Source organism: Crocodylus siamensis, chromosome 3 (genome assembly GCF_052110815.1).
Source record: "Crocodylus siamensis isolate JL-2025a chromosome 3, ASM5211081v1, whole genome shotgun sequence".
NCBI lineage: Eukaryota > Metazoa > Chordata > Crocodylia > Crocodylidae > Crocodylus > Crocodylus siamensis.
This window is the reverse complement of record NC_143397.1, coordinates 30080921-30657636: the sequence shown is the minus strand read 5'-3', so window position 1 is coordinate 30657636 and position 576716 is coordinate 30080921. Positions and strand designations below refer to the sequence as shown.

The window sequence follows — 576716 nt, the reverse complement described above, 5'->3', positions numbered from 1 at the left end:
AGCTCATTCCCCTGCCAGGATGAATTTGGAGGTATGGGATGGGGCTATGGGGAAGGAGGAGGCCCCAGGTCCTGGACATGACCACTAAAACTGCACCCTGCCAGATTAGGGAGGCCTGGTGGGACTGCTGGCGGCATAGCAGCCCCATAAATGCCAGGACCAATGATCCCCTGGTGACAAGTGGGTTGGAGGTGCCATAACCTCCAGCTAACACATGCATGCACACAGTCCTGGCTGGGGAAAACCCAGACTTGTCACGTCATTGACAGACCTGATGCTTGCCTGTTGCAGTGCAGTTGTGAGGCTCCTGGTGTGCTCAGCTTAGCCCAGCTTTTGGGTTGAAAAACCCTTTTTCAGGCTGAGGAAGTACCTGCAGTTGGTGCATCTCCTGGTCCTGGATGGAAGGAATAGTAAAGAAGCCAGAAGCCGGCCTGGCATGCAATGCAGGCAAGAAACCTAGTCAGTGAAAATGGAAATGGAGGCGTCAGGGGATGAGGGGCAGGCTGGAGTGGGGAGTTGTGGGGAAATGGGGATGTAGCAGCACAGGTGAAAGTACAGAAGTGCCTGGGGTATCAGATGTCCAGCAGGTTGCAGCGCGTCAGAATTCCACTGTCTGTATTGAGTTCATGAGTTTCTGTACCTAGGAGACTGATTAAATGAAGTTCATAGGCCTGGGTGTGAAAAGCAGTTTGTAATTTGCTCCCTCTGAGGATCGGGCCTGAGAGACTGGAGACAGAGTAGGTTTTTTTGGTGAAGAATGTGCCCCCACAGGTAGTTGGGTTTTGTCGTCTTTGATAGACTCTGGTGTGCTGTTTGCAGGAGTACTGGAGATAGTTGGCAGGTTCTGTGTTTTGAGCTGTAGGAAGTTGGCTTCAGTTCTGGTGATGAGGTTAGTTGCTTGTTTGAATGTACAAACCACTTTTCAGAGCTGGGCCTATGAACTGCACTTCATCAGCCTCCTACGTAGTAGGTACAGAAACTCATGGACTCAATATACACAGTGGAGTTCTAGCACACTGTGACCTGCCAGACAGCTGACATCCCAGGTGCCTTTGCACTTTTACCTGAGTTGCTACATCCCCCTTTCCCACCCCAGACTGTCCATCACCCCCTGATGCCTCCATTTCCATTTTCACTGACTGGCTTTCTTGCCTGCATTGCAGGCCAGGCCAGCCTCTGGCTTCTTTTCTATTCCTTTCACCTAGGACCAGGAGACATACCAACTGCACATACTTCCTCAGCCTAACAAAGGGTTTTTCAACCCAAAAGTTGGCATCCGGGGCAGCTAAGCTGAAGGGGCTACCATTCCTGCAAATTTCATCAGAATCAGGCCAGAAATGACAAAGTTATAGCCTGTTTCAACCTTCCCCATTATAGCCTATGTGTGAAACGTCAAAACAGGCTTGAAACAGCGAAACTGTTTGGACGGAACGGAGCGGAGCAGCCATTTCAAATCAAAACAAAATTGGAAACGGAACGGCTGCTCCATCGAAACGTTGAAACGCTGGTCAAAACAGAGCGCTGCCATTTCACACAGCCCTAATAACATCTTCTCATACAGAATGGGGAAAAAAGGGCAGTTGAACACTCATGGCATCAAAAGCTTTGAAGTTTTTCATTAGCAATTTATTTGAAAACAGGTGAAGGAAGCAGTGAAAAACACAGATCATTAGCTCTAGCCCTGCTTACTTGGAAAAAGTAACTACAGAAAACTATGAGACATTAGGAGGCAAAATCAGGAATATGTCAAGTAATGCATGAAAATGAGCTGAGAGAAACTGCTGCCACACTTTAGCAACAGCATTGGCCATAAAAGATCAGCAGGTTGGTAAGACATATTCAGGCTTCTTATATTACCACGGCTAATGAAAGTTCATGCCTCCCACTGTGGGGAGAGGTAAGCAAGTTTAGAACTTTCAGGCTAACTTTTCAAGTCTGGCTACCTATGTTTAGGATCCTAAATCCATTTTTTGGCATTTAATGGTACTGATGCAATCTATTTGACTCTAGTGGCTGCTCAGCCCTCTGAAAAATCAGGCCACTTATTATTTAGGTTCTTAAATATGGATTTAAGAATCTAAATTTGGGCACCAACCTTGAAAATCTGGCCTCAAAAGTTTGGACCTTCCCCACCTAACAAACTGAGAGCAGATCCAGAAGTGGTTATCATTTCTAATTCATACCTTTTGAGGCATTTATATGTTATGGATAAATTTGTTCAGTTAATAAATGGAGCATTTTACTGGGACATAGAGTAAGATAGAGAGTTAAAGCCCAATACTACTTTGTGTTGTGTAGAAATTGCATATTGTTAACCATAAAAAGGCAGATTCCCTGGAAAGGAAGATATTTTGGCTTAAGGGTTAGGATGCATGTACATGAGTAAATAGTTGTTTGCCACAGGGCACGTCTACATGAGATACTTACTGAGCAGTAGCCTAATAACTCTGCACAGTAACGTGCTGGTCAAAACCATGCTAATACACTACTGCTCAGTGTTATTAGGCTACTGTAAACTAAGCATCACAAAAAAAAACCATGCACTGACACTACTACACAGAGCATGAGTTACCGAGCAAGTACCAAATTAAATGAGCAGTAACTACTGTGCATTAAAGAACGTGTAGACATACTCACAGACTTGTTCACTGTCATGTTCTCCATTTTGTTTTGCTAATGTTTCAATTTCAGTCAAACTCAACAGGATAACGGTAATTTTTAAAAACAAACACATTTAGCAAGAGGTCTGAAGTGGAAATTTAAGAGCTGAGGGACTCTGGGTATAGAGTCAGAACTATCTCCATTTAGAAAATCCTCACCTCTACCCACTTCGCTTTGTGAGATCATTTGCAAAATTGCACTGCCATAAATAGGTATGATGAAGGGCCAGATCTTGGGCTGAGTCCAGGTTGCACTTAAGACTGCATAGAATAGGAAGCAAAGATAACATAACATCAACTTTATGCATCCCCTAATCTTCAGCCTGTTAGCCTGGCTTCTGACATAAAGCAGAACAGCTTCACTTTTCACCAGCTATCAATGCCTTTAAAGATTCTTCCAGCAGCCAAGGATCACTGGATCTTAAAGATACTCTCTCCATGACCCCTGTTCTCTGACCATACAGGTTAGGGTGTGGACAGAAAGGACTGCAAAGGGAATGGCTAAAGCAACTCTACAACACCCCAGGATTCCCCAGTGAAGGACAATAAGCATCAGCGTCTGGACCTGCCAGCTTTCTAGAGCAGAGAAATGCAGTTAGAACAGGAGTCAGTGTCTGGCTTGGTATGTAATTCTTTTTTTAACCTGGTAAAGACTGTCTTCTCTGAACAACATCTTTTTCAAGCTGCTGCAGAATGCAAAGCAACATTAGCTTCCACTGCTGACAGGCCAGGAGACAGCTTATTAAAAAATCCAGCCATCTGGTCGAAGGAATTGGAGGGTCACCAGGTAAAATAAGAGCCTTAGGATGACGAGGTGGCATTAGAATAAGCCATGTGTATTATAAATGTTATACTTACCAGAATAAAAGCACCATTCCCTTTGCTATTTTTAAATATATAAAAAGAATAGACTTGTATTGTAGCCTGACAGTTGTAGTAGCAAAACCTTGAAAAACCTACAGACAAAAAACGGTACTGAAATATCCTTGTAGTTAAATAAGCAAAAAGTATCTTGAAGTAGCAAGTATGCTACATGAGTACAATAAACCTCTTAAATCTGTCACTGTCATCAAGAAAAATGGAAGGGTACTTTAAAAACAAGCGATATCAGATCAAAACTTTTTATTTCTTGCATTCAAAAGCTTTTATTTCTTGCATTTATTATTTATTTAATAAACGCTCAGGATCTCAATAGTGTTATTTATTTATTTATTTTATTTCTTGCATTTATTTCTTGCATTTTATTTCTTGCTTTATCCCAGCTATACACTTGGTCCAACAAACGATATCATCCTAAGAAATCCTTGCCTCTAGATATACAAAAACAGTCTGGAAGCAGTACAGCTTAGCTGAATACAAATATGATTAAGTATAAAAATACTGTTAGAAAAGGGATTGGTCTAGTTCAGTACAACACAGGTAAAAGTAAGAGGATCTTAACTGTTCTAAGAACTCAAACATGAGAGCACTAAATGAGATACAGGAGACAAAGTTATTTACAACTGTGTTTTATTTATAACAAGGCTAGAGCATCTCTCTGTCCAGAGATGAGAGCTGTTCTGAATATGTTCTGAGTCCCTCTCTCCTCTCATGTACTTTAGTTCTAGTGCTATAAAATTATTAAAAATAATATGCCTTGAAAATTCATGATCAGAGAGTTGAGTTATATCAAGATGACAGGATAAAGTGTAAGACTTAGTAAAGAAGCATTTGAAATACAAATACAAGTGTAATGGTTTGGGAGAATTTAAGATTAGAAAATAACCAGGAAGTATAAAGAGACCGATCTATTCATTTACCCTCTCCAATTAATGTGAAATGAAAAGGGTGAATTAATAACATTGAAAGTGAAAAGCAAATGGGATATTTTGTTCTTTAATTTTCAGTAACATTTGGCACAAAGAAGTGAGGTCAAACTTAGTTACCTGTTTTTGCAAAACAAATGTCATAATTACTGTTAATTCATTTTTTTCCCTTCCTATCATAATGGTGGTCAGCATATCTGGAAATCAGTATTCAACAAAAGTCCATGTGAAATGTCATATAAGTAAAAATCATCATAAAGGCAAAGTAGTGTCATGAGTGGAAACAACGCTCAAGAGCAGAGCTCATTGGAATTTTTCTGATGGAGCCTTTTTGGTAGAAAAATATGAATTTGGTTGAAAGCAAAATCTTTCAGTTCCAACAAAATTTTATTTGGAAAGAAAGACATTTTTGAAACAGATGATTCAATTTTCCATTTCCAAATGACTCTAAACATTATGCTATATAATATCAAATAGGACTGAAAACAAAAGAAAAGATTTGGATTTTATTGGAAAGATATGTTTCAATTAATTTGACATGAAATTTATTGTGGAATCTTATTTTGCTGAAAATTTCAAAGTAGTTTGTCTTCATTCTATTTCAGCTTGTGGATTTTCCTATGAGATGGAAAAAGACAATTTACTCAGAATACCTGGTGTCTGCCCGTATGTTCAATCAGTGAAAGAAAGCCTTTCTTCCTTTCTGCCTCCTCAGAAAGCATTGTGGTTTTGTTTAAATTTCTCCATTTTGTCCAAAAAATGCATTTTTTCAATACGTTTCTTCATCCATTCAGTATTAATATCTTCCTCTACAGCAAATCCATAGATTTTTAAAGCTATAAGAAAGCATTATGATCATCTAGTCTAATTTTTTGCATAACATAGGCCATCCTGAATCAAGCCTGAAACATCTGATATTTAAAATTATTCTCTTTTTAATGGTCACACATGTGGCCCAACTCAGTGTATTTCTTACTTTTAACATAGGAGTGGGAGCATCTACACGTGCGTATTTACTGCACAGTAACTGAAATTACTTCACAGAATGGGCGCATGTCTACATGTGCATGCCCATACTGCACAGGCAATATGGTGACTTACATTGACTTGAGTATAAATTTAATACCTGCATCATACAGGTATCAAATTTATGCCCAATTAGTTACTGCACATTACTGTACATGTAGATACCTTAGTGTTTAGTAACACTGTACATGTGGACTCATCTGGAATTAACTTTAGTCCCAAGTCAGTCCACATACGGAGTTAATGCGCTTTAATGCCTGCACATGTAGACAGCAGCCTATTCCTGCATGCTGTGCAGTAACTTACTGTGTAGTAAATTTAAGCCAGCATAAATGCATGTGTAGAAACTCCCAGTGATTATTAAAATCTTAATATGTTAATTTCAGGATACTTGGACTTCCTTTATCTCCCTTGAATAATTTAACTGAATATATTTGCTAGATATGATACTCATTTGGGGACTTTTCCCAAGCTAACCACAAAGTACTACAGAGATGATTCCATCAAAACCTCTAATAAATGCAATTCTGGTATTGTTTCATACAGCAAGAAATTTTCATACAGCAAGAACATATTTCCTAGAATGTGTAGGTCCCAGCAGCCCTTTCCCAATTTTTGATTTGTATATTTGGTCACAGTTCTAGTCCCATTTGCACAATCTACTGAGGAGCTCAGTAAAATATTACTAATTGCTTTTCAGCTGCTTCTCATATAATAACAGAAAATCATATAGTACTCTGTATTGGGTTAATGAGGGGGCTTAGGCGGAGCCCCAGGCACATACTAGAATACCAAGTAGCTGCCTCAACTTGTTTCACATAGAAAGCTGATCTGTCTGTGGTCTAGTTTGCAATGAGTGCTCTTCTTCTGACAAGTCATGCTGACTCAGAGTGCGAGAACACTTTCCTACACAAACCCAGAGAGCCCAAGTTAGACCAAAAAACCCATCTGAAGTTCAGATTGGTGGTTTTGTAGAGCCCCTTTCACATCGTCTCTGGTATTTCTGAGATTCCTGAATCATTTAACCGTTTCTTTTAAGAATACTTCTTAACTTTATTTTGTAAAGGAATTGAAGAATCACAAGGAATCCAGCAGAAATTATTAATGAACCCACTTACACTGCACTGCCCTTGTTTAACAACATCATGCTGAGTGCTGATAATATTTGATGCTGGATTTCAGCCAACAAATGGGACCCTGTTGTTTTGAACCAATCTGTCAGAAAATAATCTCACACTGAATAATCCTTTGGAACCCAGGATTTTTCAGATTCCATATTATGCATTTCAATTTACAGAATGTTCTCTGGATAGATTTTGTAATTCTAAAGAATCCCTTTACAGTCCCCTTTATGGCATATTTTGGACTCAGAATCAGATTATTTATGGGGTTCCATGAATCGCAAAAAGCTCCGTGCTAATAAGGGCTCGTTGGTATTTTTCAAAATGTCAGTAACACATCCAAGGAATTGCAGGAGTTGGATGTTGGCAAGTAGTTTAAGGCCAAATGTTGACCCATCTTAAAAGTGAAACATTTAGTTCTCAAGTCCTCAAGGTCCATACAATACCCATTCTCAACATATAAACAAGCAACCTTAGCACTGTAAACTTCTTTCTGCTTTTCCAATTAGTTGCCCTATATTATTTATTGCCATCATTTAGATGATTCCTGCCAAGATGTATGCATATTCTCAACTTTATAGGCAGAGCAACTGACTTCAGCAGAGAATGATGAGGTCAGTCCAGAACCAAACTTTTGAACTTAGCCTCCTTTCTGCTGAGAAAAAGCACAAAGTCTAATTCAGAAATGGATTCAGGTGCCTACAATAGACTTAGGGGTATTGGTTGTAGCCATGTTTGTCTAAGGACATAGGAAGACAAGGTTCTTTTGGTAAATCCAATATCTTTTATTAGTCCAACTAAAATAATTGGAAAAATTTGTCTTTGCAAACTTTTGGGTAAAAACACCCTTTTTCAGTCTACATTCCTTTCTCCCCCTCGGCCCCTCTTCTCACCCGTTGACTGCCTCAATTTGCATTTTCACTGACTGCATTCTTGCATACTGGCCTCTGGCTTCTATTCTATTCTATCCCATCCAGAAAGAGCAGAGATCAACTGCAGATGTTTCCTCAGGCTGAAAAAGGGTGTCTCTACCCAAAAGCTTGCAAAGAATTTTTCCTACTATTTTAGTTGGCCTAATAAAAGGTACCACCTTGTCCGCCTACAACAGACTTAGGAATCATAGAATCATAGAAGTAGGGTCAGAAGGGACCTTGTAGATCTTCAAGTCTGACCCCCTGCCTGGGCAGGAGAAAAAACTGGGTTCAAATGATCCCAGCTAGGTAGGCATCAGGCCTCCTCTTAAAGACCCCCAGGGTAGGAGCCAGCACCACTTCCCTTGGAAGTTGGTTCCAGATCCTAGCTGCCCTGACTGTGAAGTAGTTCTTATGGATGTCTAATCTAAACCTACTCTCCAACAACTTATGGCCATTATTCCTTGTTATGCCAGGGGGTGCTAGGGGAAACAAGGTCTCTCCCAAACCCTTCTGGTCCCCCCTAGTGAGTTTATAGACTGTGACCCGGTCCCCCCTCAGCCTTCTCTTGTGAAAGCTGAACAGGTTCAGGGCCCTCAGTCTCTCATTGTAGGGTCTGCCCTGTTGTCCCCGGATCATTCAGGTGGCCCTCCTCTGGACCCTCTCAATGTTGTCCACATCCCTCCTGAAGTGGGGCACACAGAACTGGACACATCTGTGGCCTGACCAGTGTTGCACAGGGGGGAGGATCACCTCCTTGTTCCTGCTAGAAATGCATCTGAGGATGCACAACAAGGTCTGATTAGCCCTTCCAGCTGTGACCTCGCATTGTCGGCTCATGTTCATCTTGGAGTCAATAATGACTCCAAGATCCCTTTCTGCTTCCGTGCTCTCAAGAAGGGAGTTTCCCATCTTACAAGTGTGCTGATGGTTACTACTGCCCAAGTGCAGCACCCTGCACTTGTCCGTATTGAAGCACATCCTGTTTTTGGTAGCCTACCCCTGCAACCAAGCCTTGCTGCAATCTTTCCCTCCCTACTAGCGTGCTCACCTCACCCCAAATTTTGGTATCATCAGCGAATTTAAACAGGGTGCTTTTCACTCCGTCGTCCAAATCGCTGATAAAGAAATTGAACAGTGCGGGCCCAAGGACCGAGCCCTGAGGGACTCCGCTGCCTACTTCTCCTCAGGTTGAATATGACCCATCCACCACCACCCTGTGAGTGTGACTCTTCAGCCAATCTGCAATCCATCTGACTGTGTAGGCATCAATGCCACAGTCATCCAATTTTTTAATGAGGATGGGGTGGGAGATGGTGTCAAAGGCCTTGCTGAAGTCCAGAAAGACTACATCCATGGCAACACCTGCATCCAAGGCTTTTGTGACCTGATCATAAAAGGCAATCAGGTTGGTCTGACATGACCTGCCCCTAATGAAACTGTGCTGGTTGCCCTTGAGCATCATCCCTGAAGCTGGCCCATCGCAGATGTGCTCCATGATGATCTTCTCAAAGAGTTTCCCTAGGATTGAGGTAAGACTGATGGGCCTATAGTTGCCCGGGTCTATAGTTGCCCGGGTCCTCCCTCCTCCTTTTTTTAAAGATGGGGACCACGTTGGCTATCTTCCAATCATCCGGCACCTGGCCTGAGCACCACGAGCACTTGTAAAGCCATGCCAAGGGCCCTGCAATAACCCCTGCTAGCTCCCTCAACACCCTGGGGTGGAGAGCATCTGGACTCACTGATTTGAACATGTCCAGCCCCTCCAGAAGCTCTCTAACCTGGTCCTCCCCAACCTGAGGTCTGGAGGCGTTCCCCCTGAGTCCGTCTTGCATCATGGTGGGGAAGTCCCGGTCCCTGCCCAAGAAAACAGAGGTGAAGAATTGGTTAAAGAGGTCTGCTTTCTCCTCTGGCACAACCACCAGATTGTCCAGAGGATCTTGCAGGGGCCCTACATTTCCCGGTGCTTTCTTCATCCTCCCTATATATTTGAAAAAGGACTTTTTGTTATCTTTGATCTTGAATGCTAGTCCTAGCTATATGTCTGCCTTAGCTTTCCTGACAGCCCCCCTACAGGCCCAAGCAGAGGAGGTATACTCTTCTTTGGAGATAGCACCCCCCTTCCACCAGGTGTAAACCGCCTTTTTGGTGATCAGGCATTCCTGGACGCCCTTGGTGAGCCAGGGGGGCTTTCAGGCACTCCTGCCCCCCTTGCTTTTTGTTGGGACCCCTTGGGCCCGGAGTATCATTTCCTTAAGGAACGACCACTCATCTTGGGCACTGAGATCCCCTGCCCTGGAGAACCTCAGCGCCTCTCCCACTAACCTCCTCAATTCATTGAAGTTGACCCTCCTAAAGTCTAGGGCTACTGCCTTGCTGCTGGCCCTTGATACCCTGCACTGGATGGTGAATTCCAGTAAGCGATGATCACTATCATCCAGGTGGTTAAGGACCTGGAGGCCCCTTACCAGGTCATCGCCTGTGGCCAGGACCAGGTCCAATAGGGCACTTCCTCTGGTGGGACTGTGCACCTCCTGAATTAAGTGGAGGTCCTGTATCTCGGCCAGGAACCTCCTGGAATGGTCCAACCTGGCTGACTGTTCCTCCCAGCAGATGTCCAGGTAATTTAAATCACCCATGACAACTCCATCCCTTGCCTTAAGTGCCTCTGCAAGCTGGTCCAAAAATTCCCGGTCCAGCTCCTCCCCTTGGTTGGGGGGTCTGTAGTAGACCCCCACTTAGCTCCCTCTCCCCATGGCCCCCTTGTATCTTGACCCAGCCACATAAGGACACTGAAACTGGTGGAACACTGTTAAATTCTGAGGGGTCTAATCTAGCATCTGGTCTCACAGTACACTTAAGAGGCCCTTCAGAAAATTCAGATGAAGCTGCTGGAGTTTTTACTTCTTATATCTCTGCTTCTAGAACTGCTTATGCATTTATACTAATTATTACTGGTGCAAAACAAAGAGATTGGAACTGGGGAGTCCCACTTAGGTAGCTCTAGCCACTAAGCAACAGATTCAGTCTCCCTCATGTACTTGCTCTCTCTCTGGTCCCATAGATCAGTGATTCTCAATCTTTTTACATTCAAGGCACCCCTTGTTAGACACAAGGTATTCCTCAGCAAAATGCCAGCTCTTAGTTGTCACTCATTTTTTTGACTATGGAAAAATAATAGAGCAGTTTTCTGTTCCAAAAAACTCAAAAAGACCACAACAGGCTAAAATGGGTTTAACACTCCTGTTTTCTATTTGAAGTCCATGAGTTTATCTTGTGAATCATGTTGTTATGCCTAACAATGCTAACATGGTGTAGCACCCAAGGGCATTCGGTTGCTGTATTCCATACAAACACATAAATAAACCCTGGTGCACCCTTGAAAGGATCTTAAGGCATCCCAGGGTACTGTAGCACCTGGGCTGAGAATCAGTGCCATAGATCTTTCATTGCTGAATAGCTTGAATAGGAAGAGAGAGAGAGCGAGAGAGAGAGAGAGCAAGCTTCTGCTCAGTTTAGTCTCTCTTGGAAAATGTGGCTTTGAATCCCCTCAGGGTGAGGAGAGCCTATAACTTACCTTTCCTACTTCCTAGACAAGTGCTCTTTTATGCACCCTGGTAGTTCCAGTAGCCTAAGCCCCGCTCAGTATGATAGCTGAAGGCAGTATCTTGAGTGCATGGAGGGATATGAATTCTAGAGAGAATTAGGATTTCAGACACAATGCTGTAGATTTTTAGGGTGTCCACTTTCCCCATAGGGAGCCTAAGTGCTTAATTCTGATTTCTGGATTTCTCTCATTAACCAGGTGCTTAACAGGGAAATGTTGTACTGTTGCTATCTGGTCAGTTCTGGAATTACCACCTGTGCATGTAATTCTTGTTGAACACATTCAAAAGCACAATAGGCACTATTTGAGAATAAATCAGTCAGGTAAACTACCAACCCTTTCACTGGCTTCACAATGCCTCCAGGTTCAGAGGTGCACACACTTGACATTAATTATCTGGTCTTAACCTATGATTTTTACATTTGTCTACTCTTTCTTTCTTGCAAACGTATCTTTTTAAGAACCATTTTTATAGGTCAAGATTCTGCGGATCCTTTCTATCTAAAGCTATAGCCATATTTCTCAAATATATTCTCTGTTGTTTTAGTGTTTTGAGGCTCCATCCTTAGTTTTGCTTTCTTTCCTTGCCTTTGCTTGTTGTGTGATGCAATTGTCATTGTTCCAGTTATCATATCTACATTGATGACCTTCAGATTTACTTCTTTATTCTTGACCTTTACCTCACTGCCTTGCCTTAAAAGGGTGTCATCCTGGACTCAGAGATTAATCTACAAGCCAGAATATCCAGACATATATATGCATACACATATACATGACCTTGTGTGTGTTATATCTATCTCTCTATCATTTTTCTACCTCCAGTCTCCATCCCTATTGACAATTTCTCTACTGTCCTGGTCAACTAAGCCCATAACCTTAGGTTCAGTCTTGAACAGCCTGCAACCTTTTCCTCCTGTATTCAGAACATATCCAGGCACTTAATAAATCATGACCCTTCTTTCTGGAACATATTTGTAAAACCTACTTACTCAATTTCCACAGCTGTGGTTTTTGCTGCGGTAATTTCCGTTAATTTCCTTTACTGTACATTTAACATTGTCCAATTTTATATCTCCTGATATTTCATATTTCCTGATGTTATGTCTAATTTAGATTGTAGATTCTGGGCATGAAGCATCTATTGTTATTGTTCATGGTGCAGAAAAATCAAATGATGTCATTGTATATAAATCCCCCAGTACAAACACCCAACAGAAGGTGTGCTCAAAGAATTATAAGTTTGTAAAGTGAATGACTCAGAAGTTAGGAGGTACCAGAATTAAGGCCTCTTCCACAGATTGCCTCAGGGTCTCTGGTTCTCTGTTTAAGCTACCTCACTTCTTTCTTTATTTAAAGAGTCTGGTACCCTCTTTTCACTCTCACCATACTGTACAATTACTTTCTGTTTAAATTAAATCAGTGTTTGGAGGACCTAGTAGATTTCAGGACGTTTACTTTCTTTCCTTCCCCACCCCACTCCCCACACTCTGGATAAGGAAGCTCTTGTAAGTTATTCTGTACTGTTCCTGACTCAGTTCAGGATTTTTTTTTCTTGTCATGCTTTATTACTTTGATTTTCTCCTTTTATTTGTCCCAAGCAGTATTTCTTGTCACAGATGTATTCTGCCTACTCCTCAAGTTCATTCACTGTGCTCCTCTTCACAACTGTGCTGGCACACCAGTGGTTTCACCATAATGCCTCTTTCCTGAATGATCCATCCATCTTACTGCATCTCTCCCATTCAGTGGTATCTGACAGTTTGCTTGAAAGACCCATTGTAACCTTGAGAACCTTTGCACTCAGTGCCTGGGATTCCCTTTCAGTATTTTCCACAGATAACATTTCTATAACTTTCTGGTATGTGAGACCTTGCTCAGACAATAGGCATTACTGTAGTGGCTAAGTCAGTAGACAACAGACCAGCTGGCCATGGGAAGCATCAAGTAACATCCATCAGGTTCAGTAAGCCTATTTAGATTTCCATGGATGATATTACTCTAATCTTAGCATGTTCGGGGTGGCAATTTTTCTTTTAGCAGTTACCAGCAGGCTGGAAGCCAAATGTGACTGAAGTACTTGAATAACTTGGATATGATTTGTTCTTAATCTATTTATATAAATCAAACTATGTAATAAGGTGATAGTTTGCATTACAGTATCACTTGTCCTCTGGCAGAAACCCCTCATATCTCAGGATTTGCTTCTTTTACAGATCTTACTTTTCACACTGTTATGAATACCTTTGCCGTTTTATTTAAGTGTGCAGCTCTCTCTCTCTTTTATTAAAATCATTTCCATAATCCCTTGCCCTCTAGGATGAGGATTTTCTTTTCCATCACTGAAGGCTTCCTTCATGCATGCCAGGACTTTGGAGGCTTTGAGAATATATAGAGCTTAAAATGAGATTGGTTTTACCTGACAAATCCTCCCATCTTTACAACTCTCTCTCTCTTTCTCTCTCTCTCTCTCTCTCTCCTTTCTGATCTTTCTGTGTTATTTTTGTTCTGCATTATTGTTTCATAAGGGAGTCATCACCATTTCCACTGTTAACTTTCCAACTCAAAAAGGTTTTCAAATACATTAGAGCAATACCAGCCTCCAGCTCATCAAACATCTTTATGCAATTGCTTTTGTTCAAAGCAAAAACTCAAGATACCTCTTGTCATCTCACAATTTTTAAGATAGGCTGTTAAAGGTAATATGGTCTATTCATAGAGGGCAAAGCCATATAAAACAATATCCTTTACACAGAAAAGCAAAGCTGTTACTAATTAGAACAAAAATTGCTTCAGTCTACTTTCAGTAAAGGGAAGACACTTATTAAGCTCATCTTTGTACTGTGCAAGAAAAGGAGCTGTGTCACTTGGCCCATTCAATTTACCTCTTTGTTCATATGATTTATTTTACCAAAGTGCTTATCTCATTAGTCAGCTTCCCACCCATCACACCAGACTCCTGGCAATGTAGGCATGGGTAACAACTACAGCACTTACCATAAGAAAAAAATTAGTTTTGTTATACTTATTACTACTCTTGGGCACAATAAACCAGAGAGTTACAGGTAAAAGTCATTGGCATGTACATGCACATATATTGGCCAGGGAATGCCATATTAAAATACCAAAGAAAAATCAAACAAACCTTAATTGTTATAATTTTTACAGAGTTCAATATAAGCAAGCCATTTGAGCTGAAGTCAAAGTTTTTAAATTATATAAAACTAATGTCAGCATCAATCTGATAGATTTGGAAATATATATATATATTTAATATTAGCAAATGGTCAGATTATCAGAGGATCTGAACTCTGAAAATCAGGTAGTAAATATTTAGAATCAGAAAAATAAGCTGCAATCAAATTCTACTCTTAAGCCATTACAATCCTACTGAAGTCAATGAGATTGCAGCAGCATATTATAATAATTTGTTTAGCTCATAGATAAAAGTAAAGATAATGTTGTGGTGTTTTCTGGTCTAAATCACTCTATTACTTATGCTTTCCTATAATTGTAAGAAATATAGGTACCATTTCTTTTTCAAATAAAAATGTTGCCTCAAAATTTCATTGTCCGTTTGATGAATTCTGTCCAATTTGTCTTCAATTTTTACATTTGCTGATCTTCTTGTGTCACACCTGAATACAAGAATAAACATCTTATGAATGGTTACTTTTGTGACCTGCTACAGAAAGGATTGTTCCCAAACAGCTTAATGTCTCCAGGTATGCTCATTTCCCACTGTTACATTATATTAGAAACTGCTAAAAATATTATTATTGCTTTCCCATAAAAGCAATTACTTTGTCTTTCAGAAGAATGTATATGGAGGGGAGAGGGAGAGAGAGAGTCATGAATGAGAGGGAAATTGGTACCTAAGACAATCTCTCTGTTAATGTGTTGTGCACACAATATAAAACCTTAAGAGCATCCAAGCCACTAATATTCCAATATGTTCTGCTAGACAGCAATATCAATAACCTGGGGAGGTCAGGAAAAGAGAATAGAAGGATATCAGGTGGCCAAGTATTTTCATTTATGCTAGGAGATACAGGAGAGAGTAAGGGTAATATCAGATAACTGGGATCACTTTTATTTACATTAAATATAAACATCAGCCACCTGTGATTGGTCTCAAGTTAACCAATAATATATGTATGCAGGTTGAAGGGGACTGCTGTGTATACTGACAGACAGGAACATAAACCCAGGAAAAAAAGTTTCTTTTCAGACTTTCTTAATTAACAGAAGAGAATTTGCATTGCTTCATTTCAGACTGAAAAGAAGTTAGCGGCACAGAATCCAAAAGCCATCTGGCAAACATAAGCAAAGCTGATCAATTTTAAGGATTCTAGTATAATTCTTTTATTCCCAGCAGTTTAACAATGGCATAATACCATTGACTTCAGCAGTCTGACAGCTATTATACATGAATTTGAGACAGAAGAGAATCAGGGTGATATTGCCTAAGAGTAATTACTTATATGACTATATCTTGTTAGAGTTATTTTAATATTTTTCTTATTTTTATTTTAATTTTACTCAAATAAGAGTACTCTCTCCAGTAAGTGTAATAAATACAACATATTTAAACAAAAAACTTGGGCCAGATTCTGATTTAATTTATATTGGTGAAAGTCTGAAGCAGCTTCAGACAATGGCATTGATCTGACAGTGCACTAATTTAGTTTTATACTTTCTTAAAAACCAGCAAGATTTTAAAATGACTGTTTTATTTATGACCAGTCCCTCCCAAGAAAAAGCCCTCTGGAGGGGAAAATACTATACCAGAAGTGTGAGAAAATGTCACCTCCCAACAGTACTTATTTCCAGACTTGAATGTTTTCTCAAACTTTAATGTCTCAGGACATCCATAAAGAGCAGTGGTTCTCAACCTGTTTAGCGTTAAGGCACTCCTCCCTTTCTTTTGTGAATTGAGCAGTACCTCATTTTAAAAACAAACTTATATGTGTAGCAGGGCACTAAGGTGTGCCTGCTCCTTTAAGGCTGAAGCAGCCTGTCCTGGGAGGTCTACAGGCTAAGCAGAGCTCCACAGCTGGGGGTTATTGGGGCAAAAGCCTAATGGAGCAATTGGGTCACACCTGCAGGTGGTTAGGTGCCTGGAAAGCAGCAGAGTCCTGTGGATACATAAAGCTTAGGCTGGAGGTAACTAGCTGTCTCTACCAAGAGCCAGGTGAATGAGTTATTGCATAGGGAGTTACCTGAGACCTTGTGCTCCCTGTTTCACTACCTAATACAGTAAGGGCCTTTGTACACACCACAAAATTGGCTTTTAAGTGGCTTAAATGCCCTTTTGCACTGCTTTAACGTTGCGACTGCTTACATTTGCAATAGCGTAATGCACTTTAATGGCTATTTATATTGGTGGTGGCGTATTGGGCATTAAATAACTTTGGGACACAGGAAAATAAAACATGTCTGAGGTGTTTTAATTTGCTACCTTACAGCTGTGAAGGGAAGCACTGGGCCCTGCGCAGCTCAGGGACTGTGCAGGCAGGCTGCACTGAAGAAGAAAAAAAAAGTGGAAGCCTAATCTTTTTTTCCTCTCCCTGTAGCCTGCCTGAGCTCTGTGGTGGCCCAGTGCTTCCTTCTGTGGCTGCGGTGCCCCCCAGGACCTCCTGGGCTGGGTGGGTGCCACCTGGGGGGTGCCACCACTGTGGGGGGAAGCACTGCCTTCCCCCCCTACCCCCACCCTGAGCAGCTCAGGGACTGATCAGCCCACTGGGAGCTCAACCTTTCCCCTGCCGCCAAACTTCCAACCTTTTCTAGCATGCCTCCTGTCCTGGGGTACCTGAGAAACTCCTGGAGTCTTTGGCTGCTTGTACATGCCACAGGGATTTACTTCACCCTAAACTGAAGTGGTGTTTTTAAAAACCCACTGCTTCAATTTAGGGAGAATTAAACTGAAGTAAATCCCCATGAGACATCGGTCCCCAGATATTGGGACGTTGGTCCCAAGATAGTGACTAGGGGGCGGGGCACCTGTCAAGGGGTGGGGCACCTGTCAAGGGGTGGGGCTACCCATGCGGCCCTTGACAGCTTGCCAAAACTGGGTAAGCGGCCCTCTGCTCAAAATAATTGCTCACCCTTGGCCTAGGGGCTTATCCTTGTGTTTGAACCGGTGGACCAGGATGAGGTTAATTGTGGGGCAGGAGGCCTTATTGGGGCACACTATGATGTAACCCCAGTGCCAGTAGGGTGCCAGATGCTGAGGGCCAGAAAGCCCAGCACCTAAGGGGCACAGTGATGGGGCCAGGGAGCCCAATGGCAGAGGGGCATAGTGACAGGGTGTAGAAAACCTAGAGCCAAAGTGGCACAGTGATGGGGACAGAGGGCCTAATGCCCAAGAGGCATAACAACTGCATACAGAAAGCCGAGAGCCAGAATAGTACAGTGACAGGGCCAGAGAACCCAACGCCAGAGGGGCATAGCTACAGGACATAGAAAGTCCAGCGCCAAAGGGGTGCAGCAATAGGGCCAGTGGTCTAATGTCAGAGGGGTGTAGTGACATGGCACCAAAAGCCCAGAGCGAAGGAGAGAGAGAGAGGCACAGAGAGTCGGGTGCTAGAGAGAATGAGATGTGGAGAGTCGAGTATCAGAGAGGAGAATAGAGGCACAGAAGCTACAGTCTGGTACCAGGGGAGGAACCCTGAGTTGAGAACAGCAAAGTAACATCTGTGAGGCTTGGGACACGATAAGGGAAGGTTGGAGTTGTGTAGCACATCATGAGTAGTAGGGCATTAAGAGGGAAGCCTCTTGCCTAGAGCCATCTCATTATTTTTGTTACGACAAGGCATGGCTGGCGAGATAGGTGGGCAGACTGCCCAGGACAGGTGGGCAGGCTGATGTAGAGATCAGCCATGAGACAGCCCCTGGCATAATATGATACAGTGCTTACCTGCTTGAAGAAGGGTTAGGAAGGGGGAGGGAAAACTGTGCTACAGTGAGTGGGAGGAGGAAGAGGAGTGACTGGAAGAAAAGAGAGTAAACTTTATCTCTTCACTGCAGCTCACTTATTTTCCTTATCTCTTCTCTCCTGGAAGCTCCCATCTAAAGCTGTCATGGCATGTTAGGGTCCAGAACACCCTAGTTGAGATCACCAATCTGTAGAGGAACTCATGCTTCAAACCAATTCCAAAGGACCGGCCTGAGGGGTTGAGAGGAACAGGTGTTTGGATTCATGTTATCCACCATCAGCATGTCCACCCCATTCCCCTTCCAATGATCAGTCATGGAAGAAGAAAATGCCGCAGAGTTACTAGGGAACAGAAGTTGTCACCTGGCTGTATCTTCCTATACACACATTTCCAGAAAGGTCCTCAGACCCATGGCTGTGATACTCACATAAAGGTTCTTTTTGCAAACTTGGAAGGCAAACAGAACAGTATCTAACTCCACTGCCTTCCATATGATGGTTTTATGGACTAAAAATAGGCTTACTGTTCTTTTGCATCATTTTTACCCTGTGTCGGTGTGAGAGTGATAAGGCCATTTGAGAAGAAAACTTGCTGTAATCACATTAACGAATGATATTGGTAATGTAATATTTCACTGACTAAAAATAGGATATTGATACTTTTGTCCAGAGCTACTGTATTATATAGAGTGTTACCTGGTTAAAGTAAATCAGAACTTCCTTTCTTATGCTATTCAGGTTCTCTTTTGCTAGTGTCAGTGATTTTTTCCAGGAAAAAGAAATGGTGCTTTTGCATGTTGTCCTTGGAGCCGCTGTTTGAAAATGAACATTTAGACAATGAGCCTGAGAAGAGGGTCTGCAATACTGCATACCACGGTGCCATGCCTGTGACAGCAGCAAGCTCTTCAAATTCTCTCCCACACTGCAGCTCTCCTTTCAAAAGCATGAAGCCCTGACTGAGAAGTGTTTAAAGTTTTCACAGAAAGAAGCAATGACACTGTTAGGGTAGCTTGTCATTTTTTATGCTTAAAAGTTGCACCTGTTTATAGAGTGATGAATTATAGCATTGTTTAAAGTATTCTTTGTATTCAGTCTAAAGGTCTGTATAGCCTCATTGTTATCTGAACTTTTTGTTTTGCTGGTGTTTGCAGTATCAGCTGGCCTTGTTTCTTGCAAGCAGCTTATGGCCTTGAGTTTGCTTGCATGATGTTTTTTTCCTTTTTCTATCACTATGAGAAGTTTTTCTAACACAGCATAATAATAGTTTCGTTACTAGCTCAAATTAACTGAACTTGACACTAATTGGCTGAATCAGAGGAATGAAATGATTGGATATGTTAATGACAGGTGATAAAGGAGACCAATGGACAATGTCTAAAGCAAGACACCAGAAAAAGGCCAAATTAAGAGGTGTGCTTGTAATGGGGATGTTAAACAAAGGAATATGCTGACAGGATAAAATAGGAACAATATGCTCACAGCAGATAGACCAATCCAAAAGCAAGGAGTCATCAAAGGAGTCAAGTTAAAGAAAAGCATAAAGGGGGAAGGAAGAAAGTTAATTGTCACTGTCATCATCATCATCATCATTTACATCATGAATCCAGCTTTCAACACCTGTCTGGATCATCCCAGCCAATGACGCACCCTTTGCTTCAGGAACTGAGTGACCGTCTTTTCTGTGAGACAGAGTAACATCTGGGATTGGGTGATATCATTGTACTGTTTTTTCTGTCTCTGAATATAGAAGCTGCTGAAATGATACTTGTTGTATCAATAAAGTTAGACTTTGATTTTAGGACACTGAGTTGTCTGTGTTTGTATTTCACGTTCCATCTAAGGGTTAACTGTGCTTTAATGATCCCTAAGCACTATTTGCTGATCAGTGGTGCGAACAGCACTTTGTGGCCAGCAACAAGGTAGTTCTGTACAAACCTTCTGCTGCTGGCAAACTTGTCCTAAGTCATAAACAAGCAGAGTGAAAAGTCTGTATTCAATAAGGCAGGCCCATTTTGTCTAGCTTCAATATGTTCTGTATGTTGGGGAAACCAATGCAAACCCACTGATTTCTTACAGACGTTTAGGAAAAAGAGGAATGCCAATCGCTAACTGATCTAATTGAAACACAGAACTCTGAAAAAAAGTTTAGTTAGACATGCATCCTTAGTTTACTTACACAGGTACTGTGAAAAAGTTCAGTTCTGATGTTACTTCTCTCATATGCTGCCTAAACAAGGCAGGTTTATGGGTTGAAAATAGGCTTACTATTCTTTTGCATCACTTTTACCTTGTATTGTAGTGAGGATGAAAAGGTCATTCTTTTGGAAGGGCAAACATGAAGAAGAATGCTGGCTTTGCAGAGTTGGTTTCACCATCAAGAATGAACTTATAAATCAACTCAGTAAGTTCCCTACCAGAATTAATGAATGCCTCGTGACTCTCCATCTTAAACTGGTGGGAGCCAATATGCCACTGCCATCAGTATGTATGCCACAACTCTTGCTGCTGTCAATGAAACCAAAGAATAATTTTATGCCAACCTTGACCAAGTCCTTTCTGACATTCTAAAAGAAGACAGAATAATTTTTTTTGGCAATTTCAATGCAAAAGTCAAAAGGGACGTGAACCTCTAAAATGAAACCATCGGCAAGGAAGGAGTCCAATCCAACAGCATCGTCCTTTTGACCAAATGCATGGGACATAGACTCATCATCACCAACACCCTGTTCCACCAAAAAAACAGGTATAAGACATCATGACAACACCTGTGATACCTGATTGGCTACACCATTGTTTGTGCCCTGGATCACAAAGATGTCCACAACACCTGAGTTAAGCTAGGACCTGATGATTGCTGGACTGATCATGATTCCTATGCTTGGCTTTATCATTCAAACTGGCTCCCAAATGACGACTACAGCAGAAGCAATGCTAATGGAAGATCAGTGTCAAAGAGCTCAAGTACCCAATAAAGCAAGACATCTTCCACCAGTGGATCAATGAAAAACTGGTGAATTCCAATCAACAATGGGAGAATATCAGTAGCACTTGGGGGTGCCTTCAAATCCACCATCATCAGCACTTGAGAAAAGACATTTAGATTCAATACTAGAAAGCACCAAGACCAGTTTGATGAGAATGACCATGAGATCCAAGAGTTGTTCAATTGCTAGCTCAAGGCCTTTTGTGCTTGGCAGAATGACATAAACTCCAAGCAAAAGAAACTCAGTCTCCAACAAAGCAAGGCAGAGGTCCAAAGGAGGACCCACTACATGAAGGGCAAATGGTGGGAAGACATGGTGAAGGAGACTCAACATCTTGCTGACATCTACAATATATGTGGCTTTTTTAATGGCACCAAAAGCATGTATGGTCCAAGCACTCAGGGACCAACCCCCTTGAGACATAAAAATGAAGGAGACTTGATCAAGGAAAGAGGAGCCAGAAATGCCTTTGGAAGGAGCATTTTGAAGACCTTCTTATTTGAGACTCAGTTGTTGATGAGAGTATTCTCAACTCCAGAAACAATTCTCCAGCTAGAGACAATTTTGGAATCTCTCCAACCCATGATGAGGTGAGGAATGCCATCAAATAGGTAGAGAATGACAATGCATCTGGAGCTGATGGAATCCCTGCCAAAATCTTGAAGCACAGAGGAAAGGAGCTCACATCACAGCTCCATCATTTTAAGGATTTGGAATGGAAATCACAGATTACCTCCAGGATGCCACGACTGTGATAATCTTCAAGAAAAGAGACAGACCCAACTGTGAATATTACAGAGGTATTGCCTTGCTGTCCACCACAGGAAAGATCATTGCACAAACTCTCCTGAACCATCTCCTTCTACTTGCTGAAGAGTCTCAGTGTGGGTTTAGGGCATCAAAAGGCACAACTGACATGGTTTTTACAGCTTTTCAGGTACAGAAAAAAATATTGGGAACAACATAAACCTCTCTATATGGGTTTCTTTGACTTTATGGAAGACTTTGATTCTGTCAACCGAGAAGCACTGTAGAGGATCCTTCTGAAGTACAGATGCCCACTGAAATTTGTTCTTTGCCTGCTCCATCATGGTATGCAAGTGGTGGTTCTACAGAATGTATTTTTCACTGCTCCCTTGAGGTTAAGATGGGAGTTAAACAGGGATACACCATCAAACTCTTTTCAATATTCCTTACTGTGATGCTACATCTGACCACTAGCCAGAGTAGCTTCCAGCTGCAGTGGAGCTCTGGATGGTAGGCCATTTAATTCAGTGAACTCAAAGCCAAAACTAGGACCACCTGGACCTCAAACATCAACTTCCAGTACACTGATGATGCTGTAGCATGTACTGACTTAGAAGCTGACCTGCAATGCTTTTACCAAGGCATACAAGAAAATGAAACTGATGCTTAACTTTAAGAGGACTATGATCCTCCATCAACAAGCTGTTAATGAGTAGTCCCCAGCTCCACTAATTCAGATTCATGGTGAGACTCTGGAAAACATTGAGTATTTCCTGTACCTCAGAAGTGGAAGGCTGACATTGGCAAAGAAATTCAACATTACTTCAAATGTGTAAGCGCAGCTTTCAGAAACCTAAGGAAACGAGTGTTCAAAGATCATGACATCAGATCCAAAACCAAGCTCATGCTTTATCAAACAGTTGTGATCTCCACCTTGCTGTATGGAGCTGAGACATGAATAATGTACAGGAGATGCTTCAAGTCCTTGGAGGAATATTATCAACACTGCCTGTAGAAGTTCCTTTGAATCCAGTGGGAAAATAGATGCACCACCATTAGTATCCTCTCAAAGCAAACACCACAAGCATTAAGGCCATGATCAGCTGACACCAATTTCACTGGGCTGGCCATGTCATCAAGATTTACAACTCTAGACTCCTGAAGAAAGTTTTATTCTCCAAGATCAGTGAAGGCATATGCTCAAGAAGAGGGCAGAGAAAGTGCTTCAAGGATGTCCTCTAATCCAACTTGAAAAAATTCAACATGAACATCAACTTTATTCATAGATTCATAGACATTAGGGCTGGAAGGGACCTCGGAAGTTCTTCAAGTCCAGCCCCTGCTCCAAGGGCAGGAAGTAGCAGGGGTCATAGGATCACAGCAAGATAAACATCCAAAGGTCTCTTGAAGGCATTCAAAGTAGGTGCTTGAACCACCTCTGGCGGCAGTCTATTCCAAACCTTGGGGGCTCGGACAGTGAAGAAATTCTTCCTTATGTCCAGCCTGAAATGGTCATTGGAGGAGTTTGTGACTGTTCAATCTTGTCATCCCTTGGGGCACTCTGGTGAACAGACGTTCCCCCAGATCCTGGTGAACACCCTGATAAACTTATAGGTGGCCACTGGATCACCCCTGAGCATGCGCTTTTCCAGGCTGAAGAGTCCCATAGCTCTCAGCCTCTCAACATAAAATCTGTTTTTCTGATCTCTGATCATGTGTGTGGCTGTCCTCTCGACTCTCTCAAGCTTCTTCACATCCCTTTTGAATTGCCCAAAACTGGATGCAGTACTCCAGCTGCGGCCTCACCAAGGCCTAGTACAATGGGAGAATGATGTCCTGGGATTTGCTTGAGAAGCATCTATAGATGCAAGAAAGCATTTTGCTTGCTTTACTAGCTGCAGCATCAAATTGAAGGCTCATATTCATCTTGTGGTCAATCATGACCCCCAAGTCCCTTTCATCTGTAGTGCTAGCCAGCGTAGCACTGCCAAGCCTGTAAGGATGCTGCAGGTTTTTCTTCCCAAGATGGAGAACCTTGCATTTTTGGTGTTAAACACTATCAGATTCTCATCCTCTGATTTCCTGAGCCTGTCAAGGTCACCCTGTATCTCCCTTCTGTCCTCAGGTGTGGAAGCTTTACCCCAAAGTTTGGTGTCATCAGTGAACTTGACCAGTCCACTTCTGATGCCAATGTCCACATCATTAATGATGGCATTGAATAATATAGGCCCAAGGACAGAGCCATGAGGGACCTCACTGGTCACAGTGCACCATGATGATTGACTTCCATCAACCACCACCCTCTGGGTCTGACCACAGAGCCTATTCCCCAGCCAGCGGCCCCTGGTGAAGCCAAGGCCACAGTTGGCCAGTTTTGCTAAAAGGTGGTCATGGGATACCAGATTGAAGGCTTTTTTAAAGTAAAGATATATGATATCAATCTCTTCCCCCTTGTCCAGGTGATAGGTCACCTGGTCTTAAACGGAAATAAGATTGGTCAAGCAAGACCTACCCACGGCAAACCTGTGCTGGCTATCCCTCAGGAATTTGCCATCAGCCAGTCTGTTGAGAATAGTCTCTTTGATAATCTGTTCTAGGATCTTCCCTGGGATAGAAGTCAGGCTGATGGGCCTGTAGTTTGCCAGATCCACTTTCCTCCCTTTCTTGAAGATAGGTACCATATTGGCTTTCTTCCAATCATTGGGCGCTTCACCAGAGCACCAAGAGTTCTTGAATATCTGTGCTAGGGGCTGAGCTATGATGCTTGTCAGCTCCTTGAGTACCCTGGGGTGTAAGCTGCCAGGGCTGGCTGACTTGAAGGTATCCAGCCTCTCAAGGTGTTCCTTCACAAGGTCAGCATTGATGGAGGGTGAGGAATTTCCCTTACCCAGGCCTTCCTATCCTGTAATGGGCAGGGACATCCCATGGGACTGGTGAAAGACCGATGCAAAATACCCATTTAGCAAGTTGGCTTTTTCCTGGGCGTCAGTTGTCAACTGTCCCGTCTGGTTTAGCAGGGGTCCAAGGTTGCCCTTGATTTTCCTCTGGCTCCCCACATACCTAAAAAAGGACTTTTTATTTTCCTTGATACTTGTAGCCAGTTGGAGTTCAGTTGCAGCCTTGGCTTTCCTGGTTTGGTCTCTGCAGGTCCAGACCAGTGCAGAATATTCCTCCTTGGAGATCGATCCTATCCTCCATCCCTTGTAGGCCTTTCTTTTCAGATGCATGAGGTCTGCTAGTTCCCTGCAGAGCCAAGGGCTCCTCTGTGCCTTTCTGCTGCCTTTCCTCAGAGATGGGATAGACCTTGCTTGTGCATCTGGGATCTCTCCCTTGAGGAGCAATCACTTTTCCTGAACTCCCCCCTCCTTTGGGTCATGGTCCCTTAGGGCCCCACTGACAAGCTTCCTGAACTTGTCAAAGTCAGCTTTCCTGAAGTCGAGGACTTCTGTATTGCTGACTGACTTGCCAGCTTTATGGTGGATGGTGAAGGTGATCAGCTCGTGGTCACTGTCACCCAGCTTCCCTTTGATTGTTAGGTCACTGATAAGGTTGTCCCCTGTCATGGAAATTTTTAAGTGTGTGCTGCCAGTACAGAAGAGGTTAAACTGACATGCGCAGTTTGAAGCTGTGAGTGGAAATTTCCAAGGCTCACCCAGTCCTTGCCCCCTGGGTGACCTGCGGAGCTGTCAATCATTGTTGACCTACTTTCCCCACAGACGCATGCTCAGATTGTGTCAGCTCCTGACTGAGAGCATGCTCAGTCAGAACCTGACATGAGGTAATCGGACTAGAAATTTCTCTGCGGAGAGCACGTTGATTGGCTACTAAATTGATATAAAAGTTCTGTGAGCCCCTCCCTCGTTGTGGTGTGTGGTGGTGTGTGTGGTGTGTGTGGGGAGAGATCGCGCGGACCAGAGACAGAGGCTGCTGCTGCAGGGACTGCTCTCTGAGTCAGGCTTTAGGGCCTATTGATCTCCTCCTTTGCCTCCTTCGCTTAGTATTTCGTATTACTCGTTGTACTACGGTTTTGACTACGTTCATCTGGCTTCCTGACTTACCTTTCGAACTGATTAACGGCTTACGATTTCGGATCACCCTATGGACTTTGTTTAACCCGGTTCCGGATCATCGACCTCGGCTTTCTTCACCACCTACGACTCTGCTCATCCCTCCAACTGACGTCTCCGCTGCATCACCTTCTGGCTACTGACCTCGGCTTTTCTCATACGACCACCCGATTTGTCCATTGCTGTGGACTGGCGTCACGCGGTTCATCATCACCGTGTTACAGTTCGTTTTGTTATTTGTGATCCCCATTTATGAGCTGTTGACCAGCCCTGGGACTAGGTCTTCGGACTGAACCTCGTGGGCCAACAGACCCCTTTGTTGTTAATTGTTTGTTTGTGTTCCAACTGTAACTGAAGACCTTTCTGCCTACGCCTGAAGCGTAAGTCAAATAAATTCACCTGTTTTTCCTCAACCCGCTCCGAGTCCCTATCTCCAGACTCTACGCCGCTAATCCCACCTGTCCGTATCTGATTGCCACCCCGGCCCACCGTGACCTTGGGGCCCGATCCTTCGGTTTTCCCCGACATCCCCCATTGCCAGTACCAGGTTAAGCAGTGCTTTGCCTCTTGTCAGCCCATAGACTTCTTGCACTGTTCAACATCTTCATCAGCGATTTGGATGAGGGGGTAAAAAGCACCCTGTTCAAATTTGCTGATGACACTAAGATGTGGGGGGACGTGGGTACATTGGAAGGATGCAACAGGCTACAATCAGACCTAGACAGGTTACAAGGGTGGGCAGATGAGAATAGGATCGGTTTCAACACAGACAAGTGCAAGGTGATGCACCTCGGGAGGAACAACCGGCACCATACCTGCAGGTTAGGGAACTCGCCTCTTATCAGCACAGAGGCGGAAAGGGATCTGGGGGTCATCATTGATTCCAAGATGAACATGGGCCGGCAGTGTGGAGAGGCAGTAAGGAAGGCCAACCACACCTTGGCAAGAATCCACAGATGCATCTCAAGCAGGTCCAAGGAGGTGATCTTCCCCCTCTATGTGGCACTGGTCAGGCCGCAGCTGGAGTATTGCGTCCAGTTCTGGGCGCCACACTTCAAGAGGGATGTCGACAGCATGGAGAGGGTCCAGAGGAGGGCCACTCGTATAATCAGGGAACAACAGGGCAGGCCCTATGAGGACAGGCTGCGGGACCTGAACCTGTTCAGCCTCCAAAAGAGAAGGCTGAGGGGGGATCTTGTGTCCTGTTATAAACTAGTCAGGGGGGATCAGCAGGCATTGGGGAAGTCACTGTTTCCCCGAGCACCACCAGGAGTGACCAGGAATAACGGTCACAAGCTGGCAGAGGGTAGGTTTAGGTTAGATATCAGGAGGCGCTACTTCACAGTCAGGGCGGCTAGGGTCTGGAACCAGCTTCCAAGAGAAGTGGTGCTGGCCCCTACCCTGGGGGTGTTTAAGAGGAGGTTAGATGAACATCTTGCTGGGGTCATTTGACCCCAGTACTCTTTCCTGACATGGCAGGGGGTCAGACTAGATGATCTGCTCAGGTCCCTTCCGACCCTACAAACTATGAAACTATGAAACTATAGCTTATCCACACATGTGAGAAAGCTTTGTGACTATTCAGATTTGGCTGAGTGCTCTTTCCATGAGATGTCTGGGTAGTTGAAGTCTCCTATGACAACCATGGACCGGGAGCGTGCAGCCTTGGCCAATTCCCTGATGAACTCCTGGTCAAGCTCTTGATCCTGGGTAGGAGGTCTGTAGTAGATTCTCACCATTGTGTCCTTTGTGCCATGTTCCCGACAGATTTTAACCCAGTGGGTCTCTAGTCTTCCACCCTGGGTGCCAATGTCAGCTTGCAGAGACACATAGCTTTCCTTGACATAGAGGGCTACACCCCCACTTCTTTTATCCACGTGATCTCTCCTATACAAGGTTTAGCCACCTATACCTGTGGCCCAGTCATGGGTGGAGTCCCACCAGGTCTCCATTATACCCTATGACATCATAATTGTTTGTGTTGAGCAGGAGGACAAGTTCCTCTTGTTTATTCCCCAAGCTCCTGGGATTTGTGTACAGGCAGCCAAGCATCCTTTTGGGGGCCCTTGCCTTGCCCACAGATAGTTCTAGGGCTGGGGCAGGGGTGGACTCCTTAGATTGCCATGGCCTACTGGCTTTGCAAAGGTTGCTCAGCTGGCCAGCAGTGCCAGTAGTCCCCCCCATCCCCCAGAGGGCTTAGTTGGAAGCCTGGTGGAGCAAGTCAACTAGTCTGGCTGAGAAGAGCCTCAACAGAGAAGAGAACTTGTGGGAGACTATCACCCAGGACTGCTCCAAATGCTGGAAGAGTCTACTGCAAGGATCTCAGTACTTAGAAGCCTCATGACAACAACAGGAGATGGAAAATCAGGAGTGGCACAAACAACATGTCATGGACCAATTCAAGAATCCAGAGCCACCCACCCTGCACAGAAGCATGTGTCCAAGTTGCAGAAGGGTCTGTTGATCCTGGATCCCCTCACCAGTCATGTTTGAATGGACAGATAAGACAATGAATAGAATGACAATTAATAGGAAGACAATCATCCTTGACTGCAAGGGATTGCCAAAGAGGCAACATAGGTACTGTCAAAAGGATCTGTTTTGATGTTACTTACTTCTTTCATATGCGGCAGACTGAACAATTCAAATGGAAATTTCAATAACTAAGTAGTACAACTAAACTCTTGAGTGACTTTGCAGACACCATTTAGAGTGGCTTGAATAAAACTCTGAGACAAGTGCTTGGACTTGGAAGACCTCAGCATGCAACTTTCATTTAAATAAACACATCACTAAGGTTACTTTGCACTTCCTAGTCCCATGATTACAATTACTGTGCTTTACAGTATATGCCATGAAGGTCCATGTCACAGAAATAGAAGGAATATGCTGTAACTGTGTATCTCATTTGCGTGTGGATTGACTGTAATTATATGTGGCTATGGGCTAACAGCTTATGGGGGGGAGGCCAATTACAGTTATTTCACCTGCAGTTGTCCAGCCTCAATGCCTAATTGCTGTAATTATGTGATCAAATCAGGCACATGGTTGCTTGTGCATTTTGCACGTACCTTGTCTTAAGATCAAGCCCTTTCTCTTTATGTCTTGTTGAGCAGAAAGGAAATCTCAGAGTACTGAAATGAAATGTAACAAGGTGTGCCCTTCAAGTGCTGAACATTCTACTTAAAATGCTCATGTGATTTTGCCAAATGCGTCTTCCTATGTATTTTTTTAACTTGAAAGGTTACCATAATTGCAGTTGTAGCAAGCTGCTGAAATGAATTTAATCTATGGGTCACTAACTCCATCTAAACTCTAAAGTTTTCACTCCTTGATCCACCAAATTTCTTAGCAAAGAAGGACCCTGAATTATGCCGCTGACCAGCATGGCTGTTCTCAGCATTAGCTTCAAGTATCCCAAATACGTGGCTGTTTCTGGCTAGCTGGAATTGTAAAATCAGAAGAAAATAATCCTGTGATAGATTTGGAGCTCCAGTGTTATAATTTATGATTATCCTTTCTTGGCCCTGGTATTTGCATGTTTGGTGTACAATTTAACTCAACAAGTATTTGTCTGGAAAAACAGGCAGGAAGAAGAAAAAATGACTGTTGAAAAAAGCTGTTAAGGGACAATGCCAAGGCTCTTGCCTCTGAGGACTATGGCTCAGTCCTTTGCTGAGTCTACGTTACTGTACGAAAGTCCATGAACACAGTCAGACCACAGGAGATGAGTCAGATATCTGTAAACCCCTGGCTACAGGTTCCCAAAAGGAAGAACTGCAGGTGTCCAACTCAATAAGACCCAGTGAGTAAGTGCAGTTGATACATAAGGCACCCTAGTCCAGGACAGGGCTAGAAGGACTCTGGAATTCCACTGCTCCATAGACAAAGACACATGGCTTGAATGGGTGCATTCAGAAAGAGGACAGAGATTCAGGTAGCCTGCACACTTGATAAACTAAGTCTCCTTTCCCTGTTCCCTGGTAACTCCATGGCATTTCCTTCTTCCATGATTGATTATTCGAAGAGGACTGGAGAGGACATACTGGTGGATAACATACATGATGAATACAACTGGTGAATACAACTCCTTTGATTTTGGTAGAGATATATAGATTTATCCCAGTATATGTGGGGAAAAATTTCCAACTGAGAAGAGGATCAGGCCAGCTGATTCATCTGCCAAATACTCCCTTTGCCAATTGCTTCACTTAGAAGTCAGTGTAGGCTGCATGCATTAGAAAGGACATTCAAAGCACAGCTGAAGAGCAAAATTGTTATTCTTCTTTATTTTCTTTCCTAACTGTATTTAATATCCTTATTTCTCTGTACTTTTACCGTTGATCTTTTACGGTATGTCTTTAGACTTAAAAGAAAATATTCTTGCTTGCCATAAAAGCACAAAACTTTAGGAGAACTGCTTTTGTCTGTATATAAGGACTGTTGGACAGAGCTATGCAGAATACTATGAAGTTACTATTTATAAATGATCTTCTCTCCACCCTGCAGCCCCAGCTTATATCCAAGCAGTGCTTTGAATTTCGCTGGCCTTGTTTCTATTGTAAATTGGTGCAGACAAGGAGTCATTTTGGTAGTCAGGACATAGCAGAACATGAGCAAATTCTAGGATGTAAGCCAGGAGACCAAAAGTCAATGTAGGAACTGTAATAGTGGGATTCCTCCATCTGAGAACACTGCAAGCTTGGGGGCACCTTAGTTCTGCAGGATGGCGAAAATGCCACCTATTTGGATGCTTTGACTGAGGCCCCTGTCACACATTGAAATTAAAGCTGGATAGAAACCAGCAATAAAGTTGTTATACATTTTCAAACATTAACTTTGTAGCTGGTTGATGTGTACATTTTTAAGGTGTGATAAATAGTTTTCAAATGTAACCGGTCTTACTTTGTATGTTTGGCTGGTCTAAATTTCTTGCATGATTAACCAGTTAATTGCAAAATATATGTAATATGTGGCAGAGGCCTACTAGTTTCAGTCTTTCACAGAAAGGAGGAGGCACTGCTGAGAGAGGCAAAGGTGGGTTGAAGAGAACAAAAGGGATAAACAATGGTCATGTCACTCCCACATTGTATCATAAACCAATCACTACAGCTATCTCTACCACACTAGTTTTCACCCGAAGGATACCACTCGATTGATTGGCTACAGCCAAGCTCTACATTACACCCATATCTGGACTGATCCCACCAACTGGGATGCACTCCTTAGGTATCTGGAATAGGGATTCCCATGTTTACAATACAATCCAAAATCAGCCACTCAGTTCAAAAGTGTCAGACTAGACCTTACTTTGACTTGCTATGATACAAACCCTATGACAAAGGCAACAGAATGTCTCCTTTTGTCACCTACAATCCCTAGCTTGAACACATCATAATGACCTTCAGCTCCTCCTGGAAATGATGACTGTCTCAAAGCAGCCACGGGGGACAAGCCTGTCCTGGTTTTCAAGCCACCCACCAATCTCAAATGATGCTCCTCCAGCAATAGACTACCTAACTCCTGTTCTCACTAAGCCAGCAGACCTTGCAACAGACTGAGATGCCATTTGTGCCCTCTCATCTACAGAAACCACATCATCACTGGACCAAACAACAGGAATTATAACATTCAGGGTTCCTTCATCTGCCAATGTCATAAATGCTGTCCCCTCCTTACAGTGTTCCTCTGTTGTCTACATGGGACAGATGGGGCAATCCCTACATGAAAGGATGAATGAACACCAGTGTGACATCAGCTTCAGGAAGACACACAAGTCTATGGGAGAATTCTTCAACCTCCCTGGACATTCTATTGCTGAGCTCAGAGTAGATGACCTTAAAACAACAGGAATTAAATAAAAGACTTGAACAAGAAACTGTGGAACAAGAAATCACTCACAGACTGGATTGTGTTACATATGGTCTCAAGATATGGTCTCAACTCTAGATTCTTATCCCATTGCCTGGGCTAGCTTTTGTCACATTATTTTTTCCATTGGGTTTATCCCTTTCAATCTTTTTAACCAACTTTTGCCTCTCTCAGCAATGTCCCCTCCTTTACTCCCCCTTTCCTTACCATTTGTATTTAAATTACTTGATTCCTTTCTATTTAATAACCTGCAAGTCCACTCATAGCACCTGGGGAAATACACAAGTTCATGCCTCTGTGAATACGTTAGTCTATGAGATGCCACTCTGTCCTGCCTTCTGCCTAATTTCAGCCTGACACAGCTAACTGCCTCTCTATTTTGCAGACTTTTGTCTTTTACAAAGATAGTACTGTGGGTTTTTAGTCTGAAGTAAGGCTCCTTGAAAGGTATATACACAAGCTCTGTGGTACTCATGTATTCAGATTTTGACCTGGAACTGATGCGATTTATCCTTTTCTATGATACAAGTGAACACTAAACTGCTTTTTAATGTAATTTTAATAAGTTAAGCTCCAGGAAGACCTTTCTCCAAGAGGTTCTTGCCCTTTAAGACTTATCACACTAATATGTGCTGTGCCTATAGCAAATTTTCACAGGAACTTCACAATGGAAAGACTTTGTGACAATCTGCACTACCACATAAGCATATGACAAACATCAGCATTCTCATAAATCATCAGCCATTTTTTTTAAATGCAGAGCTTTATATGACTATGCATGAGGTTAATATTTATTGCTAACATTTACGTTTCCTTCCTGCATGCAGTGGATTGAAGGGAAAGTGATAATAAGAGTTATGGGCCTCATTCTTCACTGCCTGGGAAACACAGGCCTAGTAGCCCTTGAGGGTACTTGACTCACTTCAAGCACTTGGGGGTGCTTCTGTCAGTCAGAGCCTCTCTCTTGTCCCCACTTTTGCCCATCTGTTGGCATGTCTTGCAAGATCTGCAGTAGTCTGTCACATTCTGGGCAATTCTGGGCCAATCAAAGTTCACCTGCTGCCACTGGGGTGTCCGTTCCCTGCCCACGTGACCCGCACATGGTAAATCGTGAGCCATGGAAAGCAATTGTTGTCTGAACTTACGAGGTACTATGAGCTGGCAATGGGGTTCCCAGGTCTTGGCATGGTTCTTTGGTACCCACAACTGATAGAGAAGTCCCTTATCCCAGACCACCTGTTCCCTCTTCTCTGGGGTGAACTCTTGCCTCTTGTTCCTGAGCCATCTGCCAGAGTTCCTCCAAGCTGGGGTCCTCTAGAACCTCCTGCTTGAGCTCCTCTTGCCCTTCTAAGCAATCAGCAGAGAGTTCAGGTGCTCCTGTAAGGAGTGCACCTGCACCCTCAGGGATGTCCTTTACCTTCTCCCCAAGAGTCTTGGTTTCCTCCGCCACTGACTGACCAGACTCCTCCCTGGGACTGTCACTCAACCAACCTCAAGGTCACTGGTTTCCTCAATGGCCGGGGGCTGATTGCAGTTAGAGGGAGTCTGAGTCTCTCCTTCCTCCCCCTCTGCCTCAGTAGCCAATTGGGTGAACAGGACCTGGGAAGTTTCCACTTCTCCTGCCTTAGACTTTCTGCTCTATTGATGAGTCACCACATTAACATGGTAGGGCTCTAGCTCTAGGAGGTGGCCCTTCTTCCTTTGCAGGTATTCTAGCTCAGTAATATCATGTCTCACCAGGACGGGGACAGGAGCCCCTCACAGAGTCCACAAAGTCTGCCAAGTTTCAAGAAGATCAGTGCAGGATTTGGGGGGAACTGCCCCACAAGCTGCGGACAAGCAAGCTGTCTCTCGTTCCTCCTTCTCCTGATGCGCCGTCCCTCCCCTCCCAGGGTTGCTCTATGTTCATGGAGCAGCTACTTTGGAAATGGCTCTCTGTCCCTTCATCTTCTCTTCTCCTAGCTGATGTCTCATTACATGTGGTAAGTATCTGATTTTTAGCCAATTCCTCTTCACTCATACCATTTTAATGACAGTGCCGGAAAATAAAAGTTACTATACACAGCCTACTGGGGATTCTTCTGATGTCTGAGGAATGTCTGTGTGTCAAAGTAGGCATATTTAACTATGTACTTCTCTTTCCAAGCCCCAGCAGAACAGGTGTGAGAGACATGGGAGTTGATATAGTTTAAATGCACATCACTCTGCAAACCCAGCCTAGTTCATGCCCCCTTGAGGACCATTACAGCTTGAGATATGAGAGATGATGCACATTCAATCCTGAGTAAGTTTACAGAGGAAACTCCTGAAGGGGAACCATATGGAGGTTCCTGGTTCTGTCCCAGTCAACCTATGTTGAATAGACTAGTTATCCTACATCACCTAACCTATAATTTGAAAGGACTCCAGGAATTTTAGGGCTACTCCAGATTAGGATGTGGTACTAACTAATCCTCAGTTCAGCCTCTGATTAGGAAACCACAGCTGGAAAAGACAGATCCAAAAATAAGTCCAAAGCCCACAGAGAACTGGTCTCCCATCTCAAAGAGTTTTGTGGTCAGGTGGATAAGAGCCAAGGTGAGTGTGAAAGGCTAGGGACAGACATTACACATAAAACAGTTTAAGTCATCAGAAACTGGTTTAAATCTGTAACAGAACATAAACTCAGTGCACATAAACCAGTTTCAAAATGGCTGAAACTGGTTTAAAATAAGCCTGATTGAATGTAGTATCAACTTAACTGAGTTGTGTCAAACTGGTTTATGCATTTTCTGTCCCAGACTCCCTTCCTGGTTTATGTTAAACCAGAGTCCCCCAGCATCCCAGATGTTTTGCAGCCCTGGGCTATGCAGTCTGCTCTAGAGAACAGGGATGGCCCTGCCCCTCAGAGCTCCAGCAGAGACTGCAGGCACAGCAGGGTCTGCCTTGCTTCTCCCTGCCCAACCCACCCTCACTGCTCAAGCAGGGATTCCCCCCTCCTTCCCATCTCCCACAGCACAGACCCCAGCCCCATGGACTCTAGGTATGTGGTATACTAGCTAATGCTGAGAGGTGTCTGTGTGTGTATCTCCACTTTCACTGGAACAGGCAGACAGAACAGTGTCCTCTTAGGGCTTTTTGGAGCTAATCAACAGATCAGCTGGTAATGTCCCTCCATTCCTTCCTTGGAAAAAGCTGTTTAAGAAGAGCTTGAGCTAATGAGAAAGGCATGTGTTTTGTTGATGGGCTGATAAACACTGTGTTATCAGCCCCCTGCTGTCTGCCTTGCCTCTCAGGTTTGCAGACAGTATGAAGAAGCAGGGAGAGGAAGACTGAAGACCTCAGTAACATCAACAAATGCATGGACTTCACATTTCCCCTTTGCCCCAGAGTGCTAGCCTGGGGCTGGGAGTTGGCAACACTCTTGCCCCTTGAGCAGTAAGTGGGAAAAAGCCTGGGATGGTGCAGGCAGGGTGGGGGTTGGCACCCCTACCTAATCAAAGCATCCTGCCAGGGCCTGGCCACACATCCTCTCAGCTCAGCACCATAGAAGGGAAGAGAGCTGCTCTAGTGCCTCCCCGGCTTCTAGCCTGAGCCACTGCAGGCATATGCCTGCATTTCTTCAGTCTAGAGAGAATGTCTGTACAGATGCAAACTGGTTCAACCTAGGCAGGTTAGACTCACCTGAAAAGATTGAATCAATTCAGGCTTTTTGAATGCCTGTCCCTACCCCAAAAGCGTGCTAGACATAATCCCAGTAACTCTTGGATTCATAGATTCATAGATTGTAAGGCTGGATGGGACCTTGGAGGTCATTGGGTCCAGCCCCCTGCACCAAGCAAGAAAGAAAACTGTGGTCAAGTGACCCCAGTGAGGTGACCATCCAGTTTCCTCTTGAAGATTTCCAGGGTAAGCGATTGCACCACCTCTGGAAGGAGCTCATTCCACAGTCTGGACACCCAAGTTGTGAAGTAGTTTTTCCTAATGTTGAGTCTGAAACGGTCTTCTAGGAGTTTGTGACCATTACTCCTAGTTTTCCCCAAGGGTGCCCTGGTGAACAGCTGTTCACCAAGCCCTTGATGTACACCCCTGATGTAGTGATAAGCTGCTACCATGTCCCCTCTTGGCCTTCTTTTTTTCAGGCAGAAGAGTCCCAGATCCCTCAGCCTTTCCTCATATGGCTTGCTGCACAAGTCTCTGAGCATGCAGGTGACCCTTCCCTGGACTCTCTAAAGCTTTACCATGTCCTTGTTAAAGTGTGGCACCTAGAACTGGATGAGTACTCCAGTTGCGGTCTCATCAGTGCTGAGTAGAGTAGGAGAATCAATTCTTTGGTTTTGATGGAAATGCATTGATTGATGCATGTATGAAGACAAAGCAAATAGGAACCAGGATGTTCTTCCATAGTTATATGTGTTCTGAAGTTCAGATATTAGTACAATCAACAGAACTGTAACTGAAAAGTGTAAATATGTGCAAGTAACAAGAGTAAGCATTTAAAGAAACTTTTCTGACTATACCAACACTTTAAAATGTGAAATGTCAAAGTGCACTAACATTTTGCATATGTGGTGTGTCTCAAACATCAAGTTCATTACTGAAATATATTAATTTATTATGCTAATCCAATTTGGAAACAACAGAACAAAGGGTCAGAAAGTTATCACAGAATTTCACTACACTTCAAACAAGATGTGTGGGAAATCGGGATTACCAAGGGAAGCTTCTTCTTTTTATACAGTGTATTGTGTATATTATAAAAAACTATCCCTTTACATGTATATTTTCAATTAATGTGTAGATGTACAGTTAACAAAAAACCTTTTAAAGTCTTGTAGCATATGCATGGCAGGATACATCTGCAATGGTGCAAAAGACAAGACAAGACCTTAGTTAAAGATTTGTCACTGGTGGCAGTGCTATTGTTGAACCCAGGTTTCAGAGGCAATCCCGATATCAGGATCCAGAAAGGTTGGAGGGTGACAATGAAGCCAGTACTAGTTGAGATGACCAGCACCATGGTGTCCCAGACAACACTGGATTATGGGCCTGCCTCGATTTTAATAATGAATTAGAATTAGTTGCAAACAAGGTAAGAGGTAAAACAAACAAGAATGTATTGACAACAGAGCAAAAGGGAAAGGGAAATGGAGATAACAACAATATACAACGCTATTCATGATGAATACAGAATTGAAGAACAAAACTTGGAATAATACAAACAGGTACAGAATGATACTTTACCTGAACTGAGAAGGAACCAACAAGAGCGTTAGTTATAATAGCCACGTTGGTATATGGCATGGAGCCAAACAAATCAAGGTAGTTGTCCAAAACAGGGCAAAAGCACTGCGTGGGCCTACTCTTTCTCAGACAGCACCTGCAGTACTACAGCTCCTGTATGCAGGCTCACTTACACTGAGAGCTCTGTTGCACAGAGTCCCCTGGGGACTCAGCGGTGCTATGGAGGATAGCGGAAGCTGAGTCCAGCTCTGAGGAGCTTCTCCGCCTCATATTCCTCTAGCCACATGCTATCAATCAGAGCAGCTGCACACTAAATACACTCCACAGACATTCCAGACTACACTATGCATGAACACACTTACTCTTACATGTTCAAACACCAGACATACACATGAACAAACTCACTTGCACATTCAAGGGTTCATGGGGAATCTCTTTTATACTCTCATTCACATCCTGTCACCACGTCTAAACATCCAGTCATGCAATGTTGTCACTTGCCAGTCACTCTCCTTGTGGATCATGTCCATCATTCATGTTTCCATTCAGCTGTCTGGCAAAGGTGTCTCTCCACTTTACCTTATGAGAGGTACCTGGCTTTCCCACCACTTTCTCACTCATCACCATGCATGCTTAATCACTCAAACTAGGTCACCACGTGAAAAGTTCACTCCTTTCTGGAGAGTTTTTCCAAGGGATGCTATCATGCATCTGCCAGTTCCACAAAAGAGGGATACCAAACCAAATTTACACTCTACAATTTCAGCTATTATACACTTAAATAACCAGTAACACCTTAGTAGGAACCTATTCTATGCTGCTCAAGCCCCTGAAAAACTACTAGTATAAAGGCTCTCCTCCTCCTCCTTATTGCTTGTTTGTGATTTAGTTTTAAGTCTAAGATAACATATTACAAAATAGATGCAGTAATGTATTTTCGTGGATTCAAACAGCATGAAATAAGATCACACTTAGGTGCCCAATAGGTAGAAAAGAGTGCATCTGTCACTGAGTCACTATCACCACCTGTGAAAGGCTAATACATCTCAGTGAATGGGTAATTTTGGATCTCTGACCAGGGAAAGGTTTGGCTCACTCTGTCCTCCAGGAGAGACTACTCCTGCACTCACTCAATTTTGCCCACCATGACTTTGCTGGAAAATTAATAGGAGGTGATGTCCTTGGCCAAAGAACAAGTACCAAGAATGATGTTAGCCTTGTGTAGCACTGTGTTCTTCAGGATCAGCCGACTGGCCTTAGGAGGCAAGTTTTGGGAGCTCCTCCAACCCCTACACTCCTGCCTCATGCCTCTGGGCAGGGGGCTGGACTCGATGATCTCCCGAGGTCCCTTCCAGCCCTGATGTCTATGAAATCTATGAAATTATTTAAAGTTCTATTTGCGCCCAGCCTTGTTGCTGTAGACACCAGATTTAGCTCCTGGGATACCTGAGAGTCTGCCCTTTATAAAAATAAATAAAGTTCAACAGCTCAGCTTCTCCTCACCTGGCTGGTGCTCGGCTTACTATGATGTCCACCCACTGCTGACCTTTAGCTCCTGAGGCTTCTTGGGGTCTCCTGCCAGCTCTCTGCTCCAAACAGGTGCAATCTCAGCTGCACAGCTGAGGCTTGTGATGCCTGTGGGAGAAATGGTCACACCTTGATCAGCTGGCTTCTGGCTCAATCGCAAAACCAGTGCAGGGTTCTGCCCCTGCCCCTCTCTTAACACTGATTCACATCAGCTTGGGGCTCCGCATCAGCCTCACTTCCCAGTTCAGCCAAGCTGGGCAGTAGTTTATGATCCAGTTCATATTGATGCACCTGGCACTGCAAATGAATGGATAAAGGGCCTGAGCATCTTTAGCTCTACTGGTTTTCACCTGAATGGCATCTGTGCAGTTCAGCGGGAGATGAAGGGATTGAACATCCTTCACGTAGCAATCAGAACCTTGCAGGATCTCCAATTAACTGGATTGTTTTATCAACTGGATTTTTTCTGTGATTAGGGCAATGGTTCCCAAACTACACAGCATGGCCTCAGTGTTGTGTTACTTAACAACAGGGTTCTGACCCCCATGCATATTCATTTACAGCAGTCTGGCTTAGACCAGAACTCAGGTTATATAAACCAGAAGCAGGCTGCTATGCCAAAAGACTGAGGACTGCTAAGTTAGGGGCCAATATTTAGTTCCCTTAGCTAGGTTATACAGAACTGAATTAAAGCTATCTGATGCTCTAAGTGCACCCTCACAAAGTCCCCCTCACATAGTCTTCTCTTCAACTCCCCTTAGTGAGGTGCTAGTAGAGGGCCTCATACAAACAGGCAATGCAGTGCACTACCTCATCTCTCCAGGAACAGTAGCAGGGCTGACTTCCTTCAGAAGCAGGAAGGGTTCCCTCTGCTTCTGGAGAAAAAAGACTTAGCACCAAAAGTCCTTCTTAGTTAGCTGAGACACATCTGCTTGAATGGCTGTATAGAATGGCTGTATTGAATATGCTCCACTCTTCTATCTACCATAGACAGAACTTCTGGGGGGCTGATACTGGCAGGGCACCCAGAACAGAGAGTCTTAGAGCTAATTACCTATTCAGATGCAGGGGATCATCACACCTCTTCGCTTTACCTGTTCAGGTGACACGCAGACACAGGCGGAAGCCACTGCACTGATCATACCTGAGTTACATTTTCAAGCTTTTCTTCACAACCAGTAAGATTTTATCTTTACCTTTTTAAAAAGAATTAGAACCGAGATTCTGATGCAATTGCCATATTTACTACAATATAAGATGACCCTGAATATAAGCCTATAAAATTGTTATAATTTTCCAGGTATAGAATCTGATTGTTGTGGTTTTCCTTGCATGTGTCCCCCCCCCACTGCTACAGCAGGAAAATGAACTGGGAGGGAGGGTCAGGTAGCACCCTTGCTCTCACCCTCCTACAACTTCTTCCCCCTGCAGCTATTCCCACCACCCTCCTTACTGTCAGACCCTGCTTTCCCCAAGCATGTGAAAGTGAGAAACAAATTTGAAAACACTGACCTTGAAATAAACATACCTGTAGTAATTTGCATATAAATACCTATAGATTTTGGTCACCCAGAATTGATGCATTTTATCTTTGTTGAAACTGCTGCAAGTTTTAGCACAGGTACTCCATAAATACACTTTTGAGCAGAACTTTGAGCAGCACTTACATATAGTACAAATTTTCATGATAGTAGTCCAACAACAAAAGGCTCATGATTTACCATATGGTTCATTGGGCTGGAACCCAGCAGAGTCAACAACATTTCAAGCCATGTTGATTCCACAACTCAGCACTACTCGGTATGTGCGTAAACTCCAGATATCCCATAAAAAGGACCCATGTACTAATTAGTCCCCCACTCATGACTGAACCAGGTGTTCTTGTCACGAATTCTGGGCTTCTCCAAAAATGTACATGCAGATGAGGCACAGAGCAACCTGGTCCAGCTCTTCCTCATGGAAGGAGAGGCTACACTAATCATGTGACAGTCTGAGAGAGGGGTGACATATGGATTCTGGGTGAACTGAGTGGGGCCCTGTTTGGTGATATTTGCCAGACTTTTAAGACTAAAAAAACAGGAATCATTGGAAGTGGGAAAGAAAGGAGAGGCTCAGCTGAGGGAATGAAGAGAAAGTAAAAGTGTATGCAAAGTATACAATGTATTATCAAGTCATGCTCACCATGACTTGAAAAAGAGTTGGCACTGAGGGGGACTCTGCTTAATGGACATTACTATACACTTTCTTCAGATGTGCAGCTCTTAAATATCCTTGTGGTAGGTTTGTCCAGTCAGGGCCATGTGTTTTATAACCATGTTCAGAGTTGACTGCATTTAATCAGCTCTGTAGTTGGTTTCTATTACTAAGCACATGCTGCTTTAGACAGCAGTTTAATGATAGACAAGGTACTTAATGAGGTTTCCTTGTATGTGAGGGTAAGATGTGGGGCTTTTCTCCATATGGTGATTGGAGGAAAAACCTCATCTTGTGTTTGTATAAATGCTGTATATGACTGCACAAACTCAGTCTCTAGGTATGGGCATATTGTGCATAAATTGGTCAAAGCCTTGGGGTTATCTGCCCTTATCCATGACTGAGAACCTTAAGTCTACTTCAATATTACTGTTAAGTCACCTTAAAATAAATCCAAATCCAAGTGTGGCATGCGACAGTCCATCCTATATTTTCTCTAGCTAAACGTTAGGAAATTTGTACCATTATCATTTATACTGATATCATAAAATGGAGCCTAGGATGCTGCTTTTTTTTGTTAACTGATTAACAGAGAGCAGCTAATTTAGGTTCCTTTTACTTCCTCTTAATTTTTTTATGCAAGAGACACACACACAGTTTTTGCACTTCCATGGTAACCGAGTAGACTTCATTTCATTTGAGAGCAAAAAATTAGAGCCCTCTCTGATGGAAAGAAGCTGTTTGCATATTAATGTCATATGAAATTCAAGGAGTTCTGCAATGGCTTGTGAAATATGAAGTGTAATATTAATGTGCACCAAAAGGTCCCTTTCTGAGAAGCTAGTAAGGAAACATGAAAATGAAAAAATGAAGAACAAGAATTGTGTTGCCAGGAAGAATATAGGTACATAAAAGGTTTTAAACAGGCAGGAGTTCTGAGCCTGTCAGCTTTTTCTGTTTTAGTAAAACAAACAGAAGACAGATTCTCTGTTCTTTGTTTTGACAGTAGAGAAAGATGTTAAAGCAGGAAAATAATTATCATCGTCATCTAAGTAAAGAGCATCAATAGTTGAAAAGTCTGTGTCCCATAGTTCAGAAACTTCCAGCTTTGTGACAATAATGTAATGCATGTTATATAACCCTCAAATATAACTTTGCATTTTGATTATTTTCATATGAAGATATACTTTAATAAATTCACATATAACCAAATAAAATGTTTCAAATATTGGTGTTTAACCACACCACTCACTTTCTGTTCAAGCTGCTAAAAAGAGGGCTAATACTTTTATATGTAAGGATGAATTGGAGTACTTGGCTTTAGACAGCATGTTAGAATATTTGCCTACAATATGTAAACTAGACATTCAGTAATGCAGAACAGTATAATAGCTTGCAATGACCAACATAGCATAAGATGATAAGCATGGCTCATAATTGAAAGAATCTGCAGAAATATGTATTTGAGGGGAGGGGAACAGGAGAGAGACAGTGAGTTACTTTAGAGCAAATCCATTTCATATCTGTTTCTTTTTGCTTGCTGTATTAGTCTTTTGGGCCACAAAGCCACATTTTCAAGTGTAATCAGTCCCACTTTCAAAGAACGTATAGAGGTTATGGAATACTACACAGGGTATTCTGTGCTTGTGTGCCAATAATCATATCTTTCCTGGGATAACTTTGATTCTTCCAGGCTGATTACTATGTATAACTCCATGGTAGATGGGAAGGTCAGCAGGGAATTCAAGAGTGAGCATTCTCAGTGGGTGACTTTACACATGCAGTTGATGTGAAGCAATAAGCTCCAGAATTTATTGTTCCCAGGTGCTGCATCTACATGTGTGCCCAGGACCACAGCATGCTGAGCCGGGCTGGAGCAACCCCAGAGGTTAATCTGCCAGCCTGGAGCTGCTCCCCATGGTTCAACATGCTACAGAGGAGCTGGCTAGGCAGGGGCCAGCAGCTCCTGGTTGCTGGTGCAACAGGGCTAACAGTAAAATTAGCAGTCAGCCCAGACAGCCACCTGACCAAAAGTAGGCAGGGCCATGGGTACATATAAACTTGGGCCTTGGGCTGGCAAGGCAACCTAGCCCTGCTTGTTGCATGGTTAGGAGCTCCTGCCCAGGATAAGTACCCAGTGACACTGGTCTGATTGCTTTGCTGCCAGTAGGACTGCTGAGGCATGGGGAGCTCACAAGGAGCCTATGCTGAGAGGTACACTAGCACAAGGGGAGAAAGAAGGTTTGTCTTCTTAGAGGGGCAGAGGGCTGCTTCCATTGTTGTTGTTTATGTTACAGCCCAGGGGCTTATGATTTACATTACTGTTTCTACCGATGGTTTGAGATGAGGCTGGAAGGGGAGGTACAGAGGCCTCATTGTGCCCAGGTGTCTTTCAGCTGTCTTGAGCCCTGCCAGGGGCAGGCTCAAGAAGTTATTGAGCCCAGAGCAAGTAGAGAAAGAGAGCAGAGCTATGCAGGGGCCAAGGGCCCAGTGCCAGGGACGGCACAGCCACACAGTGGCCTGGGACCCAGGAGACAGGGGCCAGGATCCTGGAGACTGAAGGGACAAGTGAGAGCTAGTGCCTCAAAGCCAGGCCTGACAGAGTGGGCCCAGGATAGAAGGCCTAGTAAGGTTAAAGGGGCAGAGGCTGAGGAGGCTAAAACCCCAAGCAGGGAACAATATGGCAGTAACACCCATGAGGAATGGGTTGTGGGAAAGTCCTTAATGCTTTGGGTACCCTGCTGGACAGTTCACTACCGAGGCCCAGCCAGGGGCCTGAGACTACAGAGTCCCAGCCAGGGGCCAGTGAGGACTAGTAAGGTACCAGGGATGTTAGTGGGGGTCCAGTGGAACTGGAGCTATGGAAAGGTCTGTGGGCAGCCTCCCTATTAATTTATATTCCCATCAAGGTGTGGAACATGAGATGGGAGGGCACCCTAGGGGTGGAGCAAGGCATGTTCACAGAGCTACCAGGTGGTGTCACAGCCACCCCTGGGGCTCTGAAGTGTTACACTGGGACATGAGGCTGATCCAGTGCAGAGCTAGCCAGCAGACAGCCCCTCACACTGAGGTACCCTTGTGCCCCAGCCAGCTGGGGCAGTGTCTATACGTGTATTTCTGCAGAGTAAAAAAACACCACAGGACTTGTAAATACAAGTACTGTCCAGCTGCAGAGTTAATTAGTTATTCCAGCCTAATAGGTGTGCAAATGTAGATGCTTGACATTTACTGTGGAGCTAGTCTACTCTGTGGTAAATGTCTCATGTAGTATATTCTCCAAGCTGTGATCATGGATCTCTCTGAGGTCATTGACTACCTGTATTTTATATACATTTATATGAGTAGGCACAAAGGATGAGAAGTGTATTAAGATTTAGAACAAGTGGAAGATACTTATGGACACATGAAACCTACTATTCCAGGTATGTTGAAAGGCTGGACCAGAAGGTTTCAAATGGACACCCTGATCCAGTTCTGCACTTATAAGATTTTCCCAATACAAAAAATTTCCCCTAAGAATGGCAGAGGTCGTAGGGAGGGGAGCAGTAATGTGCTCTCTAGCATGCAGACTGTCATAGTGGGACACTCTCTGCTGACCCTCACAGCAGGCCCAAGCCTCCTGAGGGTATCCCTCCTGCTCATGGAGCATGGGGAGGGAAGAAACAAGTCTCCCTTGGGAGCAGCTACTTACTGAGAGAAGCGTGGGTCACATGGTCTAGGGGAATCCCCGACACCACAGATGCCTTACTTTACCAGCTTGTGCTGACTCTGGCTGGCCAGGCGCACAGGTGAATACTTCATAAAGATGTGTCCCATCCCAGCTGAGGATGGGTAGTTGGAGAGGAAGGAGCATGGCTGCAGAAGTGCTGGCTCCAGCAGGAGTTTGCCTCGGTGAGGACAAAGTGAGGAGAGTGGGAGTTACTGTCTGAACCAGAGACTTGGAGGAGTCTCATTACGTACTGGTATCTGGTGATTTGGCAAGAAGCCCCACAGCAGGTAACGAGGAAACTGAGAAGTCCACAGTGCCCTGTTGAAAGAGTGAAGATGGCGAACTGTGAGTGAATTGTGTTGGAGGGGAAAGATATCTTGAGGGACTCTTAGCTAAGTGTACCCCTTTGGACTTTACCTTAGTGTAGTAGCAATATGAAAGGAACTGTACAGCTGAGCCTGGTAGGGCACAGCATGTCAAAGCCTGAGGACTGAGCTAAGATGGGCTATGAAGTAAGCTATACTATAAACCAACTGTGAGGACAGAAATACTCTGTATTTGAGCAACATATGACCTGAGTGGGATCTGTAAGATTGGGTTGATGCTAAGACAGGGTATAAGGGGAGGCAGAGCCCCAAGGAACACCACAGATCCAAGGGTGCACAGTGAACCAAACTAAGTATACTCCCTTTTTTCATATTTACATGAAGAGTTGGAGGGCAAGTTGGAGGGTGTACACCATTAACCATCACTTACCAGGTCAAACTGTCACAACCTAAGAGCTGCCGGGTAGAAGATCACTCCTCAAAGTATAAAGGGCTGGTCTTGACAAGCACAAGTGCTTAGTACACAGACACATACAGCAACTGTATCCCAGACTTCAGACTTCTACAATGTCAATCATTGAGAAATAGGGGGACAACGAGTCCTTGAAGATTTCCCGAAATGAAATAAAAATTCTTCCTTGTACATCCCAAAAACTCTTGATGGTTCTTAAGTAGTTGACAGTGTTTAATTTAGACATATATTTTATATTCAAGTCAAGTATAAGATGGGGCATCTTTACTGTACAGGAGACCCTCACCCTTCACGGAGGATACATTCTGGAGATCCCCATGAATGGTAAAATCCACAAATACTGAGGGGGCTCCCTGTCACACCCCACAGCTGCCCCTCGCTTCCTCCCTGCCATTGTTCACGGGGTTCCCCCTCAGTGCCTGGGGACTGACCCCTTCCCCCCACCATGCCACACGCACTCCAAGCCTCACCATGGTTGCCTCTGGGGAAGAAGATGCTGCTGCAGCCGCCTCCCTCCCTGTCCCTGGCATTTGCTCTCCACCCACCTCCCAGCTCTGCCCTCCCATGCCCTGTGCAGTGTCAGAGCCAGGAGCTCATTGCAGCACTCCAACCCACCTCAAGTGCAGCTGTGCCATTGGCACGATGCACCACAAATATTCAAATCCATGAATCCAGAGTTCGCGAATAGAAAGGGTTTCTTATACTGGAGTCATGCCTGCTTTTGGTGATGAATTTAACTGAGGGTAGACATCAGGTTTCTTCTATTATTTTTTATGTCCTGTAATGAAGAGTCACTGAAAGACCCTTCATGAGATATTTGATAGCCCTTAGTGCAGCAAAATAGCTAAGCATGTCTTTAATTTTAAGAACGTGAATTGTGGAAATTCAATGGAACTATTCACTTGCCTATACCTGAATATGTGTTTAAAAAATTCTCTGGAGTGGCAGTACAGAAATAGAGGATGAAACTTTTCACTGGTTTACATACCCTGATATCCCAAAAAATCTATGGCGCTGTATGGAATTTAAATTAAGATGACATCAGGTTCTTCATACTAGGGGAGAAAAGGATAGGTGAAAATTAGTTCTTTATCTCTAGTTAGCCAATAAGGGCTTGATTTATTCATCTTTGCAATAATTATAAACCTCTTATGTGCTTGACTGAAAAATGTCAAATGGTAGAAAGAGGAGAGAAAGAAAAACTACATTTTTTGCATACTTCCTAATTTGTATTTTCATCCGTATTCATGAAACCATAGAAATTAGACATGGAAAAGACCAATTAAGTCATCCAGTCATCCCCCCACTGACAGTTCAGAATAATTCCCTATATTTTCAAGTCCTGAAAATGAAGCATTTACATACAGATGACAAAATACATTTTAATGAGCCAGGTTCTTTTCCTGTGCAAATTGAACAGAATATTTCAGATGAAGGCAGCTCATTGTCACAGTGGAAAACTTCTAAAAGGAATATGCACTCCATCTGAGAAGAGCATACTATCTTATTAAGACATACTGAAACAGGTGATTAATATGCTTTCCTCCCAACTGCACTGCAGCACCATGTTGAAAAAGAACACACAGGAATTTAGCTCAGTCAGTAAGTTTTCCAAAAATCAGTATGGTTCCTCAGAGGTTAAATATTACCTTAAATATTACCCAAGATGTTCCAATGGGTAAAATAAGGTAACTGTAGGTAAACTCTATTTCACATCATTCAATTAAACAAAGATTAGTGCACAACCACTTTTAGCTCAATGCAAAGTCATTCTTTCATTAGGTGACATGGCAAACTATCACAGAAGCAAGGAGTGTAACTTGAAAATGTCCAGCTTCTAATGAATGATAAAGTCAGAATGGATTTGTAGTTAGGAAGGCGGCCCCCAGTCTGCTCTCTCAACATAATGTGGCTCCTTTGTTATGAAGTTATGATCAATACTGTGATCTTCTTTCCTAGTCTCAGCTACTCTTCTAAAAATTAGACATTTCAAAATAAAAAAGTTATTGTAGATTAGATAAACTGAAATTTAGAAATGCTTTTTATCTCTGAGCTGAGACTAGGTAATCTCTTTTCATAGTATTTTATTTTTAATTACAGTTTTGCCTCACAATTCAAATTAGCCAGACCTTGAGTATTATGCTGTTTTATTCTGGATACTTTCCTAGGCCATTTTTCATACACTTATTTTTGGACTTTGATATTAATAAGATAACAACAATATCATACACATATGCAAAATTCTAAGAATATTACAAATGTTTTGGGCAGTTTAAATTATAAAACTGCAGAAAAGGTATGGAGCCAGTGTTCAGGTAAGCAAGGAAGTGCACTACTATAAAACAAATAATACTATGAGTGAAATCATAGCTCCATCATAGTCAATAGGTGCTTTGACAGAAAGTATAATGGAGCCAGGATTTTATCCTGTGAGCAACCATGCTTCTAAAAGATTGAATTTTAAGAAGGGAACTTGCAAATCTCAAGATAGAAGTTCCCCTGAGAGCAAAATCAGATATATAAAAAAACAGAAGCTATCCCTTTTTGAGCTCTATAAAAGAATGACAGGTACCATAGATATAGGATCTTTATTATGTCATAAAAATGACATAATCAGTAATAGCAAAAAAGCATATTTTTTAAATCTTTGAGCAACAAATCAGCTGAAAACAATATCAAATAACTGAAAACAATCAAAGGCAAATTGGTCTGTATCTCTGTTCCTTTTACTATAAAAATAAGCCTACCATGATTTTAATAAAACTTGATGATCTATCATTTTTCAGAGCAATAGAGAGAACTCAGAGATATAACTGACTCAGCCTGAAAATGATAAACATGTTGAGATAGGACAATCATTTATTTCCTTAAAAAATAAATAACGATATGATTTGATATATCATGCTTTGTCCATATAAGTGATATCTCCCCTCCCCCAAACAATTAATTTTATTAGTAGTTCACTTTCTGAAGATGAAAGCAAGTGTTTAAACATGCCAAGCATATTTGCAATAACTCAACAGGATTTATTTTACCTCTTCATACATTCGTGATTATTATTTCTGATTTAGGGTGTAATGTTTGTAAAATGTTTTACATGAAAGTGGTGACCTGATTGGCCAAAGAGGCTTCAAACTCAGGAGTTAATTTCTCAACTCACAAAAATTAAAGGCACCCAAACAATATGTTGGGAATGTTGATTATTGTATCCTGTGTGGGGTGCAAATACCCTCCAGTAAATGCTGGATGAGAACAATACTATTTCAATAAGTATCGAAATTGTGGTAGCACATAGAGAAAAAAAGTTCATAGAAATTGTTGTATTATATGGAATCACAGTCCATCAACAAGAGCTTTTATTAAGGAAAACTATGTAATTCCAACATATGAAAAAGACCCACATACTTCAATTTCCAACTTTGCCTTGCTTCCTGAAGAATCATACTCAGTTTGGAACTCTAGCTAGTACACAGTTACCTAGTAGCTGAATAAGAGATTTAACATAAACATATCTGTTAGGGCTGTGTGAAGCTTTGGGGGTTGATTCAATTTGAAGGAGATTCGGCTCAATCTGGTGTTCAAAGTTCCGAATCCAAATTGAACTGGGGACCAATTAAAAGGTCTAAATTGATTCAAAGTTTTCTGAATCGATTTGGAAAAGATTTGGAGAGCTTTGGTGATTCAGTTAGTCCTCGCTGGCTGCAGCATAGAGATGGACCCAGACACCATGCTGGTAAGTAGGAGGAGGGGGGCTAGAGGAGGGAGCCATGGGGGGAACCCTGCCAGGCCCCATCCCCTGCCTCCCCCAGCCCCTCCAAGCACCCCTTGACCACCGCCCACTGTCTCAGCCCCCACCATGGCTCTCTCAAGCTCTCTCAACCTTCTCAAGATCCTTCTTGAATTGTGGTGCCCAGAATTTGATGCAGTACTCCAGCTGCGGCCTCACCAAGGCTGAGTACAGTTGGAGGATGACATCCTGAGATTTACTTGAGAAGCATCTATGGATGCAAGCCAGAGTTTTGTTTGCTTTACCAGCTGCAATATTGCATTGGTGGCTCATGTTCATCTTGTGGTCAGTCATGACCCCCAAGTCTCTTTCAGCCATGGTGATAGCAAGTGTAGCACTGCCGAGCCTATAAGAATGCTGCAGGTTTTTTTCCCATGGTGGAGTACCTTACATTTATTGGTATTAAATGTCATCAGGTTTGTATCTACCCCAAGTTTATCCAAGTCAGCCTGGATCACTAGCCTGTCCTCAGGTGTGGACACTATGCCCCAAAGTTTAGTATCATTGGTGAACTTAGCCAGTGCGCTTCTTACACCAATGCCTACATCATTGATAAAGATGTTAAGAGAACTGGTCCAAGGACAGAGCCTTGGGGGACACCACTGGTCACGGAGCACCATAATGATTTGCTGCCATCGACCACTACTCTCTGGGTCTGACCTCAGAGCCAATTTCCCAGCCATCAGACTGTGGTGTAGCTGAGGTCACAGTTGGCCAATTTTTTCACAAGGAGATCATGGGACACCAGATCAAAAGCTTTTTTAAAATCCAGATATATGATGTCAATCTCTGTCTGTCTTCTTCCTTGTCTAGGTGATATGTCACCTGGTCATAGGGCCAGGAGCTGGGGCGGGTGAGGCAGCCATGGGGGAAGCCTGGGAGAGCAGGTGGGGGTTGGGGGGGTTCATGGCAGAGCCTTCCATACAGTGTGGGGCAGCGGCAGGCAGCAGGGATTGCCCCCTACCTCCCTGCCTGGATTTTTTTTTTTTCTAAGAGCTGGGAGCTGGGGCAGGTGGGCCAGGCATTGAGAGCGGGTGAGGGATGGGGCCTGTGTGATTCAAAGATTCAGCTGATTCGGCAGCAGCTGAATCTCCAAATCAGATTTGGCTGAATCGATTCAGGACAGTGATTCAAATCACCGAATCGAATCACTATACCCTGAATCAGCCAAATCTGAATCCAAAGCGAATACTAGCTGCTTTGCACAGGCCTAAATCTGTATCACAATATCAAGAAAGCAGACAAGAACATAGGACTGTCACCCATCTTCTTGCCTCTCCTTGGATGCAGCTATTACAGGTGCATAATTAACTAGAGAAGCCAGAGGCAACTTTACATTGCTTGCCTTCAGTTTTAGGAACCAGATCATCATAAGTAAGAGAAGATCACAAAAGGGAAAAGCCTATCAGAACAGATCTCAACCTCTCAGAAAATGAAAAGAAAATTCCAATAGAAATTAAGTCACAGAAGCCACCAGAAAAATCTTTGGTGCTAACCTCTGTGGACCCAGAAAATGGGTTATTGGGTTTTTTGTCATGACCCCAACAACTGACCTCTATTTTAATGTCAGATTAGTTTTGTTTACTTTCTGGAATGTCTACATGTGCAAATGCTGTGGGATGGGTTTACTCTGGAGTAATTTATTCCAGAATAAGCCCACCCTGGGTAGGCCTTTACATATGCATGCATTTGGGAGCAGATTTGCCGCTCCTGGAAGCAGACTGCTCTCACCCCCTTCCGCCCTGCACCAGCCCTCTGCAGCAGCCCGGGAGGCTCCAGCTGCAGCTGCCTGTACCTGGTAGCTATCTTTAAAGGCAGCCCTGCTCCATGGCCACCTGCCTTCTTAGCCCAGAGCAGCTAGCAGAGCACTGTGTGAGCACACTGTGGCTCTGTCACCAGAGCCTGTGCTCACTGTATGATGGCTGTTCCACCTGCAGGCCCTAGGAGTGATGTCTAGTGCTCTGGGCTAGTGTTGGCCACCCTACTCACATCTCCCCCATGAAGCATGTCATGCACCTGGATGTCACCACTGGGACCATCCACACACTCCTGGGCACCCAGTGCCACTTCCTGTGGGCCCACCTGGCCAGCCTGAAGTAGTGGCTGCATCTTGTCCAGCATACCTGGGATGATGAGCAGTGGCTGGAGTCCTTTCAGATGACCTAGCCACCTTCCAGGAACTCCTTGACCAGCTCCACCTGCACCTGCAATGGCCAGCCACCATTATGCAGCAGTCCCTCTCCATAGACATCCAGCTGGCCATTACCCTGCTCAAATTGCCATGCCTGCCAGCATCCATTGTGTCAGCTATCTCTTCAGCTTGGGCAAGACAACTGCTGGTAAGGTCATCCGGGAGGTGTGAAGTCCCCTCCATGACATGTGGGAGCACACCATGCTCCAGGTGCACAACCCCCTAGAGGTAGTGGTGGGGTTCCATGCCCTGGACTTCCCCCAGTGCATCGGGGCTCTGGATGGTACCCACATCATTGTCATCTGCCCACTCTGTAGTGACCACCTCTACTACACCTGGCAGGGCTTTCACTTCATTGCACTGCAGGCTATTGTTGAATACAGCGATGCCTTTGACAATATGAGTGCTGGCTAGGCAGGCAGCACCCATGATGCATGTGTGTTCCTCAACTCCACCCCTGGTGGAGAGCGGCCACTTTCACCATGGGTGCTGGACCTCCAGTTGGGTGCAGTGGTGGTCCTGCCTCATTTTACTGGGGACCCTGCCTACCTGCTCCTCCTCTGGCTCATGGGGCCCTAAACTGGCCAGCTGGAGCCCCACCAGACACATTTTGGCAGGTGCCTGGGCCAGATCTGTGCAGTAGTGGAGCGCACTTTCAGCCACCCAAAGGGATGCTTGCATACTCTCACCACCCACCTTGAGCTTGCAGAGGCCAACATCACCTGGGTCATTATTGCAGCCTGTGCTGCATAACATCTGAGAGGCCTGTGGGAAGCTCATCCATGAGGCCTAGGCAGAGAAGGCACAGTGGGCAGAGGACACCTGGTACCAGAAGTTCCAGCTGTGGTGGCAATGACAGCAACGCCATCCCATCTGCCCACCACTGAGGCCCTAGGTGAACTGCTCACCTGGCAGTGGGGGCCAGGGCACCAGGTGCAAGAGGCATTGGCCAAACACCTGATGCTGCCTTCCTGCTGTAAGCTGCCTGGCTGGCCGCCCGTGGACCTCATCCCCACCACACATGCCCAGCACCACACTCACTGCAGACAGTTCTCAGAAAAGCACTTCATTCCATTCCACAAACACAGACTCCTCCACCACAACACAGCCCTTCCCCTTTCTCTCCTCAACAACAGAAACCATCCCCCACTGCCTCCCAAACCAGAGACCCTCTTCCACCCACCCCACCCACCACTGATAAAGCACCCTGTGCAGGCCCTGTCCAGTACATGCTATGTGTGCCCTCCCGGGGGAGGTGAGGGTGTGGGGTAGAGGTGCCTAGGGGGTGAAGTCTCTGGACAGGTGCCCAGCACCCTGGCCTCTGGTTGCATCCCAATGGATGTGTATGCTGTGGTGAGGCTGGTGAGTGGGAGGCTTGTCTGGGGGTGTTGCTCTGCTGACACTATTGGGTCTTCATCCTGCAGCCAGCAGGCTGCTCATGGCCAGCAGGGCAGGGCTCATGCATACTGGTGGCCCTGCTGCATTCAGCTCCTGCACTGGGGCCACATGGAGCCAGAGCGAGTGATGGGTCAGGGCCCAGGCAGGGGGCAGGCTGGCAGGCACCCTGGGGTCGGATCTAGGGCAGGGGCACCTGGCTGATGCACCTCAGCCAAGGCCCACGGGGGGGGTGGCTTCTGTTGGGTGGCAGGTGGCTGACAGGGGTCAGCGAGGGCTGCAGCCAGGGGCAGGGAAGCAGGTGGCACTAAGGTGACCACCAGGGCCAGGACAGTGTCCTCCATGACCTCCACCATCCTGGCCACCAGAGCAGCCTGGCAGTTCTGGGCCTCCATTTTGTCTCCTCAAGGGCCAGGATGTCCCTGAGCTCCTGGTCCACCTGGTTCCTCATCACCCCACATGCATCCCTCTCCTGCTTGTATATGTTCTTCTACTATTCGTGCATGATGTCCTCTGTGCTCTAGACCCATGAGTCCACCAGCTGCTCATCAACCACCTTGACCAGGTGATCCAGCAGCTGGGTCTGGTCCTGGGTCCAGAGACATTGCATACACAGGGCCCTGGCCAAGACTGTTGGTGACCATGAAGGTGCATCCCAGTTGCCAAGTGGTGCCTCTCCCCTGTGTGCAGCTGCAGGACCTACAGAGCCAGGAAAAAAAGATGCTTTTCATGAGAGTTTGTAACATTTTTGAGATAACATGCTCAATACCAGGGGGCTGTTCACTGCCCAGCCTCAGATTGGGGGTCATATGTGCATGGGTGCCCATGCAGTGTGGAATATCAGCCAGACAGGCCCTAGCACAAGCAGTCACCAGCTGGTCCCTTGTCGCCAGTCACTCTGCAAAGGCAGGTGGGCAGCTGGTTGCTGCCCATAGGCAGCCTGCCCTCCCTATCACCTTTCCAGGCTGGGACAGGCCTCACTCCTGACAGCACCTGCTGCCACAGCTCCACTCCCCACCACCCTTATCCTCCTACAGGCCAGCCTGTCTCCTGAACTGCCACCGAGCCCATGACACCTGGGCTCAGGAAGTGAGAGGCTCCCAGACAACTGGAATACCATGCTGGTAGAGCCCCTGCCCTTCCCCCAGGGGGCCTTCCAGCACCCTGCCCCTGTGCCTGTCCTACACCCTGAGCATGCTCCTTCTCACAGTGTCCCAGGTGTGCTGTGAGGAGCTGTTAGCATGGACTGAGGGCTGCCTGACCTACTATGCCCTGCTGCTCTTGCTGGCCATGGTGCCCTAGGTTCACCTGAGAACCTGGCATGGGACCCTAAGCTTTGACAGTGTGGCAGGAAAACCTGTGCTGCCCCACAACCTCCATCACCACCTGGAGGGCTACCTGTGGCTGTGCTACACATCCTTGCACTCTGCAGCTGAGGATGACATCAATACCACCATTAATGCATTCCTCTGTATGTGAGAGGCCCCTACCTGCCTAACTGACGGGGCACAGGCTGTTCAATAAAGTTATGCACTCACCCCTACCTCCCTGAGTTTTGTGGAGTTGGGGGAAACCCAGGGCCAAGGGGAACATGGCCAAGCCAAGCAGGGAGGGGGGACAGGGCCAGAGATGAGGAGGGCCCTCCCCGCATTGCAGAGCTTACTGGGTGAGTGTGGCAGGTGTACCCGACAGTCCAAATTCATCTCTGCTGGTGGCAGGGATGTGCAGCTCCCACTGGTGTCCTGGGGCACAGGGGGACAGTGTCTGGCTATCTGAGCAGAGGTTCCCTTTAGGGAGGAGCTGGAGCTGCTGAGGGCTGGTGGTGCCATGGCTAGGCTGGCTTCCACACCCAAAAGAGCCAGGGCAGGAACTAGCCTGGGCTCCTAGAGCTGCTGGATGAGGATGGGGCAGGTAGTATGGCAGGATGGGCTCCGGGTGATCTGAGGGACCTTTCCTTGGTGATGCCTTGTCGTGGCTGCCAGGCCACAGTGGAAGCTTGTACAGGCCTCTCATGCTAGAGTACATGGCTCCATCCAGGGTCCTGGAGTTCAAGGATGTCATCCTGCTGCTGCAGAAAAGACATGGACTTGTGGGCAGCCCCCAACCAGTGGTTGTGGTTGGTGATGGTGATCCACTGTGCCTAGAAGGCCCTGACCTTTATGCAGCACTGGCATGCCAACTGTTCATGTCCACACTCCAAAATGCAGCTTAACAGCCCCTCATAAATGTAAGCATTGGAGTGTCCGCTTCAGGCAAACTGGATGAGCACCTTGGCTTCACCCTACATTGCCATGAGGTCCGCAGTCTTCTTCCAGGACCAATCATGGCCCTGGGAGGTGGTGTGTGCCATGAGGGACAATGCCAGCATGGCTTTCTTGATGGCTAACTGGGCCTACATGTCCTGGTACTGGTGGGCCTGGGCAAGTGCCTGCAGTGTCCAGTGCAAGGGCATGGCACAGACCAGGCAGGTGTGAGCCAATGCTGTGTTGGGGACCAATGGTGTGGTCTGGCCAGGCTGCTGCAGCTGGCTCGTGGCCACTGGAGCATGACCTGGTGGCCAGAGACTGGCTCCACATGACCTAGGGTGCTGCCAGGCCTGACAGCTGGCTGCAACATCCAGTGTATCATGATAGCATGGGACAGGCAGCCACATGGCGATGGTGTGCCTGGGACCAGCGGTGCGGTGTGGACAGGCTATTGCAGGCAGCTTGGGGCCTCTGCTGTGACATGCAATGACCAGAGGCTGGCTACAGGTCTTCCAGAGCCCTGGCAACCCCAAAAGCTTTTAAGGACAAGAGGCTGGGGCAGGCAAAAAGCTGCTCCAGCCCTGGGGCTGGAGAAGCTCAAAGCCCCATGGCCTTGGGGTTGGCTGCGGATAGCCCTGTGATAGTGGGGCTGACCAGAAACAAATATACTCCCAGTCAGCATCTACACATGAGTTACTGTGCAGTAACTAGTCAGGATTGAATTAGATACTTGTATTTGCAGGTAGCAAGTTAACTCATGAGTAGACCAAATTACTGTACAGTAAGCATCTGCACATGTTGATGGTGGCACTTACTGCACAGTAATTTGGTTTACTGTGCAGCAAAGCATTTCGTGTAGACATGCCCCATGATTACAAAGTCACGTTTTGGGTGGATCTACAGGAAATGCTTACTGTGCAGTAGACTAATTTGCTGTGCAGTAAAATGTCACTGTTTACACATGCATGGCAATTAGGGTGCAGTAGACTAATTTACTGGGCTTCCAGATAGTCCCGCTGTAGCAAAACCCCCAGTTTGTTTTTTTTTATTTGCATTCACTCCCCTTCCCCAACCATTTCTGACTTTTTCTCTCCCTCTCTATTCTCTATAGATAAGTATAAGTGAGTTCATACTTAGGATAAGCTTGAAACATTTTTATTTTGGTAGCAAGTTTTTGGTTTTGGATATCCACTGTTTTATATTGTATTATTATTAGGCTTGTATTGATTTTTACTGTTGTATATTGTATTACTATCATTTTTGTATTGATTTTTATTGTTTCATATGGATATTGTATGGTTTAGGCCTTTGTTGGTAAGTGAACCAAAGGCATGTCAAGTTTCCATTTTATATGTCAAGCCTCCATCTTCTGTCTTCTGCCTGGGTCTCCCATGTTGCAACAATATGATTCACTGTACTCCTCCCATGTAAATGGGTTCCCCAATTAATAAGAATGATTGGGCATGCTTGAAATACAATGGTAGCAGGCTTTTACTGAATGGCCTGTAATGACTGGGCCATCACCTCGCATTGATTCATCCAGGAACCACAGACCTTACCCAGGAACAGAGACAAGACCAGCATTTGAAAAACAAAAGACCCTGCAGAACCAGCAATTCTCACTATTACAGACGCCTGAAACTGCACATTCCTGCATGGAGCACACATGCTCAGTACGCCAGGGGCTGACCCTTGCCTGGGCATGTCTCCTGTCACTAGGGTCACACATGGTCTGCCCCTGTAAAGAGGGGCAGTGAAGACAGACCCAGTGGGAACACCATTTCCATCTGGATCAGACCAGCTTCATGTCACCTATCCACCCCAGAGGCCCTGCCAGCGAGCCCTTCTGGACAACATTTACTGGACAAGGACCCCTTTCCAGCCTGGACAGGTAGATATTCCCTGCATACCTCCTCCTACAATTTGGACTCTCTCTCTCTCTCTCTCTCTCTCCTCCTAGATTTCAGTGGATTTCAGGCCCTGGACCAAGCCCCTCTAACCCCTACTGCCATTGTGTGTGTGTGTGTGTGTGTGTATGTGTGTGCACGTGCGTGCAAGGGAACCAATTTGGCATTGTGTCACCATCTTCCCTGTTCAATAAAAGCACTGTCACTTGCAACCCCAAGTTGGGTCATGTTTTACTGAATCCCAGTCCCTTCCCTATCTTAAATTCCAGCCTCATTCTCTCTATCTCTCAGCTCCAGTTCCCACCCTCTCTGGTAGTTTCCCCATCTCCTCCCAATTCCATCTCCCCTTGTCTGCCACCTCTCAGCCTCTCCTTGCTTTCTTGCTGTCCCTGCTGCTTTTCCTGTGATTTTCCGCTGCCCGTCTCTCTGTTTTCAGGCTTTCCCCCCCAGCACCTTCTGTAATCTCACTGCCCCCCCTCCACAGCTTCCCAGCTCCTATTAGCTGTCCTGCAGTTCTTTCCAGCTTCCAGCACCTACTGCCACTCTCTGCAACTTCTCTAGCTGCCCCTCTGGCTCCCCACACCCAGAGCCCCTCTTTAACACCCACACTTTCCCTTAGTCCCATTTTCCCTCCTCTCACCATCTACCTTTTCAGCTTCCCGTAGCTCTGGCTCCAGTCCCAGACTCTGTACCAACATGCTTCCCTGTTCTGCAGGCTTTGGGCATTGTCTTTTAATCAATTAAGATCAATTAACCTAAAGTTATCCCCGAGCCTCAGTTCTTCAGCCCAGGCCCCTGTAGTCTACCAGTTCTAATCCTGGTCCTGGTAACTTTAACCCCCTACACTTCTACTTTCTTACCGTAACCTTTCCCCAGGTATCCCAAGTACACCAAGCACATACATACATACACAACACAACACCCAACTTAGGAACTCACCTGTGTGTATATGTAGGTGGGTAGTATGTGTGTAAATTAGTGAATACATATATGTATGTGTATATACATATATGTATATCATTGTGTGTGTGTGGTATATGAATTAGTAATCTACATATGTGTATTGGATGTACAGGTGTTGGTAACTGGTAACTGATTCTGTCTAAATTTGGTGTGTGTAGTGTGTGTGAACCCAGACTAATTATTTTGAACGTTCGTGTATCTGAGTTGCTAGTGTGTGTGTGTGTGTGTGTGTGTGTGTGTGTGTGTGTGTATGGCATTGTGTGCATGATATACGAATTAGTAATCTAACTTTTGGGGTGTATAGTGTATGTGCCTGAGCTGGTAGTGGGAGTGTGTATGCCTAGTAGGGGTGTATGCACCTAGTGAGTGTGTGCTTAATTGATGTTTATGTGTGCATGTGCAGTTGTGCATCATGCCCTCCTGTCTAACAGCTCAATATTGAGATCCTGAGCGTTGGCCTGACCCCTCAGGGTAACACCGCCAGATGCAAGTGGTATTTTACCAGATAGCAAATTACTGTATTTAAACATGCATGTAGACAGTGATGTTGGGATTAGTTTACTCCAGCTCAAACTGAGCCAGGGTATATTCAATAGCATTTAATCTATGTGTTGAGGCACCCTGTATTTCCTGACCAGATGCAGTCACCTTCACACTTTTTTAAGCAGTAGAACTATTACCTAGTACTGCTGTATTGTTTGCCTAACAGGCTGTTCTGGCTTTCTTTTCTGTATTGCTACTACAAGCCACATATTGGGCACATTTGACAATACTTCTTTAGCTATAGAATCACTGTCACATCAGATTGTCTTGTCATCTTGGAAATCCTTTGGGAAACCTAAGGAGCTTTAGTTAAAACAAACAAACAAATAACAAAATCACAAAGCAACCCAGCAACTCCTCTTCCACTTCAAATTGTGACAGATTTTCTAGCTTAACTATCAAATGATACTTAACAATGGCCCTCCATGCCTTAACAACCATCAGACTGGTTAGCAAAACACCTTATACATAGAAAGTTGTGCTCTGACATAAGAAAAGGCTTCATATGGTCCAGAATGCAATAGTCCACTTTCTAAATTAGCTCTAAAAATCACATCACGTCAGCGCTCTGCTCACTAATGTTCTTTCTCTTAGAATAATGGATTAAATGCTACCTAGAAAGTACTGTTTTATTTTTCATGGAATCGGTCCACCATATTAAAGACAGTTATTATGATGATGAAAATCTCCACTTACAGCTCAATATCCTCAGGATATGACTTCAAAAGATAAGCATCCAATTTACTCTTGAAGGTGCTCAATGTAGATGCTTGAACCACCTCCGATGGCAGGCTATTCCAGACCTTGGGGGCTCGGATGGTAAAGAAATTCTTCCTTATGTCCAGCCTGAAATGGTCTTGCAGTAGTTTATAATTGTTTGACCTTGTTAACTTCTAGGGTGAAGTTTTTAATAGGAAATAGCAAAACTTACTTATTAATAGAAGTTAAATTTTAGAATTTACTGCACAGAAGGAAGATTATTAATCTTATGGTCTTCAGTGCAAAGTGAAAGTCTCCCTTTCCTGACACTGCTTCTCCACAACATCAAATGAAATGAAGGGGAAACAGGAAGGAGAAGAATATTGAACAGTAGAAGGAAAAAGGAAAATTAATAGAAGAAGAATGAGAAATAATGAAATTAGAATTCCACAAAAAATTGCTTGTCTTGGAAGAAACAGGGAAGACAATTTGGCTCAGGCTACCTGTAGATTTTGGAACTCAGCTGTGGCTGGTATAAATTGTCATGACTACATTAAAAGTCAACTCTTGGCTCTGTGGATATTACTCTGGTAGATTCTCAGAGTTACTGGGAGAGATTCCCCTCCAGTTGGCACAGTTCACACACTCGTGGTCCAGACTATTTGAGGCAGATGGGGAATCAGCTATTTTTGGCAACCATACAGTATTGATGCTTCTCTCTTTTAAGTTACTAAGTGGTGATGCAGAACGTATCTTTTATTCATGATACACATACATGAATAAAGCTGAATTTCATTGCTTTAGAAGCTGAGGTGCTTGCTGGATATTTAAAATGGTTGCTGCAGCAATTTGAATGAAAAAGCTATTTCCTGGGACTTTACTGGCATCATACACTGTAATCAATGGCCTTAGTTTTTTACTTTGACACAGAAAAAAGAATTTAATGTGTGCATGTTAAAGCAGAAAAATAGAGGGTAGTATTCCCATGATCCAGCTAAATATGTATATTGCATGAGCTTGAAAATGAGGTTCTTTCTTATGTATTTTATCTCTGTCTTACAGGGCCCCAAGAGAATTTACACAGAAAAAAAAAGAGTATATGCAAATGAAAAACTTGACTCCCAAGGGATACACATCACTTGCAAAAAAAATTCCATCTTTCTGAACTGTAACTAATGAACAAATGAATCAGTGAATTACATTCCATATTTCCACTTGCTGCCATCTGTTATTGGCAAGAAACTTTGTTTGTTCCCAGCTACAAAGCTTCAACAAGCTGATTACAAGCAATTCAAGAGAGAGAGAGAGAGAGAACAGTGAATGCTGCAAAAAACAGAGTGCTTCAAACATTTGTAGAAAATCGGTGCATTTGCACTTCAGTGGCTGATGCAACCTGGCGACTAGGAAAATAAGTACAAGACTTGTTTTTGACCTCAGAGTTGTTTTTTTAATTATTTTTTTTAAAAGGACACAAGCAATTTTCTTTCTTATGACCCCTGTTATGGTAGAGAGCCATCTAGAACAGCTGTTTATAGGAGCAAAATAAAATAGGCATAGAAAACAGAAAAGGAAAAAAATTACAAAAGATTGTGCATTGTGATTCTATTGAATTTCCCAACCAAAGAAGGCTGCTCTGGGAGATACTTAGGGATCTCTCCAGTGCATTAGCAAGTCACCATTTCAGTGGGTGGCACTACTCCTCACTCTGAGTCAATAGAAAGCTTGCTAAAAGAAGATACGATGTTGCTGCAGCGGGTCCCTTACACGACTATATAATTTCAGAGATTTCATATACATTAGGGCTGGAAGAGATGTCAGAAGCTCATCGAGTCCAGCCCCCACCTGAAGGGCAGGAACTCAGCTGGGGTCAGAGGATCACAGCAAGATAAGCATCCAATTTGCTCTTGAAGATGTTCAATGTAGGTGCTTGAACCACCTCTGATGGCAGGCTATTCCAGACCTTGGAGACTTGGACAGTAAAGAAATTCTTCCTAATGTCCAGCCTGAAATGGTCTCACAGTAGTTTATAACCATTCGACCTTGTCATCCCTTGGGGCGCTCTGGGGAACAGATGTTCCCCAGATTCTGGTGGTCACCCCCGATAAATTTATAGGTGGCCATCAGATCACCCCTGAGCCTGCGCTTTTCCAGACTAAAGAGTCCCATGGCTCTCAGCCTGTTGTCGTAAGGTCTGTTTTCCTGACCTCTGATCATGTGCATGGCTCTTCTGTGGACTCTCTCAAGCTTCTCCACATCCTTTTTGAATTGTGGAGCCCAAAACTGGATGCAGTACTCCAGCTGCAGCCTCACCAAGGTTGAGTTCAAAGGGAGAATGACATCACAGGATTTGCTTGAGAAGCATCTATGGATGCAAGCCAGCATTTTGTTTGCTTTACTAGCTGCAGCACTGCACTGCAGGCTCATGTTCATCTTGTGATCAATGACGACTCCCAAGTCTCTTTCTTCCATAGTGCTAGCCAGTGTAGCACTGCTGAGCCTATAAGGATGTGCAGGTTTTTCCTCCCAAGGTGGAGAACCTTGCATTTTTTGGCATTAAACACCATCAGGTTCTCACCCACCTATTTGCTGAGACTGTCCAGGTCAGCCTGGATTGCTCTCCTGTCTTCTGGTGTGGGTTCTTTGCCCCAGAGTTTGGTGTCATTGGTGAACTTAGCTAGTCTGTTTTGGACTCCAATGTCTACATCATTAATGAAGATGTTGAACAATATGGGACCAAGGACAGAGCCTTGAGGGACCCCACTGGTCACAGGGCACCATGGCTATTGACTTCCATCAACCACCACCCTCTGGGTCCGACCACGGAGCCAATTCCCTAGCCAGCGGATCGTGGTGAACCCAAGGCCACAATTGGCCAGTTTCGCCAAGAGGTGATCATGGGATACTAGATTGAAGGCTTTTCGAAGTCAAGACCAGAGCTGGGCAAAACTAGTAAAATACTTTGTTAAAAAATTTTTGTAGCTTTCCCCCCCGCTTTGGTTAACCCTTCCCTTCAGGATTGTTGGTTATAAAGCCTAATTTTGTGAAACAAGCAAGAGAAAGGACAAAAATTGTTTATTTCATATGCATGTTCAGACCTGTGAGTTTTGAAAAAAAGAAAGACAGGGGCCATACTACTAAATGCCATGCAACATACAGACTTGGACACTCAGGAAAGAATCTTGTAACTTCCCACCGCTATCAAATGCGTGGCCATAATTATGTATTCTCTCTCATGGACTATTTTACAAACATTTTCTAGTAGGCAAATATCATTACTGCATCACTATTGACCTCATAATACAGATAGGGAAACAAAAAAGATGTGTGGTAGCTGTCATTTAAAGATGGCCATATTTGACAAGACCTTTTTTTCCTTTTATTATTTATTTATTTATTTGTTTATTTTAAAAATAAAACACTATGACATTTCCTGGTAGGTTGTGAACTCAAAATTCAGAGCAATGAATGTCAAGATCACCATCAAAACCTATTTTATTTCACTTGAGCTTTGACACCTGGTAGTCATGATAGACCCCCTAGTTCTTATTACAGGCATCATCCTGGTCAACATAATGAGATTAGATACAGGCTTTCCTTATTTTTGAGGGGAAGAAATAGCTAATTTCCTGGAGGCACTGTGACAGAAGGGAATTTCTAAGTGGCATGAATGAGACTGTCTCAGGAAGGCAGTGCCATGTGCTAGGAGTGCTGTGTAAAAAACAATGAAAGGAGTGAGAGAAAGGGGTGAACAGGTTAAGGAGGCTGATGTCATTAGAAGACCAGAGGAGGTGAGGAGCAACATGACAAGAGAACGTAAGTAGCTTACACTTATCTAATTTAAAAAGCATGGCTGAGATACTGTTAAGTGACCTATTGTAGTAGAGTCTGGAGGCGGTGAAGGTGCACATATGCTTAGCTGTTTTCTTAGGGAAGTAAAAACCTGTAAGCACCATCTCATCTGCTTCCCTTAGACATGAGAGTATTTCACTTGTCTTTCTGAGCTACAAACGTGAACATTAAAGACAAGAAATTTAAAAAGGGAGTTGGAATCAACTGATCAGCAAACCTCGTGCCAAATTAGGGTTATTTACATGTTTGAAAGAGCCCCATATTAAGACAGCCTCAGCTAGAATTTACTCATTGCCTGACTGATAAAACTGTAAAATCATTGTGGAGTTCCTTGAAAGTGAACATGTGACTGGATGGAAGACACACTATTAAAATGCCATGTAGCTGAAAGACAGACTAGGTTAAATATAGGAAAGACCATTTGCCTTTTTCCAGTATTCTAGGGGACAGTTTAAGGTGTGTCAACTAAGCTAAACCAAACAAACATTAAGCCACATTACTAAAGGGTGGTTGCCAGGGCATTCTCTGTGAGGACTCAGATTTCTGGAACCTGGTATGAAATAGCCACTTAAATAAATATGCCAAAAGACATTTATTTGAGAGAGAGCTCAAGGTATCATTACCACATCAGTGATGTGCTGGAAAGGGATTTCTGTAGGGGTGTGCGTGGCTGAGCTCTGGTTCAAATTATTTCCTTAATGCTCCTGGGATTCCAATAACATGTATAAATATTCCTTTGCCCCGAACTTTTCTAGCTTGATGGGAATCAACAGTAGTTAAAAAAAAAATGCCATTCAGTTAACGTTGTGTTAGGGATATCGACAGTGTCGATCATAAAAATAAATTCATTTAAAATATTGTGTCATAGGTAAAGTTACTGGGGCATTAAAAATTGGTTGAATCAAATTTGTACCTCTTCTCGCCCTTGTTTTTACCTGTCATATGAGATTTGTATCAATTCATGCCCAAAAAGTTAGAGGCCCAATTCCTATTGCTAGAAATAGGGTCTCAGATATAGTAACAGGCTTGACTTAAACTTGGATAAAAATAATTCGTGGGGGATCTTTTCATTGACTTTAGAGGGAATATAAAGCATTATTGTGAATAGAGAAGCTAAGTTATAAAAAAGGGTCTGGCAAGTTTATTTCTTTGAAGTTTTGGGGGAAGGATGGGGGTGGGAAGGAAAGCAGATTCCTTTTTTACATCAGGTCAAGGAATATAGCCAAAATTATGTGGTTGAAGTTTTGCTCTGACAAGTAGGCTTTGCATCAGTTCCTAGCAGATTTAGGCACTAGAGGATTTTACCAGTGTAGATTGATCTAGTAGCATTAAGTTGACATGAAAGCTCTTGCATCATCCTCATTCTGGGTCTTCATTTTAAGGAAATAAAAGCAGCTGGTTGGACAACCCTGCACTTCTGCAATGATAGCTGATGTTCTTCAGAATAGTTCTGAGATTGCTTTAAACCTCTACACTATACAAGCCACTGGGAAGAAATAGGAGTCTCCTATTTTGTAGCCAGTTCTTTCTGTGTTGTATGTGTTGGGAACAGCTGAGAAATTGGCCCAATATTTGGAACAATTAATGCAAACTTCTGTGGACTGATATGAGGAAGTGAAGATAAACGCAATGCTTTGGCAATGTATTGCATGATTATTGACATACCAAATCAAAATAGAGACCGCTGGCTGCACCTTGTAGCAGGTTGGTGTTTTGTTTTGAACTCAGACAGCTCAAATTTGCCATACTAAAACGTAATGTAATATAATAGGAGGTACAATTAATTTGAATGGCTAGGTAAACCCAGGGCTGAGCTTATCCTACCAGTATTATGTTACAAGCCCCTTTGTTTTGGCAAGACACAGCTTATCTATAATTTATGGTAAATAAAAAGTAAGAGAAAAAAATCTCAGCTATGCATTATTTTATTCAGCAATATTATTATTTATTACATTTTGGATTTTAATATTTTCCATAACTTGCACCCCTCCTAAAATTAAAAATGAATTAAAGGTCCCTATTCATGACAGTCTTTACATACACATCTTTAGACACATGAACTGTCCCCAGACTTCAGTGGAACTCCTCAGTACTGCAAAAAGTCTTTAGTCTATGCTGTGCTTGGCTTGTATTGGTCTGGCCTGATGAAGAATGTCTTGTATTTAAAATCTTGTCTAACTCTATCCCAGCTGTGCAGTTGGTTCAATAAAACATATCACCCAAAGAAATCCTTAACTCTAACATCATTTATGGACCATCATGGCTACAACATCACTCTTACAATACCTTAGTGTACTATGACAGATTCCAGATAGCATCACTCAACATGGGGACATTCTGTAGATCTTCAGGCTTTTTTTATTTGACTTTACCTTTTGCTGCAGAAATGTACATGACTAAAGACTTGGGTGGACTTTTGACCTTGACCTAAGATATCCATTGATCTAGCCTATATCCAAGTCCCCCAAGAGATTTTGACTGGTAGCTAGACATGAATCTGTACATGCAGACATCCACCCAACATAACTTACATTGAATAAATCTAAAAATAACTTTTTAAAGGAGTCACTTTTACATCCAGTAATCTAGTGGTTATAACACTTTCCCACTTCCTGGACAGAGATGGGTTCTAAGCCTTCCTTATCTGGAAGGGGTGTAAGCCTACATTTTCTTAGCCCACCTAGCTACAAAATAGCCCAGGTAGGTGAATACCACTGCTCCTTCTGAAGCTGAGCTATAAACAACTAAAGATGCAAGAGTCATGGAATGAGGAAATATAAACAAGAAGGAACCTAATTTATAGCCTAGCAGTTACAGCACTCCCCTGTGAGAGAAAGTTCTGGTTTCCAATCTCTGCTGCCAAATGTATTTCTATTGTAAGTACCTAATGTAATATTCATTAACAGTCCAGCATATCACTCTATTCTGTGTAGAAAGCACCTAAAATTGAATTGCCCTTGATGCCTGCAACATTTATCCCTTGTTTGTATAGGAACTGTAGGTACCCATAGTCTGGTCAAACTGAATTTCGTCTGAAACAAGGAACCTAACACTCAGGCACTACAGTTTAGGAATAAGTATAGGCACCTACTTAACCACTTTGAATCTTCCTCAAAATTATCTTGAAAATTTAGTTTGCCTAAATTGTGTTGGCCAAAAGTACATATCTCACTCCATTAATTTAGAAGAAGGGGCAAATATAATCCAAACCTTAGCTAATTTATTAACTTTAAATAATGGTAGGAAAAGCATTGCTGGTGAAGTTTGAATGTGAAAAGATCTAGTATGTATTAAAGCTAATTGAGACATTTAAAGATTAAATATATGCAAAACAATTTGGCAATTACTTGGGGAACACTGTAGTTAACATTTTGCTGGGTGCAGGTGTGGATTATATCTAGTTTCTTATTCAGACTCGTTCTTGAGCACATTAAGCAAGGAGCACTAATCATGCAAACATATGTCATAGCAAAAAGGAACTGCAAGTGTTTTGTACTCTCTAAAAATCAGAGTGCTACAGAAATACTTCTAAAAAATGGTCACAATCATACAAATCAGAGCCATTGAGGATGAGACTGTTGGGTACTTTGCAGGATCACTCAAATGGCGGGATGGCAACACAAGAGGGACCTGACATGGACGGATGGAAGACAGTTGCATCTAGTTCTAGACAATGCAGAATTTGACCCAGCATTGCTGGAACAACTCCTCCAGTGTAGCTGGGGAACTGATTTGGGGCCCTGTCATCGCTTGGAGTGAGTGAAGCAAATGGAGAGTGCAGCAACAGAGGCTGCACCCAAAACTACCACCAGGTAGGCTGTTAGGCAACAGAGCAACTGAAGAAGACGTTGGGAATCATAGTAGGTGACTCCCTGCTGAGAGGAATGGAGGTAGACATCTGCTGCCCAGATCCCACAGCTGCTGTCTCCCTGGGGCACGGATCCATGATGTCACAGAGAGGATCCCCAGACTTGTCTAGCCCACAGATTACTATTCCATGCTCCTCATCCATGTGGGAACAAATGACACAGCCAGGAGCAATCCAGACCACATCATGAGTGACTACAAGGCTCTGGGAGCTGGGCTTAAAGGATCAGGGGCTCAGGTAGTTTTTTCCTCTGTGCTCCCTGTTGCAGGCCATGGTCCAAGGAGGCAAGAATGCATCGATGAGGTGACCCAGTGGTGCCACCAAGAAGGCTTCAGCTTCTATGACCACAGCACCCACTTCAAAGATGGAGGACTCCTGGGAAGAGACAGCATCCACCTCACGCAGAAAGTTAAGTCCCTTTTCTTGGCCAGGATGGCCGATCTCTTAGACAGGACTTTAAACTAAGATCACAGGGGGGTGGGGAAACGCTAACTGGATCCTGCCTGGGGACCAATCTACAGGAAACCTCCATTGCCATTCAAACCAAGCAAGCCATTCTTACGTGAGCTGAGAAAACAGCTCCCCTTCAATGCAACAGGTGGCCAGTGACTTAGGTGCTTGTACACCAACGCCAGAAGCATGGGGAACAAGCAGGAAGAACTAGTCCTTCTCCACCAATCAGGATTGGGGGGAGTGATGTGCTTTCCACTGGGCACTACAATCTACTAGGGATCACGGATACCTGGTGGGACTCCTCTCATGACTGGAGTGTAGCCACAAAATGCTATGTCCTTCACAGAAGGGATCAGACAGGGAAGAGAGGTGGGGGTGTTGCCCTATATGTGAAATAGACCTCCCTACAGGCCGATGATGTCCCCAAAGAAGAAAAGCTTGAAATGCTCTGGGTCAAGCTCTGGGGGAGGCACAGTGAGAGATACCTGACTGTAGGTGTATACTACAGGGGAGGAACTTGATCTAGTGTTTGCCCATGAACTAATGGAAGCCGCACGTGCATGGGACATGGTTTTCATGGGTGACTTCAACTACCCAGACATCTCCTGGGAGGAGTGCTCAGCCAGCTTGGATCAATCACGATCCTTCCTGACCAGCACTGAAGGGCTGTTTTTGACTCAGGAGATGAACAGGCCAACTTGAGGCAATGCAGTTCTTGACCTGTTCCTGGCCAAAGGGGATGACCCAGCGACCAACTTAAACATAGAGGGCAGTCTAGGTGATACTGACCATGAAATCATTATGTTCATGGTCCATTGCAAGGCTGACAAAACAGATGCCAAGCTGTTTTGAAGTCTTAGACTTCAAAACACAAATTTTAATAAGCTCAGGTCTCTAGTAGAGAATGCCCTGAGAGACCAAGGACCACAGGTAAAAGGAGCACAAGAAAATGGTGGTTCCTTAAGGACACAATCCTTAAGACTCAGAGAAAATCCATTCCCTTCCAGAGAAAAAGTAGCAAAAGGGTCAAAAAACCCTCTTGGCTAAGCAAGGAAGTTGTAGCCCTCCTACAGAAAAAGAAAAAGGCATACAGACAATGGAAGCTTGGGACAGCCTCTAAGGAAGACTATTTGACAATGGCCCACACTTGCAGAAAACAGATTAAGCAAGCTAAGGCAGAAACTGAACTAAAACTAGCTACAAGAATCAAGGACAACAAGAAGTCCTTCTTTAGCTACATAGAGAGTAAAAGGAAAACTAATGGGAGTGTGGGGCCACTGCTCAGTGCCTCAGGATACCTGGTCACTCCCACTCAAGAAAAAACGGAACTCCTAAATGACTACTTTGCCTCGGTCTTTGCTCCCCCTCAAGGGGAACAACACGCCAGGTAGGGCACAGAATGAGCAGGCCAGGACTGACACTGTTCCCATCATTGCCATAGAACTGGTGTATGATCAATTAAAGAAATTAGATGTATATAAATCAGCAGGACTAGATGAACTCCACCCAAGAGTGCTGCAAGAGTTGGCTGAAGTAATTGCAGAGCCCCTGGTAGAGGTCTTTCACAAATCATGGGCCTCTGGAGAAATCCTAGAGGACTGGAAGAGGAAGCATGAGGACCTGGGAAACTACAGGCCAATTAGCTTAATTTCTATTCCAGGGAAGATCCTAGAAACATTCATGAAAGAGGCTTTATGTGACAAACTTGCAGAAGGCATGATACTGAATGACAGCCAGCATGGCTTCGACGTGGGCAGGTCTTGTCTGACCAACTTCATTTCTTTCTATGGTCAGGTGACTCGTCACCTGGATGAGAGAAAAGCGGTTGACATCATATACCTCGACTTCCAGAAAGCCTTTGAACTGGTATTCCATGAGGTACTGATCAGAAAACTGGAGGATATCAGGCTCAACTGCAGGACTGTCAAGTGGGTATGAAATTGATGGCAGAGTAGGACACAGAGAGTCCAAATGAATGGATCGGTGTCATCCTGGTGAGATGTAGGTAGCGGTGTACTTCAGGGGTCAGTACTTGACCCAGTGCTGTTCAGTATCTTCATCAATACCCTGGATGAGGGAGTGAAAAGCCCACTGGCCAAGTTCACAGATGACACCAAGATATGGGGTTGTGTGGACACACCCGCAGATAGGCTACACATACAAGCAGACCTAAACAGGCTGGCATGGTGGGCAGAACAGAACCTGATAAGGTTCAACATAGAGAAACGCAAAGTGCTGTATCTGGGAAGAAAGAACTCCCAGCACAGGCTGGGCATCACTATCTGACCAGCACTACGAATGAAAGGGATCTGGGGGTAACAATAGACCCCAGCATGAATGTGAGCCAGCAATGCGATGCAGTATCCACTAGGGCCAATAAAACTCTGGCATGCATCAATTGATGCATCTCCAGTAAATCCAAAGAAGTGATGCTCCCACTTTACTCAACATTGGTGCGGCTGCAGCTGGAGTATTGCATCCATTTCTGGGTGTCGCACTTCAACAAGGACATGCTAAAGCTCGAGAGGGTCCAGAGAAGGGCCACCTGTATGATCAGGGACTTGCATGGCAAGCCATATGAGGGGAGGCTGAGGGATCTCGGACTCTTCAGCCTAAAGAAAAGAAGGCTGAGAGGGGACCTGATTGTGGCTTACTGCTATATCCGAGGTGTACATCAGGGGCTCAGTGAACATTATCCTATTAGGCAAGAGACAGAAATTCCACATAAACTGGTATAAGTGATCAGAAACTCATTCAAGTCTGTAACACAATAGAAGTTCAATGCACATAAACCATTTTCATAATGGCCAAAACCAGTCTAAGATAAACCTTGATGCATGTGATATCAGACTTAACTGATTTAGGTGAAATCCGTTTATTGAACTTCTGTCCCACATACCCTCCAGATTCAAGTTAACTCATAGTGACCCAGCATCCCATGATGTTTTGCACCACCCCCACAATCCCTCCCACCCCCTTGCAGGGTGGGCAGGCTAGCTTTGACCCAAGCTGTCTGCTCCAGAAGAGCAGGAAAGAATGCTTTAGTGTCCCCCAGCTTCTGGCTTGGGCCACAGCAGACGTGTGGCTGCATTTCCGGAATCAAAAGTTAATGTCTGTTCACCTCCTTATTGGTTCAATCTACCCAGCTAAGACTAACCTCTGAAGTTTGAGTTGATTCAAAAATGGGCTTTTTGACCGTCTGTACTTAGTCATGAATACTAAGTACCAGAGACTTCATGTATACCATGCCTTCATGATCCATTAGAATATACCCAATACTTGCTAACTTTTGCACTTCACAAGTGATAACAACCCTCTGAACAATCTAGTTCTTCCCTCATCAGATTTTAACTGCATCTTTCCCGCTTGTTGTCTACCTGATAATTTCTCTTGTACACTGTTTTTAGCTACATATGGAATTTTACGCGTGTTTTTGTTCCGTCTACTATTTAGCTCTGCTGAGTTTGCTTTTCTCCCAGAGGCCTGAGGAACAGGACTGTGATACCTGGAAGCTTGCCTATGTCTATCCCAACCATGCAGTTTGACCAATAAAAGATATCACCCACCTGAATTCTTGCGTTTCACAAATTTTATGTAGCAAGTTACAATCTTTGTACAACCCTCCTAGGCCTGTCATTAGCCCCTCCTAGGCCTGTCATTAGCCACCAATAATCTCTCCATGCAAAAATTGACCTGTATATGCAAGTTACTTTAGAGGGTGGGAGATTCTTTTTCTACAAAGGCAAAATACTTTGAATAGTTAAAGTAGTATGTTAAAAATAATACACTACTAAATCATTAAGAGACCCAATGTGAAGTACAGAGCTCTTCACAGTAGCATATTTTGTATCAAAATGAACCAGTTTTTATAAATTCAGTATTTTGTTTTCAGTTTGATGAAAACGTTTGGACAAAGTTTTGGACTGTGCTTGCCAAAATTAATTATATGAGCCAAAGAGCTGTATTTTTTTCCCACTTAAACCACAGAATTTTTCTTTCTATTTTGTTGGATGACTGAATTATTGTTAAAAGGAAGAATCCATTTACTTATGAATATATTATTTGTGAATATCTATCTTTCCATGCCTCTACCATAAAAATAAATAATTTTGCGTAAGTTCAACAAGGGACTCCCAGCTGTCCTTGCAAGTGTTTGATCACACAATTGTGTATTATGATTTTGCTTTTCTGCTGATAATATTATGAATAAAGTTGCATTCCCTAAATGTATGGAAGTCTCCCTCCAGTTAGGTGCTGTAGAGACGTATAGAACAAGAATTTGCAATCCTGAAGATAAGGTGAATCAGTGTGAAAAGAAGAGACAAACACAGGGCAATGAAACTCTGACAAAGAACTGCACACAAGCAAAACAGCCAGCCCCCCTCCCCCTTTTTTTTGTAATTGTGTCATCTCAACATGTGGTATAGCTGAGACTGGATATCCAGGCCACAGCCATAGGCCTGGGCCTTCTTTGTTTGTTTGTTTCACAGCTATGGTGTTTCAGCCTAGCTGTGTGGCTGAACCCCAGCTATATGTTTGGCTGGCACAGTTTGAGCTAGGGTGGGACCTGGCACCACTTGTTATTTATTCAGGCCAGAGTGAAGTATAGGGCTGGCCTCTCCTTCAAAATTTTTTTAATTTCTGCCCAGCAGAGCTGGGATTGGGACTAGGAATTTAGGGGTGTGGCATACAGACAAAAGCAGCAGTTAACCTCTCAAGGCCGTCATATGGAAATGGAGATTGCCCTACAGCTTCACAGGGAGCAACAAGGGGCCCCTTGTAACGCACAAAACCCACACTCTTGTTAGAATTGCACAACCTGAGCCTTGTCCTTGATAAGGGAAGCAGCTGCCCGAGACTTCTCCCTCCTCCTTCCATTTCCGCATGCCGACCCCAAAACTAGTTCAAACTGGAATCCAACTGCTCAGCCTAAGGGTAATGAACTCTTGCAATCTGCAGTAGTACTGAGCATGCTTAATTAGCTGTTGCATATTTACTTCTCCGCTCTGCATATTCAAAAGGCTAATTATACTGTACATGCAATGTATGTGACGTTGTAATTACATGCATGTTCATATAATGTAGGAGTAAGTTGCAGGAACTTCTGTATCTGCGCACGCGTCGAGGAAAGTTGAGAGGTACAAAAGGTGTTCGCAAACACAATCGGGGGGTCGGAGTCCGATTTGAGCACATAGCTCCGGTCCGACCTTGCTTGCAAGCAAATAAATCCTTAGTGCCGAATGATGTCTGTGTGTCTGTGATCCCTGCGCGCCTCCAGGGAACGAACGCAGTTTATGCAACACTCTCTAGCAGCATCCTGAACTCAAGGAGCAGCTCAAAGGACTCTCCAGTGGGGTCTCCCTCTGCAGCCCGTTGCTGAAGGGCAGCTATAAAGGTTAAAATCCCTGGAATTGCCTTTTGAGTGAGCCCCAAGTCCCACACTGCCTGGGCATGGGTGAAGCCTCCCTAAGAGGGTGCAATCTATGAACTATGCCTTGTAGTTGGTATTGTTTTAAATTGTATTTAGTGTTTTTCCTTGTTTGCTTCACCTTTGTTTTCTGTAATAAATTTATCTTCTGTGTTTGCACTGCTTGCATGGAGGGGGGTTTGTTTATGCAGGACACCCTAGTAATACATTTAGTGTTTCCCAGGTAGTCTGAGTGGAGACTCAAGCCTAGGTGAAATATATTTAGCACCCCAAATTTGAACCCAGCCCTTGTTGCTGCCAACCGGTGCCTGGCAAAAAGGTTACATATAGTTGCTCTTGAACTTGAAAGGGCAATTTTCTTCTACAGTTGAATAACTTAACTTGATAGTGTGGTAACCTGGTCTGTATTTCTTATTAATCGCACAGACATGGATAAAATAAATTATCATTTTATAGATTTCATAGACATAAGGGGCTGGAAGGGACCTCATGAGATCATCAGGTCCAGCCGCCCCCCCACCCCCCGCTATAGGCAGGAAGTCAGCAACTTATTGCAACACTTTGCAGGATAGTGAGCATTATGGCAATTAAGCATTACTCACCAGTATTGGAACCACAGGGTCATGTTGTCTCTTTACGTCTATGGCTGATAGGAATGGAAAGGGCAGATCCAGCTGGACGTGTATGGTGGATGGGGGAAATGTCCTCACTGTCCCCTAAAGTGCTGTATAGAATTTTGGTTCCACAATACCGCAAAACATAAGCAAGCAGGGTTTGTGCAGCTGCTCTCTGAATCATGATATAACCTACCCTCAAGACCAATTGGATGTAGAGCTCTGTTAAAGTCTCACTCCATTCCCCATTCACTAATGTATGTATACAATTTATAGTTGCTTATATGTTTAACTTCCTACATACCTGTCAGGCTGGGTGTGCATGCGTCTGTGTGTTTAAATGCAAATGTGCTATTGGAAACTCAAACTAATCCACTAAATGGAACTTTTGAGTTATTATACATTTAATGATATATTTCCACCCGTAATTTCCTGTATGATTTCCTTACTACCAAGGCTTGTTAAAATAGCAGATCTTCCCAGTTTCATAAGGGAAAGGTGGGGACTACACAGAAAAAAATTAATTGGTTTATTGGGCTAGGGACAGGCATAATCTCATTGGATAATCTTCCTAAAACCTACTTGCTTTCTAATGTTTCTTCTATGCAGTAAAAACAAACAAACCCTGAAATATTTTCCATAATAAATATTACTCATTAATAGTATGGAACTAATATGCTAATTTTAGGTTTACCATTGAATTACAGAAAAATAGGCCTGGAAAGGACATCAGAAGATCAAAGACCAACCCCTTGCTCAAGATAGGTTCATCCCTTTCTAAACCATTCCAGACAAGTGTTTGTCTAAACAGCTCTTAAAACGACTGAAACTCCATAGTCTCCCCAAGTAATTTCTTCCAGTACTTTACTGCTTTCATAGTTAGAAAGATCTTCCTAATAGCCCAAAAAGCCTAAATCTCCCTTCCTGCAATTTGAGATCATTACTTGCCCTATCCCCTGAAGCCACAAAGAATAGTTATCACTATCTTTTTTATAACCACTCCTTAGGTATTTGAAGACTTTTATTAAATTCTCCATCAATCTTTTCTTCTCCAGAGTAAATTATCCCAGTTCTTCTAACATTTCCTCATAAATCACATTTCCTAGATCTCTAATCAAGATAATCTTAAACAAGATAATCTTCCTGGGAATTCTATAGAACTAGAGAGAGACAGGTATGATGAATCTGCACAGAGACAGATTAAGCTGTCTGACTTCAGAAAGCCATCAGAGTAAAATGTAAGCAGATCCACATATACCCACCTATAATGTGGGACACAAAGAAGTCTGCGATTTTTCTTTGGAGAAATTCCAAAAATCAGCTGATGTGGTACACTGTAAGTAAGGCAAGACAAAATCACCTAATAAGTAAAAGGCTGGGATACAGAGCAAAGACTTGATTTCCTATTCCTCTATATACCCTTTATGTGGCAAAAGCCTGAAGATACTCATTCTTCCACCCTTGTGTTGCACAAACAGCGGTTCGTTCCCTGGAGGTGCGCAGAGATCACAGACACACAGACATCAGTCGGCACTTAAGGGTCTATTTGCTTGCAAGCAAAGGTCAGAGCAGAGCTAGATGCTCAAATTAACTCTGACCCTTGATTGTGTTTGCAAACGGCATTTATCTTCTCAAATCTCCTGGGCGCGTGCGCAGACACAGAAGTTCTTGCAGCTTACTTCCGTTTCATACAAACATACATGTAACTACATCATCACATACATCGCATGTATAGTATAATCAGTTATTTGGGGGGGGGGCAGAGAGGTAAATATGCAACAGCTAATTAAGCATGCTCAATACCACAAGAGTTCATCAACAGTTCATTCCCCAAGGCTATGCAGTTAAATTCCAGTTTCTGTAATCAGCATGAGAAAGACTAAGAAGGGAGAGGGAGAAACCTTGGGCAGCATTCTTTTCTTATCAAGAGCAAGATGCAAGCTGTGCAATTCTAACACTTGTGTAAATAAGAACACACATGGAAGTAAGACTCAGGCTTTGCACACTATGACTTTTGCAGGACTTCACACTGCTTCCACCCAGCCAGATGGGGACAACATAAGGCCCTGGGACTCCATCCCAGTGCACCGAGGCTGGGCAGGGGCAGCACAGGACCCTGGAGCCAAATCCCATCCAGGCTGAAGCTGTATGGGACTGGCCCTGGCACTGCCCCTGCCCATCCAGGATCAGGCTCTGCGTGTGAATTCTGGGCTGACAGTTGTATCTAAGTACTGGTGCAAATGGTACTTACAGCTGAAGGCTTCAATATAGCTGAATATCTGTATTCATGGGCACCCACTAAAATAAGAATCACAGCATAACTGATTGATCATGGAAGGTCAGGACCTTCAGATAAAAGTGGCTATCGCCTGTAGCAATGTACTTGACAAGCTTCCTGTCCCTACCTGGGGATCTAATACTTCCTTCCTCAGCTATCTGCTCTTTCTTCCCATTATTCAACAACAGCATCCGGTCTAGGCTAATTTGTCCCACACTAGGCTCATCCATATACAGTTCCATGTACCCATGTGTCATATCAAGGACTGTCTGATGCACCTTCTCTGATTGCCCATGCCAACTAACATCAAACTCCACATACTTGCTATAAAGGTCTTGTGGCCAAAATAGTGGCATAGATCAAAAGTTCACTTGATCTTCTATTCTCAGATCTGTTTCACCCACCTTCAGCTTACCTCAAATCCTAACATCCCTTACATTCAGCTTTACCATGGTATAACCTCTCAATGGCAGTGAAAATGGCCTGTTGATGATGACCAATCATTTTCTTGTCAAAAAACCCTGTTTGTCAGTTGGTAAGTCTCGAGTTACCTCATCCTTTTTGGACACTTCTGAATCATTTACACACCGCTTAAGGGAAGCACGCTGCCAGAAGATACGTATGGGGTTTCAAGACAATCTGAACAGGATACGTGGCCAATTACAGACCTCCAGCCATGTGACAGATAGCTTCCTAATTAGATTGGTTTCAGTGGGGCTTTGCATTGGCACACAGCAGTCCTCCAGCGTATTGATACTGTCACAAACTGGGTCTAAAATAAGTTTTTAACTGTTTTGAGATGACCTAACTTAAAAATATTTGAATGTAGGATTTTGAGTTGCCTGAAAAGGAAATGAACTGAATCCGAATACTTTTCCCTTTCACCCATGTGACAGCTTGCTTCATGAATGCATCAGTGAACAAATTAAGGCTATATTGTAACAGTTCACATTTTGTTTTCCCTTTGTGATAGATGGATTTGCATTGGGTCATTATTTTATTTCCATTGTGATAGAAGATTAACAAAGGCTTCTCCCTTTCAAGAAAAACAATATTAAAGAATGGCATTGATTTGAAATTGTGCCTGGTGCAGTTGGTAAGCATGCTGACATAATTGCTTTTGAGTTACCAAATGAATTTCTGTCTTTGACTGTAATGTTTGATCAAAACGAAATCGACATTCAAATGCTGAATTTCAGTGACAGTTGTGGCTCTGAAAATATTATTTACATTCAGTCATTGCCTTGAAGATTTTTCTCATTGTTCTTGGGACGTGTCATCAGCAGAGCAATCACAAATGTAAAACAATGACATTCTTTCCTGTCTCCAGTGTCACCACCAGCAATGGAGTTTAGCAACATTTTTAGTGAATGTGATGCATTAAATGATACTACAAACTCTCACGAGAAAACTGACTTCATAAAATGCACATGTTTATGAACTACTTATTTATAGGTTTGAATTCTTTGAAAGATGAAGACAGAAAAAGAATGTATAGAGTAGATGTGGATTGCTCCTGTATGAGTGTCTGGGATATTTATTTTGGAATTAGTTCAAACTCAATGGCATTATTATGCACTCTTATTCAACCAAAATGACCTCTAGCATGTGGACTAATTTGGGGACTTAATGTTCAGCACTTTTTCACAAAACCAGAAATTGGGACTATACCTTAAAATAAAATTACCCCTCTGATCCTAAGAACCATAATTCCTTCTAAAAATAGGAATACATTATTTGTATCAAAAGGAAACAGCAACTATTAAAAATAAATATTTAGCTACTGAGAAGTATCATCAGCTCCCCTCCTGGCCTCTATATACCTGGGACTCTTTCCATGCCATCTTAATTCTCTGTCTCTGGAGTGCAGTTGTCTTGCCTGTGTCTCTCTGAGGAGAGGGTAACGAGAGCTGAGCTCAGATAAAGAATCTGCCCTCAGGCTGTAGAAGGTCAGAAGGTTTTTGGTATTATTTTCTATCCAATTCTTCATAGTTATGGGAAATGTAGGCAACCTGGATGTAGGGGGTCACTATTAGATAATCTGTTCCATATGTAATTCTTTTGTTTTGTTTGCATTTTAAACCACCTCTGCTGGGCAACTGCTTTCAATGACTTGCATAAAATGACAGTGGCCGTTTTTCTTAGCAGGAGCAGTTAATTTAGAACCCAGCAAAATACTGAATGAGTAGTTCAGACTGTTTATCTAAGGCACAGCACATTATCTTGCTTTTGTCAGTGTTAACTTCACCTGCTATGTATTCCACAGTCCTTTCATTGTTAGACCCTTTTGCACTTCAATCTTCTCAGTTTTGATAGCCCTAATTTTAATTCATCTGCTCAGAGAGAGATCAGATTTGATGTTGGAGGTGCCTAAACTGGATTTGAGTGAAATTTAGATGCCCGAATTCCAGAGAGCGAGGTGGCCGGGCCATTTCTACAAGCCACAGAACTCAGAATGTTCCAAGTCCAGGCAATGCCTCTATTTGCAACTGTAAAGTCCCTGGGCTTGTAGAATTGGGCTTCTGGGTATGCCCAGAAGCGATCTAGTTTGAATACCTAGGAACCTGACTCCAACCTAAGTATAACTGCAGTCCAATCTGATGCAGGAGGCCATGCCTATTTCTAGACTTATTCAACTCAACCATAGTCTGAGTATGATCACAGACAGCACTGGGTTCAAATTAATAAAACAGTAGCTGTGGTGCCCAAAAGCTTAGTGGTTAGAGTATTCATCTAGCTATTGGAATTCCTCAGTTCCAGGCTCTGTTTACCCTGTGGGGGTGTAAACCCCACATCTCCCACTTCCAGGGAGAGTGTTCCAGACAGCAGGCTATAGAATAAGCTAAATGAAGGCATTTCCATGACCCTTGGTAGAACTACGCCACTAGAACTCTATGCCCTTGGTAGAACTAGGGCATAAAGAGTGCAGTCATAATGCCAGAAGAGAGCAACAAAGAGTATACCCTGGATTTTGGTGTGGTTTATTTCCGTGCTATCAATGGTTCTCCTATTTTGGAGACTCTTTTCTAATTTGAATCTTATGGACCCAGGTTCTTGGAGAAAGATCCAAATTATACTTTCACTGTCATTCTGAAGTTCATAACAATCACAGTAGGCAAGATTACAATAACTAAGTAGTTCCTGAATGGCCAGTGGTTTCTTCTGATATTAGCACACAGCAGTGAACACCGCATGCAGCTCTGGCATTGCATGCTGAACTACACTTTATAGTGAAAGAGTGTATTGTAGCTGAGTAATCAAATATATACTTGCAACATTTAATGATTTATCAATTGAGCTTGCTACTCTAAAAAGGCAGGAAGCAATCCCAGGCAGCAAACTCCGGGGGTAGAGTTAACATGTATGAAAACTTTGTGCATAAAGCTTTGTTAACAGTAGCAGCAGCTGGAAGACCATGTATTCTATTCTTTAAAAGTTCTTTCCTTGCAACACAAGATATCAGTTGCTGAAAATCTTCTATCTGTGCTGCTGCTATTGGAGAATAAGAAACTTCTTAAAAGCATGCACACCCTGACTCAGAAATGCCTGCAAGGCAATCAGTAATAATTTTTTCCTAACATCCTACATGGTGATGAATTATTTGGGAAGCTTAAGAAATACACTGCAAAATTACAAACAAGTGACAAGTAAGAGGTTACCAACAATGTAAGAGTAATTTCTTTACATAAGAAACCACTGTCATTGACACATGCAATCAAATTAGGCTCTTGAGTTCTCCAGAACACAAATGTTCTTTTGACATGTCAATGGGAGAAAAATAGGAGAATCAAAAGAAACTCTTTCCAAAAATGGCCTCAATCCTTAATGGAAAAGATGCATTAGAAATCTCCTGAATTATTTAGAATGACTTTTAGTTTCTTTTGATATGGTATCGCTGATGAGCAGCAGTATGTTTTTATGCCCCATCTAATAGTTTTCTTTGGGAGACAAAATTATTGGTGAAGGAAAATAAGAGGCAATTCACATCAAAATCTCTGCCAATACCACTCTCTCAATCTGCTCATTTATTCCATTCTGGTATGACAAAGAGGCAGATTTCTCTGTGAATCACAGAACAAATGTTTTTGTCAGTTTTATCCATGAGAGACTGGATGTAGGTCTGAATTGTGCTTTGGGCTATGCAGCCATGAGAAGTAACTGTGACTCCAAACAAGGGTGGGAGAAAAGGAGCTGCATACCAGATGCTCCTCACTTTAAGCAAAACAACTTTGCTTGCTTGTCATTCTGCCTGTGATCGCCAACCATACGTCAGCCACCAAATCTTGCTGGAAGGGGGTTTGCAATTTTTTTCTCCCAATCAATTAAAAAAAAATTCAGATAAAGTCAGTAAAGTCAAATACTGTACTAAGAATATCTCCCCTGCCCCAAATTATGGCAGCCTGCCAAATTTCTGTCACACAAATATGTGCATGAAATATTATGTGTTTAGCAACTGGCCACTCTTTAGGTCACAACAGAAAGATACAAAATAGCAATGGGAATGCTAAAAAGAAAGCAGAGTAAGAGCAGTCACATTCCTCCTTGCGATGATGAAAGACTACCACGTAACCAACAGATTTTAATGTTTCGACCACAAACTGGTAGGGTGTAAAAACCTAGTAATCCTCTGAAAGCATTCCCAACCCTCAAAAAAGTTCTATACAAACTGTTCCTTTTAAAGAAGTGAAAGCAATAACCTAAACAAGAAACAGATCAGTATATTGCCAAACTAAATATAATGTTTGAATAGTACAGTTATCATGAGATAAAGTATGAAGTTCTTTTTAATGCATTAGTAATAATAAAAAAAATGTGAGAGTTCGAGTAAGAGTGGTCAGAGCCCAAACTTACTCTACCATGCCCTACTGGTCATGGGCGAAGTGAATAATCACATCCAAATTCAGATCATAAGTAGAATAGAAAGATAGTTCAAAGTAGCACAGAGAAACCTTGATTATACAGACAGAGGGAGCAGACTTACTGAAAAAACGATCCAAACATTTAGGCACTATTTTAGGATTTAAGACACCTGTGCTGTGTCCACATGAGCATGGACATTTGGTTCCCTGGAGATAATTTGCAGCAGCACACCTTGTGCCACCGCTAGTTGTCCCCAGGAAACGCCAATGCCATCCACACTCCGACACATGGCAAGTTACCCTGGATGGGCTGGGCTGGCCTCAACAGCCTTACGTAGGGTCCTGAGGGCCTCCCAGGGCTGAAGCAGTGGCGATCTTGCCACTTGAGACCTGGCTGGCAGCTGGAGCGTGGCTCCAGTCAGCTTGGCTCCGGTTTTGAGCAGGACACACTGCCCCTGTGTGTGCGCCGGTCTGCTTTTTTTTTTCCCCCCCACTGTTTTTTCTGACCCCTGGATATCCTTGCAGCATGGAGAACACCTGAACGTGAGGCGTGTGGAACTGCAGACATGTCAACGTACTGCAGACACACTGCGTGGCTGCTCTCGTCTGGATGTAGCCCTGGGTTCCACGCCTGACTGACAGACTATCTATGCCCCAAGCCTTTTGCTCAGGTTCCTGGTGTGCAGTAAGCAAGCCTGTGAGCTAGCTCCCCATATGCACACTTTATACTTAGACTATGTACAGGTGTTCCACTTTTACTCGGAGAATCACTGCACTCTCATTAGCAGCTAGGACCTTACAAACATTCATTCAATTTATCTTGAAGAAGACATGCCTCCTCTGTGAGAAAGATCCTGTTGACACATGGAAGATCTCTCCTGTGAGAGTCTCTTACCAGAATGAATGCCTCTATGTTCAACTCCTCCATGATTGTCAAAAGTCAAGGAGCAGTTTCCCATGTACCTACAACTTGCAGGGGCCAGGGGTATTGCCCCACTGCTTGACTTCCTCCAAGGCTGGTCTACAAGGGCTTCTGACGTTTTGCCACATTTTATGTCTCTATTGCCCTTGACAAGGGCCATGAGCAGGAGGAGATTCATAGTCTGCAGACTGATTCCTCTAAGGGCCTCTGCTTGAAGAACAAGAAGAACACAGTGGGGGCTTCTGTTTTATGCAAATCATAATACAGAAAGAATGCTAAATTTAGGCTGGTTCAAAGTATCGATACAAACCTAATCTTCAGGGGCACTAACAGTATGCGTGCACAGGTTTAGTGAGAGTTGAAAGTGTGCTGGATTTTCACACCCTACCTTGCTGCAAACTGATTTCCATGTGTAGACAAATTCCTACTTTATTAGAAAGGAAGTAACTTTACTTCCCTGAAATCTCCTTAAACGTGGGGTGATACTACGATGGCAGTCACCATCTTGGAAGATAAACGCCTCTATGTGGAGATTAAAAACAAACAAACCAACCCCCCCTTCCCCAACATGATAACGATAAAGAAAAGTGGCCTGTATCTACAGTCATATGCAATAACGGTGACAAAGAAAATCATCATGTCTTAGTCTATAGACAGATAAAAAGGTGTTCTGTCCAGAAGCAGTGAAACATTGAGTTTACAGGGCAGTTTTATATAAGGCAGTTGAAGCATGAATAGAGTTTGCTTAAAGCAATAACTGTCCTGAGACTACACTGGAATAATTCTGGAATAGACTTTGAGAAAGCTGGAGACTACGTACTGTCCAGACATGACCAAGGAGATAATGTGCCTTGTGAGAAGTTAATACATACATACGTGGATAAAACACAGTGCAAACAGCAAAAAGGCGGTAAAAATACCAAGCATCCTCAGCAGACCTTTGAGCAAAGTAACCAAGCTTTTTACAAACCTTACAATCTGCTTCATTATAGTAGATTACCATACAGAGTTTGAGAGCTAGAACTGTCATACCATACCAGAACAATTATGATAGACAAAATAAGGTAGCATTTCAGCAAGAATTATATCCCACATCATGTAGTTCCAGACAACCCTAAAGTATTTGCAATTTCACAGGAAGGAGTGTTCAGTTATATCACATTGTCACCATACCACAGCCAGGCAAATGGCAAAGCTAGCTTGGCAGTTAATATTGCTGAAACTATTAAAGAAAGGTGTAAAAAGTAAAGAAAACATATGGCAAAGCATTCCTGAATGAAGAAAAACTCCCACAGAGGGCAGTAATAGCAGCCAGATACACTTGATGTTAAGATACACACCTACATTGCTGCACTGCTACAATTAGTGGTGGGTGGGCAAATTAGGTAACAGACAAAATGAAAAAGTGATATGTAAAGGCCAAAGCCTACTTATGATTGATAAAGCTAAAGGCTTCCCAGGCTACTGCCTGAAGACCCTATAAGGATCAAATTATTCCCTCAGGACAAATCATGCACTTGGAAACTACTGGTACTGAACAAATTAATCCTATTTCATATAACCTTAGCTCCCAAGTAAGTGAAGCACAAGTAAAAAGTTGGTGTTAAAGGATGATGACAATATTAAGTGTGTTCAATATGTAAGCAAATTCTAGTGTACTAGTCAATTTTTCTATTTTAAATAAAGATGCGTTAGAAGAGAGCTTTGTATTAGGAGAAATTATAATAGGCATCACCCATATATAAGCATTTGAACTTAGAGAACTACCTGGGGCACAGTTTTAGTACCAGGTACTGAATCTATTGAGGAACAAAATAAGTAAATGTAAGAATACTCTTCTACTGCCTTGAGCACCAGCTGAGCAATTCAGCCGCCACAATCTTACTATGGACTTAGTGCTGGCTATGCAAGCTGTGAAAGCTTGAACAGTGCCTCTTGCAAAAAAATGCAAGACAGTGGCTGGGGCAAGACTGGGTTGTGGTAACAAGCCTACCACAAAGAATATTAAACCCCACTAACGGCTTGCAACGCATTACCCATTAGGCGTTAAGCGAGACGAAGAGCTTGTGGTAACCAAAACCAGACCCGTGCCAGAAAAGAAGAAGAGGGATTGGTTCCTCTAAAAGGAAAGTTCTTAGCAGAGACCTGACGCACTCATCCCATGCGAATCTCCAAGCTAAGGCAGCCGGAGAAAAAGGCTGAGCCAGTGTAACTAAAGGCAGCAAGGAAACTGCCTTTCAATTGAAACATATACATTTCAATTGAACTAGCCACTATAGACGACAAAAGACTAAAAATACATTTCAAGCAAAACCTGTAGAACAGGGATGGGGAACCTCTGGGCCACTGGTTGGCTGGGGCTTCCATTTCCCGCCGCCCTGCCGGCATGGCTTGTGCCGGCGTCCATGGAGACCCAGCCTCAGCCACGCCGGAGCATGCGCCGCAGAGCACCACGGGGCTACTCCGGAGTTGCTGGGAAATGAAGTCGGCAAAAACAAAACAAAACCAAGAAAGAAGTTTGCTCCGGAGCCAGGGCAGAGCTGCATTTTGTAGCCTTTGCCCTCCCGGCAGGGGCACGCATGCAGGGGATTGTTGCTCAGCCCCAGCTCCAGACGGGCTGCAAGGACCTGGGGAGAGCTGTGATCCCCGGCACACATGCCCCTGCCCAGAGCATGCAGGCTGCAGATCCCAGCTCTGCCCGGGCTCCGGAGCAAACTTTTTTTCTTTTTTTTCCGAGTTAACTGAGGACTCCATTTCCCAGCACCTCCAGAGCAGCCCCTGAGGCGCTCTACCCAGGTGGCTGCGGCTGGGGTTTCCATGGAGACTGGCACAAGCCGTGTGGGCCGGGGTTGCTGGGAAATGGAGTCCCTGGCCGACTGGATTCGGCCCGCGGGCTGGACGTTCCCCATCCCTGCTGTAAAAGATGCAGGTGAGATGTCCCGTGTGTGACATCCCCACGTTTCTCAAAACAGGCATCCAGTGTCTAAGGTGTTACAAATGTCTCAATCATTCAATGTGTGTCTGGAGTTTTGTACTGAAGGCATCACTGGTGATGCAAAAAGCGGTTCGTTTATTTGGAGGCACGCGAAGAACTTTTAGACACACACTTATTAGTAGCACAAAAGGTGTATTTGCAAATAGGGTCGGAGCAGAGGCAAAGGACTCAGATTACTCCTTCCCCTGAGGAAATTTTTAGCTGGTTTTATCTCTTTCCTCTTGGGCACATGTGCAGAAACAGGAACTTTTACAGCTTATTTTTGGTTCATACAAACATGTATGTGATCACGTCACTTCATTTGTTGCATGTATATTATAATTAACTACTTAAGTATGCGGGGCGGATAGGCAAATATGCATCTGCTAATTGCGCACGCTCAGAAAGTTTTCTAGGTCACCAAGAGTTGAAATCCCCCCCCTTTCAAGGACACAGTTAGTTGAATTCCAGCTTCTGTAATCTGCATGTGAAAGCCGGAGGAGTGTGGAGAAGGGAGTGATTTAGCATAAGAAACAAGGCTGGCCAAGGAAAAAAGTCCTTGGCAGTGTTTTTTGCTTATCAGGTACGAGATGCAAACTGTGCAGTTCTAACAACACTCCATTTCTAATCATATTCTAACAATACTCCATTTACTGTGCATTTCTAACACTGGTACAAGCTATTTCATAGATTTCATAGACATTTGGGCTGGAAGGGACCCTGGAGGATCATCGAGTCCAGCCCCCCGCCCCAGGGGCAGGAAGTCAGCAGGGATCATAGGATCCCACCAAGGTAAGCATCCAAATGTGTCTTGAAGGCGTTCAAAGTGGGTGCTTGAACCGCCTCCGGTGGCAGTCTCTTCCAAACCTTGGGGGCTCGGACAGTGAAGAAATTCTTTCTTATGTCCAGCCTGAATTGGTCACAGTGGAGTTTGTGACGGTTCAATCTTGTCATCCCTTCGGGCACTCTGGTGAACAGACGTTCCCCCAGATCCTGATGAGCATCCCTGATAAACTTATAGGTGGCCACCAGATCACCCCTGAGCCTGCGCTTTTCCAGGCTAAAGAGCCCCATGGCTCTCAGCCTCTCATCATAAGGTTAGTTTTCCTGACGTCTGATCGTGTGCATGGCTCTCCTCTGTATCCTCTCAAGCTTCTCCACATCCTTTTTGAATTGTGGGGCCCAAAACTGCATGCAGTACTCCAGCTGCAGCCTCACCAAGGCCGAGTACAAGGGGAGAATGACGTCCCGGGATTTGCTTGAGAAGCACCTATGGATGCAAGCCAGTGTTTTGCTCACTTTACTAGCTGCAGCATCACACTGAAGGCTCATGTTCATCTTGTGGTCAACCATGACGCCCAAGTCCCTTTCATCTGTAGTGCTAACCAGCGTAGCACTACTGAGCCTATAAGCATGGTGCAGGTTTTTCCTCCCAAGGTGGAGAACCTTTCATTTGTTGGTGTTGAACACCATCAGGTTCTCATCTACCCATTTCATGAGTCTGTCCAGATCCGAGTAGATCACCCTCCTATCCTCAGGTGTGGATGCTTTACCCCAGAGTTTGGTGTTGTTGGTGAACTTGGCCAGTCTGCTTCTGACAACAATGTGCACATCATTGATGAAGATGTTAAAGAGTGTAGGCCCTAGGACAGAGCCTTATGGGCCCCCACTGGTCACAGCGCACCAAGACGATTGGCTCCCGTCGACCACGACCCTCTAGGTCCTACCACGGAGCCAGTTCCCCAGCCAGCGGGTCGTGGTGACATCAAGGCCACAGTTAGCCAGTTTAGCCAAGAGGTGGTCATGGGATACCAGATTGAAGGCTTTCCTTTAAAGTCGAGATATACGACTATTGCACATTTGCCCCATTGATTAACAAATACCCAAAGACAGGTCATAGAATCATAGAATCAGTGAGTGGGAAGGGACCTAGACAGATCATCTAGTTTGACCCCCTGCCATGGGCAGGAAGGAGCACTGGGGGTGGCAGGGGTCATAAGACCCCAGCCAGGTGCCTATCCTGTCTCCTCTTGAAGATTTCCAGGGAAGGTGAGAGCACCACCTCTCTGGGAAGCCTATTCCAGGCTCTGGCCACCCTTACAGTGAAGTAGTTCTTCCTAATATCTAACCTAAACCTATCCTCCCTCAGCTTATGGCCATTGTTCCTGGTGACTCCAAGGGGGGCCCTGGTGAACAGACTTTCCCCGAGTCCGTGCTGGTGGCCCCTGATAAGGTTGTCAGCAGCCACAAGATCCCCCCTCAGTCTCCTCTTGTGGAGACTGAAGAGATTCAGGTCCCTCAGCCTCTCCTCATAGGGCTGGCCACGGAGGCCCTCAACCATACGGGTGGCCCTCCTCTGGACCCTCTCCAGGTTCTCCACGTCCCTCTGGAAGTGGGGCGCCCAGAACTGGACACAGTACTCCAGCTGTGGCCTGACCAGCACTGCATGGAGGGGGAGCAAGACCTCTCTGGACATGTTAGTGATGCCCCTGTTGATGTATGGCAGGGTGCAGTTGGCTCTGCCCATTGCTTTGTCGCATTGGTGACTCATATTCATCCTGGAGTCAATCCTGACTCCAAGGTCCCTCTCTGCCTCTGTGCTGCCGAGATGGTCAGCCCCTAACCTATAACCGTAATGCTGGTTCCCTCTCCCCAGGTGCAGCACCCTGCACTTGTCCTTATTGAACCACATCCACTGGTGTGGTAACCAGTGCCTCTAAGCATCCCATTTGACCACTCAAGGCCCATAACATTTAATTGCCCAGCTAGTCAATAGCTGCAAGAAACACAAGTCTTCATACCTAAACAAATCCAGAAACAATAGCCAACTGTAATATGATGGTCACCCTTCCCCCCCCATTTTGTTTGGACTTTAATCGGCCAACCATCAAGGAAAAATGCTGTGAAGCTATAAAATGAAACAGTATAAGAACTAAGCAGATTTTCCAGCAAGGTATGCAGTCCAGGAAAGATCAAAAACACACACTGCACCCAGCCCAAGAGTAAAGACTGCAAGACTGGACCAGCTTCCCTGCCTGCATTGGTGAGGAAACACTACTGCAGCTTGTCAGAGCTGAAGTTAAAAGGTGCTGCTGACACCAGGTCAAATGACACCAAGTTAAGCTGACACCAAATTAAGAGATACCAAAGTTAAGAGAGACAAGTACCGACATGCAGGTAGACAGCTTTTGAAAGTAAGTGTGCATGTTCAGACACGCATCACACACATGGCCAGTATGTGATTAATGAGGTATTCAATTTGACAGAGCACACATGCCCAGTCATGAACTAGCAAATAGCCATGATGTAATCAACTAGAACTTTCCACAAGAGGCGTTGTGTGATTGGCTGTTTAAAAAGTATTTAAGCCAACACAGTTTCCACCCAGACGGAGACCCTCTGAGACGAGCCTAGGAGACTGTCTGAGAAAATCAGAGAGAGACGGAGACTCTCAGAGACCAGAGACCCGCTGAGACCTTGGGCTAGTTCACAGGCCGGCCACCTGTGGACCCTGTCTCTCTGCCACCGCAGTTCCTGGCGTACCCCATTCCTGCATGCTCGTGATTTAGTCCACTCATTTCTGTCAGCTGTCATTCTACTCGCTCTACTTTGTTCCATGTTCTGCTCCGTTCTACAATTACTCTGTTTAGTTCTGATCTACTTTGTTTTGTTTATTAGTTCAGTTAGCTGTTATTCAACTTAGGGTTCAACCAATCGTTCTGTTTAACAAAAAGCTGCACCTGTAACCTACGCTCCCAACAAGCGTAAGTAATAAAACTACGTTGCAACCACCAAGCATCAGTACCGTCTCTGCCCTGCTAGCCCCCGCCTGTTCATCCAGACTCATTGCGGTTAGCACTGGCACTCAGGACCGCTGACCGCCACATGGCGTTACGAACAGGATCCAGGGGAGGGGCAGACGAAAGCAGCTTGGAGACACAAGAACTGCTAGTTAACTGTCCATGGCGTCTCCGCTGCCAAGAGACATGTAGCTCTGATGAGCTTTGGGCCCACATGGCTTACCATCAAGCGGGTATTAAAGCACCCATGTTGCAGGGATTCTTATCCATATGAGAGGACAGGAAAGACTGTGCAGTGGGATTAGATCCCACATCGTTGGGCTGCCTGTTAAGAGATTCCCGGGTGATGTTTCGGCCCAAGGAAGAAACAGCGACTCTCAGCCTGAATAAAGTAAAAGTGGCAAGGGCTGTTAACCCTACCCCAGCACAGGAGTTTGCCCGCTGCATTCGCCACCTAAAAGACGGGGGAGGTGAAACCACCCCAGCGGACAAGATCCGATGCCCGAGTCTCCTGGACGGGGGAAGAGGCCATGAATTACCGACTCAGCTACGTGAGGCGCTGGAATCAGAAGGTCGCTCAGGACTGCTGACTGCCACACAGCTAAATAAGTACTGGGACTTGCTGGACTCTCTGTAATAGCTCATTTTATACTGGGAAAGAATATTTTTTCTGTCACTTAGTTTTGTAGCTCATTGGTAGTTATTAAAGCAAGACTTTTTGCTATTAATCAACTGAATGTTGTGTCAATTCTTAAAACAGTAGCTTAAAAACCCATTTTTAAGAGCAACGCTTTTGGCCTAAAGGATCTTTGAAGCCAAGGAAATACATTGCTTATATTTTACCACTTTATTTTAGTGTGTTTATTTTAATTTATTTTATTTACGAGAAGAGAAAATATTTGAGCTGAGGAGACTATTAATCAGTTCGGTTGGTGCCTCTCAGCAGGCTATTCCAGCATGGGGCATATGCTCTTTTTCAATTAAGAATACAGACTAGCTCAAGATAATTAATTACTTCCTCAGAATATATTTGCTAACAGAAGATTTCTACATTGATATAAATAGTTCAGTGTTAGTATTTCTCATAAAACTATGTAATATTTTCTCACTTGACTACTATGTTTACTTACAGCATAGTTTGCAGAAATACTGGGCATTTTACCTTAAAACTCGCTGAAACGGAGTAGATTAATTATAAAAGGATCTGCTCATCTGGCCAAGGAAGGAGATGTCCTGGCCAGAAGAGTTCATAGTTTGCATGTGTGGTTTTGTTATCTGAGGATCATCAAGGTTTCTGCTTCTGCAGAGCAGGGGCAGGTACAACCTGGCAGATGATACTACAGAATGTGAATGCAATCATCTGGGTGTTTCTTTTCCTTCTATTTCCCTGGTCACGTTTTGTACTAAGGCTTCATCTACGAAGAGTTTATAAAAAGTTATTACTAGCTGTTAAGAGTATTTTTTAGCTATGAATAGTATGTGTTATTGTGAGGGAGTGGGGCCTAGGAGCAGCCGTGAGCTCCCTAGTGCCCCCTACCATCACTCTAGGTGATTCAGCACCGTCAGTTTCTCGCCTGCCACGACTTTGATGACAATTACGTTTATATGGGAGGCTGCCTTTTTCCCCGGGTGAACGATACGTGTGTTCCTACCCCTACTCCATATGGGGTGCCTCTGCGCACCCCTGCCTTAAGGACTATGCGTGCCTCCAACCTCCCCTTTAGCATGCCCCAAGCCTCACAGTTGTCCCTTGGACGTTGTTTGGGTCCCTTGCCCTTCGGCGCCCTCTCCGGCGTCCCTTGGGCTTGTCCTGCCCTGGTGCCCCTTTCTGGCACCCTGGGTCTGTTGCCCACCTGGCGCCCCTGGGGCTTGTTACTCCCCGGCACCTCTCTCTAATCCACCTGGGCCTACCACCCCACTGGCACCCCTCTACCAGCACCTCTGGGTCAGTCACGTGCCTGTCGCCCTTTTACCGGTGCCCCTGGGCCGGTTAAGAAACCTGCACCCTTGATCACAGTGTGCCTGGGCCGCTGCTGCGACCTGCACCCTACTACCGGCACCTCTGGGCTTGCCGTGCCCAGGCCTCACCCCATAGGTCCTGTATCTCTCGTTTATCCCGCTCCTCACCCTCTGTGGAGCCTTTGCTGCACTCCCCATGCTTGTTGCCCCTGCTGGGGCCCTCTGCCGCACCCCTCGCACCCGCTGCCCCACTCTGGGGCCTGTGCCGCACCCCTCGCACCCGCTGCCCCACTCCGGGGCCTGTGCCGCGCCCCTCGTGCCTGCTGCCCCACTCCGGGGCCTGTGCCGCGCCCCTCGCGGCTGGGGGTACAACCCCACACCCCAAGCGCCTTTCTGGCACTCCTCGTGCAGTGCCCACAGTGGCACTACGCACTGTGCCTCTGCTGGGCACCAGGAACCCCCAAGCTACTGGGGAGCCCCCGTGAGGCCTCCTCACACCCCTACAGCCTCACCCAGTCCTCCGGTGTAACTATAAACGAAACCTGAGCCAACTGGCTACAACACAAACAATACAGAGCCTCCCCACTCATAATGTAAACTCCAAGCCCCTCTAGGGCTCCCAACCCTACTTCCCTTTAGGGTGTTCTCATTCCTAGCATCATCACAGCCAGTCAGCAAGGTAAGGCTGCCACCAACTCAGGCCGCTCAGCTCAGCTCAGCTCAGCTCAGCCACAGAGCTGCTGCAGCTGCAGCTGCCAGAAGGGAACTGCTCCTGGGCCCAGGCCTGAGCTGTTATAAAGGGCCCGGACCTGCCCCCTTCCGGTCACCTGACCGGCTGGTTACCACGGCAACCAACACCTGAGCCGCCCCCTTGATTGGCGGCTCTCCTTACTTCTTTTCCTTAAGGCACGGAGCACCTCAGTGCTTCTGTGACAGTTATATAGAAAATGGCCACATCTACATGAGACACTGACTGCGCAGTAGCTTGTTACTACTGCACAGTAGTATTGTGTGGCACGAAGTGTGATGCAACGTTACTGCACAGTAGTAACGAGCTACTGCACAGTCAGAATCACATCACCTAAAAGACATTCAGTGATGCTACTGTGCAGTCATTTAGTATACATGAGTGCCATGTAGACATGGTCAATTAAAATTAAATCTAGTTAAAAATATTTTGGATATTTTTTTTAATACAGAGAAAAGCTTTCTAACTGGAAATCTTTATGAATGGGGCATTTTTTCTTACAACAACTTCTGGGGTTTTGTCAAACATGCACATGAAAAATTATGTTTTTAACCGGAGGCTGCAGAAAACCAAATTTTACCTTCACCTCCATGAAAAAAAGAGTTTTTGCAACCTGTTCTAGCTATCGTGGCATAAGGAGAAATTTATGATAGATTACTTATGATAATGGCCTTTAATAATATTGTACTTTAGTACCTTCTATGAAGTTGTTGAAATCAATGATCAGAATATTAATGTAAAATATCACCCATTTGTTTCATCTTACGCACTTGCCACAGAAAATATCTGTGAACTCAGATATATGGCAATAGCATGAATGATGAAAGATCTGATGTGTGATAATTAATTCCTGTCTTTCTCCTGAAAGCTGGTAGTACATCTGCATAACAATTTGTATGTTCATTTATGACTGGTATGTCTCTATCTTATTCTTCTAGCTGTAGGTCTGTGCATTATAAGGCACTGACTTATGAAACAGGGAGACATTTAACACCAAAATCTTTCATTTACCACACTCATAAAAAGTGTTAATGTGCAAGCCTTCTAGCTGGCTCATTTCTCACCTGTGTTGGCAATAAGATTAGGCTAACAAACATCTGCTAGACTACCCACTAAGATACATATACTAAAATGGGAATCACCCTCAGGAATTTAACGTATTTTCTTAGTTCTATATATGATGATCCCATTAGATAGATTTCAAGATGTTTGAAAAGGTAAGTGCATTCCTTTGCACCTGCTAAAAGATTAATGATGCCTATGTGTATTCTGCCTGGTAAACTCTGCATTTCATTCTACTATTGTGGGAGTCTATGATAAACTAGCTGGATTGCATTGTCTTCTGATGTGGTCACTGCCTTAAAACCTGTACTTTTAAAATCCTTAATTGGCTGTCTTTTCTGTCCTTTCCATTCAGTTCTTATAACTTAACTTTTCTTATAGCTTAAGCAAGACTGTTCATCATTGTACTGTATAAATCATTTAAAGACTAAATTTGCATAGTTTATTATGCTGTTCTTCTAATATTGTGTTATTGTGTCTTCCTACCCAGCTTTAAAAATCTCTAAAAAAAATCTTTATGGAGTGAAGTTAAGGTCACTTATAATATTCTAATAAAAAAAACCCCCAAAACACCATCAGACTTTTGCAGACATTAATTTCCTTGTCAGAGATTTTTTGCCCACAGTATTTATTTACTTAAGCTATGAAGCTAAATGCTCTATGTGCTATGTGTGTTTCAAATGTTATATTATGGAGTGAGTGAAATAGTCTGAGCAAAACTTCTGGCACAGGAAGAGGATTGAAATAACTGCTGCTGACCCTCACAAAGGTTGTGAGCCAATGGCTGAGAACCACTGCTAATTATGTACCATTAAATATACCAGTATGTTAATATGCATGTGTTAGTTTATTATACTGACATTTAGATTGCAGTTTGGATAGTTAATCACTGATAATTACAGTGTCAGTAATTCTTACCGGTCTGTAGCAGAATCTCTTGTAACCATCTATTAGACCGGATTCTGAAGAAAGCAGTTTGTGGGCAAATATTGTCTTGTCTTTTTTGCACTAATAACAAACTAGGTTAATGTACATAAAAGGCAGCCTTAAAAGCCTCTTCCCTCTTTTGGAATATTGAGCTTTGATTTATATATTGCATATTCCTTTCTTAAAGATGTTGGGCAGATCCTGTTAGAGTAAATCAACACAGCTCTTGGAAGTCTATGCACACTACACTGATTTACTCCAGTAGACAGTCTAGCCCCGTCTTTTTAGTCCCTTTTAGTATTCATCACATTCAAAGCTATTGACTTTTTCAATTACCTGGGTTTTTCACTTTTTTCTTTGCTCTGGTAGTTTATGCAGGAAATAATGAGAATATTGTTGTAATGAAGTTTTCATTTAGATTGAAAAAGATACATTTCTTACAGCTGTATAACTGCTTACAAAATCATAGAGATCAACTTCACTGTGAGAAACTATGCCAATGTCATGCCTTGTATCATAATACTAAGTACAGACTGTATTTTGCACACAGATCAAAGTAAAACAAGCTATGTCTGTCCTTTTGAAGGTAACTCGAGTTGTTCCTGTGTATCTGAAAGATCAATTAAGCCTAACAAGACAGTATAAAGAACAAGTCACATCCTCATATGTTTAAACTCTAATGACTTCATTGCATCTCTGCAGGTTTACCATTTCTGAGGATCTGGCTGAAAGTATTTAAATGTTAGAATCACATACACACACACAAGGAAAACAGTCTTGAGTAGGCGCCAATGATTATGCTTAGAGTTATTGTTTTGTCAGAACAGTTTGCAGAAATATTTCATGAGTGAGTCATGGCAAATTATGGCCAAGTCACAGATTTTGTGATTCATCATTGATTTTTACATTGTTTCATCCCATCTCCTTTTTAGCATCTTCATAGATGGGATCAGTAAGAGGAGGGACAAGTGTCTTCAAATACCACCCATATGGCAAACCTGCCAAGTAGTAGCAGAAGGTCCATTTACCAACTTCCTATCCCTTTGGAAGGGCTCAGGGTGGGAAGCAAGCCTTTCTTCCAAGTCTATTCACACATCTGCAGGAAGTCAAAGAACCAAGAAGAGAGCCATAATGTACCAGGAAATTATAGAGTAGAAGTCTGAAGGACAGATAGCAAAACAACCCTATTTATGGTGCAATAGCTCAGCTGTTATTTTTTTGGTAGACCTTGTCTGCTCTTAAGCATAATAGTCATTTTCATGTAAGTGCAGTTGACATTAGATACCAGATCACACAAGACTGGTACCAATAAATTAACTGGTGTTAACCCTATATTAATACAAACCGTGCCAAAGGGAACTGGGGCTTCATCGGGTACATCTAGATAAGCACACACATGCTTCTTGCAGTGTCTCATACCCATTTGAGATGCCACAGTAGGCATGCTGTGAACGAATGCAGTGCCAGCTCAAAATCTGATACCTGAAAATACAAGTAGATTAAAAAAAAAAAATCCACACAGGAAAAAAGCAGGGCAAGGCATGGTTGTGGACCATGCCCTGAGGTAACCCAGAAGCCAGTCCTCCAGAGAGATTTTGGTTTCTGGCCAGAGCATCTCTATGGTGCTTCTGCTGCCCCAGCATGTGGGGCACACACCCTTAGCATGCTAGGGTAAATAGAAGAGCAAGGCTGTGGTGTGACCAAGCCCCGGGTGCTGTCTCAAGTAAGTTAGGGACATGGGACGTGGGGGTTGTTGTGGTGGGGGGGGTTGGGTGTGGTTGGGTGTGGGGAGTGTCAGGGCATGTTGGGGGAGATGTGTGGTCTGTAGGTGGGTTTGTGGAGGGGCTTGAACAGGGGTTGTGACACACCTGCGATGCCGGTGGCAGCAACCACCACACCCATGGCCCAGGTGCAAGCACAGCTCATGGTAGTGCAGTGCTGCCTGGTGCAGGCTCTGTACACGCTGAACAGACGTGGCCTGGCTCCCACCACCCAAGCCAGGGCCTGCAGCCAGGTCTCAAAGTGTAGGTTCTCCTGCTCGGGTAACTGGCACTTCACCCCGTGCCTGTGTGTGAGTGCCAGAAAGGGATCCCCACCTTCTGAGCAGAAAGGGCCCATGGTGGAGGGTCTAGGCTCCATGGCTGTGTATCACCCCATTGCTGCCTGTGCATAGCTGTGGTTCCCTCACTGGGGGGCTGTCTTGCTGGAGCCAGGGCTAGGACCAGGGACAGGCTGAGTGGGTGTGTTGGCTGCTGCAGTGCACCTGGTCCCCTCAGGTGCTAGTGATCTAGGTTGGGGTGGGGTCCTTGCCCTTCCCCACCCCCAGCTATCAAGCAGGCTGAAGAGGAGCCCTTCCCATTGCCCTTGCCCTGGCTCCCTGATAGTGGTGGTGGGTGGGGGCTTGGAAGCCCCTCCAAAGAGGTGGCTGGGGGAGACCCCTTGGTCCCCTTTTAGAGTTACAGGGGGTTACAGGCTTGTTTGCCCCTGGAGGGGTTTGGTGGGATTCTGCCCCAGGGGGGTGGATTGTAGGGATATTCACCCCCGGCCTGGAATCTGGACCTGGCTAGAATCTACCCCCATAATGGGTTCTGCAGGAAGTTCTGTGCGGGTGTCTGCCCCTCCCCCCAGAAGACTCCTGCCCTGCCATTGCTCACATAAGGGAGAGGGAAACCAAAAAAGAAAAAAAACAGAAAAACACATAAGGGCTAGTAAATCCAATAGGGGCAGGTTAGGGCTGTGGTGGGGGAGGCAGGGAGCTGAAGCTCACTGAGCTACAGCCTCACAGGGTTGCCCAGGGAAGGTGGGGGAGGACACACACACACATACACACACACATACACACACTGGGGACACTTGAGCCGGCTTACTCAGCCACACCAGGGCAGTGGGGGTGTACCACAGGACTTACCACACAAGGGCAAAACACACAGGGGAGGCTGATGAGGCAGATGTAAAAGATGGTGGAAGCAGTTTCATAGTTTCATAGTTTCTAGGGTCGGAAGGGACCTGAGCAGATCATCGAGTCCAACCCCCTGCCATGGCAGGAAAGAGTACTGGGGTCAAATGACCCCAGCCAGGTGTGCATCTAGCATCCTCTTAAAGACCCCCAGGGTAGAAGTCACTTCTCTTGGAAGTCTCTTGTAAGTGCCTCAGTGGAGGCACTTCATTTGTTGGTGCTCAGTCCAGGAGCCCCTCAGGCCTCCAGCCTGGCACCTAGCACCAGAGCAGCAGGCAGGAAACAAGGCACAGGATCGGATGTGGTGAGGCAGCTGTGAGGGAGTGTAGGAGCAAACAGTCAATAAGGGAAGTAATCCAGTGCAGGTGCAGTGCAGTGCAGTGAGGAATCCCCTCAACTCTCCTGAGGGGGCAGTGGCAGCAGCCATCCAGGTCAAACACCCAAGGCATATTTCAGGTGAAGGTGAAGGCTGGGGGTGGTCTGGTTCAGGCAGCTGGAGAAGGCAAGGCACCCTTAGGCGCCGGCTGTGGTAATGGGGGCAGGGCCCCCTCCTTGACCTGTCCCCAGGCTGCAGCTTGGTGGCAGACTGGACAGCAGTCTGAAACAGGAATGCAGAAGCTGGGGTGTGGTACAGTGGAGTTGTGGTGGCCCCTCCCCGCAACTGTGGGGGTAGCAGCATGTGGTGTGTGGCAGTGGCAGTGGCAGTGGCAGCAGCAGGAGCCTGAGGCAGGAAGGGGTGTGGCCAACTTCCTCCTCGAACCTCCTAAGAGCAAATAGCCCTGAGCTGCTTGCAAGTTTTATACTGCTGGGGCCAGCACATAGCAAGTTTTTATACTACTGTGACACAGGCTGTAGCTCCCCCTGGCTGCAGATCCAGGAGGAGCTAGGCAGGGTCATTTTGCCCCCAGGTGGCACAACTTGCTCTACACCGAAGTTCATGTCTAGGCATGTATCCTAAGGCAAAATTCCTGGCACAAATGTGTGACACTCCTATCTGAGCTGCTGTAAGCTAACATGCCTGCATGTGTGGATGTACACATATGGGGTGAGTTTTCACAGTGAGGTTTTTTGCTATAATTTTCCTCTGTTCATTTCTAAACTTTTGGGATGAATTTTAGAAAAATCCTTTCCACTTCCTTGATCTCTGTAAAGGTAATATCAACCCTTTATTTATTTGTATGGTTTTAAAGATACATGAAGGCCATACCTGACCCCTGGGAGCTCAGGTGGTGTTTTCGTCGATCCTCCCAGCCTCGGGCTATGGGCTGAGGAGGGAGAGGAGGATCCACGCAGTGAACCAAAGACTGCAGCGCTGGTGTTATCGGGAAGGCTTTGGCTTCCATGACCACAGCCCGCTCTTTGGCGAGAGAGGCAGCAAGCCGCTGGGAAAAGATGGCCTCCACGTCTCTCCCCTGGGGAGCCAGGCTGGCTGACCTGCTCCACCGGGCTTTAAACTAAGCCCACTGGGGGATGGGGGGACTACTGCCCCTGCTGGCCCGCTGAGCGACCCTTGCAAAGCCAGCGGACCAAGGCACTTAAGGGGGCACTTAAGGGAGCCCACCCCTGCCCCAACCCTGGCACAATCTGTGGGCAAGGCAAGAGCCCCTAAGCGCACACTTGCCTGCCTGTACACTAATGCCAGGAGCCTGGGTAACAAGCAGGAGGAGCTTGTCCTCCTGCTCAGTGCAAAGAATTATGACGTCATTGGGATAACGGAGACCTGGTGGGACTCCACCCATGACTGGACCACGGGTATAGAGGGCTATACAGTGTACAGGAGGGATCATGTTGACAAAAGGGGCGGGGGTGTAGCTCTCTATGTGAAGGAAAGCTACATGTCCCTGCAAGCTGATGTTGGTGACTGGCATGGACAGCTAGAGACCCTCTGGGTAAAAATTCATGGGGAATTCAGCACAGGGGACACAACAGTGGGAGTCTACTACAGACCTCCCACTCAAAGTCCTGAGCTTGACCAGGAGTTCGCCCGGGAACTGACTGAGGCCGCTTGCTCCAGGACCTTGGTTGTCATGGGTGACTTCAATTACCCGGACATCTTGTGGGAAGATCACTCAGCAAAATCCGAGCGGTCGCAAAGCTTTCTCTCGTGCGTGGATGACCTCTACCTGACTCAAGAAGTCTATGGGCCAACGAGAGGCAAAGCGCTGCTCGACCTGGTACTGGCTACAGGGGACGACCTAATTGGCGACCTAGTGATCGATGGGAAGCTGGGTGACAGCGACCACGAGCTGATCACCTTCACCATCCGCCGTAAAGCTGGCAAGTCAGTCAGCAACACAAAAGTCCTTGACTTCAGAAAAGCTGACTTTGACAAGCTCAAGAGGCTAGTCGGTCAGGCCCTCAGGGACCATGACCCCAGGGAGATGGGAGTTCAAGAAGAGTGGTTGCTTCTCAAGGAAGCGATCCTCAAGGCACAAGCTAAATCTATTCCAACACGGAGGAAAGGCAGCAAGAAGGCACAGCAGCCCTCCTGGCTCTCTAGGGACCTAGCGGACCACCTGCGGCTAAAAAGGAAAGCCTACAAAGGATGGAGGACGGGATTCACCTCCAAGGAGGATTACTCCATGCTGGTCTGGTCCTGCAGGGAGCAAACCAGGAAAGCCAAGGCTGCAACTGAACTCCAACTAGCTTCAAGCATCAAGGACAACAAAAAGTCTTTTTTCAGATATGTGGGGAGCCGGAGGAAAAGCAAGGGCAACGTTGGACCCCTGCTAAACCAGATGGGGCAACTGACAATTGACGCCCAGGAAAAAGCCAACCTATTAAATAGGTACTTTGCATCAGTCTTTCATCAGTCCCATGGGACGCCCATGCCTGCTATGGGACAGGGAGATCCGGGTGATGGGGATCCCCTACCCTCCATAAATGCTGACCTCGTGAAGGAACACCTTGAGAAGCTGGATACCTTCAAGTCAGCTGGCCCTGACAATCTGCACCCCAGGGTACTCAAGGAGCTGGTGAGCGTCATAGCCCAGCCCCTGGCACGGATCTTTGAAAACTCCTGGCGCTCTGGTGTAGTGCCCGAAGACTGGAAGAAGGCCAATGTGGTGCCGATCTTCAAGAAAGGGAGGAGAGTGGATCCGGCTAACTACAGGCCCATTAGCCTGACTTCTATCCTGGGGAAGATCTTAGAAAAGTTTATTAAGGAGGCCATCCTTGAGGGACTGGCCCAGGCTAACATCCTAAGGGATAGCCAGCATGGGTTTGTTGCGGGTAGGTCTTGTTTGACCAATCTTATTTCCTTCTATGACCAGGTGACCTATCACCTGGACAAGGGAGAAGTGATTGATGTCATATATCTTGACTTCAAAAAAGCCTTTGATCTGGTATCCCACAATCACCTCTTGGCCAAACTGCCCAGTTGTGGCCTTGGCTCCACCACGATCCGCTGGCTGGGAAACTGGCTCCGTGGTCGGACCCAGAGGGTTGTAATCGATGGCAGTCACTCATCGTGGTGCCCTGTGACCAGTGGGGTCCCTCAAGGCTCTGTCCTGGGACCCATCTTGTTCAACATCTTCATTAATGATGTGGACATTGGAGTCAGGAGTGGGCTGGCCAAGTTCGCCGATGACACCAAACTTTGGGGCAAAGCATCCACGCCAAAAGATAGGCGGGTGATCCAGGCTGACCTGGACAAGCTTAGCAAATGGGTGGATGAGAACCTGATGGTGTTTAATGCCAAAAAATGCAAGGTTCTCCACCTTGGGAGGAAAAACCTGCAGCTTCCTTATAGGCTCGGCAGTGCTACGTTGGATAGCACTACAGAAGAAAGAGACTTGGGGTTCATCATTGACCACAAGATGAACATGAGCCTGCAATGCGATGCCGCGGCTAGTAAAGCGACCAAAACGCTGGCTTGCATCCATAGATGCTTCTTGAGCAAATCCCGGGACGTCATTCTCCCCTTGTACTTGGCCTTGGTGAGGCCGCAGCTGGAGTACTGCATCCAGTTTTGGGCTCCACAATTCAAAAAGGATGTGGAGAAGCTTGAGAGAGTCCAGAGGAGAGCCACGCGCATGATCAGAGGTCAGGAAAACAGATCTTACGATGACAGGCTGAGAGCCATGGGACTCTTTAACCTGGAAAAGTGCAGGCTCAGGGGTGATCTGATGGCCACCTGTAAGTTTATCAGGGGTGACCACCAGGATCTGAGGGAACGTCTGTTCACCAGAGCGCCCCAAGGGATGACGAGGTCGAATGGTCACAAACACCTGCAAGACCGTTTCAGGCTGGACATAAGGAAGAATTTCTTTATTGTCTGAGCCCCCAAGGTCTGGAACAGCCTACCATCGGAGGTGGTTCAAGCACCTACACTGAACACCTTCAAGAGTAAATTGGATGCTTATCTTGCTGGGATCCTATGACCCCAGCTGACTTCCTGCCCTTTGGGCAGGGGGCTGGACTCGATGATCTCCCGAGGTCCCTTCCAGCCCTAATGTCTATGAAATCTATGAAATGTAATACCAGATTCCATAAAGTAGACTGAATTTTGACACTTTAAAATCCCTCATGTATGACTATGTGCCCTGTGACAGTGAAAATAATTTAGCTCATCTCCTTATGATTATTTCCTTTCTATATCTAATATCCACCCTAGTTGGACTGTCAGCTTCCTTCTAAATTTGTCAAGAAAGTTTTAGAGACCAGATTGAAAACTATACCGGGGCAAAGTGGTTTTGATCGTAAGGACACGCTTTGCTATCCTGATGATTAATTTAATTTTAGTTTTAATTACTGGATCTCCTCCAAATGAATGATCAAAATTTGCAACTGGCCTATATATCTTATAGATCAAGTAGAACACTGATGGGCTGATTTTACAATATTCTTTGTGCTTTTTGGTGGGAATAATCAGCTTGTGCCATAACCAACATGTATTAGTTTTTGTTCTTTTTACATTGACAAAACTATAAGAAAAAAGAAAAAGAAACATATCTGCTATCGCACATCCATTCCATCTTGCTATTTTGAGTACTAAGCACCAATACCTTGTAGTCAGACATAGCTCAAAATAATAAATAAGTGTGGATCATACTGTGCTATGGATTTTTTAAGCAGAACATTATTGATTTTAGAGAGACTTCTTGTTTAGAAAAGGTTAATGGTACAATATGGCCCCAAATAATTGTCCACATTCTAGTTTGCCTTTCTTCTGTCTCACACTCTCAAATCAGTCTGTTGATTTGGTGTTGAAGTTTCTAGTTAATACTCAGTTGTAATAATTATGAAACATGGTAACATTGCATTCTATTCTGCTTTTGTTTATATTTTTCAGTGCTAAGACAATATTTTTCCAGCAAGGTACACTTTCAAGTAATGTTATGAATCCCACTATAATTCAAGGGATTGTGGAATGTCATACAGGTGTTTCTTTTACTGATATGGCATGTGTGGTCACATTGTAAACCGCATTTTATGCTGTATTGATTAATGTTGGTTTTGGTCTCTGTATAGATTATGGTATGCTGTCTGTATATATCTTTATAATTTGGGATATATTTAGTCAAAGGAACTGAGGGATGCATAATTACAGAAAAGTAGGTAGGCAAAACTACTATGTACTTTTGCCATTGTGGTCTATGGTAAACTAAGGCAAACTGCAACTCCCAGTCACAGACAGAAGGAACTGTTATTGGGATGGACAGCCAAAGCACTGTCTGCCTGCAATGGAAAAATTAACCTTGCAATAGCAAAGGCATTGGAGCAAAATGGTCCATTAGCTGGAGGAATACCAGGTGTCCCAGGAGGAGAAATTTCTGGAGGGTTCTTAGATCCATGAGGAATTGGAGCAATGCTGATGGAGGGGAACCAGCTTAGTTTTAAGGGCTATCTGGGAGATAGCCAGGGTCTCTGGATCTCAAGCTTTGGAGAGTCTAAGTCCCCAGTGTTCAGGGCTGGCAGGATCAGCAGGGAGGCTGATCTCTTGAAACACTGGCAGGTTTCTTTGAAGAACTAGGCTGTAGTCATATGAGAGGGTCAGAAACTTTACTTGTCTTTTGTTCTGTCTTCAAACTTATGGAGAGCTTTTCTTGTGTATTATTTTTATCCTATATAATAAATCCTTTTTTTTATTTGTCCTCTGACTGATTGCCCATGGTAAAGAGTGATCTCTAGATGAGTGATATTCCAGGCTAACCCATTCTCTGGAAAGAGAAACCTATTTTTTTTTTCACAACTCAATGGGTAGTTGGCAGAGAGTCCACTGCTTCAGTTGTGAGGTTTGGCATAAGGGCAGTGGAGCTGAGGCTGAAGGAATATAGAGTTATACCGGGCCACACTTTGATCTGTTCCTTGGGAAAAGAAGTTGGGAAAAACTTGGGTTTCTGGGGATGCCCCATGGATAGACTTGTGACAATGGGAACACAGAACAAGAGAGAGTAACTTCATTTCCATAGTTACGATTTGGTCCAGCTATGATGATTTAAACCACTTTACAAATAGCTATAATTAGCATTACGTGGGTCTGGTGAGTGTTGATATTACCATTATTTTACAAACGGGAAAAATGAGGTAAAAAGATTTACTCAGGGCTATCCTGGTCACTTGTGGTAGGGGCTGGAATTAGGCATAATTCAGAAGTAAAATGTGTATTTTATAGATCAAGTCACAGAAGTGCAAGTTCTTTGCAGACAGCAGCACCAGTGGTAACGCCTGATGTCATGCAGAAAGTCATTCACTGAAAATGAATGGAAAATGAAGGGTCAGGATGAGAAGTATTATTCATTTCTAAAAGCTCTTAATGTATTCATAAGTCTTCTCTAGGACTTTATCTTTACCACAGTAGAAGCACTATAGAAATCAACCCAATAAATAATTTCCTATATAAAGTATTCTACATTTCTTCTCTGAAAAAGATTTCACTTGGCACAAGCCTAGTCATGTTTTGTACTTAATGTACTATATGTCTCAGAAGAAGTAGCAAAGCTAAATTATCTCTTCTGCCTGGTGAATTTGAAAGAAATGAGTGGCAACAGTCTGTAATCAAAAATGAAGTAAGAAGGAAAAATAAACAACTGCAGAGGAGGAGAATTTTTTTTTCAGGAAAAAAAAAAGTTCCAGCTGGAAAGATGAGAAAGTTGGGTAAGACAGCCATTATATTTTGATATAAGACAGAATTAGACAGTTTGGTTATAAAGAAGAACCAAGGATGACAGATGTAATTGTTATAATGCAGGTCTTGCTCATAGGAAGTATAGCTAAAACTAACTGTTGATAGAAAGTTTTGTTGGTAAAAAAGTCCTTTTATTGAAACCCATATGTTTCACAGAACTAGCTGCTTAAACATATTTTGCATTGAAAATGTCTCTCAGGGTGGTATTTCTGGTCAGAACAAGAGAGATGTTATTGTGGTTTGGTGGTTAGGACATTGGCTTGGGCATAGTATGTACTGATTCAAGTCTCAGCGCTGAGCAGAATTTTCTTCTATTACCTTCTCTGAATCAAACAAAGTAGAGACTTGAGCCAGGTTCTTTCAATTGCCCAATCACCAGGCTGTGGAGAAGTGTTTCATTTTCTGCACCTGAAGACATAAGAGAAGACTTGGAATGTGGGGCATTCAATTGTTGAATGGATGAATGGTCTGTAAGGTGGATAGAAAACTGGCTGGATCACTGGGCTCAGAGGGTAGTAGTCAATGGCTCAATGTCTAGCTGGTGACCAGTATGAAGCAGAGTACCCCAGGAGTCCTTCTGGGGGATGGTTTTGTTCAATATTTTCATCAATGACCTGGAAAATGGAATGGAATGCACCCTCAGTAAGGTTTCAGATGACACAGTGCTGGAGGGAATAGTAGAGATAGGGTAGGGCTAGGATTCAGAGAGACCTTAACAAATTGGAGGACTGGATCAAAAGAAATCTCATGAAATTCAATAAAGACAAGTGCAAAGTCCTGCACTTAGGATGGAACTAGGGTAACCATATTTCCAGTTCCAAAAAAGAGGACACCTGTTGAGGGAACACCTCACTTCCAACCAGCAGTTCCTTTCCCTGCTGCTGCCCCTTACTCCTGACACACAGACCCCTGTCCCTGTCAGTGCCCTTTACTCTGACCCAGAGTTCCCTGCCCCCGCAGGCCATGCTGATGCTCCTCAGTCCTGACTTTCAGCCCCTTGGTGCTGCCAATGCTCTGCACTCCAAACCCACAAGCTGCCTGTTCCCCCATGCCTTCATTCCTAAGCCACAGTCCCTTGCTCCTCCAATCCCTACCAGTGCCCTTCACTCCCAACCCACAGCCTCCTGCCCCCCTAGCCCTGCTGGAGGGGGCCCCCAGCTGCCCCCATCCTGACCGGGCCAGAGTGTGGCAATTCCAATTCATGCAGTGAGTCTGGCCCTGGTGTGGGTGGGAAGGAAGAGGAGGGGAGGCCTGTGGCATCCCCCACCCTGGGCTGGGGCTCATGCGGTATACCAGGCAACCTGACCACAGCCTCTCTGCCTCCCTGAGACAGTGTCTCCTGACCAACCCACCCATGTGAGCATGGGCACCATCCTCTGTGCCATTGGTTAGGCCACACAGCTCCTACCCCACCCCATGGCCTTCCTGCCCCCTCCCCCCATCCTTTCCCCTGCTGGAGGGGCAGGCACATCCCTCCTCCCCACACACACGTATCTGGCCCTCCAACCCCCACCCCCATAGACCTATGTGCATGCAACTTCCAGGCCTGCTCCCACCACCCTGCCTGGCTGTGATGTGGATGTGATGCCCTCTGTCTCCAATCAACCCCCTCACCCCCGCACTCCCTTCAGCAGAGCAGAGCAAAATTCCAGACATTTTCTGAGGTTTCAAAAAAAAACACCTGGACAGAGATTGAAGGATCCAAAAAGAGGACATGTCTGGGAAAACCCAGATGTATGGTACCCTTAGACAGATCAATCCCATTCATTGCCACAGAATGGGGACTGACCGGGTAAACAGCCGGACAGCAGAAAAGGACCTGGGCGTTAGAGTGGACAATACACTGAATATGAGCCAATAGTGTCCTCTGGTGGTGAAGAAGGCCAATGGCATACTGGGGTGCATTAGTAGAAGCATTATCAGCAGATCCAGGGAAGCATTATTTCTCTCTATTCAGCACTATTGAGGCCACATCTAGAGAACTGTGTCTAGTTTTGGGCCCCCCCACTAGAGAAAGGATGTAGACAAATTGGCAAGACCAGTGGAGGGCAACAAAAATGGTTTGGGGCTGGGGCACATAGCTTATGAGGAGAATCTGAGGGAACTGGGTTTATTTAGTTTGAAGAGTAGAAGACTATGGGGGGATTTAGTGTCATCATTCAACTACCTGAAGGGTGGTTCCAAAGAGGATGGAGCTAGACTGTTTTTAGTGGTTGCAGGTGACACAACAAGGAGCAATGGTCTCAAGTTGAAGGAAGGGAAATTTAGGTTAGATATTAGGAGGAACTATCTAACTAGGAGGGTAGCAAAGCACCAAAACAGGTTATCCAGAGAGGTTGTGGACTCTCCATTCTTGCAGGTTTTCAAGACCCAGATAGACAAAGCCTTGGCTGGGATGATCTAGTTGGGGCTGGTCCTGCTTTGAGCAGGTGGTTGGACCAGATGACTTCCTGCAGTCCCTTTCAACCCTAATTTTCTATGATTCTATGATTGTTCACTAGGCAAGAGTGAAGGGTGCTCTTAAATGTGGCAAACTGAAAACTACCCTCAGCCCTGCATTATTAGGCATAAGCAGGAACAATGACATTTGGCTTATTTATATGGTAGGTTATATAGCATCCAGCCCAGTTGGCTTCAGACCTAGAAATAAAAGTTTTCATGAAAATCCAAGAAAATGTGACAAGCATCAGTTAGATAACAGGAGAAAAAACAAATTTTAATTATGGAATCAGGCTGTTAATTTCAGCGGAAGTGGAAGAACTCAGTAGCAGACTCATAATCACCATTTCTTTGTATTCATGCATTTTTAACTTGCCTATGTTGTTTTGTGCATTTTTCTGACTAAGTTGTTGTGAACTGTCACATTAAATCATAATAGATGCTAATATTTCATATGCTCACCAAGGTAGATGTTGCTAGAATGGCTAAGGCCAAGGGTATGATGGGCACCAGTTTAGGTCCCAATCCTAGAGAGCCTAAGCATGTACAAGTTCCTGTATAAAATGAGTGGAGTTATTCCTATGTGTCAAGATACACATGTGACAATGTCTTGACATATAAGAGCTTTTTTAAAAGAAAAACAAAAGCACCAGCCAAACAGGACTCTAGAAATTTATTATGAGAAATACACAATAAGACCATAATGGGCTATGTAAGCCCATGATCCAGAATGAGCATGCTCAACCTTTTTTAGACTCAAGACACCCCTTAGAAAATGCTAGCTTTTTGCTTTGACTTGTTTCTTGACTAAGTCATTCTTCTGGAGTAAAGACTAAAAGGAATGTTTTTGGCTTTCTTGATTGCCATTTAGAATCTTTGGGCGCTTCCAGACGATCACAAATGTAGCATTAAAGACCCATCTGCGGGACCACACGCTGCACATGCAGGCATTCTCCATGCTTCTACATTGCAGTGCAGAAGGGGTTTTTTTAGATTTAAGGTGCCCCAGGATTTCCTAGGGTCAAAAAAAATCCATGCCAAGAAAAAAAATAAATAAGCAGGGCAGCACATATGGCAGTAGCATTAGGGCTCTGCAAAGCTTCAGATAGCGATGCAGATTCAGAGGTGATTTGGATGATTTTCAGGCCAAATCTATGAATCCAAATTGAATTGTTACAAGCTTTAAGCTTACTGAATCAATTCAGAGCTTCTGAATCAATTCGGAAAAGATTCGGAGATTCAGCCATAGGGTATAATGGTGAATCAATGAAATATCTATAACTTTGTTGTTTTTTAGCTGATTCAGATGAGCCTTGCAGGGGTGATATCCTCTGCTGAGGGCATGAAGCTTGCTGTGTTTCAAGGTGATAGATGCAGGAGTTTCTGGGAAACTGCACCTCACAGTCTTGAAAGCAAAACTCATGTCACATGTGCGTGTTAAGCTACAGTGGGGTGCAAACTGCAGGGATGGTAGCTCTTGTTGAGGCCACAAAGCCTGCCAAGTTTCATAGAGCTAGGTGCAGGGGTTTCTGGGAAACTGCACCTTAAGCTGCTGACAAGCAAAACTCATGACATGGGTGACGTGTGTGTTAAGGCACAGGAGGGTGAAAACTGCAGGCCACAAAGCCTGCCAGCTATCAAGGAGATAGGTGCGGGGGGGGGGGGGGGGGTGTCTGGGTTCTGGGGCCCTGCACCTCTGGCCACAGTCAGGAAAAACTTGTGACATGGGTGCTTGTGGGATGGTGTGTGTGTTCAGATGCACTCTTCTTGGTGCTGGGGCCTCTGCACAACACAGCATTGTGCCCTCATGAGGGCTTTTTCTCCCCTACAGCCTCAGCCCAGTCCACAACTGTAAATGAAGGCAGGTCAAAATTACTTAGCGGGCTCAACACCAATCGCACCAGCAGCATCAAAGGTAGCCGGATGGAACTGTCACAGAGCCTTTCTTTTTATAAAGGAATTGACAGCAAGAAGTAAAGATATTGTGTTGGATATATGTTACTCATGGTGTGTAATGGTTTATCTTGTGTTTTTATGTTTATATATTGATTCTGAAAAACACATACATAGTTAAAAAAATGTATCTTAGGAAGCTTTCAGGTTGAAAAACCCTTTGTCAGGCTGAAGAAGTGCATGTAGTTGGTATGTCTCCTGGTCCTGGATGGAAGGAATAGTAAAGAAGCCAGAGGCCGGCCTGGCATGCAATGCAAGCAAGAAAGCCAGTCAGTGAAAATGGAAATGGAGGCGTGAGGGATGGGGGGGAGGGACAGGTTGGGCTGTGGGCTGGGGGAAGGGGGATGGGGGATGCAGCAGCACAGGTAAAAAGTGCAGAGGTGCCTGGGGAGTCAGAGGTCTGGCAGGTTGCAGCGCGTCAGAACTCCACTCTCTGATCTATACTGAGTCCATGAGTTTCTGTACCTAGGAGACTGATGAACTGCAGTGAAAAGTGGTTTATAATGTGTTCCCTCTCAGGATCAGGCCTGAGAGACTGGTGGCAGAGTGTTTTTTGGTGAGGAATGTGCCCCCACAGGTAGTTGGGTATTGTTATAGATATTTCATTGATTTCCCATTATACCTATGGCCAAATCTCCGAATCGCTGAATCTTTTCCTAATCTTTTCTGAATCAATTTGGCCGAACTGAATCAGAAAAGCGATTTGAATCTCTGAATTGAATCAGCCATTTTCCAAATGGGCTGAATCCAAATCTGAATCAAGTAGTTGCCTATTTGCACAGGTCTAAGTAGCATGTACCACCCAAAACTGGAGCCTAGCTGGCCAGAGCCATGTTTCAGCTGTCAGCCAGACTTTCTGCTGCAGCTGCAGCTCCTGGAGGCCCCAGAATCCCAGATAAGGCTGCTGGGGACAGCATAGATGTTGGCCCCAGCCTCCCCTCCCCCACCCTGGGAAACTTGCCATATGCCAGAACACACATAGCACAGGTATTCCCCAGGGCTAAATAGCAGGGGCACAAGATGTGCTGCTGCTACTTGTCCCAGGGAAAACAAACATTCATCCTGTCTAAACCCATTGGGTTTATCTTGTAATTCATGTGCAAGTGCTTACGCATGTAATATCGTGCAACCCCCCCAAAAAAGATTTTATGCTATCCTAGGTTGAGAGTGGCACCTTAGCTGAGAGTCACTGAGCTAGGAGAAATTCGGAAGCAATTGCTCAAAGTTTTTATGACCTAGACCCTTTCTTCCCATTAATACTTGGTTAGGACTCCCTTTGACCATGGTATAATTCAAAGCAATAAACAACATGTACATATTAGAAACCTTTTTATTGTGGACATGTTGCTCTTAGAGACAATCAGCTTGTTATGCCAGTAGAATCTTCTGAATCTTAACCTTTCATATTTCTTCACATTAAAATATGTATTTTGAATAAGTGAAATACAGATAGGCTTGTTTAGCTTTGTGTCAATGCAGTACATTAGTGCATATGATTGAGAACACTAGTTGCAGAGACTATTGTATCAAAATGGTGACTCTTGGCTTTCTGTCCAGTATGCAAGACTATTAAATTATGTTCAGCCTGCTTTACGATACAAAACCCCTACTGGCCAGAATAAGAAATCTAGCTATGGTTTCTTTTAACATACAATATACATATACAGTATAGCTGTTCACGAAAATGTTAATTAATTAGAAAAGTGCTGACTTGCAATCAAAGCTATTCTCCAGGGAAAAAATGTGAGTTTCAAAACCTATTGAAATAACTGTTTTCAATTAATTGAATATAAAAAATGAAATTTTCTGCATAAGGATCAAATTATCTTTTATTTTGAAAATCAATGTTTGTGTAGAAAAAAAGTAATTAGTTGATATAGAAATTAAGCATTTTGATTCACCGCCTTTCTTTATTTTTTTTGGTCCAGAAAACTTAAGATTTTACCTTACCCCAATTGAGACACATTTTTCATGCCTCAGAAATTCTCAAAATACAAGAGTTAATTTCTGCTAGCTATGATATCTGATTTACATCACTGTCTGAAGTAATAATTTTTACGTGCTGTTTTGATGTCTGGCAAATATGTACTGATAGATGCCTCTAGTTTTTTGCTTAACCTGTTTTATATCTTTGCAGGAACTGTAGCAATTAGCTTAAATCTGCATTGCTAACACCTCACATGCCCAAAGTAATAAAGCTAAGGGATGCTGGTGGTAGCAGAGCAGGAGCTGCTGCAGAACTTTGTTTTGGCATTTTTGTAACACTCAAAGGCTTTGCTCCCCACAGAATTGGGAAAATGTGTCTAGGAATTCAATTCAGCAGCCAACTTTTTGCATTGGCAAGGAACATGCCAACAGCACTGAAAGTAGCTCAACTCCTATCACTAAACTGCAATGTCCTATCACTATACCTAGCATGTCCCCCAACCCTCCCTTCTGCCATTGTGGGGCCAGTGCTGGGCCCCCCCCATATTTCGCCTTTCTGTTTTGGAGCTGGGCTGGGCTCAGCACACCCTCCCCACCCTTTCTGCTGCCATTTCAGGGCTGGACCTGCTCCCTCCATCCCCCTACCTCCCATTTGCCTCATCCCCCCCTTTCTGTATTCACCCCTGCAGGGAGAAGGGTGTGGGGTGAGATCAGCACTGCTGGTCTCGCCCCTCCCCTGTGGCATCCCAACCCTGCTCTCCCCAGTGCCACCACTGCCACCTCCAAGGAGCAAAGTGGGGGGTCCAGTCCAGCTCTGCTGGCTTTACCCCTTGTTCTGTCTGCTCCATTGCTACCACCTCCAGGTTGCCGCCACATCCATCCCCTGTGTCCTCACCACCATTGCGGCTTTCTGCCATGCCGCCACCTCCTGAACACTGTATTCACACTCTGATTGTTTTTTTCCATCAGCCAATTAGAGTGCAAATAATGCATTATGGACAGATGGACAGACAGACTGACACAGGCTTTTATAATATTAAAATATTTTATTCATGGATTCATTGTGTTATACTCAGTCCAGAAAGGCTTCAGTTCAGCAAGACACCACACACACAAAAACAGTTTTGTTAAAGCACTACCTATATAAACTGCGTAAAATAAAATTTATCATGTACTATAAATGTGGCTTCAAGAACTCAATGGAAGTAGTCACATGTTTGAAGCTTAGGGTATAGGAAGGAACTTTGCTGAAAGTGTTCCTTAATAAAAGCTCAGTAATTTAAATTTCTCACAGCAGTATCTGGGTACAAAAGTCCTCAGATTTGTTGAAAAGACAAAAGTTTGGCCTTTGGCTGTAGTGAAATGAGAATTAGAAAGTTTTGTTGCATTTTCTACTGTATATATATTTGACTGGGTAACACATTGAAGTACAGTTCAGTTAGAGAAATAATAAGTTCTTTTTTACTAAAATGATTTCATGTGTCAGATAGAAAGCAGACGTGTTAAAAACAGTACTAAATGCCTGGTTTCATGCTCTGCATATTTCTTGGAGCACAATGCTGAAGGAGTTTTGATCTGAAATGATAATCAAAAAGAATATTACAGGAGACTCCTTTTGTTTGTTTCAAGTGTCGCTGAAAGAATTTAATAATTCAGACAAAATAGGAGAAAACATGATTAAAATTTAAAACCAACTGAAAATGAAGAGTATGCCCCAGAATTCAGCACAGATAATACTACTGAATCTTCAGCTGTTTTCTTGAGAAGTACAGGAGAGAAGTATTTTATAGGTCACTCGGGAATTCCCAAGAATTTACAAGTATTACAAAAAGAAACAATTTTCTCAGTGTGTTTAAAAATAGGATTTGAAAGTTTTACTTCAGGAAACTAGCAATACAATCTTATAGGGATTACAGAGACCTGATAGAACTCCGCCTATGATTGGACCACAGGTATAGAGAGCTACACCCTGCATAGGAAGGTTTGTGTTGGGAGTGGAGACTGGCAACAAAGAAAGTTGACTTGAGACCCTCTGGGTCAAGATATGGGGAGAGCATGGAGAAGGGAATTTGACTGTAGAAGTTTACTACAAACCTCCAAATCAAGAGAGAAAGCTTAACCAGGAATTCTCTAGAGAACTGGTAAAGATTGCACACTCTTGGAGCATGGTTGTCATGGGTGACTTCAACTACCCAGACATCGCATGGGATGAGCACACAGCAAGATCTGATTGTGCATGAAGCTTCCTCACTTGCACTGAAAAGCTCTATGTGACTTAAGTAGTCTATGGGCTGACTGGGGGTAAGGCACTGTTAGATTTGGTTCTGGCCAAAGAGGATGATCTAGTGAGGAACCTGAGGATTGAAGGGAAACTGGGCGAGAGTGACCATGAGATGATCACTTTCTCTGTGCACCATAAAACAGGGAAATCAGTCAGTAGGGTAGAAATCCTTGATTTTAGGAATGCTGACTTCCATAAGCTTAGGTGATTGGTTGGCAAGGCCATGCAGGGCCACAGTTCAATGAGGAAGGGAGTACAAGAAGAATGGTCGTTCCTTAATGAAGTGGTCCTAAGAGCACAAAGGAAGTTCATTTCTTTTTGTAAGAAATGCAGCCAAAAGGCTGGGAGACCCCTTTGGCTCAATACAGAAGTCATGGACCTCCTGGAATTGAAAAGAGAAGGTTACAAGGGGTGGAAGTCAGAAATTACCAATAAAAAGGAGTATCAGCAACAGTCTGCACCTGTAGGGAGCAGATCAGGACAGGAAAAGCACAAACCAAATACGAATTGGCAATCAGAATCAAGGACAACAAAAATTACTTCTTTAGATATGTAGGAAGTAGAAAAAAAACCAAGGGAAGCATAGGGCTCATAATGAATGAAATGGGATGGCTGATAACTGAGACTTAGGAAAAAACTGAACTCCTGAATGAATACTTCATGTCAGTATTCCACCAGTCTAAGGGTGTTAACTTGCTCGACAGGACACAGGATGATCATGGTAGGAGTGACCACTCTCCCATAGCTGGCATAGGTCTTGTGGGGGAACACTTACAAAGACTAAATATCTGCAAGTCAGCAGGACCAGATGAACGTGCTAAAAGAACTAACCAATGTCATAGCACAACCTATATCAAAATTATTTGAAGAGTCATGGCACATAGGAGAGGTCCCATAGAATTGGAAGAAGAACAATGTGGTGCCCATCTTTAAGAAAGGGAGAAAGGAGGACCTGGGAAATCACAAGCCAATCAGTATGACCTCAATCCCTGTTAAAATACTGGAGAAAATTATCAAAGAATCCAACACAGACAGGCTAACTGAAGGCAGTATTCTGAAGGATAGTCAACATGGCTTTGTTATGGGCAGGTCATGCCAGACCAACCTCATTTCCTTCTAGAATCAGGTAACTTACCACGTGGAGAGGGGAGATGAGTTCAGTGTGATATACTTGGACTTCAGAAAGGCCTTTGATCTGGTCCTCATGGTTAAATTGGGAAAATTTGGCCACAACTACTTTATGGCCCAGTGGTAGGACCCAAAGGCTACATGTGCCAGTGCCACAACTGAAAAAGACCTGGGTGTCACAATAGACCACAGAATGAACATGAGGCACCAATGTGATGCCGTAGCTGACAGAGCAAATCAAACACTAGCATGGATCTACTGATGCATCTTGAGCAAAACTAAGGATGTCATCCTCCTGATGTACTTGGCTTCTAAAAATCAACTTGAACATGAAATTGCAGAACCAGAAATCATCCACAGTGTGGCAGGACACCAGCGATGCCTGCTACTTTAAGGGCTAGATCAAACACTCAGCAGGTGTTTGATTATGGTGGCCATTTTAGAACTCTGGCCACCTATATAAACAAGAGAAGTTTGCTGCTAGGGGCCAGGCAACAACTTAAGGCTGGGCACCTTAACCTCAGACCTCACCTTTGGTTATATGATCCATCTAATCCAGGGAATCATAGAATCAATGAGTTGGAAGAGACCTAAACAGATTAATCTAGTCCGATCCCCTGCCATGGGCAGGAAGCACCACTGGGGTGGCAGGGGTTATAAGGGGAAGGTCAGGTGCTTGAAACACCTGAGCCTGCTGGGGTGAGTGACTCCGTGGGGCCAGGCACGCTTTGTGAAGCACCTAAGCCAGCAATGGGGGACCCTGATCCCCGAGTGCAGGCAGGTGTATTAGACCTAACCTGAGGGACTTGACTGGTTAATGCTGGGGTCAGGACCCAGATAGGGGTCAAAAGGGCTGGGGCCCACCATGAAGAACACCCATATAGAGAAGAGAAGCTCAGGGTCCTGACTGACCTGAGATGGAGCCAGGGCTTAAAGGGAAGCCGAAGATCCCAGGGAAGGGGCCAGAGCTAATGGGTGAAGGGGATGGTTGAGTTGGCTGCCTGAGATATGAGACTTGGGCTGTGGTGTAGGGGTGGAATGGAGCTGCAGATAGCACCCCCCAATATCAGGCAGCCAATAATGGGCAGGCTCCTGTTTAATTATTACATCAATATTGTTACTTCAAGGCATGGCAGGTAAGTGAGGCGGGTGGCTGACCCATAGATGGGGGCAGGCCGGTGTTTGCACTGGGCATGAAATCTTGCCCTGTCACATACAAACTGTACTGTGTTAATTATATTCTAAACAGAGGCTTTAGGGGTGCTGATAGATGCACAGGTCCTTGCTCTAACTCATGGCAGTTCACAGAAAGTGAACGTAAAAGATGTTCACCTATTGGGTCGGGGTGGGGAGGGGGAAACTGAGCTCCACTCTGGAGCTCAATCCAGTGGAGGAGCCTGCCTGCAGCCTCTCTCCCATATCCCCCCCCCACAGCTCCCATGCTGTCTATGGGAAGGGAGGGGAAAAGGGAGGGGGAGGGAGCTGTAGGATGGGGTTTGCCCAACTTGAACTGGGGGGAGGGGTGGGGAGGCCTGTGAGGTGGGAGTAGGCATCAGTCCACCCCTGTTCCTGCAACCGACTGACCCTGGGGAACAGAAACTCTCTAAGACCCTCCACTTTGGAGCACCTTCACCTGATCCCTTAATTTGTTGCACTATCAACCACTTTTAAAGCACTCCTCAGCCATGTACTTCTGTCATGGCACAGCTGTAAAGCGCTGTCAGGGGGCTGATTTCATGACAAATATTACTTCTCCCATCACACAAAATCAGTGGTTCTTAACCAAAGTTTCAGGGCATCCTGGGATGCTGCCAGATCCTTTGAAGTGTGCTGCAAGATATGAAGAGATAAGCAAGTAATTAAGCTGATAAGCCAGGCTCAGGCTTGTCCCTGCATGAATGATCCCTTCACCCCTACTGCCTAGCTCCTGTGTAAGAAGGTAAGCACTATAATATATAAATTAGTTTTTGAAATTGGGTGCCACTCAGTTCAAAAAAGCTGAGGGGAGGGGGGGATGCCTCAGGTCCAAAAAGGTTAAGAATCAATGTTCTAGATCAGGGACTGGAAATTATTTAAGGCAGAGAGCTGCTTACTCAGTTTTGGGGAGCTGTTGAGGGCCACATGGGTAGCCCCCCCCACCCTTGACAGTTACCCCACTCCTGGTCACCCTGTTGGGACTGGAAGTTCTGTACCCAACCCCTGACCTTTGCTACTGGAAGTCCTTCCGCTTGCCCTGGAAATACTCCTTTTGGGAGGTGCTGTAATCTTGAAACTGGAAAAAACCCCTCAAATCATATACAACCCCCCCATCTACTATAACTTATTTTAATTTTATTTTAACATAGTTTTGTACTGATTTATATGTTTATGAAGTGTATCTAGAAGTGAGTGCATACTATCTCAAAGTACAGTCTGACTGTATGTTGTGTGTGGGTGGTAAGGGGGTGTATGTGGTAGGGTATGGTTGGGGAGTGTGTGTGTGTGTGTGTATGTGTGTGGCAGGGTGTGGGTATGGTGGGTAGGTGTGGAGGGGTGTGAGGTATGTGGTTGGGGGGGATGTGGGATGGTGCGGAGTCATGGTAGGTGGGGTGGAAGAAAAAGAGAGAGACAGGGCCAGGGTGCCAGTTCCATCCCATGCAGCTATCACAGACTGCATAAGAGCTTCACACGATGCAGCCAGGCAAAGCCCATGCCCAGGTGCCACATTCCTGCCACCCCACCCTTGGTCCCTGCTGGTCCCAGGGCACCTGCACAGGCTCCACTTCCACCCACCACTGCCATTTCCCTGATTTCCCTACCACATGCCCTCTACTTCTCCCACTACTGCCACTTCCCGTGGCCTGTTGCTTGCTGAGCCACTGCTGCTTCCCATGCTGCTTTTTGTGGCTGCTGCTGCTTTCCCTGCTGCTCCCTGCAGCCACTGCCACTTTCCATACTGTTCTCCATCACTTCCTGTGCCACTTCCTGAGGCCTTGGCACTTGCTGCACCGCTTTCCAGCCATTTCCTGTGCCACTTACAACGGCCGCTGCTGCTTCACATGGCCCCCACCACTTCCTGCAATCACTTCGTGTGCTGTTCCCCACAGTCCTTGCTGTTCTCTGTGGCCCTGCTGCTTCCCCCACCACTCTCTGTGACCCCTCCACTCCCCATGGCTGATGCCACTTCCTGTACTGTTCCCCGCGCTGCTCTTGCTCCCACGGCTGCTGCCACTTCCCACACTACTTCCTGCAACCCCTGCCAGTTCCTCTGCCACCTCCTTCAGTGTCTGCCACCACTGCTCTGGCTCCAGCCCAGCCCAGCCCAGCCCAGCCCAGCAAGCACCATGGGGCTCCCAGCTGCTGGATGGTTCACAGTAGTTTTCCCCCTCCCTCCATCTGATCTTATCTTACTTTCCACTTGGAGGGAGGCACAGAACAGCTTCATGTTCGTGAGATCAGAAGCCACAGAAGCTTCTGGTTTGGGGTAGAAAGGGGGGTGAGACGCTGGGGGCAGGCAAATCAGAAAACATGCAGTCAATTGATTGGTCAATGAACAATATTAGACTTGTCAATTGACTGGCTAACAAACCCTAAGTGCAGACACACATGCAACCCTACATGCTAACTGATACTAAGTACATTAATTTCCTAAATTATCATCATGTGATCTAAGGAATCATCTATATCTCTTCGATAACTCCCTTTTCATCAATGCAGAGGCAGAAAAGGCTCTTGGAGTCATTATTGATGCCAAAATGAACATGGGCTGGCAGTGTGGGGACGCGGTCGGGAAGGCCAACCATACCACAGATGCATCTCAAGCAGGTCCAGGGAGGTGATCCTCCTCCTCGAGGTGACACTGGTCAGGCCACAGCTGGAGTATTGCGTCCAGTTCTGGGCGCCACACTTCAGGAGGGATGTGGACAACATGGAGAGGGTCCAGAGGAGGCCCACTCGCATGATCAGGGGACAGCAGGGCAGGCCCTACGAGGAAAGGTTAAGGGACCTGAACCTGTTCAGCCTCCACAAGAGAAGGCTGAAGGGGGATCTAGTAGCCGTTTACAAACTGGTCATAGGAGACCAGCAGGCATTAGGGGAGTCCTTGTTCCCCCAAGCACTACCGGGAGTGACCAGAAATAACAGTCACAAGCTGGCAGAGGGTAAACTCAGATTAGACAGCAGGAGGCACTACTTCACTGTCAGGGTGGCTAGGATCTGGAACCAACTTCCAAGAGAAGTGGTCCTGGCTCCTACCCTGGGGGTCTTTAAGAGGAGGTTAGATGAACACCTTGCTGGGGTCGCCTGACCCCAGTACTCTTTCCTGCCATGGCAGGGGGTCGGACTTAATGATCTGCTCAGGTCCCTTTGTACCCTGCCAACTCATAAATGAATAAACCTCATGCTTCCTCCACACTGCAGTCTACAGTATAGATTAGAGATAGTGCATGTAACAGAAGCAGGGCAAATAGATTCATGCAAAGCTCTGTAGAGCTGCAGTTAGATTATTTCTGGCACCTGAACTACTCATTTTAAAACTAGCTGAGGACTCTTTACACTATACGGTGTTCTTTTATATACACCAATTTGTTGAATTTCAACAAGTTGAAATTCATGCATTTAAAATCTTTAGTGTGTTAGGATTCAAAACAGTTCACTTTGAGAGCAATAGATTAGTTACAGCTAGGTAAAGATATGGAAAGGATCTATGACAAGAATGTCTAGCTGTCTTCTGCAATAAAGTTATTGGCTATCATGTGGGGCTGGTGTAGCACAGGTACAAAGGTATATGATTGATAGGCCATAAGTTCCAAGTTGAAAGCCAAAGCAGAAATGCTCATGGTGTGGCCTGTCAGATTCCAATGAACCTGAAAATTCTTCTAAATACCTTGCCATGAGGACACAAAAAAGAGAAAGTAATGAAGATTAACATGGCAGGTGTTTGCCGTTTATGAGTTAGCAGTTTCCTTGCTAACTTACTACATCTTGCTAGTTGTGGGTGTGGAGAAAATTGTGAAACAGGAAAAATGAGCAGTGGCCTTTCAGGTGAGCTTCTGGTAGGGAATCCCTGCACACCTGAATACGACACTGTTAAATGGTGAAGTAAATGATGAAGGCTGAAATCACTTGTATATCTGGGGGCAACATAAAAAACAAGAGCAGTTGAATAGGGAAGGGTACAGTGAATACAAGTTTTAAAAGATCAAGGCAAAACGTTTGAGGGGAGGTGACCCAATGAAAATAGTATGGGATGAAAATATATAGAGATTTTGTGCATTAATGTGTCTTGCTTAACAGGGGTAGATATTGTTTTAACTGTTGTAACAGATCAGTTTTTTTCTTTGGGGAAGATTATTTATGCTATAAAGCCACATGTCTTATTATTAATAGTAGTAATATTCTAAGGGCATCCAGAGACTTCAGTCAGGACTGGTGCCTGTTTACGCTAAATAGTGAATTGGCACACCAAAAACAATAGTATCAGCTCCCAAGAGCTTGCAACTAAAATGTGAGCCAAGTGGGGAAAACAAATAAGCAGGATGATGTAGAGCACAGGTGAAATGGGACAGTTAAGCTGGATAAATACCAGGAAATTACATTTAAACTCCTGCAACTGTAAATATACTAAGAATGATTAAGGTTTGTACAGCAAAAGAACAGCATGGTCCCATTCAATCACATCAAATGCACAACGCTTCCGTTCTTGCTTAAACAGAGTCCATCTGCTCTCCTAGGTATCCACATTTATCAATTTGATTGTCTTTCCATGGATAAGATTTGTTTCCTTTCCTATCCAATAAATTTCAGCCTTAAGTCATTGCATATTGAAATAAGCAGCTTTCCTACAGGAGAAGAATCTGTTGCAGTGATTCTCAGCCAATATGCCATGGAGTTTTGAGGTTTTTTGAAGAGTGCAACTTACTATTAGCACTGTTAGGTGTACAAACACCTTTGAATGATTGACAAGATAAACCAGCAATTTCAAATAGGAATCCAGAGGGTCAAAAACATTCTAACATGTTGCAGTTTTTTTGGGGTCCATTTTTTGCAACAGAAGACTTGCTTTATTATTTTTCTGTAGCCGAGAGCTGGCACCTCACAGACTAATTCAGAGAGGCATGAGGTTTAGTAAGTAACAGCTTACTTCATCAGGTGCTATCGGTGGACCTGCAGGAAGCAGGGCTTCCAGATAGAAGGCAGTAATTTAAATACATAGGATAGGAAGGGAGGGGGGAAAGAGACACAAAGTGGTAAAATCATAAGGACATAAGGCTTTAAAAAGCTAGCCCAGGTAATGGGATAATAATCTAGAACAGGGGCAGGCAAAATACAGTCCACAGGCTGGATTCAGGCTGCCAGGCTATTCTATCCAGCCACGGGGCCCCTAAAAATCTTAGAAAATTAATGTTTATCTGCCCCTGGATGCCTGTCAAAGATGACAGGCAGCCAGCGGCAGTAGGACTGAGGGGAAGCCTATGGCAGGACCCAGAGGCTGAGCAGCAAGGCCCACGTGGCTCCACCCCTTCAGTTCTCCTATGAAATATGAACTGTCATGTCTACCTAGGAGAACTTTTACAGTCTTTTCTGCTATGTCTGAAGAAGGGTCCTTGGCCCTGAAAGCTTGCAAATAAAGATTTTTTTTTTGCAAACATCTAGTTGGTCTAATAAAAGGTATCATACCTCTACCAAAAGTTCTGATTCTTTTATAATTATAGAGCTTTTTACTTGATTCTGTATAACTCTATTGTTTATTCTCTGCTAATTGGAATGTAGCCCACTCTAACTTTTAAAACTGCTGTGTTTAGGTTTAAAATTACAGCAGAATAAAGTAGGCATGAACACATGAACCAGTTCAGCACATGATTGCTACAAAGCCCTAAGATCTCCTGCTTTGCAAGAAGGCTAGTGTTAGGTCCATCTCACTCACTGAAGTTAGAAAGTTCATTTGTCAATGCCTCTACTTATCTTTCAAAAATTCAGTGAAATCAAAGAGATAATTTTACTTCTTTACAGAAAAGATATGTTGTCATGAATCATGTTCAGAGTTAGAACAAGTCAATATATCTGAAAGCTGAGGCAAAATCTATTTAGTTTGAGAACGATGCACATTGTGTTAATTCTTACAGCCTTTCAGACTGAAAACTTCCTTTATATTCACAGAGTAAACACAGTCTGCACAGAGCTAATGTACACTATCCTGTCAACATACCTCAAATCCAACCTAAGCTTCTGTGAAGTTTTTCCAGTGGTGAGAAGACAGTCCCTCTAGTTGTTCCATTCTTGAACTCTCTGCTGAGACAATCAATAAAAAGTACCATTTTCACCAATCCTGGGTAGGTAGTTTGTGTTATTGACAGCTGCAGCCATAACATCATTTTATAGAGGTCACCAAAAAATTACTCGATCACTACTAATCTGAACAGGATTTTTTCAGAAAACCTAGGGGTGAAAAATGACATGTGACATTACTAATCTTGTAATTATCTTCAACCTAATTAAAACAAAACAAAACAAATATATATATTTATTTTTTCAATGAAACATTTTCAAAACCATTCAGCATAATTTGGCTTCAGGTAATATGAAGAAAGAGGGAGGGCAGCCCTGTCTTCTGCTGTATCTAGCAATACACACCATAAGCTAGTAAAACTCAAATAACAAAGATCAGAGTTTTTGTGCATGTGTTACTTGGCCACTTTTTTGTGTTGTGTATTTGTCCTGGTCCTAAAATCAGTAGTATGAAAAGTTGTGTTGGCTGGGTAGTAAGAGGAAAAAAATCTCAGATGGTTACTTCATTTATCTACAGCCTAGTAAAACGATGATTTCCATTACATTATTTGAAAAGTGAATGGGATTTACTGCACTTGCTATTAAAAATGCTTCTGCGTAATAGTGTGAGTGTGAGGAGAGATATGCAGAAAGTCTGACAGCTTTCACTGTTCTGTTTGATGGTGCTCTGTATTGGAAACAGCATCAGAAAGAAGCTCTAGTCGAAACATGTTTTGCCAAGAGCAGTGGAACAGTTAGTTATTTTAGATCAGTGAAACCAGAAACAAATTTAGCAAGATCATTATTTGCTTCTCCTGCCTCTAGTATTTCTTACGTGATGCCTTAGTAGCACACCTGGTGGTACTCCTCCAAATATAACTTAAATGCTAATAAGGATAATCAGCTTTTTACCATACACATTTTTGCATAGAATTTAAATAATCTGAGTCACTTCTAAACACTTTCATAGGGACTCCCCTTGATGTTGACAGAAAGCTGTATGCCTAAATCCCCCAGAACATTTTGGAAAACATAAAAGAAAACAGATTATTCTTCCTTTTCACCCTTGTTTAATTCTGTATTTTTACATGAATATAATGCCCTCTCTTCTCTTCTTTAGTGCTGTCAAAATAAACTAATATAGAGCTACAAAGGCCACAGTTTATGTAAGCATTAGTTTGGCAATTGTTGATTTAAAGGACTCTGAGGGCCCTACTACAAGTTCAAATTAAAGCTGGATAGAAACCAGCTATAGAGTTATTACACATTTTCAAGCACTAACATTATAGCTGGTTGGCTCCTTTTGTAACTGGATAGTCATTTTTAACATGTGATAGTTACTTTGCACCTGTGGCCAGCCTAAATTTATTGTGTGATTAACCAGTTAATTGTGCGGTAATTACTTTGCACTTGTGGCCAGTCTTACTGTGAATGTGTAACCAGATTAAATTTATTTTGCAATTAACCAGTCAATTACATATTATCTGTAATGTATAGCAGGTACCTGATAATGTTACCACTGTTAATGGCTGTAGTTGGATGGGGTATGAGGTGCTGTCTTAACATATTTCTTTTTCTATTTTTTTATTTAAAAAAATTAAAGATACAAAGCTTACATTAATGGTAGGAAAATAAATCCACAAACCAAGGGGAAGCAAAATTAAGCTTCCTACAGTGACACTGACTCAGTCACATTGTAGATATGCAAGTATTATCTATTTGTCATTAGTCATATAACTTACTCTATCTCCTAAGGATCATTCCATTATTCCATTATCCCATAATTACTGGAGTGAGTGTAGTGATTTTGCACTCTAATTACTGTCCACCACCTGCCAGGCCTCATCCTAAGTCTCCATGCCAGCCCTCTCTGACATAGAGTAATCAAATGCAGGCAGGGAGCAGATGACTTAACATCAACATTAGGTTCCCCTACATAATAGGAATATCCGTTTAACCTTTAGGGAAGCTATGATAGTTCCTTTTGCACCTCTCCAGTATTGTGAATTTGGCTTCTGTACTTCATGCTTGTCAGAAAAACATTTATTACATGCAGGGGCAGATCCAGAATTATCCAAAGTGAGATACAGGAGTAGCAAACTGTACTGCAAGGGTGTTTTCACCGATGAACCACTTGTGCTTCTAAGCCTGGGGAGGCATGGCAACTGGCCACAGGTGGTGGTGGCAGTGGCAGGGGCATGGCAGTGGCAAGCAGGGACTACCCAGAGGTGGCCACAGTGGTGATGGCAGTGAGGATGAGCTGAGCGGGGCCTGCCTGCAGATGGCCACAGCAGTGTCAGCAGCGAGGGCAGGCCGAAAGGTCTGGTGACATTGGCAGCAAGGGCAGGCCAGGTGGGGACTGCCTGCAGGCGGCCATGATGGTGTCAGCAGCAAGGAGGGGAGCTGGCTAGCAGTGACCACCTGCAGAAACCAGTGGCAGGGCCAACAGTGGCCAATCTCAGGGGGGCACATGCTTCCCGGCACTTTCTCTACACGTTGCCTATGGTTGCACCCCTAGCCCTCAGCCTCTTCTGCTTCCACAGATACTGGCAGACTGCTTTTGTGAGCCTCCAGGGACATCTTTGAGTCCTTAGAGCAGGTGAAAATCCTCCCTCTCCTTTCCTTCTCTTCTCTTCCCTCCCCTACCTGCTGCTGTTCCTATCCCTGCTTTTCTGGGAGTTGGGGAAGCACCAGAGCTGTTCCTGCCCACTCCAAGTCAGCTGCAGCAAGGCTGGGCTCATTTGGAGACAAGGACAGTGGCACCAGCAGGGCAGGACAATAGTTTCCTCCTTCCTTCCCTTCCCCATTCCCTGGGAGTAGGTGCAGGGAAGGGGATCCGCCTGCCCATTCCCACTGCCACTTTCCCCGAGTTAGCCCAGCCCAGCTGCAGCTCAACAGGACCAGACAGCAACAGCTCTGGTGCTTTCCCCCACCCCCAGCGTAGAAGGACAAACAACAGGGTCAGGCAGGAAATGGGGGGAAGAGAAGGGGTGGGAAGCTTCAAAAAGTCCCAGGGTGCCGTCCAATCCAGAACATGGGGGATGTAGCCACACTACTACATGACCTCTGGACCCACCCCCGATTGCATGCACACTGTTAGTGCTAAAGTGATCAGATACGTGCATATTTAAACAAACATTACTGATAACTCCATTTGGCCTTTCAGAAATTTTGTACATATGTCTAAAGCCTCCCAGTGAAGTCTATTAAATGACCTTCCCTTAGGTGCAAGTATTTTGTCTTGTTAAAGAAGTCCCATTAAAAAAGAATTAATCCCTTAAATGAAGTCCTGTTAGAAACAACTTTTGGAATGTCCTAAAGCCCACAACATAGGAAGAGAAACAAAATAGGCATGAAGAGAGAAAGTAAAAAAAAATATTGTTCTGGACATTGGATAGTTCTGAACCTCACAAAAGAGATTGTGTTGAATGGGTTTCCTCTACAAGACAGCCTCAGCTAGGATGGTAGCTGTGGATCAAGTGAAATCTAAAATACAGATCCAACTCATGATATTGCGTTGCAGTGCGGTGAGACTATCAGGCAGATGGCTTTGTTCTGGAGGGTCAGTAATCTTCTTTACTTGACATTGTGAAAAAATTCATTAGCCTGCCTCTTCTGCCTTGTTCTGCTCTAGAGAAAATCTGACTCATGAACAGTGTTGATGAGATCTAAAGGGAGCATCAAGAAATAATTATTGATCTTGAAGACATATATGAGAGTTAAGCAAAACTAAATGGGGCCCTCAAATATAGCTTGAGGCATCTTGGGATGTGGGACCCTTGAAAAAGTCTGGGTCACAGGCTTCTGACAAACATTCAGTTTAAGGTGTCAAGAGATCTAAACAGTGATTCCAACAATTGTGCCTCCTGCTAGGCCATGCTTGCAATTTTGGGGTCAGAAATTATAATCCTATTGTACCTTACTTGTCAGTGCAGGTTAAAATTCAGGTGCTGACAATCAGCTGGGGCTGTAGACCAAACCAGGATGTGAAACCAGCCCCAGCCAACAATCAGCTGATTATCAAAACCCCAGCTGGGGTTTTCACTCTACCCTGGACTTGGGGAGACCAACTCTGGGGCTGGGTTACTATTTAACATAAGATTAACCTTTTAATTGCATCTTAAATTTGACATGTGTCAGGGGCCAAAATATATTTTCATTTCCAACTATGCAGGCAATCAAAGACATAGATTGTAATAAAAAGCTTAATTTGGCCTGTTCTGTTTACTGTAGGGTTGTTTTTTTATAATTTTCACAAAAAATATGGACTCCCCAGATAAAATCAATACCAATGAAGTTTGAAAACATTTTAAATATGTTAGTCATTACTAGATGCAGGAGAGGCAGGGAAGGGATAGTACCTTCTTCAAATCCCAGGCTGCACCTGCCATCCCAAAAAACCTTTAAGTTTTGGCTAAATGAAGTAAATTACAGATATTGACATTTAATCATAATTGTTAGTTTCTAGAACCAAGATACCTTTCTGATTAAAGGGACAGTTTGCATTGCTTTTAGGGACTGACTACATCAGGAAATATCATTAAGTCAACTACCTAACATGCTAAACCTGATATAATATCCAATGTAGGCACAGCATTGCCATGTTTATTATCATGTCCACTGATCACAGTTAATTTTAGAGTCTGCAACAGTCCATGTGTAAAATCATACAAACTATTTGTAAGATAACCCTACAATTTTAACCTGGAATTTAAAAAAAATAATAGTTCTAGTATACAAAGTGTTTAATCTTATGTTAAAGGCAAAGTTACCCATTATACACTTAGAGCATCTGAAGGGCACTTAAAACACAAGCATCCACACATTAAAGCTCATTAACTCATGCTAAGTGCCCTCTAAGAATCTCAAAATTACAACACTTCAGGCAAGGGTTGACTCAGGGCCATGCTACCCAAAGATGCATGCTCCATAAATACAAGCAATTTGCAGTCCTCCAGCATCCCAGGATACACTGCTCCCACCCTTCTCCCCCAAGAACAGGGAGGGAACCCAGGTGTCCTAGCTATGCCCCTGTTTTCTAGCCCTTTAATGGCAAGTCATAGCTGTGCAAGCAAAGAGCAGTATTAATTCTTAATGTGCAACTATTCACAGCAGATTCTGTCTTTAACATGACTTAAGATTCCACAGATTTAGTATGGTGTAACATGTAACTTCACTCTTGGTGAACACATTTATAGCATGATTTAAGTGCCCAATATGGACACTGTAGCAGCAGATCATGTTTATGTTATTTGCTTTGCAATTGCAAGAGCTAGAAATTTAATTAAATGAGAAAAATAGAATAATAATAAATTCTAAAGGATCAATGCAAGCAGAGATTAGCATGGAATGTTCTCTGAGTAGCCTCATTGCAAAAATAGACTAATTATTTAAAGTCACCACTACCTTGATGCAAAATCCAAGAGGGTAATCTTGTGACTGAGAAGAGAGGGATGCAAATTCTGCTTAATTTGCTCATTACTTTGGGAAAGCACATGAATGCCAATTTCCAATTCATTAACAAACATCTGTATCTTTGATGCATAGCTAGAAATTAAAACAATTGTTCCCTTCTGAGAACAGGAATTCTCTATAAGCCACAAAAAAATACCTATATAGCAAGAGTAAAATCTAACATTTTCTCTTTTGTTTTTGTACATCTTTGTATACCAAACCACCTGGTTAAAGTCTTTCTTCACAGTGAATTATATCTACCCATACTCATATACCTACTCATTAGGAGTAGGACTGTTTTTGAAAAGGGCCTTTCAATCCAAATTTCACCTTGTGGGAGCAGTATGGCAGACTCTTAGATGCATATAGGATCATAGGAAAGTACAGCTAGAAGGACCCTCACAAAGTAATTTAGTCCAGTCCCTTGCTTAAGAAAGGATCATCTCTGATAACCATCCCAACTAAGTGTCTGTTCAACTTGCTCTTGAAAATCTCCAGCAATAGAGAGTGCACAACTTTTCTAGGTAGCCTGTTCTAATACCTGACCACCCTCATAATCAAAAAGATCCCCCTAATCTCCAACCTCTCTTGCAGCTTTAGTTTAGGGTTCCTGGTCTTCCCTAGTCACAGATAAAAGCCCATCTTCATCCTCTCTATAATCACCATTCAGGTATTTGAAGACTGTTATCAAATTCTTCCTCCGTCTTCTCTAATCGAGACTAAGTAGTTATAGCTCTTTCAGCTTTTCCTCATAAGTCTTATTCCCAGGTCTTTAAACATTTTTGTTGCTTTGCAATGCAGTCTTTCCAACCTGCCCATATCCTTCTTGAAGGGTAGAGCTCAAAATTGGACACACTGGTCCAGGTGGGGCTTCACCAGTGCTGAATAGAGCAGGAACATCACTTGTGTTGATTTGCAAATTACACTAGTAAGACAAACCACGATGCTATTGGATTTCTTTTTTCAATTAGAGCACATTGTTGGCTCATATTCAGCTTAAGGTCTGCTGTAACCTCCAGGTCCTTTCCTTCAGTACTGTAGCCTAGCCAGGCTTTCTCCAGTCTGCATTTATGCATGCAATTATTCTATCCCAAATGCAGGACTTAAGACTTGACTTTGTCAAATTTCATCTGTTTGATTGCAGACCATTTTCCCCATCTATCCAGGTCAGCCTGGATCCTAGCTCTGTCCTCCAAAGTGTCTGAAACTTCACCCAACTTGGTGTTATCTATAATTTTGCTAAATATGCACTTAATTTAATCATTCATATCATGAATGAACATGTTGAACAGTACCAGACCCAAGACAGACCCCTGGGAACCCCACTTGGTACCTTCTCCCTACTAGGCATTGAGCCACTGATGATTACTTTTTCAGCATAATGATCCAACAAGTTATATATCCACATTACAGTACTTTTGTCTAAGCTGTATTTTCTTCTCTTGCTGCTGAGAATGTTGTGGGAGGCTGTCAAAAGTCATGCTAAATTCAAGGTATATTACATCCACTGCTCAAGTTAGTCAGACATAATTTGCTCTTGGGGAATTCATGCTAGCTGTTTTTGATCACCTTGTTCTCCCCCAGGTGCTTCACAACAGACTCCTTGGGTACGTCTACACATGCATTTACTCCAGTCTAGTTTTACTGTGCAGTAAGCTACAGGTGGAGTTACATTGCCATAGTGACATACTAGGGTGATGTAGCTCATTGTTATGGTAATGTAGCATTGATGGGAACAAATCATGACACCGATGCTATGTCACTGCAGCAATGAGATATGTTGTTATAGCCTGTCACTATGGTGATGTAGCATCTTAAAATAACTGTGTACTGCTCAGATGGTGAAGTAACAGCTGTTACTGTGCCATCATATAATACTTCCTAAAGGAAGTAGTAAATGATGGTGCAGTGACAACGTTGTCATAGGGGGCATGTGTAGACGCATTTACAAACTCACCAAGGGGGACCAGTAGGAATTGGGGGAGGCTCTGTTCCCCTGGGCACCACCTGGGGTTACTAGGAATAATGGCCACAAATTGTTAGAGAGAAGGTTCAGGCTGGACATCAGGAGACATTACTTTAAGTTAGGGCTGGCAGGCTCTGGAATGGGCTCTCAAGTGAAGTGGAATGGACTCCCAACTCTCTGGAATGGGCTCCCAAGTCTCTCCTACCTTGGGGGTCTTCAAGATGGGGCTGGACAGATATGTGGCTGGGGTGATATGATCCTGGCACCCATTTCTGCCTGGGGCAGGGGGTTGGACCTGATCTGTTTAGGTCCTTTCTGACCCTAAGTACTATGATACTATGATACTACTATGCCCACTAAGGGTTTTTGGGTAAATGTCTACAATGTGGGGGTTAGTGAGAAGATATGCACCCAGTGCCCTGCAACCCTGCAATGGGCCCTTGCCACCACTGGGGGGGGCTTCAGGCTCCCTTTGGGTGCTAGCCTAGGGGCTGGCAGGGAGCAACAAGCCAGGAAACAGCTGTCTCCTGGCCCCTGAGGGCTGCCAGCTTCTGGGGAGGAGACATTGTCTCCCTGTGCTGGTAGCATGGAGCTCCTGGCCCTGGCTTCCCAACAGGGGCGTGGGGCTTGGAAAGAGCTGCAGGGGAGGGGCAAGTCCCAGGCCCTGCCCTGATCTGCCAGTGGGGCAGCTAGCAGCTAGCTTACTGATAGCTCCCCTACCAGTGCATTGGGAAGGGGGCTGGGACTTACCCCACCCCTGCAGCTCTTTCCAAACTGCTGCCTTTATCACCTAACTGGAGCACAGGACTGGGACCTTCCGCTGACCAGGACAGTTCCCAGCTATCCCCAGGATGTGTGGGAAGTCTGCATGTTCAGCCTGGAGCTGGCTGGGAACTGCTGGAAACAGGACAGTCCCAGCCACCTTCAGGCTACATTTGCTTTTGCATGCAGCCCAGGGCTGCCTGGGAACTACCCCAGTCAGGGGCAGGTCCCAGGCTGGGCAGGGAACTGTCCTCTTGAAAGGTGCTCCCAGGCCCTGCTCCACAATTGCAATTGTGATTACAAATTCTCAGCCCCAGGTTCCACAATTGCAACTGAGGAGTGGCAGCTGGACATTGTAGGGCAGGGGCTGGGGTGCTTGTTCCATGCCTAATCTTTGAGCAGGGAGCTGGGAGGGGAACAGGCTGAGGAGCTTGTTCCCCCTCAGCTCTGCAAGCATGGAGTTGCAGGGTGGGGAGGACAAGCTCCCCAGCCCCCATGAGCTCCCAATGCTGGCTGTGTGACTGTGGGGCCTCTTCTGGGAGATGCTTATCCCATGTGGGGCTTAGGCTGAGAGAGAAGGGTCTCCTAGCTCAAGTCCCCAACCGCGGAGTTTAGGCTGGGAGATAAGCATATCCCAGCAGTGGCCTGGTGGCCATGGAGCCACTGCTGGGAGATAAGGCTTTCCCGGTCACTCACTCCCTGATCACGATGGAGGAATATGGGCTGCTCCCTGATTGTGATCTAGGAGCGGGGGATGTGAAGCTCCTTTCTGCCGGGGCAAGGAGACGTAGTCCACACCCAGGCTCCTGCAGTGGAGCCCACCCCGGCAGCAAGCACCTCCCAGGGGCAGGTGTCAATCTCCTGCCTCCTGATGGATGGCTAACTGGGAGCAGATTTTGTTCCTGGTCAGGTGTCTACATGAGCACTAAGGTGCCATTACTAATGCCAAAGAAATTTGCTACTTGCATTTGCAGGTAGCAGTTTTACTTGGTATTAGGGAGGTTTATTGAGAAGATAAAGCATGTGAATGTGTAGACACGCTTACTTTTCAGTAAACTATGCTAATGCAAAGTGAAGTGTCTCATGTAGACACATCCCTTGAGGACCTTCTCCGTGATCCATAGAGCAACAGGCTGACTGGTCTATCATTCTCTGTATCCTCTATTCTCCCTTTCTTAAATATGGGCACTATATTTGACTTTTTTTCAATCAGTGGAGACTCACCCAACCTCCACAAATTATCAAAGAGGATAGCTATTCCTCATGGACCCTGGGGTACATCCCATCTGGCCCTGCCAACTTGAAAACATGTAGCTTTTTAAAGTAATCCCTAATCTATTCTGCCATTACTCTAAGCTGTTTGACTCCTTCCCTATCTTTTCTGCCAAGGGCACTCATCATCTGATAGCTGTGAAGACTAAAGAAAAAAGGCATTAAATACTTCAGCCTTGTCTGCATCATCCAAAACTAGATTGGCTTCATAAAGGACCTATGGTTTCTCTGGTCTACCTCCTACTTTTGACATACTTGTATACTCCCTTTTATTACTTTTTAGGATCCTTGCCAGTCACATCTCAAATTGTGCCATGGCCTTCCTAATTTTCTCTCCCTGGGCTCAAACAATACTGTTACTATGGCTAAATTTCCACTTTTTGTAGGATTCCTTTTTGAGTTTCAACTCATTCAAGAGACTTCTGCCTTGCCAGGCTGGTCTTCTGGGGCCTTTGCACATGCCATAAAATTAGCCTTCAAAGCAGCTTAAATGCCCTTTTGCACTGCTTTAATTCCATTGCTGTTTGCAAGCTCGGCAGCATATTCCACTTTAATGGCACTGTTTTTTCCACATTGGTGGAAGACACACAATAGTATCTTCCACTATTGCACTTCTGAGTCTCCTGCTTGCTTGAAAGGGTCTCCTTGAAATACAGCCAGCTTGATGTAGTCCTTTAGCTCTCAGGCTTGCTTTCTGAGGAATCCTGCATATCATTTCCCTGAGTTTGCTAAAGTCTGCTTTCCTGAAGTCAAGTGTTTTTATTCTGTTGCTCTTCCCTTTGGGAGACCTTCTTCCTCTTATGATCTTGAATGCTATCATTTTGTGGTTTTGTCACCCTGTTTGCCTTCTACCTTCCCATTCTCAACCAATTTCTCCCTGTTTGTGAACAACAAGTTAAGAGCTTCCCTCGTAGTAGGCCTCTTTACTATCTGTATCAGAAAGTTATGCCCAACACAATCTAAGAATCTGATGGACTGTTTGTGCATTGCTGTGCCTCACTCCCAGCAGATGTCCAGATAATTAAAGTTCCCCATGAGAATCCAAGATTTGGAAGCTTCCTTCAATTGTTTAAAGAAGTCCTCATCACCCTCCTTCTCCTTGTTTGGTGGTCTATAGCAGCTATCTACCATAACATCTCCCTGCTGTTCTCATCTTTGACCTTTACCCAGAGGCTTTTAACAGGCCTGCCTTCCACTACATACTGTACCTCAGAACATGTGTACATCATTTTTATATACATGGTAACATGTCTACCTTTCCCCACCATCATTTAGAAAACTAAATGAATAGTTTTCAGGCAGCATCAGGTACTCAGACTACATAAACACACGTATAACTGTGGGCACAATTGTTTGTAAGTGCATCTGCTAAAATACAGCTTGGGGAGGTGGCCGTGCTCCCAGACCCCAGAGCCTGAAAAAGTGTCAGGCAGCCCCCGCAGCCATGAGCCAGAGGCTCTGTCTGTGTGGAGCCCGGAACCAGGGGCTCTGTCTGGGTGGTGGCCTTTGAGGTGCCAAAGGGGGAGGCCACAGACCCCGAGGGGACCCTTGGGTTGTGGCACGTTCCCATCCGCATGATGCTGCTGGTAGGCTGGCTGCGGCTGGGACTGTCTACCTTAGAGGGCTCACAGGCAGGGCCAGGGGCTTCCTGCTCACCCTCCTGCGCAAACTCCCATGTTAACTCATGTGCCAGGCAGAGAAGTGTGCCTGTTTGCGCAGCCTGTTCATGAGGCTGCCATCTATGAATCTCTGAAAAAAAAACTTTCATTGCCCCTATTGTCTGATGAATGCTATAGTGAATGCTACCCTCTAGAGCTATCTAGAACTGATATTTTCCGCTAGGTCTGTGCCTTAATTCATGGTATCATGTCTACGCGATATACATTTTAAAAAAAGGAATTTTCTCTTTGGATTCTTTGCAGTCTGTTTACTTAATAGCTAATAAGTCATGTTTTTCAAATGCATTATAGATGTGACAAAGTGAAATCTTGAGTACATAATTAATTGCCTTACAAAATGTTTCTTTTCCACTCAGACAAGAATCCCAGGGAATTAAGTACACAAAATAATAATCTGACTAACTTAACTGTATTAATATTAATGAGAACCATTTTCATCAAGAGAATAAATACACAAACTAGGACATTTAGAGTAAAAGTTGACACTGCATTTCCTTACTTCCAGGCCACCACCAATTTATAATTCTACACATGTTCAGATGGTCTACTTTGCAGTGCTCACTGAATTTGAAAAGCTGGAATGCAAAAGGGAACCTTGGCTTTTGTTTCACAAAAAAGTGAGTTTCTAGCCTTTTTCTTTGCAAAGAAAATATATAGCAATCTAAGCCTATGCCAACCAGCTGCTAAAACCAAATACTCACTGAGGAATATTTAGGGGTTGAACTCAATGATCTACTAAGGTCCCTTCAGATCCTAAACATGTATGAAATCTATGAATTTTCCTGAATAATTTTGTAAATATCAAATGTTGTTCACAGTTGTCTCACAGACACTCAGGACAGGGCCTTGCATTCTGGAAAAATGATTGATTTTTCATTTTTGGGGACAAACGTCTAATCAGTTTACATCACAAGGAGGCAATGATGCCTGAAGTACTACAAGGGAAATATAAGCCTCTGCCCCAGCTGAACCACCTCTCTTGCTTAGCACATAGCCTGATCTCTGTCCATGAACACCATTAGTTTAATTACTAATAACAAAGGTGGTTGTGTGGCTTAGCCTTCTGCACGTAGAGTAGGGTTTGAGCATGGGGAAAAGAGTTATTGTTTGTGGGCAAGCTGATTACAGGAATGGGCGTTAATGATTATACATTTTGAGCGGAGAGTTTTAAGAATTCGCTGGCAGAAATATGTAGCAGCTCTGCCCACCATTTCCTTCTTCAAGACCCCCTCAGTGAAGTAGCTTACTAAATATAGATGAAGGAAGTCAATTTAGTCCCTATGGTCAGCGCAGTTCTTGCTGACATCAGGGTCACGTGACTAAGCTGTGGCTTTAACTTTCTGTTGAGACGTTTCTAGAGCCAGAGGCAGAAACAGTTTGGTGGCAACACAAGTTGCGAGAAACAGTTGCAACACAGAATATGAACTCTATCCTGACTTTTTGCTTTACTTTTAGGCAGTTTTTCTGCTAGCTTTTTGTGGGTCTGTCAATATTTGCTGAAAGCAGTAATAATAATTATGTTCAAATAAACATATGCTAGGAAAAAAATAATCTGTCCACCACTCCTTTCTTTTTCAGTGAGGATTAAACTAATCAGGGGCATTTACACACATGCTCTGGGAGGGTGGGGACAGTAGGGGGCCTTCAGTGAACCAAGGCCTTCAGTGCCTTGAACAAGTGCCTTCACTTCTTAGATTTTTGTGCATAAGGCAGGCACTACCACACAGCATCAATCTATAGCTGTGGTTCATTTATAACTACAGTTTCAGGAAACCTTAGCAAATGTATGCCCCTCAGCAAAACTGTATTTCTATAGCATATAAATGGATGTCCTGGATCATTTCTGAGGCAAATCTAGATGTCCAAGAGCCACTGTAATTAAAGCACCTGGCAAATCATGTGTATCAGCATCCTCCTGCTAAAATAATGTCAGTTGGTGGCACTTTAACTAAAGCTTGTCAAACAAGCTTTAGCTAAAGTGCCCCAGCTACCATTTTTCAGTATGGGGACACTTATACACATGATGCAGGAGTCTGTTAGAATGCATTGTCATGCTCCAGCAGACTCAATTAATCATGTCCACTCTGACGTGCTGTAATTACAGTACATTGGAGCAGCCTCGATTCATGTATATAAGCTCCCCAGAAGTCTGACACTTCTGAATGCTTAGAAAGGTGAGAAAATACTGTTTACAGGTCAATAAAAACTAAAGCTGAACCAGGTGCTCTTAAATAAAATGAAAAGACTAAAATTAAAGAGTTGAATTGAGCTCCAAAGAAGTAGAACAGATAATTAAAAAAAAATACTTAGCAGCTATTTTCAGTATTCTTGTGTTTGTGTGGAATCATTATTCTAGGGCAGAGTTCCCAAACTTTTTCTTACTGCATACTCTCTTCCAGATTTACCAGATGCCTGCATGCCCCTACCAGCATATGGTTTATAGTTTAACCCCTTAAATGCCTGTTATATTTACAACAAAAAGTAAAACCTACCATTATGAGATTTCTCCTGTGTACCCCAGAGATGTCTTCTGCAACCCCAGGGGCATGTGTGCCACAGTTTAGGAACCCCTGTTCTTGGGTAATGTAACATTTGCTCTTTTAGTACACTGAAGGCCAGCTGCTATTTTTCCCTCAAGATATCTATGTGATGATGGCTAGAAAATGATATTTAGAGATTTACTTTTAGGAATTGGCTTGTAGGTAGTGTAGATATTGAATTAGAAAAATGGTCCAGGGCAACAGCAAAGGTTAATTGGTTTCTAAAGGCCTGCTTGTGACAAAGTTTCCTTCAAGGCCTACTGTGTCTGAAGCCAGCAGATACACAGGCTGGGAAATTTACACAGTGTTCCTTAAAAACATTAACAGTGTACCCATAACAGAGATAAGAAGGCTAGTTCACAGAGACCAGCTACAGAGCCCTTGGGATTTCCAGTTTTGGTGGAGAGACAAATTAGGAGGCTGGGGCATGCCCAAAATAATACACCAGTAAATAACCAAATTAAGATGTGTGCATGTGATGGGTTTGGGAAACCCATCATTTGCACACAGGAATATGTCAGAAATATGCAGACAGAACAGAACGTGAACATTATGATGGCCACAGGGAAACCAATCAATGGTACCTAGATGAAAAGTAATCAGGATGGAAAAGAATACAAAAGGAGGGATTTTAGAACAGCAAAGGGTCCCCGAGGTGGGAATCTGAGGTCACCATGGACTGGGGGGCACACCACCAGCCCATCGTACCCACCATACTGCGTGGGGTGGGCCTTGGACCTCAACCTCCAGGCTACTGACATCTGACCTTCAAGAAAGAACCACAGGGTGAAGTTTGTGTATTTCCCCCTGTAAACCCTAGGACCATTAGATATAGAATTGGGTGGCAGTGGGAGGGCAGGGGATATTTTGTTTGCCTTGCCTGTATTATTCTTATCTGCTATCACTGTGTATCAATAACATTTGCCAATTATCAAATGGAATAAATCGTGGTCAGTCTGAGAGTTTGGGTTTGCCTGGAACAAGGTACCTGGGTCATAAAACCCATGCCAACATTTGATACTTATATAGCTGATATCCATCAAAGTTACTAAAGCTATTTCAGTTTCACCCTTCACAACAACTTGAATTGCACTAAGATGTCTAAGTTCCTTGCACATCTCCATTTAAGCCCTCAGCACATCTAGACTTGCCTCAGAAGTGATCCAGGACATCCATTTATGCTCCATAACAATCCAGCTTTGCTGTTGAGGGGCATAGATTTGTGAAGATTTCCTGAAACTCTAGTTATAAATGAACCACAGCTATTGATTAATGCTGTGTGGTAGTGCTTACCTTTTGCACAAAAATCTAATTGGTTCTGGGCCCACCTCACTGTGAAGTGGGTTTGAACTAGCTCTCCTGCACCCCAGGAAATCATGCTAAGCACCATGCTACTGAGTAGGCAAGGTCAAGGGTATTCTCAAAGGCTCCTGTGACAGGCCCTCGGCCTAGTCAAGAGGAAAATATTGATGGAACTAGAAGAACAAGTAAAAAGCAGCCCAACGCTGTAGGATAAGGAGAGAGGAATCTTTTGTTCTCAATGCTAGTTATGCATTTTATAATAAATAGTTATTGATGAAAATGAATTATACAGCATGGGAACAGAGACATGGTGAAATTAGAAAAATCCAACCACTGGTCTTTTGGAAGAGGAGGGGTCTGTGTTTACATTATACTGAAGTTATACAGCTCTCTCTTAGGTAGACACACTGGTTCAGGTAGATATCTTTCTGTTATGTTACCAGAAACAAACTATATCATGACAGGACAGAAGCATCTCTGACTATACTAAGGCTTTCAAGTGACAGGAACAAGACTGACATGCTTCTTGGGTGAGATAAAATGTGTTTCTGGAGAAAATTAGGATCTTCCTTTGGAAGCACACTATGTTCTCCACTGAAAGAACAGGAAACTACCAGTGAAATAAGATCATCTCCCCTTCCTTGAGCATGGTTCACAAGGTTGTCAACCCAAGACAGTTTTTTTTTACTGACATAAGGTTTTACTGACATATTTTAACTAACGTGTTTTACATAATATAAATGTAGTTCTTATGCCAGACCCTGTTTAAGACCTAGGTTCAAACCATAGTAAAAGAGTTTGGATATCACTAAAAAGTTTGTAGATTATAAGTAAAAGAAATATATTCTCAGATTGGCAACCCTATTTGACTGCAGCAATGGTTTTAGACCATGCTACCTCTAGCCTAGGAACTGGATGAAGCACATTCAAATAAGAGTACTTGGAGAAAAATCCTGCTTTAAGAGTGTAACCTGTACAATTTATAGGTGAGATTATATGACATGAGGTCTCAATGACATAGGAGAACTCTTGCAGTTATATTTTCCAAAAAATAATAGAAACTAATGTGACAACCTTAGTTATTATGCTGTAATACCACAGATGTAATATGAGAGAATGTGAAAAGAATTAAAGCAATTTGAAAATGGAAAAAAAGAAATAAATGTTTTGCAGTCACATTTTTCAAAATGAAATACTTTTTTGGTATTTTGTTTAGTATTTGGCAATTTGGTTGATAATTGAAAATATAATTGAAATCTATTATGAAAATTTTAAATTCAGTTGAAATCAAATCTGATGAGAGAAACTTGTTTTAAAAAAATGTTCTTACCAGTTCTAATTCCCATCCTTCTTGTTTCCTTTGCTTCCTTACCTAGTTTCCATAATATTCATTAATGTTAATTGACAAAATTGTAAAAGGTCCATTTTTTCATGATTTTGTTCATTTTTAATTTTTATGCAATAGACAAAATGTGAAATATTGAGGAAAACGTACTTTCTATTGTTCAACCAGCTTATCTCATTGATATGACTCTTTAGGGAGTTTTTCAATTATTCCATATAAAATACACTACAATGTTGTATGCCAGAGTGACTCCCAGGTACAAGAGTGACAAGGATAGGATCCTAATCCTTTGGGTGCTGGCTGCTCTGTTTTCACCTGTAGTCATTTGATTTGCATAGGACTTGTAAGTGCATAACACCTTTCTAAAATGAGTTTTACAAACACATAGCCTATGTATATCTTTGTTTTTATGTGGCAACTGGTTTTCTTTGGTCAATATGAAATGCCTTTTGGCACAAAGGGACATGATCATTAGCTGTGAACATGGTTATCTTACAAGTAAAATCTGGTCCTAAACCATTTCAGACTGTATTTTTAAGACATGGTAAAATGGATCTGTAGTAGGCCTGTGCGAATTCCTTCAGATTCGGCCTATTTGGGGGACAGTGATTCAATTCAGTGATTTGAAACATTGTCCTGAATCAATTTGGCTGAATCTGATTTGGAGATTCCCCTGCCCACTCTCAATGGCTGCCCCACCCGCTCTCCCAGCTCCCAACTCTTTAAAAAAAAAAAGCCTGCACTCATCAGCTTCTGCAAGGCAGAGTGGCAATCCCCACTACCTCATACCATGTTGGGGACTCAGCCATGAGCTCCTAGCCCCCATCCACTCTCCCAGCCCCCCTATGGCTGCCCTGCCATGAGCCCCCCAGAAGCCCTGCGGCCACGGCAACAGCTGGTGAGTTAAGGCTTTATTTTTTTAAAGGCTGGGAGTTGGGGCTGGGCGAGGCAGCTATGGGGGTGCTAGGAGAGTGGGCAGGGGTCGGGGGCACTCAGGAAGGCTGAGGGAACAGGCAGGGGATGGGGCCTGGCAGGGGTCCCCCCATGGTCCCATCCTGCCTCCTCCAGCCCCACCTGCCCTGACCCCTACTTATAAGCAAAAATTTTTCTTAATTAATTCAGACAGATTGGAATTGATATGGGCCTTTTAATTGGTCACCTGATTTGATTTGGATTTGGAGATTTGGCAACTGAAATGGGCAAAATCTTCTCCAAATTGAATCAGCACCTGAAGCTTTGCACAGCCCTAATCTGTAGTTGTCTGCCAATTTATCACTCAGTAAAAAGGCAGTCCCTTCAGGATTAAATAGTTCTTGTTTATTGTTATGATGTATTTCGAAGGAAAAAGCATTTCAGGGAAAGCTGAGATATCCGAGGCTGTAGTTATTGTGTCTTGGAAGGTATCAGTCACTTGATACTATTTACATCCACTTTAGCATTTCTAAACCTATCAGTTTCAAACCAAACACACCCTCATTGTTTAAACATATTATTGTGAAAGGAAGATAGGAAGCATTTGATTTAAAATCTAAAAATAAAACACAAATGATTTCAAGTAATTCTGGGGTCCTTGCCAATCTCATAACTCATAGTTTCACATTGTTTCACTTAATATTCATAACATCTGTCTCTGCAGATACACAGGAATATAGAACAGGATCTAATAATGACATAAAATATTTGCTCATGTCATTGTTAGTATAAGGGACTGATGAAAAAAGTATAATTGACAAATAATGTTTCCCACTCACAACATAAGTAGGAAAACTCATATTTCAAGTTCATTTATTTGAATATGTCTGAAGGGAGAAAGATGGTACTGACTACACAGAAAAACAGGGAAGGAAAATTAGGTCTTGCATTTCAAACTGCTGGCTGTCATTTTTAAAAGCAGAATAAGGAAGACTGGAAAAAGTTATATAATTGTTAAAATCTCCTTTCTTCAGGAAAGGATCAAAGTTTACGATATTTATTTGACTGTAAGATGTCCCTGATTATAAAACAACCTCCCAATAATTAGATTCTATATATGAAAAATTTATAAATTCGATATTATTTTCTGGGTATAGAATCTAATTTTGGAGGGTTGTTTTGAATTTGTCCCCTCCCACTGCTACAACAGGAAAAAATTTTTTGAGGGTCTTTGCCCTCTGTCCCTCCTGCTTCTTTCCCCTGCACCCCCTTTCACCCTCCTTACTGTCAAACCTGCTCATGCTGAGCTCATGGAAATAAGGAGCAAATTTGAAATAACTTACCTTGAATAAACATACCTGTAATAATTTGCCTATAGTACCAATAGATGTAGTTCATCCGGACTTGATACATTTTATCTTTTTTGAAGCTGCTGCAGGTTTTATCACGGGTACTTTGGGGTTCGGACTTGATGATCTACAAAGTCCCTTCCGACCCTACTTCTATGATTCTCTGGCTTCTACTTCATAAACACACTTTTAAGTAGCACTTTGGCATCTACTTATGTATAAAAGAAATATTACATTTTTCAGTCCAATTCTGAAGGTTTATGATTTAGTGTGTAGTTCATTGGGCTGGGCCACAGCAGTTTCAATACCATTTTAAGCCATGGTGACCCCACAGTTTAGCACTGCTACGTGTGTGTATTAACTGCAGATCCTCCCTGACAAAGGATTCATGTTCTAATTAGCTCCACCCATGACTGGAAACTGGTGTTCTTGCAATGAATCTGGGGCCCTCTAAAAATTATATGCAGATGAGGTGTAGGGTAACCTGATCCAGCTTCACCTCATGGAGGGTGGGGCCACACTAATCATATGACAGGTTGAGAAAGGGGATGACACAATTCTGGGTGAACTGTTTGGGGCCCTGTTTGGTGATGTTTGTCAGCCATTTAAGGCTGGTAAAGATACAGGAATCATGAAATGGGAAAGAAAGGCACAGCTCAACTGTGGGCGTGAAGAGGAAGTCAGAATGTGTTCAATGTAGTGGCTCACCATGACTTTAAATTAGTCAGTGCTGAGAGGGACTGAGCTCAATGGACTCTACCAGGTATCTTATTCAGATGGGTTGCATCAACCCATCTTTGTGGCTAAGAACGCGCTGTGTGGCTGCAAGCTGCACGCCAGAGCCTGGCAGCTGCGCCACAATGCTGTCCAGGACCGCCTGGTGTGAGCCATCCCGGCCGGGGGGGGGAGATCTCCGTGAACCGCACCGTCCCGGGCTGCGAGAGCCAGGTGCACCCCGACATCGTCGTCACGGACCACGAGGCCAAGAAGATCATGATGGTGGACGTCACCATCCCCTTTGAGAACCGGCGCCAAGCCTTCACTGACGCCCGGGCTTGCAAGCAGGAGAAGTACGCCCTGCTGGCCAACACCCTGAGGGGCCGCGGCTACGACGTGATGGTGGACGCGCTCATCATGGGGACACTCGGAGCCTGGGACCCCAGCAACGAGAGCGCCCTCCACGCCTGCCATGTTTCCCGCCGCTACGTCAAGCTGATGCACTGCCTCATGGTGTCCGACACCATCCGCTGGTCCCGTGACATCCATGTGGAGCACATCACGGGCCACCACCAGTACACCGACCCCTCCAGACGAGCCACCGCCGGAGGACGCCGCCCCCTGAACAGGCCCCCCGCTTCACTTCGCGTCAAGAGGATTTCGCCACCATGGACGACCCCGCCCCACCTGAAGAGGACCCCCGTGATTGGACTTTATGGACTGAGACACTCTCTCCGAGCCACTTTCTCCAACATTGCAGACCACTGTAACGGGTATGTGTGTATCTATCTCCTTTCCCTCTCAGCGTCGCGACCCCCCCTCCCCTTCCCCCTTCCCACATCCTCCCACCCCCGGGCCTAGTTGGCTAACATTGTATCATATGTAACCTAGTCGCGTTCCCCTCCTCTCCCCCATCCCTCGATTGTTAGTCCCTCGCTCGGGTGCTTTGTATTTCCATCTCAGCTTTGTCATCTTTTTCCTGGATTCCCCATCCAAAACATCTACTAATAAAAGTCAATCTGTTTTTGGTCCCAAGGGGTGTCTGGACTGGTTCTGGCCCTCCTGGTGCCAGCCTGGTATTGCAGTAACTCCAGACCTGGTGCCAGTTACCTGCAGAAGGAACATCCTCCATTTTTTAAGGGTCATACAAGAAAAAAAGTTCTCATCAGTGTGTTTGCCTATTATGGGCCATGTACCTTATAGTCATGCTCAGTGTTGTTTCATTTAATCAATTTCATAGGTGGCTTCTATGACATAGCACATGCTGCTTTTAGCAGGAGTTCAAAGATAGATGATGTGTTTAAAGAAATTTCCTATGCAAATGTAAGAAGCAGAGCTTTTTCCGATTCTAATTTGGGGAGGGGTCCTTGTCTTATAGTTGAGTAAACATGCTAAATCTAAAGTAGCATTTAATGCTTGAGAACCCAAACCCCAAATTAGGATGCTCACAGTAAATTATCTAATCCCTGAGCTGGTGATCTTGATACTATACTTGGGCATCAATCACTGATTTAGACAAGTGATTGTAGATACCTAAATCAGCATCTAGGTATCTAAATGAGGTATTTAGATCCCAGAACAGATAAACTACCTAAATTTAAGTATCCAAGTTTGATCATTAGATTTTAGTTGATAAATATGGCTTTGAAAATACTGATGGGTAACAAGGCAGAACTCTTGTTGACATCCCCTAAATACATTCATTTTTATGAAAAGAGGAAGATTGTGACCAGCAATTTCACTCCTCTCATACACTGTAAATCTCTACAATAAAAGGCCTGCCTGCAGAAGTCAGAGCTGTCTCACAGGATGTCCCAGGACTATTGAATGAACTGCCACAGGAAGAGGTGCCATTTACAGAATTCTTCACCTTTGACTCTAAACACAAAGGTTAACGTCTTCTCACCTTGTCTGACAGAAACATATTACATATACACATGTGTAGAAATGCAAAGTGTGAAAAATCTAATCTGAAATATTACATAGTACACTTCTCTCCTCCAGAGGAAATGTTAGAAGGGCTAGCACATGATACATGGTAATTAGCAAGAATTCTGCTTTTCTCTGCTAAAAAATCCAAAATTCGATGATAAAAAATGTGTCTTTGATTAAAAAATCCCAAATCCATGTTTTTCAATAATTAAAATGAAACACCGCTATACATATAGGTATTAGTTGAACACAAAGTTTTATTTATATATTTACAATTTAAAAGTAATTTGGAAGGCTACCAGTGACTCATTCGTTAAAATAAAATTAATTCTAAATACCTATATATTTTGGCATTTGATTTTGATTTTTTAATCATGGAAAGTCACCAGGATGCAGGTCCAATTGTGGCTGTGCCCCCACCGCTTTCTGCCACTAAGCATCCCTGATATGCTGGTCCCCTCATTCCCAAGCTGTAGCCTCCTGCCCTGCCAGTGTCCTTCATTCCCAACCTACAGCACCTCTCTGCATTCTGCCTCAGATCTCCCTGATAAGAAGAGATTTCATAGATTTCATAGACATTAGGGGCTGGAAGGGACCCCAAGAGATCATCGAGTCCAGCCCCCCCACCATAGGCAGTAAGTCAGCTGGGATCTAGTGACTCCAGCAAGAAATAAATCCAGCTGGTTTTTTTGAAGGAATCCAGAGTAGGTGCTTGCACCATCTATGGAAGGAGTTGTTCCACACTCTGTCCAGTCTAAATCAGCCTTCCTGGAGTTTATGGCCATTAGACCTTGTTATCCCTTGGGGAGCTCTGGTGAATGGATGTTCTCCCAGGTCCTGATGTACCCCTCTTATAAAGTTGTAGGCTGCCACCAATTCCTCCTTGAACCTTCTCTTCTCCAGACTGAAGAGTCCCAAGTCCCTCAGCCTCTCCTCATACAGCCTTCCCTCCAGGCCTTGGATCATATGAGCAGCTCTCCTCTGGACTCTCTCAATGTTCTCCAGATCCATCCTGAAGTAGGGGGCCCAATATTGGATGCAGTACTCCATTTGCGGTCTCACCAGGGCCAAGTAAAGTGGGAGGATGACTTCCTTGGTTTTGTTTGAGATGCATTGGTGGATGCACATCCAAGTTTGGTTAGCTTTGCCAGCCACTGCATCACATTGGTGGCTCATATTCATCTTGTGGTCAATCAAGACCCCTGAGTCCCTTTTGGTCATGGTGCTAGCAAGCATAGCACTGCTGAGCCTGTACGTATGCTGAGGGTTCTTCCTACTGAAGTGCAGCACCTTGAATATCTCTGCATTAAAGGCCATCTATTTTTGGTCAGCTGACCTTGAGAGTGTGTCCAAGTCAGCCTGTATGCCCAGCCTGTCCTGTGCTGTGAGGGCCCTCCCCTATAATTTGATATCGTCTGCGAAGTTGGCCAGTTCACATCTGACTCCTGAATCTAGATTATTGATGAAGATGTTAAAAAGTACTGGCCTGAGTACCAACCTGTGAGGTACTACACTGGTAACACTGTGCCACGTTAATTTGCTCCCTTCAAATAGTACTCTTTGGGTCCAACCCCATAGCCAGTTGCCTAGCCATCGGTCTGTATAATGATCTAGGCCACAGTTCCGCAGCTTAACCATGACGACATCACGGGGAACTAGGTCAAAGGCCTTCTTGAAGTCTAGATTAATGACGTTCACATCATCTCCCTTGTCCAGGGCATATGTTACCTGGTCATAGAAGGAGATGAGGTTAGTCAGGAAAGAACTGCCAGTCACAAAGCCATGTTGGCTGGTATTCAGAAGCCTGCCTTCCATTAGTCTGGTGTTAATGGATCTCTTGACAGTTTTCTCCATAATTTTTCCAGGGATGGACATCAGACTGATTGGTCTATAGTTCCCCAGCTCATCCTTCCTCCCTTCCTTGTGATAGGGACCACGTTGGCTCTTTCCCAGTCATCTGGGACCTCACATGAGCACCATGTTTTTTCAAATATCCCTACCAAGGGAGATGCAATGATGTCTGCCAGCTCTTTCAAGACCCTTGGGTGCATTCCGCCTGGGCCCATGGACTTGTGATTGTTCAGTTTTTCAAGGTGTTCCCTCACCTCACCCACATAAATTTTGGGCCTGTCACCTGCTCCCAAATTGGTTTGTGCCATTCCTGGCAGTGTGATTCTCATGGGATGGTGAAAAGCCAATGAAAAAATGTCATTTGGGAGATTGGCCCTTCCTTGGGCATCTGATGTCAATTGCCCTATTGGATCTCTCAGGGGCCCAATACTGCCTTTGTCTTTTTACTACTTCCCACATATCTAAACAAGGATTTTTTTCTTGTCCTTGATCCTTGAAGCAAGCCTATCTATTTGGCAGAGATGGGGCTGTTTGGGATGCAGTGTGGGGGAGAGTCCAGATGTCCAGGCTCCCAGCACACCCCTGCTCTAACATCCCCATCCCCATGCCCCTCCCAGAGTTGGCAGGAAACCCAGGCTGTCTGGCTGGCAGCCTGTGTGTGCTGTTGCTGGGGGCTGATCTCATTTGAATCATCACTGCCTAGAACTCCTGGGACTGGTGTTTGGAGGGTGAGGTGGCCCCAGACCCCTCAGTCCCCCATTCCTTGCCTCCAGTTGCATCATATTCCCACATTGATCCTGACACCTGCTGGTTTCCCTCACTCTTACTCACAGCCCCCTACCTCCCCCAGCCTTGCCAGAGAGGGCCCCCACCCTTTTGAGACCCCCCCCCCCCCGCTTTCTTCTACCTCCAGCCCTCCAGGCCCTACTTTCTCCAAAATCTGAAGGAAGCAAAGTGAGTCTGAATCATCCCTGGCTGGTCTCAGATTCTCTGGCCCTGCCCCTGCCTCTCCCACCTCCCTCTCCCCCTTCAAACAGGGATTAGGGTTTTTGCAAGCAGCTCATTGCAGGATGGAAGTCTACTAGCCTAAAGAGAGCTGTCTGCAAAAGGGAAAACCCACAGTTTTCTGCTCAAAAGGGAAAAAATCCACATTTTTCTCCTTTAAAGGGGGAAAATCTGTGTTTTCCCACAGGAAACAGAAAACCTGGATTCCTGGTAATTATATTGCTGAAATGTGCCTGGAGACTATTATAATCAGTATAGTACAAGGATCTAGTTATAACAACATTAACAGTCATTGAGAGAATCTGTATTAGTAGAATGCACTATCAAAGTAAATTATTGGTAGAAGTATTACAGTTCCACTAATGCCTATGAAGAAATCAGTACTGTACAAATGTAATTTCAACTGGTGTTGTAAAAGTGCTCTTAAGTGAATCTGGCTCTTGTAAGATTAAATGATAACAGCATTTGCTTGAGCAAGGCAAGGTATAGGCACGTACTGGACAAGCAATCATTTGATCAGTTGTATCTCAGCTTTGAAATACAATACTCCTTCTGTTTCCAAATATACCAGCAAATCCAGATTAACCATCTTGAATATTTAATTTTTTTTATCCTGCGTATAAAAAAAATCTTATGCTGCCTTTCAATATAAGTTGTACATAGATACATATCTTGGAAAATCATGTATGTATGTACTGACAGGAGAAAGGGAAACATGAATGAAAATAACAACTGAGCAGAGTTACGCTTGAGTAAAATTTATTGCTTCAAAGTTATTGCTGCCCTGCTACACATAAAGAAAGTATGACATGAAGCTGCTCTTGGCAGCTATAAATAATCTGAATGTTGGGCTTCCAAGACTGAAAAACAAAGCTGGGCCCAAATCATAACCTTTATATCTGAACAACCCAAACTACAAAATAGTTCAAATGCTGAACCCTGATCCATATACAAATCATACCAAATTAAAGGACCCATCAAGAATGAAGCCCCAAATTAAGACTTACATACCATTTAGATTAGACATTGATAGTATCTCAAAGAATCATTTTGACTAAGCAAGATAAATTTTGCTCTGGTTACATGGTCTGTAAATTGTGTTCATGGAATTTCCAACAGGCATAATTATACTCATTCTTTTTAACTATCAATCTAACAACCATTGTATTATTTCTGAAATAATCAGTTGTGTGAAATATACTGATTTATTCTACATCACAGTCTTTTGCATTAGCCGTCAGTGAAGTAACTTAGGGAACTGACAGTCATGCAGCTCTGTGCTATAATGCATAGTGCTTTACAGGAAGCACCATGAGTTAGCAATACCCCTGACCCAACAGATGTACACTATTGTGCCAAGGAGTTGGGGATCGAGCTCCAGTTTAGAGCATCTGTGTGTCTGTATCCTCTCTCTCCTAGCTCTCCATCCCCCACTCTCCCAGCTCTGGTTTTGTCTTCAGGCTGGGAGGGTGGAGAAGGCAGGGAAGGGAGCTGTGTTTGGGGTTTGCCCAGCCTGTGCTGGAGGGTAAGGCAGGTGGATTGGAGTCCTGCACTTCTTATTTTGCACCAAGAGCATTTCAGAGGATGGAGGACAGGCATACACTTAAAAAGTTTCCATCTAAATAGCAAAATTTGTACAAATGCGTAATAATAACTTAGAGAAGTGGTGCTCAATTGTTTGGCCCTGCAATCCAAATGAATGGCACAGGGTCTGCCATGAGGCTGGATCAGATTCCATGTGCCAGGATTGGGCCCTGCATTGTCCTCACCTGGCCTTGTATGCCTTAATTAGGCTCCACATAGCCTCAGCTGGTTCCCATGCACCAGGATTGGGTCTGGGGCCCTGCACTTTTCCGATCTGGCTCCATGTACTTGGATTGGGCCCTGGGACCTTGTACTGACTCTGCATACTGGAATTGGGCTCTGTGTGCAGAGACTGGGCCTTCAGGCTTTGTGTCACCCCTTCTCAGCCCTGTGCATTGGAATCAGGCTGCACTACCCTATCCAGCTTGCAGGGCTCCCTATAGCAGTGACAATGCTTCCCTGCTGCCAAATTTTCTGACCCCTGGGAAGACCCATGGATTCAATGATATAATGCTAAGGACTGGATCTAGCCCACAGGCCAGGAGTTAAGAACCCCTGGCTTAGATCCAAAATCAGCCTTGTTAAAGTATTTATTTCTGTGTATTTTTTGCAGTATTTAATAATCAGTCCTTTCTAAACAACTACATTCCTTAATATAGAGAAATTAAGCTAGATGTTTCATTAGAAAACACCACTGTGAAAATTCCACTTTCTGATTCTATTTGGTCTGCATGTCATAGAAATATCATCTGTTTTGTATATACAACTTATGTATTAAAATATGTATTATATACATATGTGGTCAAAAATATAGCCAAAAAGCTTACATGTCTTTTGAATTACAGAGAAGAATAGAAAATATGTTCTACACCAAAAAGTAGTTTAATGCTGTCATCTGAACAAGCTCCATTTAATTACTACCCTTTTCAAGTAACCATTACTCATCAGGGTGACTTCGTTTATTTCAATTACTAGATGCAGTATTTAATCCAAAGAGTTGCACCCTGAAAAAATATTATTGATGGTGTCCCTATTTATGGAGAATAGGGGGACCAGAAAGAAAATTTATGACTTGAAGACATAGGAGGAGAGAGATTTGGCTGGGGTGATATTATCCTGGCACCTGTTTCTGCCCGGACAGGGGGTCAGACCCGATGATCTGTTTAGGTCCCTTTCGACCCAAGTACTATGAGGAAAATAAAACTTAACTCTGACACATAGTTGGTTGCAGCCACCATTATTAGTCTGTAAGTGTAAGGCCCTCATTTTCTTCCTTTGCCTTTTCCCTTATATAATTCAATCTATGTAGAAACTGCACATTTAATTATGGTTGTTTTTTAGTTTCCTTCCCCAGCCACCCTAAGCACTCTCCTGCTTTCTCCCCCTCCCATTCTGAGACAGCACCAGAGCTAGGAGAGTGGGGGTCAGACTAGAGGAAGAGGCTGAAGGCACAAGCCTCTCTCACTGGATCAGCTCCAGAGTGGAGCTCGATCCTCCACCTTTCCAATCCAACAGCGAATGTCTGGTGGGTTGGGAGGGTCAATCTAGCTCAGTGGTCACCAATGAGTTCATTTTGATTGACTGGTGGATGACAGAGCCTCTTGAAGTCAATCCTGGGCTGAGGGAGCTGAATGCATGTGTGTGCTCCCACCACCAGCCCACTAGGTGGGTTGGTGGGGGAGAAAAGGGGTGGAGGCCCCAGAGGGCATTTGTAGCAGAGCTTGGAGCACAAATCCCATTCTGCAGCAGGATCTGCCTCCGCTGTGCACAGATCGGGGGGGTACATGCCCCCCAATGCAGGGTAGTGCTCGCAGCTGCAGCAGCTCTGAGGTAGGGAATGGGGCAGGGGCAGGCCCTGCACAGCTGGCATAGGGCAGGGCATAGAGGCAAAATTGGCTCACCCAGGGGACATGGGGAGGGGGGGCACACAGCCTGGGAGGCATGGGGGAGTGTGCCCCCAGATCTGCATGCGGGAAAGGGTGGGCTGTGGGCTAGGGTCAGGGCAGTGCCAGTTCTTCCAGGTTGAGCTACGGCAGTGGCAGCACTGGGAACAAGGCTGAAGTGGGAGCATAGCTCCCCCAACTGCCACTCCTAGCACTGGTGCTGCCCACCCCAAGTGCAAGTGTAGGCCAGGCCTGATGACAACAGCCCAGTGCAGCCTGCCCCTCACACCCCAGGGCTTGGGGGCTGGCAGGCATGGGGGAGGGCAGGCTGCAGCTGTGGGCTGGAAGGCTGTCAAGCTGTTCTCTTTGCCCTGGCCTGCACTTGGACTTGGGGTGGGTGGCACTGGTGCTGGGAGTGGCTGTTGGTGGGGCTATGCCCCCCCACTGTGCCCTCATTCCCAGCACTGCTGCCACTGCAGCCTGGCTGGGAAGAGCCAGCACTGCTCTGGATGCAGCCTGCAGATCCAGGGGCATGCACCCCCCCCACCATGCCCTCCTGGGCTGAGTGCCTCCCCACCCCATGCAACCCTAACCCTAACCCTCCCCTCTCCTCTCCCCACAGACTTACCATGCCAGGCCGGGGGGGGGGGGGAAGGAGAGGGTAGATCTTTGGTTCCTTTTAAATTCCTAAAGTGATCGCTGACCTAAAAAGGTTGGACACCACTGGTCTAGCTCATGGCACTTTCTGTGAAGCACCATTAGTTAGGCTGGGGAGCTGCATGTCTGTCTGCACCCTATATGAGTGCCACCCATCCCCCCCTCCCAGCCCCTGGCTGCACAGTGTTAGCACTGCAAGATCTCCACTCTTCAGGGCCTCAGGATTCAAATGTCGGTACATGTGACTCTGTGTACATTTTTCCACCATGAGAACAAATTTGGGAGAACTCTCCCAGATTATTTGACTGTTTTAAGAAGTCTTAGTACACTTATTGTGCTTGTTCATATACCAATAGTGGCATGTGCAATCAAGGGTAGCATTTAAGAAACAAAAATTTCATGCTACATGTAGAGCAAGATGAGCTATGAGCAATATAGATTTTAGATACTTATTCAATCTTTGTTTACTACATCTATCTGATATCCTCTGATCTGAAGACTGGACCAAATTTCACGGCTTTGCATACCTTGCTGGCATTTAAGAAAATCAAATAGGGTACAAAGGCAGAATTGTCTGATGTTAATATTTCCCCTTTTAATTTCATATGAAACAGGGAAAACCAAAAATAAATTAAAGAAAGGCTAGATTTTGAGTGAAGTCATTCAAAGTTGTAATTGTATTAAGACAATATCACTAAATGCACATCTTGTACTTTTAGTAGTATACCAAGTTTCTTCATTGTTCAATACTCCTTACCCTGGTATATTTTTAATTTTGTTTTCCCTTGGGCACTAAAAAACATTTTTTAATATGACAAACCTTAAGTATTTAAATGAAAAAAGTGTGCATATAGAACTGTTTTTTTCTGCATCCATTCATTCTTTTATTCATACAAATCCATTGACCATTAGACATCAAACCTAAAAATGTGGCTTCAATTTTTCATGGAAAAAAACTACAGGCACTTTTACACATGCTCTACAAGTTGGGGTGGGGTTGGGGCACACTTATTTAGAGTGGCTCCAAGTGCTTTGGAATTAAAGCTCTACCATGTCTTCTGTATCAACATCTTTATATTTAAAAATGGTGGTGGGGGCGCTTGAACTAAAACTTGTTTGACAAGGTTTAGTTCAAGTGCCCCTGCCACCATTTTTAAGAGTGGGGACACTGATACATGAGATGCAGAAAGCTGCTGGAGCATTGCAATTGCCACACTCCAACAGACTCGATTACTTGAGTCTGCTCCGATGTGCTGGAATTCCAGCATGTCAGAGCAACCTTGGCATTTCAGTATATGTTTCCTCTGCATTTGTGCATGTTTGTCCACCAATATTTTAATATTTCTCTGGGGGTATTTTGATTCTAGAAAATGTGCTTCTGGCTGGAAAACTAGTAAGAAGAATTCTGAAAGAATTCTGATTGTATATTCTTAATATTAGTACAGTAAAATTGGAAGGAAGTCTGCATAATCCTAAGGATTTGTCATATAATTAGCTAGTAGTTAGGTGATATGACTTCTGAATACTAAATTAAGTTAGAAAGAGCTGGAATAAGTAATTAAGAGTTGAAGACCTGCCAGTATTATGAAGACATGCCAGGAAATTAATTCGTCAATTGGGTATTGAATATGGGTTAACATACAGCTTATTCTGAGAATATGGGAGAATATGGGTTAACATACAGCTTATTCCAAGAAGTACATGTTCACAAATTAACACCATCTTTTTATTTAGTGGACTTTCAAGTGGATTGCACTAACAGTTAGGGCTGTCCTGGAGGGGTGGAGGCGAATTGGGGCAACCGCCCTGGGCCTCACGCTTTGGGGGGGGGGTCCTGTGGAGCATGGTGGAGTAGTGGCAGCACAGAGCTGGGCAGAGCAGCAGCTCCACTTCCAACTGCTCGCTATCCCCCTCCTCCCACACCCCGCCCCCCCGCCTCCAATGCCACCACTTCCAATGCCAGCAGCAGCTTCTTCAGTCCAGGGCCATGGGATCACAACAGGGGCCCCACATGGGCTGATATGCCCCAGGCCCTGCACCCTGCTCGGGTCAGCCCTGCTAACAGTACTTTATAGGTGAGAGTGATCAATTTTACTGTTAATTACAGTGTCAGATTCAAAGAGCTCCAGTAATATGAACATTGTACAACAAAATTTGCAAAGATTATCATTATGAAGGAAAACTGGAATGGTTCTTCTGGACAGGATATAAACAGGCTGAGGGAGTAGTAGAGCCATGACTTCAGCTTGGCCTATTTGTTTGGATTTTCTCCTTGACCAAAACACAGGCATAAAGGACACAAAACTTTGTGAAGAATTTGTCCTGTTGTTCTATTTTATGTTCAGTTTACAATTTCCAGTTGAAGCTTATAAATCCATAAATGAAAAATACCTGATAAAGTACCAGCCATCATACTGTTAGAAATAGAATATTGTTAGAAATGTGCATCTTGCATCTTGCACCTGATAAGAAAGAAATACTGCCAAGGACTTTTTCTTTATCAGCCTTGCCACAGCCTTTCTCATGCTAATTGCAGTTTCTCCCCCTCACCTGCCTTAAGTCTTTCTCATGCGGATTGCAGGAGCCAAAATTCAAGTATCTGTGTCCTTGAAAGGTGGGGGGGAAGTAAACTTTTGGTGACCTGTTGTAGTTTCTGAGCATGCTTAATTAGCATATTTACTTCTCTGCCCTGCATACTTAAGTAGTTAATTATACTATACATGCAATGTATGTAGTGATGTAACTTACATGTATGCTTGTATGAAACAGAAGTAAGCTGCAAGAGTTCCTGTTTCTGCACATGTGCCCAGGAGAGAGAAGATAAATTTCGCTTGCGAATACCAATGCGGGGTCAGAGTAATCTGAGTACCTGACTCTGCTCTGACCTTTGTTTGCAAACAAATGCCACCTTTGTGCCGTTTAATGTATGTGTGTCTGTGATTTTTTGCGGGCCTCCAGAGAAACGAACCGCTTTATGCATCAATTGGCGACCACGGCAGGACACCTTCTGGATCACCTCGGAACCCAGTGACAAGATCGTCTCTGCCACCACGGGGAGTGTGCACCGAGCTGCCTTTTTGGGCTCGGCCAGGGGGTTTGAGACGTGAGTCGGGGTATCCAAGAGATTAAAGGCTCCTGTGCAAAATTTTTGGTTTCTGAGGACACCAGACACACATTCCGGCATTCTGATCAAGATCTCTGGGATACCTAAGTGAGTATATGAATTCCCTTCCCCAATTTGGTCTGGATCCGGGAAAAAGACGTGTTCGATTTGGTTTAATACTGGGGAATTTTCGGCCTGGTATATGCGGACCATCTGTAACTAGGATCTTTTGGTATTTGGTGTGCGTTGGGTGCACTCTTGTGGGCATATGGGTGCGGGTCGCTCCCGTGTAGAAGACTCAGGTACGCCTTTAGGTTATATATTACAAAACTTCAGTAAATTTGCAAAGCAGGCAGATTATGGAGTGAAGATGAAAAAGGGTGATTTAATTAAGTTTTGTCAACTCGAGTGGCCAACATTTGGGGTCCACTGGACCCCGAAAGGATCCTTTGTAGTAAAAGAAGTGATAGCTATCCATGAAATAGTTATGCAGAACGGATATTGGAATCAATTTCCTTATATCGGTTGTTGGTTGGAAGTGGTTCAAAATCAGCCACCTTGGATTAAGAAATGCTTAGTAAAGTCTCATGTGATGGTTGTTAAAGGAAAGACTCGAGGAGGACTGCCTGTACTCCCTGAGTCTAATGATGGGGGGGATTCTGAATTGGCTGAGTATCGGACCTGCTCTCCGGTCACCCTGTCAGGTAGCGAGGATGAATCAGACACCTCCTCGGGATCCAGTCCCTCTGCACCACCGCTCCCTCCCTCAGGGAAACCACCACCGGCGTATCAAAGCATACCTAATGATTCAGAGCGTGAGCCTCAGCCAAGTGCCCCATCTGAATCAGGGAATAAGAGTTATTATTTGCGCAAGACTGTAGAATCACAGCCAGTGCTGAATTGCCCGATGCGAGAGGTTATCGGAGAGGGGAGCAATTCAACTTTTGTCTACACCCCATTTAGTACTTCAGATTTATTTAGCTGGAAGAATCAGAGCCCCTCTTTTCATGAAGACCCTGAAAAGATGAGGGACCTGTTTCGATCTATTGGACAAAACCATCGACCCACTTGGGCAATTTTATATAAAGTATAACTCCCCCTCCTCTTCTCCCCTGCCTGCCCTTCCTGAACAGTTTGTATCCATCCATGACAGTGCTCCACTCATTGGAGCTATCCCACCAAGTCTCTGTTATTCCAAGCACATCATAATTCCATGACTGCATGAGGATTTCCAGTTCTTCCTGCCTGCTTCTGTGTATTCTTATATAGACACCTAAGGTAACTGGCCAATTACCTTACTTTCTCAGGAAGAATGAGAAGGCCTCTCCTGTTGCTCCCTCCTGCTTGTACTTCCTTCAGGTTACCCGCTTCCCCACTTACGTCAGCGCTTTGGTCTTCATTCCCCAGTGAACCTAGTTTAAAGCCCTCCTCACTAGGTTAGTGAGCCTATTTGTGAAGCTGCTGTTTCCTCTCTTTGTTATGTGGATCCCATCTTTTCTTAGCAATCCTTCTTCTTGGAACAACATCCAATGGTTGACAAAGCCAAAGCCCTGCTGGTAACACCATATGTGCAGCCATGCATTGATCTTCAGGATGTGTCTACCCCTTCCTAGACCCTTCCCCTTGACCAAAAGGATTGAGGAGAACACCACCTGAGCCCTTGTTTCCTTCACCCTTGCACCCATAGCCATGTAGTCACTTTTGATCTGCTCAGGGTCACCCCTTGCGGTATCATTGGTGCCTACATGGATGAGCAGCATGGGGTACTAGTCAGAGGGTTGTATGAATTCTTCCATGACATCTTTGATCTGGGCTTTGGGCAAATAATAAAAACAATGAATAGGTGAAATTCTGTATTAAACCTAGCAAAATTTATTTTGAGTGGGTGAAATTTGAGTGCCAAAGTAACTAAAGTTCCAGGATAAATTTATGTAAATAAAAAAATTCCACTGATTCCTGCTAAGAGCCTGATAGCAATAGAATAAATTTAAACAGTGACCATGAACAGTGAGCTTCTCAGACTTGTACTAAAAATTGTATATAAGCCAGATGGATAATCCCCTGTAGCATTTTGTGATTTTCCACAAAAAGCTTTGTTTGATTTATGGCTGAAGGTGAGATGATTCACATGGATGTGTTCTCTCAGATGCTTCACTAGAAAGGTCACTTGATAGCTCGGTGAACCATTCTGGCCATAAATCAGGGGCTATCTTTCACTACAAGATAAGGAGCAACGTATTTTAATCACTACCACCACATAGGCCAATGGTCAAAAAGTTGATTAGGTATCTCCTGTAGCACGTTGAAGTGTTTAATATTCTGATGTGTCTGGTGTGCACAGAGGATCATGCGACATGCAGCTTTGTTTGAGAAGAGACAGCATTGCAGATGGATACAAAAATCATTTATATGTGTTTTCTATTTGATTTTAAATTGAATAGCGTGTGATGACTGTCTCATTATTCTATAGCTCCCAAGTTAAAAGAATAATTTATGTAGATACAGAGATCTATATTAGAAGAGGATTTTTTGCCTACACAGAGAATTTATCTCCAGGAAAAAGTTAGCTGTTTCTCCACTAATAATTTCCGGGCTTTTATCTCCACGAGGTATTATAGACTCCCCCAGTGGAGTTAAGGTAGAAGACACAGTGTATCCTTTATATAGGAAGTTTTCTAGTGAAGAGAAAACTTCTACTAAGATCTAAGAGATCTTCCATTAGTGCAGACACAATAACTAAGGAACCTGACCCATTCCATGTATAGTAGTTACCTCAAATCCTATATGACAAAGCATAACTGGCCACATTCTCATGTGGTATATGTAGGTCCATGTAGACCCCTCAAAGTATAATTCCAGCTGCTGAAGATCTAGCCAAGAAGGCCAAATACTTCCCCTACATATTTATCATTAATTCAACAGGAATTGTACAAACACACACATAATGGCCACTCACCACTGAAAAGTCAGATAGTTGCTAATGGGCAAATTCAAAGTAGTATCATGGATCAGCACTTTAACCACTGTACTTTGAATAAAATAGTGCTAATAGTTGGCAAATATTGACTTCCCTAAACACTCTACAGGCCCAGTATTGTTCTCATTTCCAATAGCATTTAAATTCATGGTCCAGACTCCAGTGGGAAAAGTAAACATTTATCATAGTATAAACACAATATATAAAATCAGCAGACTTAGAGAACAGTCTGAAGAGAAATCTGAAATGTGTGGGCAGTTATACATGAGCAGTGAGGTGGCTTTAGTGCACTGTAATTATGACACATCAGAGCAGACTTGGTTAACAGAGTCCGCTGGCACGTGGTAATAACCACACACCAGCAGACTCCAGTGTCTAGGGTATCAGCATCTCTCTGCTTAAAAATGATGGTGGGGGCACTTTAAAGCTCATTCAATGAGCTTTAAATTAAGTGCCCCTGCTGCCATTTTTAAGGGCAGGAATACTGATACATAAGATGCTCCAGGTGCTTTAACTAAAGTGGTTCTCAGAGCCACTCTAATTAAAGCACCCTCTCTCCCCTCCCCTCACCACTCCCTGAGTATGTGTATAATGCCCTGAACTTCACTAAGCCTCTTTGCCATGAATTGATATGGTTTTAAACGTGTCATATGATTGCTCCAAGTCATCAGTTGCAAAAGGAAAAAGGAAAGGGAAGCTTTTTGTTAGAAGATGTCAAAGTCTCCAGTGATCAGATTCCTACCAATTTTGATGAATCTGTTGCATAAACAGCTATTAAGATTGAAGATTTAAACCAGAATTTTAGTTCTTATTGGGCATGTCTGAAAGTGACACTTTACTAAGCAGTAGCATAGTTTACTGCACAGTAAGTGCTTCTGTCTACATGTGCACACTAACTGCGCAATAAATGATCCTAATCACAAGTAAATGTTTTAGTTTACTGCACAGTAATGCATGTGTAAACATGGCCTGGGAGCAAATTGTGCCACAGTCATACCTGCCACTAGGTGGCTGGCCTGAGGCTAGCGCCAGGGCTCTGGGCTGGGAGCTTCTCTTGCCCCAGGGTTATGCTGCTTCTATGGCAGCCCCTGCCTCAGGTCTTTAAAAACCTGCAGGCATTTTGAGCCCTGGGACACACCAGCAAGTAGCCTAAAGTGACTCCAGGCCCTGTGTCTCCTTTGGTAGCCCATAAGCTAGCCTCACCAACCTGCCTGCACCCTGACACCAGTGCCTGGCACTGTAGTGCCATGGGACTGCCAGGGCTGCACCATCCAGGCCTGCAGGATGCTCCAGGCTGCTTCAGGGTTCTGCAGACTCCAGCCAGGCCTGCCAGCACCCAGGTCAAGCTGTAGGCAACTTCTGGCTGCCAGGATCAGCTCCAGCTGCCCACAGACCACCCCCAGTAGCCTGCTCCTAGCCTGTAGATGCTGTGGGGCATTGCCTCAGCTGCATGACTATCAGTACTATGCTATTCCCCTGTGCTGGGTGGTGCAGGCAGCTGCCCAGGTCTGGCAGCAGAAGGACAGAAAGACAGTGCAGGACCCCTGATGGTATTGTTTTTGCCCATGCCCACTCCTCTGCCCGCCACCCAGGGCCCTTACTGGTCCACAGAGAAGACTGGTGACCTTATGGTGTTGTGGGGCATGGTGGAAGCGTAATGCCATTTCAAACGGGGTGGGCGCTCCAATGCCCACTTCTATGAGAAGCTATCAGGCCAGATGCAGGAGTGTGGCCACAACTGGTCAGTGTTGTAGTGCCATATAAATGTCAATGCGTTGTGGATTCAGTGGGTTTCTATCACCATCAGGCAGGGAGTGCCTGTAAATCCATGCTCTTTATGCAGAAACTGATGGACATCCTCATGCCCTGAGACCCAGGTGGCAGCTGTGCTGTCTTCAGCAGCACAGGTGGCCTGCCAAAGCCCCAACCCCACCTGGCAGTTTTGGTGATGTGTCACTAAGGCCTCCTGCTACCCATCTTGCTGAGCTCTGTGGCTGCACCCTCCACCAGCAGCCATAGAGCCCAGGCCAGTGCCTGCAGCAACAGAGTGGCAGCCCCCACCCCTGCCACAAGACATGGCTGGCCATGACACTGCTAATCACCAGCAGCACCACCTTCTCCTTGTTGGGATCCCTGGTGGGGTGCCTGCCCGGTGTGCCCTGCTATCTGAGGACACTGCCCACTGAGCTATTCATTGTGGCCCATAGCTGTGACCATGTGGAGCCACCAGCCATGCCAACCCAGCCACGTGGTAAGCCCTACACTGTGGGAGAGGGCTGTCCCTACACTGGCCCCTGCCTCTTCCCCTACCCTCAGTCCCTGTCTTTGCCCTCCCTCCCTGCCCACACTCCCTTTGCCCTGGGTTCCCCCCACTGCCAAGAACACAGAGTGGTGCAAAACTTCTGAGGAATGTGATGATGCTGGTCGTGATGTCCTTCTTGGCAGTGGGGGGCAGAGACATGTAGCATAGCTGCAGATAGCTCTCCAAGCAGTGGCAGAAGTTGTTGGGAAGCTCAGGCTTTCCCCCTGTGACACAGTAGCTCAGGGCCCCATGCCAGGTGCACAGGTTCACCTGGAACACTATGGCTACCAGCAGTTGCAGGACATAGTGGGTTGGGCACATGTTGGTATATGCAAACAGCTCCTTATGCAGCACCTGGGGCATGTGCAGCAGGAGAACACTTAGCACACACTGGCAGCATGAGGGGAGCTGGCTGGAGGCCCCTAAGGGGAGGGCAGGAGTGCAGGTAGCTCCTCATTCCACTCATCTGGGAGTCCCATGCCCTCTGAGCCTGACCACTGTGGGCTGAGCAGCAGAACTACAGAGTGGTTGGCCTTCAGGAAGAGAGGGAAGGAAGTGGGGCCTGGAATCATGACAGCAGGTGCAGCTGGTATCCTGGCTTGTTCCACCCTGGGAATGGGAGGGAGAGGCAGGCTGCCTTCTTCCAGGACCCAGTGGCCTGATGGCCACCGGGGGGCAGGTGGGGTTGCGGTACTTGGTCAGTGGCCACCTGGGCCCATGTCTGCCCAGCTGACTTATCATGGTCCCTGGGCATGCCCAACTCCCAATCTGAGGCCAGGCAGTGCACAGTCCATGGTGCAGAGCATCTTATTTCTGAAATGCTGCAAACTCACACAAACAGCTTCTTTCTCAAAGCTCTACAGGGCCTGCAGCTGCAAGCAGAAGAGGCCACACATAGCAGCTGGGATGGGGCCTCAGGGTTGCTGCCACCCACAACTAGCGCCCTGAGGATGCACCAGATCTGCCAGAGGAGGACACTGAACAGGACCTTCCTCCTGAACTGCCTGGTCACAGCTTCAGAGGACTGTCTGGGGGATGCTCAGACATGCTGGGTAGAGAACATGGCCAACGAGGACAGGAGGCAGGCAGAGGATGTGACCCATGTGGATGCAGATGGGTCACACAAGGAGGCACAGGACCATGCAGACAGGGAGCTCCAGGCTCAGATTCTGGTCCTGGAGGCCCTGTGGGTGTAGGTGGAGGCCATGTAGGAGCAGACTGCGGTCCTGGCCAGGGCACTGCAGACCACAGGCAATGACTGCTGTGTGCTGGACCGTTTCAGTCCTGGCAGTCACCTTCATGTTGCTGGTTGCCCAGCCCTTGACCCTAGCCCCACCTGGCAGCCACTCACTGCCCAGCAACAGGCCTCCACCTGGGCCTGAGAGGAGGGCCCTGCACTGCCTCCATCAGCCAAGAGCCTCTGGCCTAGCCCCTGCCCTGGGTTTGGCACCACCATCCCCCCCTGACTTGGGCCCAGGCCCATCACTCATCCAGGCTCCACAGGTGCAGAGCCAGAGCTTCCTGCAGTGGGACCAAGGCCACACACCAGAGCTGCTGGCCCTGGACACTACCTGCTGGAGGGGAGCTACCCACACCGGGGGAGGATCAGCCGCCATATCCCCTGGGTGAAACCCCCATGCACTACACTCACTGCGGCATGCGCACCAGCCAGGGAGCTGGCCACTTGCCCCTGGACTCTGCCCTTAGGGGTCCCCACACCATGGCCCCCCATCCCAGGATGGCATACAAAGGATATTGTATACAGTTTTCATGGAGAAGAAGGTATTTTATTGCTGGTGGGTGGCGTGGGTGGTAGAAGAACTCTGTTTGTTGTGGGGGGAGGGAGCTCTGTTTGATGTGAAGGGAATAAAAACTTGTTCTCCTGAGACATGTCTGCAGTGAGCATGGTGTGGGTGTGGGCACAGGGTGTGGGAGTCCATGGGTGGTTGTGCAGGTGGACTACAGCAGGGAGTGCTAGAGGATGTGGTCTGCCACCGCCTCTGGCACCTGATGCTTCTGTCCCCACTAGAGGGCGTGCAGCTCTCCTAGGGCCTCAGTGGGGGGTGGCTGCTCCTGTTGCTGCCACCATAGGTGGTGCTCCCACTGCCAGGTGTTCTCTGCCAGATGTGCCTCCTCTGTCCAGGCCTCACAGAAGAACTCCCCTGGGGCCTCACAGATGTTATTTAGCAAACAGGCTGCAGTGACCTGGAGGAGGTTGTTCTTGGTGAACTTGAAGTGGGCTGTCAGAGCGTGCCAGTGGCTCCTGAGGTGGCTGAAGGTGTGCTCCATCAGGGCATGGGTCCCACCCAGGCAGCAGTTAAAATGAGCCTGGCAGGGTTCCAGGTGGCCAGTGTAGGACTGCATGGTCCAGGGCACACAGGAAGGGTCCTTGATGAGGAGAAGTAGGACTGCCATGGCTTCCAGCTGCAGGTCCAGCACCCTCACTGCAAAGTGGCTGCTCTGCATCTGGGTTAGCAGGGTGAAGTTCCTGAAGATGCGGGCAGCACCTTCCAGCTGGCATTTACGTGCATGAAGCCCCTGCAGTGGTCCATGATGGCCTGGAACAACACAGAGTAAAAGCGGCTCCGGCTGTAATAGGGGCAGTCTCCATGGATTGGGCACCTGATAGGGATGTAGGTTCTTATCCAAGGTTCTGATGCATTGGAGGAATCCCAAAGCATGGAGCCTTACCACCACCATGGGATCATTCACATGGAGCAGTGTCCCCCAGCATGTCCTGGAAAGTGCCACACAGCTCCAGGATGGCCTCCCTGGTGGTGGCTTTGCCCATGCCAAACAGGTGGCTGATTTATAAAGGCTGTCAGGCATGGCCAGTTTGAGCAGGGTGAGGGCCAACTGGGTATCCATGTGGAGGGGCAGCCACATGCCAGTGTCTTGCTGCTCCAGGTGTGACTGGAGCTGCTTCAGGGGGTCCCAGAAGTTGTCCCAGTTCATACAGAATGCCTTCAGCCACTGCTCATTATCCCAGGTGTGCTGGATGATGTGCAGCCACCAGTTTTGACTGGCCTGGTGGGCCCAGAGGCAGTGGAGTTGGATGTCCAGGAGGGTGACAGCAGCCCTGGCAGTGGCATTTTGGATCTGGCCACGTGGATGGGGTCGAAGTGGCAGATGCACAGTGGTGGCCCTAGGACAGAACACGGTGGGTGGGCAGGCAGTCACTTCATGTGGGGGGGGCCCGGAGGGGTGACATGGCCATGGGTCAGCTAGGGCAGTTGGCATGGAAGGCCAGCAGGGCGAGCACAGCGGCCAGCAGGAGTGCAGGGTGCTAGTCGCTGTTGTCAGGGCAGGGGCTGGAGCAGTCATGGTGTGGGGAGACACAGGTGGTAAGGAGAACACTACTGCATGCTGTCCCTGTGCTGTGCACACTGGAAATGTCACACTAGTATAATCTTTCAGGATGGAACTAGCTTTAAATGAAATTACACTATGCAAATGCAAATCTCTCTCTATAAAATATATGGCTTAATGCATTTTAAATGTAAAGTAATATAATATTTCCCAATACCATTGATCGTACATATCTCAAATTTGACCTCTCGGAACTGCTTTTATAGATTAAAATTCAAGCAGTACATTTAGCATCTTAATTCCAGTACTCAAGAGAATTTTGATTAACTCTCTCCTTAAGGAAACATTTTGCATGGCCTTAACAATGGTACTGATCTTGTTCCACTGTAACTGAGTTTATCTTACAGAAGTCAATTTTTAAGAAGTGAATATCCCCCGTTCTTCTTCCTTCTGTTTCTGTGTGATGGTTAAAGCTATTTCGTGACTCAGCCAGCTTTAGTAACTGAATAAACCTTTGAATGTACAAAGAGAACTAAGGACATAATAACAGTCACATTTAACGCAGTAAAAAATGCTTGTGTAGAGTCATTGGCATAGCTGAGCATATGCTCAGCATGCATATTTAGTCATTTACTTAGAGTGGGCAGCAGTGCTAAGGAAAAGACAATCTGTCTCTGTTAATGAAGAAAGTATCTCTACAATGTAAAGTTGATTGGTACAAGGGTGAATTGTTTAATGAGTTAGGAACTGAGAAACTTGATACTGTTGTGACCGGCACTAGAAAGGCTCCTCTTCTGCCTGAGTAGCCTAGAGTCTTCTAATAATCAAACTACATATACGGTGAAGCTTGTATTACAGTGCTGACTGAAGTCTCCAATTAAACACAAATAATTTCTTTCAAATATACAAAATAATATGGGACCTCTGTCAAATTACTTTTTAATTTATTTCCTTTAAAGTATGCTACTATGTGCCTATGTGATTTCAACTGCACTGTAGGTAGTAGATGGAGTCTATCATACCAGTGCTAAGCTTTGAACAGACTAAGTTTTTCCTACTGAAAGGCTGGGTAAGTTGACCCATGAAAATCTGTATGCTGGTGAAGCTCAGCTGTGGTACCTGAAGTATTTTCTTTAAAGTCACCTCTGGTATCTCATTATATGCCACATAGAAATGTCCTTAGGATAGGGACAAATGAACCAGTCAGAGTAAATTAAAAGAGGCCTGGTAGTAAATGATGCCTTTGACATATTGGTATCTCAGAAACCTGGTAGAAGGATGATCAATGGGATACTATTATACTGGGTTACAAATAATATAAGAATGACAGAATACGATGTGTAAGCAGAGGAGTTATACTATATGTTAAGAATAGTATAGACAGCAACTGCAAACATTTTATTTAAAAGGAAATTATCATAGAATCCCTGTGCATAGAAATTAGGGTTGAATAAAAGGATGCTATTACTGGCTACCAGATCAGGAGGGTGAAGGGGAGTACAGAATGCTTAGGATGATTAGAGAAGCTGAAAAAGCAGGCAAGAATAGGGAGAGACTTCAACCATCCACATATAGACTGGGTAAACACCTCATCATAGCAAGATGCAGAGATAAAATTTCTGGATGTAATAAATGGCTGCTTTCCAGAACACCTTCTCTTGGAATTCACAAGAGGAAAAGCAATTCTGGACTTAATCCTGAGGAGCGCACAGGACCTGGGTAGCAGGCCAGAGGTAACTAGCCTGGTGGCTGAACTCACCTGCTCGCAACTCCTGTTCTCTGCCTCATACCTTAACTTGCCAGCTAGTCTTTAAGAGTTTCTAATTTAGGAGACTGGTGACAGAGATAGGGGGTAACATTTTCCTAGGTGTGCTACATTTCAGGCTCCTCTTTACTGCTCAGACTGTTAGGTTGGGTCTTTTCCTTTAAGTCAATTCCCCGGTTATGCCTTATGAGCAATAATTGTGACCTTCAGCCACCCCCATTGTAATTTCTCACAGATGTTGCTGTTTAACACCTGAGTGAGGGCCTTTCTCCCTCCTCACTGTTTGGCCCTCATGACTCCAAAAGCTCTGTTGGGGTTTTGGCTTCCCCAGCCTCATCTTTGGTTTGGCTAGGTCTCTTAGGTAGAGGTCCGCTGCTCTGGTCTCCAACTCCTTGGGGCCCCAACCCTCTCTCAATTTGGGGCGATTCATCCTACTATATCTCATTTTCCCTGTCCCTAGCAGGGCCCAACAGCATGCCTTTCCACCACACTGTGAGCTCCACCTCCCCTGATAGTCATATTCAGCCCACAGATTTAACTTTAAGATAAACAAATAAGCTGCTGCTTTTCAGCAGAAACTTCTTCCCTCCTGGGGTACAACAGAGTACAGCACACACACACAAAAGAATACTTTAAATGACACTTTAAATGAAGTCTTCTCCCTCAGAGTGCACAAACTTCACAGGAGAGGGGGATCTGCCCTGGCAGGTGATACTTCACTGACTCTGACATGTGGGTCACAGCAGGTTCCAGTGTTTGCAGCACACAAGCTGCCACGTATCTGCCCTTCCCCAGCAGACATCTCCTGTTCCAGGTACAGTTTCTCCACCCACTTCCTATCTCAGGCTGAGGCTTATTTATTTGAATACTGTCTCCCCTTGCCAATTGCTTGCCTCCTCTTACACCTGTTAAGGATCTCCTAATCCTTTAATTACAGGGAAGCCTTCCTGCTGCTCTGCTTTCTTAAAGTGGCAGGACCCTATTTTCCTGATGTGGGTTCCTTTGCCAACCTGACCCGTCTGAACCCTGTCATAGAATCATAGAAAATTAGGGTTGGAAGAGACCTCAGGAGGTCATCTAGTCCAGCCCCTGCTCAAAGCAGGACCATCTGCAACTAGATCATTCCATCCAGGGCTTTATTGAGCTGGGCCTTAAAAACCTCAAAGGATGGAGTTTTAACCATATCTCTAGGTAACCTCTTCTGTGCTTCACCACCCTCCTAGTGAGAAAGCTTTTCCTGATATCCAACCTAAGCCTTGCTGCAACTTCAGACCATTGTTCCTTGTTCTGTTATCTGTCACTACTGAGAACAGTCCAGCTCCATCCTCTTTGGAACCACCCTGCAGGCAGTTGAAGGCTGGTATCAAATCTCTTAGTCTTCTCTTCTGCACATTCAGTAAACCCAGTTCCCTCAGCCTCTCTTCATAAGTCATATGATCCAGCTCCTTAACACTTTCATTGCCGTCCGCTGCACTCTCTCCAACTTGCTCACTTCCTTTGTGTGTGGGGGGGGCCCAAAATTGAACACAGTACTTCAGATGCAGCCTTGCCAGTGCAGAATAGAGGGGAACAATTAGTTCTCTCGATCTGCTGGCAACACTTCCATTAATGCAGCACAGTATGCCCTTAGCCTTCTTGGCAACAAGGGCACACTGCTGACTCATATCCATCCTATTATCCACTGTAACCCCCAGGTAATTTTCTGCACAGCTGCTGCTTAGCCAGTCAGTCACCAGGCTGTGACAGTGCATGGGATTGTTCCATGCTAAGTGCAGGACTTTGCATGTGCCCATATTGAATTTCATGAGATTTCTTTTGGCTCAATCCTCCATTATGTCTAGTTCAGTCTGAATCCTAACCCTACTCTCCACCATATCTACTGTACCTCCCAAGCTGGTGTCATCCGTAAATTTAATGAGGGTGCAATTCAGCTCATCTTGCAGATCATTAATGAAAACATTTAACTAAATCCTGGGACACTGCACTTGATACTGGCTGCCAACTAGATGTTAAGCCATTGACTACTACCTGTTGAGCCCAACAAAACAGCCAGCTTTCTATCCACCTTCCAGTCCATTCTCCAACCCATATTTCCTCAGCTGCCTTGTAAGAATGCTGTGGGAAACTGTATCAAAAGCCTGGCTAAAGTCAAGGTATTAATTACATCCACTGCTTTCCCTGCATCCACAGAACCAGTTCTCTAATTACAGAAAGCATCAGATTGGTCAGACATGACTTGCCCTTGGTGAATCCACACTGACTGTGCCTAAAACCTTCCTTTCCTCCAAGCGCGTAGAAATGGATTCCTTGAGAGCCTACTCCATGATTTTTGCAGGGACTGAGGTGAGGCTAACCAGTCAGTAGTTCCTGGATCATACACCTTCCCTTTCTTAAAGATGGGCACTATATTTGCCCTTTTTTTAATCATCCAGGACCTCTCAAGATCACCATAAGTTTTCAAAGATAATGGCCAGCTCCTCTAGCACTTTGTGTGCCTTGTGTACAGTCCCATTGACTTGTACCCATTTATCTTTTCTAAACAGCCCCTAATCTTTTTTTTTGCTACTCTTGGCCACATACCTTTTCCCCAAATTGGGTTGCCAGGTGCTGTAGTCTGGGAGCTGACCTTGCCTGTGATGACTGAGGTAAAAATGGCATTGAGTATTTTAGACTTTTCCACATCATCTGTCACTAAGTTGCCTCCTCCATTCAATAAGGGACCCACACTTTTCCTGACTTTCCTTTTGGTGCTGACATACTTATAGAAGCCTTTCCTGTTACCCTTCATGTCCCTTGCTAGTTGCAACTCCAACTGCACTTTGGCTTCCTGATTTTATTTTTATATTACTCCCTACTCATTTTTCCAAGTTTCTATTTCTTGTAAGCTCTCTTTTTTACTTTAGCTCATTGAAAAGTTCTCTGTTTTAGCTCACTGAAAAGGTCTTCTGCCTTACTTGCTAGTCTTCCTGTGCACTCTCAATAAGGTTTCTTTAAAACACAACCAGATCCCTTGGACTTTCCCCCCTCAGAATGGCCTCCCAGAGGATCCTGCCCATCAGTTCCTGAGTGAATTTAAGTCTGCTTTTCTAAAGTCCAAGTTCCTTACTCTGTTGCTTTCCTTCCTATCATTCATCAGGATCATGAACTCACTCATTTTGTGGTTGCGGATGCCCAAGTTGCCACCCACTTCTATGTTCCACACCAATTCTTCCCTCTTTGTGGGCAGGAGCAGGTCAAGAACACAGCCCCTACTTGTTCTCTGCAGCACTTGCACCAGGAAGTTGTCCCCAGTGCTTCAAAAACCTCCTGCATTGCCTGTGCACTGTTGTATTGCCCTTTCAGCAGATGTCCGGTGATTGAAATCCCTCATGAGAACTGGAACCTGTTATCAGGAAACTTCTTCTTGGTGTTTGAAGAAAGCCTCATCCACCTCATCCTGGTCTGGTGGTCTATACCAGACAGCCTTCAAGATGTCATCATTGTTGCTCTCCCCTCTGACCCTAACCCACAGACGGGCTTATCTTCAGTTTCATACTGGAACTTTGAGCAATCGTACAGCCTTTTTTCATAAAGCACAACTCCCCTGCCTCTTCTCCCCTGCTCCTCCCAGTCCATGACAATACTCCAGTTATGTGAGCTATCCCACCAAGTCTCTATTTTTCCAGTCACATCCTAGTTCCATCACTGTGTGAGGACTTCCAATTCTTCCTGCCTGCTTCTCAGACTCCATGTATTCTTGTACAGACACCTGAGGTAACTAGCCAATTGCCCTACTTTCCCACCCCCCGTTGCCCTCTCCTGCTCATGCTTCATCACGTTACCTGCTTCCCTACCTACTTCAGGGCTTTCCATCCCCCAGAGAACCTAGTTTAAAGCTCTCCTCACTGTGTTAGTGAGCCTGTCTGTGAAGCTGCTCTTCCCTCTTTTTGTCAGGTAGATTCCATCTCTTCCTAGCAATTCGTCTTCCTGGAACAACATCCAGTGGTTGAGAAAGCCAAAGCCCTGATGGTGGCACTGTCTGTATGGCTATGCATTGATCTGCAGGATGCATCTGCTCCTGCCTGGGCCATTCCCCTTGACAGGAAGGATTGAGGAGAACACCACCTGAGCCCCTGTCCCCATCCCCCCTGCACCCAGAGCCCTGCAGTCATTTCAATCTGCTCATGGTCACCCCTGGCAGTATCACTGGTGCTGACATAGATAAGCCACATGGGGTAGTAGTCAGAGGGCTGGATGAGTCTTGGTAATCCTCCCATGACATCTTGAGTCTAGGCTCTGGGCAAGCAGCAGACCTACCAAGAGAACTGGTCAGCCCAGCAGATGGATGCCTCAGTCCCTAGCAGAAAAGAGTCTCCAACCACCACCATTCATCTCTTCTTTTTGGTGGCAGTGGTCTCAGCCCTCTCAACTATGAGAAGGCCTGGCCAGGTCTGCTTTAGCAACAGAACATGATCTTCCTCCTCTGTTGCTACAGCTTCATATGTGTTCTCAGGCAAACTACTATGGTGGAGATGAAGACTTCTGCTTGCTGCCAAAGATTACAAGATTCTAGTTGTCCATGTCTTCTGTGTTTTTTAGCACTGCCTCTGGCAGTCCTTCCTCCACAGCCCTAGAGGTCTCCTCCAGCATTGAATCAATTAAGTCCTCAGGGTGGAGGATACTTCAGAGCTTTAATGCCTGCTCCTGTAGATCTCTTGCCTGTTCCTGAGGGACACCACCAGGAGCCCTGCTTACATTGCAGGCACTCCCCCAATCTGCTCACATTGCAGGCACAAGCCCGTTGTCACTGGAAGGAACTTGAAAGCCATATTCACCACAATACCAAACCATGAACATGACCTGGGTGGAAGCCGTGACAGTGGGTGGTCCTGCCTAAATAGACACCTCACAGGTGCAAGCAGAGGAAGAGCTGGCAGCGGCAGTGACTCCTTAATCTACCACCTTTCTCTTCCCACTCCTATTTCCAAGCAAACCTTCCCTAGCAAACTCCTCTGTAAGTTGGCCTGTTCACTGCTCCTTGGTCTTGAAAGGTTCCCATTTCCCTGATTCCTCTCACCAAGCTTACAGTGAAAGAAAGTGAGAGAGTTTCCAGGAAAACTCCTTTAACAAAATCCCCCATGCTCAGGACTGCAGTTAAGAAAGTGGATTAATATTGGTCTAATGGCTGAATTTTAGCTATTTGCACTAAATATTTGTGATACATAATTACAGTGGCTGTCTGGGAACTCCTCTAATCAAAATGCCCGCCCCGCTCCTCAATTCCCAAGCACTCTAAGAGTCTGTGGAACTTTATCACCAATTCCACTGAGTATAGAACCAATGCTTGTTCCAAAGTCTATTGATGAGCTCCAAAACGTACTGATGAACATAATTTGCATACACTTGTTTTAGATGACTGATTTATAAACAATTGAAAAAGTACAGGTAAGTTTCAGCAACTGCATCTATTTAATCAGCCTTTTTTTCTGAATACATATACTAGTTCAGAAAGAAATATGTCCATGTTGTCATGAGTTTATTTTAAAATAAGTTTTGTTGAGATGGCAGGGAGGGGTTTTTTTAGAACTTACTATGCTTTCCACTTACTATGCTTTCCAAAAAACATATATTTTAAAAATTGACAGATTCTTTTTTAAGATATTCTTTCTAACCAAATAAAGGAGAAATGCACCAACAACATGGAATTGTAAAGCTACTGTAACCTGTGAATTATTTATAAAACCAAAGGTGTTTTAATTTATATAAAGTAAAAATAACATTTGCTTGAATGTTTTAATGCTCAGAAGAGGTCCACAGAGCATATCAAACAGTTGCAATGCAAAGATGGAAAAGCATGCTGGATAATACATTAAAGCCGTTCCACAGGGTTCACTGTGTAGTTTTATTAAAAGGTTAGTCAATTGATTTGTATAGGATGGTTTGGCTCATCAACAAGTCTTGGAACAAGCATCATAGACTTGATTCTGCCTCAGGCAGAGGGCTGGACTACCTAGGTGACCTCTTGAGGTCCATTCCAACCTTACTTCTCTATGATCAAAGTCCTCAGATACTGCAGTGAGGGGCCAAAGTATAAAAAAAGGCTATTTTGATGAATACCCAATACAGAATGAAGAATTAATAACAAATCCATTCAGAAAACTGGATGATGCAGGCAGAAGGTAGAGAGGTCCATTCAGAACATCCAATGAAGCAGGTTGTTGCCTATGAAAGCTCACAGCTGTCTGAACGAGGTAGTCTCGAAGTTGCCACCCTCTGCTCTCACTTCTGCTTGACTACAGACTAACACAGCTAACCACTTCTGTAGAGGTAGAGAGACTGAAGATGGAACCAAAAATCAAAAGGAATATATTATTAAAATACAAGATGTCCAATGGAAAATCTGCTATGCTATAAATTGATGTAACATTTGGAATTGTCTTACCTGATTTAAGATACCATTATTTAATATGGTTCTTATTTTTTTGTAGTTGACAACTCAATTTGTACGTATCCCATTCTGGACATTGTACAAACAGAATGTTACAGTCCCTGTCCCAGAAAATATACAAATTGAGAAGGCAAAATGTAACAGACAAGAAAGTAAATGAGTCAGATACCAGTCTGGTTTAGCAGATTAGCTGTATTCACACTTCACAGGTGCATAAAAATTTATTAGCATTAGGCACAACAGTTGAATCTAGCCACCTGCCTAGTCATTATCACATGGTAACTCTCTCCAAGCACTACAACAGAAGTGAGTATTGAGGATCTGGTTTCAGCTGCACCAGGAAATCTTTGCATTACATTCCCCTTTCCAAAGTGAAATAGCATACAATTACATGCTCCAGCTTTTTGTCTTTATTACAAACAGAAGTTCAGAGTCCTTGCATCTTGTAAGATAGATATGTCTTCACTATTCTTTAACTCTGCTCACACCTGCCCTAGAGTGCTATTAAAACCACAAACAAGAGTGAAGAGTTCCTTACCAAACTGCTTGATATTATCACCTATATTTAATTCTGTATTACATGTAGTAGACTTTAAAGCTTTGAGGGATAAAGTCATGTTTCCCATGAAGGCCTTCAGAGGCATTTTGCAAATACTATTTTTGCTTTGTCTGTTGTAACTGCTTTATTGCTACTCAAAGTTGAAGCTGAAGGAAGGGAAAAATATTGTCATGCCAGATTAAAAAAGATTTCATATCTATCCAGAAGTTGATTTTCAGTGAGAAAAACTAGATCAGAAAGTTGTCCATCGTCATTCTCTCCTTTTATGCCCCATTTTTTTGTCTCAAATGAAAGGACATGATATGTGGAAAAGCTACCTCCACAGAAATGAACAAACCATTTATGGAACCAAAAAAATAAGGTCTGAAAGTTTTTACTGAGACTGGCTATTTAGAAATCAAAGAAGATGTAAAGATTGACCATTGTGTTATCACTCCTAACCATATGGTTGCAGTCTTTCTGTCACTTACACAGTAAGGAAAAGCATACATCATGTGTAATGGGTCTTTATTCATGGAACATACCGTCTCTCGTCTTATGTGTCAACAGGGTCCTGCTTATGTATGTATACCCACACACACAATTCTAAATTTTGGTTACACAATTCCAATCACCTTTCTATCATTTTGCCTGTCTAAATAAGACTTTGCCTTTTAGGAAGAAACTTGGCTTCTGTGTAACTAAAACTCATGATGCTGATTACAGATGTGTTATACATGACATTTGGATTATGGGTCCATTTCAAAGTAATAAGTATTATAGATGTTTCCAGCTACTGATAACTTTCTTGTTCCTTTAATTTGTAATGGTGTATGTACACCCTTTATTGGTTTTTATTTCTCTCTTTTATTAAAAAGGGAGATAAGGCTGATGGTAGAAACTATCAAGGCAAAACCCTCCTCTCCGGTACTGGGAACATCCTTGCTTGAATTCTGCTGAACCAACTGCTTCCTTTAATGAAAAAACCCTTCTCAAGTCTCAATGGGGCTTCAAACCATCAAAAGGCATCATGGACCTTATTTCTGTGACCCAGAAGATTCAGGAAAATGCTAACAACAACACCAGGCACTATATTTGACCTTTAACCATGGTTAAGTTCTTATCAAAGTTTGGCTGTCCAGGAAAATGTGTCACCATCCTAACACTCCTTCCTGACCAGATGACTGTCTCTATTATATGCAAAGGCTCTGCTACAGAGCCAAACAAGTATGTGATTGCACCAATCCTGTTTTCCACCTTTCTTGTGATCAAGATGCTCACCCATAACTGTCTGCCATATGGCACTGGCATCGAGTACAGTTGTAGCAAGAAACCTTTTTTTCGCCTGTCCCCCGCCTCCAATGTAAAGCCCTTTCATATGGCAAAAAGCCCCTTTTTGCAGCATTTGCCCCCCTTTGGGGATGCTTTCTCTTTTCTACCTTTTTTTATGTCCTCCCTCTTCTTCTTATATTATTATTATTTTTTATAGAATATAAGGTGTACTTGTGATAAAAATATAGTTTGTAAATACTTTTATGGGTATAAAATAGTATTCTGCATCAGTATGTCCTGCCCTCCCCCCAACTGTATTTGGTCTATTTGTTGTATGTGCCATGGCATTTCACCATTTATGTTTTCTTTTCTATGCGTTTTAACTTTGTAACAATTGTACTTTAAGTTTAAAAGTAAGTTGTACCATGTAACAATGTTAGCAAGGGCAGGAATCAAACCACAACTTCTCTGTATGTAGCAGGTCCTTGAATGAATCTGGATTGATTGCGTAACACAGTAGCTAGACAGGATAACGAGTTAAGGAACAGCAATTAACACCTACAAAACTACAGACTAAGGAGAGGAAAGGATCAATACAGAGTCAGGAACTCCCTGAAACTTCACTGTTAAAGGTACAGAAGTCCTGGTTTGAACTAATTACATCAGTGAATTAATCAAACTTTATCAAAGGACTCCCAAGACTTTACGTACCTCTGGACGTGACCCCTCAGGCTGACAGCTGCCATCCAGTAACCACCAAGGGGGACATCCCACAAGGTCAATGACCCCTGGATTGGGTAAACCCAAAAATTGGGGTGTCATCAAAGTCTGCCAGAGTTGGATAAAAGGCAGCCTCTGATGACACCCCAATTTTTTTCAGAGATGGATAAAAGACCCCCAATGGCACCCTCTCTGACCTGACCAGCACCCTGCCTGCCCAGCCAGAAGGAGCACCCAGCAACTGCCTTCTGAAGCAACATCGCACTGAAAGAAGCCTCGACTGGCCATCAATGGAGGACTCCAGCACTTGGGGATAGGTATATCTTGACATCGGTGCTTAATGTTCATAGCTAGCTACTGTGAGCGAGTGTTTGTGTGTGTGTGCGTGAATGTGTGTGTGTTTGAGGGGATCACACCCAAGGTTTATGAACTAACTTTTGCATCCATCTAATAAACTAGAACTTTATGATGATCCTGTGATTTGGTCCTTTGTAGCCAACACAGTATCGGTGGGGACCTTTTCAATCTTTCCCACCTCCATGCCAAAACCAAGCTTATAATTGCCTTGATTGTGAAACTTCAGTGATTGTGCTGTAATTTTACATACTAAGGAGCAGCTACAAATGGTATTTAACTGCTTCTCTCAAGTACACCAGTACCTGGGACTGACCCTTAATATCAGAAAAATAAAGGTGCTTCACCAGCCTGCTTTGGGCTAATTAACTCCCCTGGCAAAGATCCTCACTGATGGACAGGAGATGGAGAATAATGAACACTCCACATACCTTGGCAGTCATCTTTCAAAGAAAGCCAACATTGATGAGGAGATCCATTATAGGATCTGATGTGCCAGCTCTGCCTTTGAAAGACTGTATCATCATGTGTTCAATGATCTTGATATCAGGACTTGAACAAAGCTCCTTTTATATAAGTCAGCTGTAACTCTAACTCTTCTCTACAGCTGTGAAGCTTGGGTGACCTACAGGGACCACCTAAGGAGCCTGAAATGCTTTCATTAGTGCTACCTCTGGAAGATCCTTGACATAAAGTGGGAGGATCATTGCAAAAATGCCAGTGTCCTCACCAATGCTAAAAACCACCAGTATGGAACCACTGATTATTCAATATCAGCTGTGGTGAACAGGGCAGTGTGTGCACATGCCTGATGTACATTTACCAAAACAAAGGTGAACATTAACAAGCGTGTCATCACAAATTGAGAAAAACTAGCCCAGGACAGGACTACATGCCAATGCCTTGTGAGAGAAGTTACATCTTACTCTGAAGAAAACTGTCTCACTCTAGACAGAAATGGAAAGAAAGGAAACAAGACAAAGAAATCCACAGGCCAACCCTCCCTTCAACCACCATCTATGGTGTCTGCCAGACAGTCTGTGGCTCTAGGATTGGCCTTCTTAGCCATCAACAAACTCATCTACAGCCCATTCCCCATGGGGTGGTCATCCTAGACTGTAAGGGATCACTGATGATGATTACACTCTTTATTGATTATTTCTCTGTTTTATTTTAATGTCAAACAATTGTCTCTTAATATTTTTTGTTTTGCTAGGTGGCCTTTTTTTCTATTAATGTTACCAAAAAAATTCCAGTATTGATACAAATAGCCCAGCTCTACTGATGGTATCAAAGATAGGGCTGCTAGTGTAGATAAGGTGTTCACAGGTGCATTTAGATGATGTGGTGCTTAATTGCTGATAGCCCCCTTATTTCCAATATGCACTGTATTTATATCCTGGTTACTTCCAGTTAAATTCCTAAATTAAGTCATTCAAACTTGTTTTGGCTATTTATTCATAACTGCTTTGGAGTTGTGGTGGGTGGAGTGGGGGAAGAATAGGGCTTTAGTTTGCATAGATTTGGATGTGGAGATCTTTACACCTCCCTGAAAGAACAGACTCTGGGAGGGTGTAGGAGCTCACCCTTGTGGATTATTTTGCAGAATCAGGTCTGTAACTGAACTTGCTAATGTTTCTCCATTATAAGTTTATGCCAGCCAGCCATCTGACTGACGATGATGAGACTAAGTCAATAGAGCTATTTTACACTGGCTGGCTGTCTAGACTTCTATTTTTAGCATTTTATACCTCAACTGTTATATCTATTTTCATTCTTTGTATCGTTGTGGAGAGAAAAGGTGCGATCTTCCATTTGGAGTCTGCTGTTTCTAACTGGTGTAATTCAGAAATGCAATTGTATTTGTCGTAAATATCATAATGCTGTTAGAATATCAAATAATGGTATTTTAGTTGCTCTTTTTCAATTCTAATCATCACTAACTACCAAAGCAGAAACAGGAAAGGAAAGAAAAGAAGCAAAACAAACAACCATCATAAATGAATACTATTCTGGATCTAGGTACTTGGCCTTCACAGTCATTAATTTATCTACTTTCCCAGAGGGTAGGTCAGGGAATATGAAAATATGCTTCCAAACATACATTTATAGTATTTGCAGTGGCAGTATTCCCTCCAAGAATTTATGCCAATTATATGACTTCACGTTTTTTCACAAACCTTCTTTGCTTTTGCTAATTCTGACAGTTTGATCACCTACCCTGGATCTGATGCTAGCTTTAGACACAGAAGAGGTAGGAAACGTGTCAATACTCTTGTAAAGATGAGACAAGAAAGGCTGGAAACACAAATTAGATAGCTTCACTTATGTTCAATGTTATTATTGAGCCTGAAACTCTGGGTCATTAGGATCAATGTGAAATAGCAGTATGTGTACTTTTAAATACATGTTACTATTTTATCTGCCCATATCCCTTCTGTATCAGTGAGTAATGCCCAATAATTGAGCGATCAAATGATTACTGAACTTGTCAAGTAACCCAAGAAAAGCAAGTGAAATGTAAAATCAACTTAGACTGGATCTCGATGAAGCCCATTTTTATATAAGAAGTGTGATGGGGTGTGTGCAAAATGTAGATTTGGAAACACTGGGTGCATCTACACAAGACACTACCGTGCAGTTGTTACTGCACATTTATTTAGTACTTGTATTAGCAAGTACTAAATACATACACAGTAACTGGAGTTGATACCAAGTAGTGCCAGTAAACATCTTTTAGGTGACACCATTGTGCAGTAGCCTAATAATACTGCATAATAGCATATTAGCACTGTCTGTGCTGTGATGTGCTATTGCGCAGTATTTTCAGCTAATGCACAGCCAGCCTCTTGTGTGGACATGCCTACTGAAATATATTTGTTTAGTTCACGTTGATCTTACCAAATAGCTCCTTAACAGGAATTGAGAAAACAATTCTAAAACCCCAAGGCATTTTGTTTTTCTCTTTTTATTAACTTCTTTGATTAGTTTGGTTTTGAAATTCTATATTTTTAAGCGTTTAAAATGGTTTAATATCCAAATATTTCATTTAAACCAAAAAGAGGTATTCAATTTAAATTAATAAGAAGAGATCTCTTACAGCACCCATAGTTTATCCCATGCATGCTCTACCTTATCCCACGCATGGTCTTGGCAACCAGCTAGTTGGAACCTTTTAAACAGAGAGGAATCTGCAAATATCTGTCCACATTAACATGCTATAAACAATCTTTGGTTTTTTAAGTGTTATATGTAACGTAAGTATTTAACCGGAAAAATATTGTCTGTATTAAGAACAGGAAACTGCTCAGACATGTTAGTTACAGTGTAAGTATGTTGCTAGTGTTTAAATACCGTAAGAGTTGATATTTAAATAATACAACTTGGGGATCGTTTACACATGCATTTACTCCAGCCTAGATTTACTGTGCAGTAAGCTATTACACAGTAAGAGGTTTTGGGTAGGTGTCTACACATGCAGGGATAAGGATTTGTTCACAGTTCCCTGCAGCCCAACAATGCACCCCTGTGGCCACTGGGGTAGCTCCAGGCTCCCCCTGGGTGCTTGCCTGGAGGCTGGCAGGGAGTACTGGGCCAGGATACAGCTGTCTCCTGGCCCCGAGGTGCTGCCTGCTGCTGGGGCAAAGACAATGTCCTTCTGCCCCAGCAACAGGGAGCTCCAGATAGCTGCAAGCTGCCCCAGTGGTGGATCACAGCAGGGGCCTGGGACCTGACGCACCCCTTCAGCTTGTTTTAAGCCCTGTGCTTTTATCACCCATTCAGGGCATGGGGCTGGGACCTGTCCCCAAACAGGACAGTGTCTGGCCAGCCCTGGGCTGCATGAGGAAGTCTCTATGTGCAGCCTGAGCTGGTTGAGGATGGCCTGAAACAGGACAGTCTCCAGCCACCTCCAGGCTGCATGTACTTCTCTGCATAGCCTGGGACTGCCTGGGAACTGCCCTGGTCATGGGTAGGTCCCAGCCAGCACCAGGCTGGGCAGGGAACTGTCACTGTGCAGGGAGCTCCACAATCAGGGGGCTTATTCCCTGCCCAGCTTTGTGAGCATGGAGCTAGGAGGGAGCAAACAGGGGAGTTTGTTCCCCCTCCAGCTCCATGCTTGCAGAGCTGGGCAGGGAACAAGATCTCCAGCCTGTTTTCCCCCAGTTCCACGCTGGTGAATCTGGGTGGGGAACAAGCTACCTAGCCTGTCTCCCCCCCATCTCTGTGCTCACAGAGTTAGGCAGGAAACAAGCTCCCCAGCCTGTTCTCCTCCCAGCTCTGTGCTCATGGAGATAGGCAGGGAACAAATTCCCTAGCCCCCACCTGCAGGGAGCTCCCAGCCCCAGGTCCAAGACTGTGGAGCCACTGATGAGTGATGCTTATCTCCAGCAGCAGCTCTTTGACTACGGGGCTTCTGCAGGGAGTTGCTTGGAGCTATCTCCCACCCCCTCATAGATGGCTAACTGGGAGCCAGGTGTCTAAATGAGTGCTATGTGGCCATTACTAATGACAAGTAAATTTGCTATTTGCATTTGCAGGTAGTAAATTTACTCAAGATTGGGGAGATTTACATTGAAGTAAGCATGTGCACGTGTACACCCATGTGCTTACTTCACAGTAAACTATGCTAATTCACTATTAAGCGTCTTGTGTAGACATGTCCCTCAAGTGCTTAAACAGTCAAAGTCTATTATTCCACACATAAGAGTAGCTTACAGTATTAAAATTGACAGCTATTAACACCTTTAATTAAGCACCTACAAGTCATCAAGAAGGCATATTTCCACCTTTCCTAAAAAAATACTCACTCTCTTGCCTGTTATAAATACATGGCCAAGATGTGTTTAATAGCAAATCTGGAATAGAAAAACAGTGTTTTAACAGGCAACATAAAAATCTGCCTTAGTAGTTTATCATAGCTTAATATTTGATAGCATATACTTAGTAGTAGTTTTATTTTATAGTTATGTTAATACATTATTGAAACACACTACTTTGGGCATGAAAACTCAGAGCTCAAGAGATTTCTTTCAAATTACAAAGAATTAGTTGTGTTAGCAATACCCATGATGCTGTGTAATATTTATACAATTTAAGATTGCTATGTAACAAGTGATGATTACATTTATTTTTGCTGTCAGGTGGGTTAAAATTACTAGATTTTTTTTAAAGATCTGGAATAATACATATTTGTTTTGGTGACTGGCTGAGTAAAATAATCTTGCAAATACTTACTACCAAGCAGAGTACTTATTACTTAGCAAACACATGACTATTCACAGGCAGTAATCACTGTGCTCAGTACTATTTGGAGACATAGGTCTAATACTAATGTATTCTGTTGCTTTGTGTAGACATTGTTTCTGATGTGTTTTCTACATGCTTGAGACTTTCTGGTGGGACAATTTCTCAACTCAGTTCAGCAGTCCCAAAATACAAGCTGTTTTATCTGACATAAGTTAGATATTTATTATTTACATTTGAATTGCATACAAGGAGAAATTTTAGTAGATAATTTTTACAAGATTTTGTGTCTAACAAGGAAAAACAGGTAATAGTTTATTGATACCATAGTGCAGAAAATCTTCAAACACAGTTCCTTTCCATTTTATTATTCATTTCTTGGAAGGAAAAACCTGCAGCTTCCTTATAGGCTTGGCAGTGCCACGTTGGATAGCACTACAGAAGAAAGAGACTTGGGAGTCATCATTGACCACAAGATGAACATGAGCCTGCAATGCGATGCTGCGGCTAGTAAAGCGACCAAAACGCTGGCTTGCATCCATAGATGCTTCTTGAGCAAATCCCGGGACGTCATTCTCCCTTTGTACTCGGCCTTGGTGAGGCCGCAGCTGGAGTACTGCATCCAGTTTTGGGCTCCACAATTCAAAAAGGATGTGGAGAAGCTTGAGAGAGTCCAGAGGAGAGCCACGCGCATGATCAGAGGTCAGGAAAACAGACCTTATGACAACAGTCTGAGAGCAATGGGGTTCTTTAGCCTGGAAAAGCGCAGGCTCAGGGGTGATCTGATGGCCACCTATAAGTTTATCAGGGGTGACCACCAGGATCTGGGGGAACATCTGTTCACCAGAGTGCCCCAAGGGATGGCGAGGTCGAACGGTCACAAACTCCTGCAAGACTGTTTCAGGCTGGACATAAGGAAGAATTTCTTTACTGTCCGAGCCCCCAAGGTCTGGAACAGTCTGCCAGTGGAGGTGGTTCAAGCACCTACATTGAACACCTTCAAGAGTGAATTGGATGCTTATCTTGCTGGCATCCTATGACCCCAGCTGACTTCCTGCCCTTTGGGCAGGGGGCTGGACTCGATGATCTCCCGAGGTCCCTTCCAGCCCTAATGTCTATGAAATCTATGAAAATAGAGAATACATTAAACAGTTCCTTCTGATGCAGAGTGCTTTAAAAGTGGCTGATCTCATGACAAATTTAATGAGGGATCAGGTGAAAGCACTCCAAAGTGAAGCACCTTAGGGAACTTGTGTTCCCTAGTGTCAGTTTGTCAGTGCTCAGGGCTGAGCTGATGCAGCCCAACCCTGCTAAGCTCCTCTCTGGCACTGTCCACAGGAAGAGAGGGGGGTGAGGGAGTGTGAGGGAGGCACAGGCAGGAGTTTTCCCAGCCTGAGCTGGAGCGGGGGATTTGAGCTCCCCGCACCACCTTGTGGTATCATGTGCGCGCCCCCCCACCCCACTTCAGTTCAGTCCTGGTAAACTCCAGTCCACAGCTCCCTCTCTCTCACCTCTCTCCCCGCTCCCCTACTTCCCTTCCCTTCCCCCTTCCCTTCCTGCAGGTAGCATTGGAGCTGGGATGGGGGGAGAGCAGGGCTGCATCAGCCCAGCCCCATTTGTAGGACAGGCAGGCAGGCTTAATCCCTCCACAACCCAAAAGATGAAGATCTGTTGGGTTGGGGGTGGGGTTCACTCTAACTCATGGTGTTTTATGCAAAGTGCCATGAGTTAAAGTGGGGCTCTGCAGATGTGTCAGCACCCTAAATGTAAAATCAGTCATCACCAGCTTTCCCAGAAAGCAGATATTCCTAGAGGACCATAAACACTACTTTTTAATTTTTCAGCTTTTGTGGCAGATCTCTAGGAACAGGTAAAAAAACATGAAATCTTTAAAGGCACAGTTTACCTTCTGGCATTTAGAAATAAGTTAATTATTCACAGGTAATAGATTTAATTCAACTAGTTTTACCCTTTGTTCTATGTGTTCCCCAGACAGGTACTAATGTATTTGTTTTTTTAAATTACTTGCTGAATAACTGCAGTGAATAACCTGTGGTCTACATTTCATTTATGGGCAGTTCTCCATTAATAGTTAATATTTAAAATTCAGCCTTTTAATAGTGGACACAATCATATGGTCCCATTGCAATGTAGCACATTGTAACCATCCCTCCCTGACTGGGTAAACACAGAATTAGCCTCCTGCTGTTCCTTCTAATGATTACAGGTGTCAAATAATTCATTGTCCCTAAATATTCTGTGACACTGACTTAAAGTAAATTGCTTTGGCAAAAAAAATCTTACTACTAAACACATTGATTGAATGAGTTTCAAACTAACATATAAAGAAGTATTCTGAAGTATCCACCCTGATTTAATCCTTAATTTAGCTTACATTGCTACTGCTATTATTGCTAATATTATCTTGCTTCCTTTCTAATCCAGCTTTAGTGTTTGACTTGGCAACGATCTCTTGTTGAGTACACAGGTTCATGAGACACACGCTAAATAAACTTTTCTTTTGTTACAAATTTCCTTGCCATTAACCTTAAGTGATCCCTTATTTTTGTATCATGGAAAAGGATGAAATAAAAGATGTTATTAAGGTATTTTCTAATCTTAAATAACTCTGTGAAATCATATTATTGACATTAAGCAGCTGTTAGCCAGCAGTGTGATCTTGGCTAAGTCACTTCACTTTTTCCTGCTTCAGTTTCTTCACTGGAATAGTTGTTTGTTCTTTGCATATTATGTGCAAAATTCTGGAATCTTATGTCATGGATAATTTTCACCCTCTTATTATCTATATATTACCACATGAATGTACCACCTACATGTAGTGCTGTTGTTTCCCAAAGGGGAAAAAAAACAAGATGCACTTTGCATTATAAAACATCGCAAAAGCCTCAGCAGCTGCAACTAAATAAGCATGACACATGACGCGATGCTACTGCACAGTCGTAATGAGCTACTGCGCAGTCAGCATTACCAAAAAGCCATTCAGGGACACTACTGTGCAGTAACTCTGGTTACTGCAGAACCATTTAGTACTTACATACACATGTGTAAACAAGTACTAAATGAATCTGCAGTAACAAGTGTGCAGTCAACATCTCATGTAGACATGGCCAGTATCTTTTTTAGCCCTCAATCTAAACTGTTTTAGCTCTCCTTCCATGAAGGACAAGCTTACTGATTCAACAAAACAATAATTTCTTCCAGTACTGAGCTAGGTATCTTAAATTCATGGAGTTAGAGATGCAGTATTATCTTTATGTTAATGAGGTCTGGCACCCTAGAGGGCAGGATTTTAAGACATGTTAGATATTAAATTTGTAACTCATGAAAAAATATCTAATGATATTTGAACTAGTTAAGGGATATCTTCAGGTACTTAGCTTACACATCCATATGTAAGAGAAACTTAACTTGCTCCCTTGAACAACCCCAGGTAGGTTATCCAGCCTTAGTTTCAGTACATAACAGTAAGTAGTGCTATCATCCATATATTTCCTCCCCACACAAGGTGGCTCCACTCCCATCTACTTTATTGGAAAGATGAATCCCAGGAGCCATAGATACAAGATAAAAAGCTGTGGTTAGCAAATATGGGCAAATAGTAGACCAAAGGAACTGAATGAATGGGAAGACATGGGTTAGCTCCATTGTTACTGCTAAGATGATGGACGAGAATAAAAGAAAGGATATGCCTGCTGTAAGCTACTATTCACTGGCAACAAGTAAAATTTGAGCTTGATGCCCCTGTTATGTTACTCCAGTTTTACATCACTACAATTCCTTGGAAATTAATTTAGTTACAGCAGTTTGACTGAAATGGTAAATCCATTCCATATGTAAAGCTTCAAAATCAACCTACAGTATTAATCAAAGGCACAAACCTACTAAGTCGTAAAATTATAGAAACAAAGTAAGTTAGGGTTGGAAGGACCTCAAGAGGTCATCTCTTTCAACCCCGTGCTCAAAGCAGGACCATCCTCAACTAGATTATCTCAGCCAAAGTTTTGTCTATCTGGGTCTTCAAAACCTCCAAGCATGGAGATTCCCCCACCTTTATGGGTAACCTGTTCTAGTGTTTTACTACCCTCTTAGTGAGAAAATTATTCCTAATATGTAACCTAAACTTGAAGGCTGCTATTAAATCCCCTCTTAGTCTCCTTTTGTCTTCCCTCAGTCTTTCCTAATAGGTCATGTCCCCGAGCCCTTTTACCAGTTTTGTTGCCCTCCACTGGACTCTCTCCAATATCTCCACATCCTTTCAGTAGTGGGGGCCCCAAAACTGAACACAGTACTTCAGATGTGGCTTTACCAGTGGTGAATAGAGGGGAATAATCACCTCCCTTGACCTACTGGCAACCACCTGCCAATGCAACTCAGTATGCCATTAGCCTTCTTGGTAACAAAGGCACACTGCTGGCTCATATTCAGCTTATTGTTCACTGTAACCCCCAGGCTCCTTTCTGCAGAGTTGCTGCTCAGCCAATCAGGCCCCAGCCTGTACTGGTGCATGGGATTGTGCCATCCTAAGTGCAGAAATTTGCACTTGTCCTTGTTGAATCTCATGAGATTCCTTTCAGCCCAATCCTCCAATTAGTCTATGTGGTGGGGACATGGTCATGAGAACAGACTTACCATCGACACAGGAGTCACAGGAGAAGCGGCAGCAAAACAATGCCATCGCAGATCAAAGGAGCATTCTAATGCCAGCATGGATGTGCCTTATAAACGTGTGCTGCCAGAGATTTACCAGAAAAGAAATAGAAAAGTGATGAACTTCATGACTACCCTTGGGGAAGGATACCTGAGGTAAGGTACATGCTCATCACCCTAGGTTTTAAAGGAGGTAAGAGTCAGGCAAACTTTAAAGCCTAAGGAGGAATAAAGACACTTTCAAAGAGACTGTATATGGACTTTAACATTGTCTGCTGATAAACAGGGGCCATTCCCCCATCCCTGGTTGCTAGCCAAAAGTCAGATTTGGCTGAGACTTAACATCTTATTGGTTGGTGTTAGGTGGGATGTAGGGGAGGAGGAGCCCCAGGGCCAAGGCTGTCTCATGAGAACCAAGAGGGAACCAAGAGAGACAGGATTTAAGAACTTTCTCCCCTTAACAAGTTTTCCATGGCAGGTAAGACTTCTTGGGTACTTTAAAGACTCACACCAGCAGGCAAGCTGTCATCTCACAAGGGGACAGGGGTGCTTGACTGGTTTGAGAGGTCTAAATGCTTAAACGAGTGCCCTGGTAAATTACAGGCTAGGTAACTCTGAATCCTAGCCCTACCCTCCAGCTTATATACTACTCCCCACAGCTTGGTGCCATTTGCAAACTTGCTGAGGGTGCACTCTATGCCATCTTTCAGGTTGTTGATGAAGTCATTGAACAAAACCGGCCCCAGGACCAACCCCTGGGCCACTCCACTTTATACCAGCTGCCAACTAGATAATGAACCATTGATTACTACCCTCTGAGCCTAATGCTTCAGCCAATTTTCTATCCACCTACCATTCATTCATCCATCCCATACTTCCTTAGCTTTCCTGTGTGAACATTGTGGAAGACTGTATCAAAAGCCTTGCTAAAGTCAAGGTATACTACATCTACCAGGCTCTCTGCATCCACAGAGCCAGTCACCTCATTATAGAAGGCAGTCAGATTAGTCAGGCATAACCTGCCCTTGGTGAAGCCATGCTGACTGTTCCTAATCACCTTTTTCTCCACCAAGTGCTTAAAAATGGATTCCTTGAAGATGCATCCTCTGTCACAAGGTTGCCTCCCCCATTCAGTAAGCAACCCACTCTTTCCCTGACCCTCTTCTTGCTATTGACATACCTGTAGAAACCCTTCTTGTTACTCTTCACATCCCTTGCTAGCTGCAACTGCAATTGTGCTTTGGCCTTCCTGCCTTCTTCCTTGCATGCCCGTGCAATGCTATTACATTCTTCCCTTCCCTAGTTCTTTGTCCAAGTCTGTACTAGCACTAAACTTTGTCCAAGTTTCTAGCACTAAACTTTTCATGGAAAAGAGTGAAGAGGAGGGAAGAGACTTGTAGTTTTCTAATAGTCATATCTTGAATTATTGTTATCTTTTCCAGTTCCAGGAAATATATCTCCTCCAGTGCAGATCACATAAAAGAAATATTAGACTCATTCATTAAACTTTGGCAATATTAGACATAAAGTAAAAAAAAAATCTTAGTAGAAATCAAGTTTCCATTTTTCCCTTGAAAGGTCTTTATTTTTCCAAACAATATTTCCTAATTCTTATGACCTACTAAGATTTACTATGTCCTATTCCTCAAGTGCTTTCTATGAATCTTCCCATATGTTACCGTGACAAAGGGGATGCTTGGGGCCCAATCTCATGTTTGCCCGCCCACCTGTCTCCATGGGGCCCAGTCTTTCCTGTCACGAATTTGCTGTTCCATAAACTGTTGGTATAATGCAGGAGACTGCCCATTACTTCCCTGATTCCAGGGGGCACTATCTGTGGCTCTGAACCTCCCCTACACTGCAGTCCATGCCTTGCATCCAGATTAGTATTGCGTTCCAGACTGAGACTGGAGCAAACCCAGTCCAAAGTTGAGCTCTACTCACCTACACATTCATACCACCTCCCCTCACACAGGAGACCTCTGACACTCTACTCCACTCTCACTGGAGCCTCTGGCATATTGCCCATTGCTGGGCCATACTCCACTACCCTTTGTCCTCCTTGAGCGGCCCCTCTTGGGCCATCAGGCTTCACTACCTGCATATTGGCCTTGCCATGCAATCCTTTGGTTCCTGCGAGTTCCCCTACTCTACATAGTCCGGCTTTGTGCCAAACCCTGGGCTAATTCTGCCCCAAGCTCCTCACTGGGCAACTCTACACTATGCCCCACCCTGGGGTCTCTGTCTCAAGCTTGTAACCAACTTCTCACAAGGCCGGCCCTTGCACTGGCCTTCAGGCTTACTCCCATTTGGCCCTACTCAGTGCGCCCCTGGGACTGTCCTCCAGGTTTACTCGCACTTCAGCCCTACTCAGATCCCTCACACACACACAGCATTTCACGCCTACTCCGACTTCAGCCCTATTCTGTGTGCGGCCTCCCAATAGTGTACACACTACCCACTCTGGGATCTGCATTCCTGCTGGGCTCAGGCACCTACACATGGGCATAGCTGGCCCCCTCTACTTCCCCAGGTCTTAGAATTACCCACCAGATGGTGGGGGCTGGGGTTAAGGTGCCCCTACCTGCCTTTCACTGGGGAGGTAACTGGCCTGGCATTTCCTGGGGGCTCCCATGCCACTAGGAGGCCCACCGGGCCACCCTTCTCCGGCACGGCACAGTTTTGGCTGATGCCCAGGACTGAAAGCCTCCTGCTCTTACCTCTAGATGTTCCATGCTGCTCAACCAGGGAATGTTTCTGCCTGTGCTGGCAGCAGCAAACCACAGCCTTTATATACCTAGTGTTCCCAAAACGACTGCCCTCATCAGGCACCTGGTAGTTGCTTGCCTCTGTCCTTAAAGTGGCAGGCACCCAAACGTGTACTGCCACAGTTACAGACAAACAGAGGAACATTGGTTTCAGATGTTCATGTGATAACCTGGGCTTCAGCATATGGGTGGTCAATTCCCTGCAGTACTGCAGGCTTCCAACTGTCATGAACTTGAGCTACTTTATAAAGATTCTGTGAAGATGAGTATGTTAAAGAGTGTAAGATGCTCAGATTCTATTGTAATGAGGCAATATAAATAACCAAAACATATATACTATATGACAGATTTGGGATTGCACGCATACACGTGTGAATAATTTTTAAAACACATATATGATCTTTGTTCTTCCTGAGATTTGAACATAATAGAAAATAGACTTGAGAAAGTAAATTTTAGGTAGATCTATGTCCCTACATAGCTTATATACATGAGATCTTTGAGAAACATTCAGAGAATATGAGTAATATATTGCAATTTTTTTAGGCACAAGTTCTGCAAAATCCTAACAGATACTGTAAAAACCATCAAGTGGCTTTATGGTCATTTTTACCAATCCCTCTGTGGGTTAGAATACTGTCAGCTTCTTGTGTCTAGAAAGACAGGTCAGTTAGGCAGTAGTACACACAGAATTTCCCATTCTGGTTGCTATAAAGCATGCAACTATCAAAGCTCGTTATCATACAGGGATATGGAAAGACTTCTCTGCTGAAAAGAACAACTTCTGACAAGATAAGAATATTAAGTAAAAACTACTAAATATAGGGCTAAAAATAAAATAGTGACCAATAGAAAATAAATCAGGCTGTCCCATTTTATCCATCTTTCCTTCTTTCATCTTCTGTGTGTGTAGGCTCATTTACAGAGACAATCATAGACAGAATAATATATATGTAGATGCAGTGTATATGCCCACACAGGTCACACCTGTTTGAAACATTCAGACCTACAAATAACAGCTTTTACATGTACATCTTCAGACTGAGGGTACCACATTCTAGTAATCATATGTATACCCACATAGGTACACCAAATCCCTTTAGTAGTTTCTTGATGCAAACTCATGAAAAGAAGGGAACAATATAAATGATCTTCAATATATTCCTTTCCCTCCTTCAGTCAGAAACCTTTCTTCCATTTATTTTTATTATACATTTATCACAATGGCTGCACATCATAATCCACATATGGCAACCTTCTCTGTCGCTGTTTCACTTTTCCATGTACACGCCTTTACAAGATTACCTTTTCCCTTACATTAGCAGTTGTAGTTTGGCATGGTAGTTGGTTCTTTTACAAGAGGATTGTTTGGTGAGGCATGAAGAAGGCAGCTAAAGAGGAATGAGAGACTGGCTTCCTCATAAATACAATAAACATTAGAGAAGACCTCAGCAGTTATTTAATCCAACCCCCTGAACAGATGTAGGGGTTACTCTTCTTAAAACATCTTAGACTGATGCCAAGCCAGCCTCTTCTTGAAAATCTTTACATACATACCTACCTACCCAAAGAAAGGTGGTGACAGAAGAGTTCACTACTATCTTTTACCCAATAACTTAATGGTTAGAACACTTGCCTAGAGAGTGAGAACCTGTTCCTAGAGTTTCTCAGCCAGGGAATTTTTCATTTGCATCTCCCAAGTCCCAACATACTGCTCTAGTTATCAGACCATGGGCTAAGCATTGTCCAAAGCAATCTCCAGCTTCCTTCTGAAACTGATCCACAGGGCAGCCAAGAGAGGAAGATATATGGAGTCAGGAGCAGAACAAGAAAGAGGGTACCCTGGAAAGGATGGGATCTGGGCTCTGCCTATGTCCCTGGCCCCTGTGGGACAGAAATTATTTTACTATTTTTTTTTCATTTTATTCAATAAATATTAAAAGAAAGGTGCATAAAAGCCAGATATTTGACAGATAACCACTGGATATTTATAAAATGACTGTTTTATATTCTGCTCTAGTAACTTCCCAGAAGCCAGGAAGACTATTCTATAATTCCCTTGCTTCCCCTTTTCCCCCTTTTCCAAAGATAGGCACTATCAGCCCTTCCCCATTCTTAGTGCCTGTTATGCAAAAGCCTGCAAACATCACTGCCAGTGGCTCCCACATTTTAGTGCATTCAGCACCCTAGGATGAATTCTGACAGGCCTGCTGACTTCAATTAATTCAAAATTTGTCAAACATTCACTGATGTTTTCTTTACTTATCATCCACATCCGTTCCTCTTCTTTGTTTATATTAAATATGATAATTATCTGAATGTAGCATGTTTTTCTCTTTGTGTGAAGACTGAGTCACAGTAGGCACTAAACATCATCTTTTTATTTCTTCTGTTAGTAGCTTGCTTCCTCTGTTGAGCAGTGGGCACAGTTTTCCTGATCTTTCTTGTTCATCTGACACATCTGTAGAATCCCCCTTGTTGTCTTTTATATCCCTTGCTAGCTGTAACCCTTTCCCCCATTTTGCTTTCCGACACGTTTTTGTGCTTTTTTTTTTTTTGCATGTTTGGTTAGTTACACACCTTTTCTTCCATAGTCTGTACATTTTTTCCCCAGAAACTAAACAGCTCCTGTTATAGCCACATTAGTTTCCTGTGGTAGTTCTTATAATTCCTCCGTATTGGAATAGTTTGATGTTGAGACTCCAATATTATCTTTAGGAAGTTCCAACCATTTGGACTTCTTTTTTCATTTTGTCTGTCTGTAAGACCTAACCGATTTCCCTGAGTTGGTTGATGTCTGTCTTCTGAAATCTAGGGTCCCTGCTTTGCTGTTATCATATTTTCCTTTTCTTAAATTCATGAATTCTAACATATCCTTTCAAGTTTCTTAACACCTTCATATTTGTGGTCAGTTCACTCTGGTCAGAACCAGATCCAAAATAGATACTTCCTAGTTACTTCTGAAACTTTCTATAAATGAAAGTTGTCTTCTACACCTGCAAATATTTTAGGCCTCTTATGTTTGGCCTTTTTTTTTCCTAACAGGTACTAGTGAAGCTAAAATCCCTGTTATTACTAATATGTATAATTTAGAGGCTACCTACTTGAAGAATTTCTCATCCATCTCCTTTTCCTGATTTGGTGGTGAATAGCAGGCTCCCCACAGAGCCTGCCTTCACTGAGGTACACCCACAGATCTGTTGCTAGCTTCCTCTTGGATCTCAAAGCAGGTATATACATTTTTGATAGAAAGTGCAACTCCTTTTTTTTTTCCTTCTGGAAATTATGCTGATGGATAATTGAATTTATCCATCGACCACAAGCTCTCTCTCACTGGTGATTAATCCAATTTGTAGAATTATCTTACCAAGTCTCTGTATTGCCAATTAAGTCATGTTTTTCTTTATGTACATTGACTTCTAGCTCATCCTTTTTGTTTCCTTTTTTGTTTGGTACGGAAGATACTTAGCAGACTTTCCTGCTGTTTTTTCCTTTTGGATCATTTTAACCCTATTATATTGTGTCTCTATTCTCCAGAATGTGGCACCTTCTAGTCCTTGGTCCTTGATCCTCGTTACACATTGGCCAGTGGATTTTTACTCCCTTCCCCATAAGATCTTCTTTAAATACATCCTCGCTAGTTAAGCCAAAAAAGCTTTCCCCAGTCTTTTTAAAATGAAACCCATTCTTGATAAAAGATGTTCGTCATGGAACGTCTGTCTGTTGTCAACGAATCTAAAACCCTCTCACATTTTATCCCAAGGTGATCAACCTACATCCCAAGCCAAGTTATCCTCCATGGTATGCTTCGATATACTCAGGTCATTCCTGACAGTATCATTAGGACTCATGGGGAGTAGTTCTGAGGACCACAACAACTCCTCTGCCATGTCCTGCATTTGGGCTCTAAGTAGGGAGTAGATTTCTTTGAATTCCAGTAGAGATGGAGCTTCCTTCCCCTTGGGAAGGGGTTCCTAACCCTCACAACCCAGAGAAACTGAGGTTATAGTTGTGATTGGTGTTGTATAGTAAATGTGATAATAGTGATGTGCGTGCTTGTACCTGGAAGAATACAGGGTTCTTGACCTACTTCATTTCTTTGTTCCTGTGGGCTTGTTTCAACCAGCAGCTCCAGAAGTTTCACAAACACTCACATCAGTAGCATAAACCTTATTCTGCTGTAGAATAAAATCATATAGAAAAGTATGGCCCCCACCAAGACTTCTTTGGGCAGTGGTTTTCAATAAGGGGCATTTCAATAAGGGCAGTGAAACGTCTGATGGGGGGTGTCCCTGCCCCTCCACCCCGAGCATATATTGACAACAATTCATAGAAGTGGGACGTTGGCTGCGCTGGCTCCTCTGCTGTACCCCAGGCGGGTTAGGGTGTGAGGTCTGCGTATGTAGGGTTTAGGTGCTGCGGTGGATGGGACAGCTTGCATAGGGCTGTTCCTGCCTCAGGCATGGCTTGGACTAGATGACCTCTGGAGGTCCCTTCCAGCCCCGCTTCTCTAGGGCGCTGCACACGCACATCCCTGTCTAGGGGGGCATCCGGTGCAGGGGCAGGACGGGCATGAACAGATTCACACATTCAGAGAAGTTTAGGGCTGGAAGAGATCACCGTGTGCCCCCCTCGCTCCGGGCAGCAAAGCCTGGGGGTCAGACAGCCCCAGCAAGGTGTGCGCCAGTCTCCTTGCGAAGGTCTCCAGGGTCGGTGCCTGCCCTCCCGCCAGTCTGGTCCAGCGTCAGGTCACAGGACCGAGAGCCACCTGCCCCCTCGCTCTGCCGCAGCGTCCGCAGCTTCCCAGCCCCCCCCCCCCCGGTCTCCGCGGGCCTGTCCCGGCCGCCCCCGGCCGCACGTGCGCTGCCCACACATGCCCCGGCCGCCGGGCGCGCACGTGCGGCCCCCCGGCTGCCCGCGGGCGCGGCGCGCCCGGCCGCTCGCCCCGCCCCTGCCCCGCCCGGCGCCTTCAAGGACTCGCGGGCGCTCAATGTCAGCGGCGCAGCGCGGGCCGCGGCCGGCAGAGGGCGGGCGCGGGGCCGGCGCTGGGCAGAGCCGCCCGGGCTGGGCAGCCGGAGCAGAGCGGCGGCGCGGAGCTGCGGAGCGGGGTGCCCGGCGCCGGCCGCAGCATGGAGGCCGGCAAGCTCGGCGCCTCGCCCGGCAGCCGCGACGACAGCGCGGGCGGCTTCCCGGCCAAGGCGGCGGCCGGGCCGGCGGGGGACGCGGCTCGCGGCAGCCCGAAGGAGCACGGCAACTCGGTGTGCTTCAAAGTGGACGGCGGCGGCGGCGGCGGCGGCGGCGGCGGCGGCGGCGGCGGGTGCGAGGAGCCCGGCGCGGCCGAGGGCGAGGGGCCGCCGCGGCAGTACGGCTTCATGCAGCGGCAGCTCACCTCCATGCTGCAGCCCGGCGTCAACAAATTCTCGCTCCGCATGTTCGGCAGCCAGAAGGCGGTGGAGAAGGAGCAGGAACGGGTTAAAACTGCGGGGTTCTGGATCATCCACCCCTACAGCGACTTCAGGTCAGTGCGGGGCGCACAGGTGGGGCGGGGAGCACCCCCTGCCGTGCCCTCCCTCGCAGCCGTGCCGCCGCTGCCCCCGCCCGCGCCCCTCGCCCCGCCCGCAGCCCCCGGCGCCTGAGCCGCGCGTCCCCGTCCCTTCCCCAGCCGGGGGCCCCGTCTCCCAGCAAATGCAGGGGACAAGGGGCCCCGCTGCCCCTGCCTCCCCCCGCCAGTGTGTGCGGGGCTCTGGGTTGCCTTGCCCCGGGCGAGCGGGCGCTGGGCTCGGAGGTGGCGAGGCCAAGGGCGGCTGCAACTTCTCCGGAGCAGGGAAAAGTTGTGGCAGTGCCAGGCAGAGGCTCCAGCGCCGGCCAGGCGGGGTGAGGAGGGGGTGGGGGTGCCGGAGAGGCTGGTCGGAGCCGGGAAGTCGCCTCAAGGAAGAGACTTTCCCGGGCCTGGAGGGACAGGGATCGGGTAGAAACTCTGCTCCCTCCGCGGGAGCTCTCCAGGGTGCTGGAGGATGCGTCTCCCAAACCTTGGGCCACGGTCAAGCATAACCTTGGGCTCTCTGTCCTTGCCTCTCCGGGAACACGCCGGTGTCCGCAGCCCCGTACAGCCATAGTTTTGCCTTTCTCCCCCTCTCTTAGCCTGTTACATTCTACTTAAAGGGCATTGAGAAGGCTGCAAGAAGAAGGCAATGATAAAAACCGGTGACCTTTTCAGTGTAATCCTTTAATAGGTGGTTTGAAAGGATTTCCAAATTCATGAGCTTTGTCAGGTAATAGAAAAACAATAAAGCAAAAAAAACCCCCCAAAAAACCCACTCCAAAGACAACCCCCCTCCCCTGAAAAAAGATGTAGGATTGTCCTTAGTCAAAAGGAACGGGCCTGTCCATGTGGGAGAAGGGGAGAACATATTTTATTTCAGTGATATGTGAAAAAAGATAATCCTGGTGTCACGTTCATGTTCAATTATGCCAGGAATACATTGGGTTCAATCTTCAGAAGAATACTTACATTACTTATGTTGCTGGAAAAATAAGCATAAACATTACTTAAAACTTGTGAGCTGGATGCACAGTAGAGATTTTTAACCAAAAGATGTATTTTCTCCCAGCTAACACTGTCATATCCAATTATGTGTTCATTTTGAAATTCTTGAAGTATATCTAGCTATAAAATAAAATGACTTTTCTTAAGGGTAAGGCAGCAAATGCACAGGAAGAATTGTTGTCATGTGTGTATGCACAGACACAAGCTTTAATGAGGAACTACATCAGTTTACCATCTGTAAGAGCTGGCTGAATGTCTTTGTGAATTTTGGTAATCCCAGCAATAGAAATATTTGCTGAAATAATAAATATACTTAAGGGAATTGATAGTCAAGGGGATTGCTTGATCTATTTGTCTACCCATTTATACATAACAATAAGTATATCCAACAGAAAAGTGGTATCCCTTTAAAGACACTTTTACCATATCAGAACATAAATTACGTATTTGTTTATTTAAAAGACCAAAATTAAATAGTATATTTCAAAAGAAAAAAGAGAGAGATTCCTCTTATACCCATTAGGACTATTCACAGAGCAACGTGTTACTCAGTGGGTTGTACTAGCACCTTACAATCAAACCTAAGAAAAGGGCCGCCCAGCTAAGTGAAGAGCAAAGAGGCACTCCTGTGATTCTCAGTCGCTTTTCAGTTTCTAACTTCCTGGGGATAATACACTGTACCATTTCTTTTCCTGGAATGGCTTTTCTCCCCTTACATGCCAGGTCAGCTGCACTGGCAGTGAATTGGGGATGACGGAGCCAAGACCCAATCTACTTTTAACCTTTGTCCACCCACTTGCCTCTCCTACATGAGAAGGGAAATAGCACCTTGGACAGGGTCTGGTGATGTGGCTGGCTAGCATGCGTTGGGGATTAAGAAGCTTATTATGTCCTAATACTCTCCTGCATGGGCTGTAGCAGGGTCACAACAGTCTAAAGTCAGCAGTGTGGAACTAGAGGCAGATATACAATGCAAGCCATTTTAGTTATCTGAGTATAAGATGAAATCAAATGGACTGCTCCTGAGTAAATTTACTCCAGTAGTTACAGGATTGGACTCCAAGTCAAGTAATATTTTAGGTGATACAGATTCATGAATTAAATAGGCTTCTGTCATATAAGTGAAATATTTTATGTTGATAAACTTGGAGGAAGCATATGACAAGTATATTGGTAGTATTTTACCACACAATGGGTGTATTTACATAAGACAGTATGAATTTGGCTAATTAGCTAAGATTTTGGTGTCTACGCATGCACCTTTTTTTGGCTGGAGTAAACTAATTTACTCCACAGGAAGACAGTGCCTGTAAATACAAGTACAATCCTTCAGTGATTGTAAAAAAACTCCACAGCAGCAGATGCGTAGACACTGCCTGGCTGGCTGGGGCATGAGGATGCTTCTGTGTGAGGGGCTGTCTGCCAGTTAGCCCCTGCTAAAGCTCCCTTTTGCCCTAGCCAGCCCCTTTGCAGCACACTGAGCCAGGGAGAGCATCTCTGGACTGGCAGGATCACGCTCCGGAGCCTCTGTCAGCTGGGAATGCTCTGCTCAGGGCAAGTGAGTAAACTGTGGAGTATATTGCTCCACAGTTAATTGCTCCCAGGTGCATGTTCAAATGATGCACCTAGGAGTAATTAACTCTGGAGCAATAAGCTCCGTAGTTTATTCAGGTGCCATAATTGCATGTGTAGATATGCCCAGTAGGGCCTTAATGCTTAAGGATGGGCATTACCTGCAAGCACAGAGCACTTGCAACTTTTCCCCCTCCTCCCCTCTCCCTAGTAGACATCTGATTGCGTTCATCCTTTACAAGACTCAGCTGTACAGCTACTTTAGCTAACTGCTTACTTTGTATTTCTAGGAAGAATTTAAAATCATATGTTCATCTCCATAACAGATCTGATTTTTAATAATCACTAGAGATGGATTTCACAGCTTTTTAAAGTCTTAGTATTATTTTAAAGTCTTGTGCAAACACAGTCTTGTAGCACTATGACGGTTTCGGTTAAGGGTGTTTTTGTTTTTACTGAAATATTTTGTATAAAGGAGTAGGCATATTGGCATCAGAGCACATTTTACCCTAAAATAGCATCCATGCAAGTGGGCAGGTTCTCCTTTAGGTCTACTGGTTTTGTTAAAAGGGTAAAATTTTTGTTAGTAGGAAAAGCTTGAGGATTTTTTAGGCACAGGAACTTCTATTCCTTTTCTATTCATATTTTAATGCAGTATATAACACCACTTTCCTACTACCCTGATTTTAAGTCAAATATCTGATTATACTCGTCCAAGCCTTGCACTTGATCAGCAAGATAATATGACAAAAATAAATATTTGATGGGTTTGGACTAGAAGCATAAGGTAAAGTGGTTCTAAAAATGGAAAAAAAAATTAACTAATTTTTAACAATAGCATCCAAGAGTCAGCATCATTTTGAATATCACTGCTAAAGAAAATTCAGATTGGAAGCATAAAGTGTGTGCATGTAAATCTCATGAGAACTGCAAGTCCATTATGTCAAGTGTTTGGTTTGGTTTGTTTTGTTTTTCCATACTGCTGAATATTTTCAGTGTATCAGATTTGCAGGTGGCATGTGCTTTGGATGAAATATTCATAAAATTGTCATCTTTTGCACATGAGACTATTCACTAGGCATCCTTTTGATGTTCAGATATTTTGACTTTTTAAAGTCTGTCACTTGCTTTTTTCCCTCTGTTTAAATAAAGCTTTATGTAAACTCAGTAGTTTATAAATTGGCCATGAGCATGGTCAGTTTTTGGCATCTTAGTTCATGGGTGCCTTGGCTAAGCTGTGCTGCAGAGAATTCTAGCCACAGCTAAATGAACAGAGTTGCCCTGAGATGGGGAACATTAAAGCAAAAACCTGAAAGAAACTGCCTCAGCACAACTGCATGCAAGCAAGCAATTGTCTTGGGAAGAAAATACCTGGACTGGAACAGGGATTGATTCACAGGGTAATACGTTTACAACTTTTTTTTTCCACGGGATGCAAAAAGCCTTCTCAGGATACTTCATTTATGTGTCAGTGGCCCAAGTTCTCCATTAGATGTGTGCCTACTTTGGAGAAAGAAGTTTCATAAATATTACATTGTTTCCCATAAGGGGACCTTTTGTTTCCGGTGTTTCTTGCAAGAGAACAATTCAGTCTTCTGGGGTTAATGTCTAATTGGGAGACTATTGTAAACAGTATACCAAATACACGTCAGGATGAACTCTTACAATCCAGTTGTGATTACTAAGTTTACTGAGTTTAATTGTATGAATCACATGAGTATGAGTTTACTATAAGTGGTCTGTTCAATTTGTTTATTTAAAGTGCTGAAAGTCTTCTGTATGCTTCAGAGTGCTCTTAAGGCCATTGAAATCAATGGATGGATGCATATGTGTAAGGACTATTCATATTAGAGAGTGCTGTAGTGTTAGCCATTTTAGTCTATCAGTCAGACTATGAAAATAGAACATACCTAAGGTCTTACTGTGAGTGATTCACTTATATTCACGTACATTGAAATAATGTATTAACAAGTTAATTATTATGTTTAAAGGATGACATGGTAGCATGACTTCATTATTGCATGCTAGTATTGGTGATTATTTTTATATAGTGGGATCTTCAGTCAGATACCAACTGAATATTTACTCAGTGCTGCAACCCTTGGGCACATTAGAAATTCCATTAATTTTAGGGACTGCTCACGTGTCAAAGGTCAAGCCCAATGTCATCTTTCTTTTATACATTTCAGGGCAAGTGAATAAACTTGCATCTTTTGTAGATGCTATGCAATTGTGCATATCTTATCAGCCAGTATCCATATAAAAATAAATTTAAAAAATAGATGCCTATCTTTAGACTGAGAGGATAATTGCTAATTTAGCTGATTCTAACCATTTGATGAGCAGTGTTCTGGAACACCCAATGGAAGCAGGGGGAGCAGGAAACCTAGCTGGCTTTCACAGGGAGCTGGATAATTTTGTGCAGTGGATTATATAATGTGATTGCCTGCTACAGCAGTGGAAGGGACTTCATAGTCCAGAAGATGCCTTTGAGTCCTCCTTTTTATGTTGGTTTGTACAAGGGAGAGTATCTTCCTCCTCCTAACAATATCTTCTAAGAAACCTCTTGCAATAAACCTCCTTTTTCCTACACAGTCTATTTTATCAGGGAAAATCTTGGTATATAGAAGAAAATAGAACCAATCTTAAAACTTCAGCATAAATCTGTGGGGCTTAGAATGTGATAATGATGTGCCAGATCAAAAATTTAAATTAAAACTGATACTGAACAATATGGTGGTTACATATACATTTTAGATATAGAATATAAGCTTTCTCAATGCTTAATTATAAATAAATGCTCTAAAACTATAGCTTATCTTTTAATCCTGGAACAAGGCACAATGATATGTATAAAGTGTCTTGCATCCAGATGTTTCCAGAAAGATGTTTCTGTGTGAACTGAAAACGAAACAGTTCTGTTTGTTTGGAAAATGTTAGTAGAAAATTTTGCTTGTAAGACTGTGTCAATCGATGAACCCCTTGAAAATCCAAAATGGAGGAATATTATGTTAATGATACATTTACATTAAGTTCCAATTCTTCCTCTTATTAAGGAAGTGTTGAAAACATGGAAAGTGTTGAAAATGTACAGACAATTGCTTCTGTGTGAGAAATGTAGTATCTTATCTGTGCAGCTTGCATATATTCTTCTATCATGTACTTCTTGATTTAGCTCCTGTACTTCCTGGTCCCGTGTAACTGTTTGTCACCTCCTTTACTTGGTATAGCTAAAAATACATATTTAAAGCAATTTAGGGTAAGCCATGAGCCTGGCCCTCTGTATCACAGATAGAACCTTTCAAATGAGGGATGCAACAAATCTTTACAAGATCTATGAAATATTTTACATATAGGTTTTATAAGGGGAAAGTAGGAGGGTTGGAGGATTAATTTTCTTGGCAATAATGTCAGTCTCTTTTTCAAATAGGTCAGTAATTCTGTTTTCTAGTGGCTATAATAATGGCATGGCCCATGTCTGACATAGCTGTATGCTGGAGGCACCTTGCTTCAGGCCTCACTATATACTCACTATACATCCATTGTATTTGTGTGGGGGTTTTTTTGTTTTTGTGTTTTTAGAGTCTATAGTGTCACGTTGTCTATGCAAGTCTCATAATTTTGAGCTGAATACTAGTATTTACTTCTGAAAACTCTGATTTTTACATTGCCATTCATAATGCCACAAAACCTGTGTAGTTTGTTTTAATTTACTAGTAATGTCCTCAAAGCCTTTTGGAATTTTATGATAACAAGTCTCATGAATACGACTCACTGTAGTACATGAACTCTTTCATTTATGTTTATGGAAAATATAAGATATTAATGACATTTTGTTTACTGTATTTCCTCATCTTTGGCACTTTTTTCACTTTCATCATCCTATTTTAGTTGCTAAAAGCCAACATGACAAATTTGCAGCCTTATTATATCTTACTAGTTCATTTCCTTAGTATGTGGGAACTCTTCCTGACAGCATGTTCTGTTAAGCTTTGGAATAGTTTCTGAAGTGAATTAGAAGCCCCATAATTTTAGACATTTCAAACTAGACTGGGGGGCACATCTACAAATGCACATTTAATGTGCATCAGCCCAATTTAAGGCACATGTGTGCTCCCTTAATGCACCTTAAAATGGTGATTTTTTTTTTTGGCTTTTTGAGCCTTCATTTGGTGCAGACACACTAATGCACTTTAATGCAGCATGTGCATTGACTTGGAACTAACTTTAGCTCCAAATTGGTCTGCACACCCATGTTAGCTCCTTAGTGTGTGCACATTAGATGCACACCTAAATTTATGTAAATGTGCATAAGTTTAAGCACACATAAAAGTACGTGTAGGCAAATGGAAAGCATCCCATAGGGAATAAAGTCTTGATGTTGGGAATGAAGACCCAGTAAGTCTCTCTCAGACTTGATTTTATTGTCTTATTAATGATGATATTCAATTCAATGTAATCCAAGTAATCCTTGTTAGTTTGTATCATAACTAGTTTTTATTATCAAATTCAGTGCTTAAAGTCAGATAACAATGTATGTCTGTAGGCATCTCAATAACAGTTGCAAGCATTTTTTGTGTTGTATTGTTGGTGTCCCAAGAGGAGGAGAGCCATGGTTTCATACCCCAACTACCTCACCAGCATCAGCAGAGCACATGCGACGTACAAGGGGAGCATGCTTCACTGATCAAAAGCTGTGCAGCCACCTCACATTTCCCAGAGGCTCTGGAAAGGATTGTCTTTTATTAGTTAAAAAAAAAAATTATTTCAGTTTTACTGATATGCCATCCTTATGGTAGAAGATAAAAACTAGAATGCAAGCTTCAGCCCAAGCACACTTGTAAGATTTCACTGGAGCTTTATTGTAGCCACTGTTGCCCTAGAATAAAATTCCATTCATTACATTTTTTTTTTCTTCAGAATGATGATATGCAGTGTTCTGGAATACTATCATTTCTCCTCTTTTGGCGAATAGGAGAGTGTTCTCAGTTTACAAAAAATATAACAAACATCATGGCATAGATAATTTAGGTCCAGCAATATATTTTACTGTAGCACAGAAAGAACTCTATGTCTGAAGAGAAGGGGACACTGCAAAACTCTTAATTCTATTTATTTGTTTCTTAGATTTGTACCATACTCTATCCAAAAGTCTCAGAGAAGCTTGCAATAAGCAAACAACTCACAAACAAGATTACCCAATAAGCACTACAAAACCTGATAGCTACAATTGTGGGCAGATTTAAGATTTGGCAGAAGGGTGGGGGGGAGCAGCCATATGTGCTGCAGGGGTGGCTGCACCGCAGCACAGAACCTCTTCTCCCTCCCACCCCAAACACCAGTGTTGGCAGACCGTGTTGTGGGATCCTGTGAGTACTTTAAAAAGAGCATTCTGAAGCAATTTTGAAGCTTCCTCCATGCCCAGGACAGTGGGGAAAGCAGCAGCAACAGGTGGAGAAGAAGGGGAAGGGGAGCAGAGGGGATGTGCCTTTGAGCATGGAGGGGAATTCTTCTCTGCTTTGGGGACTTAAAGTCCTCATAAGCTCCTGCAATGTAGTCCAGTCTGAAAGAGTGGTGCAGTCATGCCACTGCACCCTTGGTGGCCCTCCCCCACCACACCCTAACCTGCCTGAAACCCCACACAAGTAATCCCTGCCAGCAATCCCATGTCCAGATACAAGAAACTTCTTCCCCACACCCCCTCACCAACCCCACTGTCCTACTTTAACCCCCAGAGAAGATCCTTCCATGAACCGGAACATTTTACTTTCAGTTAAATTTCTGCATTATCATTCTGGAGCACCAGTGAAGAAGGGTACACCAATTCTTATGCTTCTGCAAAATGGTTTAACCTTTCAATAATAAGTTAGCTAAATAAGTGGCAATGTGTGTATCAGTAAGAATTTTTGTGCAATGTTTAAGAGTATGTGTATATGACTAATACAAATCCTTTCCCATCTCTGTTTTCTTTTGGCTTCTAAAAAGTGATGTTTTTGCATTTTTAAAAAAAATTTGCTCCTCAGTAGGTAAGTTTAATCAAAGCATGCTTTCTATCCTTTTCCACTTTCTGATTAGTTTTGAATACAATGTAGTAGAGTTACTTTCATTTATTAATTTTCTAATATATATGTTGTAAGATAAGCAGAATATTTGGGCTGGGAATAAAAGATGCCAGTTACATAAGGTGAAAGCTATCTGTCAGATTTTTACTGTACTAACTGTTGGCCGGTAACATGAAGCAAAATCATTGTCTACTTCAGGAGAGCCTTGTCCTTGTTTGTTCTTTTATAAAGGTAGCTTAGAAGTGAATATGTGGAAGGAAATGGAACTTAATGTATTGTGTGAATGCATGGCACAGAACTAAAAGCCAAAATTCTTGAGGCCTTATGACTTCTGTGGCAATATGCTTAAGCTCACTCTCTTCTCCATTTTGAATAGCTTGATTTCTGAGTGCTTGTAGCAGTGGACCTCTGACCCTACTACTACAAGTGAGTGAGTGTAATGTTGCAGGGAGGCTAGCTGCAAAGCAATAACCCAGTTGGTAGGAGAGATAGGTAGCAGGGCAGAGATAGGCAAGAGCAATAAACTGCTAATTGGGGAAATGAGAAACCCTTGAGCCTGACTGGACTGGAGGTCAGGAGATCATAGATGGGAAGGGGAAGGAGAGAGCCTGTAGTCCTGGGCTAGTCTTAAGACTGGCCCTGATCCTAAAGGAGGAAGGAGATGATGAATACCTCCCAAGTGGTTTTGTGTTAGGTGTTTATGTTCTGACTGGAGCTAAGTACCGACAGCTAAAAAGCCTGAGGCTAAATTGGTTTGGTGTTTGCAGGTTAGTCTAAACTACACAGATTAAACTGAAACAGAAGTGAACAGACATTTACCTTTGCTTCAGAAAATGCAGCCACATACCTGCAGTGGCTCAGGCTAAAAGCTGGGGGCGCAAAAGCATTGCTCTCTGGTTGTATGTTCACTTCTTCCTGCTGCCCCCAAGGTCTCTGGGATTTGCAGTCCAAAATTACAGTACAAGGACATTGCAGGGTTTCTCATCATTTGCTCTTCCTGCATCTAGGTGCCTTGGGGATTTGTAGTCCACAGTTGCAGCCAGCAGTACATTTTGAGCAGGGGAAGTGGTCTTTTAACCCCCCTCCCTGGCCCCAGACTGCAGCCAGGGCTTGCCTGGCGGGGGGGACAGTACCCCCCTGTGGACTGGGCTGCAACCCCAGCCAGGCTTACCCCCTCCCTCACCCCCTTGTCAGCCAGCCCTCATGGCTCCAGCTAGAGATCAGGGGGGCAGAACCAGCCGTGCTCTGTGGAGCAGACGGCACAGCCCAGCCCAGGGCTGGAAAGCATGCTGGGATGATGGGAGGCTGTGATGGGAGGCTGTGATCCAGGAAGGGGTCTGGGGCAGAAGCTCCATAAACTGGTTTGACCCAAGTCAGTTAAGTCTGATATTACGTTCAACCAGGTTTGTCTTAAACCAGTTTCAAAATGACTGAAAATGGGTTATGTGCACTGAACTGCTGTTCTGTTACAGGTTTAACTTAGTTTTTGATCACTTAAACTGGTTTATGTGTAACGTCTGTCTCTAGCCTGGAAGGTTGGGATGGTTTGGAGGCCATGGGTAGGGCTGGGAGGTACTCCATGCTGGTAGGCTAAAGCTGCAAGGGTCTAGGTCCTAGTGGGCAATGTGGGAGAAAACCAAATGGTTTAGGGGCTGAAGCCAAGAGAACCTTATAAGGGTCTGGGACCCCATAGGCTGCACAGGCTGAAGCTGAGACAGGGCCAGGGGCCCAATGAGTATACACAAAAGGGGCTTCAGCCTAGAAAGAAAGAGCCCTGCAAAGATCCAGGACCTGGTGAACTGCATGTGTAGAAGTTGAGACAGAGCTAGGAGTCCAATAAATAGAGTCCTGCTAGGACCAGGGGTCTGGTGGGTAGAAAGGGCAAACAGGTGCCTGGAGGACTCCTGCTCAAACAGGGCTGGGAGCTCTGGGGAGCTTTGCTGAAGAAAGATCTGTGGGGCACAGGTGTAGCTGTGGAGGCCATAATTACTGCCCCTATGGCAACTGGGGCCAGCAGGATGATGGTTGGTTCTAGCAGCATGCAAGTAGTACCTGCTAGATGTGGAGGATTAGCTAGAGGGTCTAGGCCCCATGACATTGAGACAGGGCTGACAAGCCAAGACCCAGAGAAAAGAAGGAGAGTGAGGCAGAGTCCATGGGCCCTGGAGATGAGAAAGCAGACAAAAAACTAATACCTTGCTCAGGCAGGGATTGGGAACAGAACACACTGCTCAGGGATAAGCAAAGCAGATTGAAGTACCCCAGGCTTACTCTGGGACAACCTCCCACATTTCTTATTTAGACATCAAGGCATGGGCAATGTGTGGTGGTGGGGGGCACAGGGGGGGTACATGCCCCCCCCCCCCAAGAGCACTGGTGCCTTCCCATCAAAGAGTGCTCTGGCTGGTAGGGAAGCATTGAGAGCACCAGTGTCGTTCCCACCCCCAACTGGCTCCGCTGGCAGCACATTAGCGGCAGAAGGGCTAGCTGCTGAGGGGCTCCCATTGCCAACTGGCCCCTGGGGGAGCCCCTCCCCAGTTGTGCCCTGCTGATGCCTCCCCAGACTCGGGAGGTACCAGATGCCCATGCACCAAGGTGTAGCAGGTTAGCATAGGGTGGTGGCCCAAGAGACCAGCAGGGCAGAACAGGGTCAGAACGGCAGCAGTGACCATCTTGTGGAGGTGAATCCTGTCACAGCGAGCGGTTTGGATAGGTTAGAAAATGTGAGGCTTTACATTTCTGTTTCTCGGTTTACCTTGCAAAAAAAAATGTAAATCTTGTTTCAAAGGGAATTTTTGAAGTCTAATAAATGTTTAGGAACTGAGAGTCTTGGATGGATACTGCTGTAGAAATAGTAAGTTTAAATTTGATGAAATGTGGAATTACAACAGCGGTAAACATTTACCTTCTTTGCTGAAGCACAAACTTCTCAAGCAATGTCCTTTTTTCCCCCTGCTTTCAATCATACTGAGCACTGGGGAGCATTCTGATCTATCAACATGCAACTTTTAGGAGAGAAAACTCTTAACCTACTTTGCAATGTTTAATTTTTAACCTAACTGTACTGTACTTAATTGCTTGAAAGTCCTTTAGCTATCTGTTTCCTTGGTTTTTCCCAGAGGCTTGATTAATTTAAAAAACTGAAGTGTATCAGTGTATCCTAATTATTGGAGGGCTCATTGTAGACATATAGCAAGGTATATTAATGACCAAAAATTGTTTCAGCCTGAGTCAATGTCAGTGTTACCTGAAGGACGACAGTATTTAGCTTCTAAAGAAGAAAAAACTGTTAAAAGAGTGATTATAGTAAAAATCCATGAAGTCAAGCAAGCTTCTAATATTTTGAAATAGAACTGCTTCCTGGTTCATAATACAGAAGAGAAGGGGGAAAGGACCAAAACAGCCTGCAGGCCCTACAAAGCCAACGGGTCTCCTTACGCTGAAGAATCGCACCATCACTTACTCTCCCCATTCACCTTCCTTCTGTTGGAGAGCTGGGACCCAAGTCAATCATCACTGTGGCCATCTGAAATGGGGGAGAAGGATCTGGCCAAGCCTGCAGGCCCTGTAAAGTCAGCAGTTCTCCCTGGGCACTTGCAGCTAGAAGAGTACCCTTTGACAGTGCCGGAAGTGAAGACAGAAGATATTTATTATTCTTTTTTGTTAGTACTGGGGAATTAGTGTTTGTGTTTTGGGGGAGGGAAAGGAGTTAAGTGTTTTTTGGAGGGGAGGGTCCTGAAAGCTACAGCCTTGAAGGGGCTGATGGGGCTGTAGGCTCAGGCAGGTTCTGCCATAGGGATTACTTGGGGGGTGGGGTGAGTAGGTGGGGGGCGTGGAGGGGCGGAAGGAGATTCTTGTATTCTGCGTATTGATATGAGTTGTGTCCTGGAATTGGTGGGAAGGTTTGCTTATGTGGGGGCTTGTGCAGGGAGGTGGTAAGTGAGGAAAGTGGGGAAGTTGGAAATCTTAGGGTTTTGGGGTGTTGTTTGAGGAATCCTCTCTGGGTTGTTTGTTTTTATTGGAAGCTGCTCTGCGTCTTATGGCTAGGGTGACATAAATAAATGGCATTATTACCTCTGTCATTGGTGCAACCAGAATAAACCTGAAGTGGACCTGTTTTCAGAAAATGTTTATTTTTTTTTCCATAGAAATCCTTATGTTCATTTTCCATATTTAAGTAATTTATGGTCAAATTCTACTCTCATTTGTGCTGGTGAAATTCTTGGTAGTAATTAGAACTTTTTAACTGGACTCAAATTTGTCCTTCTATTGTCTAAATTCTACCCAATTTATGTAGTATTTTTTTTTCAATAAAAAGTCAAACCAGTAAGTTGTTTCGTGATAGTCTAATAGAATTCAGTCCACCAGCAGTATTTTCTATGCATATCCTAAACATTAGAATTATATTGCAAAAACTATATACTGAAAGGGATTCTTGTTATGATAGCTTGCTTCTCTTGGACCAAAATATGGTAGGTGCCCCTTCTGTGAGAGCAGTAACAGTTAAAGCAGAGCACAAAGAAGGGGTTTAGCCTAGAGAATGATGGTCAAGTGGGATTGTTTTGCCTTTCATGGGGTTAGGGTTTTTTGCTTTATATATATATATATATAAAAAAGAGAGAGATTCATTACACATACAATTTTCAGCAGAAGTGGGTCTATTTTCTCTTGACTCCTTTTAGAAGTTATTTTGTACCACTATTAGACCACCGGTCTTGCCAATACAGACGTACATATTAAACTGTTAAGTATGCAGACAGTCTTCTAATGCAAGTCCTTGGTGCTTTTGAGGATTCAGACCTGAGACTAAATCATGCACATAGAACTACAGATTTTGTTTGTCTCCATAGTGAAATGTTCAAGCTCGGATGCTTTCTTCCTCAACTCTCAATCAATTTAGGACTTATAGTCAAAAAAGCTTCTAGAATGTATTCTTCCCCCCCACCCCACTAGATTAAAAAAGATGCAAACATGCATCTGTACTTGAATGCCTCTAACACTGGTGGATATTGCTTTGGTATACATTCAACTTTAATTAGATTTGTGGAACAGAGCAAATTTAGATGGTTAGCAAACACATAGGAGCATAGGTCCAAATGCACGTTATCTAGAAAGGTCATAATAGGACTGTGGTTAATGACAGGAAAGAACATAGCTGAAAATGTTAATTCAAGCTACTACCCCAGCTGCCAGCCCACCACTGACTCTGCAGCTTGACACTGCCCTATGTGTGGCTGCTGCTCTGGTTGTTCAATTGCCCAATGTACCTGTGCTCCAGCATCATAGAAGAAAAATAAATGGACATGGATGAAAAACACAGAAAAGTAATCAAGCATGAACACCCATTTCATTAAAGCAACAGGTTAGTGCTTCTTTCTTTAAAATGGGGTCAAAATATAGAAAAGTTTGACAGCAGGAGATAGTAAAAGTTGCATTTGTAAGACAAGTGAGAACTAAATGTCTTATTCTTGCAAGCACCCAAGTTATTAGATTTTAATTGTATCTGTTCTTTCAGTGAATTATCAGAGGGACTGTTCTGTATCATTTTGTATTACAGGTGTTTCTTGAATTACCATAGGACTTTAAGTTACTTTTCTATCAGTTCCTTTTCCATATTGATAATCAGTCCAAAAAGTGGTACAGTTATATCTGTGTCTTTATGTATCTAAGGTGAATGAGGGATTTATTATAATTAGATTTTAAAACCTGTATTCAGAAAGACTAAAACTTTATAGAATGATAAAGCCATATACATTCTAGAGTTGTACAGCTGTAGAATATGCTGCAAAAAACTTAAACTTTAAATTATGACTGAAATGCCTCCAGTGTTTTATCTGGGAAATTAGTCAGAATATAGTAAAACATTCTGGGGCTTTCCAGCAAATCATTTATGGATGTCAGCTATAACTTTTCTGCTCACCCAACCCCTCAATTTCAAGATAAAGTTGTTTATATTTCCACAAAGAAACAGTCTTCAGGCTTGTTAAATGGGAACTACATCAGTGGGGACAGCAACAGACAGATCATTGCAAAAGAAAGGGTAACTACAGTAGTGAAACCGTTTAAAACCATTTAAAAGGAAAATGTGTTATTGTTACACATGGAATGAAGAGTTTTGAAGGTTTTAAGCAAAGTATAATGAACCATGCAGTCAATTGATTCCCCCTTAGCTGCTACTGGCTCTGATGGCAGCTGGCTTTAAACTTTGGATGGAGCACGAGTCAAAGGAGGGTGCAAGTGCACTAGTGCACCACCCCTGATTGTAGATGATTTTTCTTTTAATAAAGGACTTGTGAATGCTATGTAGATATACTAAATATTCCTTTGGTTGCTGTTCCTTTTTAATCACCCTTTGGGACTGTTCTTAAATCATAACTTACCCTAAGTTTGCCACTAAGCCTTTTAAGCTTCCCTTACAATATAGGCTAGATTGTGCAAGGAAAAAGTACAAAAATGTATAGAAGGCTTGCATCAACCTATTCTCTCTTCCATGTGGCTCTTTGCAGGATGTAATATTGGTTCAAGAAGAAAGAGCCAAAGGCATTCTAGAATCCACAGCAGTCCCAGAAAGCTGAAAGGGTCTAGGTGGAAAATGTACAATGAACTTTGTTAAAATAGTAGCAGATGCTCCTCTTACGGTCACTAACACATAGCTTTTATAGACTTTGTACTTGTTTCGGATTTAATTCTACCAGGTCCTGCCAAAATGAAGCCTTCAGCGTGGGCACTGGATTTACACCGTAATCAAGGCTTCTGTTTCCAAAATTATTGAACAGCACATATTTAAGGAGAGCTTTTCCCTTACATCATCCCTATAGTTGACTTTCAAAACATAATCTATTTTTCTTTAAATAAACCTTTCAAATACAATAATTATTTTGATTTGCAAGGGAGCCTTAAATTAAATGATGCTTTTGAATCTCTTTTTTGATCTTCAGATGGAGTTGCTGCTATTGCCATTTATTATTGGTAAAATCTGGGCACTGGGGACTTTGCCAGCTTAAACACTTGTTTTAAATCCTGGTGTCTTCTTCTGTGTACATAGACACACAGGTACCATTGTAAAATTAGCTGTAGAAACTAAGTCCCATTCTCCAAAGTTATTTTACGTACATCAGCCAGAGTTTAGGTACCCAGAGATGGGTATTTTAGGTATTTATGTACCTAAAATAGACATAGGCACAGCATCCCAGATCTAGAAATGTATTTAGGTATCTGAGGTACGTTTAACACCTAGCTCACTTAGAGGTTCCCAAAACTTCCTGAAAAATCCCTCGTAGTGAGGCAACTGTTTTGCGCATAACTCCCCATAAGATCAATAAAGGGCAGGGCCAAGATCCTTAAAGGTATCCCGCTTCCTTGAGATCAGTGGGAGTTTGGCACAACATGCCTTTAAAGTGCTAGGTGCCTCTATAACTTTGACAGCCTGGCCTGTAGTTTCCTAAAGCCCCCTTTTTAATAAGACTAAGATTGCAGTGGGTTAAAAAACAAAATAAGCAAACAAAAAGCAACAGCAACAACTGAGCCATCCCTAAGGGTGTGCCGGGTCTGGGGGGGTGAAGAGGGCCGGAGCCAGCGGGGCTGGGAGTGGGGAGCAGCCACAGCTGGCGGAGTGGGGGGGGGTGGTGAGCAACTGAAGCAACAACAAACAATCACTCTTGTGTTTCAGGCATTTCTGATACCTTAAAGGGAAAAAAATCTGTTTTGTGTTAATATTGTGGATGCACTTTTTTTCTCTTTCCATATTCAAAATGGATTTCCAATTTGGGGGTATCTTTTTCAGTTGTTTAGAGATTCTTTTTGTCATATTAGCAAAATACTTAGGTTTCTTTCTTCCCATTCCTCATCTATGAATAATTAACATCGAATTGGCTCTTCCAGTTATTATAGGGCTTTCACTTAAATTCTAGTCAGCCTGTTTAAATTGTTCATATATGACAATCAAACTGAGCTGTATAAACTAAAGGAAATTTAACATTGTCTCATTTAAAATTTAACTAGACATCTTAAGGAATATTGGTGTTTGACATTGTCATAAATGTGTTTTATCTCAAGTAAAATGTCTTGTGCTGACAGATGAAAATCTATTTGTTAAAATTAGTCAATCGAATTTGTGACATTCTGAATAAAACTTTAATTCAGGTTTTTTTTGATCACCAAGTTAAAGGAAGAATTTTTGTTTCTTAAGTTTATCAAAAAAAATGCTGTTTGTGGTCTTAGATCATAGGCCTGTGACTGAAATTTCTTTGAGTGCTTATTTAAGAACAGCTTATCTGTGGTTACTGCTATACGCAACTTTACTTTCAGGGAAACACTTTTTTCTTCTTCACCCTTAACCTATACTTTGTGTGGATTATGTAAAGAAACAGCACTCGTGCTGTGCAAAGTCATTAAGGAATAGGGAATACTTTGTTTGAACTCTCAAAGATCAGAGAGAGACCATTTTTGTACCAAGAGACTTCAAAGTGGGTAGCAGAGAACAAAACACTCAACCGCCATATAGAGCTTGCTGGTGGAGAAGTATATTGTTAAATAATTCTCTTTATATTTTATTTTTTTTCTGATAAATATTTATAGGTTGAGTATGTAACAAAGCCTATAGTTAAAGTTGAATGAGTTTTTCTCATTCGTGCAGGTTCTTTTGAGAAACTTATAGCTTTATCAATCTTTTAGCTTTCAGGCTGAAAATTAGCACATTTCTTCTTTGCTGTAAAGTGGTTTCTTTTTTATTTTGTACTTTTTTTAAAGCGTTTTGGAAGAAAAACACAGTTTTACAATTCTACATTTTTAGTGTATTTTTCTTGTTTGGAGTAGTTCAGTCTCAAAGAAAGATAGAATTCATCGGGAACGTAGCATATTGATCACGAATGGGCCTTTCAGTATTGCAATGAATTTCTGTTTTCTTAGTCCAGTTCCAGTACTTTTAAATTGTATTTCAAGCATTAGCCCTTTTTGTTATATTCAAATCGTATCCTTCATATCCTAAAACTATCTGAACATAGTTTACTTAATGATTTCCTTACCTAGTTGTTTTGCTAATGCTCTGTAGCTGCAGGATACAGGAGGATGGACAGATTTTCTTATGGACTGTTATACAAACATTTATTTCATGATTGCCTACAAGTGTAGGGGCCTGGACTTAATGGAAACAAGAAATCCTTTTTTGCTCTATGTTACTGTATTTGCTATATAAAAAAAATTCGGCTGAGATGTAGATGGTGTAACTTATTCACCCCTATGGTTTGGCTCTCCCCTGTTCCTTAAAGCAATCAATACAGGTACATGGATTCAACATACAATTAATTGGACATAACCATGAACCATGCCTCGGAGAGAGACCAAAAAATCCATCAAAGGGCTTTTTTAGTTTGACCTAGTGAAAACGTGTTTTTTGCATCCAGTTTGTGGAAACATTTCCTCATTTTCCATTATAATATTGTTTTACTGTGAGATTGACAGGTCTTCCATGCAGTAGGTTTCTGTTATACCACATCCTTCCAAAATAGATCTCATGTCCCTGCTTGTTTACCAACTTAGGTAAATGATAGACCATTTATATTGCTACAGGGAGCTTGACTTCTAGATCTCAAATTCAAATTCAACCAAATTCAGTAGCAACCAAAATACTCAACATCATATGGAGCTTTGGTCTGTGTAAACTGAGTTGCTGGTTCTAGTTATTCTTCCTTGAAGACAAATGTTCACATAATAAAAATTACTGTTATGGCTAAACAAATTTGTTGGCATATGCAGCAAGGATTGAAAGGGAACTAATCAGAGCATTGGAGTGGTTTTGTTAAAACATGAGTCAGACATGTTGATGATGACTGCGGGATGATTTCCATTATTGCTTTCTGTACCATGCCTGCTCTGAGAATAAACAAGCACATTTATTCCACACTCCCTCCCTCCCCACCTTTAGCAGAAATGGAGTGGTAAAATGGTGGTGATGGGGGGGAGAGGCGGGAGGAGAGGGCTTGGATAAGTTATAACAATCCTAACTTGTGGAATTCTGAAATAAACTATTTTTTTCCTTTGTATACTGGCAAGTTAATACCTGCAAAGGTTTTAAAGAATAACAACCTTTATATGAAAGTGAATAAAAGATCATTACAAATGTTTTAGTTTTCTTTGTGCATGCAGTTCCTTTTTTACAGTGTGTTTTGTTCTCAATAATTGTGAAAAGCACTTAACTTTTTTTTATCTTTTTAGGTTCCTTCTGAATGCAGGTTCAAGCTAAATGTGCAATTCCTTAGAATTTTTTTAAGGCAAAATTTGTAATGAATGCATGCATTCTAACTAGAAACCAGAATATTTGGAGATGAAATACATGTCTCTAACAGTTTTGAATGTTTGTAAATTGGACACTGTCTAATTTGAGAGTAGGGAGTGCTTTTCTCTCAAGTATTTTCTATATAAATTGGCTGTCAATTAGGAAACTGTAAATAGTGATAACTCAGTATTAGATTTGAGCATTTGGGGTTTTTTTTCTTATTTGTACACAGCCAAGTAAAATGGGAAGAAGCTACCTCATAAGAGGCATTGTATCCTAGCAGTTAAAGTGAAAGGGATAAATAGCAGGAAGACTTTGTTTCTATGCCACGCTGTCACTGACTTTATGGGCATGTGAGTTGTGATACTAGACATCTGAATCTAAATACCTTCTTTAGACTAGCTGGGCATGAGCTTTCACATGACAAATTATTGCAATAATCTGCCCTACCAGATTATTGCATCTTCAGTTTCTGCACCAATAAAAGGCATCAACCACCCCCACCCCCCCGGCCTCTCATACACTGCAACAACAACCCAATACTACAAATACTATTGCAAATAATTAGTATTACAAATATGTAATGAAGGATAGATTCACTGTAAAATATTCCATTTTCCTGTGTTTTGATGTTCACTTTCCAGGGGCATTCCTATGATTGCTTGCATAGCATTCATATTTGTGAAGCATTCATGCTAGTAACTTGATGATAGCCCTGATCAAAGTCAGTTGAAGGGATTGCATAATCTGTCACTGACTTCAGTGAGCTGTCAGCTAGAAGTTGCTCATCAGATTTATATGTTTATTCACAACTGATCCATACATCTCACATTACCAATGTTTAATATTATAAAGAAGGTAAACAAAGTCTCTGAGAACATATTGGTCTTAGAGGAGAGCAACATTTTTTGTTGGATGAATTATTTCACTGCCTCCATGAGCTACTGTTTTAATTCCAGATGAGAGTAGTTATTACTATTTTTAAAGATGGAAGAAAAAAATCCATGCATTTTTTTAACTTCAGGCAAATAACTTCAGAATTGGAACTTTTGTGTAGGGGGCGAGGTCTGATTTCTATTTTTTTTTTCTTATTTCCAGTGAACCAAAATTTTCTTGCTAGCATTTTCAATTAAATGAACAAGAAAATCAGTTTAATTGAGCAGCTGCTGGGGCCTGTCTGGATGTCAACTTTTGGAACTCACCCAGCATGTGCAAGCTCCTTGAGCCAAAAGACAACAGGGTTGGTAGCTCTGAAGCAGAGTTCTACCTGGAAAGTTTTACAAGTGAAAGCTTGTTAAAACTGGCCATGTCTACACTAGATGCTGACTGCGCAGTAGCTCATTACTGCTGCACAGTAGCATTGCATGACATGAAGTGTGATACAACACTACTGCACAGTAGGCATGTATAAAATGGGCCATATTCGATTTGGATTCAGCCCAAATAGGGGACAGTGATTTGAGTTGTTGATTCAGATCACTGTCCCTGAGTTGATTTGGCCAAATCCAAATGTGAAGATTCAATGCTGATTCAGAGAATCAGCAATTCAGCCATAGACACAGCTTTAAATGTTTTTTCTACGTACCTTGAGGTACAAGGCATGGCTCATGAATGCTGCAATGCTGGGACAGATGGAGTGTCCCACAGGAGCACAGGCCCTCCCTCCCCCTGCGTGCTCAGTGGCAAACCCAGAAGTGGACTGAAAGTACTTCTGGTCCACTTCTGGGTCCACCAGAGAACATGCAGGGGGTCCTCCCAGGCTCCCCTGACTCTGCAATCAGGCACTAGGGGACCCTGGATGCCACCCCCAACCCAGGAGGCACCAGTCACCGAGTGGGGGCGGGGGTGGGGGCGGGGAGAGCCTTCACACTCCCCAGCGGACCCAGAAGTGGACCGGAAGTGCTTCTGGTCCACTTCCAGGTCTGCTGCTGAGTGCGCTGGGGAGCCCCCTGCACTGCTGTGGGACACTCCATCTGCCCCACCATTGCAGCATTCATGAGCTGCCTGGTACCTTGAAGTATGTAGAAAAAACATTTAAAACCATGTCTATGTCCAAATCTCTGAATCTTTCAAAATCAATTCGGAGGGTTCTGATTCGATTCAGAGAGATTTAATGGGTATCCTGATTTGATTTCAGGTTTGGAGATTCAGCCACCAAATCGCGCCGAATCTCCACCCAATCAAATAATTGACTGAAGCTTTGTACAGCCCTACTTACTGCACAGTAATAATGAACTAGTGTGCAGTCAGTGTCAGCAAAAATGCCATTTGGGATGTTGCTGTGCACTAACACCAGTTGTGCTGTCATTTAGTATTTGTGTATGCAAGTACTAAATGATTACACAGTACCAACTGTGTAGTCAGTGTCTTGTGTACCTATGGCTGCTAAGATGTCTCAAACAAAACATTTCAGGGTCAATAAACTGGCCTTTTTCAATAAAACATCTTCAGTGTGAAATTTCTGATCAGATTATTTAGCTCTAACAGTACCTGGATGCCTTAGAGTCAGTTTACTGAAGTTAGGGACATATTATTATTTCTTGTTTTAAACTTGTATTCTTCTGTAGTATGTGTATTTAGCATTTCTAGTATGAAGAAACAATAGATAATGACTTCAGCTTTCTCACTTTCCACTGTGTATTTATATATATATATCCTTTAGAGTGTCTGCAAATCCACTCGCTTGATGTCATCTGTAAATTTGCTAACTGTGTACTCAATCTAACTTTCCAAATCATTAATGAAGATTTTAAACATTACCAGACACAAGACAAACCCACTTGATACCAGCCCCCAAGTGGACATTGAGCCATTGATGACTGTTGTTTGTTTGAGCATGATAATCTAACAAGTTACATAGCTATCTATCAGTACCAGGACATAGGCAGCCAGACCTGGGTGGCAATCAGGATCAAGACTACTCAATTGTGGTAAAAGCTGGGGTTAGAATGAGCAACAGAATCTAGTAATGAGCTAGATCAGAAAGGCAGGGAGTCCAAAGGCGAACAAGTTCCACAAGTGAGCTGAGTCAGTGAACCAAGAGGTCAAGAGGGGAGCGAAGCCTACAAGTAAGTGAAGTTGGAGAACCAGGAGGTCAAGAAACACCCAGAGTTTAAAACAGTGGATTTCTAGGATCAGGTAAGAGTGCCTGGACAAGAAACCCACAGACCAACATACATATCTACACAGAACCAGCGATCACCCTAAACACACCAAAAAAGCTGTGATATACAGCCAAGCCCTCAGATACCACCGAATTTGCACTGAAGAGAACACCCAGGATTGCTACCTCTCTAATCTTAAAACGGCTTTTACCCAACAAGGATGCTCCTCCAGAGAAAGAGATTGCATGTTTGAAAGAGCTACCGGGATACCACATGAAGCACTGCTGCAGTACAGAAGAAACCCCCCCACAAATCGCACACTGCTGGTTATGACATATCACCCCTCCCTCGAACCCATACAGCAAATCCTCAAACAATTGCAACCCATACTAGAAAGAGACCCTATTCTTAAAGAAATCTTCCCAGACCCACCCATCCTAGCTTTCAAACAAGTACCAAACCTCGCCAAACTCATCACCAGAGGCAAACTTCCTCAGACCCAGAACACACCAAATGGATCCAGACCATGCCATGACAAGAAATGCAAAACCTGCCAACACATTTCCACCACCCCCCACAATCACTACACCCCACAACAGAGCCATCAGCATTCCTGGATCTTACAGCTGCACCTCCAGAAATGTAATATTACTCATCCAATGCACCAAATGCCCTGATGGAAAATATGTAGGTGACACCAAACAACAACTGTGCACCAGAACGAACGCACACCGGAAATCTATCAAAGACAGGAATACCCAATTACCGGTGGGGGCACATTTCTCACAAGGAAACCACTTTCTTCCCAATCTCTCAGTCCTGATCCTCAAAGGGAACTTACAAAACACTTCCCAGAGATGAGCCCATGAACTCCAGGATATTGATGAAGTGGATACTAAAAATCATGGACTAAATAGACTTTGAATTTATGACACATTATAACCTGCTGATGGCTGACATCCCAGGTACCTGTCCACTATTCATCCCCCTTCTCTCCCTACCACCCAGCCTGTCTCTCACCCCTTGACTCCTCAATCTACATTTTCACTGACTATCTTGTATGCATACCAGCCCAGCCTCTGGCTTTTTTACTTTTCATTCCATCCAGGAAGAGCACACACCCACTCCTGAAACTTCCTTAGCCTGACAAAGGGTTTTTGAACCCAAAAGTTTGCTTAAAAATAGTTCTCCAACTATTTAAGTTGGTCTAATAAAAGATATCAGACACCAAAGAACCTTGCCTGCCTGTGACCTTAGACCAACACAGCTACAACCTATACCTCTGGACACTTCCTATATCTTTCCCTGATTTAATTTTTTTTTTTTTTATATATAGGTCTGCTTTTATATAGGGGAAGTGTAGGGTCCAGTGACAGGAGCCAGTCACTTTAGTACCAGGGTGTGGGTGACAAGTTGGACACTGATGAAGGCTTTAGGTAGGCCAGTTCAGCCTTCGGGAACAGAAGGGTGGGGGGTTGTGGTAGGTGGCTGCAATCGTTGGAACAAAGTACTGGGTTCAAGGCTGGTCTGACGTCATCTTCCAGTACTTTCATCTGGGTTATGTTAACTTACTAAAAAGAATGTAATGGGGGACAGTGTCAGAAGCCTTGTTAATGTTGAGGTATGTTACATCCACTGCTATATGTCCTTCCCCAACCAAAAAGTCTGTCTCTTTTTTTTAAAGAGGAAAATCATACTGATCAAGGATGACTTGTTCTTGATCACATTGTCACCCTCTGGATGCTTAGAAATAGACTCTTTTATGATTTAAGTATAGTCAGAGTAAAATAAGGCAATGCATTTAAATAAAAGCAGTGACTTTGCTATGAAAATTACTTCACCAAGGACCACTATCACTTCCATGGACTTTCAGGTAAGGCTGTTCATTTCGCAAAGTGAATTCCACATCCTTTACAAGCATTTCAGATTGACTGGAGAACAGACTGAGAAATATGGCTTGAATTGGTAAATGCTCTTACCTTTTGCACCAATGTTACCTGATTGTTGGAGATACCTTCAGGGTGGCTTCATTGCCTCACTTCTAGGGTCTGGCATTTGCAAAGAAGGTTTTCTGGTACCACTCTTGGGGGTACTGTAGAAGCAATGTATATTTACTTTGTATCATTCCAGGGAACAGCAGGACAAAATGACTTGCTCTCTCAGTGCAGGTAACCCCACAGGTTTATGCTTACATCTGTTACCAGGCACAGGATAAGGACTCACAATTTACTGTGGTAGTATGTGTTTGTGCAGTCCCATGTTGGATTATTGTTGGGGCAAGAATCACAACTGGTAATGGCCATTTTAGTTCAGTGCATCCTATCTAGCAACTCTGTAGGTTCTCTATGCTTCTGAACTAGCTGAGGTTTGGTAAGCATTTTCTGCCTGGAGTCAAGGTAAAAAATGTATTATTAAATGCCTTGGCTACCTGAAATATCTTTGATATTTTTTTCACATTGCAGCCTGTTTCTCATTAATAGTAACAAAGGTAATTCAGAACCTGGGGAGATTGTTTAACCCATAAGTCAACTGCAATAATTCCTGCACCTTTCTCTGAAGCATCTGTGCTAACCTCTCATGTTTTTTTTGTCACACAGACTTAACATACTAGTGGTATTTGGAGGGGCTTGTTCTTGGGTGACCTAAAGGATTGGGATAGGGCTAAGAGAGGAAGTGGTCCCCTAGGTATATAGGGCTCAGGAAAGCTACTGAAAACCAGTAAAGATGCTGGAGGAGTGGAGTTATATGCTCTTGGTGGTCTACCCCGCATCAGAAGGTGGGCTTCTGTTCTATACCAGCTGTAGCCTCTGGATGGTTTTCAAGGGTAGGTCCATGTAGTGATCATTGCAGTACTCTAGTCTTGCCACTGTGAAGGCATGGGTTATGGCAGCTACATCTGAATCTTAAAGAAAGCAACCTTCTCCCCAGATGCTGTGGTGGCTGGGAAATGACACTTCTAGCCACTGCTGCCACCTGAAGATTCAGATACTGCAGCAGAGCATCCAGGAGCTCTCCAAACTGCAAACCTGAGTGACAAGACCATTAATGATAGGTGACCCAGCCTCAGTGTCAGGTGATATGCCCACAATTATTTCTGACTTGTTTGGATTCAGTTTCAGTTGATCCAATTCTAGGGGCCAGGGTCAGCAGAGAAGAGGTAGAGCAGGGTGTCATCATCATACTGGTAGCATCTTGCTCCAAATCTCTGAACAGTATTTCCCAAAGGCCTCATATAAACATTGAACAGAAAGTGTGCCAAGATGGAGCCTTGGGGGACTCCACAGGAAAAGTCCTGAGGGGATGATGAGCACTCTTTCATCACCACTCTGAGATTTCCCTGCTAGGAAATAATAGAACTATATAGAGCTGTCCCAAAATCACACACCAAGTCTTATGAACACTTTATCAACAACTCATGGTTAACTCTACTTAAGGCTGCTGAAAGGTCTAGTAAGATCAGCAAGGCACAATTTCCCCTGTCAAAGAGCAAAGATCATTAACTAGGGCCATGAGTGCAGTCAATGAATCATAGAAAAATATGATCAATGCCTTGCTTGAGACAGCACTATCCCTATTCAAACTATTCAACACAGGTCATTGTAATGGTCCGTTTTCTATAGTTTTACACATCAGTTTAAAGGTTCTTTGCTGTCTACTCTTTCTAAGGATAACAGATCCTAATCTCTCTTAGACTTTTCATGAAGTACAGATTCTTAAAATCTGGAATCCTCCTGGTTATTCTACTGTGAACTCCATGTTTGCCTTCCAGTTTAATGGTTTATTGAGTTAGCATGATTTTATATTCGGCACCTATATAAATATTGAGTTACTACACTTATCTTAAAGTAATCTGTAATATTAATTATTATTTCAGAATGACTTTACAATTTGTCCAAAGGGTGGCTTTAGAATAAGTCCAAAATGATATCTTACATCCATTTGTAGCATGATCATTTGTTCAGTATACGCTCCATATAGTTTAGTGTAACCCACACTCAGTAAATTAAACCAGTTCTGTTGCCCTCGAGAGAATTTTTGGGTTTCAGCTTGCATTGAATATCAAACATCCAAAAGGCTTGTGCTAATAACATTTCATTCTAAACCATTAGGTTGACCTAAAAGTAACTCGTGAATTGCTTTATATCTCACTCATTAATTATTCCTACCATTCTTTCCTTTACCAAGTTCTGGCCCCTTAACTCACAAACCTACTTTATCTTGAAGGGAGGGGTGTAAGTGTGTATGTTCCATTTTGTTTCAGGGTGTACATAATTTTATTCTAATGATGGAACAGTTACTTGCACTTAACAAGTTTATCTGCTAGATTTGAGAGCCAAGAAATAAATTCATAGGCTGTGATTGACACCAGGTATGAGTATTACTTATGTAAAAACACCGATAGATTTTGACAGGGGGGCTGGGGAAATCTAATAAGTGCCACATATTAACTTTCAGATATGCCGTGGAGTGATAAACTAATTCTGTATTACAATCCTGCACTTATCCCAGATGCCAATCATTAGTAAGAAGAAATAGAAAATCATGTAATATTTATAATTTTTGTCATCTTTAGTGTTTATATATGTGTCAAATGATTTATATGTGAAACATAGCATTATTAAAATAAATTAAACATTCAGACCTAGCTATCCACCTTTATGTGGATATGAGCATGTAGTCCTTATTTAAGTAAAACTACCACTGATTTTACTGCATTATTGTTGACTGATTTATGTAATGATAAAAGTGCATTTGAATGATTTGCAGACAGGTAATTTGCCCCAAAGAGCTTCAAATTTAAGCAGACAATATGACATTGTTTGGTTATATATTTAGAACATATTGACAATTCTGATTCTTTTCTTTTCCCTTTTAGGTTTTATTGGGACTTAATAATGCTTATAATGATGGTTGGAAACCTTGTCATCATACCAGTTGGAATCACGTTCTTTACAGAGCAAACAACAACACCATGGATTATTTTCAATGTGGCATCAGACACTGTTTTTCTATTGGACTTGACCATGAATTTTAGAACTGGGACTGTCAATGAAGACAGCTCTGAAATAATACTGGACCCTAAGATCATTAAGATGAATTATTTAAAAAGTTGGTTTGTAGTTGACTTCATTTCATCAATACCAGTGGATTATATCTTTCTTATTGTAGAAAAAGGAATGGATTCAGAGGTTTACAAGACAGCTAGAGCACTTCGTATTGTGAGATTTACAAAAATTCTCAGCTTGTTACGTTTATTGCGACTTTCAAGATTAATTAGATACATCCACCAGTGGGAAGAGGTAAGACGTATATAAGTGTATACATTTTTCATTTATGTAGATTGTATTCCTTTATTAAAACTTTCTAACAAGCTATAGATAAACCAGGTATGTACAACATTATGAAATTCTCTAACTGGAAATGGGTAGCCAAACTGTATGTTCGGCTTTTTATATGTAGGTGCTACCTGAAAGACCTTATTTTATGAGAGAGAAGCCCAAATGTTACCATTCTTTGTTTAGTAGAGAGGAGCATAGAATAAATGCATAGACAGAACTATCTGTGTAAGAGCAGGAGCTCAGGGTGAGAATCTGTTGTAAAATCTTGTCTAGCAATACTGTTTTATTACCACTACCCTCGCTTGTTTCCAAATATTTAATTTAATAGGTTTGACACCTATGCAAATTATCAAGAGATTTGTGGCTATACCTTCTGTGTGCATAAGCAGAAAAAATTAATGTTAGGTGTTTTTTAACTTGCTTTTGTGTTACAGTAACAAAGGAAATCACTTCCAATCTTGTAGATCTCTTAGAAGACAAAGGTGATTGTACATGCCCTGAATATACTGATTGATGATCTTAAGGACAGGAGTTGCAGCAATTTTAAAATCACTCCTACCCAGTTCTGAAAAGCAATATTTTGGGGGATAACTGCAGGAATATACAGTTAAATACTCGGGCTGTGCAAAACTTTGGTCCCTAATTCAATTCGGTGGAAATTTGGCCCGATTTGGTGGTCAAATCTCGAAATCCAAAATCAAATCAGGAGACCCTTTAATCTCTCTGAATTGAATCTGAACCAATTTCAGAACGATTTGGTGATATGGACATAGACACAGCTTTAAATGTTTTTTTTTTTTCCTACATACCTTAAGGTATCAGGCAGTTGGTGGATTCTGCAGTGGTGGGGTGGATGAAGCATCCCACAGGAGCATGGGGGAGCTCCCCAACGCACTTGGCAGCAGATCTGAAAGTGGACCAGGGAGTGTGCTTGGGGGCCCTGTGCCCGCTTGGCTTAGTGAATGGTACCTGGGTCTGGGGAAGTACCCAGGGTCCCCCTGTAGCTGATCGTTGAGCTGGAGGGTGCAGGAAAACCCCCAGTGTGCTCCCAGCAGACCCAGAAGTGGACCAGAAGTACTTCCGGTCCACTTCTGGGTTCACTGCTGAGCATGCGGGGGGCCCACTGCACTCCTGTGGGACGCTCCATCTGCCCCAGCATCACAGCATTCATGAGCCATGCCTGGTACTGTGAAGTATGTAGAAAAAACATTTAAAGCCGTGTCTATGGCTGAATTGCTGATTCTCTGAATCAGCATCACATCTTCAGGGAACAGCGATCTGAAATTAATGAATCGAATCACTCTCTCTGATTGGGGCTGAATCCAAATCTGAATTGAACATGGCCTGTTTTGTACACCCCTATTAAATACCCCTGATCTAGCCAGGTGAGGGCAATGAAGGAGGGGCCTCACTTCTCTCTGTTCTCTTCATTTCATCATCTGTCCTCTTCTTGCTTCTGGTCCATACTTGAGAGGACAAAAGGGCAGATGCCACCACTGAAGCTGCTCCTTTGGGGGCTCACATGCCAGCAACCAGAGCCATTTATCCCAGCAGGCTCTCCCTTCTCTGGGAGCATGTGTTGGAGCTAAAGGCATGAGCTGGGGTGAAAAACAGGACTCTGGTTCTATGTCTGCCTGCCAACAGCAGGGCACACTGATCAGAGTATGAGGTGGGTCAGCACAGAGGCTGCTGGGGGTGAGGGGGAGGGCAGCAGCAGTTACAGTCCCCAGGGCTAGGGACAGAAGTTATACATAAACTGGTTTAAGTGATCAGGAACTAGTTTAAACCTGTAACAAAACAGAAGTTCAGTGCACTTAAATCACTTTCATAATGGTTGAAACCAGTTTAAAATAAACCTAGATGGATGTAGTATCAGATTTAACTGATTTAGATCAAACCAGTATATAGAATTTCTGTCCCAGATCCCCTCCCAATTTAACTTTACTATGGGCTTCCCTGCTGCTGGGAGCTGGGGCAGTCACCTGGCCAAGCCCTGTCCCAGGCCAGCTCTGGAACCCCAGCCAGGTTGTGCCTGGCACAGGGGGGTGGGTATAGCCAGCAGTAGGGGCTATTTTACCTGCAACTTCCTCCTCAGTCAGCCTACCAGCTGAGGAGGGGACATAATCAGGTTATCACCTTGGTTTCCAGCTGTGGGGAAGCTCTCAGTGGGGAGGTCAACTGAGGAGGGAGTGGAGAGGACAAACAGCTCCCACTTTGAGCTTCCCCCTGTGCACCTGGCACAACCTGGCTGGGAGTTTGGAGCCAGGCAGGGAGGGGCCATTTCCCCCCCCCCATTCCTCCCTCAGCTGGGAGTTGAGGCAGTCATGTGGCTATGCTCTGACCTTAGCCAGCAGACCAACTGAGGAAGGAGTGCGGGGGAAAATGGGCCCTACTTTGGGCTTCCCTCTGCAAGCTGGGAACAGTATGACTAGGGGTCCAGAGTCAGCTGGAGGGCCCTTCCACCCCCTCACAGAGTTGGGTGGGGGGCCATACCCCCTCCTCAGTTGGCCAGCTGGCCAAGGAAGGGGCATGGCTGGGTGGTTTGCCCCAGCTCCTGGCTTCAGGGAAGCCCATAGTGGGGGGCTTTACTTCCTCTGCCCAAGTCAAGAGCTGAGGTGATCACCTGGCCATGCCCCTTCCCTGCCTGGCAGGCCAGCTAAGGAGGGAGTGGGAGGATGGAAAAATGACTTCCACTGTGGGCTTCTTCCTCCCTCCCCCTTGTGCCCAGAACAGCCTAGATAGGGGTCCACAGCTGAGGGGGCATTTTTCCCTTCCCCCCCACTCCCTCCTTAGCTGGCCAAGGAGGGAGCATAAACAGGTGATTGTCCTGGTTCCAGCTATGGCTGCGTGGGATGTGGGTAATGAGGGAGAAATGCCCCACTGGAGGCTGCTCCCTTTCCCCATTTTTCCTGTGCCAGGAAGTCCCTAGCTGGGGGTCTGGTGTTGGGTGCAGGCGGGGTTCCCCCCACACGCTCTCTGCAGCTGGTCCAGACTGAGGAAGGGGCATGGCTAGTTGAACCAGCTCTGGGCATGGGAAAGGGAGGAACACCTGGATGGGGGCTTCTCCCCTCTTCCCTTCCCCAGGGAGTGGGGAGTTTTCCCTTTACTCCCTCCTTAGCTGGCTGGAGGGGCATGGCTGCAGTTGTTGGTAGGCTGGGAGTCATACTCTATTGCCCTCTGGCTCCTGGTGTGGACTATTTCAGGGGTTTGGCTGCCTTTCAGGTTTGAAAAGTGAGTGTTAGTTCACTTCCTTATCAGTTCAGTCTAGGCAGTTTACAGAAACCTACAAAGATTGAATTGATTCAGCCTTGGGCTTTTTGATTGTCAGGTACCGCTAGGGTAGCTGGGGCAAGAGTAAGACACAAGATGGGGCTAGGAAAGTATTTACCTTCTCACACAGTGGCTGAGTGCTGTGGCACTCTTTAAGAGATTTCATGGCACCTCAGGGTGCCACATGGAGCAACATTGTGGATCATTTTCAACTATTTCACTTTGGTTTAGGCAGCTTCAGTTGATCATTTGCCATGAAATGCTACAAAGTGTGGTACAAAAAAAATCAAATAATTCTCAGATCACATATGAACAAGCTGATTTAAATGAAAGGTAATAAAAGTGGGATCTTGAATCCAATAGAAACGCAAGATTGAAAAGTACCTCCTAAGTCACTGAGTTCAGTCATTTGGTATCACAGGCCACCACATAATGATCCCTTTCATTAAATACGAAATAGAAGTACCTGGTTATTAGGGGCAGACAAGTTTCTTTGAGTTGTTAAAGGTTCTTTTTTGTTTATGAGAGGTGCACTGATACATAGGACCATATCATATCAGCACCAATAAAAGGAAAATTGACATTATCAGCTATCACTTAGCTAGGACCTGGGGCTAGGGCAGGCTCTGTCCAGCTGGGGTGGAGCATGGGATTGTGCCATGAGTAGCATATCTGGGGGTCATGGGGGGGAGAGGCAACTCCCACCGCTGTGCGCACCAGTGAGGGAGGCTTTGCAGGGGGGGTACCCCCCCCAGATATGTGCGTGGGATGAGGTCTGGGGCTGGAGGGTTTGGGCCAGGGTGCACTTGGGGCAGGTGGAGGTGGTGCTGGGAGGGGGGGGCTACAGTGAATTCTGGGGTGGCCACAGCCCACTTCATAGCCCCACCTCCCAGTGCTGCTGCCACCCATCCCAAGTGAAGCCCCAGCCCAACCCCCTTACTGGGGAGAGTCCGGTGCTGCCCCCAGCCTCAGCCTGCAGCAGCCTATCCTCATCCCATGCAGAGATCCAGGGGGAACCCCCCCTAATTCTTCCCTGAGGGCAGGAACTCCCCCCCCACCTCCATTCCCCACAGACCAGCTGCTTGTGACTCCATCCTGTACTCTGCTCTGACTGGGAAGTGCTGATCCTAGCTCCAGTTCCCCTCCTTCCTCACCTCAGTGGCCCCCATCCTACCCCCCTGCCAGACCTTCTCCCTCACCCCCTCCCCAAACAGACTTACCAGCCAGATGCTGATCTCCAAGTGGCTGGGCCGCATATCAGCAATTGGATCGGTGTTGGTTGATGTGGCTCATTAATAATGGGCCATCGGTATTGGCCCAAAAAATCTGCAGTGGTGCACCTCTACTGGTTATTGTATTCAGGAACATCTCTTCTTCCAAAGTATTTCTCATCACTATTGTGGCCAAAAAAATAAAAAAAGACAAGGAGACCAGGAACACAAAGCCCAAACAGAGATGAATAGGTGGTCTATTTCGCATACAGCAGAGAGCCACTAAAAACCAGTAGGTTAAATAAGCTTTCTAGGACTGCTAAATCATAACTTCAGCCTTCACTCTTGAAGGATCAGAATTGCTTGTAGATTGACTTTTTTGTGTTTTGTTGGCTTGTGAACTATTGAAACCCATATCTTAAGTATTTATGGGATACCAATAATCACGGTATCTGAAAAGCTTTAGGAAGATGGACAAATTCATCACATTTATTTAAAAAAAAAAGGAGTGGTAAGAAGTATCTTAAAAATGTACAGATATGCTAAAAAATGGATTCAATTTAAAAGTTGCTTCTAGCATTGATGAATATGAGAATAAGATTCATCCAATAAAGATATCATCTTTTTAACTTTGCTAAAACACCAGAGTATTTTAGATTTTCATATCTGGCTTGCATTGTCCTCTAATAGCCTAATAGAATTTCAGCAATGATTTAGTCAGTGTTCTTCATAATAATCTGAACTGCGGCAGAATTAGAGCGAATTTGCATTAGGTCATGGTAATAGTTTAATGAAAATAATGTATATGTAGGATGTGTGCATGTAGTATTAATCTATTTTGTACTAAGTGCATAAACAAGTAAACACTTACTAACTAATATGTTTATGAAACACTCTTGGATCCTGGTCCTCTGTATTTAATTCAAAAGACTAGATATTTTTTATATATAGGCTGATGTGGGATTTTTCATTTAATGCAAAAACATTTGAAACACTGTATATTTAGATCAAGAATAGTGAATTCTATGCCAAAAATATCTTCAGGACCATCACCAAATTCACTTCTCATAAACTGGCAACAAAATACATCCAAGAAAAAAGTAATAAACAAGTTTGTATAATATAGCTCTCTGTCCACTGAGAGATTTTTATGGCATAAGCTCAAATAAAAATTGAAATTATTTGGGTTATACTCAGAGCCTTAAGAGAATAACAACTATTTTTATTTAACATTTTTCATACACTGTTCATTTATTTTCTCCTTCTTTATTTATTTTCACACCATTTAATTTAGTACCAAGCTGCTTATAGTCACATACAACAACAGTGAGGTAGTAAAGTTTATGCTCCTTAAGTTTTTCCATTTAAATATGAATTATTAGCAGGGCATATACCTGCAGTCTCAAGGGTAATGCATAGAATTCAAATGAGTGTAGTGAATATCAACCAATGTTAATAATTCAACTAAACAAAGGAATGGTATAAATGAGAGAAACATTTAAACAGAGATGTTGTAGTAGATATTTTGGCAGGAATTCAGTTGCTATTTCCAAATTGGCATCACCCAGCACTGATTATTTTAGTTCCAGACTATCTAATTTACCATACTGTTGCAACCCAAATATCAGTGAATGTGTTACTTAAGGTACAATTTCATAATAGAGTAAAACAAAGTAATTAAACTGTTGAAGGAAAAGAGGGAAAATTATTTTATTCTGGTAAACAGGTCCATTTTCTCTCATGAATCTGCAGGGATTTCCAAAATACATGCAATATATTGACCAAATTCCTACCTCCATGAATTCAAAGGATCTTCTCATCAGACAAAACATTGCTGCTTAAGTGCCCAATTACAAAAAGTTGATGCCCAAAAATAATAGTAATGGAATAGTTCAGAGGAAAATTGATAGGGTGGAATTTGTTTGTATAAAATATTTATTGAATGTTGAATGCTCAAATTCACAAAAATCCATTTCTGCATATAATATTTTCAAAAAGAAAATGGAACCAAATTTAACAAAGTACTTTGGATGGGTTCTCCAAATTTATATATGACAAGTAAACTATTCTGGAAAACTATCCATCTTTTTTCAGGCAGGGGGAGAGGGACAAGATAAATGAGGATTGAGTTTTGCCAAGTTGTTTTTATTACTTTTTGTTAAATTTCTATTTTAATGATGGAATTTTCAGTTCTCATTTTGAACAGATAGATCATTTTTGGCTGTGCATTCAGGTATTTTGGTAATGCAAATTGCTCTTCTAACTACATTGTTCTTCAGCAAACTGCTTCTAAACCAGATCTGCAATCAACATTTGAAGTAGTTTTTCTTTAAATCGCAATTTGTAATTTTAGAACAAGCATAAATAACCATATACTGATAAATATAGTAGCTGTCCTAGAAATTCACCATAAATCTGTTGTGATGTTGAGATACAGGACAATTTGGGACTTGAGCTACTGGTTGGTTATCTATTTTAAACCTGCTAAAAGGAAAAAAAAAAAAGCAAATAGGGCTAAACTTTACAAAATTCAATTACCAAATTTACCTATAAAATCCCAGTTAAATCAAAGCCAAGATAAAGTGTAGCTGAGCTCTGCTTCTTAGTTACCCAAACTTCCTAAGTTTGGTGAGCTCAGAGGATTACAGAAATTGGTTCTTACCTATTACTGCTCCTCAGCTTTTTCTGTGAAGCATTTTTCTGCAATACTTGAACAAGTCAAAACTTCATAATAGCTTCTAATTTTATTGCTTGTTTCTAATTATCAGTTATTATAGTACGGATTTCTTAAAGCATGTAAAGATGCACTGACCTTTATTTAAGCAAGTGCCCATGAAGACTCCTCATATGCTTAAAATAAACCACATATTTAAGTGCTTTGTCAAAAAAGGAACTGTATCAACAACAATTTTATTATGTACCAGTTACCAGATTTTTATACAAGCAAAATTTCCACAAATCACCACTAGGTGTCCTCTATATGATATTTTGCTTGTTATGAGGTGGAAGACGATTTAAATAATATCTGTATACCATGTTGGGATATTGGGGTTTTTTTTAATCAAAAGAAACAGATAAATACAATAGTTGTTTGTGCTATCCAAGGAACAGAATGAACCCCTGATCAAGGTAGGATTCTGCTTGGATGATCATTTTTGTGGCCATCCAAATACTGGGGCCTTTTCACGTGCTGTTGAATCCCGCCCCCCAAATGCCTTAAAAAGCCAAACTACCCCTTTGAAATTGAGTATTATGTGAGAAGAGATGGCAGGATGGATTCATCTGTAATCTGGCATTTGTTTGACAGCATCAAATATTTTTACTGATATAATTGTTTATTTTATGCACCCTTTAAAGTAGTATCATCCAGTCCTGTAGCTGTGCAACCAAGGTTTTTTATGCATAGAATTCTACAGAATTAGAGGCAAAACAGCCTGTTGATTAATCTGGTGCAGCTCCCTGTCAGGGCAGGTTTTCTTCTTAAAGTATATTCTCTAGACCTCCGTGTGCCTTTTCTAAGTTGTGTCAACTCATGAAGCAAGGGATAGGCATTCTGGGTAAAGACTCAATAGATTTTTCCTCTTTGAGATTTAAAGTAGAGCATTCATTTTTCTTAATTCATTTCATTTTCATCATTCACTAGAGACTGTACCGTGGTCATATGTCCCCAGCCTGTTTTAGTGCACGTGAGACTTGATCAGATCTTGCTTGGAAAGAGTCTGCAGAAGGAATAGGAGGAGAGCATGTTGGGAAATAATTTTCCTCCTGGCCAACCAATGGCAGGGGCAAAGGAGGCTGAATATCTTTTTATTGTCATTGATCTCTGAAAAGTCAAAACAGATTAAATATTCTGAGGTTTAGATTTCTAAGCCCTATACTTACTCAGCTAACTGAGCCTATTGGCTGCTGTGAGGAAGACCCCCCCACCAAAAAAAAGTATCCACTAATTTTTCTACAATGGGAAAAATTCCTGATTCTGGCCACTCATCAGATCCACAAGGCACAATGCCTCTATGGTCACCTCTACACATGAAATTAATGCTTCTGAACGAACTCCAGTACAGTTCACAATGGAGGTTATTATTCACAGGAGCAGTATTTACATGTGTGCCCAGAACCACAGAATATTGAGCCAGGGCTCCTTGGGGTCAGCCTTCCAGTCCAGAGCTGTTCCACCCTGGCTCGCTGTGTTGCGGAGGGACTAGCTGGGGCATGAGCATGCTATAGCATGGAGCTAGCCAGCAGGCAGCCCCTGCACTGTAGCAGCCTCATGCCTCCACCAGTACTGGTCACCATCTACGCATGCATTGCAGCAGAGTAAATAACTCCACCATAGGATAGTACTACTTGTGTCGGGCAGTACTATCCTACAGCAGAGTTTATTAGTTTACTGTGGCCTGAGAGCACCACATGTGTAGATGGTGATACTTTACTCTGGAGCTAATTAGTCAATTTCTCAGTAAAACACGTGTAGATCCCCGCTGTGAGAAGTAGGAAGGTGGGATAGTAATAGACTCAAAATTCCTTTACAAATTACAAAGAATGGGAGAGGTAGAAGTAAAATAGACCTGGGAACTCTTTCCTTTGTCAGGTAGGGAGAGGGGAGATAAGGGCACCTCCTGTTCTGTTCTTGGTGGCATGGGGGAGGATTCAAGGATCGAACTGTAGATATGCTACTGCAAAACTTCTTCAGATTATACATATGATAGGGGATCTATAATCCCAGAGTAGATTCCATGTAAAAAAAAAAAAAAAAAGCATGGAAAAAATTGCATTAATAAAGCTGCTGCCTGACAGTTAAAACTCATCGCCTGTTCCTCTGGATCAATGAGATGTTCTTTCAGCATATTGGAACATTGAATTGTTTGATTATTTTGACACAAGTAAATCTAAGAACCTTGTTGGTTTATTTGGGAGGGTTATTTGACCTGTATGCAGTTTCCAACTTAAGAGAAACAAACTTGCAATTTTCCATATAATTGTAATAACAAGTGTGAGAGCTGGCTTTAGTAAAGTGTATTGTTAAATGTGCTCATCTAAGAAAATCAGCACTAGTAGTTTGTAGGAAGCATTCTGAAAATTGCTAGTGGTTCTTTTGCCTCCTTTGATTTGGAGGAGTTTTTTCTTCAGCTGCTTAATGTCTAGGTTCTAGGTATAAACAAAATTCTCTTTCAGCATCTACATTTGGGTAGAACGTTGTAACCTTTCTTTTTTGATGTGAACCTGTATATGGTGATCATCATCAAATTAGTCTTTTCCATATGTGGGCTATAGCAGAAGGCTATTCATTAACTAATAAACATTCCCATTCAATCACTTTTGGAAATAATCAGACTCATTTGGTTTGGATTTGCAATGCAACCTAATTTAAAAAACATGGCCCTCAGAAGACTGATATGTTGCTCATCTCTTCTCAACCATTGTGTGGATGATGGCTTAATTTTAGTGAGTGGTCCAGTGCTTCCTAGAACTTGTAAAAGTTATCTTCACTTCATTTTTAGAAGAGAACATTCCACTCCTTTGTCCCTAAATTTTAGTACAGCTAGCTTTCTCAGTTATGCTTTTGGTAAGGTGTTAGGGGACATGCTAAGCATACTGTTAAAATGCATATAAAAGAAAGATTTTCATTAAAAGTTATGCTGTAAACTTAATACATGCTAAATATATACAAAGTTAAATATAAGGTTCTAAATTAAACTGAAAAAATTGTAGCAGGGTAAAGATTAATAATATACATTAATCAATAATGTATTGGGGTCTTGAAACAATTTACAGTGATACTGTCAATCATAAAATTGCCTTAAATATCATGAGAGTTCTAAAATATACAATTTTTAATATATAGATCTATCGACTTTGATCCTCTTGTGCTCTTTGAGCATTTTCCATAAGCATGGAATATTAAAAAAATATAGCAACATTCCTGCAAGAGTTAACCAAATAAGAACTACAATATTGGATCAGACCAAAGTCCATGTAGCCTTGTATCCTAGTAGCAAGTAGAGGATTTTTAGATTGCAGGACTCCTTGCAAGAATTCTTGCAGGCTGGATCCAAACCCACCACTGGTGCTGGGGCAAATGGCAGCATGGAGGTTTACTGGATCCATATTTTGGACCCCTACCACTGACTCCTCACCAAGGCTCTGTACCTTAGATCAGTGCTTTCCAATAAGTGTGCTGCGGCACGTTAAGTGTGCCACCAGAAATGAACGGGTGTGCCATGGAATTTTGCCATGGCAATGAACTATGATGCGGATGTATGAGGCTGGGGAGTGCTGTAACAGGTGTGACATGGAAAATTTTTATTAATGTAAGTGTACCTTGGGCTAGAAATGGTGGGAAAATACTGCCTTAGATTTTGGCAGTGGGTACCACTCCTGAATTTCTGACCCCAATAGGAGCCTTGCAGGCTGGATTAAACTGCTCTGGAGGCCAGACCCAGCTTGTGACAGTATTTTTCCAACTCCTGTTTATAGAACGAGTACAAGAAACAGGGCACATGTAGCCCCTCATCCTCTGTAATTTGTAGATTGTTTGGGGCTGGAAGGGACCTTGCAGATCAGCAGGTCCAGCCCCCCTGCTCTAGGCAGAAAGACAAATGTGGTTAGGTGACCCTAGTGAGGTAATGCATACTTTGGTTCTATACCCGGGATTAGGCAGAAATTCAGCATTTTCTCTCTTCTTTTTTAGGAATTGGTTTCTACATCTGTTTTCATTTTAACAAAAAATATATATTTTAAATTAGGTTTTCTGAAAACCCTTTATTTTTTCTTGCACTTAATTTTCCAACATATTTAGTTGTGACTGGTTAAAAGTGATTACTTCTTCCTGCAATTGATTCATTCAAGGTAACTCAAATGTAGCATCTTCTTTTAGCTAATGCTCTGTTTATGGACTTCGAGAGGTGTAAATCTGTGAGTGGGGAAGGGAGAGACTTCATTTGTTTATATTTATATAACATTACATCTTGGTTTACTGATACATTGAAAAAGTCAATCGAATAAGCACTTTATATATGTGCCCAGGTTTGTTCTTGGTCTCTCTTAGCTCATTTTTGGTAACCGTTAACCTATGTTTTTTTTTTGTGGGGGGTGTTAATTTCAAAGTCATTTAATAATACCTTTTGTCTGTTTTAAGTAATGTTGAATTCTGACCTACCCGATTCCTTCTAAAGACAGGGGTGTGCCAAGGTTAGTAACTTGTATGACAAGTATATTCTGATGTAAATTGAAGTGTGTGGGGGGAAGGGCTCATGATCCACTGGAAAAAATGTGATTTATAAAATTAAATAAATAAAAGCAGCAAGGCAGCATTACTGAATGGTGAAAATTGAGGGACAAACAGTACTGGAAGCTTTAAGCCATAAGGGCTTATGGGTACGGGATTTGGGGTGAACAAATTGAACTTGTACCTAATAGCCTGCTGATGAATACATTTTCATTTTTAAATCAAAGCAATCATGTATTAAAGGGAAAAAAGGTAATACCGTAGAAATCAAGGTAATCTTAAAGTCTATTCTGAGTAAAGGTTGTTACTATGGCTAACAGATTTTTTTAAAATTAAAATATTCTTCTTTTTCTGGCAGAGGACAGTGTGTACATAAAATCAGCAGGAAGGCTTTAATTGTAGAAAATTAATGGAGGGATTGCCTCAACCTCTTCAGAAAAGTGTAGAGCTTCTTGGTTGTGGTGTTGAGATGCTGTTCAGGAGTACTTGTGCACCAGTGTTTTGTTGGCTCTTGTGTGTAACTTTCTGAAGATGGTTATAGTTTGTGACAAAAAGACATGCTGATTGGGTCGGAGAGTTGGGGATTACTTGTTTTCATATGTTTCTGGTGCTTATGCTTCTTTAATGAGCAAGAGGGTAATGTTTTACAACCAGAGTGCTGTCTTAAAAAGGTGAAATGGACTGAATTTGTCAGATAGGGAATATACGTGATTGCATCAGCCCATTAGAGATAGCTCAGTGGCAGTGAATCTGTGACTTTTCCTACATGGAAAATAGAAATATTACTGCACAAGAACTAAACTAAAAATAAGAAAAGAAAAGAAGATAATTTTAATGTGATTTTTTTCCCCCCAGACTGATTCTCTCACATTTTTTTTATTCCAAATGCATATGGCATGATCCTTTAGGAGAAATACATAATTCAAATCATGTCAAGCCCTGAAAACAGCAGGCAAAAGTCAATGAAATAATTTGATGGAAATAGTTAAAGTTGTGTTTATGGTTTCTAGCCAAAAATTCCTAATTTAGTTTTGCTTTTATGTACTCATCCCTATTCTTTGGCAATCCCTTGCACTTAAGGATGACTGTATTCGATGATTGTCTTATCTGTGTGTCTGGATTGACACTCTACTGCAGCTTGGACATGTTTCCATGTGTGGGGGAGGGGTGCTGTATTTTTTTTCTTGGTCTGTGACATGCTGTTTTTGTCACTTCCCCTTTTCCATCTCCTATTGTTGACATGAGGTTTCAAACTTGTTGTTTGTCCTTCAGATTCAAAGATGACCATGATGTCACTGGTTGGTTTGGTTTCTGTGAGCATGAGTGGCTGATCTGGCCAATTTGTGCTTTGAACTGTCTGTCAAGGTTCTTTGGGTAGATGTGACATCTTGTTTAGACCAAATAAATAGTTGGAAAAAGGTTCTTTGCAAGCTTTTGGGCACAAACACCCTTCATCCAACATAGGAAGACATTCCTGCTGTTATGTGTTCTCCTTTTTTCCTTTTTCCAACTATTTAGTTGGTCTAATAAAAGATACTATATTTACCTAAAAACCTTGTCTGCCTATGTCCTTAGACCAACATGGTTATAACCAACAACACTTGAACTGTCTGTGGCACACATGCCACTTTGGGTTGCTTGATCAACAGCAGATGTGCTGCTATGGTGAGTTTTACACTGTTTGCACTTCTGTGCTGCTTCAGCAGTTCTCCTCCACTCATAGATTGTACGTCCAGTATGGATGAGGCTTCACCAGCTGGAATAATCATAAGTGAGATCTTCACAAGATTTCAGGGCAATATATCAAGGAATCCCTCAAGCTATCCTTGAAACTTATATTTCTTCTGGCTTCCCTGAGAGTGCTTTCCCTCCTTTAGGTCTCCACAGAAGATCTTTTTTGGCAGGCACTAATCTGACATCCTGGTGACATGGCCTGCCCATCTTATCTATGATTTCATCAGCAGAGTTCAGATGCTTGAAATGACTGCCCATGTGAGAACCTTTGTGTCTGGGACCCTGTCTTGCCATCTGGTCCTCATCAGTTTCCTTAGACAGCCCATTTGAAAACAGTTCAGCTTCATGGCATCTGTACAGTATCCAGGTTTTGCGTGCATACATCAGGATAAGCAACACAATGGCTTTGTAGATCTTCAGTTTTGTTTGTTGACTGATGCTTCTGGGCTCCCACTCATCTATATGTAGTTTGCCAAAGGCCTCAATTGCTATGGCAACTTTGGCATTGGTTTCATCATTGTCACGTTCAGTTCACGTCAAGGTACTGCCCACTTGTCCACTGCTTGGAAGGTCTGGCCATTCACTGTGATGGTAAGCTCTATGTAAGGCTTTCCTGATGCAGGCTGGTGCATCACTTCTGTCTTCTTAGTGTTGATTGTGAGACCAAAGTTGACACAAACTGAAGAGAAATGGTTCCATACTCTGTTGCATGCCAGACTCAGATTTGACATCCAGGGAACAGTCATTAGCAAACAGAAGATCATGGAAAGTCACATTCTGTAACTTCGTCTTCACCTGTAGTCTCCTTAAATTTGAAGTCCACTACCTGATGTCAATCCCAGTGCCACAGTCACAAAAGGCATCTGTAAGCAAGGCAAAGAACATTATACTGAAGAGGGTTGGGAAAAACACACAGCCCTGCTTGACTCCACTGGTGACTGGGAATGGTTCAGATGATTGCCATCATCCACAATGCAAGCAAACATGCCATCATGGAATTGCTATTGTACAGTCTATTAGCGTGCACTGCACACATTCCGGGCACCAATGGTGAGTGGTGTCACCTTTGACTTTTTTTATTGTTTTGTGTGATTTTGAACACCGTAGTGGGATCCCCATCAGCTACGGTATGCTGACAATGGTTAAGGTGAAGCAGGCAATGTTTAGGGCACCTTTGTGGCCCCTTCTTCGTACTACAGAGGTGTGCAATGTGTTCCTAAGTAGGGCTGCTCAGTCACACAGGTTGCTGCTGAATTCCACTGCTGTTTTTGTCCATTGAACAGCCCTGAGTTGCCTGTGTGCAGATCTTCAACTACAGCTCCCAGCATATCCACACCTGCTGCTTTGCTGCTCTCCCATTGCCACAGGACTTGAGTGTTTATGGGAGGTATAGATGATGTTATGGTTTCCATGTGAATTGGGTTTAAGTGAGAGAAAGTTGCAGTCACCCTCACTCTTTCATTCAGGTCTGACTGAATCCAGTGGCACTACAATGTCAAGACATCTGGAAATGTTGATGCAATAGATGGCCATCAGGTCCTACTGCACCCAAACAGATACTGTATGCTGTCCAGACAGCTTTTACCATCTGCCCCACAGCCAGGGAGATGAGCATATCTGCTCAGCTACCTGATCCACAAGAGAGGACTTTTCAGACACAGCCAGTTGTAGCTGTCCACTCTGGTCAACAATCTGGCTCTGCCCTTGTTTTTATTTGAGGGTCAGCTTCCTTAGCCTTTCCCCACCAAAGGGTAACCCATAATGCAGCAAGGGCTGGGGTTGTAGAACACTTCAAACTCTTCCTTCCCTGGGGTTTGGTCTTCGTATCACTTTCTAGGGGCTGCTCTGCCATGAGCAGTCTCACCATAGTGACCCCAAACCCCAGTAGGGTGCAATTTTTGGTCATACCTAGGAGCCAGGTTTCAAAGTCAGCAGCAGACTGTTCCTCCATTGCAGCAGTCCTAGGCAATAATCTCCCACAAGTTGACACTGATGTTCCTTTTTAAATGGGCCTTGAGGACATCCCTGAAGGGCTTTCTCTGTCCTTACCTTGGCTGAGCTTGCTCTGGGAGTCTGGAGTTAGACATCTGGATGACGTAGCTAGACCAACAAATTTGATGTTGGATGATCATCACCTCAATATTCATGGTGTTTGCTTGCAGGAGGATGCTAACATTGGTGTGTCTGTCTTTCCACTGGATTCAGAGGATTGTCCACAGGTGTCATTGATGATACTTCTCCAACAGCTTTAGATATCCTGTATGTTTTCTGTGTTTCAGCTTCATACAGGAAGGTGGGGATCCTGGTGGGGATCATGACTACTTGATAAACCATGAGCTCAGTTTCAGATCTGAATCCATGATCTTTGAACACCTATCTCTTCAGGAGTCCAAAGGCTGGACTTGCACACTTGATGCAGTGTTGGATTTCTTCATGGATGTCAGCCTTCTGCTAGAGGTGGCTTCCAAGGTATGGGAAATAGTCAACATTCTCCAGAGTCTCCCTGTGGATCTAGATACTGTTCATTAGGAGCCTGTTGCTGGAGGACTTAGTCTTCTGAATGTTAAGCATCTATCCCATTGTCTTGTATGCATCAGTAAAGACATTGATGATTGGCTGAAGGTCTACTTCTGAGTCAGAGCATAATACAGGATCATCAGCATATGGAAGCTGAATGATTGAGGCTGAGGTGGTCTTGGTTTTGGCTTGTAGTTGACTGAGGTTAAACAGCTTACCATCCATTTGGTAGTTTGGCTCCACTCCAGCTAGAAGCTTGTTGATGATTGGATGTAGCATCATGGCAATGAATATTGAGAAAAGTGTTGAGCAATGATGCAGCCTTGCTTAATTCCCATTTTAACCTCAAAGGAATCTTTGAGAGATCCATTACTGAGAACCACCACTCTCAGACCATCATGGAGCAGGCAGAGAATGGTGACAATTTTTGGTGGAATCTGTACTTCAGAAGGATCCTCCATGACACTTCTCAGCTGACAGAGTTAAAAGCTTTCATGAGGTCAAAGAAGGCCATGTAGAGGCTTATGTTGTTCCCATCATTTATCCTGTAGCTGATGAGCTGCTAAAATCATGTGAAATTGTGCTTCTTAATGTCCTAAACCCATGCTGAGATTGCTGGAGGAGCTTTTCTACTTACTGAAGTGGAAGGGGATAGTTCAGGAGAATTCTCACTGTGATCTTTCCTGTGGTGGACATCAGGGCAGTCCCTCTGTAGTTTCTACCATTGGACTTGTGTCCTTTCTTGAAGATTGTCACAATTGTGGTGTCCCTGAGGTCATCTGAGATCTCATCATTTTAGATCCTTAAGATGAGGGCATGAATCTGTGATATGAGCTCCTTCTCCCCCCTTCACCTTCCCCACTTGAAGATTTCCACTGGGATGCCATCTTCTCTGGGTACCTTGTTGTTCTTCATCTGCTTAATGGCTTCTCTCACCTCATGAAGTGTTGGAGGGATTCCAAGATAGTCTCTGGGTGTTGCAGGATGGAGTTGAGAACACTCTTATTAACAACATAATCTCAATTGAGGGGGTCTTCAAAATGTGTCTTCCAATGGTCATTGATGGCTCCTCTTTCCTTTATCAGATTTCCTCCACCCTTAGGTTTCATGGTGTTGGTCTCTGAGTGCTTGAACCACAGGTGGCATTGCTGGCACTGAAGGCACTGCACATATCATGGACGTCAGCAAAATGATACTGAATCTCTTTAGCTTTGTCTTCCCACTATATGTTTTTCATATCATGGGTCCTCCCTTGGACCTGTTCCTTGGCTTGGAGTTGATGACATTTTTGCCAAGCACAAAAGGCCTCAGAATGGCTCCCAAATGATGGCTGCAGCAGACACAATGCCAACAGAAGATTGACATTGAAGGACTCTAGGACCCAAGCAAGTGAGATCTCTCCCACTAGTGCCTCAGTGAAAAACTGGTGAATTCCAACCAGCAACAATAGAAGAACATCAGGAGCATGTCCTCAAGGCCACCATCATCAGTGCCTGCAAAGAGACATTTGGATTCTCTATCAGGAAAAATCAGAGTGACTGGAAAATCCAAGAGTTGATCAATTGCACTCATCCCTACCTTGGACTCAAGAACTCTCTCTCTTCCTGACCTTTTCCATTCCCCCCAAACTCCACATGTTCTTGTTCATACATACTCTGCCTATCTTTTCCATGCTGGAAAAGCTTGATCAAACTCTTCTTTGTCTCCAAAACAGTACCTTTTGCACCCTCTGATTGACAGTCTGCAATGAGTTCAATTGCATAGCTGTTTAGCCACAATATGGTTCCTTCTGTTGACCTCTCAGGAACTGTTAATGTGTGGTAGAGGTTGTATTGCTTCTCTACTGGTTTTGTGTGCTATGATGCTCTCAATATGAATACTACAGAATCAATTATGCATCAAAATGGGTGCTGGTAGGTGAGGACTTGTAATTTTAGAGCCTAAAGTAATAGCACCTGAGTTCCTCATTAAGGTAGGGATATGGGATATATCAGCTAGAGATAGTAAATGTGAAAGTCAGAATTTACTCTGGTTATTGAATTAGAATATAACCTTTATAATTTGCCCTGAGTTATGAGCAACATGTAGTTATTTTGCCCAGAGTAAAGTAAGACTAAACTGTGAGATTTTAAAGTGATGCAAACTGAAAATAGTATATCTGTGTATATTTACATATGACTTTTAACCTGAATTGTGGGTAGTCTTATATCTTACTAACCTGAAATTCAGCTGACAATTGCAGAAACTTTTGAACAGACATTTTGGTGGACTCTGTTCTAATTTTACTTGGGATTAATCTTGTGTTTTCAGCATCTTGTGTAGGAGCATACCAATCTGGTAACCGTGAATGTGCTAGAAACCTAGATCATGAATGTGGTGTTTGAGCCACTCCTTGGGCATCCCCACCACTCAGTTTCCACATAGGCTAAGTACAGAGGTTCAAAAAGCCCAGGAAGAATTAGTTCTTTTCTCACATGTATTTCTAAGCTGTGTAGATTGAACTGATAATGAACTGAATTGAAGTTCACAATTCTGATAGCCAAAGCAGGCAGAAGCCTGCACTGGCCCAGGCCAGGAGCCTCCCATAATGCCAGACACTGGCAAAGACTGTTGAACCTATCTAACCAGCAGCCCATGCCTGATTGGCTGCTGGACACGTGCCCCTACCCCCCTGCTGTCAGCTGCAAAGAGAGGGAGAGCCAACAAACATCTGTCCCCTACCCCACCCCCTCCTAGCCACCCTCCTTCCAGAGAAGTGGGAGGTAGGGAGGGAATGCATCCCTGGTTTCCCACCCACAACAGGGGTCTGCATGGTATGGAAGTGGGGAGGAACCCTGTGGGTGGGCTATTTCCTGCTCTCAGCCCAGCAAGTACACTGGGAAAGTCCCATCCCTGCCCCCTCCTTGGCCAGCAGGTAGGTGAGGGGGAACATACCCCTGTCCTGGCACTGGCTCCTCAAGCAGGGGTCTGCATGGGGAGCCCCCACAACAAGGCACATCCCTGTGAGTTGGTTTGGGAAAGTCCTGGCCAGCAAGTGGGCAGGGTTGGGGTGATCCTGCTTCCCAGGCTGTGAAAGGATAAAAGCTCCCCACCACAGGGGCTTTTCCTGTCCCTTTAGTGTGCAGACCTGAGCTAGAGGGCTCTGGGGGTCCATTCCCCTCCCCCCCTCATCCTACCAGACTGACAGGCTAGAGAGCAGAGAAAGCCTCTGTTCTGTAAGAGCTGGGGGTGGAGTAGACAGCACAGCTCAAGGCTAAAAAGTATTCTGGGATGCTGAGGAACTGTGAGGTAACTTGAATCAGGAGGGGATTTGGGACAGAAGTTCCATAAACCAGTTTAACCTAACTCAGTAAAGTCTGATACTATATCCATCCAGGAGTATCTTAAACTGGGTTCAGCCATTTTGAAACTGTTATAGATTTAAACCAGTTTCCAGTCACTTAAACTGGATTATAGGCATCTTCTGTCTGTAGCCATTCATAGTGATGAGACTTAGCTCTCTGTTCTTGTGATTTAAGATGTATCCTCAGTTAGGCAGAAGAGCATTCAATTCCTGGGCCTCTGTCTCAGGTATGAGACTGATGACAAGCCATTCAGACTGAAATAGCTTTGGATGTGCTTAGAAGCAGAATTGTAAACACCCTGAGAACTTTAGTATGTGTCTATATACCATGTACTAGAATGCCCCTGATTATAAGACTGAGAAACAGGGCCCAACTCAACAATTTCCATGCTTGCACAAACCTTGTGGAGCTCTTTTGGGGATGCCCATCACTTCTGTTCTCAAACTTAGGTTTTCTCCCATGCTTTGGTGTGGTGGTAGCAAATGGCCTCAGGGCAGCTTCATTGGCTCATTTCTGGGTTTGGTGCATATGTCTTTTGGCTAAGCTCAAGTAGACTTGATGCATGGGCATATTTCTTAGCAGCTGGCTTGGGAGCAGTAGGGAAGCTCTGAAAACATACCAGGTGGTTCCTAATGAGTTGATACCTCCATGCTGAGTAGCAGGTTGAAGATTGAAACTAGGTTCATGAAATCTTCCTAATTCCATTATTTGATTTAGATCTAAGTGTTTACAATACTTGGATCATTTTATCTGTATTTTCAGCCTGGATTCATATTTTACATGGACAATTTCCCCATAGATATTGTACAGTAGTAGCAATGTACTCTGCCAACTGTTCTTTTTGCTGGGTGATTTATGTTTGGAAATGAGCATCTTATGGCTTTACATCTCATATGCACAGAACCATTTGTTATTTTTTTAGCTTTTATCACCTTTATGACATTTTGTATTGATAAGGCACTACAATCATGTGTTTTATATTGAATTTTAGCCGTGAATATCCTTAATTGACTAGCTGGTTATTCAAACAAAAAAATATCCCAAAGGTTAATTCTTCAGTATCTTTTCAGTCACCCAGCCTTTTTTTAATTATTATTTTGTCAGAAGTATCTTGAGAAGATACAAAGCTTATATTATGTGCTTACAGGCAAGAGCTGTGAAATGTCAGAACTAATGCAGAGCATGTTACTGAATTCATTGTTTTGGGTCCTTTGATCTAATTTATTTGGTTGAAGATAGAGAAGATGGGCTCTAGATGACAATTGATTATTTTACTTACTAACAATTACAAGTCTGCTAGCAAGATACACTCGTGTTTTAATTTGCTTTCTTACAGTGAGAAGCAAAAAAAAGAAGTAATCTTATTTATTCCCGTAAAAAACCTAAAGTTTGCAAATGTATTCATTTAGACAAATAGGGTTTTCGGGTGGAGCATTCTAAATGTGGAATTACAAAATATATAGTTGATATTCAAAACTATCACTGTCCGCTTTGAGTGAAATGTTTAAAGTTTTCTGATAATGGCGTTACTTCATCAGATTAGTAAAACTAACCATAAAATACATAGTATAGACTCAAGTCTTCATTAAATATTTAAAATGTTCTCATTTTAATTTAACTAATAATCATGTGATCTGGGGCTAGCAATCTCCCATGGGAAACCTATGCGCCCTTAATACATATCTTCCCTTTGGAGATGAGTGAGATTGCCCCATAAATGCCAAAGAAACTATAACACTAACTGTGCAGATGTCTCTTAAACCAAGAAGAAATTCTGAGGGCATCCATGCAGATTGCAAGGTTTTTTCCTATGCTTCAAAAGCTCCCATGCCATTGATACTAGGGCTTCCTGAGGAGCCAGCCTAGCTGTTGGTTTTCCATCTCTATTCTTCCCATTTCTCTTGATAATTTAGAAGATAAATATTAAAACTTAATGTTGAAAAGAACCAGTTGAACTGTTTAGTTTAGTATGTGGCTTTACCAAAAGATGAAGTTTCTGGAGCAGGTATTTCCAAGTTCTGCCCTACCTATGTGTATCTCCCCCATGTTTCTAAATCAAAGAGAGCTGATAAGCTTGTGAGGGAAGGGAGGAGAGGAAGACAATTATTCTTTAGTTGGATTATGTTCTCAACCCCCTGCCTTCTATGCCAGCTGGATTTCCTTATACTTTTTTTCTTTTTATCTTCAATGTCTCAGTGGAAGGGACAATTTGGCTCTTGGTCACCAGGGACAGTGGTTGAACTGAATCACCATATTAAAACTGTAAGAAGGGTAAGAATTTCCCAGTTAGTTTATGCAAGGTACTATTTGTGTAAAGCCAAAAATGTATGTTCTAGTACAGCATGCAGGACTAAGGAATCAGAAGAATAGCAGGGGAAAGGAACCTTAGGCCCTTTTTCATGATGTAAAAACATCCCTTAATGTGTGTTCAGTGTTGTATGCACTCCTTTCCATTAATTGTAGGCTCTTTAAATAATGGCTGTTATTTATTTGCAAGTTTCTATCAGTTGTATTTAGGGGCCTATTGAATACATGATGTTGTGGATTCCGTGACATCTGGCATTGCCCACAAAATCCAGGCAATGGCTACAAAATCCACAGCCATGATTGTGTTTCAGTCCCACAGCTCAGCATTGCTCACTGTGTGCATGCATGTGTGTGTGTGTACTCCAGATACCTTCTACAAAAATCCATGTGCTGATTAGTCCCCCACTCTGACTGAAACCAGCTGTTGTTGTCATGAGTTGTGGGTTCCTCCAAAAAAACTCTATGTAGATTTGACACAGGACAGCCCGGTCTGGTTCCATTGCATGGAGGGCAAAGCCACATTAATCATATGTGACAGGCTAAGAGAGGGGGGAGCAGAGGGGGTTTGGGTGAAGTGTTTGGGGCCCTGTTTGGTAATGCTTGCCAGACATTTAAGGCTGGTGAAGAAATGGAATTTCTAATGGGGTAAAAAGGGCATAGCTCAGCTGTGGGAGTGAAGATATAAGTCAAAACATATACAGTATTGTGGCTCACCATGATTTGGAAAAGAATTGGTGCTGTGGGGGACTGTGCTCAATGGGCATTATAATATATATTATTCAGGTGAGCTGTTTTAGCCTATCCTTTTGGTAAGTTTCCATCAACACATTTACCCATTAAAGGCCATGTATTTTATACTCATAGTCAGTGTTGGCTGCATTTAATCGACTTCATAGATGGCTTCCATTACTTAGTACATGCTTTAGGCAGAAGTTTAATGATAGACAATGCATTTAATGAGGTTTCATTGTATGTGAATGTAAAACAAGAGGTTTTTTTTTTCCCCAGGCTGATTGAGGGGGGAGAAACCTTGTCTTGTATTTGAGTAAATGTGGGACATCAGAAAACTTATTGACGTGGATAGGCATAGCACTAGTAAATTTTCAGATTACTGCCTCTGTTCCTTACTCTAGCTATGTTTCTCAAGGCTTCCAGACTTCCTGATGTGGAAAAGAATGCTTCTTTATGTGGGCATGGCAAAGATTGGGAGGTCTATGTGTCTCCCTGGGCAGAATAGTATTGCATGCCTGATGCAAAAGGCGTACTATTTTTTGGCTAGCGGTGACAAAGCTCTTTAGTCATCTTAGACAGGAATAGAAGTTTAAGAATTTTATTAATGTGTAAAGGAAAATAGAATTTGGGACCTTGGAGAAGGTGGAAAAGAAAGATAAGAGAACAATTCTGTATAATGTGCCAAGTTAGGCTAGGTGGTTAATCCAGAATTAGCAGAACTAGTATGTGGAAAATGCATACTTTTCCTCAAGGGTTAGATGCTGACCTGCATTCATCTGCCAGAAGAAAAATAAAAATGTGTGTTGGAAATATCTTTTAAATGTAGCAAGTATGTAGAACAAACCTCACCTTTTAGTATTATTCTAATTAAATTGTTCTTGTGTTTAAATAAAGTAGGCAACCGGCAAAGTCTGCTCCAGTTCTCAAACACTATAGCAGAGCTATACAGTAGTATTGCTGTTATTTATACTGGACTCATGTTCTCAAACTGTAAGATGGCAAACAAAAGGCAATTAAATAAGAAATATGTCTTCCTGACAGATATTTCCCTGTGTAGGCCAAATATGTGTACAAGCAAGACTAAGGTAGTACTGATCTACTGTTCTTTAGCATCTTGGATGTGGACAAAAAATGCCATTGTAGATTTTTCGAGGAGAAATACTGTTGTCACAAACTATCGTGTTAAAATGATTTCTGTCAAAAAATGAGTTTAAAACAAAATTAAAAATGTAGAACTTATAAATAAGTATAGTATTCAGCAAAATTATCAGCATATGTCAGTAGTTTACAGCACATCAAATTAGACATTTTTCTAAAAAATAGTACTCTTTATTTTAGTATTTTTAAAAGGATAGAATATCTCCCACTTATTAGGCACATTTTATTATATCACACTTTGTTACATATGCTGTGTCTAAACCGGGGTGGACAATTATTTCAGATGGAGGGCTGCTTAACAAGTTTTGGTGAACTGTTGAGGGTGACAAGAGTAGCCCTGCCCCTTAACAGGTGTCCCACCCCTGGTCTCCATCTTGGAACCAGAAGTCCCACCCCTAGCACCTTGCCTTTGGCACTGGAAGTCTCTCTCCTTGCTGCGGAAGTACTTCTTTTGGGACGGAGGATGCCATCTTGAAACCAGAAACCCCCCCAGTTCATATACTTAAAAAATCAAACAACTAATATAATTTATTTTAATTTTATCTAAAAATATTTTTGTCCTGATTTTTTATGTATGTTTCTCTAGTGTATCTAGAGGCAATTGCATAATAGCTCAAAATACAGTCAAAATACTTTTATATATTGTGTGTGCTGGGGTGTGGAGAGGTATAGTGGGTGGGAAGATGTGTGGAGGCTTGTGGGTGCAAGGTATGTGGTTGGGGGGTGTGGAAGGGTGCAGGTGTGTATGTGGGTTTGGTGGGAGTGTGTGGGGGCTGTGGGAGGGTGTGGGTGTGTTTTGGGGTTATGGTGGGGAATGGGGTATATGGGAGGATGTATATGTGTGTGTTGGGGAGGGGGTTGTCCTCAGAGTCCCCAATGTGTGCAAGTTCCTAAAGTTGCATATGGTGGCAGTGAGCAGAGTCAGCCTCTCCTGGCTTCACAGAACACAGCTCCCTGTGATACAGCAAACTACAGGCCCATAAGCCTGACCTTTATCCTGGGGAAGGTCTTGGAAAATATTATCAAAGAGGCCATCCTTAACAGACTAGCTGAAGGCAATATCCTGAGGGATACCCAGCATGGGTTTGTTGTGTGTAGGTCTTGCCTGACCAATCTCATATCCTTTTATGACCAGGTGACTTATCAAGTAGACAAGGGGGAAGAGCTCGACATCATATATCTTGACTTGAAAAAAGCCTTTGATCTGGTATCCCACGATCACCTCTTGGCTAAACTGGCTAACTGTGGCCTTGACCTCACCATGATCCACTGGCTAGGGAACTGGCTCCGCGGTAGGACCCAGAGGGTGGTGGTCAATGGGAGCCAATCATCTTGGTATGCTGTGACCCGTGGGGTTCCTCAAGGCTCTGTCCTAGGGTCTATACTATTTAACATCTTCATCAATGATGTGGACATTGGTGTCAGAAGCAGACTGGTCAAGCTTGCCGATGACACCAAACTCTGGGGTAAAGCATCCACACCTGAGGACAGGAGGGTGATCCAGGCAGATCTGGACAGCCTCATGAAATGGGCAGACAAGAACCTGATGGTGTTCAACGCCAACAAATGCAAGGTTCTCCACCTTGGGAGGAAAAACTTGCAGCATGCTTATAGGCTCAGTAGTGCTACGCTGGTTAGCACTACAGATGAAAGGGACTTGGGGGTCATGGTTGACCACAAGATGAACATGAGCCTTCAGTGTGATGCTGCAGCTAGTAAAGAGAACAAAACACTGGCTTGCATCCATAGATGCTTCTCAAGCAAATCCTGGGATGTCATTCTCCCCTTGGCCTTGGTGAGGCCGCAGCTGGAGTACTGTGTCCAGTTTTGGGCCCCACAATTCAAAAAGGATGTGGAGAAGCTTGAGAGAGTCCAGAGAAGAGCCACATGCATGATCAGATGTCAGGAAAACAGACCTTATGACAACAGGCTGAGAGCAATGGGGTTCTTTAGCCTGGAAAAGCGCAGGCTCAGGGGTGATCTGATGGCCACCTATAAGTTTATCAGGGATGACCACCAGTATCTGGGGGAACGTTTATTCACCAGAGTGCCCCAGGGGATGACGAGGTCAAAATGGTTATAAACTGCTGCAAGACCATTTCAGGCTGGATGTAAGGAAGAATTTCTTTACTGTCCAAGTCCCCAAGGTCTGGAATAGCCTGCCATCGGTGGTGGTTCAAGCACCTATGTTCAACACCTTCCAGAGCAAATTGGATGCTTATCTTGCTGGGATCCTGTGACCCCAGCTGACTTCCTTCCCTTTGGGCGGGGGGCTGGACTCAATCCTCTGGGGTCCTTTCCAGCCCAAATGTCTATGAAATCTACTCCTACCCCAGTCCTTGGCTGAGAGTGATAGCAGCATCCAGGGCCAGCCTCACCCAGGCCAATAGCATTCCCGCCTGAGTCCCCAGCTGTACGTGGTGGCAGCATACTAGACCAGCCCCCCCCCCAGCCCCATAGCCGCAGCTCTTGTCTTCCTGTAGCATGCAAGACTAGCTAGTCCCAGCCCCATAGCGCATGGCTTCCTGCACTCCCACCCAATTTCCCCCAGTGGGAGTCCCTGGCTCCAGCCTAGTGGGGCCTGTATTCCTGCTTTGGCAGGCAGAGAGCCTGGGAACAGCCATGTGTTTGCCAGGCAAGGACTTCTTGTTTCTAGCACCCCCTGGCTCAGGGCTGGGGGCAGGTCAGACCAGGCTGGGGGCAGGGGGAGCGGGTTGCTTAGCAACCACAGTTGCACCTGCTTTATAGAAGTGCTGGCTTGTAGAGGGGCAGCCTAGGGCCAGGGCTGATGGATGGACCATGCAGGCCAGATGGAATTGCCTGCCTGTGGGCCATATTTTGCCTGCCCCTTATCTAAACTGTTAAAATGATACATAGAGAGGCATTTATGTTTAATAGGTTAGTGATTTAAGCTACCTCCTGTAGAAAGTACAATAAGATAAACCATTTGTAATTGAAAAAGAAGATAAATGGTTGTTGAATGCTAGCACAGATCGGCAACCTCAATAATTAATCACCATTTGAACCAGCAATGAGTCAGACTAGTTCAGAAAAATTTGGAATTAACGACCTAATGTAGGGTCAGAATTTTGTAGTTCTGAACCATGGCTCTATTGGCACTCATGGCATGTGTTTTACTGTATGGACTCCTTCAATAAGTGTTTCTACTCTTATTTTATACATCGGTGCCAAGCTTCTCTGTCTTGGCATATAACGGGTGGGTAAAATACAGTCCACGGGCTGGATTCAGCCTGCGGCGGATCTTCCTACAGCCCAGAGCGGGTCCCTTGGTCCCCCGGCCCAGGCACTCTTGTGGCCCTCGACAGCTCCCCAAAACTCATTAAGTGGCCCTGCACACAAAATAGTTGCCTGCCCTTGGCTTATAAGAATATATATGACCCTCTGAGTTATTCAAAACACCAGCAGTCATAAAGGTTGCTATTTTATGTTAATATCAATGAACTTTCACTGATTCCACAGCATGTTTCTAAAGGAACTCAACTGAATTCATAGTGGGTCAAACCTAGGATTTCTAGACTATGGAAGCTGTAGACATCTAACTGTGAGGCAGTCCACTGATGGGTCTGTCATGGAGCCAAGAATCCTAGCGGTTCCCTATGGCTACTCAGTGAAATTGACTTTCCGGTTAACTCCACTGCTGATGTCAGCCACGAAACAAACAAGAATGCCAATTCAACTGAGTACTGGCAATGTCTAGAGAACATCTGGCTTGACAGAAATTTGGAACAAAACTTCCTGTATTACAAACCTCTGTTAAGTTGTGGAGGCTTCATGACCAGTATGATGCATTCTTAAATCAATGAGCATAAAAGCAGCTGAGGGCAGGCCATCTGCAGTAATTATCAAATGATTCTCTGTGTGGTAGCCCAAAGAGTACACAGCATAAAAGCAGAGAAGAGTATATACCAAAGGATCATTAGGTCCACATTGAAAATAATTATATTAAACCATGAATATTCAAAGAGCAGCTTTATGCGCAAGCTGTTTGAATATCACAATGAAGTAGGAGTTTTAAACCCGGTATCTTACTATTTGTTGGTATTTTTTACAGGACAGTTGTGCATAGGAATGGGCTTTTTGGACAGTATATCCACCATATAAATTATATACTTATAACCAAAATAAGGACATTCCCATTGCTAGATTGTGTGAATTCTCTTGTATCCCTACCCAGTAAGGGGTTCATGCTATCAGATATTTTTGATTCACTCTACCAAGAATAGTTTCTGTTAGAGTGAGGCTAATGTTTGCTTTTGTTTAGAAATAAGTTATAGCACAGGAAAAGTGATATAGTGCTTCTATATTTGTTTTGGTAGTTCTAACTGTAGAGATTGTAGAACAGTTGTTAACAACCTTTTTGCTGTGGGTCTTCATAATGACCCAGCTTGGGTCCAAGGGGGACTGATGGTGGGACCTGGTCGCTGATGCCATTCTTTTTTCCTGTTGCTTCACTGCAGCATGGTTGAAGCTCCTCACTGGTTGGTACTGCCATGGCTCAGTGCAGACAAAGCTCCCCACTGCCCAGCTGTAGCACTCTGTAGGTGAAGCTCCTACTGCTGAACGGTGACCAAGACTACCACTTTCCAACTGCCGAAGCCCCCCAGCTTCTCAGGCTCCATCAGTGGCTCCTCAGGTTGAATCTGGCCAACCCCTGTTGTACGGACACTTGGCTTTGGGAGCATGCCAGCAGCAGGGTATATTTCTTGTACCCCTGCTGGAGGTATACAGTTGGGGGGTGCACTCTTACTGATGCTGTTTCTCCCAGACCTCCATGCCCTGCCTGCAGTGAAACTTCCAGCTGGAGGAGAGCTGCGCCAGGGCTGGGGAGCTAGAAACTGCTTCTCTAAGCATCTCCACCCACCCAGCCTGGCATTGATACAGCTTGCCTCTAGCTATAAAGGAGAAGGAGGATGGAGAAGGGGGGCATGGGGAAAAAAAACCCAGCATTGGCAGCAGTGTCGACACAGTTTCTACCACCAGCACAGCTTCTTGCTTCTCAGCCCTGTGTTGGAGTGGGCATAGGCAAAGCCAGTGCCATAACGAGGAAGTTTGGTGCCTGGGGCAAGCCCACAGATGCAGGTTGTCCTCACCCCGTGCACAGATCCAGGGAGGCATATGCCCCCCATACTTGCTGGGGAGTGCATGCAGCAGTGGGTGTCCCCCCAAACAAGCTGCTCATGATTCCATCCCATGCCCGACCCATACTGCACTGGGCAAAATCCTGTCACTCTGCAGCCTGGAGCCAGTGGTGCCACCATTCACATCCAGCCTATAGGTCTTGTGTCATTGACACTGTTCTAGTGGTTTGCCCACTGACCTATCTATCCCACAACTCAGATAAATACTATGAACATGCCTGTTGCATTGTGGGGGAAAAATATGGGGCTCATTCTGATACAGTACAATGACATTTTTAAAATTTCAGAAAAAATGTCATGGTATGAGAGAGTCTTTATTTTTTTTTGCCTCATTCTAAAGATAGCAAGAGGATCGTGAGTAGAGATGCACTATAGAATCTTATTTTAAGATCTTGTTTCAAAATCACGGTAAAAAATTGAAAGTGGTAGTTAGTAATTTTTTGTATTAGTAGCTCCATCTTGTCTGTCTTGAAAATTGTATTCTTCTTTTTGCTTCCTAAGTTCCAAAGCTTTGCCAAATGCAACTATAGGGAGGTCTGTTTTTTATAAATGTCAGAAGATACAGAAGGCGTTGCTTATAAGATACTGGTATTTGGCAGCAGGAGAAATAATAGTACGAATAGATTTATTAAACACAGTCATTCTGCTTTTTGATATGTAAATGATCAGTGCCAGTGCACTTAAGGAATAATAATTTTTTGTTTACAGTGTGATTGTTTTCCTTTTTGCTGAATAACATACCAAGCAATGAACCTTCTTGATATACTCTGTAATGGACTGGAAATGTCTGCTTACTAATAGGCCTTTAAATATTAGGAAATTGATATCCAGATTGGTTTAATCATCCGGATTTTTAAAACTCTGCATAGATAATGTATCGATTCTTTTTTTATGTATTATTTTATTGGTCATGAAAAAGGGATGTAGACTAATAGATAAGTGTAATTTTGAAATGTCATAATAAATCCCATCAGCCTTTTTCAAGTGGAGGCTGAAAATAATCAAGAAATTCACTTCAGCTTGTGCTACTGGGAGACCATGTTTTTTTGTCATAAATAAAAAAATTCTTCCACAGTACATAGCTACTTCTGCTATTCTGTTTTCTTTGCCCATTTTTGTTCTACTTGGCACATTCATTGTTATCATTTCTCTCTTGTAGTAAGAAATTGTGAAATCATTTTATTAATACAGACAAAATAAATCAGTAGAATTCATTTTCCTATTAATTATCTATAACTGAGTATGATGTCACAAATTAATTGGAACCAAAAAACAAAAGTAACATCCTTCTGGAAATATATAATTGCTATTTTGGAATTACTGACGTTTCTATAATCTAGCTTTTAGTACACTCGGTGTGCCCTGACTTAAGACATGGACATTCAATTCTTAAATTGTTTAAAAAATACTTGTTGCAATAATTGCCTTTCAGTACGTATGTAATGTTCAAAATAATAGACAGACTCAACTAAGATTTAATTTTGGCCATACTTGAACTGGAGAAACCAAACTGATTATAGCCATACAAGGGATGGAAATTCTTTCATGAAGGAAGGAGTTTATACTTTTGACATGTTTCTTTGTTCTGCTGATAAATAAAATCTGAACACTCTCAAATTTTGTGAAAGAGATTAACACAGAAATGTGTAAGGTCACCTGACAATTTTTTTTCACAAATTTGCAATATTTTATTTGAAAAAGGACTGAAATGTTCAAATTTCATGTTTATAATATATAATGTTTCTTTAAAATTAAAACAAAGTGGTTTGAAGTGGAAAATCATAACTGGACATCTTTATATTGTGTCTTTTTTTTTCACCAAAAAAAAAAAAAAAAATTAAGGGGTGGTTCAGGGAAAAAAATCCCCCAAAAACTTTAATAGAATGACACTTTGTAATGGAAAATGGTAGCTTGCCTGCCTGCCTGCCATCCTTCCTCTTAAGTCAGGCTATATGCCTTTTAAAAATATTGTAAACTGTTTCTATGCACACCAAGCTTTTTGATAATTAATTTGTTAACATATGATTCATTTTTAGGAACAAGTATAATCATTATAGTTCCTGGAACAATTCTGATGGTTTTAGAAACCAACCTTGCAATCACTGCATACATTATTCAATGCTTGCCTTGTTTTAAAGAGCTGATGCCGTCTTCGCTCATTGCAACCATAAGAATCCTAGGAAATTGATAAGGCAATAAGATTAATCATAGAGGTGGTATTTAACGAGGAGTCTTTGATGCTTAATGTTTATGCCTTTTAGTAGTGGCCCCATGTTGATTCTGTTCTTGGTTAGCAATTCTGAAGAGGATGACGTACTCTATTGGTTGGAGCTTTGGTATTTGGAAAGAACTCTTAAGTGCAAATTCAGGTAAGTGAAATATTATGACTCTTGTCTTTTTTTTTTTACCTTTCTCTTTCTATGGTTCTTTATACCTCTCATTTTGAGGCTTTTGGATTTTCTTTTCCCATTAGTTTAATTAGCTTCTGCAAAGCCCAGCCAATATGGGTGGCTGAACTGACAGCTCTAAAGAACCACCTGAGGATCAGTTAAAACCAGCAAAGGCCCTGGCAGACATTACATTTATAGAATGATTAACATATTAATCACTCCATAAATTGCAGCATACACACATTTAGCCACTTCATGGCATGGAAAAAATAGGACATTCAATCTGGAACATCTTTGTTGTTGGTTTGTATCATGCTTTAATTTGGATGTGTGGTGTGCAGCGAAGAGTTAGAGCCAACAAAGGGTTTCATTACCTAAATGTTAGACATTTCAGTAAAGAGGAAACTACAGAATTAGGCAGTAGTTGAATGGATCACAATTTAGGACTTAAATGCTTAAATTCTATTTAAGTCTTTCTAAAGTTCCTAAGTCCTTTGTTGGATATAGTTCTAAGTCTTTGTCATGTTTAGGCAGTAGAGGATTTCAATTTCTTTCCTCCCAAATCCTCAAGCTCCACTGTGGAGAATAACCACCATACAGTGCCTAAAGTGTCCTTGTACTGTGGAAGAGCAAACTCACAGCTTCCACACAGGAGCTGCACAATTATTGATACTTCCTGCAAAGCTTTGCTTTAATGTTTTATATCATGTTCCTCATTGCATTTGTTTTTTGCTCGTTTGCCCCCATGTTCATTTTTACGTAACAATTAAACCCCATTTTTAGCTGCCTTATATTTGGAGTATTCATATATCCTGTTCCCTGTGAGCTATGATTTTTTCCATTCTCTAATTATTTCCTTGAAGTATTTCTGCTCTCATGTTAAAACTAAGACCCTTGTTTAACTAAGATGATATGCTGGCCTTGTTTATCTACCTACTGTGCTTTTAAATGGAGTTCAACGTCTCCTTTTCCATGTTCTGCTTGATGGCCTTTCATGTAGACATTGTAGGTTGCACTTTTTAACTCTAAGGTATGTGACAGGGAATCACACATTTGTTTGAATTGATAGTTATGTCCCTGCTGATAATCAGCTTCCTGAACCTGAGATTGCTTATTGCTACTATTAATCTGGGTCTAGTTTGGAGTACGAAAAACAAGATTTATAAGCTCTTTACCCAGAATGCTATTTTTCATGAATACCTTCATTTTCTTTCCAGCACTTTTCCCCTCCCACAAGCGATAGAACACAAATCTTGTTAGAAGAGGGAATCTACTCCTTGCTTATCTTTTAGCTGCATTTTATACTGAGTTCCAGTAATTCAGTGCCATGATCTTTATTGGATTACTGATAAAAGTCAGTAAGAGAGGGTAAACCTATTTTTGATTCTGTCTATAATTAGACTTTTTGTAAAATGGACCAGTTACTCAATTGTAAGGTCTTTTTTTAGTTGTTCACTATTCATTTAACATTGAGCTCTATTCAATTCTTTATTAAGCTGCTAAACTAATCCTGAAATGCAGTAACTAAAGATTGATATTTTTAATTAATAAAATGGAAGCTGTTCATGAAGATAGGAACATGAAAGCTTCGGGGAAAATACAGTGCCCTGATTTCTGCATTCTAAGCAATTTGGTACCATTAGACATTTAACATAGAAGACCACAATTTTGTCATTTCCATTTTTTTCTGAAATCTATCTGTATTCCAATAAATGGAATAAATTTTTTAATTTTGTTCATCTGAGGGAGACAGCAAATAGGATATGAATATACTAAACAAGTGCATTGATACTTGGGCAAAACAATCCAAAATAATTGCCAAGATAAGCAATTTGCTAGGAATAGTTCTGGACCAGATTGGACCTGATTTTATGCCCAACCCAAAATAATCCTTAGTCATGGTCCCAAATCATGACATTATCACATAAATCATATATAGGGATTCTGAGTCTGTTTATTTGCCCTCTGTTTAAACAGATAGGTTTCACATTTGCAAGTTTTCTTTTCAACCATGAATGACTGAAGCATTTTTTAAATGAAAGCAAAGATTCTCACATATTTACAGGACTTTTAAGGAAGAAAATGCTGAAGATCACACGACTCAATTAAATGGCAACATTGAGACTAGCATGATTCGTTATGTAATGCTTTGTTATATTAACCCTTATCTGAACACAGCAGAGCAAGACAAAAAGAGAACAGAACCATATGGGAGTTTCATCTTTTTCCACTCTCCCCACACACATGCACATAATTTTTATTTTTAAAAAATTTGAATGAATAGGGAACTAAATCTATATCAGGTTTTTTTTAATTAAGGTAGTACCTAAAGAACACAGTTGATTGGGACTCCATCGTTCTGTATGTCAGAGGACCAACATGAAAGATGTGTTCTCCCTGCCCAAAATTATTATCTAATATTGGATCAGAAATAAGCAGATGTGTGAAACAGGAAAGAGAGGAAGAAAGAGGACTACAGTAACAATTGACTGACTTTGGGAGGATTTGAGACAAACATTAAGCAATTCCTTTCTGACAAATTTAAATTTTTATCTGACGGTAAAACATTAAGTTGGGGATGTCAACTATGCTGAGAATAGGATCTAGGATGGGATGGATGAATGGAGATGGTTAAGGGTAGATGAGTAGATTTGTGTATCATTAGAATAAAAATACTGATTAAATTATGAAATCATCCAGGAAAGTCTTACAAAATAAAAAAAGAAGAGTGTGAGAAGGGTCTTTCTGTTTAATCTGTCTTCAGTGTATTTGACCACCTTAGAAAGTTTGTGAATGGACTCTGAAACTCCTGCTAAAGGAAAGTGAAGTAGCAGTACAAAGAGATGGGACAGTAGAAGGTTGAAGAGTGGCAGAATAAGGAGACTAATTCAGAAAAGAAGTTTGAAGACATTTGGAGAGGAGAAGATAGTATTAGTAGATCATACTTTAGCAAGTATAAATGATCCAAAAGGAAAGCAATGAATTAGATTGCAGGCAGATTAACCTTTCTGTCAGAGAACTGGCTACTGGAGCACTCTGCTCCATAAAGTAAAACATGAGATTAATGTGAAAAATAATTTGATACCAAAAGGGAGCTTGCTATGGACAGTGGACTCAATATCCAGGCCTAGTAGTGAGAATTTTATATCTAATAAAGTAGTTTTAGCAGTACTGTCCTTATTAAAAATAAAACAACCACCAGTAGTCTGTTGTAATAATCCAAACTCCTATGTTTAAATTGCCCTCATTGGAGTCATTTCTATTATATGTTGTTATACTATTGGTGACAAAGGACCAACTCACAAAGATCATCATAAAATTCTAGTTTATTAGAGGGATGCAAAAGTCAGATCATAATCCTTGGGGCTGATCTCCTCAAACACACACACATTCACACACACACTCACAGTAACTAGCTATGAACACTAAGCACCGATGTCAAGATATACCTATCCCCAAGCGCTGGAGTCCACTGTTGATGGCCGGTCAAGACTTGGTTCAGTGCGATGGTGCTTCAGAGGGGGGTCGCTGGCTGGTCCTTCTGGCTGGGCAGGCAGGGTGCTGGTCATGCTTGGGGGGTCATTCTTCGCTGCCTTTTATCCCTCCTCTGGCAGACTTTGGTGACTCCCCAATTTTTGGGCTTGCCCAATCCAGGGGTTGTTGACCTCATGGGATGTCTCCCTTGGATGGTTGCTGGATGGCAGCTATCAGCTCCAGGGGTCATATCCACAGGTACATGCGGTCTTGGGAGTCTGTTGATGAAATTTGATTAATTCACTGCTGTGATGAATAGGGCTCTTGGGGCAGTTGATCGGGGTGGGGATGGTATTCAGTCCCAAGAGTCAATCTTCAGCATCGATTAGTTCAAACTGGGGCTTCTGTACCTTTTTAACAGTGAAGTTCCAGGGAGTTCCTGGCTCTGTATTGATCCTTTCCTCTCCTTAGTCTGTGGTTTCCTAGGTATTAATTGCTGCTTATTAACTTGTTATCCTGCCTAGTTTCTGTGTTATGCAAGCAGTAAAGATTCATTCAGGGACCCCCTCCATACAGAGAAGCCGCCATTTGATTCGCACCCCTGGTAACATTGTTACATGGTACAACTTACTTTTAAACTTGAACTACATTTGTTACAAAGTTAAAAAGCATAGAATATAAAACATAAAAGGGGGAAATGCCATGGCACATACAACATATAGGCCAGATACAATGGTGGGGGGAGGCATACTGATGCAGAATACTATTTTATAAAAGCATCTACAAACTATATTTTTAGTACAACTACACCTTATAATCTATAAAAATAATAATATAATAAAAGAAGATGAGGGAGGAAGGAAGGAAAGTAGAAAAGAGAGAGCATTTGCCCCCTTTTGGGAATACTGCAAAAGGGGCTTTTTGCCATATGGAGGGGCTTCACTTTGTGGGGGGCAGGCAAAAAAAAAAGGTTTTTTGCTACATTATCTTTGCTTTATGGAATTGATTTCTTATCAGCCATACAAAGCATTTACCTGAAAATGCATGGCTTCTGGGTTTTATTTCCTATGCTGAATTTCCTTTTATACTGTAAGGCTCCTGTGCCTTGTTCTAAAAGTTCACTGAGGCATGGAAATGCTAGTAATCTCATTTTACAGATGAGGAGAAAGAGGCACTGAGAAGCTAAGAGCCCAAACAAATGTTAATCGGCTTAGTGTTGTTTGGCTTAGCGGAGTAGTCACACGCTAAGGTGAAGAACCTGCTCTGACTGTCCTTCACCTGCACAGCTGTGACTTGCCACTAGAGGCTTGGTGAGCAGGGGCAAGATGAGGAGCAGGACTGGCTCACTGATCCTGCCAGGCAGAGCAAGTGAGCTCCAGGGCTACAGCAAGCACAGGGGGTAGGGGAGGAAATTGCCTTCCCTTCCCTTCACCCATGCATGGAGCCAGGGACACCCTGCCTGGCTGGAGCAGAGCCCTAGTTTCACAGAGCAGCAAGCAGGAAGGGGGACATCCCCCCATGTTCAGGGAACCAGGGACACCCTGACACCCTTCCCAGCTACAAGCAGCCTGAATCTCCTGGGCAGCAGCAAGCTGGGGGAGGGAAGGGCTGGGGGGGATTCCCCCAGTACTTGCTGTTCCATGGCAGACTGAAGTTGTAGTATGGCTGGGCAGGGTATCTCCGGGTCTCTGCACTTGTGTGGGGAAGTGCTTCACAGCCCTGGCGGGAGCAGTGGGACAGGGTGCTGTGCCTAGCTCCATTGCACCCTGCACCCTGGTGTCCCTGCTTGCCTGCTGCATCCTGGGATACTGGAGGACTTCATCTTGGGTGGAATAGCAGTGGGAAGTGGCAACATGGTAATGGAACAGGAACAGAAAGTAGGCAGTAATCCTGCCCTGGAGTGGCGTAATTCTAAGATCAATAACACGTGCTTTAAACAACTTAAATGCGTTAACAGTCCAGGAGTTAAGCGCTCCAGAAGCATCCTAAACTTGCCACGTAACAATGCTCCTAAGGGTCAGATATTTAAAAGTGTTCTATCATTCCTCCACTCAGCATTGCAAGATGTAAGTGACCTAAATGGATAAATCAAATCACATTTTAACAGTAAAGGTTAGATTTTAAAATATATTTTGGCATCTAGTTGATTTTTAAAAATCAGATATGTAGAAGTCTATGTTCCACTGAAATATTTGAAAATGGGATATAGCTATGTAAGTTACTTTGGGCTACAGAAGCATTCAGCTAAGCACAGCCTTATGCTGTGTACCTAGGCTGCCAGGGCTTGGGAAGAGCTAGGCAATCCTGAAAGGAATTTCCAATGGCCACCTGCTGAGAAGTAGGCTATCAGACCTAATCAATAGAAAGTCCTGATGATGGGCATGTGTCTCAGAGGGCAAAGTTACACATTACACTTAGGCCATACTAAATCTCTGGAATGTTTAGTTGTGTTAAAGTTGAAGTGTGCTGTGAGCAGTCACGTGTTAAGGGATAGTGCCATTATTTCAGTCAAGCAGACTGAAATTACCTTAACATGAGCTAGGTAGCATGCCCCAGAGTTATCCCTCACCTGAAGTGGCATAACTTTGAAATGCTCAGAGGGCACCTGGAACAAGTTAATGGGCTCTAATGTGAATGCTTGCACTGCAAGTTCCCTTGATACGGTTTGTATATAACGTGTAACTTTGCCTTGGTTTTCTTTCTCTTTCCAATGCTTACACACCTAACTCTGAACTACATGGAGGCCCCGGCCTCTACTTGAGATTCACAGTTCTGATCCCTCTCCTGAAATTAGGTACTTAAGCACCTTTAAAAAAAAAAAGTGTGTGTGGGGGAGAGGGGGGCGGGATCAGAGGAGAGAGAAAAGGCAGTCTCTTCCTTTTTTTTTTTTTTCCAGAGGAGGATTTGCTTTATAACTCATCTTATACAATATACTTTCTTGGTTAGAGCACTTATCCAGATGTGAGAGATCCAGGTTTAGATGACTCCGTTCCCTGCAGGAATTCAAACCTGCATTTTCCACCTCACAGGAGAGTACTATAATCACTAGAATCAATATAGATTGTTCTAGGGGACGGACACTCTTCATCCTGCCTGTTGAAATTGTACCACCTTGCATAAAAGAATTAAAGATTCATTAGAAGAGAGACAGCAAATGAGAGAGAGGAAGTGTGCATGCTTGCATATTAGGTACACTCACTTTTAGTGTAAATAAATCAAAATAACCCAGAGGCTCTTCTTATAATATCTATAAAATAGGGAGGTAGTTTGCAACTGATAGCAAAGAACCACTACTTTCTTTTCCAGCAAATATTCGGAACAAGTAACTTGCTTTTATATAATGTGGCTTTAGCTCACTTCCTGTGATTTAGTATTTCTTGTGTCACAGGTGAACCCTAATGCAATTATATAAAGGATTTCTGGTACTATGAATGGTGGTATCTATTTAAGACACTTCTATAAATTCATGTTATCAGACAAGTGGTCCCAGGAACCAGGAGTGAAATAATGGATAAGGGGAACAGAGAGTGATGAACTCTGCCGCTTTTTTAAAGGATTTTTTGTTGTTGTATAGGCAAAAACCAAAAAAATGACAAGCTTACTTTTTCCTTAAAGATAGAAAATCATAAGAATGAGCTTTGCCTATGTTGGTGGATGGATTAAATATCAAATATGGAAGATGAATCCAATGTTTCTCAAGTGAGTATCCACACAGTTGGAGAGGGTCAGAGCAATGTTATGAAAAACTGCCATTTCAGTATTTTCAGTGTCGGTGGTGATTATTTTTACTAAAAACCTCAAACTGCTATGGCAGAAGTAGGATTGTTGTATTCAGATAATCGGTGTTCATTTACTTTATGGACAATTCGGAATAGATTTGGGGATAGTACCACTAATGAACTCCTACCACTTAGCATGCATACACAGATAAATACATTTATTTTTAATTTTTATAATTTATTAAGAGCAGTGTTCCATTAAAAAAATAAATATTTTCCTTTAAGGGACTGAGATAAAAGTACATACTGTCCAAGTAAAACAGGCTGTTATTGCCTAAAAGGAAATCCAAACACATCTATTTAGTACTTGGAACATTTTACATAGATATACAATGATCACTTGTAAACTATCCAGTTGCCTAGTACTTTCACTATTAAGGAGCTTTTCGTGATATTCAGCCTACATTTTACTTTTCTTAATTGAATACTTTTACATTTTTCTGTATGACAGAGTAACATCTGTGTACCATACAAAGGGCTAAGTTGTACATCTCAGACACTGTAAAAATTTAAAATAAAATGAGCATAATTAAAAGGACAAAAGAAATAACATGCTTGTTTAGAGAGACTTTCAGCCATTTTCTGCCACTGTAAGGTATCATAGATACAATGTAAAAAATCATATTAAATTTGTTAGTATAATCAATGGGAAGTTTTATGTCTGAGACCTACAACTCCCTATTCAATAGAAGCAGAGAAATTGGACTTCAATTTTTAATAAGGAGAGACAACTACAAGGTCATATTCCTGCAGCAGTACTGAAGAAACAGTGCTACTAAAACTGCCAGAAATGCATAATATGTATGAGAAAGAAGGCATTCCATTAACACATGAGGAAAATGTGAATTGCACATTTTCTTCCTAACTTAATGATGAAAGAACTAAAAGGTAGAAAATGCATTTATTTTTCTAGACAGAAACCACTGCAGATTTTTTGAAGAGAGGAAGGAGAGAGAGAGTTCTCTTCTGGAGGATAAGAACAAGTTATTATTTTGCTGAGTAGATTTGAATATACCTCATTTAGAAATTACCATGTAGAAAAAAACAGTAACTTGTAGAACTGTAGTAACTTCAGTTAATATCAGGTATGTTTAGAATGAATCTTTATAACTTTAATTTGCTTCTATGAAATCTATCTTGCACTTCCCATTTTCTTGTATTATTCATATTTATTTGGTCCTAATTGGACAATAGATCAAGGAATATTTGCCCTTACAGAATCTATTTTTTGAGTATTTGGTTCTACTTCTGATATCAAATACTTTCAGTTTATAAATATTTACATGCAAATGATTTTCTTCTGTCATGAGGGGCATTTTTCATTATTTTGGAAGTTAGTAATTTCCAAAGAAAGATTACTTTATTATTAAAGCAAACCTTAAGAAAACAATACTAACTTGGTTTCATATTGGATGCATAGCTGGAGTTTGCAACATGACCTTGTACATTCTATGTACACTATACAGTCAATTCCAGTATTAGTGAATTGCTTTAAAAATCTAACATCCCATTATTAATGCATCTCCCGATGAATGGAACACTTCACTGAGCATCAAGAGACATAGGTTGGTATAGAATCATAGAGAAGTAGGGCTGGAAGGGACTTCCAGAGGTCATCTAGCCCAACCCCCTTCCTGAGACAGGATCATCCCTACTGTCCCATACAAACAATAATATAAACTCTGCGTAAGACTACTATCAACCCTCACCGATATAGACAAAACACCTGCCACAGGGAAAGCAGGAGAACCATGGCAGACAGGGAAAGCAGGAGAACCATGGCAGTCTATGTCCTGTTTCTATGAAATGTTGTTAATATATGCCCAAGAGATCCTGGGGAAAGGGCCCTGACTCCCCCACCTTGGTCTGATCCTGAGTGGAGCGGCAAGACTCTTTAGCCAGGAGCTTCCAGCTTTAGTCCCAGCAGGAGAATTGGCAGACCAAAGTCCCCAGCCTTGGCTACAGTCAACACCCAGTGCCTTTGATGGAGGCTTAAAAACACTCTGACACATGTAGACAGGAGGGGCAAGGGCAACCAGTAAAGCTTGGGAAATACTCATAGTAGAACATAGCTATAACTATGCCTAGATCCTCCCCAACCCTACAGTGATGGAGAGCCCACACCTTCCCTAGGCAGTCTATTCCACTATTTCACTATTTTAACAGTGAAGATTTTTTTCTGGATATCCAATTTAAACTTATTTTGCTGCAAAATAAACCCATTAGTCCATAGCCTCCTCTCTGCAGTAAGAGAGAGAAGGTGCTTTTCCTCTTATTTATGGCAGCAATTTAAGTAGTTGAAGGCTGCTATCATATCTGCTCTTAAATACCTTCTCTGCAAGCTGGACACGCCTAGTTCCTTCAGCCTCTCCTCATACAGCTGGTTTCCAAGCCCTTGATCATCTTTGTTGCCTGCCTCGCAACCCTTTTTAACTTCTCCATGCCCTTTTTAAAATGTGGAGCCCTGAACTGTATGCGCTACTCTAGATGAGGTCTAACCATTACTGAGTAGAGAGGCACTATCACTTCCTGTGTCTTTCACCTAATGCTTTTCTTGATGTATCCCAAAACTGCATGTGCTATTTATGTGCCTGCACCACACTGCAGACTCATATTGAGTCTGTGATCTACCAAGATTCCAGAGTCCTTTTCCATAGAGCTGCCATCCAGCCACGTGTCCCCCATTTTATATTTGTGTTTTTGATTATTTCTTCTGAGGTGCAGTACCTTGCATTTGCCTGTATTGAACTTTATCTTCTTAGCTCTAGCCCAACTTTCCAATATGTTGAAATCCTTCTGAATTGCACCCTGTCTCCAACGTGTTCACAGTTCTTCCAAGTTTCAGACTTGCTCAAGAAGCTTTCTATGCCAGCATCCAAATTGTTAGTAAACATGTTGAATGTTGTCCTCCCTGCTTTACCACTGGCCTTTTGCGTGACCTTGGGCAAGTCACTTTAAGTTTTCCATCTCCACAGTGGAAAAAAAAAGTAATGCTCTCCTTGTTAAAATGGTTTTAAATCTACTCATAAAATGTGTTATGGAAGAGCAAAACATTATTAATGCAGATCATACTTTGCATACATAATTACCTTACCCTATAAAGCTATTTATCAAAATAGTATGAAAGGGAACTGAGATACTGCAAAAGCAAAAACAGAAAGCTTCTCATAAATCAATCAGAGTGTTTCCTTTTTTAACCATGAAAAACAGAGAGGATACATCATATTCTTAAAAGAAGCTGGATATGGACATCAGAAACATTGTTGCTTAATCCCTTTATCAAACATGGTTATCAAGAATTCTTTAGATTTCTGACATCTCAGAGAACCAATATGGACATTTTCAATCTCTTACATTCAGCCAGCAAATACCTCTATCTAGAAATTCTGTAGTGGGTTAACTCCAAACAAGATATAACTATGCTGCTTTCTCCTCTTCAAAAAGTAAAATGGAGAGAGGTTTCTGGTAAACTGATTGACTGAGAACCAGGATGGGTAAGAATATGCATGAAAAATTGTAAGACTTTTAACTGCAAAATAAAGTCAACTGAAACCTAGGTATTATAACAACGCAGTTTACAAAGATACAAAAGTGTGCGTCACAATAGGAATATTTAGAAAATTAAATATTAGAAAATTAAATAAAATGCCATTTTGAATTAGGTTTCTGTTAGGGGAAGGACAGATATGTACATATACATTCTTTTATGATAAGTCTTTCCCCCAAAATTCTGAATCTAACTGTAATGGAAGATTCTGTCCATTTTCTAACCCATTCTTATCCAGAAAGCACATGCTGCTGTCAGAGAAATACAGTTTATTTTGATCCATCTGTTCAGAACAATAGAATTGTGCTCAAATAGTATAAACAAAATAAAACAAAATCTAAATGAGCCGACTACTGTATTCCCTAGATCTCTGAGGTAAGGGGGAAAGATTTTATTATACTAAGAAACAAATATTTGCACAAAGCCACTGAAATCCTCTATCTTGGATCCTGTAAAACTCAGTCCTTACATTCCCAAATCAGTGTGTTTAGAGTGTGCAAAGTATTGTTCAAGGGAAGGATTCTAACATAGACAAAATGAACCAGCATGATTATGGGTATTAATGAGTTTGAGCATGATAACAAGCTTTCTGTGTTATTTCATTTCTTCTTTTCCAAAATCTTTCTTTCTTCCAATACATCTTAAATAGTTAAATAGTACTAGTGGGAATTTGTATAAATGCTTTATGCTGCTTCAGTAATTGTTCTAGAATTGTGCAGACTTTTTTTATTTAACAAAGATAGAGGGCATGATTCTTTGTTTTCTTGCCGAGTCACTTGCACCAATTGTAATTGATTTCAAAGTTGGTATAAACAGTGTACAAAGATTCAAAACACACATTACAAAATGAAGAGGTCTATTATTTAAATAGATATGGATTTTATTTGCACTGCTGTTTTGCCAGCGAGTCCTGGTCATGGGTCCGGACAACATTGTGAAAGGCTATACATGCATAAGTCCCTGTTTCAAATAATTTGTAGTTTAAGGATAAAGGCACAAGACATGTTTACTACCAAGTAAAGTCTATTTATTTTGTGGTAAAAGTAGACCAGACAAGCAACACCTTGTTTTACACTGGTGCAAGTAACTTTAATACAGGTTAATATTACCATTTAAAATGTAGAATAACTGTACACTAGTGTCTGCTACACCAGTGTACCAGTTGTGTGTCCACTTCACTTGTCAGTTCATCCCAGGATAAACATTTGCTCAAAATAAGCCAGCTACCTTAAGGTAGACGGGCACCTTAACAGCACCTATGGAAGCACACAGTTTGGTAGACCTGGTTATATGCCTCCTTACATTTAACACAACACAGAAGATGGATCAGGCAAACAGGAGTGTACAGGGACCAAAAGAAACAATATTAATCAGCATAACAGCTGTAATGTCAGAACATAAGCAGATGTACTGTTGTCAAGTTTTCTGTAGGTATCATAGCAAAGAAAAGTTTGCAGTCTAGCACTTGAATTTGCAGTGAATATTTTAGGTCATGACTGAACTACCGGGGCAGAATTTTATAGTTGCCTTTGTAAACTGTACTGTGGGTCTCTTTAGGCTCTCTCACCGCACTCACATTACTGACTAATCAACCAGAATGCTACCCCTGATGCACTGATCTTGAGCAGGCCATAAAAATTAGGGCCCCAAGTGCCTGGCTGTTCAGGAAGATACGCATTTAGGCTAAGTACAGACAGTCTATAAGCCTGAGGCTAAATCAATTCAGATTTGGCAGGTTAGTCTAAGTTGGGGGCCTGTGAGTTAACTTGAATCTGGAGGGGATCTCGGACAGAAGTTCAATAAACCTAAGACAGTTCAATTAACCTAAAACAGTTAAGTCTGATGCTGTGGCGGGCCAGTAGGGGGCACTCCTGCATTGAGCCACCCACCTCCCTGCGCCCGACCACCTGCCAGGCTCCAAATGCCTCCCTAGGGGTGCCTTATGTCCGGCCCAACCCCTTCCTGGAGCACACTTGCTAGCCTGGGGGTAACATAGCCGCCACCACCCTGAGAACGGTCTCACTCTCGGCCTTGTGTCCTCGGGGAAACACAGGCCTAAAGTCCTACAGGTACTCAACCCAATACAGGCACTTGGGGCACTTCCCCAAGTCAGGGGGCAAAAAGGAAAGTCTCCCTTAGTCTGCAGACCTAAGGGGTTTCTTAGGCATAATTTAGATCCACCCCTCAATAAGTCTCCCACACCGGTCACAAAGGAGGACTTTATTGATTACTGGGGTAGGGTGAAAATAGGGTACAAGATTGAGCAATATCCTAGAAATCCTAAAGAGCAAACGGTCTGGCTCAGGTAGCCTTTTGATCACGCATCTGAGTTACTGCTAGCTAGATATCTAATCAGATCTGGAGTAGCTTACTCACAAGCATCTTCCAAAGGCTGGTGAAGTTTCCCCTCTGGAGGCAGGCAGTTTCTTGCTCATGAGTTATGAAGGAGAGAGCCAGTTTCGGATGGTAAAGCTCCCCTGAGTCCCCCACATGGCTGCTGCCCCCTCCTCCTGGGCAGTCCTAACTTATATAGCCCCTGTGACCTCGTTCACCTGGTCCAGTGGAGGCCAGCTCCGATTGGCTGTCGGCCAACCAATTTGAAATACATCACTAGTTGCCAGGCAGACTCCAGCCCACCAGGTAGAAACCCCTCACCCAGGTAGCTGATACCAGTCATATAGGCAGAGGGAGCAGGTTTCCCCCCTCCCTCAGGAATGCAGCCAGCTCATGTTACCTAAAGAGATAGGCTGAGGTGTGAATCCTCTGTGCTGGGCCCATCTTAATCACATTGTCACAGGGCAGAGATTGTAGGGAGAAAAGTGGCTTTCTGCCACAGATGCTACATCCATCTAAGTTTATCTTAAATTAGTTTTGGCCATTTTGAAAGTGGTTTCTGTGCACTGAACTTCTGTTATGTTACACATTTGAATTGGTTTGTGATCATTTGCATCGGTTTGTGATCATTTGCATCGGTTTATGTACAATTTGTCCCTAACTTTAAACATTATCCTGGCTTGCCTGGTGCATGTATGGTGGAATACCACAAGATACTGGAAAGTCTCAAAGATGAGGATTGTAGTGATTTGCATTACACATCACTCACACTTATCTTTGGGTCAGAGGGAAGGTGATGCCATAAGTAAAACGGAGAATGAATGGGAAGATGTGATGTAGAGGAGAGACGCACGTCAGTTTCTTTTAGCAAGTCCTAGAGACTTGTGGAAGCCTGTACGGTGTTTGTCAAATTTTCTGTGCCTAAAAATGTGGCCAAAGCCCTTCATTTTCAAACAAAATTGTTAAAAATGTCTTATTGGCAAGAACATAGGTTTTGAAGCTACAGATCTATAAATTTATTCTTCCCTTACTGTTCAAACTGTTGCACTGCAGTCTATTGTTATCTAATAGGTATTTTATGAAAAGATATTTTTCAAACTATATTTCTTAAGAAAATCTATGGTTCACTCTATTGTTTCTTTTGGGAGAATGTATATGATGCCAGCTATTGACTGCCTAGCTTTCCTCTGTAATGCCCAATTGTGGCATGTATGTAACAGTGCAAATTTGGGTCATTAACAAATTAAATCAAAATTAACTCACAATGTGCTGATGTCTCCAAAAACATGTTTCAGTGCAGACAGATCTGTTAGTTCACAAATTCAGGCACAGACACAAAGAGATCTATAAATAATTCCAAAAGATTTGGAATAAATAACCTTATATTTGGGGGTTTTTAAGCTGGTTATGAATTGTTTTGTTTTTCTCAGTGTTATTCAATACTTGAAGGGCTTTTTTCAAGTGCGTGTCCAAAAGCTGAAAATAAAGCTAGTTTTCCAAATTTGAGCTGGCTGATTGAATAATTGGGTAACAAAAGCTTTCTGTTCTTGAACTGGAAGAGTATAAAATGTATAAATAAATTTCTGGTTTAAATTATTAATTAAAATTTTATTTTATGGTAATCTGTAGTGTGTGTGCTTAAAATTTCTGATTTTGTAAATATTCCTTCTGCGATGCAAATAGAAGGTTAGCAACAGAAGAAAACTGATTCCTTTCTTTAAATTTAAAATTCTCATTTACATTATTTTTCAATTTGAATTTATCGATATCTTCCATATTCTTTGGGGGGTTTTGTATTAATTCATTCAGCTGAAATAAGGTCTTTTTAATATCTGTTACATGTATGTTTTTAATTACGTCACTACAGATTTAGAATTTAGGAATGAAAACAAATGCAGTCTAATAATGCTCTTAACATCACATTGGTTTCTGAAAAAGAGTGCTTTAAGAAATGCTGTTGCGTACTTTGACAATCAGCATTTCCTATGCTGCAGTATCCTAGAACCATAGAGAAGTGGGGGTGGAAAGAATCTCAGGAGGTCATCTAATCCAATCCCCTGCTCAAAGCAGGATCATCTCTTGTCTAAGCCATCCTAGATGAATGAATGTTACTCTAACTTGCTCTAAAAAGCTTCCAAGGATGTACATCTCCTATCTCTCTAGGTAGCCTGTTTCAATGATTAATCACCCCTAATAATAAGAAAAAATTCTGTCTAAAATTCAGCCTAAAATTCCCTTGCTTCCCTCCCATACTTTCATAACCTGAAAGGCCAGCTCCGCGTATACGGTTTGTGGAGCTGCAAAACCTCTTCGCGGTGCTACACACTGCACACACTGCACTTTAAACTGTGAGTAACACTGCTAATTTGTAGTGCTGTAGCAAAATTTGCTACTGGGATTTCCCAAACTGGGCCCACCTGAGAGAACCAACATTTTTTTTAATATAATGTATTCATAGGATAACTTTCAACTTTAATTTAATTTTGACACCATTTTCCTGGCAGTTTTGTGTTTCTTTCTTTCTTCGTTTTGTTCCAGGTTTTTTAAATGCACACAACGTCTCTTCTGTGTTAAACACAGGAGCATAAGGCAGGAAGGAGCCTCCTAGGCTACTGAGTCCAATTTTGCCTGTTTACAGGCATGTATCCATGCGCCTAAGGATTCCTCAGAATTGCTCCAGCAGATGCAATTAATTGAGTGTGCTTTGATGCTCTGGAACCAGCACATCTGAGCAGGCTCTGTGCATGTGTATAGGATCCCTATGCTCTTTAGTTAATATGCATTAAGACAGGTTAATGCACTTTTCCTAGTACCTCACAATGGAGAGCACTTTTGCACAAGCTGCTGTAATTAAAATGCCACTGCATCTCCTGTATCAGTGTCTCCATACTTAAAAATGGTGGCAGAGGTGCTTGAACTGAAGCCTGTTCAATGAGCTTTAGATCAAGTGCCCTCATTTCCATTTTTAAGTGCAGGGATGCTGATACACGAGACACAGGAGGCTGCTGGAGTGCAGTAATTACCACACTCCAGCAGACTTGATTAATCTGCTGGATATCTTTTCCTTGTATCATGACATTAATAATTAAAAATACAATATAAGCTTATTAAAGCATTTTGTAAGTATGAATTGCTTTGTATAATAAGCAGTTTTACAATGTTGTTTGATTTTGGTTGTATCTGCTTAGTACAAATTTCAATATAGCCAATAGTATTTAGTGCTAAGATGTGGTTGATCTCCTTTCAAAATTGCCTTGGGGTTTATGGAAAAGCACATAATGCTTTTCCATTTTGCACACATCCTAATGTTTTAGAATACAATCCATAATGGTACATTTTTGAAAGTGCACTAAAATTACAACCTATAATTTTACAGGACAAGTAAAGTGATTTGTCTAATTGGCCCTAATATTTAAAGTGATATTGCCACATGATATATGATATTATTGTTAGGAAACTGAGTAAATACATTACAGTAATTAACTTTCCTAGAATGAGGGAGTATCTGAAACTTAAGCATACTGTACTAAAAAGTAGTCAGCGCTGAATTATCAGCATGAGTCAGACTTTAAAGAGGACTGAATCTGAATTTACTATGTTATTTAAAAAGATGTAGGGTGATGCTTGTAATAAAGCTGGCACCAGAATTTATTCACAAAAATACTAACAAAAGTGGAATGTGATGCACTTTTTTTAGTACAATTGTATGTTTCAGTTGTGGCATTTAGTTTTCAAGGAATGTAAAACCTTCAGTTTTGCAGCTACTTTGTTAAAATACAAGTGAATTTTGACATAAAGTTCAAATTTCAAACCAACTCTGGCCAAATCTTTTTCTTGCATCACCACACTGTCAGAGGAGAAAAAAAACTTGCTTTCTTCTTTCATATTTTAGTATTCTATCCCATCAGCTGTATTCAAAGCAGTTATTTAGAACCTTCTGCACTCTTAGGATAGTGTTATTTCTTCTTTGCTTGTATCTTTTTTCCTCTTTTCCCCCATCTCTTTTTCCTTGCCCATTCATTCTCCTGTTTTCTAAATTAAGATTTTTTTAAAGACTTCCCATTGCCTTTGCTTCTATTTGGCTGTCCCCCTGTTCTGAATTGATACCTCTGGGACAGCATTCTTAACTTAATATACTGTAAGAAGAATGCTGACCCAGAGGTAGAAGAACATGAAGAATGCCTTGGAAACATTCAGAGGTAGACAAGGTTCTTTGGGTAATCTGATATTTTTATTAAACCAACTCAAATAGTTGGAAAAATTCTTCTTTTCAAGCTTTCAGGTATCCTTCAGCCCATCCTTAGGCTCAGGAAGCATCTGCAGTTGGTTTGTGCTTTTCTGGATTGAATGAATAGCAAAGAATCCAGATGTTGGTATGCATGCAAGAAAGCCAGTCAGTGAAGATGTAAATTTAGGAGTCAGTGGATGAGACAGGCTGGGTGTGGGAGGGAGGGGAACAAATGTAACTGGTAAATAGTGGAGAGTCTGATACCTGACCTGGGGAGTCAGATATCAGGCAGGTTATAATGTGTCATAAATCCAGTGTCTATTTTTAATCTATGATTTTTTTGTATCCAGTAGATTGATGAAGTGAAGTTCATAGGCTTGTTTATGAAAGGTTTTTGTAAATTCCCTTTGATGAGAACTGAGAAATTGAGGAGAGAGTAGTTTCCTTATGAGAAATGTGCCCCCACAGGTAATTGGGTATTGTTGTCTTTGATAGATTTCTGGTGTGCATTCAGTCTGGTATGAAGTTGTTGTTTGGTCCCTCCTATGTATTTTCCAGTAGAGCATTTGGTACACTGGATATATTACATTTCTGGAGGTGCAGCTGTAAGATTCAGGAATGCTGATGGTTCTGTTGTGGGGTGTAGTAATTGTGAGGCTGGTAGAGCTATATTGGCAGGTTTTACATTTCTTGTCATGGCATGGTATGAATCCATTCATTGTGTTCTGTGCTGTAGGAAGTTTGCTTCTGGTGATGAGACAAGTGAGGTTTGGTGCTTGTTTAAAGGCTAGAATAAGTCATTCTGGGAAGATCTCTTTAAGAATTGGGTCTTCTTCTAGTATGGGTTGCAATTGTTTAAGGATTTTCCTTATAGGTTCCAAGGAGGGGTGATATGTCATAGGACTGCATAATCTTCAGCTTTAATTCATATATTAAATGCAGAGATGGATCAGAATTTGGAAGCAGAAAAGCCTGAACTTTGTGCATATTAACTGTAAAGCCCCATGCAGCCATAGAGCTGTGAAAGCATCATCTAGAAACTGATCAAATCCAGCTACTGCTAAGTATTAGGGCATCATTCTTTAATACATTACACTGAAAGGGTCATCATAGCATGGGAAGAGATTTAGACTTGACAGATGAGCTCCATATAGTTCACAAATCTTGAGATTTACACAAATTGATGCATCAGAAAAGCACAGGAGCAGAAGGCATACAGGCTCCATGAACAGCTGGTGACATGTGAGAAGGAGAAATGAGTAACAGGGATGGGACATTAAGCAGATTATATTAGACAAAGGATGATTTAGAAGGAAATGTGCCATTCAAATGAGAAAACAGAAGGAAATCTGAGTAGAGGCTGTTGGTCAGCAACTAATCTGTCCCATTAGATAAGTATCACTATCTGCAAATAGAAAGAAATAAACCAAAATGATGCCCATATCATGCCCCTGATTTTTAACAGAACTTGCTATTAACTGCTTCAGGTAAATGGCATGTTGAGTACTGGTTCTATCAAAATCAGTGTTGTAACATCATCACAACTCCAGGCTATAATTTGTGTAAGCAGTAATGTCTTTGGAAAGATGACTGTCCTGAATACCAGTGCTAAATTATTAGTGTAGACTTGACTGTTGGCGCTATATTCTGTGTTACAGAGATTAAATTACTAGTGGCTGTCTATTGTTGCTGCATAAATGAAAGGGATTCAAACTTGTGTGAAGGCACAAGTACACCATCTAGTTTTCTTTTTGATGCTTGTGATGTCAAGAACCCAGTTATGTATATAGTTATGTATACTTTATTGCCTCACATGAAACTATAGAAAACACTGTATTTATTAACAGAAAGAGAAAATATTTGTAATGTTTGTTAACATCTTTTATGGAAAAATAATTCATCATTTTTCTTCAATTGATTTCACTTACGGAAAGTCTGTGAAGCTCTTACCTGCATGCACAGCAAGTTTGGGCTGGGTATAGAATAAGGCAAATCCTTGGAAAGGGCCCTGAGCATGGGTGATCACCGGTTAGTACATGATACCAAGAGTGAAATAATAGAAAGTAAAAGAACAAAGCAGTTTAAAGTCCCACCAGAGCTAAAACTTACTGGAAATGTAAAAAACAAAGGTTTAAGCAACATTTCATTCTGCAAGCAGCAAGATGCAGCACAGAAACTGAGAAAAATGGCCTTATTTTGGAAATAGCTAGTTCTGAAGAACTTGATGGTTGTCACAGTTTCCAGGTAACTCAGGCAGAGGATGCTAACTATTAGGCCTGTGCAAAGTGGCTACTATTCACTTTGGATTCGGCCAATTCGGGGGACAGTGATTTGATTTGGTGATTTTGAATCACTGTCCTGAATTGATTCATCTGAATCTGATTTGGAGATTTGGCTGCTGCCAAATCAGCTGAATCTCTGAATCACACAGGCCCCCTCCCCCATCCACTCTCAATTGCTACCCCTCCCAGCCCCAGCCCCCGACTCTTTGGGGGGGAAACAAAAAGCCCTGACTCATCGGATTCTACAAGGAGGGGGAGGTAATCCCACCTGCTCCCCACTGCTCCACACTGTGGGAGTGCTCTTCCATGAGTCCCCAGAACTCTTGAGGCTGCTTCAGGAGCCCATGAGTGTGGGGTGTTTTGTTTTTGTTTTTGTTTTAAAGGGCCAGGAGCTGGGGTGGGCACGGCAGCCAGGGTGTGGCTGAGAAAATGGGCAGGAGTCAGGGGGCTTGTGGCAGAGCCCCCCATGTGGCATGGGGGCAACGGGGATCACCCTCTGCTTGGCAGCAGCCAGTGAGTGGGGGCTTTTTTTTAAGGAACCAGGGGCTGGGGCCGGGCGGAGCAGCCATGGGGTGGGGGGCTGGGAGAGTGAGCGGGTGTCAGGGACACTCAGGGGGCAGGGGGAGCAAGCAGGGGTTGAGACCTTGTAGGGGTCCCCCCATGGTCACCTCCCCCCTCCTCCAGCCCTCCTCTTTCCCACCCCCTACTTACTGGCCTGGAGTCTGGGTCCAGCTCCCTGCTGCAGCCAGCAGGGACTGCCTGAATTGCCAAAGCTCTACAAATCTTTTCTGAATAGATATGGAGAACTTCAAATCTATTTGGATCTTTTAGTTCGTCCCCTGATTCGATTTGGAGAAGATTTGGCCTGATTCGGTGGCCAAATCTCTGAATCCAAATTCAGTTCAGAGTTGGAGATTCAGCTACCGAATCAGGCTGAATCTTCTCCTCCAAATCAAATCAGCACCGAAAGCATCACACAGCCCTACTAACTATGAAACTGTACTGAAGTCATTTCAGTGCTGCAGTAGAACAGCATAAACTTGATCCAGTACTTTGATCAAGGTTTAAACCCAAGAGTGATCAACCTCCATCCAGTGGGCCAAATGCAGCCCACAGAGCCATCATATCTGGTTGGTGGGGTTCCACAGGAAATTTTGGGAGCAGGGGAGTGGTAGCAATCACCCTCCCCTCCATCAAATTCCCAAACCCCATCCCTCATTGCTGGTCAAAGCTAGTCCACATGTCCTCCCCCAAATCTGGATCAGAGCCCAGCCATGCCTCCTTCCTCTTCCCCACAGGGCAGGTTTGGAGCAAGACCTACAGGGTTGGGCCACATCCCCTTCACCACAGCAGGGCCAGGCCACACTCACTTTCCTTGTAGAGCTGAGCTGAGGCCAGACCGTGCCTATTTCCAGCCCCAGGGCAATCTATGCTCCCTTTTCACCTGCAGGGCTGGGTTGTGACTGGGCTGTCCATCACCTCCCTCTCCATGGCTGGATTGTGCCTGCTGTGCCTGCCCTGGTACTGGATCAAGACAACCAGTGGGATTTGGCCCACAGACAGGTGGTACACTTGGTACACTGGGGGCAGGGCAGGAGAGGGGAAATGGGGGGTTGGGGGAACCACACAAAGCTTTATAATCACATTTTGTGTAACAGCAATAACAGGTCCGGTACCAGAGTTTAACACAACATGGTGTTCAAGTAGATCACCTTACGGTCAAGTCCATCATCAGCATCTCCACCCTAGTAAACAAAGAAAGTCCCTTGGAAAGTTAAGCTATACAGAGAAAGTGTGGCTGCTGTAGCTATCCAAATAGGCAAATTTAGATCACTACTGTATGAATAGAAAAGATCCAGCAGACACAAGTGCAAATTTTACAGAGTTTGAGACACAGCAGGATTTTCTTTGAAGTATCCCCTCTCCTAAAGAATGATTACACCAAAGTGCAAATCTAAGATTCCCATAAAAACCCTGTACAAGGGTAGCTGCATTGTAGTCACCTTGAAATGGCATGGTCAAACTTATGAATCATTTGCTGATGCATCACAGGTGTTAAAAACTGGGTGGTAATACATTCAAATAGAAAAAGAGGTGTTGCTTTTAGCCCATGGCCTAAGATTTAAAAAATCATGAATATTTTTATAGTGGTATGTTATATAACTTTATATAAAATGTAACTTAATCTATAATATATAAGCATTAAGGATTTAAAGTTATGGTTTAGAAGAGATTATGTGGTATTGGAGACTGGCTGAGCTTCTGAGATGAAGTCTGGGGAGGACATCCTGCAACGCTTGCTTTTAGCAGAAACATTTATCAGAAGGCCAGTATTGAGCTCTGGGCAGTACTGCACCCTCCCTTTCCAATCCCACCCCCCCCCTCACCCTGCACCTTTCTAGCTCTGCTGGTAGGAAGGCCAGGGAGGCACCAGCAGTGTATGTTGCAAAAGGAGCAGCCAGAGGTTCACTGCTGCTGAGGACAGGGGGCATTAACCTGTCTATTTTTTGCTGCTGACATGCATATTGACCTGCCAAATAAACAATTTTTCACTGCCAAGAAAAGGAGATGTTTGCTTTTTTCATGTCCTTGTGACAAGGTATTTAGCAGAATTCACAGATTCATTTGGAAATGGATAGGGCTGTGCCACAAGTGCTTCTGCTATGGTCTCACACTTGCAAGCTCTGGGTTGCTAACCATTCACCTTAGCACCTGCATTGTGCCAACCCAGAGAAAAGGAAGTCACATCCATCCCAGCAGAAGCAAACTACCAGTCGCTCCCCCTGTACTACATATCACTGCCCTAACTTCTCTGCCCTCCCTGGTGCTTGAGCTGAAACCAGACCTAGTGCAGCTCCAGAGGGGATGCAGGGGAAATGGGGAGGGTGAAGGGTAGAAGACAAAAAATGAGGCTCCATTCCAGCACACACCCACCCCCAGGAAGTGTCCAGGGCTCATGCTCCGATTGCCCACTCATTGTTACACTACGGGTTCTTGGACAAAGCCAACCGAAAACAGACACAACATGAAGTAAATCTCTTGCAAGCAGCTTAAACACTGAGTGATCCCTGGAAATAATAAACAGAAGCAACAGCTTGGAGCTGCCTTTAAAGAGAAGCAGACAACCTGGCAGGCAGGGTTAGGAACTAGTGTTTTGTATGTATCTTTACTGTAATTTCTGCACACATGGAGATGCACCCCTTCTCTGGCAACTACAGTAAAATGTTGTTTTATTACTTGGATTGTGGGAGATTTTATAAGGACCTGTCAAGGGCTGTAGAGCTCTGTAGAGCCCAGTGCTAGTTACACCTGCAGTGCTTATAGCCCATGGTGTATAATCTAGAGGAAATTTTCATAATACTGAACTTGCAGAAACAGTAGAGGTGATATTTTGGTTTCTATTCTATCCAGTAGTTTGGAATAAGGTAACAATGTGTGTTATTGTACCAATACTGGGCCAGGCACAGTAACCACATACAGTCAAAAGTCCCTCTGATACCCTGGACGTTTTTCTAGAGCAAAGTGTGGTGATGTAAGCTTCAAGTATGCCTGAAGCAGTGTTTACTTTTTGCCTTTATTTTCTCCATGGCAACAGAGAAAGAACAGCATGTACTACAGTTGAGGTCAAAAGGCTTAAATATTTCACTGTCAAGCCTGAGCCTAATGTCAATTTGCATTCATTGACAAGAAGAATCAGCTGTAATCACCATCTGGAATGTGCTTTAAGTCTACTGGTGACATCTCTAACACATTGCTGTGAAACATATGAGGTCATGCTTGGAACAGAACCTCTTCCTTCTTAACTGTATTTACAAAAACTAGTGTTTATCAGACAACAGCAAAAAAAACCCTGAAAAATTCAATTATTTGTAAAATTATTGTTAATTTGCACCATTCAATCCAAAATTGAATATTCATTGGGAAAAAAATTAGGAATATATTTCCAGTTTTTTCTTTCTGGAAAAAAAATTCCGGATCAGATTTGGCATATGGGCTCACTTCCCAGTCAGTTAGTTTTGACAATTTTGACAGAGCAGTTCATCCACATGCACAGATATGAGGAAAAAACTCATTGGCAGGCTACAACTTCAGTTTTTAGAGGCTTACTTAGTATTGATGACATGTATATGAATGAAATTATACAGCTGGAAAATCTCCACAGAATCTATGAATGTTTCTAAGGATATGGGTTGTATGTTTGTCTAAGGACATAAGCAAACAAGGTTCTTTGGATAAGTGTGATATCTTTTATTAGACCAACTCATATAGCTGGAACAATTCTTCTTTGTAAGCTTTTGGGTAAAAATAACCTTCATTAGGCTGAGGAATTAATATCAATTTAAGATGAAGCTTATGCAGCCCTTTCTATAGGATAATTTTTGTCACTATAAAACTCAATACAGAATAATGTCTAAATAAAACTTAATTCTGCTGGCTGGAGATGTACAGCATTAACCAACAGGGAGAAAAATCAAAGATTGTGATCATGGACAAAGATTTGCAATCCATATAATCAAAATAATGTGATATAAAAATTAACTTTAGTAATTTTTCCTCTTAATGGCAACTTTTTACAAAATATAACTTTAGGAAAAAACAGGCACTAGTTATTTACTTGCATTCTGTCATTTAAGAAGTGTACAATTTTATTTTTATCATCTCTGAGTCATTTTTCTTTCATAGGAATCATTGAGCATTAGAAGTTTGGGGGATGCTTCATGATGCCTATTGTTTGTTTTTCTCAGATGTTTGCCATACATTCCCAATAATTCTGCAAAAATATTTGAGTCACATGGTATCACTTTGACCAATAGCAATTGAGAATATATGGAAGCAGCTGTAACTTTCACATTTAGAAAATTAAATGTCTGTGCGAAGGATAGCATTTGAGTTTCAAAATGGAACTCCAATTAGAGGGTTGGCCACAGTAACAAACAGTGTGCAGTATTTTTTTTTATTGATAAGCATTTTCTGAGGTTTTGTTGTGTGTTTCTGTGTCAGAATTCATCTTTAAAAAGGCTGAAAAGTGCAGAATGAAAATATCAGTTAGCTGAGCCTTCAAAGTATCAGGACTCACGAACAGGCAGATACATACACCCAGGGCATATTTTACAGTTTTGTTGTAGTAGAGTAGTTTGAGCCAAGTGAGGGAAGACTATGCAACCTAATTTCTTGGCACTGCTCTAAGCAGTTAATGTAAGAGGCAGGCACTAATGCATACAATATATGGATGATTAAAAGCTAGGGGACCATCTAGAGCATCTCTCCTCCCCATTTAGAAGTGCAGTTAGATGTCAAGGGAAAATGTAAGCCAGCTGGAGGACTTATCAGAACAAAGAGATTCCCTAGCTTAGGGAAAAGGTATTTTAGGAAGTGGTGAGCTGATTTCTTGACCTCTCTCCTTCCTTATATGTACTTGTTTGGGGACTTTCTTTTAATTCTGCTTCTTCCATCTCTCCAAGGGAGGTGGCTGCATGGAATGTTTCAAGGAGAGGAAAAGGAGCAGCTATCTGTTTGGGTGGGTTTCACCCACCAACCTACCCTTCTGAATCCTTTTTGAATTTGTTATGCAATGGCTAAGCCACCTAAGCTACACTATCTACCATGCCAGCTTTACATGATCATTCAGTTTGTGGAATTTCTGTTAGTGACATTAGGGACTTTTCTGTTCAGTCTGGTTTCAATATACTTTAAAAATCTTTGTCTACAATTAAGCACAAGAAAAAAGGTTTGGGAAACTCAAATAACTGCAAAATGGGGATATTTTCTCTTTTGTAGCTGTCAAGACTTAGAACAAGATTAGCAAAACAAAAGAGTGTTTTTCTAAAGGAAAATTCACTTCGCTAAAATATGAGCTATAGTTGTGTACTGTAGTAATAACCAAGTACTGAAATGTTCATGTACCTGCTGTGTTTGGAAATAGAGGAAGTCAATGTTTGCTTTGTGAGTGGTAGCACTAAAAATAAATTATATTTTCTTTAATATTGTAGTATCATTACAGCTGTATCTATTTGGAATCTCTGAATAAACTTAGATTTTCATAGCTGATCATGAAAATCCTTTTCATTTAATAGAATTTAATGTGGTCATGAACATATGACAAATAGAAAGTCAGAGCAATGTAGACCTGGAAAGGACCTCCTGGATAATCAAATCCAGTGCCCTGCTATCCCAGTCAACCAAGTCATATAATTCTATTCAGAAACATATCTAAAGTTCATCTTAAAACTACATAGATTGCTTGTTCTCACTTTTCCTATTGAAAGGAATTTCAAAATTTCTCTGCCATGAGGCTAGAAATGTTCTTTTATTTTCAATCTACTTTTAGATTTGTTTTGTGGCAAATTTGTAGCCATCAATGCCCATTTATCTTGAGTAGTTCTTTTCTCCTTGGCATTTGCCCTGCTGATATGAAATATGATTGATTTCTGTAAACATAGTATTCCTGTTGCTGGGATGAAACAACCAAGCTTTTTGATATAATTTATGTTCCCCATTCCTGTGATCATCTTAGTAGTTCTTTTTGTTTTGTTTGTATTTCTCCATTTTGTAGCAAATACAGCATGTGACCCTTCAAAAACAAGAGATGTATACAATATTCATAAATACGATGCACTGCATGAAAAGCCTTATTCAAAATTTTATGCAATATTGGTACTGTGTTGTCTCTTCCTCTCTTTCATTCTAGGTGTATATACTATTTTTTTTCTGTGCCTTTAGGAAAGATGTTCTTTTGATTAAGTATATGACACCTAGGATTTATTGGCTGTTTTTCCATGGACTAACTTTGGGCAGGAATCCACAAAAATCCATGAGCCTTGCAAATGCCTACTTTTAAAAAGTACCTAGTTCCAGAAAGGTAACCATAGCTCTCTAGAAAATGCACAAGTTCATAGGTAGCTTTGAATAGGATGCATAACAGTCAGCACACTAAGCAAATTACTGCTTAACTGATGAATAAGAAATTATGAAGATAATTGCTGCTTATAGCCATGGGGAAAAAAAACAGAAAAAACAGCACTTGACTTCTGGCTTGATGTGCCCCTGTGTCACATGCAGCGCGTGCCCAAAAGAGGCATCACATTAGTTTGACCCACCTTGCCCAACAACTGTATAAATCATGCATATCAGTGGAGTTTTTTGGTGCTTTTATCTAATAGCTGATTCATTCAAAGCACCAAAAAGCCCTGCTGTAGTGCTTGATCTATACAGACACTGGGAAGTTGGATCAAAGTAAGGTAATACCTCTTCTGGTAAAGTATGTTTGTTTGTTTGTTTTCCCCCACTTCTCCAGTGGGCGCGTCTGCATGAGACACTTACTGCTTATTAGCCTAATAATACTGGGCAGTAGTAGTGTGGTTATTAACCATGCTAATAGCCTACTGCACAGTGTTATTAGGCTAATGCATAGTCAGCATCACAAAAAAGTATGCTGGCACTACTGTGCAATAACTCTAGTTACTGCGCATTCAGTTAGTACCTCTTACTAGAGGTACTAAACTAAATGTGAAGTCACTAAGGTGCATTAATGAACATGTAGACATGCCAAATGTGTCTTAAATTCCACCCTCTGAGACAGAGGATGGACATGGACAGGCATCCATTTCTACCACTGGAAATTTCTGGGAACACTATGGATGATCCTGGTGTGGGGAAAGATGGGAGATACTGATCAGCAGTACCTGGACTCCTTTCAAGCACTTACTGGGATGTGAAAATTTGAGTCAATTAGGATCCTTAGCTTGAGGATACATAAATCTATCTCCCTTGATCTTCCAGGAAAGTGCCTTAACTTCCAGGCTACAGTAAATTTTGAGGCACAGGCCAGATGGAAGAAAGACAGTTTCAGGCTGCCATTTGCTTTGGGCATACTACAGGGACTGTCTTTTACAGTAGCTCTCAGATTTTGCCCAGCTTTACCTATGCCACAGGATAGGAAGCACTATCCACCCCTTCTCTTGAAGCTGTGCTACTATGAAAAACAGAAATGAAGATTCATTGAACCAAACAAAGATGATTGATTAACCTAGCCACAATGATAGCAGTTCTGAGCATGTGCTAGGGAACTTTACAGGAAAACTTAGGCACTTACAGATGTAAGTGCTAAGAAGTTTGGTGGGAGTTTTGTGGATTGCCCTATTGGACTTACGCTCTTAAATTCCACCTGACCCATGCTTTAGATGTCAGATGACCAAATTTCACTGAGGCCACATAGAGACATCCAGTTTCTAATGGGACAGTCACTGCTCTCCTAGAAGAAACAGAGCACAGAGATGTTCAGGATTTTTCTGCCAAAGCACAAATGGCCTCTCCAGGTGAAACACAACCTGGGACTAACAAGGGTTTAAACACTTCTGGGAGAGTTTCCCCTGGGAGAGTGAATGTCTACACTCTACCATTCTGAGAGAAGCCACAACACACTTCATCAACATCCTAGGATGCTTCCCCCTCCATTTCTTCCCACCAAAAACAAACAAACGGTGTGTGACTTGGGTTGCAGCCCCACCTGCTGGTGGCTCAGTGGGCTCTCTGACCTCTTAAAGTGGCAGGCACATCAAATTCCCTGGCACAAATATATTAATTAAAAAGTTATCTGAGATTTTTTTATACCATGACTTCTAGACCATGATAATCACCAGAGTAGTCAAATGCCAATAACAACCCTCTTTCCTTCTAAAGCATCTTATTCATTTACATAATTAGCATTAATAATAGCCACTCTTCTTTACTTGGTTTGTAACTACATCTGATAATCTCTATTTGTTTCACTGGTTTACTGCCCATTTCCCATTTTAAATTATCACTTTCATTAACTTAATAGGGTTAAATGGAAGTAATTGTTTTAACTGGTACTTAGCTCACATTTGTATGCTTTTCTTTTCCACACATGAAGAACGGAGTTCTGTGTCCAAAACCTTGTCTAATATCACTCCCAGCTGTATAGCAGATCCAAAAAAAGATGTCATCTGACTTTGCATGTCTAGCTTCTTACAAATCCAGGACTGCTTTTTGTTGGGTGGGGTTTAACAGGAATCCCCTTTTTCCTAACTTCCTAAAGAACAGTTCCTTCAAAACATTTTAAAAATTAAATTAAATTGTCATGTTTGTATTTTGTTCAAAGAGGTGATGAGCAACTCCTTGGTCAACTGTTAAATAAATTCAGCCTATCAATCAGAGTTGTTAAAAATATACAGTATAGGATTATTTTTCTCTGGTTTGTTTGTTTGTTACACGTTTTCTTCTAAGTCCTGAGAAATCTTGCTGGATCTATAGCATATCATGCTATTGAAATCTTTATAGGGCTGCTGAGAAGTTCACCCTCTGACTCAGCCAGTCCATGTTTAGCAGGCAGTCTGATCAATTATTGAAAGATATATCTGGAAAACTAAAGTATTTAGAAAGGTTCCAGATTTCTTAGTGAAGGGCAATCAAAGTGAAGGCAAACAATAGAAAACCTAAAATGGGCCAACATTGGAGAGAGGCAAAGCTTTTAGGTGGTAATTACCAAACACCTGTGAGCTAGGAGTTCCATTAGAATGTCCTGTTTGTGTCTACTTTGGTATTTGCACAAGGCCTAACACTTGCAGTAATTAGCAGATCAAATATCATTGTAAAATAGAAAGTCTCTATTAGTATAATACCTTTCACCAGGTTTTGTCCCCATCTTGCCACACAAAAGCCTAAACATAATTACCTCCTTCAGTCTGGCTTGCTGTATAAACAGATCATTTAATAATGATCATCTAATAATAATCATCCTGTTTTTAAAAGAGAATAAATAAGATTGGTCTGCATGCAGATGCTGAAACACTTTAAAACTGATCCTATTTAAAATTATATTGTTATAAACCAGAAATGAATTCATTAGTTGATTTCTTTCTAAGCTTCCCTGCTGTAATTTTGTGTTTTAGCTCGTCTTTATTAGAGTCTCTTTGCTATTCACCAGAGCTGTCTCTTCATGGTGGTAATTGCCATTGGTATCAATTGTTCTCATGCTTTTAATTTTTCTTTTATTAGCAAGTGATATCTTGCTTTTAGCTTACTGTTTCCATTATGCAGACACCCTTTTTCTTCACAGAGCCAGGCTTCCTCTAATGACTTGACAGATCTTCTTCCTGAGTCATGCCTCCATGGAAGTCAGCCATGATGTAGGACAGCAGGGCTGCGTGAAATGGTACTGTTCCGTTTCGACTTCCGTTTTGACATTTCAATGGAACAGTCTTTTATTTCAAGTTTCATTTAGTTTCAAAACCACTGTTCCGTTTCATTTCATTGAAACCGTTTTGCTGTTTCAATGGTGTTTCAACATTTTGCCGATAGGCTATAATGGGGAAGCACAAAACTGCATATAAGATAGCTGCAGGGGCTTCTGGGAAACTGCACCTCAAGCTACTGACAAGCAAAACTCGTGACGTGTTACTTTGTGTGTGTGCTAAGGCACGCCCTCACTGGTGCTGGGGCCTCTGCTCCAGTGCAGCTTCCTCCTCCCTTACAGCCTCAGGCTGGTCCACCGCTTAAAATGACAACAGGTAACAACTTAGAAAGCAGCACAGTACCACCAGCAGCATCTCAGGCAGCCGAACTGTGACAGAGCCTTTCTTTCCTCTCCCAGAGGAGCTTCTTCTCCAGCAGCTGCCAGAGAACTCTCCCTGCCAGCCCCAGCTGTAGGGCTTAGATGTGCCCAGGCCCTGCCTTCTTCCAGTCAGGTGCTAGGGGTGTTGGTCTAAGGACATGGCGCTCCCAGACAAGATCCTTTTCTTTGGCTCAGTTTAATCTGGCATGTTTTAGCAGACCAACTGAATGATAGTTAGTTACAGAAATATAGCTCAGCAGGCTTTCAGGTTGAGAAACCTTTGTCAGGCTGAGGAAGCACATGCAGTTGGTGTGTGTGTATGTGCTGTTCCTGGTTTCTTTACTAAAGAAACCAGAGGCATGCCATGCAGGCCAGAAAGCCAGTCAGTGAAAATGGAAATGGAGGTGTCAGGGGATGAGGACAGGCTGGGGTTGTGGGCGGGGAAGGAGGATGTGGCAGCACAGGTAAAAGTGGAGAGGTACCTGGGGAATCAGATGTTCAGCAGGTTGCAGTGTGTCAGAATTCCAATGTCTATATTAAGTCCAAGAGAATATATAAATATCTTTCTCTTCCTATATAAATTTGATAATGTATGTATGCTGCAAAGTATAAATGTATAGAAATAAAATATAAATGTATTCCTCTTTCTATATAAATTAAATTCTATATTGTAATAATAATATCTAATATAATTATAAAATTGAAAACAATACATCGATGATAAAATATATATATAAAATATATAATAAAAAAAAAGCATCTAGATGAAAGAAAAAGGTATTCTGGAATCCCTCTTGCTAGGCTAGGCTAGCAAATAGAAATCATTCAGATCAGTGTTAGTAGTAGTCTTTGTTGTCTAATGCTCCTGAGCTGCTGGAGCATAGCTCAGGAACTGTCAGACCCCGAGACAGAAAGCAGGCCAGTTCAAACAATGCTACCTTATACGCTGTTTTTCCATCTCTCCTCAAGTGCACTGGGATTGGAAGGGACCTCAGGGAAGGATCAGAGTCACTGGCCAGCTACACAGTCAATATGAGAGCAATCCTTCCCTGTTCTTCCCCCTCCCTCTCCTTACTTTCTGTTTCCCTGCAGGCAAGCCCAGCTTGAGCTTCGAAATTCAAAACATTTCAGAACTTTCGAACCATTTCAACTGCCCTCATTTTGTTTTGAGGCTGTTTCAAAGCCCTTTGTTTCATTTCAATTTCCCTGTTTCAAGCTTGAAACAAGTTGAAACAATGTTCAAATGAAACAGCTGGCGAAATTTTGCACAGCTCTGTAGGACAGCATATACACCATGTTTTGCTTTTGTATGACCAGGTTACACAACTGCTTCTACTAAATGCATTGCAGCCCCATGAAATCTCCCTTTCTATCAGCCTGGTTCTTCACACTGCTGATGCTAACCTGCCGGTTAGCAGGAGTTTCATTCCAAAAGTGTAGACATCTTTCTTTTCCACCTTCTACATATGCAATACAATACAGCCCAAGATTACAAACTTGGAAATTACAAAATTCTGTTGAGTATCAAATGCTTTCTTGTCCTCTGTTTTTGCGAGCGACCATTGCGTGTCCTCCTAGTTCAAAAACATCCACATTTAGGGAAGTTCTGTGTCCACTGAGACTATTACAAAATTAGAAGTCTGACATATGACAGGTAAAGATTTGTAATTTTCAATTTTTCAATAAACATCTATAGGCTGCGCTGAAAAATGTAATTTATCTTAATACTTATAATGGTGGGGAAGGAGTTAATTTATACACATGATGCCATTGCTCAGGTACTTTGACAAACATGAATAGACCTGTGCATGGTACAGTACAAATATTTGTATTTTCCTTGCCTGACTGCCTCTTTAGATGTGTACAATATGACACATCTGTTTAATTGATTTTAAGAAATCCCACATGGATTATAACAACACACTAAAAAATGGAAGAAGGGAATATGTATGTTTTATTTGTAATGACGTGTTGCTCCTTTTGGAGATTTAGAAAGGTACTTCCCTACCTCCTTTAGAAACCTAGTTTCAAAACTAGAATAAAGTATATTAGGATGAGAGATTTCTTGTTTATCTAGCCCATTTAATTCCAGTAGAATTAAAATGAGCTTGTTATAGATCTTAACTCTGGTAAACAAGCCCCTCTAGGCTTTATTGGATAAAATAGTAAATTCTTTGTTCTACCATTATTCTCTGGATAGAGAACAAACCTGGAGAAAAGACTACTATTTGATTTACTGCTCAAGTTTCAGTCCTTCTATCTGTTTAATCCATGTCTGGTTTAACATTTTGAAGGAATCACTTGGTGAGCCTAGTACAGAAATAGGATGTTCCAAAAATAGACTTGCACTATATTTCCACAATGGTCTCCAGTGGTCTGTCTTACTGTAAAATGAATAGGTTCAATGTTGTAAGTGTTGAAACATTTGAATGTTACTTTAAACAATTAAGACTTAAGCAGAGCAGAAGAGAGCAGTGAGCATTTTGGCAAGCACAGGAAGAATTTGAACACATTTCTTCAAAAACAAAGTTGTCACTGATTTTTTTTTTTAAACATCTTTATACCAGAGATAGGTTTAATGAGCTTGCTTTACAGTAAAGAGTCTTTTTATGCCTAATATGGTGAAGTGCAGGAGCAATGTGACTTGGGGCATTTTAACAAACAGAAGTTGCAAAAGAAAATAATAAAACTGGAAATCAGAGCACTTTCTATAGAACAAGCAGAAATTCACTTTAGTGCAGGGAAGGTGCTATGAAATTTCTAGGACTGTTACACAAGGTACTGAGAAGATAAGTGTTTGCTTGTCTTAAGGCTATTCTGAATTTGAACAAATGATGTTTTATATCAGTATTCCAGGGGAAAATAAAATAAAGTACCTACCTTCTGTAAGAATTCATAAGCTCTTAAGCTGGCCATTAAACATCAAGGGAGGAGTTGGGGAAAATTCTGCTAGACATTCTACCCAGTAGCATGGTTATCTGTAAGGGAGTGCTTTACGGTGCCCTAACATGTGGGCAGGATTCTTATACTGTGCATTATATTTTACTAAACACAGTACTGGTACCCTCTTCTGTGACCTTTCCATTCCTTAATGTTCAGCTACTCATTGCCTTCACTTGCATTTTTGGTGTTCACCTTCCCACCACAGACTGCACTTCCCTGTGGTCAGTGTCCAAAAAGAAGAGGTAATTGACAGAATAATTATTCAGAGCCATATTTTACCAGGTATTTTAATAGTTTCCTCTACGACTTGGAGAAGGCAAGATGTTTATAAAAGCAAATTTAAGGGCTTATGCTCCCCACAAATCCATTTAAATTTTCTGCTGCAATATTTTCTGAGATGGAATAATAGCAGCTTCAACTAGACCTGCCACCTGCCGCTTGTTACTCAATATGGGATCATCCTTTATTTCTTCTCATACCTTCTTTTCATTTCTTTGCTCCAGGTTAAACAACATGTCATGTGTGCCTTATTGTGAATGCAGACTGCCAGTTGCACCCATAGCATTTTTCAGGATTTACAAATGAACATTAATTCTATAGCAACGTACACCAAGCTTTATGAGAAATGAGAAATCATTTTTTTTTAATTGGCATTAAAAAATCTAGTAAGATGTTATGCTATCTACGCACCAAAAATATATCGCTATAGGTGGTCCAAATACATGTTCCAAAAAATCCAAACCAGTTTTTCATTTAAAACACATATTACCTTACTACAGTTTAAGTGCTTGTGGATCTTTGGGTGCAGACAGAAGTACAGCTCCCTGCTGTAACTGAGAATGTCTTGCAGGAAGTGTTCTGAATTACAGTGACCCCCTGGAACTAACAGAAGTTCACTCTTGGTTGGTTGAGGGGTCGGGGTAGAATCTAGCTGCTGGCTGCAGCCTGCAGGCAGTTTCCCATAGCAAGGGCCCCTCTTTCCTGGGAGGCTGCAAAGTTTTCAGAATGGGAGAGGGAAAGGGAGCAGAGGGAGCTCATTTTAGGGGTTCCCCAGCCAGAGCTGGAGGGTGAGGTGAGTGAATTGGAGTGTCTCCCCACATCTCAGGTGAGGGAGGGCTCCAATACACCCACCCCACCCTCCAGTGGAGGCTAAAAACCTCTCAGACTGAACCCCCTCCCATTCAGAAAACAGCTCAGAGGCCGGCAGGCAGGCAGACGGAAGTTACAGAAGATGCTCTGTTTTGAAACGTCTTCAGTTGACCCCTCATGCAATAAGGGTTCCGATTTTCACCTGATCAACCTTTTTTAAAGTTGGCTTCAGCCATGCACTTGTGTTTGGTCATGGCTATAAGCTATTTTCTGCAGCCAGATCAGGCAAAAATTGTCACTTCTGTCTCCGCCCATTGTGTCTAAGTTTTACATATCTGTACATGTATACATTCATGGGATAACACATTGAAATATTTGACAAGGAATTAAATACAATTTATATACATTGGTTATATTTCCAAATATATGTGTATATATTCTTGTTAAACCTCCCTTTGAGAATTAATTTAGTTTTGAATATATGTTACTCTACTTAGACAGACTGTAAATATTTTCATAGATTTCATAGACATTAGGGCTGGAGGGGACCTCGGAAGATCATCGAGTCCAGCCCCCCGCCTGAAGGACAAGATGTTAGCTGGGGTCATAGGATCCTAGCAAGATAAACATCTAATTTACTCTTGAAGGTGTTCAGTGTAGGTGCTTGAACCACCTCCACTGGCAGACTGTTCCAGACCTTGGGGGCTCAGACAGTAAAGAAATTCTTCCTTATGTCCTGCCTGAAACGATCTTGTAGTAGTTTATAACTGTTCGACCTCGTCATCCCTTGGGCTGCTCTGGTGAACAAGCGTTCCCCCAGATCCTGGTGGTCACCCCTGATAAACTTATAGGTGGCCATCAGATCACCCCTGAGCCTGCGCTTTTCCAGGCTAAAGAGCCCCATGGCTCTCAGCCTGTCATTGTAAGGTCTGTTTTCCTGACCTCTGATCATGCGCGTGGCTCTCCTCTGGACTCTCTCAAGCTTCTCCACATGCTTTTTGAATTGTGGAGGCCAAAATTGGATGCAGTACTCCAGCTGTGGCCCCACCAAGGCCAAGTACAAGGGGAGAATGACATCCCGGGATTTGCTTGAGAAGCATCTATGGATGCAAGCCAGCATTTTGGTCGCTTTACTAGCCGCAGCATCACATTGCAGGCTCATGTTCATCTTGTGGTCAATGATGACCCCCAAATCCCTTTCTTCCGTAGCACTAGCCAGTGTAGTAGTGCCGAGCCTATAAGGATATACATACAATTCTGGCACTTTGAGTACTTCAGTAAACATATTTCCTTTAATGTGAATTGGTTATCATTTGCTATAAAATGCTACCAAATTCCTTTTTACTTTGATATCTTTTGCCCATGTGGAGATTCCCACTTTCTCAGTGTTTTTAGTGTGTACTGCTTGGGTGATATTCTGGCCCCACTGGAATCAGTGATGGTTCTAATATTGATAGCAGTAGAATCGAATTTCCTCCCATATTTGAACCTGAAAATAGTATATGCAGTACTATGTAAGTATGAATTTATACTTACATTTATACAGTTTGAACATAAATCCATTTGTGAGCAGGTGTCTTTACTGAGATTTTATCTAGTGAACATTTTGTAATGATTATGTTTATACTGACTATGGATGTTTGCAGTTCAGTTTTATGTAAAAAAATAGAAAGATCAGTATTTGGATGTGTGAAAGTCCCATAGTTTAGCAAACTAAATTAAAGAAATAATATATCCATCCCTACTAATGTTTTTTTGGATATGGGATTATGGGATCTGTCATTCTTCATGCTAATAAACTGCAAGGCCACTCCTTGTAGGTCAGAGTTCTAGGGTGTGCAAAGATATATGCACATCCTTAACTTTTAAAATGAAGCACTTGTGTGTACAACTTCAAGGTCTAAAGCCAAGACTTTGGCAATCATAAATTCCTGAAATAAGAGTGCAACACAGTTTTTATGGTTTGTTGCCTTCTCCTAAAGGTTTGCTTTTAAAGGCTCGATTTCCTTGTGTCTATAATCTTTGTTAATGCTCTTGAACCTCTCTTGTAGTTCTCGAGTTCCTAGATTCAACTTTACTTTTTAGCTCCAGACCCAGGATGTTTCATACTGCTGTCAGGAAATAAACAGATACTCAGCTGGTGATTCCAATCAGCTGTTGAGCTCTTCTACTTCAAGTGTTGGAGTTAAAATATATACCTTCTCTGTAATTCTTATTATTTTTCATTTTATATAGCATAATTATAAAACCATAAATGATTCTCAGCTAACTTCTTCACTTTCAACTTTATACAAATTATTTTCCACTAAATCTTTTCAATAACTATGGTGATAGCTGAGTTAGTAACACAACCCTGAAGGTCTGGGAGTGTAAATCTTCCTGCAAATGTAGACAGAGGTTTTCCAATGCATTTAATGGAGTTTGATGCACAGACAGACAACATAATGCAAGTCCAGAACTAAGCAAAATCCTGGATCCACTCAATGGAATCCTGGATCCAAGTCAATGGAAATTTTGCCATTGGATAGAACAAGGTCATGTTTCAGCAGTATCAGGTAACTGAAATTGAGAGAAGCATAGACCATCCTAAAATGTAAGTTTACTACTGAAAAACATATAAAGTGCTTAGGCACAAAAGAGATGTTGCATTACCAACATCAAAGTTTGAAAAATTAAGTTAGATGCCAAAAAGAAAAATCATTAGTTATTTTTTCTCCGTAAAATCTCTGGTTTTTATAGTTTATCCTGCTTTTAAAAAAAGTCCTGCCTATAGCTTCACTCTTCCCTTGCCCTCTTCCCCACTGTTCCTGTGACAATTATAGGGTTGCTAACCCTTGTCAATCTTTAAGGTGATTTTGGTCCTTGTTGTGAGAACTTTGGCTGGCTGGATGATACTGCAGAACTTCCAGCTTCTTCCCACATTCTAATTAATTAAGATTAATTAAGTTTTGGACCCAAATCTTCCTGTAACCTAATGCAGTCATTATGCATAGCTGGGGTGGACTGGGTAGGGAACAGTGGTATAGTTGCAACACCCTTTGATTCCTGGTCCAACCAAAGTTTAAAAACAATTGCCCAGCAGTGGAAGCTGCATTTCTACTTAGGCAGCAGTGGGGGAGTCCATTGGCATTATAGCTCATTATAATCTATCTGAATCCTTCTAAACTCTTCATTCCACAGGTGTTAATGATCCTCTCTCTCCTTTTTAATGGTCTTGATGTTCCACTAAGTAAGGTATATTTTCTTCTCCGTTCTGCTAGTGGCTTCAGGCTGCAGACTGTTTTTAAGTCTAGCTGTAAGTGTTAGCTCAGGTGAACATTATCTCAGGTGTGTAAATAACCTTCATTGGCTAGAAGGCTAGATTTGTTTATGAACCTAAAAAAGAGCAGTACATTTAAATCTAATGACTATAGGACTAATGAAACAACAACTTTTGATTTTTTGCCTAGTTTGTTGTGTTTTTAATACTTAATAGATGCTAAAGCAAATTAATTCACATTCCAATAAAGTTATATATATCTTTTCTTTGAACTTAAACTGAATAATATAGCCCTAGCCCCCAGAAGTTAAAAAACTTCTAGCTTCCTATTAACTGGAGGAAAATACCTATTGTGTTTTAGGTAATAAATTACCACCCTGCTTACAACCTTCTTTTCAAAATCCTATAGCTGCCCATACGCATAGCGCTAGGCATTTATTATTATCATCTGCTCCTCTCCACGAAGCAAGAAAGATGCCAGGTAAGGCTAAGTACAGACAGTTAAAAAAACAGAGGCTGAATTGATTCAGTCTTTGCAGGTTAGTTTAAGCTGCGTAGATTGAACCAAGAAGCAAGCACACACGTTCACTTCTGATTCGAGAAATGCAGCCACATGCCTGTACTGCCTCAGGCTAGAAGCTGGGGATGATAGAACACCCAATCTCCCTGCTCAAGTGGAGGGAGCATGGCCAGGCCCTAGCCTGAGGCCAGCATGCTGAGGTCAGAAGGAGGACTTTAAATCCCCTTCCCTGGCTTGCATGGGATCCCAGCCACAAAATCTCCTCTTCAGTTGGTGGAGCCCATCCACCAATCAGGTAAAGGCTGGGTGGGTTCAGCCCCATCCTTCACATGGAGGTGGGGCAAAGAACTTCCCGGATCAGATTAAAGCCTGTGTTCTGCAGGTCTGGTAAGCCTTTGGAGGCAGAGCCTCCAGAGTGAATAAAAGGAGCTGAGTGCCCAGCATGCGGCAGATGTGTTAAGGGACAAAGAAGCAGGGAGGGCTAAGAAGATCTAAGGAGAGCTGCCTAGTGGATGGAAGCAGTGGTCCAGAAGAGCCCTGGAAAACCTCTCAGTGGGACCAGAGCAGCAAGCAGCTTTGGCTACAGCCCCAGTGATGTACAGAGCGGTGTAGAGTGCAGACCCTGGGAGCTGCAGGATGGAGCTCAGGTTTCTGGACACCCAGTGCATGTGGCAGTGCATGGAGCCACCAGACCCTGGGAGCTGCATGTGGCAGCTCAAGTCTGCTACTTGGTGCATGCAGTGAGGACTCAGTGCACGCAGTGGTGCATGGCATCCCAAACCCTGGGAGTGGTGCCAGGCTGCTTGGGTTTGCAACCCCTCCCTGGCATGAGGTCAGACACCCAAGAGGCACCAGCAGAGTGCAGTGGAGGTCTGGCAGTCTGGGTTTCAGGGCTCACATGAGGCAACCTAAGCCCCAACAGAAGGCAGAAGGCAAAGCCTGGGTGTCAGGATCCACATGAGGCATCCTGAGCCCCAATGGAAGGCAGAAGGCAAGTCCTAAGTGTTGGGGCCTGCACAAAGCAGCCTGAGCCCCAACAGAGGTCAGAAAACAAGGCACCCGTGGCTCTGGGATCCTTCTCAGCCTGCTCCCTGGATCCGTGAGTACACGAGGAATCCACAGGGGAGGATGCCCTGAAAGGGGGTCCTGAGGGATCAGGGATTAGGTGAGTTCATCTGGGGCTGAGGAGGTACTGGGACCCTTCTCTGCCTAGGAGGGTGCCAGGGTTTGGCAACCTAGGGGAGCGCCCAGTAGTCTCAGCCATGTGGGTACCTGGAGTGGGGGAAAAAGTTGTGCCTCCCATTTTGTAAATAGTTATATCTATCTATCTATCTAGATATATTGTTAATCAAGGTCACATTGGAGGATATGTCAGCAAGTTGAGGTTTTTTATATCTATTTGTTGGTATTGTTCTTGCCTGAATTACCTGTTGATACCCACATTTATCTGCCTAGCTATTTTTGTTGCACATATTTACCAATACTTTCTTATAAATCTGTAAATATCTGCATCAGTTGTACATTAATAGCTATCTTTTTCAATTTATAAATTTATATATAATAAATTTGTATATAGTTAAGCTATTCCTGGTCCTGGCCTGACCATATATGAAATAGGGAAATGGCCAGTATTTTACAGATCCCTCTCACAGCACTTCTGCCTAGGTACCTATCTCTTCTATTTGGAGGGAGGAGCACGTAGTTAGGTGCGCCCTGGTTACACATATTAAAGAGGACCGTTTTTGTTAATTTTGTTGTTAATATTATAGTAGCATCTAGTAACAACAACCCAGTGGACTCTGTAAGGGCAAAGATGAGTTTTTGCCTCAGAAAACTTGCCATCAAGGTGTCAGACATGATGCAAGCACAGATATTTCTATATACTGAGTGGTGTTCAGAACATTGCACAGAAACTTTCTGAACAATGAAAATTCAGCCAGCTTGATGATAACCATACTTTATGACCTAAATGATAAATGGCCAGAACATGCTGCTCCTTGCTGATGCCTGTGAAACCCTCTGACCAACTTCCATGGGGTCGGGATCAAGCACAAAGGGAAATATTATAAGCAGTCAAGAAGAAAAAGATATCTGATCTAAAAAGCATAGATTATCATCTTCCCCCGATGTCTTCACAGCAATGCAGAAAATGGAACTTGGCAGCACTGAAGAAACAGTTTGCTGACAAAAGGTGCCAAAAAGTGTGGTTTTATACTTGACTAAGCTCTGTGTGGTTCTACCCAGCAGAGCAAAGCTTTTGTATTCTGGGATTAGAGGATAACTATAATCTCCTGGAAAAGTGAAACTGAGCAGCTGTTTTGAGCAAGGCACAGAATGAAACTGTGGAAGATTAAGGGAAGATGGAAATTCTGAAATTTAATTTAGGTCCAAAATATCTGTTCACTAGAAGAAAATCTTATTATTTAACAGAACTTCTGTTTTTTATTGTTGTTTTGTTTTTCTGCTGCAGAACAGTTAAAAAATTGAATGCCACAAGGTAACAGCTGTCATTAGAATTATAGCACAGTCGTGTCTTTTTCCTCTGATTTGCTGTCAGAGGGAATAAAATAGGTAGTGTTCAATTTAGACTTAAAGGCAATGTAACATTTTAAGGAAAACAGTTTCTTCACTGTATTATTATTGATTAAGTGTATGAAACAACCACCTCTGTTTAATATATTTCAATAGCAGTTTTGTTAAGCATATTCTTGATAAGCTCCCACATACTGAATTATATACACACATGCAGAAACAGCCCAAAAGCATTAAAGTAATCAAGCTATGCCTCCTTCAAGCTGGAAATGAAGTAAAAGATAGGTTATTAATTGTGTTTATAAATAATAAATGCCTGATTGGCTGCTACAGTGGTGGGGAAAGCCATGCAAGTAGATAGCTTTTTATATCTATGCTTTATTTTTTCTACTGATGGACCTGAAAAAGATGCTAAGTTCTCTCCATATTAATTTCTTTCTAAGTCTTGTGTTCTCAGAACTTAAAAATTTACAAACCAAAGTCACTAACAAAAGGATTTACTAGGATGAGGGCTCTAAATGTCTTTGTCCCCTCCTTTCCCTCCCCTCCCCCGCCCCCATTGGAGCAAAACAGCAATTGAAAAAGCTTTCACTCAAATCCCTTTCCTGAATGAATAAGCTACATTATCTCAGGTGGAGATATATATAAGGAAAACTGGTTCTGAAAGGGGATAGAAATCTCTAGCCCATACCGTTGCATGTCTGCCATCTCAAGAATGCAGTAGGCTTTCTGAGGAATTGGCTAGCATAGTGGAAGTAACCTCCACACAGTGACCCATGTCTTATAACAGATCCACCTGTCTCCCAGTAGATGCTGTAATTTTTTATATTTTTTTACATCATCCTTATTTGAAACAGTCAATGGGTACATGCAAGTGTTTATCTCACCCAGTATACAATCATGTCACTTACTTTAAGCCACATGATCGTAGATCAGGACTGGCACATGCTAAATACCTTGTCCCGAGGACATAAAAAAGGAGAGGAGGAGATGCAGACACAGCTTGAGCTAAATACAGTCATTGATGGAACACAAGTACGCTATCTTCAGCTTCCAAGTAACAGTAATGGTGAAATTGCTACAAGATGTTGCTCTTTTCCTAGAGAAAGGCTCTACTGTTGAAAATGTTTCACTGAAGGAATTAGCAAAATAGGGCCAAGGAGGATGAGTCAAAATGCTCCTTAATTGTAGATGGTGTGGGTATTCCCCTGCTAGAAGTTCCTGAATTTTTACATGCGTGTCTGTGAACTCCCTAAGTTGTCCTCAGATGGCTATAACACTCAGGTCTCTTATTCAGTCTAATATTTGTGGAAGATATCTATCCGAAGTGTACTCAAAGGAGTGTGGAGCAAGGGAGGTTAAGCTGGGTTTTTGCCTCCTTGCACGTAAGGTATGCAAGGTGCTTTTCAATGAAGTGTTTGATATAGGTCAACTTCAAACACTAGACTAGCAGCTACATGACGAAGCAAGGTGATGCAAACTGTCCCATATCTGGCTCTGTAGATATTATAATCTAGTGTTGTTTCAGACATATGAAACCTGTCTTTACTTTTAGATTATGTAACGTGTGTTCTTTCCCAAACATAAAGAGCAAAACATGTGTAACAGACTGCCAATGTGGGCTCGCCAGATTGGCTTGAGATACTTACCCTGGGCTAGAAACAGTGCCGGTGAACTCTGAGGGACCCCAAGGGTGGAGCAGGGGAGCCCTGCCCTGTGGAGAAGGAGAAGCCAATCAAAAGAGCAGGTTTTCAATCCTCTCATTCGCATGGAAGGGGGATGGCCGGGGCTGGGGGCCCGCCACCCTGAGCCCTGGTTGGCTGGTTTGCGAGCCAGGGAGGGACTGCCGGAGGGGATAAAAGCAGCAGCCAAACTGGTGTGGGGGCTGCTGACAGTGACTTTGGGGAATGGCGCAGGAGGCCTAAGAAGAGCTGGGGTGAGCTGACCCAGCGGAGGGAGCAGAGAGACCCCTCTGAAGAGCCTGGAAGGCCCTGGGAGAAGAAGGCAGCGGCAGTCAGCCATGCCTCCAGCCCTGCAGCAGAGAAGGAGCCGCGCCAGGGCTTGGGGCAGAGAGCTGGTGCCCCAAGGCCCCATCACAGTGTGTTGGATGTGCCAGGTGACCCGGAGGCCAGGGGTGGCAGTCGGCCCCCTGTTCCACTATGGAGAAGGAGCGGCCAGGAGCGCAGGCGACATCCTTATCCAGAGCAGAAAGCTGGTCTGGCGAGATGAGGAAACCCCTTACCTTCCCTGGGGAAGCGGGACAGCAGCAGGCAAGGCACTGGGATCCTGAGCAGCAGCAGAGCTCCAGGATGAGGGTCCCTGGGAGCTCAGGGCCCAGGCCAGCACTCAGAGCAGGATTGCCCGGCCAGTCATCTGGAGCAGGGGTTTGGAGCAATGACCACTGGGAGCTGCCTGTGCTGCTGGCCCTCTGCCACTGACTGCCCCAGAAAGGACTCAGTCCTGTCCCTTATTCTGCAGCTGACTGTCATCGGATGGAGTCCCTGAGTTTTGTGTTTGGGTCATGCTGATTGCTGCAGGAGCCTACGCTGTTTCTTGTTGCTTGCCTTTTTCATTGCCACAGAGGGTCACCCTTCAGCGTCTCTGTGGGGTTGGGGTTTGATACAATTTGATTGCTGCAGACCACAAGAGCTTAACCTGTTTCAGTCTGTCACTTATTGGGAAGCTTGCTGGAGCTGCAGGGACTGACCACCTTGCTTCCTTGTGGTAGCATCACAGCAGCTGCCAGTTACCCTACCTGTGGTTCTTAAGTCAAGGGTTGACTAATGCATTCTGGTTTGTTTTGTGATTCTGGTTATGCCATTTAAGTTCACTTGTAAATAACCTTTCCTATTATTCTTGTTTTGTAAATAAAGTATAAATAGAAAATCAGTTAAGTGTTAGACCTTCTTGGGACCATGGGCTGCTCTGTGGGAAGCAGGGGCTGGCGAGAAAATAAATTGGTGCTGGCTGGAAGCCCTGGCCCACTCTCACCACACACCATCCCTGATATTGGGCAGGGGTGGCAACTATTGAGCCGCCACCCGGGTTACATGTTTCTCATTTTAGACACATGTTCTCTGTTTTGTTTAATCAGAAATATAAGCTATTTAGTAGAGAGAGAGAGAGAAATTCTGACTTAATTATGTAGGATAGAAAAAAGTCTCTTCTTTCAGTAATGCAGCTAAATTCCAGAAGATGTGTATATGAAAACATGTATAGAAGACTTATAATGAAACAGGTCCTGTGTGAGAAAAGCAGCATCCCAGTTTTAAAGGCAGTGATGAAATTATGCACTTAGTCACCCTGGCTGAAAATCTTCCACCTCAGTCCTGGTCCATCTTAGATGTTATATACACTGTTGGATTGAGTTTATAAAGCCTTCTCATGAAAGTGCTGTAATGGAGTTCATTTCTAATGGTGGGAAATTTCCATTGCTAGAAATGATTCTGGAAGAAGTAGCAGTGTAGATATTCAATATGCAGCTGCCCCCTTGTTTTAGGGAAGAGTTAGGGAGCAAATATTGCTGCTTCCATCCCCACCCCAAACAGACTGGGAGGGGAGTATACAAGTGTTAGCTTTGCAAGGCAGACTCTCTCACAAAGGAGATCTTCCAGGTAGAGACAATGAAGATCTTAATCTCAGAAGGGGCAAGTCAGCCTGGGGAGAAATTTACTGAATGCTTGTATGGTTGTCATTACTACTTGGAGAACAGCAATTTTCCAGTAGAAATGTAATGCCTGAATGTGGCCTAACTCAAGTCATTAGTACTTGAGTGAAGAGGAGCTACAGTGTTATGAGTTAAAAAATCATGGGGTTGGATTTAAAGAAAAAAATGTGAACTTCCATATTTTGAACTTTTGAAGTTCAAGTTTTTCTCCATAAGCACAAAGGGTTAAAGTCCTTTTATTAAATAATAGATGAGGCTGTCTCAATCACTTGCCTTAAGAGCTCAGATTTTTCAACAAGCAGAAATTGCTATAAGACTAGCAATGAATTGGTGAGAAGTAAAGCAGATAGAAACTCATGTGCAGACAAGTAAATAAGATTGGCTTCTTGATTAGCTTGACATATTTCAAGAAAGACTTCACTGACCACAGAGTAACAGAAAACTCATTTATTTAGCAATATTATTATAAAGATAAATATTTTTGGAGCTGTATGAAGTAAAACATTTCCAAACAGTTTTCCTTTTCCTTAATACAAAGCCTATGTAGGAAGCAGAAGTGTCAGGTAACCTATTAGATCTTTTGAATTTTATGCTGTGTTATAGGCTAGGTACAGTGAAAAGTCCTGAGGTTGAATTGATTCAGTTGTCACAGGTCAGTTTAAGCAGCATAGACTGAACCGATAAACAAGTGAACAGACATTCATTTTTGTTTCTGGAAATGCAGCCACGTGCCTATAGTAGCCCTGGCCTGAAGCTCAGCAGTCAGCTTGGGCCAAGGCTAGTCCACCCACCCTGGGATGCTGGGGGACTGAGTTAACTTGAGTCTAGAAGGGATTTGGAATAGAAGTTCAATAAACTGATTTAACTTAAATCAGTTATGTCTGATATTACATCCATTGAGGTTTATTTTAAGATAGCTTTGGCCATTTTGAAAGCAGATTAAGTACACTGAGCTTCTGTTGTGTTACAGATTTGAGCTGGTTTCTGATCACTTTATGTGTAGTCCCTGTCCCTAGCCATAGCTTTGTCACTCTTTCAGAGCATTTGTTGGTTACTGGTAATTGCACTGCTTCCATGCCCATGAAGTACAGTAGCAGAACTCAATTATTAAAGACAGAATGTGCCATAGCTGGACATAATGGAGATGTCAAATTTAATTATTTGACTCTGTAGCTCGAGAATGTGATAGATTTTACTGAAAAGGTTATTTATAGATCCCAGTCTCAGTGACGCAGAGCTGGTTTCGGACAAATTTTCCTTTGTGGTGAGTGAGTTTTGCCTAGAAAGCCCTTCAAAGTCTGTGAGCCTCAGGAGAGCCTAATTAAAATCAAGGGAGAAATGTCAAGGAAAAGGGAATTAAACACATAATGAATGTGTTCTTTTGATTTGATTTGATAATCTGTTCTTCCACTCAGTCTTTCCCCTAACAACTTCACCTGCTTCACAACCATATACCCTTTTCTGAGCATTTATAATATGGGGAGGAGGTGAAACTTGACAAATAAAATATTAGTCATTATTTTACAAGCTTTTCAGAGTCTGCCTGAAGGGATTCTTTCTTACTGTTTAAATCCATAAGTGATAACTTACTAAAATGTCTTCAAAATGGCTGAATGGTACAAAAGAACATATAATTGATAGTATTTATTACTGCTGATAATTAGGCCATCCTGTGGGCATATGTCTTAATGTTTCCTCATTATCCAGAGTAAGAATAAATACGAATGTCGAATGTATTTTTTAAGAAAGGAGAAGTATGAGGTTTATTTACAACCCTCCTTTAAAAGGGAGAAACTTTTTGTGTTAAGAGTATTTTAAAAGCTACTGGCTGCATCTACCAGTTACTGCCCAGTAGTTTGTTATGACTGATCAGTAGCATCGTGGGGCACAAACCATGATGTGATGCTATTGCACAGTAATAACGAGCTATTGTGCAGTAGTAATGAGCTATTGTGGAGTCAGCGTCACCCGGAAATTTTGGAATTTAAAAGGAACCGAAGATCTACTCCCCCCGCCCCCCCAGCAGGTAAGTCTGTGGAGGGGCGAAGGGAAAGGTCCATGGGGGGGGCAAAGCAGATTGAGGCCCCAGCCTAGCCCCACTCCCTCCCTCACTATTGGGGCCTTGATCTGTGCCCTCCCCCAGTGGTGGTGAGGCAGGGGCAGGTCCTGCACAGCTGGGGAAGGGCAGGGGATGGAGCCACAAGTGGCTTATCTGGGGAGCATGGGGAGGGGGGTATGCAGCCTGGGAGGGCATGGGGGTGGCACGTACCCCCAGATCTGCCCACGGGGCAGGGTGGGCTGCAGCCTGTGGGATAAGGCCAAGGCAGTGCTGGGCTGTTCCCAGCCGGACTATGCTTAGGCCAGGTGGCTGTGGTGGCGGCACTGAGACTAGGACCATGGGGGGGGGGTGCGTATCTCCCCCAACCTGTGCTCCCAGCACCACCACCATCTGCAATGAGTGCAATGGGAGCCAGACCCAATGGAAACAACTCAGCACGGCCTTCCATCCTGCAGCTGCAGCTTGCCCTCCCCTGTGCCTGCCAGCTTCCGCCCCCCATGTCATTTGTGGGGGGGAAAGGGTGGGAGGAAGGGAAGGCTGTGTCGGGCTGTTCTCACTTGGGAACAGCCGCACTGGGAGCAGGGGTTGGTGGGGCTGCAGCCCCCCCTGTAGCCTCACTCCCAGCACCACCACTGCAGCTGCCCAGCCTGAGCACAGCCCAGCTAGGAACAGCCCAGCACTCCCCTGGTCTCAGCCCACCCCACCCTGTGGGCAGATCCAGGGGCATGCACCCCCAGTGAATGACTAAGAGGCTAAATCTTTAGGTTACTGACATTTCCGTGCCTTGAAAAAACAAGTTCCACAAGATACATTTGACCCTTAATCCTTCCAAGATGGATGAAGAGCAAGTACAACTTCCGTTTTGGAACCTGTAGCATACCAGATTTAGTGAGACAGGGCAGATGTTTCAAATCTCAACATTGTCTTCTGTTGATATATACTACTTGGCATACCCAAACCACTTAGCATAAGTCTAGCTATTTCCCCTTGTGTCCTTAGATGAGATGTCAACTGCTGCAGCATGTGCACAGTTAAGCTGCTGCTCTCCCTATAAAAAAGTATCTGCATTTAATGTATGCTATAAGTAGTTTCTGAAATGCTTTAAGGCTCTACAAAGTGAAAGATTGGGCATAAATATGAAATATAATAATAATAAGTGGGGGTAAAGTGTTAAATCCATGAAAAAACAATACTGTTCTTGTACCATATATTTATTTTTGTGAAAATGGATCTGTTTTTACATTCCAAATAAATCTAAGCCATTGTGCCTGCACATGTGCACTTATATACACAGCCATTGTTAGAATCTCAATGGCTGCAAAGCCAGATGAAGGCTGCAGTGGAACAAGATTGCCAGTTGTATTGGCCTCCTTGCCATTACAGTGGGATCAAGGTCCTGTTCTGTTAGGAATTGTGTGGAAGCTGATGTGCACCAGGTTCTCCAGTATAAAAGGAATCACACTTCTGTGTCTTCCATAGAAATGATGTTAGCACATTATTCAAGCTCTTTTGTGACCAGCTAGTGAAGATGAGAGCAGGACTATGAGACCTGGAGGCCCCATGTCATGAACTGGCATGAAGGCAACAGTTAAAATAAGTTTGTCTAGCACTTGGACAAGGCAAGAGCATGACTTGGCAGCTGTAACTGTGAGTTGGCAGCCTGCTTTAGGACCTGCTCTGCACACCCCACATGGGGAGGGGATAAAAGGTGCTCTAAAGATAGTGGCTGCATACAGATGGTCAAAAAGCCTGAGCCTGAACTGATTTGGTCTTTGCAAATTAGTTTAAACTGCACAGATTAAACTGAGAACCAACTGAACAGACATTCACTTTTTATTCACGTAATGCAGACACATCTGGAGTGGCTCAGACCAGAAGCCAGGGGGTGCTAAAGCACAGCTCTCTGGCATGTACCCAGCATAGGCTATATGTTTGCTTCCTCTTCCTGCTGCCCCTGAGATCTCTGGGATTTCCAGTCCAGAGTTACAGCAGCAAGACTACAGGGTTGCTCATCACTTCTTCTTCCTGCTTTCAGGTGCCTCTGGGATTTGTAGTACACAGTTGCAGCCAGCTGTGAGTTTGAGCAGTGGAAGGGGTGTTTAACCTCCCTCCCTGACCCCAGACCCCAGCTAGGGTTTGCCTGGGGAGGCAGTCCCTGCCTCCCCCTCTCCCCCCAACCCTTCTCTGCCGGATCAGACAGCACAGCCCAGCCCAGGGCTGGAAAGCATGCTGGGAGACTGTTTTAAAACCAGGAAGGACAGACTTTGCATAAACCGGTTTAACCCAAAACAGTTAAGTCTGATACTACATTCAAAAATGTTTATCTTAAAGCAGCTTCAGCCATTTTGAAACTAGTTTATGTGCACTGAACTTCTGTTCTGTTACAGGTTTAAGCCAGTTTCTGCTGACTTAAACCAGTTTTTGTGTAACTTCTGTCCCTAGCCAGTCTGCCTACCTTTTTCTTGACTGGATAACCATGTTCAATGGGATCACCATTACTGTGAAATCCTCAAAATCAAGGAAGACACACAATCAGTGTTAGGACCTGAAACATCAGGACCCTCATGGACAATTCTAATAGTGAACACCCAGAGCACCGCACTACAATTGTGGCTCAAGAACTCAGGCAACATAACATTGATATTGCTGCAGAGAAAAAGACCTGGTGAGTAGGGGATGGGGAGCTCAAAGAACAAGGAGGTAAGTATATCCTCTTTTGGAAGGGTAAACAGGACGGAGAAACACTAACTTCATGGATTTGTCATTAAGAATGAATTCATAAACCAATTCAGTTAGTTCCCTGAGAAAATTAATGAGTACCTTGTGACTGTCTCAAAATGGCAGGGAACCAATACACCACTGTTATCAGCATATATGCCCTGACTCGACGCTGCCATTAAAACAAAGGAGGGATTATATACTAACCTTCACCAACTCCTTTCTGACATTCCCAAGGGAGACAGGGTTCTTCTCAGTGATTTCAACACCAGAGTCAGAAGAGACTCTAACTTCTGGAATGGAAACATCAGTAAGGAAGGCATGGACAAGTTTAACTCCAGCAGAATCCTCCTCTTGACCAAATGCACAGAACATGGACTCACTATCACCAACACCCTGTTCCACCAGAAAAAAAGGTACAAGACATCCTGGTAATATCTGCAATGTAAGCATAAGCACCTGATTAACTACATCATAGTCCATGCCTAGGATCACAAAGACATACAGATTACTTGAGCTATGCTAGGACCTGAAGATTTCTGGGCTGATCACCAACTCATTCGCCCAGTTATGTCACTCAAACTGGCTCCCAAATGATGGCTGCAGAAAAAGCAATATTGACAGAAGGTCAATGCTGAAGGATTCAGAGACCCAAGGAAACAAGAAATCCACCACCAGCACCTCACCGAAAAACTGGTGAATTCCAATTAACAACAATAGGAGAATGTCAGCAGCGCCTGGAGTGCCTTCAAGTCCACCATTATCAGAGTCTGCAAAGAGACTTAGGGCACATCCCCACAAGCACATAGGTGCGGTTTGCAGCACCACAAACTGCAAGTATCATGTGACTGTGTTTGCAATGTTGCTAATTTGCAATGTGGCAGTACTTTTTTGACACCGGGAGATTCCAGTGTAAAAAAATACTGCACCAAAAAAACATATGGCTGAAGTGTTTACCACCCAAAATCTGATCCTGGCTGGCCAGTCGCACTTTAGCTGCCAGGCAGGCTCTGCACTCTGAGACTGCCACTGCTGCAGCCCAGAGAGGCCTCCAGAACCCCAGGTAAGGGTTCTGGGGCCAGCCTAGGTGCTGGCCTCAGCCTCCTCTACCCCACCCAGGGCAATTTGCCATGTGCCAGAGTGCATATGCAGGGGCAGGCCCAGGGACAACTAGCAGCAGCACTGCTGTTTGTCCCTGGAGCAATGCATGTTCCAACTCATGGGTATGTGACCTTGGATTCTCTACCAAGAAACACCAAGACAGGTGTGATGATAATGACTGGGAGATCCAAGAGTTGAGCAACCACAAGCACAAGGACTTTTGTGTTTGGCAGAAAAACACCAACTCCAAGCAAAGGAAATTTAATCACCAACAAGTCACGGTAGAGGTCCAAAGGAGGACCTGCGATATGAAGAACAGATGGTGGCAAGACAAGGTGAAGGAGATTCAATATCTCACTGACTTCCACAAAATGTGCAGTTTCTGTAGCGTAACTCCTCTATGGAAGAGTTATAGCAACTCTTAGGGACAGGGCTGTTGCCCTGGGTCCCACACTTTGGGGGCCCTGTAGACAGTCCCATACAGGCCCCACCATGACTGCCATGTGCCACTGCTGCTGAGGACCACCAGCTGTGCTGCCACCACCTGCTGCCGGTTCTGGCCACTCCCCTCCCACCCCAGACACTCACCACCACCCCTTCCCAGGCCCCACACAGGCTGATATGCTCCAGGCCCTGCACACCCCTAGGGACAGCTCTGCTTAGGGACCAACCCCCTTGAGATCTAAGGATGAAAAGATCTGATCAGGGAAGGGTGAGCTATCAATGGTCATTGAAAGGAGCATTTTGAAGACTCTTGTTTAGGAGCATGTTCTGAATTCCATCCTACAACACCCAGTCAGAGACTATCTCAGAATCCCTCCAACCTTTGATGAAATAAGGAAAGCCATCAAGCAGATGAAGAATGAAAAGGTATCTGGAGTGAATTAAATCCCTTACGAAAGCTTCAAGCAGAAGAAAGAGGAGCTTACATCACAGCTCCAAGTCCTCTTCTTGAGAATTTGGAATGATGAGGAAATCCCAGAAACCTCAAGGAAATCATGATTGTGACAATCTTCAAGAAAGAAGATGGGTCTGACTGTGGAAATTCCAGAAGGATTACCTTGCTCTCCACCACAGGAAAAATTATTGTGAGAACCCTTCTGAACTGTCTCCTTCTACCTGCTCCTCCTGGAATCTCAGTGTGGGTTTAGGGCATCAAGAGGCACAACCGACACAATCCTCGCTGTTTGCCAACTGCAGGTAAAATGCCAGGAATAATATAAACCTCCCCATAGGGCCTTCTTTGACCTCACAAAAGCCTTTAACACTGTCAACTGAAAAATGCAATTGAGGATCCTTCTGAGGTATGGATGCCTACCACAATTCATCATTATCCTTTGCCTGCTCCATGATGGCATGTGAATGGCAGTTCTGAGTAACAGATCTATAACAGATCCCTTTGAGTTTAAGATGGGAGTTAAGTAAGGCTGCATTGTTGCTTCAACAATATTCTTCTCAATATTCCTTGCCACAGTGCTAAATATGACCACCAACAAGCTTCCAGTTGGGGTAGAGCTGAACTACTGAATGGATGGTAAACTGTTTAATTTCAGCCAACTACAAGCCAAAACCAAGACCAACCTGATCACAATCATTGAGCTCCAATATGCTGATGATGCTGTAGTGTGTGCTCATTTGGAAGCAAATCTTCCAAGTGAGCACACACAAGGCAATTGTTAGCATCTTTAATGAGGCATAAGAAAAAGGGACTGGCGTTTAACATTCAGAAGCCTAAGGTCCTGCATCAATGAGTGGTTAATGAGCAGTCCTTAGCTGGACTCTGGAGAACATTAAGTACTTCCTATATCTCAGAAGCCATCTCTCTCAGAAATCTGACAACGATGAAGAAATTGAACATTGCCTCATGTGTGAGTTCAGTCTTCAGATGCCTGAGGAAATGGATGATTGTGACATCAGATTCAAAACCAAGATCATGGTTTATCAAGCAGTCATGATCCTGTGTGGAGCTGAGACCTGGACAGTGTACAGAGGACACCTCAAGTCTCTAGAGAAGTACCATCAACATTGCCTATAGAAGATCCTTTGAATCCAGTGGGAAGACAGATGCACCAATATTAGTGTCCTCCCACAAGCGAGCAACACAAGCATTGAGGCAGTGATCATCCAACATCAACTTTGATATGCCAACCACACCATCTGGATGTCTGACTCCCGATTCCCAAAGCAGATTTTATTCTCCCAGCTTAGTCATGGTATACACTCAAAACGAGGACAGATAAAGTGCTTCAAGGATGTCCTCAAGGCTGAATTGGAAAAAATGGAACATCAACATCAACTTGTGGGAGACTATTGCCCAGGACTGCCCCAAATGGAGGAAGAATCTGCTGCAAGGATCTCAGTACTTTGAAATCTCCATGATGACAACAGGAGATGGAAAAGCAGGAGTAGAATGAACCAAGAATCCAGATTCACCCACCCTGCATGGAAACACATGCCCAAGTTGCTATAGAACCTATCAATCATGAATTGGCTGTGTCAGCCATCTTCAGACTGACAAATAAGGCAATTAAAGAAGGCAATCATCCTCAACTGCAAGGGATTGCTGATGATGATACACCCAGCCAAAGATTCATACAGGGCAACAGGGGTATTCCAAAGGAAAACTGGTATTTCAGAGGAGGTCACAACAAACTTGGAAAATATACAAATGAAAGAAGAGTGGTGTCCAATATGTTTTAGGGTGAAAATATGTAAAGAGAAATTAATATACTGAATATTATTTTACAGAAGTACCTGCTGGGACAAAAGTATTATCAATGCTAGGATTAGATAATGGTAGTTCAATTTACACACTGAGGGTTTGAGCCCCCTAAAATCTAAAAGGTGATTAAATGCACTTTTGACACTGAAAAGCTGGGACATTATGCTGTACTCAGAAAAATGACCAAATAAATCTAATTAGCAGGAAGTGAATCACCATAAATCAAGTTCACAGCAGTAAATTAATAGTTCAGTGCTTTCAGAATAAAGCTCTTTCATACAGTGACAGATGCTTTAGGGATTTCATGCAGCTGGTAACAAAACTTTCTTAGATTTTCTAAAAATAGCAGATGGTAATATCTTAACACAGAAGGCCCTCAGCCAACCATAGATGAAATCAATATTAGACCTCATTCTACTGGATAAAGAAGAGTTAATACTTATGTTTTTTTTAAATAACACGGGGAGAGCGTGTTTGCAGCAAATGAAATAAGTAGCGTAAGGTATCCTAGGGCCTTGTTACACAGTAATTTTAGGCAGCTTCTGGAGCCCTTAACCCCTAAATTGGCTGTATGTTAACACCTTTGTGTGGCTTAAACCACTCATTCAGCTCAAAGATACTCCACTTCAGGGCAGAATTATCTCTAATTTGCATAACATTTTTCCTGTTCCATTAAGGTTTGGTCAGTCCGTTCAGTGTTCCAGTGCTGTGGTGCTGGAGAGAACAGCAAGCTGGGTCCGGCAGCAGTGGGAGGCACTGCAACTGCCAGGAACCCCAGGGCTGTGACACTAGCTCTGCCTGGTAGAAGCAGAGAGCTAGTCTGGTTGGTGGCTCCCTGGTCATGACAGGCAGAGTGAGCACCACAGCTACAGAGTTCCTGGTGGCCACGATGCCTCCTGCCACCACCTGGACTGACTCACTCCCACTGGGCAGAGCCAGTGTTGCAGTCCTGGAGCACCTGAAGGCCACAATGCTTCCTGAGTAGTCCAATGTGTGTATCAGATCCAGATTTCTTGCTTTAATAGTTTCAGTACAACAGAACCAAGATAATACAATTGGAAATGAAGAATATTTCTCTCTAACAGGGCAGAAGACTTTATCCTGGAAAGCAGTGACTCAGAGAGAGACTGAGAGTTGTGATCATAGAATCATAGAAGTAGGGTCAGAAGGGACCTTATAGATCTTCAAGTCCAACCCCCTGCCAGGGCAGGAGAAAAACTGGGCTCAAATGACTCCAGCCAGGTAGGCATCAAGCCTCTTCTTAAAGACCCCCAGGCTAGGAGCCAGCACTACTTCCCTTGGAAGTTGGTTCCAGATCCTAGCCACCCTGACTGTGAAGTAGTTCTTATGGATGTCTAATCTAAACCTACTCTCCAACAACTTATGACCGTAATTCCTCGTTATGCCAGGGGGCACTAGGGGAAACAAGGACTCTCCCAAACACTTCTGGTCCCTCCTAGTGAGTTTATTGATGGTCACCAGGTCTCCCCTCAGTCTTCTCTTGTGAAGGCTGAACAGGGTCAGGTCCCGCAATCTTTCGTTGTACGGTCTGCCCTGTTACCCCCAGATCATGCAGGTGGCCCTCCCCTGGACCCTCTCAATGTTGTCCACATCCCTCCTGAAATGGGGCGCACAGAACTGGACACAGTACTCCAGCTGTGGCCTCACCAGTGTCATGCAGAGGGAGAGGACCTTGGCCCTACTTGAGATGCACCTGTAGATGCACAACAAGGTCCGGTTAGCCCTGCCAACCGTGACCTTGTATTGTCAGCCCATGTTCATCTTGGAGTCAGTAAAGACTCCAAGATCCCTTTCTGCCTCTGTGCTCTCAAGAAGGGAGTTTCGCATCTTATAAGTGTGCTGCTGGTTACTACTGCCCAAGTGCAGCACCCTGCACTTGTCAGTATTGAAACGCACCCTGTTTTTGTTAGCCCACCCCTGTAACCTATCCAGGTCTTGCTGCAGTCTTTCTCTCCCTACTAGCATGCTCACCTCACCCCAAATTTTGGTATCATCAGAAAATTTAAACAGGTTGCTTTTCACCCCATTGTCTAAATCGCTGATGAAGAAATTGAGCAGCGCGGGCCCAAGGACCGAGCACTGGAGGACTCTGCTGCCCTCTTTTCCCCAGGTCGAATAAGACCCGTCCACCACCACCCTCTGAGTATGACCCTTCAGCCAATCTACAATCCATCTGACTGTGTAGGCATCAATGCCATAGTCACCTAGTTTTTTAATGAGGATGGGGTGGGAGACGGTGTCAAAGCCCTTGCTGAAGTTCAGAAAGACTACCTCCACGGCGACATCTGAATCTGATGCTTTTGTGACCTGATCATAAAAGGCAATCAGGTTGGTCTGACATGATCTGCCCCTAATGAAACCGTGCTGGTTGCCCTTGAGCATCATCCCTGAAGCCGGCCCATCACAGATGTGCTCCATGATGATCTTCTCAAAGAGTTTCCCTAGGATTGAGGTAAGACTGATGGGTCTATAGTTGCCCGGGTCCTCCCTTCTCCCTTTTTTAAAGATGGGGACCACGTTGGCTATCTTCCAATCATCTGGCACCTGGCCCAAGCACCACAAGTGCTCATAAAGCCGTGCCAAGGGCCCTGCAATAATCCCTGCTAGCTCCCTCAGCACCCTAGGGTGGAGAGCATCTGGACCCGCTGATTTGAACAAGTCCAGCCCCTCCAGAAGCTCTCTAACCCAATCCTCCCCAACCTGAGGTCTAGAGGCATTCCCCTCGAGTCTGTCTTGCATCACGGTGGGGAAGTCCTGGTCCCTGCACAATAAAATGGAGGTGAAGAATTGGTTAAAGAGGTCTGCTTTCTCCTCTGGCCCAATCACCAGATTTCCCAGAGGATCTTGCAGGGGCCCCACATTTCCTGGTGCCTTCTTCACCCTCCCTATATATTTGAAAAAGGACTTTTTATTATCTTTGATTTTGGATGCTATTCCTAGCTCTATGTCCACCTTAGCTTTCCTAACAGCCCCCCTACAGGCCCGAGCAGAGGAGGTATACTCCTCTTTGGAGATAGCACCCCCCCTTTTTGGCAATCAGGCATTCCCAGATGTCCTTGGTGAGCCAGGGGGGCTTTTGGGCACTCTTGCCCCCTTTGCTTGTTGTTGGGATGGTCACCCCTTGGGCCCTGAGTATAGTCTCCTTAAGGCTTGGGCACTGTGTTCCCCTGCTCTCGGGAACCCCAGCACCTCTCCCACTAATCTCAACTCATTGAAGTTGGCCCTCTTGAAGTCTAGGGCTACTGCCTTGCTACAGGCCCTTGACACTCTGCGCTGGATGGTGAATTCCAGCAAGTGATGATCGCTATCACCCAGGTGGTCAAGAACCTGGAGGCCCCTTACCAGGTCATCGCCTGTGGCCAGGACCAGGTCCAAAAGGGCATTTCCTCTGGTGGGACTGTGCACCTCCTGAATTAAGTGGAGGTCCTGTATCTCAGCCAGGAACCTCCTGGAACAGTCTGACCTGGCTGACTCTTCCTCCCAGCAGATGTCCAGGTAATTGAAGTCACCCATGACAACTGCATCCCTTGCCTTAAGTGCCTCTGCAAGCTGGCCTGAAAATTCCCGGTAAAGCCGATAGCCTCTAATGCTAACTGCCCCATCATGGGATGAATTCGACCATGTTTCTGTAAGGTCTATTATGTCTGGGTCTGAACTGGCTATTCTGAGGGCAAGTTCCTCCTATTTATTCCCCATACTATGAGCATTGGTATATAGGCATTTAAGGCCTTGTCTAGCTGCATGTGCCACCCCCCAATTTGGGAGACTGTCTGGACCCCTGGTTCTTACCTGTGCACTTCTTGCATTTGTCACCTGTCTTGCTCAGGTGGTGTCTTCTTATCTTCCTGCAGCTCCCTCCCCCAGCAGGGCTAGTTTAAAGCTTGCCATATGAAATCAGCCAACCTGGAAGAGAAGACACACTTGCCTTTAGGATAGAGGTGAAGCCCATCCCACTCCACCAAGTCTCCCACCCAAAAGCATGGGTCATTATCTAGGAACCCAAGGCCTGCCTGGTGGCACAAACTGTGTAAGCGCCGGTTGACTGCGCCAGTGCAGGCCTCATGTCACCGTCCCTGCCTACTCACTGGAAGAAGAGAGGAAAATACCACCTGCGCCCCCGTCTCCTTAAGCTTGTCCCCCAGAGCCTTGAAATCCTTCATAATGCAGTCAGGGTTGCCCCTGGCCATGTCATTCATTCCCACATGGATAACAACCATGGGGTACTGGTCTCCAGGTTGGACGTAGGCTGGGATCCTCTGCATGATGTCCCTATCCCGAGCCCCAGGCATGAAGCAGACCTCTCGCATCATGGGGTCAGGCTGGCAGATGGGACCTTCCAGTCCTCATAGGATGGAATCTCCAATGACGAGGACCTGGTGTTTCTTCCTGCTGGTGTTCACTCTCTGCCCATTCTTTGTCATGTGGGGAGTGGCATCATCCCCGCCAGAGGCAATTTCTCTGTCTTTCTCCGTCACAGCTGCCAGGGCATTGAACCTGTTCTCCAGGTGAACCTGGGGAACTTCGACCACTGTAGGTCTAGCAGCTCTGGATTTGGACACCTTCTGCCATTCCTGCATTGGATGCATCTACTGTGGGGGCTGTACAGTGAGAACAGAGATAGGCATCAATTTCATCCTCTGCATCCCTGATCTCCCTCAGCCTGTTCACCTCAGTCTGGAGCTCCCTCACCTGTTCCTCCAGGGCCCTAAGTCGTGCACAGGTGGGACAGGCAAGGGGACCACCAGGCCCCACTCCCCCAGGACCCCACCAACCCCCCCCCCCCACAGACAGGGGTGCAAGGGGCCAAACAAAAGGCTGTGATAAACAGCTGTCTCAGCATTCTAATACAAACTCACATTATGGCAAGGCAATCTTTGGATGCATGAAAAAGTAATCTCTAATAGAAATAGAAAGGTTTATTGACCCCCTATATATGGATTCCTACACAGGAAACAGATCCTGGAAGATGGGGGAGATGGTGGAGGGAGGTGTTAATTTTGCACAAGACCAGCTGGCTGGAAATTGAAACAAATTCATCCTTAAAACGAAAAGATATGATTTCCTAGCAGTTAAAGCAAATGCCATTGAAGGAGCTTATACTCTTTACAAAGTCTTCTAAATAAGACTGATCTTTTTAAATGGTGTGTGGAAGCTTTCAAATGAACCTGTAGAAGTTTAGCAGTTGGAAAACCTAGTGAAGAACTCTACAAATGTTCAAGTGGTGAGCTGTATGTTCTGCAGACAGTATGTGCTGCTGAAGGCACTGAGCCAGAGGACCCTAAAGCAGGGATAGTCAACTCCTGGCATGGGTGCCAGAGTGTGGCATGCAAAGGCATTTTGCTTGGCAAGCATGCCTCTAGGTGGGTGGTGGGGAAGGGGCAGGTCTGCACTGCTACAATCCCTCATGGCTCCCATGCCATCTGCCCCTGGCAGACCATCTTACAAGTCAAGGTTGCAGGTGTTTTTGGCACTCTGGCCAAAAACATTGCCTACCTATGCCCTAGAGCATGTATCCCAGCATGCTTTGCAGGCTCCCCTCTCTGCCTGCAGACAAGTGATGTCTGCCCTCGGATCCTATTAGAGCTGACTGGCTAGTGGCCTAAGGGGGCAAAGTGCCAACCCTCTCCCAACCTAACAACATCCCTTCCTCCTCAGCTGTCAGGCTGTAAGATGGGAGATCCATATCTGCTATCTTTTAAAGCTTGGGCTCTGACTGTGGTGGGAGGCTTTTCCCATGATGCTGCTTGGGCTCTGGCCATGAGAAGAACCACAGCTGTGACCAGAACTCAGGTCTCTCAAGGCCTATGAAGACACCTTTTATTCACATGGCACTTCTGCATGTGGGGCTGCAGGCTTAGGGGTCTAAGTGTTAGGAGGAGGGGGGCACACCTGACCTTGCAGGGCAGATCAAAATTGTGCATAGTGAAAGCACTCATAGCACTTAAAACCCAGTACCCACAGCTCCCCTAGAAGTGAAGGGAATAGGGAGCAAAGCCCACAGCCTGTTTCCCAGATCAGGCAGGGAACTTTATGTCCTGTTCTCCTCCCCTCCCAGACCAGTCCCAGGAGAGACTGGAACAATGGGGCTAAGCCCCCTACCCACTTATCACACCAGAGACCCTGGTGAGAGAAGCAGGGGTTTGATGTGCTGCTCATTCTGCTCAGTGCCTAAGTAAAAAGTCCCTTTCCACTCCTCATACCAGGAACTGCAGTCTGGCAAGTTGCTAATGATAGCTTCCCCACCCCAGTTACTGGCCTGGGCTTTAAATACCATCCCTGCTACCCAACTGGTGATAGGGGCAGCATTTAAACCTGGGGTAATGGGGGATTGTCAGCTGCACAGCCTAGAGGCTGGGGTTTGCTGTACAACTCAGCAAGGTCAGTAGAGTCTGGCTGAATTGCAGTTTTCCTCTATGAAGGGGATGCGTGGGGAGTGGGGGGTGCATCAGATGATGCAGGCTGTGATGCTAGAGGTGACAGCAGAGGAGCTTCTGTTGTTAAGATAAGCATACAAGCTTCATTGAATCAGTTGAATATCTATTGGTCTAGACTTCTACCTCATCAGACAAGGTAGAAGTTTCAGTGGGACCTGCCAATTTTGATCCAGTAGAAAATGTGTGAATGCTTGTATGCTTAGGCTTTCTAGCAGTGGAACTGTGGTTCAACCAGGTGAAATGTAGCACTTTTATGCATCTTAAAATGCATGTATTAATGCAGGTATTGGGAAAAATCCTTATGGTCTGTAAATACAGAAAATCTGATTAGGTGATTGCAATGGTCTTATCTTCTCTAAGACCAGGTATAGACATTACACTTTTACCAGTATAAGTGATCAGAAACTGTTCTGTACCCATAACAAAACAGAAGTTTGGTTTACAAAAGGCAGAACCTGGTCTAAGATTTGCCCCTTTCTCCCCCCCACCAAAGGGTGAATGTGTGTTCTATTTGTTATTGATCTAAACTATGCCTCTTACAGAGACCCACATAACTTAGATCAATTCTGCCTTGGGCTCTAAGAACGTCTGTACCTAGCCTAAGAGTCTACAAATGTATGATTGTTCACATGCATTTGCATTCCCTAGGAGGAATCTTAACAAAAGAGCAGGAGCTCAGAGAGGGTACCTGTATTTTATTGCAGAGCCAGGCAACTGGAACAAAGGACCTACATAAACTATAAAAGGGTTCTCAGTTAGGTTTGTTAGTTAGCTAAGGGAATAATCTTCCCCAAAGACTGTGGAAAGAAGGGACTGTGGTATTCCCCTTATGTGTAATGAGATATGGTGATTAGCTATTAGGGCTCTGCAAAACACCATTGTTTTGTTTTGAAGTCCTTTTGACCATTTTGAAGGGACAGTGTTTAGTTTTGTCATTTTTTTTATTTCAAAGCACTGTCCCACTTTGTTTTGCCAAACTGTTTCAACTCATTTCGACGTTTTGCCCATGGCCTATAGTGGAGAGTTATGAAAATGCCTAGAACATTGTAATTTGTTACCTGATTCAGATGCAAATTGCAGGGATGGTAGCCCCTTTGGAGGGCATGAAGTCTGCCATTTTTCAAGGAGATAGGTGTAGAGGTTTCTCAGAAACTGCACTTCAAAATCTTGAAAGCACTATTTTCCTAGCAGCAGCAGTGGCAGCCACTTATCATCCGGCATACAGATCCAGGGGATCACACCTCAAGGAGGGCTTCAGGGTGGTGCTGGGCTCCTCCTGGGAGTGCGGGCCCTGGGATCTGCACTGGATGACAGGAGGATGCCGCTGCCACCTGGGACCAGCACTGGGTGCAGCCCACACCCAGCGCCGGGGAAGACCGAGGCTGCTTCTGGCCTCAGGTAGCAGCAGCAGTCTCCTGTCATCCAGCCACAGATCTGGGGGCCTGCACCCCCGGGAGGGCTATGGAGCTATGCCAGACTCCTCCTGGGGGTGCGGGCCCTTGGATCAGTGCCAGATGACAGGATGCTGCCACTGTCACCTGGGACTGGCGCTGGGCTGTCGGTGGCTCCAGGCAGCAGTGGCAGCCTTCTGTCATCTGGGCACATATCTGGGGGCCCACACCCCTGAGAGGGCTACAGGGCTGTGCCAGACTCCTCCCAGGCGTGGAGCCCTCTGGATCTGCACTGGATGACAGAAGGCTGCTGCTGACACCTGGGACTGGTGCTAGGTACAGCTTGCAGCCAGTGCCATGAAAGACAGACGCTGCCACTGGCCCCAGGCAGCAGCAGCAGCCTTCCATCTTCTGGGCTCAGATGCAGGGCCCTGCACCCCTGGTAGGGCTGTGGGGCTGTGCCAGACTCCTCCCCGGAGTTTCAGACACCCGGATCTACACTGAATGACAGGAGGCTAGCACTTGGGCACAGCTTGTGCCTAGCGTTGGGCTCCATGGAGCTCAGCCTGGCGGTGGGAGGCTGAACGCATGTCCAGTTTTGCCTGCCTCTCACCACTGGGCTGCACTCCAATCAGCTCTGCAAGCCCCAACAAGCTTGGCCTGGCAGCTGGAGGCAGAGTGCAGCATTGGCTCTGCCCACCTCTCGCCGACAGGCTGCACTCCATGGGGCTGGTGGAGCCGATCAGAGCACAGTGCAGGCTCTACCCGCCTCGTGCCGCTGGGCTGTGCTCCAGTTGGCTCTGTCAGCTCCACGGAGAACAGGCAGGAGGCGGGGAGAGCCAGGGCTGCACTCCCTGCCGGGCTGAGCTACATGGGGCTGCAGAGCCACTCAGAGCACAGCTCTGGCTCTCCCCTGCCTCCCTCCACCAGGCTGTTTTGAAACTCGAAACATTTCAAAATTTTCAAAATGTTTCAATTGCCCTCATTTCATTTCGAAGCTGTTTCAATGCTTTTTGTTTCATTTCAATTTTGCTGTTTCAAGCTCGAAACGTGTTGAAACAGCTTTGAAATGAAATTTTGCACAGCTGTATTAGCTAATCTGTAGTTTTAGGCTCACAGATTTCCCTGTTCCTGCCTGTACTTATCTCATGAACATAATGTAGGATGGGAAAGAAGCTGTTATATGTGAGACTTATCTTGGTATTCTGATAACTCTTTAGATCCTTCTGTAGACCTTACAATTTAATGTGATACATGGGTATTTATTTTCTTAGCCATTGTTTGTTTTAATTTAGTTCTTACCTCTAGTAGTTAGTCTCTCTTCTTCTCATTTGATCTTGGAGTTTGGACTACTATGATTGTGAGATTTTTTTTTGCTCTTCTACATATCTAGCACAGAAAGTATAAGTAGCACAATTGCAAAGATGACAATTTGTACAAGTTAAAAGTGTAAGGAAGTCTCAAAATAGAAAAGTGATGCTACAACCCTTTTTCAAAGGTATGAGAAAGTGAGGTCAGTTAGTGATAGGAAGGGGACCTCTTTAAGACAGAACGAGAAAAAAAAATCTGCCCAAGCCCCAATAACTGTATCTTGCAAAATAAAAAGCAAGCCAGTAAAGTATGTAATGTATAAAGTAAAGATATGTAAATGCAAAGATAATGTAAAGATGTAAAGATTTTTTATAGATGTAAAGATAAACCTTTTATTCTTTGCAAAGATATCTGTAAGTATGTTATATATACAATTTCAATTCCACTTCAGTAGATCTTAGCAGGCTATTTCAACAGACTCCAAACCAGGCTACAACTTCCCTTACCTTCTTGCCATTTAAATAGTTTGCACTCTAGATTTTTGTGCCTGTGCACAGCAGTGAAGACTCATCTTTACAGTTCAGCAGCATAGGAGGCAAATCTCTAGTAAAGCTAAACATAAGATTCAAAGACAATAAAAATGGTAAATGGTAAGACATATAGGCGGCCACACAATTATTCTTTGGCAGCCTCTTCAGTTCTTCAGACAACACCAAGTTCAAGGATCAGAAAACCACTTTTACTGCTACTGCTTCTGTGTTCACTGTCACCAAGGTAACCTTCATCAAAATAACACCTCAGGAAAACAGCAGCAGTGTGCATTTTCATTACCAACCTGAAAGAATAGCCGCATTATTGACCCCCTTCTTTGTTTGTTTAATAAACCATTACAAACCTGTAGTTGGTTGAAGAGATAAGAAGCAGCAGAAAACTTGCCTTAAGTGCAATGAATATTGCAAGGTATGTGCCTGTATACTTCAAGCCAAACATTTTATCCTGTGAAAAAAATGGGATGCGATGATATTCATGGCCAAGGATCAGCAAGATAGAGATAGTGCAAGGTAATCAGCATGCTGAGTAGGAGACAGCAGCGATGGAAAGATTTTTTTTTTCCTGAAACTACTGTCCTTTAGTTTGTGTCAAGGTCTGGATAAGGACAGAAGGTGTGACAAGTACTAATTACTGCTATCCAAGGTCATTTGTAAAAAGTCACTGTAGATTTTCACTTTCCATATAGCAGGTTGGCAGCTTGTTTTGTTGTTGGATTTATTTTTACTTTACTCCTGAAAGAAATATCTGTTAAATTAAGGCCTAAGAGTTCCTATACATCTGTAGTACGCCTTAAACTATTTTTAGTATCAGCAGCTACTGTCAGACAAAGGAAAGAGAGACATTATTGAGGTGATTGGGAATACTCTGAGCAAAGGAAATGTGTGCATGATTCCCAGGCCCCAGAAGGCTTCTTCATTTTCCTCCTGTCAGTTTCGTATTAGAGGATGCACAGGGAAGGCCTGGAAGCTAAGCCTGAAATACCCCTTCTTTTGGGCAGAAAATTGAGGGGAGATTGATATAATTTGACTTTATTTTCCTTCTTTTCAAAATTATCTTCCATTCCAGCACATGGTTTAGAAGGAAAGAGCTGGTTGTTTTGGTTGGTTATGAAACTTCTAAAGCTTGCTTTACTTTTTTGTATATATTTTAGTAACACATTTGTATTCTCTGTATTTTCAAGTTGATGTCATGGTTGGGTACATGGCTATTTGCGTAAATTTACAATTTACATTGTTGGAAGGATGGTTCTTGCAAGATAAATCTGGAAGCCCAGCTGGTATTCAGTTGAAGTTCAGGTTAGCTGTTTCCACGTCAGTGCTGTCAAACAACATGGCTGCATTAAAGGCCTGGCTATTAAAGCAGTGGAAGACCTCCTCACTCCCTACCCTACCTTCTCTTTCAATCTGTTATTTGGGAAGATAAGAATTGTTGTTTCAGGGGCATCAAGCCTACTTGTATCCCAGTACCTTGGGCTGGCTTGGAATCATTTTGGTCTACCTCATGAGAACGTTTGCCAGTTCATGGTTTAAACTCTCTGGGAATTCTTGGAAGCTAAAGGTCTTCTCATCAAGTGGGAATAATAGACAGTGTGGTCTAGAGACTAGCTCAGAAGCAAGAAGCTTTTGCAGTTAGCCTTTACTGTTGTTTTCAAAATTAGCATAGCTGATACGTCATTCCTTTCTTTTGGAGTATATATACCCCTTTGTGGCATCTGAGATGGCAGATCTAGGGAGTGCTGCAAAAACTAAGGTGAAAGTATGTAAGACAAACTTAGAAAGATTTTTAAGAGTGTACATTGTTTCATTTTCAGTATTTAAATTATGGCATTTAAAGCAATGCTGACATTTTGCATGAAATGATAAGGTTGCTCTATTCTTTTGTTTCAGTGACTTTGAGGCTAGGCATATAATTAATTTGTATGTGTTATGCAATTCCCCACAGTTATGATTTTTTTTTAATTAATTTCTTTCCACTTTGTTTGTGTAATTTGCTCTTTTTTCCTTTCAACTTCTTAGGGTTTTTTTTAAAGAAAGCAAATTTCTTCCAGCTCAATGAAGTATTCATTTGCAACCTGCTTTCATTAGGCAGATACATCCAAAACATCATGGGAATCTTTTTGTCCTGTTGCCTGTCGCTACTATTTTATTTTACAGCTACAAAAAGCTTGTTATGTAACTAGCATCATCTTTATTTTCATAGCATCAGATAGTGAACTGGAAACTGAGAAGTGGATTATTTTATTTAAGAGAAAAATGAGTGGATACTTTTATCCTTATCTAGTTTTATTTATAAATAAACAATGTCCTTGGAAAGGCTTTGAAAATAAGTTGATCTTAGCAAGTCATTTTGCATAAGAGACTGAATCATAATGGAGATATCTGCTATGCATCTCTTTTCTTTTTATGTGGTTTGTTTACATACTTCACTGTACAACTTTTCAAATGTTGTTTAATATTGTGCTGTTAAATCGATACAAAGGCAATTAAAAGACAATATAGATTCATAGATTCATAGATGTTAGGGTCGGAAGGGACCTCAATAGATCATTGAGTCTGACCCCCTGCATAGACAGGAAAGAGTGCTGGGTTCAGATGACCCCATCCAGACGCCCATCCAAGCTCCTCTTGAAGACCCCTAGGGTAGGGGAGAGCACCACCTCCCTTGGGAACCCATCTCTTGATTTGAAAGGTGTGGTCAACCCCAGTATCTCTTTAAATTGTTCAGAATTTCAGTATGCTCAACATTTTTGAAAACCAGGTCATGTATTTAGGTGCTTAAATATGCTACCCAATTTTGAAACTTTTAGCTCTAGAACTTTACTCTGTGCCCATCCCTGTTACATATGAGGCTAAGGATGGGAACAGATGGGACAGTTATAATGGGACGAATTATTAAAGACTTGCTGAAATTTATAGTAATGTTTTGAGTATTATTTAACAAATGTTTTTAAAATGGTGTGAGATTGATAAATGAAAGGCAGTCTATCTTACTTGAACCTGGTTTGAAGAGAGGTTCAGTACAAGATCTAATAAGCTAATGTGTGAGACCAGCAGGGCTGGAACATCCTATCCTGCGAAACCTGTGGTTGCAGGGAGTCCCATAGCTAAGGGCTTCCCTGCATTTGGCCACCTGCCACCCCCGCACCCCACCACTGCCAGCTTCACGTCCAGCCGCTCGAACCCCTCCTTCTCCTGCTGCCGCCACTGCCACTGGTTTCATATCTGGCTGCTCGCCAACCCCCCTACAGCTGTCACTACATCTGCCGGCTTCTTCAGCTGCTCACCACCCCTCTCCCACCATGTCAGGGGCCCCCAAAACTATTTCTTGCAGGGGGCCCTAAAAAATTGTGGGCAGCCCTGGAGACCAGAGATCACCTCTGAGGAAGACTTAAGTACACTGGATTTTTCAAGGTTTCCATGTGAGAGATGGCTGTCCATCTACTAAGCTAGATGTGTACATAAAATATAAGACTTTTTTTAAAAGATTTTTGTTCTAAATAAACAGCATTTTGCTTTATCAGTGCGAGCTGTCATTGGTAAATCTCATTGCCTCAAAGAGAGTAGAACTGCAGGTGCTGACATCATGTGAACAATGTGAACAGGGGTCTTCAGCTCAGGATCCTAGCAGATGGTGAAACTGTGGCCAAAGAAAGTTACAGTTAAATGTTTGAGAAATGAATGAGAGTGTCCTTGAAAATGGTATGATGGGGTCAGAGATGCATTTGAATCAGGAATTGTTAAGTCTTCACAACAACAACAACAACAACATAATAATAATATCACTCTGTTAGGTATTTTATTGTATTTAATTAGTTTATCCAATAAAGTCAAGAAAGAAAGATTCTGGCATGACAGTAAACAAAATTCTAATACAGCTGGGGGCAGTGTTTTTCCAGTCAACCTCAGCTTTACTTAAGAGCTGTGATGTTACCTTGAATATTAGGCAGCGAACAACAAGGCCGACTGAGAAAAGAGAAAGTATCACAACTTCTGAGATGTTCTGTTAAAATATTTCTTAGGTAGGCCTCTGTATTTCACCAGACTATGATTCATGTTCATTACTTCACCTATCAATGTCAACGCTGACAAAGGTACAGCTTTAGCACTAGTCAATGTGATAAAACAGAATGGTTTCTTACCTTACTTGAACCCTGAAGACAGAACTTATAAAATAGTCAGCATTGCTTCTTTTTCTGGGATCCGTAAATGCAAGTCACTTCGTGGAGATGCCAGCTTTTTCATTTTGTTTATTCCATGCGTTTCAGAGAATGCTATTTTTCTCCATGTCCTACATTGTCTTTAAAAGCATCTAATTTCCCTAGAGTTAATATGATCTATCTAACCAATGTTTCTTTCTCAGTTTGTAATCACGTTACTAATCCTAAATTAGAACTGTTAGTTTTGTTTCAGGACCATTGTTCTTCTCCAGTATTTTCATGTGACATGTATGATCTTATGAGTTCAGTCTACTCATGAGAAGTGGCACTTTCTTAGACCAAAGTATAGCTAATGTGAATATATAACTGTTATGTATTATCTCATCAAACCAGATAAATACCAATGTCTTTTGTGTCTTCTCAAATCACTGCTCTCTCTGCTTAGTTTTTCTGTACTTAGGTTTATTCTTGTCATCTTTAGCTAAAATACTGGCCTCAAAACACAAAAAGGCACAGCATTACTTGGAAACATGGAGACATTTATTTTATGGTACTGGACTATGTAAGCAACAGTTCTCTGCATAAGACATTGTTAATTTTAACAATTATATAAATTTTTGTCATATTGTCTTAATTTAAGTATTACACATTATTATTATGATGATCTTAGAATCCATACTAATGATCCAGGGAGAACTAATTTAAAACAAATGGAGTCAATTCCAACTGTGTGTCTACAAATGTATTAAAACGAATATGGGTTGCTGCCATCAATGCTATTTCCCTTCATATGCAGATGGGTGGAGGAGCAAGACCACTGGTCTCAATCCCCTTCCACAAGCGCATAAGGAAGTACACTAGGCCAATGACAGCAGGAAACCTATCTGCATCTAACAAGTTGGCTGATGCAGATTATACATATCCAAGCTAGGAGAAAAGTATAAATAGGTAACAATGGGCACATCTACATGTGCATATCAATGTGCAGTATATTGCACCAGAGTTTGCTTCTGAGCACCGCATTTACACATGTGCCTGGGACTGCAGCACACTGAGCTGGGTCAGAGCAGCTCTGGCTGACTGCGATCTGTCTCAGCATTCTGCAGAGGGGCTTTTTGGAGCAAGAGAGTGCTCCAGTGTAGGGATAACTGGCAGACAGCCCCTGCACGGAAGCACCCTTGTGCCTCTGCCAGTCCTGTCAGCATCGACATGAGTTGCTGTCCATGAAAAAAATTCCACATCAGGATAGTACTTGTTTTTACTAGTCCACTAGTCCACCTCCCCCCTTCCATTATTCACAGGATTAACTTAAAGCACAAATAAATTAAATAAAATGCCAGTGCCATCTTATTTCACACGTGCAGAAGGATGTGGTGCCCTTTAGACAGTTGGCCCATGTTCAGAACAGTGATACATGATGAATACCATTGTATTCAAGTTTAAGAATGTGAAGCACTGCAGAACATAAAATATTAGTGAATGATTATTTACATATTTCTTTCTTAATTACCATAGCAGTCAGTGTCAGCATAATTGCATAACTTGCACTGCAGCAAATTTGATTTGTCTCATTTTACAAAGATCTCAATATCTCTGTTAGGGTACATCTTATCTTGGGGGTGAATATTTGCCCTGGAATTATATCATCTGCAATAGGAAAAAAATGATTTATAGAATTTATTAATAGATTCCCTGGAGCATGATGACTGACTAATCTGATTCTCATTTCAAATTAATTTGCTTTACCTTCCGTGCACATTTGAATTTGTTTAAACGCTATTAACTTTGGCTATTTCATAGAATCATAGATATCAGAAACAGCAAACAGTTTGCAAAAGTCATATGGTATGTGTCCCTGCCAACGCAGTGTTTATTTAGTGTTCTTCAATTTTGTCTGTCCATATACAATATATGCATAGGCAGAGGCTTTACAAAGTTTTTGGCAGAGCTAAATTAGATAACTCATCTTCATAGTTCCCTGTCCCTCTCCACTCTTTCCTGTTCCACTTGACTGAAGTCATGGGTACTTTTGACAGAATCAATATGGTGGAGGGAATAGATGAAAGGAAAGTCTTTGAGGCTAGGGACAGAAGTTACACATAAATCAGTTTAAGTGGTCAGGAACCAGTTTAAACCTGTAGCAGAACATGAGTTTAGTGCACATAAACCAGTTTAAAAATGGCCAAAACTGGTTTAAGTTAAACCTGGTTGAATGTAGTATCAGATTTAAGTGATTCAAGTCAAACCAGTTTATGGAACTTCTGTCCCAGACCCTTTTCTGGTTTAAGTTAAAACAGAGACTCTAGCATCCCAGCGATCTTTTTACCCTGGACTGTACTCTGTGCTCCAACAAAGCAGGACTTGCCCCCGGCTACCAGCAGGGACTTTTCCATCCCCAGCAGCGGGGCAGATCCCCCTGTCTCACTTCCTCTTCTGCTAGGGAAACAACCCAGCTCCCAGCTGCAGTGAGGAATAAAGCCCCCTGCTGGCTTTTCCCCTCCAACAGGCATTTCCCCCCCACCAACTTCCTCCTCAGCTGCCCCACAGGACCTGCCAGGCTGTGGGCTGCACTCACCAGGGGACCCCATGCTGCAGGATAGTCTGGGGTGGGGGAGCTGCAGCCCAGGATGCAAGCTCCTTCTCTCCTCTGGTGTCAGCTGCACTGTAGCCCTGCCATGGCCTGGCAGATGTAGCAGGCCAGGAGCTTCAGAGGCTGTGCCAGGCAGAGCTGACAGACAGCAGGGCTTGGCTCTGGCCATACAGTGGGGGAGGACTTGCCTGACACCTGCAGGGAGCTTGGGGCAGGGCCAACTCCCGAGCAGGGGCAGAGACAAGGCGCTGGGCTGCAGCTCTCCCCAGGAGGTCCCAGGTAGCCCCAATGCTCTTGTTCCCCCAGGCTGGCTCCAGCGAAGGGAGATCACCAGGGGCCATGCTCACTCTGCTGTTCCTGGGACAGCAGGGGTCTGCAATAGGGTGGGAAGAGTAAGGGAGATGAAGCTGCTGTTTTTCCTCCCCATTCCCTTCTCATCTGGCTTGCTGGCCAGGGAGAACATGTTACAGGGTGATTTTTCCTGGCTCCTGGCTGCAGGGAATCCCACAGTCCCAACCTGAGTTGGGAGCCAAGCTGATCACCCAGCCATGCCCCCTGCTTGGCTAGCAGCCATCGGGGGGGACAGCCCCCATTGTAGGCTTCCCACCCCCTGTGTGGGGCACCGTCTGGCTGGAATACAAAGCCAGGCAGGGGGTCCTTCCCCCACAAAACTCTCTCCTCAGATGGCTTGCCAGCCAAGCAGAAGGTATGGCCAGGTGTTGGGCCTGGCTTCCAACTCAGGCAGGGGAGTAAAGCTCCCACTGCAGGCTCCCCCACAGTCACCCAGCCATGCCCACTCCCCAGCTGGCAGGCTGGCTGAGAAGGTAGTTGTGGGGGTAGAAATGGCCTCCACTGTGGGCTTCCTGTCCCCTGTGCTGGGCACAGCTTGGCTCACATCCAAAGCCAGGAGCTGGGTGGAGGCCAGGCACCTGTCACTCACCTCCTGCTTGTAGTGGTGCCAAGCACTTGGGGTGGACAGCTGCAGGGGAGGCAATGGACTGCTGCAGCCTGGCTCAGCCTAGCTCCACAGCCCCAGGGCATAGGCAGCAACTGGTCCTCAGCCGCCAACCCTGAGCACCCAGCACCGCTGCGAGCAGGCAGCGGGTAAGACATGCCTTACCTCTACCCACTGTGATGGTTCACTCTGCTGCTGCTGCCTGGAGAGGCAGGGGATGAGGAGGCATGCTTCAGCCCACCTGCAAACTGCACTTGTGGGCCTGGAGGAGGGAGACAGCAGGTGTTAACCCCTGGCTCATAGGGCCAGCCCAGCCCAGGCCATGATACTACAGTGGGAACAATGGTGAGTTGGGCTCCCCCATTCCTCACAGCCAGGTCACATCCCCCCTCCCTGCCCCCTCTCCATGGCCAGCTGACTGCTCCTCAGGAGGACTTGGCCCACGGTGCCATATTGGTGCCCCCACTGCGACTGCCTGCAATGTGGGGGTTAATTCATGAGCCCTTTCCCTCAGGCTACTGGCATCTGGCCCTTGTGGCCCCAGGTGCATGTGTCCAGGTATGTGAGCAGAACCTGTCAATGCCCGCACCACCACCCCCTGCAATGGGGGGATTAAACCCCCACTTTCCCTCAGGCTACCGGGTCACTCCTGTTGCCAGCCAATGGGTGAGTGAGGGTGGGGGTGCTGGGAACCCCTGACAGGGCCTACTTCCACCCGCTCCCTCCAGGCATACCTAAGCTGGGGTCCCTGCAGACCGGGGTGGGGGGGTTAACTCCCTCCCGCAATCACACTCAGGCCTGCCCAGGCTGGGCCATGCCCCTTCTCTCAGCTTAGTTTTCCTCCAGCCGAGGGCTCACAATAGTATCCCTTGGCTTCTGGCCTGAGCCACTGCAAGCATTTGCCTGCATTTTCAGAGTCAAGAGTGGATCTCTGTCCAGTTGCAAAGCAGTTCAGTCTACGCAGATTAAAGTAACCTGCAAAGATTGACTCAATTTAGGCTCCAGATAGCTGTGACTTTTTGAATGCCTGTCACTAGCCTGAGTAACTGAGCTAGTGACAGTTCAGTAGTATATGTAACGTTTCATATATTGTTTGTGCTATTAAATTATAAACATTTTATATCAGGTAAATTGTCTTATTCAATATATAAAGAAAACACATATCACATTATGGGTACTACCATAATCCAAATCATAACACTATTCTGTATTGATGAAAACATTTCCCTTGGCTGAACTGAAGTTTCTCAGGGCCTGAGGACATAGTAATATGTAGGGAAGTACCTGAAGAACTACAGCTTATAATAATTTTAAATCTTGTGTTTTGCTTAACATGTTTTCAAAATTCTAAAATGTAAACTATAATTCTGTGTGAAAGCAGTGTATTGAGGGCAGAGTCAGAGAAATGTACTTACAGTTTTTCATTTTAGTTATGCATGTAGTAGCTGGGTTTTGAAATACTTGGACTACTAATCGGCTTTTCTGGTAGACCTGCTGAGAGAGCATTACAGTCATCCAGCCAAGACATAAGAAAGAAATTTATGGATTAGCTTTACTGAATCATTTTTAGGTATATGCAGTATGGGTCTCCAAGCAGCATTTCTTAAGTAATGACAAGCAGATTTAACAGTGGCAGTAATGAGCTACTCAAAGATGAGCTAAGAATCAAAAGAAGCCAATTTTTCTGTTTTTATCCCCTTTACTCATAAAGATCTGTACTTTATAACTTACTAATTTTGATATACCTTGCTATGTGATTTGTGTCTAGTACTAGGATGCTACTGCTACCGTCTGATATGTATAGATTTGCCTATAATTGTGTTTAATGTATCGACATTTCAGCCAAAAGTAGCCCAAGTTCAGTCTATAAATAGATATGAACGTTATTTTAAGTGTTTGGAGGTAAAACTGACAAAACTGACCAAGTTTCAATTTCAAAAATTGATGTAGGGCTTGTGGCATCTTTTTCCTTGAGTGTTCCAGCAGGGGTACTCCCCAGCTGCTCTGGCTTGTGCACACTAAACCTGGAAATGTGCTGGTGAAGCTGCTCCAGACTTCTGCAGCCAAGCATTGTTGAATTTGAGGACAATTTGCATTCAGACTTTGTGCCAACCTATCTCTGCTTTCATTTTGTATCCTTCACAGTCACTCTGCATACACTGCAATAACAGTGAAATAACAATTGGGGTTATTTAATACCATATGCATACACATATGGAAAATTCAGAGCTACTTAGACTATAGGGAAGCAATGAAGGCATTCTCCAAACTTCTCATCATCGCATCATCATGTGAGAGGAAGAATCATGACAAGCAATGAGTTTTTGAAACAATGGAGGGGCCCAGTGGATAAGATCACTAGGGAGGATAGGATTTTATCTGTAAGCCCAAATATGAGATCATCACACTTCCATGCACACTTCTCAGCATGGCACATGTGCTCTCACAGACATTTCCAAAATGCTGGGGCCGGGTGTGAGCTTCCCACTGTTTTGGTGCTCTTAATTGTCACACAAGCAGATCAAAATCCTATCTAGTTTTCAAATGCATTACTTCATGTGTTGCTTTGCATTTAATTTTAAAGATTTAATGTTTCTGTTATTTCTTCAGTGCAGAGGAAAATAGCAGGAAATAAGTAAAAACTAGAAACGATAAATGTGATTACAGATCATTAACCAACTGCACTAGAAAATCAGCTGAATTTCAAATGCAACGTGGCATTTTATACAGGGGGTTTCATGTCATGGCACAAGAATATGATAGTGTGACTTCAGTGAGAAATCAGAGGAATATCAGAGGACAGAAACAATTAATTAAGGGACAGTTGTTTAATTTATGAGCTAAGATTAAAAGAATTTCCCACCAGAACACAGTAGGGTCAACTAATATTGCTTCTGCCATTTAACCTATATTGAAAAGGGTGTTAAAAAGACATTCCTGACACATTAACTCAACCAAGCTAAAGTGATGGGTAAATGTATTTTTCTGTTTTTTGTTCAGAGAGTCAATATGATTATGATAAGGCAGCTGCTTAAGTGCTTTTCTGGATTGGGACACAATACATAGCATTTTGCAGGCTCAGTCTCACGTACAATATGTGAAAAATCCAACATTATTATCAGTTTAGGAAGATGTTTTCCTTTTCTTCATGGTGTCTTGATTAATTGGATCTTGTCAAGTTGATGAATCATTTGAGCATTTTGAAACATATTATGAAGACACTTGTAAATGGCTGCATAATTTGTTTGCACTGGTATTTGTACTTAAAACATGACTGAACTATCTGTCTTACTCTTCAGTGTCTAGTTGTGATGCATTTTAAAGGAAAATATAATTACTAACTTTTGCAGAGTATACAAGTCAAGTTCATATAATGTGTCTGTGGAGTCTTGACTTTCTGATATCATTTCTGAGGATACAGACTTGTGTGTGACAGAAGAGACATAGCACAGACTGGGAAAGGAATACCAGTGTATAGAGAGAAGATGAAGTGCTGAGTCATTTGCCTGCATATTTTCTTCTTTGTTACTGTTTGCACTGATGGATTATGCAGTCTTGCCACCTTCGTTTAAAATGAATTTAAATAGTTATTTGATATGTCCAATTGTGAGAATAACCCATCTGTTTCTCATAAGAGACTGCTACATGTTTGTCCTTAAAAAGGAGAAATAATAGCTACTTAGAATTTCAAGTTTTCATAATGGAAAATGTAGAAAAGAGAAAAAGTATTTCAAGGACAGAAATTAATTTCTTGATCATTTCCATCAAGTGCAATGCTGGGATCCAGGTAAAGTCAAAATGAGTTAGATTTGATTTTGTGGTAAGGTCATTCAGAGTTGTAACAGCTGCTTGCCTTGTTCCCATGATATTTTTGGAAATGTGCCTGAAATGCAGTAAGGCTGTTAACTGGGTTCTGATAACAGCAACTGTCCCTTCATAAATTTTTGACAACAATGGCAGACAAGTAATAGGCTAATAATTGCCTAAGCAATCAATATCCAGGAGTCTCTTAATATCTAGGTTACAGAAGTTAGAAATGGCTAATAGATCAGCACCTGAAAATGAATAATTTACTACTGAGTAGATGAGTGTATTGAAGTTGCAGTATGATGACAGTCTAACAGAGTATTTGTGGGGGTGGATCCAAAGGAGAGGCTTCTAGCTGGTTTAATTATATGTTCATAAACCCTACCTAGTATCATGGGGTATTAGCACTGCACATGTTAGTTCAACATGAGCAGAATCAGCATATTTTCAATACTATGATAATTCTTGAATTTGTGGTGTAAGAGCAAGAAAAGAAATTCCTTGTTTGATTCTAATTTTCACAAGGAGTTTTCAGTAGAGGCTATATTTAAAATTGTGGTAATCCACTGGTATCCCTGCTGGTAGCATGGTACTGTTGATCACTGTTGATTACCTGTCCATGAAAGCAGCCTTGTTGCTCTTAGGCAGGCTGGAAAATATTTCTGTCTACACCCACTTTGTACATAAACACAGAGTGATGGAGCCAGCCAAGCATTCCAAAATAACTCCAGCATATCTCTTTTCTTACAAAAAATAAAGTAACCCAGGAATACTAGAAGAATTAAAAGCTACATGACTCCTGTAGTCCCAAGTGCCACTTAATTGTCTAGGAAACCTCCCCATCCACATGCTCTTTGAGTGGAGTGGCAAGAGATGATGCCAGGAATAGCCTGTTCTCAAGACAAGCTACTGTGTATGGAGAGTGTATTGTGCTAGGAAATTGTCCTTCTAACAAAGTACTAGTGATGCTTTTCAGACTGAATTTAAATTGGATATATAGTCATTTTGTCATGAAACAAAATAAGCAACATAACTTCCAAAGATATAAATCACAAAAACAAATATAATTCAAGCAACTAGAAGATTTTTTTAAAAGAAAGTACTACCGTTAAAATAGGAATTACTGTGTAAAAATGGGCATATCATTCATTTTCAGTTCAGTAAAATAAAATCTGTATAGCCAAAACATCAATGATTTAGCTCTTCCTGCTTTACACATAATGTAATATTCTTTGTTTTACAATATGCCAGTGAATTTGGCTTTTCTCTCCCATTCATTCTTCCTTTTTTGTTATTACCGTTATTGCAAGATGAGCTAGTCATTTTTCAATTTTATTTCTGAATATGGGGTTTTAGATGTATGGGCTAAAGTATATGATGGAGCTCAATTAAATGCTATTTGGGAATTACTTTATATAATACTATTACAGTGGCAATATAGAATTAAATAAATCTCCTTTGGCATATGTTTTATTCCTGAGAATGTAGTTAAGGGGGGAAAAGCCAAAACAAACTTAATTCACAGTGTTTGAGCACTTCTTCACAAACTGGTAAATACCCCTAGGTGGCACTAGATGCTTTTTTAATTTAAAAATAAATTAAATAAATTATCTCAATATAAAAAGAAATTCAGGACAGCTTTATACACCCATTGAACTCTTAAATGTCAGTTGTGTAATAGATTTCACATATTCTTCAGTAAAAAGATTCTAGCAAGTCCTTTCATCTTGCATTTAACAAGATCACCCCAGCACTAGGATTGTTTGATACTATATAAGGGGTGTTTTTGAACTTGCAGAAGATGAAGATGCCTTGCCATAGATAATTATTTGAACAATATGAAATGCCAAAAATTTTCACAGCCATTTGTTATTAATAACTCATGTGGAAAAAGTTACGTTTGAAAGATACCCTTGAAAATTACTGTTTTTATTCAAAATATCTCTCAAATTATATATTTCAAACATAAACCAAATTGCAGATAGCAATTCTGTTGTTTCTTGGTTTGACTAGGTCGTTAAAGGTTAGTGAAAAAATAATGCTATTTTTCTTGAACAACACTAAGTTTTTACTTTATTTTATAACTTTTTACCTACCTATACAACTTTAAAAATCCTTGAGAATCAAATATCTCCACGTTGGGAGTATCTACGCAAGATGCTAACTGTGTAGCCTAATTTTACTGCTCAGTAGTGTGCAGGGCAAAACCCATGCTAATATGCACATTTAGTGTCACTTCAAAAGCCATGTGCCGGTGCTGCTGTGCAGTAGCGCCAGATACTGCACATTGATTTAGTACTTGGTTATACCAGTACTAAACTTGATGTGCAGTAATTATGGCATATTAATAAATGTATAGATGCACGCTTTGTGAACATTCATGTTCATTTGGGTAAGGTGTTTTGTTTTAATATTGCTTTGAGTTCAACGGGAATATCTATTATATATGGAAATTATTGCTTTTTACAGCACTAACTTACTCTACTTACAAGAAGAATGGGGAACAAGTAATGTAAATATTGTAATGCCATTACAACAAATCAATAGTACACTATCATTTTGAATACTGTGTTCATTTCTGATCATCTTGATGTAGTAAGGAGCATACAAATATAAAAATAGGATCAGAAAGAGCAACAAAAATTATTAAATGGATGAAGAGATTTCTATGTGAGCAGAGGAAGCTAATCTGCTCTGTAGAATCCACTGTTTTGTTAGGGGTCAGAGGCAGAGATGCTCTTAGAGGAGCAGCAGGAGCACCAGCTGTGAAAGCCTGGAATTCTGTAGGTTGAACCACTGGACAACCTCTTTTGGTTTTGACTTTGATTGGGGTAAGCAGAAGGGGAAAAACTAGTTACCCTTGTAGGATAATCTAGGGCAGGGGTGTTCAACTCCCAGCCTGCAGGCCAAATCCGGCCCACATAATAATGCATCTGACCTGCAAGGCTTGACAAAGGTTGGGATATTTGGTGGTAGGATTTAACACTGCCACTGCTTCTCTGCCACCAAATTTCCAAGCCCCACAAGGCCAAATTAGGTTTAGGCCATTGCAGTGGGGATGGTTTGGGGCTGGGTCATTGCCATGTAGCCAGATTGGCTCAGGCCAAGTCCAGGCTGTTACCACTTGGCTGGATCGGTGCTTGGCTGGGCCATTGCTGCATGACTGAATTGGCTGCTTCTGCCCCACATGCTGCCCCTGCTGTGTGGCCAGATTGAGCCCCAGCTGCACCTGCCTGTGCACCAAATCAACCCACTGCTGTGCCTGCCATGTGGGCTAGATCAGGCCCATTGGCCAGATCCAATCCATGGAAGAATCTGGCACCACGCATCCACCCCATGTGGCAAAACGTTTTGGCATCACTGATCTAGGAGAAATTCCATATAGGGAAACTCAGATTTTCTTCCCCCAGCTATTGACAAATTTGGTCAAGCATCATTTGAGACTCTCTGGAATTTGTTAGAAACTATACAAAATGGCCTTATTAAATATTTTGTATATAGTTTGCATATGAACATGAAAGTTTCCTAGAGACTGGTGCACCCTTGTAAGAGGGGTTGGCAGCGTCTGGGGAGAGGTTAAGACAAGTGGCTGGGAACTGCAACTTGGTATCAACACTAGGTCCCCTCACTTATTCCCATCATTTACATAGTTTCCCAGCTAGTTTTCTCTTTCTGGTCTCTGGTTCAGCAGAGGGTGAATAGCAGAACAGTGGTCACGTAGCTGCCTTCTCAGCAGGCTCCACATTGGCCTCTGTCTACCATAAGTCACAACTGCCATCCAAATTAGCTCAGGACGTGAGGACTGGCCTGAATGTGAGAAGTCACAAAAGAGATGGCTGGCAGATCTCACTCCTTGTTTTCCTAATTTTTTTAAACTTAGGTAGTGGTCCCGTGTGAATAACTGAGATAGGTATTATCACTGTACTTTAATTTCTCACATAAAAGATGGATCATGGGTACAATGTATATTAATGTTGTGAGAGCTTTGAAATATGGTCAGAACAATCAGTTATGCTAATAAAGTTCAAAATTTTAAATGCTGGCAGTAAAATTGTTAGTGAAAACAATGAATAATCTTTATGGCAGCTTTTCTTGGCAATTGTTATTACTCTGTGACACCTGTGCTGCTGTTGAATTAGCACTGCAGGAGGTGGTTGTACACTCAGTCCTTTTAGCCTGAGGTAAATTCTTTTTCTGACATCTATTATAGAGAAACTTAGGCATTCAAAGCTGAGAAATAAATAAAATGGTTTTAATTGTGCCCTAGACAAAAATACAATGAGGTACATTAGTCACAGGGCACTTTCTCAAGCAACATAATTTTTCACTATATTGTTATGCAGGGCCATTGTCTCACTGAAAACAGAATAGGTAAAAAAGTAGAGGAACAGCTCAATTTTTAAAGCCAGAGGCTGAAAGAAAAGTGATTTTTCTCTATATGAAACCAAAATTATCAAATGTAGGTTTAAAATAATATACAGAGTAAGAATGAAGATGATATGTTTTGGAACAACAGAATGTTCAGACATCTTAATCTAGAAAATGAACATTTAAATTGCATGACATTTTTTTCAGGATTTTAACAGGCTTACTGTACCCTTCATCTTCATCAAGGCAATTTTCATAGAATTCAGGGCCAGTCTGAAGTAAGACATAAGACCCCCAAAAGTCAGTAGATGAAGAATGTGGCCATCCAAACATCAGCAAGCAAGGAAATTATTAGTTATGGAAGGATTGAAGTTGCTGTGTTGGGGAGAGTTATGGTGTACTTATAGGAAGCTTTTAGTCAGAAGTGAGGTTTGTATGGAAGTTGTGTAGGACATAGGTTTTTGATGTAGTCACTCCAAAGAATGGCAAGACAAACCTTGAACCTTTAATATGCCTGTGTCTTAGTGATTACTTGATTATTGTGTATGCATGTAGGTGTGTGGAAATATAGTTGTGCACAAGTCAAAAATGCTTTTGGTGTATGCATTGTTGATAGGTGGGAGTATTATCTTTTTCCTACATAATTGGCCACCACATCTTGCTTTGTTTTTCCCCTGAATCATCTTTGGTGTCCAGCTGGGAACAGCTGATCTGTAAATCTTGCCTTCTGTTATTTTATTAAAAATTCTTATGTTTATCTGCAATTTTGTTACTGCCTGGATATAGTGTTTCTTAAGCACCACATTTCACATGCGTGGGCTTTATCCATGTTGGTGTTAATTGGGTTAGAAGTTCAAATTTATACAAAAGAGGAGAGATATCTGCATACAGAATTTTGCAATAATTCTCCCTTGTTTTCATAAGCATTTGAAAAGGAGATATTTTATCATCCTTTTATATTATTTTAAAGGCATTAGCCTTTAAAACTACAGGTTTTTTGTTGGATATGAATCTTGTAGAGTTAAAGCAAGGCTTTGTAATGCTAAAAGTGAGGCCATTTCTTTCTCCTTTCGCCTCCATTTCATAAAAGTGGACACAACACTTACAAGACGGTGGGGAGGGAAAAGGGGTATTGTGTGAGGGTTACTGTGTGAGGGTTACTGATAAGATATGAAACTAGCTGAATCCAGTCAACAGGGGAGTCTCGTCAACAGGAGAACCTTGAAAGTCAGGCATGATTTGTTTTTGTTAGATAAAGAAACATCTTGAGACAAAATATAGGGGGCATGTGATTCACTATATTAAACTATATTAGAGTTAAACTTCGGTGTTCACACCCACAGTGCCGCTTGATTGGACAGAATGATGATTTAGTTAATAGATGATTGAGTATTTTTATGAGCACGAGCTAATCACGAACTAACGCTTTTGCACTTAGAAAGTATAAAAAAGTATTATAACTAGTAGGCGGAATCCCTCTCCAGAGGTACCTCGCTTGAGCGAATAAAGATTCTGTATTTGACTTCCTGTATTCCACTTGCTCTGCGTGATCATTGCCCCAGCCTAGAGTGAACTGCACATGGCTTTAAGAGTGTAATTTGTAACAGTTTTGCACACAACAAGCAGACAACAGAATGCCTTTTTATCTCATATTTATTTATCCAAATAGGGCTTCATGTAGTGCATATATGTAGTGTATGTCAAGCCGGAGTTGGTAAACCAAGATCACGGTTTTGGTCATGGTGGGATGGCCGGGTGGTGGCAATTGGACATGGAACAGGCGGGATTTTTGGCGTGGAGTTCTGAGGCATGGAAGCGTAACGATTTCAAATAAGAGGGATTTATTTTAACTTAAGCTTTTGAAGGCGTAGGTTGTGATGTTTGCTTCGGTTACAGCATAAGGTTGTAATAAACAGAATGAACACAAACACTAACAGAGGGGTCTGTTGGTCCACAATGTTCCCCAACAAGCCTTTGCTTTCTAGCTGAAGCTAGGTGCGGCTGCCCGTTGGTTAGTCTTAGGACTGGTCAACAGCTCATAAAGGGTTAAACGAACAATACGAACAATACGAACAAACGACAACTGTAACTCATTGAGAAGAACGAGGTGGTTGTGACGCCAGTCCAATGGACACTGGGTGGTCGAAGGAAAAGCTGAGGTCGAGAGCTGGAACACGATGCAGCGGAGACGATCAAGGTAAGTAGGGATGAGCTGGATCGTGGTCGATAATGGATGCCAAAGTCAGTCAGATGCCAGGTAAGTGAAAGCTGGAATCAAAGTTTAAACGGCAAAAATCGAAGTTGAATTCAAAGCCAAATAACATTCGGTAACCGAGGAATCAATATGAGAGAAACGAAATCGATGAGGTTAATCGCTGTGTGAAGCTATGAGGAGAACTGGGTGTTTGAATCCCAAACTCTCTCTGCCTCACAGTCCCTGCTAAAAGCAGCCTCTGTTAGCAGATTGAGCAGCTCTCTCTCACCACACTCACACCAACAACGCCCGCACAACCCACACCCACACCCAGGTTGGGGCTCACTAGCTTTTAAAGCAACCCCTTGGCCAATCAGGGTGCTTGGTGATCAGAATTTTCTGGTACAATTACGTCATGCTCTTGTTAACTGAGCATGCATCTGATCAAGCTCTGTGTGGAAACCAGGCATGCGCAGGGCTGAAAAGTAGGTCACCAGTGATTGACAGCTCCTGGAGTTGCCCAGGGGGCACATGTTGGGCACACGGTGGAAATTTCCACGAGCCTGGGTTCTCTGCGCATGATCACAACTTAACTCATGTGTTGCCAGCACCTTTCAAAATTTCTCTGGGACAGTGTATAGTGTATGTGTGTGTGCAGGGCTGTCCCTGGGGGAGGATGGGGGAATTGGGATGACCTCCCTGGGCCCCATACTTTGGGGAGCCCCCACAAAGCCAGGCAGAGTGGCCCTGGTGACTGTGCTGCTGCTGCCAGCTTCATGTCCGGCTGCTCGCTATTCTCCTCACCCCCCTCCACTGCTACCATTGGCGGCTGTGGCTTCTTCCCATTGAAGGCGCACGAAATTGGGGCGGGGGTGAAGCCCCGCACGAGATGATTTTCTCCAGGCCCTGCACCCTGCTTGAGTTGGCTCTGTGTGTGTGTGTGTGTGTGTGTGTGTGTCCATATCCATATGTTTTCTCATAATTTAGGAGATAAATACAGGGTTAATAAATGCAGCCGTTAGTCTCCAAATAAAGAAAATGATCAATAGTTTATATCATAGTTAATTGTAATAATAAGCAAATAAGCAGAATCAAATGATTATGCCCTGTCTGCCTTTCTGAAACAAAGACATTAACAGCATGGCTAGTCTAACTTATTAAAAATTAAACATAAAATGAACAATGAATAAAGACTGCTATAATTCTGTTCTTCAGTGAAAACAAATTACTACATTTTTAGAGTCCTGTGAGATGATAATTCTGCTAAAAGAAAACATGAGCCCTACAACTGTTTTGAAAGGGAAGACATGTTTTGTATGAAGAAAGTTGAATGGCATGTTCTGTTTCAAAAATAGTCATAAAGACATATACCACTGCAAAGTAATGTACATTATTGTTTTCCCCAAACTATTAGCATACAGAAAAGAAAATAAAGATGAATGAAGTAAAGACTTGAGAGGTTAAAAAACTTTAACAGGAGTCAAAGCGGTATTAACTCTATCTCCACCATCTGTTTCTTTTTCCTATCTATAGGCATACCTATAGATCAGTGGCTCTCAATGTTTTTAGAATCAAGGCATCCCTTGAAAAAGGCCAGCTCTTAGCTTTCACTCATTTTTGATTATGGAAAACAAATAGAGTAATTCTTCAGATGCAAAGAACTCAGAGGCTAGGGACTGAAGTTACACGTAAAACAGTTTAAGTTATTGGAAACTGATTTAAACCTGTAATCAAACAGAAGTTCAGTGCATACAAACTGCTCTTAAAATGATCAAAACCAGTTTAAGACAAACCTGGTTGAATGTAGTATCAGAATTAACTGATTTAGGTCAAACTGGCTTACAGAGCTTCTGTCCCATATCCCTTCATTGTTCAAGTTAACTCACACTCCCCCAGCTTCCCAGGATGCCTTGCAGACCTGGGCTATGCTACCTGCTCCAGGGGAGCAGAGGCTGCCTTGGCCCTTTTCTTCTTAGCCTGCTTCCTGCCTGTGTCTGTCAGCCCATAGGGATTGGGGGGCAGGGGAACAGACCCCCAGCCTCCCCCCCCCCCCCCCCGTGCAGTCAGGGTCTAGACAGCACATGGTGGGAGGAAAAGCCACTGTGGTGGGGGGGATTTTCAGACCCTGGCAGCCCTCTTCTCTCCCTCCTCCCTTTTCCCAGCTGCTAATTGCTTCAGTGGATGCCACAGAAGGTCAAGAGAAGTCCTCCAGCCCAGGTGCCTGCTCCTGCAGCCCAGCATGGGGGCACCAGGGAGCCCCTGCCTTGGGGGTCTTCCCCCCACCCCAGCCCAGTGTTCCCCAGCCCAGAGCAGCCTTCCCCCAGTGGAACTGTGCCTTAAAGCTTTGCCTCAGCCCCAGAGAGTCTCAGGCAGCTTCACGGAGCAGAGGGGAATTGTCCTGCTCCTCTGGAGCTGGTTTTGCCTTAGCTGCTCTGAGTCAGAGGCAAAACTAATGCAAGGAAGAAGAGGAGTTTCCCTTTGCTCCCTGGGCTATCCCTGAGAGTCCAGCACCTAAGGCAAGGTGGTGAGTTTGGGAAGAATTCTCCTCAGCTCCCTGGGGCTGCCCGGTGCTGCATGGGCAAGCACCCGGCCAGGAGGACTTCTCCCTCCCTTCTGTGGCAGCTGCTGAAGCAATCAGCAGCTGGGAAAGGCGGGGGGAACTCCCCTCAGCTCCCCAGGGCTGCCTGGGCTGGGGAACTCAGGCTGAGGGAAGCCTCCCAAGGTAGAGGCTGCCTCAAGGTGGGCCAGCACCTGGAAAGGGGGCTCCTGAACTTCCTGTAGCAGGGGCTGCGGTACTTGGCTGTGCTGGCAATGGTCAGCAGGCTGAAAGATGTGCTCTAGCACCCCTGCCTACTGACCTAGGCCAGTAGAGACCTCCCCTTGCCTTTCCCAATTAAAAATTGAAAGTCAATTCAGTTGGTTATCAGGTCAACCTATGCTGCTTAGAGGAAGCTGTCTAGTTTGAACCGATTCAGTCTCAGGCTTTTTGACTGTCTGTACTTAGCCAGAAAGACCATACCAGGTCAAAATATTTTTGACACAACAGATTCCTATTTGAAATCTCTGGGTTTATCTTGTGAATCATGTCTAGGTGTTTGTACACTTAAAAGTGATAAAACTGTGTAGCATCCTGTGGTACCATTAAAAAGATCCCATGCCACCCAGTGTGGTGCAACACCCTGGTTGAGAATCACTGCTTTAGATTATCCCATTGTCTCACTTCTCACCCTCTGTGAGAGACTATTCCCTAGTAAATCTTTGCCTCTACTAGTGGGCAGATATTTTAATTAAAAAACATTTTAATGTAATGATGTCATACTTTGATGGGAAACACTGGGTGAAATTCTGACCCCATTAAAGTTAGTGGCAAAACTTTTTTTGGCTTTAATGGAGTTAGGATTTCACCTATCATGTCCTATCTCTTTGTATTCTTTTCTACTTTAGATAGTTTAAAACATGAATTGTTCTGTGAACAAGAAGGGAACAAGCATAGATCTTCCACAGAAGTAACAACATGCACTCCTGAGTGAGCATAGCTTTTCCTTTTGTGCACAGCCCTGGCTGCCGTGCCAGCACTAGGTTCCACTTGGAAAGTGGAATTCTAACAGTTTATCAATGGAATAGCAATCCCATTTATACCTTTGTCACTGTTGTTCCAGACATGAATACTTAAGAATTAGATAACTGTTTCTGATAGTGCTTCCTAAGAAAGAAAGAAACTATAATAGCTGGAGTGAAAAAGAAAGACAAATGAATTCAAATTAACATTATCACTTACTATATTTCTCAAGAACTTTGGATACTTTGTAAGAAATGTAAGTAAATGATGAACTAAAATTCCACTAATTTAGAAGGATTAAAGGGGCAAAATTAACAAGTTTTGTGTCCTGGGCCTTGCTGAAAAGCAAGAAAGGCTGAATACCAGAGTGGAGGGTGGTCAGGACATGTCTTGCCCCAGGAACTCAAAGATCCAAGCTGTAGCTGCAGCATCCCTGGCTGCCCAAACCTAGCAGATACTGCTGCAGCAGCAGTTTCCACAGCTGTACAGTGTGCCTGTGCTGGGCTGCTCCTGCTGCAGTGCAGATTTTCTGGTGGGGGATGGAATTGCCTAGAGTTGTTCCCCACTCTCCTGGCCTAATTATACACCAGGAAATGAAAATGAGATGCAATGAGTGTAATATAGTATATACAGTACAATATTTCTAAAGGGTTTCTAAAGGACTGAGCTCAGTCATGGCTGTGCCACAAGCCCTGTAAATGAGTACATGTTCATATGGCATTTCTGGGAACAGAATGTGACTTGGAGTCTATACCTGGAGTACTGGACATCCCTGGCATGCTGGTCACACTGTGAATGGAGATCACACATCACCCATTCTTTGGTTATTCCCATCTTTTATGGTAGCATGCACAGGGAAAAAGATAGTAAACCTCAGAAGCATATAACCACTTCCATGAACCTAACTTTAATATGCCTTGTGGATATAGTCTCCCCATTATTCTGCTGTGTAGGTTCAGAAGATGGTGCATAATATGTCCCAATATTATTTATTCTGCATCTTTTTTTCTTTTAGGAATTAGTATAAAAAGTAATTGTATAAAAACAACATAAATGGAAGTCCAAAATCACACCTTATCACTTCAGTGATATATTATTTTATATATGTAATTTTATCATTTAAAAATGAGGCAGAATATTTAGGAGAAAATGGTTTGTGGGCATCCTTTTTTAAAATGTATTATAAATTTTTATTTAAATGAAGTACTTGATGATGGATGACGAAGGTTTTACCCACATGGTTGAAGGTGATTACATTACTCATGAGTGGTGAACCTTAAAATCATGACCTTTTAATACCCAGAAAAGAATAGCTGTTAATGATCCCAGATTGAATTTTGTTCATCCTAGGGCTCTGACAGGGGCAAGTTGAAAGCAGAGGCAGAAAAAAGCTTCTTTGGCAGGTTGATTTATAGATAATAGCAGCTGTTCGTAGCTGCTGAGGGGTTGGGAATATTAGAGCAAGTCCCAGGGAGACTGACTAGCAAGCAAGTGACAGGGTCATATAAGCATATGATAAATTGTCCACAGTCATTTCAAAATTACACTTGAAATGATGTTTCCTAGCAGAGTAGAGTAAATGTTACTTCACAGTCAGAACAGTCTCACAACCCAAGGTCTGCAGTCTATCGGTAATGTCTGGGGCATTTTCTGTGCATTAAGCAGAGGATGGAAACACGATGGGCAGTGTTCCCTAACTATAAGGGCACAAAATTTGTGTCAGTGGAGATAAGTGGAAGCAAGAACAGAAGTAAAAAAGCCATATTCAGAAAGAGAGAGACACTTCCACTGTGCAGCAGTAAACTCAATCTAGAGCACTAAAACCCTAGTTCTTCTACCCCATTGAAAAGTAAAATTGTCAGTAACTAAAGGAAGTTGCCATTGTTCCCACACATATGCATTAATTCCAGAGACATCTTAGTTACCATATATGCCAAAGCCATGGGCAGCCAAATGTTGAAGGCAACAAAATGACGAATAGTAACTGGTATGTGGATACTAGCAAATCTTACATCAGTCGGGGCTAACTGACCCAAGTGCTGTGCTATGTCATATTCTCTGCTTCCTGCAGTCCCTTCACAGCTTCTGATGAAGTAAGCCATCTGTTTGTGAAAGTTTGTGTGTTATACATCTCTGATTTAGTTTGTGTATAATGTGTTTCTCTTCTGCCCAAGTTTAGTCTAACCCAGGTAACTACTTCTCCCTTCTTCAGAATAGTTAGTCTTATGTGCTCCTTAGGGTGACTATGCATCTTGGATTGGCTAGAATAGTCCTGGATTGTCCCAGCCAGTTGGTGTAAGTTGAAGCAGAAGTCTCAGATTCGCTGCTTCAGGCAAAGACAGAAACTGCTGCCACTTGCACAACTGGGCTTGGCTGCTGCTGAACAGTGGCTGGAGGCAGAGCAGGGGGAGGTGGGCTGGGTTGGGCACCGTTTCTCTTGCCTGGGGTGGGGATTAGCCAGGGCAGGGCGGGGCAGGCTGGAGGAAGATGCCAGGGCTGAGGCTTGGGCACTTACACAGTGCGAGCTGGGGTGGCTGCATGCCACTGGCAGCTTTGTGCCATGCTGCTGTGTCTGCTACCAAGGCCTGGGCTACGTGTGGTGATCCTGGGTGGTTCCTGGAGCGAGGGGGTAGAGCTGCTTCTAGCCAGGTCCAGTCTCTGCACATGGGAGATGGAGCCCAGCCGTGGGCTTCTGCAGTCTCCCACTCTGTCCTCCCATCAAGGCTCCTAGGAGCTGTGGAGTTGGAGTGTGCATGTGCACGTGTGTTTGTCTGCTTCTGCATGTGTGTGTGTGCGCATGTGCATGGTGGCAGCATCTCCCATCCTGGATTCCCTTACTCCATTCCAGATTTCCTTAACCATAATATGATCATCCTAAGCTTACTGTACCAGCTCACGCTTGCTTTGAAGAAATACCTCTGTTACCATAATACCTGCTACTATGTCATTTGTTTCTAATTTAGGCGTGTTTCAGTTGAACTTGTGCACAGGTCTCTTGTTAACACCCTCTTCCTGTCATAGTGCTGACAGGAAAATGTATTGACTTTTATATAAATTGGCAACAGTTCTTCCCTTACTGCTCTCTTTTGCTTATTTCTTTGCCTGTTAGTGAGCTTCATAGAGCAGGGCTCTTGCGCTCTCCCTCTTTAGAAGTCTTGAAACCACCTAGCAGTAGTGGATTCTTCCATAAATAAATGATAAAAATAAGTTTCCATCTCATATCTGTTATTTTGCAATTGTGCAGTTACTACACTGCTTAATTTCCATATTGGAACCATCCCATCATGAAAAATTCAGCACTGTGAGCACACAGGCGAAGCAGATATAGGAGTCCAATGTTTGATAACTCTTATGATTCAGTCATCACGAATATTTCTGATTCCAAATAATGCTAAACTGAGAATCTTATTACCACTGCAGAACTGACTCTAACAATTTTGTCATAGGTCTTTCAATAGTCTTTTTTTTAAAAAAATAAGCTTCAATTCTGGAATTATGTTATCTGAATATCTCAGATTTATTCACCTTTTTGAGTGAGCTTCTAGCCCACGTCCTTGCTGAGAAAACTTTGAAAAAAATGAACAATAAATGCTGAAAAAATCAGAAGGCAAACTCAAGTACCTAATCTGATTTCTTAAAGTAATTTTATGACTTAAAAATATTGGGGTCTTTAGGTCCAGTTTATGATTTTGACTAGATCATTTAGCAATACTGTCACTATGTGGGAGCTGCTAGAAAATGCCAACTTTTAATGGCACCCATCATATATACTGTTTTTATAACCAAAGATAGGCAAAGTATTTGTTTTATTCTGAGGCTACTGAACATGTTTTTAAAAAAATCTTACTTGCATGTCATGTTTCTGTTTCATGTAGGAGGATATACAAAAAGGGGAGGAGAAAAGGTCAAGGCATAAGGGGAAAAATACATTAAAAATGGAGCAATGACTACAAATGAACTAAAGACCTTTTGTGGAATAAGTGAAGGAACTGAGACTAGAATATAAAACAGTTGAAAAATAAATATGGTTTATACAGTACATATAGTGCATTTTATACAGTGGAGTATACATGTAACCTAACTGGGAAGGAAGGAGCAATTTCTTCCTCAAGTATACTATTTGTGTGTCAAGCTTTTTGAGTTTGTGGGAATTTATTGTGCAAACTTTCTGTATCCAATTGGAATATGAAAGTTAATTCAATGAGAGGCAAAGAAAGAGAATATTATAGAATGCAGAAGGAATATACTATTAAATGAGACCATTGATGTCTAATTTAGGTGTAGGCTCACTCATCCTAAATTTAAGGAAGTTATATAAATATACACATACATGTGTATATGTGATACTTGTTTAAACATTGTGCTATAATACTTTTCTTGTTTTAGAGCAGTGGTCTCTAACCTTCTCAGGTCAGAGAACACTTCTGGAATTTAAAAGGAACCAAAGATCAAGGCCCTCTTCCCCTGCCTCCCCCCTCCCAGCAGGTAAGTCTGAAAGGAGTGGGATGAATCATGGGGAGGTCAGGGCAGATCAAGGCCCCAGCAACAGAGCCATGAGAGGCTACTCCGGGGGGCACAGGGAGAGGGAGGCACACAGCCCAGGAGAGCACAGGGGGGCTCATGACCCCAGATCTTCACATAGGGTGGGGCAGGGCATGCTGGGGCTGTGGCTGGTGCTGGGGTAGTGCTGGGCTGTTTCTAGCCAGGCTGCGCTCAGGCTGTTCCTGGCTCTGGCTGCGGGTGGGTTGTAGCCTCCCCAGCCCCCACTCCCAGCACCACTGCAGAGTGCAGCATGAGACAGGCCCAGTGGGAACAGCCCAGCACAGCCTTCCAGCCTGCAGCTGTAGCCTTCCCTCCCCCATGCCTGCCAGCTGCCATGTCCTCGGGGTTGGGGGGGAGGGGAGCGGAAGGCTCCACCAGGTTGTTCCTGCTGGTCCTGGATTGTGCTGCGCTCAGTGGTGACACTGGGAGCGGGGGTTGGGAAGGCTATGGCCCCCCACCCTGCATGCACATCTGGGGGGCACATGCCCTCCCGTGCCCCCCAGAAAGCTGCTCTCGGCTCTGTCCCCCATCCTGCCCCAGCTGCAGCTGCAGGCTGGGCTTTGCACCTTGAGCCCCTCTGCACATGCCCCCTGGGCCTCTACCCCTTCCCTTCCCCACTGACTGACCTGCTGGGCTTGAGACGGGTGGCAAGTGCATGTACACACGCTCAGTCCCTGCAACCCAGGATTGACTTCAAGAGGCTCCGAGATCTACCAGTTGATCTCAATCATCTGATTGGTGACTACTGTTTTAGTGTTAAGCTTCTTCTCCAAGGTCATTGGGAAGTAGAAAAGACTAGTTTATTCCATATGTATAACTTAACCAGAAACTTTGCACCTATTTTAGTTATCATTGGGGTTTGTTCATGTTTTTTTTAAAGTCAAGAGCTCATAAACTCAATTTATGTTACTATACCCACTTAGTCTTTGGTTTAAAAGCTTGAAGTCATGGTAGAGATGCACCTTATAGACTAACTAAATCAGAGATGCATAAGCTTTTGAGAGCTTGATCTCACTTCCTTTAAAATAGCACAGAGTTATTCAGTGTCTATAAGAGTTAACGGCAAAGATAATGTAGTACAGGTTTGGAAGTTGTGAAAATGAAGTGAAAGAATGCTATAGTTTCAAAATCATCACATCACAACTGACAAGGGAACTGAAAACATTGTTAGGTACTATTCAGAGGGTTTTGCTGATTATTAACTTGACTCTCTACTTAACTGCTGTATAAGAAACTGTCTGCATCCCCCAAAACTTCAGATCTCTAGAAGCTAAAATGATTGAAAGAGACCCAAAGTCAGGTTTTAAAGATACATTAAAGACACAGATTTGGGCACTTGAAAACCTATTTTCAAAATTTTTCAAAGGTTTCCAAGCACCTGAAGCCTCATTGAAAATCTGGCTTTTAATATCCTATTTTGAAAGCACTTAAGAAAAAAATCTCCATGAATTTTCCTTCCTTCCTTATTTCTCTAAAATAATCTTTTGGAAATAAGTTTGAATGGTGGAAAGGAGGACACTAATAAGACATGATAGGGTCTGTAGCAACCTGCATGGAACACCAGTTATAGGAGGAAAAAGTTTGGAGGAAGCACAAACAACTCAGCTTTTATTTATGTCTCAAGTGGTAGCTACATTTGCAGCAACTTGTTAAGTAATTCTCTTAATAAAGAGCTAGTTTTAGAAACATGAATTCCTTTTATTTTACAGAGCAGATGGTGTATAAAAAATGGTGGAAGCAGTCAATGTAATGTGACCCACAGCAACAAGGAATATGGAGATAAGGGGTTTTTTGTTATAAGCATGTTGGTCTAAGGACATAGGCAGACAAGGTTCTTTGGGTAAATGCGATACCTTTTATTAAACCAACTAAATAGTTAGCCCAGAGAATACATTTACCCAAAGAACTTTGGGCAAGAAGCTTTTGGGCACAAACTCCCCTTTTCAGGCATAGGGAGAGTCTGCTGTCATTTGTGTATTCTCTCAGGTAGAATAGAAGCTTAAGCCAATGTGCAAAATGGAGGTCTGTAAAAATGTAAATGTGTGGCAGAGAAGATCAGAGGGGTAGGAGTTAATGGGTGTGAGGCAGGTAGGTGGGGGTGCGGGAAAAACACAAAAGAGGGGAAAGTTGACCAGCGATAAAATGTAGCTGGTAAAATGTAGAGAGGTCATCTGGGGTTATTGGATGGCAGACAGGTTATAATGTACCATATATCCAATGTCTATATTTAGTCCATGATTTTTTGTATCCAGTACATTTATGAAGTGAAGTTCATAGGATCATCTACAACAGGTGTTTTGTAAATTCCCCTTAAGGATTAGAACTGAGAGAGTGGAGAGAGAGTGGTTGCCTTGTGAGAAACTGAGAAAAATGAGGCACACTTTCCCAAGTACACTATGGAACAAGAGGCAGTTTGCCACCATGCTACAGCACCTGTTCCTCCCTGATGGGAGGCATCTGGGCATCCAAACAAAGCACTGAATAGGATGAGGTGCACTTGGCAATAAAATTATTCATAATCTGAGACTGGCCGGATTGCAAGAAGCAAGTGCTACAGCAGGTTTCCGACTGCTAAGGGAAGATATGTTTGAATTATTTTCAAGGGAGAAATGAATAATAATTTTATTTTTAAGGGGGAACTGAGCAATAATGTCAGCACACACACAACAGTGCAAGATGTGTAAAAAGCATATTATTCAACAATGAAAGGAGACTGTTCAGTTTCATGAAATCTCAACTTAACCCTGAGGAAGTATCAGACCAGACTTGCTTGTTTGTAGTGTGTTTTAAGGTATTACATGGTTACAATAAGTAACTACTCAACTATATGGGAAATGGGTTATTTATTCTCCCAGACAAGAATTGTGATCAGAAAATTGAAGGTGTATTTTATAAGACATGGCATACTGGATGCTCTAGGCTCAGAAAATGGGCTGCAGTACATGGCAGCAGAGTTCAAATGATTCTGTGCCAATGGAAATTCAAGGAAAGATATCTTCCTTCATTAAGCCAGATAGCAAGGAAGAGCAAAGTTAGCAGTTTAGAGAGTCAAGAGTTTGATAGCAAAGACAAAGACACCAGGAGGGATCAATAGCTGGCAAGATTGGGCTATCACTTTATACCTTTCAAAAATGTTGAGAGACAAAATACAATATAATGAAATTTCAAAATTATTTTTATCTGAAACTGATTTTTTTCAGAATTTCCATTTTGTGAGAAACTTCAAAAATATGTTTTCCATTTTAAATTAAATTGAAAAAGAACAAATTGCATTGTCAGTTTTCCCCCAAATAAATCCCGAGTTTTGACTAGCTCTTTGCAATGTTGACTGCGAAGTATTTTTTCTTCTCTTTATGTTGGGATTTAATAACTGGTTTAATATCACATTAATACAACAGATTAACACTATGAAAATGAAAGTATTTAATATTAGTTAAAAATATTCAATATTAATCAATAAAACACAATTTTCTGATGGTTCTGAATTGAATTCTTGAGAAATCTCACAAGTTCAGCTTTTCCTTTGAATTTAGGATGAAAAAACTAGCACCAGTGTTTTATTGTAGTAGTGGTCCCGAATTCTGTTATATTGTTCTTTTATTACTAAGTCTCTGACATCTGATGATAATCACCTAGCATGCTTCCTATTTTTATTAACTCTGTCCATGAACAATATCAGAATACATCAAGAATGGTAACCTGGGATTTTTTTGGATTCCTTCCTCACCTTCACATCTATAGGTTACATCTATATCTTACAGCTTTTTCTCCAGCATATATGTACATTTTCTATCTTTCCTTGCAGAAAAAGAAAAAAAACTTGCTCATCCTTCATTATCTGTCAGATTGCTGCATCTTCCTCTTCTGTTGCCTAATCTCCAGTCCTTTCAAGACGCTGGGATGCCATGATGGTTCTGATAACATTACATTTTATTAATTTTCTTCTTGTGTTCACTTGTAATACCTTTCATAACTCTATCCCACCTAGTAACAGTTTTCCCATTCCACAAATTGTTAAGAGTTCAAAATATTTTACTGAGGCAGTCCTAATACCATCTGAAGTCTTAATATAAAATGAGATAGTGCTTCCACACCCATGGTATTTTTAGTATATACAAAGAAGCGTCAGTACCATAGTACAAGGCATTGGTAAAAACTTAATTTATTGTGTACAATTCTGGTTGGTCATGTTGAAAAAAAATTAAATTGCAATAGGTATAGGGCTCCTATGATGGCTTGGGGAATGGAAAAACAATCCTATGAGAAGTTTAAGAGGCTTGACTTTGCAAAATGAAGGTTGAGGGGGAATATAATTATATAAACATAATTGAGATGGTGAATATCATTGAAGAAGAGCTATTCAAATTAAGGGATAATAGTGGCACAAAATCAAATGGATGCAAACTCGTCATGAACAGATTTAGAGTGGGAATTAAAACATTTTTAAACATCAGAGGAGTAAAGTTCTGGAATGACCTTCCAGCTAAGTAGCTGAGAGCAAGGAACTTTAATTCCTTCAGCAGGCAAGTGGATAAATTTATAGAAGGGCTAGAATAACAGAATAGGGGAGTTCTTGGAGTAGTAATCAAAGCATAAGGGATGTGGGTTCACATGTTTTATAACCAAATTATTTGAAAGGAAACTGGTTTTATTTTTACATTTGTTGTTGTGAATAATTGGGCTTCAGCTGCAGTTGCAAGTAGGCATTTGACTTGCGAGTGCTGGTACTCCAAATGGAATGGACAGAAGACTTGTGCCTGGCTCATGTGCCTTGCTCCACATACTCATGGTTAAACAGTTGCCAGATTTGGGGTCCAGAAGGAATATCGCCTGAGGTCATATTGGAAAGGGCCATTGGGGCTTTTTTCCATCCTCTGTAGTACGGTCTGCTTCCTGGGAAAAAACAAGAATAGCCAATAGCCTGATGGACAGGTTATTCTTTTGGCATGTGGCAGAACACAGTCTTGAACTTTGGTTGCCAACTTTTCAGGTGACTGACCACTGAACTATCACTGATGTTAGGAGGTGCTACCCTTATTTTTAGTAGAAATTCTGGTATTGTTTCTACAGGAATATTTTGCTTTTAACAGTTTTTTTCCAATTGGAGTTTTATCAGAAAATTCCCAACAAGCTCTCTCCAGCACCAGCAGTGCTGGTCTTGTCCTTCTCTTGAATACTTCTCCCACATTGAGTACACACTTTATTTTGAGTGTCCCCAAACTGAACTATACATCTATCAGCTCTCTGTCTTCATAAATCTTCTCCAGGGAACATTGTTTGTGATTTTGTATGGTTAGGATCGGATCTATAGTCTGATATGTTATACTTAGGTGCAATGCAATATTTTCTCTCACATACCACACACCTATTTTCCAAAACTCAGCATCTGAAAGTTGGGATGCATGTCATAAACAAGGAAATGCAGTAATAGCAGTTTCTGCTTCTGTTGGGGCAAAAGCAGAAGTAATGCTGCATGTGCCCACAGAGCTCCCTAGCTGCTGGCTATGGACACTTTTTCCTTAACCCCAGCAGAGGCTTGTGCTGAAGCTGCTATTCAGTTACTTCCTGCTACTTCCTAGCATTTTCAAGAAAAAATATTGTTTGTTTCATTCTGCTGTTCAAAATAAGGTGTATATCTTGTTTGGGAGGCATGTTATATATGAGAAAATATGGTATTTATGTGAATCTTAGAATTCAGGAATTTTAAGTTGAGGGCAGAAAGGTATTATGAAAAGAACTGCCAAGGATGAGTCATTTCTTGAACCATCACGAGTAATTTCCTGAAAGTTCAAACTGAGCTGTTTAAGATTCAAGATTTTTAGAATGTCTTTCTTTTCCCTTTTATTTTCATCTTCATTTGCCTCAGAAGTATTGATGCTGGCTGGAAACAAAAGCAGATGACTCTTGAAGTATTTCTAGCCTGGTAGGACATACAGTAAATCTAGCAAGGAGGCAAAATCTTGAAAGAATTTTACCCAAGTTTTATAAATGATTTAACTAAAAGTTTAACTTGGGCGTTTATGAAAACTGTAGATGTATATTCAGTCTGATGTGAAGATATGAATGTTTTTCTGCTTTGGGCATTATTAAAGTATACAGTATGTTTGATTCCAGCTAATGCATTGATTCAGCTAATAATTATTTATGCATGTGGTGTATTAAAAGTTGGGTAAAGCTAAAAAACAACATTAATTGCATATTAATAAATGTATTGGATGAAAATATTTTTGGTTTTAAGTTTTCCATTTCTGCAATAATTGACTTAGCAAACTCAATTATTAATTATGTGATACACTAACATATGTTTTTAAATATCTCCAGCAGCACATCAGTTATAACTTTATTTTAAGCTGGAATAGGTAGAAATACTTTTCTTTATTCTGCATTATGTGCAATAATGGCATATAATAATGTGCATTGCCAGTAATAAGCTACACTTGTGAATGCTCCAGTAATCCCAGAGACTACTTATTTTGGAGATTCTCTTGGAGTACATACAGGCATTAAATTTAGACTGACCTAAGTAGAGTTAGGTCAGTCTTAAAGCCCATCTTAGTAGGCATTCATGGGGGTTAAATCAGGCAAAAAATGGTGGGCCCAATCTAAGTTAGTTCACCTGAGAAAAAACCCTGATCTGGGAAAGCCTAGTTGCTCACCCCAGCCCCAAAGCTGTTCTCTTCCTACCATCACTGACCTGACTGGGCTATTTCTAGGCCCTCAACGACCCCACCACTGACAAGCAACTCCCCCCCTGCAGAAATGCCCTACCCCAATCCTGCCAACTCCAGCTGAGCCTGCCAACTTCATCTCCATCCCCTGAACCCCCCCTATCCCATTTGCCCCTCCTCCTGCCCCGAGCTGCTTGCTCCAGTTTCCTTGCGTGTCTCCTGGGACAGGTGAGCAACTGTATGTGCTGCTCCTGGCCTGGGTTCATGCAGCTTACTTTAAAATTTTGAAAGCATTTTACCCAACTGTTGTAGATTATTTATTTTAAGCCATGTGACCATAGATGTATTCAAGTAGGTTTTAGAGATAAGCAGAGCACGTGTTGACAAGCAGAACTAAAACATTTGGAGGAAATCTTGGAAAAACCAGTTTTGCTATGTTTTAGTGTGAGACATATCAAAGTAATTACCCTAAGTTTCCAAGTATCTTAGATTGGCCTGTTGTAGCTGCAATACAGTTTATTATGTTGCACCACTCCTATATTTTGGGTAGGTGAAGCACGCACAGATCAGTGAGAGTTTAGACAAAAGCCTTGGCATATTGAGTTGGAATATGAGTTCCTGAAAATTTTCAGATGAAAAACAAAACAAAAAAATCAGTACAGAAAAGATTTTGTTCCTATAAGGCCCTAAATGCTTCAAATGCAACTGAAGGCCAAAATACACTTTAACCACAATGAATGCAGGTGGCATGCAATATACGTTTTTTCAATTAGCATCATTCATTGCTGGCTTTTATCCTCCTAAGGAATCATGTGCATAATGGCAATGATGTTAATGAACACTGCTAAAAAGAACACCTGCTGATCTACCCATCCGGGTAACCAGATGTTACCTGGTGGGAATTTTAACCCCCATCTCCACAAACTCTGTGTGGGATCCATTCTGTACATGACAGTAAAGCAAGATGGTAAAACCAGTCTCTTAAATATTCCTTTTCCTTCCTCCAGTGTGGCACATACATAAAACTTCATGGAATCTATCACACCTGTCTTGAGGGATACACTGCCAGTAAAAGATGAAAGTGAACAGCGTAACAGTTTGTGACCTCTAACTGCTTTGTTTTGTTATTAGCATGAAGCACATGTAGTCTTACAGACCACTCTGTTTCCAAGGCAGCGTAGCTTAAATCAAAAAAAGAAAGAAAGTAATAAAAAAAAAGGGCCAACTGTGTGCCTTTTTTTAGAAAGAACTGATGAGGAAACATGGAGAGTGGGAATTTCAATTCCCAGATGCTTGTGAGCTCAATGAAAATGTCTGCGATGGTTTTCTGAAAGTTAAACAGGCACAAATAATGTAGGACAACTTTATCTTGTTGATAAATATGGATTCTGAAAAAAAACTTCCTTACAGTTATACTATATTTGTAGCAGACAAATATAAATTTGAAGGGCATTACTGAGGCTTATTGGGTTTCTGTTCTTCATTTAATGTAGCAATTGTGGATTCCAGAACCTAATGATAACATTTTCAAACATGAGAGCTTAACGTTAATCGGTTAATTTTGGTGCCAAAAATAGAATTAGGTTCCTGACTTTAGATACCAATATTTGGGAAAATCAGCATCTTGCATTGTCCACATAAAATGATCTTAGTTGGATTTGTTTTTAAAAATATATCTAGTTAACACCATTAAATGTACTTTGCCTGGTTGCTGACTGCCAAGGAGGCAAATAGAAACATTTTTAACTTACTTAAAGACAACTCTTTTCTAAAATAGGGACTATATTTCCAATAATGGGAAATTCACCTTTTTTGTACCACGGTTTCCATACTTCAGAAATTCCATCTGCAGAGAGCACAGTTAATTTCTGCAGAAGGCACCAGAGGTGGAGGACCTCTGGCTTATGGACCCTCTGGTAGAGAGAGAGCAGCAGTTTATTGGCATCACCAATATCTGCCACTAGGTTCCATCATCAGAGCTGACTCTGAGCAACTTTAGTCTAAGGAAAGCTTAAGAATGAGACTACAGAATGATTTACTAAGATTGTTTTAATCATTCTAAGTATATTTAACCGATATTTGTTGAAACCATCTTATAAATGGGTTCACTTGGCTTAGAGATTTTCACTGTATTTCTGATACCTTCATCTTGTCAAGTTTCCTATGTTCAGAAACTCCCATGGTAATGGATTTATGCCAAAATACAAAGTAAGAAAATACCATTTAGAGATTGTTCTTTTTGTATGCAGACACTAAGTACATGAAGATATATGGCGCTTATACCATGACACAGTTGAATAAATGACTTAACTTTTATTCTTAATGGCTTATAGGTCTGTGTTCTTTCCAGGCATGATTTTTTTTTTCATTTTACTGTATTCACAAATTTCTGTCACAAATGTACAGTTCCAGTAAATCTCCATTTCAGGGGAAAAAGATATAAGGGAATATATTGATAATATGTTTACTTCTCCCATAATACCAAGTACTAAAATTATACTATGATATTTAGTATTTGAAATTAAAGATTTATTGCATTGTATGATGGGATGAACTGTGGGCTGAGTTGCTTGTCAATCTGTGGTAAAACTCCTACCGAGGTAAATGCAAGTGGAATGAATGAATGGACAGTTGTATATAGTTCTCATGCCTAAATCATTACCTGATGTTTTCATTTACTGTATTATAGGAACTTATATTTCACTTTTAAAATACCAAAAATAATTTTGCATATCCAGGCTCATTTTTCTTTCTGGAACATAGTCGTAAAGTACAAAATTTAGATACTTACAATACCTTCTGTAAGTTATTTTAAGTATTTAGTTTTAATTAGTTATATGTATTAGTATCTTACAAATGTGACATATAGTGACATGCAGCATTAAAACACCAGTATAGAGCACATAGCCGGAGTGGGCAAGGGGCATTATTTGGGGGGTTTTTGGAGCACAGAGGCAGAAGAGAGACCTTCAACAACACCACAACAGTCAATAGCTCAATCATTAGGTTCAAGTCTCTGCTTTGCCTGATTCAGTCCCAGAGTTTTGAGCCTTAATTTCCCAGCTGCCAGATGGCTTCCCAAATCACTAGGCACTTGGCTGTTCTGAGGTGGGTATCTATTTTGCAACTGTTTCTACTTTGTACAAATAATTATTCATTGGCACAGACACTTGAACCCTGCTCTCCCACATCCAAGGTAAATGTCAGTGTTGTAGGAACATTAAACTGGAAATGATGTCTTGCGTCCCTGACTCTTGTCTCCTTGTATCACACAAAAAATATTGACATATTGTATGATTCTTTTCATTAATTGATTGTGTTATTGATGGATTTTTGAAAACCACGGGAAAGTACTCATTTAAGCCAGGTACGGACATTACACATAAATGGCTCTAAGTGACCAAAGACCAGTCTATACCTATAACAAAGCAGAAGTTTAGTACATATAGACTGGTTTAAAAATGGAAGAACCTGTTCTAAGATAGATCTGTATCTATGTGCACTCAAAATTGATTTAAGTTAGACTAGTGCATCAAGCTTCTATACAATTTCTGTCAGTTCATTTAGGTTGCTGTCCGCCGACATCCCAGTCACCTTTGTGACCCCACATCTTCCCACCTTCTGGCTGTTATGGAGCTTAGGCAGCACAGACTCTCTTCCCAGCCCAACCTCTGGTCTTTGGCCAGCTGTCAGGTGTGCAGGGAGTGGGTCTGTGTCCCTGAGTGGGCCCCAGCACCAGCAGAAGCTGGTGGCAATATGTGCCCAGCAGCCCAGGAGGCTTGCACAGGGCAGTGGGGGCAGTGGGGACTCTTGCAAGAGAAGGATCAGGCCCCTCAGAGTTCGGCACCAGTAGCAGCCAGCAGCAGGATGCCTCTGGCAGCCCCAGAGGCTCATGCTGAATGGTGGGAACAGGGGGATCTGCCAAGGGAAGGATGGAGCCCCTCAGAGCTCTGGCAAATGGCAGGCAGTGACAGTAGGTTCAGTTTAAAGCATTTCCTATATGATTTGTTCCCTCTCACTAGATATTTTTTGTTTCTATGACAAAGATCTGTAAATTATAGTTAGATGCAAATCCTGCTCGCTGTTCTGGGCTAATATTGGGTGCAGGGGTGGGTGGAGCCCCACAACCACTTCTGTCTACTCCAGCCAGAAGCTGCAGGGGGGCAGCTGTGCAGGGCGCTGAGCTTAACCAGGGCATGGGAGGTGGCCAGGAAGAAGACGTTGGGGGCGGCAGCCACCTACCACTACTGTTGTTCCCTGCCAAGCCCAGCACCCTGTGCACCTGTTCCCCATAACTGGAGCCACCAGGCTGGTGAGGGACATCTAATGGTACCAGACTGGGAGCAGGGGCAGGAAAGAGGTTGCTTCTTTGCCTCAGGCATGGGGGAGCCCAAGAGCTGACTTTGCCCTGCTCCAGTTGGGGCTGTGTGCAGCAGAGCATGCTCTGCAGAGGACTGTGGTGGAAGGAACTGGGTTGGTCTCTCTTTCCAGCCCTCTGCTCTCTCCCTCTCATCCCTGCTCCCTTCTGGAATCCCCTCCTGCCCCAGGGGCTTTATCTGCAGCTTGCCCCGACCCTTCCTATGTTCTGAAATGTGGTCAGTGACTCATAGATTCATAGATACTACGGTCAGAATGGACTTCAATGGATCATTGAGTCCGACCCCCTGCCTAGGAATGCAAGAGTCCTGGGGTCAGATGACCCCAGCCAGATGCCTATCCAGACCTCTCTTAAAGACCTCTAAGGTAGGGGAGAGCACCTCCTCCCTTGGAAGCCCATTGCAAATTTTAGCCACCCTTACTGTGAAGAAGTTTTCCTGATATCTAGCCTAAATCTGCTCTGTCAGTTTGTGACCATTGCTCCTTGTTACCTCAAGAGGTGACCTGGTGAACAGAGTATCTCTGATCCCTTGCTACATCCCCCTAATGAATGTGTAGGTGGCTACAGGATTACCTCTCAGCCTTCTTTTGCAGCCCTCAGTCTCTCCTCATAGGGCTTGTCCTGTAAGCCCTTAACCATACGAGTGGCCCTCCTCTGGACCCAGTACTCCAACTGCGGTCTGACCAATGCTACATGGTCTCTGCTGCATCCTTGCTTTTCTTAATCATGGATCCACCACTAAGGACACCCCTGGTAATAAACCTGGAGGTTGGAGATCAGCTCCCTCTTTTTGCATTATGGAAAGTAAGGACTTGAACCTTAGATTAAAGGAGTACCGTAAATGTTGGAAGTTGGTGAGGGTTTCTCTTTCTGACACTAGAAATTCCATTCTCATGGGATCTTGTGAGTAAGTTTCTACTTATAGTTTTGGTTTTAAAGAAATACATTCTGGAACAAAAAGTGTCAACAAAAAATTCCCAACCAGCTCTATTTTTAAATCTTGCTGTTGTTGTGTTATTTTTGGTCTGTCTTGTTTACTTGTTCATTTGTTTATTAAGGTTTTCCTGTTTTTTTTAATAGGAGTCTATCAGCTTTGTTGAATTTTCCCACTCGTATTGCCTCCTCTGAACTCTTTTACATAGTCTTAATTAGGGCTACTGTATTACCCAAGCTTTTAGAGAGCTAGATTCTGTTTTACCTTACACGCACCACTTACCTAAATGCATAAGTGCCATTTACGGTACACAGTCTGCAATTGTTGTACAGCATAGCTCCACAAGCATCTATAAGTCTGAAGTGAGCATATTTAGGGGGTGCACTCTAGCCAGGCAGGTGCATTGTACATGCACATAGTTACCTGCTGTGCGGGTACAGTGGTGTGGGTGGTAAGGCAAATGGTTGACAGCCCAGAGGTCGCACCTTAGAGGACATAGCAAAGGCACTCACAGCATGGCCCTGTCAGATTTCAATAAATCTGCAAATTCTGCTAAATACCTTGCATAACCAAAATATTTGGTGATGGCATCACAAGGTTCCTAGTCTAGCTCACCACCAGGCTGTGACCTCCTAACCTTGCTTCCAGACTCTCTGGGTCCTTCTTTTTCATGGTTCTCTTTTCTGCCATGACTTGATGTTATAGTTTCATAGGGAAGCTGTCCCCAGGATGTGGATGTGGGTTTTGAAGTAGGTTCTTGTCTGAACCCAGGCACTTCCTGGCTTCAGGTAACTTCTGACTGGGCTGGGTCCTACTGCCCAGAGTCCACTGCACCGGGGCCCTAGGTTCTGAGGCTCCAGCTGTAGACCCTTGTAGGCTCTGGGCCACTCAGCCCTAAGCATGCCCCATGCAGGCATGGGAGTTATGCTTTCCAGTCTTTTCTGTCAGATATGCAGTCCTCTGACATGCCACAATTATCCAACTGAATTCATTTGGACTCCTGCCCATATTCAACACCCCAGGGTTCTGGACCCTATGAGTGCTCTGAGCTGGATGTCCCTGCTGCACACCAGTGGTCTCCAATCTTTCCCTTACAGCCACTCAGGTCCTTTCATTCAAACATAAATCAGATCTGTTGCCAAGACATAAAGCTCATGAAACACAAGCTCCCCTGTCAGGGTTAAACTTACCCTGCAGTAGCATAAGTACAAAAGGTTTGAGGCACTTATCTTGTGTTGCTCACAGTTCATGGGCTCTTCCACTCTTCTGTGGCACAAAGTATGTTTTTGCAGGCATTCCAGACTGGCTCATCCCTGGAGCTTTGCCTCCTGTAGCTCTTATAGCCAGACTTCCCTTTCTGGGCCAAGCCCTGGGTTTTTGAGCCGCTCCCTGGATCATCTGACCATCTACTTCCTCCTGAGGCCTGCCAATCACTGCCTACACCTGGGGCAGGTGGATATCTTATTTAAGGTCCCTTTCTGTCATTAAGTCTGTTCAAGGAGCTGGGTTGACCAGCGGGTCCTGGGCTCCCTCCCCTTCTCAGTCATGGGGCAGGGGTGCTGTTACACCTTGTAACAAGGGCACAAAAAAGAAAGTCCTGAAATTGTAGCCACACAAAAAACCATGAAAAAGGTGTTAGACAATAATACAAAAGTACTCTGTCCCATGTGGTATGCAAATAGATTAGTGATTAGGGCACTCAGCCAGGAAGGTGTGTGGCAAGAGACCTAATTCTAGACCCCCTCATTGAGAGCGGTTTTCAACCTACGTCTTTTGCTTCCCAGCAAAGTGGTCTAACCTGATAATGCTTTTATGAGTCAATCCAGGAGTTCTCAAACTGTGGAGCAACTTAAAATGGAGCCCCAAACTTCCCAGGAGGTTCACATGGTGGCGTGGAGTGGTGGATGGTGGTGGTGGCTGCCACATGTGAGCTCCCCATCCCCCCACTGCTGCTGTCCAGCACTCGGGGTCACAGTATCACAAAGTTTGAGAACCCCTGAGTTAATGTATAATGTATGAATTAATTCATACTACCCCACCAAGATGCAGGTTAGCATTATGCAGACCCCTCTCCAGTGTTTCTCTTGAAGCTGTATTTAATTGATATTGTATAAAATGGATTGAAAGCACTAGGGAAATTTCTCCCTTACCAGGAATAAGGGTCCAGACTCAAACCCAGGGGTCCTTCACATCCAAGTCAGCATCCATCTCACTAAGCTATACAATCTGTAGCTTGTTTTCTTCCTTTTGACCCCAAATATGTCCTTCAGTCAGCTGTTCAGGGGGACAACTTCAAAGGGAGGGTTGGATAAGGCTCTGGATAGTGCCTAAACCAATGGTCCTCACAGTTTTGGCCTCACAGACCAGATAGATGGTGTGGGAGCTGGTCTGGGATGGGACTAGTCTCTGGGAGCTCTGCCATGCTCCCGCCCTTCCAGAACTGGGCTTCAGGAACACCCATATTGCTGCCACCTCATCCCTGCACACTGGGATCAGGCCCTGTGCCACCCTTCATATCAATCTAGTTCACAGGGTCACAGCCTATAGGAAGGCCCCATGGGTTGGATGTCCCAGTACCAGAGGCTGGGTTTGGCCTGTGGGCCAAGTGTTGAGCACCCCTGACCTAAATTGTGACCCAGTAGTTTGACCAAGTGTTGGAAAGAACGCCAAGTGTCCATATTCTGTTGGAAAGCAGAAAATTCATAGTCAAACCCTCACTGAAGAAGAGACCTAGAACCTAGGTCTTCCATTTTGTGGATGCCCTGTACACCAGGCTATTAGTCTAAAAAATGGGAGGGTCCCACTCCTCCATCATTTTGTTTCTGGTAGGTATGTGCATTGATGTCCTGGGCAATTTTTATTTGTCCACAGGGCAAACAATGTGAAAATGTCAGAAATGGCACTTACACAGCTAGGTAAGTGTTATTTTGGGTAGGTAAAGTTAAATAGCACATAGTGTAGCTTGATAGCTCCTCATGAGAGATGGCCCAAGGGAAGAAAGATCAGCTCTAATGCATCTCAGTGACTGGTGTGTGAACTGCCAAATACAACACCTAGCCACTATTAGGCAGGTAAGTTAGACATGTTTTTAGTCAAATACATACACATTAGTTATTGCTCAATAACTGCTTTGTTGATGGTTCACTTGTTATTTTGCCTGCATGCCTTACTCACTTACCTTTTGGTAAAACTGTCCAATACTCAACAAAGTGATGTTCATAGAACAATAATATGAAGAGACAATTGATTTGCTTTATTTCCCTCCACTATTTAATAGTAACAGGGGGTATCTACACATGCATTTTACCGTTGACTAATTAGCTCCTCAGTAAAATGTCACCATCCACATGTGTGGCCCTATTAGGCTGGAGAAAACTAATGAACTCTGCCACAGGATACTACTGCCTGACACAAGTACTATCCTATGGCAGAGTTATTTACTCTGCTGCAACACACTTGTGGACAGTGACTGGGGCTGGCTGGGGCACAAGGGTGCCACAGTGCAGAGGTTCCCTGCTGGCTAGCCCCTGCACTGTAGCACTCTTGTGCCCCAGCCAGCCCTGCTGCAGCATGTTAAGCTGGGGTGGAGCAGTTCCAGATTGGCAGACTGAGCCCCCAACCTCCCTGCCAGCTGGGGCTGCACTGCCCTGCCCCAACATGCTTTAGTCCTGGGTGGATGTGTAAATGCAAACTGTGCCAGAGTTTATTCAGGCACACTAATTTTGCATGTAGATGTGGCCATAGGTGAGAAGACAGGAAAGACAGATAAGATGGAGAAGTGGAAGAAGCTAGAAATCAGTTCTGAAGATATAATTCCACATTAGAATGGTATAAAATACAAAAGATATTTTACATGTGATCACTGTTCTATGTAGGGTATACTAATAACCTTTTGGAAAACAAAACAGTGTAAAATACTAGCAGCCTAATATATGAGTATTACATATGCATGTTGTAAATAATCTGTCTGCTACATTTTGTGCAAAATAAAAAGACAATACCATCTGTGTTTCTGCCTCTGTATCTGAATGTAAAATATTATACAGAAATTTGGATTAGTAATACTCCATTACTTTCACAGAGGTTATTGGAATGCTCGGTTTATTAAAACAATGATCTTCCCTGTTCTACATGATTAGGAAGGGTAGTTGGAAAAAGAAATCCATTATCAGTGACACATCCTAACTCTGTTTAACTCTTAAATCTAACTTATTATGTGATCTGCTGATTAGCATGCATTTTTGGTTTTTGGTTTTTTACATTAAATTTTATGCATTAATGTGTTACAGTTTTGATAATAATATTTATGAATATTTTAGAAGTCATGGGTATGAGCTATTTGTATTTGAAGTGTGGAGCATGCATTGCAAATCTTCCCTCCTGGATATATTAAGATTATAGAAAGTGCTGTTATGATTTTTAGGAATTGCAATAATGTGGTCTTTTTGGTGGACCTTTATTTAAAGCAGATTTCATTGCTCCAGGTAGATTTTGGTGGAAAGGAGAAGTAGGATTGTTCCTTGAGGCACAAGGTCTGAGCAAACAGACTGGAAGGTTTATAGGAGGTCACGTAGTCCTAGAAGCTCACCTAGTCCTAGATACTCAAGGCAGGATCATCCTTGTGTTGCATCCCAGCCAAGAACTTGTTTAATCCACACTTTAAAATTTCCAGTAATGAAAATTCCACCATTTTTTCTGAGTAATCCATCCCCATGCTTACCAAACCTCACAGTTAGAAAGTTCTTCAGTCTGCATTTCCCTTGTTTTTATTAAATACCATTGCTGGGGAGACAGATCATTTTTGATCACTATCTCTTTATAACAACCCTAATCTCTCCCTAAGATCACTGATGCAGAACGCATAGAAAATATAGGCTTCAATATGTTTGCATTTGTCATGTGTTGCACCTTCTTTTATCTAGCCTGCACTTCCTGTTCCAAATGGGGTCTATGATATTCCCGATCCTCTGTGGAATGAGGGTGAAGGAAAGCATGGTTGCACCCATGCCTATATTTCTCTACTGTACTTATGTATGGGTATGGGAAGGTGCTAGCTGGAACTCAGCCACTGAAACCAGCCAGAACTCCTAGACCTCTAGAGGCTAAGTCTACATTTAGGCTTTTTTTGTATTAGCTTTGGGTACAAATTAATGAGTCTAGTGGTGTTTTAAGCTCACACAACCTGACCCAGCAGGGATTATGAATTGAAGTTCAAATGGTGCTGATGGTTGTGCTAATACTCCAGTGGGATGCAGCTGCAGGCTAAAACTTGAGCTGATATCAGTTGTCAAGCCAACGGTCTGAGGTGCTAAAGAAATCACTCTGAAACACAGCACTGCTTGCCGTATAGGTGTTCTTATTCAATGGATCTAGCACAGGAAGAGCAATTTAACCATGTTTAGTAAACGCTAAACCAAAACCTTACTGCAGATTTATTCATTTCCAGTAAATGCATTAGGTCAACCCATGGTTGAAGTGTGAGTGTGACTTTGGTAAGTTTCTCTTATGGTTAAAGTAAATTCCTAGTTTTCACTCTCTTTTTACATCATGATGGGTCATGCTTGTTGTATCTTGAGGTGAAAAAATGCATCTTAGCAGTAAAGACAAGATAGGGCATTGGTTTATTTGTGGCAAACAAATACCATATATGGCAAATGAACACATCTTGCTTTCTTACTTATAGTAGACATTTCTGATACCTACCCATATTTTTCTCCTGCAAATAAGTTTTATTATAGGTTTCAGCCTTAACATGGATTTAGGGCTTAATTACATTTGTATGTTGATGTGCAGTTCCTCTTGCTACCTAGAACATAGCTTCTATGTGTAGATCCCTTTAAGTGAAATAAATGATGCTTGCATAAAAAAATGGATGTCAGATTGACTAGATCTATGAAACATTAATTTTTTAAAGGTTACATAAAATAGACTGCCCTCAGCTCTTTTTTGTCATGTATGTTTGGTTAAAAATGTTTTGTTCTGTTTTTTAAATCACTGTTGTTTTTCCTCCAGGGTCAGTTGAAGCGAATGCAGAACTTTCCATCTTAAGGTCACAAATATAACTAGATTATATAGTGTTGCATATCTTTTCCCCACTAACAAATGATCAGTTAAAAATTTCATTGTAAAATTTCATTGTAATATAGTCATACACATCACAATTCAGTTGAACACAAAATTCTGGCCTGCAGACATATCCAAGTATTTGAATTAATGAGTATTTTTGCTGCTTTTCCCAAAATAGTTTCAGTTTAGAATGCTGTAGTATGTTACAAAACACACAGGTTGGCTGGATCAGTCAAAATATGTAGACTGGCTGGATCATTATATTGGCTGGATCAAATCCTTGCTAAAAAGGAGGATTCTTTAGCAAATCCTTGCTAAAAAGGAGGCTTGCACCCAATGGAAAGAAGGGGTCATCACCAGGGAGGACTATTCTGTAGTTGCTCGGGGATGTAGTGGGGTAGTTAGGAAGGCCAAGGCAGAGATGGAACTGGGACTAGCTTCCCAATAAGTCCTTTTTTAAATACGTAGGGGGTAAAAAGAAGGTCCCGGGTAATGTGGGGCCCTTGCAGGACACGATGGGAAACATGGTCGTCACACCAGACGTCAAAGCTAACATGTTCAATGATTTCTTTGCCTCTGTCTTCCTAAGTAGGGACCAGAACAGCCACCTCCCTGCTGGGACCCCCTCGGGCCCTGAGGGAGACACACCTGGGCCAAGGGTTAGTGAGGATTTAGTTAGGGAGCTTCTGGAGGGGTTGGACGTATTCAAGTCAGCCGGCCCGGATGATCTCCACCCTAGAGTTCTAAAGGAACTGGCTGAGGTCATTGCAAGTCCCCTGGCACAACTTTACGAGCACTTGTGGTGCTCTGGTGAGGTACCGGAGGACTGGAAGAGGGCCAACGTGGTCCCCTTATTCAAAAAAGGTAGGAAGGAAGACCCAGGAAACTATAGGCCGGTTAGTCTTACCTCGATCCTAGGCAAGCTGTTCAAGAAAATTATGCTGGCACACATCCAGGAGGGGCCAGCAGGGGACTGCATGCTTAGGGGCAACCAACATGGGTTCATCAGTGGCAGGTCCTGTCAGACCAACCTGGTGGCCTTTTATGATCAGATCACCAGATCATTAGATGCAGGGGTAGCAGTGGATATAATCTTCCTGGACTTCCGGAAGGCTTTTGACACTGTCTCTCACCCCGTTCTCATTAAGAAACTGGGGGGCTGTGGTGTAGACACCCACACAGTCAAATGGGTCACCAACTGGCTGGAGGGCTGCACCCAGAGGGTGGTAGTGGATGGGTCCTTCTCAACCTGGAAGGACGTGGGCAGTGGGGTGCCACAGGGCTCGGTCCTCGGGCCCGCACTGTTCAACATCTTCATCAGTGATTTGGACGAGGGGGTAAAAAGCACCCTGTTCAAATTTGCTGAAGAAACTAAGATGTGGGGGGACGTGGGCACACTGGAAGGATGCAACAGGCTACAATCAGACCTAGACAGGTTACAGGGGTGGGCGGATGAGAATAGGATGGGTTTCAACACAGACAAGTGCAAGGTGATGCACCTCGGGAGGAACAACCGGCACCATACCTACAGGTTAGGGAACTCCCCTCTTGTCAGCATGGAGGCGGAAAAGGATCTTGGGGTCATCATTGACTCCAAGATGAACATGGGCCGGCAGTGTGGGGAGGCAGTCAGGAAGGCCAACCGCACCTTGGCATGCATCCGCAGATGCATCTCGAGTAGATCCAAAGAGGTGATCCTCCCCCTCTATGTGGCACTGGTCAGGCCGCAGCTGGAGTACTGCGTCCAGTTCTGGGTGCCACACTTCAAGAGGGATGTCGACAGCATGGAGAGGGTCCAGAGGAGGGTCACTCGTATGATCAGGGGACAGCAGGGCAGGCCCTATGAGGAGAGGCTACGGGACTTGAACCTGTTCAGCCTCCACAAGAGAAGGCTGAGGGGGGATCTAGTGGCCTGTTATAAACTAGTCAGGGGGGATCAGCAGGCATTGGGGGAGTCACTGTTCCCCCGAGCACCACCAGGAGTGACCAGGAATAACGGTCACAAGCTGGCAGAGGGTAGGTTTAGGTTAGACATCAGGAGGCGCTACTTCACAGTCAGGGCAGCTAGGGTCTGGAACCAGCTTCCAAGAGAAGTGGTGCAGGCTCCTACCCTGGGGATGTTTAAGAGGAGGTTAGATGAACATCTTGCAGGGGTCGTTTGACCCCAGTACTCTTTCCTGCCATGGCAGGGGGTCAGACTAGATGATCTGCTCAGGTCCCTTCCGACCCTAGAAACTATGAAACTATACATTCCCAAAGGGGCTAGCTGAAGAAATTGTAGTACCGAGATGGATCAGGCCTATATTTCTCACAGATATATACAAAACAATTCCATTAACACCTGGAGGTAGAATAAAGGTATATGTATCTAAAATATGCATTGTAGTCATGATGAAGTAACAAAACAGACTTTAAAACAGGTCTTATTGGTTTCAATCCCCCTTATTTGCCCTATTTTATGAAAAGAAAAAAAAGGATATAAACACTGTCCTAAAGAGAGGTTTCATTCTCCTCCACCCCCTGGTTTATTATTTTTCTTCATGGTGCATTGCCATATTTTGTGTAGAAATGTAACTGCTACCCTGCTGGTGACTAAATGAAAGCTACGCTGTGATATAAGACTCAGGACCTGACAGATTTTAATCTGTCACTACCTGCCGCTCCGAGTGTTAAAGACAGTAATTCCAGACTGCCAGAGAGATTGATGAACCCCCCTATAATTTTTAGTACTAATATTTCTCCCATGCAGCCTATCTTAATGTTCTGTTGTTAGACTTGGTGTTGTTTCGGTCCATGGGCAATTTCTCAGACCTGCACAGAGAAGATGCTCAGTATTTCTGATTGTGTACATTTCTGTTTAGTTCAAGCATCATGTTAAGTTGCTTGAGGTAAAGTTCAAATTGTAATTTGAGGACTAAAAGTAAAATACTGCTGCCAGTTAAGATAGCCTTGCAGTGCTGATTAGGTTTAGCACCAAGTCTACTCCACAGAGTGGTGCTGGGAAAAAGGTGTCTGGATAAATTCTATGAGATTATACGGTAATATTTTCCAAACATTCCTCAGATTTTTACATGCTATACAAATTAAATTTAAAAATAATAATCCACAAGGTTACCTGCAAATCAGAACTGAGTAAATATAAAAAACAGTATCAGAAAACAGCAGGCATAACTGACTGATTTCCATGGTATGGAGTTCAACAGCTTGTGTTATTTCTTAAGTGAAAATATATGCAAACTTTTAACATAATAAGACAGCCCTCAAGTAGTAATAAGGAAGTGAGTGATCTGGTAGTTAGGACTGGAACAGTTGTCTTGAGCTGAAAAATCAGTTATCAGAGCTCCTGCATTTTGGAATATGCCTTGCATTGTAAATATTAGGAAGCAGCAATCTGTTTCCTCCTTCACACATAGGAGTGAAAAGAGTCATTAAAAAGTGTAACTGAAAACTGAGACAATCATGTAAACTCTGGCTTTTAGAGCAGATTTTATTCTTATTCGTATTCTAAACAGCCATTGTGATGCCAAACATTCATAACTGAACTTACTCTGTAGTTAAAACGTCAACTATATTACCCTACAAGGGTATTGCCATTTTGGTTGAACCACAAATCCTGGGGATTCAGAGTACTGAAAAAGGATTATAAAAAATAACGTGATTAGAAATAATTTTGATTAAAAACAGAAAAATAGTTTGACATTCAAAGATTTTTCTTCTTTGCAAACTGTAATTTTTTCTATTATTTTAGTCTTTGGAAACCATAAGCCAAAACACACAAATAGTTTTAGTGATAGTATCTTGGTCTAATCACAGATAAATGCAAACAATAAACAAAAGCAAAAAATAAGGAAAGTCCACTTTTTCTGCTTGTTTTGTAATTTAAATTTTTATTTGTAGAATTTTTAAAAATATGTTGGCCCAATTTTTCAAGTCAGATAGATATTAATTAATTATAGAATTAAGAAGCTAAATAAAAGTGGCCTGATTTTCAAAAAAATGGCCTGAATTTCTTTCTGTCCTTTGTGCAGATCACTTGTGGTGAAATAAGTAAGATTAACTTCTAAACACTTCTGTGTCTTTTACCTAATAGTTGTTACATTTTATGTATTTAAGGGGGGCTTGGGTAAAATTTAATTCATGAAAGTTTATAACCTACCTTGTGAAGAGTAGTATAATGGCAAAATATTATTTATCATTTCTCTTGAACAAATTACAATTTGTTTTCTAGAAAATAGAAAATATAGACTAAAAATAAAGGATATGATTTGATTTCTTGAAAGAATTTTCTGTACTAGAAAACAAATGTAAAGGGTCAATGCAAATCATATGAACAAATGTTCATCTGTCACACCTTCAGACACACCTTAACCAAATAATTTTGGACCCAGATTTTCAAGAACCTGAATCTTATTAATTGGTTTACTCCTGTTGATACATGAACCTGCAGCACCAGGATATCAATGGGATGGTGGCAGTTTATTTTTAATTAAAGTAGAAGTGGTCAACTACTTCAGCTTGAGGGCCGCTTATGAGTTTTGGTGAGCTGTTGAGGTCTGCAAGGGTAGCTGTGCCCCCTGACAGTTGCCCCACCTCCTGGTTGCCATCTTCAGACCAGAAGTTCTGCCCCTAACCCCTGACCTTTGCCATCAGACATCCCTCCTCTTGCCCCCAGAAGTATTCCTTTCACGGGGGGGGGGGAGTTTGCCATCTTGGAACCAGAAAAAAAACAAATTGCATACTAAAAATCAAACATATACTATAATGTATTTAAATTTTACTTAAAAATATATTTTTGTCCTGGTTTACTTGTGTTTGCATAGTACATAGAGAGGTAATTGCATAATAGCTAAAAAATAAAGCCTTACTCTGGTATATTGTGAATGGGGGAGTGTGTGGGGTGTGGTTGGGGAATGGGTGTGTGTGTGTGATTGTGTGTCAGGTTTGTGAGGGGGTGTGGCTGTGTGTGGAGGGGTGGAGGATATGTTGGGGTGCCCTTATGTGTGGGGGTTGTGGGGGCAGGGTGTGGGTGTGTGGGATTTGTTGAGGTGTGAGGGAGGGTGAAGGGGTGTAGGGACCCCTCCAGACACACTTCTCCCCATGATCCAGAGCCCTTGCTGACAGCAGTGGCAGCAGGCAGTGGGCCGTCAGGGTTCTCATAGCTCACTAGGGCATGCAGCTCTGGCTAGTTCCAGAAGCTGCATGTGGCAGTAAGGAACAGAGCCAGGTCAGCCCACATCTATTGTGTGAAGCTCCCCATGGTGCATGTGCAGCTTCCACCACTGACGTACTACCAGGGGAAAGCCCTGTGCGATGGAGCCAGTAGCCTTTCCTGCTCCCTGCCACTACCTGAAACTGGCTGAAGTTCAGCTCCACAAGCACCCGGGGGTCCTGCCACCTGCTACTGCTGCTGCTGATAGTGGCAGGGTCTGTATGCCATGGCAGGGAGTGTATAGGAGCATCCCCACACTCCCCCACCCTCTCTCACATGCCACTAACCCTGCACACCCACACACTGCCCACCCATACTTCATACTCCTGCTGCCCCCTGAGCACAGACCCCAGGCTTTGCACTCCTGCCAGTACCATGCTCCACTCTCCCACCCAACTGCAATCTCCCACCCTGCCTGCCACTACTTCCCTTCCTGGTCCCCAGAGCAAGCACTGCAGCAGGAACAGGAGGAGAAGTTTCTGGGCTAGGGACAGACATTACACATAAACTGGTTTAAGTGATCAGAAACTGGTTTAAACCTAACAGAAGAGATGTTCAGTGCACATGAACCAGTCTGAAAATGGCTGAAACCACTTTGAGATAAACCAGACTTAACTGATTTGGGTCAAACCAGTTTATGCAATGTCTATCCCAGGCCCCTTGCTGGTTTAAGTTAAATCAGACACCCCCAGCATCCTGGCATGCTCTCTGGGCTGGGTGGGTCTCTCTGCTCCACAGCAGAGATAGCCACTCCCCTCCACTCCCTGTCTGCAGCTTAGCACAGACTTCAGGCATCCCTGCTCCCCACTTCCCCTTCCCATTCCCACTGCTTTACAGACACCTCTCAGCATTAGCTAGCAGACCACAGGCTGGCTACAGTCCATGATGTGGCAGATGGGACAAAGGGAGAATCAACAGGTAGCTGGTAATGTCCCTCTGTTGTTTTCACTGAGTTAGGGCTGAAAAACACTGTTACCAATTCCATGCTGGGCTCATCAGAAGGGGGGAAACCCCTCCCTAATTAAAATATCCTGTCTGGGACTGACCAGGCCCCCCCTTCAGCTCAGCACTGTGCAAGAGAAGGGAGAGCTGCTTTAGCACCCCCCAGCTTCTAGCCTGACCCACTGCAGGCATGTGCCTCCATGTCTGGGATATCTGTACAGTTACAAAGTGATTTATCCTAGCCAGGTTACACTAACCTGCAAAGATTGAATCAATTCAGGCTCAGGCCTTTTGAATGTCTGTCCCTATCCCTGGAGGCCAGGGAAGCCAAGCAGGTTGCCCAACAGATGTAGCAGTGGCAGCAGCAGCCCTACCTGGAAGCTGTGCATGCTGGCTGGGCCAGGACCCTGCCATACATAAGGGTGGGAGCTGTGTTGGCTCGATGGGGTGCAATTGGTGGGTACCAGATGAAATTGCCTGACGAGCCGTATCTGGCCCATGGGCCATATTTTGCCTGCCCCTGAATTAAGCGTTGTCAAACTTGTAGTTCCTACCTAACCCTTTTTCTCTTGTTCAGAGTTGGTTGACCTTTTTGATATGGTAAAAAGTCTATTCTAGTTAGAAAGACTTCTCAGCAATGGGGAGCTTTTAGAGTTTTTCTATGTGGAAAAATTAAAACATGTATTTTTAAAATGTTTTGAGAAAAATGCAGTTTTCAGTGAAAAACTGGGAAAACAAAATGTTGGTGATTTCACTCCTTCCTTTCCCTACTTTTTACTAGTTACCATTTTGCTGCTGGAAAAGGGAGGAAAACAGGCAAACATGGAGAAAGTGGGGAACATCGAACATCTGAAAACTTATTTGTCTATGGCTTTTTCAATGTTTTGTTTGTGCTTAGCTTTTAATTAAAAGTACACAGAACATTTGAAAATAATACAAATTTTCTCTGGAAGTTTTCATTTTAAAGCAAAAATTCATTTTCTGTGTAAAATGTGTAGTGCTGATTTTAGGTATTTTTATTATTGTTTTGATACGTGTACTTTAAGGTAATTGTGTAAAGGAAATAGATCAGGGATAGGCACTGAAGATATTATAATATACAAACAACAGATTTCTGAAAATAAGGAGTCAAATTGACAAATGAATGAACAGTACTATTGAAATCATGAAATAATTGATATCCAGATAATGTCTAGAAAGCAAGAGCATTTTATAATATTCCATTATCCTGACTGTTAACAAATAAAGTCATTCTCTGAAGGAAAGGCTCCACAGAGAATGAAAGGTTGGAATATCATATGCTGATTATTCACTAGTCTTATTGTGTTTGGTTCATCTTGCATCATTGATCTCATAATGCATAAGCATCGTTGTAAAAGCAAATTGCTAAAGAAAGATGTGGGGGGAGGGGAGAGAAAGGGGCACGACTCCAAATCAAGCCACCCAAGTGACAGCTTAGGCCTTAGGGTAGTTCATTCAAATTCTGGTCATTCGAATAGTTTTGCAGTTTGAACACACAACCCCAGACCTGGCCAAAACTGTTTTGCTCACTGAGGCTGCAGTGTGATTACACCTTTTTTCAGCTATGTAGTGCTTGTTAGGGCTGTGCAAAGCTTCAGGTGGTGATTCGATCTGGAGGGATTCGGCTCAATTCAGTAGCCAAATCTCTGAATCTGAATTGAATCAGAGGACAAATTAGAAGGTCCGAATCAATTCAAAGCTCTCCGAATCTTCAGAAAAGATTCGGGGAGCTTTGATCATTCCAGTAGTCCTGGACGGCTGTAAAAGGGAGCTGCAAATGGACTCTGCTTGTAAGTACTAGGGGCGAGAGAGGGGGGCTGGGGGAGGGTAGAGGGACCATGGGGGTGACCCCTGTCAGCCTCCCTGACTCCCCACACTCCCCCAGCCCCCCTGATCCCTGCCTGCTCCCCCAGCCCCCGCCCACAGCTGCCCCCACCCCTGTCCCAGCTCCCAGCCCTTTTAAAAAAAGCCCCAGTGCTCACTGGGTGCTGCTGGGTTGGGGGGTGATCCCTGCTGTCCCCCAATGCCCCACTCTGCATGCATGAGCCCCCCATACCCCCTCTGCTCCTTCAGCCCCACCACGGGGCTGAAAAAAAAAGAAAAAAAAATGAAAGCCCCCCCAAGATTCACTGTTCCTGCAGCAGTCTCAGGTCTTTGGGGGCTTGTGCAGAGTCCCCCATGTGGCGTGGGATAGTGGGGGGCAGCGGGATCGCCCCCTGCTGGCAGGAGCAGTGAGTCTGGGGGGGGGTTGTTTTTTTTCTTAAAGGGCCAGAGCTGGCCTGGCTGGGGCACCCATGGGGGGACTGGGTGAGCAAGAGGAGAGCCAGGGGGGGGCTCATACAGAGACCCCCATGCAGTGTGGGGCAGTGGGGGGCAGCAGGGATCGCTCCCCACCTGGCAGCACCTGGTGAGCCATAAACTATAAGTAAAGTAAAACATCCTTAGTTTGACAAGAGGGAAAAAGAATTTGGGTAAGCCATGACATTTTTAATAATATTATAAGCATTCCATAAAAACTGGAATCTAGAACTAATATTCCAGAAGGGCGTAGCTGGAAAAAATGCTTTATACTTGTATGTAGTATCTGGCTATGTATCCATGCCCTATTAAATAGTCTTTGAATATCATATTTATATATTTATTATAACAAAATAAGGCCAACAGAGTTATGCCTCAGCACTTATATTTGCATGTGTTTAAACATATAAATAATAGAACCTCTGCATTCAGTTTGGCTATTTAATGGTTTGCATACAATGCCTTTCTTCACATGAGTTTTGTTGTTCACAAATACAGAATTTGTCACCTACATGTAAAAATAATTTTGAAATACTTGTCTTGGATTTTTTTTTAATTGAATGGATTGCAAAGGCAGAAGACACCATTTTGATAATCTGATCTGACCTCCTAATATGCTTTTTACTATATAACATATGAAGTTATGATCTAAGGGCAAAAATGTGTACCTTGTCTGTGAAAATGAACAGGGGCTTAGTTAACATAGTTGGTACTTCATCTTAGGTTCAAATATTTTTGTAAATCCAGTCTAATAATACCTAATATTTATTACTTGTCAGGATTTATAATGTTGCTCTAAATATGTGTCCACATACCATCATTCATTATGTAGATAGTTCATTATTTTCAGTATTACTCTGTTATTCCTCTTTCTTCCTTACTTTGGGAAGTGGGTGGGGTGGGCAGGGTACTGAAAGAACTTTCCTTTTCAGGATTCTTTCCCCCACACCTCCCCGGCACTGTCCAGAGCTGTTTGTGGCTTTTCCTTCTCTTTCTTTGTTATTGCTACCTGCAGAAAAGTTCAATCTATATGCCCATGGGAATCTGTTGCTCTTCTTTGGCTTTAAGGGCTTTGGTTTCCTACATAAATTTTGGCAGAAAATTGTTCTATCTAAAACTGCTTTGAAATATCAATTGGACAAGGCATTTTTACCTCCTAACTGTTGAATGAGGTTCATTACAGCACATTTTACAGTAGAGTTGGCTGCATTTCAGCAGTGGATGGAATGATTCACAAATAACTATATTTTTGTTGATAGTATGGAATATGCTTTATGATTCTTTTTGGATAAAAAGTGCAAGATAAAGCTAAAACATTATTGTTATTCTGTATGTCCGTTTAATTGAATGTTGATGCACATGCTGATTATAGCCAACCAACTTATCCACAATAAATTGTTAAATGTATGTGGGGCATGTGGATGGATGGATGGATGGAAATTTCATTGTTAGGGATCATTTGGATGCTGCCATTTTTGTTTAGAAGTGAAGGGATTAATTGAGCAAACTATATTGTTATAATGAGTTGACAGAAACTGAAATGCTACAGGTATTTAAAAAATTACAGTACATTAGGAAAATTGATGGTGTTTAATAACTGACAAATGTACACTTCCATCTGTGCAGTCTAGTACAGTGGGGTGATGTTTGTACACCGAATTAATAAAAAGTGCAGGGATATGATTTTAAAGTCAGCTTCTTATTCTTCCTGTGATTTTTGGCAAGAATAAATATTGGCAGAAGGGTTTGAAATCCAGGTTTTCTGCCTCATGGATAAGTCAAGCTCTCTCTCTGTGGTGCAGTAAATCTTGAATTATGTGTCTGCATAGTGGCCCAGCTTCATCAGGAGGCATGGAAAGTGCCCTCCCTATCCCAGAAAATGCTGTAGTCAGATGTTCAGAAAACTCAGGGGGTGAGAGATATAAGTTTGGTCAACCTCTACCTGTTCCTTCTCACACCATGTCTAACTCCAGGATCTGGGACAGAAGTTCAATAAACCAATTTAAACTAAATAATTTAAATCTGATACTATATCCATCCAGGTTGTCTTAAACTGGTTTGGGCCATTTGAAGATGGTTTATGTGCACTGAACTTCTGTTGTGTTACAGATTTGAACTGGTTTCTGATCATTTATATCAGTTTATGTGTAATGTCTGTCCCTAGTCCAGCAGATAGCTTTAGGCTGAGAATTACAGTCTGGCATAAGCGCCTCCCTGTGACTGAATCTATATGGCATACTATCCCTGGCAACAGTACCATCAAATACACCATACTGCTCTGGGTGAGATGCCTCCCAGACTTCATAGCAATCTAGCTACATCCACAGATAGGTTTGGGTGGGATAATAAGCACCACTGACTGACAGAGTCAGATAGGCTTCCTGCCTGTGTGTAGATGAAGTGAGGGGCATGTGTGCATGACACTTTAAAGTGGGTTAAATGCTTTTGCACCGCTTTAATGGTGCTGGTGTTTGTACATGTTGGTGACATATTGTGCAGTAATTCCAGCCACTGTAGCAAATTCAGTGATGATGCGCCTTAAATGACTAGGGGTGCAGCAAACTAAAACTCCTCAGCTGCTTTACAGCTGTGGAGTGAACCACCAAGCTCCGTGCAGCTCAGGGGCTCTGCAGGAAGCCCATGCAGGCAGCCTAACAGCATCCCAGGAAGGCAGGCTCTGCCCAAGAAAAAAAAAGCAGAGATCTTTTTTGCTGTTGTTCCTGGAGCCTGCCTGTCTGCCTGTGCTGTGTGAGGGCCTGGTGCTTCCCTCCACAGCTGTGGTGCCCCCTGGGACCACCCAAGCCAGGTGTCTCCGGGCGGGTGCTGCCTGAAAGGGGGCCGTTGCTGCTGCGGAGGGAAGCACCAGCCCCCGCCAGCCCAGGGACTGCTCTTCCCACTGGCAGCTCACCCTCCCCTCCCCACCACCAAGAGGCAGGCAAGTGCATGGGCATGTGCATGACACGAGGCTTTACTTGGCTAATTTGAAACAGTGTTTTTAAAAATCCACCGCTTTCATTTATGGCCTCTGTTTCATGTACACACACCTCCTGAAATCTAATGCAGCTCTGCTGCTTCTAGTTAAGGAGGAAACCATATGGAACAGCATTAGTTTAGCATGTAGACATGTCTTTCATCATGTGACTTAGGCATTTGATTTAGTCACCTAAGTAGTCTCTTCAGTGTTTTCTTGTCACTTGAGAGGGCTCCTCTATACTTAAATGCTGTTTTTTGTGGATCGTCTTTCCCCATGCATTAGTATTACTATTCGTAAAGCACTTTCAGATCCTATAGGAGTGCAAAGTATATAAGACATATGGTGATATGATTGTGTACAGGACTGCTTACTCTTCTTTGGTCTGTTTGTATGAGAAGAAAATGAGTTATATGACCTGATTTTAATCACATAAATCACTTCTGATTTTTTTCTGCAGATTTTCCATATGACATATGATCTGGCAAGTGCTGTGGTGAGAATCTTTAACCTGATTGGAATGATGCTGCTTCTATGCCACTGGGATGGTTGTCTTCAGTTCTTAGTACCTTTACTTCAGGATTTCCCACCAGATTGCTGGGTGTCCCTAAATGGTATGGTTGTAAGTATTGTTCATTTTTCATTGTGTTTCCAAATGTTCTTTTTGATTATTTGTAAACTGTTAGTTTAAAGCTTTAATGAAACAGTAAATGCAATACACTGCATTGTGATACACTTAAATTCAAGGTTTCCTCTTTTTTTTTTGGATGGTTGACTACTAATTTGAAGTATGTTTTATAACACTAGCTACCAAGTCACAATTATAGTAATTTTCCAAGTCTGAGCCAATCCAGAAATATTTCAGTTTTAAGGTCGTCTTTACCTATCAATCCTCATTTTCTTAGCAAGACACGAGAAAGGAAATTCACTGAGGGTATAGGTGCCTTTATGGTTGGAGCTGTTTCAAAAAGAGACTATTCCAAAACGCAGAAGCTATTATGCTTATTGTTTCTTGCGGACCAGCTGGGAACTATACAAATACCACAGTCACTTCAACTTTAACTCTGCTTCGTTCAGTGCTTAGTTGATGTAGCTGTGTTAAAGTTGGAGAAGTTTTGCTGTTCTTGTATTGTTCCCAGCTTCCCACAAATAATAATTAAAACGTAAAAGCTACTGCCCTTCTGAAATGTTCTCCTTTTAAAATATATGCATGCCCATACTGTGAGATTTAGCAAGCATTTTCAGAGGGTTGTTGATAAGGCCTCTTACCTATGTATAACCCAGTTTTGCCCTCAGTTACATAAATGAAAATCTTTTGGCATGAATTAGGATCTGGCTTGTTTAGTTTAGCAAAACAAGGTTAGAGTGAATATCATTACTCTTTATAAGTATATTTGGGGATGAATATATAAGAGAAGGATAAAAGCTATTTAAGTTAAAGGACAATATTGGTACAAGGTCGTGTTTTCTAGGCTGTTTGGAATGAATGGTTCCTGTGAAATCAGGGGACTAGACTGTATAGCCCAGGAAAGCCCTTCTAGTCCTTTAGTCTTAAATCATGAAGACCTTGTCTAGTCTCTTCTGCCGATTTTACTCAAAGAATATTCCCACTGGAATTTTTCTAAGAAAACAATGAGAAAACCTAGAGGATTTACATCAGGAAACATTGTGTGTGTGTATGTGTCTGTGTGCATGTGAACTGCTACATTAAGGATAAAATGTGGTTGTATTTGTGCTACTCCTCCAATGGAGCTGGTGTAGTTTTTGCTTGAACCCTGGTGTTCATTCTCCTATCCTTCCAATTGATATGGAGGATTTTCTGAAAACATTGTTGAAAGTAATATCCAAAGCTTTCAAGTGTTTCCAATATGGCATCCAATTTTCACTCCCATACAACAGGGTATGGATTACAACAGCCTATATACAAGACATTTGGTTTGGATCTTGATGTCATGCTCATCAAAGACATGATTTTGAAGATGTCCACTGGCAGATTTTATCTGGTGCTGCGTATCATCATCTATGTTTACTTTTTAAGAAAGGAGGGGGACATTTTCAACCTTATTCAAGGATTACCTTCTAATTGTAATAAGTGGAAGAGCAGCTCATTCATTTGGGTCAGGTTGGTAAAGTATCTGGGTTTTCATGAAGTTGACAGTGATTCCAAGCATTTCATATGCTTCAGAGAAGCAAATAAGAGTGCCCTAGAGCTCTTTAACTGAGTGGGTACTCACAACACAGTTGTTAGTGAATTGAAGATCAGAAATGGAGGTGTTGGTTATCTTGGATTTGGAAGAAGTCATGAAGAAATATGATAATGGTAACAAATTTTGGTGGGCATCCGAATCTCATCAGGTTCTTCCACAAGTCCTCTCTCGATTGAATCACAGGTCAGTGAAGGCCATTACATGCATTCAAGCATGGTAAGAATGCTTAAACATTCTTGACTGTATTTCACTCAACTCAGTCTCTGTGGGTTTGATATACAGTTCTTTTAAAGACTTTTTTCCTAGCTCACATTCTTATTAGAAAGAAAAGTAGATGCAGAACTAAAATGAGTCACTCACCATTTACTGAGACCATCATTCTGTGAAAAGGAAGGGAAGGCAGAATAGAAAGAGCTGGACAGATCCAAGTCAGAGAAGCAGAAGAAGAATGCCATTTCTAGAATTTGAGTTTAAAAGCCAACAAAGGAAACTTTCCAGCAAAATAATTCAGGTTAGATAAATCAGCATCATCCAGCAAAAACCCACTTCATTGGAAATCCCAGTAAGTTCTGTTCCTGAAGAAACAGAAGAATTCCTTTTCAAAATGATCAAAAGAAAACTGAAATGAGATTTCAGAGATTTCAAATTGAAATGAGCACAAATGTGAAACTTCTGAGTGCTCCTTTTTTTCTTTAACACACCTCCTTGTCTGTTTAATTTTTAAAAGACTTATTCCTAAGATGATGTAAGCCACCCACCCACAAAAAAATTAAATAAAAATTCTACCATAAATCATTCTAGAGAACATACTTTCAGCCCTCTCCAAGAATCCTATGAAACAACTGGCTTTTGAAGCATGCTGAATCTCAAATAATTGCTTAAATGTTGTGTAGTATTACAGAAATGTATCACTGTGTATTGTTTTTGGTTGTAAGGTTAGATATATATTTCACTGCAGTGCATTTCAGAAGTCCATTGAGTAAAGCTGTCAGTCATACAGACAAGTAGTTGCTGACATCAAGTAACATCTTAAATGATAAGCAACCTTATTGTGCAGCTTTCCTGACAAAATAGTGACATATCTTCAAAAATGTAATTACTATAATAGGAGTGTGTCACCAGGATGCTGACTGGCTTGTCTTTGCATTCTGCTGTATTCTTGAATCTGCTATGTGACATCTTTTAGACACATTGGAAAGCATGCATTTTTCAACTGGCCTGCACAAAAAGTTTTCATTATAGCTGGGCAAACAAAAGTACTGTATGACCATGTAGTGACAGGAAAATAAAAATACCCTTTTCAAGGTTTCATTAAAAGGGGATGGGCCAGCACTGCAATGATTAAGACCCAACTATCCCTATTTCTGTTATTTTTAGAATTGGAAAAGGAGTTCCCTTTAGCCATCTTTTGTTTGAGAACTGTGTATACCCTCTGGGGACCACATGACATTTCTTTCTGCTAGCACTCATCTCTGAATTGAACCACTGCTCCTTCCTGGCTGAACAGAGACAGACAGTCTTCTAGAGAGTTCTCAGTATTATTTCTCACTTAACTACAGCTGCTGCTACTGCAAGAAAGAGTGTGGCCCTTCTCATAAGCAGCTGAGCAGTATTGAATCTGGAATATGTCTCAACATTTTGGTCCTAAAACAGACAACTTTTTATTTTGACAGTTTTGTGTCATTCACCAATTTTTTTCATATATATATATATATATTTTTTTTTTTTTGCTTTCCTCTAGTCACAGTTGAAGCAGTGACTAGGATGATACCAGTAATCCATACTCATGTACTCAGGTTCAAACCAGTTGCCAGATTCTCAGCTGAAAGGGAACTTTATCTTTGATCAGCTGGGACTTTGGTTTTGTTTTATTGGTTTTTTTCCCCATCCTCTAGAGCATAGGATATGGACTGCCTGCTAGGATCATCTGAATGTAAAATTTAGCCTCTTGTGATGTATAGGAAGCCAAACACTGGGGTTTAACTCTTTATCTGGAAAAAACTGCTAAATACAAGTTTCTGTAATCGCAAGGAGTTAAACCTAAACATGATTATGGCATCCCAGTTTTCAGTAAATCAAGTGCTGATTACTTACAAAACATAATCAATTTTGAGTGCTCTAAAGGCAGAGATTTCATGGTAGAAGATGACTCTGCAGCATTACTTGAACCAAGTTAATGGGACCAAGTATAATTTGGTTATGAATGGCAGAACTGAGCTTCCTAGTTGCAAGCCAAAGCAGATAACTTAATGTTACAGTAAGGATGTCTACATGTTGGTATCATGGAGAGTTACCCCAAGTTACCAGTGAATGCACTTGCATACTAGACTCTACAAAGCACGGGATTGTGCATGCAGAGAAAACTGTAGCTCCAAAACTAGGAGCGATATAGCCATATCAGCATGGTACTGAACCATGGCACTAGTAATCCCTCTTACTCAGCAGAGCTAATGAACTCAGGCACAGCATCACACCAAAGTGGCTATACTATTTCTGGTTCCTTAGCTAATGAACTAGTTCAGGTACAGTCCTACCTTCTGGTACAGTCCTATGTTCTATATGTACGTATACATAAATGCATTTTGGTACCGTACTACCTTCTATATATACATATACATACATACATACACACACACAAATAGGTGTGTATGTGTGTATGTGTGTGTATGTAGAAAGGGAGAGAGAGAGAGACATACCCTAAATGATTTAAGGGTACGTGGTGTAGCCACTATACCAAAGGAGCTATACTACCCATGCTCTATGAGTTCTTCTGCCCTTAGTTCCTTTCTCTGTAGTTTGCCCATTAGCTGTGCTCAGCCTACATTCTGCAAAAACCCATTCTGGAAGTTTTCACCTGAAAGCAAAGTATTAGTTATAAGAGCTGGCATTTCAAAGTGCTCTAAATTCTACAAGCGTGCTCAAATTGTACTTTGGAGGCATTGTCAAGAAAAATAGCAGTAGTTAACTAGAAGGAAATTTTTTGGTAAGCAGCAGCATTTTGTTAACGAAATCATGCTCCATTCTCTTCACTCTTTTGCTGAACAATATGACTGAGGATTGAGAGAACAATAGAATAGAGCATGATCAATGAAAAACAAGTAGCTTAAACTCAGTATAAGTATGATAAAAATGGTTGTAGAGTATTAGGAAGCACATATAGCACAACACATAATATAGTAACCCCAGTTCTGAGTAATGGCATAAGATTAACTTAGAGTAATTAGGAACTGGGCCATTGCTGTAAGTGAACACAGAAAATCAGAATGTTGAATTATGAAAAATAAACATGGACAGAAATTGCAGCTTACTACAATTAGTTATTCCAAGCTATACAGGAAAAAAAATGTATTGGTGTCACCTCTCAGGCTAGGTATAGACATTAAAAAATCTGAAGATGGAATTAAGCTAAGTTATGCAGTTTTGTGTAAGCAGCGTAGTTTAGATTGGTAGCAAACAGAAAACACAATCATCCTTTATTGCAGGATGTAAATCTTAGAGTTCTGCCATTTTTAAACCAGTTATGTATGTTGATCTTATGTTCTTTTATGGGTATAGACCAGTTTCCCATCAAGTATACCAGTAAAAGTGTAACGTCTGTGTCTGGCATCAGAGTCCTATAGATCCTGTGAAAAGGAGATCAATAGCAGATCCTAGAAAAACTTTTGTAGTAGCCTATTTCAGAATTGTTTTCAAACTCCAAATGACATTCCCAGCACAAACTGTGATAGACAATTCAAACAGTTTACAAACTAAAACATTTTAAAATGATACTTTTACCAATCCTCCGCCCGCCCACTCCCACCAGATATTTATTATTCTGTGTTCAAATGAGAATCGTACTTAAAGTATCATAGGGCTATTTCCCATTAACAATTCTTTGCCAAATCAAGCCAATGGGTAGAATGAGGATTGCTAAAATGGGAGCAGTTGATCAACGAATTACCAACATATAGCTCCCCACTAAATTAAACTAAATTAAATTTGTTTTAATTTTCAAAAAGATCAAATAGTTTGGAAAGTAGTGAGATTATTTTGCATATCCATGTGCTAAAATAGGGATTAATTTGGTGAAGGGTTTCCTGAAATACAGTCCTTTGCCAACTAACTAATATTAAATGTTTAAATTCTTTTAACACCTACAAGGATGGCAATATTATTCCAAAATTGGTATTTCATAGCAGAAGCCAAGTTAGACTTTGGGACTGGGGGGAGGAGAACGCTTATTGAGATGAAAGGGTGATTTTATTCCTCTCAGAGATCTTGTGTTTGTATTCATGTACATGCAGTGCCCTGATTCATCTAAAAAAATACTAAAATTCATCTAAAATTCATCTAAAAAATACTAAAATTCATCTAAAAAATACTGAGATGAATGGGCTATTGTATACCTCTGGGATGCTTGTCTGCTGCACAATCTGTACTTCTTTCTTTGTTAGCTCCTGGAAAGTGGAGGTTGGGTTTTTTTAATTCTCCCTTGCTGCATCCGTCTGGCTGAGTATTCTTCAAAGATACTGGTTACTAACTTCCATCCTTACCATGGTTTTTCACCACTACTGCAAGGGTGAAGAAGAGGGTAGACCTGGTAGGTGACTGGTAGTAAAGTATTCCACACAAACCTCCTTATGTGCTTCTACAAGCATCTACACTTTTGTACTCCTTGCTATTAGGCCTGTGTGAATCGGCAGTGATCCAATCCAGCTTCAGATCTGGCCATTTCGAATGGCCGCGATCCAATCTGGAGCTCTGGACCGGGTTTCTGCCTCAAACCAGCTGAAGCAGCTCTGAAGCTTTGGAGCCACCTCGGAGATCCAGCCATAGGGTATAAGGGGGAATCAATGAAATATTTATAACGTTCTTGTTTTTTGTCCCATTTGGATGAAGCTTGCAGGGATGGTAGCTTCTGCTGAGAGCATGAAACCTGCAAAGTTTCAAGAAGATCAGTGCTGGGGTTTGGGAGGAACTGTACCCCAAATTGTTGAAAGCCAAACTCACGTCATGCCTATGTGTTACAATATGGGGTCAAAACTGCAGGGCTGGTAGCGCTTACTGAGGCCACAAAGCCTGCCAAGTTTCAAGGAAATCGGTGCAGGGGTTCGTGGGGAACTGCACCTTAAGCTGCAGAGAAGCAAAACTCGTGTCATGGGTGACACTGCGCATGTTAAGGCACAGCAGGGTGACAGCTGCAGGGATGGTGGCCCCTGCTGTGACTCCTGCCAGCTGTGGAGTAGATCGGTGCAGGGGGGTTCTGGGGCCTGCACCCCTAGCTACCGACAGACAAAACTCCTTCCAAGACTGTCTCTGTCTTGGGGCAGTTGATTGTCTGTATTGATTCTTTCCTCTCCTTAGCCTAGTTTTGTAGGTGCTAATTGATGCTTGTTAAGTCATAGTTTCATAGTAGCTAGGGTCAGGAAGGACCTGAACAGATCATCTAGCCTGACCCCCTGCCACAGGCAGAAATGAATGCTGAGTTCACAAGACCCCAGACAGGTGATCCAACCTCTTGAATTTGCCCAAGGTAGGGGTGAGGACCACTTCTCTGGGAAGTTGGTTCCAGATTTTGGCCACCCTAACTGTAAAATATTGCCTTCTGATCTCTAATCTAAACCTATTCTCCATCAGTTTATTACCCCAGGTGGTGCTGAGGAGAAAAGGACTCCACCTATTTGCTGTTGATTTCCCCTGATGAGTTTGTAGGCAGCCACCAGGTTCCCCCTCACCCTCCTCTTGCTGCAGCTGAACAGGTTCAGATGCCTCAAGTCTGTCCTCATAGGGCCTGTCCTGCTGCCTTCTCACCAAGCGGGTGGCCCTCCTCTGAACCTTCTCCACGTTGGCCACATCCTTTTTAAAGTGCAGCGCCCAGTACTGGATGTAGTACTCCAACTGCGGCCTGACCAAAGTCACATAGAGGGGGAGTATCACCTCTCTGGATCGTCTTGAGATGCACCTTTGGATGCATGACAAGGTATGGCTGGCCTTGCTGGCTGCGGTCTGGCATTGGCGGCTCATGCTCATCTTGGAGTCAATAATTACTCCAAGATCCCATTCTGCCTCTGTGCTTTCAAGCAGTGAACTCCCCAGCATGTATGTATGCTGTGGATTCCTTCTCCCAAGGTGCAGCACCCTGCATTTATCTATGTTGAACCCCATCCTAATCTCGTCTGCCCATTTTTGTAGTCTGTCTAAATCTATTTGCAGCCTCTCTCTCCCTTCAAGTGTGTTCACCTTGCCCCACATCTTATGTCATCAGCAAACTTGGACAGTGTGCTTTCCACCCCTTCATCCAAGTTGCTGATGAAGATGTTAAACAGTGCGGGCCCAAGAACCGAGCCCTGGGGGAACCCATTCCTCATGTCTCACCAGGTTGAGTACAACCCGTCCACCACTACACTCTGTGCCCCATCAGCCAATTTTTTACCCATCAATGCCACAGTCATTTAATTTATTGATGAGGACTGGGTGAGAGACAGTGTCAAAGGCCTTCTTAAAGTCTAGAAAGACTACGTCCACGGCAACACCATCATCCAAAGATTTAGTTACTTGATCATAAATGGCAATCAGGTTGGTCAGGCAGAACCTGCCTTTGATGAACCCATGCTGATTGCCCCTGAGCATGATCTCCCCTGCTGGTCTCCCACAGATGTGCTCCTTGATGATTCTCTCCAAGATCTTCCCGAGCACCGAGGTGAGGCTTATAGGCCTATAGTTACTTGGGTCCTCCTTCCTCCCTTTCTTGAAAATTGGGACCACATTAGACAGTTTTCAATATCCCAGCACCTGGCCAGATGACCATGAATGCTCATACAGCCTGGCCAAGGGCTCTGCGATGACCCCTGCCAGCTGCCTCAACACCCTTGGGTGGAGGGCATCTAGACCTGCAGATTTAAAGATTTTAAGTCATTATGTAGTAGCTAGGTCCTGTGTATTGAGCTGGTCCCCAAGTCCCTGGTCCCTGAGTTACCTACTGAGAACTGGCTTTCATAGAAACTGAGTTAGTAAAAATCAATGCAGCATTGCTGTATTTTAGAAAAGCAGGGAAAAGTATGGCCTGCAATGTGTTTGTATGCCTTGGGTTGAGAGAGGAAGGTCCAATACCATAATCACTATGCTTAATTTTAAGCATTAATATTACACATTTCCTCAAATAATTAAAGATATTTCTACTACTATCTAAAACAGGCAAGGTAAAAATAACTCTAGATGACTTCCTGAGGTCCCTTACAAGCCCTACTTATTCTATTATTCCACATTACATTGCTACTAGATGGAATCAGTCAAATCTGGGTGTCCATTTTCTGTTGGAAGTGAATAATGAATATAACAAAAAGGAGTTATGCAAAACTTAGCCTTAAATAATAACTTTAGAAAAAAATATTATCGTCAGTTATCTGAGCATATTCCAAATTTCCTGTAAAATATACACAGGCTTACAAGTATGCACAACACATCAGTAAAAATATAGGACTTCACACCAGAGGCAAAGAGAGGATCTAGAATATATTATTTTTAGGGAGTTCTAGCATTCCAAAGATGCCTGTATAACCTTGATCACAGAAGGGGGCAGTGTGGGGAGGAGGGGAGGCATACAAAGACGTAACTTGTACAGTCTTGGTAAAATCTAAGTAACTGTTGTAAAGCTGAGAACCAGTTTTGTTTTTCTCTTCATTGATCATGACACATTGAGTTAAATCAGCAGTGTTCTCACTTGCCCTATTCCACCTTCACTTGCAAGCTTTGAATAAAACTTTGGCATTGTAATTAGCATGCATTTTCCTTTAATACTAGCCATTCCTGAACACAGTCCATAACTGCAATAAAACAGAAACTTTCTAGATCTTGACACAACAGTAAATAGATTGACCCTTAACCAATAATGGCTGAATGAAGGAAAGAAGACTGAAGAAATTCATTCTGTGTAGTTATATATGGTTACAGGAGTAATCAATAGACATAAGAGCCCAGGATTTTTACCTTAAAAATATCAATCACAACACTATTATTGTATTTGGATATTCTACTTCCATAGAATCATACAAAATTAGGGTCAAAAGGGACCTCAGGAGGTCATGTAGTCCAACCCCCTGAGAAACCAGGACCATCCCCATTAAGTCATCCCAGCCAAGGTTTGTCTAGCTGGGTGTAGGATGGAGATTCCACCTCTCTGGGTAACCTAGGCCCTGCTAGTGAGAAAGTTCTTTCCTAATATGTCCTAAACTTTGTTGCTCCTTGTTCTGTCATCTGACACCACTGAGAACAGTCTCACTCCATCCTCTTTGGTACCACCCTTCAGGTAGTTGAAGGCTGCTATTAAATCCCCTCTCAGTCTCCTCTTCATCAGACTAAAGAAGCCCAGTTCCCTCAGCCTCTCCTGAGAAGTCACGTGTCCCAGCCCCTGAACCTGCTCTCTGCTGGATTCTCTCCAATTTGTCTACATCCTTTCTGTATTGGGGAATCCCAAACTGGACACAATACTCCAGATGTGGCCTCACTAGTGCAGAAGAGGGGAAGAATCACTGCCCTTAACCTATTGGCAACACACCTACCAATGCAGCCCAGTATTCTGTTAGCCTTCTTCATAAGAAGGGCACACAGTGGGCTCATATTCAGCTTATTGTCCATTGCAACTCCCAGGTCCTTTTCTGCAGAGTTGCTGCTTAGCCAGTCAACCCCCAGCTGTACCCCTGCATGGGACTGTTCCATCCTAAGTGCAGGACTTCACATTTCTCCTCATTAAACTTCATGAGATTACGTTTGGTCCATTCCTTGTATTTGTCAAGGTCTCTCTGAATCCTAGCCCTACCCTCTGGGGCACTCCACTTGATACTGGTTGCCGGCTAGACATTGAATAATTAATTACTATCCCCTAAGTCCAATGATCCAGCCAGTTTTCTGTCCACCTTACAGTCCATTCATCCAACTCACACGTCCTTAGCTTGCTTGTGAGAATGTTGTTGGAGACTGTATCAAAAGTTTTGCTAAAGGCAAGGTACATAACATCCACTGCTCATCCCACATCCACAGAGCCACTCTTCTCATCATAGAAGACAATCAGTTTGATCAGGCATGACTTGCCCTGGTGAATCCATGCTGACTGTTCCTAATCACCTTCTTCCTTTCCAAGTACTCTTCTTGTTTCATTAGTGTCACAGTCAACCTCTGATAAGGGTATTATCACTGACCTTTTTCCAGAAGCATTTGCTCTTCATAAATGTGCTTGAAATTCCATAATTTGAAAATTCAGGAGAAAAATCAGCAAAATTAGTACCATATTTACTCATATATCATGCCCACTGTTGCCTCAAAAATTAGTCTTCCAAAAGTGGGGTTCATGTCTCAAGCAGGGAAGCTGATTTTTTGCACAAGAATAGAAGCACCCTGCTTTGATACCTGCTCTACTGAAAGTTTAAAACCAACTGCCCAGCAGCAGCTTTTCTGCACAGCTGAGGGAGTCAATTGAATGAACAGCTCAGTGCTCTTCATGCCACATATGTTAACAATTGTTTTTCATGTTTAATTGTCTTGATGTTCCACTAATCAAATTAACTTTACTTTTGGCAATGTTGTCTGATAGCTATACCTGCTCTGTCCTCTCTTATTTCACAGAAGCTTGTTTTCAGAATCGCAGATGAAGATAGGCCTTCAACAGCAGCCAAAGTTTTAACTTTTGCTCAGCAGGAAAGAGAGGTTGACAGAGCAGATGATTAGGATCTGATGCTTCTCTATGCAGCTATCCCCCTGAAAAAATCTTCTTCTACATTATGCCTTCCAAAAATAAGGTGCTTGTCTTATTTGGGGCATATGATATATAAGAAAGCATTACAATTGCAGAAAGGGTCTCCAGTCCCGTATTATTCTAATATTATAAAAGCCTACATCTGTGTCTGTCTGTCCATAATGCTTAATTCACACTCTGATTGGCTGACAGAAACATCCAATCAGAGTGCTCCAAATGAGGGGGGGTACCGCCATGATTCCAAAGCTGTGCTGAGGACTGGACAGAGGGTGACTCAGCTCCACCACCCCACTCCCTACAAGAGGCAAAACAGTGGCAACATGTGGCGTTAAGTGGTGGTACTCCATCTCATCCCCCTTCCCTCCCTGCCCCCACATCATTCTTGATGGCCGTTGGCTAGTATTATAATACACCCACAAAATGCAGACCCATGAGAAGCCCCTCGGCTATAGTGTCACACAGGTGCGGCCTGCTCGCTCAATTTTGAACACCCTTCACCTAACATTTTCTATGAATTTGAATTCTTTTGGAAAATTTCAGCCAAAATTATTCCACCTTTCGTATAGAAAAAAAGAAAAAAAAAAGGAAATATACCTTATTTTGCTCCTGCTAAAAAATTCTGGCAACCTCTTTTTTGAAAACCTCTCAAGCCCTGCACCAGGCACTTAAAAGTTGGCAAGATGTACTTTTTGTGTTCCTTTTGCCATTCCTATGGCAATTTGGCCATAAGTGAACAAATTATGAACTGCTAAAAAAGTCACTTTTTGCACATGTGCACTAAACGCTTACTGGAGTTGGGCAGCTAAGTTCCCCAAAATTTTGCACTGGTTACCCTCTAGCCAAGAGCTGCGCAAAACTTTCTTTTTAACTACAGCTGTGAACTACTACTGGCCAGACTACGGCTAGGCGCACACATAAAAAAAAGGGAGCTAGAGAAGTCTAAACAACCAGCCTGCTAGAGAAGCTGCTTCATTTAATAGCAGAGGGATAAGCACAGGCAAAATGAATAGATTGGTACAAGGAGCCTTGTGTACTGGGAGTGAAAATTGGCAAAGGATTAGCAGAGGGAATGGGAGTTGGAACAAAGATTGGGGCTGGGTGGGCAAGGATCTGTGGCTGACGCAAGACAGTTATTGGGTTCAAGTGAGGATCCATGAGAGACCGGGACTGACTAGGAAAGAATTCTGGCATTGGTAAGTGGTGGGCAGAGGAGGTGCTGGGAAGAGGCAGATCTGACAAGGAGCTGGGCTCAAGACGGAACAGGAAATAGCTGGAAAAAGAGACTTACAGAAAGGGCCAGGGAGGAAAGAGAGAATGTGGCAGTGGGAGGAGACACAGATTGAACAACAAGCTGAGGGAAGAATAATGAGAGCATGGGGGGACAGGAAATATTGCCTACTATAGTTTGGAGTAGGGAGAAAAAAATAGAAGTTAAATGAGTGTCAGGGCAAGAGAACTGTGGGGAAAAAAGGAGCTAGGCAGATGGGGGAGTGATTGAAAATTGATTGGCAAACAGACTGAGACTAAATGTCAAGATGGGGACTCATTCAGTGCACAGGATAATGCTAGACAGGTCATTTAAACCAAATGTTTCCCTGGCAGCAATGACATGGGCACCCAAGAAATGAAAAATACACAACTTGAACTCTTGGGATCAGTACTACAATCAAAATCAGTGGCACCTGTTTTAAACATATGGAGTACCATGTAATGCTAAGTATTTATGAAAAAGTTAGGCATTGGGTGTCTCAAATTAGGCACCTAAAATTACTACTTGTATATCTCTCTCTAAAATGGGAGTTAGTAGTATAATATTAACCATAGGATCATAAGAAAGTAGGGATTGGACTTTATAGGGTTATCTAGTTCAGCTCCTCACTCAGGGCAGGTTCATCCCTGATGAAACTAAGTCAAATGTCTGTCCAACCTACTCTTGAAAATTTCCACAGGTGGCAATTCCAGAACTTCTCTAGGTAGCCCATTTCAAAGCTTGATCATACTCATAGTCAGAAAGTTCCTCCTAATCTCCAACCTAAATTTCCTCAGCTGTAGCTTTGACTCCTGTCCCAATGGCTACTGAGAAAAACCCATCTTCACACTGCCTAGGATCACCCTTCAGATATTTGAAGACTCTTATCAAATTCCCTCTCAATCTTCTCTTCTCCAGATTAATTCACTTTACATTTTATAAGAACCCTGTAATTCATCAATACTTGTGATATGTCAGGCACTACATTGATGGCCGTCAAAGAAAAAGCTCATAAGGAAATTCCGTCATCAGACCTATGCTTGAGCAGTACAGAAGACAGTTGGCCACACATGAAAAAGAGACAAAATAGTTAATAGCTGCTCATAAAATAAGTACAGTGTTCATCCTGTACACTGAAAGAGTAAGTGACTCCACAGAAAAAATAGTAAATGACCAGGTAGTTAAAAACCATGTAATATGTCTGCATGAGGCACGAAATTATGGAGGGCAAAACGTACATTTATTCTTGAATTTATTAACTTTTGGGTATTTGACTTTGCATTCTCATTTTATTTTACTATAGTTTTTGTATATATTACTACATAAAAACAGTGTGGATTCTAGATTATTATAATAATTGATTACCTACTGCTTAGGTTAACATCAAGCTTATCTGTAAATCACTCTTTCATTTTGTGCAATTTGAAACACAGATCTGGCACAATAAAACCCCCAATTTCTGTTCCTTGCAGTAGGATGATTAGTTTTCTACGAGGCCCTTATGACAGGATGAAGTCCCAGGGGTGGCCTTGATGCCATCTGGTGACCTCATGTTTCCTGCCCTGCTCTGGGTCTCCAGCTACCCTCCCTTTTTGCCCTCTCACCTGCCATGACTTGTTGTTATTATTTTATTAGGAAAAGGGAGGCTGCCTAAGGTTCCAGAATGAGCCTTTGACCTACTACTCTATGAATTCCTCATGAAGTCTGAGGATCCCTGTCCTGTCTTCAGTCATCCAGTGGGGCCTTCCCAGCCTATCTGTACTCTACCAGACAAAATAACTTAAGGGCCGATTCTGTGGTCTCTGACCTCCCCTACTGCCATGTCCACGACTCACAGGTGTTATATCACTTTCCCTTGTTGGGGCCTAAGCCTTCCCAGCCTCCATCCCCCTGCTCTTGCTGGGCCTGTTACATTGAGCCACTGCACAGGACCTTAGTTTATTAGGCACTAGCCCTTGTCTCATCCGCCTTAGTTTTGGGCCTCCGGGCCTGTTCTTGCCCCTCTAGGGATCTAGTCTCACCCCTCTAGGGCTGTGAATTTCTGGCACTGTCTCCACTCTTCTTGGGCACTTGGGCCTCTGGCCTAGGCTTCAGCCCTTTACAGTTGCTACTTATTAGCACCTTAAGCCCAGAACCTTGGATACTAATGGGACCTCCTGCCTCCCCTGCTAGTCCCAATACAGGCCACTGATTAAACTCAAATGATAAGCATCACCATTCTGCTTAAGGCGGCACTAAGACTCTCAGCACAGTGGCTGTAAAACAAAATCTAGTCACCCTGGGCCCTAACTCCCTGCAAGCCCTCAGTTCCTTACTTGCTGTTCCCAGCCATATCAGGAACCCAGGCTTTATCTCACCACTGCCAAGTTGCTACAGAACCAGGCTGACTGCTATGGCTCAGGCTCTGGGTTTATATACCTCTCAAGCCCTACTACATCCAGTCATGTGGCTCCCCAACCACCCCCAGGTGTTTCTAATTGGGCTTTTTGACTGGCCTCCAAGGCAGCCTACAGCTGCTTGCCTAGCAGCTTTAGCAATGCCCGCATTGCCCAAGCAGGGCACTGTGCTATTATACTATTGCAGAACTGCTAGCTCTGCAATAGATGCTCTGCTGGCCAAGCAGGCTTTGCCCTATCATACTACTGCAGAGCAGATAGCTTGGCACTCATAGCCTATGGCCCCTGGCAGCCTGTTTCTCTGTGGCCAGCTCATCCAGGGTAGAATGGGAAAATACCTCAACTGAGAAGGAGAAAACATCCCAAAATAGCATGACAGTATGACTGACCAAGAATAAGCAAATTGCAGCAGCTCTGGGTTTTTTGCTGAGCTATCAGTGACTACCAGCAGACGTACCAGTGAAAGAAGTCCTTCTCAGATGCTGAACAATCCCTTTTAGCTTTTAAGGTTCAGGCTGTGGATTAAATTCTAAACTATACAAATTCCATAGAGATTTATCTGACCCAGACACCATGCATGTGAAGGACATGGAAGATATGGATCATTTCAGATTAATGCCTTTGCTTTTGGTACCATGCAACTAATAAACACAAGTAAAATGGCTGGCTGTTGATCTTCAAATGGTATTACTTGCACAAATGTGTGCCTTTTCCATCTTTGTGATGTTAGCACACCAGAAGCAAAAGTAATTCTTCCAAAATAAAATTAATCTATAGCAAGGGATGCTCTCAATACATGGCTTAGATGGAGAGGAAGCAACAATATCTGAAATGCTGCCTCTTTCTCCCAGAAAAGACATGGGCACAATGATCCATACATATGTCACCTCTAGGATGAATTACTATACTCCTCTCTCTCTCCAATACTGTATGCGAAGACAATGGATAACTTCTGGTTGCTTTAGGTGGCACCTTCCCAATTGTTTGGGCTCCGTTGATCACATCAGGCCCGTGCTCAAGTGCCTGTTAGGACTCAGAGCAGCAGGCAGGCTTTAGCCCCCAGCTGGCTATGGTCACCAAAGTGGGACTGCCTGTCAGTTGCCTAACTGTCCCCAACCTGGTCCCAGTTATCTGCCTGGATCAGCCTTTTCATGCTTGTCAATAGGACAGATACATTTCTGCCTGGTGTATGGCTCCTAGGCCACCTCTGAATCCTTCTTCCTAGCTCCAGGCTACATGTGTGTCAAGATCTAGTTCATTGTTTCCTGACTGCTGGCTTCTTGCTCCTGACTCTTGTCCAGATCTCTGTCTCCTGACAGTCAGGTAGTAGCTCATAACTTTAGTTCAGTAATTGTCTTACAGCTACAGTTGCTTGCTCTGGCCACCCTGGCTTTTCACTCTGGTCTAGATCTAGGGATGTGAATAGTTAAACAATTATATGTTTAACACACCACCCCAGTGATAACTGGTTCTAGCTTACCAGTTATCACTTAGCCAGGTGCAGTCTGGGAGGGAAGGCAAGGGAAGGGAAGCCCTGAGGTGCCCCAGCAGGAACCAGAGGGCAGGAAGGCAGGAGGCAGAGAAGAGTGAGGAGGAGGAGAGGGGTGGGGACTAATACTTAATACCTAGGCTCTGTGGACTCTGGTGCAGCTACCTGCAGTCTCACCACTACCTGCCACGAGTAGCCCAGGTTCCAGACAGGCCTCTGCCACCACAGAGCCCAGGCTGCTGACAGCAGTCAGCAGAGAGGCTGCAAGGATCTGCACCATGGTCTGAAGAGCTTAGCTATTAGGTAATAGTCAACCCTCCCCTTCCCCGCTCTGTCCTGTGCCCTTTTCCCCCTCTGTCCTGTGCTTCTGCATGCTGCATGCTGGTGGCTGCCGTGGCCTGGTAAAGCCCATCACTGGCTGCTGCCGCCCACAGCTGCCTGCCTGGTGTGCCTTGTCAATACTTTGGCCCCCGGCAGGTCATGCTTCTCTGGGCAGGTGCTCTACAGCAGGGTAGGGTAGGGAAGGCACCAGCCCAGGTCTCAGCACCCACCCCCCGTCTGACTTTTCAGAGCTGCAGGATGGAGCCCAGTGCCACTGTGCCCATTCCATCCCTGCTCCCAGCTGGATGCTTTCTGTTGCTACAGCTCACAAAGGGTCTGGCAAGGGCAAAGTGGAAGTAAATGAGTTCAGGGCAAATCCCTTGGGCCTGTGGCTCAGCCTCGGAGATCCGGCCATAGGGTATAATGGGGAAACAATAAAATATCTATAACTTCATTGTTTGTTGTCCAATTTGGATGAAATTTTCAGGGGCGGTAGACTCTGCAGAGAGGACAAACCCTTCCATGTTTCAAGAAGATAGGTATAGGGGCTTGGGGGAAACAGCACCCCAAATTCTTGAAAGCAAAACTCATGTCACATCTAGGTGTTACAACGTGGCAGGGTGAAAACTGTAGGGTTGGTAGCCTATGCTGAGTCCACAAAGCTTGCTAAGTTTCAAGAAGGTTGGTGCAGAGGTTTGGGGGCAACTGTACCTCAAATTCTTGAAAGCAAAACTCTTGTCACGTCTATGTGTTACAACACAGGGGGGTCAAAACTGCAGAGCTGGTAGCTCTTACTGTGGCCACAAAGCCTGCCAAGTTTCAAGAAGATCGGTGCAGAGGTTTGGTGGCAACTGCACCTCAAGCTGCAGACAAGCAAGCCTCGTGCCATGGGTGCTTGTGGCTTGGGGCAGGGAGGGGCGACACTGCTGCAGGCCTGGCTGCTAAGCTTCTGTGTTCCCAGTTACCAATCAATCAACCATGATTGATAAGACATAAGACAGCCAGTATGTCTTGTGTCCTAACACTCACTTCATAATAGAGTGGGTGCACTTTTATTAGGAGCTGGAAAGCAGAAGTTTTACCCTTGTCAAAGGTAAAAGTTTCAGATGCAAAGGATTGTAAAGTGAGGAAATGTACAAAGGCTGATGAAAAACTAGATAACCAGTTTGTCTAAAGCACTGGACCATTATGTACATCATTTAACAATAACAATATATTCAATGGCTTGCATTCCGCCAACTTTAGGACATAATTGCATTGATTCATATTATTAACTGAAGTGCTTTCAAAATCATTGTCTTTATCTTTCTCATCACAAAAAATGAAAACTATGAAACTCAGTTATACAGAATTTGGTGTTATTGTTTGTGGAGATAGACATTTGGGTAGGTGTTGTAGGTGCCTTTCTGAAAATCAGGCCAGATGTGTACCTAAGAATTACCAGTCTTCTATAATGTCTCTTTAAACAACAGCACACAGTTTCTTTAGTGTGATAAATTGAATGAAACATTTACTGATGTGCTTTACGGATGCAAATACATTTTCAATACTTTAACAAATTATGATTAGCATTATTTGGAAAAATGGGAGAGAATTTTAGGAGTGCTAGTCATCTTTCATCAAAAATTGTTTTCAACATTTTGTTCCATTCATACATACAGATAAATGTTATACTGTTAGATAATACTGCAGGACTTACTGTAAACTGAAATATGATAGTGGCTTCTTTTTTTTTTGTTTTACACACATAACACACATTGCTACAAGATATTGAACTCATATTTTAAAATGATAGAAAATTAAGCTGATATACGGTATGACATGACAAGTATGGCCTTGTTGTATGTTACACAACATTTGTACTGCTCAAATGTTGATCTGTTTTAGTACTAGCTTGAGTTTGGAGCAGTTATGGCAAAAAGATTCTCTGACTGTCCCCCACCTCCACAGCTGTGACTGGCTACTAGAGGGCTGGTGCCTAAGGGCTGAACTAGGACCTTTACATGTGAGTTGTTGGTGAGTGTGGACAAGTTTCTATTCCTGCTCTAGGTGGGGGTGTGGGGAGAAATGGGATGGGGGCAGGTACATGAAGCTGGGAAGTGGACAATTAATTTGGATGGGGATGGGTAATGAAATGGGAGGTAGAAGGGAAATGGGGGTGGGGGAAGTGTGGTGAAATGAAGAAAGTCAGCCACTGAAAAATAAACAATAATGTAGTAAAAACCCTGTTATCTGGCATTTTACTAACCAGCATTTCTATTAACTGAAATGTCCATCTGGCTGGCCAGACATGGGGGAGAGCTTGCATGCAGCAGTTGCCACCCTTCACTGTTGCTGCTCCACATGCAGCCACCAATACCCCTCCTTCCCCCAGCTCCGTGTCTGGCCAGAAACCTCTGTGCCTTGGGTAACCGGCATTTTTAGTTTACTGGCACCCTCCATTTCTCACTCATGCCAGAAAACAGGACTTGTACTGTAGTAAAGAAAAAAAAGGGAAAGAAAAGAATTTAAAAACAAGTAAACTATCAATTAAAGTTTTTTTTTTTGTTTTGTTTTTAATAAATTGGGATTTGGGATTGAGGTGTAGGGGGTGTTGGTCATGACTGGGAGGTGGGAGCAGTGGAGGAAGTCACTTTTGGGGGAGCTACTGCCCCTGCCTGAGGAAGGAAGCCGCAGTTTATGGGGGCCCAATTTGGCCTCCTGCCTCTGCTCCTAGGGGCTTGGGATAGGCTGGAGTAAGGGGCACTGAGTGGTTACTTGAGGCTGGTGGAAAAATGTGCCTCCACCAGGCAGTGGGAGATGGGGAGAAAAAGCCATGGTTGGAGTCCTTGTTATTCCACTGAGTGGCCTGTGGTGGGAAAGCCTCCTGCCTTGTTCCCTCAGCCCTCCTAGCCTCTACTCCTGGACCAGTCCATGCCCCGTGACCTGGCTGACTAGTCTCCACACTACCAGGGGCAACTGTGGGAAAATTTCAATTAACTGCTTGTAACTGTAGTTCTTAAACTGACAAAGATGTCTGCCAGCTCCGTGCACAGGGTTTGCCATAGTGGAGCCAGGGCTGGGGTCTCTATGAAGCTGGATAGGACTCTCCTTCATTCCCCAGGGGCTATGTTGGCTACTTCTCTGTCCCCAGAGCCAGGCAGAAAGCTTGGAAACTTCAGTTACTTCAAATTCTCTGCATCTTCAACCTGGCACTACCACAAATATGAAGATGAGCTAATTCTAAATGAAGGTTGATGTTAAATGAAAAATGAAAGGACAGCAGTACAAGAAAATGTAAATGCTGTTCTCGCCCTATATAAGGAGAGCAACACAGTTATAAAATGGTGTCTTTGCCTTTGATGGGGTTTAATGTACAGTTCAGGGGTCCTTTGGGATAAACATCAAATGACATCTTCAAAGCCTTGCTCTGCTGTGGTGTCTTTCCCCTGCTAAGCCAGGTTTGGCTCAAAGAGGGATATAGACACCAGTCTCTTTGTGTAGGCTATTTTTCACCTGGGAGGGGCTTGGGAAAGAGAAATCCCATCCCATTAGGGAACTGCCCCTGCTCAACCCTGCTCCACTCCCTGGGGGTTGTGTTGCCCATACCTCTGTTCCTGAAGCCAGGCAGAAGGCTTGGAAACTTCAGTTACAGTGCTAATTGAAGTACCCTTGCCTCTCGTGTCCTGGCTGTCTGTCTTAAAAATCTTGCTTTCTTCTGCTGTCTCTTCCCTCCAAGTTGGGTTTAAGGCTCACAGAGGGAAATGGACACAAGTCTCTTTGTATGGGCTATTTTTTGTCTGGTTTGACTTCCTGGCCTGGCTAGCGGGGGTGGGGACTAGAGCAGGAGAGTCAAAAAGCCCTCATTAGTTGACCAACAATGGCTGAGAATTCAAAGCCCCTGGTCAGACAGTGGCACAAGTCTGTTCCAATCATAGTCTCCCTGATCTCTCTGATTGTTCCAGCTGGTTTTGGATCTTTGAGATGGCAATTGGTGGAGTCACAGCAATCATTGCCCTGGCTAAACTTCTTAGACAGAGGAAGCACCAGTGTCATCTGCATCTGACTGGCCCAAGTAGCTCACTAGGTCAAGGACAGCAATATTTCTGTGAGCATCCTGCTGGTCATGCTGCATGAGGCACAGGATGACCCCACTGAAGCTGCAGCTCTGCAATCCCAATTTCAGATCTCAGCGAGGCACTGAATTCTACCTATGAGTTTGACCTGGTGGAAGCAGCTTGTGCTTGGTACCTGGGACAATGAGCAATTGAGACAAAATTTCAGAATGTCCTGTGGCATATTCATGAGGATTTGCTCTGAGCTCACCTGCCTGCTCTGGGCACCGGGACACCAGGCTTCAGCACTCTTGCCCATGGATACATGGGTCATGATGGTAACCTGGAAGCTGGCATATCCTGACAACCTCCTTTGAGTGGCCAACTAGTTTGGTGTAGGGCAGACAATGGTAACATTTGCCAGGCACAAAGTGTGTGAGGTAGTTCTGCAGCATCTGGGGCCTCAGATGCTCCAGCTCGGGGATCCACAAGAAGTGATTGCTGGGTTTAAGCAGCTGGGAACTGTGTGGGGGCCATTGCCAGGACCCATATCCCCATTCTGCTGGAGGAAGGGTGTTTTTCCTGTTACATCATGGAAGACTTGCAAATCCCTGGCATTGTGCTTTGCAGTTCAAACCCTCATAGCTACTGCCCTCTTTCTCCCCCAGTTACCATCTCAGTGTGGAAGGGGAGGATGTGCCTGCGCAGTTTGGGCCCGTTTTTACTTTCATTGCAGCCAGTGGGAATGTGTCCACATCTTTTAGTGTTGAATTAGTCTACATAGCTTCTTAACAGATACTTACTTATGAAAATTATTCCAGGGTAAAGTAGCGTGTTTGAAGTACAGTAAAATAATACCTCCATATTCTGATGTACTTTTTCAGCAGTAGAGTGTCTTTCCATTTCCAAAGTATTTTTAAACTAATTTTGAAAAGTAGAAAATAATGTCCAAATGTGGAGTTATTCTAGAATAACAGCCCCTGAATCACTGTCTCTTTCACTACAACCTTTTTTTACTCCGCACCTATGTACCGTATTTACTTGAATACAAGATAATTGGCACGGGGAAGAAGTCCCTTGTCTTGTAATCACATACAACAAAATCTCACTAAATACATTGTTCATCAAATGCTAAGTGCTGCCAAAAGCTGCGTGTGCATAGCAATGGAAACCAACTATGAAATTAATTAAATGTAGCCAACACTGAGCAAGAGTATAAGACACACTGGCCACACTATGCTGATGGAAACCTACCACAAGCCCATCTGAGCAAAATATATGGTAGTGCCTATTAAACACAGTCCCCCTCACCACCAGCTCTTTTAAAGTCATGGTGAGCCACAATAGTTCACCTAGAATTCCTGTAAACCCCTGTCTCAGCCTGTCATCTATGATTAGTGGCAGGCTGAGATAGGGGCCTTGCCCTCCATGAGGTGAAACTAGACCAGGTTGCTTTGCACCTTATCTGCAAATAAATTTTTGGAGCATCCCAGGACTTGTGACAAGATCATCCAGTTCCAGTCATGAGTGGATTCTAAAGTGCACATGGATCCTTTGTGGGGGACGGTATCTGGAGACACACATACTAAGTAGCGAGTAGTGCAGAACTGTGAAGGCCTTGGTGGCTTGAAATGTTATTGACTCAGGTGGGTGTGGGGGGGGTAGTCCAATGAACTATGCGGTTAGTCATGCACCTTTGGCTTTGGACTGATATCATGCATAGTTTGTACTCTATATAACTGGATATGAAAGTGCTGCTCAAAAGTGTATTTTTGGAATACTTGTGGTAAAGCTTGCAGCAGTTTCTAAAAAGGTAACATGCATCAAACCTGGATAAACTAAATGCATGGGCAATATATGAAAATTGGTACAGCCATGTTTAATTTCAAAGTTATTGTTTTCAGATTTGCTCTTTACTTCCATGTGCTTAAGGAGAACTGGCTCTGACAGTAAGGAGCAGGGGAAGAGGCTGCCAGGGGGAAAAATTGGAGGGAGGCAGAGAGCAAAAGGCTTCCAGCCTCACCTCAGATTTATTTCCCCTGCCCTAGCAATGAGTAGAGAACAAATTCAAGGCAATCCTGCAATAATTAGTTTCTGTACCTAAGAAATTATAACAAATTTATAATTTTTCCATTCATAGAATCTAATTATTGGGGCATCATCTTATAATTAGGGCCATCTTCTATTTGAGTAAGTATGGTATTGTGTGCTTTAAGAATACATAAAGGAAACTAGCATCGTTCAAGCCTGCAGTTATGTACTTGTACCAATGGGTCTTAAATTGGTGATATCAAAATTAGGTTTTTTTGAAAGAACACTTAAATGTAGCTACCCATAGTGAGAAAATTTTAATTTTCTACCCCAAATTTGATCTTTCCATCTTGAACCCTTTCAGTAATCATTTAAAAAAAAAATCACAAATTGAGCTAGTAATTCTCTGTTGAAATATTGGGGCAGGGGGTGTGTCTATTTTTGACTGAAACTGCAATTGCTGCTAAACCAGCATTTGCCACAGGAAAATTTTTCAATTTTCACTGGGAATAATCAGAGCTTTTTTTTGTTTGTTTGGCTTGTTTTCCATTATTGCTTTGTTTTGAGCTTTGTTTTGAGCTTTGTTTTGTTTTTAGATCATGTTATTCTGAACTAAAATACTTCTATTTTTCAAACATTTGATTTGTTTTGTTTAACTTCAGAATTTCAACATTTACCTGTATTCTCCAGACAGGGCCATCCCTGCAGGGGCGAATCGGGGCAACTGCCCTGGGCCCCATGTTTTGGGGGCCCCTACAGAGCCAGGCAGAGCAGCAGCAGGGCGAGGCAGAGCGGCATCTCTGCATCCAGCCACTCACTACCTCCCCCCCTCAGTGCTGCCACTGCTGATGGTGGCAGCAGCTTCTTCAGGTCTGGGACATGTGCTGATTTGCCCTGGGCCCTGAACCATACCCGAGTCGCCTCTGCCTCCAGAGCTGTTGCGGTACTTCACAGCCATTGTAATTTGGTTGCTTAAACCCATATTCTTCTTTATGCACCAAATTCCCAGGAACCTCTTCTTCCATGATGCATCACTGTCTTCCCTCTATGATTAAACTGAGTTATGGGAAAAGGTCTGGCCAGGGAATCCAGGCCATGGAGGAAAATGGAGCTTCCATGAGATATCATAGGAGCAAAGTTCGATGTAATTTAATGTTAGAGTATCTCTCAATCCACTTTTTTCTGTAGTCTTTATTTCATGAGTGGAAAAATAACATTTATTTTTACCTGTATTCAAAGCAAAACCAAATATTGAAAAATCAAAATTTCCCATAGGAAATCAACTGTAGTTACAAGAAACACATCTTTGGTTAGAGACTAAGTTTCAAACAATTCAACGAGAAAAGTAAGAGTTTCAAAAGATGTATGTAAAAAAGCAAACAAACAAAAAAATCCCAGGAACTCTGTAGAGTATTTTTTGATCTTAGAGTAAATATAGCACATGTAAGCAGGTCTGTGAACATTTTCTAATGCAACTCTCTAAAGATTGAACAATACCTGGCCCCTTTTTATAATATTTCTTTTTCTTTTTTATTGCACTTCAAATGTTTCTATCCATTATAGTTTACATTTTCATACTAGTACAAGTAAAGTAAGAACATGCAATATTAATTTTTAAATAATCTCTTTTCAGTAGTTGTCTTTTCATGCAGAGGCTGTCTAAACTAGTAGACACTTGTTTGGTTGATGACAGGAGATTTATTATAAGGAAAACAGCATCTCTGAATGAACCATCAGGTAAAAAATATTTGATGCTATTTGGCTTAGGAAAAGCATATATCTACAGAAGTAAAAACCATATAATAAGCTCGTCATGGGTAAAACTGAGAGAATAACCTTCAAGCCCAAATTCAATTAAAAAGTTGTGTGAGAGATACCTAGCTGAAAAATCTACTGACCAGAGGCATAACAACATGGCTTGACACTCGGGGCATCTGCCACACACAGAGGCAGCGGCAGCTTCCAGCTGCTACCACTACCAGCATGATTGCATGGTAGCAGCCAGTTTTTTTTCATTCTGTCCCTCCACCCCCTCAAAACTGGTGCCCAGGGAGGCTGTCCTAGATGCCCCACCCTATTTGTGCCATTGCCATTGACAGAGGGTATGGTTTATTTTTATTTTTGTCAACTTCTTCTCTGAAGAAGCCTATGTTGTATAATACAATAGAAACTGTGCTAATGGAAACAGACTTTAAAGCAAAAATGTGATTTAATCTGAAACCCACCATGAAAATCATTCATTTCTGTCCTTCTGCCATCTCCACTCTAAAGGGTCAGATGTGAATTTGAATGGTATAGTTTTTGCACCTATTTGAACATGTCTATGGAATTTCGGCTATCATAAGTCATAGAGATCACTATCCTGAGGCTTTTGCATGCTTACTCCTATATGTTTATTTCATATATGGCAGTAATGTAGTACTGTCAAATATATCACTTTTTTTCTATTTTTATTCTATTTATTTTAAATGTATTTATAGACTTTTAAAATTTATTTTGCTGCTAATTTTTCTATTACTCTGTTAGTTAGTTTATAAGTAAAATAATATCCAGTTGAATATAAGAAAATAGTATTTTATGAGAAGGAAACCCCATTTCTGAGTAGAATAAATCTTCAAGAATGATAGCCTCTTGGGCTTTGGCAGTCAGCCTTTTACAAACCAAAAGTTTTCAGAAAAGATAATGTTTAATGTAGACAGTTTCTTATTAAAGATCTTGTCACTTTAAGCCAATATGGTTGTCTCTCTCACACTGATATAACCAATGTGATAGGCTCATGGCCACAGGGAAGATGTAATGCCCCCAGTGGCCTTTCAGCTCCTGCCTAGCTCAGATTCTAATGCTGCTCTCCCAAGATTGCTCGCCTACCATGTCTTGTTCTTCTTAGTAAATGTCAATTAAGGGAGGCTGCCTACAGGCCTTAGAGTGAACTTTAATCCTAGCAATTCCCCACCAGGTCTCTCCTGCGCCCCCACTAGTCTCAATCCAGCCCTCAGGCCTGATAGGTCCCTCTTGGCCTGACTATGCCCATGTAGGGCACACATAGCCTTAAGGGCAAATTGCGTGGCTCCTTTCCTGCCCTATACTACACCCCAGGTCTTGCAGGTACTATCACTACAATGTTCAGTTCATACCCCTTTTGGCCCTCAGACCCCCATGGTCCCGTGTTCGGCCCACTTGGGGTCCTGGACCCCCAGTCCAGCTCACAGCCCTATCTCTGGGCTGCCAGACTCCTGGTCTCATGTGCAGCCTCTCTCTCTGGTCTGCCAGACTTCTGGTATCATGCACAGCCCCTCTCAGGCTTGTGGACCCTCATCCAGCGCTTGCCCTGTCCCTGGCCCCATGGACCATCTGATCCAAGTGCCCATCACTCTCTGACTCCTGAACCTCCACACTCAGGTACTCATCCTGTCTTTGGACCTTCTTGGGTCTCACTCTCTCTCTCAGCTCTGCTTGTCCTTGGAACCTCTGATCGTACTCCCAGCCTTTTCCAGCCCTGGGACTTGTGGATCCCCAAGCCCCTACTCTCTAGGCGTTTTCACCCCTAGCTGCACCCCACTTTTTCAGCCCTTGATGAGCTGCTGGCCCTCTAAGTAAGCCTGCCCTTGCAGGGCTCTAGGCCAACTTAATAATGAATACCTGCCCTCTGCCCTTAAATCTTCCCTAGGCTTTACATAAAACAGGGCCACCTTGCCATGTAACCAAGCTCTTCTCTGCCACAGGTACCTTCTCTTGTTCCCTGCATTGCAGAGTTCCTCATTCAGAGCCATTGCCAGTTCAGGAGCTCCTAATTACATAGCTACCAGAGTGAGATTAAACTCACCAATACAGGCTATGGGCTTTTACAACTCAAGCCTGAGCCCTCTTCCAGCCAGATGAGTCCTTCATTAGGTCACCTTAAAGGAGAACATGCATCCCAGTGCTCTTCTACTACCAAAACAAATAGATCAGGAATATGTATGTGACTAAATAAATGAATATTAAGGGATTGTCAGAATTTAGCAGTAATAAAGACTTTAATTTTTTTCCTTAAATTTTCATGGTCCAAGTTACAGTAGCACTATTACTAATTCTTCTAATGTAAATGGAAGATCTTCAATCCTGTTAATGTGGAAATGCAATGAAATATGTATAATAACTAAAAGAACCTCTCCTGAACCCAACCCTTCATGTTTACATTCCAAGGACAAACAATATAATTGATATATTCACATTGAAGAGCTAGCTCTGTTTAAGTAACATGCCTTTTTGTGGAAAAAGGTACTGAAAATGCACAACTTTTTGTCTTAGTGAAGACTGTGAGCCTAGTTCTACAGCAGTTCTATTCTTGGGACTTGGGCCTAATTCTAAAGATTAAAGTTGAAAAATGTATACAGATGTTTGTTTCTGTGTTTTATCTGAAATGTTGTCTTTGTATTTTATGAGTTTATCTTGATGGTTTCTATTGTGAAAAAAGAGCTGACTCTATTCTGTTTTTGTAGTCAAACATACACCATAGGATGTATTAAAACACCAAAGCAATGTCTCTTATGACATCCAGTTTACTTATCTATTAATATGTTCTTAGCTTTTGTTATATTTAAACAAAATACAAATAGTTTCTTAATAAAATACAAGAGCATTTCTTAAGTAAAGATTAGGAGTAAAATGGGCATATAGAATTAAATCCTGTCCTATAAAATTCTATTTAGTGCTTTAAATGTTACCCATGGAGCCAGGATTTTAACCAGAATGCATTTTAATTCTTAATCACAGATATAGCATTTACCTTACCAGAAATGTAAAAGGTTTTTTGTTTGTTTGTTTGGTGTTTAGCAAAAACTACCTTGGGTGATAGTAATACAAAAGACTTTCTAATAGTCAGTATAGATATTTAGTGTCATATTTAATGCTTTCGTCTTTCTGGGGATGGTTTTATTATATATTTAATAACTGAATTCAGCAGTAACACAATACCCATTTCTAGCTGAACAAAACTTTATTTCTGATAAGTAGATGTTTTGATTATTTTTCCAGTTAAATTAACAGTTAAAGATAATGGCAACAACACAAAATAATAACAAAATAATCAAACCATCCCCAATATTCTGATATTAAATGGAGTTAAGGATATTACAAATTGATAACCTAGGTAAGACATCAGAGGATGATCTTTTTTAAAATGCTCTTTTTAAGCCATTGGTGTTTTGAGGATGCTACAGTTTGGGGCTAGCTGGGAAGCATCTCCTGTACTGTTGCACTATTGTGCCCCAGCCAGCTCTGGTCACCACCTACATGTGTGTTTAGGCAGCATAAATTACTCCACTGTAGAATAGTACTTGTCCTGGACATCACTTTCCTACAGCAGAGTTGGTTAATTTATTGTGCACCACCTGAAAACAAAACCTGGCTGGCCAGAACCATGTTCCAGCTGCTGGCTAGGCTCCATGTGCCCAGATCGCTGCTGCTGGAAGGCCTCCAGGATCCCAGGTAAGGCTACTGGGGCCAGCCCAGGTACTGGCCGCAGCCTCCCCTATGCCACCGCAGGGCAACTTGCCACGTGCCAGAGTATGCATGCAGGGGCATTCCTTGGAGACAAGTAGCAGCAACACAACTATGTGCTGCTGCTATTTGTCCCTGGACAAACGTGTGCTCATCTGGACACTCCCCAGTGTGTCCAAAGGAAGCACAAAGTTGCAATTCAGTATAGGTGGTCACATCGACATTATGGGACCTAAATATTTGCCAGAGTGCTTCAGAATGGGAGCCTTAGACTTCTCTGAACATTTTTAAAGAAAAGAGAGACAGTGGTTCCTTTTCTTTACTGAGCACACTCCTTCACAAAATGCTAGACAGGCCACTGATCTTTGCTTTGTATAACTGTACATATAAGTAAATAAGTAACATTAACTGAAATATTCTCCCACTCATTAACCTTATCTTCCATTGCTAATGACTAAAAACTTTCTTCCCCTTCCACATGATTTCAGGAATTAGCAATGTACTGCTAGGAAACTATCTCTTCACAGTGTTTGCTTTTTTTATTACTTTTATTATTATTATTATTATTATTGCTCCCTTGTTGCCATCCCAGGATGTTAAATTATAACATATGCATCTTCAATTTCTAGAATTACCAAATTGGAATCTTCTAAATTACCTGGCAGGTGGATGCTATAAATGCTTTGCAGGATAATTTGGAAGGCCTTCCTGTAATCAAAAGACTGTACTTTAATTTTTAAATATACTGACTTTTTTGTTACAGCTCTGAAGGTATCGCACATGCTTTCCAAGCATTCTACACAGCTAAATGACATTGCCATTGTTCCATGAATGAACAGCTGTCTCATAAATAACTATTATGGTGTCATAAGCCAGCAAGTGACTGAACAGAAGTTAGTGATACAAGAAGTGTATTGCTATTATTGAGCCTATTAGTGCATTTACCAGCCTTCGAAAAACTAAATATGGAACCTAAAGAACATATATAGATTGACACAGACCTTTTCCTCTTCCCCCTTTACCCTCCCTTTCAAAAAACCACTGAAGTTAGGGAGGAATAGAACAAAGAAACAGAAACCACCCCTTTCAAATTGAAGAAAAAAAATCTGAGAAATAAAGTCTGCCTTTCTCAAGCAAGGTATGCAGACTCCCAACTGTGCTTATCTGCTACTCTGCCATGGATGCCTTGAAGGAAACTTTACAGCTTCTTAACTGAATAGTGATTTTTGTGATGCTTTAGAAACTTGTCTTTTGATATACATGGTATGCAAACAAACATGTTCTGACCAAATAAATAGCTTAATTAGGCAAATATTACTCATTTTTCATTAAGCCTTATTACTTTGAGGTATAGTGAAATATGCTTTTTCATAGAAACTAGCTCTTCAAATGTCATTTGCTGCTGAAGAATAGGTTATGCATGTGCTTTGAAAATACCACTGCAAAGAAAAAGCATTGACTGTTCAATCTTTAAAAAAAAAATCTTTGTAGTATCCTTCAAGTAAACGTTTACTATATTCTATTACCTGGACCATCCAAACTAAAAAATGCATATAGTAAGTTTTATTTAATCTCCTGTTCTTTTAATTCATAAGTTACCTAGAAACCTAAGTCCCTTTGACTATCGCTGAAATTTACACTCCTAGGTTGCATTCAGACAAGCACAGCCGTGTGGTAAGTGGTGCTGCACACAGTTCTGTGGCACCACACACTTAACATTTAAATGTTCTCCCCACTGTAAGGACATGCTTCCCATGTGTACACTGCTCCACTTTTTTTTATGACCGGTCTTTTTGACCCCTAGAATATTCGGGAGTCAAAAAACCCTGTGGGAAAAAAAGTACAGCAGTGCACGCATAGGCAGTGCAAACCGCTCAAAAGTGGAGCCAAGTGTAGCCATGCTCCGGCTGCTGGTTAGGCTCTGTGCAGCAGAGTCACTGTGGCTGCAGCCGTTGGAGGCCCTCAGAACCCCAGGTAAGGCTGCTGGGGCCAGTACAGCCTCCCCTACCACCCTTGAGGTAACTTGCCACATGCCAAAGTGCACATGGTATGGTCTTTCCTCAGGGACAAGTAGTGGTGGTACAAGGTGTGCCACTGCTGCTTGTCCCCAGGGAACCAAATGTCCATGTTTGTCTGGACATGCCCCTAAGGTCTGCATCTACAAAAGAGATACAGGGCATTACTACACATTCATTAATGCAGCATAATTATGATGCATTAAGTTTAGTGCTTGTAATCACAGTTTAACTTAATACGCCATAATCAGGACTACTGTGCATTAGTGCTGGCTCAATCTAAGTGATGCTAATGTGCAGTAGATTGATTCTATTGCCCATCAACACAGGTTTTATGTTCCACGCTAATGCTCAGTAGAATAAGTCTACTATCCTGTTAGCATCTCGTGTACTGGGACTTAAATGAGTTTTACGTATATAGATCCAAAATTCCAATTCCTTGGCATCATCTCACCTTTGAAAATACCTGCACTGCATCAGTGCCTCAGTTCTTGATTTTTCTCTAATTTTTGCATCTGCACATACCTAGAAATATTTGAATAATTTCCAGTGGAATCCGGAATCTAGATATTCTTGTTGGTCTTCCTTTATGTTCAAATCAGCAGGTCCAGATGCTCTCCACCCCAGGGTGTTGAGGAAGCTAGCAAGGGTTATTGCAGGGCCCTTGGCACGGCTTTACGAGTGCTCATGGTGCTCAGGCCAGGTGCCAGATGATTAGAAGATAGCCAGCATGGTCCCCATCTTTAAAAAAGGGAGGAGGGAGGACCTGGGCAACTATAGGCCCATCAGTTTTACCTCAATCCTAGGGAAACTCTTTGAGAAAATCATCAAAGAGCACATCTGCGATGGGCCGGCTTCAGGGATGATGCTCAAGGGCAATCAGCATGGTTTCATTGAGGCAGGTCATCTCATACTAACCTGATTGCCTTTTATGATCAGGTCACAAAAGCATTGGATGCAAGTGTCACCGTGGACATAGTCTTTCTGGACTTCAGCAAGGCCTTTGACACCGTCTCCAACCCCATCCTTATTAAAAAACTAGGCAACTGTGGCATTGACGCCTACACAGTCAGATGGATTGCAGATTGGCTGAAGGGTCACACTCAGAGGGTGGTGGTGGATGGGTCATATTCGACCTGGGGAGAAATGGGCAGCGGAGTCCTCCAGGGCTCGGTCCTTGGGCCCATACTGTTCAATCTCTTTATCAGCAATTTGGATGATGGGGTGAAAATCAGCCTGTTTAAATTCGCTGATGATACCAAAATTTGGAGTGAGGTGAGCATGCTAGTAGGGAAGGAAAGACTGCAGCAAGACCTGGATATGTTACAGGGGTGGGCTAACAAAAACAGGGTGCGTTTCAATACTGACAAGTGCAGGGTGCTGCACTTGGGCAGTAGTAACCAGCAGCACACTTATAAGATGGGGAACTTCCTTCTTGAGAGCACGGAGGCAGAAAGGGATCTTGGAGTCTCTATTGACTCCAAGATGAACATGGACCGACAATGCGAGGTCATGGTTGGCAGGGCTAACCAGACCTTGTCATGCATCCACAGGTGCATCTCAAGTAGGGCCAAGGAGGTGATCCTCTCCCTCTACACAACACTGGTCAGGCCACAGCTGGAGTACTGTATCCAGTTCTGTGTGCCCCACTTCAGGAGGGTTGTGGGCAAGATGGAGAGGGTCCAGAGGAGGGCCACCCGCATGATCTGGGGGCAACAGGGCAGACCCTACAATGAGAGACTGTGGGACCTGAACCTGTTCAGCCTTCACAAGAGAAGGCTGAAGGGGGACCTGGTCACCGTCTATAAACTCACTAGGAGGGACTAGAAGGGTTTGGGAGAGACCTTGTTTCCCCTAGCGCCACCTGGCATAACGAGGAATAATGGCCACAAGTTGTTGGAGTGTAGGTTTAGATTAGACATCCGCAAGAACTACTTCACAGTTAGGTCGGCTAGGATCTGGAACCAACTTCCAAGGGAAGTGGTGCTGGCTCCTACCCTGGGGATCTTTAAGAAGAGGCTTGATGCCTACCTGGCTGGAGTCATTTGAGCCCAGTTTTTCTCCTGCCCAGGTGGGGGGTCCGACTTGAAGATCTACAAGGTCCCTTCTGACCCTACTTCTTTGATTCTATGAAGTGTTGTCCCAGTAGGCATCCTCAGAGCAATCCTGCTGGAATAGATTACACACACAATGTGTAAATGCCTTAAATATTTCAATCAATTTGGCAAATGGAAGAAAGTTATCCAGGATAAAATTCTTAAGAAGGGACTAATTTAGGAACCTATCCCAATTCTAATAAGCACTTGTGTTTTTAGAGTGAACTTAAGAACTAATCTTGCAGTGAAAATCACTTGTGGATCAAAGCCCAGTTTCTTAATTTTGAGGCCGGTAAGAGTCACTAAAATAAGATTATAGTGCAGAACTAACTTGCTCCCTGATGTCATTTCATAAAACGCGAATGCATGTGTTGTTACAAATAGTATCTGATCAAGGACAGTGGTTAAGTTAAAAAACAAAAAACCAGGCTTGCTCATATGTAGTAAGGTAATTTTCCTCAGGTGCTGACAACTGGCAAAGGCATAGACTGAGCTCTCAATGGCATCTAATTAGAACATAAAATTGAAAATTTTGTAGTGGGGGGGAAAAAAAGTATTGCACTGACAGGACTGCCTTGAATATCACCTTTCTGGGGAAAAAATCTTCAGCTTTTAAAAACAGGACTACATTTGTGTCAGAAACAATCGTGCATCCTAGAGCTAAAGGATTAATCTTAGGATCATGAAATGGATCCTAGGATTAATGACAAAAATTTTTGCTATTTTCCACATTCATTTGTACAAAACTGCATATGACCTTTGAAAGAAAGGAAGGGACTAGTTTTGAAGCACAGGTTTAATAATCTGGAACTTGTCAATTCTAATTCCTGGTTGGAAGCTAGGATGGTCTTCAGGTTCAGCTTCCAACCTGCCTTTGGTAGGCTTTGTTTACACAAGGAAGTTATACTCATTTAACTTAATTAATTTTTTAAGTTCTTTCAATTCAAATGTATTCAAATCTCTATGTGGATGTATATAGTGCTAACAATGGAATATATTGACCTATTTAAAAACATTTCACATTTGACATTGACTGTGCCAATACCATCTACTATTAAACTCAAATATAGGGCTTACAGAGGTTTAGTTATGCATTTAAAACAGTTTTGTTAAAGTAAACTTGTTGCCATATCCTTGCACAGACAAGCCCTTCATTTCACCATGGGAGAGTCACTCCCATTCCACTGTTAAAGACTGTAATCTACAGTCAAATATTTCCTTCACTGAATTTCTAATTAAGGGATTGATTCTGCAAATATTTACACAGGGAGACTACTCAGCCAAAGGATGAGAGTATACCTATGTGTGTGTATATAGACCAAGTCCAAAAAGTATTCCTAAGGAAAACATATAGTAAGCTCTGAATAATTATTGGTATAAAATTTCATTTTTCTTGACAGTCTTGTTCCTGTTAGACTTACTGGCCACATCCAGACAAGCCTGTCTATGGTGCCACACGCCGCACATTCGGGTGTTCCCTACACACCTACCTTGCAGTACAGGGTGGGCTGGGGGGGTTGACCCTCTGAGATCCCAAGGTAAAAAAACCGGTGTAGAAAAATAGCAGGATGGCACACTTGGTGGCAACATGCACCACCCAAAACTGGAGACTGGCCTGCTGGCCAAGCTCCCAGCTGCAAGAGCAATGTAGTTGCAGCTCCCTGAGGCCCCCAGAATCCCAGGCAAGACTGCTAGGACCAGGGCAGTTGCTGACCCCAACCCCCCTACCCCACCTGGGGTAACCTGCCACATGCCAGAGGGAGAAACAAACGTCCAGACACGTGTGGATGAGGCAATTGTGTTTATTTAATGAATATTTTACTTCATTCATTCATGATCCAAAGCCAAATATATATCCATGATTTCTTTAAGACAAATTCTCAGTTCAGATTAGAAATGCTACAAAATATATTGTCTAAGTAATCTGTTAACAGACAGACAGACAGGACCCTTAGAGGTACTATTTCTAGCTCTCATCAGGCACATCTACACATGTGCTTTACTATGCAGTAGACTAATTTACTCCACAGTAAAGTGTCACTGTCTACATGTGTGCTGCAATTAGGGTGCAGTACATTAATTTACAGTGCCATCAGCTGTTTCCACCAAATATAGGTACTTTTCAGTGGTAGAATAAATTACAGGACTTAAATGCATGCGTAGATGGTGATGTTTGGTTTAGTTTGTGCCAGAGTTTATTCAGACACATTAACTGCATGTGTAGGTGTGCCCACTGAGTTTCCTAGCTTCCTTTATTATGGTTTTGTTCATTCGTGTGAGTTATTTTTTGGTTTATTGTTTTTAAATATTTGTAAATCGCATCTGTAGTACTAGAGGTTCTACTTATAAGAACCAGTTCATGCAGTTCTTAGTAAGACTGTGGAATTGCTAATCAGGTTTATATCACTTCACTCCTTCAACTGTCTCCAAAAGCAGTGCTATATAAAGCTCACATATCATCTGCTTTTTCTTGACTATCAGATAACCATTATTACAAACTTAGTGCTTTTCTAAATGGTTGCATTATAATACCATTTCATAAATGGTTTGATTCATTACTATAGACTTGTCAAGTAACAGGATGTCTACATCAGAACTATCAAATTTTCATTAACTGAAAATAGACGTCTCTCTAATGCTCATAGTCAGATTTTTAAAATCTCTCTTTCAGTACCTTTCACTCCTTTCTCCAAAATGTTTCTTGTAGGATTAAAATTCTCTACCATTAAGCTGAAATAGTGGATCTTAAATAATAAGGTTCAACTTATTTTATGTTGGTTCCCAATACTATTATAATACCACATTTCCAATAATCAAATTTATAATTTTATGACTACCTAAGTTAAGATTTTATTTTAATGTTCTAAGACAAGCCATCCATAGCTGGATATTACTGTCATGCTATCCACCTTGTGAAATTATGAATTATTTGTTACTGAAAATTATACCTTCTATAAATCTATTTTGAAAAACTTGGGTATAACTAAAAATAAGGTACAAATAACAACAAATTATGTCAGAAAGTCTTAGATGTTCAATTTATAGAGGCAGTCAATAGTTTGGGTGCTTAGAGTATCTGAAATATAAATATTGTTATTAAAATATCTGGTAATTTGATTATTTCTGGTCTTAGATTGCATGTAATTCTTTCCAGGGACTAAGTGCTGAAATAAGAGGTACAAACCAATGAATCATGGAGGGAGGAGGGATAGGGGAAAGAAAATAGTATTTCCCATTAGGCTAATTTTGTTGTTGTTTTTGAAACGTGAATTTCTGGTTGTATCTGTAATTATGTCTGAGGGTACAGGGCAGTATTGTGTAACATAAAAATAGCTGTCCTGTGAACCTTTCCTCACACGAGTCACCTTTCCCTGAGTTAGTTGACTCAATTGGCCTACTTGCATGAATGTAATTACCCGAAGTATTCGCAAGATCATTATGTGGGCACCTGTATAAATCTTTCACTTCCTAGAATCAGCTACACTGAATTCTCCTAATCAATATTTATTCTTTCCACAAAAATTGAGGGCATAGAAAATAAAATATATGTAATATGTACACACACACACACACACACACACACACACACACAATATTATTGAATGTATACCGTGTGTGTATTGTATACATGCAATAATATCTTTCATTTTTTCTGCATAAGGAAAAAATAAATAAAATAAAGTCAGTGATACTTCTTTTTGTTTTACACCTGGCACCTAAATTGCAGCATCAAGATATGAGACAGCAAAGTTGTACCGCATCTTTGAACAAAGCAAATATACAATATGTACTCAGTGTTCCTCTACTGAAACTTTTTTTGCAGTAAAATGCGTTGTCAGATATTTCCCCCTTAATAGTTTTTAAAGTATATGCTGAGTCATTTGCACCATCTGCTACCAGCATAGAGAAATGCTGAAGACACCATGGGGCATCTGTTTATTTCCACCATGCTAAATAATATTGCTGCTTTCATTTTAAATCTATTACACACTTTTATATATATTCATTCTTAAAATACTTCCTTCTTTCTATTTTTTTCCAATTCCTAGAATATAAGTTTTTAATCCTCCAAGTCCAATTACACCTTACTCTTAGTTCTTTGTTTTAGAAAAGTTTCTTATTATGATAACTGTAATACAGAATATACCAGTGTATTGGCGACCTGCATTGTTTTGAAGCATGAACACAACTGAGTACTTATGCAGACTGATGTGGCATTCAAACAGCTGCTTTGAAAATTTGAGTTTTTAGCTAGTGCTCACTGTTCTATTTTCCTACTGTGATGTTCTTCAAAAAGGCATTTTAGGGTTTGGTGGTGAAGCAGGATATAGCAAACTATGTAATTTGGAGATCAACAAAGCAATGGATAATGGCTATGTAGATTAATGATCTACACATAATAACAAACTAACAGCCTGGCCCTGATCTCATTGTAGTTTTAGACACATATAGCTCATTTGACCAAGGAATGTTACCTTGATTTTTGCTGATATGTGTAAAAGAAGAATCAGACTTCGAGTACATTTTAGGAATAAATCCATAGCACCAGAACCTTCCGAGGACTCAAAAACATAGCAGAAAATAAAATGTAATAGGTTGGGGGAAAAGTTGAACAGGATGGATAATCAGGGCTCGATAAACAATGCATGGGACTACTATTTTTTCCTTTTTTTTTAACCTCATTTGGCATATTAGTTATAGACTTACAAATACAGTCTCCTGTCAGCACTCAGTTTTGTAAGAGTATTTAATAGATCATGCAAATACTTGTGTTGTGAATGCTTGATTAATTGAATTGTATTTGAACTTTCAAATCTTATTTTTCAAAGTGGGTTTTAGGCAATTGTCTTGCATAGAAAACTTCCTTACACAAAAAAATTAAAATAAAGCCATGCTTAGGATATCAGGGCACCTATACCCATGCAGCAAGGCTGCCCCAACATGCTGTAATTATAGCATATCAGAGCAGACTTGATTAATCGAGTTTGCTGGACTGTGGTAACTAATTACCATGCTCCAGCAGACTCCAGCATCATGCTGAAAATATGGCTGCAAGGGTGCTTTAAAGCGTCCCTGCCACCATTTTTCAGCATGGGGACACGGATACACGTGATGCTTTGGGCACTTTAATTAGAGCGGCTCTTGGAGCCAATCTAATTAAAGCGCCCCTACACATGCTCTCAGAACATGTGTATAAATGCTCTTATAGTCTAACAAAGTGTCCTTCAAAGTCTCTGAAAAAATTATGGTTGATTTCAGTGGTCTTTTGCTTGTGCATTTATACTTTCAAAGGACACTTTGCTGAAACTACACCTGAGTCATGCTAAACATGTTGATATACACTTGTTCTCCTTACAGTTTTTGACCTAAAGCTGAACCCTACAGTTCTTTAGTTTAGTGGTGCTCAACCTTTTGGCCCCACAGGCTGAATGAGTGGTGCCAGGTTGTGCTGAAGACTGGATCAGGCCCTGCACATGAAGACTGGGACTGTGCCACTTCTACCTGGCCCCAGTACACGGGGATCAGGGCATGCCTGACCTTGTGTGCCCAGACTGGGCCCTGTGACACCCCAGTCAGTGATGTGCTGCCCTGGTCAGCCCCATGCACCCAGATTCACCCCAGGAACCCATCTAGTGTGCAGGGCCATGCTATCTGACCTGTGGGGTTTCATACAGGTCCAGAAATTTGGCAGCAGGGAGTGGAAATTAACACCTGCTGCCAAATTTTTTGATCTGTGGGGAACCCCATGGGACAGGTGACATGGCTCCATGGTCTGGATCTGGCCCACAGATCAGGTGTTGAGCACCCCTAGTGTAATACTTTTTTTTTATTGCAACAGATTTAGAAAAGAGAGAGTTTGGTACAAACCCCAGGGCTCTAGTCTCGACCCTTTCTGTCCTAGGATCATCGGCTGCCTAGTTTCCTTTACATCTCGCATTTTTCATTGGGGAAAAAAAAATCACTTTTTTCATGAAAACCACAAATGTCTTAGTGGTTAATCCTGAACAAGTTCAGTTGATTAGATGGCAAGCTTTTTGCAATCACCATGTCTATGATTTTTATCCATGTTTTAGCACACTAGGGTCTCTGAATGCTCCTGTAATATGAAGGGAAGAGAGAAATTTCTGTTCTTGTATCCACAGTCTCTATGGAAACAAACCTGTATTTTCTCCCTGCTACTGCAAAATAAAGACATCTGATTCACACAGTGTAAAGTAAACCCTTATAAACACCAGCTTTATCATGAAAACTTTAGCTAGCATAATCTGGAAAGAAAAAAGATGTTGAAAAAAAAATTTGGGAAAACCCTACTACCATGTGTGCAATGACCTGCCTGCTGCAAGATTTCAAAATTAGTTTTTCTCTCAATGCAGAGTTTTGGCTGACTGATGATAAGCCATGACTGAGGGAGGGGCTTCCATGTGGGAGCAGAACTGATTTGCCTGATGACAACAAAATCCCATGAAATAACCTCTTCAGAGTCCAGTAAACAGAAACTTTTTCTTAGTTCCACTGAGCAAAATAGTTTACCTTTTTCTTGCTGTCCCCTAAATGTGTCACATTATCTACTTGTAAGCCAAGAAGTTAAAAGCATTATAAAATAGATATTTATAGCAGGTTATATAGAATTATATGGCTAAAGATAGCATCCTGTGATCATAGGATAGACTATACTGAGTAAACATACAGTGCTGTGCAGATTGTATTCTATAGGATAACAGCTCCAAATTAATGCTTATACTGCGAAAACTAATTACAAATGTTCAGCGATGACTACTTTTACACGTGAGGATTTCCTGGTGTCATCAGACTAGATTATGTAATGCAATCCTTGGATAAACAGCTTTGGTATTTCTCACAATTACTGTCTTTAATAGATTTTCCAAATTCATGTCATTCAGGTTAAAAATTTTAAACTGATTACTGCTGATCTGGAACCACTGATCAAAGCATTGTCAAATAAGAAATTAAATATGCCTTTTTACTTATTGGTTAGAAAGACTAAACAGAGATTTGTTTCTCCATCAATGTCAGGAACAGAATACGGGACATTTTAAGGAAGCACGTTTAAGCAGTAGCATTTAGAGGGACATTGGACACGTAAACACATTATTGCTGCCTACACAGTACAGATTTTGGTAATTTAGCCATTTAGCCCAAACTATGTTATACTAAAAATGCCTTATGGAACTGATGCAAAGATTCTGCATACATGGAATTCTATTCCCAAGGAGCCCAATACTTTATCTAGAACTAAAACAGCTTCCTGAAATCCAATTGTGGAAAATTCCATCTTCTGACTCTGGCTGAGTGTGCCATATTAAGCTTAGACTGAAAATACTGAAATCATCATTATTCTTGAGTTTTTTATATTAAAATGATAATAGTGTGATATATTCAAGTTGACATGGATAACAGCACTGTTTATTTTAAGTATAACTATATTTGGAGACAGATCAATGAACAGAGGAAGCAACTCCTTGAATTCTACTGGGATTTAGCTTTCCCTTCCAAAAACAACATTGAATTAGCATCACTTAAAACATAATGAGGTTTTTTTTTTCAGATCAATTAATTATTAAAGGGAAAAAAAAGAATGAGTATTCTCAACAACAAAGTCCCCGGACTCATCCAGACGGGTCCCATATTAATACAATCCACACTGAAGTGTTCTTTTCACTCATTCCATACAGTTTACAGTGGATTTCACTAAGTTTTTAAAAAATCTCTCTCTGTTTTCTCCTCTTTCTAAATTCTATCTGTTTGTCCTTAGACTTTGAACTCTTCAGAGCTCATGTCACTTCCTCATTAATATTTAGAACATGACTGGTCCATCATGGACTCTACAACAAACTAATTATTATTATCATTGTGCTTTTAGGGAATGGCCCCTAAGCCCTAGACTGGAGTTTGGTTATGGATTCAGACTTTCCAGAGCATAAAGATATTTGAATTTTAGTTAACCCCCACTACTATATTTATTTCATTAAACACCTTTTTTCTCTCTCTACCTCTCTGGATTTTACAAGTAACATCTTTTTGCCTAATCTCTACTCTGTATCCATCCCTAGATTTTTAATTGTATTTATTTTCTTGTCTCTTCACTTCTTTTTTCAGTCTTTCCTAAACACATTGGATGCATACAAGCATTACACTTAAATAAATAGAATCCCTGTTTAAAGCAGTAGAAAGTCTTGGTGTACAAGAGTTCACAAGACTTAATTTAGTCTAAAACTGGCTAATGTGGTCTAAAGGTAGACCTTGTCCCATAAAGTCTAACTCTAAATCAATATGAGTTAGACTGGTTTAGGAAATGCTTGTACAGTTCCCCTGTCAGTCTAAGTTAGGCCACTGTCCTCCAGCATCTCAGCCTGCGTCTCTCTCTCCCCTGCTGACAGTGACTTGGTTGAACTCAATTGCTTCAGCTGATTTCACAGGGCAAACCTCTCCCTTTGTCAGTCAAACCCAGTCTCTTTCCACAACACTGCTTCCATTGCCAAGCCACCAGAAGGGCAAACCTCTACCAGCACTGCCACTGCTGGGGCTCTGGCCTCCAGTGTAGGGATGCAGCTGCAGGTGCCAGCAGCAACAGCCATCCCACACCACAGCTGGAGCCTACCTGTGGCTAAGAGGGTGGGAGCAAAACCCCAGCTGCCGGCACGGAAAGCTCCCCCAGTCAAGGTCCTTGTTGCAGGTTTGAACCACAGAGGCAGCCATAATGTCCCCTGGTGGCTGTATGGCTCCTGCCCAGCTCTGTCTCTAATGTGTCCCTCACTAAATTGCTTCCCTGCCACACCTTGTTGTTATTGAGATTAAGTAAGAGAAGCTGCCCATGGGCCTTAGAGTGAACCTGAGTCCAAACAACTTCTCAACAGGTCCTTCCCAGGCCCCACTAGTTTCATTCTACCCCTTATGTTAACTAGGCCTTCTCAGCCTGGCGGTGCCCCTTCAGGGCACCTTAAGGGCAAATTGTATGGCTTCATTCTTCCCCTATACAATGCCCCAAGCCTCCCCAGTGTTAGCACTTCAGTTGTTCATTTCTCTTAGCCTCTCTCAGGACTCTTAGATCCTCTGGGTCTCTCTGCCTTCTTTCTCTGGGCCCTCAGACACCTGACCCCTCACACAGTCCCTCTTGGGGACTGTAGATACTCTAATCTCTTGCTCCATAAACCACAGATTCCCTGCCTGGCCTGGGGCCTCTGTTCCTGGGCTCAGCTCCTTCTGTGGGCCGGGAAACCCTCTGTATCCTGCTCGACCCCTTCTTGGGGAGCAGAAGGGGTGGTCTATTGTCTGACTCAGCCCCTTCTCTGGGTTGGTGGGCTCTGTTCCCAGGCTTAGTCTCTTCTCTGTGCTCTGAACTCTGAACCCCACTCAGCCCCTTCTTTGGGCTTGTAGGCTCTATTCTCTTGTCCTATGTACCCCACACAGCTCCGTCTCTGGCCTGGGGGGATCCTCTGTATCCCTGCTCAGACCCGTCTCTGGACTGAGGGACCCTGTACCCTTGCTCAGCCCTTTCTCTGGGTTGGGGAATTCTCTGTAGGCCTTGAGTCTGTTTCCAGGCCTTGAGGCTGTCTCCAGGCTCCTGTTTCCTTGGGCTTATCTAGCCCCAGACTGGTGTAATGTATGCCTTTTGAAATGTAATGCATTGTGTGCACTGAAAATATGATACAAATGTGCTACAGAAGGGGAGCAACCCTGTGGAGTCCAGCTGACTGTGACCATGGACTGCAAACCCCAGAGGCACCCGGAAGCAGGAAGAGGAAGTGATGAGAAACAACCACGCAGGGTTCTGCTGCTCTACTGCAAACCCCAAAAGCCCTTGGGGACAGCAAAAGAAGAAGCAAACAGATAGCAAGCTGGCTACATGCCATAAGGCCCCTGTAGTATGGGGACTGGGCATGACTAGAGAAGATAGAAACCTCTGTATAGCACAGATGAACCACAGACCAACTGCACATGATTCCTGACCTAGAAATCTGCACAGAGTGACTTTGGACAAAAGGCTGGTTCTTGGAGAAACCTCTGGATGTGGGAAGGGGACTGTATGTGCTGAATCTATGTACCCTAGCAGTACTGATCATTACCTGTATACTTGCTCTCTAAGTGTATGTTATTATACTGTGACTGCCTATTTACCTGTACTTGTTTCTTTCTGTTGACCTGTGACCCTAATCCCTAGGACACTGTATATAATAAAGTAAGGAAACCCCATGTTGGTTGTACTGATTGTGCCTGACACTGCAGGGGTTGTTACCCTTGCCCTTTTTTGGTCAGTTGAGCCTCCAATCAGTCCCCACAAAACCTGGAAGTTACCTCTTGGTCAGCTTCTCTCCTTAAAGTGGCCCTGTTACAGTCCTAGTAGGGGCTCCAGCTTCTGATGGTGGAGGTGTAGCCCTATCTGACAGGACTGCCCCACCTGTAGCTGTGACTGTGGAAGCAGAGGCAAAGCCTTCCCACATCCCCAGCTGGAGTCCCAGGCAAAACCCCCAGCTGACCCTGGACAAAGCCCCCTAAGCCCCAGCCAGAGCTCCAGTTGCAGAAGACCTGCTCTGGGTCTCCTCTCTGACAGTTGAGAGGCTAGGAGGCAGGTGGTGCTGTGATGGGGGGAGGGGTGGGGAAATGGTTCCTTCTCACCACCATCCAATTAGCCCTGACCTGTTCTTTCCTTACTGTTTTCTGTCTCCAGGCAGACTGCAGAGCCTGCAAGACATGCTGGGTTGCATGCTCTAGGGGCCCCTGGATGAATGCCTTCTGCCATGCTGTCTATCTGGAGAGCAGGCAGCCAGATGGATAAATGTTTGCACTGACACCATTTCTTTTGAATGCTTGTATGCAGTCATTGTAAATGCAGCAGTAGTTACAACCCTACAAATTTGTAATATGTATGATTTTCAGCAAAATAAAATCATCCAGCCTTTGTATTGACAAAGGGTCTCCAATCTGATGTTATAAATGTACAATACAAATGTTAATTAAGTTGAAAATGATAGAAAAGATTTATACACAAGTGCTTTATGACAATATCTATTTATTTATTTAGTATTAATAATGGAGTAATGATGAAGCAAGCATCTGTCAAAAGCATGAGGGCCAGAAAGCCAGCAACAGTAGAAGGGTCAGTGTCAATAAGACATTGGGCACCCAAAGGAGGGCCGTAAGGGCACTCATAGATGATATGGTTGGCTGTCTGAGCTTGAGCACTACAGCTGCAGCTAGCATCATTGAAGATACCCCAAGAGTGCATGCTCACCATAAGCCATCCAACACCCATTCTGAGATGGTTAAGAGCAGTCCAGACCCTGCAGGGCAACTGTCAGCCTGAGAAGCAGAAGCTAGTATTGGGGATGAAGTTCTTTAGCCACAGTTCTTGTGCAGCATATTGCTTGCTCCACTGGTGGGAGATCCATGTTGTGGATCACATGCCATCTGCAGTTTTGATGAGCTTATTGGTCTGAGCAGAGAACCAGTTCTGAGACTTCAGGCAGTAGTTGATTTTCTGGCTTGCAGGTAGTAGGCTTGAGTGCACAGAGCGGTCCGATCTAATAGTGCAGTAGGGCTTGGAGACCAAGGTCAGGCTCAGGATCAATAATATGTGGCAGTGTATAAGCCGTAGTCCAATCTTGGAACTTCATGCATATGTCTGGATATATGTATACACAAAGGCTTCTGGTCACTTTGAACTTAACAGGAAGGCTATCCCTCCCCCAGCTACCTCATTTTACAAAAAAATATAATTAAGGTAAACCCCAAATTATTTGAGAATTTGGGCTGCATAAGGCAATCAGTTTCCATTGGGAAACATTTCTGAAAAGTCAAAAAGACTTAAATACTCCATTAAACAAGGGATTGGCACCAAACTATCAAAGCATCCTCATTGCCTGTCTGACCTAGTGAATATGAAGCAATATTTATACAAAATATATTGTCTTTAGGAGAGATACCACCTCTTCCTTCATTTTGTGAATCTAACCCTTTACATTTACTAATAAAAAAAAATTATTAACCAGTTTATTTTTAAATCAAATTTTAGTTCCCCCACTTTTTTTGGTCATTCAAAGTGAACATTAATTCATTATTACTGTACCCACATACAAGATGTAGGATCAGAACTATATCGACACACGAAGTTCACTAACCTAAACAGTTTAGAGTCTTAGCAAGTTAAATTTGAAGGATGATGAAGACAGAGTTTTTGTTTTGTAATTACAAAAATGAACACATTTCAGCTGTACCTAGGTCTTCTGTCTAGCCTTGAAAGATTAGTTGCTTTATTGTGGCTAGATATCTCTGAAGAAATGCATTTTGAGAAGGGATTTGAAGGGGGTGAGGGGAGCAGTAGTTAGTTTGTAGTCTTAAGCATTGTTGAAAAATGGAAAGAAAAAATAATACTTTGAAGCCGTTATCTCAAGAAGAGTATAAGGATATGAACAAGGTTGGCACACTTGGAGCAGATGGCACAACAAGAGGCATTACAAGATATTTTTGCAACATAGGTATATAAAGATTTTGGTGTTTTACATGTCTTTGCTGAGTCACCGTATAATCTTACTGATATCATCCTTATTCTTTCTTCCTTGTCCCTTCACTATGCCATTCTCTTGCTTGTCCCTTCACTATGTCAGAAGGCTGACATTCTACAGTTAGCTCTCTGTAGTAGAGACCATGGGTTCAGCCAAGCATTTGTGGAACTCAGCTCAGGTTTAGGTGGCTTAGTTTAAGCCACCTAAACCTGAGTCAGGAGCACCACATGCAAACATTTGCCACTTTCTGGAAGGAAGCATAGACAACCAGATGCAAGTATGGGAGATGTGGGGGAAACTTGGAAGTCTGCAGTAGGGGGGATTAGTGGGTTCAGGGGGGTTGACAGGTTTGGTGGTGTGTAGGTGAGTCCAGGGGGAACAGGCAATTTGGAGGGAGGGGTCAATAGGTTGGAAGGGATGGCTACCCAGTTGTGGGGGTAATAAAAATCTTTCAGTCAGGGTGGGTGGGAAGGGGAGAGGACACAGTGTAATAACATCACAGCCTTGGGGCTGTACAGTATATCTGGACTTTTCCATCTGATGAGAACTAACTGTACCTCAGGCACACCATATTCAGGGTGACTTTAGCCCTGCAAAGACTAGCACACCTGGACATGTACATCACTCTAACCTCAGTTAGAATGATCTCAATGTATCACTTCCATATACCCCTGTGTTTGTTTATCTGTGCTGTGAGGCTTCAAGGGCAACATGTTAGTCTGGGCAGTAAAAATTTAACTTCTCTAAAGCAGTTTTCATTTCAATCCTTTGCCAAAGAAACCAGGAAAAAGCCAAGATAAAAGCTGAATCTAAAGGCTTCTGTGACATCTTTAAAATGTTAGATTTGATTTGGGAACAGCTCCTTTGAAACTATGGAAGACCAAAGGGGACTACAACCATGTGTGCAGTTTTGAAAGATTGTGAATGAATTTGTGGGGATTTCCAGATCTCACAAAAGGTATCCAGAATGGGTGTTATGTATTATCACTGAGTTTGCCCCACATTTATAATTGTAATTCTGAATATGTGGGTATGTTAGCTGTTTTGTCATGACTTTTGATTAAATGTTATCGATCAAGTCTGAATTCTGTCACAAAAAAACCCAGGAGCTAGAAGTAAAAAACTCATCAATGTGAATTACTTGTTTTACTTTGGAAGTGCAATAGCTAATGGCTGGAAAAAATATAAACCACAAATTCTGTATTGTGTGCATTATAAATGACATAGCTATTCAATGATGTTGAAATGCATGATATTTAATAACTTAAGCTTGTTAAAGCAAAATGCTTGGCAATGGTAATTGATGACATCCATAGTGCATTGTATTAGAACCTCACCTCAGGAAGAACACAGGATGCAAGAATTGGAATTGGAAGATGCCTAGGGAAAATACTGTATAGGGAACCTTCCATTTCTGGAAAGATTTAGTTAATTAGTTTCTTCAAACTGAACATACAAGTTCTACGTGTTTGGGTTTTTCAGATGCAGAAAGGATAGGTTCAGTTAGGAACAAGCTGTTTTTATTTGACGATGATCTGCATAGCATTTTACTAAAATGGAGGAAAAAATAAACCATTAGCCTTGGGCATTTTCTCATTACATTCATACATGGATCATGTGAACAATTAGGCATAAGAACAGGCTAAAGATACAGACAGACCTAGACAGGCTTGCAAGTTGGGCGGATTGGAACCAGATGAAATTTAACATTGAGAAATGTAAAGTTCTCCATGTGGAGATGAACAACCCCCTACACACCTACAGGTTTGGTGGTGCCAAACTGACCAGCACCATGAATGAAAGGGACTTGGGGGTAATAACAGACCACAGTATGAATATGAGCTGATAGTGCAATGCTGTAGCCAGCAGGGCATATAATACTCTGGCATGCATCAATCAATGTATCTCCAGCAAAACCAAGGAAGTGATTCTTCCACTCTACTCAGCACTGGTGAGACCACAGCTGGAGTACTGTGTCCAGTACTTGGTGCTGCACTTCAACAAGGACATGGTAAAGCTTGAGAGAGTCCAGAGAAGAACCACCCATATGATCAGGAACTTGCAAAGCAAGCCATATGAGGAAAGGCTGAGGGACCTTGGATTCTTCATCCTGGAAAAAGAGACTGCTGAGAGGGGACTTGGTAGCAGCTTACTGCTACATTAGAGGGCTCAGTGAGCAACTGAGCAACCCAGGGCACCCTTGGGTAAAACTAGGAGTACTGGCCAGAAACTCCTGGAAGACTACTTCAGGCTCAACATTAGGAAAAACTTCTTCATAGTTAGGGGGCCCAGACTGTGGAATAAGCTCCCTTCAGAGGTGCTGCAATCTCCTACCCTAGAAATCTTCAAGAGGAGACTGGATGGTCACCTTGCTGGGGTCACCTGACCCAAGCTGTCTTTCCTGCCTGGTGCAGGGGGCTAGACCCAATGATCTTCCAAGGTCCTTTTCAGCTCTACAATCTATGAATCTATGAATGGTTTTGGAAAGGAAGAAACCAAGACTATATTAAACAAGAGTACATTGGATAAGTGTTTATGATCAGTTTTTTAAACCTTCTAACACTGTACTATGAAATGAAATTGACTTTTTATCCTCATCTCAATTAGGCTAGGATTAGGGCTGTGCAAAATTTCGCTGGCTGTTTCATTTTGATGCTATTTTGAGTTGTTTTGAGTTTGAAACAGCAACATCTAAATTAAATGAAGGCCTTTGAAACAGCTTTGAAACCAAACAAGGGCAGTCAAAATGTTTTTGAAAATTTTGAAACATTTTTAGTTTTGAAGCTGAAACTGGGCTTGCCTGCAGGGAAACAGAAAGTAAAGAGAGGGAGGAGGAAGAGGGGGAAAAGACTGCTCTGATATTGACTGTGTAGTGGCCCAGTGACTGTGGTCCTTCTCTGAGGTCCCTTCCAATCCCAGTGCTCCAGGGGAGGGATGGAAAACCGCATAAAAAGCAGCATTGTTTGAACTGGGCCACTTTCTGCCTTGGGGTTATTAACTGCACCGTCTTCCAGAAGCTCAGCAGCTTTAGACATCAAAGGCTACCATTCACTTCCTACTTGCTAGCCTAGCAAGTGGGATTCAGCAATACCTTTTGCTTTCTTTATATACCCTTTTATCTTATTATTATATTCCTTGATTGATTCATTTCAATTTAATCGTCTGTCAAAATCCTTTTTTTGTTTAGTCTATTTTGATTCTTTTCAAATCTGTGCTTTCTCTTACAGTGCAGGGAAGCACAGCATAATTATATTGCGTATTATAATATAAAATTTTTATAGGAAAACACATATACATTTATATATTCTATTTATTACATAAATACATACATACAAACATACATACATTCCATAAATACACATACAAACAATTATCTTAACATCTATATATATTGCATAAATCTGATAGATAACATTACAGAAGAAGAACAGACAGATTTGCCAGCACACCAAGACAAAGACAAGACACTATGAAACATATTATGAAGTATGCTGGAAAGCCTTCAGGGAGGGGTGGAAGAGGGAGTAGAGGGACAGCTGTAAATTCCTCCACCCCCCTCAAACTGAGACACAGCCTTTTTGCTACAACAAATAGGTTAAGGCTTCCACTAGTACAGGCAGCAAAGAGAGGGGAGAAGTGGCAGTTCCACTGCCTGTGCCCGTGTCTGCAGCCCCTCCAAGAGCATAAACCATAGCCCACCTCCCACTATCACCATGACAACAAGCACCAGTGTGACAGCCTTCTCCACCCGCATTTCACTTTCCATGCTGAGCCTTCCAGCGCCAGAGGAAGAGCTGGAGCGGGAGCTGGAGCTGGAGCTGGAGCTGGAGCCGGAGCTGGAGCCGGAGCTGGAGCTAGACCTGAGTGCCCCAGCAAGGAAAATTCTGGGCAAGGAGGGGGAATCATCTGAGTTTGTGCTCCACACTTCTCAAGTTTCCCCTAGAGCTAGGTCTCCTTCCCCAGAAGACACTTCAGAGGAGGATGTGATAGAGGTTGTGGAGGCAATTGGCTCAGATGAGTCCACTCCTCCTGTTGCTCTGTCTCTGCCTGATGAGGAGGGGGAAACTGCAGCATCCACACATACACCTGTACCCCAGAAGTGAGTGAGTAGTGTGGCCTGGGATCATTTTGAGCTGGCAGATGATCCCACATATGCTATCTACCTGCACTGCCAAGCCAAAACCAGCCCGGGCAAGGGAACAAAACACATGAGCACCACGGGGATGCTGATGCATCTCCTCAGGCACCCCGCCTTGTCCTTGCTCCTCCTCAGCCTGGCACCAGTGAAAGCATGCCTAAAAGGAAGTCCCCCTCTTGCTTCAAAGTCCCCATTCCTCCAAAGCAGAGGAAGGCCACCCTGGAACAGTCAGGGAAAGGCAGACAGAAAGTGGAGTACATTGCAAGGGTGAGCAAGATCACCCAGAGCACTGGAGAGATGCTTGCTGTGGATGGCCAGCCCTTTTGCTTAGGGTTCAGGCAGCTCATGGTACTTGTGGTCCCATCCTACCAAGTGCCCGCTTGCACCACCTTCAGCAGGACAGTGGTGCCCTCCCTGTACTTGAGGGAGGAGCTGCACAGGGCAGGTCCACAGGTGGCCTTAACACTTCACCTCAGACATCTGGAGAAGCTAGGGTTGAGGTCATGCATACCTCTCCCTCACAGGGCACTGGTACAACCAGTCAGGATGTCAGTGGGCTCTCCTTCAAGCCTAGGTGATGGATGAGTCCCACACAGCAACAGAAATCGTGGGGGCCATGAACTGCTTGGTGCAGGGGTGGCTCACTGAGGAGGGCAAACTCACCCATGGGTTTATGGTCACCAACAATGGGGCCAATATAGGGAAGGTGGCATATGATGACAACTTTGTTGGCATCCACTGTGTGGCACACAAGTTACACCTTTTAGTCACGGAGGCCTTGCAGGGGGATGGCTGCTGGTGACATTGCCAGCACTGCCAGCAAGCTCATTTCAAAATGCAGGAAGGTAGCAGGCTACTTCCACCGGAGCAGTAAGGGGGGCAAAATACTGTGGGACAAACAAGCAGAGCTGAACATCCCAATGTACAAAATCATGCAGGATGTGGAGACTCAGTGCAACTCCACATACCTGATGCTCGAGAAGCTGGTGGAGCAACAGAAGGCCACCCATGAGATGGCCTTGCTTTGGAAGATTAGGATCAGTGGCCCCTTTAACAGAGATGAATGGGATACCATCTCCCAGATCTTGGTGGTCCTCAAGCCCTTCCTCGAGGCCACCGAGACCCTCAGTGCTGGCAATGCCCTCCTTATCCAGGTGATCCCTGTATTGAGGGAACTTCAGAGCCAAATGGAGAGCTTCCAGGAGATCAGTGTTCCTGGCTGGGGCAAGCTGTTGTCACGAGATGTGCAGGCACTGGTGTGGTGGCTGAAGGAGGGTATCAGGAAATGGCTTGCTCCCTTGCAGTCCAGTATGGTCCATGTGCTGGCTACCATGTATGACTCCAGGATGAACAGCAGCATATGCAGCAGTCAAAGCCTGAATCAGTGGACGGAGCTGCTGGTGAAAAGAGGAAGGCAGAATGGCAGAGGTGGAGGGATGTGGAAGAGGGAGATCCACTGTCCCATGCCAGCATGCCATCCACCAGCCAGTCTCTTCCTCTACTACAGGTGCTGCCAATGCGGGTCAAGGGCATGGCTTCCATGCTGGGGTCCGGAGGCACCAGACTCCACCATCAGGCAGGTAGCGCTCATGCCTTGGTGGCTGCCTATCTTGCTGAGGACATGGAGTTGCTACTGTGCAACCCCTTGGCCTCCTGGGCAAGCCACAGCAAGATGTGGCCAGATATGGCCACAGTTTCCCAGGAACACCCTTCCTGTCCACCAACCAGTGTTCCAAGGTGAGAGGGTGTTCAGCATTGCTGGTGATGTAGTGACACCCCACCATACTTCTTTGGATCCTGGTTTGGTGGAGCAGCTGGTGTTCCTCAAGGTGAACCTCCTGCTGCTGGGGTTCCCCAAGCTCCAGATGCAGATTGAGTGAATGCCACTCTCCTCACTCTGTCCGTACCTATTTCCTTTTCTCATTTTTTAAAAATAATTTAATGCCCTGCTCTCAAACCTGAAGGGGCACTCGCTACATCACCAGCCAGCAGAGGAAGAACATGTCTCTGCTGAGCTCCGATGCCAGGATGAACTTGGAGGTATGGACTGGGGCTGTGAGAAAAGAGTACGCCCCAGGTCCTGGGCATGACCACTAAAATGTCACTCTGCCAAGGTTGGGAGCCTTGGTGGGACTGATGGCAGCCCAGCAGCCCTGTAAATGCCAGGACTGAAAGGCAGGAGAGGAGGCATCATAACCTCCAGGTACCACATGCATGCACACAGTCCTGGCTGAGGAAAGCCCAGACCTGTCACATCTTTGACAGGCCCAAGGCTTGCTGTTTGCAGTGAAGTTGTGGGGCTTCAGATGGGCTGAGCTTAGTTGCTTGGGATGCCAGCTTTCAGGTCAAAAAACCCTTTGTCTGGCTGAGAAAGCACCTGCAGTTGGTGTGTGTACTGTTCTTGGATGGAATTAATAGTAAAGGACCCAGAGGCCGGCCTGGCATGCAATGCAGGCAAGAAATCCAGTCAGTGAAAATGGAAATGAAGACATCAGGGGATGTAGCAGCACAGGTAAAAGTGCAGAGGTACCTGGAGAGTCAGATGTCAGTCAGGTTGTAGCATGTCAGAATTCCACTGTTTACATTGAGTTCATGAGTTTCGGTAACTATTCAGTTGATCTACTAAAAGATATCAAATTAGATTGACCCAAATAACCTTGTCTGGCAGTGCCATGTTCTTAGACCAACACCCCTAGCACCTGTCTCTGGTCAGCTGACCAGAAGGAAGCAGGGCCCTGAGCACATCTAAGCCCTAGAGCTGGGGCTGGCAGGGAGAGTTCTCTGGCAGCTGCTGGAGAAGAAGCTCCTGCAGGAAAGGAAAGAAAAGCTCTATCACAGTTTGGCTGTCTGAGATGCTGCTGGTTATACTGTGCTGCTTACTAAGTTATTACCTGTTGTCATTTAAAGTGGTGGACCAGCTGAGGCTGTAGGAGAGGAGGAGACTTCATTGAGGCACACTACCATGTCGTGTAGAGGCTCCAGCACCAGTGAGGGCATGGCTTAACACACACACAGTCACACGTCACGAGTTTTGCTTGTCAGCAGCTTGAGGTGCAGTTTCCCAGAAACCTCTGAACCTATCTCCTTGAAACTTGGCAGGCTTTGTGGCCTCAACAGGGGCTGCCGTACCTGCTGTTCACACCCCTGTGCCTTCACAATTAGTTTTGCTTTCAAGAATTTGAAGTGCTGTTTCCCAGAAACCGCTGCACCTATCTCCTTGAAACTTGGCGGGCTTCATGCCCTCAGAAGGGGCTACCAGCTCTGTTGTGTGCATCCAAATCAGGCAAGAAAGGACAAAGTTATAGGCAGTTTCGTTCTTCCCCATTATAGCCTATGGGTGAAACATTGAAACAGAGTTGAAACAGTGAAACATTTTTAACAAAATGAAACACAACATTGCTTCGAAACTACATGAAACTCAAAATGAAACACTGTCCCATCAAAATGGTGAAACAGAAGTTAAAACAAAATGGTGCTTTTTTGCACAGCTCTAGCTAGCATACAAGTGTGAACTGTGTGGGTGTGTGTGCATGTGGTTTTTTTCTACCCATTTACTAAGCAATATCTGACAGGTTTTCCAGCATTTTCTATAACAGTTAATTTAAATGGAATATCTTTTTTCCTATTCACAGAAGGCACATTACCAGCATATTCTTTCAGATCAGTAATTTATGTTCCTATTATACCAATCAAAAATATTTTGTCCATCTCCTTGCTAACTCAGTTATTTTTCCTCTTTTCTTGCAGAATGATTCCTGGGGAAAGCAGTACTCATATGCACTCTTCAAAGCTATGAGTCATATGCTTTGCATTGGTTACGGAGCCCGGGCCCCTGTCAGCATGTCTGATCTTTGGATTACCATGTTGAGTATGATTGTGGGGGCTACATGTTATGCCATGTTTGTTGGTCATGCCACTGCCCTAATTCAGTCTTTGGATTCCTCTCGACGGCAATACCAAGAGAAGGTAATTATTGTTTTTAAATATAACTATTTTACTTGCAAAAGTTATTACCAAGATTTTTAAATTTAGAATAAAGCTTCATGTATTACCATGGTATAACCTAGCAGTGATCTTTATTGGGTATGCAGAAATACAGAAAAACAGTGGACCAAATCATCCTTGGAGTGAATCCATAAATATCAGTAAAAACAGTCTAAAAATTTGAAACATAAGTTAATAATTGTGTTCTGAGGTTTAAAATGTGATGTGAATCACTGATCCTTGAGCCCATTACTAACCAACTGCTAAAAATGGAAAATTAAGTTGCTGCAGTGTCAGTAATGGTTCCTGCGAATTTCTGAAATACTCAGAAAATATTGCTATTTCCCTAGACACTCTGGTGTTCCAACAGACTGCAGTAATACTGTTATTGTTCTGGTGGGAATAAGGACTGCAGGATCTGACCCTTTTGAGTGGTTTTCAATTGCGGTTCCACATAAGGTGCTACAAGTCTATAAGCATATATCTAGACTGCAATCCAAAGACCTATCCAAGAAAACTTTAACTTGGTTGGGTCTTCATCATAATGTGCCTGAGGAAGCACAGGGTTCAGTGCAGGCTACTGGGACCCTCTGTATATACTCAGGTATGTAGTTCATACAATGCTTCATGCTTCCATGATGATACTGAAGCCTACTAATTTCAGTCTGGTTTAAGCATGTGCCTTTGGACTGTAGAGACATACTCCAAGGGATATCCTAAGGAGTTCTTAATGAAAGAATAAAAAGATAGATAAATCTAGTGGAAAGGGAATAACAAATACTGATTCATTTTTATGATACAGGTTAATTACAATTGATTTATTTTGGGCACACTAAAAGTAGGTGTTTTAAAGGAACTAAAAGATATATAGATTAGAGCTCCATGGTGATCTCAAGAAGGTGGTGCTAAGCATTTGAGAGCTCTGTGAATGAAGAATAGAGACAAATACTGACAAAGTTATCAGTCAGACAAATGGCAAATGTTGTCAGAGCCAAGATAATAGCATGCGATATGAAACTTCCCAAAGTAGGAAAGGAATTTCCATGGTTATATAGCGCTTTGGAAGTTATGAAAAGAAGCTCAGACCTGGTGTGATAGTAGAAGGGGACCTAATGGTATAATTTAAACAAGGGGTGCATATAAATCAGATCAGTAAGCTTGGGGGAGAGCTTTACCAGCATTTTGTATGTATGAGGTAGAGAAGCCAGAAAAAATATTGCTTTTATCTACATGGAATATGTGGGCCCAAACAAAAATTTGGCAGAAAGGGGGGAGTGGGGAGAGGGGGGTAATAATTTCTAGTGTTTATGACAAATAGTCAATGGCCTGTATATTCTGGGCAAGCAAGAAGAAAAAATGAAAAATAATCAGAGTAATAGAAATGGTGAAGTTTTCTCTAGAGACAGAGAAGTGGAGATGGTGATGTTTTTTGTGGAGGAAAGTGAGCTTCTATTTGCTATGTTAAATTGCAGCTCACAGCAGGACAACTGGAAGAACTATCTTAGAGATGTTTGATTTGATGGAGAGAGGGATGTCTGTGATGCAGAGAGAGATTTTCTAATCCTTGGCATAATGGTAATTCTTAAATATCTTTCAGTATTAAAGATTAGACATGTCAAGTGCAAAGTGATGAAATAAAAGGTTGGCAATAGAGGTTTAGAGAACTCATAGAGGTGTCTCAATGTTGAGGAAGGAGACCATCTCAAGATAGAAAGGAAGATCAGAGTATTTGCTTAGATATGACAAGATTTCAGTAGTATGGAAAAGGATATTGACATATATTTCCTTCATCCATCACCAAAAATACTCCCACAAAAATGTAACCACTATATCATAGCAAACTCAGAGATATAGGTTCCCTTACAGGGGCAAAATAAGTAAGGTTTGAAACTGGAGACAGCACCTGATCCCCACAGCTGTAGCCAACAAAATAAGCTCAGTCATCAGAGTGCACTGTATCTGGGGCGAGTGCTGTACATGTTAGATCCGTCTTCCCTCAACAGAACATAAGGAAGTGTGCTTCCTGATATTCACTCTTGCTCAGTAGAAACTGAGCAGACTAGAAGAAAAGAACATTGAATGATGCGTCCAGTTTTGGGCTCCACAATTCAAAAAGGATGTGGAGAAGCTTGAGAGAGTCCAGAGGAGAGCCACGCGCATGTTCAGAGGTCAGGAAAACAGATCTTACTAGTGATGGAGAGAGCCATGGGACTCTTTAGCCTGGAAAAGCATAGGCTCAGGGGTGATCTGATGGCCACCTATAAGTTTATCAAGGGTGACCACCAGGATCTGGAGGAATGTTTGTTCACCAGAGCGCCCCAAGGGATGACAAGGTCGAACGGTCACAAACTCCTGCAAGACCGTTTCAGGCTGGACATAAGGAAGAATTTCTTTACTGTCCGAGCCCCCAAGGTCTGGAACAGTCTGCCAGCAGAGGTGGTTCAAGAACCTACATTGAATACCTTCAGGAGTAAATTGGATGCTTATCTTGCTGGGATCCTATGACCCCAGCTGACTTCCTGCCCTTTGGGCAGGGGGCTGGACTCGATGATCTCCTGAGGTCCCTTCCAGCCCTAATGTCTATGAAATCTATGAAATCTATGACTGCTGCTTAATTGCAGCAGTATTAGCCTTGTTAAGACACAAAATTGTACTGATTTAACTTTACTGTATCTCCTGAGTAGGGATACAATTATTCAGATATAGTTGTATGGACATACATATATACATACACACAGAAAGAGTAAGGAGAATAAGTTATATCGATATAAAGAAAACATCTTTGCACCCTTTATATTGACCTTCAAAACTGGGGTTATGTATTCAAACCTGTAACAGAAGAGATGTTCAAATGAACAGATAAACCAGTTTGAAAATGGCTGAAACAAGTTTGAGATAAGCCTGGTTGTATGTAGTTTCAGACTTAACAGATTTGGCTCAAAGTGGTTTATGTAATGTCTGTCCCAGACCCCTTGCTGGTTTAAGATAAACCAGACTCCCCCCACATCCAGACATGCTCTCTGGGCTAGGTGGGGCTGTCTGCTCCACAACAGAACTGGCCCCTCCCCTCTTCTCTCTGGCTGGAGCTCTGGCAGAGACTGCAGGCACAGCAGGGTCTGCCTGGCTTCCCTTGCTGCTTGCTGCTCAAGCAGGAATCTTCCCCTCCCATCTCTCACAGCGCAGATCCCAGCCCCATGGACTCTAGGCATGTGGTATGCTAGCTAATGCTGAGAGGTGTCTATGTCTCCAATTTCACTGGGACAGGCAGACAGAACAGTGACCACTTAGGCCTTTTTGGCGCTAATCAACAGGTCATCTGGTAAGCTGTTTAAGATTTTGAACTAGTGGAAAGAGGCTATTGTTTTGCTGATGGGGTGATAAACACTGTTATCAGCCCCCTGCTGCCTTGCTTCCCTGTCAGTTTGCTGCAGACAGTATAATGAAGCAGGGAGGGACATTGAAAACCTTGGTATCATCAACAGATGCATGCACTGCTCCCCCTGCCCCATTTCTTCAGAGTGCTAGCAAGGGGCTGGGGCTGGCAACTCTCCCACCCCTTGAGGAGGCAGCAGAGAAAAGCAGGCAGACCTCCCTATTCAGAGGTCCTGTGGGGCCTAGCCACGCTCCCCCTCAGCTCAGCTCCCTGCAGAAGGGAAGGGAGGGATGCTTTAACACTCCACAGCTTCTTGTCTGAGCCACTGCAGGCATATGCCTGAATGTCCTCAGTCCAGAGAGAATGTTCAGTTGCAAACTGGTTCAGCCTAACCAGATTAGACTAACCTGCAAAGATTGAATCAATTCAGGCTCAGGCTTTTTGCAAGTCTGTCCCTAGCCCTAGAGGGGCCCTTAGATAAAATTAGACAAGTTTCAGTTAGAACAGGAACTTCATTAGTGGAGCTCTCCATTACTTTGCCCCTGATTGAAATGTCAAGTGCTTGGTCCTGTTTTTGGACTGAGTTGATCATGTTGGTATATTCAAGATAAATTATAATGCTTTAATGCTCCCAAGTGATTATTAGTATTGACATTAAATCTAGTCAATTTATATAGATCAGCAGAGAGTATTAAAAAATTTGGAGGAGATGCACATTTTTATATTAATTGTGTCTTGATTTCTCTTATAAATCATAAACAATTTTGTTTCTGAGCACTAGTCCAGTGGGACCTATTATTGTTGAAACGCAATATTTATTACTTAATATGTTAAGGTAACTACGTGTACCATTAAGGTAACTACGTGTACCATTATAACACATTGACCAAAGTATTAAAGTCCCAGTGTATTTTTTAAATGAAATGTGCATTCATAAAATGATTAATAATCTATTCAAATTAAACTATGCTATGAACTTTTTTTCAAGAAACAGTTGGTTTGTCTATTAATGTTCATGTAGCCAAATTGCATTAAACAGCTCAAGTTCAGGCATGACAATAAGACAATAAAGACAAACAATTATTATCTCTGCAAAATAGGTTAAGTTCAACTATAAGAATTTTTTCCTTATATTGAGATTACTTTTTTCCTTACCTAATTTTACCTCCATGTTCCTAATTAGAATCACTGCTGCTATTTTACATTAGTTAATCAACTAAGTTGTGAAATAAGATTGGGTCAGACATGGACTTGAAGTATCCCAGTGGGTACCCTGCTCTGCTTTGAACCTTGCTATCCATTAGTTTATGGTACTTTAGGCTCTTTTCAAGCAAACTAATTCATTTTATTCAAAGAGTAATACTTTTATGAGATGATATTGCATAGAGAAAAACCAGCAGTTGGATGCAAAGTTTATACAAATTTAGCTCATTGCTTAGAGCTCACTATTTAGGTGTTATCTAGTGATTTGAAGCTTTAGAAATGTTTATGTTAATTTTTGTGTCAATTTTGAGCATCCAAAATATGCCTACAAATAGATAATGGCATGGGTTAGGGCCTTGTTACACATTGCACTTTGAGCTGCTCAACTGTTGATCGGTGTTAGTACTAGCTCAAGTTTGGAGTAGTCACATCCTAAAGCTAAAAACTTTCTCTGACTATCCCTTGCCTGCACAGCTTTAACTTGTCACTACAGGGTGGGTGAGCCAGGACAAGAATATATTGGGATTTGGAATTGGGATGTGGGGAGTGCTGGTCATGCTTCCAAGGGCATCTAGGAGATGGAAACTATGATGGAAGATGCTTCTGGGGGAGCTGCTGCCTCTGCCCCAGGAAAGAAACCCCAGCTCATGGGGACCCAATCTGCCCCCCTGTTTTGTCATCCCCTGCCCACTCATTCTCCCTAGGTCCCACTCCTGGACTTAGCTGTGCCTGGCTGGAATGTGCTCTGCAGGCTATTTGCTCCTGGTGGGAGAAGGTCACACCCCTGGGGGCAGGCGTGGGGAGTTGGCTTGGTGCCAGAATCATCCCTGAGGCAGGACAGTTTAGGGAAGATCCAGAGGGGGATGCAGTGGCATGGTTGCAGCCCCTTTTCAAACTGTACTGTGGAATCAGCAGTCAGGGAATTTTAAGTCCCTGAAGTAAGTAAAAATCCCACCCTCTTGGCACTCACTCCCTTTCTTCCATTATCAGAGACCCCTTCCCTTCCCTTCCCTTCCCTTCCCTTCCCTCCTCTCCCATTCTCCCCCACATCTGCAGCTTCTACTGTTTCTCAGTTAACTCAGGAGTGGGAGAAGCTCCAGAGCCGCTCCTGTCCTGTTCCTGCCAGGCTGTGTAGAGAGCCAGACTCAGCCAGAGACCGCAGCAGTGGCAACAGTGGACACATTCCCCCTCCCTGCTCAGTCCTCATGCATTTCATAGATTTAATAGGTCTTTTAGGGTTGCAGGGAACCTTAGCAGATCATTGAGCCCGACCCCCTACCCTGGGCAGGAAAGAGTGCTGGGGTCAGATGACCCCAGCCTAGTGTTTGTCAAGTGTCCTCTTAAAGACCTCCAAAGTAGGGGAGAGCACCTCCTCCCTTGGAAGCCCATTCTGGTAACCCTTACTGTAAAGAAGTTCTTCCTTATGTCTAGTATAAATCTTCTCTCTGTCAGTTTGTGGTGGTTGTTTCTAGTTACTCCAAGGGGGCCCTTGGTAAACAGAATATCTCCTATTCCTTGCTGCCTCTCTCCGCCCGATGAATTTGTAAACAGCCACCAGATCCCCTCTCAGCTTTCCCTTATGGAGGCTGAAGAGTTCCAGGTCTCCCTGAAGAGATGTAGGTCTGCAGGTGCTACCAGTCAGCCTGCGAGCAGTGCAGGGACAAGGAATCTGCCAGCTGCTGCTGTCCCTGAGTGAACCTTGCTCCCTTAAGTGCCTGCTTCCCACAGTGCTAGCTGGAGCAGAGCAGGTAAAGAAGTAGTGGGAGGTCAGGTCTCCTTTTTTTTTTGATCCTGGGAAAATAACCAGATGGGAAGGGGGGAAAAGCTCCTGAGCACAGAGGGGAAAGGAAAATGGTGGTTGGGAAGGGTTTCTTACTTCATTCATGGACTTAAAAAAATACTTGCCTGCTATTTCCATGACATATTCTGCCTACCCTGGCAGTAGGGAAACTGGGGGGATGTCAGATACAGTCATCTTTTAGTGCTAGGCACTGCTTTTTCACCCCCTCCCCTCTAAAATCCTGTGTTTGCCTATAGGAAGATCCAATTTGTTTTTTGATTGGAAGATGTTGGTGAAGTAAAACCTGATGTGTAGATCATAAGAAGGGTTAGACATAAGATTAGTACTGAGTTTGTCAAATGTATCAAGGCAGATGCTTCTGAGCATGGTCACTAGAAAAATCTAAATACTTAGGAAACCTTACTGGCAAAAATATGAGTCTGTAGACTTTGCATTTGCAGAATTGGGCATGAATTGTGAGGATGACACTTTTGGATTTGTCTGCTTAAATTCTTCCTATGCCCAACCTTTGGTACCTAGAAGGGCTATATTTACAAAGGAACTTTTCTGACTAGCCTTGATCTGATAAGATGTTTCAAATGCAGGTCATAAAAACAACATAGAGGAAGGAGGGAGGAAAAATAGTTTATTGGTGCTACAATTTGCTGGTGACAGGTAATTAACTGATAGGAGGGTCAAAAGCATTCATTATGTAATGTGGCATGTAAAATGCACATGCAAATTATATAATGTCATACACATCCAGGTGTATGTATGTACCAACATTTGTATCTCTGAAAAATGTTACTACCATTAGAGCAAGATTTTTGATATACACGTCATATTTCTTTTAAAAGAGTGTGCATTAAGGACCCTGGCAGACATTAAAACAATTGTGCAAAAGCATTTGATCCCCAATTCCCAACAATTGTGTGTCCTGCCACACGTGTATGGCAAGATGTGATTGTCGGAATCAAGGATTGAACCCAGTCACACCATTATTCTAACAGGAACCTTGCAACCCAATTAAGGTTGGCAGTATTTTCACCCAGGCAATTTAACCCTCCTCTGTGTCTTATCAGCTCAGTTGTGAATAGATCCTTCAGGAGCTGCAGAGGAAGGTATCTTCAGGTGCCAGGTCAGGATGAGTCCTTTAGCTCACCGCCACCCAGCACCTGAATGCCTCTTGCCCTGCAGTTCCCTCAGGAGTATTTTGTGGGACATTTTTGTAGCTACTTTCTCATTTTAGTGTGCTGTTAATTCCCTGAACATGCGGTATGGTATTTATGGCACAATTAACAGGTTATTTGTGTCCTAAGTGTAACGTCTCCCAGGGGCCTAAGAAGTTTAAAGGGTAACATGATTTTTATACTTGTATAGTAGCTCAGATATAAGTAGACAAGGTGATTCTGGCAACAAAATTAGTGCAGGATATCAAAGTTACATGTCATATATTTGTAGTCACACAGCTGTGTTCAGAATATTTTTCTTCTTCAGTTCATGTGACTAACTGAGGTATATTGCACTGATATACAATGACTTCTGTAAATGGCTTCCTTAGTCTCACTGATATTATCAGGGAAATTGTTGATAATTTGATAAATCCAAGATTGGCAAAGGATGACCAGCAGGTCTCAACCAGATTGGTGAGGGACAGCTACCTGATCTAATGCTTTGAACTTTAGGGTTTTGTTTGGGGAAATTAATCCAAATATATAGCATCTCCAAAGCGTGTGAATCATGGATGTCTGATCAAGGTCTTAGTGTCCTCAAATCCTTGCATGCTTGACATCTGTACTATGTATACGGTCATACTGTTTTATTTAAGAGAGGGATAAGCTTTCTCTGTATTTTTGGAGAAAATTGCTAGCCTGTAGCTTTGCAAGTATTCATAAAACTAGGGCTGTGCAAACCTTTGAGTGGTAATTCAATTCAGAAGAGATTCAGCCTCATTTGGTGCTGAATCTCTGAATCCAGATTAAATCAGGGGACCAGTAAAAAGGTCCAAATTGATTCAAAGCTCTTCAAAACTTCAGAAAACATTCAGAGAGCCATGATGATTTGGGCTGTCCTTGTCTGCTGCAGCAGGGAACTGCAGCCAACCCGGAGCTGGTGAGTAGGGAAAGGGGAAGGGGGCATGGGTGAGGGGGAAAGGGACCATGGGGGGACCTCTGCCAGCCCCTCCAATGCCTCCACTCTCCCAGCCCCCACAACCCCAGCCCCCCCCATTGGCTGCCCTGCCCACCCCAGCTCAGTACTTTAAAGAAAAGCCCTGGTGCTCACTAGGTGTTGCCTGGCAGGTGGGAGATCCCTGCTGCCCCCCACTGCTCCATGCTGCATGGGGGACTCTGCCACAAGCCCCATGACCCCTGTCCCTGCTCCCCCAGCTCCCCTCCCGCCCCCTTGGATGTCCTGCCCAGACCTGCTCCAGCCCTTTAAGGAAAAAAAAGCCAAGAAAAACTCCGGGACTCACGGCTCTTGCAGCGGCTTTGGGGGGTCAGGGGCTCGTGCAGAGCCCCCAGCATGGCGTGCGGCAATGGGGGCAGCAGGGTTCACTCCTCTCCCCACCCCACTGGCAGGGTTTTCTCGGGTTTTATGTTTCTTAAAGGGCCAGAGCTGACCCAGGTGGGGCGGGGGGAGCAATGGCAGGGGTTGGAGGGGCTTGTGCAACGTGAAGCAGTGGGGTCCAGCAAGGATTGCCCCCCCACCCAGCAGCACCCACTGAGTTGGGGCCTTTTCTTTCCAAAGAGCCAGGAGCTGGGGCAGGTGGGGTAGCCATTGCCAGGCTGGGAGAGCAGACAGGGGATAGGCCTGGCCTGACTGATTCGGATTTTAAGCAGAACTGAATCAGGACAGTGATTCAAATCACCGAATTGAATCACTGTCCCCTGAATTGGCCAAATCTGAAGCAAATACTAGCTGCTTCACACAGGCCTACATAAAACCTTATCAGGTTGCATGCAATTTTTTTTTCTATTGAGCTACATGATAGTCCAATATTTCATACAATAAACAATTTTGCCAAAAGTCCCATGACTGAACTATCATTACAGTTTGTACAAAGGTTGTTAAATGTCCGTTCCAGGCCTTCAAGAACTAAGAGAGCTATGACAAGGGATCCTGGTTTTCTCTGATTAAAAACTCACAAATTCTCTTATGAAAAAACTTTTGCAAATTCTCTAATAAAAAGCCCCAAATCCACAATTAAAAAGAAATGCTGCTATACATATAGGTATCAATTGAACACAATGTTTTATTGATATATTTACAATTTTAAAGCAATTTGGAACCCTATCAGTGCCTCAATCGCTATAATAAAATAATTTCTGAATACCTATAAATTATGGTATTTGATTTTGAGTTTTTTATCATGGAAAATCAGAGCTCCCCTTGCCCCCTTAGCTCACCAGGATGGAGTTCCAGGCCCCTCACTCTGAAGCCATAGCCCCTTCCCCCAGCCCTGCTGGTGCCCCTTAGCCCCATCCAGAGCTCCCTGCCTCCCCCCCAGACCTGCCAGAGGGGACCCCAGCTGTCAGGGTTATGGGGCCAGGGACTTGGATCCACAGACTGCTGCTTCCTGCAGCAGCATCCGACCCCCGGCTGCTGGCCACAGGAGGCGGGGGTTGTTGTAGCATAGTGGGCTGCAGAGCACAATTGCCCTCCCCCATGGGTGGCATGGCCAGAGTGGAGCCCATGGAGGGGAGCAGTGTGGGCTGCCCACCACAGACTTGGGCTCCCCATCCTGCTTCCCTCCCCCTAGGGCCTCTGGAGCCCAGTGGGAAGGACCCAGCATGGCACAGCAGAGTAGCAACAGCAGGGGAAAACTTCTGACTACTGCAAGCCCCGTGGTGCCATGGCAATGCGCCCCCTGCCTGTCCCAGAGCAGCAAGGGGTACAACCCCACCCCTCTGCTGCCAGATGGGCAGGGGGAGCATCGCCATGGGATCATGGGGCTCACAGCATCAAGGAGCGTCCCCTCCCAACCCCAGTCTGCCATGCCATGCCAGGTCCAACCCACCAAGACACAGAGGCACAGAGGGGAGGGTAGCAGGGTGGGGAGCCTGAGCTATAGCAGGCACCCTACATCTGCCCCTGCCCCACACACAGATCTGGGAGCACGTGTCCCCATGCCCCCCTGGGAGCACATGCAGTGGCAGGGAGACAGCCCCCCCCCCCGCTCCCTCTACAAGCCACCAGGGCCCTGCAGCCACACATTCTGGTCCCAGGCATCAAGCCTCATGCACTGCCCAGCTTGGCAGAAACCCCAGCCCCATCCTTGCCCAACTCCCTCTCTCCCTCCCTATGGGGCCCTCAATTCCCCGCCTCCCAACCAAACTTATTTGCTCTCCAGGCTGCCTGGTGGCCATGTGTATATACAAACACATGGTGTCCCCTGCCTGACTGCCTGCCTCCCCAGCCCCCTTCAGGCTGGAACTCTGCCAGCCTGCAGAGAGCTCTTTGCAAACGAGCAAAATCTGTGCATTTCTCCATGAAAAATGAAAATTCCACATTTTTCTTGGCTAAAAGGGAAAATCTGCAGTTTTTTAATCCTTTTTTACGTGGGAAACAGAAAACCCGGATCCCTGGTTATGACTCTGTACCAAAAAATTAAAGTCATTGTAACATTGAAATGTTGCAAGCTTACTGCTATAAATTCCTTTAAAAGTAATTATATGAGTATCATCCTTTGGTCCACTATAATTGACTTGTTTCTGATGTGTAATCACTGATGATTATTTTTTATATTTCATTATCTTCTTTGGTTGGCCACATGACCACTGCTTATAATAGGGGATGGGCCTTGATTTCTGTCTGGATTAATTAAACTTTTGGTAGCAAGCTCACTATATTATCATGTGGAAGCTTTGGAACCATACAGTCTCCTAAATGGACATAGTATTCCTGTGTGTTCTGTGAGCCATAATCCCATAAAATGCTCTGAGAGCCTTAATACAAGTGTGCTTTATCAGTATGAAATATTATTCTTAAAAGATACTTGGTAGCAGTAGCATTGCAAATGGCCCTAGATGAAAAATCAATGCAACCTTTTTCACATACTGTGTTACAAAGGCATTTACTGGTATTTAATCGATCTGTGTTTCTTTTTTATTTTATTGAGCATTCTGTAAATATTTTCAGTACGGTTTTAGGTTGAAATCAAACTCCTTGATCCATCATGATTCAGCTCTTTGACATATCAATTAATATTTAATGACAACTACGGGAGGTCAACCTTGAACTCAGTCTACTTTATAATGGACAGTGACGCATACAGTATGATTAAAGTTCTTGAATGGAGCGAGATGTGGATGCACTGGGCCTTTCTAAAGGCTTGTTTAGTTTCTCTTAATACTTTTGTTTGAGTAATTTCCATTCATTATAAATATAGCAGTGTCTGGATTTTTACTGCTCATGTGTGCAGCATGTATTTTGGTCTCTCCAGGACTCAAAGTGGAAGATAGTGTTAAATATTACTAAGAAGAGGTGTGGGGAGGAGTATTTAAAAACTTACAGTGGTTATTCATTTTTAATATCAGCATGTAACAAGAAATGTACACTTTTTTCTTTCCAAGTATACATCCATTGTACTCACGGTCTAGAACCCAAATCTTCTCTTGTTACATCAAGATATAAATCAATCAGAATGTTCTTACTATATTGTTCACTTGGTTGTTTCTCTTATCCTAAATCTCCATTATTGTGTTCTTGATTCTCTTTTGTTGAGCCAGCGATAGTGTGGGTTGATTATTTTTACCTTGTATCTTTATAAAAAGATTTCTTCTGATAATGTGGGCTAAGCAGCCAAGTACTATCTATCCAGCTGTATCATACTCGTGTCAAACTAATAGACTTCCACTGCTTCTACAATGACAGATGGGACATTCTTTGATTTATTGCTGTGTTGTGGGTAATTTACCTATAAAGCGTTCTGCTGGCTTGCATTATGGATTACGTTTCTAAAAGTTTTCTGTATGGAAATGTGGAAAAAGCTCGTTACAGTTGCACCATGTTCAAGATGACTATAAAATTAGCTCTGATGGAATCAAGTTGTACTGATTTTATAGCTATCTTGCTTTCTTTGTGTGTCTGTCTCTGTTAGTTTATGCAGTAATTATCATAGGGTTGTTTACATGATATTTTTAAATAAACAAGGAAGTAACTTCTAGTTTCTCAAATGAGTCTTAAAATATGGTGCAAATTGCCTCCTAATGGGAGACAAGTGCATGATTCTGGCCAGATGGATGTAGTGGGCAATTATCTCAATTTTAGCAGAGAGATCCTGATTGCATCATGTTTTATATAGCAGGAAATAGACTCAATATTTTCTAATGTAATATGGCTAAGGAGATAATTCTAGCTGTGCAGATTCTAGGATTGTCTTAATCTTTTCATGACCTCATCTGCTTTCCTAGGGTTTGAGTAATTAAGAGCTCAGGCACCTCTGCCTTGAAAACATAATAATTTGTATAACCAGGACATAAAGTACAGATCTGTAAGGGGAATTGAGTGTACAGAAAATTAATGGGACTGCAAACTTCTCCTAGCAATACACAGCTTTACATAATGCCTTGTGCATTGGTTCCTACTGCATTACAAACTATTATTGCAGTGTAAGTGATTTTTCAGTAGCCTGGAAAATATATTCTCGTGCAAATGTTAAAAGCCAATGGTATATAAGAATAGATAGTCTATGCTAAATTTAATAGATTCTTATATTCATAGATTGTGAGGCTAGAAGGGAACTTGGAAGATCATCGGGTCCACCTCCTGCACCAAGCAGGAAAGACAACTGGGGTCAGGTGACCCCAGCAAGGTGACTGTCTAGTCTCCTCTTGAAGATTTCCGGAGTAGGAGATTGCACCACCCCTGGAGGGAGCCTATTCCACAGTCTGGACACCTTGGCAGTGAAGAAATTTTTCCTAATGTTAGGCCTGACATATTCTTCCAAGAGTTTATGGTCATTACTCCTGGTTATCCCCAAAGGTGTCCTGGTGAACAGTTGCTCACTGAGCCCTTGATGTACATCCCTGATGTAGAGGTAACTCGCTATGAAGTCCCCTCTCAGCCTTCATTTTTTCAGGCTGAAGAGTCCCAGGTCCCTCAGCCTTTCCTTGTATGGCTTGCTGTGCAAGTCTCTGATCATATGGGTGGCCCTTCTCTGGAATCTTTCAAGCTCTATCATGTCCTTATCGAAGTGTGGTGCCCAGTACTGGATGCAGTACTCCAGCTGCGGTCTTACCAATGCTGAGTTGAGTGGAAGAATCACTTCCCTACTTTTGCTGGAGATGCATTGATTGATGCATGCCAGGGTATTATTTGCCCTGTTGGCTACGACATCACACTGTCAGCTCACGCTCATACTATGGTCTATTATTACCCCAGGTTCCCTTCATTTGTGGTGCTGGTCAGTTTAACATTGCCAAGCCTGTAGGAGTGTAGAGGGTTTTTTGTCCCCAGATGGGGCACTTTACATTTCTCAACATGGAACTTCATTTGATTCCAGTCTGCCCAACATGCAAGCCTGTCTAGGTCCACCTGTATCTGCAACCTATCTTCAAGCGTGACTGCACTTCCCCATAACTTGGTGTGGTCCACAAGCTTGGCCAGTGAGCTCTACACACCCACATCAAAATCATTGATAAAAATATTGAATAACACTGGACCAAGCACCAACCATTGAGGGACACCACTGGCCTCTTCTTGCCAAGGTAACATAGATCTGTTCATTAGAACTCTTTGGGTCCTACCCCGCAACCAGCTACCTACCAACCTGTCTCATGGTTGAGTCCACAGTCCTCCAATTTAACACTAGAACATCATGGGATATGAGATCAAAGGCTTTTTGGAAGTCAGAGTATACAATGTCAGTCTCCTATCTGTTATCCGGGTGGCAAGTTACCTGATCATAAAAGATAAGGTTGGTAAAACAAGACCTGCCCATGATGAACCTATGCTGGCTGTCATTCAGAATCCTACCTTCAGCAAGCCTATTGCATATAGACTCCTTGATGAATTTTTTTCCTGGGATAGAAGTTAGGCTGATTGGCCTATAGTTACCCAGTCCTCCCTTCTCCCTTTCTTGAAGATGGGCACAACATTGGCTTTCTTCCAGTCCTCAGGGGCCTCTCCAGGGCGCCATAAGTTTTGGAAAAGTTTCACCAGCAATCCCACAATGACTTTGACCAGCTTCTTCAGCACCCTCGGATGAAGTTCTCCTTGTCCTGCCGATTTATATATGTCTAATATTTTCAAATGACCACATACCAGTTTTACGGTAGGAAGGCAGTCATTCCTACTCTGCTCATTCTGTACCCACCCTGGCATGATTTTGCCCTTGGCCCGGTGAAAGACCAAAGCAAAATAGTCATTTAGGAGTTCAGTTTTCTCCTGAATGCTGGTAACCAGCTGTCCTAAGTTGTTTGAGCAGTGGCCACACACCCCCCCATTTGTTTTCCTCCTGTTCCCTACAAACCTAAAGAAGGACCTCTTGTTGTCCTTGACTCCTGTCACTAATTTTAGTTTGGTTGCCACCTTAGCCTTTCAATTCTGTTCCCTACAAGTGTGGACCATTGTTGTATAGTCCTCCTTGGGGCATGACACAAGCTTCTTGTTTGTATGCCTCTTTCTTTTTTCTTACTAGGACCATGATATCCCTGTTTAGCCAAGAGGGCTTCCCAGCCCATTTGTTACCTTTCCTCCACATGAGGATGAACTTCCTTTGTGCTTTGAGGATAGTGTCTTTAAGGAACGACCACTCTTCATGCACTCCTTTGAACTTTGGCCCCAGGTCCAACAGCCCTTTCCCTACTAGTGACCTGAATTAGTTGAAATTTGCATTTTTGAAGGCCAAAATTTCAGTCCTGCTATCTAAGTTGTCTGTCTTGTCACAGGCAGTGAACATGGTGATTTCATGGTCACTGTCACCCAGGCTACATTTTATTTTTAAGTTGGTCAACAGGTCATCTCCCTTGGCCAGGACAAAGTATAAAGTAGTGTTACCTCTGGTTAGTTTGTGCACTTTCCTTCCTGAGTCAGAAAAACTTCTTTGGTGCAGATCAGGAAGGAATGCATCTGATCCAACTTGGCTGAGCGTTCCTCCCAAGAGATATTTGAAGTCGCCCATGATGACCACGTCCTGTGCTCATGCAGCTTCTGTCAATTCTTGGGTGAACTCTAGATCGAGTTCCTCCCCTTGGTTTGGTGGTCTGTACTATATACCTACAGTTCGGTCTCTCTCACCACTTTCCACCTCCTCACCACCTCTGTAATTTGACCTGGAGGGTTTCAGGCCATCCTTCTTTGGAGCTGATGTCAGCCTCCAAGGAGGTTTATTGCCCCTTCACATAGAGAGCTACTGTTCCACCTTTCTTCCCTGCTCAGTCCCTTCTATGCAGGGCATAGCCCTCCATAGCTATGCTCCAAACGTGTGAAGAGTCCCACCAGGTCTCCATACCCCTACTAGATCATTATGCCCACTGGAAAGCAGGAGGGATAGCTCCTCCTCATTGTTCCCCATACTCCTGGCATTAGTGTACAGGTACCTGAGTCCTTCTGAGGCCCTTTAAAGTACAATGCTTTCTAGTTTAATGTTTTTACACAGTATTCACTATAGACATACCTTTTTATAATTAATTTCCTCTCAGCTCCAGAGAAAAACACCCTTAAAATCCTTTTTATGAACATTGAAATTATTTTTAAATTCTAATGATTTGATAAGAAATGGAGCAGCGATAGTTATTATCAAAAATACAATTCCAGATAAATATATCTTTACATATTATCCCATTTCACCTACTTCTAGAAAAGGTTTGTTTTTTTAATTTGATAAATTACCTGATTATTTAAATTATACTTTACAGGGAGAGCTGGCTAAAAGAAGCGGTATAGGGGGAGACAGATTGAGGCCCCAGAGGTGAAGGAGGGAGTGGAGCTGGGGCAGGCACTGCTCAACCGGTCAGCCGGGGTGAGCTGAGACATGGGATGGAGCCATAAGTTGCTTGTCTGGAGGGCATGGGAAGGGCATGGGGGGGAACTCACTGGAGGGTGTGAGAGAGCATGGGGGGGCAGGAGGAAGTGGCTCCCACCACTGCATGCACCCCAGGAGAGCATAGGGGGCATGTGCCCCTGGATTTGCACATGGGACAGGGTGGGCTCCTGTTGTGGACTACGGTTAGAGGTTCTGCCAGGCTCTGCTGGTGGGGAGCTGAGCTGGGCTGCACTCAGGGTGCACAGCAGTGGCACTGGAAGGGGGCTGTGGGGGGGGGTTACAGTGAATTTTGGGGTGGCTACAGCCCCCCCTCCCCATAGGCCTGCTCCCAGAGTGTCCACCACCCACCACAAGCACAGTGCAGCCGGTCCAGTCCCTTCCAGGAAGAGCTCAATTCAGCCCCAACCCACTGAGGCAGCCTACCCTGCCCCATCCAGATTCAGGGGCATATGCCCCCACCCCCCGCATGCCCTCCTGGGGAGCGTGCAGGGCGGGAGGTGCCCCGCACCCCCCAGACAAGCTAGTTATGGCTCTGTCCCATGCCCTGCTCCACCCCAGCTGAGCAGTGCCTGCTCCTGCCCCACTCCCTCCCTCATCACAGGAACCTTGATTTGTCCCCCTACACTCCTTCCCTCCCCATTCCCATCCCCCGCACCAGACTTACCAGCCTGACATGGGTCTTCAAGCTGCCCGGCTGCATATCAGAATTTGATCATTATTGGCCAATATGGCTTCTTAAAAATCGGCCTCAGTATCAGCCCAAAACATCTCTATTAGTGCACCCCTAAAAATTAGTTTTTAGTTAGAAAATTGTTTTTGATTTTAAAAAGTTTCAACAGCATTATTACAAATAAAAGGAGAGATATTTGGTGTATGTGTATTGGTATGATCATCTTATCTCAGAGTTTTAATTAAATAAAATACATCCATGTATGCATGTGTACATGTGGTGCAAAAAAAGTTATAACAGTGTAAGCAATAAAGAGGAAGATGTGGACATTTTCAGAAGCAGGTGGCAGTAAGAGATAGGAAAAATATATTCAGCTAATCAAATTCTGCCTTGAACAAACACATTTTGCAGATGTTTCTCTCCCCCCCACTCCGCCCACCCTTCTTCCCCCTTTTTTTACTTTTTGTATTACTCCTTTATGGAAAACAGTAAGGGAGAAGTAGATGAGGGGAGCCTTGCAGGTTATAGAAAAGCATAGCTAGTCCATAGACAAGAGGTAGAAGCTGGGGGCAGCCTGTGACTCCCCGAGTTAAAAACCTTGCTTTGATGTTCCGGGAGCTATACAACAGCTCTTTTTGCCTTAAAACATCTCTTGTAGTATAAACTTTGCCTATTTCTTTTAGCTGTGTGTCACAAAGTTGCTCATGCCTCTTTTGTCAAGCTGGGCAGCCACTCTCTTCCAAGTACCTTATTCTTTCTTTCTAACAGTTTTCCATATGAAAATGTAAAGAAGGCTTATTTCTTACAACCATGTTCATGATGACTATAGAAAATTAACTCTGAAGGAATCGAGCTGTACTGATTTTATTGATGTCTTGCATTCTTTGTGTGTCTGTCTCCGTGTGTTAATGTTTGCAGTAATTATTTTACTGAAAGGAGAAACCATCTACTAAGCATGGAGAAAAAACTGTGTCCTGAATCCATGTCTTCTCTCATGATACGGTCTTCCCAGCACAAGAGGAGAAAAGATTTTAACTATTTTTAAGGATGCTGCACTCCCATGCACATCAGGGAGTTTGGGGAAATTAGATCTTCATGAACATTGCAGCAGTGTTACTAAGGGTAATGAGGTGAAAGACAGAAAAAGATAATACAGGTTGAACAATGAAATCCATTAGACCTAGGAGCCCCATTCCCTGAGGTGACTGAATCTGAACAATTCACTGGTGAAGGAGCAGGGAGCAATCCTGTTATGGGGAGAGATGTATAAGAGAACCTAATTTTCCATTTCCAGTGTATTCAGTCCAAATTCTTCACTGACTTAAATAGCCAAAATCTTTACTAGAGCCAGGGTTGCATGGGATAAAAGTCAGGACAGTATGTGACTGTCTGATTCTGTTATATAATGTGCTTAACATGGTAGGTACTCGTTCCCTTAAATGTTTAGCACCCTCAAGTTTTTGTAATTAATTATATCAAGATTAGCCAATTGCTTATCAAGAATGATGGGGGGAAGGGGGGACAGGGACAGAGCGCCACCAGCCACTGGCCTGCGCTGCTGCTGCTCTGGCTCCAAGGCTTAAATCTCAGGAGATTGTGATGTGTTCAGAAAGGCACCAAACCGTGAATCCTTAAATCAACTACCAGGTTGTCTGTCTTGGTTAGGTTATGTCTCAAAGTTGTACTGTCCATTACACAGCCAGTAGCCCACTCATTTTGCTACGAATTTCTATGTTCATTTCAAGTAAAAAAACAGAGTATCTTGTCCTTATCCTTAGCACATAGGACACAAAAATATAATTAATAATCAACAAGCGATGAGTGGTGGGACTCATCGCATGACTGGGCGGTGAGTGTCAAGGGCTATAGGCTATACAGGAGGGACAGGATAGGAAGGAAAGGTGGAGGAGTAGCACTCTACATCAAGGAGGAATATACTTCCTCGTTAATTAGCAAGGGGGTAGAGGGGGGGCACTCTGAGGTGCTCTGGGTTAGAGTAAAAGGCAGTCCAGGGGAGAGAGACTTAACGGTGGGAGTCTACTATAGACCTCCCAACCAGGGAGAAGAGCTCGACCAGGAATTCTTAGGTCAGCTCACAGAGGCAGTGAGGGCTAAGGATGTGGTCATCATGGGGGACCTGAACTTCCCAGACATCTGCTGGGAGGAGCAGTCAGCCAAGTCTGATCGCTCACGTCGGTTCTTAGCCAGAGTGCAGGACCTCCATCTAACCCAGGAGGTGCACAGTCCCACCAGGGGAGACGCCTTGTTGGACCTGGTGCTGGCCACGGGTGATGACCTGGTGAGGGGGCTGCGGGTGATGGGCCACCTGGGAGACAGTGATCATCGCTTGCTGGAATTCACCATCCAGCGTAAGGTGGCAAAGGGCTGCAGCAAGGCAACAGCCCTAGACTTTAGGAGGGCTGACTTCAACAAGCTAAGGAGGATCATTGGGGAAGCGCTGAGGACCCAGAGGGGAAGGGAATCAGATGTCGAAGGTGAGTGGTTGCTCCTTAAGGAGACGATCCTCCATGCCCAAAGGGAGGTAATCCCAACAAGGGTCAAAGGGAGCAGGAGGGCACATAAACCCCCATGGCTCACTAAGAGCATCCGGGAATGTCTCCTTGCTAAAAGGGAGGCATACACCCAATGGAGAGATGGGGTCATCACCAAGAAGGACTATGTTACAGTCGCCCGAGGATGTAGGGGGGCAGTCAGGAGGGCCAAGGCAGAGATGGAGATAGGACTAGCTTCCCGGATTAAGGACAATAAGAAGTCCTTCTTCAAATACATAGGGGATAAAAAGAGGGTCCCGGGTAATGTGGGGCCCCTGCAGGACACGATGGGCAACTTAGTCATCACGCCAGATGACAAAGCTAACATATTTAATGATTTCTTTGCCTCTGTCTTCCTAAGTAGGGACCAGTTCAGCCACCTCCCTGCTGGGCCCCCCTCGGGCCCCGGGAGAGACACGCCTGGGCCAGGGGTTAGCGAGGAGTTAGTTAGGGTACTTCTGGAGAGGCTGGAAGTGTTCAAGTCCGCTGGTCCGGACGATCTTCACCCTAGGGTTCTACAGGAACTGGCCGAGGTCATTGCGGGACCCCTGGCGCGGCTCTATGAGCACTCGTGGTGCTCTGGTGAGGTGCCGGAGGACTGGAAGAGGGCCAATGTGGTCCCTATCTTCAAAAAGGAAAAAAAGAGGACCCGGGAAATTACAGGCCAGTTAGTCTTACCTCAATCCCGGGTAAGCTCTTTGAAAAAATTATCCTGGCACACATCCAGGAGGGCCTTGCAGGGGAATGCATGCTCAGGGGCAACCAACATGGGTTCATCAGTGGCAGGTCTTGTCAGACCAACCTGGTGGCCTTTTACGATCAGGTCACCAAATCATTAGACGCAGGGGTTGCTGTGGATGTAGTCTTTCTGGACTTCCGGAAGGCTTTCGACACTGTCTCTCACCCTGTCCTCATCAAAAAGCTGGGAGACTGTGGTGTCGATGCCCACACGGTCAAATGGGTCGCCAACTGGTTGGAGGGCCGCACCCAGAGGGTGGTAGTGGATGGGTTCTTCTCGACCTGGAAGGACGTGGGCAGTGGGGTTCCGCAGGGCTCGGTCCTCGGGCCCGCACTGTTCAACATCTTCATCAGTGACTTGGATGACGGGGTAGAAAGCACCCTGTTCAAGTTTGCTGATGACACTAAGATGTGGGGGGATGTGGGTGCACTAGAAGGGTGCAATAGGCTACAAGCTGACCTTGACAGGTTGCAACGGTGGGCGGATGAGAATAGGATGGGGTTTAACACTGATAAGTGCAAGGTGTTGCACATGGGGAGGAAGAACCGGCACCACACTTACAGGTTGGGGAACTCCCCTCTTGCCAGCACGGAGACGGAAAAGGATCTTGGAGTCGTCATTGACTCCACGATGAACATGGGCCGGCAGTGTGGGGAGGCAGTCAAGAAGGCCAACCGTACCCTGTCATGCATCCACAGATGCATCTCGAGCAGGTCCAGGGAGGTGATCCTCCCCCTCTATGCGGCACTGGTCAGGCCGCAGCTGGAGTACTGCGTCCAGTTCTGGGCGCCACACTTCAAGAGGGACGTGGACGATATGGAAAGAGTCCAGAGGAGGGCCACTCGTATGATCAGGGGTCAGCAGGGCAGGCCTTATGAGGAGAGGCTACGGGACCTGAACCTGTTTAGCCTCCACAAGAGAAGGTTAAGGGGGGACCTTGTGGCCTGCTACAAACTGGTCCGGGGGATCAGCAGGTATTGGGGGAGTCCCTGTTCCCCCGTGCGCTGCCAGGAGTGACCAGGAATAACGGTCACAAGCTGGCGGAGGGTAAGTTTAGATTAGATATTAGGAGGCGCTACTTCACAGTCAGGGCGGCTAGGGCCTGGAACCAGCTTCCAGGGGAAGTGGTGCAGGCTCCTAGCCTGGGGATTTTTAAAAGGAAGTTAGATGAGCACCTTGCCGGGGTCATCTGACCCCGGTGCTCTTTCCTGCCAAGGCAGGGGGTCGGACTAGATGATCTACCTAGGTCCCTTCCGACTCTAGCTACTATGAAACTATGAAACTATGAAACAAAGAACAAGGTAAAAATGTGCAGTTTCCTTAAGAGGGGAACGAAATGTTCACTTTTATAGTTCCTCATATAGTGGAAATGAAATGAACTTTTTAGCCTAAAAGCTGTCATCTGTTTGATATCTATTTTTCTCTAATTGCCCCCTTAAAGAATTATCTAGTTTGTAAGAATGCTTTGTGCTGTCATTTTACTTACAGGCAGTAATTAAACATTTCCTCTCAACTGCCACAAAATACACAACCTCTCATTATGTTCTTTTCAATTACAGTGATTGAGAAATTAATTAAGTTATAGTGAAATTTCCAAAGAAGATTCATGTTCTTGGCCTGTTCCCATGTCCCATACAATAAGCTTTTTAGTTAAAAAGTAGATAGATAGATTCAATACTGAATTTAACAACAGCAGTAACATAATTGTCAATAATTTAATGAGACAGGGAAAGAATTGAGGTCTTCTGGAATTAAAAGTTCAAATTACCCTTCTTCAGATCTAAAGCAGTGCTTCGTTTACAAATAGTTTGTACACAAGAAATTGCTCTTTTGAGTCAACCAAAACTATTTTGCCAGTTCATATCAAATTTGACAAATATTCCAGCCAAATAAAAGATTTTAAATGAACCAGAACTGAAATAGGCTGACTTTTCAAGGCAGTTTCTCTAAGGGGCTTAGGCACTATTCACAAAGTCAAGGAGGAAGTGCCAGCACCCGCACTGCCTTTTTAATTAGGGCCTTCACTTGAGAAGTGAGATACTCAAGTTCAGACCTAATATCTCCTGAATCCAGAGCATGGATTTCAACTAAAGTGTTCTATCTCACAAGAGATTGCTTTTAACAGTGGGTTATCAGGTATTCTGGGGTAGGTCTTTCTCCACCTCTACTGTTGAAGCTGTGTAATATATTTTAAAAAAATCTGTGGATGAGAAAAATGATGCTAAAGGTTTCAGATTAGGAAACCCTTGGGTTTCACTCCCTGCTCCCTGCTTCCAAGAGAAGTGGTGTTGGCTCCTAGATGATCTACTCAGGTCCCTTCCGACCCTAGAAACTATGAAACTATGAATACTTGAACTATCATTTTTGTTTCCTTTATAGGTTATACAAAGCAGAACTATAAAGAAACATGGGTTAGGCATAAAAATAAACTTTATAAATGAATAATTAATTTCCTTTTTTCTTTTTATTTAGTGGGATTTATTTTTTATTGAAATTTTCAGCTGCTTGTGGGGGGAAAGGTCTAGCTTGAATGGAGATTAGAGTATGTGTTCTCTCCATATCAGTGTGCCTACCTTGGTAAGGAAGCTATTTAGGTAAAAGAAATAAGTTTAATTTTCATGCCCACTCAGTCTCTCTTTCTGCTGCTAGCAAGACTGCCATTTGGTGTCATCTTTGATAGCTGTGATATGGACACCCATTTTCTAGGAGTGGAACTGAGATTATAAATTCATTTAACACAGCCTTCTGAAGAAATGGTGGCAGGTCCAAATCACCCCTACACATTAGAATTTGTTTTTTGGAAATGCCAGTTATTTCTGCTTGTTGAAAGCAAAGATCTACCATAGTATTTTCTCTGATTTCTGTCAAAACTCATTCAGCTCAGAAACATTGCACGGAAGCTAAATTCAGCACCTGCTACAGTGCCTTGAGCAAACATTAGCATGCTAAATCGATTAACATCTTGCACAGAGCTCCGCTTCTCTCAAAAAGCAATAACCTAAAATGCATATAAATACAGAAAAGGGACTCATTACTTTACATTAAAATTAAATTATTTTCTGCCTTCTGTTAAATTCTTGTACTATAATCACCACTTAATGGCTTATTAAGACTGCTGGTATTATAGCCGCTTGCTGCTCAGGGCATACCAACCCCCTAAGCTACTAGAAGGATACCCAATATTTCTCAATGCAGATGGATGTACCAAGGCATTTAAACTCAAACGTTCCAAATATATATTTCTAAGAACTTTCTGGACATTATTTTTTCTTGGAAGATACCAGTTCATCAACAATGAAGCATTTTGTGGACATTGTATCAGTTATAACAAATCCCTTCTTGGAGATAATTTTTCAAAGTGAGGATGGATCTGCTGGTCAAAACTAGAGAGGAGAGAGAGGAGCCAAATGGGTGAGTAGTAGACCAAGGGTTAGGAGGGAAGCCATCTGGACATGCCCTTAGAGATATATCCTCTTCCTTTCTCTGTAGGTATAGAGGTTTCTGCCTACAGAATTGGTGTCATTGTGATGGACAGAATGAAGGAGGATTTGAAGCACTGTGTTAGGATGTTGTGCCTATGCACATTGTGGAGTCAGCTCTTCAAGAAATTCCCAGTTTATACCAGGCAATGAGATTTTGGTAACTTTAAATCCGGAATAGTGGCCATCATAGGTAATATTTAAAAAAGTAAAGGTAAAGTGAAGGTAAATGTGATTTAGGCTCTAAGGCACTTAAGTCTTTCTGAAAACATTACTCAATGTTTTGTAAATCAGAAAAGTAGCTTTTTATCCTTTCTCCTTGCCATCTCATCCAGAAACGCCCATAGGAAACAATGACTTACTCAAGCATTGTGGAAACAATTTGGGCCTAGGTGAATTTATTTTATATAATCTTTTAATGAAAAGGATTCCAGTCCTGAACTAGTCAGGCATTCTGTTGAAAAATGTTCTTTGTCAACACATGCTTTGCCCATGTTATTTCATTGTAGTTTACAATTTGCTGGCGGGACCTGCACCCAGACCTCCTGGCTAGAGGCTTGGCATTTAAGTGAAGTAGAAAAGTAGTTCTTAACCTTGTCAGACTCATAACTTTTGTGAATTGAATGGCACCCCATTTATAAAAATATATATTTGCAGAGGGGTTGTTGGTTGATGTTGTGTTGGTCTAAGGACATAAGCAGGCAAGGTTCTTTGGGTAAACGGTTCATTTTGGTAAATGGTTCATTTACCCAAAGAACCTTGTTTGCAGAGAGGCTGGAAGTTGTGAGCAGGGGAGCAGCCAGGCAAAGAGAGCCTGAGCTTGCCCTTACCTGTTTATCTCCTCACACATGCACCATTCAAAGAATCATGTGGCACCCCTGGGTGACTTGTCACCCTGGTTGAGAATCACTGAGATAGACAAGTAAAGGAGTGCTGTACTTCTAACTGAGACTCAAGACACAGCCACAATTGCTAAATACATTGTGTGAATGATAATGATTGGAGTGAAATGATAAGAAACTGTGGAGGGCTTCTAGCCAAGCAACTGATTTATATATTTAGCAGCAATGGTTGCAGTATAAACTGGAGAGAAAGGTATTTATGCCATTTGGGCTTACAAACCAGCCAGAAACCTTGAAATCAATAAAATAAGTATTTTTTCTTTCACATATATGCAGACATGCATTCTCTTCCTTGCAGCACTAAATTAGGAAAAACACTTATGCAATCCAAGAAGTTTCAAAAGAATAAAACAAGTGTTTTTCTTCCCCCTCCATTAGAGGTAGACCTAGTATTTTAAATGGATAGTCCACTGCGTATATCCTTGCATATAAGGAAAAGAAAATATACAACAATTTTATGACAGTTTTTTTTATGACAGTTTTAAAATGTCATAAAAAAAGTTGGGGCTGTCATGTCTTTCTGTCCCTCTGTCCCTCTTCTCTCAGCTCATATTTGAACTTAGTTCTGTTAATTTGACCTGTTTCTCCTCAAATATTACAGACCCCTGGATTAGATCACTTAGATGGGAAATAGAAATAATACTGGTAACTTGATGCAACCAAGCACACAGCTATTGAGTATCTGCATTGATAGTCACGTTTAATAGTTTGTGAACAATGCATTAGCTGACATGTATCTTCCCAAAGCTATGTTGTACAAGTAAAAAACCAGCATTAATACAAATCATAATATGATGTTAAATCATAAAAAAGAGATACACTAACTAAAAAAATTACTCATGGGTTTGGGGTTGGTTTGTTTTTTTGCTTTGGTCAGCTTTAGTCGGAATATACTGTCTGAGTGATTAGTAATAATAAACCGTTTGGACTTTAATTGAATTGGTAGTGTTTCAACAGTGTTGTTATTTTGAAATGTAAAATGCTTCCAGTCAAGGGAGGCTCTTAATAGAAATGTGAACCACATTCTCATTTTCTAGCCTTGACATTCCTTAATGATAAGAAGATATTTTATTGAATGAAATTACTTGTATTAGCTTTAACCAAAACCAAAAAAAATTCCTTATCAAAGAAAATAGAAATAATTTCCTTTATTTTCAGCTTGTGCACTTGTGTTATTCTAATAACTATAGCTGCTGCTGAACAAATGAAAAATATTACTTTAAAAATTATTTTTCTATTTCTGACCATTCCTCATAATTTATTTGCAGTTTTAAAATGCATTCTCAATATAATTCCTAAAGACAAAAAATTAAATCAAGTTTTAATGTAAAAAAAAAATTGGAAGAGTTACAAATAAGTTTCAACTGAGGTATAAAAATGAACGTGATTTTGATTCACCTAAGGTTAAAATTTTCTGAAGGTTTAGTTATCCTAAAGATGAAATACTCCTACTTCCATTACTCTATGAATATCTTTACAAATTTAGCATGTGTGTACCCCATGCTATTTATTTATGTATGTATTTATTTATTTTTACCAAAAGACTTTTCATCATCTATGGAATCAAATCTTTCCAAAAGTTAGGAAGCAATGATGTTCCAAAGATAGTAGATAAGTAATTTATCAGAGCTAAAGTGGTTTATTACTCAGGATACTGTTAAAAGTGTATAGAACTTTTTATCTCTGAGTTACCAGTTCAGATTTGCCCAAATTAGCAAACAAATCCCTTATATTAACAGCACAAGGTTGTTAAAATTAGTAAGTATTACAATATGAATATAATTTGTCATAAAATATGCTCCTAATGTAAGACATGCTGTTTGGAATAGTAGATACTGTAAATATTTTAGCATGGATTTTTAATAACATTTATTATAGTATGTTCCAAAAATATTGTGTTATATAAATATTAAAAAGCTGTATTTTGAAATGACCCGTTCCTTGAATTGTTATCCAGGATAGCCATGTGTGTTTAGGTTGTAACACTTGGAAAATTAAGCAAAGGAAAATGCCTCTATTTATGCTAATGTATTAAAGATAAAGCAATATATGAGCTGAGTATTTCTGTAGGTTATAAATCTTAGCCATTATCATTTAAATGATCTTCATCACACTGACTACATTTGCATTAGCAAAATCTGGAACTGAAAGCCTGTTACTACACCAAGGTTAAGGTAGTTTTCTGCATTTCTATTATAAACCACTGAGGAGTTTGATAAATAATAATAGTCATCTTGGCCTTGCATTTGACAACTAAATCCCTCAAAAGTGTTTTTCCACATTAGCCCCTTTTTCCACATTTTCTCCATTATATAGGTTCTTTTTAAAATGTATTTAATTCTAGCAAGTTATGTGAACTTAAAAAACATAACTGGTAAAATTATATAACTTTTAATGTAATCCCTCATCTTAGTAAAATTGAATAGTTCCTTTTATTTCCTGTTGATTATTATTATTATTATTTGCTAGTGCTTGTGCTACACATGCAAATAATCTAAATTTTAAAATGTATAAATACCCACCAATGTTCTTTCTGTGTCATTGACATATTAGAGGTGTTCTTAAGTTGTGCATAAGATGTTCCTTGTCCACTGCAGTTATTATATTTATAATTCAAGAGCTATTCATATTCTTCATGCTATGCAAGAGAAAAATAGTGAGACCCATAGGACTAGGATCTTTATACACATGCATATGGGCACTCTATTTTGTTTAACACTATTAAAATAATATAAGTAATACAAATTTCCATTCTGAAATTTCAGGGGATCAAATACATTCAAACTTCCAACATATATATTCATATAAGCAGAAAATATAAGCATATTGTCTCACATATGCCACACATGTTTTCCCTAAAAATCCCCCTCCCCCACCGCCCCCAAAATTGGGGTGTGTATATTAAGCAGGGAAACTGGTTTTCTGCCCTAGATACTTTGATTTCACTCCATGGGGTAGCAGCTCTAGTATTGCTATTCAGGGAACTGAGGGAATCAGTCGACTTAATGATTCATTGTTCTTCATCCACAACTGTTAACAAACATATCTCCTTTTCAATGGTCTCCATGTTCCACTAATCAAGCTAACCTTTCCTATGGAAACATTATTGTCTGCCAGGGCTCCTGGGAGACAGTAATCTTGTCTGCTAGGGCTTTTTTCCTATTTCAAAGCTCTTTAGTTCTTTGCAAGTAATACTGTAAGAATGATCTTGTGATGGTCCAGAAATTATTGGAAAGTCAAGGATTTCTTTGCGTGATACCTTTAATTGGACCAGCCATTGGCGACATGTAGGGAGTGCACACAGGTACACATGCACCCCCTGGAAGTGCCAGCCACAAAACCAGAAGTGCCAACAGAAGTGCACTTCTGGTCTCACTGTTGGTGGTTCTGGGCTCAGCAATCAGCCACTGGGGGACCTCCCCCCCAGCTGGCAAATGGCCACAGGGGCCCCCCTCCCCCGTCGGTGATCTGGTGCCCCCCGCAAACTCAGGTATCAGACTCAGGACTGGTATCAGGAGGCACCAGTCACTCATGAGACCGACCACGTAGTTGAGATACAGTTAGACAAGGTTTTCAGTGCAAGACATTCTTCATCAGGTCCATGATCATAGGAAGCCAGGCACAGCATAGTGAAAAAACAACAGAGGGGAGGGGATGAGACAGAATCTCAGGGGTAGCAAATACACAATTAACTGAAGAAAAGGACTTGATTACTAAGAAATAAAGGCCTATCAAAAGGGAGCAGGGTCATTCTTGCCTTTCTCTAGAAAGAATTCAGGAGTTGGATAAAATATAATTTCAAAATCATAGGGTTTTCAAAATTATAGGGCCCGCCCATGAAGACCAGTCTTCAGCAGCAGATAGGGTTTTACTTAAGCAGGTAATGGATGGTGAATAAGCTGAAGATAAGGCGCCATCTCTGTTCTCTACAGCCATAAATCCAGAAAAGTCTTTTTTGTTGTTGTTCTTTCTGCCTTTCAGAACAAAGTTGTATATCATATTCATGGGTGTGTCATATATGAAAATAGAAGAAAATACATTAATAAAACATCTTTTAGGAATCATTTTTTCATATATAAGGATCAGTGTATATGCATCACCTTCCAGATATAGTTACCCAAGACATTCCTAGATACTTAGGACTTCAGGGCTTTGAGTTTAACCAGCAGCAAACCCAGGACTGGTTCTTAGGTAAACATGATTAACTACCCCACAAAAAATGTCACCTCAACAAAATTTCAATCCTAGTTGTCTGCTTGCATTTTCAGAATTATTTTAGTGACAGAAAAAAAGAGAAATGTATACAATTTTTCTAAAAGACCACATTTATAGGGTCTCAAACATTCATGAGCAAGGTATTTTCCAAATTATCAGGGAATTTAATTAGTAATGAACTCAGAACAAAAAGTAGCAGTCCATTAATGGGATTTGCTTATAGTACAGAAGTAATGTGCATAAGGAGAAGCTGGATGTTTTTGGCAACCTAACTAGGTAATATTTTGAAAAATCTGAATGTTAGCATTCAGTCCTGCAAGATGCTGAGTGATGTATGTACTTAACTTTAAACACGTATGTGCTGAATTTTCTATGATTCTATATCAGTAGTTTCATAGATTCCAGTAAACGCTATTCATGTAATTCAAGCTAATTTTGTCATCTGATGGATCAGAGGTAGAGTAATTGGCACTAGGGGTTCAAACAGAAGTGACAGGTTTTGCCTGATCTGGCCCCAGAAAGCAGCCTACAGACATGGCCAAACAGAAGTGAATGGCTGCAGACTGCCTTAAAAGCGCCCAATTCCATGAAAATCTGAACCCTCATTACATGAGGGTTCATATGAGCACACTCCAAAACATGTGCATTCTGTAATTTGTTTCTGTGGAGCTCCCAGTCTGTCTCTGTTTTCAGAATGGGATGGGGGAAAGACTATGGAGGGGTCTGGGTTTTTATCAGCCAGCCAGTGCTGGAGGGTAGAGCAGGTGGATTGGAGCCCCGCTGAGGTAGGGGGGATCCAAACCTTTCACCCCCTCCTCCAGTGGTGGCTGGGGAACCCTAAGACCGAGCTCCCTCTGCTTCCTTTCCCCACTCCCATTTTGAAAATTAGTGTTCAGTTTGGGAGGAGGAAATGGCTTTGCTACAAAGACCAGGCTTCAGGCTTGCAGCAAGCAGCTGGAATCCCCAAGTCCTGAACCCAACAGCAAACTTCTGTGTCCTGGGGATCATTACAACTCATACCACTCCTGCAAATAACTATAAATTGCAACAGGGAGCTGCTCTTCTGTCTGCACCCTAGAGCAGTTTGGGATTTGTTTTTTTAATTGCTGTTGTAGAAATACCAGTTTTCCAACTTCAATACATAAGGTATCATTGAGATCAAAAACTTAGTGGCTTTCAGAAATGGAAAGGTATTTGTGTGTAATGTGGGAGGACTAGTTTCAAGTATGTCTTTGGCTCATTTGGAGCAGGGCTGGCATCTGGGTCTTCCAGTGTTCTAAACCCCAGACATTTAGGAGCTTTTTGATGGGTTTTTTTTTTCTTTTTTACATGAAGTTTTCTTCCACTGCAGCAGAAGCCTTAGGCAGACTCCTGATAACAATGGCACAAACATATTCCACTTGCAACAACCTGAGAAGAACTTGGCAGGACTGACAAGAAGCAGAAAATGTTTTACAGTAGAATTTTTAAATTTTACTTAATCTTTAATTCCATTTAGCCTTAACCCCCATTTTCTAATTTTTCTTGTTAAATGCCAAAAAAATCACATAGCTTTTCATTTCAAGAAAGTAGTGATCACAAAGCAAATAAAATGTCAGAGTATTTAAAGAAGGCTGGAAATTAGTCCTAAAAACATTGTACTGCATCATACATTGTGTGTGTGTAAAGAATAATACTCACATATATCTGTAACACTGAATTCATTTTTGGGCTCCTAACTTTCAAAGACATATCAATGGAATGTTCAGAGGTATACAGTGCGTTTTACCTTTGGTGGCAATGCAAAGATGGATGCTGTTTAGTATCAGTTAGAGATGAATATGAAGCCTGAATGCTAACGAGACTAATAATGCTATTTAGACTGTATTTATTTTTTTCCCCCATTCTTCTTAGTTCTGGGAGCTATGGGCTTGAATCCCCTCAAGTTAAAGACAGCCTAAAAACTAGGTCTTGAATATCTTGGACTAGTGCTTTAACCACTAGTGCTTTAACCACCAGACTGTTATACAAAATGTGTGGGCTGAGGCATGCACGCACTAGCTTGTACTTTATGTTTGCTGAACATTGTTTCAAACTCAATATTGTCAGTGTGCTTTAGGCATGCTCAGAGCATGCCTACTACCTCAGGCCTACCCCCAGGAACTTAGGTAGGGTTTAGGTTGATTTATCTCTAGATCTCAACAGAACTTGCATGAAACTGAGGCACCTACCTGCTCAAACTGGGAGGTTCTGTGCATGTATATGGGCACCTGTATTTAGGCATCTCTAGACACTTGCAGGACAGACTGTAGGTGGTGCATGTAGGTAGGCACATAAAGCTGGAACAGGGCAACTGGAGCTGTCTTTTGTGACTGATTGTAGTAACACCTTATGATTAGCATGTATTCATTTTAATTGATGTTAAAATTAGCACATGCTTTGAACAGTTGCACATTAAGAATTAATACACCCTGTAACATGTGCTGCTCTGACCCACCATTATAGGGCTTGTGAGCAGGTTGCATGGTCAGCTTTCCTGCTCTCAGGGGAAGGGTAGGTGGCTCATATTTCATAGGCATCAGGGCTGGAAGGAACCTTGTGAGATCTTCGGGTCCATACCCCTACCCAAGGGGTGGGAAGTCAGCTGGGATCAGATCACCCCAGCAAGATAAGCATCCAAGCCTTTCTTAAAGATATCCAGAGTAGGTGCTTGCACCACTACTGGGGGGAGTCTATTCCAGACTCTGGAAACTGAGACATTAAAGAAGTTTTTCCCTATGTCCAATCTAAACGGTCTTCCAGCAGTTTGTGACCATTAGACCTTGTCTTTCTGTAGGGTGCGCTGGTGAACAGATGTTCTCCTAGTTCAGGCAGCCAGGGGCTAGCAGGGTCCCATCAGGCCTGCCAGCCCCTGCCTGCCATGAGTGGGTTCTTAGCACCCTCTGCCCCCTCTGCCCACTAGGATCACCTTGTCACTGTCCCTCCTACCTCCTCATGCCTGGGCCTCCCCCTCTGCCCCATCCCAGCCTTCATGGATCACCTCTACACCCTGTCCTCCCCCAGTTTACCTCTGGCTGCTGACACTGTTCCAGAGGAGCAGGCACAGAAAAGGTACCTGCCTACCTGGCCACTGCCACTGCTTCCAAGATGCTACTGCTCTCTGCGTTGAGCTGAGGCTAGAAAGCAGTGGCTATGGCAGGCAGGTTCCTCTTCCCTGATTGCTCTGCTGTGACAGCACTAGTAGCTGCCAGAGGGGTGGGAAGGTGGGATTTTGGGTTCTAGGGGGTGATGGGCCCTCACCTGTCCAGATCAGTTCCACCACACTGCATGACACATCCCCTGCAACCAGGGCCATCCCTGGGGGGGGCGTTAATTGGGGTAACCACGCTGGGCTCCATGCTTTGGGGGGGCCTGTACTTTGGGGGGCCCCGTAGAGTGAGGCAGAGCAGTGGCAGCATGGAGCTGGACAGAGTGGCTGCTCCATGTCCAGCCACGTGCTACCCCCTCCCTGAGCTGCTGATGCTGTAGCCGCCATTGGTGGCAGCAGCTTCTTCAGGTCCACGGCCCAGATTGGAGTGTGGGCAGGGTCCCACATGGGCTGATTTGCCTCAGCCCCACACCCTGCTCAGGTCAGCTCTGCCTGCACCCCTACCCCCCTCTGCACCCCAGATCCCCACTCACTGCCCACCCCCAGCTCCTAGCTTGTCTGCAGCTTCTGGCACTGTTCCAGTGGAGCAAGAAGGGAAGGGGAACCCACCCTTCACCATCACTGTTCTCTGAGCTGGGATTAGTTTGGAGGGCAGTGGTGGCAGCAGTGACAGTGGCTGAACAGGTGGGTTCCCTCTCTTGCCTGGTCCTTCAGGAGAGTACCAGCAACCACAGGTGATATGGGAGACACAGGGGGAAGAGGCTGGAGGGTCAGAGGGGGATCCCTGGGGTGGGGGAAGGGAGAAGTGAGAGAGTCCCAAGGGGCAGGCGGATGGGGCGGGGGGAATCCTAAGGGGCAGAGAGGTTAAAGGAGGGAAGTCATGAGGGGTAGGGGAGGAGTCCCGGGGGCCAGGATGAGCCTGGAATGGGAGCGGGGATTCTTACATTTAGGTGCTGTTACTGTGGGGGAAATTAGAGCGGCTGGGAGTGGTGCCTTCTGGGATACTGGAGGACTGCTCCTGACTGGCTTTGGGTCTGTAGAGCAGTCACACAGGACTGTAACACAAGCTGCCCAAAACCATTTAGATATAATCCTTGATGGAAGAGGATTATCTCTGAGCCACTCAGAGGACCCTTCACACATGTTTTCCTGCCCAAATATATGGACACGTCTGCTTGAAGTACCCATAACATGTATGAAGTTAATGTTCAGCAGCACCCTTAGGATTCTCACTTTTGTCTAAATCCTATTTAGACTCCTAGTTTTCCAATTTGGACCTAGCCCTTAATCTCTTTTTATCTCAGATTACTATTTATAAATAGGACATAATAATACCTAAATCACTTGTAGTATTGTCAGATTTAATCCATTTATGCATTTAAATCACATTTAGACCTAATGAATAAAAAGTAGTATATACGTTATTAGGTTTATTATTTTTCTGTCTAAAATTACTGTGTTAAGCAGAGAACCAGGTAGGAAGATGAGCTGATTTGTGTAGGAGAAAACTTCTATTCAAATACAAATTATTGAACTAAAGAGAGTGAACAGTATAAATTACTGGCAAAATAAATTGCTTTAGTATAAATGTTCTCTTGAAAGTTACTGCTGAGTTGTTCTCATGCTAGCGTACACTTTTAACTATTAGAAGAGTTCTGAGATTTTATTCTTTCTTGGTGTTCCTCAAGCATCCCAGGACACATAAATCATAAGTGATTTGTAAGATAATTATAAAAATACTTTGAAATAATTTTTTTCGGTGGCTGTATACAAAGTACACTGCTGAAGCTTTACTCATGATGGGGTAAACCAGTCATGAATACAGAGTCCAAGTTTCTCATCTGGGATCTGTATATTTCGGAAGTTAAAAGTCAGAGGAGACTTTTGTTTTAACTTACAAAATGGTAGTGTTAGGAAAAATCTGAACTATTGTGTTCTCCATATGCTGATAAACTGGTAGCCCCCTAATCTATAAACTGGGTACATGTACAAATGCCATTAAGGTGACCTGATAAACTGTGGAACACTCTGTCCTGGAGTCTGCTCCTCCCAGTGTAGCATCTACATGTGCACCCAGGAGCAAAGCAGTTTGAGTCAGGGTGGAGCAGCCCTGGGCTGAAAGGGAGTATGAACGCCCAGCTCTGGGCTCTGGATGGTGGAGCTGGGCAATGGAGGGACTGACTGGGGCATGAGATTGCTAAAGTACATGGTTAGGCAGCAAGCAACCCCCACACTATAGCAACTTCATGCCCCAGCCAGCCTCTGTTGCCATCTACATGTGCATTTTGCAGGAGCAAAGTACTTCGCCATAAGATAGTACTATCCCCTTTAACTCTGCAGTAAAGCACACGTGTAGGTGCACCATCTGTTAGCCTCGTACCAAGGTCTTAGTACACCATGTAGGATAACCACTCCACAGATGCTTAAATTCTGCAAAGCAAAAATTGGCTCCAGTACTAGGGGGAACACACTGGATTTAACAAGCTTATCTCATATTTAATTGCATGTGTAGGTATTAGAATATATATATGGAAGTACACCTGAGTTATACATTCTTTGAATTGCTTTATGGAGTCACTGCACCATATTTAAGGCTATTTGGGACTTTTAATTTTAAGCAAATGTTTAAGGATGTTAAAAACATCTCACTTGGCATGATAGTACAAAAATAATAATAATAATAATGTAACCTGGGCGATGTAGCTATCTGTCAGCTGCAGCGAATAATGGGAATCCAGGGAAGCAGACAGAGCAGAAAGCCTGAACAGATAAGGAGACAAGATGCACTGAAGAAAGGATGTGAGATCTCCCACTTTTCTAGCCCCGCTTCCAGGATACCAAACCTAACTTCCCATTCCAAGCCTCAACCTCTGGCCCTCCTATAGGTTGCATTAATTTTACCTTAATTTTACATTAATATCTATGTTGATTTTAATTTTTTTTAATGAATTTAAAATCACCCATAATGAAATATTTCCAATTTCTATCTTGGGAAGACTTCAACTTCTAACCTCAGTGTCAGAGACAATAATAACACGTGCATTTTTCCAGATACAGTGTATAAAGTTTAAAGTTAAAGTAGAATAATTTTGTGATAGTTTAAGGAACTGTGTGTGTGTATATTGAAGTTTGTGTGTACAGTGGAAATTAAAGAGCAAGTTTAGAGGAGGGGCAAGGAGCTTGAGTGCATTTGGAATTTGTGATGTTTGGATACTAAGGTTTTGAGGTGCATGTTGATATTAATATTACTGTTGTTGATTTCCTTTATTTTTAATAACTGACTATGCACCCAGACAACAAACAGTTCTAGGGTCAGTTCAAGTAACAATACAGTTATTAAAAATAAAAGGCTTTTTTTAGCAATCTTCATGCAGCACTCAATACAAACCAATGGCTAGAAAATGATATTTAGAGGTTTGCTTTTGGGAATTGGCTTGTAGATAAAGTAGATATTGCATTAGAACAATGGCCCAGGGGAATGGTAAAGGTTAATTTGTTTCTAAAAGCCTGTTTGTGCCAAAGTTTCACAGTCTCAGCCTTCAAGGCCCACTGTGTCTGGTGCGGGCATAAACAGGCTGGGAAACATGAACACTGTTCCATAACACGAGATGAGGGACTCTGTTACATTGACTAAGTTGCAGTGACCAGCTACAGAGACTTTGGGATTTCTGGTTTCGGTGGACAGATGAAATAAAGACACCAGTAAATGACCAAATTAAGGTGTGTGCATGTGATGGCTTTGTTGAAACAGAGGAATATGTGACAGAATAGAATGTGGATAGTATGATGACTACAAGGAAACCAATCAATGCTGCCTGGAGATGAGAATCATCAGAGGAGAGAAAGGATACAAAAGGAGGGATTTCAGAACAGAAAAAGGGTTCCCGACAGGAGAACCCAAGGCCACCATGGACAGAGGGCGCATCACCAGCCTATCTAACCCACCCCACTTGGGGCGGGGGAGGCCTTGGCCCTCAGCCTCCAGGCTGCTGACTGCTGACATTCAAGAAAGAGCCACAGTTTGAAGCTTGCATACTGGCCATATGTACCTTCCCTCTGATGACAGTTTTAAGACTCTTAGATGTAAAATTGGGGTGGAGAGAGGGGGTTACTGTGCTTTCCTTGCCTGCATTATTCTTATGTCCTATCACTATGTATCAAAATTCCTAGAGAATGCATGGTTGGTGACCACCCAGAACATGGTATCTGGCTCAGAAATCCAGTGTCAACATAAACCATTGGTAATGTGTACTAGTGATGAACAAGAAATTATCCATCTCCATAACTGTAACAACAGCAAGCACAATGTCATGATGCTGTATGTATGCTGCATGCTTAATGCCTGTTGTCAAGGACTAACTAACGATTTCCTTTATAAGGGATCATTATTTTAATCCCTTTTGAAAATAAACGTCACTAAATATGAGTCACTAAATGGCTACACTGCATTTGTTATTTACAATGTGCATGTTTAGGTGGCAGTAATTGATATTTGTTTAACTTAATTCCATTGCCGCGTAACTGTTTTTATAGCTATGCTCTTTTCTTATGTTTTAACTACTGTTTTCTGCCATTTCTTCAATGTACTTAGAGTATCTTTTAAGTTATGTCCTATCAATTTTATCATGTTAATTCTGATTGTTCTAGTCTGAAGCCAACAAGCTTGTTTCTGTCATTCTCTGTATTCCATGAACATATTGAGTTCCTGCATATATTGTTTGCATTTGTTAAGCAACCACGTGATTTAGTGCCTATTTTATAAGCACTTTAGATTGTGAAACAGTGATAGCAATCTTGTACAGACTTTCCTTTTATTTTTTCTTACAGTATAAACAAGTGGAGCAGTACATGTCATTCCACAAATTACCTGCTGACATGCGCCAGAAGATCCATGATTACTATGAGCACCGTTACCAAGGCAAAATCTTTGATGAGGAAAATATTCTTAGTGAGCTCAATGATCCCCTTCGAGAGGTAAGACAAAACAAAAAGTCCCATGTGCTTTGGTTGGGTTTTCTTCCATTGGTTTCAGTACAAATACTAACTCTGCTTATAATCTCATTATAATCTCTCATACTTGTTGCCAAGATATCACATCATCTATAAACAGCAATCCATTAAGTGTCAGATACCCTATGTTAGGTTGCTGCATAGACTGTGAAAGTAAAAATTTGCAAACTTGAAGTGGCCATTGATCTAATCCATTTTATCCTGGATTGCCAGAGCCAGTATTTGGCCATGGAAGGACATAAGGGTATAGGAGATATTGCTTTATGCACCTAGTCAATGAGTAAGGGCTGAAAGTCTATTCATATTTAATCTACAAACATAATTGAGAGATAAATCTGATAAAACCCTCTGCATGAATGCTAATTGAAAGAAGATGGAATTGAGTGGGTATGGGAGATGCCTTGGTGGCTAGAATAACTCCCTACTTGTGGGCTAGAATAACTGCTCAGGATAAGTGAACTCCTCCAAACAGGAGTGAAAGGGAGGAGTAAGTTGCTTCATCTCTCTTTGTACAGCAGTTTCTGGAGCTAAGCAGGTCTCCTTTGGGACAAAAAAGCACAACCCACTATTATTGCAAAAAGGCATAGTTCTTTTTCAGAGCATCTACACAGGACATTTACTGTGAAGTATACTAGATAGCTGTGCAGTAAATGTTGTGTGTATACATGTGTGCCCCGTTAGGCTGAAGTAAACTATTTTACTCCACAGCAGGATAGTAAAAAACTCCACAATAGCGCACATGTGGATGCTGCCTCTGCTGGCTGGGGCATGAGGGTGCTTCAGTGAGGGGGCAGCCCGCTTGCTAGCCCTGCACTGGAGCACCCTTGTGCCCTAGCCAGCCCTTACTTAGCATGTTGGGTCTGTGGGGGAGCAGCTCTAGGCTGGCAAGCTGACTCCCCCAGGCCACCTGCCAGCCCAGGCTACATCGACTCAGCTCAACATGCTGCAATCTCAGGCACTTATGTAAATAAACTCCAGTGCGATAATCACCAGAATTTTCATATGCATGTGTAGACATGCTCTTTTTAGAGAAAAAGCACATACTCCCATTTTTATTAGGGGTGGATGTCAATTTTGTATTGAATACAAATGATTGGGTGTTGAATGAGTGGACAAAAAGGTTCCACAAGCAATAACTGCACCCTATATTTTACAGTAATAAGATTTGTGTATCTTTACTGGATAATATATGCCAGACCTATCAACATATGCATGTGAGATTGAAACACTTCCTAGTACCTTGATTCTCAACCAGGATGCCATGGCAGCTGTGGGTAACATGCAGTCTTTATAAGGGTGCTGTAAAGTGTCATGCAGGATTAACACTGTTTAGGTGTGCAAGCACCTACACCTGATTCCCAAGATAAACCCAGAGGTTTCAAATAGGATTCCATAGCATTAAAAGCATTCTGATGGGTTGTGGTTGGAGTTCTTTGCAACTGAAGAATTGCTCTACAATTTTTCTGTGGTCAAGAAATAATTAAAGCTGAGAGCTAGCATTTTCTGAGGAGTTCCTTGAGTCTAAAAAGGTTGAGAATAGCTGTGCTAGTGACTGCTCTCTACATAAGACAATTTATAAGGATAGGGCTTAGAAGGAATTGGAGGAAAAAATGAAAAAGGGAAGGTTAAGAGAAAAAGAGACGGAGAAAGTAGAATAGGAATAGGGGAAAGGAGAAGAGAAGAGAATGGAAGAAACATGGAAAGAGAAAGAGGGATATCAGTCATGTGGTACTCCCATCAACCTGTGGGACAACACTTTTAAAATTCCTTCCATGAATACATGTAGTACCATGAATACAACATTTCATAACGCACTGTAGGAAACAGCAGGACAGCTGTACAATTCAGAGCAATGTGTCAGGACGTATGTTTAGTAACAGTTGCATAGTACTAGAAGGATTGGACTAGATGGAAGCTCCTTGGTTGAGGAGTCCATTCCCCTGCTGGCTCAGGCAACCAAATATAATCCTTTCATAAACTGATCAAGTTCCATCTTTAGAAATGTTTTGCCCCTGCTACTCCCTGTGGAAGTTTGCCTATTTCTTTAAATGAGTCACATAGAACAGGAAAAGATTAATCTTTGGTGTTTTCTGTAGGTCCCCACATCCACCTTCCTGCCACTGTAGCATTGTCACTTGCCACAGTTTTTAAAAAAAAATATTTACAATCTGTTTAACAATCTATTTTTCCCCATAAAAGAAGATGAGTTATTCAGATCTAGCTCATCTTTAGAGAAGATCCTATGTTTTATGCACTTCCAGTGTTCATATAAAACTTTCAGTAACTTTCCTAGAAATTCCCGTCTTTTGCCACAGGGAGAATATATTATCCTGGTTTGCCAGTTGTAGACACAGCAACTTGGAAGTAAAGTATGGTGCACTCTGATATAAATAACTTCTGGGTCCTTGAAATTCAAGTCAAACATTGTTTTCTGTATTTGTTATAAAATCTTCTCCAACTTCCCAAAATCGCTCACAAGAGGCTGCAAGACTTTCCTTCCACTGGAAGTCATAGAAATGTCAAGTACCAGCAAGATGCATGAATAGCATTGTTTTCACCCTGTAACATCGTTATTTAATTATCAGAACATAAATTCTCACATTCTCATTAACATTCCCTGTTTACTAAAGCAATATGTAGTTGAATTCCTTAAGTCCTAAATGTTTTTTCCCCTAAGTGACTTACCTCCCTCTATTGTTTGGTATTATTTTGTAATTGCACATTTCCAATTAAATGAAAACCAGATTTCATCTGGATTATTTTCATCTGGAAATAATGTAGGCTTTTTTCCTCTGTGAAAGATATTTCTCTACCAAGATTTTGCAGTTAGAGTGGTAATATTTCCCCCCCCACCCCGGGAGTATATTTATATTGTATCAAGTATGTATCTTATATTCTTCAGTTACTGTAAGAGAACAGAAACAAGCTTAGAAAGCAGAATCAGTTATGAGTAAATTTTCATAGAAAAATTGAAAAGGTGAAAGTTATGGACAACTGAAACTATACAAAAACAATGAAATATAACTGTGTAAGTTGCTGCTATGGCTACTTTTATAATCATGCTGTACTTTCCGTGATATTTTTTGTTCTCCATATTGCATATGGATAAGTTATTTCAGCAGAACGCCTCTCTCAAAAGTTGCATTCATTTTTGGGATTGTACAATGTCCTAATGACAATGCAGCAGCTGTTCCTGGAAAAAAGCCAATATAAAATAAAAAAATGTGGAGAACCAGAGAAGCACAGATGTGGTGATAGAAGCAGGTTTCTCATATCCCACACCCACAACAGAATTTTAGAAGTAGCCCTCTCAAAACGTCTTAAAACACTGGACAGTTTCTATGATAGTTTTTCAGAGGTTATATTAACATTATTGCAGGCAGTTTTGTACTCAAGCTGTTTTTAGTGTGTCTATTCAATGACAAATTGGCTCCTCAGTTATTAAACCTGAGAAGAGCTCTTCTAGCTGTTTAAGAAAATGCCCTAGTATGTCTACCAATAAGTTTAACAAATACATGATAGCATGCATATTCTATTTAAACATTCAAGACTAAATATTTATATAATTTATGAAGTTTTTATTGAATTTGGCATTTCTGTGACATCCCTTGAATTTAAGGGATTAAATGTCCAGAATTTTAACAGAGTATGTTTATCAAGATGAATGTAGATTCTGATAAAGATGTTAAGTTAAAACCATGAATTTCTTGTGTGTAGTAAGCAGAACAAAAGAGTACACCAAATATAGCATAATTACAGAAGGAATATCAGCAATATTATTAATTTAGATAACAGGTCTACTGTGAATGTTTGGCATACAGTTTTAAAAGGCTCAGTCAAGTGAAAACCAACCTCTGCATTGTAAAAATAGAGCCATTTCTCCTTAACACATACACTCAGATATCATGGTGATGTATAATGATATACATTATAACTAATAATATATGTCAGAGTTGTATAATGGTATCTTTCTTCTTTATCTTTCATTTGCTTAAACTTTCACCTTTTGGTTGATTTCTCTGCAAAAAAAAAGATTTAATTTTTGAGTATCAGGAAAGTGGAAAAAGAAATGCTTTTTTATACATTTTTGCAAGACATGGCTTAAATCATAGATTTCATAGACATTAGAGCTGGAAGGGACCTCGGGAGATCATCGAGTCCAGCCCCCTGCCCAAAGGGCAGGAAGTCAGCTGGGGTCATAGGATCCCAGCAAGATAAGCATCCAATTTACTCTTGAAGTTGTTCAATGTAGGTGCTTGAACCACCTCCGCTGGCAGACTGTTCCAGACCTTGGGGGCTCGGACAGTAAAGAAATTCTTCCTTATGTCCAGCCTGAAATGGTCTTGCAGGAGTTTGTGACCGTATGACCTAATCATCCCTTGGGGCGCTCTGGTGAACAAACGTTCCCCCAGATCCTGGTGGTCACCCCTGATAAACTTATAGGTGGCCATCACATCACCCCTGAGCCTGCGCTTTTCCAGGCTAAAGAGTCCCATGGCTCTCAGCCTATCATCGTAAGTTCTGTTTTCCTGACCTCTGATCATGCGCGTGGCTCTCCCCTGGACTCTGTCAAGCTTCTCCACATCCTTTTTTGAATTGTGGAGCCCATTTTTGCTTCTAAAATATTTCATATTTCATAGACATCAGGGCTGGAAGGGACCTCAGGAGATCATCGAGTCCAGCCCCCTGCCCAAAGGGCAGGAAGTGTTTAAGGACTAGAGGTGGGAATTGGTATTGAATTCTGTTTGGTATTGAATTCAGGTTCTTTAACAGACTCATCACCATGATACCTTAGTATGCCAAATGTTCACAGTAGACCTGTTTTCTAAATTAATAATACATGCCATTAAGAAAGGAGTCATTACACTCACATGAGCAGCTGACTAACCTGAAAAATGAAGCAATAAATATTGCTGTGAATTAATAAGAAAAGGAATTCTGAGCAGATGTCCAATGAGAGAACCCTCTTTGATGCACCTTAGGGTTAAGGAAGTTCACAAGTTTGCTAGGTAGTACATGATCACCTAATTAACACATACCGAATGGATACAGTATATTACAAAGCGGATATAGGGACCATATTTGTAGGGACTGTATTTAACTAAATTCCTCTCATGATGATGTGATTAATGGAGCACCACCAGACCTGTGTTTTCAAAATGACTCCATCACAAGAAGGAGACTTCACCATATGTGCCTTGCTATTTCTCTATGGCACTGCTTTAAAGTAATGCTATGGCTTGTACAAAAGAAACTTAGAATGAGAGAGTTTTTTGATTGGATTTGAGTTTTTTAGACTTTAGAAACTTCAGTCCCATCAGGGAATATGCGTATCCGTTTTTTTTGACAAGCCCACTTCTCTGGTGATTGCCCTCCTAGTGGCATTGAGATTCAAATAGCCAAGAGATTTTTGGCAGCTGTTTGTTGTGCACAGATGGGATAATTTAAAAGTGCTCAGCTGGGTTACTCAAATGACTCCCCTTTTTCTTCCTCCTTACTCTCTTTAGTTCAGCAGTTATCACCTTTTTCCGCATGGTATCTGATTCTTACACAGACAAAAATAATGAAGCTTTTTTCCCCAAGATTTTAAGCTCCTTGGGGCAGAAATTTTGTTATCTTACATACTAGCACATAATCTGGCATCACCAAACCCTAACTAACGCTTCTGATACTAGCGCAGCCAATAACAAATACTAATGATGATGAAATAAACTTAGCTAGATGGGTATGTTTATTTCATTTTCACAAACATGTAAGTGCAGATATTCAAAATGATATCCACCTATATTCTACAGAAGCAATTATAGTGAATGCTTTTGCAAATGTGGTAATTACACATAACAGATTGTATATAAGTAAATATCCAGTGGTTGTACTTGGGTGTTCAAGATCAGAAATTGGATTTGTAAACTATGCACATTACAAGGTGAACATGGATTAAAATATCCACTGGGGTCCAGTGCATTTTAAACAAACTGAAGATGTTTCACAGTTCTAGGGTATCACAAATAACCTGTACTTGTTAATTTTCACTAATTATGATGAGAAAATCATTTATAAATGCAAGGAACCTGCAGTGTAGCCCCAGCTGCAGTCCATAAAGCTAAGCCAGCATTCTGGGTAAATTCTTCCATGTATTTAAAATATTTCAAGGCGGTATTTAACTTTGAAAAAGATGGATTCATTCACTTCATAAGTTTTGCCGAGTGACTAATTTAATAAACATTTTCCTCAATATAAGTATTAGATGAATGTTCTTTTTTTCCAAATACTTTCTTCAGTTCTTTCTTCATATTTATCTTTAGAAATTACCAACTTATATGTTTTAATTGAGACCTTAGGGTATATACTATGGCCAAGTAATGAAACATGTCCAGAGTTAATGGCAGGCAAATGAAATGTGTTATTATATCATATAAACTTCCTATTATATCTTAATGGACATCATCCACCAAACATTAAAGCAAGAAACATTAAAGCAGAGAACTAATGAATAAAGAAAACATTAGAATTGTCATAAAATACGAGAGCTTTGAAATATTATGCTGTCAGAACAACTTTATAATGTATATAAGCTTGCACTGGTAGAAGAACTGTCCTGGACTCTCTTTCTATAATGTCTTGAATGCCCATTATAGCATCATACATTTTTATATGAAAAGAAGCTCAGGTGTACAGCCTCAAGAGGTGAACAAGGGAAAATCTGATGTCAGAATGATATGTGTGAGTACATACTATATATAATCATGCAGGGAAAGTGTAACAGATTACTTGATGGTGGGGTGAGGTGGGTATGCACACACACACACACGCACACACGTATATATGTGTATATATATAGGATTACACTTTAATGATAAAACCATAAATGAAGTAGGCAGATTATGCCAAATAAATGCCACTTAAATATTTATACTACAACACTGCATATTCTTTAGATGCTACAGAAGGATATCTTATAATTATTTTACAGGTTATTTAAAGATAGGTTGAGGGACCATTTTTCATAGTTCTCTGTAGAGTATGACTGAGTTACCATTGGCTTGACTATTCAGGACTGCAACAGAACTATAAGAAACTGTAAACAAATATTTTATATAGCTAGCCTACATTCACCTGGTAGCTTTGTCCTTTTTATGGCAACAGACAAGTGCTGGTTTCCTTTGGGATGCTGGGAATGTAGCCCTTTTGAAACAATACAATACAACTGTTTCAAACCTTAGACGAAGTTCATTATATTTACGGGATAGAAAACTGGAGACTGTTTCAAGACTGATGCTTTTGTAAGAATTCCATATTAGGTAAAAGTAAATATTCCTTAGCTGATACTAAGACTGCTGTGTTTAACACCTGAACACTGGTAGCACTGTATTAATGTGTGTCACTCTAGGATTTCCTTTCAGTGAATTGCAGGAGGAAGCATGTGTCATTTCTGGGTACTGTAGCAAAACTGTGGAATGTCAAAGAATGACCAAGGTACTCAAAGGCTAGGTTCAAAAAGTCCAAGGCAGAATTGATCTAAGTCATGCAGTTTTCTGCAAGTGGCATAATTTAGATTGATAGGGAACAGAGCACACATTTGCTATCTGTGGGTGGGTATGGGGGTAAATCTTAAGCCAGGTTCTGCCATTTTTCATCCAGGCTGTGTGCCAAACTTCTGTTCTGCTATGGGTACCAATCACTTGTACCAGTAAAAGTATAATGTCTGTACTAGGCCAAAAGATGATAATCTACATATCTACATCCATTCTGCAAAGTGATCATATTGGAAGTTAACAAGTCATGCTTGCTCAAGTTATATAGCTAAAGTTAAGAGCACACTCACACCTAGATAAGAGATTTTGGGTCCAGAGGGCAACCAATTTAATGATTTTATTTTCATTTTTACACTGTAATTCTATAGTGGATACAAGTCCATTGTAGACCTAGGTGTGCTTGTGTTAACTCAAAGGAATTCAGGTGTAAGGTCTACAGACATTGGTAAGGCTGGGGGCAACTAAAGCACTGCCTCTGCCTCTTCTGGGCATGGACTGGGCTGGGCACAAGAGCACGCTGAGTTTAAAGTAAAGTACTATTTGGTGGGTTTTGTTACACATCTGCAAGCAGCCTATTTGTTTCCTGCAGCCTAATAGGACCACACATTTAAACACCGAGATGTTTACTGCAGAGCTAATTAGGCAGCTTGCAGTAAACAGCTTGTGTAGACACACCATTGATTAACTATAAGCACTGGATAGGCTTTAGGAATCTAAGCAATGTAGATGCATGAGGTCAAGAATTTTAAACTAAATTAATCCAATAATACAAAATCTATTCTTATTTCTATGTTGTTTTCATGGTATTGCAACATGATTCCTTCGATAAATTATGCAAAATTTGTAAGAGGACTGTCTGCTCTAACTTTTTAGTAATGTACTATGCGGTGCAAATCCTAATTCAATAAATAGATCTAAGTAAAAAGATAAAATCTGTTAAAATATTGGAGAATTTATATACAAAAACTAGTGAAATACAGCAAACTAAATAAAAGGAAAGAGGAATTGGGTGTCACCTATAGCAGTGCAAGTGTAATCTGTATCTACTGCTTTATAATCTGTTATTGAAGCATTTTCAGAGAAGAATCAGAATAAACCACACCACTCAAATAACTTTTTTAGGCAATATTTTTTGCTTCTTTTGGAGAATAGCAAACATTGCAACAGGGGTGCTGCCCAACAGAGAAGTACTTCTCACCATTTCCTAACCCAGTCTAAGATCCCACTTCCAAATTCCTGTTACTTTCAGCTTTCAAAAAAGTGAAAGACTGTTTTCCCTGGCTGCTATGATTCATGGTACAAGCTTCTTTCATATAGCTGTTGTAGCTTCTGCTGAAAGCCAAGAGAAGTTAATATACAATAGACAATGCTTACCACAGCATGATCATTCCTTGCATATGTGAAATTACTATTGTATGCAATAGCTCAATTCCTGGGTGTCAAACGTAATGACTACATATTCCAGATGTGCCTGCTGAGCCAATCTCTTCTACAACAACTGATAAATACATTCTCTTTTAACAACGCATTTGCTTTTCTTTGATAGTCTCTGTTAGTCTCTGTCTCCCTCTGTCCCTCTGTGTGTGTTTGCTCTAATACTGAATGATAGTCCTCCCTAGCTCCTATCTTATAAATATGTTTCCTTTAGTTGAAAAGTAGAGCACATTAAGAAATATTTCTTCAAAAACTTAAAGAAAACGATTTGTGAAATTTTAAACATCCCTTCACTTGATGCCTAGAAATTGCATATGTTGATAATGCTATCCTAGGTGTTGCAGAGCACAGCCTGTACATTGAGAAGAGGTATAATGCAACCAGCCAACAACAGCACAAGTCATGGATCACCTCTCCTTCTTCCCCTTTCTCATCTGTACTGTTTTTGAATTCAGGAACTTTAATGTTAGTGTTAATGCAGCCTGAGAAAAAATAAAAAATAACTCTCCCCCAAGTATAGGAACACAAAACTAGTGAAAGCAGTGAGTGTTATGTGGTTTGTCTCTTTCAACATGTTAATTTTGTTCATGTGTGGAATTTAAAGAGGGTTTCTTAAATATTGAAAAATACTGATTCAACTAATTGAATAAGTACAAGAGCAGGGTAAAAATCCCTCTTTACTATACTGACTTGTAATTGTTAAATACTTCTGGGATCAATTTTTATACAAGATACTATGTACAGTGGATGCCTGCAAAGCATTCATATTAATGTCTCTGGCAACATTTTCAGACAATAAGATCTTATGAGCCTGGTCCAGAGTCTATAGAAGTCAATTAGTCTTTCCATTTACTTTAGCTAGTTTAGGACCCACCTCAATAAATTTGTCTGCTAGAAGCATAGAGGGTCGTTCTTCACAGAGAAGTAAACAACACAACATGAACCCTAGTATTGAAGAAAGCAGATGTGCATGCAGTCCCCCAAATTGTATTTGAAATTATGGTACTCGTATATAAAAAAAAAAAAAAAGCAAAACCTAGTGTTCTTTCCATGCTAACATTTGAAGTTCCAATTTGCAATTGGGGCTACGGTGCAGGAAGAAAGAAAACAAAGTTAGCACGACTGCATATATATGCACCTGATTTTCACTAGATTTACCTGTGACTTCAGACGATAAATTCCGTAAAGCTGTTGGAATTATCTAAGACAGTAGGGGCAACTTTTTGGCAGGCATGCTGCAAATTAGCTCTATGTTCTCCCTGATTGGCACTCTGAGTCCCTTCCCTTGCCTGGTCTGCTGCTCTGCTTTCTGCTTCCTGCCTTCTTCTCCCTGATTAGCCTCCTGCCACAACAGAGGCTGCCTCTGGCAGGCCTGCCATAAGCTGGCCACCCCTGATTTTAGTTAATCCTTTACATATCAGAAAAGATCTCTTACCCACAATGTCTTTCCCTTCAGTCATGCATATAAGAAATTATACAGCATTCTATAATAGTAGGACAAAATATAGCACTATTACTAATTTCAGCTGAAGTATCTTGGAGCATTGCTGCCATTTAGCAGTAAGCAAAATACAGGAATTACAACATTTTGGGATTAGAATTTTATCACTTTTAGGTGAATTGTGACTAGAATACCAACTCTTCTTAGTTACTGCAGTTATTCATGGTTGAAAAGGGGTCTTCTTTTCTGTGTCAAAGAACAGTATTTAAATAAACTTATTTTTGCTGCTAATTCTTATTCAAGAGCTAAAATTTAATATAGGACCCATCACTGATTTCTCTCATAATACATTCATTTTGTGTTTTACCTTTACATGTCTTCAATATGTGTTTCATTGTTTCATTCAATAGCTTAGAAGGGATTTATAGATGCTTAGATGTGAAAATGAAGGAGAACATTGGCCTAATAAGGGGGTGAATGGTACTGATTCTTCCTAAGATATACCTAGCTCTGTAGAAGGTACAGGGCTGTGTTGTTGTTGAGTTCTGATGATTAGCTAAAATGCGTTATCAGTTTGAGTCTAGAATACTGCACTGCACTATACATAGTCACCTCCCTAACAAATGGTGTCTGAGCTTTACCTGCCTCACCTAGGTTTCACCAGCTCATAGCAGAGGAAATCTGGTCAGCTAAAATAATTGCACCTGTTTAATCATGCACTCAAAAATGTTAGATCACCATTTCCTTCAAAGAGGCCTGCCTTAAAAATGCTCTGAAATCAGTTATTACTGTAAATCACTATGGCATATAAAATAACAAAAAGGTTTATTATACAAACAAGAGAAAACATAGGAAAACCAGAACCATATGTTACGATACAGAGATATATAAGGTAAGCTCATGAATCCGGCATGCTCAGGAGTGGACACCTGCTGGAAATGTGAAAATTCTGGATATTTGAAACTGGAGTGGCAGCCGGGGGGAGGGGGAGGGGAAGGTCATGGCAGCCACGCATCTGTGGCTCATTCTGGAGGTTCCCCAGTCAGCTCTGGAGGGTGGGGTCGGGTGAGTGGGTTGGGAAAGCTTCAATCCACTGACCTCACTCTCCAGAACAAGCTGAAAAAACCTTAGACTGAATTCCCTCCACTCCCTTTCCCCCCTTCCCATTCTGAAAACAGTGCTAGTGCTACTGCTAGGAGATGGCACAAATATAAGTTACTGAAGCCACCATTTTGGAGCATCATGCAATGAGTGAGGGTTTACATTTTTGTGGTATCAGGCCCTTTTAGAGCAACCTGCAGCCATGCACTTCTGTTTGGTCATGGCTGAAATGACCATGTCCAAATCATGTCCTAATCAATGACCAATGATCAGGCAAAAATTATCACTTCTGTCTGTACCTTCAGGATGTCCTGCAAGATCTACTGTTAGCCTGTTTCACTCAGCCCACTAGCTGAATGTATTAAGTCATTCCGTGTGCCTGGGAACAAGCTAAAGATGAACACCTGCTCCTATGGCAGGGTTTTTGAATGGTTTCTTATCTGTATATTTACATACATTATCCACTGGATTCTTGAGGGACCCATGGTAGGCATATAACTTTCTACCCCCAAGGTGTATTCATTTACTGGTCCACAAATCTTTCCTGATCCTGTTACAACCAGAAGAATATTTGCATTCTTTCAAACACAAAATTTACTATTCCAATATCCTAAAGATACTGTCTTTCACTTTTTTCCCTACTGTAATAGTTATTTCCTGAATAGCCTGAATAGCAAGATGTTGTCTTTGCCAGAGGCCTCTCCTTTAAAATGTAAATTCATTGTCTTGAAGGTCCTGGCTTAAGTACCTCAGATTACATCCACAAGGGGCTATTAGATTGGCCATCAGACATACCCATGTCAGATACCAATTCTCAGTGGACATGCCCACACACTAATTAACGCACAGTAGTTACTGTTCATTTAGTTTAGTCAATGCACAGTGACTCAGGCTACTGTGCAGTAGCTCTGGTGCATGCATTTTTAGTGACTTGTCTGATTTTTGCCCAGCATACTACTGCACAGTGTTATTAGGCTACTGCACGGTTAGCGTCTCACGTAGATGCGCCTTGTGATTACTTTTCTCAAACGCGAATAGGTGAAGAATTCTTAAGCTAATCATTGTCCCTTCAAACAGTTTTGGCCAAAACTGTTCATATGTAACATGAAAGTTATACTCATATCAAATACCACAATTTATCCAGAGCTTACAAAAAATAAAACATTATGTATACACAGAGACTACATGCACCACATCAGTAAAATAAACTCAAGAAAACATGCATGACATTACATGAACATCTCAATATATAGTGGGCTTATGGACCGGTGGGTGTCAGGAACTAACAAGCTTTCCATCTGAATTGTGAGTACTAGCAAGCTTTCTGTCTGAATTGTGGCCAGAGCCAGGGATTATATATTGTTGTACATGATTTTATTTTCTGATTTCTGATTTTATGATCTTAAACCCATTATTTTAACATTGACATGGGGAACTGTTTTCTCTTGTTCCCCCTAAATCAAAGCCATTGTAACAGCCGTATCACTCAATACTAACCCCCCCCCCGCAATATATAGAAGAAAATAAACAGGAATATAACCAAGCTTTTAATAATCAAGCTTCACCTGACTCTGATCACAACTGAACAGTGTGCTTTCAAAAATAGACAACTTAGAATTTGATATGCACTCTCCATCTTAGCAACTATACAACAACTATGCAATGGCATCACTGTGTAAAAAAATTAAAACCCATTATCATAATACACAACTTTGCACCTAGGATAAAAAGCCTTCCATAAATAGTAGGTAGAAATAAAGGAGTTTGTATTTATTGGCATCTGGAACAAAATAATTCTCTAAAGAGAGAGAGAGATAAATGTTTTCATTATTATAAATAAATGCATTTAAAATATGACAAAATCTAGAAAGATCAGAAAAGACTTTGGCAGCTGCCTAGCTGTTGAAAAGAACTGGATGGATATACAATATGCCTTGTCATTCTCTAACCCCAGGCACATTTTTATTATATTGATACTTATAGCAACGTGACAAACTTAGAATGTGAGAAAGAGGTTAATACCCTTTCCTGAGCCATTATTTAAAGTTCATAGCTAGACTATTTTTAGGCCACAGTGTGAGAAGATGTTAGCTGAAAATAGATACAGATCATGTGTCCTTGCAGATTATAGAACACTGGGACATTTCATTTCCAGAGAACATAATTGGGACTAGAAGCAGAATCTCCTTTCCTCTAACCTTTTTGTGTGTGGATTATACTTTCCTTATACAAACATACACTTTACATGAGTTATGCTAACATCCTCTAAAATCTATAACTTAGATTAGTTGCAAATATAGCTGCAGCTTGACACATTATTTCAAAAACTAATTCAGATTTGAAAATTCAAAAGTACACTGACTTTGGCTAGCAAAGCACTTACATACAATTTTTGCGTAATAATTCACAGTAAGTCATATATATTCCCTGCATGCTAATTTACAGTGCTCTGTACTCAACAGTGTAAGTAATTGCATGTTTCATTGTTATAGTATATCACTGATACCCTGTATCTGTACCACCAATCTGCAGTTATAATACATTAAGGTACTCTGAACTGCAATAGCAGGACATTCAAATGATCTCCTGTAATATAAAATCAGTAGATCTTAAATGTATACATAGAAATAAAGATTAAGATATAGCCTTGTTTAAGATAATTGAAACTCACTTTGAATAAGTCATGGGAGCCCATTTCTTAGAGAAGTAATCCTTTGGCTTTGTTTAATTCATAAGGTTAGTAATGGGTTCATAACTTAAATGCTATTAAGAGTTAAATAAATGTAAGATTTCAGGCATGCAAATGAACAGAGGTTGTTTTTAAAAAGAATATTTAACTGAAGGAAAAAAAGTGTGTCATATTGTACTGCCCCTTCCCAGTGTCACTAGGAGTGTCATGGCATTCCAATCCATTTAAAATATGTGCTAGCACAAGCCCAAGGGAAGTGTTACAGTTACTAGGCTTTATACCACTCAGGGGTGTATCTAGTACTAACAGAAGGAACACAAATGTTACAGAAAAAAAGTACAGCATAATTCCTAAACTTGTCACTAGGGAATAGTCCAGTAGAAGAGTATAAAGTTACTATTATTTCTCACGATAGTGTAGCAATGATGGTCCAGGAAATGTGAACAGCAAGAATCTTTTTAGGTGATACCTTTTATTGGACTGACTGCATGGCTGAAATAGTTTTAGACAAGCTTTCATGTATCACAGTTCCCTTCTCTGGGTCTCAGACTGGGTCTCAGACCAAGGAAGGATTCTGTGATACTTGAAAGCTTGTTTTAATCTATCCCAACCTTGCTAGTGCTGCTTGTGGAGCATGCAACCCCTGGCTGCTTAGAAGTTAGACAGCTCTGTTGTAGTAGTATATCTTTGCCTACTGGCTTCTTCTTTTGCAAGTGACAGAGTACAAGATTGCCAGTTACTGGATTAGTAAAATTCTTTCTGCAGCTGTATGCACTGTAACACATTGCTGACTCATATTAAATCTGTGAGCCACCAAAACCCCCATATCTTTTTCAGGGAAATAACTACCTAGGTAGTTATCTCTCGTTCTGTATTTGTGCTTTTTGGTTAGTCTCTCACGCTGGTCTTACAGTTCTTTGCTGGAAGACCAGTTCTTCAGCTAGCAAAATCCCTTGATTAGGTATCTTTTCTTGATATTCAGTTAGCCATTCCAAGTTGTGCCATTTTAAGTTTGGCTGACTCACAAAGTGTTTCTGTAGAAGCCTGAAGAATTGTTTTTAGTTTACCACCTTACTCTACCAGCCACCTATCAGTTGTTCACATGGCCTCTTCTATTTCTACTGGTCTGATTTCTCTGTTTCTTCACTGCTTCCGATCCTGATGCTCTAATATGGTTATTCTTTCCAGCATCTGTTGCTACTTGTGTTTCCAGTAGTTACTGCATGCCACCTGTCCCATGCATGTGTCCAGTTGGCTCCAGAATTTCCTGTGTCTAGTCCAGATAGCTATTCCTCTGCATCTTCTAGCCCCAACTGTGGTTGCACTGCTGCCTTTCAATTGGGTTTCACTGGTAGAGCTAATGACCAGCAGCTGGCCTCTTTCCTTTGCACCCTGCTGCAAAATTTGCTCCAAAATCTAGTTCTAAATGTTTTAAATAGGTCATTGATTCACACTCTCAATCTTGCAATGTTGTATTCTGAAAATCTCAAAAGACCTAAAATGTAGTTGTGATAACTGAAGTAGCTCGGTTTGGGGGACAGATTTTGCCACACCCTAGCCACATAAAGGCTGACTGTATTGCCTTGGAGCTTGAGAATATGTTAGAAATGATCAGTGAGAGCACTGACCAGCATCATTGCCATCCACCACACAGAAGAGCAATGCTCCAGTGTTCCTCCCCAGCAAAGTGTGCCCTACGTAACCAGCCTAAATAACCTGTCACAGTAAACTAGTGACAAAGGTGGGAGCTCAGTCTTAATTACATGTGTCATGGACTTCCTCCTGTTACTGCCTTTCTCCTAATTCCTGTGGGAGATTTATAGACCCACATATTTATCTGAAAAAGTCATGCTATGTGCACAAACATTATGATTCATTCTTCTGTTTATCTGGCTAAAAACGCAAAATACTTCTCTGAAGTTTTTAATTGCCTTACTTCTACATTTCTTGAAGATGCTGTTTTTTCTCTTCTGTAGCATGTCCACTGTGTTAAGGAGTGGCAGTGTTCTGAGATGTCTTTCTCAGGAAAAAGTTAACTCCTGGTTTAATCTGTTTAATTCAGAGTATTAAATTTGAACTTCATTGAATGGTTAGAAATCAAATTAAATGCAATCAGAAATTAACTGAAAAACTCTAAACATAATTTGAATGTGGATACTTCAAAGCTCAGCTAACTTTGATTTATCCAGAATTATCAGTTAGATTTAATTTAAGCCACATAATCATTTTATACAGAGACACTTTGAAACAATAGACTTTTAATTCATAATAGGCAGGAACTGTTAACCTAGCAATTAATGAGATAAAAGCATTTCTGAACCAGAAGCTCTTGGAGAGCTTTAAAATAACTTAGTGCACAAGTCACAAATGAATTTTAAATAACTTTTTTCTGGTTTTTGTTCTTATTGAGTCTGTTGAACTTTATATGGAGGATTCAGATAGAGCATATCCTTTGAGAACATCTTCCTTTGCATTTAATTTCAGCCAATAGAATTGCAGTATGCAGGTACTCTGAGGAGATAGCTATGAATCAGAAATGAAGGAAAGGGTTGGCTGACAAAGAAGCAAAAGTGGAGACAAATCAGGAGGAGACCTGACCAATTTTCCATTGTTTGTATGGTTTCCTTTTGCATTTGAGTCATCCTAAAAGCTGCTTGTGCAGCCATATTGGTCTCTAGCTATTCTTCTTAAGCTTCCATTGTGTCAGAACACTTTCTTGTTGGGAGCCTTTACCTTCAGTCTGTCTTTCCATAGCATCATGTCTATTCACTCCTTGGATGAAATCAGCCTTTTTGAAATCAAGTGCCCTAGTTTTGCTTATCTTATGCTTTCCTTGTCTCAGAGTCTGAAAATCTATTATATTGTGACTGCTTCCTCCCATGTTGCCTATCAGCTTCACATCCTCCACTCATCCCTCCCTGTTGGTCAGGAGAAGATCCAAGATAAATCATTCTGAAGTTGTATCTTCAAACTTTGGGAACAGAAAGTTGTCCTCCACACAATTTAGAAACTGACTCAGCAGTTTGTTTAGCTGTATTGTTCTTCCAACAGATGTCCAAAAAATTGAAATCTTCCATCAGTACAATCTCATAGATTTTAGATCATTTTTTCACCTCCCTGAAGTGTGCCTCATCCACCTCCTCTTCCTTACTGGGTGGCCCATAATAAATCCCCACCATTATATCAATTCTATATCTTTCACTTCTTAGCTTTATCCAAATGCATTCTGCTCTGCTACCTTGTTCTCTTGAACCAGGGAACAAATTTATGTATTTTTGACACACAAATTAACACCACCAGTTTTCTCTCAATCCTATCCTTCCAAAACAGAGTGTAGCCTTCAGTGTTGATGTCCCACTCATAAAAGCTGCTCCACTGGATTTCTGTGATACGAATCAGGTTATAATTTCTTTCACAGGTTGTAGCTTTTAGCTCATCTTGTTTATTTCCCATACTTCTCACATCTGTATTCATACCTCAGATGTATTTTACGGTTTGACCTACTTGCTTCCCTTTTGTATCATTTGTTGCTATCCTGAGGCTCTCTGGCCCTTTCCCAGAATTGGTTTGCTTCTTCCAGTTTTCTCATATCAGAGTTTAGCAGTATACAGTTTAAAATGAGTCCATAAGAGTTGTGCCTTGTATAAAACTTAAAGAACAAGGGGAAAACTTGTTCTAAGCACTGTTCTGCTACCCTGATCTTGGAGTTAACCAGAGATTGAATTGACCATTCACCTACTTTAAAGCAGTAAAAAGTTAGTTTAAATTCTTCCAGCTTATGATGTCCTAGGTACCCCTCCATTAGCTGATCATTGCCAAGTCATATCATGCTTTACTTCCAGGCCCTGGTGTCTCATCCCATTCTCTCTTTCTTCAGTCCCTCCCTCCCCCAAGACCTCCTACTTCCACAAAAGGGGGCATGGATGATGTAAAACATCTGTGCAAGCTGGACACCACATGAACCACACAACACCTCATGTCTTGGGTGTCGTCCCAAGTAACCCAAGTAACAAGGATGTGCATCTCCCTGTAACCCTAAATCAACAACAGAGACAAAGTATAGCCAATATGAGCAAGCAGAAAGAGCAACAGTCCTATAGTAGTTAAAGTAACGACATCTTAAGCCACCTTGGCAGAGTCATCAATCATCTGCCTGCATACTGAAGTAAGGCAAAACAGTGAGATGTGATGACTAACCTTGGGCTGAAAATAGCTGTCAGGGAGAACTGTAAAATTAGGGAATAATAGGGAATTAATTCTGAATAAAATCAAATCAATTGTTTGAACTAAATCAATGACCCTTCCTTCTAAGTCTTATATTAGGAATATTCCTTTTATTTTCACCACTGAGTTTTATATATATTTCCCTCCTACGACATTCTTGGAATAGAAGTGAGGAGTGAAAAGCTGTGTGTCTGCATCATGGAGGTCCAATCCTGTAGAAACTACTCAGGAACAAAATTAGTGATGATTTCAGGATTGAAACTTGTTTCTGAAGTCTGCCCTTATATTTCTTTTGTGCATATATGGAACCCAAAATGTTATTTTTTCTTGGTGCTTTACCAATTACAGGAAAGCACATCCATATTTTACTGCCTTTTGTCTCCCTGTTTAATTTTAAAGCAATAGAAAAGAACTTGAAACTGCTGCATTGCTTGTGACTCACAGAAGTGTCTTTTGCTCACCTAGTGTGATCTCACATCTGAATAAAAGAACACTTTAAGGAAAAACAAAGCACTTTAAAGTGTCACATTTCTCTTTCCCCTCTTGGTAATTTTATACCTCTTGACATTTAAATCAGGAAATTTTGTACTTTAGCATGAATGCCTAACAAAAGTAAAAACTAAACCATAAAATGAATGTACTTACCAGAACAACAGTAATATCTAAAATTATCACAGCAGTGTGTCTGGGAAAACTGAGGCATTCATTAGATAAACTTAGAAGATATAGCTTAGATAGGAAAATATAGATTATATATAGTAAGAGGGAGAGGGGGTGGAATAAATAAATGGGAGAGAAATAAAGGTTCAAAATAGAAGAAAAAGTATAAATAATTGAGTACACATTTCAATTCTATTCATGTTTATATATAAAATATATACAAATATTTGCATTTCCCAAAAAATATCTGGTTCCCTTCCTTTTCAAGTTGAAGAATTCTCTTCACTCTCTGAATGTGAGAGTTTCATGCCATATCCTAAAGTCATTGCAATATCACAACTACCACTATTGTTGTTTCTCACACTGCATCCTTTCTCCCAGAGAGTTGTAATCAATGGGATGACCTCGTCCTGGAGAGCTGTCTCCAGTAGTGTCCCCCAGGGATCTTTGGTTGGGCCCGTGCTTTTTAATATATTTACTAATGACTTCGATTAAAGTGTGGAATGCTCTATGATTAAGTTTGCAGATGATACCAAGTGTGGGGAAATATGGGAACACCAGAGGAGGGGGTAAGGATCCAGGATGACCTTGACACACTGGTTCAATTGGCTGATCGGACTCAGATGATGTTCAACAGGAAAAAGTGCCGGGTCCTTCATCTGGGTAGGAAAAAGCTTTAACATAACTATAGGATAAGCAGTAGCCCCCTGGCTGGCACAGCAGCTGAATGGGGCCTCAGGGTCACAATCAACCAGAAGATAATATAAGCCAACAGTGTGCTGAAGTCGCCAGTATGGCAAATAGAACTCTTGCGTGCATCAGCTGATGTGCTGCTCACAGATCCAGGGAGGTGCTTCTCCCTCTTTACTCAGCATTGGTGAGGCCATAGCTGGAGTACTGTGCCCAGTTTTGGGCACTGCACTTCAAGAAGGATGTGATAAGCTCGAGAGGGTGCAGAAAAGGGCCACCCACATGATTAGGGATCCAGAGGATAGGCCCTATAAGGAGAGACTCTGGGAGCTGGGTTTGTTCAGTCTGAGTAAGAGGATGCTAAGAGGTGACTTGATAGCTGCCTATAAGTATGTCGGGGGGAGCACCAAGATCTGGGGGAGCAACTCTTAAGGAACGTACCCCTTGGGAGGATGAGGACCAATGAGCACAAAGTAATTTAGGCTGGACATAAAGAAGAACTTCTTCTCTGTAAGGGTAGCTAGAACATGGAACACACTCCCAGCAGAGATTGTGTGGCTGCCATCTTTGGAGGTGTTCAAGAGGAGGATGGATAAGCACCTCATTGAGCTAGTTTGAGCTCATTAATCTCTTGCCTATGGCACGGGACTGGACTTGATGATCTTACAGCTCCCTTCTGGTCCATTGATTCTATGATTCTGTCTCCAGCTCAGCTGGGGACAGCAGCAGCAATGGGCAGGGGAAGGCAGTGCACAATCCACTGAGCAGGAAGGGGAAGGGTGTGTGCAGGGAAGATTCCTTATCTGCTCCAGGGACCTTTAAAAAGGCTGCTGCTCCTCTGGTGTGGTCTGTACACCTTGGTATGGAGACAGAGTCTGGGAGCTGGGGTGCAGCCCCCCCTGCAATGAAGGTCGCTGCTCCTGCACCCCTTTTCCAAACTTCTGGATCCATCTGTGCACATGTCATATCAGTCTCAGAGCTGAGTCTCTAGGATTGGGCCTTTGGCTTTGTACCTTAATCCAGTCACAGCTTGAACCAAAAGTTAAGCAGTGTTTTTGTGCTTGAAGTGAAAGGAAGCCAATAATGCCAACTCTTGTGAAAAAATTGTGAGACTCACAATGTCCAAGTCAAATTAACTCTGACTCATGAACTCCAATAAGAGAGATCAAATCTCAGGATTTTTTTTTCTTTTGGTTCATGTAAAGCAGCATTGTGCCAGTAAGTCTGTGGGGTGGAGGGAAGGGGAAGGGGCAGGGGGGCAGATTGAGGCCCCCATGGGTAGGGAGGAAGTGGGGTAGAGGCTAAGGTGAATGGGGCCTTGGGGCCAGGGCAGGTTGTGCAACAGAGCCACAGACAGCTCGACCAGGCAGGGGTTTGGGGGCGGGGGGGAGCGTGGGCATGGCTCCCTGCCACTGCAAGCACCCCCGGGGGAGGCATGGTGGGCACATGCCCCCTAGATTTGTGTGCAGGGCAGAGGCTGGCTGCAGGCTGATATAAAAGATAGGTTAACTTGCTTAACTGAGTAAGTCATAAGTTCAGTTCAAGCATGAGTAGTTCATAAGTTCAAGTATTTTAAGTGTTTGTCTAACAAGTTGATTAGTAGACAATTTAACCCATGCATATGACTAAGATATGTAATACTAAATATAATCTTACAAAAATGTAAGTGCTAATACAGAAGACATCTATTCTGAGGCTCAACCCTGACCCAACTGGAAAGAGGAAGGCGCCCTCAACTGAAAAGGGGAAGATGCCCTTATGATGATGACAATCGCAAGAGATAATTATAACTAACAGAAAAATATGTAACGATGACTAACCTCATTATACCGTATGTAAGACAAACATATACATATAGAGGGTTCAACCCCTCTCGGGCGTAGTTCTTGGCCCTTAAGGCGGGAGTCTACCCTTCTGCAGAAGCAATAAATTTTCTACTGGCACTTTTGTGTCTCTTGACTCATATTATCACGGCTAGTGCCCACGACGCAAGACCAAGCTGTCTTTTCCTGTTTGGGCAGCTAACTCGGGTTTTGCTGACAAGGCTAGGGCTCTATGCCCTGCTGCCTTTGTCCCAGGAGCCATGTGCAGTCCCACTCAGCAAGAGGCACCACACCTTTCCCTACGCAGGAATGCAGGAATCCCAGGCCTTTTAAAGGAGCTTAGCTCAAAGGCCTGGGTCTAAACAAATAAAAGAAAGTGTGGAGCAGGCAGGAAGGGAGGGGGGAAAGTGATTGATGGTGAGAATTCTGTTTTGTTTCCAGAGCTCTTAGAAGACCTTTCAAATATCAGATGAAATCCTGGCCCTGTTGAAATCAGTGGGAGTTTTGTCTCTGACTTAGTCAGGTGCTTTCATTGACTTCAGCTGGAGGTCAGGATTATATCTTCTGCTTTCTGCACCCATTGCCCTGAGTATGCTGTGTAATGTCTTATTTTTCACTCCTCCTGTCTCTAGCTCCTCACTTCTTAAAGTGAAATTTCATTATACAGTAATTATATGAAACTGCACAATCTCTTATACCCTTGACTCATCCTATCAAAAGAAGCAGGAGTAAAGTGCATTTAGTACACATCTAAGGGTGTGGACGCAGGAAGGTTTGGTGCTCTTTCAGAAGGGAAATAATTCAAAGGGCAGCAGCTGTTCTGTTCTGACTGTCATGTGTGAATGAGCTGAGAATAATTTGAAAGTAGCAAAATCCTCTTCAATTTTAACACTCCTTCATCCAGGGTTAAGGTTGAAGCATTTTTCTGCATTTGAATCATTCTCGGCTTGTTCACACATTACAATTAGAAGTACAGCTGCTGCCCTTTTGAAAGGTTCCCCTTTTGAAAGGGCTCCAAGTATTCATGTGTCCACACCCCAGCTATAGAGATGGAACTGTGAAGTCTGAAACCAAAGGGAATTGCTACATTTCTCCTTTACTTTGTCTCATTTTACTACTATTTCCACCTTGTTCTTAAGGAGTGACATTCTCTAGGGGGGAAAGTTATGAGGTGTTGTATGTCTATCCTAAAAATAGTACAAGAGAGTAAATGTGGAATGAGCTTTTTAATGGGGAGCAAGATTTTGCTGAAGATAACATCTTCCTTTTTCTCAGGCAATGCTTTTCCCCTTGCACTCTCCAATCTTCCTTTTTTATTTTAGAGTGATAGATCCATTACAGTATGGTTATTTCTCTTGTGTCATGAGCATACTTCATTGTGCCACAAAAATCTAATAGTAAAAGGTAAAGCAATCTTAATGAATTGACAATTTTCATCTTCCTAATGGTACCTGTGGTAGCAGGGATTGGATTTGATGATCCCAAGGTTTTTTCTAGTCGTGTTTTTCCAGCATTATAAAAACTTCCCTGTTTGTTATAATGAATTTCTAGTATACATTGATTGCTATTGCCAAGGTAATATTTAGTTTTGAATGGTAATTGGCAGAATTTAAAAGTGACCTTTGTTTTCATCTTTATTTTATGTGAATTTGTGAACAAACAAATATATAACCTATTTTCTCATCATACATTTAATATAACATTAGAAGCAAATAAAATAGTGATAATCTCCACTTGAACCCTCCACAGAGTCCCACAAAGTTAGCAACACTTTGGATGCAAGGGTCTGCTTTTATGAATTTCTTTGCTGCCTGGCTTATTCCCTCCACAAGGGGCTATGGAATTGGTTGTTGGTGTGTTAGACCTTCAGGAGCAGCCTCAGTGGCTGGGGCTGCCCTTCCCGCTAAGGTACAGACCAGGGGGCAGGAGGCGAGAGAGTGGAAAGAGCAGGGTATAGCCGGGTGAAATCCTGACCCTTCCACCCTAAAGTGGCACCAGCTAGAACAGAGATTCTCAATTTTTTTAACTTCAGCTCCCCTCCCCCCAATATCTTTTCTGAATTTAGACTTAGCTCAGTGATTTTCAATTGCTGTGCCATGAAATTCAGAAAAGTTATGGAAATTGAGAACCACTAGTATAAGACTAATCCTTTGGTTAAAAAAAGATTATTTGTTGTCAAGTTTTTAACAGTACACCTCAGAACTTGCATGGTTTCTGTGGCAGGGGAATGAAATATGTTACATGTTTTGAAACTCTCTCTCTCTCACTCTGTTTTGGAGTTTAAGAGTAAAGTGTGCTACCAATTTTAATCCAGAAAAGAATATGCTCCAGGTATCACATGTTTAGGAAACACTGGGCACATCTACATGAGACCACTGACTGTGTAGTAGCCAAATAATACTGCACAGTAGTAAGTCACAGCATGGAAATACTATAATACTATGCCAGTGCTACCGTGCAGTAACTCTGGTTATTGCACATTTATTTAGTATTTGTTAATAAATGCTCAGTAACCACTGCACAGTAGCGTCCCATGTAGATCGGCCAACTGAGTTAACCAATACAAAATAAGGGCTGATTTAAGGGACTCTTTTCCTTAATTTAGTGAGCTTTGGGTCAAGCCACTGGTGTGCATTGTGCTCCCGCTGTTATGTAGAATGATAGGCCAGTTTTTCTGCTTATGTAACTTAAAATCAATTTATTGGAGCAATGGCAGCAGAAAATGTGACCTGTCTTCTTTTACAACTAGTCTGTCAGTAGCTGTAATTCTTGATCTTTCTTTCTTTCCTTCTTTCCTTCTTGAAAGATCAACAAGAGTACCTAACATGCAGACTGCTGTGAAGAGACTATCCTTCACCTTAATTACATAAAACTACTTGGTGTTTTTTGTGCTCCTATTTTCTTTTCATTTTTATCAGAAACAGGGATGAAAATTAAAATTATTAAAAAAAAGATGCACAATAAATTAATTATTCAGTAAATACATGGTGGATTTTTTGTGGGGTGGGGGAGTTTTGTCTATCTACTCATACTACTACATTGTAATATTTCTGTTGGCTAACTATTGGTATCATGTTTCCTTCTCTTTTAGGAGATAGTCAACTTCAACTGTCGCAAGCTTGTTGCCACAATGCCTCTTTTTGCCAATGCAGACCCAAATTTTGTGACTGCCATGCTGAGCAAACTGCGTTTTGAGGTGTTCCAACCTGGTGATTACATTATCCGAGAAGGGGCTGTGGGTAAAAAGATGTATTTCATTCAGCATGGGGTTGCTGGTGTCATCACCAAGTCCAATAAGGAACTGAAGCTGACAGATGGCTCTTATTTTGGAGGTGAGTGGAAAAGAAGTGCATGATAAGGTTGGGGTGAATGCACTAGAACAAAATATGTTCAGATGCTAGACATAAACAGATATCAGAATGTGTCAATGAGCATTTGTTGCCTGGAGAACTCTGATGCACAAAATGGTGCCTGAAAAATTTTTAAATAATGCATTGATTGCTTACTACTAAATATAAAGGATGTCCTTTCTCAGGTATTGCCTATAATAATTATATAAGCTAAATTTGGCTCAGTATTAAAAGCATCCTTAGATAATGCATTATATTTTATTAAGGGTACATGCTAATTTGCATAGTAAATTTAAAAGCCAAGAATATTTTAAACATAAAATATGCAGAAATCAGCTTCAAAATGGATTGCATGTTTTTAGTCCTCAGTGTGACAGTATACCAATAAAAGAGAATCCATTGTACAAAAATAAAAGTAAAAAGGAAGTTAAACAGTGGATTAAAAAAAAAAGCATTGTTACTTGTGATTTTAAGGTATTGCCAGTAGAGATTCAGGCTGTTTTTGTGTTTTTTCACTAATTTTTAGCATGCAGCATTAATTAGACTTCCAGTGTATGCTATGATAGTCTACCCTTTCTAATTAACTAGACAGCTCTCTGACAGATGTATGTTAATAAGAACTAAATATTAATTTTAGTCCCATTTAATTCTTCTCATAATTCTAATGAAAAAAGATTTCCATTTAATTGAAGTGAGTTATACTATTTAAATATGGATGTAGGTATACTTTTTCATACATACTAACCAACCAACATGAAAAAGATATTGGCTATGATTATAGGATATTTTAGTTCAATTGAAGAGTATCTACTTAGGGTTACAAATGACATATTTTGCAAAAGTTGTTCTGAGCATATACATTTATCACTTACATCAACTAGTGTTACTGAATTGGCTCATAGATACTGAGGGTGCATCTACACATATGCTTAATGTGCATTAGCTCATTTTAATTTGCATTAAAGCATCACTAAAAATCATGGATATTTATAGATGTGCTTGATGGGGCGAGGCACTTTAATTAACGCAGCTCCAAGAGTGTCATATGCATCAGTGTCCCTGCACATAGAAATGGTGGCAGGGTGCTTTGAATTAAGTTTAAGGTGCCTCACCGCCATTTTTCAGAGTGGAGACACTGATACAAGTGATGCTGGAATCTGCTGGAAGACAGTAATTACCACAATCTAGCAGATTCATTGTTACAGTGTCAGAGCCACCTCCCTGTATGTGTAAAGGAGCCTTGTGCTATTTAGTTAATGCTCATTAAGATTGGCTAATGCATATTTTCCTAGTACCTCACAATGGAAGTACTAGATTTAATACGCATTAACTACAGGATGTTAATGTTGTGTAGACACACCCTTAGTTTTTGTATTAATGTTCATTAAAGCCCATTCATTTTCATTAAAACCCATGAAGTGCTGCAGAATAGTTTCAAGAGTCTCTCAGAATTTGTTGTATGCAAAGCCTAACCAGTGACACTTAGCGATAGGTTGCCTTGCCAGCTTTAAATTAGATAGAAGGCAAGATAGAGATGCACCTTATCGAGGTGCAGCTGATAAATTGAGCTAATCTCCTGAAAACTTATTATCTCCAATTCAGTAATATTTAGACGGCATACAGATTTGTAGATGAGTAAAGACCTAGGTTCTGAAACTGGCCATAGCACTTTTATATTTAGGTCCAATGAGATTCCAGTATGAAAACTAGATTCTGGTGGCTGAATGTCTGTAGTGGTACAAGTAACTCCTTAGCTTTTCATGCTTTTTCTCTAACCATAACAATTGAATCTATTGTACAAAGAAAAAAAAGCATTTGAGATAGTAAAACAGCAGAAGTGAGTATAAATATGTTGCATTGAATAACGGAAGCAAAATAATTCATATTGTTATGATAGCAAATATCCAGAATGTCTCTCAGACCTTAAGAAAAAAATGCCTGTGTTGCTTCCTCTCAAAATATAGTACATTACAAAATTAGACACAAAATTTAACAAAAGAAACCCAAAATGCTGCCTTTTCTAAAACATGTCTATGGAAATTATATAGGTGGGACTGAAAGAACTGTCTATAATTAAGGCTGCCAAGCACTTGCCATTGTAAGATTCTGCTTTTAGGTTCAGCCATTTGAGCTGTATTTTTTCTTGCCCACTGGCTGTCTCAGAATCAGGTGAATCAGGCCCAGCCTGCCTTGTATGTGTGTGATTTTGTTTTGTTTTGGTCTTTTTGTCTAATCTGTTATCTGTAATTTCTCTGTTTCACACTCCTTTGTGCTACAGCAGTGGCAGAAAATGGTAATGAGTTGCCTTTCATTCATTCTTAATATCACAGTGTCTTGAATAGCAGATGGGTTATATTATTAAATTGCTTGTAATATTTTTAGGGGCAGTGCCTAGAAAGTTGTTAGATGCACATAAAATGGAAAAAAAGGGGGAAAGATTTAAATTATTTATGAATACATTACAAATGTATGTCTTTTTATGGGGAAATGTACACAAAGCCATTTACTGCAAATTCATAGAGCGGAAATAATATCTTAATGTATTTAATGAGCCTAATACTAATCTCATTTATGCTTACTGGTGTAAAACTAGTATAGAACCATTTATATCTGTTAGTTCTGATATATGCAAGTAATAGAAGAATCAATACATGATTATTTCAGTTGTGTTCTTTTAATTAAAAATTTATCTTATTCGGTCAAGTGCCAGCCAAAGAAAGGACTTTTTATATATTAAATATAAGCTAAATTGATTAAATGTCCTCTTATTCTAGTAGTTTCTTTCCTCTTATTCATTGCGTTAGTTTACAAAAGGTCTTTTGGTGCTTCTTCCAGCCCCTTGGTAAGATTCTCTCCTTCTAAACCACCCACATAGTTTAAGGGCGTGTCTACACATTGCTCTGCATCACCATACGGCCTACTGCAGTGATGTAGCGATCACATGAGTGTGCACATGATTGGCAGCTGTCACCTTAGCAGCACACTCCCCCATTTTAGGATGCCGCTACAGTGACATAGTGGCAAAATCTAACCGTGTGCCGCACACACGGTGCAGTACAGGCAGTTACTTCCAATAAGAAGTACTAAAGCACAACGATGTGTAGATGCACCCTAAATGACCTGAAGTGACAGAATCAAGCTCTAGAAAGGTATCTGAGAATTTCAGGCAGCCCCTACTTGACACTGTTTCACTTAGCGCTATTTTGCTATAACGCTCATTTTAAATTGATACCTGGTTTGACTTAGCACTCAGTAAGTTTTACTAAAACACTCATGGTCACCATCCTGGGTCATTAAAAACAATTGTGGTCACCATCTTGGGTCATCAAATACTTTCGGTTTCGCGTAACGCTTATTTCGCTTAATGCTTGGTCTTTCAGGAACCAATTAAGAGTGCTAAACTGGGGTTGCCTGTACTTCCTCATAAGGGTATGAAATGGCCTGATCAGTACCCACACCATCTACTTATGTGATCCCTGGCATAACTGGCATTACAGGGGCTTTCACTGAAAGACATTGGTACTCTGAGTTGGCATAAGTGTGGGTTGGCATAATTTGCTGATGCTCACATCATCCTCACCTTGGTGTACCAAAAATATAGAAGCCTCCAAAAAACTGGAGTGGAACTTCAACTAGAGTGGCACTTCTAAAATCTAAAGTGGCACGTCAGCATGTGATTAATTACCTTTGTGCTTCAAACATACTCAGCTGATCTTCTGTTTCAAGATAAAAAATATATATACAGATATAGTACTTTTTAAGTCAGCAAATCTTAAACTGTAAGTAATAGAACAGGTACTTCTGGGAACGCAGTTAGTATGTTGTTATTTGAAATGCTTTCTTGTTGATGCACAGATGGCTGTTTTTCTACTCTGGTCCCTGATCTTTCAAGTCACTGGCAAAACTCCCATTGACCTGAATGAAAGCAGTATAAAGCCTTAATTCTGAAAACTAACTGCCTCTAACTTATCTCCTCTCCATCTGCTTCCACACCTGTGTCTATTTATTCAGCTTCTGGGAAACCACAGTCCTTTTTAAAAATATGCTTTTGGAACCCAAGGGATCCAAATATGGTCTAATGGTTATAAAAACTCAAAGCAAAGTTTCCTACATTTCATTCTTCAATGATTTCTTTAACTGAATACTTTCTAATTACAGACATTAAAATAGTAAAATATAACACACACTTCCATATTGTTTCACTGGGTATTTTATTAACTGTCTTGACTCCTTAGGGCTCATAATGCCTTCCTCTGTTTATGTTCATTATGGGCCCATTAATTTTGGGGGCCCAATTCTCTTTCTGCTGTTACCCTTTCACCCATCTTTTTGCTGCTCCCCTTTGCCCACATACCCTGGATGACAAAATTACCTTTCTTTGGTTCACAGCGGGTGCATCTACGTGTTCATTAATGTGCCGTATTTACTATGCATTAAGTTTAGTCCTTAGATAACCAAGTACTAAATCAATGCATAGTAACTCATGCACAGTAGCACTGGCATATGGGATTTTTCAGATGCTAACTGTGCAGTAGCCTAATACTACTGTGCACTAACATATTAGCATGGGTTATGCCTGGCATGCTACTGCACAGTGTTAGGCTACCGTGAAGTTAGCCACTTGTGTACACACACCCAGACTAGCACGAAATCTAAGGTTCCTCATAGAGTATTTTATTCTAAAAATTTCCAGGAGACAGATATGAACTGGACAGAATTATGTCCACTTGATTATATGTATTCATATAATAATGCATTATTATATATCATGTACTATATTATAGTAATATATAATACATACCATATATATAACTCCATATGCATTATATATTATCGCAATGTAATATATGATATGTAATATAGTGTAAGTATATACAGTATAATATATGAGTATATATATATAAAATAAGTACAAATACACACATACATACCCCTTCACCATACACAGGCGTTTCAGAAGGTAACAGCAATTTAGAAATAAAGCCATTTCATACTCAATGATCATTTACTATGTGGTATAGTAAGTGATCATTGTGCATGAAATAGCTTTAATTGCTGTTACATACTGACACGCCTGTGTGTGTTTGGTGGGGGTGGGGGGTAGAGAGGGTAGTGTATGCATGTGTTTGTACCAGTTCTTTACAAAGTCATAAGCAATGGGTAAAATTCACCAGTGCTGCCATTGGTATTCTCTGCTGCTGTGTGTTTTCCCACTCTTTGCACACAAAATGGTTTTATTTTGAAATTGCAATTTATTTATATATATTTATATTCTTCCTTTTGTGATAGATGACAGAATACATTGAAGGTAGAAACAGATATCTTTAGTGATATACACAATCAGCTGTGCTGCAAGATGCCATGGCACAACTGATCATGCTCCAGGGACATCTATGGTGTCCCCGGTTGCTGCGCCTCAACTTTCCCTGTCCCCTCTGCCCCCTGTACTTATAGATACATGGCACAGGGTATCCCTTGTAGAGGGATTTCCCCACATGTATCTGAAAGCGCAGTGGGGAGTGGGAGTCTCTACTCCTGTGCATGCAGGCGCAAGCAGACAAATCTGCAAGGAATTTCCTCACATGTGCACTTGCAAATACAGAGGGGGAAAGACTGACACTCCACGCTTGTAGACATACCTGGGGAAATCCCCTGCAGAAAGATCCCCACCCCCATCTGCCCTCTGCCATGGGATATACAGGGTGCTTGTATGCAAGCAGAGAAACCCCACTTGCAGACAGGCACTCTAAGGCCCTGACTTTCCCCACTCACTCAGTGGCATCCCTGGAGGGATGTGTCTGGGTAAGCAGGGAAAGTGACTCTCAAGGCTTGAGAAGGCCAGTCCTCCCAGGAATCCCCAAGCTGCGCAGGACTGGGCCCCTCAAGCCTGAGAAGCCTTTGCTCCAGGGACACTGGAGAGCCTGAGCAGCTTCACACTGCCTGGGCTTTTCTGCCTCTAGCAAACAGACAAGGGCCACAATAAAGCAACCTAATTCATTCCTACCTTCTGCTATGGCCAGAAATTCAAATATTTATGGAATAACAGCAGATATGGCCATCTGTTTGCTTTCACTTTGTGCCACCATAAACCTGTTTTCTGGAGACACAAAGGTGACTTGTTTTCACCCTCTGTGCAAATTTGTTGAAAGTCAGGGAAATGCCACCAACACTTTTGGATAACTTCATTGGGATAGCACCTTTATAAATTAAATCCATTTTGGCCCTACTGACATTATAATCTTCCTCAAATAGACTACTCAGTAATATATTATGGCATTATCTCTTTTTCCTGTTTATTTACTTGAATATCATTCAAGTAAATATCTGACAGCATATTGTGCATCTTTAATATTTCATTTTGTTTAAATTATCAAATATCCCTTAACAATAATCCTACCTTACTTGAAATTCTATCAAATTACACTTCACCTTTGTTTCAGCTTGGTGAAGGCCAATTAGGCAAAACTACTTTGAGCTACCTATTATTTATGGAGTTCTTCCCCATTTCAGAAGAATAACTGTCAGTATATTTTAGACCACTGCAGTGGAAAATAATACCTAGGGAAATGTTGAGTCAGTTTGGATTATATTTTGTCACTTCTACTTTTTTTCTGGGTGCACTATAGGTAAAACTTTTTCACTGGGGACTTTTAAAAAATTGTAACATAATACTGTATTACTGTGAAGCCCAGAAAAAATGCTGAGAAAGGCTAATGGTTATCCTTTTTTTGCACCTTATTTTGGCTTGTACTGTATAATGTGATAGGCTTTTATATCCAATGTTTCCTTATTTGTAAATGATTACACAAATTTCCAATGCAGTAACAAATAAGGATTCTTAAAATTTGTTCCCTGATCTAGCAAAATTAATATTTAACTTTAGACATATTAGTCTACTGCCTGAAGTAAATGGGAGTTCCTGCATTCTTATAATTAAATCTTTAGTGTATCAGGGTCTCTGTCTTCATACCAACTCATGCCGACATGCATAGGTTTGAACTGAGATACACTGGGGTGTTTTCTAAAAGTGCATTTCTGAAATTTCAGGCCATTGACAGAGGTGCCTAAATATGATTTTAAATGTTTACCTTTTTGCACCTAATTTTTACACTTCTGGCTTCAGAAGACAAGAAAAAAAAATCAGACAATGAAGTAGGAGAGTCAAGGGCACCACAACAAGATAGTGCAGCTGACTAGAAAGAGTAAGCCAAAGTGAAAATTATTGGCTTGTTTCATTGTTTAAATAGAGGGAAACAGGCACCATAAATAGTGAATTGTTGATTAGATTTAGGTGAAAGATCCAGAAAGTCATAGGTGACTAAAATTGAGGCTAGAACGGAAATTGTTTTTCATCTTTAAAAATAATTGCTCATTGACCATGTTTCTCAATAATACCATGACAATATAGAACACTAAATATATTCCAGACTTCCTCTGCCTTCAATAGATGTTCCTGTATATCTGAAGGCAAGGATTTTTTTTCTTCTTTTCATATCTTTATTGGACCAATTTTATAATTGGGAGATGTGGGAAATGCTTTGGGGTACAAAGTTCCCTTCATATACTTGAAAGCAGCCTGATGGGTTATATACAATTACAGCCAGCCAGTTTTCTTCTTCTTTACTGTTTAATGCTTTGCTGTAATATGGCATCTTCCCTGTAAGTTGTATTTGCATTTGAAATTTGGTTGACATTACCAAGATTGATTTAGTCGAGCTTTGTGTGATGCTTTTCATCTCCTCCCACTCCATATGGATCAGGGAGGGAGTATCATTTATCCTCTTTCACAACAGAATGTCAAGATTGTTAGACAAAACCAATTTCAGTTGTACTTCCAGCAGTTCTGGAGTCAAAAATCTGCATAGCTACATAACACAACATTTAGCCATTGTTTGGGAGAATGGAAACCAGTATTCATTTAATCTCTCTCTGCCACCTTCTGATTGTAATCTGGAGATTCATGTCAGATGTAGGGTATGTGCAGATATTACACTTAGATTGACCTAACTAGGGTTAGATGGATCTAAGTGCTAGTCTGTATAGAAGTTTGGGGAGATTAGATCAGGCAAAAAATAGCCAGCCTTATCTAAATTTGTTCACCTGAGGAGGTGAACTAAGTTAGATCAGGAGTAGGTTAGCCCAATCTACCGAATGTCTGCACACATTCAGAGTAGGGGTGTGCCAAATGGACTGTATTTGACTCAGATTTGGATTTGGCCCAAATCAGGGACAGTGATTCAATTAATTGATTTGGATCACTGTCCCCAATTTGATTCAGCTGAATCTGAATCTGAAGATTTGATGCTGATTTGGAGAATCAGCGATTCGGCCATAGACACAGCTTTAAATGTTTTTTCTGCATACCTCAAGATACCAGGTGCGGCTCGTGATCGCTGCAATGCTGGGGCGAATGGAACATCCTACAGGACTGCAGGGGGGGCCCTCCATGCGCTCAACCACAAACTCAGAAGTGGACTGGAAGTACTTCTGGTCCACTTCTGGGTCTTCCAGGGACCACGCAGTGAGGCCCCCCCACACCCTCTCGGCTCAGTGATTGGTCACAGGGGGACCCCGGGTGCCCACCTAGACCTGAGAGGCACCAGTTGCTGAGCTAGGGTGTGTGTGGGGGGGCCCTGCATGCTCCCTGGTGGATCCAGAAGTGGACCAGAGGTGCTTCTGCTCTATTTCTGGGTCTGCTGCTGAGTGCACTGGGGAGCCCCACACACTCCTGTGGGACACTCCATCCGCCCCAGCACTGCAGCACTGATGATCCATCTGGTACCTTGAGGTCTGTATAAAAAACATTTAAAGCTATGTCTATGTCTACATTGCTGAATCTTTCTGAATCTCTCCAAATTGATTCAGAGGATTCCTATTTGATTCAGAGAGATTAAAGTGTGTCCTGATTCAATTCAGATTCAGATATTTGGCCACCGAATCAAGCCAAATCTCCACTGAATCAAATCAGGGACCGAAGCTTTGCACAGCCCTATCAGAAAGCAACCCCAGGGTTGGAAAAGCCCAGCTGTTTGCCCCAGCCCTGGGGCTGTGCTCTTCCAAACCCCACCTACCCCCAATCAGGCTGTATTTAGCCCCCTGTCACTCCACTCCTAGACAGACAACACCCCCGCTGTAAACCCTCCTGCAGACTCACTTCTTCCCCTCTCCCAAATCCCACCTGCCTCTTTCCCCCCACTGACTTACTTATGTTATGTTCACAGTGCAGCTCCCAGTGAATGTCTGTAGAAACAGAACCTGATCTACAATCAGGCATTTTACAGTTATCTGTGTGATCATAGAGCAGGTTCCAAAATATGTGCACATACCCATAACCTATATATAACAAGACCTAAAGTTGCATACAATAGCTATCTGGCTTTTATAGTTTGTGCCCCAGTGATAAATTTGCTCAGGTTTGAGTCAGATATACCATATATGACACATTATAGGGATTATAAAAAGGGAGGGGAAGAAATAGTAAAATGTAACATTCAAGAAAATTAACTATATAAAACATTTTTTACAGTTTCTCTCTCTCCTTTCTTTTATTTATTTATTTTTTGCTGCACTAAGTGTGAATCTGATTACTGTTGACTTCTAAACTACAAGAAAAAAAAGTAGATAAAGTTGAAATGACCTCCACGGTATGAAATCTCCTCCATTTCTGAAGAAAAGGGTGCATCATGAAAGATATAGATTTAATCTTTTGTCCAGCCTTTTACTGTGGAAAAACCTTGGTTTATAGATACTCTTTATCATTAAATGCTATTGGTAATAGTTTAATAGCTTTTGCATTTATAATATGAAAAAGAAATTATTACATGTTAATCCCCCGTCCATCTCATGGAACCAAAATTAGCTGTTCCTAACATTTATAATCGCTATTTCTCCCTTTTCCTTCTGAAAACTGCCATATGGCTTAAAATAGTGGTGTACCCATATACACAGCAAGCTAATATGCCTGGTACCTGATGAAACTCTATCTTCCTGCAAAGAAATCGAAGCAGTAACCAGCTGTCCTTACCTGGAAGGACACTTTTCATTACATCCTGTAATTGATATCCTATACCGAGTCTTGGCACAGTTGTTGAATGGGGCAGGGCTTTTAGAAAGGTGCTTCAGCTCACAAATGTGTTTAAGATTTGGAAAGCCATATATAATCTTCCAAGAACTTCTTCTTTACTTAAAATGTAGGGCAGGTTTGGAATAAAGCAGCATCCACTTTAGTTGTTCAGCAGTGAAGCAAACATCTGCCCCTAACTCTTCTAAAATTTCTCATCTTTGGACTGTGCCACAAACCAGATTTGTTCACAGACATTTCTGAAATGTGCTTTTGTACCAAATTTGTTTCTGCTGTTTTGGTATGTCTGGATATTTTTTTCATTTTGCTCTTGCTTGGCCTTAAACAGGGAAGATGTCTTGAAAGTTAATGTGGAGCAGCTAACAATCCACAAACATGCCAGCTAACCATCGATTCCTCTCTGTTTCTTGTACTTGGAGCTGGGCTTAGGGGTGGGTGAAGTGGGCAACCACCCAGGGTGCCAGGAGGCACTGGGGGGGGACACACATGCACACACTCACTCATGTGGGCATGTGTGCGCGTGCACATGCACACACACACACACACACACACACACACACACACAGCATACCCTCTACCACTGCCCTGCCCCACCCCAGCTGATCTCTGACCCCTTGCCTCCAGCCACTGAGCAGAAGGAGCTGGGCCAGGCAGTTCAGGTGGCTGCAGGAGCATGTTCCCCACTCCCTGTGATGGGGCCAGGGAGATGCCCACAGCACTGGGGATGGAGCTGGGGGATGTGGCCCCCTGCCCAAGCAGCCGCACTTCTCCCACCCCTTCTCCCCACCCTGCCTAGCCAATCTGTGCCAGGGGTGTCAAGATTGTTCCTGACCTCAGTGGCAGCTCCACATTGGTGCACGGGCAAGTCAGGCTGACATCTGTTGGGTGGTTGCAACATGGCAGGTGGGGATAGGGATGAGCTGGGGACAATCCCATCTGCCCATGCAGCCATGCTTCCTTCCCTCTTCCTCCCTCCCACCTGCCACACCATGTGGCTGCAGCTGGCCATGCAGCTGCATCGTGGATGTTGTAACCAATCCTGGCCTCAGCAGCAGCTCCACAAGGGCTCTTGGGCAGCAGTGGGCTGGGATGACACCTTCTGGGTGGCTGCAGCACAGTAGCCGGGGACAGAGATGAGCTAGGAATGGGGCCACCTGCCTATGCAGCCATGCTCCCCCTTTTCCCCCTCCCCTCTACCTCTATGCCTACCTCTGACTGCAGCAGTGCCACTGACTTGGGGGTGGGGGGAACACTGGGAGGGGTGCCAAAATTCATCCAGGGTGCCATTTTTCCTAAGGCCAGCTCTACCTGTACCTTTCATTTCTTTGTCACCTAAAATTGCTGCAAGGTGATTGCACATTGTTGTGTTGACAATTTGAATTTATTTTCAAACTTTCAACAAATGTTAATGTGGCACTGCAAGTTGAGTAATTACAGTCTGGGTGTCATTTATATGGGAAATGAAGCGACACTAACTAGAAAGGTGCCACAATATTAGTTAGGCTTTACTGCTTCTTGCAGAGAGAATGACTGCTCTGGTTTCATAGGAATACAGAAATTAGAGACAAAAAACCCTACAAAGGCACCTAGTCCACTATGACTACCATATGCTCCTTCTCTTGCTTCTCCAGCTATGATTTTGACTTTGTATTGAACACTTTGTTAGTGCCTTATGTAAACTTAGATGGAGTGTAGATGCTAGTCCACCACTTATCTGGAGCTCAGTGGAAATCTAGCTGTTCAGAATGGGGACGTCTTTCATGCTTGCTCTGAAGCCTAAGTTTAGACATGCTGGATGCATCTAGTTCAGCACATGTATATTTCCCTGGGGACAAATAACAGTGGCACATAGTTGTACTGCTGCTACTTGTCCCCAGAGAAGACCCCTGCACACACACTACAGTGCACAGCAAAATGCACTGGGTGCAGTAGGGGAAGCTGGAGCCAGTACCTGGGCTCACCCCCTTACCTGGGGTACTTGGGGTCTCTTGGGGCTGCAGCATGTGATCCAGGCACATGGAGTCTGTCCAGCTGCCAGAGTGTGGCTCTGGCCGGCCAAGCTCCAGTTTCAGGTGGGGGTTTTTCTGCAGTGTTTTTAGATATCAGGATTTCCTGTTATCTAATTTTCCCACCACACTGCAAATATGCAGTGCAGTAAATGAATCCACATGCATTGCATGTTTTTCATGGTGCCTCATAAGGTTTTGAGGTGCCACAAACAGCGCATTCACACTCATGTGGACGCAGCCACTGAGTGCATCTATATGTGCCCTTTACTGTGGAGCTGACTAATTAACTCTGCAATAAAGTGTCACTGTCTACACATGTACCAGTATTAGGATGCAATAAATTAATTCCGCCATGAATGCCACATGCCCTTGAAGGCTGGGGGGCATGGTGAGCTCCCACAAGTGGCAGCGGCACTGTCAGTGGTGGGAGCATGGTGGCAGCAAGCAGTGAGCTCCTCCTGTAGGCAGCTGCAGTGCTGTTAGCAGTGGGGGAAGAAGAGGTGGTGAGTGGTGATTACTGGCAGGCACCACCGGCAGTATCAACGGGGCCTTTTTGCAGGATTGCACATGCACCCGGATGCACCCCCTATGCATCACCAACGAATTCCGCTGTAGGATAGTACTGTCAGAGACAGTTCTGTCCTATGGTGGAGTAATTACATGTACTAAAATGCATGTGTAGATGGTGACAGTGACTGACTATAGCATGAGTCTGTGAAGGTGTGGGGGTTGCCTGCCACCTAGCTTAGCACTTTAGCACCCTTGTGCCCCAGCCAGCCCCTCTGCTGCCTGGTGTTGCCATCCGGAGCCCAGGGCTGACCCTTCCCAGGCCCCCTCCCAGCCTAGGGCTGCTCCACACCAGCTCCAACTGCTGCAGTCCTGGGTGCATGTGTAAATGCTAAACTGAGCCAGAATTTATCCCATCACCTTAATGGTACATGTTGTTCACCCGCTGAGATGTTTGCAATCCAGAATTTAGGTACTGAATATGACTGCTGGAGCAGGGGCATTCAGGATGGCTTCCTGTGACCCATGGACCTAAAGTCTGCCTTCACCCCATTTCAGATAAAGTAAGAGTTGGATCATTCTTGCCAATGATTTTTCCTGAGAATTGTTTAGGACTTGCATAGCAAAATGTTTGCATCAAAGGTGGCAAATCAGCACCGTTTCTGAGTGCAATGGTACAGCTCTTTGTTAGTAACAAAATTCCCATTGATTTCAGTGGTGCAAGATCAGGACTTATGTACCTACCTTTGCAAAGGCCTATGCAGATTAGCCACTGCTAACTAGTACTTTATATTCCTATGAATCAGTTTACCCACTGCTTTCTTTACTGCTTACTTACTGTCTAGACATTGAAAAAGTTCTCCCTGTGTTAATCTGAACTACAGCTCATGTCATCTATGCTGTCCCTAATTTTTAGCAAATCAATGTTTCTTCTAGGAATCTAGAAGTGTCAGTCCAGAATTTCATGTGTAGATGAAACAGGGGCCCTAAATTGAAGCAGTGAGTTTAAAAAAACACCACTTCAAATTAGGGCTGATTAAACCCCCGTGTCATGCACATACCCCACTAACTTACCTACCTCTCCAGTGGGGAGGGGAGGGTGAGCTGCCAGTGGGCAGAGTGGTCCCTGGGAGGCTGGGGGGGGGAGGGGGAGGCTTCCACATGGCTTGGGGTGGATTTAATGTGCTATACACCACTGTGGTGTGCAAACACCAACATTATTAAAACAGTGCAAAAGCATTTAGCCTGCTTTAAAGTGTTGTACGCACACACCTCTCATTTCATCTACACAGCCTCTGTTGACTCATGCATGTTGCATACAAAATTGCTTGTCCGCCTAGCTTTGTAACTCCACACCAATTTTATATTATTTTGATAAAGAAATACTTTTAGTTCTTAAGAATTTCAGTTTCTTCCCAGAAAAATTCACACCGGGAAGAAGTCTGAAAATTGTTCTGTTAATTTAAATGCAAGCATGCAGGTGAACAATTACACACATCTAGTCCTTGCTTGTGTAGCTACACAGATTAATTATTACAAAGAGTCGTAGTCCTCCAGATAAAGTTTTTATTATTGTGTTAATCACATACGCTTCTTGAAAGCAATGTGCGCATTGTAGGTAATCCACTTTCCATATTTTTTTGTGCTGTACTGTGCCATCTGCAAAACAGTCCCATGATAGTAGAACACAAATCAGGACTTTCCTTTTTAAATCATTAAGTTAATTATATTTATGTAAAATATGAGCTATGAGGTAAACTGATTTTTTTAGTAATTTTTAGTGCTTTCAAGTGTCCATTTCTCATAAGGACAGAGATTAGCACTTGTTTTATAATGTTCCAAGGAACAATTGTCCAAAAGGATTGTGTAATTGAAGTACACCTGCAAGAGAGCTGAATTGCTAATTCATCGTGGTCTAATCTATAATTACTAATGGGAACTGATAACATTCTTAAGCTTGGGGAGAAACCATAAAAGTGTTTGACACGTTAAAGTATCAGAATGAAAGTGGTATACCAGCCCTGCCAGATGGGAATATCAATGAGTGGTCTGCCATAGTCACTTCCCTTTTATGCCAAAGGAAAATACTGCTTATCCAAGCTGTTTAAAATATTTTTCCTTGGTAATTTTCAGCACATTCCTGTGTTATTTTTTCATATTTAATAATCCTTTCAAATCCATTGCATCAGGAAGTGCATAACTGTTGAGGGTACTCGAGATGTCTGACACATTAAGATTCACTTAAAATGTGACATTGTAGTTTTCTTTACTGTGTTTTCATCATAAAATATGTTGGTCTGTTTATTTGTGTGAAATAAAGCAAAAAGGATACAATGGGATAGGATAGTCTTTGGTAGGATACTTTAAACTGCTGAGTTCAATTCCTCTCCCATATGCAAACTCCAACTAAATGAGGTTTTATATGTTCTCTTTTTCATTATGCTTAAGAGCTTGTTCACAGCCAGTAGCTGATAGGATAAGACTTATACAAATGAACCAGGCAAGAAAAAAAAAAAGAAAAACCCAAACCAACAAAAAACAAACACACATGAAAAAACAAAGAATAGATTGTCACAGCCAGGTAGCAACTGATATTTAGTTATGTTGTTACCCGGACAACACATACATTGTAATTAATATTGAAATAAAAATGTGAACCCATTGACAGACGTTACCAAAAAATGCCTATTACATATCAAAGGACACATGCTCCTATAACGTAGCGTTGATCATCTTTAGTGATTCTCCCTGAACATCTTCCAAATTCTAAGGGTTTTTCAACCTTAAGATGATGTTGTTATACATTTATTATTATCTTACATTACTTCAGGACTTTAAAGCAGAATCAGATCTCCTAAATATATGCTATAGCTCAAACAGAGCTATGAGCAGAGGCATAACAAGGCAGCTGGGTAGCAGAATGCATGGCAGCATCTGCAACTTCCACCTACCACCATGCCGCCAGTGTGAGCATGCTGTGAGGCAGCAGTGGCAGCTGTTATTTTTCTGGGAAGTGGGGAGTGGGATTATAGAGTAAGTATTTTAGGTAACTAGCAATATTATGATATAATGTCTATTTCAAGTTTTGGAATATAGGAAAATTAATATTTATGTCAGATGCATATTGGATATTTTAAATTCTTTTACACTGCCTTCTAGTGATTTGTCCCATTCCATATGTCTCATTCCAAAGGAGGATGTTTTAGGTTTTGCCCATTTATGCATCCAACGCTAAAGTGGATTTTTATTTGGCAACTGGCTTTAGTTAGATTCAAGGATCCATGTGAAGTCAGTTGGAGGATTGGGACTCTTTTTATTTGGACTATTACATAAAAATCTGGTCATCTGTGGTCAAGAAAAACAAATTCAAGCTGAAGTAGATGCAGAGAAGGTCTGTTAAGGATATTAGGAAAGAAAGTATTAATCTTAACTCTTCTCAGTATTTGTTTTACTGGTTTTCATAAGTTTACTCTTAAAAAAAACATAAGGAGATAAACACTCAGGAGAGAATAATGCCATTTAAGTTAAAAGGAAAAGTTGGCACAAGAACAAATAGAAATAAACTGAATATAAGTAAATTTCAGGTGAAAATAAGAAGAATGTTTCTTACTGTTAGAAGCATGAGGCTAGTGGACTTCCAATAAAAATAAGAGTAAAAATCCCTAACTACTTTGAAAAGCTTGATTAATATAGAATAGGACTGGTCTAAGTGGTAGTCATGAAGCACATGCAGAGTGGGGGAGGTCAGGTTGCATGGGGCTAAGCTGTGTTGGCGCTGCTCCAGAATACTGCTGCTCACTTCCCCCCACACCCCCAACCTCTTGCCCACCACCAACTCAGGGTCTTCATTTGCAGCTGGTAACTAGAATTGTGGGAGCCTTACAGCACCTCTCGCTTCCCTACCACAGGGAAGCTGAGCTAAGGGTGGGGGACAGGGCATGGCCAGGCCCTGGCAGGCCTCAGTATGACTAAGGAGAGGTTTAAACCCCCACCTTGGCCTGCGGGGTTCCCAGGGTGAGGGAAGAGTGAGCATGGCCAGACCGCTGTAGCAGTGGAGGAGGAGGAGGGGAGAACTCTGCCACCACAGCAGACCCCTGACAGCTGGGAGCAATCCGGGCACACAGCCCTGCCCAACCCAAGAGGGGGACTCTTTCCCCTCCTCCCACCCTCATCCCCTCTGGCACATGTGGGCAGTGGCTGGCTGGGCAGTGGCTTGCCCAAGCCGGCTCAGAGGTGATGCAGGGACTCATGAGTCTGCATCGAGCCCCCACAGCAGGTGGCTGCTGGGCTCCAGGCCCTTTGGCACCTCTGGCACCTCCAACCCAGCTAGGGTAGGCTGTTGCCTGGCCAGCTGCCACTGTGCATGCTGGCACAGGCTGCACAGCTGACAGGTCTCAGCCTCCCCATCACTGAGCTGAAGCCACCAGGAACAGCCTCGCCCCCGCGGCCTGGCCTGGGCCAGCCCTGCCATGCAGCTGCCTCAGCCAGGGCTGAGCAGGGCTGACCTGGGCTGTGGGGACAGGACCATCCCTGATGGCTGCAGCTCAGTGACAGTCGCTCCCTGGACCCACGTTGGGTCAGGCTGGGCAGCCATGCACAGAGCCCCTCCTCCCAGCCCAGTGGCAGTGGGGGGTGGGGAAGGAGAAGGGGGGAGAGTCCTCCTCCAGCACCAAACAGAGCCCCCCTCCAGAGAAGGAGGAGGAGGAGGGCAAAGACTTCCCCTCAGCAGGAGAGACATGGGCAATTAACCTCCTCACTGTCCCCTTAGCCTTAGCCAGTGGAACAGGGAATGCAGGGGGGGAATAAAACCATTTAGGTGAATGGGGAAGGGAGGGCATTAATTTCTCCCTCCATCCCTTCTGCCCCCGGAGACTGCAACTGGGGTCTTCTAGCTGCCCATCCCCTCTGCTGCTTGCAGGCAACAGGCAGACCACGACTGCAGTGGTGGGGAGGGGAAGGAGGGAAGAATGAACCCTCTCCCACTTTGCCTTAATGAGGCTATGCCTGCTGGTGTCTCCCCACATTCGTCCCCATCCCTACTGCTAGAGAGCAGAGGCGCATGTCCAGCCCTGCTGTCTGGAGCAGAGAGCACAGCCCAGACCACCGAGTATGCTGGGATGCTGGAGGACTCTAGTTTAACTTGAACCAGGAAGGGGTCTGGGACAGACTTTGCATAAACCATTTTGACCCAAATTGGTTAAGCCTGGTACTACATTCAGTCAGGTTTATCATAACTAGTTTCGGCCATTTTGAAACTGGTTTATGTGCGCTGAACTTATGTTCTATTACAGGTTTAATCAGTTTCTGATCAGTGAAACCAGTTTATGTGTAACTTCTGTCCCTAGTCACTGTCATCATAGTGAGCCCAAGAGCCCTGCCATGAATCATGCCTTCACCCTTTATTGTCACTCTAAGTACACTAAATCCTCAAAATGAGTCACTGTAACCACATTGGAGCGTTCCCTGTCTCAGGTGTGCTTATTAGCAGCCAGTGATGGCCATGTAAGGCAGCAATGTTGATTCATTTCTGCCATTTGAGACATTGGGAGTGTAAGCCGAGGAGCAGTGTGGTCCTCAGAGGTGCTTCTGGCCTCAATACAAAGCTGTCATGAATAAATTTTAAGTTTTTCCATGTAGCCTGAAGGAAAGATTAATATAGAATTTTTTTTCTCTTATAACTGATGCCATTCTTTTCTTATGCCAGTGTTTTTATTATAAGTATTAAATTCTGTTATCAGATGTGGTGGACTATTGGGCTTATCCCTAAGCTCACCTGAATATTCCTATCTGGAATCAGTAGAACTAATGGGGGTGTGTAAGGCATCACATTTGCTGGATATGTTTGAAACTAATTAATTAATTCAGGGGGCAGCAACCAACAATCATTGGATCTGGTCTGCAGGTATGGGGCTTTGGCAGCAAGGGGCTTTGGCAGTGTTCTCTAGTAGGGGGTTTATTCCATGCCATGGCTGGAGAAATGGGGGTAACAGGGGAGCGCCCCACCATAATGTGGTGGCAGCAGCTGGGTCCCAGCTCTTGCCTTTTCACCTGTGACCCACCAGGTGATTCTGAGCTGCAGCCTGAAAAGGTGACCAATTTTGTTCACAATGTCTTCAGAAGAATGATTACAAATTTCAGTGTTCTTGATTTTCAGTTCAGAAAAATGAACAAAAAATAAAGGCTGAAAAAGATAGCTCTTAAACAAAAAAAGGTTCCCTTCAGTTCAGTGACTATTGAACTTGGCTCCTTCAGGATTGCCCTTGGAATCTTGTATGTACAGCAAAAGAGAAATTGCTGCTGTGTACTGAATTATTATTTGTTAGCACCAAGTCACTTCCTAGCTGTCAAGTTTCACATGGTTCACTGACGTTTTCATTTCCTCTGTATATGTGTGTGTTTGTGTTTTTTCTCTCCCCAGAGATTTGCCTTTTGACTAAGGGCCGCCGAACTGCCAGCGTACGAGCCGACACATACTGCCGTCTGTATTCCCTCTCTGTGGACAATTTCAATGAGGTTCTGGAGGAGTACCCCATGATGAGAAGGGCCTTTGAAACAGTGGCCATCGACAGGCTAGATAGGATAGGTATTATTGTCTTTGATACTCAATATGATTATTAAACTTAACTTTTTTTGGAGCAGAAGGATAAGATTGCATTACTGCTCCTCTACATTAAATGTTTTGTTGACTTATAAATAAGAAATGCTTTAAGAAAAGAATTTTTATCAGGGCTGCTTTTAAATAATAAAAAGACATTACTATGCCTCTTAGAAAGCGGTCACATACTCCTCTGAGATTTATTTTGTACACCTTAATTATAATTATTATTATTTATTTATAATGTTTAGTGCTGTAATACACAGAGCTCAGAGCTATATACTTTAGTGACAAATAGATGACGTTTCCCTGTCCAAAAGTCATAGACAAAGACCTGGTTCTGGAAGAAGCTGACTTTTTTCAACACCAACAGAAGCCAACAGGAATTGAAGCTACTCCATGGTTAGTAGAAGGCCATTCCTTCCATCACAAGATGGGCAGTACAGCCTGATTTTCAAAGGTGTGGACACCTGCCACTTAGGTCTCTAGGACATGCTGGCACTCAGAAAATCAGGTTCAACAAGCCCAAATAGAATGCAATATGATGTAGTAGACTGTCTTAGCTGCTTTAGTTTGCTTTAAATCCTAAGCAAATTAGAGAAATGTGGATATATAATTAGCTCATTAGCTGCAAACATTACAAATGGAATACTGTCAGAATGGCAGAAGTTTTCTAATGGGGTTCTACAGAGGTTGGGCCTGGAACTACTAGAAAAAATAAGACAGACTTTACACCTAGTGGGGTGCTGCCATTGGGACTTAAACACTTAAACTAAACCGAAGTGGGGTTGGTTTTAGCAGTGTGTTACAAGTGGAGATATGGGGAATTGATGCACTTATTATTATTTATTAGAGTAATTCATTAATAGAATTTCCAGTCTGAAATCATTTAGGGAATCCAAACATGACAAAAAAAAGAACCAATTCCTTTACTCAAAATAAGAACAATTCCACTGGACTCGTTGCCCTACATCTTCACTTCCAACACAGGAAAAAAGCATGTTGCCTGCATCTTTACATCTGAAAGTCTTTAGGTAAACCTTGAAATTGTTGCAAGAACAGAGATAAAATGTACAGTGGTCGTTATTGTACAGCCAGGTAGTACGTGAGCAGCCAGTTTATATATTTGTTCACAGACATTTAAACAGATGACTTTTCTCAACATGGTGGCCATTGCTTACAGATGCCTAATAAGTATTTCAGAAAATGTGCTAAATAACACATGTATTCATAACTTAATAATGGTTCAACATTCAGGAAATTAGGACAGCTTGATAACAAGAGAGATCTATATTTTAAACTTGCAGACTTGTTTTTTCTATGCCTGTTGTTTAGTAAATTGTGATAGTTATATTTTTCTGAATGATTTTAATAATAGCCAGACTGCTGCAGAAAGCTCAAGTATCCTTGAGTGCAAGAACATTTCTAAGGTGGGTAGCTCAGCTAGAAAGGCAACAGGATTTATGGGTTGCATGAGCACTATGAGATCTACTGAAGAAATACCACCCCCAAAGCAGCTGTACTGCTTTACAGCTAGGGAAAAAGTATGTTGTCATCCCTCACAGCCCGTGACAATCACTAGTTCAACCCAGAGCCTAAAACTTCTGCTATGCTGGAAGACAAATGAGGGACTTTGTCTTTTACCACTACTTTAAGACACCGGCATGTACTTTAATATCAGGAGTTACAACTCTAAAAGAGTGACAAACTGTCACTGAGCTTCAGACTTGGTAACACAGCTGATCTCATACCTCTTTCTTTTTAAAGGGAAGAAGAACTCAATTCTCCTGCAAAAGTTCCAGAAAGACCTCAATACTGGAGTTTTCAACAATCAGGAGAATGAGATCTTGAAGCAGATAGTGAAACACGACAGAGAGACAGTTCAGGCTATTGCCCCAGTTAGCCTACAGCAAATGTCAGCACTGAATTCTAGCACCACTTCATCCCGCATCAGGACACAGTCGCCTCCTGTTTATACTGCAACCAGCCTGTCTCATGGAAACCTGCATTCTCCAACACCAGGCACACAGACACCTCAGCAAGCTGTCATTCTCTCTCCTTGCTCCTACACTACTGCAATCTGTAGTCCACCAGTACAGAGCCCTCTGGCAGGTCGAACTTTTCAGTATGCATCACCAACTGCTTCACAGTTGTCATTAATGCAGCAGCAACAACAGCAGCAGCAGCAGCAGCAGCAGCAGCAGAAGCAGCAGAAGACACCTACTTCATCACAGAAAAATGAAGTTCACAAGAGTACACAAGCTCTTCACAACACTAACCTGACAAGAGAGGTGAGACCTCTCTCTGCCTCCCAGCCTTCTTTGCCCCATGAGATTTCTACTCTTATCGCCAGACCTCATCCAACAGTTGGAGAGTCGCTAGCCTCCATTCCACAACCTGTCTCAAGTGTCCAAGGGTCAGGTACGCAGGCTGGGAACAGGGGCACTGTCCCACAGAGAGTTGCTCTCTTCAGACAAATGTCTTCAGGAGCAATTCCGCCTAACCGAGGGGCCACAGCACCATCAGCAGCTCTAAAAAGGGATTCTTCCACAGTCTTAAGCACAGACCTTGAAGGAGACAAACCACGATTTGCTTCAAACTTATGATCCCTGCTAACTCTGAAAAGCAGAGACGTTGTAATAAACTGAGAATCATCCCAGGAATATTTTAGCCTATTTCCTAATAGACCCTGGTAGTCTGTCATGAAAACAAACAAACAAAACTTTAGCTAGTTTTGCCCTACGTAACGAATGTAAAATATGTGTGTGTATACATATACACATATAGCTAAAAAAAGAGTTTAAAAATCTGTTTAGAGTTCATGTCTTCCTTTCTTATAATCAGCAAAGGAGTCTAAATTTTGTTGTAATATTATTTATTTTTAATCTGTGTTGACGTTAATGGATTTCTCTATTTATGGAGAGGCCTCCTATTTTAATGGGGGGGGCGGGGTTGGCAAATCTTAACCCAATGATAACTTCATGAAATGAAAATATTATTTATTCCAGGAACTAAACAGAACAGAAAGAAAACCCTAAACCTAACTAGGAAATAGCAAGTATTCAATAATATTTTTAACTTTCACTAATATCATTTCTGTATATAAATTGTGAATTATTTATTACAGAGAATCCAGTCATAGTCTCCCATTGCTTTTTCCATTTTGGTGCTTTTCATTCAGAACTAGATTGAATAACAGATATACTGCAACCATCTACAGTCAGAGGACAAGATTACCACTGCTCTGGATAATTCTAACCTCAAAACATATAAATCATTCTGTTGTTTCAGAAAACTGGGAGGACATCAATCTTCATATTGCAAAAGACTTTTATGAAGACTATAAATATTGTCATTGTAAATAACTTTTTTGACCCAAACACAAATAGCTGCTGTGTGGTGTACCATTGCAAATTCTTTGTTTAGGAGTTTAGGTTCAGCTCTTCACTTCAAAAATTAAAGTTTTAAAATTTATTCAATCTAAGTGCAACACAACTGTTAAATTGTAATGCAGTGGCTTAAAACCTACAATGTTACTTTTACATGCAACATTTTTATGCAAAATTGTACGCTTGATCCTGCAAACTGCTTGTATTTCACCAATCACTTTTCTTCTTCCTTTCCCTAAACAGTGTCTGAAAATATCCCATGCATGCTTTTTTAAAAAACAAGAGCAACAATAAATAGGTTCAGTCAGCCATTGTAGGGAAAGGCTTTAGGGTATCTTAGAAGATAATAAACATTCATTAATTGTGGCTACCTTAAAATTCCTATAATGCTGACTTTGAATCATTGAGATTTGAGTCTAGAAGTGAGTTTTCTCATTTAAAGAATTATTTGTAAACCACAGCTTGATTTAGAATTTCAAGTGCTTTCTGTGTCCTCACTGTAGTTTTATAGCTGACTGTAGTGTTAATTTAAACAAAATAAATATAATATAGCATCAAGTCTGTCTGGGAATGCACGATTTGCTCTGTGTATATTGTAATAAAATGGATAGTTTATCCTAAGGCATGTAGCATCAAACATAGCCCATAGATATGAGGTTTATTTTTTTTAATGTCTTCAAAACAGAAAGGAAATGGTGACAGAAAGCAGGGTTAAAGCATACTGTTTTGTGAACATTTTACTTTGTTTGCTCTGATCTTACATTACCTTGTAATTATTTAGCTTCTCCACAAAGGAAGTCCATTAGTTATCATTTGTGCCTGATGTGTCACATTAAATAGAGATTGAAACTGAACATGTCATAACTCAACTATTACTGATAAAACAGCATTATGGACTTGCATATCAAGCATATATTATATTCTCTAAAACAATATACTAGCCATGCTAAGGAAATGCTTTCAAAGGCATTCTTCTTTTCCCATTGATGCTGGCTTTATGTTGTATGGGAAAAAATAAGTAACATCATAAACTACCCAAAGCAGTGCGTCCAGATATACTCGAGAGCCAAGTAAATTTCTAAAGCTAACACAGCTTGAACCCATGCTGCCTGTTATGCCTTTTACTCAAATGGTACATCAAATACAAACAAATGATCATTTACAACTTATGTCAATTCCCAGTCACTAACACAGATCAGTGTAATTATCCCATTATCGTGTTGCTGACATCATTAAACCAAATGGCCAAGAATAGTGTATAAGGAAGAGATTTCTAAAAATGATTGAAACATTATGGATACGCTGCAAGACCATTTATTTATTGATAAAATGGCTCTTATTTTATTTTAATATTACTCATAATTCCTGTCCAATTTATTATGATACTATTCTGATCCTTGAAATTGTTTAAGGTTTACATTTGATAGGAGTAATGGGGTTGGTAGTGAAATATTTTTATATATATTCTTATTTTATTTTAAGCGCTATGAAGTAACATTAACTCACATGGTCTTTCAGTGAAACCATAAAAATACTTTTTAATGACTTTGTAATAGAGTGGACAATATCTAGGATTTGTATGTTCAAATTCAATAAAAATGGTACAGGGTATAAATTATATACATATATATATGTATGTATGAATGTATATATACTTAGGTTAAGAAACAAATTACACACATTCCTGTAATATAAAGGTCCATTGCTAGTTCCAGAATTGACCTATTTTCTCTGTACATAAGTAAGCCCATAACTATGGAATCTCACATCTGTACAGAATGAAATGTGTTAATGAAAAAGTTGGATCTTACTGCTGCTGGGAAGACACTAGATTAACTGATTCTTACAATAACTGTATGATCAGGGATGAGTTAGAATTTTTCTTTTGTCTTTGCTCAAAGCCATAAATATATATAAAAGGTTATTAATAAATTGAACAAAATATGAAAATAAAACCATGTATATTTTATTGGATCTAAAATGTCTATCAACAAGCATGTTTTGTTTTACAATGAAATAGAAGCTGGTTGTCTTACATTTTCACCATTTTAGTCATTGATTTAACATGCAGTAGATATTAGAAAAATGTGAATAATTCATGACACACAATAACTCCAGAAAGGAAAGGAGCTTCTCATATAGTGTGAACATTCTCTAGATGTGCACCAGATATTTACTATGAAACTATAGAGCAATCTTTACTCAGAAATTTCACTGCTGCTATAGCTTTTAAACTAATGAGCCATAAACTTTAATATACCTCGGTTCTTGAAATACACAATTGGATAAAACTGATATTCCCCTATTGATAAAAGCTGGCAAATTCGGCCATTCAGTCCAAAAATATATATATTTTTGACAAATTGCATTTCATCATATTTTTCACTTTTATCATATTATCACACTATGTTTTGCTAAGTCCTTTTTGATGTATATTCAACTGTCATATAATTTTTTATACTTATTTCAAATGAGCATATTTTAATTTAACTGATTGGAACCTAGAGGCTTGTTGCATTTCAGTTGGTAGTATTATCCCACTGATTTGAAAGGAGCAGTATGCTGACTGACACCAAATAATTCTAGCCCTGGTAAACTGTAATTTTAAAGATGAATGAGTACTTGCAAATTATGCCCTAAAGTAAATGATGATTCTGTATTTCACAGAACACATTTTCATTCATTGATACTTCAGTGATTTTGTATTCGACATTCCTAAGGAAAATTCTGGTTAAGCTACAGTCACTGGAAAAAATTACTGATTGCAGTGAAGTCCAGGGAATCACCTATAATCTGTTAACTGTCTGGCAATATCTGTCCTGCTTTATACCTTGTTCAGAACCATTGGCCATTCACAGGTATATACAACAGGACATACTTTGCCCCTTTGTTTACAGTCTTATTTCATGGAATGTGAGTTCTGAAGGGTATTTCAGGACCTAACAAAGCACAGGGATTTTAACTACATTTCCATTAATCAGTTCATGTATAGAAAGGCTTCCCTAACCTTGGGATCTTAGTCTCTCTCTGGTGTATTTACAGACCTTAAAGAAGGTTAGGAGAAAGAAATACCAAAGGAGAGCATAAGGTCAGGTTCTCATCTACTACAAGAGGATGGAGTTTCCAAGGCAATTGGAAATGATAGAAAGCATTACTCAAAAATGTCACTTCATGAGAACAAGAAATCCAAGGTTATTTCTGAACTATTGAATGAATTGACAAATTGTAGTATGTACCTTCAACCAAAGGAGATGCAACCACATCTGGGAAGTCTTCAAAATGCTTTCCTCTGCCCATCCCAGCATCACCTCTGTCTTTCTTCATTCAGTTTCATCCATGATCTGATCTTACTTTTCAAAAACTGAGCTATCATTGCAGTAAGGGTGTAACAATGTATGGTAAAAAGAAAAAAAAAGGTGTTCCAAGAAAGGACAAAAGTATACTGACTTGTATAACAGGACTCTAACTTGTAAATCAAGATGAGTGATTTTTTCACTGTACTCAGCAATAATGAGGCCTCACCTGGACTACTGTGTCCAGTTTTGAGCTCCATACCTTAAGAAAAATGTAGACAAGTTTTTAAAGAGTCCATTGAAAAGTAATAAAATTATTGGAAGCCTAGGAGGCTCCTAATAGGAAGGCTGAAATGCTTCTAATCAGAAAAGACTGAAAAGCTAAGGCTATTTAGGGATCAGGATCTGGATCAGGGAAAGCTGAGTGGGGATTTGCTGATGGTCTTCAAATGCCTAAGGGGTGATTATAGGACTTCCTCTGGGGCTGTAGGAGATGAGACTAGGTTTAATGGCTTCAAGTTGCAGGAGAGGAAATTTAGGTTGGAGATTAGGAAGATGTTTTTGACTATGAGCGTGGTTAAGCATTTGAACAAGCTACCTAGAAAAGTTGTGGAATCTCTATCCCTGGAAGTTTGCAAGAGGAGGTTGAACAGACATTTGGTTGGGATGGTTTAGTCAGGGATGATTCTGTCTTGAGCAGGGAGCTGGACTAGGTGACTTTGTGAGGCCCCAACCTATCATGTTATGATCACAATCCTATGATCCTATGAAGGCCAGGTAATGCTGTCTTTGACTGATATATTGCTGGGACTATAGCCTATGCCATCTGATCGGTTCAGCTCATGGCTGCACCTAAATTTCAGAAAAGAACAGAGACATTGTTGGGTCTTGGGAACTCTCTACTAGTGGTAGATATGCAATTGGCCATCACTACATTTTTAGTGTCTCTCCCCACTCTGGGAAGGAGCCAAATTATTTGAATGTATTAGCTTAAACTCTGCCTATTTCCTCCCTCACATAAGACATCAGCATGTCATGTTTCAGCAGTGTCAGGTGCTCTAGTAAGATCCAGGAAAATAAGAACTGATGACTAACCATTGATAGGAGTTCATCCATCAGTGTTCTTACACAGTTTCGGTTCTGTGTCCTGGACCTAATCCAAATTGTGCTAGGTCTACAATTATCGACTGATTTCTTTATGAGCCTTAGTTGGCTAGAACTGACCATGTGTTGAAGTAGGAGGGGAATATTCCTTCATTACATTCAAGAGTGGCACCAGCTTCTGTACTGGTTGAGGCTGTAATGCAACCTCAGAAATAGGCGTTGAGGAATCTGGGGAATTTTGTAATGTTTTATCATGCCTTTGTTTTCTATCACTGTCATTCAAACTTGCGTTTTGGGATTTTTGCATCTGTAGATATGTTGATATGTGTGTTGAAATCCCCCAGAATAAGTTAACCACATATCAAAAGTTCCTTTATGAATTTTGTAAGCTGTAGTGGCTTATAACTCAGTATAAAATTTTGTTTCCTGTTGAGATTATGAGATGTTTTGAAAGAGCTTTTCTTTTCCAGATGATCTAATTTACTGCTCCTACAGCTTATTTTTCTCTTATTTCGTTATTTTCATGTAATCTGAATCACCTGTTGCCTGGTGAGAATGAAGCCAAAGAATCCTTATATCAATGATGACAGATAAGAAGTCATGACAGTGTCCCACTGATCCATTAACCAGTATTATTTTTCAGCAAGAAAGTATTTTTTCTTCAGGGACCTTGGCACCCAGAGAACATAAGCAGAACAGGCTATTGCCTTTGATAGCTAAATAAACCACAACCACAAATCCCGAGAAGTAAAGGTTGAGGGCATTTCCAAGGCACACTCTGAGAAAGGATGTATGTAATTTATACAGGGGCATTTATTTATACAGTCTTGATTCTAACATTATTATCATATTCACAGAAGTCCTATAAAGTTACACTTTGAGGCATTTAATTATTATAAGTAAACATGGTAACCAGCAAATAAGTTTACCCCTACAACCACGCAATAGTAGGTAATGTGAAATTCATGTAAGTCTTTATTCGTAGCAAAGAATGTTGATACACTGCACATGTTGACAAAATGGTTTTATCCTGAAAATCTTTATGCAGATCGAATGCATTGCTCTTCTTACAGTAAAGTTTCAGGTAAAGTTTTGCTACTACAACACTCTTGGCAAAACTAGGGGAAATAAAATTTGTGGAAAGAGTGAACTAAAATAAAAGTTAATCCAGCTTTTTTCACCCTGACATAAGATCTATTTTTAAAATCAAAAGTAAAACAAATTGAATCGTGTACAACTAGACTTCCTGTCAACAGTGTTGGAGCTTCAGAACTTTATCATCTGTGGCACACTCTAGCTTGAATTTAAGCTAGTAAACTTTAGCTAACTTTGCTTTTTCTGTCGATATATGTCAGTCACTGTAAAGGGATCGAACACATCTTCCTCAGTGACGACATGACTACTTGCTAGACAGCAGAATGTTGGGAATCAAAATAACTTCTTTCTGTTCCTGGCCCTGGGAAAATGGCCAGATCAGTTTTATTCCAAACTGTGTGACCATCTAGAGTTATCAGCACTTATAAATAAATCAACTATTTTAAGCATATTTGATCTTAAGATTCTTCATCTAATAAAATTAATCCCCTATATTTATCCCATATACTACAATTAAAACTCCAGATACTACGGAGACCTTATGTTTGATAACTGATTTTCTCTCTTGTCTTTCCTATTAACATAAGAAAGTATTTTCTGTCAGGAAAAATCATTAGCCCAAATGATGGGATACAGCATTCACCTTCATAGCCCATTCTTGCGCTAGCCATTTTTTGTCCCTGGCATGGGATCATCTACTACAGTATATGAAATAATTTATCTACCTCTTCCTCTAATCTCACCACAGATCCCAGGTGGCACATTGCCTCCTTTTTGAAAAGCACTACCACAGTGTTTTCAGTGCAGAAGTGGTCTTCTTGAACTCATAAAGGGAGGAAGCAAGTTCCCATTTTAAGGATATTTGAATGACTAATGCCTACGACTTAGCACTGAACTTTCTAATGCAGTCTCAGAAGTCAGCAGTGCAAATGCTTATCTTAAATATTAGCTCACACGTACCTCATGAATTGTAGCCCAAGTTTAGCTTGATTTTTGACATTGTCCTTGTCTTGAAATAACTTTACAGGTTATACAGTGTTACCCACTCTGGCAGTTTTATTGAGAGTCTCACAACATGTGCTGTTTTTCTTACAGCTCCAGGTCCTGGAGTCATGTGAATTCATCAGGGAATAAAAGGTGAGGTGTCTTGTTTCTGTTTCAGATTTGTTTTTAATTAAGTGTCTAGCTTTAGAGCAGTGAAGAAAAAGCTTTAAAATATGAACCCTAAATATTTAAAACCAGAAGGAAATTTTAAAAAGAAAAAAACTCTGAAGTTGTACTATTTTGAAACTCTTATGGTTTTTAAATGCTCCTCCTGAATTCTGGAAGCTTGACTCTGGATTTTGGACTGCTTAGGCTTGACGGGAGAAAGGACAAATCATCTGGCCAAACTTAGATGATTTCTGACCTTGGGTGCTCTCCACCATATTTACAGTCCTAAAGAGTTTGGGACATTGGCATTGCTCTGGAATGGTAGGCCTCTAAGTTCTGGCCCTTCCTCCAATGGATTTTCCTGTATCTTGAGTTTAACAGCTGTTGAATAAAATGGCCTACAAGCAGCGGGATAGGTTTCTTCCCCTCCTTTCAGAACAGTATTTATCTTACTACACCACATTACCTGTGGTTTGCTCTTGTCATCATTCCATTTAACTTCTTTTCATGACTGCTCAGTGTATCAGCTTCAAGAGAAGGGCTAAAGGATCAATGTCTACCCCATGCCTGCTGGTTAGAGCACTTTTCTCAGAAGTGGGGCATACAGGCTTAATCCACAGCTGGTTGAAGGGGTGATGTGCAGATTCCCTTCCACTAGGCTAGTAAGCTAAAAGGTAGGAAGGCATCCTTCCTCCTCTTTCCTGTCAGAGTTACTAGGTATTGTTTTACCAGCAAAAGTCTTGTTGACTGAAACACAGTTGTATTCATAATTCTCTTCTGCCCAACAGCCTATGTTGTTGGCTACAAAGGACCAAATCACAGGATCATCATAAAATTCTAGTTTATTAGATGGATGCAAAAGTCAGATCATAAACCTTGGGGATGATCTCCTCCAACACACACACATTCATGCATATACACACACTCACAGTAGCTAGCTATGAACACCAAGCACCGATGTCAAGATATACCTATCCCCAAGTGCTAGAGTCCACTGTTGATGGCCACTTGAGGCTTCTTTCAGTGCAATGTTGCTTCAGAAGGGGGTTGCCAGCTGGTCCCTCTGGCTGGGCAGGCAGGGTGCTGGTCAGGTCAGAGGGAGTACCATTGGGGGTCATTCTTTGCTGCTTTTTATCCCTCTCTGGCAGACTTTGGTGACTCCCCAATTTTCATGCTTACCCAAGCCAGGGGTCATTGACCTTGTGGGATGTCCCCCTTGGTCCTGCTGGATGGCAGCTGTCAGCCCCAGGGGTCATGTCTGCAGGTACATGCAGTCTTGGGAGTCCATTGATGAAATTTGATTAATTCACTGCTGTGATTAGTTCAAACCAGGGCTTCTGTACCTTTAACAGTGAAGTTTCAGGGAGTTCCTGGCTCTGTATTGATCCTTTCCTCTCCTTAGTCTGTGGTTTTGTAGGTGTTAATTGCTGTTCCTTAGCTTGTTATCCTGTCTAGCTACTGTGTTACGCAATCAATCAAGATTCGTTCAAGGACCTGCTCCATACAAAGGAGTCGTGGTTTGATCCCCACCCTTGGTAACATTGTTACATGGTACAACTTTTTTTAAACCTAAAGTACATTTGTTACAAAGTTAAAAAGCATAGAATATAAAACATAAAAGGGGGAAATGCCATGTCATATACAACAAATAGGCCAAATATAATGGGGGGGAGGCGGGGACATACTGATGCAAAATACTATTTTATACCCATAAAAGCATCTACAAACTATATTTCTATTACAAGTACACCTTATATTCTATACAAATAATAATAACATAAAAGAAGAAGAGGGAGGAATGAAGAAAAGGTAGAAAAGAGAAATCATCCTCAAAAGGGGGGAAATACTGCAAAAGGGGCTTTTTGCCATATGAAGGGGCTTCCCATTGAAGGGGGGGCAGGCAAAAAAGGTTTCTTGCTACAATGTGGAAATAGTGCAATCTTCTGAGCATGCTTGAAAGGAAAGCAAAGGGCAAGCATGACTATGCAAGTAAAGTTTAGGATCTGAACTCTGAGCAAGTGTTCTTGTGTGGCTGCGTAAGTGGTACCTACACATGTAAAGGTGAAATAGTATTTGGCTCTTAGTTTTGAAGCCAAAACTTCACCTTCACTCATTCCAACTGTACAAAACCAATGGGAAAAACTGGCTCTGGTATAGTCATTTTTCTGTATCTTTTCTACATAGGTTCTTATGCTACACTCATAATATAGAAGTTGCTTCTGTAAGTTCAAAGGAGCTGTACCCTTTAAATCTTAAGGGTCTAAAGGTGAAGTGACATAACAGTCTGAAGGAGGATCTCCATAATAAGTTATGAGAAGATAAGATTTTTTAAGCTTTGCATACTTCATGCCAGCATCACTTCAGTCTTGCTTAGATTCTGTTTCTGCCAGCTTCTCTTCCTTTGGATACTGTTTCCAACAAGTAGGCTAGGGGTTTAGTTACATGTCCTGTAGCGATGCACTTCTGGGTACTTCAATCTTTGTTCCTTTATCAGTTCTCAGTTACTTCTTTGGTATTTCTATATGGAGGAAGAGTAGCCAAAAGTTACTTTATCATTCTGGTTTCAAAGGAAGGACATACAACATTTCAGAAAATTGCCATTCAAATTGCCTTTGAAGGCAGGACAGAAACAGCTGGTAAACAATAATATCAAGAGGTTATTATGGTCCTGCAGAATCAACTGCAGAAACTTCCTCAGCCTGACGAAGGGTTTTAAACCCAAAAGCTTGCTTAAATTTTTTTCTCCAACTATTTAAGTTGGCCTAATAAAAGATATCAGATTCACCCAAAGAACCTTGTCTGCTTATGTCCTTAGACCAACACGGCTACAACCTACACCCAAATAACAGCTAATGAATTTGGTCATATCAATCACTACTATTACTATTTTAAGATAAAGCTATCATATAACATGTGTGGATTATTTATTGTATGGTCTTCTCTTATCTCCTTTTATGCCTTGTGCTTTGTTTAATTGTGTTTGATGGTTTCCTTTACTTGCTACCAAGTCAGTTGTCACATCTGCAAAAGTTCACACTAGGGTCACTCAGAAACAGGCTCTGGGCCTTCTGCTTAGCAGCACTTCTGCAGATCAGCCTAGGCCCCCTGAAAATGGCCAAGGTTGGCAACTAGATCTCCTGAATACTGACAGTTATCTAGTAGAATTGATCAGTAATTTTGGCAGTCTTTAATGTAGTTCGCTAAGACAAGGGAAGTATTGATTGGTAGTTTGCAAGGTTTCTAGCATCAAGCAATGGTTTTTCTTTCACACAGGCTGGCTTATGACATGATTCCTCATGGCAGGGTAGATTCTTCTTAGCAAAGGAGGCTTTGAGCATCTCTGTTTATAGGAATACATTGATGTCCTATATTTTTTTCTCTTGATTTGGTCCACAGAATCATCATTTCTGAGGCTGATGCATAAGCCCAAAAGAATACCGCAAAGATTTCAGATAAAGGTGAATTTCCAGGCCTGGCAGTTAGAAAAAAACTCTTGTACCCTGAACAAATGTGATTAAAAGTCACTGAGCCATATTACACACCATTCCTCACAGTACCACTTTTTACAGAGTCACTTTTCAGAGTGGAATTATTTTTCAGGAATGATGGGGTTGCCTAGTTACATTTCTGACTGAGTGGATCTGTGTTTATTACAGCACATCAGTCATTTCATGGCACTACAGTAAGTCTCATAGCACTAAGTGGGATTTTTTCATTTTGTGTGTCATTTACAGCCCACAGCAGTAACATTACCTTTTTCAGTAATGGAACAATAAATACTGAAATGATCGGGGGTGGGGAGGCAGGGGGCTTTTAACTGTGAAACTGAAAGATTTCATCTGGAATTTTAATCAGAAATGCTGGATATGGAGTTTTATGCATTAGATAACAGGACTAAAGCCATCTTCTTTTGCAACATCTATATCCATTAGTTCAGTTATATTTTGGTGGGATTGTTGCTATGCTAAGAATGAGAGTAGCTGCCTTTTCTACTCCCTATTCCCTATTTCTATTTGCTGACCCCCTCAGGTATACCCATAGTCCTAATACTGTTTTTCCTTTCTCAAATCTTGTTTCATCTGTTTATCGATGACTTTCTTTTCGTTTGTTTCTAGTGGTTTCATTTTAGGGTAAGCACCCAACACTGGTTGTTAAGGTGCCTTTAATTAGCCACTCCTTATTTTCTTGTTTTATTTGCATCTGACCTTTCTCCTGTAATTATGCTTCACAGCTCCTACCAACTTCACTGAAATAGGTCTAAGCATGTTTCCAAATAATCTCTACCCTTGTCCTTTGCTGTCACTTCTGTAATGTGCTGCCTCTGCTTAGCTTTAACTAAACCATCACTACTGTGGTGTTAAAACAGATAGGTCTTAATAGACTGCTGGTCTAGAAGTCAGCAACCAGACCACTGACAGAGCTGCCTCAGCAGTTTAGACAGTGCAGATTCTGATGATTTTAAATCCATCTCTTCCAATATTCTTGCCATTGATGTTAGACGGTGTTCTTGATCTTGACATAGTAAGACAATGATCAGTGTTAATACCTGGATGGGAGAGGGGTGATATGAAATATGAATAATGCCAAGGCCCTCTAAGAACATAAATGTGAGTGGTTCATTGAAGAGGTCCTTTATGACTATGGTAATATGGGTATACTACAGAGGTAAAGTGCTCCTAGCTTGCACATACTACCCTGGCAAAGCTATGTTGTGAACCACAATACTTAACACATAATACACTCCCCACTCACAAAAGAACATAGCTGTGCTTATATAGCTTTGGCTCCACTAGTTATATCAGTCCAGGGTCATACTTCTTCACATCCTGAAGTAATATAGCTGTGCCAGAAGAACTCATAGTCTCAGAAAAGAAATACTGCATTCGAGAAATTCCCCTGAGAATTGCCCACCTGTACAAATTTGCCAGGAAGTTAGAATTTCTGAGCTAGTCTCTGAAGTGAGGTTGTTATGCATTGTTTGTCTCCAGAAAGTCATCCATCAGATTCATTACTTTGTCTCTTCTTGGAAATTTTTGCTGTAGAAACAGTCTACAATTTTGTCACACCATGTACAGAGGGAAAAAGTGATTTAAAGCAAATTCAAGGTGGTGGTGAAGGTGTCTGTGTCAATGTCACAGTAGGTGGAATAGAAGTCATGTAGCAAATTAATTATATATCAGGCACTGTTCATACCAGTGAAATAATAGTTCAATGCTGAAATGGCAGTGTGAGCAAAGACCTGTTTGTGTAATGGAAACTGAGACGTTAGGTATGAGTAGCTCTATTAAAAATTGCTGTCCTTTGTCCTAATTGCCCTCTGTGCAGCTTGTAGATAGATTGTATCTTCAGTGATGTTTGTAACATCATTAAAGTCATGTAAAGCAGAAAGTGGAAGCATTGGGTCTAGTGACAGGCCAAACAGGCTCTTTGATTTGGGATTTCCCAAAAATTTGAAAAAAGCCTAAACATACGTGAATGATGTGTTCATTTCTTCTCATTTTCAGTTCTGTAAATTTTTCAGAGGGTTTTTTTTTAGGCTATTTCTGGTGAGTAATTAACAGAGCCAAAATAACGTGGTCTTTGATCTATAAGGTACTCTAGTGAACTAGTATCTGGGATATTATGAATAAGGTGGACCTGCAAGTTATCATAATGCCTATCCTCAGAAAAAGACTCTACATTCCGGATCATGAGTGGATGGCAGCTCCTAAGTTTAGCGGAGAGAAGGGAGTTTAGCTAGAACCACTGCTTAGAGCTTCTTATTGACAAGCTTTAGACAGCTCCTTGCTCAGGGTCAGAGGTTTCAGAATTGCCTTAAAGAGGGTTCTGACCATACCGGGAGCCAAGATGCCCAACTGTTTCTTTGAATCACCCTTCTGGGCCTGAGGTCTAAGGTTTTGCACTGTTGAAGTTAGAAATGCCTATAGTGCTTCTCTAGGTCTTGCCTTATGTCATTTTTATTAATGTGCCTAATTGGCTATGCAAACAATAATGTGCTTTGCCAGCACTTATCTCTGATGTTCTACAGGAAATAATCAATCATCTCTTTAGAAACATAATAACATACAAAGAAAATAAGCAAGTAGGGCTAAAGTTAAAGCTTTGATCTTCCTGATCTCTGAGCAGCTCCTGTCAGTTTTATACCACTATCATTCCTTGTCAATGCCTTGTCAGTCATCTCTGTGAAGCAGCCCACCAAGAACATAAAGGAACAAGAATCATCAGCAGGATAAGAATGATAGGTCACAGCTACCAAGGATATCAAACGCTATATTCACCCCCTTGTTCAAAGATGCACAGTTTTCATTTTATGTCAGGGGCAGGCATTATTTGGGCCGGGAAACCACACAAGGCATTTTGATGAGTTGTCATGTCAGTGCCCCCACCCCCTGCCACAATTCACCAAAACTCCCTATGTGGTATTAGGCTGTGGGGCAGGTGGGGAGCAGCGTTTGGGAGCAAGTTGGGCAGGCGAGGCTGGGATCGAGGGGTGAATTCAAATGGCAAACCTTGCCCAGTGGGAGGTGGCGGGGGGGGTAGAGGAAGTGAGGCGGGCGTGTGCATGCATGAGGAGGGGAAGCAAGGCTTCCTGGGTGCTAGGTCCTGGGAGTCGACTGAGGTTGAGATGAGGGACGAGGGCACAGGGGGCACGTACAGCAGAGCTCGCCTGGGCAGTGTGGTCCATGGCTGCCCCCAGGACATACTGGAGCTGAAGCTGGATAGCTCCTGCCCCAGTGCACAGGGCTCTGGGTCCAGCTCCCATCCGCCTTCCACCCATTTGGCTGTGGCACAGCAGAAGGAGGAGCCACCTTGGAGGTGAGGGGAGCTGAGCAGTGCCTGGGTGGCTGCAGCCGCACTGGGAGCAGCCCCAACTGCAAGCCAGACATGTTGGCTCGCGCTTGGCCAGTGGGCATGGACTGGAGCACAGTGCAGGCTTCCCCAGGTGGGGCTCGGCATCATGAAGAGTGTCGTGGGGGCAGGCATGGGCTAGATCCAATCAATTGGCAGGTGACCCCATGGGCCTGATACAAACAGTTGGTGGGCTGGATCGAATTCATGGCTGTATTTTGCCCACCCCTGTTTTAAGTGGAATTCATGTGGCATTTTGGAGAGGATGAAGAGACGGAATGATATTTCAACGAGTAAATAGACAGTTTGCAGTTTAAGCAGTAAAGACTGTATAGAATATTGGTAGGAGCAAAGTCTGAAAATTGTCATCACTGAAAAGTAATGGGATTCATAGAAGTGCTGATATGATGCATTTCTTTATTTCTTGCCTACCATCATCTGATATGGGTTGGCTAACAAATTATATCTTTATTTTATCGAAGTAGTCAGTGTGTCTCTACACAACATGCTTTACTGTGCAGTAAACTAATTTAATTAGTCTACTGTGCAGTTAATTTGCTACCTGTTGTAGTTAGTGCACATGTAGATGCCAACCTGGAGCAAATTTGCGAGGGATCGTGCCAGGGCCGGCAGGCTTGAAGCTTCTACAGCCCTAGGGGTAGGGTGACCTCATAATGCTGTGGGGTGAAGCTGCAGTCCAGGACCAGTTTGCTCAAAGCAGATGCTCCAATGCCCACATTTATGAGGGCCTGGCAGTCTGCATGTGGGAGTGCAGGCATGACCAGTCAGTGTGCCAATACCACATAAAGGTCAAGGCCCTATGGACAGTGTGTCAGCATCACCAACGATAACCGCTGGTCAGAAGCAGCCTGCAGGACCTTTATGCTAGACCACATATTCACACCCCAGGACCCTAGCCAGAGCTGTGCTGTGTATTCCAGCATGGGCAGACTGCTGGAGCCTCATCGCAGCCTGGCAGCAGTGATGAGCCATCAGTGAGCCTCAGAGCATTGAAAGCCTGTCCAACCTACTCCCCCTCCTCAGCATCTCTGGCAGCTCCAGGTGCACAGCCCCACCCAGGAGGCCAGCCTAGGGTGGTACCACCTGCCCTCATGAGCTCCAGCTATTCCCCAGATAGGGTCACTGCCTGGCAAGCCAGGTGCTGTGCCCCTGCACCCCAAGATGCCACTGGAGCCACAAATGGTTGCCGCCAGTGGAGAGGTCCCTCCCCGCCCCACTTGTTCCCCTGCCCCTGCTCCCCTCCCTGCCCAACCTGGTCCCTCCCCTGACACCTGGAGTCCCACCCCCTCTCCACAGTCCACAGGGAGGTGGGAGGCGGGAGGCAGGAGGCAGTGCAAATTTTTATTGAGCAACCTGTGCCCCTGCAGCTAGGCATTCGTGGGTCTTATACACATGAAGAAACGTGGCAATGCTTGTGGGAATGCTGTCCTCAGGTGTGGGGGGCAGGGACACATAGCATAGGCACAAGTACCCACTCCAGGCAGTGAATGTTGTGATGAAGCGTGGACATGCCTGCCGCACCATCAAAACTCAGGGTCCCCATGCATGGTGCATGGGGCACCATGGCAATCATCATCAGTAGGGCATAGTGAGATGGGCACCCCTCAGTCTGCTCAAAGAGCTTGTTGCAGCATGCCCAAGACAGTCTCACCAAGGCCACTCTCAGGGCACAGGACATGTACCAGGGTGTTGGGGAGGAGCGGCCCTGGAGTACCTCCCTGGAGAGGCCCCCTGGGGAGGAGGGAGGGGAGCCACCAGCTCTGGGCTTGGCTGGTGACTGCCTGTGCTACGGCCTATCTGGCCAACTTATCATGGTCCCTGAGCACCCTGGGCACCTGTGTGCACATGATGCCTGATCTGAGGCTTTGCAGTGCTAGGCCCCCTGATATAGTGCATATTATCTCAGAAATGTTGCAGACTCACAGAAGCAACCTCTCTCTCCTGGCTCTATAGGTCCAGAAGCTGCATATGGAGGAGAGGCATCAGCTGCCCATGGGGATGTGTGATCAAGGTCACTGCAAGCCTCGGCCGGGGCCTGCTGTATGTGTCACCTCTAGCAGTGGTGCACCCAGGGCCAGACCCTGATGCTAGATTGGCTAGTTACTGTGATGGAGGAACAGCTGGCAAACTCATGTGCCTGGCATGCATATGACATTTCTCACAAGTGGGAGAGGAACTGAGAGAGGGACCAGGTGCATCAGGAATTCTGGGACAGGCTCCTGCCCTCAGAAGAGGCACCTCACCCTCCTTGACAGGATGGTGGAGACCAAAGAGAAGCAGGCTACCATGGTGGCCAAGACAGTGGAGACCATGGAGGAGGACTGCTGGGTGTTGGGCAGCATCCTGGCCTTGGTGAACACCTTTGTGCCACCCCCATCCTGCTTATGGCCATAGGCCTGCCTGCTGCCTGGCAGCCAACCACCACCCAGCTGCAGGCCCCCTAGTAGACTTGGGCTTAGGTGCAGCAGTGCTTCCAGCAGCCATGCTCCCCTGCTCTGGCACCCACCCGGGGTCCTCCACCAGCCCCCCACCCCCTAAACTGGGGTTCACCCCCACCACTTACCCTGGATCTATGAGGCAGGAGCTGACTGCAGCAGGACCAGAACCACAAGCAGGCCCTGGTGGCCCTGGCCACTGGCTGCAGGAGGGGGAGCCAGCCATGCTGGCAGAGCAGTGGCTGCCCTCACCCCAAGGTGAGCCCCTGCCTTCTAGCCTCACCATGGCATACACATCTACAGTCATGCAGCCAGAGGCCTGGGTTATGGACACCTGTCTCTGGCTCCCCCACTGCACTGCCCCCTACCTCAGGAGGGTAAACAGAGCACACTGTACTTAATCTGAATGGGGAAGTGGGTGTTTCATTGATGGTGGGTGGGGTGGTTGCTGAAGGCGCTATGTGTGTCAGGGAGAATGGGAAGGGGCTCTGAGGTTCAGGAGGGAGAGAGGAGGGTGGTCTGTTTTTGGGGAAGGAGGGGCAGGACAGGGTCTGTGTCTGTGGAGGGAAATACAGTGCTTTCAAGAAAACTGTCCACAGTGAGCATGGTTTTGGGGGTGCACGGTGGGGCTTTAGTCCATGGCCAGCCATCCAGGTGGCCTATAGCAGGGAGTGGAGCAGCAGATGGTCTGCCAGTGCCTCTTGCATCTGGTGCCCTTGCCCCTACTACTTGGTGTGCACCTCATCTGGGGCCTTGTTGGGAGGATGGGGGGCATTGCTCTTGCTGCTGCCACAGCTGGTACTCCCTCTGCCAGGTGTCCACTTCCTGCCACACTTCCTCCACCCAAGCCTCACAGAAGATCTTCCCCTGGGCCTCACATAATATGCAGCACATGGGCTACGATGATGACCCCGGGGATATTGGCCTCTGTGATATCAAGGTGTGGGCAGAAGGGGTGCACCAGCATCCCTTCAGGAGGCCAAAGACACACTCCTCCATCACACAGGTCCAGCCCAGGCACCTGAGGATGGAGTAGCCGTAGCAGTGTGGGAACAGGCTCTGGTGACAGTCACAGAGGGCTGTGTCAATATGTTGCAGACTCCTCTGGGCTAGAAACACAGGTGGCCAAGGAGCAAAGGATGGGGCTGTCTTTTAAAGAGAGCCCCTGGCTGTAGGCAGCTGTGGATCCCAAATGGCTCCCAAAATCTGCTCCCAAATGGCTGCACATGTAGACGTTTGCCCAGGGTGGGTTTACTGTGCAATAAATTACTGCACAGTAAACCCATATAGCACTAACTGCATTTGTAGATGTGCCCAGTGTCCACTTACTCCTGTTGCTACTGCTGCATTAATTTGGCAAAATGTATATTAGTGCAAGCTGCAATACATTATTAATGAATGGCAGAAAACTTCAGAAATGCTTACTAATACACACACACACACACACACACACACACACACATAGATACAGCTATATAGATATCGATATCTATATGTATAAATACAGATATACATATACACACAACATACATACATAAAACATAACATTTTAATTTCTGTCACATTTTAAATTCAGATCCCATTAAAACTCAAAAGAATGTGTGAAGGCTAAAATTACTTCTAATGTTATATAGATTTCATAGACATTAAGGCTGGAAGGGACCACGGAAGATCATCGAGTCCAGCCCTCCGCCCGAAGGGCAGGAAGTCAGCTGGGGTCCCAGGATCCCAGCAAGATAAGCATCCAATTTACTCTTGAAGGTGTTTACTCTTGAAGGTGTTCAATGTAGATGCTTGAACCACCTCCGATGGCAGGCTGTTCCAGACCTTGGGGGGCTCAGACAGTAAAGAAATTCTTTCTTATGTCCAGCCTGAAATGGTCTTGCAGGAGTTTATGACCGTTCAACCTTGTCACCCCTTAGGGCTCTCTGGTGAACAAACGTTCCCCCACATACTGGTGGTCAACCCTGATAAAGTTATAGGTGGCCATCAGATCACCCCTGAGCCTGCGCTTTTCCAGGCTAAAGAACCCCATAGATCTCAGCCTGTCATCGTAAGGTCTGTTTTCCTGATCTCTGATCATGTGCGTGGTTCTTTTCTGGACTGTTTCAAGCTTCTCCACATCCTTTAAAAATTGTGGAGCCCAACACTGGACACAGTATTCCAGCTGCAGCCTCACCAAGGCCGAATACAAAGGGAGAATGATGTCCTGGGATTTGCTCAAGAAGCATCTATGGATGCAAGCCAGCGTTTTGGTCACTTTACTAGCCGCAGCATCGCATTGCAGGCTCATGTTCATCTTGTGGTCAATGATGACCCCCAAGTCTCTTTCTTCTGTAGTGCTAATGAGCCTGTAAGGATGCTGCAGGTTTTTCCTCCCAAGGTGGAGAACCTTGCATTTTTCAGTGTTAACACCATCAGGTTCTAGTCCACCCATTTGCTGAGCCTGTCCAGGTCAGCCTGGATTGCCCTCCTGTCTTCAGGTGTTTTGCCCCAAAATTTGGTGTCATCAGCGAACTTGGCCAGTCCACTTCTGACTCCAATGCCACATCATTAATAAAGATGTTGAACAATATGGGTCCAAGGAAAGAGCATTGGGGGACCCCGCTGGTCACAGGACACCATGATGATTGACTTCCATCAATTACCACTCTCTGGGTCTGACCATGGAACCAATTTCCCAGCCAGCGGATCATGGTGGACCCAAGGCCACAATTAGCCAGTTTCACCAAGATCAACGGTTTTTTTGAAGTCAAGATATATGACATCAATATCTTCTGCCTTGTCCAGGTGATAGGTCACCTCGTCGTAGAAGGAAATGAGATTGGTCAAGCAGGACCTACCCGCAACAAACCCCTGCTGGCTATCCCTTAGGATGCTGGCGTCGGCCAGTCCATTAAGGATGGCCTCTTTTATAAACTTTTCTAAGACCTTCCCCAGGATAGAAGTCAGGATGATGGGGCTATAGTTAGCTGGATCCACTTTTCTCCCTTTCTTGAAGATGGGCACCACATTGGCCTTCTTCCAATCTTCAGGCACTTCACCAGAGTGCCAGGAGTTTTCTAAGATCCATGCCAGAGGCTGGGTTATGGTGCTCACGAGCTCCCTGAGTACTCTGAGGTGTAGATTGTCAGGGCCGGCTGACTTGAAGGTATCCAGCTTCTCAAGGTGTTCCTTTATGAGGTCAGCATTAATAGAGGGCAGGGGATCTCTCTCACCCAGACTGCCCTGTCCCATGGTGGGCATGGGCGTCCCATGGGACTGATGAAAGACTGACGCAAAGTACCCATTTAATAGGTTGATTTTTTCCTGGGCGTCAGTTGTCAGTTGCCCCATCTAGTTCAGCAGGGGTCCAACGTTGCCCTTGCTTTTCCTCTGGCTCCCCACATATCTGAAAAAAGACTTTCTATTGTTCTTGATGCTTAAAGCTAGTTGGAGTTCAGTTGCAGCCTTGGCTTTCTTGGTTTGCTCCCTGCAGGACTGGACCAGTGCAGAATAATCCTCCTTGGAGGTGAGTGCCATCCTCCATCCTTTGTAGGCCTTCCATTTTAGACTCAGGAGGTCTGCTAGATCCCTGGAGAGCCAGGGGGGGTGCTGTGCCCTCTTGCTGCCTTTCATCTGAGATGGAATAGAATTAGCTTGTGCATTGAAGATCGCTCCCTTGAGGAGCAACCACTGTTCTTGAACTCCCCTCTCTCTGGGGTCATGGTGCCTTAGGGCCTCACTGACAAGCCTCCTGAGATTGTCAAAGTTGGCTTTTCTGAAGTGAAGGACTTCCATGTTGCTGACTGACTTGCCAGCTTTACAGTGGATGGTGAAGGTGATCAGCTTGTGGTCGCTGTCACCCAACTTCCCATTGATCACTAGGTCACCGATTAGGTCATCCCCAGTAGCAGTGCTTTACGTCTCATTGGCCCATAGGCTTCTTGAGTCAGGTAGAGGTCATCCACACACGAGAGGAAGCTTTGTGACCGCTCAGATTTTGCTGCGTGATCCTCCCATGAAATGTCCAGGTAATTGAAGTCACCCATGACAACCATGGTCCTGGAACATGTAGCTGCATTTGATACCCACTAAAGCATTGTGCATCTTAGGTTTAAAGTAGGATTCAAAACTTTTAGGGTTCATGTTCTATTAAAAATATGGGTTGGGACAACTTTGGTGCCCAGCTGGAACGGAAAAAATTCTGTTTTTCCCTTCCATGCTCTATCTTGCAAAAAATGATGGGATGTTCCATCTTTGATTCAGTTTTTCTATCAATTCCCTCCAAACCCTTTTTCAGCCTGTATCAGTTAGGTGTGGGCATTTATCATGACTGCATGTACACTTCAGTTCTAGCCCTAAATAGTTGCTGTCTGCTATTGTCAGCAGCAGACTTGACCTAAAGCACAGTAAGAAGTAAGTGCAGCATGTACAGTTTCTTCCTTGCTGGGATTGCTGGGAAGGAGAACAGTGTGTTTTACACACACACACACACACACACACACCCCCACACACACACCCACCCACACACACACACACACACACACCCCTTCACTATACCTCTTATTTTCCTTTCCTCTTCAGGTGTCTCAGGACCCTGTGTTCTTCACTTCTTTACTTGATCCATAAAGCAGGAGCTAAGATGCTGGTGATTCAGAGCTTTGCTCCTTCCATGGCCTCCAGGCTTTCACCTTTCTGGTTTGACAGCATCCTCCCACTCTCCTTTCCATAGTTTTTTATCTTTATAGGGAACATTCAAGGGGACTAGTTTGAATACTAGAGCCACCCCCTATCCTTTATTTATCCTAAGTAGTACCATAATTTTAAACGTTGATATCAATCATGAGTCTGAGAGGCAGAGCCTTCCCTTATTCACCTGCTCCCACAGTATGGCTTATGTACGTAGTCACATGTTCATAGTTTCATAGTTTGTAGGGTTAGAAGGGACCTGAGCATATCATCAAGTCCGACACCCTGCCATGACAGGAAAGAGTACTGGGGTCAAACAACCCTCGTGAGGTGTTCATCCAGCGTCCTTTTAAAGACCCCCAGGGTAGGAGCCAGCACCACCTCTCTTGGAAGTTGGTTCCACATCCTAGCTGCCCTGTCTGTGAAGTAGCGCCTCCTAATATCTAGCCTAAATCTACCCTCTGCCAGCTTGTGACCGTTATTCCTGGTCACTCCTGGTACCGCTCGGGGGAACAGGGACTCCCCCAATGCCTGCTGGTCCCCCCTGACTAATTTGTAAACTAGTAATTGTTTAATAACTTCAATACTGGAGCAGAACTAGTGCCTTAAGTTCCTTTTGTAGAATCTGTATCAGTAAGGCTGTGAAATCTAAAGGCTTATGGCATCTTACATTTAGGTCTTGGTAAACATTAATTGTCTGAGAAAATTTTCTGAGCACCTGCATGTTAATGCTTATTGTTATCTATAGATCAAAGTACAGCATCGGAGTCTTGAACCAACATAGTGCTGTCTCAGGGCTGAGACTGCAGATCAGCTGGTCTCAGCCATACAGTTGCACTGGAACCAGTTCAAGGTATTGGAGTGCAAGGGAGTGATGCCGACATGTGAGCTGATCCCAGCTTCTACATTGTGTGAGAGCCTTGAACTGGCCAGGCTCCTGTGGGGTGAGGGGGTGGGAGCATGACAGAGTTGTTTGTTGGGCTCCCAGCTTCCTTCCTGTACTGGGGCTTTGAGCTGTTTTTGTGGTTTAATTACATCACAATTTACATGTATGATGGTTGTTTGTGATTTAAATGAGTTTGTTATGTTGCAAACTAAACCATATCTCCATGTAGTTTAGTTTGTAATGTAGCTACTTATACAATTGCAGCCTTTAATCTGACATCTCCCCAGGCAGCTATGGGCGCCCCAGCCCTTCCCTGGCAGTGGGAAGGCAGCAGAGATGTACACGGGCCTCTGCTCTCCAGTCAGGCTCGGGGAAGCATTGGATCCAGCCAGGTGCTGCCTCCAAGTGGGGCAGCATCCAGGCCACTAGCTGCCCACCCAGGGGATGCTGCCACCATGGGGCAAAGGACCAGGGCTCCCCGCACCTCACGGGCCACTCAGCCCACCGGTAGCTCACGCAGGCAGGTGCCACTGGGAAAAAAAAGCAGCAAGGGACTTGATCCTTTTTTTTTTTTCATGGATCCTGTCTATGGTCAGGTATGAGTTGCCAGTGTTAGTCAGGCCAGAGCTGCAGAGGGCTTCAGCCCTTCTCTCTGTGGTAGCAGCCCCCCCAGGGGCTGCCCAGGCAGGCTGGTAGTGGGCCAGGGGCTGCCCCAGCTCAGAGGCAGCATTTAGCCCAATCCAACTGTTCCCCGAGCCTGAGCTGGGGCAGCCTCTGGCTTGCTAACAGCCCACCTAGGCACCCCTGGGGTCTGCCACCACCCCTGAGGAAAGTACCAGGGCTCCTTGACCTGCCAGCAGTTCACTCCCTGCTGCAACCCAGCTGCAGGAGAGGTGGGCAGGCTTTGTGAAAAAAAAGAGGATTGAGCCTCTTGCAGTAAAAGTGATGGAAACCCCTAAATTGAAATGATGGGTTTTTAAGCATCAGAATTAAAAAACTACCATTTCAATTTAGGGAACTAAATCATGTGTATAAGCACGCTAGCACTGTAAGTGCAGTTAGCACATGCTAAGTGTGACATGTAACAAGGACCTAACTAGACCAGCAGATTGCAGGGTAAGAAATCAGGGCTGGCAGTAAAGAAAAATCTGTCATTGGACTTTGACCGTTTTGTGGGATGGGTGTTAGCAATCACATGGGGACAGCACTGAGACTCCACAAGGCCACATTTACTTTCCTTTCTGGGTCAGAATCACGAGCAGTATTCAGCCTACTAGCTAAGTATTATAAACCTGTCTAAAGTCTCTCCATTGCTCACAAAGATTCACTGGAATTCAGTGGAGCTGAAAGGGACAACAGGGAGGGTGGCTCTCAACTTGGACTGTAGCCAAAGTGGAAAGAGACAGAGAGAAGGTATTACTGTGCTGTCCCTTCCAAAAAAAAAAAATCCGTTATATCCTCAGAGAAGGAGTGGCCTGCATTGCCCTTGTACTTTAGCAAAGACCTGCATAAAAGTTCAGATGTCTCTATGGCTTTTCTAATTCCTTCAGTTTCTTGCTGAAGGTGAAAATGCATAGATTTCCTTTTGCTTATAGCTGCCTTGTGAGAAAGTGCTGCACTAGGAATAGCTTAGGCAGCATGGCCCAACAAGATGTTGCATGCTTCTTCCAGGGCTGAGACTCCAATGCCTTGCAGAATTGGATCCAGGGATTTTTCAGAAGCTCCATTATACACTGCAAATTAAGACACCATTTTAAAAAGGATGTGGGGAAGTAAGAGAGGGACCAGAAGTGGGTAACAAACAGCTTGGAAAGTAAACTATATAAGGATAGGTTGAAAGAGCTAGGCGTATTTAGCTTGCACAAAAGGCATGTAAGGAGGGATGTGGTATCAGTCCCCAAATACCCGGAGTGCTGCCATAAACAAGAGGGAACACACTATTTCTCTCTTGCTGCAGAGACTAGGAAATGAACCAATGACTTGAAGTTGCAGCAAAGTAGGTTTAAACTGTATATCAGGAAAACCTTTTCCACTGTTAGAATAATGAGGAAGTGGAATAAACTGCCTAAGGAAGTTGTGGACTCTCCATTACTAGAGTTATTCAAGAAGAGTTGAACAGGCACTGGTCAGGGATGATCTGAATTTAACTTTGCCTATGTTCTACTATGGGTATTTCCCTTGCTTCTGAGATTTGCTATTGCTACATGGAGCTGGGAGGGAATTTCCCCTTGCCCCTAGCTGCTATATATGTCAGGATATTTTTAAATATTCCTCTGTGGGATCCAGATGTGCAGGCACATATGGTTTGTGGCTTTTTATAGCTTATAGCAATCAGAAAACCAGTCATAAAGCTCAAGAATTATATTATGAATTCCACTGCGAAATTATATTAAACCAATTAAATTGGAATAGAATAACAAGGCATTAGTAAAGGCAAATCACAGAGAATCTGGGAATACCTTTACATATGCTGCCAAGACTACAGAACCTTCCAATTTCCATTATTAAATACGTCTTGTGGAAAATAATTATTAATTATATGGAATCTCCCATTTGCTACCATTCCCTCAAACTAACTTTCATAGTGCTTACATGAATGCATGAACACCGCATGGCCCCCAGAGGCTGGGGGGGCACGGTGAGCTCCTGCAGGTAGCGACGGCGCTGTCAGTGGTGGGAGCAGCAAGTGGAGAGCTCCCACAGGCAGCCACGGCACTGTCAGTAGCAGAGGGGGCGGGGGCAAGCACCGACCACCTGCAGGCACCACTGACAGTGTCAGCAGTGCCTTTTCATAGATTTCATAGATTTCATAGACATTAGGGCTGGAAGAGACCTCGGGAGATCATCGAGTCCAGCCCCCTGCCCAAAGGGCAGGAAGTCAGCTGGGGTCATAAGGTCCCAGCAAGATAAGCATCCAATTTACTCTTGAAGGTGTTCAATGTAGGTGCTTGAACCACCTCCGCTGGCAGACTGTTCCAGACCTTGGGGGCTCGGACAGTAAAGAAATTCTTCCTTATGTCCAGCCTGAAACGGTCTTGCAGGAGTTTGTGACCGTTCGACCTCGTCATCCCTTGGGGCGCTCTGGTGAACAGACGTTCCCCCAGATCCTGGTGGTCACCTCTGATAAACTTATAGGTGGCCATCAGATCACCCCTGAGCCTGCGCTTTTCCAGGCTAAAGAGTCCCATGGCTCTCAGCCTGTCATCGTAAGATCTGTTTTCCTGACCTCCGATCATGCGCGTGGCTCTCCTCTGGACTCTCTCAAGCTTCTCCACATCCTTTTTGAATTGTGGCGCCCAAAACTGGACGCAGTACTCCAGCTGCGGCCTCACCAAGGCCGAGTACAAGGGGAGAATGACGTCCTAGGATTTGCTCGAGAAGCATCTATGGATGCACGTCAGCGTTTTGGTCGCTTTACTAGCCGCAGCATCGCATTTCAGGCTCATGTTCATCTTGTGGTCAATGATGACCCCCAAGTCTCTTTCTTCTGTAGTGCTAACCAACGTAGCACTGCCGAGCCTATAAGGGTGCTGCAGGTTTTTCCTCCCAAGGTGGAGAACCTTGCATTTTTCGGTGTTAAACACCATGAGGTTCTCGTCTGCCCATTTGCTGAGCTTCTCCAGGTCAGCCTGGATCACCCGCCTATCTTCTGGCATGGATGCTTTGCCCCAAAGTTTGGTGTCATCAGCGAACTTGGCCAGTCCACTCCTGACTCCAATGTCCACCATGCTCAGGGGGTGCCCCTACATATCGCCAATGCATGAATATATGCACAGATGGCATCTAGTTAGAATTCTTATAAATTAATTATCAAGCTTATATGCTTGGTCAATGTAGTAATATGTAAGAGCTTCTAAAATATACCTACGTGCAGATTGTGTATGTGAAAATTTGTCCCCTTAAAATCAGTGGAAGTATGGCCACTGACTTGTGGGATGCCAAAATTCCATTATATGAAAAGCTTGTAGAAAAAGATACAAAATATTGCCAACATTGAACAGTGGAGAGAGGGGCAGGGGATTCAGAGGGGGCTAGCAGATCCATTGGGGTGGGGTTTGGGGGTGGGGGGGAAGAAGGGTTGGTCAGAGGCCTAAGAATAGCTCAGTGTGGGTTGAGGATCTGTGGGAATAGCACATTCCTGGGGCTAGCAGCTGGGCTTTCTCAGCCTTGGGGCTGTGCTGCAAATGTGGGTAGATTTTGGGAGATTGGGTTAACCTAATCTCAATCTAAATTAGCACACCTCCTTCAGTGAACCCACTTAAATTAGGTGCACCATTTTTTTTGGCCCTCTTAACACCTTCACAATCGGGCCTTTAGATCTAACCAAGGTTAGGTTGACCTAAATGTAATGCCTGTACACCCAGATATTTTCATTAGTTAATACCTGAGGGCATGGTGAATACCTATTAGGGGTAGCACATATAACTGTGGGATTGGTGGGTGGAGAAGTGTTTAAGACAAAGGAACCATTCCAGTAGTTGGCTTGGTTTTATTAACAAATTACAAATTTGCCCAGTAAACAATGTCACATACCATGCAAGTGCAGCTGCAAGTAGGATAGGAAGACTTCAGTGCTAGGATTCCCAGTTTCTGCTGACCAGGCATCTAGGAGTTCCTGGGGAATACTTCAACATACTTAAATTGGTGCTATGATGTGAATTTCTGATGATTCCAACTTGCTTCAGAAACTTAGGCTTTTTATAGTCTATTGGGGGTGAGCTGCTCTGGGTTTCAGAGTGAACTAATCACCTTTGAACAAGCCAGTCTCATTTCACAATTCAGTCTAAGTTCTATGAATTTATGTATGATTTCCTGGCAGCCTTTGCAGTCACTCACTGTACTATACCAGCATCCAATCATTTTATTTGTTTATGTGCCACCTGCATGATGCTGTCTCAGACTGTTTCCTTTAATGTCTGTCAAAGTCTGAGTTGTGAAATCACATCTTCTTGCAACTTGCTCATTAACATGGATTATGAATAGGTCACAAATAGCCCCCCTTATGTTACACACCTGTCCCTTATTTTTTCTTGTCGAGTTTCTAATATCTTTTTTCAAGACACTGTGGCTTGCAGACACGAAAAAGAAAAAAACCCAGCACTTTATTTTCAGCTTGGTGCACCTCTGTACCAACTGCTGTGCAATGATGCCCAGAAGGGTCATCACATTAGTTTGACCCTAAGCTCCTCTGATGTCTGTATAGATTGGGTGTTTCAACAGGGCTATTTGGCATTTTATCTAACAGGTGATTGAATCAGCAGCTTTAGATAAAAGTACGGAAAAGCACCACTGAAGTGCTCACTCTATACAAACACTGGGGAGCCAAGTCAAACTAATGTGTTGTCTCTTCTAGTAAAGTACTAGGGAGTTTTGTTTTGTTTGGGGCGGGTCACATTTGTCAGTGCCCTATATTTCTGGCTTTTTTTTCCTAGAAAAAAAACTCAGCTTGAACAAATGCACTATTTGCACCAGCTATGATTTTATGAAACCAGTAAAACTGTATGCAGGTCCCTTAAAATTAACTTTATCCTGTATTTTTCATGCAATTGTATATTTAGGAAATCATTGTATTTGAAGAAAATTCAACTCACATTTAAAACTCCAAATGAATAATGCATAAGTAAGTGCATGCATACTTTTAGAATGATTGGATGAAGTCTGTCCGTCTCCCTGTTGTACATACAATCATTGCATATTTATTGTCCATTAATGTGGGTATGTGCTTCTGTACATAGTAATAGATTTTATTCAGAAATATTTTTATGCTGCAAGGTATTAAAAGCTGCCATAAGGTAAATCTTGGATTGAAATCCAACCATAGGCCTAATGCCACAAAGCCAACCACAGACCTAAAACACAGTCATGCCACTTTATGAAGGAAAAAAAACTCTGATAATATAGGTGATAATCAAGCCAACAGACCATGTGGTAGACCACAGCTATCCCAGGTGGAGTACTAAGTTTTAAAACTAACTCATGAACTGGGTAATTGTCAAGATATGGGTTAATGGTCATGTTTGTTGGGTGCAGAGGATTGTGTGTGAGCCTGAGAAAAAGCAAAGGGACAGCTTTTAGAGCAGACTTCAGGATTTCTGACCCAGGGAGCTGTGAGCTGGTTTCTACCATGTTCAGGGACATAGAGTTGCATGTATGTATTTGTAAATAAGCAAGATAATGCTTAGAACAGATGTGGTTCATAACATCACTTTTTTCTTCCTAATACACATGTAGAGGTGGGAGGAGTACGTACTTATAGTAATTTGGGCACATGAAAAGCAGCCTCCTGCCTATCTAACATCACAGTAATTTATCAACAAGGTGTGGCAGATGAACATGGTGGGCAGTTTGCCAAGAGACAAGGGCAGGGCCATAGCAGCACCAGGCCTGGAAGGTGCTCTTGTAACACAACCTATAAGAATCTTATCTGTTCCCTGACAGAGGAAGACTATTTCACACAGGTTCTTCTCTAATATTTTCAGAGCTTTTTGGCTAGTTCTCTTTTGAATTCTCACTCCCTATATAACCTCCGTATGTAAATTTGCTTCCCTACTTTTCAGCTTTAATGATCAAGCTCTGCTTCATTAAGTATAGTCAGGTCCCCTAAACCTGTCCTAAATATGTCTACTTCTCCTTTAAAATGTGTGTATCTCAAATACTTATAGACTGTTTTCATATCTTTTAGTTGTAATTTAACTGAGTTCTGGGCTAAATTTTCAGTTACAATAAGGGCTCAAAATAAGGCAGCTTACTTCTCCCTTGCTTGGGGAAGAATATTTCCACCATCTCTTTTCTTATATTACTGGCATGATGAGAACTCTCCATTCTATCCCATTCTTTAATCATGGATGCAACCCTACCCAAACAAATAAACTATAGCAGCTTATAATTTAGTGAAGGCAATGAGGTTTCTGTAGTGGAACTGAAAGTAGAATATGGGCCTTTATGAAGAAGAATGGTGTTTGATAGAATGTACATGATTACATTGCATAAATACATATCTATAACACTGAGATTCTCTCTGCATAGTTTACATCACAATCAGAGCTGCTGACTTGCTTACCATTTGAAAAGTGGATTGATTTCAAGAGCACACGAAAGCAAGGTCTGTTAGTGGTCATATTTGAAACTTGGATTTAGAAAATCATTTGAAAATACAGTGCTTCAGCAAGTATATCCAAACATCTTTCTTTGACTAAGAAATTAGCCAGAAATCTCACAAGGAAGGCCACGTCATTAGATTTTTGTTGTACCTGGTGACAGAGACTATGGGCATTTGTAGACAATACATTAAAGTAGGTTAAATGCCCTTTTGCACTGCTTTAATGGCATTGCTGTTTACATGACTTCATAAATACAGTGGAGTATTGCACATTAATTCCAGCTGCTGTAGCAAATTCAGCGGTTTAATGTGCCTTAAATGACTTTGGGGCACAGCAAATGACTTTGGGGCTTTATAACGTAAAACACTCTGAGGAGTTTTAGTTTGCTGCCTTACAGCTGCAGAGGGAAGCACTGGGCTGTGTGAAGCTCAAGGGCTCTGCAAGCAGCCTCAGCAGGTAGCCTGGCAGCAGCCCAGGAAGGCAGGCTGCACTGAAGGAAAAAAAAAGTGGTGAGCCTGATCTTTTTTTTTTTCCTTTCCCCAGAGCCTCCCTGATTACCCGAGCTGTGCAAGTGGTGCTTCCCTCTGCAGCTTTGCAGGACCCCCTGGGACCACCTGAGCCAGGTACCTGCAGGTGGGTACTGCCTGTGGGGGCACTAGCCTTACCCTCTCCCCACACTGTAGCTCAGGGACCACTTGATGCGCTGGCAGCTCGCTCTCCCCTCCCTGCTGCCAGAGAGGCAGGTACGGACCTGGGTATACATGACACAGGGGTTTATTTTGCCCTAAACTGAAGCGTTGTTTTTTTAAAAAACACCACTTCAATTTATGGAGAATTAAACCCCTGTGTTGTCTACAAATGTCCTGCTACAGTAAGTACAAAGTGGATGCATCTACACGAGATATTTTACTGTGTAGTAGTGTAGTTTACTGTGAAGTAAGCATGCACATCTACATGGGCACATGCTTACTATGCAGTACTGCGCACACACTTAACACCCCATTGTGGGGTGCCCACAAATGCAGGTAGCAAATTTATTCATGAGTACTTACTGCACAGTAACACATGTGTAAAAGCCAATTGGGAAAATATTTGCTCCTGGTCAGCCCTGCCACTAGGGGGTCAACTTGAGCTCAGCCCTAGGGCCGCAGGGCTGAGATCCTCTCCTGCCCCAGGGCTGGGCCTCTATAGCAGCCCCAGCCAGAGGTCCTTTAAAATCCTGCAGGCATTTTGAGCCACAGGGCACAATAGCAAGGAGCCTTGGGGGACCCCAGGCCTCTGCTGCCCCTACACAAGCTGTGGGCTACCTGTGCCAGCGTGCCTGTGCCACAACTCTGCTTCCTGGCACTGTAGTGCTGTGCAGCTGCCAGGCCTGCACCATTCAGCCCCGCAGGCTGCTGCAGGCTGTTGCTAGGCCTGCCAGCACCTGGGCCCAGCTGCAGCAAGCTCCTGCCCTCTGAGGCTAGCACCAGCTGCCAAACCCCAGCAGCCAGACTGAAGCCTGCAGGTGCTGCAGGGCATTGCCTCACCACGTGGCTCCTAGTCCCATGGTGTGCCCTGTCCTGGGCACTGCAGGCAGCTGCCCAGGCCTAGCAGCACAGGGACAGTTGTGCAGAGGCCTGGAGAGCTGGTGCGGTAGTCCCAGTGGCGTCACTGCTAGCGCCATATGCCAGCACCTGGGACCCCAATTGGTCACAGGATGAGAGAGACCGGAGGGCCTGCAGGAGGAGAATGGGGTATCAGGATCTGGAGATGTGGCAGCAGGTGCTGCCAGAAGCCTGGGCTGTCTCAGCCTCAGAATGGGGTGGGGGAGGCAGGCTGCCAGCTGTTGTTGCCCATGAAGAACCAGCAGGTGGACAACAAAATGTGGTAGGCAGAGGATGTTGGACAGCAGGACAGGTGGCAGGCTGAAGACATGGCCCATGGAGATATGTGGGACCAGAGTGAGGAGGTCCAGGACTGAGTGGACAGGGAGTTGAGGGCACAGCACCAGGCCCTGGAGTATGAGCACATGGAAGCTGTGCAGAAGCAGTCATAGCCAAGGAAGTGCAGGCCATGGAGGATGACCACTAGGTGCTGGACACTTTCCTAGCCCTGGTAATTGCCTTTGTGCTGCCCACTGCCCTGTCCCCAACTATAGCCCCACGTGCACCCTGGCACCTGCCTACCACTCAGTAGAAGGCCCCGTAGTGGGCCTGGGTGTAGGTATAGCACCACCCCCTCCAGCCAGGAGCCCCTTTCCTGGCTCCCACCTCTAGCGCCCACCACCCAGCACCCCCCACACTGTCCCCCCACCGGCCACCTGGCTCCAGTGCCACCACTCATGTGGGTGCAGATCCAGAGCTTCCTGCAGTTGATTCAGGACCGTGCACCAGCCCTGCTGGCCTTGGCCACCAGCTGCCAGAAGGGAAGCTGCCTGTGCCAGAAGACCAGCAGCCATTGTCACCCTGGCTGAGGCCCCCACCCACCAGCCTCACTGTAGTGTACACAACCATGGGAGAATGGCCACCTGCTGGGATGCTGGCTATGTGGCACCAGGCTCCACCCCCTAGGCTCCTCCACCCCGTGGCTGCCCACCCTAGGAAGGCACATACAAAAATCACAATGTAAATAGTTTGCATGGGGAAGAGGGTGTTTTATTGCCAATGGGTGGTGGTGGAGCTCTGTTGTTGGGGAAGGAAGGGGGACAATCTCTGTTATGGGTGGGGAATGGGAGGTCTGTTTGTTGTGAGGGCAATGAACGTTTTTTCTAAGAATTGTCTGAAGTGAGTGTGGCACTGGGGTAGGGGGATCTGTGGGCAGCTGTCCAGGCAGTCTAAGGCAAGGAGTGCAGGAAGAGGTGGTCAGCCAGCACTTCTCACAGCTGGTGCCCTGGCACCCTGGCAGGTGTGCAGCTTGGCCTGGAGGGCCCACTACTGTTGCTGTCTCTAGAGCTGGTGCTCCCACTACTATGCGTCCTCTACCCACTGCACCTCCTCCACCTAAGACTTACAAATCAGCTCCCCCCAGGCTTTGTAGGTGTTATGCAGCACACAGGATGTGATGATGACCTGGGGGACATTCTCCTTGGTGACCTTGAGACAGGTGGTTAGGGTAGACCAGCAATTCCTTGAGGCAGCTGAAGGTAGACTCCACCAGGGTGTGGGTCCAGTTGAAGTGGGTCTAGGCAGAAGTCCAGGTGGCTGGTATAGGCCACATGAGCTAAGGGAGGAGCTGGTAGGTGGGGTCCCCAACGAGATGGGGCGGGACCACTGCAGTGCCCAGCTGGAGATCTCACACCCCCAGGGCACAGCACCCACTCTGCACCAGGACTAGCAGGACAGAGTTCTGGCAGATGTGGGCATCATGGGCACTGCTTGCTCAGATGGCATTCATGTTGGTGCAGATGGCCTAGTGGTTGACGGCAGCTTGGAGCACAATAGAGTTAAAGCCCCTCCAGCTATAGTGGGGTGGTCACCATGGAGCAGGCAGGTGATGGTGATGTGGGTCCCATCCAGGGCCCTGATGCACTGGGAGAATTCCATGGAACAGAACCCTGCCATCACCTCCAGGGGCTCATACACAGAGAGCACGGTGTGCTCCATCACATCCTGGAGTGTGCCGCACACCCCCAAGATGGCCCTCCTGGCATTTGTCTTGCCCACACCAAAAGGTGGCCCACATAACAGAGGCTGGTGGGCATAACCAGCTTCAGCAGGGTGATTGCCAGCCAGGTATCTGTGGGGAGGGGCTGCCACATGGTGGTGTTCTGCTACTGGTGTGAGCAGATCTGCTCCAGGTGGTTCATAAAGGTGGCCCAGGTCACGTGGAACACCTCCAGCCACTGCTCATCATTTCAGTGTGCTGGGCAACATGCAGCCACCAGTTCTGGCTGGCCCAGTGGATCCAGAGGTCCCAGGGCTGGAGGCCCAGGAGGGTGAGGATGATCCTGGTCGTGGCATCCTGGAGCCCATTGTTAGTGTCCCTGCTGGGGCCCAGCCAGCAGGATAGGGTCCAGGCAGCAGCTGCATGGTTGCAGTGGCCCTGGGATGGTACAGCGGGGCTGGACAGGTAGCCACTGCTTGTGGAGGAGCCAGCAGGGCCCAGATGCCATGGGCTTGCCGGTGGCCAGCAGGGCGGAACAGCAAATCCAGCATGGTGGCCAGGAGGAGCCCAGGGCACTGGTCATCGCTGCCAGGGGCAGGGACGGAAACAGCCCTGGTGGCAGGGAGGCAGAGGCTGTATTGTTAGAGCTGCTGCATGCTGCCTCTATGCTATGCATGCTTCTCTGGGCCAGAATCACAGCTGGCCATGGAGCAGGGAGCTGAGAGTAGGGAGCAGGTCTGTCTTTTAAAGATGGTGTCTGGCCACAGGTAGCTATGGCCAGAGCCTCCAGTTCCCTGTGGTGACAGCAGAGGCCCTCTGAAGCCTCCAGGAAGCAGGAACAATTTGCTGCTAGGAGCAGCAAATCTGCTCCCATGTCCCTACACATATAGATGCCTACCTGGGAACATTTACTTGCAAGTAGTTTACTCTCAAGTAATCTGGTCCTGCATCAAAGGCATGTGTAGACACACCCAGTATATACCAGTATCACATTGGAATATGCATACACAATATGTGCTATCTAGAAAAAATGACTTTAAGTGTCACATATTTAAGTGTATCACAGCATTGCTACCACTATTCAAGTTAGACTCAAAAGACTTCTAAAGGTGCAAATTCTTTTTTTTTAATTTGGCATAAAAGGGCTGTCCTCAACTACAACTCATTTCTGTCTCGCACAGCCAAGCTAGAGAATCAGCAATTACAGCCAAAGGCCTATTTATCCCACAGACAATATACAACATCTCTAAACTACATCCTCAGTTCCTGACCTGGCTTATCAGTTGTCTCTCTCTCTCATACCACCTGAAATTTCCCTTGCTCTATGGGTACCTCAAGATGGCTGTTTCAACCCATCAGCTGTATGTGTGTGTGTTGGGGGGGAGTCCACTAATGAGCCTGCCATGCAGGAATGGCAGACATTCTCTACAGCCTCCTGAAGTGTGAAATTTTGATCTGTCACTTCTGTCTTGAACTCTTCCCTTGTGCATATAATAAACTTCTATGTGGCTTTCAAAAGCCTGTGTTTATATTTGAGGGAAAACATAACCATATTGTCTTCAAAATGTATGTCCTAATTTATAGCCATTTTCTGTTGCCTTGATTTTTATCCTACTTATTTTTCACCTTCCATGTACTAACATATGGCAACCTTTTCATAAGCTACGATGTTTTGGAACATACTTGCTTCTTTTTTTCTTTTTTTTTAATCACCATTGTGGTGGAACATGTTGTTCTCTCAGTATATGAGCATGGTAATATTTAAGTATATATGTATACTTTGGAATATTCATTTGAATGATAATCTCACATTCATGCAGCTTTTAGATCTGACATTTATACAAGGAACTTTTCTTTCTGCAAGAATGCCACAGAACATGGAAATCATACCAATACTAACATGGATCTGTGCTTGCACAATGTTTTGCCCAATCATCTTCAGTTTTTATTTTTCATTCTCCTATTGATATGATCTTTGATCATCTATTGAGTAGCAGAAGTAATACCGTGTAGTTTAGGATATAGTGGAAGTATCTACATGTGCTCCTGACTGTGCAGTTGATACTGTGCAGTCATTTAGTACTTGCTTTAGCAAGCACTAAAGCATAAGTACAAGATAAGCAAGTACTAAATGACTGTACTGTACCCATTGACACTGTACAGTCCCAGTGGTGCAGGAGTAATTTTTGACTGTACTATGCAGTAGCATTGAGATTTTTAGTTTTTTAGTTCTAATTCTCTAATTCCAATTTTAGTTCTAATTCTCTCTCTGACACAAACAACCCATGTACCCACTGACAACCATGAACCAGCTTGCCTCATTGCCCCACACTGCTTGAAACAGTAGCAATAACAACAGAACACCCAGGAATAAAGGTACCATATTTGGTTATACCATAGTGTAACCAGAAAGTTAATAAAGAAATATTTGCAATCGTAGAATCACAGGGAAGTACAGATGAAAGGGATGGGCCTCCAGATGCTATCTAATCCAATGCTATTCCTGAGGCAGGATAAAATAAAACCGTCTAGCACTCCTTTCTTTCAAACTTTCCTTTGAATAGGCATTAAAAATGGTGCTTATGCTTGCAATGAAATTTGCTGCTATCCAAGTGGCTCACAGTACTGCTATGCATCTTGGAATGTCCTTGGGAGGCTCCATCATTACAAGGGAAAAACATCCCCCCCCCCCCCAGCTCCCACTAATTATTTTCGAAGAGTCTCAGATAGGAGATTGGGAAGGGAATGTTTTATAGAATTATAAATGGTCTACCTTCAGATCCATCTGTAAAATTCATTTTAGAGACTAAGAGGGTGCGTGAAAACTGAGAACAGGAATTGGATATAGCTTCAACAGGAAATGTTATCTTATGTTAACACTTGGTAACTTACATCTAGTAATAAATACAAGGCAATTTTATCTTTCATATGGGTTAGCAGGTGATCATAAAACTTTTTCTAAAAGTGATAATTTCTTCACTATGTCATGTTCGTTACTATGAGTTAATTAATACAAATTGCTTAGAAGATGAAGACAAACTTCTGGTGTTAATTTAGCTCAACCTAAATCTAAGCTAAGACAGGAACATCCTTTCAGTCACTTTTGAGAGATCAGTTCTTCTTTCTATAGATGGAGCATTAAGGTGTAATGGAACAGGCTACAGAATCTTTCAAGTAAAATTCTTAGGGGAAACCATTAATCGTGTTTCCAAAGAAAGCAAGGAAGAAGAGCAAATGCGAGATGACTCTCTCCCTCTTATCAAATTTCTTAGAGTTTTAAAGCACTTGCTCTAAACAATTGAGTTTTCTTTTTTGTAGGATCTTCTTCTCTCATATATTCATTGTATATGGGATATTTGGACCTCAGTAACCTATGAACTGTATTTGTAGTACAAATGTAATAAGATTGGAGGAAATGCATGCACTAAATAGTTTTTCTCATATATAAGTTCAAAGAGTTTGCAAACTATGTTGAGCTAAAACAGGTGTGGGGAAAATACGGCCCACAGGCTGGATCTGGCCCACCAGGCCATTCTATCCAGCCCATGGGGCCCCTAAAAAATTTAGAAAATTAATATTTATCTGCCCCTGTCAAAGATGATAGGAGCCAGGGGCAGTAGGACCCAGGGGGAGCCAGTGGCAGAACTAAACAGCCACAGCAGCAAGGTCAGACTGGCTCCAGGAGTTGGAGAATGGGACTTCCAGTCTGAAGATGGCAACCAGGGGATAAGGCACCTATCAAGGTGCAGGACTACCCATGTGGGGCTCGATGGCTTGCCAGAACTTGGTTAGCGGCCCTCCACCCAAAATAATTGCCCACCTGTGAGCTAAAAAATAAAGTGAAATGGTAGTTCATAGATTTGTCAGGTCTCATAATCTGTTGGGTTATACCTGCCTCATATTGTAGTGTGTATTCCTTTAATAGGATGCATCAAATCCTTCTTAAACCAGTGCAACCGGAGAATTGAGTTGGCCTTGCTGATTACATTTCTCTTTAGATATCATCCTTATTTGTTCAATAATCTACTGCTATTGTAGTAAGATCAGCTGGTTAATAGATTCTGTAACCACGTTTAGTTTTTAACCTCATAAAAACAGAAACACTACATTTTCACACTTTAGTGTCATTATTTTCCTATTATTTGTAAAATAAGAGCTATATAGTGTTTAGGGTTCTCTGATTTTCTGTTTCAGTGTGATTCTCATTCTGACTTTGATATTTTTTAAATGTCATTTATATTAACTTTTTGTTTTCTTTTCCATGTTGAATTCACTCCCATGCTATCCTTATTGCACAGGGATAAATTTCACCCTTTGAATTTATTTCTGGATTTAATTAGTAAATAACTGGATCCATCATTGAGTCTTCCTATTCTGTACTGTTGTATGGTCTGATTGTTGAAAGAGCATACATCTCTTAATAGAAGGATAATTTATAAAGAAGCATAAAAATACTCAATGCTTCCCAACAGATGAACTATGGTGTATAACAAATTATCTATGCTGTAAAGTGCTTGCTTCGTAAAGGCACAAGTGAGTCAAAAAGAAAACAATACTGTGAAAAACAAATAATGCATAAAATGATTGTTATACATAGAATTCATGAAAGAACATATCTGACTAATATATAAGAACTGTCAAGAAGTCATTATTGCTCTTCCTAAATGCTACAGAACAGAGCTATCCAACAGGCAATCTGTGGGCCACATGTGAGGAGCTAACATGTGGCCTGTGGGCTCCTGCCTAGTCACCACTCCCTTCATTGCTTTTCATGTAGTGGAAGCCAGCATTTCTCATTTCTGAGCTTTCCCTTCTTCTCCGGCTTCCACTTCCTGCACTGCATATGGTGTCAGTGTTGCATGCACAGTGTGGATGAGGGCTGGGCTACTACCACTGGGCATGGTACAGGGAGCTGAGCTACCCATGCTGAATGCATGGCGGTAGAGCTGGGCTTTCCATGCTGTGTATGGTATCAGAGGAGGGAAGAGAGAGGGAGGAGGCTGCCCATGTAATGTACCTGGCCAGGAGTAAGGTGAGGCTGGAAGAGAAGTGAGGCTGTGTGTGGTAGAGGAGAACCAAGCAAGAGAGAGCCAAGCACAATGGAGATGGGAGCCACCCTTACAGCAAGTCGCCCAAGTAGTATGTGGCATCCTGGTCTGTAACCAGCAAGACTTGTGGTGCCCAATCACTGATACAGAGGCAGGCAGAGTAGACCCTGAAATCTTGGTTACATATCTGTTCCCTTGCCTTCACTGCTGACAAAGTTTTCATCTTCTGATAGAGGTGCAGTCTTCACACTTTTTGTATTAGCGTGTTCACCACTGAGAAGCTAACATGCACCTGCAGGCCTTTAACAGGAAAAGATGAGTAAATTGGTTACACCACTTCTATGGGGCACCTTCTACAGGAGTTCACCAGAGTTTGAAAGTTTGATTCAGTTCTGATTATGATTCCTTTTGAGCTTTCCTCCTCTCAGTTGTTCTTGTTTCATCACTTGTTTTTTGTGACCTTATTAAGCTATTGGGCATTCACTGTTTAGGAGAATTAAGGTGAATCTGAGCCAAATATTTATTTTTGGGGGGGAAGAAGCCTCCCAAGGGATCTGTGTGAGCATTGAAGCATGGAATACATTTATTTTAAATAAACAAGAACAATTTATTTGACTGGAAGTAGTAATTTGAAGGAGATTTGACATATTGGCCCCAAAGGATAGTTCTAAGTTATGGCTGTCCTCTATCCTCGGTTTTCATTACTTTAAATACATGTAGACAAAAAGGATTTGTCATCTTGAGAGAACTGATCAGGTAACATTACTGAATGCACCATAAAAATCAAACCAGAATTTCTTTACTTGATCAAAGAAAGTTAATGGAGAAGAGAGAGGTCATAAGTAAGCTGTTATGACAGTGCCCTAAAAAGGTAGAGATATAGTGGAAGACCCCTAGTCCCATTAGAAAGAGTAGAGGGAAAGGATTTGGGGCCCATAAAAGCTGGGCTTCTCTGGCCACAAAGAGTGGACACTGGAGCTATATAAGTGTAGCTCCTGCAAGGAGGGAGGGAGAGGTGCTCTTGCTGGCTAAAGCTGAGGCAAGGTAACCATGGATATGAGTGGGCCTGGGGAAAGGCCAGAGTTGGGGAAAGTCCAGCAACTATAGGAGACCTGAGTAAAAGCCAGAACTAGAATAAATCCAGCAAAGACTGACTTGAGTTTGGAGGCAACCTGATAGAGATGTAACAGAGTAGCTTGGCACCTGAGGCAGCGGAAGCAATAGAGGACGCGGGTCATGGTGCAGTCTACAGCAGTTACACTACTGCAACGTGTTAACAGGTGTCTAAGCTAAGAGGCAAGGGAGTGGCTACAAAGGGAGCAAGGAAGTTACACACAGGGGTATTTTGGTACAGCTTGGGGCATGTGAACTTTATAAAATATTTTCCATATTTAGAGGAGTTAGCCTGTTATACTGCCTTGGAGTGAGCCTTCTTGGACTATTGTAGGCAAGCCTGTTAAACTATCTGGAATGTGGATGAAACTAGTGACAAGACATAAGCTAGTAAGGGCCAAGGGCTCTGTGATGTAATGGGAGAGAGGCACCCAGACTGATTTCCATCTGACCAAATGGAATGCTTATCCTAAAACATAATGTCTTGGCATGGCTGCTGAATACACTTGACATCCAGGTGATTGGGATGGCAGGCAGGCAGAGGTTGACCTTTAAGAGCAGTAAGGAGTCCTAGGGCTTTGATTGCCCACTGTTGTAGGAGGATATGGGAAACCTCATAGAGTTGGTTAATTCTAGAAACAAGGATCATATTTTCATTTGGAATAAACTAATATATCTTTGGGGAAGTTAAGCTGTCATGTGTCATCATACATTAAATTACTTGGTTATCCTAAGTCCTGATTCAACAGAGCACTGAAACCCATGTGTGACTTCATTGGAACCGTATATACCCATAAGTGGGCTGAAGTTCCTATTTTCCATATCTAGTATAACTGACTATCTATGGTCAAAGAAGAGCCAGAGTTGAAACAGTGATAATGCTGCAGACTAGGACTAGTTTAATAGTAAGCATTATCACGTTATACAGCAATTTACATCATTTTCAGTGTTAGAGTGTCATCAATCACAAACTATGGTGACAGATGCTAATAAACAAATATTAGATTACATGCCAATTTTCATAGAACCATCAACATTTAAAAATAGTCCTCAGTCTAACATTTTTGTAAGCATCAAATTCATCCACACACTTTCAAATGCCTAAATATATTTGAGCAAATTTATCCTGGGGATCTAGCTACAATAAATCTAGTTAATATGTACCCTAGTTAAAGCCATCAAACTGTGTGCCTTGCCTTTCAAAAATCTAGAAAACTTGCCAGTGCAATATCAAAACATTTGCATGTTGAAAAAATATACCATTTATTAATGACTGGAAAATGTTATACAGTAGTTAATAGCAGCCTTATCTCACTTTTGCATGCACCTGCTTTGGATATTGTACTAATAGTCAGCAGTAAAAACTGCAACACTGCAAATATATTTTAGCACGTAAAACAAGACACATCTGGGACAGTGCATACCAGTCTACTGTGTCAAATACCGTGAGACTCCCAAATAGCAGTATTTGCAAAACTAGAAATAGAAATAGGCCGTGATCGTTAAAGAGCAAAGGAATACTCCTAAAATAGTTACACATATAGGGGAAATTTACTTTTTTGCTCACTGAGCACTTATTCATTAGTTTATCATGCTTGTTAAGCGGATTCATTAAGCTTTCGCCTGCATTTCTGGGAATGAATTGGTCTTTTGTCACTAAGCAGAGGGTTGTACTCAGCAGGATACAATTAATCAAAGTGTGGTTGCCTTTGCAATTCATAAGTCAAAACGATTCCCCCTAAATCACAATGAGTGATTTAAAGCTTTGTGTGTGTGACCCTTGCTGGTCAGATGCTATACATCATAGAGAAAATGCTCAGTTATCAAATGATGTAGCATGGAAGTGAAAAAAAATCAACCCTTCTGGATAGAGGTTGTGCCATATTTTTAATCCTTACATAATCCAGCTAGCATTAACACTGCTTCTAATTAATCGAAAATATATGCACAGATGTAGGGAGAGATTCCTGCTGCTTAGACACATGTTAACAAAGCGTACAGCATACTCAGCAAAAAGGATGCTGATTAATGAGTGGCTTTAATTTTAGAAGACCAGGGCAAAATGTGAAGGATGTGAAGGATTCCCAGAAGCAGAATGGATAGCTTTCCAAATGGAACGGGAGAAGGATGAGAGTTGCCTGCTTAATATTGTTTTTATCTGAAGAAGGACTCCTGAAACAAGCGAGCAGGAAACCATCAAGGTCAGGGTAGTGTCAGGACACTCCAGTTTGCTGTTATCAAAGAATAATAGAAAATTAGGGTTGGAAGGAACTTCACGAGGTCATCTAGCCAACCTCCTGCTCAAAGCAGGACCTTCCCTAACTAAATCATCCCAGCCAAGGCTTTTTCTAGCCAGGTCTTAAAAACCTCCAAGGGTGGAGATTCCACAACCTTTCTGGGTAAACTGTTCCAGTGGTTTACTACCCTCCTAGTGAGAAAGTGTTTCCTAATATCTAACCTAAACTTCCTTTGCTGCAACTTGAAACCATTGCTCGTTCTGTCATCTATCACCACTGAGAACAGTCTAGGTTCCATCCTCTTTGGTACCATCCTTCAGGTAGTTGAAGGCTGCTATTAAATCCCCTCTCAATCTCCTTTTTTCTAGACTAAATAAACGCAGTTCCTTCAGCCCTTTATCATAAGTCATGTGCCTCAGCCTCCTAAACATTTATGTTGCTCTCTGCTGGACTGTCTCCAATTTGTCCACATCCTTGTTGTAGTCAGGGGCCCAAAACTGGACACAGTACTCCAGATGTGGCCTCACCAATGCAGAATGGAGGGGAATAATCACTTCCCTTGATCTGCTGGCAACACCGACGGTGGTCTTCCCTCCTATAGTGCCTTGGATCTTGTATAGCGTATGCAGTATGATCAAAGGGACTAGTCAGTTTTAGTGCAGAAGCAGAAGCAACATGGTTGAGTGTGCTCCCACATTAATTGGAAATTCCTCCATTGGGAGTCCTTCCCTATCCTTCCACAGAAGTACTCTGTGACCATCCTCATTACTGAATAAAGGATCTTGTCTATGGACCATAATCCAAATCCTAGCAACGGTCTTAGTACAGTCACAGAATTATGGCATAATTGGGATTGTGGAGATGGGGTAGACTAGTTTACATGGCTGAAGAACAGTCATGGATGGGTCTGGATTGTTCAGAGCAGGGGGAAAGAGTATGAGGTGCTGCCTTATATATATATATATATATATATATATATATATATATATAAAAGGTAATGATCTGTGTGTTCTGAGGTCAGGTATGAAGTGGAAGGTAGGCCTGTTGAAAGCTTCTGGATGAGTTCATGGTGAGTACTGTCATGGTGGGCATCTGCTACAGGGCAGCAAACCAGGAGGAGATGGTTGATGAGGCCTTCTTTAAACAACTGACAGAAGCTTCCATGAGAGGACTTTAATCATTAGGACATTTTCTAGCAAGGAAACACAACAATTCACAAGCAGCCCAGCAAATTCTTGGAGTGTTTTGTGGGTAGCTTCAACTTACTACTCATAAGCAGGCAGGAATTGGTTGAGAAGGTAAAAGGTAAATTAGGTGACAATGACCACAGATCAACAGAATAACAGAAAAACAGACTTTTGCAAACTCAGAGAACAGGTGGGCAGGATCTCCTAGGAAGCAAATCTGAGGAGAGGAAAAGAAATCCAGGAGAGGGGCTGTACTTTAAGGAAGCTCCTTTAAGGGCAAAGAAGTAAGCTAGCCCTTTGCAACAGAAGAATAAGAAGTGCAAAAGGAGACCAGCCTGGCTAGACAGCAATCTCTTTGATGAATTAAACCAACAAAGAAATCCTACAAGAAGTAGAAATTCCATCATAGTACCAGGGAACAGTTTAAGAGTAATCTCATGTGCATGCAGGGAGAAAATTAAGAAGTCCAAAGCAAAGTTTAAGATGCAACTGGCAAGGGACATAAAAGCAATAAAAAGGGATTCTACAAGTGTGTCAAAAGTTAGAGGGACACCAAAAAAGTCCCTTAGAATTCAAAAGGCAATCTAAGTAATGATGATGTAGAGAAGGATGAAATATTTGGTGTCTTTTTTACTTCAGCCTTCACAAATAGAGTCAGCTGTTTCTGTTGCATTGACAGCAAATGATAAATGCAATAGACAGCAAAGATAGAGAGGGAGACAAGCAGGTTAGAGTAGTAGAAAAATAGGGTAGGAATTCCTTAGAGAAGCCAGATGCTTCCAAGTCAGCAGGGCTGGAAAGGATGCACCCTCTGGTACTAAAAGAATTGGCTGAGGTAATTTCCCCTTTCTAGAACCTGTTGGTACAGTTCAGCCTCTCATACCCGGAGGCAAGACTATTGGCAAGTCTTTTAAAATGACAAATGTACCCGAGACAAAGAACAGTACATTAATTCCAGATTGGCAGAGCCATAAGGATAACTATGTATATTCATTTTGGCTTGGCTCTGCTGTGGGTTTTATACATAATTAAGATTATTTTTCTAGAGCCAAAGGAGAATGGTGAGGGATTTTTAAAATCCATTTGGTAGACCAGTACCTGGTTTAAGATGTGTTACTGCCATCTATCCAAATACATTTGTAACTATTGTAGACAGGAAAGTACAACTTTATTATATTTCATTTGAGCAGAGGTCACTGCATCATTGGTTTAATATATTCTATAAGTCATTTAAAATCTTGCAATAATAAATGGATTTCCAGTGAACTGGAACCACATCCTCAAGCTGACACTTATTACAGTTAAATTTATGAGTTTCTAGCTTTTGCATATCTTGGAGGGTCAACAGGAATCTGTCAGTGACTGTGCACTTGATTGTTTATTATTTATTGTTTTTCCAAATTAAACCTTCATTAATATTTTTCTAAATGGATATAGAAACAACCCTACAAATGGCATAAACATTGTCTCTGTCCAAGTCTGGAGCCTAACTATGCTTCATCTTGTGAACTATGCTGTATTTTAAACTGTTCTCCATTGGATGGGGAAACAATTCTCTTAAAATAAAACAATATGTAAATGGCAGACAGGAAAATAATGATATAGAAAATGAGATGCTAGATGGTAGAAAGTGGGAAGAAACTGGGTCCCATTTTTTTTACTGGTCAAAGGCGGGAATAAATTGTCCCATTAGAAAGGAAAAAATAATTTGCTTCTTGCCCTGAAAAAGGAGAAGCAAAACAAGGAATGGGAGGGTGTGCTGCAATGACTTTCCAGTCTGCTGGTGGGAGGATGGAGCTATGTTCTACCCCTTACCAGATTTTGATACTACATTCTAGCCTTTAAAACAGGGATGTCCAACCTTTTTGAATGTGGGGCCAGATCATGAACTTTTTATCACCCAGTGAGCCAGCAAGCCATATTCAAAGACCTCACAGGAAGTGGTATCACATCAGGAAGTGATGTCATGTGACCTTTGACACCAATGAAGTTGCAGGAAGTGACAACGAAATGGGTCTAACCAGTTCAAAACTCTCCCTCTATAGCATCCAGCTCTGCCACTGTTCGGGACAGGATACTGAGCTAGATGGACCATGGGGCTGACCAAGCATGGCACTTTTTATGCTTATAGTTTCATAGTTTCTAGGGTTGGAAGGGACCTGAGTAGATCATCTAGTCGGACCCCCTGCCATGGCAGGAAAGAGTACTGGGGTCAAATGACCCCAGCAAGGTGTATATCTAACCTCCTCTTAAAGACCCCCCAGGGAAGGAGCCAGCACCACTTCTCTTGGAAGTTGGTTCCAGATCCTAGCCGCCCTGACCGTGAAGTAGCGCCTCCTGATATGTAACCTAAACCTACCCTCTGCCAGCTTGTGACCGTTATTTCTAGTCACTCCTGGCAGTGCTCAGGGGAACAGGGACTTCCCCAGTGCCTGCTCATCTCCCCTGACTAGTTTATAACAGGCCACTAGATCCCCCCTCAGCCTTCTCTTGTGGAGACTGAACAGGTTCAGGTCCCGTAGCCTCTCCTCATAGGGCCTGCCCTGCTGCCCCCTGATCATGCGAGTGGCCCTCCTCTGGACCCTCTCCATGTTGTCCACATCCCTCTTTAAGTGCAGCGCCCAGAACTGGACACAGTATTCCAACTGTGGCCTGACCAGTGCCACATAGAGGGGGAGGATCACCTCCTTGGACCTGCTCGAGATGCATCTGTGGATGCATGATAAGGTACGGTTGGCCTACCTGATTTCATCCCCACACTGCCGGCCCATGTTCATCTTGGAGTCAATGATGACTCCAAGATCCTTTTCTGCCTCTGTACTGACAAGAACGGAGTTCCCCAGCCTGTAGGTATGGTGCCGGTTCTTCCTCCCCAGGTGCATCACTTTGCACTTGTCAGTGTTGAATCCCATCCTATTCTCATACGCCCACCCTTGTAATATGCCTAGGTCCAATTGCAGCCTATTTCTCTCTTCTAGCATGCCCACATCCCCCCATATCTTAGTGTCATCAGCAAATTTGAACAGGGTGCTTTTTAACCCCTCGTCCAAGTCACTGATGAAGATGTTGAACAGTGCGGGCCCAAGCACCGAGCCCTGCCAAACCCCCCTACCCACACCCCTGCAGGTCGAAAATGACCCGTCCACTACCACTCTCTGGGTGCGGCCCTCCAGCCAGTTGGCGACCCAATTGACTGTGTGGGTGTCCACACCTTAGTCCCCCAGTTTCTTAATGAGAACAGGGTGAGAGACAGTGTCAAAGGCCTTCCGAAAGTCCAGGAAGACTATGTCCACTGCCACCCCTGCATCTAATGATTTGGTGATCTGATCATAGAAGGCCCCCAGGTTGGTCTGACAGGACCTGCCTTATGTTCAGAAGCTCTTATGTTCTTTGACTCAACTTCAAAACTATGGCTGAGACTTGCAAAAAGGGGTAGATAGGCATGTTACAAACTGTCAGAAAAAAATTTGGAGCCCTCTAAATCCCATTCATTTTAATGGAAGTTGGCCTTTGACTCGGCTTTGAAAATCTCAGCCCAAGGTGCTAACCAAATAAGTCAAAATATATTTTGCATTTCTATGCAGTGCATCTATATAGAGCTCTCCAAGCATTTTACAAACATGAAATGAACCTCAGGATGAGCCCAGCAGGAGCAGCAGGGACTCAGCTGCACTTTTCCACTACCTGTTCTGGTCAGTCCCAAGCGGCACACAGCTCCACCACGGCTTCTGCTGGCTGGTGCTGACCCGGGCAGGTCTGTCCCATCTGGAGCAGCATGCAGCTGAAAATGGAGTCACATGTGCTGCTGGGGATGGGAGGAGCCCGGCCAAGTCTGCACCAGCCAGCAGAGGTGACAGTGAAGCCGTGTGCCGCTTGGGACTGACCTGTGCAGGTAGGGGGAAAGTGCAGCTGAGCCCCTGCTGCAACAGCTGAGCTCATCCTGTCCCAAGCAGCACACAGCTGCTCCTCTTCCCACATGCACTGTGTCAGAAATGTCAAGCTGACGCAGTGCGTGTGGGAACCTTGTCCCTTCCCCAGCCCTTCAGCAGCCATTAGGAAGCTGCTGAGGGGCTGGGGGAGGGACAAGGGGTGGGACTGAAAGTAAACCATGTTTACTTTTGTTTCCCATCGCAGCACCATGAGCCACAGAAAATGCTTTGGTGGGCCGCATGGCGGCCCATGGGCCATATGTTGGACAAGCCTGCTTTAGAAGATATAGATGAACATCTACCTTAGTTCTATGTGGAATTTCTATGGAACTTCCATCAGCTCCTTAGGACCCTGTCTTAGGATACTGCCTGTGTGACTTTATGTCCATTGGAAATAATGCTGAATGATTTTCATGAATCATAAAAAGGAGCTAATAACGTGGATCTCAAGATCAGAACCTGTTAACTGCCACCATTATAAAATGTCATCAGCTATAACAGCACAGCATTAACTAAATTATTTTGGCTGAGGTCATGACAAGTTTTATTCTTGAAGGAAAAACTGGGAGATTCTTATATCTGATGCTGATCCAGATTTGGTCTGTGAGTCAAGCTGGACAGTTGAACCAGAAATGAAACTTACTGCGCTTCCTTAATAAGTTATTCATCTAATTTCCTGTCTCTTTCTCTCTTGTATTAGTTCTGCCATAATGTAACTGATGATAGATTCTGTTTATTTCCTATTGCTTCTTCATGCTTTGCAAAGGGACCACGATGAGGCAATTAAACAGGTGAAACGTTCATGATTTTGGAGGGAAAAACTGAAACTTTTCTGTTTGATTTCTAGCACTTCTTTAACTTTCTAGAAAAGCAGATACAGTCAGAAAAATGTTTGTTAAAGTGACATTATGTATTCATAATGAATTCTGGGACATTGGGTATTGCATATATGTCTTGCAAACTAACAGAATTGTATTGAGGGGATACTTGACTGCTTCACTGCAACCAGAAGCAATTTGGAAAATCACAAATATCAGCTAACTGCTCAGGGCTGGCCCAATAGAAAAGGCTAATAACATTATCCCCTGTTTTCTACATAAGACAGACTTAGTAAAATTCCTTACAGCTGCAGGGTTATACTAGAAGTGAGAATGCACTTTAAGGGATAAAGGAGACTAAGGGTATCCAATGCAAGTTTGTGTGAAGGAAGCGCCTGTACTCCTAAAGATTCCCAACTGGCATATGAGGAGAATCTGAAAAATAACAGGGAGGATTTAGTTAATTCATTGAAACTGTAAGCCTCTTAATGCTTTTCCATTCTCAGTGGAGCAGTCATTGGACTATTAATCTAACTTGCAATATAAACTGTCCCTCTGGTCATTAGCTGATTCTTGTGTTCCATAGTAAAATAAAGGTATTCAGGTTGTAGTAGAAGAAATGTAGGAATAGGGTATGTTTCTCTATAATAATAGTTCTCTGAGTCCCCAGGATCTATGGATAAATTCCTAGCCCACGAGCCTTAAGTTAACATTCAGCACTTGATCAAGTGTCCATTCATGTCAGTGCAAAGACATCATTAATCTCACTGGACACTGGATCAGGCTATCTGTGCATCACTGTTATAGCAGCTCAATCTCTTAAAGTCCTAGGACCATCCTGGACTGAGTCCAGACAGTCCTAAAGATACCTTTTTCCCTTGTTTTAGACCTTCACTTTTAAATCTGACCAAACTTTTTAGATTTCTGTTCAACTTCCTTTGTACCTGGAGGCTTGTAATAGACTTGAGAAACCTGCTATTTTATTTTTCCAGATATTTGATTTTTCCTTTCCAAGACTAACTTTAGATACTAGCATTTTCAGCTTAAACCAGGGTTTGGCAACATATGTAGGTTGGAATCCCACAGAGCCACTAATGGACCCCACAGGGCCAGTGACCTCAGAAGACTGCCTATGCCCACACCTGCACCAGGACTTGGTAGTGAGGAGCTGTGTTGGGACCAGGCAGCTGATAGCTGTATCTGCATGGGGAGAAGTGGCAGCTACCTGGCCCCTGTGAGAATGTAGGCAAGGCCCCCTGCTGCTAACACACCACAGGAGCTGGTGTGCTGCATTGGACCATAGCTTCTAAAGACTGCAAGCTACTGACTTAAGTAATTCATGTTGTTTTATCTCCTCCCAACACCATAACTCTATTTAATGTTCAAACTGGCTGTAGATACAAGCCCACCTATCATGTCAGAGCACTTGTGGCTTTCATCTATTAAATAATTTGGATGCTGTCAGCCTCCAATAAAAAGATGCACAGCAAGGGCTATAATGCACAGCAAAGAGCAGCTGCTACTCCCATCTCCATGTGCTGCCAAGTGGCTGTCTGGGGCACAGGGTGCTTCAGGAGCCCCACACTGAAGCACCCTGTGCCCCAGCCAGCAAGGGCACCATCTACATGTGCTCTGGTGCACATGAAAAAACTCCAGAGCAATAAGCTCTGGAGTTTATTTGTGTGCATTAATTACATGTGTAGATGCTTTCACTGACACATCACAAAAAAGGGAAGGTGAAACGGAGAGAGGCAATTAAGTCAAACTCGGCTATAGAGCAGCACAGCCTCTATACTAGAACAGAAGCCATATGCAGATAACCTATGGTAAAAATTGCTGTAGCATACTAATGACTTTGGGTTTTTGCATGCAAACTTGGGCTACTGTGTATGCACCAGCTTTAGGGTTATTTTGGATTAACGTCAAACATGTTTTAAGGAGACTTAAATTTCTTTGCCTCAAACTGAGGCCTCTGTAAAATAATAATATAAACATTTGAGGAAGACTATCTGGGTCAAGTTCAGAACTGATTAGATGGATACACTTATTTGGTTAGGAAATGAGACAAGATGAAGCTGTTAGATCAAGGTCAGACTCCTACTCACTTGTTCATACAATGCACCCCATGCTAAATAAAATGAGGTGTATTACACCCTTGAATCTTAATATATTGGATGAACTGATGTCCTGAAATGTTGATTGTAAAATAGATACTTCAGAAGGACTCACACTTCTTTCTGAATCTTTTTAACATGCTGCTGCTGCAAATACTATGTAATATCACTATAACTGGGCAAGCAGGACTCATGGTAGAGATGATATCTTTTATTAGACCAACAAGATTTTTTGCAAAAAAACCCTCTTTAATTGCGAGTTTTCCAGCACAAACACTCTTCATCAGGCATTGGAGAAAAGATTGCAATAGTTCTTCTGGGTAGAAATGAAAGTTCATAGGATTTCACAAAGGAGTCAACAGATGACTGCCCAGAGTTTTCCACCTTTTGACTCCTCTGTGAAATCCTATGAAATATGAACTTTCATTTCTACCCAGGAGAACTTTTACAATCTTTTCTCCAAAGCCTGATAAAGGGTATTTGTGCCCAAAAGCTTGCAATTAAAGAGTTTTTTTTGCAAAAAAATCTTGTTGGTCTAATAAAAGATATCTCTACCATGAGTCCTGATTGCCTTTTCCTCTAGACCAATATGGCTACAACCTGGAAATCTGACATTATAACTGGGAGCACTTTTGGCAATGTTTACCATTTTGTCTCCAGTTTGCTCTGTGAACCAAGTTTCCCATTCTTCCCGTTTGTGTAGGTATTTTTATAAAGCAACAAGGAAGTGATATATATTTTAAAATGTGACTGTAAATTCATAATAGTGGGGTGCCTTTGGGACCTGATAGAATAATCCAGAATTACTTTAAAGTGAGAGAGAGATACATTTTAAATTGTCAAAATTTCTTTACAAGGCCATATCAAAAGCAACAGCTGGCTAGAAAACCTTTCAACGTAACTGTAGAATTTAAGGTTTCTGTCATCCAGTGCATCAGAATCATGTCAACAATACTAATACTGGATGTTTGCAGGCCCTATTTTTACTGGGCCAAGTAATTATTTATTGCTACATGATGAATTACAATGCAAGGAAATGTATTTAATGATCTGCTGAGGTTTTGTGGTAGTTTATTTTATGTATCCCTCTTCATATAAATTGAATGTATTTCTAGGTGCTGTTGAAAATTCTAAAGGAAACAAACCCCATAAACATATTTTAACCAATAAAGCTGAAAAGAACAAAATGGAATAGACATGAAATCTCCCCTCTATTTACCCAGGTCTCCTGCCTCATCAAAAGTTAGGAATGAGATGGGCTTTGCAGTATGATTCAAGGTCAGTTCATTAGTACTTTCAGTCCAGGAGTAGGGAAAGAAGTTCCAAGTAGATCCAAATAGATTACCCTGCAAACACTCCCCTTTTTGGAACAACAAGAATTCCAATTTTGAGCTCCTCCACTTACCTCAAATATCACAGATGAACAGGGATATAGGCAGGTAAGAATCAAGCACTCAGGGTTTGACTGGAAGTATTCAATGCCTTTACAGATAACTAGTCCAAATCTAACAGTACCAGTAAGATATGCCATGGTATGGGCAGCTGAATTCTGCACCAACTTCAGTCTGCAACTCTACGTATAAGATAGAGAGCATATCACGGTAGGCAAATCCAAATGAGACAAAAGCATGGATGACAGCATCAAGATCTACATATAAAGGGATTGGTTGCAAATATCTGGTCAAATTTAAATGTGGTGGAGAAAGTCATTCTTTCTTTTCCTAATAAATGGGAATCATTAACAGCTGAAAATCTAAGGAGGTTGCTAGATTGCAAATGTAAGTATCATATGCAGAGTACACACACTCAGTATAAAGGCCAGATGGTCTCCTTACTAGAGATAGGGAAGAAAGGAGTTTTCCCCTTGTTGCAAATTTTTAAATTGAAAGTGAAATAATGCCAGTTTGGAACAAAAACACCTTTTCATTTTTTTATCCAATCATTTTTTTAAAAATGGGCTAATCAAAATAGGCTGTGACAAAATTAAAATATTGGGATTTTGAGCATCTTGAAAATATTTTTTAAACAGGACGTTTTGGATAAAAGTCATTTCAGACTGAAAAATCAATGGGGGTGTTCAAATGAGCATGCATGTGCAAGAGCACATGTTTCCCATGGCACAAATAGCAGCAGCATGTTTTATGCCACTGCTTTTAGTCCCAAGGCACATGACTGCACACGTGCTCCAGCATGCAGCAAATTGACCCAGGTGAGGTAGAGGAGATTGGGGCCAGCACCTGTGCTATCCCTAGCATCCTTACCTGAGGTCCTGGGGGGTCTCCTGGAGTAGCAATGGTGCCAATCCAGCTGCCCAGAGCCAGGCTGGCAGCCAGACTATGGCTCTGGATGGCCAGGCTCTGTTTCTTGTTCTCCTGGTGTCAAACTTTGGCCCAGCGCTGCAAATTAGCAGTGTGCCATATGGGTGCACATATGCTGTGTGTAGCACCTCAAACAGTTTTGAGGTGCTGCAAATCTCATGTGTGCACTCATCTGGATGTGCCCAAAAGGTTTTAATTTGAAAATGGCCAACCCAACAATTTCAATTTTTTCAGACTGATTAGTGTAAATGAAATCTCAGTGAAATCAACACAGGCTTCTGTAAAAAATCTGCATTTTTAACCCAAAAAGTTTTGTTAAAAAAAAAATATTACTGATACCAATCCCCATCCACCTATATATACATTTACATGGATACAGTTCCTCTTCATAAGAAACACCAAGTTAGAAAAGCAGCAGACAGATTTTTCAAAGAATGTACAGAATAAAAATGGGTTGTGCACGGTAGTTTACTGTTTGGATTATGTCATGTGCCCTTCAGGTTAGCTGTATTACACCAGAACATACAAAAAAAAAGCTATTTACATTTCAATAACCAAAGTGATATTTCATACAAAATTAATATTCAGGGGCTTTTGACAGCCTTCTGCACTTATCACACTCATAGTTCTGTAGTTGCAACTCTTTCAGTTGCTTGTTATTGATTTGTAGACATCTGCTATGGAAGATAACAAGATGTAGAGTCTCTGTCATTCTTTATTACTGTCTTCCCTAGATTTGTACTTGTTCTCGGCTTTAGTACAGCTCACTGCTCTAGATTGATTGTCATTTGTAGTTTTTCTGTGCCCGGTTCCAACGCTTTCCACATAGTTCCCATTTGTAACAAGTATTTATTGCCTTAAGAGTACTTTTATTTGGGGGAAGGGGGGATAAGATGCAACTAGAAAAGGTCTTTCAAATGTATATATTTCACATTATTTCAAATTATATCTGAAAATATTTCAAATTAGTGTAGCTCATGTTCCTTTATCTGTGCTATCTCATAGCTCAAGAAAAGGCAGAGAGGTTTCTTGCTCTCAAAAGGGCTTTATTTCAGTTGCTGATACACACACAGAGATAGCTGACAACTTCCTATTGATGTCATTATATCACCCTCAGGAAAGGAGTTAACCTTCTCTGCGTCCAGTTTTGGGCTCCACAATTCGAAAAGGATGTGGAGAAGCTTGAAAGAGTCCAGAGAAGAGCCACGTGAATGATCAGAGGTCAGGAAAACAGACCTTACAACGACAGGCTGAGAGCCATAGGGCTCTTTAGCCTGGAAAAGCGCAGGCTCAGGGGTGATCTGATGGCCACCTATAAGTTTATCAGGAGTGACCACCAGGATCTGGGGGAACGTTTGTTCACCAGAGCGCCCCATTGGTGTTGGGATGGTGAGGTCGAATGGTTATAAACTACTGCAACACTGTTTCAGGCTGGACATAAGGAAGAATTTCTTTACTGTCCGAGCCCCCAAGGTCTGGAACAGCCTGCCATCGGCGGTGGTTCAAGCACCTACATTGAACACCTTCAATAGCAAATTGGATGCTTATCTTGCTGGGATCCTATGACCCCAGCTGACTTCTTGCCCTTCGGGCAGGGGGCTGGATCTTCCGAGGTCCCTTCCAGCCCTAATGTCTATGAAATCTATGAAACCTTTACTACTGCATTATCTACTAGTAGGTGTGAATGATATAATCTTTTCACCCAGGGCTTGGATTCCCTTGGTCAGACCATGGAAGGAGAAGGGGTAATAGTGGCCAGGTGAGCAGCAGACATTCTCATGTTCCCATTTAAGTTGTTACCCAGTGCTGGTACTTTGCTCCCTTCCCCCTAGTTACACTCCTGCTAGGGAGTACTGCTGTGAAAAGACACCCCCTGCTCCAAACATGCTGCAAGCCAAAAATGTGAGGTAGCCATTTTTAAATCAACAGTAGACTGGCATAGTGTGATGTATAGACGTGCCCGTTGTTTCATGGAACGTGTCCTGGCCATTCTCCTATCATAATATTTCCTGATGCACTGTTTAGTGTTTTATTGTATTAGACCCACTTGCACCTTTAGGTAGAAGGTTTTCATGACAGCGATAGTGTGTCATGTCCCACAGCACATCTATTATACTGTGTTGGATACATCCAGACTTCTATGCCAAATTAATTCAGATTGTACTCTAACAAAAGAAATACTGGCTACAGTGATTACAAATATAATACTTGCCTCTGCACGGTTGAATGAGTATGCAGAATACTTCCATAATTTGCCTTCCAGTTCTGTGGTACTCACTACTCAGGGAAGCAGAGCTGGTTAACACACCACAGTTGTGGTTGGCAACAAAGGTCTGGCATCAGTGCTGTCTGTTGCCAAAGGGTATCTATCTGGCTTTGGCACACAAAGTACTTGAGACACTTTTTAAAGCTTTATCAAGCAAAGTTTCTAACCGTGCCTTCAAAGCCTAACAAGCATAATCCACTGCAAATATACAATGGCAATTCCCCACAGGAATTCCAGTATGGTACTACTGATCCTTCCCAGGTTGGGAGTAATGGAGAAAGAGTAGAGTTTGCATGTTTTTACTTCCTCCCAAAAATATAGGCAGTATATGTTAGGTATTTTTAAAAAGTACCTTTAATTTGAAATTTTTTGAAGTCTTATTTATCTCTAAACTTAATTTAATTTTGTTGTTGTTGTTGTTGTAGAAGAAAAAGCCAGAATAGTCCTTACAGAATCTTTGATTTTTCTGGAAGAATTGTTCTGTCGGTCTCATAAAACTGACATCTATGATTGAAGAGTAGGATCCCTACGAGAACTGACCTTTGAAAACGTAGTGTAAACACAAAGATAAAAGGCCATTTTTTGCTTGCAAAACTCCACTTTTCAAATAGACAAAAATGAAATAAGCTGAAAACATATACAGAAAATTAAAGGGAAGAGAGCATGAAAGGACATTCTAAATGAATGCATTCTGTCTCCATTTTAGCTGGTTTAATTTTGCATATGAGGTTTATATGGCTTGAAGGAAGGAAAAGAAAGAATAAACCAAACTAATACCTGTGAGTAAATAGGAGAGGAATTTGGAAACAATAACAACATGGTGTCATAAGACATAATACCAAAGACAAGAAGCTTGTGGCTTTGAGTTTTGAGCAGGAAGACTATGACAGAAAAGTTAGTAACTGCTAAAAATATTCTTAAATTGTGGACTGCATCTCAAAGACCCTTTCTTGCCTATTTTGGTTCCTGGAATCTTTTTATCATTCATAGGTCATGCACTCAGCGTTCAGCCCAATGTTCTTCTTATTGATCTTTAAAAAATTGTGCCAATTAGCTTGGATCTTTGTGGAAGATTATTTTAGTCTGTGTTTAAGATTAGCACCTATGCCTGTGGGCAAGAAGGCTGTTTTGAGAACCACCAGAGGCAAGGGTAGATTAAGGTCATGGTGCACAGGTTCTGTAATGTATTTTGGAATATGTACCCAGAAATCCTTAACTAAGAGGCAAGCGTAAAGCAAGGCCAAGTCTAAACTGAAAATGTATTGGGCTAGCCAGCTTTGCCTTCACCTATGTTGTGTGGTTCTACTACGTCCTCCATTATCCAGATAAGAAACAGTGTAGCTGGGTACACATGGTGCTGTGGGTGGGTTACTGTGCTAAGATGCACATGCCTGTCCTTGGTGCTCTGGAGGCATGGCTACACTGCTTTTAGCCTGTAAGGTAGCACACATAGAGCAATATTTGAGTGTGGCGCAACCTGGCACAGTAAATTTGCAGTCTAGACATGGTCTTATGGAATTATAACTGAAAATGGAATTCTTTTTGGAACATAAAGAATGCTGACTTATATAATGACAGCTTCAGACAGTGAAGAATTTTCCTAAATCTATTCTATTTCCATGATCTAACTTGTATATGTAGGTGTACATGTAGATATAGATGTATATGTGACTGATCTGGGATGTCAAGCACCACTGCATTGATGCAGTAGTAAACTAGCATGCAATTCTTTAGGCCTCAGTGCAGATATAACAATGTACAACTGAAGCAATACAGTTGAGACTCAAGTACCTGATTCACACTTTACTATTTTGATTTCTTTATGACACCAGCATTTTTTATTACATATGAGACAGTCACTGGCAATATTGTCTCCATTAATCATTCATAACATTAGGTTCAGTCTGAAGAATCAAACAAAAAGGCAGATACATATGCAAAGTTATTTAAAATATTACACAGATTAGAGATTTGGAAGGCACATTTGGCATTTCCTTACCTCGGCATCACATGCTGATCCCATAAACAAATTTTGTTGCTGCTTACATTTGTGGACATGAGCAGTACTTTTATCTCAGTGGAAATCTCACAAATATAACGTTAAATGCATACTAAGCACTCTCAGGGCATGAGACAATTTTTTTTTCTCTGTACAAAAACAAGAAAAAATAGAAGAGTTTGTGACTGACTGTAGCAAGGACCCAGCCCAGCCCTGCACTTACTGGGGCAAGGACCACCAGGGTGCCTCGCAGTCTGCAGGATCTCAGGCCATCCTGACAATAGGCAATGGGGCCATAACCAGAAGCCCACCCACATGCCCACCCACATGCTCACCCCCGAGGCAGGGCAAGGAAGTGGTGGGTGGGGCACTCCCATCCCCCCAGGCAAAGCTGAGAACTGGAAGGCTTGCTCCACCTGGGCCCAGAGCCAAGAGAAAGTGACTGGCATGTCCAGCACCACCTAGAGCCCAGAAGCTGCAGCTGCAAGCAATGATGAGCCCTGCAGGGGCTCTTAACACTTGGCAATCTCCGCAGGGCATGCGAGGGCCTGCAGGAGTTCGGGTTGGCTCAGGTCAACTCAGAACTTCCCTCACAGGGCAGTGCCAGCCCCTGGAAGTGGGAGGTGGTGGCACAGGCAGCAGACTATGCGGCTTCCCTCCATCGAAGCCGAGGACATGTCATCAGAGACTAGCTTGACCCTCGCTCCCATGTCAGGAACTTGACCACTCTGCAAATGCTGGATGCTAGGTACCTGCAAGGGCCTCATGAGGGTTCATAGTACCTGTGGCCCCAAACTGCCCACCTAGGTTGGCTTGCTACAGGCTTGCCCTGTAAATCAGGCTCATGATTGGAGGCAACCCCCTAAGAGCCTTAGCTGCCTACGGAGAAGGTGAATGCACACTGGAAGGCCGAATCTAGGCCTGTGAACAAACAGCGGGAATGACTATTTATGTTATATTGGTTTATTAATTTCTATGTGGTGTGGACATCGTTAGTAATAGACCCCTGCCAGAGTAACAGGGCCAGCTCATGGTCCCAGATCACTCTCTTTTTCTTCCCATTTGGACCTTTCTTCAATCATGTGAAGGCAGGCATCTACCCCAATACCATGACACCTGAGTGGAACACCTCAGGGGAAAGGGGTGGTGCCTGGACTCCTACAACTGTGCCCATCTCAACCTACCACACTACAGTCAGGTACTACCTCCTGATATCCTTTTCATTAACAGCAAGTCATGGCAGGTGGGATATAGATCATGGGGCTCAGTACCCATTGAGAGTGTGGCACCCAGGCTCCACCCAGGTGCAACCCTTTGGCCTTGGTCCCACTACACTGAGCAAATCCCATTATCCAGTTGGGGGCTAACAACATCCCTGATTAGACAAGCAGATCATGTTTGAGATCTAGGATGAAATGCTGTGATAGAGACACCTGGAAGACCTAATATTAACCCTTTCCAAAGCAAGTAGAATTTGCAAGCCAAGGAAATTACTGAATCCATACTGGAGTTCACAGAGTGTGGACATTGGTTTCACACTGAAAACAGAATGGAGGACCCAAAATTCCTCAAGAGGAGAGACCTGGGCAGAAACGTGCACAGAGCTCAAAGCCAGAAAGCACAAGAAAGAGCTGCACATGAAACTTCGCACACTGTGGCAACTCCCTTCTTCTCCTGATTGAAAACAAGACACTGAGAGGTCAATGCCCATCATTTATTTAAAAAAATGCAAGAATTTGGATTGCATCATTGTAAGCAAAAGAAAAGATCAGTGGAATGTCCATAATATAGTTAAAGTAGATGGCAACTATGCCATTAGCTCATAAAAAATTTCCATGGGAGTAATGGACATTGAGCAAAGGACAACATTGTACTAGAAGACATGTAGACTATCAATTTTGGCAATGAAAAAGACATAGGACATTTATTAATTTTAAGTAGCATACTCATGCATGAGCCAATGTGTTTCTGGGAACAGTATAAAACAATGTTCAATGTCTTCATCAACAATCTAGAAGATGGGAGTGCACCCTCAGCAAGTTTGCAGATGGCACAAAGCTGAGATACACTGGAGGGTAGGGCTAGGATTCAGGGAGACCTCAACAAATTGGAGGATTGGCTCAAAAGAAATCTCATGAGGTTCAACAGACAAGTGCAATGTCCTGCATTTAGGACAGAACAATCCCATGCACAGGTACAGACTGGGCACTGACTGGCTGGGCAGCAGCTCTGCAGGAAAGGACCATTTTGAAGAAGGCTAACAACATACTGGGCTGCTTTTGTAGAAGCGTTGCCAGCAGATGGAGGGAAGTGATTATTTCCCTCTGTTCAGCATTGGTGAGGCCACATCTGGAGTACTGTGTCCAGTTTTGGGCTCCCCAATACAGAAAGGATGTGGATAAATTAGAGAGAGTCCAGCAGCGGGCAGTGAAAATGGTTAGAGTGCTGGGGCACGTGACTTATAAGGAGAGGCTGAGGGAACTGTACGTATTTAGTCTGGGAAACAAAAGAGTCTATTTCGTTCGGGCTCCCTTGGAGCTGACCCTGGTGCCCCATTATCTCTCTCCCCATCCTCCTTCCCACAACACATACATATTGGTTCCTGGATTGTGTCTCCCATGGCAAAGGCTCTCATAGCGGGTGGGGGGAGCATCAGTCTACTCTCTTCACTTGCCTCTGGCCGCCCCCCACTTCCCCACCTGCGCTAATTGGTGTGGTGGTGCCCTGCCTGGATCCTATGGCAAAGATTCCTGGAGGATTGATTCTGACACCCCCTCCTAGTTGGCAGACACGGCTGGTGCCCTGCTTGCCTTTCCCTAGTTACACTACTGATTAGGGCTTTTTGTCAGAACCCAAGGAGCTGGGATATGCCTATGTTTATGCAAGTCTTTTATAGCAAAACATTATTTTTTGGGGAGTGTATTTTATGATTCCAAGCCACCCTTCTTCTAATGGTGGCTTACTTCCTTGCATTGCTGGCTGCATAATTTCCCTTCATTTATTGGGACTTATAGCAGATACATGCTCTGAGCATCCCCAGCTTTCATCAGGCTGGTTTCAGTAAATCCCCAAATGGCCTTTATAATTTCTGTCAGAAGCCCAGTACCACTTTTGTTACCGAATCCTTCCCCTCTAGGCTCTCCCTTCCGTTAGCGATGCCCCTCTGCCTATTGGATTTAAAATCATCCTGTATCTGTCCTCTTCCCATCAACGGATTCTGACCACTTAAAACTTCCTGTTTAGCCCATTATTCTGATATGCTTGCTGCTGCAACAATACAGCAACAAGCAATTTTAGATTCTGTATATTAACTGCCAGATAAAACAGTTAAGTAATTTCTCAATGAGAATCTGGCTTTGGGGCCAGAGTAACAATAGATTGGAAGTTCAAGCTTCGCCAAAACTCACTTTAAAACTATATCATTGCACTATAATGATAAAGCATTTATGGGGTGATTTTAAATGATGATCATCATCATCATCTACTTTGTTCAACACATTTATTAGAATTATTATTCAGCCATTAACTAGCTGGGTATCTGGGACAGAAAGATAAAGATTCATTTAAACATTAAAACATTGGAATGAAGCCATAATGACAGAGTAGGAAGCAAAATCCTACACCTACTGAGACCATATTGCTGAGAAATATTGGAACTCAGGGACTTATTAAAGTGTCTAAATGTTTCTAGATTTTTAGGAGCTTTTTCATTTACTGTGTATGAAAATAGGCACCCAGGGCCAAATTCTATTCTATTTACTAAGCATGTAATTGGACCTGGGCACCTGAATGCGGTTCTACTCTACCCTGCTCAAGTCTCTGTAAGACAGTAAATGCAAGGGTTGGGTAGGTCCTCTTCCTACACTTTGCTTTTTTGTGGCTCAGTCTTAAAGTATGCAGATGGCATATTACAAAAGTGGGTTCATTAATGGATTTTTCAGGACTTGAACAGGCTGAGGTAGAGTCACCTTTAAGCTCTTAAATTTTCTTAGACATACAATAGGTGGAATAAAATCTGACACTTAATGTTTATCCTTGTTTCTGAGGTTTATGGGCAATTACCAGACAAGAGTAACTTTTTTCACTTGGATTGTTTATCAGATGTTACCTAATTGCAGTCTAGTATAGGGATGTGTGCTGTCTCCAATTTCCTGCTGCTTGAAATCATTGACAGATATTACAGGAAATTATCATTACTAGAGGTTGCTTGAATGGTTTTCTGTAATTGAAATTTCAGTAAATCTTGCCAGTTCTCTCATCAATATTAGGCAGGTACTAAATTATTTACTGTCTTGATAGTCAGGTGCCATTTTTCACCTGACAAAGCTGTGGTATGAAACCAAGGTGTTTCTTTCTTGCAGAGCATATTAGTGGTTTTTGAGAGGTACTCATCATGTTATGTACTTGGGGCCCTTAAATTTCTGGCAGATGTCAAGATGTAGCCTTGCATTTTAAGTGTATGTCTTCCACAAAAGTTTGGAAATTACTTTTTTGCTTTTGGAATATACTGAAGCAAATACATTTCTGTTATCTCTTTTTATCTTTAATTGGAGTATGGGCCTATTATAAATTTTTAAGTTCCTTTAAAAACTAAATTCAATATAAAAGGAAAATCTGTTTTAAGATGGACATTACAACAGGCAAAAGGGCAACTGCTTTTCTTACATGGACAGCAATGGTAAGGAATCCTCATTAATGCCCCTATCTGATTCAGAGCTGCTCTGTTTTGGTTCTTTGCACTATTACATTCCTTTGTAACTGTTAAAGTAGATTACATATTGCAATGAACAGAATTACTTTAGCTTGGACCTATGACCTAAGCTGATCTTCTATAGATTAGGGTGATCATATTCTTCACATACCATAGGTGGCAACAAAGATGTGATGGACAAAGCTGTAGCATGAATTACGAAGAGGTGTGAGTATGAGCTCTTCATAGAAAGTTTGTCCTCCATTTGCTATGCCATGCTGATCCTCATGCCATCATATCTTCACTGCTATTGCTGACCCCTACTGACTAAATGAAAAATATCCTACTCCTGCTACAGTCTCACCTCTTTTCTGTATTGCAGGCATGTCCTGAGAATGATGAAGAAAACAAAAACTGCTTCTGCACATTTCATTTTTAACTTACTGCCTATCAGGTTTTGTTTAATGTGTAAAAGGCTTCAGCTCCTTCATTACAAAAAGAAAAGACGGAAAATAAGTATATTTAAGGACTAAATTAAATTAAAAGATGTAATAACTTTTTATATTTATTGTAGACTTTCTTACTTTACCGAAAGTTTGCCAGAATGCTCTTTTTAAAAAAGTTACATTTACAAAAATAAAAGGTCTTGCTTTTGATAACCTGATCACCGCAAGACTGAGATGTAACAATGAATCTCTAGATCCTTTTTTTGTTTTGTTTTGTTGACAGCTCCCAGGCCTTCTGTTGGCAAGCAGCTGGCAAAGCCCATGCTGTGATGTTGGTTCAACACAACACGATCTTGTCGTGAAGAAACTAACAAGTTTAATATACCTTATCTTCTCGTATGCAGCCCACCCACAAATATAATATGTCCCTCGTTTTTGAAAGACAGAATGAAGAACAAAGATTTTTCCAGAGTTATGACTGCAAAGCAGAGTCTAATCTGCAGCTGATTCACCCTCCCTTTCCTGAATAATTAAAGATGGATCCCTAGCTGCTGCCGCTGAAGATCATCATGGTTGGTTCTATGATTCTGAAGAGTTAAAGAGTCTGTGCTAAACAGCTAAAGAGGCTGCAAAATAGAGAGACCAGGTTAGCTTGATTGATGGAACATCAAGACCATTGAAAAGAAGAGACAATTGCGAACACCTGTACAGTGAAGAATAATAAGCCATTAAGTCAATTGACTCCCCCAGCTGTGTGAACAGTAATACCATAGCTGCTGCACTGCAGAGGATGGATCAAATCAAGGGTGACCATATATCCTGGTTCGGCTGGGACAGCCCCAGATTTTAAATGCCAGTCCCTGCCAGTTGGTAAAAATTAAAATGAGTCCCAAAATGGCAGGGGCATGGGGTGCAGTGCAGCAGGGAGGTGGAGTGGCATGCTGCACAAGGCAGCTCTGCCTCCCCATTGGACTGCACCCCTGCCTGCCAGCCTTTGCCACTGCCTGCAGTAGTGCCACCGACTGAGGATGGTGGGTGGGCATTGTCCTGAATTTCCCAGTTGTCCCAGATGTTTCTTATGGTCACCCTAATGAAATCAGGGTGCCTTCAAGCCTGGACAGAAAATCAGCTCCCTGACACACACATCCAAATTTTAAGGGGCTAATTTTGAGGCGAAAGGTGCATATTTTATGTGAGAAAATGTGGCTTATAATTTTTTTCAGTCTTATCATTTAGTCTATAGATATGTAATTTATTTCTATATAGTTTATCAGTATTTATTATTTATTTCTATATAGTAAATTAAATAGTAATTTGGCCACCAATTATTGCTTTAGTTAATGATTGAAAATTGCTTATGATTTGAGAATAAACATGGATTGTATAGTGGCCTAAAGCTAAGTTAATTATACTAATGTTTATATACTTACTAGTTTCTGATCTTTCCAAGTACTTGATAGATTCCCCCCCCCACACACACACACTCTTGGTTAAAACAAACCAGGAAATAACACTTAGACTTAATTTAGTTGGAAAATAAAATTAATTATCTTTCAGCTCTCCATTATATGTGTTATATATGTGTTATTGTACATATGAAGAGAGAGTATTCAGATAGAACAAACACTCTAAACCATCCAGAGACTTGCTGGAAGAAGCAGGGTGTTAGAGGAAATGAACACTGAGTGATCCTTTCTTCTATCTCTTTTGTCTAAAATATCATGGTGCGTTGTTCTCACTCTTCCCTTGCTCTCAGTAGTTTGGTTTTCTGAAGCAACTAAAACAAGAAGATTGCAGACCACATCACCCAGAGTAGACAATTTGAATATAGCCAACCAGAAGAAACAGAATTTAAGATAAAGAAGATGTATTTTACTTTGTTTTGCTTTGGTCGTTATATTACAGAATATCTGAACCTCCCCTCACCAGGAGGACACTGCCAATTAGTTACAATTTGAGATGGGAAAAAAAATTGACTCTTGTGAGAGTCTGTCTTATGTAATTGCTATATACTCGTGTTCTTCTGCTTTTATTATACACATTTTTCCCCCTGTTCCTCAGCTGAAAATGTACTTCCAAGGCACTAAATAAATAAGTCTTACTCCCATTCAACTCCTCTCTGCTGATCCTGAAACTTTCCATCCTGCCCTCCATTGGCCCTGTGTCCAGAACACTTCTAGAACTCAGATGTTCTTTCTGTTTGTTAATGGGCTAGTTCTACATTTCCTTGGGCCTGCACTGTTCAACATCTTCATCAGGGACTTGGACGAGGGGGTAAAAAGCACCCTGTACAAATTTGCTGATGACACTAAGATGTGGGGGGATGTGGACACGCTAGAAGGGAGGAATAGACTCCAATCAGACCTAGACAGGTTACAGGGGTGGGTGGATGAGAATAGGATGGGATTCAACACCGACAAGTGCAAAGTGATGCACCTGGGGCAGAACAACCAGCACCATACCTACAGGTTGGGGAACTCCCTTCTTGTCAGTACAGAGGCGAAAAAGGATCTTGGAGTTATCTTACTCCAAGATGAACATGGGCTGGCAGTATGGGGATGCAGTCAGGAAGGCCAACAGATGCATCTCAAGCAGGTCCAAGGAGGTGATCCTCCACTGGTCAGGCCGCAGCTGGAGTACTGCATCCAGTTCTGGGCGCTGAACTTCAAGAGGGATGTGGACAACATGGAGAGGGTCCAGAGGAGGGCCACTCGCATGATCGGGGCAGCAGGGCAGGCCCTACGAGGAGAGGGCCTTCGGGCACAGAGGGAGACAATCCCAATGCAGGGAGAAAGGGGGAAAAGGGGAAAGGGGCCAAGAGTCTTCCTTGGCTGACCAGAGAAATCCAGAGCAGCCTAAGGGCAAAAAGGGGGGCATATAAGCAGTGGAAACAGGGAGAGATTACTAAAGAGGAGTTATACCTCCTATGCTTGCAGTTGTAGGGAGGCAGTTAGAAAGGCCAAAGCTACCATGGAGCAGAGGATGGCATCCCAAGTTAAGAAGAACAAAAAATTATTTTTCAGATATATAGGGAGTAAAAGGAAGGCCCAGGGTGGAATAGGACCACTATAGGTGACCGACATGGGGGACAAGACCGAACTCCTCAATGAGTTCTTTGCCGCAGTGTTCCTAAACAAAGGGCAAGACAAGTCTCACAATGGGATCATAGAGAGATAACAGCTGGGCACCAGACTACCAAGCATTGACCCTGAGATGTTGCCGAGTCACTTGGACGGACTAGATGTGTTTAAGTCGGCAGGTCCAGATGAGATCCATCCAAGGGTACTAAAGGCACTGGCTGATGCCATTGCACTGGCAAGAATATTTGAGCACAATGTAGTCCCTATTTTCAAGAAGGGGAGGAAGGAGGATCCAGGCAACTATAGACCAGTCAATCTCACTGCCATCCTTGGCAAAGTCTTTGAAAATCTTATTAAGGCTAATATATGTGAGAGCCCAGCAGGAAAAATTATGCTGAGAGGAAACCAGCATGGGTTCGTAGCAGGTAGCTCATGCCTGACTAATCTAGTCTCTTTTTATGACCAGGTTACAAAACACCTGGATGCAGGAGTAGGATGGATATCATTTACTTAGACTTCAGGAAGGCCTTCGATATGGTATCCCACCCCATACTGGTGAACAAGTTAAGAGGCTGTAACTTGGATGATTACACAGTCCGGTGGGTGGCAAATCAGCTAGAGGGTCGTACCCAGAAAGTGGTGGTGGATGGGTCGGTATCAACCTGGAAGGACATGGGCAGTGTGATCCCGCAGGGCTCGGTCCATGGACCGATACTCTTCAATGTCTTCATCAGTGACTTGGACAAGGGAGTGAAGTGTACTCTGTCCAAGTTTGTGGATGATACAAAACTGTGGGGAGAAGTGGACACACTGGAGGGCAGGGAACAACTACAGGCAGACCTGGACAGGTTGGACAAATGGGCAGAAAACAATAGAATGAGATTTAACAAGGAGAAATGCAAAGTGCTGCACCTAGGGAGGAAAAATGTCCAGCACACCTACTGCCTAAGAAATGACATGCTTGGTAGCATGGAAGCGGAAAGGGATCTCGGAGTCCTAGTGGACTCCAAGATGAACATGAGTCGTCAGATCAGAAAAGCTAACTGTACTTTCTCATGCATCAGCAGATGCATGACAAACAGAACCAAGGAGGTGATACTTCCCCTCTATCGGGAGCTGGTCAGACCACAATTGGAGTACTGAATGCAGTTTTGGGTGCCACACTTCAAGACAGATGTGGATAACCTGGAGACGGTCCAGAGAAGGGACACTCATATGGTTAAGGGCTTGCAGGCCAAGCCCTGTGAGGAGAGACTAGGGCACCTGGACCTCTTTAGCCTCTGCAAGAGAAGGTTGAGAGGCGACCTTGTGCAAGCCCTTAAGCATACGAGTGGTCTCCCCTACCCTGGGGGTCTTCAAGAGGAGGTTGGATGGGCATCTGGCTGGGGTCATCCGAACCCAGTATTCTCTCCTGTCTATGCAGGGGGTCGGACTTGATGATTTATTAAGGTCCCTTCTGACCCTAAAATGTATGAATCTATGTTGGCATCACATTGAGAAGTTATGAAATACATCCAGGATTTAACTGTCAATTTATGCAGCCCATTAAAATATAATACATGGTTTTCCTAGTTATACCTCTAAAATGCTGCTACAGTATAATCTCATAAATCCAGAAATCAAAAATTTGGGATTCTCAAAAATGCAGCATTTTTAAAAAATATACTACATCAGAAGGTAGCGGCAGCCAGTCCTGAAGCAGTGGAGGGGGAAATTTGCATGCGGTGGCTGCTGCAGCCACCCACAAACCTGCATCCCTGCTCCGGGACCGGCTGCTGCTAACCCCCACTGCTGCTGCTCCAGTTTGAAAACTCCAGAATTTTCACATTTTCAGCAGGTGCTCAGTCTTGAGCATGCCGGATTTATAAAGGTATACTGTACATAATTTAAAACAGATGATAAGAGATGAACCTTTAAGTGTTAAACCTTTGTGATCGGTACACACTGCATTGGAAGCTAATCATAGTCAAATGTTCCCTGAGTCCATTGACCCATAACACTAATGTGGTTAAGATAAATCAGTTTCTCTAGGCAAAAGCACACAAGAGAGTGGTATAACGAGAGTGTGTTCACTTTTGTCTCACAAGCCTGAATAAGCAGGGATGCATTTACAGGGCCTTATTTATTTCAGCACAATCTCCAGGGAAAGCTCATGACGGTAGCCACAGAGTGATATCCTAACCACTCAGCATCATAGAATCCAAGCGCTGCAGAGCAGAATGACTATCCAAAACTGATATGGGATTGTACATCCCTTGATCAATTAATTATGTTCCACTGGCAAGCTCCTATTCTAATTCTCTTGGAATTCAGCAATTATCCTTTGATGGATAAACCAAAAATATTGCATTCCAGAGAACTGTCACCTCCTCTTTCTCTGCTCTGCTTGAGAGGGAAGGATGTAGGGCTTCCCAGTACCCAGTTTTGCTACACCTGCTTTTACTCAGAGCAATCACATGGCTCTCAGTCACAGCTAACAGAGATCTGTGCAACAGCAAATGTAAAGAGCAATTCTGTCAGTATTTTTTCAGAGAAACTGGCCTCTCACTGAAAGGAAAGTTGAGTTTAAAAAGACCCCATTCATGAAAAATATATGCAAAAACCTTTTGATTCTTAGATCATTTAAACCCAATGTTTTCTTTACAATAGAAAGCTATAATAACATCTTGCAACTACTTTTATCAGAGACCAAGATGACTGGCAGCTGGGATGCACAGCTGGGATGCATGAGTACAAAATTATTTCAACTTTCCTATTTTAGTAATAAAGACAAGAGCGGGGCACTATATAGTACCAGCATTTAAAATCTTCAATCACCAGGAGCCAGTCTTAAACCAATTGGTTCTTGAATAAGAATGAGGGCATGATAGGTGCAGAATGTTTTTTTCCCCCCAGTCAACTAGGCTAGATGCTTTGAGAAGGAAAAATATAATTTGCTGGTCCTGAACTCGTTTCCAGACCAGATCATTTAGGCAATACAATGAAGGCTAGATCCTTGCAGGCACTTTGGTAGAATAGTGCCTAACCCCTAGATGCCCTGCCACCTTCTGGAATCCTCAGCATGTTAGGTATCCAAGCTTCCCTCCGAATGCATAGGGCCATCGGGGTGCCTAACAAAGGGAATCTCAAAAAGGGATCCAGCTTAATATGGGGAAAAGTCTCCTAAATTAGTGAGAACAAAATGAAGGGGAAAGGGAGTTAGGTCATTCAAGTGCCTTTTTTTGCCGATGTGAACCCTCTTCTAGAATGAGGCACTAAAATCAGGTTTTATTCTTCATAAAGAAATGGAGTCAGTCTGCCACTTCTTTTATGGCCAGTAACTCTGTGGTTAGGCCAGGGTATACACCTCAAAGGTTAGTTTAAGTAACTATTTAAAATTAGGCAGAGAGCAGATTTGCAAACAGGTCTTTCCTGTTCCAAGTGTAATGAGTAATAACAGCCAAGCTCTAAATTATAATGGCATCAGATAACAGTATTCTTGGCCGTCTCTCCTTCAGTCTCTCCCATTGGAGCTGTTCTATAGTACATAAATACATATTTATTTGAAAGGGGACTTATGTGGTATGCCATTGATTTCTCTTCTCTCTCTGTCTCAATGAGTATTTATTAATGAAAAGAGGAAACTTTCAGCAAAAAAAATTAAGACGCTTAGCTTGAAATATTCCCAACCATAAGGCGATCACACTGCATGTAAAAGATCAGACGAAAGTAGTGACAGAAGGTACCTCACAAGATCATCTAATTCAGGCCTCTACTCAAGGCAGAATTGTTTCTGACTAAACTATCCCAGCCAAGTGTCTGAATAATTAAAAATGGAAAATTTCCAGGGATGAAGATTCCACAGCTTCTCTAGACAGCTTGTTCTAGATAGCCCAGATATTTTGACCACCCTAATAGTCCAAAAGATTTTCCTATTTTGCAAGCTAAATTGCCTCTGCTGGAGCGTGAAGCCATCGCTTCAAGTCCTGTCCCTACGGCCACAGAGAAAAGCCCATCTCTGTGCTATAGGTAATTACCCTTCAGGTATATAAAGATTTTTATCAGATCTCCCCTCAGTTTTCTCTTCTTTAAACTAAATAACCCTAATTCTTCCAGTCTGTCTTCATAAGTCATGCTTTCCAAGCCTCTAATCATTTTTATTGGTCTCTGTTGGACTCTTCTCAATCTCTCCGCATCCTTCTTGATGTGTGGTGCCCAAAACTGAACAAGTACTCTAGGTAAGACCTCACCAGTGTTAAATAGAGTAAAATAACCAATTCTCTTGATTTGCAAATGACACTCTTGTTAATACACCTAATATGCCATTTGGCTTTTGTTGCAACAGGAGCACACTTTTGTCTCATATTCAGCTTGTGGTCCACCATAGCTCCCAGGTCCTTCATTGCACTTCTGCGGCCTAGCCAGTCATTCCCTATTCTGCATTTGGGATGTAATCTTTCCATCCCAAGTACAAGACTTTACACTTGTCCTTGTTGATTTTCATATTGCAAAGTGTGTACTCAATACCATCATCCAAATCATTAATGAACATATTAAACAATACCAGATCCCAGGACAGAGTCATGGGGAACTTCACTTAATACCTTCTTCCAGCTAAACCAAATGCAAGTCCCCCATCTGACAGCCGAGTGCCCTAACCACACAAGTCATGGAAACATTTTATCCCCCAACTGTCTTTTCTGTGAGTTGCATCTGACCTAGGCACACCCCAGCTATGGTACTGAGACCTGCCAACAAGGTAGGTAGGAAAATGCCTAGTTCAAAAAGTTAAGGCTGTTACCAACTTATCACCTCTGCTTGAAAAGCTTTGCATAGGTATCTGTGAAGTTAGGCATCAGTACCTACATAGTAGACTTGGCTTCTAAAGGAGTAAATAATAGGCCCATAAGTACCCTTATGGGTTTCAGCTGTGTTTGATAGTTTGAATGTCTCATTTGTTCCTCAAGAGGAGATTTTAACTGGTAGAAATGTGCTGATGCTATAAGGAAGCTATTAAGTACCTGTAAGGGTGACTTTCACCAATACAAGGAACAATTCATTGGAGTATGAATTTATCCGTTTATCTAAGTCCACCTAGTTTTCTAATGATGGAATAGCTCAGAAGGTGATGTGTACAGCTTTACATGATTGTTCTGGGAAATGTTAGGTAGCTTCTGCTGCTGGCAACTTTAGCCTCATTTTGTCATTTGCAATGGGTGATAATCAAGAGAGAACTCCTTGGCATGTCAGTTAATTAGAATATGATTAACAAATGGAAGTCTGAAGAAGCAAGCTGTAAGAAGTAAGCTATAAATGTGCTACTTTTTGTACATGTCTCCTCTCAGCAAGCCTTCAGGATGAGCTGGAACTTTTCCACAGTGAAGTTCTTTTTGAACATGGTAAGGTTCAGTGCCCCAAAGCACAAAACCTAGGTTAAAAAGAGATTACTTGGTTTACCTGAATAGAAAAGTATTAAGACAGAGACATATCATGAGCTGGCATAAATCCATAGAGGCCTAATAATTTTGGTGGAGCTTTACAAGTCTGTGTCAGCCTCAGATTAAACCCGTAATTATGGACATGGTTTTAGAAAGATAAGGTAATCTCACTATTCAATTATCGGAAACTTTAGAAGCTTAAAGAAAGTAACCCTTAGGGAAACGAACTTACAATATGGATAATGTTCTGGGACCTAAGCTACATTATTTTGCACCTAAGAGCTGTAGAGACCAGAGGAAGAATGCTGTGATTCTAATTATATTATAGCACCTCAAGTCCCCTCTACATGTTACAGGTATTGCATAATTGACTAGTTAATTTCCCAATTACCTTAGGAACAGCTACACATACAAAGTAGCTATTATACAACAGAAAGCTCCAACCAGCTATAAAGTTAAGATATGGAAAATGTGTACTAACTTTACAGTTAATTTGTACATGTAGCAAGGTCTTTTTAGCAGCTGGGAGCCCTGAGTGAAGCACCCCTGTAGCTAGGAGCCTCTAAACTTAAGGAGGTCCCAGACACAGGTGCTTGCTTCTTGTTGTTGCAGGGGAAACCTAGGATCGGGCTCTCCCTGCATTGGCAATAAAACGTAATGGGATCTAACGCACAATCCCGGAGTCGCATCGTCTGCCATGGCAGGAGGCATGATTGTGTGTATCATGCATTAGATCCCACCACACCTTTACCTGCATCCGTTGAGGGGGCCTTGGTTTTATTTCTTACAGTGTTCAGGAGATGTTTATTTTCACTCACCTGACAAAAATAGTGACAGACACGTAAGCACAGGCACTGATCTGTTAGTTGCTCAGGAGTAATTCGTCAGAATGAGTATTTAGGACTTTTGCCTGTAATAGTCTATAACGAAAAATATGTTGATATAAAAAGGATTAACTACATGATCGACTGGATCAATGACATATGAAAAACACTTAAACATTCTCTGCTATGCTGTAACTCTATTCTCCATTACCGGAGTACCAGAGTTTTAAATACGGCTTAGAGAAAACAAAGGACCACTATTCTGAAAATAAAGAAACTTTCAGTTCTTGTGGAAAGCAGATTGACAAGAAGAACAGACCAGTTCTTAGAGTAGTCAAATTATTCTCAGAAATGGGAGGAATGTTAGATACATTTCTACAAAAGATTTCTATTACATCAGTGGCTCCAAATTCCAACTTGGAGAAGTTCTATGAAGTTGTGTTAATTAAACGGACTTGAGTTTCACTCACTGTTCAAAAATGTTTTTACAATAAGAATGTGATGAAGTCTCAGTACTTATTTCATAAAATATTCTTGTGATACAATCCTTAATGCTTGCAACTAGGCTGTTAAGACTACTTTCTACTATCATTTCTTTTTTGGATTGGCTTTCAGATATATACAGAATTCAACTTGGAAAAATATCTGTATGAACTTTTGCCCTCTAATCAGATTAAGAGTTTGGGTTGGAAATAACTTTTTTACTAAAATGGGGAGTGTGAGTGTGAGTGAGCCATATTCTCTCGCCTTGGAGCCGGACTGAGTTATTTGGACCACAGGGTAGCCCCCTACACTTTCCTGCCATGCCTTGATGGAATTTGTGGCTGGGAGGATGGATGGTCTGGCTTGCATGTCTGTCTGATCTCATCAAGGATCTTCTTCGGAGCTCCAACCTCCCCTATACCCTTCCCCTTTCCTCTCTGATAGATGGTCATTGTTCTACATGGATGGGGAGCAGAGACTGTCCGGGCCTTTCTCTCTCTCAGATCTTCAGCTCATAGAAGCTTGTCCTAGTTCCTCCTCAGTTTCATTGTTTTATGAATATTCTACTCAAATCAAAGAAGCATTATCTCTCAGATATCCCGTGGAGATCCTGAGGCCTCCGCCTCAGCCTTCTTCAATTATCCTCTTTGGGGCTTGTAGGTTTCTTCCCCCTTTTTCTTTACAACTCAAATCAAATTGATGGGTGAAAGATTCTTCCCCTCCCCTTCAATTGCTATTACTCCTCCTTAGATCAAAGGTAGGGTCCATAGCTGGGTCCTTTCTCACTCTATTCTTTTCCACAGAAAATTAACTGTTACCTCCCTTGGGTATCTTCTCCCCCCTCCCCTTTTCAGTCTATTCTGCCATCAGCAACATGTCCCTGCTCATTTTTTTGCTCACCAGCAAGACACTTATACTTTACTCCTTGTGCTGGCAGCCCCAGGGTCACCTCTGTCCCTGCTTGCCACAGCAAACCAGTCTGCTTTGGTTCACTCCCTTTTTCTTCTTCCCCGGTGGGCTGGCCCAACCTCTCCCCATGGAGATTCTTCCCCTAGATGACCAGCCTGGTCTTCTGTGAGGACAGAGTCTCCGTCTTTCCCCGCTTCCCCAGTTACTTAGCTCTTTCAGGCAAAAGGAACAATCTCTCTCCTCAGGGCTTGTCTCATTCTCCACAGCTCCTGAGAGTCCAGTGTGCTGGGCTGCTCCTCTGGGTTCCTCCCCCTTCCTGCTGCCACCAGTCAGGTTTCTTCTTGGGAACACTGAACTTTCCTTGGCTTCCTCCCTTTAAACTGCCTGCTGCCTGCTGCCTGCTGTGGGCCAAACAAGGCTGGCTCCCTAGAGCATGAGTTCTCACACTCCCAGGATTGTGCTCCCCTGGCTGCCTGAGCCACACCATGTGTCCAGACCTGGGAGTTCCCCCCCCCCCCCCCCCCCCCCCCCCCCCCCCCCCCCGCAGGGCTATTTCCGTGGGAGTGTGGAAGGGCCAGGACCCCATCCCTGCCACAGGGAAAAGAAACTTCCAGTAAGCCATTATACAGGTAGCATATTTCTCTCCCAGGATTTTATATAAGAAAGCTTTAAATCACTTCATAACCAAACCAGAATTAAGGCTAGGACATAAACAAGAATTTCAAATCTTGGTCTATCCATATTACTTAGGTTTGAAACCAACCTTGTGCCAGTAGCCAAAATATAATTTCCACAATCTTGGATGTACTCCAACAGTTACAGGGGCTCCTTGCCCAGTAACAAACTTTATTTAATGTGAGAATTCCCATTTGTGGGCTGAAAATAAGCTTTACACCTCGTACAGCAAATAATTTTTGCTGTTGCTAACAAGTTATCCCTCTGGAGAGGCAAGGGGAAACAGAAGTCCCTGGAACTCTTCCCAGGGGTCAAAAGAGATATAGGCCTTGAATATTACATTCCCATTAACAACAAACTGTTTGCCATGATGCCCAGTGAGTAAAGTCAACCCAAATTCAGATCTACAAAGTGCCCTTAGCCTGTTGGCTATATGCCCAGACACAGCATACTAAACAGACTCTCTCTCATGCACAGAAATAATGAAGGCAGATAAATTTAACTATTAGTGGACTGATTCTGGCTGTGTTTACTTTAGAAAAAACTCTCAGTAAGTTCAAAATATGTTTAAATACTTCATCAGGTATTGTGCCTGAAAGTCTGGGCCCAGGGGCCATATAAATTCTAGAGGCCTTCACTGACTGATTCAAGGTTCTCAGCTGGCTATTGGAAGAATAAATGAGCCGTCTCAAATCATTCCAGAATAAGGGATTATCCTAGAGAAGAATCATAATTTTCATGCTGTGTACATTCTGCTATGACATGAGGTATCAGCTGTCAGCCATACCCTTTTCCCAAATTCAATAATGAAAAAATCCATGTAATAAATATAAGTGGTGACTGAATCATATTATTATTGTCCTTAGTGACCCAAAAGATTAAAAAACAAAGCAAAAAAACTCCCAAGAAAAACAATGAAGCCATGAAGTACTCTTCCAAAATTAACATCATAGAGTAAGAGATGGTATAAAGAAAAAAGTAGTGATAGGAATGACAACTGAAGCAGAGGAGAAAGAGTATGAGATCAGGTCTTTATGGGACAAGAAGAGAGAGTATGTTGAGCCCTCAAAGTAGATAATGGAAAACAAAAACAAAGCAATTTGATTCTTCACAAATTTGAGCCTGCTTGGGAAATTCTCTGGGGTATAGTCCTGTGATATGTCCCTTGAAACAGTTTGTGAGGCCTCTGGTGGAATCTTCTAGG

At 42.8% G+C, this 576716-nt stretch overlaps 1 protein-coding gene and 1 long non-coding RNA gene across 2 annotated transcripts in view; both read left to right on the top strand.

Moving 5' to 3' along the window:
• The window catches only part of LOC149868136 (uncharacterized), a 9060-nt gene extending 3861 nt beyond the window's left edge, over positions 1-5199 (top strand). Inside the window, exons 2-3 of the long non-coding RNA XR_016441320.1 lie at positions 3125-3282; positions 5071-5199. This is a non-coding gene — a long non-coding RNA (uncharacterized LOC149868136). The remainder of the gene's footprint in view (positions 1-3124; positions 3283-5070) is intronic.
• Positions 5200-188498: 183299 nt separating this feature from the next.
• HCN1 (hyperpolarization activated cyclic nucleotide gated potassium channel 1) lies at positions 188499-505199 on the top strand. The gene is made up of 8 exons (XM_090037188.1): positions 188499-188887; positions 215804-216227; positions 365971-366132; positions 418966-419184; positions 456058-456204; positions 480929-481169; positions 500203-500367; positions 502147-505199. Exons 1-8 carry the CDS (start codon positions 188499-188501, stop codon positions 502983-502985), a joined length of 2586 nt encoding a protein of 861 aa, XP_089893314.1. The 3' UTR covers positions 502986-505199.
• The last annotated feature ends 71517 nt before the right edge of the window (positions 505200-576716 follow it).

Bases quoted from the DNA above. Each gene is read 5' to 3' on its own strand.
- HCN1 (XM_090037188.1), top strand. From the start codon at position 188,499: ATGGAGGCCGGCAAGCTCGGCGCCTCGCCCGGCAGCCGCGACGACAGC. The intron at 188,888-215,803 runs GTCAGTGCGGGG...TTTCCCTTTTAG, and splicing joins CACCCCTACAGCGACTTCAG to GTTTTATTGGGACTTAATAA. The intron at 481,170-500,202 runs GTGAGTGGAAAA...TTCTCTCCCCAG, and splicing joins AGATGGCTCTTATTTTGGAG to AGATTTGCCTTTTGACTAAG.